Source organism: Castor canadensis, chromosome 6 (assembly GCF_047511655.1).
Source record: "Castor canadensis chromosome 6, mCasCan1.hap1v2, whole genome shotgun sequence".
Classification (NCBI taxonomy): Eukaryota; Metazoa; Chordata; class Mammalia; order Rodentia; family Castoridae; genus Castor; species Castor canadensis.
In genome coordinates, this window is record NC_133391.1 from 137,504,143 (window position 1) to 138,080,858 (window position 576,716).

The 576,716-nt window shown below is 34.5% G+C and overlaps 1 protein-coding gene across 1 annotated transcript; it reads left to right on the forward strand.

The window, feature by feature from the left end:
* The first annotated feature begins 70,046 nt into the window (after positions 1 to 70,046).
* Hcn1 (hyperpolarization activated cyclic nucleotide gated potassium channel 1) lies at positions 70,047 to 442,065 on the forward strand. The gene is made up of 8 exons (XM_074077511.1): positions 70,047 to 70,502; positions 116,715 to 117,138; positions 257,592 to 257,753; positions 322,475 to 322,693; positions 360,908 to 361,054; positions 392,793 to 393,033; positions 433,668 to 433,832; positions 436,948 to 442,065. The coding sequence occupies exons 1-8, from the start codon at positions 70,111 to 70,113 to the stop codon at positions 437,832 to 437,834; spliced, it is 2,637 nt and encodes an 878-aa protein (XP_073933612.1). The 5' UTR covers positions 70,047 to 70,110; the 3' UTR covers positions 437,835 to 442,065.
* Positions 442,066 to 576,716: the final 134,651 nt, after the last annotated feature.

The following is a 576,716-nucleotide window of genomic DNA, read 5'->3' on the forward strand; positions in this document are numbered from 1 at the left end:
CTGTGCCAATTTTTGGTATGATGCAATTTAGCATATGTTTCAAACACTCTCTCTTTTAATTTTTAAGTCTTGTTTCTATTCCATATCCTAATAAAATGACAGCTCCATGTGAACTTTTCTTGTTTCCATTTTTTGAATTAACCTTTTAATTTTAAGATAATTATAAATTCACAAGTGTGGAATAATATGAGATCCCATATATTTTTAGCCACTGTCCAGTAATATAATCTTTAAAAATATAGTTTAATATCACAGCTTGCATTCCCACTTACAGTTACACCCACTTCCTTCCTACCCCCCCTTCTTTTCTTAACTACTGGCAATCAGTAATCTGTTTTCTATTTCCACAATTTTGTCATTTTGGTAATGTATTATTGGAATCATACAGTATCTAAACTGTTGGGCTAAGCCTTTTTCATTTAGCATAATTTTCTGAAGATTGATCAAGGTTGTATGTATCCATAGAGCTACTTTTTGGCTGAGTATTATTTCATAGTATAGCATATATGACAGTTTATTTAACCATTCAACCATTATAGGACACTTCAGTTGTTTCTAGTGTTTTATTGTTACAAATTAAACTGCTATGAACAAACAAGTACATGTTTTATGTGAACATAAGTTTTCAATTTTCTGAGGTAAATACCCAGGAAAGCAATTGCTGGATTATATGCCAGATAAATGCTAAACTTTTAAAGGAAATTGACAAATTGTTCTCCCAAGGTGCTATACCATATCTCATTTCCACTAGCAATGTATGAACGATCCAATTTTTGCACCATTTCCAGAAATTGGCATTATTTCTATTATTAAAGTTGTTTTGATATTTACATAGTGGTATCTCATTGTGATTTAAATTTACATTTTCCTAATGACCAATGGCTTTCCTTATGATTAATGTGATTGGATTTCATTGATGTATCTCCTTCAGTGAAACAAATATATGATTTAAAATACTTGTTGCTAGACTTTTCCTTTTAATAAAATATTTCACAAAGAAAACTATTTTACTTTTGATGAAGTCTAATTATCCATGTCTCTTTTAATGGATCCTTCTTCTGATGTCAAGTATGCTTGGCTCTAGACCACCCAAAATCTTTTTCTATAAGTTTTACAGTTTTATGTTTAAGTTCATGATATGTTTTGGGTTAAATTTTATATAAGTTGTGAGACTTATATTAAGTTTTATTTGTTTGCCTATTGATGATCCAGTACTGTATAGTACAAAGTCTGTCTTTCTTCATTTGCTTTTGCACTTTTGTCAAAGTCAAGTGGGCATATTTGTGTTGGTATATTTCTGGATTTTCTCTCTTGTTCTATTGACCAACATGTCTGTTTACTTCATGGTGATACACAATTTCAGTATGACAGCTGTATTTTGAATCTCAACATTGGGTAGACTCATTCCTTCAATTTTATTCTTCCCTTTCAAAAATGTTTAAATCTGTAGTAGTTCTTTTGTCTTTTGATATAAATTTTAGGATGAAGTTGCTTACATCTATAAAAATAATTATAGGTTATGATATAAATTGAGATAAATCAATATATTAATTTAAGGAAAGTTGATATCTCTATTATATTGAGTTTTCCAATCCATGTACGTGGTATATCTCTATTTATTTAGATTTTTTATTTCTTTCACATCATCAGTATGTAGTTTGCAGCATACAAGTCTTACCATGTTTCATTAGAAGTACACTTAAGCATTTCTTTTTCACTTTTAAGGGGTTTGTAAATAATATATATTTTTGTTTTTGTTATCTATATGCTAGCATTATTAGTAAACAGGCATACAATTGATTTTTTGTATGTTTTTCTTTATCCTGTAACCTTGTTGAATTCAGTTATTATTTCTAACTTTTCCACATATCTCTTGAGATTTTCTACATAGACAATCCAGACAAATATAAATATTTTTTCTTTTTCTTATATTCTGTATTCTCTCTTTCTTCCTCTTTTCTGCCCTATCTTCTTTTTTCTTTCTTTATTGCTTTTGCACTGTCTAGAACTTCCAGAAGCATGTAGCAGACATCCTTTCCTCATTCTCATCTTGGGAGTACAATGTTAGCTGTATGTTTTAAAATAGAACATTTTTACAAAGTGTGGAAAACCTTCTCTATTTTTGTTTTACTGAGACATTTTATTATAAATGGATATTGAATTTGGTCAAATTCTTTTTCATTTTTGGTCTCTTTACTTTGTTAATTGTTTCTTTCTTTTTAAAAAAATTTTCCTTTATTCATATGTACATACAACGATTGGGTCATTACTCCCCCCTTCACCTCGCCCACTCCTTTTCCCCCCACCCCTCACTCTTGCCCCCACTCTCTTGCTTCCAAGCAGATACTGTTTTGCCCTTATCTCTAATTTTGTTGAAGAGAGAGTATAAACATTAATAAGGAGGACCAGGGGTTTTTGCTAGTTGAGGTAAGGATAGTTATATAGGGAGATTCTTAGTTTTCTTCCATTTACATATGTGTTACTTTCTAAGTTGATTCTCTTTGAACTAACCTTTTCTCTAGTTCCTAGTCCCCTTCTCCTATTAGCATTTGTTGCTTTAAAGTTTCTGCATTAATTCTTTTGCATTGAAGACATGTAATGCTATCTTTTTTTTGGGAGGGTGGGTTACCTACTTATCCTCATACCTCCCTTGTGTGCCTATCTTGTAATCAAAGGCCTATCCCCTTGTGTTTGCCTTTGATCTAAAGTCTGCATATGAGGGAGAACATATGATATTTGGTGTCCTGGACCTGGCTAACCTCACTCAGGATGATGATCTCCAGTTCCACCCATTTGCTTGTGAATGATAAGATTTCATTCTTCTTCATGGCTGCGTAAAATTCCATTGTGTATAAATACCACATTTTCTTAATCCATTCGTCAGTAGTGGGATATCTTGGCTGTTTCCATAACTTGGCTATTGTGAATAGTGCTGCAATAAACATGGGTGTGCAGGTGCCTCTGGAGTGGTATTCTTGGATCAAATGGCAGATCTATGGTTAGATTTTTAAGAAGCCTACATATTGTTTTCCAGAGTGGTTGCACTAGTTTGCATTCCCACCATCAGTGTAAGAGCATTCCTTTTTCCCCACATCCTCACCAACACCTGTTGGTGGTGATGTTTTTGATGATAGCTATTCTAACAGGGGTGAGGTGGATTCTTAGTGTGCTTTTGATTTGCATTTCTTTTACACCTAGAGATGGTGAGCATTTTTTCATGTGTTTTATGGCCATTTGAATTTCTTCTTTTGAGAAAGTTCTGTTAAGTTCACTTGCCCATTTCTCTATTTGTTCATTAATTTTTGGAGAGTTTAGTTTTTTGAGTTCCCTGTATATTCTGGTTATCAGTCCTTTGTCTGATGTGTAGCTAACAAATATTTTCTCCCACTCAGTGGGTGGTCTTTTCTGTTTAGAGATCATTTCTTTTGTTGTGCAGAAGCTTTTTAATTTTATGAAGTCCCATTTGTCCATTCTTTCTTTTAGTTGCTGAGCTGCTGGGGATCCATTGAGGAAGTCCTTGCCTATACCTATTATTTCCAAGATATTTCCTACTCTTTTCTATATCAACTTTAGAGTTTGGGGGCTGATGTTAAGGTCCTTGATGCAGGGTGGTAAACATAGATCTAATTTCAGTTTTTTGCAGACTGCTAACCAGTTTTCCCAACAGTTTTTATTGAAGAGGCAGCCTTTTCTCCATCGTATATTTTTAGCGCCTTTGTCAAAAATAAGTTGGGTGTAGTAGTGTGGATTCATATCTTGATCCTCTATTCTGTTTCACTGGTATTCATGTCTGTTTTTGTGCCAGTACAATGCTATTTTTACTGCTATTGCTTTGTAATATAGTTTGAAGTTGGGCATTGTGATACCTCTAGCATTGTTCTTTTTGCTGAATATTGCCTTGGCTATTCGTGGTCCCTTGTGTTTCTGAATGTATTTTAGGATAGCTTTTTCAATCTCTTTGATGAATGTCATTGGGATTTTGGTGGGAATTGTATTAAACATGTGGATTGCTTTTGGTAGTATAGCCATTTTTACTATGTTGATTCTACCTATTCATGCACATCCATACATCGATGTTCATTAAGGAGATTGGCCTGTAGTTCTCCTTTTTGGAGGTGTCTTTGCCTGGTTTTAGGAAGAGTGTAATACTGGCTTCATAAAATGTATTAGGCAGTTTTCCTTCCCTTTCTATTTTGTGGAACACTTTAAGGAGGGATGGTATTAGTTCCTCTTTAAATGTCTGATAGAATTCAACAGAGAATTCATCAGGTCCTGGACTTTTCTTTTTTGGGAGACTTTTGATTGCTGTTTCAATTTCATTTTGTGTTATAGATCTATTCAGGTGATTAATGTCCTCTTGGTTCAGTTTTGGATGATCATAAGTATCTAGAAATCTATCCATTTCTTCAAGATTTTCATATTTATTAGAATATAGGTTCTCAAAGTAGTCTCTGATGATTTCCTGGACTTCCATGCTATTTGTTGTTATCTTCCCTTTTCTATTCCTGATTTTATTGATTTGAGTTTTTTTCTCCTCATTTTAGTCAGGTTTGCCAGGGGTCTGTCAATCTTGTTTATTTTTTCAAAGAAACAACTTTTTGTTTCATGAATTCTTTGTATGGATTTTTTTTTGTTTCTATTTCATTGATTTCAGCTCTTATTTTTGTTATTTCTCTCCTGTTTGTTTTGGGATGCTTGTTCTTGTTTTTCTAGGAGTTTGTGATGTAACATTAGGTCATTGCTTTGAAATCTTTCTGTCTTTTTAATATATGCACTCATGGCTATAAACTTTCCTCTCAGGACTGCCTTTGCTGTGTTCTATAGGTACTGGTAGGTTGTGTTTTCATTTTCATTAATATCCAGGAACCTTTTAATTTCCTCTTTTATTTCATTGATGACCCATTGGTCATTGATCAATGTGTTCTTCAGTTTCCAGCTGCATGTATGTTTTTTGTTATTATTTTTGTTGTTGAGTTCTAGTTTTAATGCATTATGATCAGATAGAATGCATGGTATTATTTCTGTTTTCTTATAGTTGCTGAGACTTGCTTTGTGCCCTAGGATATGATTAATTTTGGAGAAGTTTCCATGGGCTGCTGAGAAAAATGTATACTGTGTAGAAGTTGGATGAAATGTTCTGAAGACATCAACTAGGTCCATTTGCTTTATGGTATGTTTTAGGTCAAGGAATTCTTTATTGATGTTTTTGTTTTGATGACCTATCTCTTGGTGATAGGGGAGTATTAAAGTCTCCCACTACCACTGTTAACATATATTTTTAGGTCCTTCAGAGTATGTTTGAAGGACATATATTGACGTTGGGTATATTGACGTTGGGTGCATATGGGTTGATAATTGTTATTTCCTTTTGATGTACCTCCCTTTTTATTAGTATAGAATGTCCTTCTTTGTCTCATTTTATCAGTGTAGGTTTGAAATCTACTTTGTCTGAGATAAGTATTGCTACTCCTACCTGTTTTCAGGGACCATTGGCTTGGTAAATCTTCTTCCAGCCTTTCACCCTAAGTTTATGCTTACTTTTATTGATGGGATTGGTCTCCTGCAAGCAACAAATTATTGTAACTTCCTTTTTAATCCAGTTTGTCAAATGGTGTCTTTTGATGGGGGAATAAGTCTATTAACATTGAGTGTTAGTATTGATAGGTATGTGGTCGTTCCTGTCATTTAGTTGTCTCAGTTGTTTAAGGGTTTGATTGTGTGTAGCTAAATTGATGTTACCCTCTACTCTCTTGCCTTTTCTTCTCCTGTGGTTTGGTACTGCCTCTCCTTTCATGGTTATGTTGTCTTTCACTTTCTGTGTGTAGACTCCTTTGAAGAATCTTTGGTAGAGGTGGCTTTGTGGTCATATAATGTTTTAGTTTCTGCTTATCATGGAAGACTTTTATTGCTCCATCTATTTTGAATGATAGTTTTGCTGGGTAGAGTATCCTAGGGTTGAAGTTGTTTTCATTCAGTGTCCAGAAAACCTCACTCCATGCTTTTCTTGCTTTCAATGTTTCTGTTGTGAAATCTGCTGTGATTTTGATGGGTTTACATTTGTAAGTTACTTGGTTTTTTTCTCTTACAGACTTCAATATTCTTTCTCTATACTCTGTGCTTGTTTTAATGATAATATGTTGTGGGGTAGTTCTATTTTGGTCAAGTCCTTTTGGTGTCCTGGAGGCTTCCTGTAACTGAATGGGCATAGTTTTCTCTAGATTTGGGAAATTTTCTGTTGTTATTTTATTAAATATATTACAGATTCCTTTTGTTTGCACCACTTCTCCTTCTCCAATGCCCATGATTCTCAGGTTTGGTCTTTTGATGGAGTTGTTGAATTCTTGCATGTTCCTTTCACAGGTCTTGAGTTATCTAACTAGTAGTTCCTCAGTTTTTCCTTTAATTACCCTTTCATCTTTGAGTTCTGAGATTCTGTCTTCTGCTTGTTCTAGTCTGCTGGATTGGCCTTCCATTTTGTTTTGCATTTCTGTTTCATTCTTTTTTCTGTGGTTTTCCCTATCCTGAGTCACTTCCTCTTTAATATTTTCTATTTTTGTCCTGAGTTCATTTATCTCCCTATTTATGGTGTTCTTTGTTTCACTTTGGTTTTTATACAGTGCTTCTATAGTTTCTTTTATTTGTTCTTGGCTTTCTGAAATTCTCTATTTTTGTTGTCTTGGAATTTCTTGAGTGTCTCCTGTACATTTTGGTTGACCCTATCCAGTATCATCTCTATATAGTTCTCATTGATTACTTGCAGGATTTCTTCTTTCAGAGTGTTCTTGTGGACTTCACTGGATTTTTTGTCATAGTTTATCTTTGTTTCATTGGAGTCTGGATCTGGGCTTCTGTTTTTTTCATTTCCCTCTTTTTCCTGTACTAATTTATTATTGGAGGGGAAATTGTTTCCATCCTTTTTCCTTCTTCCCATCATTCCACTTGCTGTTTCTGTCCTTGTACTGTGTGGGATTTAGCATTGTTTAGCTAGTAATAGTAAAAATGATGGTATCTAGAGTGGAACAGTAAGAGGAGAAAGAAAGCAAAGAAGGTAAGGAAAAAAGAAAGGAGAAGGGAAAAAAGATACAGAGCCAAAGAAATAAACAGGGAGAGATAGTGTACTAATCAGCAGTGAGCTAAACAGGCATTAGATAGACAGAGAAAGAGGAAAAAAACAAAAACAAAAAAAACCAGGGTTCAAATGCAATAGAGTTTCAGCCTTAATAGTTCTATTTCTGGTGTTACTTCTTCAGCATCCAGTTGGTGTTTGAGTAGTAGTTCTGTTGTTGTCACATCACAGGAAAAAAAGAAAAGGTATCTAGAACTATAAAAGAATAAAAGTTTCAGGTCTAGAAACCATGCCATTTCCATCTTAGTAGTTGTGGTGTTGTTCCTTCAGCATCCAGTGTTGGTGTTGGTATTTAATTGGTAGCCCTGTGGTTATCTTGCCAGGTGATTGGATCTGGAGACAGCTTGGTGAACCTTTATCTGCTCTGTTTGAGGGTACAGCTCACCTGGCACCTACTATCAGCTGGCTACTGCTGTGGGCTTTATTTATTACAGTTCTCAGGGATGAGTCATCACACTCACATAGTCCAGCTGGCTTTGTTTATTTAAGGTTCTTCTGGAAGTCTGCCCCTTTTCTCCAGTGTATGGCCCTACCAACTTGTTGCTATTGCAGTCTTTGTTTATTTACAGTTCGCTTGGGTAACTGCCCCTCTCCCCAGTTTCCAGCGGAGTGTGCCACTCGTCAGCCTCAGTTGGAAGCCTTCCCCTCTTCAAGCTCTCTGAGGGGGCCTCCACTCCTGCGTCCTTCTGCAGGCTTGTTTATTTAGAGTTCACATGGGGAAGTGCTCCTCCCCCACTCTCTGGCAAAGCATGCCACATCTGGAAGTGCCCCTCCCCCTTACTCTGGAGCTCAGGGTGCCCCACCTCTTTGCTATGTGTCTTTTTTTCAGTTGCTTGTTTATTATTATTATTATTATTATTATTATTTGCAGGGCAGGGTTCACTCTGTCCAGGGGGCTATGCTGATTTTTCTCAGGGGTGGCTGTGGGAGAACCACGTGCTGCTTATTGCTCACCTGTGGGTCTGCCAAGTGGGTTCAGAGCCAGTGCCTGGCAGCAGGGAGCCCTCCTGGTTTCTCTATATTCTGTGATATGGGGGAGCTATGTTTGGGCTGGGGGTGTGGAGGTGTCGAATTTTGCCTCTTCTTGGTGGTTTTTCCTGTCCAGTGTGTCTCCAGCATCTCTAGTCACCATCTTGGAAAAACCCAAATACTTTTTCTGAACTGATATGATTATGCGATTTTTTTTCTTATTTATCTTGCTCATGCAAAGCATACTGTTTATAGACTTTTAAATGCCGAATCAGCCTTGCTTCCTGTTCAGGAATTCCATTTGCTAATGCACTGTATCTTTTCATATATTTATAGAATGCATTTTCTAGCATTTTGTTATGGATTTTTTTGACCATATTCATCAGGGATATTGGCTGTCTTATTTGGATTGGCTGACAATATTTGGATTGTCTTTGTCTGATTTTGGCATTTGGATAAGATTAGCTTTATGAAAAATATTCCCTTCTATTTTCTGGAAGAGATTGTGTATAACTTATTCATTCTTCTTTGAACTTTCAATGGAGTTATCTTGTATACCATTTGTGCCTCAGGATTTTGCTTCTTGCAGTTTTTGTAATCATTAATTTCTCAATGGTTATAGAACTATTGAAAAGAAAAATTTCATGTTTGATGAATTATGGTAGCTTGTTTGTAATTATTAAAGTAGACCATGTAATCTATATTACTACATTTATGTATAAAGTTATTCCTAACATTCACTTAACATTTTTAGGATGTTTATAAGATACAAAGTGATTTTTGGGGGAGCTTGGTCAATATTGCTATTATTTCAAGAAGCTTTTGATAAGAGACCTTGAATAGCCAAAGCAATACTCAGCAAAAAAAGTAATGATGGATGTTATCACAATACCTGACTTCAAACTATATTACAAAGCAGTAGCAATAAAAACAGCATGGTACTGGCACAAAAACAGACATGAAGGCCAGTGGAAAAGAATCAAGGACCCGGATATGAATCCACACTACTACACCCAACTTATTTTTGACAAAGGTTCCAAAGACATACAATGGAGAAAAGACAGCATCTTCAACAAATATTGTTGAGAAAGTGGTTATCTGCCTGCAAAAACTGAAATTAGATCCATGTTTATCACTCTGTATTAGTATCAACTCAAAATGGATCAAGGACCTTAACATCAGCCCCCAAACTCTAAAGTTGATATAGGAAAGAGTAGGAAATATCTTGGAAATAATAGGTATAGGCAAGGACTTCCTCAATGGATCCCCAGCAGCTCAGCAACTAAAAGAAAGAATGGACAAATGGGACTTCATAAAATTAAAAAGCTTCTGCACAACAAAAGAAATGATCTCTAAACAGAAAAGACCACCCACTGAGTGGGAGAAAATATTTGTCAGTTACACATCAGACAAAGGACTGATAACCAGAATATACAGGGAACTCAAAAAACTAAACTCTCCAAAAATTAATGAACAAATAGAGAAATGGGCAAGTGAACTTAACAGAACTTTCTCAAAAGAAGAAATTCAGATGGCCATAAAATACATGAAAAAATGCTCACCATCTCTAGGTGTAAAAGAAATGCAAATCAAAAGCACACTAAGAATCCACCTCACCCCTGTTAGAATAGCTATCATCAAAAACATCACCACCAACAGGTGTTGGTGAGGATGTGGGGAAAAAGGAATGCTCTTACACTGATGGTGGGAATGCAAACTAGTGCAACCACTCTGGAAAACAATATGTAGGCTTCTTAAAAATCTAACCATAGTTCTGCCATTTGATCCAGGAATACCACTCCTGGGGATATACCCAAAGGAATGCAACTCAAGTTACTCCAGAGGCACCTGCACACCCATGTTTATTGCAGCACTATTCACAATAGCCAAGTTATGGAAAGTCAAGATGCCCCACTACTGATGAATAGATTAAGAAAATGTAGTATTTATACACAGTGGAATTTTACTCAGTTGTGAAGAATGAAATCTTTTCATTTGCAAACAAATGGATAGAACTCAAGAACATCATCCTGAGCAAGGTTAGCTAGGCTCAGAAGACTGAAAATTGTATGTTCTCCATCATATGCAGACTTTCGATCTAGGGCAAAGGCAGTAATGTTGTTGGACTTGGGTCACATGCTAAAGGGAGAGCACATACGGGAGGAATGGAGATAGGTAGGAAATCCAAAACTTGAAAGTGTTCAATGTCTCCACCACAGAGGAATTAATACAGTAACCTTAAAGCAACAGAGGTCAATATGAGAAGGTGACCAGGAAGTAGTGAAGAGGTCACGTAGGGATGAATCAGTTAGAGTTGTAATACACTTGTGCATGGAAGCAATGCTAGGAATCTCTCTGTATAGCTATCCTTATCTCAATGAGCAAAACCACTTTGTCCTTCTTATTTGTTACATCTACCTTTCAACAAAATTGGAGAAAAGGGCAGAACAGGTTCTGCCTGGAAGCAAAGGGGGTGAGGGGCACAGGAAGATGGCAGGAGGTGGGTAGGAGAAATGACCAAAACAATGTATGCACATATGAATATGAATAAAATTTTTTTTTGAAAGAAGTTTTTTTTTCTTTGAGTTTCTGCTTTCAATTTCACTGATTTCTGTTCATATGTTTGTTATTTATTTCCTCCTTCATGCTAAGTTTGGCTCTTCTTTTCCTAGGTTCTATAGTTGTAGATTGAGACTTTTCCTCCTTTTAAGTGTTTACTGTTAGTGCTACAAATTTTCCTCCCACTGGCTATATTAGTTGTCTCACAAATTTTGATTTGTAGTATTTTAATAGACTTAGTACAATGTATCTTTAAAATTTCTCTTGCATCTTCCTCTTTGACTCATGGATTATTTAGAACAATGGTTTTTGTTCTGAAGTGTTTGGAGTTTTTGTTATCTGTCTATTGTTGATTCCTGGTTTGATTTCATTATGGCTTGCAAAGATACTGTATATGATTTCAGTTATTTAAATGTGTTGATATTTGTTTTATGGCAAAGGATATGATCTAACTTGATATTTATAGGAAATGAAAAAAAAAGTGAGATACATTGTTTGCTCAACTGTTCCATAAATGTTGATTATATCCTCTTGGCTGATGGGACTCTACTTCTTTGAATGAGGTTTTTAGTTGTTCTCTCAAACGTTGGAAGAAGTGAGTTGAAAATTCCAACTATAATCGAGAGAGTTGTCTGTTTTCACAGTTCTCCTTGGTTGCTTCACTCATGTTGTGCCTTTGTAGTGTGGTGCATACAATTTAGGATTGTTATGTTTTCTTCTTAACTACCTTTTTATCATCATATAATGATTTTCTCTGTCTCTGGTAATTTTGTTTTGATATCTACTTTAACTTAGCTATTCATATATTCCTTTGATTATTAGTTACATAATATTTTTACTATAGTTATGCTTTCACTATGACTCAGTTGTTATATTTGATGTGAATTGCTTGTGGATAGCATATAGTTTATTGAGTTTTTAAAAACTTAATCTGTCAATCTGTTTTTTAACTAACATTCAGATCGTTTATATTTATTGCAATTGTTGATATGTTAGGGTTTAAAATTGCCTTTTTAATTTTGTTTTCCTTTTTTTTATCTGTGTTTCATTATTCTGTTTTCATTTTCCTGCCTCTCTGTGGGTTACTTTAATGTTTTATAGAATTCAGTTTTGATTTTTAATTATATAAATTGTATAGCTTCATTAGTCTATATACATGTTACATTGTATTAGTGTATTATTTTACCAGTTTGAGTAAAGTATAGAAAGTTATTTCCCTTTATAATTTCTCCATGGTACTGGAATTTGAATTCAGGAATTCACACTTGCAAGGAAGGCACTCTACATCTTGAACCACTCCTCTAAGCCCCCCCTTTATAATTTTCAACCCATTTTAATTGTCTTAAATATATCTACATACATTTAGACCCACATCAAATATCGTAATTTTTGCTTCAACCATCATACATAATTCTAAAGAAGGAAAAAGCCTACCATATTTATCTGCATTTTTTTTTTTACTTCATTCTTTTTTCCTTCCTGAAGTTTCAAGGTTCCTTCTCTTATCAGTTAATTTCTGTTAATAGAAATTCTCTAAGACATCTAGAGTATTTCTACTGGAGAGAAATTCTAATAAGTTTCCTTTATCTAAGTATATCTTGATTTAACTTTTATTCTTAAAGAACATTTTTGTCCATCAAAAGATTCTGGATTGACAGTTCTTTTCTTTTAGCAATGAAAAATACCACGTCTTTCTGTCCTCCACTATTTCTGATGTGAAGGTTTCTATCATTTTTTCTGACTTTGTTCAATACATTTTTCATTTTCTTTAGATGTAAAAAATTTAAGTATGATCTGCTATAGATTTTTTTGTATCTTAGCTACATTCATTTCATTCAGTCACATGATTGTGTAGATTTGTCTCCTGCCAAATTTTGAATGTTTTCATCCATTATTTCTTGAAGGTTTTTTTAGCCTTTCCTTCTTCTCTCCTTTTCTGGAATTCTGATGACATGGATGTTATGTCTTTGGATATAGTCTCACAAAACTCTGAGACTCTGTTCTCTTTTCTACAGGCTTTTTCTTTCTGTTGTTAGATTTGAAAATTTTTCAGTGTTCTATGTTTTAGTTCAAAGAGTCTTTCCTTTTTTCCCTCCATTATGTTGCAGCTTTCATCCACTGAGCTTTTTTGTTTATTATATTTTTGTTATAAACTTCTTCTTTTTTTATTCCATTTATTATTTTTCTAAGACATTTTATTTGATGTGGAGTCTTTTATTTTTAAGTTTATTTTATGCTTGCCAGAATTACTTGGCAAAATATTTTTATCATGACTGATTTAAAATATTTGTTAGGTTATTCTAAATTTTCTTTACTTTGATATCTTTTTTAAGATTTAGGTTGAGATTTTCCTGGTTGGTATGATAAATGATTTTCAATTGACATTTTAATTTTTCTGCATTTTGAGAACCAGTTTCTTATTTAAGCCTTTGTATTGGTTATCTCTAATGCTGCTCCAGCTGCAGGTATGTGTGCTTAATTATTGCCAGGTAATGGTAGAAGTCTAGATTCCTTACTCATCCTCCATGATACACAAGGGAGTTGGACTCATCATTATTATATTATTATTTAGCAGTGGCTGGAGTTATAGCTGCTGAAGTGCTCTGCACTGACAACATAATGGAGATATCCTTAGTATTGCTGAGAGATTATACAAGTCATGACTCTTCACTAGGCTTCTCTGACATTATCCCAATGGGAAGAAGAGACACCTTGTTAGGTCTGGATGTCTATGGAATCCAAGTGTGCTATTTAATCTTCACTTACACTGCAGATGAGGCAGTGACTCATTTCTAATTGATAAGAATGAAAATTCCTACTTGACTTTTCTTGACACTATCCCAGAAAGAATAGTTGTTAACTCTTAGGTAGGGCAAAAGGCAAGGCTTACTACTTGATCCATGTTAGTATTTTTCTGTGGAGTCAACCTAGATCAGAGTGGTTATTTCCTTTTCTTGATCATTTGGCCAGAAAGATTATACTTTTGTTATTTTTTTAATGTGTTCATTTACTCTTCTTGGTGCTTTAAAGTTCCCAGGTTCTTGACTTCTCAGTCTCGGAATATGAAAAAGAAAACTTGGGGAAAATTTTCTGTGCCATTCCTTGAGTCCCCATATTTTTAGCCCATCTATATTCTTCTCCCTACCTTTCACAGTCTTCTCAGATGTTATCTGTGTATAATATGAAAGGGTTTTTTTTTTTGGTCATACTTAGGAAGGAATAGCAAAACTATGTCTATGCTATCTGATTGAAAGCAGCTTGTAGGAAGTTTCTTGTCATTACTTAATATTTGAATACACATACAGCTCAAGTTTTATATAAAGAATATAACAACTGATAATTTCTTTAATGATAGGTTAAAATAAATACATAAAACACACTAGAAATAAAGTAAACTCTCACCTACAATGTAGGCCAGTGATACATGATTTGGATTATTGATTTGGTAAATTATGGAATTAAAACAAAAATACTCATAGCCATGATACTGTAAAATTATCTATACAACAGACTCTATGATGAGGTACCGTTTATAAATTTTTGTGCTTATTCATATTATATTTTTCTAGTACTGGTTGCATACCTTCAGCCAAGCTACAAAATTACTCTCCATGTCACTTAGAAAATTTTCTAAGTGACAGCTCTTTTTAAGGTGACTGTATTCTATCCTTAGAAAAGCTATTTACAGGCAGGAAAAGTTTGCCAAGGTTTACAGCAAAAATTCGTTCCAATAATTTTATGTAGGTTCAGTATTTGGTGCCTAGGTCATATTAAGATTTATTTTAAACTGTCAGAATGACTACCAGGGAATTTTGACATTTCAATACATACTTAAGTAAGATGAACATTTCCAGGACAAACTTTAACAATATTGTTTATGTTTAACATAATTATAAAAGAAATTATCTCTTTTCATTTGTCACTCTAAGTAAATGAGCTGCCTCTTTTATTATCGTGACTTCCATAAAACTGCTTTGTAAGTTTTAGAATTCATGGCAGCATATAATAGAAAGACGGAGAATAGTAAAAAATATTCACACTTTCTAATTATGTTCAAAAGTAAGATTCAGCTTTAAACTGAAAATCTGAGTCATTTGTGTAAAAACAACTTCTCTTTCCCTTGATCTGTGATCCAAGAGCAATAAAAAGTGTCATACAGTGTGATAGGAAGAGAATCAGATTTTGAGCCAAGTAGATTCTTTAAAGTCTGTTCACAGGTAGTAGATGATTTATGGCAATGTCCCAAGTGTTCTTTGGCACAAGTACTGCTATTCTCACATAAGACTGAATGTTCTAGTTTAAATACAAAAAGTTCTTTGTTAGCTGTTCTTGTAGACAATATGTGTCATACATCCCTATTAAATATCAATTTAGTCACATTATATATTATCTCTCTCATAAATGATTCCTTCATATAATTCAATACAAACCCTTGATTCCTGATTACACATTGGGCAATTTGGTATTTTGTGACTTTTAGAGAAACTGGAGGGTAAATATGGATATATTACATAATATATATCTCATATATTTCTCACATGTGTTAATTGATGATAGTTTTTCAAATATCCATCAAATAAAGAAGAGAAATTTTGATTTTAAATGATAAGGAATGCCTTTGAGATATATAACTGGAATAAGAGAAAAAATTTAGAATGACCTTGGATATCACTAATCTATAGACTTTTAACTCTAGGATAATTCACTTAAATATATTACAACCTGGTCTTCTAATCCATAAAATACAAATGCTACCCGAGATCAATGTAATTGAAGAAAAGTTCTCTGGGGACTTGCAGTTCAGAGGTCCATAAGTGCTTATAAAGAAAGGGCTTAAGCTTTCTTATTTGAACAAAGTGGCCTAAATTCTCCCTATTTATAAATCAATATTCTACAAAATGTTTACTTTGATATGTAGGGTCTCCAGTTAAAAAGCAAAGGTGGAAAACCATCCATAATGTTCATTCTAGTTTATTCTATTTTTGTGATTATCTGATTTGTGAAAAGGGACAATGTATCAGGTTAATAAGTAAAAATCCTGGCTGACAGAATGACTCAAGCAGTAAGAGTGCTTGTCTAGCAAGTGTGAAGCACTGAGTTCAAACCCCAGTGCCACCAAAAAAAAAAAGTAAATTCCTTTTATCAGAATAAGGTATTTATATTTTCTATTTTGCACATAGAATAGTAAAATACAGGATTTTGTAGGTAACAGGAAAGTTAGAATGATTCATTTTAATAATAAGCAGAAAATGATTAAATAATTAACAAGTGCTATATTCCATCTCTCTCTAGTAGGAGCATTGTGCCCCTATATATAATTTCTTCTTAAAAGAATCAGGACTTTCAGAGAAATGTCTGATTTTAGGAATGAGAAAAAGGATATACCATATCAATATGAAATAGCTTGTCATACTAGAAGGCAAGCAAGCGATCAAAGACTGTTGAAGGCAAGTGAAAAACACTTCAGGGTCAATCTGAGGAAGCACTTACTGGCTGGCCAATAAGGGAAAAATTTTTTTGTGTTTGTGGGACCAGGGTTTGAATTCAGGGCACTGTACTTGTAAAGTAGGCATTCTACTATGTGAGCCACACTTCCAGTCCTTTAAGTGCTCTGATTATTTTTGAGTTGGGGTCTCATGAACTATTTGCCTGTATTGGCTTCAAACAGTGGTCCTCCTGATCTCAGCCTCCCAAGTAGTTAATATTGCAGGTGTGAGTTACCAGCACCTGATATGAAGGAACAATTTAAATAACATGTAATAACCGAAATGGATTGAGACAATCAAATATGCTTAAATATATCAGCTTATAATCACATATATTGCATTTTCTTTATCCATTCATTGGTTTATGGGCTCCGAGACTGATTCCACAGCTTGGTTATTATGAGTAGTGACAGCAATAAATATGGCATACAGGATTTCTATTATATGCTGACTTATGTTTCCTTGGATATATATTCAAGAGTGATTTAGCAGGATCATATTGTAGTTCTAGTTTCAGTTTTTTGATGAACCTCCATACTGATTTCCATAGTGACTGCACTAATTGACTTTCCCACCAATATTGTATAAGGGTTCATATTTTGTCACAACCTTGTCAACATTTGTTATTGTTTCCTTGGTGATAGCCATTCTGATTGGGGAAAGATGGAATTTCAATGTCATCTTCATTTTCATTTCTTTATAGCTAAAGATGTTTAACATTTTTTTACGTATTTGTTTGCCATTTGTACTCATTTTGAGAACTGTTTGTTTATTTTCCCATTTATTAATTGGGTTGTTTGTCCTTGTGGTATTTAATTCTTGAGTTCTTTATATATTCTGAATATTAGTCTTTTGTCCAGTAAAAAGCTGGCAAAGAATTATCTTCCATTTTGTAGGTTGTATCATCATACTGGTAATTGTTTCCTTCGATTTGAAGAAGCTTTTTAATTTGATGCAATCACATTTATCAATTCTTAATCTTATTTTCTGAAAATCGACATCTTATTGAGAAAGTCATTGTGTAAGCCTACTTCTCCAAGCATTTCCCCTATGTTTTCAAGTAGTTTCACTGTTTCAGGACTTATATTAAGATCTTTGATCCTTTTGAACTGATTTTTTTGTATAGAATGAGAGACAAGGATCTTGTTTCAGTTTTCTACATGTGGATATTCAGTTTTCCCTACAACATTTGTTTTGGTTTAGTTTGGTTTTTATTTATGATTTTCATTGCTGTGTTGGGTATGGGTATATTGTGGCATTTACAAAAGTTCTTAAAATATATTTACTATTTCATACTTGAATTCACCCCTTCAACTATTCTCCATCATCCCCCTTCCCCCGCTGTTCCTGGAATAGTTTCAACAGATATCGTCTTTGCATTTCCATATATATGTACACAGTATTTGCACAATATTCACCCTCCTTTACCATTTTCTCACCTCCTCTCCCCTCCTACTGGTACCACCCTCCCACCCCCAAACAGGACTTGTTCTGCCCTCCTGTTCTACAATTTTGTATATTCACCTTCTTACCTTCCTGCTTTTACTCTCCCCCTTTTGTATGTTACCTCCCTTAGCATGACATGTTTTTCATAGTATTGCTGTATTTCCAACAGTATTTGGGGAAAAGGCTGTCTGAGTCCAATGTATGTTTTTTATATCTTTGTCAAAAGATGACTATAGCTGTATGGGTTTATTTCTGGATCTTCCATTCTATTCCATTGGTCTACATGTCAATTTTTGCACTTACTATGCTGATTTTTGTTACTATGGCTCTTGTACAATTTGAACTCATGAATTGCTCCAGCATTGCTTTGGGTCTTTGGGGCCATATAAATGATAAGGTTTACATTTCATCTTATATAAAGAATGACAGAAAGTATGATGAATATTGTGTTGAATTTATAGATTGTTTCAGTAGTTTAGCCATTTCCATTATATGCATTCTGCCAGTCCATGAATATGGGAGATCTTTTCACCTTCTAGTGTGTTCATCATGTTCTTTCTTCAAAGTTCATTGTTTTCATATTAATGGTCTTTTATCTCTTAGGTAGGTTTATTCATAGACTCTTAAATTTTTTATTTATTTTGTCTTTCTTTTATTTTGTCATTTTTACATTGACTTACATGTCAATGTATACATTGTTTGGGCCACCTCCTCACTCCTCCCCCAGCCTGCACCAGGCAGAACCTGTTCCTCTCTCTTGTTCTCCAATTTGGTTGAAGAAAAAGCACAGGAGATAAGAAGAAAGACATAGCATTTTTGCTAGTTTCAAATAAAGAAAGCTATACAGAAAGATTCCTAGCATTGCTTCTATGAACTTGTGTATTGCAACCCACATTGGTTCATCTCTGCCAGATCTCTTCACTACTTCCTGGTCCCCTTCCCATAGTAGCCTCTGCAAGTTTAAGATTACTTAATTTGTTCCTCTACAGTGAGCACAACAACCACATTCAAGTTTCAGGTTTTCTTCTCTTTCCCTATTCATTCCGTGCACATTCCCCCCTACTATGTGACCTACATCCGATAACATTTGTTTTGGGTCTATAATCTGCATATGAGGATTCTATGCGATTCTTGGCCTTCTGAACTTGGCTAACTTTGCTTGGATGATGATCTCAAGTTCCATCCATTTACTTGCACAGGACAAAACTTCATTCTTCTTTGTGGCTGAATAACATTGCATTGTATGTAAATACCACATTTTCTTAATCAATTCATTGATAGTGGGTCATCTTGTTTGTTCCCATAGCTTGGCTAGTATAAATAGTGCTGCATTAAACATGACTGTACAGGTGCCCATGTAATAAATTGAGTCAGATTTCTTCAAGTATATCCCTAGGAATGGGACTGCAGGATCATAAGGCAGATCTATGTTTAGTTTTTTAAGAAGGCTCCATATTGTCTTCCAAAGTTGTTGTACAGCTTATATTCCCACCAGCAGTGTATGAGGATTCCTTTTTCCCTGCGTCTTCACCAATATTTGTTGTTGATGGTGTTCGTTTTTTTAATTATTATTCATTTATTCATATGTGTGTACATTGTTTGGGTCGTTTCTCTCCCCTGTTCCCACTCTCTCCCTCTCCCCCCTCTCTTCCAGGCAGAACCTGTTCTACCCTTATCTCTAACTTTGTTGAAGAGAAGACCTAAGCATAATAAAGAGAAAGCATTTTTGCTAGTTGAGTTAAGGATAGCTACACGAGAGTTTTCTAGCATTGCTTCCATGTACAAATGTGTTACAACCCAAGTTGATTCATCTCTAACTGATCTTTACACTGGTTCCTGATCCCCTTCTCATGTTGACCTCTGTTGCTTTAAGGTTTCTGTATTAATTCCTCTAGAGTGGGGACATAAAGCACTTTCATGTTTTGGATTTACTACCTATCCCTATACCTCCTGTATATGCTCTTCCCTTGTCGTGTGACCCAAATCCAACAACATTGCTGTATGGTGGTGGTGATCTTGATGTTAGCAATTCTAACAGGACTGAGGTGGAATCTCAATGTGGTTTTGGCTTGTGTTTCCTTTGTGGCCAGGGATGGTGAGCATTTTTTCATGTAATTCTTAGCCATTTGGATTTCTTCATTTGAAAAAGTTCTGCTTAGTTCAGTTGTCCACTTCTTTATTGGTTCATTAATATTTGGGGAGTTTAGTTTTTTGAGTTCCCTGTATATTCTGGTTCTCAGTGAAGAGACCATTTCTTTTGTTGTGCAGAAGATTTTTAATTTTATGTACACCCATTTGTCCATCCTTTCTCTTAGTTGCTGGGCTGATGGAGTTCTACTGAGGAAGTCCTTGCCTATACCTATTGTTTCCAGTGTATTCCTTGCTCTTTTATGTACTAACTGCAAAGTTTTGGGTTTGATATTAAGTTCCTTAATTGTGTTGATACTAGTATAAGGTGACAGGCATGGATCTACTTTCAGTTTTCTGCAGGTAGGTAAACACTTTTCCCAGCAACATTTGTTGAAGAAGCTGTATTTTCTCCTTCCTATGGTTTCAGTGACTTTGTCAAAAATAAGGTAGGCATAATTGTGTGGATTCATATTCAGGTCCTCTATTCTGTTCCACTGGTCTTCATGTCTGTTTTTGTGCCAGTGCCATGCTGATTTTATTGCTATGGCTCTGTTTATAGTTTGAAGTCAGGTATTGTGAAACCTCCAGCATTGCTCTTTTTGTTCAGTATTGCTTTGGCTATTCATGGTCTTTTGTGTTTCCAGATGAAATTTAGGTAGACTTTTCAATCTCTGTGATGAATGTCATTGGGATTTTGATGGGAATTGTGTTGAACATGTAGATTACTTTTGGTTGTATAGCCATTTTTACAAGGTTGAGTCTGTCTGCCAATCCATGAACTTGGGAGAACTTTCCACCTTCTGTAGTCTTCCTCATCCTTTTTCTTTAGTGGTTTGTAGTTCTCCTTATAGAGGTCATATACATCCTTGTTAAGTTTATTCCTAAGAATTTGGGGTTTTTTTGAGGCTATTGTAAATGGAATTGTTTTACTATATTCTTTCTCAATTTGTTCATTGTTGGTGTATAGAAAGGCTACTGATTTCTGTAAGTTGATTTTGTATCCTGTTACATTACTGAAGCTATTTATGGTGTCTTGAAGGTTTTGGGTGGCATTTTTTTGGCTCTTTGAGGTATAGGATCATGTCATCTGCAAATAGAGATACTTTGACTATTTCTTTACCTATTTGGATTCCTTTTATTTCTTCTTCTTGACTTATTGCTCTGGATAGGAATTCCAGAATGATGTTGAATAGGAGTGGGGATAGTGGGCACCCTTGTCTCACTCCTGATTTTAGGAGAAATGGTTTCAGTTTTTCTCCATTAACTGTGATGTTGGCTATAGGTTGTCATAAATAGCCTTCATAAAGTTGAGGTACATTTCTCTATTCCTAGTTTTCTTAGAGCCTTTATCATGAAGTGGTGTTGAATCTTATCAAAGGCTTTTTCTGCATCTATGGAAATAATCAAGTGGTTTTTGTCTTTACTTTTATTAATGTGCAGTATTACATTTATAGATTTGCATGTGTTGAACCACCCCTGCATTCCTGAGATCTAGCCAAGTTGATTGTGGTAAATGATGTTTCTGATATGTTTTTGGATTTGGTTTGCCATTATTTTATTCAGGATTTTCACATACAGAGATTGGACTATAGTTCTCTTTTCTGGACATGTCTTTGTCTGTTTTGGGGATGAGTGTAATACTGTCTTCATAGAATTAGTTTCTCTTTCTATTTCATGGAAAAGTTTAAGGAGAGTTGGTATTAGTGCTTTAAAGGTCTGGTAGAATTCAGCAGAAAATCCATAAGGTCCTGGACTTTTCTTTTTTGGGAGACTCTTATTGCTGTTTCAATTTCACTTTGTGTTATAGATCTATTTAGGTGGTAAATATCCTCTTGGTTCAGTTTTGGATGGTCATAAATATCTAGAAATTTGCACATTTCTTTAAGATTTTCAAATTTATTGAAATATAGATTCTCAAAGTTCTCTCTGATGATTCCCTGGATTTCTTTGGTGTTTGTTGTTATCTCCCCCTTTGCATTTCTGATTTTACTGATTTTGGTTTTTCCCTCCTCCTTTTAGTCAGATTTTCCAGGAGTCTGCCAATCTTGTTTTTTTCAAGAAACCAGCTTTTGGTTTCATTGATTTCTTTGTATTTTTTTTTTTTTTGGTCTGGAACCTTTTGATTTCCACTCTTATTTCTTTTATGACCCACCAATGCTTGAGCAATGTGTTATTCACCCTCCAATTATTTGTGCATTTTCTGCTGTTGTTTTTGTAGTTGAGTTCTAGTTATAATACATTGTGATCAGATAGAATACAAGGGGGTTATTTCTGTTTTTTTATGTTTGCTGAGGCTCACTTTGTGCCCTATGATATGATCTATTTTGGAGAAAGTTCCATGGTAGCTGAGAATAATGAATATTGTTTTGTTGTTGGATGAAGTATTCTGTAGACATCAGTTAGGTCCCTTTGATTTATGATGCCATTTAGTTCTAGCATTTCTTTGTTGATTTTTTGTTTGGATTACCTATCTATTGGTGATAAAGAGTCATTAAATTCTCCCACTATCACTATGTTGGAGTCTACATGTGCTTTTAAGTCCTGTAATGTTTGTTGAAATTGGGTGCACTGACAATGAGAGAATATATGTTGATAATTATTATTTCCTTTTGATGTATTGTCCCTTGTATTAGTATGAAGTATCCTTCTTTATCTCATTTGACCAATGTAGGTTTGATGTTTACTTTATTTGATATAAGTATTGCTACTCCTGCCTGTTTTGGGGGACCATTGGCTTGGTAGATCTTCCAGACTTTCATCCCAACCCTGTTTATTTCTGTCAATGAGATGGGTCTCTTGTAACCAACAGATTATTGGATCTTCCTTCTTTTTTTTTATCATCCCCAAAAGAAAACTTTGTTACTTAAAAATTTTTTTGAATTATCATATACTAATAATACAAGGGGATTTCATTGCGATAATTCCATACATGTGTACAGTGTACCTTGAGCAAGTTCACCCCCTCCATTATATTCCCATTTTGCCTCTCTGTCCTTTTTCAAACACCAATTAGTAGGTTTCATCATGCTGTCCTCACATGCATATATGCAGCATGTCTCTATCCTCTTCATCTCTCATATCCATTCCTCTTCCCTCCCACTTCCTGCTAATCTCCCCCAGACAGTCACCCATATACATTCATGTTCCCTATTATTGTCTTCATCATCATTTTAGGTCTAGATTTCATAAATTAGCATGAGATATTTGGTTTTTTGAGCTTGGCTTACCCCATTTAGCATGATGATCTCTAGTTCCACCCATTTTCCAACAAATGCCATAATTTCATTTTTATTTACCAAAAGAAAACTTTCAAGTAGACCAGTTCTCCAAAGAAGATACACAAATGACTGTGAAAACATGCTCAATAGCATAACTTAGTAGGGAAATGCAAATTATAGCCACAGTGAGATGCCATGTCACACCCATTAGCAAGGCTAAAATAGAAGATAGACAGTACAGATGTTGACAAGGATGTAGAAAGACTGGAACCCTCATACATTGCTGGAGGAGTATAAAGTCATGCCTGTGCCTTTGAAAACAATTTGACAGTTCCCTAAAATGTTATATACCATATAACTCAGCAATGCTACTTCAAGAGAATTGAAAACATGCCCCCACAAAAACTTGTACACTAATGTTCATAGCACTATTTGTATTATTATTACTATTTTAGATAAGTAGTAGACTATAATTATTTTATTTTATTTTTTATTATTCATTTATTCACATATGCACACATTGTTTGGGTCATTTCTCCCCTCTGTCCCCCTCCTGACCCCTTTTTAATTCGGTTTTCCAAACAGTGTCTTTTGATGGGGGAGTTGAGTGAATGTCAAGGGTGACATTCACTATTAATATTGATAGGTATGTGGTGATTACTGCCATTTATTTGTTTTTGTTGTTTAAGGATTTGATTGTGTGCAGCTAAACCAATGTTACTCTTAGATTATGTTGTCTTTTCTTCTCCAGTGTTTTGATACTTCCTGTCCTCTTGTGGTTTTGTTTCATCTTCTGTATGCAGAATTCCTTGTAGAATCTCTGCAGTGGTGGCCTGGTGGTCATGTATTGCTTTAGTTTCTGTTTATTGCAGAAGAATTTTTATTGCTCCATCAGTTTTAAATGATAGTTTTTCTGGGTAGAGTATCCCAGGGCTGAAGTTATTTTCATTTAGTGTGTGAAATACCTCACTCCATGCCCTTCTTGCTTTTAAAGTTTCTGTTGAGAAATCTGCTGTTATTTTGATGAATTTACCTTTATATGTTATTAAGGTATGTTATTTACCTTTATATGTTATTTGTTCTTTTCCTTTTACAGGCTTCAATATTTTTTCTTTGTTCTCTGTTCTTGTTTTATTTTTTATTTTTTTTTTCATTTTTCTTTTATTATTCATATGTGCATACAAGGATTGGTTCATTGCTCCCCACTGCCCCCACCCCCTCCCTTACCACCCACTCCGCTCCCTCCACCCCCAATACCCAGCAGAAACTATTTTGCCCTTATTTCTAATCTTGTTGTAGAGAGAGTATAAGCAATAATAGGAAGGAACAAGAGTTTTTGCTGGTTGAGATAAGGATAGCTATACAGGGCATTGACTCACATTGATTTCCTGTGCATGGGTGTTACCTTCTAGGTTAATTCTTTTTGATCTAACCTTTTCTCTAGTACCTGTTCCCCTTTTCCTATTGGCCTCAGTTGCTTTGAGGTATCTGCTTTAGTTTCTCTGCGTTAAGGGCAACAAATGCTAGCTAGTTTTTTAGGTGTCTTACCTATCCTCATCCCTCCCTTGTGTGCTCTCACTTTTATCATGTGCTCATAGTCCAATCCCCTTGTTGTGTTTGCCCTTGATCTAATGTCCACATATGAGAGAGAACATACGATTTTTGGTTTTTTGAGCCAGGCTAACCTCACTCAGAATGATGTTCTCCAATTCCATCCATTTACCAGCGAATGATAACATTTCGTTCTTCTTCATGGCTGCATAAAATTCCATTGTGTATAGATACCACATTTTCTTAATCCATTCATCAGTGGTGAGACATCTTGGTTGTTTCCATAACTTGGCTATTGTGAATAGTGCCGCAATAAACATGGATGTGCAGATGCCTCTGGAGTAACAGTCTTTTGGGTATATCCCCAAGAGCGGTATTGCTGGATCAAATGGTAGATCGATGTCCAGCTTTTTAAGTAGCCTCCAAATTTTTTTCCAGAGTGGTTGTACTAGTCTACATTCCCACCAACAGTGTAAGAGGGTTCCTTTTTCCCGCATCCTCGCCAACACCTGTTGTTGGTGGTGTTGCTGATGATGGCTATTCTAACAGGGGTGAGGTGGAATCTTAGCGTGGTTTTAATTTGCATTTCCTTTATTGCTAGAGATGGTGAGCATTTTTTCATGTGTTTTCTGGCCATTTGAATTTCTTCTTTTGAGAAAGTTCTGTTTAGTTCACATGCCCATTTCTTTATTGGTTCATTAGTTTTGGGAGAATTTAGTTTTTTAAGTTCCCTGTATATTCTGGTTATCAGTCCTTTGTCTGATGTATAGTTGGCAAATATTTTCTCCCACTCTGTGGGTGTTCTCTTCAGTTTAGAGACCATTTCTTTTGATGAACAGAAGCTTTTTAGTTTTATGAGGTCCCATTTATCTATGCTATCTCTTAGTTGCTGTGCTGCCGAGGTTTCATTGAGAAAGTTCTTACCTATACCTACTAACTCCAGAGTATTTCCTACTCTTTCTTGTATCAACTTAAGAGTTTGGGGTCTGATATTAAGGTCCTTGATCCATTTTGAGTTAATCTTGGTATAGGGTGATATACATGGATCTAGTTTCAGTTTTTCGCAGACTGCTAACCAGTTTTCCCATCAGTTTTTGTTGAAGAGGCTGCTATTTCTCCATTGTATATTTTTAGCTCCTTTGTCAAAGATAAGTTGCTTATAGTTGTGTGGCTTCATGTCTGGATCCTCTATTCTGTTCCACTGGTCTTCATGTCTGTTTTTGTGCCAGTACCATGCTGTTTTTATTGTTATTGCTTTGTAATATAGTTTGAAGTCAGGTATTGTGATACCTCCTGCATAGTTCTTTTGACTGAGTATTGCCTTGGCTATTCGTGGCCTCTTGTGTTTCCATGTAAATTTAACAGTAGATTTTTCAATCTCTTTAATGAATGCCATTGGAATTTTGATGGGAATTGCATTAAACATGTAGATTACTTTGGGGAGTATTGACATTTTTACTATGTTGATTCTACCAATCCATGAGCATGGGAGATCTCTCCACTTTCTATAGTCTTCCTCAATCTCTTTCTTCAGAAGTGTATAGTTTTCCTTGTAGAGGTCTTTCACATCTTTTGTTAGGTTTACACCTAGGTATTTGATTTTTTTTGAGGCTATTGTAAATGGAATTGTTTTCATATATTCTTTTTCAGTTTGTTCATTATTAGTGTATAGAAATGCTAATGATTTTTCTATGTTGATTTTATATCCTGCTACCTTGCTATAGCTATTGATGATGTCTAGAAGCTTCTGAGTAGAGTTTTTTGGGTCTTTAAGGTATAGGATCATGTCATCTGCAAATAGGGATATTTTGACAGTTTCTTTACCTATTTGTATTCCTTTTATTCCTTCTTCTTGCCTAATTGCTCTGGCTAGGAATTCCAGTACTATGTTGAATAGGAGTGGAGATAGTGGGCATCCTTGTCTGGTTCCTGATTTTAGAGGGAATGGTTTTAATTTTTCTCCGTTAAGTATAATGCTGGCTGTAGGTTTGTCATATATAGCTTTTATAATGTTGAGGAACTTTCCTTCTATTCCTAGTTTTCTTAGAACTTTTATCATGAAATGATGTTGGATCTTATCAAAGGCTTTTTCTGCATCTATTGAGATGATCAAGTGGTTTTTGTCTTTGCTTCTGTTAATGTGGTTTATTACGTTTATTGATTTTCGTATGTTGAACCACCCTTGCATCCCTGGGATGAAGCCTACCTGGTCGTGGTGAATAATCTTTTTGATGTGTTGCTGAATTCGATTTGCCATTATTTTGTTGAGGATTTTTGCATCAATGTTCATTAAGGAGATTGGCCTATAGTTCTCCTTTTTGGAGGTGTCTTTGCCTGGTTTTGGGATAAGTGTAATAGTGGCTTCATAAAATGTGTTTGGCAGTTTTCCTTCCCTTTCTATTTCATGGAACAGTTTAAGGAGGGTTGGTATCAGTTCTTCTTTAAAGGTCTGATAGAATTCAGCAGAGAATCCATCAGGTCCTGGACTTTTCTTTTTGGGGAGACTCTTGATTGCTGCTTCAATTTCATTTTGTGTTATAGATCTATTCAGGTGATTAATTTCCTCTTGGTTCAGTTTTGGATGATCATATGTATCTAGAAATCTGTCCATTTCTTTAAGATTTTCAAATTTATTTGAATATAGGTTCTCAAAGTAGTCTCTGATGATTTCCTGGACTTCCATGGTGTTTGTTGTTATCTCCCCTTTTGCATTCCTAATTCTACTAATTTGGGTTTTTTCTCTCCTCATTTTAGTCAGGTTTGCCAGGGGTCTGTCGATCTTGTTTATTTTTTCAAAGAACCAACTTTTTGTTTCATTAATTCTTTGTATGGTTTTTTTGGTTTCTATTTCGTTGATTTCAGCTCTTATTTTATTATTTCTCTCCTTCTATTTGTTTTGGGATTTGCTTGTTCTTGTTTTTCTAGGAGTTTGAGATGTATCATTAGGTCCTTGATTTGGGATCTTTCAATCTTTTTAATATATGCACTCATGGCTACAAACTTTCCTCTCAAGACTGCCTTAGCTGTGTCCCATAGGTTCCGGTAGGTTGTGTTTTCATTTTCATTGACTTCCAGGAACTTTTTAATTTCCTCTTTTATTGCATCGATGATCCACTCTTCATTAAGTAATGAGTTATTTAGTTTCCAGCTGTTTGCATGTTTTTTGTCTTTACTTTTGTTGTTGAGTTCTACTTTTACTGCATTGTGGTCAGATAGCATGCATGGTATTATCTCTATTTTCTTATATTTGCTGAGACTTGCTTTGTGCCCTAGGATATGATCTATTTTGGAGAAGGTTCCATGGGCTGCTGAGAAGAATGTATATTGTGTAGAGGTTGGATGAAATGTTCTGTAGACATCTACTAGGTCCACTTGATCTATTGCATATTTTAGATCTTGGATTTCTTTATTGAGTTTTTGTTTGGATGACCTATCTATTGATGATAATGGAGTGTTAAAGTCTCCCACAACCACTGTGTTGGCGTTTATATATGCTTTTAGGTCTTTCAGGGTATGTTTGATGAAATTGGGTGCGTTGACATTGGGTGCATACAGATTGATGATTATTATTTCCTTTTGATCTATTTCCCCTTTTATTAGTATGGAGTGTCCTTCTTTATCTCGTTTGATCAATGTAGGTTTGAAGTCTACTTTGTCAGATATAAGTATTGCTACTCCTGCTTGTTTTGGGGGGCCATTGGCTTGGTAAATCTTCTTCCAGCCTTTCATCCTAAGCATATGCTTATTTCTGTCGGTGAGATGAGTCTCATGTAAGCAACAAATTGTTGGATCTTCTTTTTTAATCCATTTTGTCAAACGGTGTCTTTTGATGGGTGAATTAAGTCCATTAACATAGTGTTAGTACTGATAGGTATGTGGTGATTCCTGCCATTTAGTTGTCTTAGTTATTTGAAGGTTTGATTGTGTGTACCTAACTTGATGTTACTCTCTACTGTCTTGCTTTTTCTTATCCTATGGTTTGGTGCTGCCTGCCTTTTCATGGTTAAGTTGGGTGTCACTTTCTGTGTGCAGGATCCCTTGCAGAATCTTTTGTAATGGTGGCTTTGTGGTCACATATTGTTTTAGTTTCTGCTTATCCTGGAAGACTTTTATTGCTCCATCTATTTTGAATGATAGCTTTGCTGGGTAGAGTATCCTGGGGTTGAAGTTATTTTCATTCAGTGCCCGGAAGATCTCACCCCGTGCTCTTCTTGCTTTTAATATTTCTGTTGAGAAGTCTGCTGTGATTTTGATGGGTTTACCTTTGTATGTTACTTGTTTTTTCTCTCTTACAGCCTTCAATATTCTTTCCTTAGTTTCTGAACTTGTTGTTTTAATGATGATATGTCGTGGAGTAGTTCTATTTTGATCTGGTCTGTTTGGTGTCCTGGAGGCCTCTTGCATTTGTATGGGAATATCTTTCTCTAGTTTTGGGAAATTTTCCGTTATTATTTTGTTGAATATATTACGCATTCCCTTCGCTTGCACCTCTTCTCCTTCTTCGATGCCCATGATTCTCAAGTTTGGTCTTTTGATGGAGTCAGTGAGTTCTTGCATTTTCTTTTCACAGGTCTTGAGTTGTTTAATTAATAGTTGTTTGGTTTTTCCTTTAATTACCATTTCATCTTCAAGTTCTGAGATTCTGTCTTCTGTTTGTTCTATTCTGCTGGATTGGCCTTCCGTTTTGTTTTGCAGTTCTGTTTCGTTCTTTTTTCTGAGGTTTTCCATATCCTGGCTGTTTTCTTCTTTATTGTTGTCTATTTTTGTCCTGAGTTCATTTATGCATTTATTCATTGTGTTCTCTCTTTCACTTTGATGTTTATACAGTGCTTCTATGTTTTCCTTTATTTCTTCTTTTGCTTTTTCAAATTCTCTATTTTTATTGTCTTGGAATTTCTTGAGTGTCTCCTGTACATTTTGGTTGACCCTATCCAGTATCATCTCTGTAAAATTCTCATTGAGTACTTGTAGTATGTCTTCTTTTAAATTATTCTTGTGGGCTTCATTGGGTCCTTTGGCATAGTTTATCTTCATTTTGTTGGAGTCTGGATCTGAGTTTCTGTTCTCTTCATTCCCCTCTGGTTCCCATACTAATTTTTTGCTGTGGGGAAACTGGTTTCCCTGTTTTTTTCTGTCTTCCTGTCATTGTCCTTGGTGTTGTTACTGTCCCTGTACTGTGTGTAATTAAGTATTTTCTAGCTTGTAATAATAACAATGGTAATATTTAGAATGGAAGAGTGAGCTGAGATGGAAAGCAAGAAGTTAAAGAAAAGGGGAAAACAAATATACAGACAAGAGGGAGAAAGCAGAACAAGGTATCAGACAAGAGAGTTTCAAAGGTATAAACAGGGAGTGTTAGTGTACTAATCGACAGTAAGCTGAACAGACATTAGAGAGACAGAGGATTGAAAATCAAAGATAAAAAAAAATTAAAAATAAGTAAATGAAAGTAATATCTATATATAAAAATGAATTAAAATAAAATGTAAAATAGAAAATTAAAAAAAAAAAACAGAAAACTTCCAAGTTTATATGCAATGCAGTTTCAGTCTTAATAATTTGGGTGTCCGTCTCAATCTCCAGTCCTGGAGTTGGGGCCTCAGATGTTGTTCTGTAGTTGTCTCATCAAAGGGTATGCATAAAGTAGAACAAAACTACACACTCACACACACACTCACAAAAAAAAAAAAAAGCCCCACCAAGTGTCCCCAGTTCAAATGCAATACAGTTTCAGTAAGTTTTTTGGCTTGCAGGTGTAATTCGGTTGTTCTCTCATCAAAGGTAGGGAGAAAAAGAAAAAAAAGCGTCTGCAGACAGTTCTGAGAGTGGTATCTGCAACTGTGGCTTGCCTGCCTGCTGCTCTCAGCCTGTAGCTGGCGGCGTTATTTATGCAGATCTCTGGGGTGAGCTAGCACTCACCTGGTCCCACAGGCTTTGTTTGCTCAGAGTTCTCCTGTGCGGGAGCCTCTGCTACAGGCTTTCCCCTTTCCAAGCACTGGGAAAGGTGACACTGCCCCGCGTTGTCAGGCCTGCATGATTATTTCCAGTTTATGTGGGAGCCCCTCTCCTCTGAAGTTTTCCTCCCACTGCCACTTTCAGCAGCTTTCCTGCTCCTGCTTACTGGGCAGTGCTGCTGCTCCTGCCGGCTGCCATGTTTGTTTACAGTTCACATGGGAAGTGGGTCTTCCCTCCTCTCACAAGCGTCCCCGCTCCTGGTTGCTGGGCGCATGCCCCGCTCCCACCAGAGGCTCTCCGGCCCGCCCGGCTTGTTTATTTACAGTCCCGGGAAGGATTCCCTTCCCCAATCTTCAGCGCTCAGGGCACCCCACCCTCTTTCCAGTGTGTCTTAACTGTTCTTGTTGCTTATTACTCAGTTTCTCTTTTTTCCCGGGTGGAGGTCAGTCTGTCCAGGGGGCTATGCTGCTCTGGCCCAGGCTTGTCTGTGGGAGTACCGCGGTACCACGAAGCTCACCTGGTCCGCATCTTCCCAAGCCGTCTGGGCGCCGGCCACTGGTGGCCCCGGGGGCCCTCCTCGTTTCTCCATTTGACGTGAAGTGGAGATTCTCTGCACCGGCTTATGGTGCTGAAACGTGTCTTCTTGGAAGGTCTTTGCTGTGATGTGGTTACAAGCAAAACACAAGGGCTTCTCTCCAGAGGAAGTCTTCAGTTTAAATGCATTGCTCTACTTCTGGTGAGGACAGAGAATTCCACAGACATAAGTTGCCTTCATTGCCCACCTCAGCAGTGGGCGGCAGCCATTTCCCTGGATTTTTCCAGAACAATCTGCAGATGGCAAAGAGCACGTGGCTCCTCTGTTCTTGTTTTAATGATAATATGCCATGGGGAGGTTCTATTTTGCTCATGTTTGTTAGCTGTCCTGTAGACTTCCTGTTTCTAAATGGGCAAAACTTTCTTGAGATTTGTGAAATTTTCTGTCATTATTTTATCAAATATATTACATATCCCTTTGACTTGCACCTCTTCTTCTTCATTGCCTATGATTCTAAGGTTGATCCTTTGATGGGGTCACTGAGTTCTTGTATACTCCTTACACAGCTCTTGAGTTGTTTGACTAAGATTTCTTCTGTTTTTTTTTTTTTCTTTAATTTCTATTTTATCTTCAAGCTCTGAGATTCTGTCTTCCACTTGTTCTAGTCTGCTGGAGTGGCCTTCCACTGTGTTTTTGTTTGACTGAAGGGATTTTATATTTTCAGGATTTCTGTTTGATTCTTTCTTTTTTTTCCCTGAGGTTTTCCATATCTTTGTTCAACTCCTCTTTTATAGTTTGTGTTGTTATCTTTAATTCATATATCTCCCTTTTTACAGTGTCCTTTGTTTTACTTTGATGTTTAGTAAAGTCCTCTCTGAGTTCCTTTGTTTCTGTGTTTTCTTGTGTTCTTTATTTTTGGTGTTTTGAAATTTCTTGAGTGCATCTTGTACATTCTGGTTAACCATGTCTTGTATCTTCTCCATGAATTACTCAGTGATATCTTCCAAAATTTATTCTTTGAGGGTTTTTATGTGGGCATCACTGGGCTCCTTAGTGACAATTATCATTGTTTTGTTGAGGTCAGGAACTGGGTATCCTTTTTCTTCATTTCCCACTGATTTTTTTTTTTTCAGGAGAGTGTTTTCCATCCTTTCTTCTTCCCATCACCTGACTTGGTGTTGTGCAACTATGTTTTTGATAGGCTAGTTGGTTGGTTTGATTGATTGATTTAATTTTTGTGTTGTGAATGACTTGGTTGTTAGCTAGGTTGATGTGTTCTTTCTGTCCCTGCCCTAGAGGTGTAATTTAGCAGTAACAAATTCACAGATTCAATGCCAGACCAGTTGTTTACATATTATACTGAAAACCCCTTGATGATACTATTGGAAATGGTTAGGGGACTTGATAAAGGTGGTACTAAAAAGGGGAAAGAGGTATGGAAGCTGCTGGGTTTTGTGGTTCTTGTTGTGTTTGGATATATTTCCATTGTTGTAGTCAAGGGTGCTTGTGTCAGTGATTGCAGGGGACTGGGGTTGTGCACTGTAGGCTAGTCGGCATGTGGTGAGTGTGTAGGAGGGAGGGCTAGTGTGGTGACAATTTGGGAGAGAAGAGGAGGGGGAGGTGAAGATGGAGGGAAAGGGTAGATGAGAAGGGGCATAAAGAGTAGTTGGGAGGGAGAGCAATGGATTGTAGTACTGGAGAAGGGAGGATTATGAAGAGGGTAAGACTAGGAATAAGAGAATAGTGATGGTGAAGTTAGTATTTCAGGAATAATGAAAATAAAAATTCAAAAAAACACAATAAAAAACACCAGGTTCAGGAACCACAGAAAGTTCAGTCTTTGGTAAAAGTTCTGGTGTTATTCTTTAGGTGTCCAATTCTGGTATTGGTGTACAAGCAGAAGCTCTGATGTGGTTTCACCAGGTGACTGCTTGTGAGTAGTATTTGTTTCCTTCTGTCCAGAAAATTAGTTGGAATTGTGAGGTGAGGTGAGACTGCCAACTTGTGCAAGGTGCTCAGAACTGTTGTTTTTCACCAAGCAGCAACTGCATTGCCCTTCAGCTGCAGCTCTGTTTTGTTATCAAATCCCTCATCAAGGTGGGGCAATTCAGTTTTGAATGCTACCCTCTGTCCCAGAGATTGGCTCCAGGATCCATTACTTGCCCTGTTTTGTTGCCCTACCCCCACTCTCAGCCTTTGTGCTTTTCCCTATCTCTGCTGGATGCTATTGGCTCCTTTGGGAGGTTGGCTTGTCACCCCACTCCTGCTTTCAGCCTTTATTCCTCTTCCAGTCTCTGCTGGATGCCAGTGGCTCTTCTGTGAGGTTGTCTTGTTGCCCCATTCCTCTGCTTAGCCTTTGCTGCTTTACCCACATTTGTTCAGAGTTTGGTGCTGAAAGTGTGGCTCCTTGCTCCATCCCCTTTTTCCAGGACACGTTCACTGTTCGACTGCCACCTCTGCTGTTGGTGTTAGATTACAGTTCTCTGTTAATGTTTTCCAGTTTTGCTGGGGGGAGATTCAGTCTGCCGAGGGGATGTGCTGGATTATTTTCTGGGGGGGGGCAGTGTTAGTTATTAAGAGAGTTGTGTGTGGTGCATGATACTCACCTGTTCATTGTGCAGTTTCACACAGGCAGCTTTGGAACTGGCTGGTGGGGAGAAATGGCTATGCTTTTTTTTGCAGTGTAGCACAGCATAGGGAGATTTTTCATGGGCTAGGGGTCCAGGATGTTGCTGAGTTTGATTCTGATTGATACTCTGTCTTCTGCTTATTGGGAGAAAGAGATAAAAGTAAAAAGGAGTAATGGCCAGGAGATTTTTTTCCAGGGTCAGACACACCTTGCTGGCTGTGCTGTGTGGGACTTTTGCTGATGTTAGGTGCAATTAAAAGCTGACTTAAGGGTCAGTCTTTGAATTTTATCTGCACCTAATATGATGGTGGTTGCTATTTTAACTAGGAGCAATCAGAATTACCCAAATGTAGCTCAATGTCTCAAGGAGGTTTCTGGGGACACAGAGCTTAAGATTTCTGATTCTTAAAGTTTTTTTTTTTTTTTTTAGGAAGTTATATCAATTTTTTTTGTGATTGTTAAGACTTGCTTTTAGTCCTAAAATAAAATCTATTTTGGAGAAAGTTCTGTTGAGAAGAATGTGAATTCAGAGGCTCTTGGGTGGAATATTTTGTTAAGTACATTTGATTGATAGTGTTGCTTAATCCTGAAAATTCTTTGTTGATTTTCTTTTTTTTTTGATCTGGATGACCTATTAGTGAGAGTGAGATATTAAAGTCACTCACTACTAAAATGTTGGTGCATATTTTTTGCTTTCATTTCCAATAGTGTTTGCTTTATGAAGCTGGGTGTGCTGACATTCAATACGTATATGTTTACAACTGAAGAATTGTTTCTTTAATAATCAGAAATGACCTTCTTTGTCTCTTCTGACTAAAGTATTTCTGCTTGCTTTCAGGTTTTTGTTGATTGGAATATCTTTTTCACTCTTTTACTTTAAACCTGTCTTTGTCTCTTCCAGTGAGGTATGTTTCTTGTAGGTAACAGATGGTTGAGTCATGTCTCTTTAATCTATTCCACCATCTGTGTATTTTGAAAGAGAAATGTGACCTTTGACATTCAAAGTTATTATTGAACATTATATAATAATTCTGTCATTTTTTGTGTTCGTTGCAGTGTTTGTTTCTGTCCTAACCATCATTTGTTTATCTACTCATATGATAAGTTTCTTTTAGGTCTTTTCCATGTCCTAAAAGCCTCCTGTATCTGGATGACCATGTCTTTCTGAAGATTTGGGAAATTTTCTGCTATTATTTTATTGACTGTTTTGTATGCCTTTAGCTTTTGTACCTCTTCTTCTATGCCCATGATGTATAGTATGGAGTTTTTAATGGTGTTTCAGAGATCTTTCTTGTTCCAGTCAAACCTTTTTCTTTACATTTATCTGAATGTTCTAATTCATATATTTTTTCAAACCCTGATATTGTATCATCAACTTGATCCAGTATATTATTGAAGCTATCAATTAGTTTTTACTTGTTTTTAGTAAGAATTTCATTTCTAGAATTTCAATTTGAATATTATTCAGAATTTTTGTATCTTTATATTCTCCCTTATTTCATTCAGCTGTTTACTTGTATTTTCTTAGAATTCTCCCAGACCTTGATTTGTGTCCATTTTCAGTTTATTCATCATTCTTATAACCATTCTTTTGAATTCTTTGTGTGGATTTCATCAACTGCACTATTATTATTGTCCATAATTATGAATTTCTTGCAAATCAAAACCATATTAAGATTCCACTTCACTCCTGTTACAACACCACCACCAACAAATGTGACTCGGGTTACAACAGGCACCTGTGCACCCATGTTTATTGCAGCACTATTCACAATAGCCCAACTATGGAAACAGCCAAGATGCCTCACTACTGATGAATGGATTAAGAAAGTGTGCTATTTACATACAACACAATTTTACTCAGCCATAAAGAAAAGGACTAAGGCAGAATGAAGAAAATTAGAGGAGATAAACCAATTGAGGTTATAATACATACACACATGGAAATATCACAAGGAAACTCCCTGTGTAGCTACCTTTATCTCAAACAAGCAAATATGTAATTTTTTTTCTTTTTCATTTTTCTTCTAGAAAATCAGAGAACAGAAGCAGAAAAGTCCTGCTTGTTGGGTGTTGGTATAAGTGGGAAGGGGCAGATGGTGGCAGATGGGGGTAAGAGGATGCACATGGTGCAAATATGTGCACACATGTATGTAAATGCAATAATGACACCCATTGAAACTACTCCAGGAATCAGGCAAAGGTGTGTAATGAAGTATATTTGATACATTGTAAGAACCTTTGTAAATGCCACAATGTACCCCCACTCAGCACAACAATGAAAGAAGACAAATATAACCTAATCATGGATTTCTTGACCTTCAGTGGAGTCTTATTGCCTTTTTTCATATTCTTGTATTTCTGCATTGATATTTGTGCATCTGATTCCAATTGAATAGTTAGAAGTTGTAATTACCTATAATCTTTCAGCTGAAGTATTCTCAGTGTTCAGGCAGGGCAATGTATTAGCAGTCTATGTTGCTCTTTGCCACTGTGGCTGAATTGGGGTATAGTTCATTAGTTAAAAAATTCACCCTAATGTTCAGGACATTGGGCCTAATCCCCAGCACTACTGAGATAGAGGAAAAATTATTGGAGTCTTCTGTAGTTCCTAGTGTATAGCTTGTTTCTATATGTGAATCTGGTTATGTGTCAGTTTTCTGATTCCAGGCTGTTGTCACTTTAGAAACTCCACTTCTTTGTGCATTAGGAGTCACTTCTGGTGACAAGGAGCTTTGCAGTCTGTGGGCCAAGTAGATTTCTACTTGCTCCACATGTCCCCCAGTTTGTGTTCCCCACTGGTAGCAAGCATCCAAACCTAGAGATGTCCTCTGAATACATGGGAGAGTGGGAGGGGCAAACAGAGCACTAAATTCTGCCTTCATAGAGTAAAACTGAGGAACCGATTCACTCTTGTTTGCCAGACTCAATGTTTTCAGACTTTATCTAGCAGTATGCCACCCTGTGAAATGGTGGAGGTTGGGGAAATCATGAGGCAATCAGGACTGGCTGAGAGCTCTCATTCTTGCCTGCAAACAAGCATATATATTCAGAATGCAGCTCATGGAGCCTGGTCTCAGTAATTTCAGATCTTGTCCACTAGCTTTCTACCCTGAGGAATGAGGGAATGCTGGGGAAATTATGTGATTTACTGGATATGGTCTCAGTGGTCTCAGACATAGCTGGCAGGAAACGTACAGTTCCCATGGGCTAAGTACTCTACTGTCCATGAACTGGGTGCTATTTGTGCTGCAAATTTGCAATAGGATTCACTCCTTGCCAGGAAAGACAGGCCTACTGACCACTGCATCCTTTACTACATGAGCTCTTTGGTGCTTAAACATTCTAGGGTATCCATGTCAGATGCTCTTCCTTTCCATGATCACCTCTGATGGTATTCTCTCAACCAGATGCTGTGACAGAGTAGCCCAAAATTCCCTGAGCTGTGATTATTCCTTGTTTTCAAGCCCCCAGATTATCTTGGTATACAACAATAGGCCGGATTTGTCGATTGCACCTTGCTATAACTGTCTGAGATAAGGGAAGTGATAAAATATCTTTTTTTCTCTAAAGCTAGCCTGCCACACAGGAGTACTCAATATCACACCAAATCCTTTAAGGTGATAGAGTGGAGACATCAAACGATTTCATGTTTTGGGTTTCCTACCTAACCCCATACCTCCCGTATGTGCTCTCCCCTTGTCAAGTGATCCAAGTCCGACCACATTGCTGCATTTGACCTAGATCTAAAGTCCACATATGAGGGAGAACATATGAATTTTGGTCTCCTGAGCCTGGCTGACCTTGCTCGGAATGATGTACTCCAGTTCTATGCATTTACCTGCAAATGATAAGATTTCATTGTTCTTCACGGCTGAGTAAAATTCCATTGTGTACAAGCACCACATTTTCTTGATCAATTCATCAATAGTGGGATATCTTGGTTGTTTCTGTAACTTGGCTATTGTGAATAGTGCTGCAATAAACATGGCTGTACAGGTGCCTCTGGAGTAACCTGAGTTGCATTCCTTTGGGTATATCCCCAGGAATGGGATTGCTGGAACAAATGGCAGATCTATAGTTAGATTTTTAAGAAATCTCAAAATTTTTTTCCATAGTGGTTGCACCAGCTTGCATTCCCACCAGAAGTGGATTAGGGTTCCTTTATCCCCACATCCTCACCAACACTTGTTGTTGTTGGTATTTTTGATGATGGCTATTCTAACAGGGGTGAGGGGGAATACTAATGTGGTTTTGATTTGCATTTCCTTTGTGGCTAGAGATGGTGAGCATTTTTTTGTGTGTTTTTGGCCATTTGAATTTTTTCTTTTGAAAAAATTTAGTTCAGTTGCCCATTTCTTAATTAGTTCATTGATTTTAGGAGAGTTTAGCTTCTTAAGTTCCCTGTATATTCTGGTTATCAGTCCCTTGTCTGATGTATAGCTGGCAAATATTTTCTCCCACTCTTTGGGTGGTCTTTTCAGTTTAGAGACCATTTCTTTTGTTGTGCAGAAGCTTTTTAATTTATGAAGTCCCACTTGTTCATCCTTTGTCTTAGTTGCTGGGCTGCTGGGGTTCTATTGAGGAAGTCTTTGCCTATACCTATTTGTTCCAGAGTGTTTCTTGTTCCTTCCTATAGTAACTTCAGAGTTTCAGGTTTGATATTTAGATCCTTGATCCATTTTGAGCTGATACTAGTACAGGGTAATAGACATGGATCTAGTTTCAGTTTCTTGCAGATGGGTAACCACTTTTCCCAACATTTGTTGAAGAGGCTGTCTTTTCTCCATTGTGTATTTCTGGCACCTTTGTCAAAAATGAGGTGGGTATAGTTGTGTGGATTCATATCCGGGTCCTCTATTCTGTTCCACTGGTCTTCATATCTGTTTTTGTGCCAGTACCATGCTGTTTTTATTGCTAGTGCTTTGTAATATAGTTTGAAGTCAGGTATTGTGATACCTCCAGCGTTGTTCTTTTTGCTGAGTATTGCCTTGGCTATTCGTGATCTCTTGTGTTTCCAAATGAACTTTAGGGTAGATTTTTCAATCTCTGTGATGAAAGTCATTGGGATTTTGATGGGAATTTCATTAAACATGTAGATTGCTTTCCATAGTATAGCCATTTTTAACTATGTTGATTCTACCAATCCATGAGCATGGGAGATCTATCCATCTTCTGTAGTCTTCCTTGATCTCTTTCTTCAGGAGTTTGTAATTCTACTTGTAGAAGTCACTCACATCCTTTGTTAAATTTACTCCTCTAGCCTGTTGTGAATGGAATTGTTTCCATATATTCCTTCTCAGTTTGTTTGTTGTTTGTGTATAGAAAAGCTAATGATTTTTGTAAGTTGATTTTGTATCCTGCCATCTTACTGTAGTTGTTTATGGCGTCTAAGAGTTTTTGGGTAGAGTTTTTTGGGTCTTTAAGGTATAGAATTTTATCATCTGTAAATAAGGATATTTTGACAGTTTCTTTGCCTATTTGTGTTCCTTTTATTTCTTTTTCTTGTCTTATTGCTCTGGCTAGGAATTCTAGTACTATGTTGATGTGATTTAGTTCTAGGATTTCTTTATTGATTTCTTTTGATAACCTATCTATTGGTGATAAGGGGGTATTAAGGTCTCCCACTACCACTGTGTTGGAATGTATATATGTTTTTAGGTCCTTCAAAGTATGATTAATGACATTGGGTGCATTGACATTGGGTGCATATAGGTTGATAATTGTTTCCTTTTGGTGTATTTCCCCTTTTATTGGTATGGAGTGTCCTTCTTTATCTCCTTTGATCAAAGAAGGATTGAAGTTTACTTTGTCCTAGATAAGTATTGCTGCCCCTGCCTGTTTTTAGGGACCATTTGCTTGGTGAATCTTCTTCCAGCCTTTCACTGTCAGCCAGTGCTTATTTCTGTCGATGAGGTGGGTGTCCTGTAGGCAGCAGATTATTGGGTCATCCTTTTTAATCCTGTTTTTCAATCTGTGTCTTTGATGGGGGAATTCAGACCATTAACATTCAGTGTTAGTATTGATAAATATGTGGTGATCCCTGTCATGTAGTTGTTATTGTTGATTAAGGATTTGATTGTGTGTAGATGAGTCAATGTTACTTTACTTTTTTGCCTTTTCTTCTCATGTGGTTTGGTATTGCCTGCCCTTTCATGGTTTTGTTTGCTTTCATTTTCTGTGTGTAGAATTCCTTGGAGAATCTTTTGTAGTGGTGGCTTGGTGGTCATATATTGTTTTTGTTTCTGTTTATCATTTTAGACCTTTATTGCTCCATCTATTTTGAATGATAGTTTTGCTGGGTAGAGTATCCTAGGATTGAAGTTAATTTCATTGAGTGCTTGGAAGACCTCACTCCATGCTCTTCTTTGTTTTAAAGTTTCTGTTGAGAAGTCTGCTGTGATTTTGATGGGTTTACCTTTGTATGTTATTTGTTTTTTCTCTCTTCTAGCCTTCAATATTCTTTCTCTAATCTTTGTACTTGTTTTAGTGATAATATGTCATGGGGTAGTTTTATTTTGGTTAGGTCTGTTCGGTGTTCTGGAGGCTTCCTGTACCTGAATGGGCATAGTTTGCTCTAGATTTATGAAGTTATCTGCTATTATTTTGTTAAATATATTACGCATTCCTTTTGCTTGCACCTATTCTTCTTCAATGCCCATGATTCTCAGGTTTGTTCTTTTGATGGAGTCAGTGAGTTCTTGAATTTTCTTTTCACAGGTCTTGAGTTGTTTAATAGTTCATCAGTTTTTCCTTTAATTGCCATTTCATCTCCAAGTTCTGTGATTCTGTTTTCTGTTTGTTTTATTCTGCTGTTATGGCCTGCCATTTTGTTTTCTATTTCTCTTTCATTCTTTTTTCTGAGCTTTTCCATATCATGGGTTACTTTTGTTTAATATTGTCTATTTTTGCCCTTAATTCATTTATCTCTCTGATTATAGTGATCTCTTTTTCAGTTTGGTATTTATTTAGGGTTCCTATGATTTCATCTATTTGTTTCTGTGTTTTCTCATATTCTTTAATTTTGTTGTCTTGGAATTTCTTGAGTGCCTCCTGTATGTTTCTGTTGACCATGTCTAGTAACATCTCTGTGAAATTCTCATTAATTACTTGTAAGATTTCTTCTTTCAGGTTGTTCTCGTGGGCTTTGTTGGGTTCCTTGGTATAGTTTATCTTTGTTTTGTTGGAGTTTGGATCTGGGTATCTGTTTTTTTCATTTCACTCTAAATCCTGTACTACTTTATTTTTGGGGGAGAATGGTTTCCATCCCTTTTTCTTCTTCCTATATTTCCACTAGGTACCGTTTCTATCCCTGGGCTAGGTGTAACTTAGTATTAGTTGGGTTACAATGTTAATACTAATAAAACCAAGAGAGAAGGATAAAAAAGAGAAAGAGATGGAAAAATAAAAGGAAGAGAGAAGAGAGGAAAAAAATGGGAGAGATGGTGGGTGGCCAAACAGTAAACTATGTGGCAAAACCCATAAAGAAGCAAAAAAATAAAAAATAAAAATGCTAAATAAATTTTAAAAAATCACCAGGTCTGGAACAGTAGAATTGCAGTCTTAGTTGTTCTGATGTTACTCCTTTAGCATCCAGCCCTGTCTGTGTGTTTGTCTTAGGCAGGTTTGGAGCCTTCCTGTGGCAGGTGGCCAGTGGGTGGGGTACCCCAGGCCTATGGTTGGAGGACTTTCATTGAGGAGAACTAGTTGGCCTTTGGAGCATGGGCCTGGTGTGCCTGAAGTGCACAGGCTGGCAAAGTGGAGATTATGCATGTCTGTGGATTGCCGGTTTGGCAGGCTTTAGGGGTATGGTCCCAGCGGAGATTGTGCAGGCCTGTGCAGGTGTGAGGGGCATGGTCCCAGTGGAGATCATGCAGACCTGTGTAGGCATGAGGGACATAGCCCAGTAGAGATTGTTCAGGCTTGTGCGAGCCTGAGGGGTAGGGCCTAGCAGAGATCGTGAATGTCAGTGGATCGCCAGCTGGCAAGCCTGAGGGGTGTGGCCAAGTGGAATGGAGATTATGCATGTGTGGATCACTGGCTTGGCAGGTCTTAGGGGCAGGGCCTGGTGGAACAACGATTGTGCAAGCCTGTGCAAACCTGAGGGTGCGGCCCAGCGAAGATCCTGTGTGTGTGGATTGCTGGCTTGGCTGGCCTTAGGGGCTCGGTCTGGTGGAGATCATGTGGGTCTGAAGGATGGGCATTTGGGGGAGCAAGGCCCTGGCAGGGCTGAGGAGCAGGCCCAAGGATTGGAGATAGTGACAATTCCAATTACACTTGTATTGTACACTATTTACATTTTCCCCCATTGTCTCTCCCCTTTAGCCCCCTCCCCACACCACTTAATGCAATTGTAAGAGTTTTTTCAGTTCCATTTCATATATGTATATGAAGTTAATCAACCACATACCATCACCTTAATCTCCTGCTTTCACCCTACCCCTGACACACACTGTGCCTATTTTATAGTCCTGGTTGTCATTACTAATATTTAAGTTGACATTCAAAGGTGTGTCTCAATGTATGTCCACTGTGGGTGTTCAATTCCTTTGAATACTCTCCCTGAACCCTCTACCTCTTATCCCCCATCTTTCAACAGTTTTCAATACATATCTTTATATCCTTTATCTTCACATCTTATGGTATGCAATATTACAGATGCTCTATCATTTCTTTTCCTTTCTCTCTTTCCCCAAGTTCCATAGTAGTTCCACTGTTACAAACATTCTACATCTGAGTTTGTATATGATCATGCTTGTTTTTGTATATTTGTTTCTCTTTGGATCCATCTTCCATATATGAGAGAAAAAAATTCATTTTTTGTGTTTCTGATCCTGGCTAACTTCACTTAACATGATGTCCTCCAATTGCAACCCCATTTACCTTCAAACCCCATGTCATTATTCCTTGTGGCTAAGTAATACTCTATTGTGTATATACACCACAATTTCAATTTCATGATCCATTCATCAGTTGTAGGACACCAGATACTTTTGATAGCACAGCAAAGGAACCCAGAGGGGAATAGTAGTACTGCTAGTCAGAACTAAGTTAACTCACTTTGCAAAGGGCATATTGAACATGAAGATGCTAAAACAGTGTCTTGATAAATAAGAAAGATTTAGACAAGTTAAGAAAGAAGGAAAGCTTTGCACAAGTGAATGGCAAAAGGCAGACACATAGGATTAATGTAGGGTGCTCTGGGTCTGAGTCTAAAAACAACTTTGTGTGGTTTGCATATAAAATATGCAACAAGAACTATTAATTATGAGACTGAAAAATGAAGACAGAATCTGTGTTCATGCATTTGTCCAAGAAGAGTTTGGAGCAGAAGAGTAATGTTGCTAGCCAGATTTGTCTTTAGGTTGGTTTTCTCTGATTGTGTCAAATATGGACTCTAGGAGTCAAAACTGAAATCCTGGAACATGTTCTAAACCTGATGGAGAAAGGTGCTAGGGAGAGATGGAGAGCAGGGGAGGGTTTTGTGAAAGAAACTTTATTAGCTGGAATATAGGAAAAGTCTAGGAATTGCATGCACTTTCATAAGATGCTTTCTCTGACCTCCACATGACATGAAAGAAGAAGATATTTGAAATTCCCTTTTCAGCTGGCAAGAAATCCTCCTCCTTATGTGACAGTAAAAATGTCATTACTGTCTTTATCTCCAGTTACATCAGTCATTAAAAGAAGCCTGGGGACTCCCAGGTCATCCTTCGCCCCTGGATTCTAATCTCCATCTGGTTCTTTGATTGGTAAAGTATTTCCCTTCTTTCTGGCTCTCCATAGACACTTTTCTCAGGATTAATTTTTCCTTAAAACAATTACCACCTTCTGACATACTGTATATATTACATATCTAATTGTCCTGCTCTATCTCCTACCCTTAAAAATTATGATTATTTAAGCTTTCAGATGGCATCAGTTTTTGTCCATTTTTTTAAGCCTACTGCCACATTGCTGAGGACAGGAACTTTCTCCAAAAAATTGTAGAATGTATAAATTTAAAGCAGCAACAGAGTTTGTCTATCAATTGCACTTCAAGGGTAAGGGAGAGAGGATAGTTGAGAGTTTGTTCAAGTTTTTGACTTAGATAACCTGATAATCTAATTTTAAATATTTGTTAAAGTCAGAACTTGGTCCCTTTTATATGCTGTACTAAGTTTCATTTTTTAAAATTTTAGTCAGAGAGCATTCCCATGGGATTTTGCAAATAGCATGCTTTATTTGTTGCAACAAGTAGATTTATCTTTGAGAAAAACTTCATAGAAATTTAAGCATGACTAATTTCAGTATAATAGTGAACAGAAGCAATTTTCTAATCACATTTCCTTCCCATGAATGTAGAAAATCATTGGCTTTATGTTAAATTTTAGGGAGATTTCAGGCTATAAAGACCAATTTGTCTGGGGGTTGTCCTGGCACATTGACATCATGAAATAAGAGAAAAAGGAAGGAGGATAAAAAGAGGGTTTAAGTTGTCAGAAAATATGAAAAGATACATGCATATATCCATTTATAAAGAATGATAACATCAACAATGGATAGTAGACAAATATGAATTTTAAAAATTAAGAAGACAATTGACAAATATTAAGCACTTCCATAGCCTGGTGCATATTTCAAGCTATTATTTTATTATCCATAAGAAACTACTTGATATATTATGTTGGCATTAAAAAAATCACTTCTAACTTCATCATCCTCATATATACACTGTATTTGTATGACCCAAACATTACTTATACAAGCCATCTATTTTTTTTCCTTAGAATCATTGTATATAACTATATAAAAAGCTAAGAACACAAAAAGATTTTTAAAAACACAATCAGGAGAAGTGAAATAAGAAGGGAGAAATGGAGTGAGTCCTCATTTATTGAGCAACTTTTTGTGAAACAAACATTGTTTATATGCCTTAAATATATTTTTAGTGAACTATTAACATAATCCTGGGGAACATATGTTATAGAGCTCCAAATTTACAGATGAATATTATGAATAAGGTTTCTCAGCTATAATCTGAGAAAATAAAAATGTAAAACTTGATGTTTAACTTTAAATGGAATATACATTGCAATGTATTTCTTGTGATGCTTCAAAAGACAGAACAATTTACATGTATAAAGTTGTAAAAGCCTAATTGCACAATATTAAGAACATGGTCATCAGCCAGCACTCCCATGCTTTGTTAGCATTTAGAAAGTTCTAAATTTGAGTTGGAAGCAATACACACACACACACACGCGCACACACACACACACACACACACACTACAAAGGAGCAGTTGTTTATGAGTGCTTTGGGAAGGAGAAGAGAAATCAAGAATGCATTGTGGGAGTGCAGACAAAGAGCAGTGTTCTTAATGTGCAGCAGCAGCAGAGAAAGATTTTAAACTTCAGAAAGAGTGGGGAGAATAAAGCAATAAACAAGATCAGCTTCCATTATAATAAAATATAAAGACTAGCAGTTTCTACCACATTTATTATGCTCAAATGCTATAAAAGTTATTTCATAGTAATGTATGTGCCTCTTATTTAATGGCATCAACAAATTTATTTACTGCTTAAAATTAATGGAAAAAAAGAACAGAAATTCACAAAGTATTTTTCCACTGAATAATAAATCACAAGTATGCCATTTAAGAGAGTGGAATGGAATGGTGTCACTGAGATAGTTAGCAAATATACTGATAATACCCATCGTTGCCTTTGGAAGATTACTAGATTGACCCACAAATATTTATTTATTTTTGTCATGGCATGCATAGCCTTATTTTTCTAAGTTATAAACTAATGACTTGACTAATAAGCTTTCAGAATATAAGCACTCCTAAATATTAGTTTGCCTTTATTATGAGCTGTGTTAAAGTCAATTAACTATATCTAGCTGGGAATAAGTTAACACACTGCTCCAAACCAACTCCTTAAAGAAGAGGCTTTTTAAATTGCTGTCTCAAATAATTCATGGGATACAGAATAAATTAAATAGACAGCAAACCTTGCTTCTAACATAGAATAATTGAAAAGATTAAATGTGTTAAGGCATAAAATTTCAGAGGTAGGGATGCGACAGGCATTGCGTGACAAAATTGATTGTTTTGGCCTTTTACCTTTTAATTATAAGACAAGGGATGAGTGTGTTGGAAAAGGAAAAGGGAAAGAAAAAATAGGAGAATGGAAGAATAAAACTATGGGAGTGTTATTCTATACTTCATTGAAAAATTATTCAGTTTCACCAAAACCAGAATAGAATTTAAATTTTGAATGAACTAATTTGCCACAGGATGATAAAAAGGTACAGATGACCTGGGTCAGTTAAGTGCAATTACTTTTCCGTAGTAACTAAGTCTACAACATTTTAATTATGATCAAGTTTTCCAGGTGAAAATAACCCTGCAAGTTTATTGATTTTGTGGGAAACAGGAAATACTTTAAAATTGAGATGTTGTATGTGAATCCACATGTGCTGATAATATTTAAATGTAAAGTCCCTTGGAAGTGAAAGCAGGATAAAAGTTAGTTCTTAATTATATTTTTCTGTCAGAATTTATACCAATACTATCTTATCTTTTTTCACGATGACATATATGTACAAAATTCCAACCGAAAAATCTGTAAATCACAAAGAAATATGTCCTTGAATTATGAATCAAGAAATCCTCAACAAATGGCTTGGAGGCATGACTCAAGTGGTAGAGTGCCTGCCTAACAAGCACAAAGCCCTGAGTTCAACCCCTTGTACCACCACCACCAAAAAAAGAAGAATTCCCCCCAAATAGAAAAATGAAGTTAATTTTCCTTTTGTGGATTATTGAACTAATTAAATTATGTGTTAATTTTAATAAAACATAATTTTAAAAGTACAAATTTTTTCTATTAGAAAATAACCCAGACATAATTATAAATTTACTGTAGTGTCTTTTGAGTAGATGAGAGTTTCCCTGCCTTGCAAAATACCAATTTAGCATAGAATACTCTAAATAGAAAAGCTGGGAATGGAAGAAATAACTCAATATTTCTGAATTTTCTTTGTTTGGGAAGAGGCTGTCAGATTTCTGGCACATTTGATCATTGTATCTTCTGATGCCTAGTGATTTATTAAACATGTTTGTCAGTCGATACAAAATTACAAGCATTAGTTTTCTTGAAGAACTCATGAATGTTTGTAGCTGTAATGTATATAATGTGTTCGCTATAATTCTATTTTACTTTTTGCACGGGATTTCTATCTGCCAGATAGCAGAAAATTAGATTATTCTTTGTTCTCATCTCTTTTGGGTATTTTCAGTCTCTGGAACTTCTAGTTATGCTAACTATAAAATTTATTAAATACAAAGAGAATGAATAAAGTGTAATGCAATTTTTTAAAATGTCAATTTTTTTTAAAAGAAATATCAGAAACAACAGATACCATGGCAAGGGCAGACTTCTTCAGTGAAAGGAAGTTGTGGAGACAGTTTTGTAAATCCCTAATTATGATTTCAAATGAGCTAGATCCTTTGTGATTGTTATAGGAAGCTGTAAACATCCAAAGCATTTTTAAATGAAAGGAGTTTACGAAATGGGTTATTTCCCTGTAGTATAGAAACAGTGCAATGTGTTGAAGTGGAAGTATTTATTACAAACTAGTTTGATTTCCGAAAAATAGAAACTAGACATTTTAAGTGTACTCAAATGAGTTCTGTGAAATTCCCTATCCTTTTCATATGTATCTCATTATTACTCCTCATATAAATTATGATAAACTTATTGGTGATAGTGGGAGGAGTGTGGACATAAATGGAAGTTTTATTCTACATTCAATATTCCAGCTATAAAGGGCAAATGAGCATTGTGTTGTTTGATACCAACAAACATTTGGTAGTTGTCCCAGAGTGTTGTTAAAATTAAAAAGTAGGTGTTTGAGGCCTTGTGTGAATTCACTGGAATGTAATGCCATGATCCATTAGTAGTGTCCAAGACACGGATGGAAAGAGTTACTATTATTTTGCTAAGAATTTGCCATCCCTGGCCTAGAACACTGCTAGCATTTAATGAATGCTGAAAATTTCATGAGAAAATCAGCATTTGTTATTAATAGCATTCTACTTTATCCAAACATGAGGTTAGGAAAAAGCTACTTTTAAGGGTTTCATGTTACATTACTAATTATTAATTTCCATGGTGTCTAAAGATTGTGATTTTGATCATGCAGTAGAATGTTGAAAGGAAAAATGAAAAGTGTCTCAATAGGGAGGAAATAATCTTTTCTACTATTCTTCTTGAATTTTTCCCCTTTTACTCCCTTTTCCCCCATCCTTCCCATCTCCTTTGATTTCTTCTCTTTTTGAAATAGCATTATTTAAAAATAGTCTTATCTTTACAACAGCTAAATTTGAGTTGATATATGCAGTGTGTCTGTTCCAAGTTTATCAGCAAATACTCAGCAGGATCTACCCCTCACAAGTGCACTTCGGGTAACTGGCAGTCAGTAATGTTTTGGAAGACTGCCTTGTTTTTTCCTGGGATAAACGATGCCACTTGAAAAGACAAATATCACTATAATTCCTGTTGAGTTAGGACACAAGTCTTCATCTAGCACACTGTGATTTCATGAAAGTATAAATCAGACTCACAAGATAATATCTGAGTCAGCTGTTCCTACTTTTGTATTGAATCTAATTAAAAGTATGAAACAAATACTTGTCAAACATTCTGTCTCATTGAAAACTATGTAAATAAATACTGAAATAAAAAAGTTGGAAGATATAGCAACAGGAGGACAATAGCTAATTTTGTCCAGAAGGGAACTTGGTTATCTGGCATCTAGAAAATCTGTTTAACTAAAAGTATCATAAAATATATTAGATATACTAAATACTGGAAGGTTCAAGTTAATAATTTTTTAATAGAAGTTCAGGGTTTTTTTTATTCATTTATTCATATGTGCATACATTGTTTGTATACCCCCTCACCTCCAGGCAGAACCTGTTCTGCCCTTTTCTCCAATTTTGTTGAAGAGAAGACATAAGCAATAATAAGAAAGACAAAGCGTTTTTGCTAGTTGAGAGAAGGATAAGTTAATAATTTGATAAGATATGAAAGTGGATGGTTTCCAACAAACCATAGTTATATCTACTGTCATATATGCTATTTCCTTGATTTTTATTTTTAGTTCAAAATATACATATTTACAATGTTCCTGTTTAATGAAGATTATTTAATAACATAGGTAAATGTGTGATAAATGTTATGGCACAGTGTAAGGAATTGCTTTGGGGGTATGGCTATTTTTAAAATTTGGAATTTGGAAAAAAAACATTAACTAGGCCAATGCTTACATACCACACACCAGAGGATGCACTGATTTACTCAAGCTGTGAGAACACAACTGGGACATCAGCTCAATGGGAATCAGCCCACTTACTTAGGCTTACCACAGGCACCTGCTGTTTTCTAAGATCCATCCTTCTGCTGCACTGGAAGAGCCAGAGAGTGAAACTGGGATTCTTCATTTTTGGAATCAAGAGACCTGTGTCTTTCAAGTCTTAAAGGTGACACAGACTCTTATGACTTGGCAAAGAATATAGCACTCTGAGTTAATATTTTGATTGAGAGAAGGATGTGTGGGGGCCTAAACTTGACTTTCCCCACCAGAATAGTTTAGTGTAAGGACTCTTACTGAGGTGATTCTGGCTGTTTACAAGTTTGGGTTCTAACCTATAGTATAATCAAAACACAAACTTGGACAATTTTTAAAGAGAAAGGGGTTATCAGTAATTAAAATTGCTTATTTTTTTTATATTGACTTACTGGCTGTCAAATTCATTTTCAAAAATATAATTCTTTTATAAGAATTTTAAAAATAAGTATCATAATATTTTTTGCAATAATTATTTGTGGAGACTCATTGTGTCATGGTATCTTCTAACTGTAGTGTCTGGAGAAATCTGCAAGATGACTACAGTTAGAAGATACCATGACACAATGAGTCTCATACAGTACTAGATGAAGCCATGGTAGATCTACCAAATTCTTCCAGATTTATTCTAATGTAAGTACTAAATGTGCACCATGCTTTATTTTGAAAACCACAAAATTCAGGAAAATTCTGGGTCTACAGGCACATGAGATTATTATGAGCCACTGCAATTCAGTAATCAGTGTTGGTTCCTTTTTTTTTTTTTGGAAATTTTTTTATTATTGTTGTGCTGCATGGGGGTACATTGTGACATTTACAAATGTTCTTAACAATGTATCAAATATATCATACTTGAATTCACCCCCACCCCCACCATTCTCCTTTATCCCCCTTTTTCCCATTCCTGAAATAGTTTCAAGAGGTATCACTTTTTCATTTACATACATGTTGGTTCCTTTAAGGACTTGTTTTAAAACTCCATTTTTCACTTTTCTGGGACAGATAATAGATTTAATAGGGCCTTTCAACAAAAAAGAAGATAGAAATATCTTATGCTTATAAACTGTAAAAATAAATAAACTAATTAATTAAAGTTCTCCAAGGTCTATGTTGAGGGTTCTGAAACTTGAGTTTATCAAGGTCATGGTCAGCCTGCCTGTGTTCCCTTTACTGCCATCAGCTTCAAACTAACTAATTGACAATAGGGGTTGTCTGAATCTCTGGGAGATGGATTAGTTTGGGTGTAATCAGAAGAAAAGAAAAGGACTCAGTGAATGACAATGTGAAGATATATCAGGAAAACCATTTGAGAGTTGAGGAGAAAAGCAAATTATTTGGCAAAAATAGGAACTTGAACCCCAAACTGTCTAATAACTTCCATAATTTAGTCCTTCCTAAAGTGTATGCAGCACTGCCTTGATTTAAGGAGATTGAGTTTAATGAACAGGCATAGGTCCAGAATTTGGACATGAAGTCTAAACTCTCTACTTTGTTGGCTTATACCATTTCTGCATTCATCATCCATGGGTTTGTTGCTGCAGCTAAGATCTGTGCACATTGGAATTATACAAAACAAGGGCCCTTCCCCCTTTTTCCTTATCCTTGCATGGTGCTGGGACTCTTCTCCTTGAGGAAGGAGGAAGGAGCTCTCCTCAACTGCTGCTGGTATCTGCGGGAAAACATGCTGGGAAGATTGTGTCTATAGGAAACCCATAAATTAGAACAAATTGCTGCTACCCAGAAGCATTGTCATTGCCATGGTAAAGAAGAACCACTGCTCTGTGATAGTGACAGAAATTGGGAACAAATAAGAGAAACATATTTTTATTTCCTTTTCCATTTTTCCAATTCCCTGTATCACTTCCTACTGGAAAGTCTAACAGTGCAAAAGCCTATCATCTGTTTTGCATGGCCCTGAACCCAAGTATAGAATGGTCAGTTTATTGCTGAGAAAACGGTGGCTTAATAACCTGCATATTGTCAGTAGCAGACACACTATTCCACTGTGCTGGAATTAATTTATTCTGTCCACCTATGTTCTTCAATACCCCTCTATAACAGGAACTCCAGGGAGATTAGGGTAATGAACAAAATGGACTGTCTTTGCCCTCATGAAATTTATATTTTATTGGATAAAGGGTAATAATAGATTTTTAAATAAAAATATTTCAGACAGTAGTAAGTCCTATGAACACAATAACACAATAAAAGAGAAATTCTTCATGCTATTTATAATGACTTTTAGTAACAGTTACCTAGTTCTCTAGAATCTTGCACGTATGGGCAATTGGTCCTATGTGATTATAGGGAAACACTTACTGAGCTGTTTAGATGTGTTTCCTGGTGGTATGAACTTCTTGGTTCCATTACAAGGATATTAACTGAGGTTTGCTGCTTTTAGCTCTATCTTAGAAATAAAATTAATTTCAAATAGCTCATATCTCTCTAATGGTCAATAGTTGTACCCCAACTTTGAGTATGCTTTCTGTGTTACAATATTTGTTTATAAACCACAGAAGCTAAAGTGAAAAGAAATTTCTCGAGATTGAAGATAAAGCTGAGGAGCACATTTGAGGATATAGAAACCAAGTATCTCTAGGACAATTTGAAATAGAAAGAGCTTGCTTATCTCACTCACATGCTGTTACTGGATGGAACACATAAGCAAAATCACACCTATTTTATTCTTATGCTTATGACCTTCTACTCAGTATTCAAAATCCCAGGAAAAGAAGTGCTCATGTCATAGGACTGTCCCTTGATTTTCCTGGAGTGAGGAAGAGGAATTTGACTCATAATCACCTCACTCTAATTTCATATTTTACAAAGGAAGAAAGAGATTAATGCAGTGTATCACCAAGATGGCTCACAATCCAGGAAGTCACTACACAAAATTAGGATGCTCCAAGGTATGAGAAATGGATGCCAAAGTAAAACATCCTAGAGTCAACTTCACGATTAAGCTTCCACCCTTTTTTTTCTAAATAAACCAAGATTGACTCAATATTGCTTTTCAGGTTTTAAATGCACACATGCACACACACACACACACACACACACATTTAGAGGAGAGTTAGTTATTAATATCATATAATTTAAGTGAAAAAATCAAAGGACAGAATTGTTCCAGATTTTCTTGCACTTTTATATTATGCACATTTAACAGAAAGTACATATGTCAATGATGTTAGTGATGACACAAATGTTTGCAGATGTTCCTTCACCTATGGGAACGTTTTCATATTTTCATTTTGAGAGGAAGAATAACTACTTCTTATCTAAAACAAATTTCTATATTCTTTAGCAAATAGTAAGTCAGTCTGAGGTTACATTTAGAATAACTAACATATTCTTATCTCTTTCCCTTCTGCGTACATTTTTCTGGGAGCACCCTAAGGGTATTGCTTTTGTGCTCATAAATGAACCCATTCTCTGTAGCACTGTTGCTCCAAGAATGTAACCCCTTATATGACATGATTCTGCATAACTGACAGAGCCAGGTCTCCAGCTGAACTCTGTTGCCTCTACATCCTCACAGAGGGCACTGCTCTAACACAAGGAAGCCGTCTTGCCATCGTTGCCTGGTGCTGAGCATGTGGCAGGTGTTTATATGAGTATAGTTGGACAACATTTAGCAATAGTCCATTGTGAGCAGATGTCGTTGTTGTCTGAAAACACACGTGTGCATGTGTGCATGTGTGCCTGTGTGTGTGTGTGTGTGTGTGTGCTATTGCTTCTAGGGCCATGATGACAAAACAGTACAAGAGTACAAGAGAAATTGATACAAGTAAGAGACATGGTAAACATGAGAGGTATGAGGCTGCTGCTGGCATACCATGGCATATTATTTAAAACTTATAAGAGTACACTCCAAAATAATGATTAACAATATAGCATAGTAAATACAAACTCTGGTACAATATTTGTTCTATTTATCATCTCTAAAGTATCCTGGAATATACATAATTGTGGTATACTTTCATAAGACTAGCAGTGCAATAGGTTTGATTACACTACTGTCACCATAAACACATGAGTAATAACTTGTGCTATAGTGTTATGAAGGCTGTGACAGCACAAAATGATAGGGACTTTGCAGCTCTATTTTAATCTTATGGGAACACTATCATGTATTTCCGTGCATTGTTTTATTGTTCACCAGAACAGTTATGACTATATATGTGAGTTAATGTAGGCCAATAAGAGTAGCCTTCACTTTTTTAGTGTCATAAGATCTTATAAAGATCTCAACATTCCATGTCCCTCCTGTTTGACATTACTGAAACTGTTTTTTCATTTCTTCTTTGATGTACACACAAGGGTAAGTAGTGAGATGTTGAGTCACAGGCTCTACACTGTACTCAAAACTCTATCCTACTCCAACTGTTTTAAAATTCTGGTTCACCATGCCTGGCCTTGCTTTGGCATGAGTTTTCCTATGAAGCTTTGTTTTCATACAAATGGGTATCTAAAGGCTCATTTATGTACCTTGCAGATACTGTTTACTATCACACCTAGTTTGTGTTATCACATCCAAAGGCAACTTGCCTCTCATAAAATTAGGAATTTTAATGAATTCATGGGATATAGCATCAATTGTTTCAACTGAGTTCTAGCGCCAAGACGCTACTTATATAAAACCACTTCTAGCTCTGATAATTTGTGACTCTGAATTTTTGAGTGGACTGTAGTTGGAATGAACAGTTTTCCTTATTTCCATGCCCAGTTTTTCTAAGTTCTTTAGCAAAGTACTGGTTCGGGATGAATGGCTTGGTTTCTACCCTTAAACGCTCCCAGGCTACTGATGTATAAAAGGCCTTTTATTCATTTATTGCACACTTAAAGATCCAAATATAATCTACTTCTAATTTCATCAACTGCTAATGAGTTCCATAATAAACTACCACTGAGTTTCTTCTGGATAGTTAGATTTTAAAAGCAATTAGGTAAATGGGGTTTTCCTCAACCAAACTATTTGGTATCTATATAATTAACAATATACTAATACCTATTCTCTTTTTTTCTAGAAAAATACAAAAATTGTCAAAACTAAAGTTTAGTACCATTATTCTCTTCTACCAAGTCACTTGACTAATTTTCTATTGTAATATTGGCTCAGTAATTTTCATCAGAATAAAATGATCCTGGTTCTGTAATGAAATATTTACATAGAAAATTTAAATGAAAATGGAATGGAAATCCTATTTTTCACCTGATAAGAGGATTCACTTAAGCCTTTAGTCAATTGTATTAAAAATAAGAATTAGGGCTGGAGGAATGACTCAAGTTTAGAGTGCTTGCCTAGCAAGCATGAGGTCCTGAGTTCAAACTCCAGTATTGCAAAAATAATTAAGATAATATAAGGTTACCAATAAATAATCAGCTATCTTTCTTTGTAAATTTCTTACCTTGGAGGGGCAAGAGTGCCTTTATTAGTTCTTTCAAAAACAATTCATTGAATAAGATTATATGGTGGTCATTGTTCTAAGTGCTAGAAACACAAGGTCTTACATTTAGAGGTCAAGACAAGTGAAGAAGTAAAATATTGAGCCTGCCCCTGGTATAATGTTTAGTAGAGAAAAATACAGCAGGGATGAGAGATATGAATCCATAAAAAGTATTGTTTCTTGTAAAATTATTAAGGAACTCTTTTCATAGATGGTCACAAAAGTGAAGAGAGAGAAAACATTTTCCAGTAGAAGGAATATCATATGCTATGTCTTAGGGTGCAAATGTGCCTGGTGTGCTTGAAATACCAGCAGATCTGAGTGAATGGAGCACAATTTAGAGGACGGAAAGTAGGCAATGAGATCAGAGAGGTAAGATGTTGAGAAGGTTGCTTTGAAGGCTGTAGGTCTTAATGAGACAGTCATCCTCTGAGAAGATTGGGATTAGAACAGTGACTTGGCCTGGCTTCTGTTATAAAATATGCACTGCTGGATATAGAATTTTAGTTATATTATAATAAGATTCAGAATGTAGAGAAAATAGCCATTGCTGAGAGACTGAATAAAAGGTGGAAGTAAAAAAGAGAAATCAAAGATAAAGTCATTTTCAAACCTGAACTGGTTGAATGTATATTAGAGTTACCTTCAGTGCTGAAAAGCCCAGTTTCTGGGAGAAAAACCTTCATGACCCAGCTGGAGTCAAGCACCCACCTTTGTGATGGCAGAATGTGGGCAGCTGTAGTGACTGAATCCCAACCTAAACATGAAGAATTAAAAAAGAGCTGTCACTGTTGAGGAAAAACAAAACAAATAGATGAACAAAACCTTGAACTGTCAGGTTTTGTTAATTTCCAGGGACAAAAAGAATCACAAAAATTAAACTCCTTATCCCAATTTATGCATCTTAATTGATTTAGGGGCAAAAACAATATAATATTTTTTTCATTTGTAGTAGTTTGCAACTTCATTTCCAGAATTTCACTGAAATTTCTCACTAAATAGGTGAAAACAATTTAGCTCTCATACACAAAGTTGATAAATAGCTTCTTTGTTGGTGACAGTACCCACCCTCTCTCTCTGAAACAATTAGTCATGAGGTTGGCCTTGGAAGTGAAAGGTTAAAGGGGAACAGAATTTTAAGATGGAAATTAAAATGTATGCATTCAGTGTTGGCGAACGATTAACTGTTTTTCATCTTGTTTATGTATTAATTTATCTGATAATCAGACATTTAATGATTTTCAATGCCAAAACATGAGTATGTTTGAAAATATATTTTATTTCTTGCTAAAATAGGAAACGCAACACTTTGCTTGGAACACAGGCAATTTTGTGGCCAGGTGGCTCATGATTAGGAGGCAGCCAGATAGATCATGTTTAAAACAATGTATTTTTGTTGTTGTTGTTGTTTATAATCTCTCCATCCTATATAATAAATCGGAGACAATATTTGCCTGACAAACTTATGGTCAATTTTAAGTGAGCTATTTATATAGCATACTGTATTCAGCCCATCACAGAGTAAGTTTGTATCATTATTAGAAATTATAGAACCAATGTACAATATTACTCTCACTCTATGATAAAAGATGCAAGTCAAAATTATAATGCACTGGGATAATTGCTAAAATAGTGATACGTTTAGAGCACAGAAAGGAGTCTAGATCAAGTTTGAGAATCCCTAGAGGAGTTTCATTTGCTCATTCTTTCAACAAATATTTACAGAGTACCTGCTTTATACCATGTTTCCTTTTGCTAGTTTCTGAGTCAAACACAATAAGGAAGTTTCCTACTTCTGTGATGCTTTCTGTTGAATTAGTAAAAAGTAAAAAAAAAAAAAAAATACAAGTTCATTTTCAAAAGAATAAGGACTGTTCATAAAATAATAAGAAAAATGTAATGAGGATGATGAAGCAAAGAACTAAACTGAAGAGCTGTTAAGGTATACTTTTTCTGTATGGATCCATTCTTATCCTTTCTTTCCTTCCTTTGGCCCATTGTACACATATGGATAGACCTTTGAACTCTGGGACTCCAGTTGGGTTTGTCTAAAGGAAGCCCAGTAAGAAGTTGAAAAGAGGGAAGAGAATGAATTTCCACTTTGATATTAAAATCTGTGCCTATGCGTGATAAATTAGATAGAACTTTACCATGATTTTATTTATTTTTGTAGTCCATAATTATGAATATCATGAAAATAATGTAATAGATGCTAAAAATTAATTCATCATGATTTAAAATGTAAACCTGTTTAAAATTCCCACAATTTCATGCACTGGCACACACTTCTTACATATTTTTTTTTAGAAATAATCATTTTTATTTGTCCTTTCACTTAAAACAATGTATGATTAAAATTAAAAAAAGGAATTTTACTTTTTTGAGGTAACATAAAAACATTTATTTCCCTTTATAATAGCAACAACCAGTAAAATAGAATATTGATAACCAATAGAAATATCATTCACAATAGCAATAATCATGACAAAATGTATAAGAAATAATATAAAATTGTATTAAAGACATAAAATTTGAACAAATTTAATTATATACTCTGACTCTGAGTGAGGATCTTTATTTTTTAAATTCATTTATTTACAAATGTATACACTGTTTGGGCCATCTCTCCTCCCTGCCCCCTGCCTCCTCCTTCTCACCCCAACCCCCTTGCTTCTAGGCAACCCTTAAGTAAGACATAGCGTTTTTGCTTGTTTGAGATAAATATAGCTATAAAGAGAGATTCCTAGCATTGCTTCCATGCACATATATATTACAACCCAAAATGGTTCATCTCTACAAGACCTCTTCACTACTTCCTGGTCACCTTCCCATATTGACCTCTGTCACTTTAAGGTTACTATATTAGCTCCTCTACAGAAGGAACATCAAACGCTTTCAAGTTTTGGGTTCCCTACCTTTCCCTATTCCTCCTGTGTGTGTTCTCCTCTTAGCAAGTGACCATGTCCAATAATATTACTGCATTTGTTTTAGGTCTAAAGTCCACATATGAGGGACAACATACGATTTTTGGCCTTCTGAGCATGGCTAACTTTGCTTAAGGTGATGTTCTCCAGTTCAGTCCATTTACTTGCAAATGACAAGATTTCATTCTTCTTCATGGCTGAGTAAAATTGCATTGTGTATATATAACACATTTTAAAAATCTATTCGTCACTAGTGGGACATCTTGGTTGTTTCCATAACCTGGCTTTTGTGAATAGTGTTGCAATAAACATGGGTGTGCAGCTGAGTAACCTGAGTTGCATTCCTTTTATTTCTTCTTCTTGCCTTATTGCTCTAAGAATTCCAAGATGATGTTGAATAGGAGTGGGGATAGTGGACACCCTTGTCTCATTCCTGATTTGAGAGGAAATGGCTTCAGTTTTTCTCAATTAGGTATGATATTAGCTATAGGTTTGTCATATATAGCCTTTATATTGTTGAGGTACATTCCTTCTATTCCTAGTTTTCTTAGAGATTTTATCATGAAGTGGTGTTGAATCTTGTTGAACTCTTTCTGCATCTATTGAGATGATCAAGTGGTTTTTGTCTTTGCTTCTATTAATGTGCTGTATTACATTTACGGATTTATGTATGTTGAACCACCCTCACATCCCTGGGATGAAGCTGAATTGGTTGTGATGAATGATCTTTATGACATGTTTTTAGATTTGGTTTGCCATTATATTATTGAGGATTTTTGCATAGATATTCATTAAGAAGATTGGCCTATAGTTCTCCTTTTTGGATATGTCTTTCTCTAGTTTGTGGATGAGTGTAATACTGGCTTCATAGAATAAGTTAGGCAACATTCCTTCCCTTTCTATTTCATAGAAAACTTTAAGAAGGGTTGGTATTAGTTCTTCTTTAACAGTCTGGTAGAATTCAGCAGAGAATCCATTAGGTCCTGGACTTTTCTTTTTTGGGAGATTTTTTATTGCTGCTTCAGTTTCATTTTGTGTTATAGATTTGTTTAGGTGGTTCACTTTTGGATAGTCATAAATATCTGGAAATTTGTCCATTTCTTTAAGATTTTCAAATTTATTGGAATATAGATTCTCAAAGTTGTCTCTGATGATTCCCTGGATTTCCTTGGTGTTTGTTGTTATCTTCCCTTTTGTGTTTCTGATTTTACTGATTTTGGTTTTTCCCTCCTCATTTTAGTCAGATTTGCCAGGGGTCTGTCAATCTTGTTTATTTTTTCAATGAACCAGCTTTTTGTTTTGTTGATTCTTTTTATGATTTTTTTGGTCTATATTTCATTAATTTCAGCCCTTATTTTTATTATTTCTCTCCTTCTGCTTTTTTTGAGTTTTGCTTGTTCTTTTTTTTCTAGGAGTTTGAGATGTAGCATTAGGTTGTTTATTTGAGATCTTTCTGTACTTTTAATATATGCACTCATGTCTATAAACTTTCCTCTTAGGACTGCCTTTGTTGTGTCCCATAGGTTCCAGTAGGTCATGTTTTCATTTTCATTAACTTCCAGGAACCTTTTAATTTCATCTTTTATTTCATCAAGACCCAGTGATCATTGAGCAATGTGTTGTTCAGCTTCCAGTTGTTTGCATATTTTCTGCTGTTGTTTTTGTTGTTGAGTTTTAGATTTAATGCATTGTGATCAGATAGAATGCATGAAATTATTTCTATTTTCTTATATTTGCTGAGGCTTGCTTTGTGTACTAAGATATGTTCTAGTTTGGTGAAAGTTCCATGGGCTGCTGAGAAGAATGTATATTGTGCAGAAGTTGGATGAAATATTCTGTAGACATCAGCTAGGTCCATTCGATCTATGGTTTAGATCTAGAATTTCTTTGTTGATTTTTTGTTTGGATGACCTATCTATTGGTGATATCAGGGTAGCAAAGTCTCCCTCTACCATTGGGTTAGAGTCTATATGTGTTTTTAAGTACTTTAAAGTATGTTTGATGAAATTGGGTGCATTGTTGTTGGGTGCATATTGGTTGATAATTGTTATTTCCTTTTGTTGTATTTCCCCTTTTATTAGTATGAAGTATCCTTCTTTATCTCATTTGATCAATGTAAATTTGAAGTGTACTTCTTTATCTCATTTGATCAATGTAAATTTGAAGTGTACTTTGTCTGATATAAGTGTTGCTACTTCTTCCTGTTTTGGGGGGCCATTGTCTTGGTGAGTCATCTTCCAGCCTTTCACCCTAAGCCAGTGTTTATTTCTGCCAGTGAGATGGGTATCTTATAAAAAACAGATTTTTGGATCCTCCTTTTTAATCCAGTTTGCCAAACAGTGTCTTTTTATGAGGGAGTTCAATCCATTGACATTCAGTGTTAATATTGATAGGTATGTGGTAATTCTTGTCATTTACTTGTTTTGTTGTTTAAGGATTTGATTGTGTGTAGCTGAATCAATGCTACTTTCTGATTCCTTGTTTTTTCTTCTCCTGTGGTTGAGGATAGGATTGTCTGTCCTCTCATGGTTTTGTTTGCTTTTATTTTCTGTGTCCAGAATTCCTTGGAGGATCTTTTGTAGTGGTGCCTTGGTGGTCATATATTGTTTTAGTTTCTGCATATCATGGAAGATTTTTATTGCTCCATCTATTTTGAATGATAGTTTTGCTGGGTAGAGTATCCAAGGGTTAAAGTTATTTTCACTCACTTCCTGAACACCTCACTTCATGCCCTTCTTGCTTTTAAGGTTTCCATTGAGAAATCTGCTGTGATTTTGATGGGTTTACCTTTATATGTTATTTATTTTTTCTCTCTTTGAGCCTTCAATATTTTTTCTCTATTCTCTGTGCTTATTGTTTTCATGATAATATGTCATGAAGAGATTCTGTTTTGGTCAAGACTGTTTGGTGTCCCTGAAGCTTCCTGTCCCTGAATGGGCATAACTTTCTTGAGATTTGGGAAATTTTCTGTTATTATTTCTTTTGAGTATATTATGAATTCCTTTTGCTTGGACCTCTCCTTCTTCAATGCCCATGATTCTCAGGTTTGGTCTTTTGATGGAATCAGTGAGTTCTTGTATATTTCTTTTGCAGGTCTTAAGTTGTTTGACTAATAGTTCTTTAGTTTTTCAATTTCTGTTTTGTCTTCAAGTTCTGAGATTCTGTCTTCCACTTGTCTTGTCTGTTGGAGTGTCCTTCCACTGTATTTTGTGTTTTTGTTTGTTTCTTTTTTCTGAGGTTTTCCATATCATGGGTCACTTCCTCTTTAATATTTTCTATTTTCCTTTTTAATTCATTTATCTCTCTATAGTATTCTCAGTTTCAATTTGGTGTTCATTTAGGGCTCTATGAGTTCATTTATTTGTTTCTGTGTCTTCTTATATTCTTTATTTTTGTTGTCTTGGAATTTCTTGAGTGTACTTTGTACATTTTGGTTAACCACATCTAGTATCTTCTCCATGAAATTCTCAGTGATTACTTTCAGGATTTCTTCTTTGAGGTTGTTTTTGTGGGCATTGCTCAGATCCTTGGTGTCATTTATCTTTGTTTTGTTAAGGTCAGGAACTAACCTCTGAATCCTGTATTAAATTATTTTTTTGAGGAGAGTGGTTTCCATCCCTTTTTCTTCTTCCTATTTCTCCACTTGGTACTGTGCAACTATGTTCTTGATAGGCTAGTTGGCGGATTTAGTCAACTGTTTACTTTCCATTGATTTACTTTGCTTTGTGTCTGTCTTGGTTCTTAGCTAAGTTGGTGTGCTATTTCTCTCCCTAGTCTTGGTGTAACTTAGCAATAACTAATTCACAGGTTCAATATCTGACCAGTAGTTTATATATTATATAGAAGACCCATGGTGGTAATATCCATAAGCAGTGGGAGTTGGGGTGTTAACATTTGTTAGGCTAGCTATAGAAATTTGGGGAATTGGACAGGGTAGCACTAAAAAGGAAGGTGGGAAGTGGAGTGGGTAAGTGGGGAAAACAGTGTGGGTGCTGGTGATTTTTGTGGTCCTTGTGCATGTTTGGGTGTATTTCTGTTGTTGTAGTGTAGGGTGCTTGTGTCAGGGATTGCAGGGGTCAGGGTTGTGTAAAGTTGGTATAGTAAGTTGGTCAGCAGGTGATGAGTTTGTAGGAGGGAGGGATAGTCTGGTGACAGGGTGAGGGAGAATGGGAGGGGAAGGTGAGGTCAGAGGGAGAGAGTGGGTAAGAAGGGGCAGAAAGGAAAGCAATGGATTTTAACACAAAAGAGGGAGAGAGAGTGAAGGGGGTGAGAGTAAGAATGAGAAGATGATGATGGTAAAGTTGATAGTATAGAAAGAAAAAAGATAGTAGAAATAGAAATAAAAATATAAAACTCACAATAACAAAACAAACAAACAAAAACACCAGGTTCAGTAACAATAGAATTTCAGTCTTAGTTTGAGTTCTGAAGTTACTCCTCAGCATCAGTCCTGGTATTGGTATAGAAGCAGAAGCTTTGATTTGGTCTCACCAGGTAATTGGCTTATGAGTAATGTTTTGTTCCTCTGTCTACCAGTTTAATTGAAATTGTGAGGTGAGGTAGGTTTGCCAGATCATTCAGGGTAGTCAGAGTTATTGACTTCCCCAGTTGATAGCTGTGTTATCCTTCTGCTGCAGCTGTTTGGTCAGCTTCTCCCCCAGTGAGGTGGGGCACTTCAGTTGTGGATGCTGTTCTGTAGCTCAGGAGATGAGCTCTATGATCCACTACCTGTCCTGCTTTGGGGAGTAACTTATCTCCCCCGCTTCCCCATATTCACTGCCTTTCCAGTGTTTGTTGACTGATAGTTTGCACTGAGATTAGCTCTTTGCCCCTCCCCTTTTCTCAGGTGCACTTTCAGTGTTCTATCTGCCCTCTCTGTTGTGCTAGATTACAATTTGCTGTTTGTTATTCAGTTTTGTTGGAGGGGATCAGTCTGCCAAGAGGCTGTGCTGGTTTATGATCCAAGGGGGTAGCTTGGGAAGTTCCACATGGTTTGTGTGCTCACCTGTTTGTTCTGTCAAATGGTGAGCAGGCAGGTTTGGAGCCTGTGGCAGTGGTGGCCACAGCACTGAGAAATGGCTCCAAATTTTCTCAGTATAATGTGGCATGGGGAGGCTTTCCACAGGCTAGGGGTTCAGGGTATCAAAGGTTTGATTCTGGTTGGTGCTTTCTTTCCATTTGATGGAGGAAGAAGAAGAGAAGAAAAGAAAAAGGAAAAAGAAAGAAAAAATATTGCCATGGAGAAGAAGGGTTTCCTCAGGGCTGGACACACCTTGCTGGCTGTGGAGCAGGTTGCAGCTGTGAGGTGCAATTAAAGGCTGATTTGTGGGCCAGTCTTTGTATTTTTTCTTGTACCTAGTGTGATGGCAATTATTACTTTGGCTAGAAGCAGTCAGAGTTACCCAAGTGTGGCTCCAACTTCTCAGGGAGGTTTTAGAGTCACAGAGGTTATGCTGTCTGTTTCCCTACCCTAGTCACCATCTTGGATCTCCACTTTCTTCCTCTTGACTGTTTTTCCTTAAAACACAGTTTATTTTTCTCTCTTTTTATGTGTCTGTTTAAATTCATAGTCTGAATAAAATTATGTTAAGATGCAAGAAATATTCTAATGATACCCATTATCAGATATATTTAATTTAATTTTTCCATATGATTTGCTAATAAAATTCAAAAATGATACAAAATGGTAGGAAGAAAGATAAAATACTTTTCAGCTTCAGGTGACATCATTACATATCTGTAAAATAAAATAAAATAAAAGTAGAATATTTCAGGGTACAGATAGTTTTATTCCTTTTCAGTTCAGTTTAGGAACTCTTAACCCCAAGAAGTGGGCAGTACCTATTTGGGTATCCAGTGAGTTTTTTTTTTCTCTCAATGAATACAATAACTGAATAATATTGATTCTGTTTTATGAAAAAACAATAGAAAAGTGTTTGTACTAGAAGTAAACCTATTTATTTTATGACCCAAACACAAAATACTTTGCAGAAAAAAATCATAGTATTATAGAAAATATTTAATAATTATCTGTAGAAGACCATGGAATTCTACAGAGAAAAATAAAAGAAAGTTTGATTACATTAGTAGTCATGGTAGGGAATAGCTCAAGAAGGCAAACAACATTCATCTAACTTTTTAAAATAATGTTGAAGTTAAAGTTTGATTTTTAATGATCACTAAATATGTTTTTATTTTCATCTCCTCAAATTTATCATTCATTTATACTTGGCTCTTATCATACTTTGGAAGCAAAGTGTATGCATGACACATATTTTAACATAAATATATTTAAAATAAAGCATAACACATATCATATCTGATCAGATAGTAAAGATAGGTAATAACCATTAGAAATGCAATGAACATATGAAATCTGTTCTTTCATATTAATAATTGAGGAAATACAGTTAAAACTACAAGAAACCCATCTTTTGTTCTTCCTCATCTTAAATTGAAACAGGGAGTCTCATATAATCTGGTATGAATATATATATTGGTACATTATTTGAAGGGCAAATTGATACTTGCTATCAAAGTAAATTATACATAAGTTTATTTAATAATTTCCTTTCTTCCCATTTTTTTCTCCAGGCTTATTTTCACATGTACACAGAGGTTTAAAAGAGTGTTAACTGCAGCATTGTTTACAATAGCAAAATTGGTCAAAGGCTACAAATGACCATTAGTAAAGGAGATGTTAAATAAATTATGGCACCTCCATTCTGCACAAATAATACACACATCACAAAAACATTGTATAAATTCAAGTACTGGCATGATATTTACATGAAGATATTGGCTATGTAATATAATAAAAACTCTATATAGGCACACATGTGAATCATATAATAGAGATTCTATAGGCACTCTAGGTAGACTATTGCCAGCTGCTTAAGGAGGAATTGATGGGATGTTTTCAGTAACTTTTTATAATTTTGTAGTATCCAATTTTTGACATAAATTACATATTATTGTCTGTTATGTAATTAGAAACAAATAAGGAAAGAAAGAGGGATGGGGTATAGTTTAATGGTAGAGTGCTTGTCAAACATGCATGAGGCACTGGATTTGATCCCTAGCACCACAAAAAAATTCTGCAAGCATTTAGAAAAATTAAACATGTTTCATAATGCATTTGCATATATATATATATACACACACACACAGATAAACACATATACTTTCTTGATGCTGTTTATTTTTATTTACAAATTGCAAGTTAAATTTTTTATTATTTTAAATTAAAATACTTTGATTTTATGTGGCATTCAACATTATTATGCATTTAACATAACTTCTATGTTAAATCTGTTATTTATGCTATTTTTCTTCATGAGATAATTGTCTTTAATTTATGTGAAAAAAAAATTTACCTTAATAAAGCCTTAGGACCAAAATGGTTGATGTATTATTATGTATAAACATCTGATTTATAAGTAAAAATTATATGTAAAAATATATGTATAACTTTTTATTGTGTGAAGAATCTTTTTCTTAAATAGCTCTTTAATGGTGAAAGATGCCGATTCTTACATTGTGACATTTTTTTTTCTGTTTCCTTTTTCTTTGTATGTTTTATGTTATATATACCTGGAAATATCACAAGGAAATTCCCTGTATAGCTATCTTCATCTTAAACAAGCAAAATGACATGTTTTTCTTTTTATCTTTTCTCTTTTTTTCTTCTAACAGGAGAACAGGAGGGTGGAACAGGTCCTGCAGGGAGGCGGAAGGGGTGGGTGGCACTAGTGGGAGTGGGTAAAGGAGGGTGGAAAAAATGTGTGCACATGTAAGTAAATGCAAAAATGTTATCTGTCGAAACTATTCCAGGAATGGATGAGAGGGGATAAAGAAGAACAGTGGAGGAGGTGAATTCAATTATGATATATTTGATACATTGTAAGAACCTTTGTAAATGATACAATGTACCCCTACCTAGCACAACAATAAAAGAAAAAAAGAACAAAACCAAACACAAAGTATGTTTGAGCACAAGTTTCATGTTTCTATGCTTTCAATTTCATCAACATTTTCCTTTATGGTTTCTTTTGCTATCACAATTTGAAAGTATTTCCCAGTGATTTCTTTTATAAACAGGTGTGTATTTTTATCTACTATGGTTCTAGTATTTATATCACAATACTAAATCATTTTAAATTACCTTTGGAAAAAAACATGACATTACATCCTACATTCTTTTGCAAATTGTCACTTGACCATTCCAGCACCATTTGCTGCATAACATAACCTGAACTCACTGATTGACTTGAAATGACACCTTTGAGCTGCAACCAAATGTTTTCTGTTCACTCTATGTCATTCACTTATCTGTCTTATTCTGTGCTTAGTACTACCCTAAGCAGCTCTAATACCTGGAAAAGCTCTACATTATGTTCATACTTAAGTAGTATCTCATTATTTAAAAAATTATTTGTTTAAAAAATTTTGTATTCATTTATTCATATGTGCATACACTGTTTGGGCCATTTCTCCCCCTGTCCCCTCCCTCTCTCTCCCTTAAAAATTATTAATCCAGATGAAACCTTTTTGTGTTTTGGAGGTACTGTGGTTTGAACTCAGGACTTTGTGCCCACTTGAGACGTGCCCAGCCCTTTTTGCTTGTTTTTTTCAGACAGGGTCTTGTGTTTTTGCCTGGATGGCCTCAGACAATGATCCTCCTTCCCCTGCCTCCAAAGTACCTGAGATACCAGGCATCCATGCATCACCACACCTAGCCTGAATAAACCTAAAAAGCGTTTTGTCATGTTGGCCTCCCTAAGAGAGAAAAATGACACAAATCATACAATTTTCTTAAAATTTAAGATGAAATTTAGAAAGAATCATCATCTTTATAATATTGAGACTTTACATGATGGACAAGAAGGATATCCTAATTTATTTAAATGTGTTTTTATAAATATTGGTGTGTTTCAAACTGTGGATTTCATACACTTATTACTATGTCACTTTCACCTTTAGTTCCAATTGTTAAAAGAATCATTGTTAATGGTTGCTATTGATGCTTACAAAAAACATTAATTTTTTTCATGTGTACTTTATGCCAACTTTCTAAATTCTATTATTTGTTATGATGGTTATCCAGTTGATTCTTTTGGTTTTTCAGGGAGATGATATTATCAACTGAAAATAACATGTATCACAGAAATTCTGGGTGAGTGTCTTGTTCTGACTTTATAGCTCTAGTGTTTCACATTAAGCATGATATTGGCAGTTGCCTTCCTGATAGATAATCAGATATTCCTGTGCTTAAGCTACAGAGAGTCTGTGAAGTTGCTGTTTTATTTTTTATTTTTTTGCTGTTTCTTACCATTGTCTTCTTTCACAGAGACAGATCATCTGCCTTTATTTCTTTACATGTGAAATATGTGTTTTAACATATTACTCTGTGCCACTAGTAAGGCTAAAAGGTTTTATATCTTAAACCTTTAAGTTCCACTGAGAGTTTTTCCAATAAGCTGCCAAATTTCAAATCACCCATCTATCTTTTTTGTCTCATTTCACATGTGCTTGCATCTGCTGCATGGAGATTTTATTTTAGATTCATATTAATCTGCTGCTGTCTGCAGTTTGATCTTAAGCAGAGTATTAAAGGAGACAAGGAATATTTTAAAAGATGTGCAATTTTTGTATATGCTAAATAGAAGTCGTTGCAACTACTGGTGAGAAGTTCTCATGAAACAAATTCGTAATTGATATTCTCTTATGAGTCGCCAGACACCAGATTCTTCTGAAGTACAAAGCACTTTGATACAAACATCTAGTGACACAAAGTCACACATGACAGTAGTCCTATTTCTAAGATGACTTAGTTCAGTGGATTTCAACCTAAGACTGAAGAAGAGACACGTGAGGAGATGGTGCTAATGATTCAGAATCCACCCCTTTTCCTCTCAATCACTCTGTTTCTCTTCCCTCATTGTTTTCATTTTTTATTGCTTTTATTCCACCCCAGTCATCTGCAAGTTCTCTTCTTCTTAAGGTAGCTTTTCATGTGAGTCCACTGTCTAAAAACTCTAAATCAGCACTCTGAGAGTAAAGTGAAGAAGCTGGACTTTTTGTATTGCTGACAACTGTAAGTTAATGCACTGATACAATACACACACTCTCAAACTTAAAAAAAATATACACTTTGAGAATTATAATGAATAAAATATGGCCTGAAAGCTATACTTAGAACATCCAATGACTTGTGATCCTTTTTAGACATTTCTTAATTCTATTTTGAGATCTTGTTTTTCAGTAATTCTGTAATATCTAGTACAGACACTGAAACTCAGAGAAACTTTAACTAAAATAACTTCCTGGTCATGATTACGAATAAGTTGAAGTAGAACAAAAAGAGGACTTGGCTAAAAGAAAGAGAAACTTACTTAAACTTAGCATAACGTTTTAGATTGCATATTTTTACATTATTATAAAATTTATGTTAAAATATACATTTTCACACTCATGACTGAAAATAGAGGGATTGGGGAAGCATACAGGATGGGAGAAAGTGGAGAAATGTCTTTAGTCTACTGCAGAAAAGCAACCCAAGATCTCTGGTCTTTCTTATGCAGAGATATGCTTCAGGCAATCTTTGTTTTTATCCATCTCTGTGGCTTCCTTCTGCCCTTGGCACCTAGTATCCTCATCTGAACTCTTGGATTTCCAAGATTCCTACTTTGATAGATCAGAGCTCTATATTGTTCATATTTTCCCTTCTTATCATTAAATTTTGACCATCTTTACTTATTTCTTGGGGTACTGGATTTTGATCAGTTGAAAACAAGTGGTGTCTGACTTAGGACTTAGCTCCATGCAAAAGGAGATTTAGCATGAGTTATGGTAAAGAGACCAGTAAAGAAAATCTTACAGAACTATAACAGAGTTGGCCTAATCATTTCTTGTTTTTGCTGATCTCTGCTCTTTTCTGCTTCCTTTCTCAGCCTCTTCTAACTCCTCACTAAGACGTCCAATTTTCTTTCTCACTAAGACATCCAATTGTCTTTTGTTAACCTCTCTCATTATTAATTGGCTTCATCAACATTCGGTTTTTTTCAGAAAAACATCTTGATTGGCGTCACTCATTTTTTTTTTTTTTCGTCTTGGGCTACTGGTTGCCAGCTTGAGGAAAATTCCCTCTTTGAAGTGCTTACCTCCTGTCTGAAATACCTACTGTAACTGACAGGAAACCAGAGGATCCAGCACTTGGCAGGCCAAGATTTCCTTTGAAGAGGCTGTGGGCAGGGAGGCAATGCTTGTATCTGGAACAGATGTTTTGGGACATTCATGAGTCCTGGAGCTCTTCTGACTTCTGCGCTGCCCTGCTGAGTGACTGGTGGCTTTGCCAGCACATTTTGGTTCTTTCAGCTCACCTAGTAGATTTGGGAGACACAGAGGGAATAAGCAGAATCTGAGAATGCTTTCCTCAGCAGCAGTAGCATGTTGTGCGTTTCACTTGAGATTATTTCTCTCTGAAATGATTACATTCTGACTAGATTCCAAGGCATTTCCACTTCCTAGCATGGTCCAGGTGAACATTGAGGAGGACACATGCCTTTTAGGATTTTTTAATGATTACATAACTCATCTAAAAAGATAGGTCAGTTCAGGTGAGGTCTCCCTTACACATTTTTCTCGCAGAGTTGGTGGCTGATAGAACCGCTCGCATATGTGTTGATGTGAGTGGCTTTGGGAAGACAGAAATCCCACCCCCTGCTTAAGGAGCTGCAGGAGAATAATAAGGATAAGTGGAAGGAGGTCATTTGACTGCCCCTAGGTATAGAGCCTTAATCAGCAAAGCTTCAAGCAGCTGATTACTCAGGTTACAAAGATCTAGTCGCTCTCATGTCTGCTTTCTTTTCAACAGACTCACGTGCGTGCTTTCTCTCTCTCTCTCTCTCTCTCTCTCTCTCTCTCTCTCTCACACACACACACACACACACACACACCCCTCTTGTGTTCAGGAAATTTATTTTCCATTGTCAAACGTCGCTTTCTTATGTTCTTCTAGTTTTACAAGTGGATTTCCAGCAGAGTTAACCTGATTCTCTTTCCCCATCTGTAACGTCATTCAAACAGGCGTTCAGAAGATGTCTCCATGAGTTTTAGGGTGTCTGTTTCTTTTGAACGAGCACAACTCCCTACCTTCAGCTCATTCATATTCTCTCTCTCTCGTCCACTCCCTCCCACCTTTGGCGCAAACACACACACCCAGAGTAAGCGAGTCTGTCCAACACGTACAGATTCATGTCTCAAGGGCTCCTAGTTCAATGTCACACGCTGGGCAGAGGTGGAGACCGCCCTAGTCAGTGAGCGAGCGAGCGAGCGCGCCGTGCGGGCGGGTGGGGAGAGGCGCTTTCCGGCCAGCAGAGGGCGGCCGAGGGGAGGCGCTGGCGCGCGGGCGCTGCGATGCGCTGAGCTGAGCGAGCTGAGCGAGCCTCGCCCCGCTCGCTCGTTCGCTCGCTCGCTCGCTCGCTGGCTCCGGCAGGCAGCCTCAACAGGAGCTCCAGGCGCCGCGGAGCCGGGAGCGCAGCCACTGAGGGCAGCGGCGGCGGCGGGAGCGAGGCGCGCAGCGAGCAGCGGCGCGGGCGGGAAGCAGCCGCCGCCGCCGCCGCCGCCGCGACGGGCAGCCGGGCTCGCGGGCAGCCGGCTCGGGCCCCGGCCCCCTCGGCGTCGCGCCCCCGCGCGAGTCTGGAACCCGTGCGGTCGCCGGCCGCGTCCTCCGGGCATGGAAGGAGGCGGCAAGCCCAACTCCTCGTCCAACAGTCGGGACGATGGCAACAGCGTCTTCCCCGCCAAGGCGCCCGCGACGGGCGCGGGGCCAGCGGCCGACAAGCGCCTGGGGACCCCGCCGGGGGGCGGTGGGGTGGGCGTCAAGGAGCACGGCAACTCCGTGTGCTTCAAGGTGGACGGCGGCGGCGAGGAGCCCGCGGGGAGCTTCGAGGATGCCGAGCCCCGGCGGCAGTACGGCTTTATGCAGCGCCAGTTCACCTCCATGCTGCAGCCGGGGGTCAACAAATTCTCCCTCCGCATGTTCGGGAGCCAGAAGGCGGTGGAGAAGGAGCAGGAAAGGGTTAAAACTGCAGGCTTCTGGATCATCCACCCTTACAGTGACTTCAGGTGAGGACTCCCGTCGCCGCCCCGGCTCCTCCGCAGGAGCGCCCAACATCCAGCACCCTTCCCGGTCCTGGGAGGGGGCGTCCTGGGGACCCCGAGGGAGGGAGGGTGCAGGCAGAGGAACGGGCTCCCTCTTCTGCAACTAGTTCCCACCGAGGAAGGACGTGAGTGACGAGTTCCTGTTTCTCCCCTAGCCCCGGGGAACTTTGGGGACAGATCTGGGAGGATGAAGGCCATGGTAACCCCAGACTGGGAGGATGCTAAGTTGTGCCTGGGAAACTTTTACTTGGGAGATGGGTGTGTAAGCAAAAGGGCAAACACTCTTCCTGAGGTCGCTCCCCTCCAAAGGGTAGACTCTTCTGGGGTTCAGGTGAAGATGGGTGTATGGCAGGCGACAGTGACTCACAGGTCCTAGCTGTGGCAGCCCTGCTCGCCCTTGGGGACTGTTAATATGTTGTTCTTATGCTGAGAGGCACTCGGAGCCTTCCTTTTCTGCATTTCTTCCCAGTAGTGCTGGCAAGCACAGGAAGGGTGATTTGCGCTTGGATAGTCTCCGACTTAAGGCTCAGTGGCCAGGCTGGGAGACAGCATGACAGGAAGCCTCCAGGTCCTGAAACAGAGAAGAGTCGTTTCCAGAGACCCCTTCCCGAAATAGAACGACACCCTTACTTGACCTTGAGTCCAAGTCTATTAAAAAAAAAAAGTCGCTTTCGTGGTTCCCAGCTCGGAAGGAAGAGCAGAAGAATTGTCAGCAGGAGAACTCTGCTTTGGGGAAAGAAAATTAAAATGTTTCCTGATCTTACTTGTAGCCCCAACACTCATTCGGTTATCAGCACGTTTAGAGATTGTCAGATGAAGGTCGCAAAATAATCCTCTTATTATCGTACGCACACCCACATCATGCAGACGCGTTGTTAGCTGTTGAACAGGGCTGAACTTCCCCTTTAAGTATCCAAAACTAGTAACTCTGGTGATACTTACTTATTTGTTTAACTGAACTCGTTCGAAAACCATGAAAAAATATTCAACTGAAGCATATGTGCATGCTGAAAATACTAATAGGCTCTTTCTAAGCAGCAAACAAACATGCAATAAAAAGCATCACTTTGAGCTGTGTGTTCAGAAACTAAGGAAATTGGCTTAAACTGCACTCCTTAAAGGGAGCTGTCCAGAGTTCTGAATGTTATTAGCAGTGGAAATCCATAGTCCTGCTAAACAAAGACTCTGGGCGAGTGGCTTTTCCTTCCCTAAGATATTTATCTTCTCAGAAGTGAGCAGCCTCTGTGATTCATGCATAGAGCGAGTGAATTTTAGGAAGTGTTTAGTATTAAAATACTTCTTTGCAAAAACACATAGGAAGGTCTAATGACATTTATTGTCCAGATCTTGGAGTTTATAGATTGTTTATACCAAAAGAGCCTGCTAAATAATCAAATATGTTTCCTTCACTAAGAAGACACTTAACAGAAGTGAAGTTATAAATGGCTTTGTTCTGAGACAAACTCCGTTGTTATACTCTTTAGAACGTTAAAGGTTTTGGAATCAAGTGTAAAATGCCATGTCTTCTTCAGTACCCTATGGAAATACGTTGTAACTCATATTACAGTATTTATTTAATTTTTTCACTTTTTTAAAGGAAAAATTTACGTGAAAACACTCTCTAGTCTTAATAACAAAAATGAGGGTGTGATATTTCCAGAAGTATATAATATTCAATCATAATGTAAATAAAGTACTGAACTTCATTTACTTCATTTCACTAAAGTTAAATGATTATGTACTTTTATTTCTTCAGCCACGTGAAAGGATGATGCTTTTTCAAAATGGTAGCAAATATCAAATAATTAAACTTTTTTTCACTTACTTGATAAAAATAAAGGACCTCCTTTCAGGAATCAGAACAGTGTGTCTAAATCTTGTGAATGTATGACATTCATGAAATTTATGGACTTTCTACATTTTCCCAAGGAAGTCTTGTGAGACAAAATAGCTCTTTAAAAAACAAGCATTGGTACTGAACAAAGGAAGAAATTGTAATCAGGTAGTGATTCAATTGTATCATGCATTTCAAAGAAATGAGAGCTCACTTAAAAGTGAGCTAATACTCTAAACAAACTCCAATGTACATATTTAATTTTCTTTTGTATGAATGGGAAAAAAAGAAAGTGGCAGACATAAATTAAACAATCATTATTATTTAGATTTTTCAAACTAGTGGATAGCTGAAAAGATAGTATTTGAAAGTCACAATTACAGTGTACACTGCTTTTGTAAAACAACCAACTAAAGAAGTAATCATATATTTATTTACATTCAGAAAACATTTACATCTTATTATTATGTCATTAATGTTTATGTATAATGTGAATACTGATACAAGATTTTCCCAAACCTATAACATGTCAGCATAACATAGTGTAAAAGAAGCAGGACTGTGACAGACAAAATTCTGGCAGTAATTTTTTTTTTCTGCAGGTAAATCAATATGTTTATAATCAATACCGGAAATGTTTGTGATCATGCTCACTCACATCAGCCCTTTCTAGAAGATACTCAGGATGCTTTATTATAATTTCTGAAATGCCAAACTTAAGCTTATTAATCATTTAGTAATTGCAGAAGTGACATGTAGGAATACTTTTCCATGGAAGGGGGATGGATATTGGAAGTGAAGGTATACAGAGGATTTTTTCCTTGACACCTTCAGTAAGTCTTTGCATGATCTGGCAGTTTACTGTGTGCTTGTCGCTCAACCCTGCACTGCTGAGTGTAGCATGACCCTTTACCCCAGGGCATTCTGTGACATTAACACTGTGGAAATGTTCTAGTTTCCCTTCACAGGATGATTCCTGAGGTTTGTTCCTTTCCACTTTCCTCTAGGGGCAGGGCTGGGTTCCTGCTGAGAGTCCCAGAGAGCTAGCTGGTGCCTCTTTCACCAGCCAGAGCCCAAGAGTGCTATTGCTGTGTCTGGCAGGTAGTTTTCTCTTACCTCTGGTGTAAGTAGGGCAGAGACACTGCATTTTCCTTCTTTCTCAGGAGAGGATGAGGTTAGAAACCTTCAGGGAGTAGGAGCAGTTCAATAATATTGTTACTGTAAAAAATAACTGGGTGGAAGCTAGAGAACTTCATAAAAAAAGTTCTTGTTTTTGTTTATGCTATGATACATAAGAACACAGACATGGAAAATACATTATTTAAAAAAACAAGTTTTGGACCTTACTGAATTTTACATGAATAACACAGACATTAAATTTCAGCATCAAGTATGGATATTTTGAGGTTACTAATAATGATTTTATGTTTAGTAGTTAAAATTTTACTTTTTGTTCTTTTAGTAAAAATTTGACACTGGCCAAGTATTGTGCTTTTACAGCCAGTTGGTAGTTATGATATAATTATTCAAATAGATTGAAAGAATGTTTAGAATGCTTTTGTGGATGATTTTTGTGCATGTATGTTGTGCTGGGGATTCAATCCAGGGCCTTGTGCACATTAGGCAAGTGCTCTACCACTGAACTGTATTCCAGGCCCAATGGATGACTTTTATCATGAACATAATTTACCTTGGAAGAATTTATCACAGAGCATTTGCCACTTAGGATTCTGACATTATTTTGTTGGATCATGCTTACATAAGGACTTTTTAAAAAAGTAATGCTCCTATTCTCTACAGTTGCCATCTGATACCTTGCCTCTCATTAATTAGCAAGGTGGGGGAGATTTTGTGTCTTGACTTTTTATTTCCTTCACTTCTTTTTTATCATTAGTGTGACTGTGTGGAAAGCTTACTATGCTAGAGATGGGAGGCACTTCCTGAAGATACTGCCACTCCTGGCTCTCATTTCTGCCTCAGAATGGATCCAACTGTACTGATGTCAGAGATCACTGATGTGTTCATTAAGGAAGGGAGGCTTCACTCATACTCTACAGTTTGTCATAGAGAGACCATTTGTTTCCAGGAGCTTCTCACAAGAAGCTGGACCTTCTGAGATTTATGGTCAAATTAGCCTATTGTTGTATTATTTTTGTGCTGAATGCACTCTGTATTCTCCCAGAAATGCATCTTTTGTTTTCCGTAATAACAGAGCCAAAATAAGCCATAAGGATTTATTTATTTTTTTCTATGTTAGGTGAGTTTTCTTGTGTCTCAACATTTAGTTAAGTTTCTCTTAGTAGCTCTAACAACTGTTAGACCTAACTAAAGTGAAATTATCTGAAAGATTTAAAGGGACAAATTTATTAATTTACCTTTTCTTACTATACAAAATAAAATTTTAGCAAATGTTTCACTACTAAATTTCATTTGATAAATATTATAGTAATATGACACTATTAGTATATTACAAGGTGGTTGTAATTTTTTCCTGAGTGAATTTCCCTTTAAACCTTCTCTTGAAGACTTGTTATAAATTGAAAACCAGTGGACAGATACACTAAACCAATTATTTTTAGATATGTGGATATGTATCTGTGAACTTGTTTGTTGAGTAATGAAAGAAATTTAAGGGCATTGGATAGACATATTACTCATCTGGGATCAATTAACTACATTGAATTAAATAAAAGCTGCTTAATCAAAAGCCACAAATCAAAACAGCAGAAAAAAATCCATAATTCTTTGCTATTCCACTCAGTGAACCTGTGTCCCAAAATGAGCATGAGACCAATAAAATGTACTTGAGATTTTCAAGTGAGCATCTTGCCATCCTGAGTGTGATTTTTGTGTTTCACAGATAATTTACTTCAATGCTCATGGATAGATACTAGGTTTAGGATGAAGACTTTCAAAAATAGAGTCTTGTAAGGACAGTACAAATTATGGAAGATCATTAGCACTGCATGAAGAATGCTGAACATTTCATTTTCAGGGTCTATGATGAATTTTCATTTTATCATTTTGTGTAAAGAAGTGGCAGAGTATGAATTAGGCTGACACCATGTATTTTAGGAGCAGAGGTAGTAGTAATGAAGACAAAAACTGCATGTGCTAGGAAAAACTCTATTTCACTTAGACTAAGTAATTTTCTTTCTAAAAATAATTTTCTTGAGAAGGCATTTTGATCTACAACTTACCATTAGTCTTCCAGAAAAAAAATCACAGGTGCATCCTGGAATTTTCTGTTTTTGCGAAACAAACTCTTATAGTTCCATAAATCGTGTGTGTGTGTGTGGTGCATGTGTGATAGACACTACTCAAGAGACATAGATATATATTTATGTGTATGTAAACATAAATTTAGAGCTTGAATTTTTTAAGAGCTAAGCATTTATCTGATAACTTCACCCAACTTTGGCTGATAAAACTGATTTCATGACCCTTTCAAGCTTTTTAATTAATTTCCTTATAACATTCTTCTATTTCAGCTAATAATTGGCAATTCAGATAAAGCAAAGAAGCAAAATTATACATGCTCTAAATTTGCAGCTTGGCAATCTTATTTGCATCAACCTGATTTTATTTAGCTAAGACTCTGAAGAACTCAAAAATCTAATTCTACACACAGAGAATTATCAACTATTTATATTTTTTGGACATTTAGCTTTGTTTCCAATAGTTAGTTATTATAAATAGTGCTGTAGCAAACATTTTGTGCATTAGTTTTTATTGTATTCTGGATAAAATTCAGGGAATGGATTTACTAGCTATGATCATTTTAGAGATTCTAAACATACTGATTTTACCTGTTAATTCTAACACCAGATAAGACACTTTTTAAAATGACAAGAATGATGTAGTTTCTCTGAGGATGACATTCATGTTAAGATAATGCACAGGCTGTTTTAGGACAGATGGTCGACATTGTGCTCCATCCCTACCATGAGGTAGACAGGAGTGATCTTAAAATGCAAATCTAATAATATCACTATGCTGCTTAAAATCCTTAAGTGTCTTACCATTTCTGTAGAATGTATTTGACAAAAAAACTTCTGTGAGCCTCAAGATGCTGCATAATTGCAAAATCATAACCTATAAAACCTCTCACATGCTACTCTTTCCCTCTAGCATGGTTATGTAGCTACTTAGGTAAAATTTCATCTCCTAGAACCAGATGAGTTCCCTTGCCATGAAGGTTTTTGATGTGCCATCAAATCCCGTTGTCTGAAAATTCTTCTCTCACTTTCCATCACTCCACATCACTACTTTTACTCCCATGTAGAGTTTAGTTTAATCATTATGATCTAGGTAATCTAGATCATCATTATGAGCTAATGATCACCTTATTTTCTATCCATGTCTCTTGTTTCCTCAGAATTTATAATTATTTTCATGTGTGTCCTACCACTGGAATTTAAGTTCTGCTCCTTTGTCAATCTTACTTGTTTTACCTTCCCAAATGCTGTAAAAATGCACATAAGCTTTTCCTGTCCAGCTTTCATAGATGGGTTTTCAACAATTTGTTTTGAGGTAGTTCATATACCATATAACTCACCCAGTTGAAGTATAAAATTCAATGTTTTTAGTACATTCACAGTTATATAACCATTGCAATTGATTTTAGGATACGTTATGACCCAATACTCATTAATAGTTTCATGTCTCTCTTCTCATTTTTCCTATCAACCCTAACAACCACGAATCTACTTTCTGTCTCTATGGTTTTATTTTTAAACTTATTGTGGGCATTTTAGATTAGTGGAATCATATAACACATAGGTTTTGTTACTGGCTTCTTTAAGTTAGCATAATGCTTTTTAGGATTCATCTATAGTAGAATGTGCATCAGTACCTTATTTCTCTCCCCCGTTTTTTTTTTTTTTTTTTGCTGAACACTATTTTACAATTGAATGTAATGGGTGTTCCATATGTGATTTATCCATCCATCAGTTGATAGACATGAGGGTTGAATCTAAATTTTAGCCTTATGAGTAATGCTGATGTGAATGCCATTGTTCAAGTTTTTGTGAAGAGATGTATTTTCATTTCTCTTAGAAGTGATACTGCTGTATATAAGAATCAGTTTTTAACCAGGCATCAGATTACATGTGCACATGTAATCTTAGAGTTAATAAATACAGATAAAAGCACTGAAAGCTTTTTCTTTCCCTATAGCAATACCTGGCATTCCTTTTGAGCTGTCACCTGCAACTCTGTGCTAAAATATTATATTTTCCTGCTAAATATGCCAGTGAATAGGCAAAATGGCAGAGAACGTAAGTAGCATGAATGTGGTGACATAGATAGGAAGAACTGGGCCAGGAATTCAGTTCTTTTTGAATCTTAATTCTGTCACTTCAGTAAAAAACATGACTGCCAGTATAAATAATTCTCCAACTCTTCAGGGAAACATGAAGGATTAAACCTAATCATTTATTCTTCCTCTTTCTAGACTAGTAGAAGAAAGAAAGAACAGAGAATAAGAGATTGTGTTTTTGCAAAATAGAAAAATGGCAGAGAAATTGTTCCTCTTTCACAGTCTTTCATTTTTTGAACCCCAGAAGAGTCGGGACTAGGATATACCAGTTAAGAAATAGTTCAGGGAAATCCAGGTTAAAAGAGATTAAACAAGGGTTTCCTTACTGAGTGCAGAACTCTCAGTGCTGACATTAGAATGCCTGGAGTCAGGTCAATTCTACCCAGGCAGGAAATTGGAGAAAAATATCTCTAATGGGACACATTTTAGAGTCTTCTGATTAAAAAAGTCCTTATTGGCTAATTGCTGTGTCAAAGACCTCACATATGTAGTGGAGACTATAATTAATTTTTTGGTATTCCATTGTTTAATATGAACTGAAAAAGCAAATTTTGCTAGACTGTTGATAACAGTCTCCATCATGAAGGAAAAAGACTAAATAAAATAGCAAAACAAAAGTGAGAGGTATTGTGATAAGAAAAATGACATTATAAAAATACTCTGTGCCCGATATCCTCAGAAAGATATTTTATCTATACAGGGATAGTACGTGATAAAAGAATGGCCAGAGATTAAGAAAGAGCTTGTAGATTGAATGAGTTAGCAGATAATGTCTTGGAAGCATTGCAGAATTAAGGCAAGTAAAGAAAAGAAACTAGAAAATAGAAGGAACTATAGGAAAATAAAGGATTAATTCATAAGGTTAAAAAGCTACTAGAAAGTGTTTCAGGATAAAACAATGACTGGAAATAGGCATTTGGAATTAGAGACACTGTAAGGAAAAATTTCCAGATACCAGCAACTAAAATGTGTGTTCTGAGAGACGGAGTACTCAGCACCATCGAAGAAAAAGATCCCACCAATGAGTGGCACAGGGAAGATTTGGACACCAATGTGTCAGTAAAAATGTTTTAAAACTTTCCAAAGAGAAAGTTACATATGAAGAAGTGGTAACAGTCCCATAAGTTACATGACTGTGATATCCCTGACTTTCATATAAGTAGTTGTAGAGCTCATAGAATGCAAGAAAATAACAAAGAATCTTTACTAACTTTGTAATGATATAAAGGTGTGTAAAAAAGGAGAAGATAATCACAGTGAGACATAGTGTTGTGTGTGTGGTTTGTGTAAATAATACTTATCTGGTCATGTTTGAAGCAAAGATGATAGCCCAATTATCTTGAGTGGGCAGAAGAAAGGTAATTGTGGGTTGTTTGGTGTAAGATAACTAAATCCTCATCTTTTATAATTGGAGCTAGCAGATAATGTTTAAAGTTGATAAATTGATTTCCCTTAGAAATATGAGTTAAATACTAAAGGAAACTAATAGGGTTGTTGAATTTGGGAAGTGAATATGTAAAATTAAGATAATGGGACAGGGCTTATATGTTCTTATAAACCTTTAATACTATTTTACATGAAAAACAACTATGGCCGTATACTATTTTGAGATGAAATATAGTTCTATTATGAACTAGTTGGCTAAAAATCCTGACTCCACCATCATAGTAACTTGGTCTCAATTTCCTCAATTATAGAGTGAGGAAAGTGATACATGTATCTCATAGGGTTGTTAAGAAGATACATATTTTATAAACTTTCCTGTGTAGTGCTAAAAATTATGCTCTGCACTTAATGGTACTTCAGTGTTAGTTATTATTATGGAAGTAAAAGTAAAATAGAATTAAGGTATCTGAATTATTTAAGAAAAGAAAATATTCCTTAAAGTACATAGTCTGAGAATTTTCAAAATTTATTATGCAAATACCTATGTGCAGGAAGAGCCATGTAAGACATGTTGCCTTTTCTTTTCTACTTTTGTAGAAGACTGGGCATCAGAACCCCTGTTGTGCAATGACATGTTTTATGCATGCGATGTAAAAGAAGTGTACTCATGGAGCAATTTGCATTGAGAAACTTTGAATATATCCTCTTCCTGAAAAATTTTCAAAATTAGTTTGGCTTTCTAAATTGGTATAGAATGCTACAGTATTGAACCTTTGGAAATAGATTTCAGGGAAATTCTAATGACACTGAGTTGCATGTACTCCTTCCTGTTAATCTTCATTTTCATCAGAAATGGCACAGTTAAACCATTTGGGATCTCATTGTAAAACAATTAAATGTTATATATGAGCCAAATAAGATGAGTCATAACCTGCTAAATTCCTTCCTTCTCTTTTTTGTCATTATATTTAATAGTGTATGAAAAATAATTATTGAGAAATAGAATTTAAGAATTTGAAAAATATTGTAAATTTGACAGAATGGGTTTTAAAATCTTTCTTACATCATTTCTAGAACAGATGTCACTTATCACTGCCGCAAAAATATTTTAGTCTTGTTATTTTTTAAAAAGAGAATATTCCATATTAAAAAATATATTTAATTGTTTGAGACATGAGCATAGGTTAAAAAATGAAAGTGATATGACTAGTTTAAATAGGGAGAACAAACATTCCTTACTTTTTCTATGGAAGAGTTATTCATTGTTTAAGAAATATTTTTTAAAAATTCTTGTTCTGAGTCATAAACTTAGTAATTTTGTTGAATAACAATGTGAGTGAATTAAGAAGACTAAAGAATGAGATATTGTCTAAGATTAAAATTTTAATATATAAAATACAGGTATATGCTATAAGCATTTTGCTATGACTGTCTATTGTACAATGTGAATAATTTCAAAATTTTATTGACTATTAATGTTGATTATATTAAATATTCATTGCTACTCATTTGTATTAGTCTGTTAGGATTCCAAATTCATAGACTACTCCAAGAATCAAATTAAAGTTGTGGGACTTCTGCCATGGAAAAGTGCATGTATTCACAATATTTTGTCTCTGACTTTAGGAGGTTTGTGTTTCCTTTCTTTCACATATACTTTTGGGCTCCATGTTAAGACTTCTTTAACTAGCTAGCATTGAGAACCATAAGTAGAGACACTGAAAATCAATGTAGGCAAGATACAAGGACACAGTTTTGCTTGAACAAGCAATTTTAGAATTAGAGCTGCCTCCAGAATGTCTTGCCTTGAGAAGAAGAATTTCCTGTCAACTAAGTAGTCAGTTTTGAGGCTAGATACCTGGTCATCAGTAATTGAATAGAAAGGATTTGTTTTGGAGGTCAGTATTTGCAATAAAGCCCAAAATTATAACCAGAAGTACACTTGACGAGAGAGGAGAGTAGTAAATATCATTTGCCTTTGAAACGATGAATAAACCAACTGATTAATGGCAGAGTTAACTGAAAAGTTCAATAAGATGACTGACTATAAGATAATTATAATAAATATATCAGTAACTTTCCTATATGTCAACAACTATGATTAAGGCTGTGTAACAGAAAATAGTGCCACTGACAACCAAACCCCAAACTGTAAACTAGATACCCAAATTTGAAATTGGGAAAATAGTGTTAACCAACTAAAATAGAGTAAAATAATTTTTAATCATCTTACAGCAAAGTTAAATCCAATGTTATATTTAAATTTGTAAATGGTAAGACTGGTGGAGTGACTCAAGTGGTAGGATGCCTACCTAGCAAGCTGAGGCTCTTGTACAGCAAAAAAAAATGTAAATGATAAAAAATAACTGAAATCATAATTCCTAGAAAAATATTAGCAAATTAATGAATTATTTACTAATATTTCTGCATCACTCCAAAGGCTGTGTAAATTGTTACAACATTTCTAAAGGTCACTTTGACCCCATATATAGAATTATTGAAATTTATAGTTTAGTAGATTATCTTAAAGAAAAAATACAGTATGGAAATGATGATGATCCCTATAGAATTTTTATAGTTGCGCATTTCAACCCTGTTCTAAGTCTCTGCTTTATTAGTTATCTCCCATATCTCAGCCTTGCTTTTTCTTCATTGATCTCATTACAATTTATCATAGTATTTTTGTTTATTTATTTTGCTTATTTTTTATTGACCTTCATTTAAGAATTTAAGCCTCAGTAGGGTAAAGATTTTTTTTAATCATTTTAATTACTATAGTTCGAAGCCTAGAAATACACATGCCACAAAATAGGCTCTTAGCAAATTTGAATAAATGAAGAGAATTTTGGCACTATTATACTCAATCTTGGCTTTTTATACATTTTCCTGCAACAAGAGTATATATTTCTCTATGTCCTGCCCCTATAAAATACTGAATATTTTAATTTATAGTCTAATTAAAAAGTCTAATTTTCTTTTTAATTCCTTCACAGAAACCTGAATTTTGAAAGAAGACTTAAAGTAATTTAAAATAACATGCATGCATACTTTTGTTAATTCCATTTATTATAATGCTTCTTTTATGTAGATTCTTTTTCATTTTGGATTTAAATGTGTTGAAGATATTTTGATGTTTCCATTTGGGCTGCTTTAATAAAATACCATAGAATAGGTGGCTTACAAACAACAGAAATACATATTTTACAGTTCTGGAAACTGGGAAGGCCAAGATCAAAGTGCTGACAGATTTGTGTCTGAAGAATTGCCATTTTCTCGTGGATCCCTATCTTTTCATTGTAACTTTGCAAGGTGGAGGGGGCTAGAGATCTCTTGGGGTTTCTTTTGTAAGAACACTAAGTCCATTTATGAAAGTTCCATCCTAATGACCTAACTGCCTTCCAAAGGCCCCATCTTCCAACACCATCATCTTAGGAGTTAAGATTTTAACATAGGGACTTTGGGTTGCTGTAAACAGTCAATGAGTTACACTTGGGATGAATTCTTCTTTCTGTCCTATGGAAACTATTTAAATGTCATTGCCTTTGGAGTGAATCTTTGCCTAATCACAACAAAGTTAAGCATAAATCCTTTTGCACAATGACATTTAAAGAGAATGACATTACCTTCCAGTAAGTATCATTTTTGTTTTTTCTGCTTTAAGAAATTGTGTGGTTTGATATAACAATGCACATTTAAAGCCCAGAGGCTGAGCTTGTTCAAAGCACACCATATATATGTATGGAATTATCATAATGAGCCCCACTCATATTATTGCTGTATGCTTATTCAAAAATAAAGTGAAAAATAAATCCCAGTTACACAGAGGTGGGATATTAGCACCATGTCCCTCTAGGTTCAATTAATAAAATACCAAATCAATATTATGAAAGATTAAGTTTGAATTTTAACTCCATGGGAACCAAGTTTATTTTCATTGCATTCACCAAACTTAAAGAAAAAAATAAAACAACTAAAAATGCCCTGAGCAAACACCATTAAATTTGCCCTGTACAAAGTTAATAGAAAAGACAACATAGACCTTGAAACAATAAAATTGAATGCTACATAATTTTCAAAAGGAAAGAGCAAATTTTCAAAGGATTTGAGTCTGAAAAAGTAGTGGTGGTAGCATAGATTTTGCACATAAAAATAGACTCAGTAGGTAGCAAAACATAACATAACAACCAACCAAACCTGAACTTATTTTATATCAAAAATGATCCAGTGAACCTAAAGGATAAGTAAGGTGAAATAAACCTTCAACAACTGAAAGACCTGTGTGGTTTGAACTACTGTATAGGAAGAAGAAAGCAGTAGTAGCAAGGACACCTGAAAGACATTGAGACAGGTGGACTTTCCACATGCAAACAGATATTTGCTGAAAAAGTGGCTGAAACTGGGTAGTATTGGCATAAGAGGTCAGCATTCATCTGAAGAGGAGAATTGACTGATCTCTGGTAGGGACAGGAAATGTAAGGACCCATGAACAACTTGCCATACCAAATAATAAAGGGGTTATCAAGGATTTCTAGGGTCATAGCCCAAAAGAATAAATAGCCTTTTTGAAGAAGCCAAGGATAGCCATCAACAAAGGGTAATAATTTCAATGAATTCAAACCAACTGGATGATTAAACTTGGGTTCATATAGCTGTAGAAATGATTATAGTGTGATAGGAACCCTATTCATTAATTTTATACCCAGGTAAGTAAAAGGAAAGAATGAAGCATTTATCCAGCCCTTGGTATGTGTTCTGAATAAATGTGTACTGCAATAAAAGACAAAAAAGGGAATCTTTATAAAATGATTTCAGCTAACATGTAAACATAATAATTTAATGTTATTCTATTAGAAAATTATGATTTTACCACCTCTACTTAATGCATCTAGACATTGAGCATCAATGGCTACTAATAACAAACAAGAGCAAAAGCAGGCATTGCATCTTTTTGATGAAAGACACATGCTATCCCCCAATTTATTGGTGTTTTGAAACAGACGTTCACCTTCTTTGAAGCTACACTCTAGAGTCTGAGAAAATAATGTCAATTCCCTTAAGGATGTTGTGCTACTAAAATAATATGTCAGTGAGGTCTGACATTTGGTCAGTGTTTAATATACATTAAATTCCATTTTCTGTTTCTTTTTCTGATCCTGTTAATGATTAACATATAAGTACAAGTTAAGAAACAATAGTGGTTCATTAAAAAATATGAAATCACAGACACAAATTCATTCAATAAATATTTTCTGAGTGCTGAGTGTCTTTTCAAATATACAGGAAAGATTAAAGCAAAGTCATAGCCCTTCAAGCAATTGTTAGTCTAGTAAAGGAAAAAGTTATGTGAGGATCCACCTTACTCTAGGAAATGGAATGCTGACAGGGAAGTTGTACGTAACAATGTACCATGAGGGAAAACCATGGCATTTTATTTCTGGTATTTAATCACCACTCAGAATTCAAGAGGGTTTACTACTTAGTTTTCAGTAAATAATACTTTGATATAAACTGTTTCTCTTACATATTATCTTATATCTTTTTATTTGCCTACATTAAAGTGTTTCATTATGATAATTCCACAAATATGTACAGCTACTTTGTATTATATTACCCTTAACCCTCACTCCTTTTCCTTTTTAAACAGTATTTGTTGGGTTTCATTATGCTCTGTCTTTATATATAATATATATAAAATATACATTATATATATACACATATCATATATATATATGATGTACTTCAATCCTCTTCATGCCCTAGTACCCTCTCCTTTACACTGCCCCTGTCTATACTTTAGAAAAAAATTTCTGGGGATAAGTTATCTCTGTAGAAACTGAATAGTTAAATCTTTTTTTAGTCTATTATTACAATTTTACAATTCCAGAAAGCATAAAGGATTTTCAGTTTTGTTTTAAAAGTTAATTATATGGAGAATTATTTCAGAATTGTGTACTTAAAAGAGATAGAAATACACTGTAAAATAGCAAAGTAATTTAGTTATTGACTGAACTGGGGAGTGCCTTAGTATATTTTTCCTATATAAAATAAAACTGATGCATATTTCTTCTGTATCAGCAAACCATGCTTGAGAAAGAGAGAAAAGTTCCTAACCTACTTTCCTATCTTAATTTTTTAACTTTATCATGCTTGTTAATTGCCTGAGTGTCCTTTAACCATCTATTTCCATGATTCTTCCCAGAGGCTTGGTTTAATTTTAAAAGTTCAGCGTATTCAGCCCTAATTATGTGAGCACTAGCTGCAGGCAAACAGCAAGTGATAATAATGACCAGAACGTGTTCTTAAATCTGTGACATAGCCACCATGAACATACTGCTATACACACTTAATGACTAGGAAATACAGCTATGTAAGATAACAATTATAAGACAGTGACAGTTGAAAATAGAACTCCTTCTTAGGAATAGATTTCATTAAATATGATTATAAATTATTTGCTTTTTGTACTTTTCATTTTTTCTTTTATCAAATACTTACATTGAGGAACAGCCACACATTTGGATTCCTCTCATAACGAATAACTAGACAGGAGGTGGTTCTATGTTTTTATCTGGGTTAGGAGGAACTTTACAGAAAATATATCTTTCATTTAAAATGCATGCTTCCATATGGGATTAAATGTCTACAATAAGTAAATATTTAAGCACTCTTTGTCACAGTTGCTTTTACATTCACTTGGTGGTTAAAGGATTGCCACTAAAATATTGTTTTAACTGTCACACCTGGAAAAGCCACAGTCAGTGGGATATCATACAAAAGATGGTCAAAATGCAGCATTACTCTATCAGTTCTGAATATGTGCTAGACGCTATTCTAAGTGTCTTTATTCATGCTATCTCACTGAGTCCTTAGAGTAACTTGATGATAAGGTACTTGTTGTGTCTAATTGCGGATGAGAGAACCAAATTCTGGAAAAAGTTCGGTGTTAAGACAGTTTGCAAGGGAAGAAGCTGAGGTTTGGATGCAGGGATCCATCTCAGAGCAGGATCTTAACCATGATACATTGTCCCTCAATGTATCATTGTCATATCCTGATGCAGTGACACAGACTTTTTCTCTGGCTTTATAAAAATATATTCTCTTAGAATTTATATCTTATTAAATTTATTTTAACTGGCATACGAAAGCAAAAATGCATATGTATAAGGCACCATGTGATTTTTTGGTAACTGTGCACAAGGTATAATGTTTAAATCAGGTGTAACATATCCACCTCCTCAAACATTTATCATTTCTTTATGGTTGAAACATTCGAAGTTCTTTCTTCTAACCTTTGAAATACACAATACATTATCACCATTTATAGTCAAGATACTGCACAATGGCACACTAGAACTTCTTATCTCTTTCTTTTAACTTAGTACCCACTGATCAACTCTCTCCACCCTCAGCCTCTGGTGACTACCATTCTACTCTCACCTTCTGTAACATCACAGTTTTTAGATTCCACATGTGAGTGCAATAATGTGGTACTTATCCTTGGTGTCTGGCTTATTTTTCTTAATGTAATGTGCTCCAGTTCTGTGTTGCTGCAAATGACAGGATTTCTCTTTGTTATGACTGAATAATATTCCTCATGCATATGTATCAGATATTCTTTATCCATGAATAAACACCAAGGTTGTTTTCATTTATTAGTTATTGTGAGTAGTGCTGCAATTAGTGAGATTGCTGGGTCATATAGTAGTTCTAGTTTAAATTTTTTGAGGAGCTTCTATGTTGTTTTTCCACCAATAGTGTGCATAGATTGACTTTTATCCATGACTTTGACAATAACTTATCTTTTGTCTTTTTGATATCATTCTTATTGGTGTAAGGTGGTATTTCACTGTGGTTTTCATTTGTATTTGTCTGATACTTAGTAATTTTAAGTATTTTTTGTGCCTTTACTGGCACTTTTGAGAAATATCTATCTAGGTTTATTGTGGTTTTTTTAATCAACTCACTCATATATTGCCATTGAGTTTTTGGAGTTCCTTATATATTCTGATATTAGCCCCTTGTATGATGTATAGTTTGCAGATACTTTGTCTTGTGTAAGTTGTCTGCACTCTGTTTATTATTTCCCTTCCTGTTCAGAGACTTTTTGGTGTGGTCTAGCTATACACAGCCTAGTTATTTAGCTGAGAATCTCAAGTGGGAAATGGTGGTTTATTAGCCAAATATTCACTACAGTTTTCTGAGAGCTTCATTCCTCATTCATCATAGTAGATTAGACCCTATGTGTTAAAGCCTTCTCACCTCAGATGCTCATTTATTCTTCCAAAGATAAATATTTAACAGTAAATAGTTAAGGGTAAATCTTGAAAATAGCAATGTACTTACTTAGTCAGGCATGTAAAAAAATAAAAGTACAAAGACTCCTTTTGATTTTACTTAAATTTAATCCACCAGAAAATGTAAGTACTAATGAAAACAATTCTCCCTAAACACACTTTAATTTCTTTTCATTATATATTTTTGCAAGCTCTTCAGTGGTAGCACTTATGTCCCAAGTGAGCAAAATAGTTAAATGAAAGTAGCAATGAGAGCTGTACTCATAATGAAATCCTTGGGAGGTATTTGGAAATAGAGGATTTAAAACTTGAACCACAAATATTGAAGAGCGACAGCTACTACACAAAATATCAGTGGTTTTCATTAGGTTACAATCTACTAGTATAGAAGCGTTATATAGCTTATAAATTTGAGTTTATTGAAATACAAATGGATTGTAATTGCTTTTGAAATTTAAGGTTATTGTTAGACTTTGTATCTACTGAAGAAAAGGCAGCTAAGAAAGGCAGGAAGCAGTGCTCAGGGTTTTATGTTCAAATGTCTAAGTCATTCCCTTGTAACCAGAGTGGCTGTATCTCTGAGATTGCTCCCTCAGCCTCAGAGAATCATGCATCCAAAACAAATGACTTTAAACACAACCATTACTCATTCGGAGTGTAGAACTATAGGATTAATTTAAAGAAACTGAATTCAAATAGAATTAGAGGGAAAACAATACATATGCTGGAGAATTGGAAAATTCTTGTTGAAATTTCTGTTTGAAATAGTATTTTTGGTCATTCTCTTCTTTGAAATGACCTGCTTTCCGTCTATGAAAGGTAATAAACTTTTCTATCACTTTCACTATAAAAATAGTATTATTTTCAAATTCTTGAAAAAATTAGATAGTGTTCTTACCAATCCTTAAGGTCAGAATTTTCTGAAATAATAGACAATTTAAAAACATATGCTGTTATTTATCTTCTTTAATGGGTAAAGTTAAATTCTGTGTAAGAAATACATTCATACCATACTGTGCCACATAAATATATAACAATTACTTTGTGTCAATTAAAAATAAAATTATTTTTTAAAAAATAGGCCCAAAACTCTTTAAACAAAACAGAACAAACCTTTGGCTCTGAGTTATTTGCTTTTTCCATACTTTGCCTTTTACCATTGCGTATTTTAAAAGACAAATTACCAGCCACTCTGTCTGAACATACCATCAGTTTTTAACCCTCTATCACCTGACTTTGGATTTAAGCACTATCTTGAAAACAAATAAACAGAACAATACAAAATGAAACAAACCAAATAAATACACAATATATCTTACAAATGTCTTTTGACTGTCTTGTTTCTAAATCTACTAAACATTTTCTATATCTTATTTAATTTAGTGGCACTTGGCATTCCTTCTTGACCTCTCTGACTCTTTTCTTCTCTAATTATCTTCCTGGAACTCTGCCAACTACTTTTCAAATTTCCTCTCAGTCCCTGACTCCTTCTGCCTAAACTCAAAAGATGGTAGTCCTCATTGTCTTTTTTTAAAGCCTCGTTCTCCCTCTTGAATATACTCTCCTTGGGAAATGTCATCAAGTAGGAAGCCTAAAACTACCACCACCTACAAGCTAATAATGATTCCGTCCTCTCTTCCAGTTCAGGCTGTATTCCTCAGCACCAGAACATATATCCTTTCATTTACTTTATAACTTTGACCTGATGGCTAAATCAGCTTTCCAGCTTATAGCTCCTTACGGACTGCTTACCAATCTCAATTAACTCAACATCTCATTACTATTTTGGACTCCTAGCTGTTCTCACTTGACATTCAGTCTTTTGTGCATAGATTTGAATATGGACAAACACACACACACACACACACCCCAGAGCAAAGTCACTTTGTTTTACTTATACTACCTCCTAAATATCTCTATACTCTGTCTCCTCTTTATCATCCCTACCAGGGGCTAAGTCCTCTTCCTTTCTTAGTTTAGCTGTAATAACTAATCCATTTGCTCTTAATGCATTTCCACCTCCGTCTGCCAAACTTACATGGTTTTCCTATATATTTTGCTTGTTTCTTCTCAGCATACATACTATGGTCTTCTGTACATCTTTGTTTTGTACATATAATTCCAAGTATGTAATGTATATTTGATACTGAATTAAAATTAAAATATGGATAGTTAAATTTATCTAATTATGTATTCCTAGTGGTTAAATAAAAATCTGGTTTAATGTGGTCTATTTAATTCTGCACTGGGTTGCATAATTACTGGTCATATTAAATCAGAGATAGACAATTTCAAATGAAATTCAGATACAGGACTTTGAAAAATCCTCTGAGGTTCCACAGCTATGCAGTTCAACTCAATACAGACTATCAATCACTTAAGTTTGTGCAGCCATTGGGCTAGACCCAGGATAGAGCAGAAAGGAAGACAGGCATTTTTTTCTGAGCTCATAATCTTGTGTGAAAGACATCAAATAAATAAGTAATGAGAGGTGATGTCTGCTAACAAATGAAAACTGCATGGTGGTATATGGAAGTAGACAGCAAGGAGTGTAATCTAGGGCATTAGGAAAGGCCGCTATGAAAATGTGGACTGTAATTTAGAATTAAAGGGCAATAAGAATTGGTGAGGAAGCCAGTGGTTTTAGGCATGTTGTGAGGATAGAATTAAATAGACAAATGACACTTGTAATGAAGCAACTGCTGATACTATTTTGGATCATTTCCTACCACTGTTAGTTGGATATATAAGAATATAGGTTGATGATGGATAGATGAATAGATAGATAGATAAAGCACCTTTGAACTGTATGTATATATTTCTTCTGTCATGTGTCATCTCAGACTTTGTTCATTTTTACTCTGCCATGATTATATTTAAATATATTCCCATTAAAGTTTCAATTTTCTCACATAAACATATTAACATAAAAAAACAGTAAATGAATATTCCTTTACTTTGCAGTCTCTTGGAAATTATTTATAATTCATATTCATTAATTTGAAATGATACATATTCTCTTCTTGTGTTGGCCATTTTACTCTTTCCCTTTCACTCCCAAATTCCTTCAGAGCATTTATGTCTTCTACCTCCTTTTGGTTTTATTCGCTACTGCTATCATTTATCTGCATGGCTTAAGTGTCTTGTTCTAAGGTATTCTGTCAACATATCTTATTATGATCATGTTAACTTTTTCTGAATTAGTTATAGAGAAATACAAATGAAATATTTTAACGTACAATTATGATCATATGATTTACTGTAACCTCTAATGTATCTTATCTAAACTATAGGGAATGTATATATTTGCTGATATTTGCATGCATTTTTCTAAGACAGGTCATATTTTGTTGCCATTTATCTAATCATGAGATGCAAATTAAAATTCAGGTTGTTTCCTGAGGACTTTATAAGCAATACTCATGAGGGCAACAAATCAGATCATACTGAAGAAGCTAAGTGATGAAGTTCTATATATGAAAATTTGAAATAAAGGGATGCCTGAAGAAACAGATCTGGGAATAAAGTTGTTTATATTAAATCCAACTATATTAAAATACTAACAAATACACATACATGCATACTTTATATGTCATATGAAGCAGGAATACAAGCATATAACTATAGTGGAAAGCTATTTGTCTTGATCCAATTAATGATCAATAAGGTTGAGTCTAAACAAATTTGTGAAGTAAGAACTATCTATGGTCTATTCACCAACTTTTTCCTATAGCATTTTCCCTTTCACTCTTGAGCTTCTCCCCCATGAAAATGGAAAACAATCTGATGTTAATCATTTATAAATGATATTCAGGTTGAAATATATTCACACTGAGTGATTGTAGTATTTTTTGTTCTTCACGTTTTTATATGTAATGGTCAAAAAGAAATTGTTTACATTGGAGAGAAGTGAACTGACTGTTGAGATACAGATGAGTGATAAGAAGTCTGCAGAGATGACCCTTAAATCATATTAAGCTGACTTGGTTCTTCCTGAATCTAAAGCTGATTTACTACTTTGGGATGATCCACATAAAGGTCAAAAGATACAGCTGAGTATGACAAATGGGGCTGAGATTTAAGAACATAAATTTGTAGGGCCATTCTTGGAATGATAGCACTTTTTCTCTAACAGCTCAGCATCCCTTTTTGTACAGACAGAACTCAGATTGTAGCCTCAACCCACATTTGGGCTTGGCTGGTGAGTTTGAATGAAATATCTCTAGTGAACCAGTAGGGTTAGAGAGTGCCCACTTCAATATTCCTCTTTGAGATTTAGCATGTTTGGGAATGGAACAGCAAAGCAGATACCTTAAAAGCAACTGAGCCCAATAGGAAAAGGGGACCAGCAACTAGAGAAAAGGTTAGATCAAAAAGAATTAACCTAGAAGGTAACACACACAGGAAATTAATGTGAGTCAACTCCCTATATAGCTATTCTTATCTCAACCAGCAAAAACAGTTGTTCCTTCCTATTATTGCTTATACTCTCTCTTCAACAAAATTAGAGATAAGGGCAAAATAGTTTCTGCCGAGTATTGAGGGGGTGGGGGGAGAGGGAGGGGGCGGAGTGGGTGGTAAGGGAAGGGGTGGGGGCAGGGGGGAAAATGACCCAAGCCTTGTATGCACATATGAATAATAAAACAATAAAAAAGTTTTAGATGGGTGTATCTGTCAGAATTTTTGTCACTGTGACTAATACTTGAGAAAAACAACTTAAAGGGAGAAATTTATTTTGGTTCATAGTTTCAGAACTTTCAGTTCAATGTTGACTGATCTGTTGCTTTGGGCTTAAGGTGAGGCAGCATATCGTACTGGTAGAACAGTATGATAGAGGCTGTGCACCTCATAATGACCAGGAAGCAGAAGCAGACTGAAAAAAATCCGAGGACAAGCTATATCTCCCAAGGAAACGTCCCCACAGACCCACTTATTCCAATTAGGTTCCCCCTCTGAAAATTTCCATCAGCTCCCAATAATATCACATTATGAATCCATTAGTGGATAAATCCATTGATGAAGGCACATCACTTACTATTTCTGAGCATTGCTTCTGGGACCATGCCTTTAACACATGAAGCTTTTTGGTGGACACTTCATATCCAAACCATAACAGTGGGTAAGAGACATAAAATGACTAGCAAATAGAGTCTTGTAAGAGTGTTTAGCTAGCTTAAGATACTGACAAAAATTGACCTTGTGCCATGTCTGAATCAGGAATCTAGCTAGTGTCATACTTTATGTTAGATGTGTGCCATGTATTATCTGAAAGTATGTCATAGTATGTCTCTTCTAAGATATACTGATGAAATTCAGAGTACTGGTAAGTGTATTTGTTCCATCAGTGTCATCAAATAATTTCAGAAAACTGTATTACCTCTTATTTATATTTTCAAGTAATGATAATTGTGAATTCTTAAGTCATGTGCCACCTACATACAACATACAAGTAGTACTCTTATCTCCATGAATCTCTTATTGAAAATGCACCAATTTTCTCCTTTCTTATTTTAAATGCTGTGAATAGTTTTAACTGTGCTCAGAATACATTTACAAAAATAGTATGTAATATATTGAAAAACTGTGTCAAGTTGTAACAATTTTGACTTACATGTAATAATTAAAATACATTTAATAGTAAATTAACTAAGAGGTAGAGGAGGACAAAAAGGTTGTTAAGTTATATCTAATAAAATGCACTAATACTGTTTTTTACATAAGTTAAAAATAAACATTCTCTACACTTAAAAAACTTCATGATGCAAATTTAACATAAAACTATATCAAATATGGTATAGATAATGTCATCTGTGACCACTGCTTCATGTGTCTGTGTTAGAATGTCTTTTCACTTGATTCTAGCATCTCTTATTACGTATAACTTCAATTTGTGATACTGATATAAGCAAAGAATTATGCTTCTTGCAAAAGCCAGGCATGGCTAGGGATGCTTGAGTGGAGCTTGAAAAGATGACTTAAAAACTTCCAGTGACCAAAGATGGAGCACAGTGACCCATTAAATAAACAAATTAGCATTGAATTTTAACCCAAAGTATAAAATAAGTATCTGTAAGTGCATCCTGATATGAATAAATGATTGAATCAATCAATAAATGAAGGAAAAGAATTCTAAATAATTTATGTAGCTATTCTACCCTCCAGGAGGTGAACTGTAAATCCTTTTCTTTAATTGTAGGCTGTCAATAGAGAGTTCTTCCAAAGAATGAGTTGTGAGCCCTGAACAACTCTACCACAAAACTGCTAAACTGTACTCCCACAACTGTGAAGGTCACAGCTGTGAGAAACTAAGGAGACATAACAACTTGAGTGTAATGTGGCATTCTGGATAGGAACTTGAAACAGGGAAAGGATCTAAGATTTTATATATATATATATATATATATATATATATATATATATATATATATAAAGTAATAAAGTGTGGACATTAATAATGAGGTATCAATACTGGTGCTTTATTTGTAACTAAGGTAAAAATATAAGATTAGGGGAAACTGGATGTGGAGTATATCCAAAATCCATATGATCATTGTAATTTAGGACTATTCTAAAAGTTCAGTTGAAAAAGAGATAGTAAAAAAACAACTTTTTTAGCAACTGGAGACTCAGAGCAGAATATATGAAACAGAAAGGGTAGGTAAAAGCTATAATCCAGAGAAAATCTGGTCTTTTTGCATAACACTTTTTCTAATACTTTCATGATATCGTTTGTGTTTCTGAATAATTTAATCTCACTTTTTTTACTTAGACCATAAACAAGTACTTTTAGGCAAAATAAATCTACTTTTGTCACTTATTTTGTTTAATTCCATGACCAGTTTTTAGTTACTTAGTAGAATTCAATTTTTTATTTCACCTTGAGGTACTAATATATTTATTTATATCTTGTTCATAAATATTAGCAATGCACCTATGAATATTATCAATATAAGTTGCCTTTGAAACATCCTGATTATTCATGCTCACTGAGACCCAAGGAATCTTTGATTCTCATTTCTAGCTTTTGAAGTTCATTATGATGTTAACAATAATGGTATTTTTAAAAACCGTAATTCTGTAGCTTCATGCAATAAAATGAATTCCAAAATTTTCTGCACAAATAGACTTATATCGAGGTAGCCTTTGTTTATGGACAGTGGTTTATGTGGATGGTAGGATGTTCATATTTATTTGGTTTGAGGCACAAATATAGAAACCCACAGTCTATACGGTGTTTTGTGACTGGTCAAGTGCATTCTAATGATCAAACTAATTTACAGAAGCATATATAATGTGAATAACTTATATTCTACACATCCTTTCTCTCTTTATCTCTTCCCTACTCATTTCTTCATGACATTGTTGAAATTTAGAAGATGAAGCACTGCAAAATGTGGGATTTAACTAGAAGATTTGACAACTTTCTTGGAATACATGTCTTTCTTATGTGGGTTATAAATTTTAAACAAACCAAGAAACAACTGTATTATCTCTTAACTTATATTTAGTGATTTCTGCCAACATTTTACCCAAAGCATTATAACTAAAGGTGAATATTTTAAATAATAGTTATGCAACTGGAATTGAGTTTTTCCCCTAAATTCTGCCTTCATCTCTTTTTTTCTATATGACTGGTAGTCATGACATGATATTACACTTATCAACATTTACTCAACTATTAAGTTGTAACTATATATAACTATATATTAGATGCCAAGTAGATTTAAAGAAGAGTTAGATATGAACTTGGTTGTTACAGATCTTACATTCTAGTGAGGATGTGAGGGGCAGAGGATGAAGCAATTACAGAGATGCTTTTTTTGGTAGTACTGGGTTTGGACTCAGAGATTGTGCTTGTTCAGCATGTGCTCTACCACGTGACCATTTCCCAGCCCTTTGTTGTTTCAGTTATTGTTTGGATAGGGTCTTACACATTTTTCCCAGGGATGGTCTCAGACCATTATGTGGGCATCCACATAACTGGGAGTAATAGACATGTTTTATCACACTCAGCTTATTTGTTAAGGTGTGGCCTCACTAACATTTTGTCCTGACTGTCCTCAAACTTCAATTCTCTCCATTTTTGCCTCCCAAGTAGCTGGGGTTACAAGCATGACCCTCCATTCCTAGCCCTAGTTACTTTAACTATATAGTCTAATTCCTATTAAATGTGATTTTTCCAGCAATGAACATTAAGGTCAATAGGGAGGAGTGATTACTCAGAATGGTAAGTTCCAGAGAGGTAATGGAAGGAGGTTGCATTTGAACTGGATCTTCATTGAGAGGTGAATTTGGTGGAGATGGAGAAGAGAGAACAGCTATTTCAAGTAGAGGATCCAACATGGATGATTACAGAACAGTAGGAAGACTAGTGGGGGCTTTCAATTGATAATACACTTAGTTATTGTTTTGCCACATTTTAAATTAAAATGATTGGTATTATATTAAAAGAGTTTGATCATATGATTTAAAATGTAATTTAATGTTGTTATATTTCTTTAGTCATCCCTATATATCATTTACTATTATGAAGTAACAGATTTAGGAATCTTTGTTTGAGTTTGTTTTGATAAATGTGCTGTTTGCTTAGCATTTTTTCAGTAAAAATTGATTTTGGAGGAAATCTTTTTATGGACGTGTAACTTATAATTTATTGCATTATAAGATTATATTAGTGTATGTGCCTATACCCTTTAAAATGTGCTCATACAGTTTCAAATGTGCATCGAGAGGTAATTTCTGGAAAAATGTGAGAGTTTTTGCCGGTACACAAACCTTGAAGTAATAGAGCTTATTTTGGATTTAGATTGAACATTAAAGAAATTTATGTTTGCAAGTAGAGCAGAGGAAATGGTGGGGTTTTTTTTAGATTCAAATGGTGCAGGGGCATGACAATTTAAGAAATTATTTCCATTGAAACACATGGTCCAGAATTGTATGATATTTGCAAATTGAAGATGATTTCCTTAACGGCATCCAGATTGGATACGCCTCCCTGCATCTCTTATGCAAAATATGCTGCCATGGTTATAAACTTATTCAGGAGCAGCATTTTTTTAAATTCAGGGAATGAACAAGGAATTAAAATTCTCACCTGGATTTAGTGGTTTAACTCCAGATATGTGTGTGTGTGTGTGTGTGTGTGTGTGTGTGTATAAATACATTAGATTTAAAGTGTGGCAATTAACTTCTTTCATTATGGAAAAAAAGAAAAAGAAAAGAACCAAGGAAACTCCATTTGGAAATTCAGACTTTTTGACTCTCTGTTCCTAAATTTGTCTTTCCTCCTTTAAAAAATTATTAGCATATCATATTTGTATAGAGTGATACATTTTGATATTTACATAGATTTTTACAATATATCTTAGTTAGATTTATCCCCTCCATTTTCTCCCTCTTCACCCCACTCCACCTTTCTAGAACAATTTCAACAAGTTTCATTCTTTTATTTTCATACACAAATACAAAATTCACCCCCATTCACTCTTTCTTTATGCCCACCCACTGACAGCCACCACCAAAAAAGTCCTATTTTACCCTCTTCATTTTTTTATGTGTATATTGATAGTTCAAGAGGGTTTTGCCTTGGTACTTCAGGGCTGTATATAACGTGTCTTAATCACATTAACCCTTTGCCCCTGTTACTTACTCATTTTGTACCACCATGCTCCCCTAATATTCAATAGTTTACAGTCCAGTACATTTTATTATATTCATATATAGATGAGTTGTTTGAATATTTTTCATTCTCTCACATTTCCCTCTCCTGCCTCCCATAGTCCCCTCAGACAGACTCACTAATACAGTTTTCTGTGTGTGTGTGTATGTATATACACATATACATATATATATGATCATATATATATATCACATATATATATGATCATATATATATTTAACTTATAGGTAGGTCTAGCTACCATATATGAGGGAAAACACATGACATTTGACTTTTTGAGCCTGACTTTGCTTAATATGAAGTTCTCCAATTCCATCCATTCACCTACTAAAAATATAATTTAATTCTTCTCTATGACTGAATAAAACTACATTGAATGTAATCCATTCATGCATTTATTAATCCATTCATGAATTATGGGGCATCTGGGGTGTTTCTAAAGCTTGGTTATTATAAATATAGTATCAAGGAACATATTCCTTTATTTTTTAAAATTTATATATTATGTTATTTTATTTTATCATTTTTACATTCACTCATGTGTGTATACATTGTTTGGGCCACAGCATTTTTGCTAGTTTGAGATAAAGTAGCCATACAGAGAGATTCCTAGTGTTGCTTCCATGCATATGTGTATTACAACCCAAATTGATTCATCTCTATAAGACCTCTTCACTACTTCCTAGTCCCCTTCCCATAGTGGCCTCTGCCAGTTTAAGATTACTTATGTTTGCTCTGCAACAGGGAGCACATCAACCACATTCAAGTTTTAGGCTTCCTTCTCTTTTCCTATTCCTTCCATGCACATTCTCCCCATATTGTGTGACTAATGTATAATATTACTGCATTTGTTTTAGGTCTATAATCCACATATGAGGGAGAACATGCAATATTTGACCTTCTGAGTCTGCCTAACTTCGCTTAAGATGATGTTCTCCAGTTCCATCCATGTACTACTAATGACAAAATTTCATTGTTCTTTGTGGCTGAATAAAGTTCCGTTGTGTATAAATACCACACTTTCTTAATCCATTCATTGGTAGTGGGGCATCTTGGCTGTTTCCATGGCTTGGCTATTGTGAATAGTGCTGCAATAAACATGGGTGTGCAGGTGCCTTTGCAATAACCTGAGTCACTTTCCTTCGAGTATATCCCTAGGTGTGGAATTGCTGGATCATATGGCAGATCTATGTTTAGTTTTTTAAGAAGTCTACATATTGTTTTCCAAAGTGGTTGTACTAGCTTACATTCCCACCACCAGTGTACGAGGGTTTCTTTTTCCCCACATCCTTGCCAACATTGGTTGCTGGTGGTGTTTTTGATGATGGCTATTCTAACAGGAGTAAGGTGGAATCTTAGTGTGGTTTTGATTTGCATTTCCTTTATGGGCAGGGATGGTGAGCATTTTTTCATGTGCTTTTGGCGAGCACATTCCTTTAGATACATGCCCAGGAGTGGTATCGCTGGATCATATGGCAGTTCTCTTTTTAGTTTCTTGAGGGACCTCCATATTGCTTTCCATAGTGGTTGCACTCATTTGCACTCCCCCCAACAGTGTTGAAGTGTTCCTTTTCTCCCACATTCTCACCAGACTTTGTTTGTGTTATTGATGATAGCTATTCTGACTAGGATGAGGTGGAATCTCAATGTAGTTTTGATTTGCATTCCCTTTATGGCCAATGATAGTTGAGCATTTCTTCATGTTTATTGGATAGCATCTATTCAAAGTGGATTAAAGATCTTAATGTAAAATCTTAAACAGAGAAATTAATCCAGGAAAAAGGGAACACGCCAGACCACACAGGAATAGGTAATCATTTTGTGAATAGAACTCCAGTAGCTCAGCAATTAAGAGAAATACACATGTCCTCCTTTTCTTTTGAGGTGTGTGTGTAAGATGTACCACACCTGTGACTCAAAGCAAATTTCTTACTTTGGACTATGTCCCATTCTCCTCCCCTCTTCATCAGCAACTACATTTCTCATATTTTCACATTTTTTGTTAATAGTCTCCATGTTGTCAGCTTTTAAATATGATCAGATTTCTTTTATTCTTGAAGAGTATAAATCAAATATGTACCTCCTTCTACTCCTACCACAGAGGGTATGGGAAACACTATGATCTCATCTAAGTAAATAAAAGAATAAATACATCTCACTTATTCTAAACACATTGTCTAATCTTTGCACTTCCTTTGTTAACAGCCCATTAACATATAGTCTGTAATATAACACCTCTTGCTCACTACGTGTAATTTGTTCTCCATATTATGACACTGCCATTGCTTTTGTAATGATAACCTTTGCATGATCAATCCTGAAATCTATTCACTATCTATAATTTCCCAAATTCTGAGCATCTTTTAGTCTATTTCCTAGTTTTGTCTGTACTTCTCTAACGTTGAACTTCCTGCTCTTCATTGATAATCTCTACTCACCATTTTTTCCTATAGACTCTGCCCACATAATTCCTAAACCAGTGCTCTTTAAACTCACTCTTAAACTGGAACAAAATGTCATCATCTGTATGTTTTCTCAGCCTCTTCAAACTATCATGTCCAAAATTCAAATCAAGTCTTAGCATAGCATTAGATTTTCTGAATTACTCATTCCTATACCTGGCATCACTGTTAGCACCTTTATTTTCTAAATCTTAGAATCATCTTCACTTTCTATCTTTCCTTCCATCAATAAGCTTAGTATTGTTACAAAGAAGAAATTTTTTTCTCTTCCTGCCTTATTTCTATGGTCTTGTATGAGTCACACTTTCCCCTTGCTTGCCACCTCATACTATCATCACCTCCTTCCCACTGAACTCACTTTCTATTAAAATTTCTTATTCACATTAGTCTAGGACAATTTCCCCCAAGAAAGTCATATTTCATTATGTCTCTCAGCTAATCAAACTAGATTTTCCCAACTTTTCTAGTATTCCATATCAGTTCCAAATCCTTTTAACTACCTAATTGCTTAGTGATGGAACTCCATTGTACCTACTCCACTTTATTTTCAACTTCTCTCCAGAATTCACACTTTGCTCTGCCCTTCAGATATTCCATATTTCTTCACATATTGACATATTTTATTCCTCTTTGGCCCTTTTATGTTGTCTGTCAAAATTTGTTCAGATCTAGTCTCACAAAATTCTCTCTCTCCCTTCTACAAAGGTGTGTGTTCCTTATTGTCTTCAATCTCATTTTCAGTAATTTGTCACAAAGATTAATAGCAATTATTGACTGGGTCTAATAAAATTAAGCAACTATTAGGATCACTTATCTGAACATTTATACTTATATGCATATGATTCTTAAACTGGTATCATATCACTGTCTGACCCTCTGATTGAGTGAAGAACTGAGTAACGAATTTAAAGATGAATGCAGTAATTATACATATTTTAAATGAAAACAGAATTCAGTCCTTTCAAAAACAAAAGGACAGAAAGGTAAAACAGGTCTTGTCTGGGGACTGGTACCGTAGAGTGGGGGAGGATATAAGGAAAGGGTATAGGAAGGTGAATATGAAAATGGGAAATAGAGACCTGTTGAAATATTCTAACAATGGGGGGAGGGAGGATAAAGGAGAATGATGAAGGGAGTAAATTTAATTAAGATATATTGTAAGTACTTTTGTAAATATTGCAATGTACCCCCAGTACAACAATAATATAATAAAAGAATTTTAAAAAAATAATTAATCCTTTAGGCAAACATATCTTTTAAGGTAAGCATTGTATGCATTTTCAAATTTAGCTGTTGTAATAGCTATTTACATTCTACTGTACCACATGTGAGAAATTATATTTTTTCATCAACTGTTCTTATCCACAATTTAGAACAATTCATTTAAATCTTTCAACCAGGCTTCTGTAGTTTGAATTCAGGTTTTTCAGTGAAGGCAGTCATCCTAGATAACTTTTTAGGGACAAGCAGAAAATGATAGCATTATTAGTAACTCAAACTATCTCTATTTTCTTTGATTCAATCTCCACCTAATTGGATCATGTGATTTTCCAAAGTTGGCATGATAATGCATTTATTCATGCATTAGAACAACAGATTTTATTTAGAATACCTACTATCTGCTAGGATATAATCCAGATGCTGAGGATATAATCCATGATTTTACTCCTATTCTTTTTCTAATCTATTCTTTCTATCTGAATTTCTCTTTCTACCTTCACATCTTCATCTGTCAAATTCCTGGTTCTTAACTCAGTTAGCTAAACATCACTTCTCCACAGCATCTTTCAATCCTATAAACTATCTGAAATAATTTCCCTCTCTCCTGAATTTCCAGTGTGATATGTTTGCATTCTATTATTTGTCATCTGAGTTGGCCATTTTTCACCTTGTATTTTAGTCCTTTTCATTCATTTACTTAACTTGTCATGATGTCTGGCAAAGTACAGATGATCAAAATTTTTATCTAATTGAAATAAAACCTTGTTATATAGACTTGAAAAACATGGCACCAACAACTATAGATGAATTATTCAAACATAGCATTTCACATTGATTGTTATAAATACATGATGACTTCCTTCTCTTGGCTTAGGTTATTGAAATCCAGACTAATGCTGGAATTATGCAACCATGTATTAATGCCTAAAAATGAACCTTATGCAATATTCAAATTTCTTTTTTGTTTTTTTTGTGCAGGGGTTTGAACTCAGGGCTTCACACTTACTAGGTAGGTGCTCTACCATTTAACCTATGCGTCCAGTCATCAAATTTCATTTTAGAAAATACTTAGTATCAGCATGGCACAAATAAATTGAAGAAAAATATTAATTATTTAAACTACTAAGAGATATAAGAACTAAACTTACATAATTATCTTGGATTGCTCATTCCATTAATTTTGGAGGAATATCTCTTTGCATTCTCTATGTCAAGCCACTGACTGTCTCTGAGATTTCCTGTTAGTGGATTTCGTCCAAAATCATTGCTTTGGCTCTTTTTTCCTTTCTAACTCTTATTTACCCCTGGAGGACTCAGGTCCTCCCATGTTTCTGTTCTTAAATCTATATAAAGACTCCTAAAGCTTCTGCCCTTGTCCTACCATCAATTTGGAGTTCTAGAATAATATACTTCACATGTCTTCTGCCATGTGAGTGTGAAACAGATTAAGCCCATTGCCTCTAAAATAATATTTCTACATCCATCCCCAAAATGTTCACATTACCACTTTCCTGCTTCAGTTGCATAAGACCTGGGAGTTATATTTGTTTTCTTCAACTTCCTCTACTCAAATCTAGACAACCTCATATTGTACCTATTTTTCCTTCACAAGGATTCTTTATTCCATCTCTTCTCTGCCTTCCTCAAGTTTTCATTTTATATTTCTTGAAATTTCTTCTGTTCTCTCATAAAACTCTAAAACTTGAGAATACTGTTGGAACAATTTTAGGTTCATTTTCATTTCCAGAGGGAGGGAATTTTTTCAAAAGTATATGACCTGTTTAATTCTACTTGAAAGAAATTCAGTACTTCTGCCTTTAATCTAATCTTTTTTTCCTACTATGCCATACTACTATTATTAAATAGATTTAACAAAATTTTTCTAATATCAAACATATTATGGTCCATATTAAACATTACAAACTACTGAAAACAAGATACCAATGGAGCACTTTTTTTTGCTTAAATGTAGAACTATTTTTATTAAGTTATTTGAAGGGAAAGGGCAATTAAAGCAAATCAACATCATTCATATTAAATTGAGTTCCTATTACTCAATATCAAGCTTGCTTCTCTGCTACAATCTAGAAAAGTCAGAATTTAGAAACTGAATATCATCAAATTCCAAATTATAGCTCCACCATCTAGGGTGCTTATAGTTTATATGGAATGGAGCTAAAGATAAATTCATAATTTTGCATATTTTGATAATCAATGTTGATTATTTTTATTAAGCCACTCTTATGCATATAAGGTAATTTTTGCTATGATTGTGGCTTTAAAATATTATTTTGTAAAGGTGTAGAGTCAAAATAAATCTGATAAGTGAAAATAAATTGAACAGAGCCTGGATTAGTTACCAAAATATCTCCAGATCTTAAATGTCAGTTACCACCCTAGTGCTCTTGGCCAAATCATATATCATTTTAATTCTTCCAGATTCCTGATCTGTAAGTATGAAACTAGTACAAATATTTTTCTTGTTTCACAGAACTGGCAAGAGAACATAGTGAAAATGATTGCTGTGAAATTCTTTAAGAATACTGTAATTTTGTAGCTATATTAACATAGCTATTGTCTGATAAACTGATAGTAGTTTGATAAAAAGCTGAAACATATCAAAAAATAGAATTGTAAAGTTGATTCACCTTCTTAGTATTATGTTTATTCCCAGCATGCTATCAGGTTATAATTCAGAGCATTTCATATTGATCATAGGTATGATTTTATTTCAGTGTGTGCCTTTGCAATTAAATTTGCTATTGGCACATCTCTTTGCTAACATTTATTCCAGAACCTATGGTAGGCTTGACACTGTGTTCTTACTTAAAGTGTTTGAACTTGTTATTTTTTTGGAATTTCTTGGAAAACGCTGTAGTTTTCAACATGAATTGCTCTGCCAGTTTAAAATACCTTTTTTTCTTTTAAAATTTGATGTATAATTTTTACTCAATGGAAAAGTACCATAAGAGCAATAATATGAAACAATTTGTTTCCCCCAAATGTATGTTTTTGTAGCAAATAATAATAAGAATGACAGCTTCCACCCACTAGAACTAGGATGGGTCTCTCTGGGGAGTCATAGGCCAAAGAATACACCTTGAAATCTGATCTCATGATAAACTTCTAGGTAACCACAGGGACCCCTGATGGTTGAAAAAATATTCCTTTAAGTATTTATACTGTATCCCTGTATGATTTCTGGTGACTTGTAGAAACAGCTAGCCTGGGATTGATTGCTCTTCCTCAATCTCTTACCACACTGGGCAAACTAAACCTTTGATTAACTTTCAGAATGCATGTAATATGTTCAAATTTCTTCATAGTTTTTTTTTTTTTTTTTTTTGGCGGAAGTGGAGTTTGAACTCAGGGCTCACTTCGAGCCACTCCACCAGCCCTATTTTTGTGATGGATTTTTTTCGAGATAGGATCTCGCAAACTATTTGCCCAGGCTGGCTTCAAACCGTGATCCTTCTGATCTCTGCCTCCTTAGTAGCTAAGATTACAGGTTTGAGCCACTGGCGCCCAGCTTCACAGTTTTAAGTTAGCCAATTTTTAGGTATTTAGCTTTTTAAATAAATTTCCCCATATTCTTTCCTCAATACCTTTCCTTTGTCTGCAGTTCTATAATATTGAGGTTCCCAAAGCAATAAAATTTTCAAGGAAAAGATACCAGTAGACTGAGAATACAAAGCAGTGCCTTTGTTTATAAAGTCCCAAGCATTTATTCAATAGGTGTTTAGACTTCTGTAGTTCCCTCTAGTTTCAGACACCATGTTAAGTAGACAGTTCAAACATAGTGAAAAGCAGAAGTGTACATGATCCTGGACTATGGTTCATCCTCTGTAGTTGGAGATACAGACCTTTAAAAATAAATTTCCATGTACATATGAAGAAACAAAATATGTACATGAAAGAAAAGATATGCTAAGGGAACTGTATAACTAGGGTGCCTGAGTGAGTCTGGAGGTCATTCCTGCATTCATCTATGAATGCTCATGTGGGGTGTACCTTATGCATTGTGCTGCTGCAGGCTTGCTCTCATGCAACAGAGGAATGAACTGCCATATACAGAATCACAAAGGTGTGACTGATGAGAGGTTGTGCCTACCCAAATATGTTTGCAATCTGTATGAAGTGTAAATAAGTATCTGTAAGACATGGTTGCTAGTTTTTTATTGATAAATAATTACAAGTCTAAGAAAAACAGTGTACTGGTTAAAGAAGCAGTTTTATTTCTTAATCCCCTTTCCCACGTATTGGCAGTTTGCCACCTCCTTGGCTGATTTTGTGTAGCTCCATTGCTTGCCCATGGATTGGGTTTAGCACATTCTAAGGTTCACATGCCACACAGGTTCAGAGGAGTTTGAGGAGTGACTGTGGCTTAGAGGCCTTGGGAATGTGCAAGTAGAGTTAGCAGCTGTTTGAAGACAGAGGAGATGAAAAACAGAGAAGGGTTAGAGAGTAGGTATTCCAAGCACTTGTGGGGAGCAGTTGTGCAGAAGAAATTAAGAAAAGCATGTGTGAAACCTGTCTAAAGCTGCATGATTAGGTTGAGGCTTAGTGAGAGAAAACATCAGAGAGATTGAGTAGAGATATAAATTGAGACATTTATATCAAATTTAAATTACCAACAGTTTTGGAATGATTCAATTCTCATAAACCTATAGGCTGATATTTCTCTTTTTAATCTCTTCTGTTATTATATGAGATCATATGGGTTTTGCAATAATGACTTTTAAATTGGTAGTATGATATATTTGATGCATTGTAAGAATCTTTGTAAATGCTGCAATGTACCCCCACCCAGCACAATAAATAAACAGATAAATAAATAAATAAATAAAATTAGTAGTGTGAAAGCACAACAAAATTGTTATTTCAAGAACTGCTATTTTTGACACATACATAAGATCAATTCTTGAGTCCTTCCTTTTTTTTTCTAGTTATCTCCCTGGTGTTAAGTAAAATATGAGATTTTATTTCTTCACAAGTTTTCTGGCTTTGTTGTTTGCTTTTTTTCACTGTTGAAGAAACAAGGCACAGAACCTGTCACTTAACTTACCTGAAGGTAGAAGCTATATCTTTTAAATATAAGTTAAAATGTACAAATCACAAAAATGTTATGTAGAATTTAGTAAATTTATAATTAATTTTAAAATATCCTCTGTCACTGGGCTACATAAAAAGGAAAGGGAAAAATCTACCTAATAATGAGATTCAGTTATTTTTGAGCAACAAATTCCTGTTATGGATATATTTTTTGTTGAAGCAAAAAAAAAAAGGTTAATAAGTCCAATGAGTGGTAAAGAAAAGGAAAAAAAGAAAGGAGCAAAACCATATTTTTAGTTATACCTTCACAAAAACATACATATATAAGTTCTTTGTAGGGATTGAAGTGAGTTGGAGTGGGTATTCATTTGACTCATTTGTAGATGACTGAAAATTTCTCATTGTACTGGCAGTTCTACTTAAAATACGCCCTACTGTTTGTGTGAATTGCCAGATAATTAAAGAAACTTGGTTCTCAATTCTTAAATACGCCATAGCAAATGTTACTGTGCCCACACACGCTTGATGTTTGTCACAGACCTGGGAACATATGTTCCTGGTAGATTCATTTTCTTCCTTGACACATCCCCCTTCCTGCTCCTCAGATAATACACAGCTGCTAGTGGGTGAAAACCTCAATGTAGTTCAAGTATGAAATAATAATCTTTAAACATTGCCGTTTGAGGAGGAAAAACCACAAGCTAAATAGAAATGGGATTCCTGTTCATCCATGTAGGGTTCTACAATTGTGGAAATGAATAATCTTTAACTTCAAAAATTTGTTCTTAAAATAAATCAGTATTGATTATTCTTAAAGAAAACAAAATAAATACACCAGCAGACATTTTAAGTTCTAATGCATTTTGTCCCTTTATTTCATGTTATTTGGTGTTGCCAATAGCAATCAAGGGAGGTTCAGAGATCTGGCAGTGTCTGTTGTTGTGTGCACCAAAACAAGTTATTTATTTGCTTATTTATTTGTGGTCCTGGGGATTGGACCCCAGGCTTTGCAATTGCTAGGCAAGTATTCTGCCACTTGAACCATGCCCCTAACCCTTTTTGCTTGTAGTTTGTTTTTAATATAGGGCCCAGCTAACTTTGCTCCAGCTGGCTTCCAATTCAGGATCTTCCTGCCTCTGCCTCTTGAGTAATTCAGATTATAGATTGCACTACCATTCCTGGCTCCAAAATAAGTTTTTGTAGCTATATAGGTAGGGTATCAATTCACTGACTATGAAATTCTATCTAACTCTCCCAAGGTTCCCCCACAGAAGATGGGACTGCACAAAGACTGCTGTCTTTCATGGCCTAGCATTGCCTTTCATATGTCTATCATAGAATTTATAATAATGAGATTATTATTTATCATTTATAAACCATGTTTTCTTAAGGACTGGGTTGGGTCAAATTATCTTTTTTAGGAACAGTGCTAAGCCTAAGAAGCAGCATATATTTGTTGATAAATTTCTGTCTATATCATGAATAAACAGGCAGCCCTACACCCTCTTCAGCATTTGTTGTCCTTGGATTTCTTTAATATAAATACTTACCTTAAACAGATGACTGATTGTTTTTCTCTTTTGGAAGCTCATAACATTTGTTGTATACTATTTATGAGCATGTCTTCAATTCTCTCTTAGTCTTATTTAGTACAAATCCTCACTTTAAAAACTGATTTTGGAGATTCTTGAAGGTGGTATTTGTATGTAATTTATATATTCATTTCTTTCAATGCTTACAACAATGGCATATGGAAGAAAGTTGGCACATTTGTTGGAGTTATCATAATTTCACTATTTGGAGAGAATATTTGGTACTGAATTTGACTCTTTCCATTTTTTAAATTGACCTTTGGAACATCTGGACTGATCTTGGTCAGACAAGAAAAAAGTTTTACTTAGTAAGGTAGCTTTTCAGGCTAAGGCAGAAAGAATTCAGAAATCTTCTTTGAAAAAGGCTAGCCCATAACATTTTATATACTATTTTGCTCCTACATGTGAGTGAGAGAGAAGAGCTATCACTTCGATTTTCTGGGAATGTTGGCAAACTCACAGTGGCATCTATATTTGAGGCCCTTGAGAAAAAAATATGTAAAATATTTATTTCCTATGGTGATTGATAAAGACAGGTGAATGTATGATCACTACTATCCTATTAAGTGTAAATTTAAAAAAAAATGTTACTCAGAAATCCTTTAATCATTTGTTCAGGCTCTGAGTATAATGGCAAAACCCTAAAAAATTAACTGAAAAAAACCCCATCTCCAAACTTAAAAAAACCTTTAACTTAGCTATGCATTAAGAGATGGAAGAATTCAGTCACTGATCTTTTCAAAATTCCGGTGGTTAAACATAAGTATGTCAATAAATATAAAACCTGTGTATTCATCTGGGTTTTCAAATAAAAATGTATTGAAGTCTGTATCATGGGGTCATATTATCAGTAAGATAACCTAATGTCAAGTTCCTTCAAATCCTTCCTTTGAAGCTTTAAAAAAGGTCCTCCAATTTGCTGAATTTTATAGGAGAGTGAATGGTGTGAGATCATGTTTTTCTTCTGGATGACATGACTAGTGAGTGTGTTTTTGCTTTTCTTGAAGGAATAAAGTACCAAGAATTGCAAATAGAAAACCATTTTTCCAAAAAAAAAGTCATTCAATGGTCAACCAAATAAAAACACTTTGAATGTAAGGAATACTTTTAGAGTAGACTTTTTGAAGAACTCTAAATTTAAACACAACCATCTATTTCATACACTGTTTCTACTCACCCTTTATAAGTTAAGGATTTTTCTTTTTATAGAAAATATATATGTCATCATAAATATACACTATTGTGGCAAAGAGAAACTTAATGCTCAGAATTCTGCTCCATTCTGTATCCTTTGATTAAAGCTGAAGACTTACAGAAGTAAATTTATGGGTTACAATTAGGGTTAAACAGATGTTTAGATTCAGCATACTACAAGTTGTGGCCTTCATTTGAAACGAATTTGAATGACACAGTCAAAGTACTCTTGAAAGATATCTTTCTTCCTGTTGTCTACAGCAAAAATTAGAACAGTTTAAAAGTACATATCATAATTCTACCACTCAAGGAGAAATAAAAAGGCTTCTACTTAATTAATTTTGAAACTATTCAAAAGAGAAAATGATCATATTATTTTAGCTAAATCATAAATGCTCACTAATATAGCTGTGATTAATTTGGAACTTGATCATCGGGAAAAAATATATAATATATATGAACTGATATGATATATTCACATGCACACACACACATACATTATTTGCCAGGTAATATAAATACAAAGGAGATTGTCATTTAATTTGGCTAGGATAAGAACTAAAACAGGATTTTCAGACATTTTTATTAAGCTATCTTTAGTTGTCAAATTATTATTGACCTATTATAATAAGGCATTTACTGCTCACTAGTAGGAACTCTCAGATGTTGGAAATTACATTGGGAAATTAAGATAGGAATTTGGGTCAGGGAAGAGACTAACTCCAGCTGATCTGGGAATAGAGTAAAGGGGCTACCATAAAAGAGGTGGAATGTAAGTGAACTCTTTGAAGTAATATTGGAGTATGTTGAGTTTGAGTTTTAGGGAACCCTGAATGATATTCATTAGGATGGGAAAGAGAAGGAGTCTGAATAACAGAATCTTTTTAAAACTTAACTGGGAATTATGTACATAAAATGTGCTTTAAAGTATAGAATTGGTACATACTTCAGAGGATTTAAAATGGCAATATTTCCTTTGTAAGCAATAGGAAAGTCTCTTGTATATAAGTAGGATGTGATTTATTGCAGCAGGTAAAAATGGGAAAATAAGTAAGCAGAATGCAGATATAATAAGAACTTGAAGTAGGAGCATTGCAAGGGAATGAAGTGAAAAACTAACTATGAAAAGAAAGATATAGCTGAGCAAATGATCAAATACCAAACTTGGCAAAGAGAGTATTCAGGGGCAATTCTTATAGGTTTTATGCCTACTGGATGAATGAAAAGAAAAAAAACTGTGATATAATAAACAGAAATAAAAATAACAGGCAGATTTAAACTTCTTAAGATGACTATTCCATTGGGCTATTTGCAGGCCTCTAACTATGAGGGATATAGTTGGAAATGTGTAACTTCAACACTGAGGTTAAAGCCAGTGATAGATTTGAGAACTGCTTGTTTGTAGTAGCTGAGGAAGACAAAGGAGATAATGTTTAGAGAAAAGGAAAACAAAGATTTGAAAAGTTTTAAGTAAGAAAAGGAGTGGACAGTTAAAGTTGCAAAATGCTGTAAACAAATGTACATGAAACAATATAAGGCTGTTAGTATTGATAGAAGATTAACACACAGGTAAAAAGTGTAGTTGCAGAGCAAGACAAAAATGGGTTTACTTTTCCCAGGTTAGTTCAGATCTTAATATTTTCATAGGGTTTGGATTTCTGTTTCATCATTTAATTTATTAAACCACTCATACAATTAACAAAAATAATGCACCACCCATCCATCTCATATTCTCCTTGTGTAAATGGCTTTACTAGAAAACATCTAAATGTCTTTAACCATGCTCTAACTAAGTTTTCTCTCTAAGTTAGGCTAAAGTATTCCTCAAATGGGATCATTTAGCAAAGTCTTACAGTGTTGAGAAAGCTAGTGTATTTCCACTTTAAACTTCCTGTATTTGAGTCAACTGCATTTTCTGATGTCTTTCTTTTTCACCTTTCATTGTACAATAAATGTGTCTTTGTGAGACATCAGAGCATTAGACCAGAAAAACAGACCTAACCAAGGGAACTTTTTTGCAAAGGTTATAAAAGTGTTAATATTCTCTGTGTAAATAGTGGGGTTTATTTGGTGATATTGATGTCTGAGAACATATCAGATTAGAGCTCAGGTATTGTCTGCTGAGACATAAAAGTGTGAACCACCAATGAAGATACTAGAAAGAGGACCCAACATTTAAGACAAAGCACTCCATGTTATTTTTCAGGAAGTTATGTGGTTAATCATCGGGCTATTAATGGAATTTTTGAATATTGAACAGTTTTAAATAAAATTTGGAACATGAGAGGATTATGTACTCTTATAAAAAGAAATATGGCTACCAGTTATTTGCTTATTTATGCATTTGTTTATTTACTTAGATGGCAAAAAGTTGGTACAATTGATATCTAAAGTTAAATTGTAATTGATGTCTTGAAGACATTTTTTGAATAAAATGGGACATACATTTATACTGCATCTACCAACATTTATTAATCTCCTGGAGCAACAGTAATTTTGAAAACAATGACAGCTTACAGAAGCATCACACTATAATTCTGTATATGTATATAGTGCTATTATATTTCATGAGAAGTTATTGAAAGAATTTATCTTTGGGGAATTCTATTTATTTGTTTCTTCTAGGAATGAATCACAAGTGTGAGTTGATGGGACAGGTTTGTTGCATCATTTAACTTCAACAACATAGAGATAAAATTGGAGCCATGATAAATCTGGTACTGTGCCAGGATCATAACCAAAAGTCTTCTCCTCTTTGCTTAATGACAAATATATATTTCATAAGGATAGAGTCGAGGAGAGAATCATTCATTCAATATTTCAGAAGAATATTATAAAGGCAAATGTGCTCAATAGAAAAGTATGGCAATTGTTTAAATCAGTTTAAGGTGTTAGGTCAGAAATGCTTGACTTTAGATTATATCAACTATCCAGACATCAGAAGGAGCTAGATAAACAGGACCTCAAGGAGAGTAGGATTTTTGTTAGAGAGGAAGGGGAGTTGTTTTTATTTAACATAAGCTTTTGAAGAATACAAGTGGGTAGAGAAAGTGAGGCATGGCTGGATTTGGAATTCTTCATTCTTCTTGATATTATGGACTGCTTTTTATAAAGCTATTTCTTTCTTCAAAATGCCAATAAGGGGACAACAGATTCTTTACCTAAAATATATTGCCTCTGAAAATTATTTTATTACCAAGATTAGAGTTCTTAGTGATAATATTATAGTAATTATAATTAGATACAATATTTTAGTTAACTTATTATTTGTTTTTATTATTTTTAAAAAATTTATTTCCAGTGTTAGGTAAAATAATAACCTAGACTATTACTCTGCTCTAATTGTTAAGAATACTGGTTTCCAGTGAATGTTTTTACTTTGTGGGTATTTCAGGGTAGGGAACTTTGTATATAACAACCTCTTTGTCTAGTTCCTTGATTTGATGGAAATTTAAAATAAGGATGGAGAAATATGTGAAGAATCTTAGCAATGTTGATAACAAGTGTTTTTTGAGAACTGAAGCCTTATTTAGAATACCAAAAAGATAACAGTCTAAGATAGAACAAGCAGAGCACCTACTCACTTTCAGGCTTAGCTCTCTGTGCCTTCTCTATAACAGGTTCTGTACCCCACACTAGTCATACATCATTTCATGTAATCTCCTGCAGAGCAGCTCTGAGGGTAGAAGAAAATAAAATTCATGTCAATTAAATAACTTGGCTTGAATCATACAAATACTAGAGCTACAACTTGAACTCTGATCTAATTTCAAATACCAACATGATCTTTTATAAATTCCGTCTCCCAAGGGCAGCATTCTTGGGATTTTATAATGTCCCAATGTGTCAATGAATTTTGTAATGTGCCAAATTAGGAGTCCAATCTAAAACCCTGTTTGCTGATTATCTAACCAAAGAACATATTCCTAATCTGTTTGTTTCTCATTCTGCTTACTTTATTGTATTCTGTTGCTAATGGATTGTTTTATTCTACATGTTTTCTTTAAACTTCCCCATTAAAGTGTGTTTTCCTTCAAAATTAAATCAATACATAGTCCCAATATTTGCTTTCTTAGATGCTGCGTACATTATAGAAGAAAATATATATAAGGAAAGATATAATTTTGAACTTCAAAGAATTCAAATCCAGTAATGCTGGAGAAAATAAAGACAGTAACAAAAGCATAAATAAAATAGGAAGTATACTGACATCAAATGTTGCTTTAGATGTTGTAAAAACTAAGAACTGGATGAAAAGAGTAATGAAATGGAAGAGCATAGAGGATTTTTAGGACAATGAAACAACTCAGATATATATATATATATATATATATATATATATATATATATATATAATGTATTATGTATATCCCTATAAATTTGTCCAAACCATAGAATATACCACACCAAGGGTGAATCCTAATGTAAAATAAGGACTCTGGTTGATAATTACATGTCAGTGTAGGTTCACCATTTGTAATAAATATTCCTCTGTAGTGGTGATGTGGATAATGGGGTTTACTATGGATATGTCACAGCAGGGAGTATATGAGAACTCCCTCTACTCTGCTCAATTTTGATATGAATCTAAAATTTCACTAAAAATACAGTTTATTGGAGCAAAAATAAAGAAGCTCACAGACATTTATGAAATTCTCTTGAGAATGGGCTTTGAAGGGTAAGAAGAAGGCTAACAGGCAGAGGGATAGAATGAAATGACAATATCTAGTGAATGTGTACATAGGTATGAATGGTGACAAAGTATCAGCAGGGACATCCTTGCCTGAAAAGAGTCATCCTTACCTGAAATGTGAAGTGCTTATTCAAAGCACAGGCTGGAAAGACAGGAGAAGGCCATATCATGGTGTACCTTGACAAGCAGATAGAGTTGTTTATACTTAATTGTGAAAGAGTCATTGATGGCTTTTGTCCTGGCAAGTTACATGTTAGGTAGGTAATTTTAGATTGGGATTGGTGTGTCAAATTGATCAAAAAGATTAAAGACTCATAGGGATTCTAAGAAAGAAATAATTCTGCTGGAAACAGGAAGATAATAATGGGTATGGAAAAGAGGTTGTACAGAAAAAGAAACTGGCAATAAAATCTGTTAAGACATAGAAACTGAAAGTTAAGGAAAAGGGAGATAAATGTTCAAAGCAGAGTCAGGAAGAGAAACTCTTGGACAGTTGGATAAGAGATTCTTATGAAGCCAGTTCTTAGGAACATAAATATTGCATAAAAATGGAAGTTATATTACATTTTTAGAATGGGTAGTAACTGTATATTTTCTTTGGCTATCTAAGAAATGAATCCATCATAACTAAAGACAATGTTATATTGTACAAAGCCCATAACTAGATCTATGTTTATGCCTTTAAAATAGAGTCAGTGACACTTAAGAAGGAAATTATAAGGATTAATGGAGCTTCATATCAATACTGAGATATCTATAATGGCTTCAGTACAGATAATAAAGGCTATGGTGTGATAAACATTATTGCTATAATAAAGAATGGATGGTGTGTTATTCTATGCATCTGTTCTGACTGAGAGGGTTGGAATATTAGTTTTCTTTCAAAAAAAGCTATGTCAGTCACAGAAGTAAAAGAGTATCTGTGTGTTTTAATGGACTCTTGACTGCCTAATACAAAAAAAGGCTGGTGGAGTGTCACAAAGTGTAAGACCTGAGTTCAAATCCCCAGCACCAGAGAAAAAGGAGTAAACAGATAATGAATAAGTGAGCTTTGTGTGCCACAATTTATTATATGCGAGGCCTGTGATTTGCATGTCTTTTTATTTACTTTTTCAATACATAAAGCCTTATAAATTGGTGCCATAATAATCTACATGTAAAAACTTTAGGATTATAGAATTTATGTAACTAATCTCCAAATCAAATAGTAGTAGGAATGAGGACACCTGCAGTGGGAATTGTAAGGGGAAAATGAATGAATACAACATATTTTTATTTTATTTTATAAATTATTTTAAAACTTAAAGGGATTATTTGTTTTATTATGTTTATTATCATTATATGGGTTTTAAATTTTTTTCATTTTAGCTAGTATACTAAAACATGCAATTTGTGTATATGAATGGTACCATATAATCTTATAACATATTTTTAGGTGGTAGAACCAAACAAGCCTCAGTGATTGATTGCATATGGGGTTGAGTAGATTTATGACCAGGAATTCTCTGGAATGTCTTCAAGATTTTTGGCTTGAAAAGCATGCATGAAGTTATTCTATTACCTGAAATAGAGAGCATGTGAGGAATGCACGTGGAAAGGGTGTGCAAAGTATATATTGCATGCTGTTTGAGATGAGTGTGAGACATGCAAGGGAACAGATTCACTAGATCACAGATTATGGGGCTATGCAGGCTTGCCACCAAGTGAACTGGAGATACAGCATTAGAGTCCTTACTCAAAATTGAATCATTAAAGACATGGATGAAAATACAATATTGTTCAGGAAGATGTGTAGAATAGGAAGATGAAAGGGCTATGTGTGACACCCAGGGGAACGGCCACTGTCAAAGGGAGGGCAAGAGAGAAGATCTGATAAGAATGTCCAAAAGTGAAAATTCTCAGAGAACACACAATTTTAGAGTGATGTCATTGCTTTGTGAAGTAGCTATTACAATATTACATCTCTTCTACCTCTCTCCTGTGTTTTTAAGTATATTAAATGACACAGTTTTGATTTCCATTAAGAGAGGAAAAAAACAAAGGGAAAAATTTAATTTTAGTTGCCAGTGAATGATGTATGATGGATATATTTGTATATTGGTTTATAAATGTACAGGTAAGTCTTAATAGAAGTAGTGATGAAATCTTCAACATGATACCTATTTACACAATCCTGGGCCAAGAGATAGGGGAGAGGACCTATTATTATTTTGTGTAGTACTGCTTTTTATCTCAGGAGTCATTCGTAATTAAGGATAACAATAACTTAAAAAGGTTTAAGCAAATGTATACTTTATCAAAGTATAGCTCAAATAATCTAAGTAGCAGAATTAAAACAAAACAAAATGTATCTTGGTTAACAGAAATTTCTATCATAGAAGTTTAGATTATTTACACAACAAAAATACCAGAAGGGAAAAACTATAACCAGGATAAAGTAACTCATGTTTCCAGAGACTCTTTCATGATTATACAGTTGTGTTAGTTGATTAGGTCTTTTCTTTTATAAGTACATATATATTGTAATAATTGTAAATAGTTTATAAGTTATGTGGTTGACTGCAGTGTCAATAGACTTTGAGGGAAACCTCATGAAAATAACATGATATAGTCATTTCTGCTAATTTAAATTGTGTAAACTTGGAATAAAGTTCCTGTTTTTCTTCAAATTTTAATTTAAGTTGAGGTAGGAATTTTTCAAAATGAGGTTATTAATCATAAGCATGTTCAAAATTAAAGCAGAAAATTTAAAAATGTTTTGAAAAATAATACCATTTATTTATAGTAGTTGTTCAATGAAATAGTGATAAAACTTCAGATTTTAGGTAGATTCTAGCTTCACATCTGGCACAGTCTGTTCAGTTCTTTCCAGCATCAGACCCAATTGCTTAAAATTCTTTTATTCCAAGCAAAGAAAGAATAAAACATAAATTTTGGAGTACTACAAAACTACAAGCTATGTTAGAATACATGGTTGACCAAATATATACTCGTAGAGATAAATTTGTAGCATCAAATGTTTAGAGTACTCTACTGTTTGTTACTATTTATTCCTATGTATGTTTGGTAAATTGACACAAAAAGTATTTCAAAGTACTTCTAAAGAGTCTTTTGAAATTCAATTTTTAAAGGCAGATCTTCTAGTCTTGTATTTCTTTCTTGTTTCAATCTATATTTTGCATTAACCACACAGCAAATAAACAGGGATATGCCTATTCATGAATTTTATTTGTATTATGCATTATATAATTTTAGAGCTCTTTATAATGCCTTGGTTTAAGAATGTATTGGTTTTCCTTAGAATTAAATGTGCAGCCATTGAAGAAATTACATTAAAATCAATTCTTTGTTCTCTTATCTAACCATAAATTACTAATATTTTTATAAGAGGAGTAGAATGGACTGATTATTTTCTACATCTTAAAATATGATTTTTTTATTTGTTGTAGGTTTTATTGGGATTTAATAATGCTTATAATGATGGTTGGAAATCTGGTCATCATACCAGTTGGAATCACATTCTTTACAGAGCAAACAACAACACCATGGATTATTTTCAATGTGGCATCAGATACTGTTTTCCTATTGGACCTGATTATGAATTTTAGGACTGGGACTGTCAATGAAGACAGTTCTGAAATCATCCTGGACCCTAAAGTGATCAAGATGAATTATTTAAAAAGCTGGTTTGTGGTTGACTTCATCTCATCAATCCCAGTGGATTATATCTTTCTTATTGTAGAAAAAGGAATGGATTCAGAAGTTTACAAGACAGCCAGGGCACTTCGCATTGTGAGGTTTACAAAAATTCTCAGTCTCTTGCGTTTATTACGACTTTCAAGGTTAATTAGATACATACATCAGTGGGAAGAGGTAAGTTGCATCTTTTTTCTTTTTTAAAGTCACTATATCATGAGACTTTCATTACAACTGTTTGAATATGACTGTGCTATGTATAATGAGTTACATGAAATTTGAGTAGGAAAAATATCTTTGAGTATTCTTTTTGGCTCAAAGTTATTTGTATCTCCAAAAGATAAGATAAAATATTGAATTTGAATCAACAGAAAAACTATCAATTATAAAACAATAGTCATATCAATTTAGTGTATTTTAAGGAAGCTCAGGTTAATTAATAAATTTTGTCCTAATCAATGTAATTCCCCTTACCTTGGGGGATTTTTAAAATCTAATATGAATACATCAAATGCTGTCTTTACAAAGATGTGTATAGGGTGTGATTTCTAATCTAGTGTGGTATGGGTTTCTTTTAATATTGAAATTTCAGTGAATTTATATTTGAAGAAAATATATTATTTCTTTGAATATTTCTAAGTGTACATATATATTTGATTTTAGAATGGTAATTTTGTTCATTATTTTGCCTTGCCTATATTTATTTATTATAGTTTCTTCCTATTAGTTCATTTCATGATACTGAAAACAACATACCCAGAAGAGAAATTACTATTCAGAAACCACAAATAGTAGAGGGAATAAATGGAGTGAATCTGGCTGGTTAGGCCTCTCTGTTGGTGAAAAGGGCATCTGCTTTTCTGAGGCAGTGGGTGGGACTAGAAGAGGCATCAGCTGGCTGAGTTAAAGGCACCATCACCAAAGAGTGAGTTTCTGTCTCTCATTCCACAGTCTGTATACTCACTTGACTTTCTTTTCTTTCTCCTTCTACCTTTTTGTATGAATTATAACTTAAATATTTTGCCTGCATAAAAATGAAAGCCAAAAAGACCTCTAGAGTGTCTGTGTCAGCTATAATGAAAGCAGTACACTGACTGTAGATTGTTGCTTTACTATCTATAGAAGCGCTTTATAGTATTTTTAAGATGAATTATGCTTTTAAGCAAGTTGTAAGATGAAAGTTCTGTTTGCTTTCTGTGAGGCAGTAGCAATGTTTTTGTGTATGTTTGTCAATGACATTTTGGTTCACAGAATTTCAGGAAATGATATGCAATAATAAAACACTGCATAATGCACTGGTGAAAAGTCATAAAAATGGATCACTTTAAAATGTGGATATGGAATATATTTAAAATCAAATGAAGCATATTTGGGAAATTGGATTCATTTGTAATTTTTCTTTATATAGCACATACCATCTGAAATGGAATAAATGTTCTGTTCTCCAGACTTGTCTGTATTAATATGAAATTAATATGAAATCAGGATGATTCTTGATAATAATTACTAATATTTACTGCGGATTTATTCTATGTCCAGCAGTATTGATTCTTCTCACTGAATCTTCCTAATAACCTGATGCAGTAGATACAATTATTATCATCATGTTATGGTTGAGGACAATTAAACACAGTAAGAGGGCTTGCCTGCATCCAGAGAGATAATAAGAGGTGGGGCTGGGATTCTAACCACGTTAATTTGACTCCAAAGCCAGTGTTCTTAACCTACAAAACTATAAAGGTTTTCACTGCAACAGTACTTTTTAAATTATAAATATCTTAATTTTCTACCATTTTATAGATGGCAGAAGAAACCATAGGGAATTTTTCTTAACTAAGACTGGCTCATGCAGCATAAAAGAATTTAAATTTAAATTTAAATTTAAAACAAGACCACAAAAAAATATTTTAACAAATAGCCTGTGAGAGAAAAGTCTCTGATACCACTATCCAGTCAATTAAAAATACAGTAGGTGATGTGACTATTTTTAATGTCTGTCAGTTTTAACCCAGTTACCCTAGAGAATGGCAGCAGGATGAACAGATGGCATCCTATCAGATAAAGTGGCAAAGCATGTGGTCAGAGAAGAAGACACTTTTTAACAGCAATATCCTTTGTTCCTGACAGTGGTCACAGGCACCTAGATCAGTGGAACAGGATGGTATGCTATGATACAATTCAGAAGCATCGGCTGTCTGACATCGTTATTGTAAATTGCAATCTAATAGGCACTTACAGACATTTGGTAACCAAACACATTCAGGGTAGAGTTGTGAGTTGGTAGGATCTTTCTCATAAGTAAATGACCTTCGTAATAAATGAATCATAAGTTCATTTAGATGAAGAATGTTTTCTTGATTATATGATATACCCATATAGTATCATATATCATGGATATTTAATGCCAGTTACTAATACTATTAAACAATGAAGAAATAGAATATAATCCAGAATTTAACACAAGTTCATTATTCTGCCTACATGATTCAAACCATAATCACAAAGAAACTTGAATGGTTCCCAAACTGGCACATCTCTACCTGATTTTTATAAATGCCACCAGGATGTGTTTACAAGTAGAAATACAACAAATTAATCAGAAGAAGTAGCTCTCTGAGCTCTTGGAATAAGGCTGCAGAGGAAGATGTGAGTTCACCCACATGTCTTTGAGTTCTGAGTGTTTTAGTACCAAGCTGGCTAATGCTAAATTCAGCAAATTTGGGGAAGTAATGTGTGAAGTCTGGAAGCTGCCACTGTTCTCAATGAATCATTCCCAAGGAAAGCGGCTGCCTTCTATAGGAAACTGCTTCCCTCTTCAACGATACTTTCATTTTTTTCCAGTTTGAATTAGTTCAACTGAAAAACAACAAGACGCTCTGGAGCCAGATAAGTTAGAGAAACAATAAGAATGAAATACAGGAAGTTTAACATTAGCTCTTATGTTATATTGTTACTAAAAATAAATGTAATTGCTAACTCAGGTGGCAGTGGTTGATTTGGGTAACCAATTTATGAAATGCCATGGTGTGAAGATGTCAGAAGGGAAGCTGTTTTCATGAGCCAATTATAAGATCAATGGCTTTAGGATGTAAAAATAGAACTCTATGATGTGAGACTGAAACTTAATATATATTGCCAAGCAAGGTGAAAATTTGAGGCAATTTTAGTAAATCAGGCCAGAAAATTCCTTTTTCAATTATTTCCAGAAAACTGAGGACTTTCTCACTCTTGTACTTCGGTTTTAAAAAACCATTTTCTTCTTAAAAAAAAAAATAAAATAAAAAACCATTTTCTTAATTCAGTGTTGTCATGGTTATTATCTTTGTATTTCAAGTAAGACAGTGATCCAAGCCCGATTGCTATTTTGTAATCCATCGTAAGTGGAATCAATTCTGTATGATACTCCTAAGAGAGACTATGTAGACAAAATCCCTGGAAATGAAATTGAACATTATTAACAATTTGTGACAATCACAAGCCACTGAAGAGACAAAAAGTAGGTTAAGAGCTTAGTATATAGTAATTATTCAGTTGGTAAAAGTGATGAGTTCTAGGAATCTCAAGTGCCACAGCTGCTAACCTCAGACATTTTGTCAAAGGGACATGGCCCTTAAAATTTTCAGAGATTTGAAAAAGATTAATTGAAAAGAGAAGTGCCATTCAGTTCTAGCACCATGGAGGATGTTTGCAATCTTAGCTACTCAGGAGGCTGAGGCAGAAGGATCTTGAGTCCAGGCCAGCCTTGGCTGTATAGCATCACTGTGTCTCAAAATAAAAATAAAATAAGAAATATCAGTTTTCAATGCTTATCTATTTGTAGGAATCAATGTCACAAAGTTTAATTTTTTATGGGTAATGTGAAAAATGTGGTAAAGGGCATGACCGTATAAAAACTTTGGCTTTATAGTATATAAAGATAATATTTTAGTTTTCATTTCTCGTTTCCTATCACCTCAACTTCCCTTGTGTAGATTGTAGACATATCACAATTAATTGAATACATTTTTGAGGCAGGAAAGAGTGCTTGTGGTTTTGATCTTGCTATATGCCTACGGTAATTTCAAATAAATAGAATGTCTTGAACATAGCAATGATTTTCTGGCAATTAATATTAGATTTTATGAAGGTTTAGAGACAGATTTATCTACAAATTGGGCTTAGCAACAGAGCAATTATAAGGAAATTATTCTATGGGGAGTTTAGTTTCTGTCTTTGAATAATTTTAGCATTTTAATTGGGTTAGATTATGAAGTAACTCTAGATATAAACTCCTTATCTATACTTACACAATATACATTCTAATTGCTTTGATCTTTTAGAAAACACATAAAAGTCTAAGAGTTGCCATAAGCAAACAACAGTTTTTTCCTAAGCTTGTCCTAGACTAGAACTTGAAGAGGTTCCCTATTACCCATCACATCAAATCTATGTTTCTTTGCTGTGCCTTCAAGGCTCTCTAGCACACTGCTCCTTGATCTCACATTGTCACTTCAAATTTGCACCAACAAATCTTTCCTGCTTGTTTGTTTTTGAATTTCATCATGCTTCTTGCAATGAATTGTTCTTTCTACTTCTTTAAGTTTCCATGTGCTACCCTCAGATTTGGTAAACCTCCTTTTTTCTGTGACAGAAAAGTCATCTCTACAAATTATTCTTTAAGGGGGTATTCAGCTATAATAGCATGTTTACAATAAGTATTCAACTGGCTTGGCATACATCTGGACATGCTACTTAGTTATATATAAATTCTTTTTATTGAATGTGAACATATATAGGGGAGAGTCACTGTTAACTTTATTCATGAATGCCCTGCATACTAGTACAGATTACCAAAATCATTAGATAATCAGAGCATGCATATCCACTAGATCCATTCTTTTTAGCACATTCTTCTTTGTGCTAAATCCATTAAGTAATAACAAAGGAGTAATCAATGTTCACTCCTAATCATTTATTGAGTAGTATATATTTATGGACTCTGTACATAAGAATACAAAGCAGATGCAAGTTTTGTGGGAAAAGAAGACATGTGAGCAAATGATCATAGATGGTATGGTAAAGAGTGGCATGAAGAAAGATGTGAACAACACAGTATCTTTTACAAGAGGAGGCCTTCAAAGACACTTGAACTGAGTTCTGAAGCTGGAGTCGGAATTACCACAATGAATAAGTAGACCAGGCAGAGGATTGAATTGCAGTGAGATATGAGATATAAACAGCCTAGCAGAGTAATTTTGCATCTCCAAAGTGAGTTTGGAAATACCAACTGGACACAGTAAGGCATTGTTGAGAGATTTTAGGCAGGAGATTTAAATTTAGAGTGATACTGAGTAAGGAGATTAAAGGCTGCTTAGGATAGAGCTAATACTACCAGTGAGTTCAGAGCTTTATCATTCACTTGAAGTTTTGCATAGTTATTTCAAATAAGATAGCTAAAAGAATGTTTATATTTGCCAGTGACTCCTGCCCTTGAATGTGTGTGTCATTGAACATAATGTGAGAATTCTAAGAAGTCTATTTTGTAGTGTTTTACAATTAAATATCAGTCATATTGGAGATTCTTACTTTCCTGGGATATGAAATGGGTTCTATCCTACAACTTAGTATAAATTGGTATTTATTCAAACTGTACTTATATTTTCCACTTAATCTAGGGAGAATCGAGAAGAGTGACTTTTTGTCTAGAAAAATAGCACAATTGTAAAGTTCAAATGAAATGAGATGTATGAGTATTCTTTTAAATTGATACACATCTGTAATATTTGTAAAGATAATATGTTCATGATGATGTCATTTCTCCTAAGACGTGTGAATGTTCTGACATTTTCTGCAGTGCATTTTGCTTCTGCTAAAGACCACTAGGTGTCCTCTATTGGTTATTTTACTTCAGGGTTCTGTATTAAAAATAACAAAAATGTCTTTTAAAAAATTATTAATTAATACTCTTTTAGAATTACTGACTTGCTTGGCTAATTTATTTCTATAGAAAGTAAATGACTATGGGTATTCATATGTGTAAAAGTTATTTCTTTCCTACTTCTTCTGATGTTAAGCAAAGAGCTGTAATTTACTTTTCTAAAGAACCATTTATATTCTGAGGGAATTGTTTTCAGTATTATGCTGTATACTTTTTAATGCATATTTTAACAAACACCCTGAAGACTAAGGTACAATATGATGAGTCCTATTTGGATAGAAAACGTTAAGCCAGGACTCCTAGGAGAAGATTAACAAAATGTGTATGTGGGGTACACGTATCTGTATTTGAATTAAGAGACTTCATTTTATGACTATTCTTTGCCCAGGGCCCTGTGGGAGATTTGTAGCCTCACAGTGCTTTGGCATGGAGACCTAAGGTTCATGCTAGAATATAAGATCAAATTTGAAATACTCTGGGCTTGCATTTTTAAGATTATAGTACTCAGCTTTCTAAGTGCCCTGTGCCTGGCCCTGTGTTCTTATGTTGCATTTGCATATTTTTCTATACCTCTATGGTTAGACATTAATAATGAATAAATTTATATTCAAAGTTTCAAAACCGTGCACTCTGGTGACAAAACGTCTCATGACCAAGTGATATCTACAAAGAAATTTCATGCCTTCAAACATAGTATGTTCATTTTTCCTTCAAGTCTCCTCCTTCCTTCTTGTTTCTTATTTCTTAAGTAAAAAATATGAAGTTGACCTTAACTTTTGATTCATCCTTCACAACTAACAGCAACCAAGTTCCACTGATCCTACTTCTTGAGTGTGGTGTGAAGCCTTTCACTTTTTCTCTTGATCTTAGCATACTCCCAGTCCAAATCAACTCCTGTTGTCTTTCATTTGAGTTTATATAATAGACTCATAAATGTATTATAAAATTTGTCCTTGCTTGTATCCCAGAGACTCAAAAGTGATTTTTTTTGTAGTACTGGAGTTTGGTAATCAAGGCCTCACTTTTGCTAGGCAGGTGCTCTACCTCTTAAGCCATACCTCTAGCCCTTTCTGCTTCAGTTATTTTTTAGGTAAGGTCTTGCATTTTTTGCTCTGGCTAGTCTGGACCCCAATCCTCCTACTTGAGCTTCCCCCATACCTGGAAAGATAGATATAAACCAACACATCAGATTTTTCATTGAGATGGGGGCTCAGTAACTTTTTGCCTGAGCTGATCCTCCCAATCTCAGTTTCCAGAAGAGCTAGAGTTACAGGTGTGACCTCAAAAATGATATTTTTTCAAAGTAAATATAACCATACTACCAAGTGCTGAAAATGCTTCTATAACTTTTCATTGCCATCAGAATAAAACCTAATATTCAAGACCATTTGAAATCTGATTCTGATTAAACTCACTTCAGCCTGGGAAATTTTGCTTATTATTCTTTAATTATTCTGAAACTCTTTAGTTTGTCAGATAAGCTGTTTTAAATCCATCACATGTGTTGTTCATTTTTCCTAGAACTTTATTCCATTCAACAATCCCAATTTATCTATCACATTTAAACATAAACACCACCTCTGCCTCTCAAAGTTGTTTCCATCTGTAATGGATCTGACATAACTGTGTGTGTGCCTTTGCTTTCTTACATTTAGCATTCGTCACTTTTGTAATTTCTTTTGAAGTACATTTTTGTAATTATATTTTTTTAAACTTCAGAAAGGGAGATACCATAGTTTTCTTGTATTTTCCACCACTAGCACAGTGTCTGGGAATTAATGGAGCATTAGAGTATTTCTTAAAGGCATGTTGGGGCACATCTGTAATCCCAGCTACTTGAGAGGATCACAGACAAAAATAGGTCCTGTGGAAGAGGATGTTGGTACCTGTGGATGGAGGATATAAGGAAAGAGTATAGAAGGGTGAATGTGGTGGGAATATTATATGCTTATGTTTGAAAATGGAAAAATGAGACCTATTGAAACTATTCCATATTGGGGGGAGGGGAGACAAAGAATGATGGAGGGGGTGAATTTAACTATGATATAAGAACTTATGTAAATAAGCTTTTGTCACAGTGTACCCCCAGAACAACAATAATATGATAAGTTAAAAAGAAGACATGAATCATTATTTTTAGAGAAACATACTGAAATATTTATCAAAATAACAGCATTTCTGGAATTTATATCAATACAGTATGGGGGACAGTGGAACACATGTGATGGCTATGAGTTGAAGGTGAGAAATGTAAGACATGAAGTTTTATTATATTATATTGTGTTCCCTGAAATATATGCTCAAAAGTTTATTATGATAAAAACATTTTAAGAAAGTCAAAAAAAAAAAAAGAAAGCAAAGCAAGAAGGGCTTGGAGGTATGGCTTAAGTGATAGAGTGCTTGGTTACTTGGCTCACAAGCATGAGGCCCTGAATTCAAATTCCAGTACTGCCACACCTACACCCATACACATACACAACGCTGCTAATGAGTTCAATTATGCCCCCCTCAAAAAATCAAGTTTCCTTCAGTAGAAAAAAGCAACCATGTAAGCAAAAAAAAAAAAAAAATAGGATAAGCAAAGCAATAGATTGCCTTGAGTCCAATATTTGCAGTTTATGGTAGGGGGCTTTAAGAGGAATCCGAGGGAGTGGATGTTGAATATCCCATTCCAAAACTAATTGTGAAAATATATGTCCCTCCACATCACAAACCTGGAAATATTCCAAAGCAACCATGGAAATGGTTAACCAAGTTCCACATTGATAGAACGGGGATGGCTATGATTTCTGCCCCATTTCACAGAATTATTTTGAAGCTCAAAGAAGATGTTACTGTTGACCACATTTTTAAGCTGTAAAGTTTGTAGAAATATAATTTAGTACTATTACATTTTTTTCTTCTAATTTAAGTGTGAAAATCTAAAAAAAAAGCTCCACTGTTGGCCCTTTGGTGTGTCATTTTTGGGCCTTTCAAATATTGGAATAATAATAAATGCTATCATGCTTTACTTCTGCCCAAAATATAGCAGATGGAAAACTTACGGAGCACATGAATCAGGCTATGTGATACAATGTACATTTAGCCTTACAGTTTCCCAATGATTCTGGATAAAAGTTTTAGTCTTTCTTTTTACTGTGCATGCAGACATAATACGTATTATGATGACTGTTAGTTTGGACTCATCTGTGTGTTATCTGAGTGAAAGCTGGGAGTGCCATTGATTCATGGATGTTGGAAGCACAACTTATGGTGTGCTTCTTCTTTAAAGTGTGGTTTGACTGTCAGAGCATTTTATAATAAACATGTATTAGTTTATCCATATCAATTAATTCAGAGCGACAGGGCACTTTGGTTGGTCTTGTGCATGGTGCACCTGTGTATAAATAAGAAGGGTAGGATAAGATATGAATTATATCAGAAAATTGCACTGTAGCACTGAAGAACTTTGTTGCTACAAATAATGAAATGAAATTAAACTTGGAAAGAAATGTTAAACTATGTGTTAAACTATATTTAACATTTCTTTCATCTAATCTTAAAGACAAAATGTAAGCTTTTATTGACAGTTTCTAACAAATTAGTCTTTCTGGTAGGTCAAGAGTGTTTTTCATTAATTTGAAATATTTAAGATTATATCTGCATTTTCAATAAAAATTGATTTAATAATTGGGCAAAGCATAATATTTGAAATATTTCAGAAACTGTCATAGAAAGTCAATTTTGAGAGGCCTTATAGCTGTGTTATGGCAGCTCACTAATAAATACCGTTAGAACCCTTCAGCTGCACAGGTAGTGAGTGAGGAAGGCCATCTTTGCTTCCCTTTCTTGCTGATGCATGCACATTAGAGTTTGCATTGGTGGAGTTGTGTCTTCGTGTGGAAAGGAAATACATTTGGTTGATTATGTAATTTTTTATGGCTATTTTGAATTAAGTCTGCTGTTTAGGCTAGTTTTTTTTTTTAAACAGCTAAAATCATTTTCTTGTTACATCTTAAAATGAAAGACATGGAGTAAGGATTCTGGAGACAGTCTCAAGGATATTGATAATTTCATGAAGTAAGGGAATTCTAACTATTCTGAGATAATCTTATCCACATCAGGAGTGGCACTGTCGGAAAGGGTTTCCCATTGAAATTAGTCTTTTTTGGGGGGCAGTATTAAAGTTTGAACTCAAGGCCTCACTTTTGCTCGGCAGGTGCTCCATCACATTTCCCATTCCTCCATCCCTTTCTGCTGTTTTTTTGCCTAGGCCAGCTTGTATTGCAATTCTTCTGTTTTATGTTTCTCTTATTAGCTGGGATGATAGGTGCTAGCTACCTCAGCCAGCTTTTTTCCATCGAGAGGGGTTTTGTGAACTTTTGCATGGCTGGCCTGGAACCATGATCCTCCTGATCTCAGTCTACCACCTAGTTTTGGATAACAGACATGAACCAACATGCCCAATTATTGGTTGAGATGGGGTCTTGAAAAATTTTTGGCTGGCCTGGCCTCAAACCATGATCCTCCCAATCTCAGCCTCTCGAGTAGCCAGGATTATAGGTATCAGCCACCAGTGCCTGGCTTGGGTGAAGGTATTTACAACTGTTATTTCAGCGTGTTGTTTTTGTGATTGTTGTTGTGCAGATATGTAAGTGAGCATATGGCATCAAGGGAATTCAGAACACTGAGATGAGAATTGGGATTTTTAAATGTGAACAATGGCTTCTCCTTGGATTATTTGGTTATTTTATTAATCAAAGGAAAAATTTATATGAAAGTGCTTTGTAAATTCTAAAATTGAAAATTTTAAAGCACATTAATATAGGATATAATTAGCCTGTCAAATCATTTCACAGAAATTTTACAGATTTAATGAAACAAAAAAATTTTTACCTTCCTCAATATTCTAGATCATATCTGAGAATAAAGAGTGGAATTAGAATTGTGGTACCATGTGTTTTGAAATTTAGAATACAGGGGCTATAAGCACCCAACAGTACATATTAGTAATATTTGGGGAATCAGCTAAATTTGTAGAAGTGACAGTTTTTTAATATGAACAGTTCCAATGTGTGAAAATATTCATATTAATGAAACTGAGGAGAAAGGTAAATGTTCAGTATAACTCCTTCTGATCAACTGGCAATGAAGTCACAAGTTTTTATGTACAGGTTTCAATAGCACTGTGTATTTAAAAATGCCCAATTTTATCTAGTCTGAAATTTAGAGAAATGAAGCTTAGAGAATCTTTAGTCTGGTGGAAACTACTTCTCCATCTTCCCCTGACATAAATTACTATAGAAGCAAACCAATTTGTACTAACAATAATTGCCAATGAATGCTAATAGTATGTATTGATAAAGTTATTGAAGAATTTCTAGATTTGTGGTAGTTTAGGTATTCATGCATTTTTAACTTTAGAATAATATTAGAACATGTAGACTCATAGTAATGTCTGTGCTTGCTCTCATGACTGCAAGTCCAGGTGATGATAACAGATTCCTCAAGTTCTAAGTGACTAGTTTTCTGCTCTCAGAAATTTTTGGGAATTATGATATTAATTCCAAAAAAGTCACCATAGGGAAATGGTTCATTTATGGTTCAGGGCTTTCTCAGCTTCAAGAGTATCCCATAAAACCTCAAATATACTTTGAACCATCATTGGATAATGACAAGCAAGCTATTGTTTAACCTGTATCTGAGAGAAGTTCTTTGTACAGAAAGGATAGATATGTGAACAAGAGTGTCACACCTGAGAGAGAATGTACACTTATGTGACTGGGAGGTTCTACCATATGGGAGGTCTAGACAGAGAAGGCAAGAAAGCACTAGGAATGGATAAAACATTATTTCATAGCTTTGCTGAATTCCTTCTCTCCTTCCAAAATACCAGTATTTGGGTAATATCACAAAAAACATTTCAATGTTTTTAAGTATTAATGGGAATTGCATCAACTAAATCATCCCTTTCTCTTACCACTTAGTTGAATCATTATTTTAGATGTTCCAAAAATCTCCAAGGGCTTGAAATTAGAAAATGACTCTACGGCTTCATATGAAAAAAATTCCAGTAAGCACATGTTCCCACAAAATGCTGCTACTTTTTAAACAATCCTGTGTAATAGCACATTTCTTAACTATATGATTTTATACATATATATGTGTGTCTATAAAAATATATATAAATATGTAATAGTTGTAGAGGGGGGAATATGTTGTGAGATTTATGTGTGTGCTTACAATCTTTCTTAGATTCACCCTCTCCATCATTCTCCCTCATCCCCTCTCTCTCTGCTTAGGACAATTTCAACTGGTTCATTGCTGTATTTTCTACATGAATACAAAATACATCCACTATATTCACTTTCCTTCATCCTCTCCTTTTGCCCTCCTTCCTTCCACTGGTACCCACTCTTGTACAAGACCTGTTTTTACCTTCCTTTCTTTCACTTTTTAAGTGTATATTGATTGTTCTGGGGGGTGGGGTTCATCTTGGTTTTTCAGACACATATATATCATGCTTTAACCACATTAACTCCTTCTGTTACTTATTCTTTCTCTATTGCCCTACTTCTTTATTATTCAGTAGCGTTGGGTTATATGTCATATTATTTTCATACACAGATGCAATGTGTTTCGATATTTTTGCTTTCTATCATTCTCTTTCCTTCTCTTTCCTCACCATAGTCCCCTCAGACAGACCAGTAATACAATCATGTTCTCTACGCTCTCTCTCCCAGCTAAACATTGCATATACAATTATATAGTAGCTATGCTAACTAAAAATAAAAGACTATACAGCTAAATATTTTTACTCATGCAATTTTCATATCTTTGTATTATTGTCAATGTAGTATTTAATGTCATATATGGCTGACTGTGGTGGGTCATGCTTGTAATCCCAGCTACTCCAGAGGAAGAGATTAGGAAGATTGTGGTTCAACAACACCCCAGGCAAAATGTTAGTGAGACCTCGTCTCCATAAAAATTTGGGTGTGGTGATTCATGCCTATAATTCCAGAAAAGCAGGAGATATAGGTAGGAGGACCATGGTCTGACACTGACACTGGGCAAAAAAGCATGAGACCCTATCCAAAAAATAATAACTAAAATCCAAAAAGGGCTAAGGACTCAAATGGTATCGCACCTTCCTAGCAAGCATGATACCCTAAGTTCAAACCCCAATACTGTCAAAGTAAATAAATAAATAAATCTTATGACAATATATTATAACCATATATTAAACTATACTGTCTGAATACAAAGATGAGTATTAAACCACCAATTGTGGAAGGAATTGTGTAACTTAGTAAGTAATTTTGTAATTTATTAGAGGCCATGGCTGGAGGCAAATCTGAAGTGGTGGAGCACCTGCTTAGCCAGTGCAAAGCCTAAGTTCAAACCCCAGTACTGTCCCAAAAAATTTGTACAGGAATTGGAAAAATAAATCAAGAACAAATAGAGCAAATCAATAGAGTTGTAGAATTTTAAAACAGAAAAAGATTCTATTTAAAATAATATCAATACTATTTTGAAAATGGAAGATGATTTCTTCATACTATATTCATTTGTGTTGAAATCATTCAGATTTCTGAAAGATCCCTGCATGTTGAAAGTTTTTTTAATGAAGAATATAATGTATTTTAATGTGTTTGGCAGTCTCATAAACATACAGTTAGATAATTTAATGAAAAAAGAATCTAGTTTCTCTCTCTCTTATGCACATACACACTTCACACACATGTACTCCATCTCTGTCTCTTTTTCTCTCTCTTTTTCCTAGAATATGGATACTCTTGCAAGAGATACCTAGCCAGAAAATGTAATATTATAGTTACTAAATGAAAAGTTAAGAAAACCTAAGGATACCAAGGAAAGGCTAAGCAGGGATCTGAGGTGCAAACAGCAAATAAGTTACACTGTAGTTACAGAAACACCAGTCCTATTAAAAATGCTTCATTTGTCTTCACGTTTTTCACAAGTGCATTGTGTCATTCACTTTCATTGTCTCACCCAGCCTCTTATTCCTGGATGGAGTCGCTTCTAACGTTTGTGGCTGTCACAGTTATTGCAAAAGCTATGCCCAGAAGAAGAATCCATGTGGTATTTGATTCTACCTGCAAAACAAATGTTTCTTCCACCAAAAGCTACTGTAAAATATCTCTTCCATGGTATGACTGCTTATTGATGCTGTTTTTAATGATCTAGATGTTGTTACTCTTTCTGGCAAGAGAATCAGCTGGTAATAAAATTACCAAGGACCTCAGGTTAGATAGCAGCAACCATTCTTCCAAGAAGTGAGACATCAGAAGACCCTAAGATCTAATTACCACTCTTAAGAAATCAATTTCTTTCCCTGTGTTCTGAAAAGGCAAGTTCCTGCTAAGACTGAGTTCCTTTCATCACTTTTACTTTTAGGGAAGTAGATTTTTTCCCTTTCTTCCTCTTCTGCCACATTTTCCTTTTGAAGATTTCCTAACACAATGTCAACAAAATTATCTAGTTATAATAAAAATGATAACTAATAATTTTTATTAGTTATTAATAAATAATAAGTAATAATTTTTATTATAACTGTGAGAAAACAAATACAATCCCCTATCACAACATACACACAAACACACAGACACATACCCAGTGCTGCCTTAGCCTATGGCTAAGGAAATTGTGTTTTAGGAACCTCCCTATCAAATTTTTCATTGTTCCTTGCACTGAAGGGTGGAATACTGAGAGTAAAGAAACGAGTGTCATCGACCTCTTGGTTGGTGAACCATTGGTTTTATCTTTTTATTACTTTATCATTTAATTTCTGCCTTCCAAAACAGTAAAAAATGCAACATTTTATGAAAAAAATGAAAGCAATTAAGATGATTAAATTCAAGATAAAATGCTGCCAAGTTGGCAATATATCTTACCCAACCTACAAAACCAAACATATCAGATTAATTATTTTCCTTTATACCTCATATGAATCTTTAGATGAAAATTTAGTTTGTTCAGTTTTTATTGGACATAGAAAATGAATGCTTCTAGTTAAAAATACAACTTAATTCTAATTTAGTTTTATGATACTCTGTGAATATTTTCTGCTCCACCATGTCTGGCATTGTATTGTTCATCCACTCATTAACTTATTCATCCTTTCTTGCTATTTTTTTTGTTTATTTGTATGTGCATACAATGTTTGGGTCATTTCTCCCCCCTCCCCCCAGCCCCCTCCCCTCTCACTCTCTCCCTCTCCCCCCACCCCCTCGTTTCCAGGCAAAAACTGTTTTGCCCTTATCTCTAATTTTGTTGAAGAGAGAGTATAAACAATAATAAGAAGGACAAAACAGTTTTGCTGGTTGAGATAAGGATAGCTATATGGGGAGATTCCTTGCACTGCTTCCATGTACAAATGTGCTACATTCTAAGTTGGTTCCTCTCAAACTGACCTTTTCTCTAGTTCCTGATCCCCCTCTCCTATTGGACTCTGTTGCTTTAAGTTTCTGCATTAGTTCCTTTGCATTGAGGACATCAAATACTATCATGTTTTTTGGGTTTCTTACCTATCTTCATACCTCCCTTGTGTGCTCTTATCATGTGACCAAAGTTCAATCACATTGCTGTATTTGCCCTTGATCTAAAGTCCATATATGAAGGAGAACATACTGATATTGATCTTCTGAGCCTGGCTAACCTCGCTCAGGATGATGTTCTCCAGTTCCATCCACTTACTTGTTAGTGATAAGATTTCATTCTTCTTCACGGCTCTTTCTTGCTTTTATTGAATAAGTTATGTTGGACTCATATGGTATGTCAGGTATATAGATCACAGCAGTGAACAAAAGTTTCCATTCTTAAATATCTCACAATCTAGTCAGATGAGTAAAAAAGCTGCTTAAAATAAAGTGTGCTATGATGGGGGAAATTATAGAGCTCTCTGGGAGAATGGAGAGGCTAGGGAAGGCTTCTGGCAGGGAGTGATATCTGAACTGAATCTTACATAAGATGAGTAGACATAGGGAACAAAGAAAAGACACTATAGCCAAGGGATTTTTTCCCCCAGTAATAATGGGGTTTGAATTTAGGGCTTCATATTTACTAGGCAGGCACACAGTAGGATCTGACACTTCTGCTTTGGGCCCTCGTCCCTCGTCAAATCACAATTCTCCTACTTCAGGCTTCCCATATATCTGGGACCACAGACAATGATACCATACCTGGCTTACTGGTTGAGATGGAGTTTCACTAACTTTTTTACCAGACTGGCCATGAACCTCTGTCCTGATCTCTGCCTACAAAGTGGCTGGGATTGTAAACATGAACCAACATGCCTGGCCCCACCAAGGAGATGTTTCTGAAGCAAAATTACATACAAAAGTATTTTCAAGAAACTTACATCCACATAGCTTACATATCCAGAGGTAAGGTTGGAAAGGTGAGTTGCTATTTTGAAAGTCAAAGGACTTAATATTGAGGGCAATAAAAAACTTTTTAGACATTTTAGACAGCAAAATGAAATATTTAACAAATATCTAATATTTACTATGGAGCCACATGCTTTTCTACGGTATTAATAATAGCAAATTAGGCCTCAAACAGCTCTGCAAATGTGGTCATATCATTATTATTATAAAAAAAAGTAGAAGCTGTGGCACAGGGAGATGACAGCTTGTCTGAATTGCTCAGCTAATACATGATGGTGCCAGAAAAGAAATCCATTATCTCTCTGTCATGTTTGTTCTCTCTCTCTCTGCTTAAATTTGACTGAAAATACCATGCACATAAGTTAGAAAGGAGGCAGGTAAGAGTTGAGGCGAGATTTCTATTCATTGGCATGTGCCAATGATTTCCAAGCTTCCAAACGTGATAGTTAATGTGAGTTTAATAATTTGAACCAACTTTTTGTTTCAGTGGTTCTTTGTATTGTCTTTTCTTGTCTCTGTTTTGTTGGTGTCTACCCTAATCTTTATTATTTCTTCTTCCTAACTCATTTTAGTTTTTACTTATTCTTGTTTTTCTAGAATCTTGAGGTATATCAGGGTCTTTACTTGAGATCTCTTTTTTTTTTTTTTTTTTATGAGTTACGAGTAGCTCTATTTTCCCCTTAGAATGACCTTTACTGTATTCCAAAATTTTTGGTATTTTACCATTCCCTCCTTAATTTTGGAGTTTCTTTTGAAAACTCAACTGTTATTTGGATGGATTTGCCTTTATACATGACTTGTTGCTTCTCTTTTGCAGCTTTCAATTTTTTTTTTTATATTTAGTATTTTTTTCTTGATCTTGCCTGTTTGGTGTTCTGAAAGCCTCCTGTATCTTGATGATTCTCTCCTTCTTGAGATTTTCTGTGCCTTTGGCTTATATCTCCATCTATTCTCTTTCTTCTATGCCCAAGATTTGTAGGCTTGCTGTTTTGATGGTGTACCAGAGGTCTTGCATGTTCTTTTAGTACTTTCTTAGCATTTTTTCTTTGTTCTTATCTGAGTGATCTGATCCCTTTATTTTATCTTTGATACCTGATACTCTGTTTTCAACTTGTCTATATTAGTAAGGTTTTCCATTGAGGTTTTTATTTGGGTTATTGAGCTTTTCATTTCCTGTGTTTCTATTTGATTTTTTTCAGAATTTCCATATCTTTATTGATTTCCTCCTTTATTTCTTGTATTGTCTTCCTTATTTCATTCCATGGTTTAATTGAATCCTCTTGGATTTCATTCACTTATTTATTTTATTTTCTTTGATTTCAGTAGGTGTTTATACATGTCTTCTTTAATTTTGTTCATCATTCTTCTCATTGTTCTTTTGATTTTATTGTTTGAAATTTCATCCACTTCACTAATGTTCAGGTATTTTGCTGTGGAGTTGTTGACTCTTGGAGGAAACATGTTACTTTGCTTTTCCATATTGCTTGTGTTTCTGCACTGAGATTTATGCATCTAAGGACAAGCCATTGACTGGAAGTTTTAATTATTGTATTGTTTCAGTTGATATATTCTTAATGTTCAGACAGCAGAGCATAGGGGCTTGATTGAGATGCTATTTTTAACCACTGGACTAGGGAGTATGGCTCAGTAACCAAGCCTTTGCCTAGTACTCAGGGCACCAGGCCTGATCCCTAGCACTTCTTGGATTGAGGTAAATAAGCTATCTGCATTCTCTTATGGAAGGGTTAGTTGACTGCTTCTGGGCTGCTTTCACTGTAGGAGCTTCCCTTCATTTTGGACGGTGTGCTGCTGTTTGCTGTAGGGAGATTTACAGGTTGTGGGCCTGACAGGTTCACACTTGCCCTGTGTATCCCCTGAGTGTGCCCTCAGGGGCAGGTAGCTTCCAAGTCTCAGTTGATCCCTGAGTGTGACAAAGAGTTGGAACAGTGAATGGAACATTGAGTTTTGCCCTGGTGGATAAGAATGAGGGACCTAATAACTCTGGTGGTCTCTATGCTTAAGACTTCATCAAGCAATTTACCTCTCTTTGTGGAGGAGGAGAATATGGAAATTTTAGGATTCAGAGGGTCTGGTTGTATGTCCTCATTCCTGTCAGCATACCCACTAAGATGTAGTTTCTTGGGATTGGTCTCTGTGTTTTTGGTCCCTGCCCCACCATTCACTTCTCTGGGGGGTATAAGAGGCTGTGGGTATCACTTGATTCAGAAGGTCTGGGGAGCAGGGCTCTGATTCACCCACTAGTCTTCAATGTAACCCAGAGGGAAGGCTCAGAAGTCTGAATATTTTGCCAGCTATAGACTCAAAGTTTTGTTTTCACCCTAGCCTCTGGAGTCACTCCTGGCCATGGGTTTAGGGCTTCTGACAACAAAATCCTTCCACTGATGGCTGCCCCCTTGCTGCTGCTACATCCTCCCATCTGAAAGCTTCCCAGGCCACCATCCTGCACTGCCAATGGGTGTCTAAGCATCTGTCAGACTGCTGCTGGTGCCCAGGCTACAGACTATTCAGCTGTAGGTGCCTAAGAAATTTCTGCTGACACCTTATGCTGCTGGTGCCCTACTCTGCTGGTATCCAAGCTGATGGTAGAGTTCCTCACAGCTTAAACTTTTTTGTGGCCCTGTCAGATACTCTTCTTGTCAACCAGTTCTCCTGGCTATCTCCCACCAACTCTCTGGCAGGGTGTTCCAGGGCTTCCTGAGCCATGATCATTCTTTGTTTTCAGGCCCCCAGAGTTTCTCAGTCTCAAGCAATAGGCCCCTTTTCAAGATGGTTGCCTTGCTGTAGTCCTTTGAGAAAAGGGAGTGACAGATTGTCTTTTTTCACCAAAGCTAGCCTTCCACACTGGAGCAATCATTATCTCACAAATCACCACACTGGGACTAAAGCTTGTAGGATGAGTGGGCCATCTATTTTACCTTGTAATGTAGTCTTCAACTTCTCCTCTTCTCAAGAAGCCAGGGATAAGCTTAGAATCCTTCATTGCTTTTTCATTGTTGGATCAGTTTCTCTGTCATTCTTTTCTGCCTTCCTGCTACCTCTTTTATTGTTGCTGATGTTCTTCCCCTCTTTAGAATCTAGTTTCTCCTGTACTATCACACTCTTCTCATTCATGGAGTGAAATCCTGATATGCTTTTAATCCACCATCTTGCCTCTTCCCCCAGGAACAAATCAGTATGGTCTTCTTAGTGTTTCTTCTAGTTGGAGTTGCTTAAGCATCTTAGATCTATGAGTCTACAGTTTTCATTAATTTTTTTAAAAATTCTGGCTATTACTTCTGCACGTGCATTTTGTTCTGTTTATTTTTTGATAATTTTTCTTTGGATTTGGTGATGATGTCACATGCTATGTGCACATTAGTGTTCAGCCAACACTTGAGAAAATGTCTCTTGCCTGTCTGAGCTCTCTCTTTGAGCAACTCTGTCAGCTCTGTTATTTCCCCTCATAGATTCCAGCGACCATTACTTCCCCATCTCTAAACTCCTTCTCTCAACTCAGCTTGTTTGCTGAGCTTCACTTGGCTTCCCTTTCAATGCACTGTTTGAACCTTCTCTCCATGTTGTGACTTGGCACAATAAGTTTGACAGAGATCATTGTTCTGTGCTGCCTGTGATCCAGTATCCAAAAATGTTTTTTATACTTTTTTAGGTCTTGTAATTGTCTAAGGTAGGGAGAGAAATCTGGCTCCTGTTACTTCTTCATTCTTAGCAGTAAAATATTTTGCCATGTTTCAAAATGGAGAATAATATTTTGTAGAGAGAATTTTTAAAATTTAGAGTTATTATACCATTTGAAACAAATTCATCATAACTTTTGTAAGATATATGGTATGTTAACAATTTACAATGTGTTTTAAAAGCAGCAAAATTGTGATGTATGCCATAATTTGTTTTATACAATTATCCCTGTATAGAAGAATCAGACAAACAAAATAAATGTGTGCATCATAGGAATCTTTTTCACGGGAAAAATAAAGATTATTAAACTGGCTTTTCATGCTTAACCAGCCATGACTAAGGCTCAAATTACAATCATTTAAAATTTATCAACTGTAGTTTGTTATATCGTAGCTTCTACAATTAAGTTTCCTAGTGATTTGGACTAACTTCACCCAACAGTTACAATATGAGCATATCATATGCCTAACATAAGACCATGCCCCTTTTGTGAACAAAGGATTTCAAAAATAATTGTTAAGCAAACTACAAAGGATCACTTAGGTTCAGTATCTCATCTTGGATATTCTGGAGGAGGTAAATGAGAAGTTCAAGCAAACAGAAGTCCACATTGTTTTCCCAGGAATACAATATATATTCCAAGGGTCTGTATTCTCTTTCATTAATTCTAATATCAATTAATTCTATTATGGTATACTTATAGTACATTTTAGGTACTTCTCACCAAGGCAGCACTCTTACTGTGAGGAAGGTAATACAAGGTAGTATGACAGCACTGTATGAAAATTATTTCATTCTATTTTAAGTTGGTCTTTGTAAAGCAAATTTTACTATTTTCCTGATCCTGTAACTCTTTTCATGACACATATGTCTGTAGATAATTCTTTAGCTCCCTACTCCTGATACCCAGGGAATGTGATTCCAGTTTCAAGCAAATGGATCTGCCATCATGAGACTACTTTATGCTAAAAAGTATTCAGTGAGCACATTGAGTACAATTAAACATCATACTATGAACAGCATCAGTTATAATCAAGAAAATATTCTTACGATCCTAGGTTAAAATATACATCTATTTTTCCCTTTGTAGAAAAATAAGTGATGGATCCTTCTTAAGTGTTAAAAATATAAGCTGTCACCTCTGTCAGCATAAATGGTTTATTGTTTTACAATCAACTTAATTACTATCTTCTAGAATAGCAGATTTTAAGCATTTAATTTTTCTAAACAAACTATTATGAAATTTTCAATCATGCAGAAAATTTGAACAATTTTCACCATGCACACATGTATTCAATACCTAGATTCTGCAATTAAAATTTTGCTAAATTTTCCATATCATATAATTATTCCCTATTTAGTTATGGTTTTTTTCTTCACTGTATTTTAAAGAAACAACAAAACTCTATCTTTTTTCGTTCATATAATTATTCATGACTGGTTCAATGTTTAAGCTTTCACTATTGTATGAACATACACCATAACATATAAAAGTACTTTTTTGAAACAATGCATTTTACAGGATAATGGTAATAAAAATGATTAGGAAACAAAAATAAAACTGCAGACATTAAGCAATGTTGAGAAATTTTAAAACTCATTTTACATCATCATTAAATTCTATTTAATGACTATCATATTTTCCATTCCTACCTCTACTTTCTTTAATCTTCAGTCATTTTGTTATCAAATTAGTAAAACTATTGTTTGGTTGGAAAACATTCATAATTTGATTCCTCTGGTCATTTTTTTTTCCAGGCTTGGTATTCCTTCACTCTCATTCTTATCCTCTTGATTAACCAGATATATCATGCCCTACTTTATGAAAGCAAATAACTTGCAGCTCTTTCAAACAAATATTGTTTAAAAGTTCATATTCATATTACATTCAGTGGGGGGAGGATAATGATTAATTGATTTTCTGCAAATAAACATCTTATCCAGAATTCCATACATCTTAATATTCTTCTGTTCACCAAAGTGTCTACAACAATTCAGAAATTCTTTTCCCACTTTTATGTAGCTTTTGTCTTAGTACATTTCCCTTTGTGATCTTTATTGAAGTAGGTGATCTCTTGAGAGCCATATGAAAGGGATCACAATTCAAAGTATGAAACAATAATATTAACAATTATTCTCAGTATATTTCCCTATGATCTTCTTCATCATTCAAGTTAAGGCTTTTGATGGTTGGGGATGCTTGTGTACCAGGGAAAGTACTCAGTGATTTTAAGAAGACAGTAACATGTCCAGGTTTTTTTTTAAGTTCACCTCTACCTTGACCTTGACATTACAAGGCCAACTTATTTTGCCAAGAGACATAAAGAACCATGTTGGAAAACACAAGTTCTTGGCATTTTGTTATATATTTATATCACATGCTTTAGTTCTTATAGACAGAAGTGACTGAGAAGTTGCTAGTTTGCTCATGTTCTACTTTGATTGTCAGTGCATATATTATTTGCATAGATTCTACATGCTGATGATATTTCAATGAAGCTGCCTAAGTAGACTAAGAATATTTCTGTTGTTTAGAGTGATTGGTTTGTGAGACCAGTGGGATGATTCTTTCCTTAAGAAATACCACATTTGGGATGTCATTTCTGTTGTACACGAGCTCATGGATAATACCTTGCCACACAAATATATTAAATACGTTTATTTTCCTTCATATTTGTTTTACTTAAAGTCAGATATTATCCACAGATAAAAACGCATATCATGAGCTCTTTGTATCCTGACTCTGTACCCCAAATTGAAGGTTTTAGATTTTATTGCATGAACAGAGATTACTTTCTTTTCATAACATTTGTGTGGTGCAAAGTGAACATGTTAGTTTTGTTTGTTTTTGGTTTTTGAATCCACAGCCTCATGCATGCTGAGCATAGCTGTGCCACTGTACTGCCTTCCCAGCATAACTTTTTGTTTTAATCAAATAAGTGACTTTAAAAATCCGGTGTATACTTAAATTACAATTTTGTGTTACAGTAGAAATGTAGAAGATTGTAATCAACAGTTGATGAGACCTTCTCTTGCTTGCCCTGATCAGTCAGAAAACTCATCAAGGCTACACCTGGGCCTGGGCCAAAGAGGGACATTTTGGAGCAATGGCTAAATCTAAAGAAAGTTATCAAAAAGGATAAGAGACATCATTACATATCTCTCTCACATGATGCAAGCTGTTCATGTGCAATTATACCCAGATTAGTCGGGAGAAAACATGACATGTGTGACTTAGTGAAAGGTGACATCCCTGCTTATTCAGATAGGAAGCCTTTTAGTGACTTGGAATGATAAGTGGCTGAGTTTGCGGGTTTTACATTTTAATGTCAGTTACCAAGAAGAAGCCTGTCATCTAGACAGAAAGAACAAGATGAAATCAGAACTACCAGAGTTATAGAATTGCATTCCTGCCTGAAGGCACAGCCATCTTATTTGGCATTAGGTATGAGAAATATAATTGGAATAAAAGTGCATATATACTCACACACAGGATCACAGGAGGTATAGACAGAATATATATTACATATGCAAATTATATATATATTTATAAACCTTGTTTGTAAGATTGTTTTATGTTTCTTTTTATTTCTTCAAATTGGATCTGTGACTCTGAATTCTCTGATTATAATCTTTCAATGCTTTGAATAAAGTGCAAATGTCTTAACATGATCAAGACCCTGAATGACCTGGCCTCTTACTGCTCCACATTCACCTGGTAGCACTCTCTCCTTTTGAAGACCATTCCCTAACCTCACTAGACTTATTTCTGTTCCATTTTCTCTACTTAGATGTTATGTTCTAAGATATGTCATTTTGGGGTTCCTCTACACTGGCTTTCATGAGCATTATCATGAGTCTTTACTTCCTAAAATGGTTTTGTCTATGTATTTACTGTTTTGCTACTCTATGCCTCCACTATGCAGGTAGCTAATTCGTAGTTGATTTGTACTGAGTTCTCAGTGTTCATATAGTACTTGCCACATGGTAAGTACTGAGGAATGATTGTTGAAGGATGTCTCCTGGGAGCAGCCCTTATGATTAATTTCTACATTAGTATTCAAAACTGCTAGTGTAGTCACATAGTCACATGCTCATTTTCAACAAAAAAGCATTATTACATGTTTATTTGCAATTGAGATTATGAGGGTTTCATAATTATCATAAAATTAGTAAGTATCAGCAATGCAGTGTGTCAACATACACAAGATTAGGTTGAAATTTTGTTTATATTTCTTATGAGATCTTTAGTCTTGGTAAGTGTATATTACCCTATTTGTACATTCTCTGATAAAAGGCCAAGAAAGGGACAGAACACAGTGACTGGCACATAGAGAACTTCATTAATTACGTTCTCAATCTCTGCTTACATAATCCCAAATTTTCTTCTTCTTCTTTTTGTAAATAAGTTTTCTGTATGAACAAGGCCAAGGAAGTAATAACCTAGATGTATTAAAGAAGTAAGCAAATAATCCATTAAATATTATTTATCCTGTTTAGGTGTTTGTAATAAAGAAATAAAAATTTCCACAAAAGTCAAAACTGAACTCAATGCACTTTTGCAACTTTATTTTATTTGTATTGTATTGATACATCTTATTAACATATTGTGTTTTTCCATATCCCTTTTAAACTTCTGTAAAACAAAGTTTTGCTTGTTTCTCTTTTTTTCAATTTTCCCAACTTAGAATGTTTAGCTTTCTGTGATTTTTTAGATATTAAAATTTTATATCACTTCATATTTTCTAGTTTCATACCTAATCAGGACAATAGAATCATAAATTACATATGTACTGCACAATAATATGCCTAGGCACTAAATTTGCACAGGAAAGTGGTGGAGGTATCAGGAAGATAAGCAATCAGGCAAGCAGGAGGGAGAAAGTTGTCTTGCTTTATCTTTGCAAATGTTGTTGGAAGAGGTAAACACTCATTAACTGCATGTGGAGATAAACATTCATTTAATATTTGCATGTAACTGTTGCCTCAAATAGCTACACATTATTATGTCAAGTATTTCTGTAATCAAATCAAGTATAATATTTTGGCCAGGAATCAGAGAACATAGGAAGGAATTTCTATATTCTCAACATCTCAAAGAGTCACAGATTCTGGCAAAAAGAGGCCTCCTTTCCCCAAAGCTGACTCACAATTTTGCTACTCAATACTGTCAGCATCTGATGCCATCCAGACTAATCTCACTGAGCTGTTCCTCCCTGCTGGTCTCCATAAACTCATGAAGTTCTGGTCTACCAAATGTTTCTCATCTTCAGATGGCACCATATAGCTAGGGTTCTGATTTCATTGATTTCTCTCTAAACGCCATTCCTCACGCTTTCCCCTCATTTCTGGAGAGCTTGAGGCCTTTATCATCAGATTTCTTCTGTCTTCCAATTCTTCTTTAAATATTCCATTAATTTTTTTCCTTACAAACCAAAACCTAATTCCCACTTGAGGATTCTGCTTCTCCTGTACCCCTTGTGAGTGTTGACTTTTCTATTTTCTTTTGCTCATTCTTGGCTTGCAAGTGATATAGGTGTATTTCTTGATGCTTATTGTCAATTACAGTCTATTTAACTCTATTTCATTGATAACTACTCTTGTACATAATTTCCATATCCCATTGGCTCTATTTTTAAAATACATCTGGACTCTGAACACTTTTTATTTTATTTTATTTCTTTTATTCATATGTGTATACAATGTTTGCATCATTTCTCTCCCCTTCTCCCTGCTCCCTCTCTTTCCCCTGCCCCCTCCCTCTCCCCGCCTACCCCCTCATTTCCAAGCAGAAACTGTTTTGCCCTTATCTCTAATTTTGTTGAAGAGTGAGTATAAACATTAATAAGGAGAACCACAGGTTTTTGCTAGTTGAGATAAGGATAGCTATACAGGGAGATTCCTCACATTGCTTTCCTGTACTACCAGCACTACCCTTACCATTTTTGAAGCCATCAACTCCCATAAATTCCCACTTGTAACACTGCCTAACCAATTTCTTTATTGCTGCTACCTTTGCTGTACTTTGGCTTATTTTTCAGATATCAGCTAGCACATTTCTTTGAGAACTTAAGCCAATCATCACTTCACAGTTTCATGCCATCCAGTGGTATCCCATCTCATGAAGAGGACCATTATTTGGCTCTGTACTTCCCTTGTGACCTCAATCTGTATTGCACAGCTCTGATTTACTCCCTCTAACCACTCTCTCCCTGATGTACCTGGAGCTTGCCAAGAGAGCTCTGACTCATGACTTTTGTATGAGCTCTTTCCTGTACTTGGAAGGTTCTTTTACAAAATATCCTCTCATTTTCACTTCTGCTCAAATGTCAAGTTATCAATGGGATCTTTCTTGACAACCCTATGTAAAGTAGTACTCTTTTTCCCATCATTTCTCATCAACCTTGTTCTCATTTATTTTCACTTCATAGCACTTATCACAACTTCACATGTTTTATTTTTGTTTTTCTCCCTCCCCACACCCTAAATGAAAACTCTAAGAGAGCTGAGACTAGCTTCACTATTGTTCTGTCCTGTTCGTGTAAGACAGTTCTGGGGTTTCATGGATTTATATTCATTCTTTGTTGAATGAGTGATTAAATTACCTCACCATTCTCTTGATGAAGTGAGATGGAATCTCCACTTCAATCATTAGATGTTCTCTTATCTGCAAAGAAGAATTCCTTTGCCCACTGTAGAAATAATAAAGAATGGGGAGAGACTTTGGAATTATAATGTTACAGCATTTGTGATTAAGGTTTCTTGGGAATATCATGTCTAAATCAAGAAAAGTGTATTAGATAATTTATTTCTTAAAGCGCAGAACCTTAGAGATGGAAGTAATCTGAGACAAAACTAAGACATGAAGAAGCCAGATGAACTTGTTCAAAATCATAGAACTAATTAGTGACAAGCAAGATTGCATCTTAGTCTTATTATTCTGTATCCTGTATTCATTCAGCAATGGTTATTCACTAAGTGCACTTTCAGGGTCAAGAAGACAGACACAGTCTTCTAATTATGGATCTTACTTTTCAGCATAGGAGAGATGCACAGTTATTATCTGTCAACTTATATTACAATTAAACACATGCTTGCTTGGACCACATGCTTGGAAAGAGGAGATACTATTGAGAAGTGTCACATTCTGACAAAGAATGAACCAATATGAAGGAACAAGCAAATCTCTGGCTAGCTGTAATCTGAAGCTGGTGGAATATTGAGTGATGAGAGAGGAGTTAGCAAGGGAACAGGAAGGGAGAGATTTTCCTGGCAAAAGGACAATTCACCAATTATTGATGCAGGAAGGAGTCAAATATTATTACTCAATAAGGAAAGGCTTCAGGGTCCTTGAATAATGCAGCCCCTGCTTTGATTCATTATTGTTATATTGATTACCAAGTAAATCAAAGTATAGATGTTGACAATTGTATGTTATATAAAATTTGACAGTAAATAGACCAGAAACAGGCTCAGGAATGAGTTTGCCATTAGCTGAAAAGTATAACGCCAGGCCCTTGTTCCTGTTGATGGTTTTATTTTCATTTCTCATTCTTTCTTTCAAAGAACTCCCTCCCTGACAATCTGTATCTTTGTGGCTCATCCTTTCTCATCCAGCTAGCTTCCTATTTTTATTGCTGAGTCATCCAATCAGGCTTAATTGTCTCTCTTTCCAGCTGACTATGTCCTTTTGGAAGAAAAAATTCTGCTACAGGTGCATTTTTAAAATTAGGAAAATCTGAGTTCCTAAATATGAACATGGCTGATTTTAATGGTGAATTTTGAAATTATAAAAGATGATTGGCACCCTTCACCATGGTTAACAGCAGCTTTTGAAGCATCCATTCCATTTCATCCACAGATTGACCCATAGTACTTACTGAGAAATAAGTTCCTCAAAAATTCCTTTCACCTGGTCTTCATTTATTGCTATTCCTTTCTATTTTTCTTTTAAAAATTTGTAATTAATTCAAAATTGAGCCACCCAATTTGTTTTTCAAAGGAAATGTTGTATGATTAAAGAAAAAAACTTAAATGACTACAGTGTTGTAGAATTAATGATAAATCTTTATTTTTCCAAACCCAGGGCCTTTTGCATGTTAATAAATGCTCTACCACTAAGCTACCATCTCAGTCTATGGTAAACTTTTAATTTCAGCCTCCTTATCTATGAAAAACTATATTTACAAATAAATTTGTTGTTTGAAAGCTGAAAAGAAATATTTAACATACCTAAGAAAAATACTTATAAGTGTCACCAAATATGAATACTAAGAAAAATGTGAAGTTAACATGACTATAAAGATTCTAGGATGTTGTCAAATATATTTGAAAAGATAATTAATTTTTAAAATACTCTACCAGTCTTTTGCAGCTGTTTCTAAATAACAAATTTTGCTTAATAAGAAGGGAAACACTTTCTTTCTGCTCCGGTTATTCAAATGCTTATTGTAGACTAAACTGTTCATTAAATATCTTTTTATATTGTCTCAAATAATATATTTTGTTTCTTATAGACCAAATCAAGCATTAAAATTGTTAAATTCATTGCTTTGTAAATCTGATACTCAGATTTCTGGAAAAGATTGTTAAACATTTAACTCTCCTTATAATAGTCATATAGACTTAGTTCTACAAATAATTTTTCCTCAGTATCTCATAGTCTAAGCTTGATTTTTGATGCTATTGTGTTTGGAGACATGGGGGGCAGTTTAGTTAAGCATGTGTAGATATGTCAGCAGTTCCATGATTGATATCAAATAATCAACATAATAATTCTAATATCCTCCTTTTCATAGATAAGAAAACTTAGGTCCAGGGAAACTAAATTTTGGCCATCTTAGGACACCAGAGGACATGAACTTTGAAAGTAAAAGTTTAGATTAGTTCTGTGTTGTGAATCTGATACAAATATGATACAACTCCACTACAGTGCTCATCTCCTTTTCTTTATAGTTCTTCAGGACTTCTAGCCTTAGTAGTGAGAGTACTACAGAAAAGCAGAATTTAATTCAGTGTGTTAACATGAGGGGAAATAAGGCAAATATGAGGAATAAGACTTCTATTTTCAGCTTTGTTACTAACATATTAAATGAATTCAGAAAAGCATTTAACCTTTTAAACCCTGACTTTCTACTTCTGGAGGGAAAGAAAGTAGAACAACTATGAAACTTATCTAACAAGCGTTTTCTGAAGATAAAACAGTGTGAGTTTCAACTTCTTGGAACAAAGGTTGCTAGAAGCAAGAACTACAAATGAATCATTATCAGGAGTTCAATCATCTTTGGAGGTTAAGGAAGCATTTTCTGGCTAGAAACGAAAAAACAGTCCTCTTAGTTTCTCTCCTCAACTCAGAATCTTTGTTTGGATGAGAAGAAAGTTGTATTGTCTGAAAATGAAGAATTTAGATTATCTGAATAATCAAGAGATTCACTTAGGTGCTATGTATTGTTTATTCCAATTATAGCTAGGATTGATGCATTCCAGCTATCCAGAATGATGCCAGATAAATTACAAGGATACCTTGTATCCTTTGGGGAGCAAATACTACCAGGAGAAGTGTGAGTGAACTAATGAGTGTTTCTCACTCTGCTCAATTATGAGGGCTTCACTGTTAGAATTTTGCTGAAATTTGCTTTGTAGTCTTTTGTGTATATTTATATTTTGGATATTTTCTTTTTTGACCATAAAACTAATTTCATAACAGATGAAACTGTCATTGATGTACTAATTATATATATAATTTTCTCAAAAAGCTTCGTTCCTTATTGCTCCCTATATTTGCCTTCTGATACCAGTGAGAGAGTAGAAAAATATTTTTATTTTGAAATAAGCTCAGATTCATAGAGTTGTAAATTAATATATGGAGTGTCTATATGACACTCAGCTTTCCAAATGTTATCAACTTACATAGAGATGGTATATTTGTCAAAACTGAAAATTAATTTTGCAGATTATACATTGACACTATTAATTAAACTATAGACATTATTTAGGTTCCACTACTTTGTCTACTAATGTATTTTTTTCCTTTTGTGGGATTAAATACAGGCCAACACATCATAGCTAGTTATGGATTCTTTTTTAGGGCTATATACTGTTCCTCAACTTTTTTTTGTTTTTTGGGCAATCTTGACATTTTGAAGAATACTACTAGTTAAGTGTTTTGCAAAATTTATTCTTTTTTTCCGGCTATGATTTTTCCCCTGTATTATTGTGATGGGTGGGGGTATACTGTGGCATTTACACAGGTTCTTACAATGTATCAAATATATCACACATGAATTCACTTTCTCTACTATTCTCCTTCATTCCCCCTCCCAAGATTCCTGGAGTAGTTTTAGTAGGTGTCATTTTTGCATTTACATACACATGTACAAATTTTTTGCACCATATTTACCCTCCTATTCCCTTCTGCCAACTCCCCCCCCAACACTGGTGCCAGTCCTCCCACTCTGAGCAGGACTTGTTCTGCCCTCCTGTTCTCCGATTTTGTAGAATAAAAAAGAGAAAAGTTAAAATGGAAAAAAATGACATTTAACTTGTTTGAGATAAAGATAGCTATTCAGGAAGTTTCCTTATGATATTTTCATGTATGTATGTATTATAACCTCAATTGGTTTATCTCCTCTAATTTTCTTCATTCTATCTTTCTCTTTTTTTATGGTAGTTTCAGTTAGTTTGTGATTTCTATATTCATTCTTGTATAGAGAGTATAACTAGCCCTATTCAAGTTCTTACTTCTTTTGTGTTGGCTTTTCATGGTTTTACTTGTATCATACACGTTGTTTTTGAAAGAATGCTACTGAAGGGATGTGTTCTTACATATCTTACCATTGGTACATGGCATAATGCTGGCAAGGTTAACCTCAATGACTTGGTTAAGGTGGTGTTTGATGGGTTTGACCATTGTAAAGTTACTTTTTTCCTTTTCCCTTGTCTCTTCAAGCAACTCCATTCTCTATTAGAATCAAGTCATTAAGAACAGTCCATATTCAAGGGGAAAGGAATAAATGTCTTCAACCTTGAGGGAGGAGTATTAAAGAATTTGTGACATGAATTAAAATCACCACACTAATTAATACATATTTTTGGAGAAGTACTTTTAGACTATATAAACTCTATATATTAGAGTTCAATCCACTAAATTTATCAATTGTAAAGGGAGCACGTATGCAGCAAATAGTACTGTGGTATTCTAATGCTAATTTTTCTATTTCACTCATTTTTCCCACATTTATCATTTGAAATTCTTATGTAAGGAAAATTTGCTCTTCCTCATTCATTCTTTCTTTATATCGCCATGGACTCATGAGTATTTGTTATGTTTTAATCCAATACTATTGCCAATAATTTTGATACTCAAATTGGTCCAGCTGCAGCCAACCAGTTTAGGTTGGCTATCATGTATGCCTTTTAGACATTCTGTAACTTTTTTTTTTCAACATTTCCTTAATCTTGAACACCATATGATACTTCAAGACTCATCTTGCATTTCCCCTTCGGTAGGCCTTCAATGGCTACCAAATGGTCCTTGAATGTGTAGTTTCTCCATTATTTTAGTTGTATAATGATATTTAAAATTAAGATCTGGGCAGCAGATATTTTCATTTGTACTGGGTTGTCAAGATGTCACTGTTTCTGAGCCTTCTCAGCAGAACAGTTTTAATCCAGGTTAGTGTATATGTAGAAAACATTTTCTTTCCTTCCTCTCTCTCTCTCTGTCTCTCTGTCTCTCTCTATCTCCTTCTCTCTTTCTCCTCTCCTTGCCTTCAACTTCTTCTCCTTCATTGTGTTGGAGATGAACCTAGGGACTTTCACATGCTAGTCAAATGCTCTACCACTGAGCTACATTCACAGCAGGAGACTTAGTTTCTGTTCCTCTTTACCTAATTGTTTTTACATGACTGATTATATACTCTCTATCTTCCTCCCATTTTTTCTATTTCATAAATGCTAGAACTAATTTATAAATGCTGACACAGAATAAGATTTCATCACTACCCAAATCATAATAACTCTCAAAATAATAATTCCATTTATTATTACTATTTCATTTCAGAGTTCCATGTCCAACACTGCTGAATGTTCTCACCTGAAACTCTATATGATGCTTCAAACTTAAAAAGATGAACATTCCTCTAGACTGGTTTCTCTTTTTATCTATCTCAGCAGAAACATCATCCATCCATGTATTTAAAATTAGATTTTCATCATCACCTCTCCATCCAATCAATTACAAATCCTGCTGATTTTATTTCTTAAATCTTAACTCTTTCCTCTCCTCTTCACCCTTCTCTTCCCCTCTTCTTCTTTCTTTTGCTTTCCTTCTAATCTTATTTTCACTCAGAACTTCATGACCTTATTTACATGAATGAATTGCACCTGTTCCAAAACTTGTCTTTATTTATGCTAGCCTTAATTTTTTTCAAATCCATTCTTCTCATCACTGAAGCAAAAATCTTGCCATGCAAGTTCTCCAGTTCCATCTTCTCAAATGTCTCTCCAGTATTTACAGAAATAAATCCAGTTCCTTAAAATACCCTTCAAATTATTCTAAACGTCAGGCATTCCCACATCCACTTCAGGCTTGTGGTTTAGAGGTAGGCCTCTTCGGTTTCTTGCTATCTTTATGCTTCTGAATGTGACATTCTCTTAGTAGGAGGACTGACTCTCTCTCTTTCCTTTAGCACCTGTCCTTATACCTCACCACAACACACACACACACACACACACACACACACACACACACACGTGTACACGCATACACACACACACACACACACAGCTATTGTAGAATTTCATTTAGTAAGCTGATTCAGTAGATTTTCTGTGCAACTGTGGCTATCTGCAGTTATTCCACTATTTTTATTATTTTTACTTATACAATATGCCCCCAAATTTAAGTTCATTATCTGCTTTTTTAACTTTTTCATCTTCCTTAAAGTAGTTTATCCTAATTTCCCATCTATGTTGTGCCTCCTCTACTGTAGTTGGCCCCTGTCTTTCTCCTTTGTTGTATGCTGACTGATTAAGAACTTCTACCAGATAGTCACTCTACAGGATACTCTGTGGTGAGTGGAATTCTGGAACAGGCTGGGATGGGTGAAAGATAACAAAATCTTCTCCAAATGTATTTTTTTGAAATGCATCTCTGTTCCTAGAAACTGGTTATGCTTGCTGCTAAAATAAGGAAGACTAGTGAAACAACTGATCCTGGTTAGTACTTAAGGAATATCTACAATGTGAAAACATTTCTCCTAAATTTGTTATATGCATTTTCTGAATTAACCCTTACAGAAATACTACAAGGGGGACTTTCATCTTAATTCCACAAATAAGGAAATTAAAGGTATGGCAGAAATTGTTAACCTGCTTCCAGAGTTCACAGTAACATTATGTCCAGTCTTCCTAAAAAAACTGAGAACTGAAGTGACAGGGCTGAATTCTTGCTAATGAATGGAATACTAATAAAAAGAATGTGCTTCATTATGAAGCCTGACTCATAAACCTTGCCCACTTTTTTTCCATTCTCCTTTCCTTTCTCTGGTTTGACTCATGATCATGGAAGATAATAGAGTCATGATATAGAAGAAGGAGCCTGAGTCCTGGAATTTCTACACATATCCATGAAGATCAGTCTTTGGACTTTTAGTGGATATGGCTGACTTGTGTCTTGTTAAAAACCTGAGATACTTAGGGTTTAGCATATTTAAACCACCAGCATTATCTTAACTAGTACAGAGGTCAATGAAGGTGATTAGATTGCCCAGGGGCACATATTTCTATAAAATATGTGTAAGCAATTCAAAGCTAGTTAGATTTGACTCCATATTTGTGTCCTCTTAACTTTTATGCCAAACCTTACTAAGTACAAGTGTGTTTTTTCTGATTTACAATTAGAATGATAAAAGATGTTTTACTATTATAAATAACATCAACATTTCCACAGTGTTGTTTCTTTTTTTTTTTTGTTAATTTATTTTCACAGTGTTGCTTCTGTCATACTCATTTTGAAGACAAGGATGAATGTCAAGGCCCTAAATAAGATATGTTTGTAGAATGAGTAAAATAAGTGATATTTCTTGGTTTTTTAATTGGAAGTATGGCTATTGTTTGTCTATGATGATATAGTAATTTTATTTTGTTTTAAAGCTGAAGGAAAAATGGATCTAGTTGATGTGTTTTAAACAAAGTGTGGCTTTTGTTTGTTTTTCTGTTTTTTGATTTTCTGGGGAGCCAAAGAATTTCTGCTCATTAAATTCTCTCTTTTTTCCCAATGGATTTTCAGCATTTCGATCAGTGAAGATTGTGACTTTTTTCAGTGAAAAATATTTGTATTTTATGGCTAACTTATAATATTACAGAATTTAATACTTTGAAAATGTTTTTTAAACACTCTCATTATCTGTAAAGTGAAAATAATACCTTAATAGTAAGGTGACTAGGCAGATTATATGAAGTAAATGAATGAAGTAAATGATTTTAGCACAGTCCTTAGCACATGGAATCAAATCAGTAAACCCTGTCAGTGTTTTTTCTTTCTTTTTTTTTTTGGCAGTACCGTGGTTTGAACTCAGGGTTGATTTCACACTTGTTAGGCAGATACTCTATGATCTATGCCTCCCGCTCTTTTAGCTCTGATTATTTTTGGACTAGGGTCCTGCTTTTATGCTCTGATAGGCCTGTTCTGTGATCCTCCTATTTAGGCTTCCTCGAATAACAGGTACATGCTACCACACTCAACCATTAGTTGAGATTAGGTTTTGCAAACTTTTTTGCCTGGGTTGGTCTTGAACTGTGATCCTCCTTACTTCAGCTTCTGAAGGAGCTAGGATTAAATGTATGAGTCACTGTGCCCATCTAAGTCTTTCTTATTTAATATATAAAACATATACTAGTATTATTTTTGTTTTGGTTTGTATTTGGCAGAAGATATTAAATCTTCAGAGCAGGACACACAGACATATGCAAAAAATAGTGTTTAAATTTCACTTTTCTGTGGTCATATGTCTTTCTTTATCCCCAAAAGATCATTATTCATCACATTAATATTCCTAGAATTATCAGGAAAAATTCCAGAGTGCTTAAAGTTCAAAGATTTTGTCAAACAACTAATATAAATGTGATTTTTTAATGTACCTACATATTTTTCTACTCAATATGTTGTTTTGCTTAGGATTAAGGAGACAAAATGCAATTACAAGAAGTGATAGCTTTTATCTTGGAAACATCATTTGAGATATAGGAAAATTTTCCAGATTTTGAACATTAAATTAAGCTGAAGTGTGGGAAAATTTTCCAGCTTTGGTCAATTGAAACCTAATTTAAAAAGTTGACTTAAGTTACATTTTTCCCTTTGAAACTTAAGGGAAACAATAAGTTTGAAAGAATGTTCCACTCTCCACTTGTGAATATTCAGTTTCCAGTCAAATGAACCTATGGATGACTTCATATTTAGATGGTTATCAAGAGCAAATGCATGCTTCTCATGGTAATATTGTTGTCTTTGTAATCAGGGTCCAGCAATAACCAATAGAACTTGTAATGTACGTGTATAAACTCTCCTGAAATACTATAGATGTGCTAATTGAGAAGACCAGAAGTTGAGGCTGGACTCTGATAACTTCTGGTCATGGGAAATTACACAATTTATTTAAAATCTCCCAACCATATTTCCCTCATCTATGATTACATTTTACTGAGGACTGAGGGGAGATAATTACATGAAAATTCTTTGGGATACTATACAAACTTTCATATGATAAGCTTTGTGTTTGCCTACATTTGGTGCACAAGTTTCACATGTTATAACTGAGTGAACTAAAGAAGGAACTATAAATATTCTGATATAAATGAAAATGTACAAATCCTGTGTGAAGGCAGTTATTGGGGTGAGTATACACTAGATAATATAGAGTATATAACATGGAAATGGAAAAACATAGAAAATTGAAAATCCAAAAACAGCTGAACTGAAATTCCCATGCAGTACCATTTTTATTTCATTTTTGGTGCTACTGGGACTTGAACTCAGGGCCTCATGCTTGCTAGGCAGGCCCTCTACTACTTGAGCCACTTTGCCATCCCTGCAGTACTGTTTTTATGTACTGTACTGAATTTCACTGCTTTGACTTCTTTTCTCTTTTCATCCAACTCTAATATTAAAAGAACTGTGTTTAAGGAAATTAACACAGAAGAAATCAGTGGACAAAGAGGAGATGCCAAAGGAAAGATACTTAGAGTGGATAATGAGCCTCTAAATAATTGAGAGATGACTACGTTTGAAAGATTTACCCATAGCAAGAAAATCATTGGTAACCTTAAACCTCTGGCCATTGTCAATGGGAGGAAGTGATCTGTTTCAAGTTTCCCCTTTCTCTTTTGTATCCCTTGGCAGCTCTTATGAATGAACCTATGGAAAGGCACTGGCACGAAAAAATACAAAGAACCCAGTTTGCATGATGACCTGCATGTGAAAAGTATATTCCTATATTTTTAGGGACATTTGTCACTGATACAATGACATATTTATATTTTCCTGGGAGACTGGAACATGGATGGATATAAAGGTATGTATGACATGAGTAAATAGAGGAGGTAAATTCATCATCTTCTCCAACAGAAATGGAAATGTGGACTTTCTTCTCATCTGCAAAATAGGATATTGAGGGATGGCCATTTGGACAGTGGCAGTTGTGTGACAGAGTAGCTCAAGTATATATAGACAAGAGATGCCCATTTCATCTAAGTGCCATAGCCATAGGGAAAGTACTGTCTCTGGGGTGCCACTCCTGCTTTATTTTTTCCCAACATACTGTACATAATAGGAATAAACCCAAAACCTTGGCTTCAATGTTTATCAGTATACGTGGAAGGTTGAGTGTATAGGAATGACACAGAATATGGTTGTTGTTGAAGTTTGGAGGACACTGACAATGAAAGATGATTTACTGAGGAAAGAGGACTTGAAAATGAAGACACTTCTTAGGTGAATGGAAGAGTCTGAGAAAATTAAATCAAGACTCCTGAAATAATCCAGCAACATTTGACCATTGCAAAATCAATAAGAGAAGGAGTTTGCTACTCCGTGTGTCAAAGATTTTAAACTAGGGAATATGCTTCAAATACTGTATTAACGCTGAAACAACTGTTTGCACACATTTGTGTATATGGGCAAATATTTATGGGAACTATTTCAGGCCTATGATTTTTAAGATTTCTGAAAAGGTCTAATTCCCTCCAAAAACTGAAAATCTCTGCTCTATATTAAGATCTTTCTCCCAGAAAATTACTCTTCACAATAATACATTTGCTTAAAATCAACTGTCCAAGTTATTGCATATTTTATGTTAAAATAGAAAAGTCTTGGCAAAGATAGTTGCCCTGATCCACCAGTTAGCCAAATATTTTAAAGATTCATATTTGAATGTCTCCTTTCTGGCATGCTCCTAAAGTAAAATGGCATATGCATTATAAGATTATTGTTCATGGTTCTTATTACTTAAAATGTCATATTGAGATGAATGACATTAATCAATATATTTTTATTTTTTAAAATAACTAATGTTGGTGAGGATTTGGGAAAACAAGAACCCTTCTTATACACTGTTGGTGGGAATGTAAATTAGTAAAAGCACTATAGAAAATAGTATGGAGGCTCCTTAAAAAACTGAAAATAGAACTGCCATGGGATTCTTCAATACTACTTCTAGGAATATACCTGAAGGAATGTAAGTCAGATTACAATAAAGGAACCTGCACACCCATGTTTATTGCATCACTATTCACAATAGCCAAGCTATAGAAACAGCCAACATGCCCCACTACTGATGAATGGATTAAGAAAATATGGTATTTATATTCAATAGAATTTTATTCAGCCTTAAAGCAGGATGAAATTTTGTTATTTGCAGGTGATTGGATGGAACTGGAACTTCATCCTAAGTGAAGTTAGGCTGGTTCAGAAAGCAAAAGGCTACATGGTTTTTCTCATATGTAAAATATAGACCAAATACAAATACAAGCAATATTATGAAAAACAGGTCATGCTAAGGGGAGGTCACATATGACAGAGGGAGGGTAAAAGAAGGAAGTTAAAAAGGTGCAAATGATTGATGTGATTCCTATACAAGCATGAACACAGAAGTCACCATAAGAAGGGGACTTGGGTAGAAAAGAGAAAAACAGAGATGAACCAATTTGGGTTATAATACATATATGTATAGAGAAATGTAACAAGGAAACTCCCTCATACTTATCTTAAACAAACAAAAATGTCATTTTTTTCTTTTCTTTTTTAAAAAATTGGAGAACAGGAGGACAGAACAGGTCCTGTCTTGGGGGTTGGTACCAGTGGCGTGGGGAGTAGGTTGGGAAAGGGTATAGTACGGTGAATATGGTGCAAATACTGTGTACACTTTATGTGTTATATGTGATATATTTACAAATATATCAATATATTTATACAATATTATGTGGGCTAATGGATTTTTGTGAAATAGAGTCAGATAAAATTGAAATGATCTTTAAAGTGAATTTCGTTTCAGAATCTGTCAATATATATTCCAAAATCTAGTTTTATTTGTGTTGGACTCCATTATTCTTGTACCCAGTTATGCATGACTTTATATTTTTGCAGATAGGTTTATAGGGAGGTAGTTACTTCACTGTCCTTTCTCATATTTTTTACATTCTCATAGTTACTTGCTGTAAAATGTATAATTTATGACAAAAATGAGTTCAAATTAAAGAGGGACTGATTAATGCTAGAGAGGACTTTCATACACAAGAGTTACAGTTCTTTTAAATATAGTCTCTATATTATTGCTGAACCCTTCCAAAACGTAAATCTTATTGCTCATTTCCTTAAACTGTTTTCATGAAGTCTTATCTTCTCCAGGATTCAGTTCTGACATATCACATGCGATACCCCTCTGTCTCCACCATTAGACTGAAGGATCTTGAAAGAAGGGGTACCTCATTTATCTGTGTGTTCCCTGGAACTAGTATATAATGTAGTATGGGGACTCTATCACAGTTGATCAAATATACTAGTAGATCATGCACTAGTCTAGATAGGAATAATATTAGAGATGTTATACCTGGGCTTTAATGATCAAAATTATAGAAACTAAAAGATGATTTTAAAATATGCCCATTGACTTATACAAGTTTTTGGTCTTATTTTACTATTTTGAAACAGCTATCATACTGAAGATATTCTGAGAACTAATACTCCCTAAAACCCAAAACATCAAAAGGGAAAAAAAATGTAACAATAGAGAGTTACCATTCAGTTTGTTCACAATAGAATTGCAACTTTTTACTCATCAGTCTTACTGTTCATAAGCATTTGGAGTATTCCAAGTTTTGTTATTATTGTAAACACTGTTTTACATGACTTCATATGTACATTTCCAAGTTTCCCTCTAGGGAGCACACCTAAGAGTGGAAAGGCAAGTTAGGGGAAAAAGGCATGCTCAGTCATTTCTCAATTTAAGATATACCTTTCTTTATTGTTATATTATTTTCCATGTAAAACTGATTTTCATACAATATATAAATATTTCTTAAAAGCATAGGTCAGTTTTGTGGATTTTTGCTTCAATTGATTTGTCTAAAATTAGATTAATACCAGACTATATTATAGATTATATTATATAATTAATATGATCTTGTATTTTATCATGTAAATATCAAAAGGCAAATTTTCCGTCTTGATTACACTGTTTTGGAACTATCTTATTTTCTTCACAATATAGAGAAATCAATCTCTCTGTGTCTTGTCTCCCATCTCTCTGTCTCTCTTTCACAACACACACACACACACACACACACACACACACACACACACACACACGCTCTACTAGGAACTTTGGTTAAAATTGTAGTGAATCTATGGTACCACCAAAAATACTGTGATGAATCTATACATGCATTGGGGAAAAATTGATGTCCTTATAATATTAAATTTTCTTAGCTATAGGGATGGTTTTCTATTAATTTATGTCTTATTTATTACCATCTTTGAATTATTTTATAATTTCTAGATAAAATTTGTACTTTTAAAAATTTCTATTCCTAAATATCTAATATTTTACTTGTTATTTTGAATGGTACTCTTTTAACTCTCACTCCTAAATGTTTGTTACTACTATGTAGAAATGTGATGGATTTTTGAAAATTTCTTTTAAATCTAACAACATTCTTAACCTCCACTACTGATCCTAATGTGTTTTTAAATACCCTTAGATTCCAGGTATAAATAAGCATATCTATGGCTAAGTAGAACTTTGTTCTTATGATCAGTATAATTTCTTCTAATGTCTATGCAATGAGCTATGATCTCACACACCATGGTGAATAGAGAAAGTGATGATAGGTCAACTTTTTTCCTTATTTTAAAGGTATGTTTTAAAATTTTACCAATCAATATGATTTTTGCTGATTTCATTGATTCTTTCTATTAAGGATAAGAAAATATTCTTTTTTTATTGATTACTTGAGTTTTCACCACTTATCAATTGGATTTTATTGAACACTCCTTCAGTGTCTGACAGTATGCACATGAAATATATGTAAACTATTTAAAGCTACATATATAGATATGAACATACCACTCTATCTAAATTAAAGGTGTACATATATAATACATAATACTAAAATCCCCTTTAATCTATAATGTGTTGAATTAATTACATAGGAAAATTTCTAGTGTTGAGACAAAACTTGTATCTTGTATTCCTGTAGTAAATTTAACTTGATTTTGATATCATATATGTGTTTCTCCTATAATTTTGGATTTTCTGTTATTTTGTTTAATATATTTGCAACTACATAAAATTTCCTCCATCAGAATGACCTTTTCAGATTTTGGAAGCAATATTGTACAAACTTCATATTATAGGCTACCTTGATTCATATCTTGTTCTAGTCTCTGTCTCTTTTTATGGCTGTGTTGAGTGTTGAACTCCAGGCAAGCACATTACTACTGTAGGTACTCTGCTAGCCCTCTTTGCTTTGGTTATTTGTGAGATGGGGTCTTGCTTTATATCTATAGCAGTCTGGATCACCATCTTCCTATTTGTCCTCCCCGAATACCTGAGGGTGACAGGCATGTACCACCATGCCCAGTCATTGGTTGATTGAGCTGTGACCTTGCTAACTTTTTGCTGGGGTTGACCTCAAACCATAATCTTCCCAATGTCCACCTATGAAGTAGCTAGGATTATAGGCTTGAGCCACCTATGACTGGCTTGTTCTAGTCTCTTTAAAAGATTTTTAAAATAATGTAGCTTTTTTGGTAGCTTCCTATTTTCCATCTGACTCTGATAGCTTTTTCTTAAACATTTTTATTAATGATTCAAGTTTTCAAATTGTTATTAAATTTTCTATTTGTATTTGAATCAGTTTTGTATTGTTAAATTGTTTTCCAAAATGAGTTTTTGCTTAAGTATTTTAATTTGAGGACAAAGTATTTTCATATTATTTCATGTGACTTTTCATACCTATTCTTAATGATATTTTTTTTCTCCCTACTTAATTTGGTCTCATTCTTTTGTTGCTCTTCTAGCATTAAAAATCAGATGCTTGAGTTTATTAATTTCTCATGTTTCAAATATAAGGACTAAAGTCTCCATATTTTCCTCTATATACTACTTTAGCATAATCTATAAATTTCATGTGCAGAATTTTGGCTGTTCTACTTTAAATGGAGATTACAATTATGTTCATTTACTTTGGTTACATGCATATTTTGATTCATACTTAGTATCTCATTTTACTATTTCTTTTTAATAGTAATTTTATTACTATTTAATTGTAATTTTATTTTAGTTTTTTTTAACTTTGTTGCCTTTGTGGAATTTATTTTTTCTTTTCTTCCTTATATTTTTCCCTTCTGCTATTCTATATCTGTATCACTTAACTCTTCTTCATTCTGAAACCAGGCTTAGATAGAGATTTGCTTTTGTGTGATGCATTTCATCTTAATTTTCTGCCAAGACTGTGGCTCTTGCATTGTAGGATATTGGGAGATACTTGGTCCAACTTGTCACTTTCATGAGATCCCCAAGCTTCTCCTCAGCCCCCTTTTCACCAATAATACAGACAGTCATGTATGGCCTGTGACATTTCAATCAGCAACACAGTGAACAAAGTATGAATGTTCCCATAAAATTATATCGCCTTGTGATGTCATCACCATCTTAGCTTGCCTACGCACATTCTGTGATGTTTTCACACAGAAAACAAGGAAGAAATTGCCTAAAGGCTTTGTTTTGAGAACATACTGTTATCATTCAGGGATGCGTAACTATTCATTCTAGGTCATTAGAGACAGGATAAATGTCACTGCTCAGGTTTACTATTGTGGAACCATATTTATATATGCACATATATCTTGGACTTTCAAAAATATATATTATGTAATTATATGTCCTAATTTAAAAATTATTCATTATATCAAGAATTGCTTCATGTCACTAGTCCTTGAAAATACAATTTTAATATCTTCAAAATATCTTCTTGTATTAGTGTATCATAATTGTTCAATCATTCTTCTTTAGTAAAACGTGGGTTTTATTAGAAATCTGTTATAGTATGGCATCAGTAAAAACCCTTTGTATATAAATATTTACATTTATCATTGGTGTGTATTTAGGTGTTATTTCTAAGTGAATGTCTTTTAGGCCTGCATATTTGTAATATTAAAGTTTCATAATATGTAGTGCCAGTTTTCCTAAAGTTGAGGTTTGTACCTTTCCCAGTTTTTGGCAAAATCTATTTTAAACTTTGTAAAAAATCCATTTTCTCACCTCTTAAAAATATACTTATCTCAAATTTCTCAAATCCAAAATGAAAAAAAAGTTATTTGGTCATTTTTCTATTGTACTATTTTTCCTCTATTCTGTGTTGCCATTCTTTAAAAATCTCAGGTATTAATATTTTCCCTGTTAACTGCTTAAAATATATTTCTGAATTTCAAAACAATTGAGGAACAGGAAATTAATATTTCCCATCACCTATTCTTACCTAATGCTTTTTAGTTTGCTTCTTGTAATTTTTGTTGTTCACATATAATTCATAAATGTGAATGGTGCTATTTATTTGGATTTATTGATTTCTTTTGTAAAAATCATTTTCAAGCTCCTCTGTAATTTTCATGAGTTAATTTTGTTTTTATTTTTAATTGTTTTTATGTTTCTAGTTTTTTTAAATTTAATGATGAGCAGTGATTCTTCTGAGTAATGTCAAGTATTGCACCTGGTAGGTTAACAGAGCTCAAAGATATAAAGAAACTGAGTCATTCAGTGATGGCACTTTAAGCACTCTACTTCTGGCTTATAAGGTGATTGTACCTATGGGTAGCTATTACCCTGATCACTGTGAAACTACCTCTAACCCCTCCCCTGGATAAGGGTGGCAGGAAGCTGGTGTTAAGGAGAAATCAGGGGCCAAATGACGCACAAATGACTCAAGGTTTTTAGATGGAGTCTCATAGAAGCTTACCACCCTCGGGAAGGAGGTAATATAAGAACACAATGACTTTTTCACTTCTGGGGCATTGAGGATTCCCTGGTTGTCATGTGGTACTTGGGACATTTATATAAAAAGATTATTTGTTATCTGAAATTCAAACTTAGCTGGCCATTCTGCATTTTTTCTGGCAACCGTAATACTGGGTACCACATAACATACTTCATTCCTAAGGAGGTCCAAGGAGAGTTACCTATTTGTAACCATAACCTATAACACACCTGTGAGAGATTCAAATTCCTCTTCTTTTCCAAAGCTAAAGGTTTATGAAGTCCAATTCCTGGTCATTGCCAGCCACGGTTTGGACTATTTACTTCAGGGACACTGATTAAGTCATATATTACAAGGAAGCCTCCTATTGTTCCTAATTTGAAATGGCTAGGCCAGCTTTTCTTGCCAGCCAATCCTTATGGTGCAAATTTTGGAAGGGGACTGTGCTCAGGAGTGGGACGGTTGGGGAACAGCTTTACTATTAAGTAAGGACATCTCTTAAAGCCCTAGTGGAAATGTTCTTTTTTTTTCCCCTCTTTTGTTTTTATCCTTTTATTTTATTGTTTTTTACCTTTACTTACATGTGTATACATATTTGTGCCCCTCCCCCCCACACCCTGCTGCCTGCCACCCTCTCCCTCACTTCCAGCACCCTCTTTGATTTTGTTGAAGAGATAATATGAAAGACATACTGGTTTTGCTGGTTTGGGATAAAGATAGCTATACAGAGAGATTCCTGGCATTGCTTCCATGCACATGTGTGTTGCAACCCATATTGGTTCATTTTTGCCAGACCTCTTCATTATTTCCTGATCCCCTTCCCATAGTGGCCTCTGCCAGATTAAGAATACTTTATTCCCTCCTCAACAGGGAGCACATCAACCACATTCAAGTTTTAGGCTTCCTTTCCTTTCCCTATTTCTCCTGTGCATGTTCTGCTCTTAGTGTGTGACCTATGTTCAATAATATCACTGCATTTGTTTTAGGTCTGTTATCCGCATATGAGGGAGAACATGCAATTTTTGGCCTTCTGAGCCTGGTTAACTTCACTTAAGATGATGTTATCTACTTCCATCCATTTACCTGTAAATGATAAAATTTCATTCTTCTTTGTGGCTGAGTAAAATTCCATTGTGTATAAATACGACATTTTCTTTATCCATTCATCAGTTGTGGGGGCATCTTGGCTATTTCCATAACTTGGCTACTGTGAATAGTGTTGCAATAAACATGGGTGTGCAGGTGCTTTTGTAGTAATTTGAGTAGCATTCCTTTGGGCATATCCCTAGGGATTGCTGGCTCATATGGCAGATCTATGTTTAGTTTTTTAAGGAGCCTCCATAATGTTTTCCAAAATGGCTGTTCTAGCTTGCATTCCCACCAGCAGTGTATGAGGGTTCCTTTATCCCCACATCCTTGCCAGCATTTGTTGGTGGTAGTGTTCTTGATGATAGCTATTTTAACAGGGTTGAGCTGGAATCTTAGTGTAGTTTTGATTTGCATTTCCTTTATGGTCAGGGATGGTGAGCATTTTTTCATGTGGTTTTTGGCCATTTGGATTTCTTCCTTAGAAAAAGTTCTGTTTAGTTTACTCACTTTTTATTGGTTCGATGATTGTGGGAGAGTTTAGCTTTTTGAGTTCCTTGTATATTCTGGTATCAGTCCTTTGTCTGATGTATAGCTAGCAGATATTTTCTTCTACTCTGTGGGTGGTCTCTTCAATTTAGAGACCATTTCTTTTGTTGTGCAGAAGCTCCTCTGTAATTTTCACAAGAGTTAATTTTGTTTTATTTTTATTTACTTTGTAGTAATATTAGAAGACTTATAGACTTATACAGCTATACCTTTGTGGAGGAGAGAAAAGCTTTATATATAATTATACTACGTGAAAAAACAATCTTCATCTTACCCCATTATTCTCTGTTTCTATTCAGATAGAAATGACATTCATTAACATATTTTCTGTTTGCAGTCATCTAAAATATATAAAAATATATACAAAAATTTCTACAGTGTCTCAATTTTGAAAACTTTGAGGGCTGGTGGAATGGCTTGAGTGGTAAGAGCACCTGCCTAGCAAGCCTGAGGCCTTGAGTTCAAGCCCCAGTGCTGCCCCAAAAATTTAGAAATGGAAACATTGAGAGTGAGCTGGGGTTGGTTGTACATGAATGATCCCAGCCCTCACGAGTGCGAGGCAGGAGTGTTGAGAATTCAGTGCCAGCCTGGGCTACATATCTAAATCGTCTCTAAAAAAAAAAAGGAAAAACCCCAAACCCTAAGATTTGGTCATTTTGCTCTCATTCTAAACTAGTTTTAAAACTAGTTTTCTTTAATTAATAATTTATTACTGACATTTTTCTACACTATTCTTAATATTTTGAGACTCACTTAAATATTTTATTGTGCTTCTAAATGATGTAATTAATTATTCTTTAACTCATGAACGGGCATTTAGATTGATTCCAGTTCATTGTCATTACAAACAGTGGCACAGATTATATTTTCATATGTAATTCACTGATAAATTTTGTAATTATTTTTGTCAAGTAAGTTCTAGAATAAGAATTATTGAGTTAAAGACATGTATGTTTCTTAATTTGGAAGAGCTATAATTAAAATGACATAATTAAGGTCATTAAATGTTTGGGTAGAGGTAAAAATAAGTAGAGGCGCCATTTAATTTCAAGCATCTACATACCTCAAACACCTGTCTCAAATATGTATCAACTATGAGGGAAATATTTGCTTTGCTTTCATTGCCTGCTTGATTTAGACTATAGACTTACACAGAAAGATGTTACACTTACTTAATTTCTATGGTTTCTAGTAAGCCCTAAACATTAAAAAGTTGTAATGTTCACTTTTTTGTTTCTTTGAAAGTAGAGCAAAGCAAAATAAGGCTTTGCATATTCGCCAAAGCATGACATTTCTTTGCCTACCCCCTACCATAAAATAGCATTATTTAACAAATTAAAAGTCACTACAAATAAATTACTCTTTTGATGTGGATTCTGGGTAACCTGCCAACTCCAAAGCCATCTTTCTCCTTTGTTCATGTTGTGAATTAGGTATGAAAAACATTTAGTATATGGAAGTTGTGGTTTTAGTATTATTGTTATTGATCTTTCAGTTATTCTGTAAATATCTGAGAAATTTGTCAATTTAAATTTTGTTACCAATTCTTAGCAATAAAGCATGCATTAGATCAAGTGTGTATTATCTTTAAAAGGTTGATATGCTTAGTCTCATATGATATAATTTCACTCCCTCTATTATTAATGAAATGCATTTTGCAGAAGCATTTATTAGCAAATGATAGAACGGCAGTTAATAGAAGTTTTGTCACCATTGTGGCTAGCTCCCTAATTTCTTACAATGCCACTATTTAGTAATAAGAAATTTTTAGTGTGTTAAAAGCACAGACTTTCTTGAATGTCCCTAACTAGAAAGGTGAATAATGGCATTAGTAGCAGAATGGTTGGTGTATAATCATCACCCAGACTGCCTGTCCTCGAATTTTGCCTATGCCAATTGCTACCTGTACTGAAACCTTAGATACTGGTGACATATGTTTTGTCTCTGGGTAACCACATCCATAAAATGAGAGCAGGAGTAGTGTCTACATCCTATGATTATTATGAAGTAAATAAGCTTGTTCTAATCACTTAGAAATGCTGATGGTTGGGTTATTTGCAATATTCTACTCATCACTTTCTTAGTTCTATGTATAAATTATATTTCAAAATCACTTCCATTTGAGTTCTCATTTCATTTAAGAGATTTTGTTGAGCTGATAATTGTCTCAATTCCTTATATTGGTTTTGACTGAACAAGTAGTTATTATTCAAAATTAAATTTTTGACTTGTATTATCTTTTTATGAATAATCGACAGTTATTAATAAATTCATTTGAAAAATCAAAAACCCTTAATTGATACATATTCTTATTTTGTTTTTCACCACAATAGCTTAAGGCATATGTATTTTAAAACATAAAAATTAGCAAATAGTTAAATGATCTGATGCTAAGAATCAAATGATCTAAAAAACACAAAAAAAGCCAAATCCTTAAAAATTGTGATCCAAAATTATATTTTATTTATTTATTTATTTTTATTATATCACAAAGTAAGCTGGAATGTTTTAAAAACATAATTGTCATTCAGATATTGCCTCTTTATATAAAGTTTTGTATCTATGTATCAGAGCTTCCTCAGAAAAAAATATGTTTTTTCAGACTATTAGAGCAAATCTTTTTTGGTTTCCAAGTATGCAATTGCTTTCAAAATTATTGTAGTAGAAAATAAAGTATCCAAGAAGATGTAACTGCCTCCAAAATTTTAGCTTTCAGAATCCACAAAAGAAACCTTTTAAAGTTAAACATTTTTTTCTTTTTTTATTACCATATCATTGTTGTACTGAGGGCACATTGTGACATTTACAAAAGTTCTTACAATGTATTAAAATTACCCTTTCCATCATTCTCCTTTATCTCCTCCTCTCCTCATTCCTGAGTAGCTTCAACAGGTTTCATTTTTCCATTTTCATACATGAGTAAGTACGTAATATTTCCACCATATTCACTCTCTTTCACTCTTTCTTTATAGCTTCTCCTCACCCCCATCCCCCACTGGTACCAACTCCCAGACAGGACCTATTTTATCTTCCTGTTCTCCAGTTTTGAAAAAAAAGACTTTTTTTTTAGCCAGGCGCTGGTGGCTCATGCCTGTAGTTCTAGCTACTCAGGAGGCAGAGATTAGGAGGATTGAGGTTCAAAGCCAGCCCCAGGAAATAGTTCTCAAGACTCTATCTCGCAAAACCCTTCACAAAAATATGGGCTGATAGAGTGGCTCAAGGTTTAGACTCTGAGTTCAAATCCCAGTACCAAAACAAAATAAAACATTTTTGTTTGTTTAAGAAAGGTAAGTGATGCAAAGTTTTAATCCCAACATTCAGGGAGCTGAGGCAGGAGAGCATGAGTTCAAGACCAGACTTGGCTGGTACAGACAAGTTTAGGCTACTTAGCAAAACCTTTTCTCAAAACAAACAAAAATTATACCATAATTTTATAGAGGTCTTCTATTATAGTAGTTTCCCCTTATCCATGGGTGATACCTTCCAAGGCCACCATTGGATACCTATAACCATGAATGGTATCAACTCCTATATATATGTTTTTTTCTATACATACCTACCTGTTACAAAATTTAACTTATGACTTAAACACAGATAAACATTAATAGCAACAGGTAACAATAAAATAGTTCCAGCAACATTCTATAATAAAATTGCCAGCATTACTACTCTGGTGCTTTGGTGCTGCTATCGATTGAGTAAAATAAGCGTTATTTGAACACAAACATTGCGAGGCTGCTGCAGTCCCTCTGATAACTGATGTGATTATGAAGTGAATAATGAGCAGGTAGCATTTGCAGCACAGAGATACTGCACAAAAAGATGATTCACCTTTTAAGTTGGATGGATCAGAGCAGTGCAAGATTTCATCATACTACTCAGAATGTCATGCATTCTTAAACTTCATGCAAACTTAAACATTGTTTATTTCTGAAATTTTCCATTTGGTTGCCGGTAATGTTTTACTACTGGTAATGAAAACTATGGCAAGTGAAACCATGGACAAACAGGAATTAGTGTGTGACAATAATAATCCTAAAGATATACATTCTGAGTGAGGTTAGCCTGGCCCAAAAGACCAAAAATCGTATGTTCTCCCTCATATGTGGACATTAGATCAAGGGCAAACACAACAAGGGGATTGGACTATGAGCACATGATAATAGCGAAAGCACACAAGGGAGGGGTGAGGATAGGTAAGGCACCTAAAAAATTAGCTAGCATTTGTTGCCCTTAACGCAGAGAAACTAAAGCAGATACCTTAAAAGCAACTGAGGCCAAGAGGAAAAGGGGACTAGGTACTAGAGAAAAGGTGAGATCAAAAAGAATTAACCTAGAAGGTAACACCCACGCACAGGAAATCAATGTGAGTCAATGCCCTGTATAGCTATCCTTATCTCAACCAGCAAAACCCCTTGTTCCTTCCTATTATTGCTTATACTCTCTCTACAACAAAATTAGAGATAAGGGCAAAATAGTTTCTACTGGGTATTGAGCGGGGGGAGCGGGAGGGGGCGGAGTGGGTGGTAAGGGAGGGGGTGGGGGCAGGGAGGAGAAATGACCCAAGCCTTGTATGCACATATGAATAATAAAAGAAAAATGAAAAAAAAAAAGAATTAACCTAGAAGGTAACACACATGCACAGGAAATTAATGTGAGTCAACTCCCTGTATAGCTATCCTTATCTTAACTAGCAAAACCCTTGTTCCTTCCTATTATTGCTTATACTCTCTCTTCAACAAAATAAGAGATAAGGGCAAAATAGTTTCTGCCGGGTATTGAGGGGGTGGGGGAGAGGAAGGGGGCGGAGTGGGTGGTAAGGAAGAGGGGACCAGAAGGGAGAAATGTCCCAAGCGTTGTATGCATATATGAATAATAAAACAATAAAAAAAAGATATACTTCCTTTGAATGTACAGAAACTATCCAAAAGTTATTCTCAAAAATGAAGGAAAAACTAACAATAAACACATTTATTGCAGTGATCAAAAGGAAACCTGAAGCTATTTCTTTTGAAACATTTAGCACTTTAGTGTCAAGCAGTAACTCATATGGAAAGTTTGTCAGACAACTAGTCATATTTTAAAATCCATACTGGGGAATGTTTTCGATAACTGGCAAGGTTTCATTTTGCTTTATGCTATTCCTTTGGGTAGGACACTCCACAATTGATTACCACTTTAATGGTTTTGCTGGCAGTACAGATTTTGTGGGTAAGGCTTTTGACTATAAATTGCATACAGGAAGCCATATATCTGATTTTCCCTATAACAAATCCAACCATTTAATGCTATATTTAGAGTCCATTTTAAACATTCTGTAGAGAAAGCATGGAATAAAATATTACATTAAAATATCTCCTTGGAAAATACGCCATCACCCAGTTTCATCCAATATTCATCTGCACACATTAGAAGCTGGATTACATCATCTTTTACCAGCCTCTCTGTTCAAATTGTCTTGCATCTGTTTTTCACTGGAAAGCCTTGTATGCTTAAAAAAAAACCAGTTTATTCAGAAAAAGTGTAATTTGGCACTTGTTCTAGTCATTAATATATCTGTGATCCACATGGTTTCTGGAGTTTATACTTTGAAAGATTTCTGAGAACAGAAAGACAATTGCTTAGAAAAGTTATCTTTGGTAAGACTAAAACAGTATGTAGATTCAGAGTACACCAGCTACTATAACAATATACATTTGGGTTATCCCCTATGAATTTTTGAGCATGATTCTTTGCCTTCCTAGCATTCTAAAAGGATGAGAGGTAGCAGACACTATGCTACTCAACTTGATCTATAAAGAAACAGAAAGACATCATCTAACCATGTCTTAAAAATTACATACTTCACTGTACCTTAACTCTTTTTTTCTTTGTTGAATTGAACAGATTTTTAATTGCATTAACCAGTTCACATTGATATTACATAGGTATGAATTGCCTTTGAACTTTAAAAACTGAAAAGGTTAAATATACACCTTTCATTTATTGTTAATAAGAATAAAAAAATTAAACCTGATCACAAACTTTTTGCAATGTTTCAAAGCTGTGTACAACCTGGGCACCAGTGGTTCACATCTATAATCCTAGCTACTCAAGAAGCAGAGGTCAGCCAGGGGCAAATAGTTCATGAGACCCTATCTCAAAACAAACCATAACAAAAAAAGAGCTGATAGAGCAACTCAAGCAGTAAGAGTGCCTGCCTAGCAAGTGTGAAGCCCTGAGTGCAAACCCCCGTGCTGTCAAAAAGAAAAGAAAAAAAGTAAACTGTATTAACATGCATACAGTGATTTAATAAACACTCAGAGAGAGTGTCCTGTATGTACTGGAATCTGAAGAGAGGATTTCAAAGTTATAAATGTTCTATCTTAACCACAAGAGAAATAAAAGAATACCCTAGCACTTTTTTTTAATCAGAAATCATAAAAGTGTTCAATAAGAAGTCACATTCTCTACTATTTTAGGTAAATAGAAAGTAAGAAATACACGTATGAATTAGTTTATGGGTCTGTCATAGCAAAATGCCACAGATCAGATACCTCAAATGCCAGAAGTTTCTATTTTCACTCTTCTTCAGGCTGACAGTCCAAAATCAAGGTGTTGGCAGCTTTGGTTACTTACAAGGCCTCTCTCTTTAACTTGTAGATGGCCTGCTTGCTATGTCCTCACCAGGTCTTTTCTCTATACACAATCTCTGATGTCTTTTTGTGTGTCCATATGTCCTTTACTCATAAGGACACAACTCATGTTGTATTAAGGCTTATCCTGATGGCTTTAACTTGGTTATTTCTTTAAAGGTCTTATCCTCAAATATACTTACATTTAAGGTGCTGAAAATTAGGAATTCAACATATGAATTTTGGGATGACACATTTCTTAATAGTGCTCACTCTATTCTTTCTCACTTAAATTTGAAAAATATAAATGCACTGTCAAAAGGTTTCTTTAGCTTCTGTAAACAAAAAATAATGCAGCAGTTAGAATATGTACATATTAGAATTAATTATAAATAACTGTAGTTCAACTAGTATTTCTAAAGGATTCTGAGCAATCAAACAAGATATGATAAATCTGTGTGCAAAAAATATGCTTAACTCATAGCAAAATATCTCTAGGTCCTTACACAGATCTGATTTACTTTAAATTTATACATGTTTATAACATAAACGATGATTTGACTTCCTGGAATTGAAGCATGAGAAGGGAATTGAGTTTAACTACCATTCTCCCAACTCCTGATTTTATAGGCAAGAAACATAGGCTTCCAAGGTTAGTGACAGAATCTACAGTAAAATATGCCCGCCTCTCCCCCCAGCTATATGTTCAGAACTTTCAGATAGGCTGCTTGCTGATGTTGGATTGGATTCTATATTCTTTATTGGAAAAGGTGACTGAAATTACCTGTCTGCAGAGGAGCCAAACACTTCATTAATTTTTTTTGTCTTAAAGTATGGACAAAATACCTCCTCATTAGGACAAGTCAAATGACAAAGGAAGACACAACTACAAAGTCCAGATGCGTTCATTCTTACCCAAGGTGGTTTAACAAATATGAATTCTCTTCCACACTCTACAGTGCAGAAACATTTTCCATTTTAGCTTTTCTTGATAGTTGACTAAAAACAAGAAAAAGCACAAGTAAGAAAAAAAAAATTCTATTCCTTCCAATCTTGTACTTATCTCCTGTAGCCTTTATTATTTTAGCCTTATTTACTTAACAGTAGGAGAAAAGTATACTAAGCCTCACATTTTAGATTGTTTTCACTCAGGTTCCCACTGTTTTTCTGCACAGACAATAATTTTGGCTATTTGAAATTTAGCCTTTCTTTAAAACCAAGTTTAAACACTATTTTTTTGGGAAGTGTATCCTAATTTCTATAATTGATAGAGCTCTCTCTCTTCTGGTGTCCCCAATAATATTCACTGGCTGGTATGGTGAACATCCTTTTCCTTCCTGTAATTGTAAATCCTGTCCAGCAGGGATTTATTCATTCTCTATGAGTTTGCTAGTTCTAAGGACAGGAACTGGCACAGAAGTGCATTTATGTCTCCTCCAACTGTTTCCAGTCTAGTAGCTTCAAAATGCTCTTTCCAGGTAAACTGGCTTAGAGATTCTGGAGGATCTCCTAATAGGTAGTGTAGTATACTTTTCAGTTTAGTTTTTCATGGAAAAGAACATTTTAACCATCTCTGCAATTCTTGTAGCAACTAAACTTTCATCACAAATAAGAATTTCAAAAACTCTAATTTGGTTATTAAATATTGACATTTCAGGATTTTAAGAATGTAGTATTTAGCATATTTTGATCCAAGCAGGAGATAAGGAATTTCAGGGAAAAAGAAAGATGAATTTCTTGGGAAACTATAGGGGAAGAGAATAGGGGAATATTTTTGGTACAATTTCTAGCAATTTTTAAATTTTTTACTCAGACTTCATTGGTCTGTTGTTGCTATTTGGATGAGATTTCTGACACATATATGGTGTGTGGGGCGAGAGAGAGAGAGAGAGAGAGACAGAGAATGAGAGAGATCGAAAATGACCATTCTGATTTTGTGTCTAAAACCATAAACATTTGTACAGAAATAAGTTGTGATAAAATGGCATGGCCACATGTCTAAACACATCACAGTAATTACCTTGCTAACTTGATGGTGCTTCCTGAAGTCAGTAGGGGCTGAGTTGTGAGCAGGCCTGCACAAGCAGTAATGCTCTAATTGTCACTTCTTAGAAGCATATTGTTCCTGGGTGCCCTTGATGAGAAAGTAAAGAACCTTCCATGTTAACATCTGCATTGAATTCAGTCTCGCATTTATTCAGTGAAATAGTGAAGAAAAAATATTTTTGAAAGGTGGAAAAAACAAAAAAGAATTCTGTGTAATTTGCCTGTAGAGACTACTTAACAAATGACATAGCCACTTATCCCTTGGCAACCATCATCAGAATCTAAACCATCACAAAACTTTTATCCAGCAGTGGTAAGAAACAACTCATTTACCATGGTTGTCTGACAAAGAACTATCAGATACTAGAGGAACTTCAACCTGTTCTAAAACCTAAACACATGGTGACTGTCTTTTTATTTTTTTAATGTCAGTTTCAAAGGTTTTTGTCTGAAATTTCTAAAAAACTTCCTAAGGTTAACAAATGGACAAGCTAGCATCCAACCAAATAAAATATTACTTTTTATACTTATTCATTTTCTAGCTGTTTCTCATCTCTCTTGAAATTTTCTTCTAATTTTATTTTGGATGATGCAAAAGTTTTGTAGCTATTTTAATTCGGTTTATCCAGTCAGCATCTTTTTTTTTCAACATATAATTCGGATGTAAATTATGGATTCTCTTCTATGAAAAAATTATGCAGAGCCTACACAGAACTTTCCACGTCATTTTACAAGACTCATAGGCAACATCAACCCTGCCTAGGTGTTTTCAAAACAGTCAGTAAGTGGAATGTGTCAGGGAGAAATCACAGACCTGTGGTTTAGAATGGTCACGTTCTAATTTCCTGTTCTGAAGTTCTGAAAAGGCAACAGTGCACATTTCTTCTTGGACACTCGTGTGTTCCTTGTATGGCTATGTACATAAATTATTTAGACTTTGACGCTCCTACTCAGTCAGCTGAATGCTCTTGAATGGGAAATCAGGTTAGATCTATTTATAGACCATAGTCTTTGTGCAAGGCATTGTCTGGATGAACAATTATGAGAAGAAAATTTAGAATAGTATTTTTGTTTGCCTACTATGCGTTAGCCACTGCTGATACACTGCTGTATTCAAATTTTGTACAAACCTCAAGAGACAAATACATATTTTCATCTGTGCAATGCTGAACAGAGAATACTGTCCAACTGTTTTTTATATCTTGTTTCACATAGTCAAATAATAATCATATAACTTCTTTTTGCTATTGTGCTAGGTAAGGGTACATTGTGGCGCTTACAAAAGTTCTTACAATGCATCAAATATATCATACTTGAATTTACCCCATCCACCATTCTCCTTCATATACTTTCGTAAGAAATACAACCAGAACAGTATGATGGGCCAGAGGATTTCAAAGTCATGCTTATTTCATTAAGTTAGACCTCAACGATATCTGGAGAATTATATAATGGCTTATTGAAGCTTATATATGGAATAACCAAAAGTAAAAACATATTTTAACAAAATTATGGGAAACAATTGAAAATTATAGAAGTGATTCTTACCTATGTATCTGCAAAATTATCTGCAGAGTTACCAACTTTCCCAGAATCGAAGTATTCAGGCTTGGAAATGAAGTCCTGAGGGTTGACTTTCTCCTTGTGCATGACTTGTCCTGACAGCTTGGATGTTAGAAAGCTTCAGGCTTTTTAGCTTTTAGAATTTTGTATTTATCTGCAGTTCAGTGTCTATCAGTCTTTCTTTATTAGCTGAAAATAATCTTGTCTCATTCTGCATTATCAGTTTTACCATTTGCATTTCTCTCCCTTGGTAAATTTGTTACACATCCACAACTTCTTTTTTTTTTTCTCCCTTTTATTGTTGTGCTAGTGGGGGTCAGAGATGTCCACACGTATATTTCATTCCCACTTCTCCAATTTCAGATTACTCTTAGAGCCATTCTACAGTGCAGGCTTTCTAGGTAACATTCCACATCATTGCTAATTAATTTCAGTCTGTATACTCAGAAATTGTTACTGATGTCACTTCCATCCTTTCATTATAATCCAAATAAGTGAAAGTGGCACTAGAAAGTATTTGAGGGTGAGGAAGACAATGGACTTGGTTAACATCATTATGAGGTATTTAAGGGTACATCGCTTATACACCATTGGGACAAAGATCTGGAGATTGTACTAGGTCATGGGTTAAAGAAATAATCTATATGAGGAACATGTGTCTGTTTGTATTTATTTATGACAATCTAGAAATTTCTCTAGTGGCTAAAGGTGAGGTTTAATAACATAAAAATCAGATAATGCTACAGCTAAAATTGGCCTTAGCAGTCATTCAGTGTAATGACTTGACTTTTCTGGTGAGAAAACTAGAATCCTGAATCGTGAGGCAGCATCTTTAAGTTTGAGTAAGGACTGCTTCCAGTGATTTTTGCATACGATAGATGAGTTGGGAAAGCCTCACATTTCCATTATCTGTGACTTAGCAAATGGGTCTTTCTTTCTTCTGAAGGAGAGGATTCCAGAGACAGTAATTTACCTGAAATTAAGGCAGCAGGATCAACGTATCATGATATCTTGTTGCAATACTAGCAGTTGAAAAGCAAAGACAAATAATGATGTTATCATTACCAATCCATACAAAGAGAATGCCTTTTTCCTCAGAGCCCTAGGACTTCAGGCACATGGGGCAGCATGATAACACTTTTATCCCACCATGGGAAACTATTTTAGCAAATTGCCACTGAAATACTCTTAAGAGTCTAAGAGGTCTGCAAGTGTTAATATACTTTCCAAAGGATCTGGCCCAGGCCCAGGGAAGAACAACAATACTCTACATTTAGGGGAAAGTAGGAGATAATCACTAAAAGAGCTACCCCTTCTGAGCCATGTAGAAAGCCCAGAACACATTTCTTTTGTTCCTCTGCACCTTCCTGTTGGCAGCAGTGAGGTTAAATGAGGTTTTTAGTCTGTCTGTTAGCACATGCAGGTTGTCCCATTGGAATTGTACCCAGGTGTTACAGAGATTACCAGCTTTTCTGTCTTGCTAAATATGGCTCAGCATTAGGGTTGAGTGAGGTTGCCATGAGAAAACTTGTGGTTTCCTAATATGAATGCAGCACACTGTGTCCTGTGTATGTGTGTGTGTGTGTGTGTGTATGGGGTGTGAGTGTGCCTGTTTTTTTCTGTCTGGCTGTCACTGCTGCTATGTGTCTTTGTGTCTGTCAGAAAGGACTAATAAAGTCACTATTCTGAAAATAGAAAAAGTTAGATATAGAGTACTATATGAAAAACATGTCTCTTTAGCAATCCAAATGATTTGTTTGGTGCAAGGATCTGTTATGTCAAAATTATTATCCTTTTCGAAAATTAAACAACTAGTGATTTTACTGAATATTTTTTAATAAAATCATTAGCATACATCAATGTATGCAAAAATGTATGTAAGTTTGCAAAAACTTACGGAATAGAAATAACCTGGCCCATGGTAGATATATTTTTAAGTGAAGTGACTACAACTTTCCAACATTTCCTTCGTGGAGGTATTTAGGGAAACAATGAAACAAGTTCCTTCCACTTCTAAATCTTCAGTAGTTCAAGTTGATATTACCAATCATAAACCCTTATTCTAAGCACAAGTCCCTATAAATTAGCTTGTTTAAATTAATATAGTAACAGTAAATCTGTTTAATTACATTTCCTTAAACAAGTTTTTATTTTAAAAAAAACAGTTCAAGAAACAAATATATTCCAGATTAGGAGATTCCTAAACAATCCATTATTTTTGAGTTAGAATATATGATGTAATGAAATAAAATTTATTACAGGGCATTGAAATGTAATAATATATGGATTAGTTGAAAATCAGTAGATAATTAGAATCTGTTATTATTTTCTTTAAGATATTCTGAAAAATGAAAGATGTTAATTTAAAAGTCAGTCAAATAATAACCTCCAATTGGTGTTCCATGTCAGTCTCATTTACCAAATATCTTTAGTCATTTGTATGTCAAAATAGAATTCTCTTTGCATCAGTTTATTTTAATTATAAATCCTAAACACTTGGCCAGGTTCAGTGACTCACCCTTGTAATCCCATATACTAGGGAGGCAAAAATTGGGAGGATGAATGTTTGAGGCCAGCCAGGGCAAAAAAGAAGTTAACAAGATTCAATCTCAACAAAGTAAGCTAGGCTTCATGTGATGGCATTTGACTGTAACCTCAGCTATGAAGGAGGTGTAAGTAGGCAGATTATGGTTGAGGCCATCCTGGGCAAAGATACATTAGACCCTATCTGGAAACTAAGTAGAGCCAAAAGGGACTGTGATCTGGCTCAAGTACCTACTTGCAAGCTCAAGGTCCTGAGTTCAAACCTTGGTATTGTCAATAAATAAATAAATAAACAAATGAATTAACCTAGAAGGTAACACCCACGCACAGGAAATCAATGTGAGTCAATGCCCTGTATAGCTATTCTTATCTCAACCAGCAAAAACCCTTGTTCCTTCCTATTATTGCTTATACTCTCTCTACAACAAAATTAGAGATAAGGGCAAAATAGTTTCTGCTGGGTATTGAGGGGGGGAGCGGGAGGGGGTGGAGTGGGTGGTAAGGGAGGGGGTGGGGGCAGGGGGGAGAAATGAACCAAGCCTTGTATGCACATATGAATAATAAAAGAAAAATGAAAAAAAAATAAATAAATAAACAAATGAATAAGAAAATCCTAAGCACTTTAGGATTTTATATTTAAAAACATTTGGCTGGAGGACTGACACTATCTGACTTCAAAACTTACTGTGTTGCAATAATCAAGACAGTGGCTGACTATAGATAGAACAGTCAAATAGATCAATGGATCAGAATAGAGAACACAAAAATAGATCCACATAAATATACTCCACTGATCTTTGACAAACAAACAAAATCAGAAATGTAATGCAATGGAGAAAAGTAATTTTTCAACAACTGTGCATTGACATGCAAAAACATTAATTTAGTCACAGACCCTTCAAATATTCATTCAGCATGGATCTTATTCTTCATTTCTATAACATAAAGTTCTCTCTCCAAATTACTGCTAGCTTTACTTCCACACAATCTTGATTTTCTTTTACTTTAAAACAAAATCAACGTTTTAGCTGTCTGCATGTAAACCAAACTACCCTTTAAGATCCTGGCATATCTGTTACAACCAAACTGTCTTTATCTGGTGTGAGGTAACTGTACCAGACAACACAGTACACCGAGGACATGGGGAACATGCAGGGTAGTGTTTACTGCTTACACTGCATTCTTACTTTTTAACCACTGTCAGTAATAGAGAACAGCACAAGAGTGGGGTTGTAGAGACATACAAAGGTATAATCTAACCTGGTGGGTAGCCAGTGAGGTCTTCGTAGAGGGGTGACTCCTAATGAATCTGTAAAGATGAGTAAGAACTAACTAAGAGATAAAGAGTTTGGAAAAGGATTTCTGGTTATATTATTATTATTGTTATTATCATAATGACTAATGGAGGATAAAGGAGAGTGGAGCCAAGAGTTCTAGCCATCCTATTACTCAGCAGACAATGCTGCACAGCTAAAGAAAATGGTGGTGGTGATAGTTATTACAGTAATAATGGGACATAAATGTGAAGAGGATGGTCTGAGGGGAGGATCAATGGGAAAGGGAAAGATATGTAGGCATGAAGATAATTGAAGTATGCTCTACATAAACAAATATACAGTTATGCATATGTATGTTTATATATACATATATTTATGTATAGTATATTTATGTATAGACATTACCTATTTTAACTTTTCACCCAATTTGGTGTGGCATACCTTTTTCTCTGCAAAATATGAAAATGTTGTATTTTGTTTTTCTTTCTCTATCAAGTGTCTAGTATTTAGTATATAAGCCTTAGATTGAGATGCTAACAATGAAAACTCCATTTAATTCATATTTCACTTCCTTTTTTTCTCCTTTTAGTTTTTTCTTTTTTTGATTTTTACTAATACTAAATCTTCCCTTGCTAGCTTCATTCTTGATATTTTCAGTAGCAGGATGTTTATAGGACCAGAGTGGATGTCCGTTAGAGACAGAAGCAGCATGACCAAAGGGAGGTGAGTGGGCTGCACCTTACATGTGTCTTAAGAGACAGGACATGGAACAAGGTTGAGTTCATGTCAGCTAGGCTAACTTCTGAGGTGATTTACAACCTAGAACTCGATTATGACTTTGAACCCATAGCTTTGTGTAAAAGAAAAATACAGACCTAAGAGGAGTTTATTTGACCATCAATAAGAATATTTTCAAATTGAGCCAAATCTTTAAGATATTTTCAAGTTTTAAAATCCATATCTCAACCTCCTCTATTTATTCAATATTATATGTATGTTTAACTATTACATTAGCTGCTAGAAACATATGTTTATAAATAAACACAAATAATAAAGTTTGGTTTAGAAACATTCCTCTTGATAATCTGGCTACTTTATATAATTTGAGAATGTCATTAAGACTGCAGTCTTGACATATTAAAAAATCAGTTGCAAACACTAATTTGTTCATATAAATGAGTGGAAACAAATAGAGAATAATGGTCATACAATTCAGATATTGCTTTTAATTTGCTATATATTTTTTAAATTTTGTGTGTCTTTCCCCCATCTCAGAATAATGAAAGTATTGTATTTCCTTTTTGCCTTTATTGTAGAGCAAAACTGCTTGGTTCAAAACTCAACCCTATTATGCATGAGTAGTGTGGCTTTGATCAAGTTTGCTAATTTCTCTTTGTCTCTACTTTTTTCATCATTAAAATGAAGATATTCATAGTATAAACCTTGTAGAGTGATATGAGAATTACATAGGGTAGTCTTTGTAAAGCACAAAATAAATGCTTAGTACTGATGAGCTGTCAGGATTCGAGAGTCAGGCAGTCTCCAAAACTGGCTTAGAGACAGGGTGACACTGCAGGATGTTTGCCTCACCACCTCCCACCCTTATCAGACACTTCCTGGAAACACTGGAATGTAGTTGTTAACACACTGGAGAGGAGTTGAATAGGAGCATTTTGTTTTTCCTCCATAGCTACAGGAAAGAAACACTCTGTGCTACATGTTAGGTCAAAAGGCTTCAGATATTTTCCTGTCAAGGCTAAATCTAGTCAATTTATATTCTTTGCTGAGAAAAATCTGCCTAATCAGTAGAATGTGCTTCCAGCATAGTGTTGACATTCCTAAATATTTGTGTGAGAACACTAGAAAAGAATTTGTGCTTTACTACTGAGCTTCTCATTAGACCACGGTTATCCTATTTTGGCTTCTTGGGACACAGTGGTGGATCATCCTAAAGCAAAACCAGGTTAAATATTAGCAATGTTAACACCCAAACCTTGACTTAACTATACTTGGGTTTAAGTTACTTAACTCTGCTGTGACCAATAAATAGTCAAAAATGTTGTTATATGTAAGTCTCCTCACTTTCTGGGTTATAAGCTGGTTATGTTCATGTACTGTGAGTTAGAGGTGTATACAAAAGAGCAGCTGCACACTTTTGGCCAGTCTTATCCTTGGTTAATAATATTTAATATCAGTCTGGACAAGAACAGTGTTTTCTCAGTTTTTAGTTTCTTCCATTAAAAATTAATTTAAAGAATAATGAAGTTTCATTATTTCCTATTTCTAAGAACAGTAAGGAAAGTAGATCTCAGGTTTAAGAAAAGATTTAAAAATAATTCTTGAGAGATAAGTTTTGTAATGTCAGAAAATATATTTTATAATTTTCATATTAGTTTTTAACAGATATTAACATAACTGGAAAGTTATGTTAATTTTGTTTTTTAAATGATTTTCCTCCAGAAAAATTTGTTTTTTAAAACATGGAGAAAAATCTTTTATAAAGTTGAGAATTATTTATTTTGTAAATAATCTATAATAAATCTATGCTACCTCAATAATTTTATATTTCATACATTCTAATGTAAATATATTATAAATTATAAGGTGTTCTGAAAATTCAATATATATTCAATTATAAAACTAGTTTTATGTGTATCTGATCAAATGAAGTATAGCACTGCACAGCCAATTCTACTTCTGGACATATTAAAATTATATCCAACCACCTGGGACCAGCACTGATGTCATCTTCTCCATTAAGCTTTCTGAATCATTCTAGTTAGAATTTTTACTTTCTTCTGACCTCTAACAATTCATGCAAATATCATTCATTATGGTATTATTTCCATTGTCACAACCTTGAAATTTTATTCATTTTATTTATCTTCCGCAACACACTGATTATATTAGGAAGTTAATAATATTTGTTGATTGTCTGTGTAGTGAGAGTAACTGCCAGTAAATAGCTTGTTGACACTCCAACTTGTCAAAGTAAAAGTGTAGATTCAGGGAGAAAATATTCTAACTGAGGTGAATGTCAGTCATTCATTTGGTAGATTTTAAACAGAGAAGTAAAAGCTTTAGCACACTTCTTGGGGATGAGAAGTGAAAGATTAATTTAAGGATGATTTAAGAATCTGGAAAGTTGACTAATTGGGGAGATGAGTTGAATTTATTTGAGTTGTTACAGATGTGAAAGCCATGTATTCTTGTGGTATTTCAACTAGCATAAGTTAATCTATGGCATTTTCAAATGGGATACTACATTTAACGATCAATTGTAAACCAGTTTCATTTCATTGTACATGTGTTGTTGAACATTTACTTATGTTAATTACATTGGTAATTTTTAAAAATTATAAAATAAGGACACACCCTAAATATATTTCTTATAAGACAAATATTTCCTTTGTTCAGAAAATAAACTTAATTGTTTTTAAAGCACTATTTTGAATACAATTTGCCAAGGCCAAATGTTAGCAGTCAGTCATACTCTATATATCTTAAATCAACCATCTTAGCATTTTCAATCTATAAATCCACAAATTTTTTTTTGAAACTAAATATAGCAACCTGGATGGCAGTAGGGCAGCAATTTGCAAGTCTATTTCTGGAAAGTACTATTTCTGTTAGCAGAACACAAATCCATTTTCCTCTTCGATTGATTTTAGTTCTCTAAAAGATGGCAAAAATTAAAAAAGCAAACATAGAAAAAGTATAGTTTACAGTTATTGCTTTTGCACTAGACACTATTAGCTGTGGGATTTTGGTAGTGGGAAAACAGCTTCTCTGTTGAAATAACCACTTTTACTGCCTGGATGTTGAGGTAGAAGAACTTTCTTAATGCCCAGAGTTTTGAACTGTTTGGAGTTGGTAGAACTAAGTAGAAATATGCGTGTGGTTGTGCGCCTTACTAAGTTGGAAAAGGAAGGGTCAGGGGAAAGAGTATGGATTTGGGAGATGATAAATTTAGTTTTAAAGTTGAGATTCTTTCAGGAAATTTAAGTGGAGACCTTTATATGCATAAAGACTGTTTTTATTATGTATATAGACATTTCTTAAAGCTAGTAAGTTACTATCATCAACTTCCCAAGCATTACTTCTTATATAGCAAAATATTTTGTACCCATTACACAGCAAATGTTAATGCTATGCTAATTCAAAGGTATATTTCAATAAGGCCTTTCCTGATTACCTTTGAAAAAACAATCCAGTCTTCCTCCTTATCTCATACTCCATATTTTATTTTCCTGAGGCTTTTAATCTCTTCATCTCCATCTGAATCACTACAAAGTCTCTCTGGGTTCAGAATTGTATTGAATGTCACATCTTAAATAGCTAAATTTGTGTCAGAGACTTAATTGATGCTAATAATTTTGTTGTATAAATTAATAAATGCCAAGCATATTATTATACCCTGAAATTTTATACCAACAACCTTGTATGCAAGTCTAGTTCACCAATAAAATAAAATAAAGTTATTTCTCCAACTGAAAAAAGAAAAGTTAAATTTACGTCACCCTCGATGATGGCTATATACACGAGGCTAAAATGTAACCATTGTATGTCCACAGACACACACAAATGTCTCAGCCATTCTTTCCTTTGTCATTTGCTTTATTACTTATGGATATTTTGCAAATTAGTGAATCCATAGTATTATTCACCCTGCAGAGTCTGCAACATATCCAAGTTCATTTTATAAAGTATTCGAGTGCTTCTGTACTTCCTGACAGGTTGAAATTTTACAGTAAAAATTGAGCTAAATATGAAGATGCCATAGAGAGACTCTTAAAGGACAATGAGATGTATTCCCACAAGTCTTTCTCTCTTTGTATTATTTTTTAAATTAGCTATTCTATCCTCTGAGTAAAGATAAAATTTAAGAACCCTTATTGGTTAGAATGAGAATACCTATTAAAACTTGTGCATTTGATGCTATCCTTTGACATTTATTAATATCAAAGTAATTTCTCTAATGAGGACTAGTGGAGGATAACAATGTATAACATTTCTAACAATGAATGGAGGGGCTAGGAATATAGTTTAGTGGCAGAGTGCTTGCCTAGCATGTGCTCAGTTTAATCTCAAGCACAAAACAAGAAGAAGAAAAAAAGTAAAAATATTCAAAAACCTCAAACCAGAAAAATGTGGAGAGTAGTGTAGAAGCTTGCTTAATCAAAACTTTGTTTTGATTATATCAAACACTGCAGTGTCCAAAGAAGAAGGACACTGCATACTTTGCCATGTATTGTAAAGAAACTGAAAACTGTCATAACTCACAGTAACTTTAAATTCAATGTATCTGTTCTAATTCATGATAATATTCTGCAGTAGAGTAGTTCATTAATTTAATGACTCACAAGCCTCATGAAGCTTTTGTATTCTTTTATGTCATTTTTCAGTCCCATCATCCCTAGCTTTGGTTTCTAGTCTAGATGATCCCAGGTCACATTGTGGAGCAGCAACTCCAGGTAAGACGTCCAGACAGTGCAATGTCGAGAAGAAGAAAGAGAATGAGCTTCATCTCTGGTTCTCTTTCTAAGAGGAAGGCAATAGTACTAAGAAGCAGCCATGAAGCGTCTCAACGCTTTGCACCACTTGCTTTGCACCATTTGCTATTCAGTGGAATGGGATTAACAGATTTTTTCTGTCTAATCTAGATTTACATAAATCAAATGAGTACTTGGGGATACACCAACAAAACCAGCTTCTCTATGCCATGAGGAAGGAATGAGGAAGTGGTTACAATCAGACAACCAATTGTTTCTGCTGTGGGACCCAAAAAAAAAGACACTAGAAACCAGGATAATTGAGTCAATATAGATACAAAGAAATAAAAAATGTAAATAAATGCCAATAGTCATCTTCAGTATACTACTCTATAATATGATGATATCCAATATTAAATTATGAAGTTATTGTGATTACTGGTCATCTTCACCAAAGCTAATATCAAGAGTTTAAAATGTGATTGTGATAGAAAGGCAGTAACTTGCCACAAGGGCAAATGATCATTCAAAAATTTGAAATCTGGTTTTTACATATGGGTTTTCTTTTGTACAGTTGTGCTGGAAACATCAAATAACACTAGAAAAAGGATAATTTTTAAAAATCAAGAAATTTGTCCATTATTTGTCTTTTAGTTTTTGAGTATTTGTTACTGGAAATTTTAAACTCTTAGAAATTAAAATGATAGCAGAGGTCAGTGTTTTGTTTCATTTTGTTCTTAACTAGCCCAGTTCAACCATCCAGTTAAAAACTTAGAGTAGATAAAATAAAAGCTGGTTAAATGATCTGAAAAATAAAGATATTTGGCTTCAGGATTTCTATGTCCCCTATCTAAACCATGAAAACAGTAAAATAGCTTGTCTTGCCTTCTCTTTCAATTATTGCCTCCTTTCCCAATGCTAAGATGGTTTGGTAGTGAGAAGGCTGTTGCTGAAAGGTTTTTAATAATTGATTAGGCTGTCTCTTAAATATGGAGATGATGAAATGACAAATGACTGTCAGTGGATTCTATGCTCTAAGTGATATAGAATCCAGTAAAATGTTAATGAAAGAAAAAAAGCAAAGGCCTGAGAAGAATCTATGTCAGCTTTGAAAGATGCACTAAAAATTCTCTGGGGGTGAGGGAAATAAAGATAGGAAGGGAAAGAAAGAAAAAGAGGACAGGGAGAGAAGAAGAGAGGGAGTAGGAAGAGAGAATATAAAATGGAATTGAATATGAATAAACTATGTTTATGGCAATTAATAAAATATAGCTTTGTTAATTAAAAGCAGTGATATAAACTTGTTTGTGTGCACTGTCATTTTATGACACAAATTTAGATAATTCAAGCACCTAAAAATTTATTACATTGTTTAGTAAGCTTCTGTGAACCAAATCTCTCTAGACAGTTTGATTGATTAGGCTTGGTTTTTCCATGAAGTTACATAAATCAGTTATTCCCCATATGTTAAAATATACTGTATAATATATGTTATATTCTTGTCCTGAATCAAATAATAATATTCATAGTAAAACTATTATTATTGTTGTTGTTAAAGTCCCACTTAATTAGCTTAAAAAATACAGATTAACAAAACTTGCACTGGCTAATTTGTACTTCCGTTTACACATTTATACCACTCCCAGATCTTGGGAGGAGAAGGCAAGAAGATTGTGAGTTCAAGGGCAGCTTGTGCTGTCTCAGAAAGAAATAAATGGGCTATATAGTGAAACCCTGTCTCAAAAACGAATGAATGAATGAATGAGTAAATAGTAAATAAAATAAAATTTAATTTATAATATTGAAACATTAGATGTAGATTTATATTCTGAGTTTAAAAAATGAATATTATGGCAAACCAAATCCAGCAACACTTCAGAAAGATCATTCGCCTCCATGACCAAGGTGGCTTCATCCCAGGAATGCAGGGGTGGTTCAACATACATAAATTTATAAATGTAATACAGCACATTAATAGAAGGAAGGACAAAAACCACTTGATCATCTCAATAGATGCAGAAAAAGTCATTGACAAGATCCAACACCACTTCACGATAAAAGCTCTAAGAAAACTAGGAATAGAAGGAAAGTACCTCAACATTATAAAGGCTATATATGACAAACCTACAGCTAACATCATACTTAATGGTGAAAATGTGAAACCATTTTCCTTCAAATCAGAAACAGGACAAGGATGCCCACTATCCCCACTCCTATTCAACATAGTACTGGAATTCCTAGCCAAAGCAATTAGGCAAGAAGAAGAAATAAAAGGAATACAAATAGGTAAAGAAACTGTCAAAATATCCTTATTTGCAGAAGATATGATCTTATACATTAAAGACCCAAGAAACTCAACCCAAAAACTCTTAGACACCATAAACAGATACAGCAAGATGGCAGGCTACAAAATCAACTTACAAAAATCATTAGCTTTTGTATACACCAATAAAGAACAAAGTGAGAATATGTGGAAACAATTCCATTTAAAATAGCCTCAAAAAAACATCAAATACCTATGAGTAAACTTAACAAAGAATGTGAAAGACCTTTACAAGGAGAACTACAAACTCCTGGAGAAGGAGATTGAGGAAGATTACAGAAGGTGGAGAGATCTCCTATGCTCATGGATTGGTAGAATCAACATAGTAAAAATGTCTATACTACCAAAAGCAATCTACATGTTTAATGCAATTCATATCAAAATCCCAATGACATTCATCACAGTGATTGAAAATCTACCCTAAAATTCATTTGGAAACACAAGAGACCATGAATAGCCAAGGCAATACTCAGCAAAAAGAGCAATGCTGGAGGCATCACAATACCTGACTTCAAACTATATTACAAAGCAATAGCAATAAAAACAGCATGGTACTGGCACAAAACCAGACATGAAGACCGGTGGAACAGAATAGAGGACCCAGATATGAATCCACACAACTATGCCCACCTTATTTTTGACAAAGCATTAAAAATATATGATGGAGAAAAGACAGCCTCTTCAACAAATGTTGTTGGGAAAAGTGGTTATCCAACTGCAAAAAACTGAAACTAGATCCATGTTTATCACCCTGTAGTAGTATCAACTCAAAATGGATCAAGGACCTCAATATCAGACCCAAAACTCTGAAGTCAGTACAGGAAGGAGCAGGAAACACTCTGGAAGTAATAGCATAAGCAAGGACTTCCTCAGTAGAACCCCAGCAGCTCAGCAACTAAGAGAAAGTATAGACAAATGGGACTTCATAAAACTAAAAAGCTTCTGCACAACAAAAGAAATGGTCTCTAAAATGAAGAGACCACCCACAGAGTGGGAGAAAATATTTGCCAGCTATACATCAAACAAGGGACTGATAACCAGAATATACAGGGAACTCAAAAAACTAAACTCTCCCCAAATCAATGAACCAATAAAGAAATGGGCTACTGAACTTAACAGAACTTTGTCAAAAGAATAATTCAAATGGCCAAAAAACACATGAAAAAATGTTCACCATCTCTAGCCATAAAGAAAATGCAAATCAAAACCTCATTAAGATTCCACCTCTCCCCTGTTAGAATAGCCATCATCAAAAACACCACTAACAACAGGTGTTGGCAAGGATGTGGGGGAAAAGGAACCCTTGTACACTGTTGGTGGGAATGCAAGCTAGTGCAGCCACTCTGGAAAAAAAATTTGGAGACTTCTTAAAAATCTAAACAAAGACCTGCCATATGATCCAGCAATCCCACTCCTGGGGATATACCCAAAGGAATGCAATATAGGTTACTCCAGAGGCACCTGCATACCCATGTTTATTGCAGCACTATTCACAATAGCCAAGTTATGGAAACAGCCAAGATGCCCCACCACTGACGAATGGATTAAGAAAATGTGGTATTTATACACAATGGAATTTTACTCAGCTATGGAGAAGAATGAAATCCTATCATTCTCAGGTAAATGGATGTAACTGGAGAACATCATTCTGAGTGAGGTTAGCGAGGCTCAGAAGACCAAAAATCTCCCTTAGATGCAGACTTTAGATCTAGGGAAAATACAGCAATGTGACTGGACTTGGGTCACATGATAAGGGCAGAGCACACCCGGGAGATATGAGGACAGGTAAGAAATCCAAAACATGATAGTATTTGATGTCCCCACTGCAGAGGAATTAATACAGAAACCTTAAAGCAACAGTGGTCAATATGAGAAGGGGACCAGGAACTAGTGAAAAGGTTGGTTAGAGATGAATCAACTTGGGATGTAATACATTTGTACATGGAAACAATGCTAGGAATCTCTCTGTATAGCTTTCCTTATCTCAACTAGCAAAAATGCTTTGTCTTTCTTATTATTGCTTATTCCTTCTCTTCAACAATATTAGAGATAAGGACAGAACAGATTCTGACTGGAAGCTAGCGGGCTTGTGTGGGGAGAGGGAGGGGACGGGGGTTAGGGGGAGAAATGGCCCAAACAATGTATACACATACGAATAAATGAATAAAAAATTAAAAATGAATATTTAAAATTTCAGGAATAGGGAAAGACTATACAAGTTTGATAAGTCTCACATTACTAAAGAATTTTATAATGAGGCATTTTCGTTTTTGTTGTAAAACATTAACTTGTAAAACAACACTCTGAGATTTTGTCAAGTAGATAAGTGAATAAAGTGTTGAAGAATTAACTCACAGAAGTCTTGAGTGTCACATATGAACAGATTTTCAGCCATAAATAGCAGTCATAATACCAACTACAGATTTCCAAACAAATCTTTCTTCCCACATACATTATTAGATGTAAGGGATAAAAAGCAACATGTTTTCCTCATCCATCACAAAGGTCATGGCTGACACCTTTATTTAAAAAAACAGATTTAGAGGAGAAAAGGATAATATTTAGTTTTTGTCTGTATGTTTTATGTGATATTGAAGTTTCTAGATATGAGGATAAACAAGGTCAGGGGCAACTATGTTTTTGTGGACAGTCATGCAGAAGTATGATTGGAAGACAAAGGGATACGATCTAAGAGTGTGAAGCACTGAGTTCAAACCCCAGTCCCACTTAAATAAAAAGTTGAGGTAATACACTGCAGGAGGGGACTCAGTGAGGCTGGTTCACTGGGATTCTTTCCTGTGTTTCTGTGTGACATTTCTTCTCTTGTTTATTGGGTGGGACATCTGTCACTTGAGTGTCTTCAGGGAAGAAGAAGGAAGAAGGTCATAGTGTCACCTTTCTAGGTTTTATTGCCTGCCTCAGGGAAAAAGGGAAAGAAATTCTAATTCCTATGGTTCACTTAAGGACAGAGGGGAAAGGAAAAGTCTGAGAGATTGTCATGCTTCTGTTGTTCTCTCCATTTCCTTCAGCTTAAGATACTTAGCATGCCAAGGTTTTGTGTTCTGAGGCACAGCATACACAAAAGTCTCACATGTTTTCTCCCATCAGTGGAAGCTAGGAGGAAACAAAACAAAAAAACCAAGACCATGGAAGTAAAAGGGGGACTACTAAGGAGGTGGAAGGGGAAGGGAAAAGGGAGAGGAAAGAAGTGGGAATAAGAAAGAGTAACAGAGGAGATGAATATGACCAAAGTACATTATATGCATGATAAAACGTATTACTAGGAACATTTTAGTATATATGTCAATAAGAAAAGAAAGAATAACTAAATAACAGCAAAAAATAAAGTCAATTAATATTTGAAAAAATAAATAACTACTCGGTTGTTATCTTGTTCCCAAGATTTTATAGTACACTGTAAACATATGAAGTTTTATTCAGCCATAAAGAAGAATAAAATTCTGTTGTTTGTGGGAAAATGGATGGAACTGAAGATCATCATGTTAGTTAAGTCAAGCAAAAAAGGAAAATATTGCATGTTTTCACTCATATGGAGAATCTAGAATGTAAAAATACAATAATATGGTATGATTGTAAAGCAGAACTGTTTGGGGTGAACCAGTGGAAGGGGACTTAAGAAAGAGGAAAGAGTAATATAAATGGGGTGAATTTGGTCAAAGCATATTATATGCATTTGTGTAAATGTCACAGTGAAACCCCTTTGTACAATAAACTTGCATGAATAAAACATTAACCTTATATTTTGAATTAAATAATTCTCTGGTTAATATTATGCTTTGAGATTTTAAAACACATCTTTAAAATACAATCAGCATTCTACAACTTTTTTCCTTGTCAATGTAGTGGATAATAGAATATTAAATTGGATTGGTTTTTAAGCTTTGCAGCAAATCAATTGCACTGGAAGATAGGCCTACGTTTTTTCTGACTTTTCAATTGGATCAGAGAGAAAGTAACAGCAAGGAAAGGATTTGAGTCTTTTTCTGAATGCATCTGGCTCATTCCAGTATTGGTTTGTCCTTGATTTGCTTTTGTATGGCTTCTTTTACTTGGCAAGAAATCATACAAGAGAGTGATTGACCATTGTTTGGACATTTTCTCTTACAAGGAGGATCCCAATCCAGAATGCAAAAAGTCTTAGAGAATGCCATTTTGACAGGGTAATGTCGCTCAACATGAGGGCCTGTAGGCAAGGAAGTCTGCTACTTGAGACTGACTAAGTATCCTCTCCTTTTTTCTTGTTTTTCCTTTTTCCTTTTTTCCATTTGGAAAAAAAATACTATTATTTTCTATATTGTGTTTGTTGATTTGTATTTTGTGCTAGCAACTAAAACAAATAAGCCTTTTGGTATTTTGTATTTTATTTTATAAAGCCACAGTTTCCTTTTGAGATGTTGCTGGTAAACAATGCAAGATCTAATAGTTTAATTTAAAATATATAGAAATAAAATCGTGGCTTCATTGTGTAATTTAAGTAGAAAAGTGCTATATTCTTTTTCACATGAGGATACATTGCTTGGGCCACCTCCCCCAGGCCCCCACTTCCAGGCAGAACCTGTTCTGCCCTCTTGTTCTCTGACTTTGTTGAAGAGAAAACATAATAGATAATAAGAGAAACATAGCATTTTTGCTAGTTTGAGATAAAGATAGCTATACAGAGAGATTCCTAGCATTGCTTCCATGCACTTGTGTATTGCACCCCACATTGGTTCATCTCTACCAGACCTCTTCACTACTTCCCAGTCACCTTCCCATAGTGGCCTCTCCCAGTTTAAGTCATATTCTGAATTACCCAGTGATATAAAAAAATGAGTAAGGAAAAGTGAATATATGTATACTAACTTTTAGATTTTATAAAAAGGGGAGAATAATTGCAAGATAATATTATTGTTTCAAATGAAATTATTTTTCCTTAATTAAGTTTATTAGGCATATTTCATCCTTGAAAAGAGAGAAAATACATTATATGGTTTTAAAAAGGAGTTCAATTATTCATATAATCAAGGTGGCATTTTACTGGCTAGTGTTAACAGAATCATCAGATTATGCAGAATGATAAAAAGTCATGATTTTACTATTAGGATGATAAAATGATTGCTAACCTCAGTTGGAGAGTGATAGCTATTTTCTCTTAAATTTTAGAGAACTACACTGAAACATCAGTATTCAGATTTTACTATTTATATACAATTCATTACACAATCATTCAATTTTTTTGTTACCAAAATGATATTTTTCAAAGTAATTTTCTCTCAGGCCTTTAGATCATGTCCAATGGAGTTAGTCCCTGAATCAGCAGAGTGAACCTAGCAAGTGGAATGCTTATTTATTACTTTTGAAACTCTAACAATATCACAGTAATGTTGATTCTTGTGCATGAAAGGTGCAACTTCTCAAGAAAACCGTCTTCCTCACTAAAGCAGTGGTTAGTGATGATGGTAGATCAGGCATCATTATACATGCAAATATATCCCAGAGAGAAAATGATTTGTGTGTGTTAGAGGTTCTTTAGGACACTCAAGGCCACTGACTGGGGAGAACCTGCAGGGAGAAGAGTTGTCAGCCTAATGATGAGGCTCCATTCATTGTTCCCATTGGTTTCTGCAGATAAAAAAAAGAATCGGTAATGAATTTGAAATGATTCCCCTGATAGATCATTAGAGAATATAAAGAGATCTGGAAAAATCAGAAAGAAAATAGCTATACTGTGTGTCATAATTCATGAGTTTATTGGTCAATGCCATTGGATAGGCCCTTAAAATCTGACAGTCTGATTTCAATTGACCTTCTCATTGTCTTTTCTCTGATACCTTGTTCCCATGATGGATTTCAGTTCAATTTAATTTGGCTACAATACACAGAAGATTTTTCTGACAAGATAATTACTCTGGGTTATGTTATAAAGGTATTTTTAGTTTACAGGGCAGAAAAAGAAAGTTCTTAACAAATACGAATGTGTATCTGCACTATACTTACAGATCCCTTTTCGTTTTTCTCCTGCTGTCTTCTCTTTCCTTTCCCTCTGATACAGAGTAGTAACAGATATAATTTAGGCTACCTCCTGTCCCTTGTTTATTTGAGATATTCTTTTTATCATCTCATTTTCCTTACTACTGACAATTATGGAAAGCTTATTTTAATATCAGGTTGTCTGTGAAATATGATCCTTTGCAAAAAGAATAGTTAGTATTTTCTCATATAAAATGGGAAGGAACTAATGCAGAAACTTTAAAGCGACAGAGGCCAATAGGAGAAGGGAACAAGGAACTAGAGAAGGTAACACATGTACAGGAAAGCAATGTGAGTCAACTCCCTGTATAGCTATCCTTATCTCAACTAGCAAAAACCCTTGGTTTTTGCTATTATTGCATATACCCTCTCTTCAACAAAATTAGAGATAAGGGCAAAATAGTTTCTGCCTAGTAGCCAGGGTAAGGGAGGAGATGGAGGGGGTGGAGGAAAGGGAGGGAGCGGGGGGAAGGGAGGAGTAATGACCCAAACATTGTATGCACATATGAATAAAAGAAATTTTTAAAAATGGGACTGGCATAAAGTTACATATACAAGGAACAAAGTTAACTTATTTTTATGAGTCAATCTTTAAAACAGTGAAGAAAACACATTGATTTTTTCCATGTGGACATGACACAGGTAGGAAGATCGGCATTTTGGTGCTGTAGATAAGAACATCCTATAGACTCATCACTATTAATTTCCTTGTTCAAATTACTTAGAGATGTGTTTGTGAGGTACAGGAATGAGATTAGTCACTTAGGTTGTCTTTGAGGAGAAGAATGCAGTGAAAGTAATTCAATGTTTAAGTTTTGGTTATTCAACAAATTATCTTTTGTCAGGTAAAAACTGTATTACATGCATGATTGGATCTGTGGCTATAGATGTCAATGGTGAGGATAAAAGTTCTGCCCAGGTGTTAGATGTCGTGGTAAGTTCACAATTAAATGGTTGCTCTAACCCATGGACATAGTTGGAAGAATACTTAGTACCAAATCAAAATTAAACTGGCTTTATTAGAAATCGGGGGAACAACTCATAGGAAATAGGACTTACTTATAACTGACTTTTAAATCCCATGTCAGCTACTTCAGAGCTATACATTGTGCATTGCTCTTTTTTTTAGGACTCGAGTTTTTCATTTGTGAATGGAGATCTGATTGCAGATTACTGGGAAGATTATAGATAATGTTTGCAAAATACTTCACAAAAGTACCTGATATATATATAATGATTGTTCATTTAAACAGGTAGTATAGGTTCACTAAAACGTAGTTGAGTGAATTTAATATAATTGAAATTTTATTTATGAATTATGAGAAATTCAAGAATTATTTATATTCTTTTAATTTTCTGATTTGACAATAGCTAAGGCTTGTTTCTCTCAATGTAGAAATTATATTGAAAATCTTATATCACTTTCAAGATATTCAACACATAGGTGAAGTGATAGATTCCATTGTATGTTATAAGTTCAGTACATCATTCACTGTAAAATAAAAGCAAATTCTAGGTATGATAAATATTAAGTTGTTTACCCTGGATTGGTTAAGGGATTGTTTAAGAGAAAGCTCTCAAAATATTTACAATTAATTCATACAAGTTTATTCCTGTGAACAAAACCATTCTGCAGTTCTATTTTCTCTTATTCAGTTTTATACTAACTATACTCTTCCTATTTTTCAAATTCTAGTTGCAAGTAGTACATCACATACTCTATATATTCTGTTTAATTCAAATTAATATTGCCTTTTGTTTTTTCCATTAAAAAATGTGTCAGTCTTGGTGTTAGAAAAGCATTGTGTTTACATTAAGTGTGATCTACTCAAAAATGGTTTGGTACATTTACTAAGCTATTTTTATTCTGAGGTGTTCTGTAGAAAGGCAGCATGTATATTCTTCTTTTAGTCCTCACATTCACTTGGCAATTTTCACTTTCTTAATATTCTAAATTAAAGGATTTATGTCAAGGAATTACCTTTGTGGATTTACCCACATAATCATTCATGGTTTCTTACTTGGTTATTTGCATGTGTATGTGTTTAAAATTGAACTACATTTTAAACCAACACACTTAACTTGAACTTTTTCTTTGACAACCATTCTGCTGATGGATATCAAGAGAAAGAGGATAGGGAAACACATTTTAATTATACATGTTATAATCATGTATATATACACAAAGAATAATGGAACTAGAAAATATGTGTGGACTATAATACAATTCTGATGTTAAATTCCCAGGGATAATATCAGACTTTAAGGACATGACCCACAAGAAGACTATAGTCTCATCAGATGCAGTGATACTTTTGGATCCCCAGGTCACTGTCACTTCTGACCAACTGGCTACAAACATGATGGCTTCCCATATCTTCATTCCAGTTTGATAATTCAATAGACTGACTTACAAAGCTCAAGAAAGTGTAAATATCTATGCTTGCAGTTTCATTATGAAAGACACAACCAAGTGAAAAGAAATAGAGGGCAAAGTCTGGAAGAAACTCATACACAGAGCTTCCACTTTCTTCCCATGGTAATGCATTACCTTCCTGGAACATTCATCAACCAGGAAGTTTTGATGTCCAAAGTTTTATTGGGATCTTGTTATGTAGGCATAATTAATAATTAAAATACTGAATACTATTTTTTTTTTTGACATAAGGTCTTGCAAACTATTGGCTTCAAACTTTGATCCTCCTGATCTCTGCCTCCTAGGTAGCTAGGAAGTGAGCCACCAGTGCTGGTCATTTCAGTGTGCCTTTCTAAAAGTAAATAAATAAATGAAAATGTTTATTGAAAGAAATCCTTCTGAGTAGAGGCTGAAAGTGATGATCAAAGCAGAACAATTATCATATACATCACCTTAAACTTTATCAATTCTTTATGGTAAGTACTGGTGGTAAATTCCTCTTTTATAACTGCTTATTCCAAAGCCAAGTTTTTTGATATGGGTGCTTTGTCTTCAGAGCATTTTGAAGCAGCTTCATTGAAACAGCTATAAAGGTGTAAGCACCTTTTTTTTTTATTAGAAAGAAATCTCTTACATTCCATACCTTAATTCTACCACCATCCCTATACCTCCTGGCCATACAGAGTAAAGCTCACAAACAAGGATGGGTGAGATGCTGTATTTAGAAATTATACAGAAGAAAGTTAATCAGTTGTCTGACCACAGGATGACATTTTAAGGTCAGTTTGCCACATACACTGATTATTCATGGCAATTAAATAGCTCCTTGCTCAGTTTTGCTGGTCCCTTTTGATACCTGCTGCATCCTTAAGGATTGTTCTGAATCTCCACAGGGTGGATTGAACTACAGTATGTACAGCTAAACAGGATGGAATAGCTACTTTTTGTTATGTTTAGCAGGTTTTAAGATGTGCTAGATACTATCTCGAAGGGAAGAGGGCAATTAGGTAACCCTGGGTGGAGGTCTTTTTTTCTCAGATCAAGCCTGAATCCAAGTGGATTTTTAGGAGGGATTTCATTAATTCTTTCTTCATGTTCAAAGACTGTGATTAAGACAGTAATAATTTGATTAATAACAGTCTGATGTAATAATAAATGTTACTAGATTCATGAAAAAGAATTCTAGATTTGAAAGGAAATTAGTGACCTTCCAGTTCAACATCCCTCCTGACCTGAAAACATCCTTTACTTCATCTGTGACCTCTAATTACTCATTATGTGTGTTAATAATGCCTAAGAGTCACACTTCCAGGAGGGTGACTGCTTCATCTTTCAATGGGCCTGGTTGTTAGTCATGAAAGATAACTGCTTGTAGAGTCCTTCAAAATTATGTACTTCTTTTGCTCTGAGTTCAGCTGGTCTCAATTGCTATAAGCTATTAGTAAGATCAGAATATGTAAAATCAAAAATGGGCTAGTGGTCTAGGGCTGATATTAAGGCAAGAATAGGTATTCTGTAGCTAAGTTACTGTTGGGGTCCATTAAGAATTTGATGTAAGTGGGAAAAAGCAATCAGTGAAAATGAGTGACAGGATATTTCACTCTTGCCATTCTTAGAGTTAGGTAGGATATAAAGTACTTCTAGATATATTCTTTTGTAGGGAGGGAAGACTGCCACTCAGGAACTTAAATGATTTTGGCGAAAGATGAATGGGCCCTCAGAAGAGACAGCTTGTGATAAAGGCTGTGGATGTGGCATCAAGTCTCATCTGCTCTCCTGTGATGAGTTTAATTTTCCCTGGTTGAAGAGATTCCTGGGAGGGGAATTATGAGGATTACTTTCCTTTAGCAGGATCTGACTTTAGCCAGATGAGGGAAGTTCAGAGAAAGCCTCTCCCTGCATTTGCTGTTCCCAGATGTATTCAGTTTGAAGGAATCCACACACCAAAGTGGATTTTTTGGTGTGTTATTTCTCAAACTCCTTAGCTTTGATTGTGCTTAGTTTTATCATTCTCATCCTATATGATCATCTAATAACACATATCCATGTGTTATTGAGAGCCATTTTTTATCCCGTGTCTTTGTATGTTTATCCTTGTATTGATCTAAAAGTCACCTAGTTTTAATAAAATTTTCAGTTTAATCATGATGATCTTTCTGAGATTTCTTATAAGATAAATGCTGTTTCTGAGTGGATGAAGAAATATACATTTCTAAGCTCAACAAATCCTGCTTACCACCTTTATAAATTATTGTCTTTCATTCGTCCTTAAAAACAAAGAACTGATAAAAATTATTTCAGATGTGACATTTCCAATACAAAATTAAATTCAATGATGATATTTTTGGTATATTTTTTATTCATGTATTTGTTTATTCAAGAAGGAAATTATGTTTATAGATAGCAACAATCTTTAAGTAATGTAAACTAATGTTATGCAGACACAGTACTATTTGTATAGTTCCAGAGTTGCAAGGTGTCACTACATTGCAAAAGAACACTAACTGCTACTTGAAATAAAATGCTGTTAAAATTGTTCACTACCATATTATTCAGGTACAATGGTGCCTACTTTTTGCTATGTTTTTTTCTTTCTTTTTAGCTGTACTGTGTCAACAACAACTGGATTATGAATTCAGTTTTGCAAGTTGGTGGGTACTGCTCATACATTAAGGAGAGAATGCACTGCTGATGTAGTTAATGTAGAAGTCAGATTTAACGAAGCCTTTTCAGTTCTTTGGAGAAATGTGATAGTTTTCACTAAAGATGTTATTTATAGTTCTGCCTTTCTCTTAGCTAAAGCTCACATGCAAAATTTAAGGATAAATTTGCTTCTTTTTGCCACTATCTGATTCATGGACTTCTCTGAAACAATGCAAATAGTATTGAGATATGATTGAAATTCTGGCAAAAGTGCCTGAGAGGGAAAATTATTGAAAATAGTGTATGTTTTTAAATTAATTATAAGACTTAGGTCTATTTTGTTATAAAACTAATTATTTTATGAATCTTAATCTATTAGCCTTTTGGATAATAAATAAAACTCTTTTTTTAAAATAACCAGATATTTTTGTACCTTATAAATAATTGAAGTCATTCATTGAAAAATTTTCTATAGTCAGTTGCAAATAATTGCTTCCTGTTATAAATCCTTTATAGAGTTGCTCAGAGTCATTCTCCACATTAATAAACTGTATAAGTTTAAGCAAGAGTAATTGCTGGAGAAAGGTATTACTGTTGAGTAGAATATAATATGAAAACGAATGTCTTTAGCAACAAAATTTCATAATATGATATTGACTTCTGTCTGAACACAAATGCCTTTATGAGCTGTTGTTTTACTTTCTTTTTTAAAGTAGTTTTATCCATCTTCAATCTTTTTCCCTTTTCTGATTCTCCATCATTGCTTGAGATCAATAATGACAGATTTTATTAAAATTCCCTATTCCCATGGTTGAATGAAATTAGATGAGTTAAAGTTGAGTGTGACATATTTTTCACTCTTTGCTCATTGATTAGTTGTCTATTATTGTTTAATGTTGAGTTCTTCATTGTATAACCCAATGTGGAAATTGGTCAGAAAATTCTAGCAGACGCGTATCACAGAATATCACAGAATATGAAATGATTTTTCAAAGTTCAGATTAGTGAAGTAGAAAGACATAATGGACTATCATAGAATGCTAGCGTGCGTCAAAGTTTTTCTTAAGAATAGGGATAATGACTTGCCATCCTGTGAATTATTAAGATCTGTATGCTTAAAATGATGTAATTTAGTGTTCTGGGCATAGCTTTCAAAAATAATATGATCCCTTTTCTCTACTTTTAGCAAATGCAAAATTCATAGAAATGGAAATTAGCTACAGCTGTGATTTTATGAATGGTTTCCTAGAAACTACATTGAAGGAGACTTTACCCCACAAATGAGTTTTATACTGCTCTTCTAAGCAAGTGCAGATGGGAGATTTGTGAATTGTCTTTGTGGCTACCAAATGTGTTAAATGTATTTTGAAGATGATGGTCCCACTCTTTTCAAATTTAAGGCAACATTTTACTAAATAGACAAATGAGCGTACTCTAATAATGGAATCTTTAACAATCATCTATTAAAATGAATAATTCATTTATTACATTTCAATCATTTTTAAGTCAAAGGTTCATTTACATTTTTGTTTATTCACAGATACTTGGAACTTGTATATCATCTTTAACCCAGATGATCTTAATTTATTCCTTTCGTTAAATTTAGGTTTATAAAATTCGTTGTATAAAGTGTATGCATTCAGTTCTTACTATATTTAGGACATTGGTAAGAGTCTTGATTTAAATAATTTAGAAAATAAGTCTTTTTTACATTTATAAATAGGGAAATAAGAAATGTTTATCAGTAGATTAATGATAGATTCTAGGCAGTTCTAGAACCAATTATTAAATACATAATGCTTGAGTGCCTTAAAAAAAAAAGAGGGTAATAGGTTCCTCTGATATGGAGCTACTTGATCATGTAATGTTCAAATAATTTTATTTTTTCTTTGATAAAACTTCCATTCTGATCAAAGAAAGAAATACAGAAGATGTATTATATTTGAAAAAGAGGTATTTGACAAAGCTTTTATGGTGAGATGGTGAAATATGAAAGATGATAGGTAATACATGTAGTAGTAAATATCAGATTGACATAACAATAGAATCCCTAACTGAAAGGATTAATACTAGCCTAAAATACAACTTCTAATAGGAAGTCTTTTCCCTGGTCTGTCCAACACAACATTTTATGTATTTCTTAGATGAAGGCAATGGTTATCAAATTTGTAGATGAAACAAATCTTTTACATATTAAAATATGTCAACACAAGATTGGAATCTAAAAATTTGTACCACCAAAGAATAATCTGTCAAATCAATAGTGATATACTTCAATAAACATTAATATCTGTTCTGCATTTGGGTTCAAATCATAAATAAATATTAAAATACAATTTGACGATATCTCATAGAAGATCAACAGGTAGTAAATCCTGTACGAAGTTCCAGCCTTTGAGTAGGGAAACTATTAATTTCATTTTAAAAACTGATTTAACAAATACATATTCTCTTTGCTAGACTATTCTATCACTAGTTTATTTTTCTACCTTAACATCAATAGTAACTCACATTCAGCATAATAGAAAGCAGAAATTCACCTTCCCAAGTTGTTCTGTCTCCTCCTTTTGCTGTTCTAGCAGCTCTTGGCCCTTTACTTACTCAGTATGTAAACATAGGAGTCAGCCTCACTTTTTAACTCCTTTCATACAATTAGTGTCCTGTCTAGTATATCAAAGTAGTTGGAGAAACCTATTAAATAATTTCTCAGTAAGCAATATGTGGCCTTCTAAAGATTTTACTATGCATTCTGTGATTAACGTGCATTCTTAAGATTGGGCTAATGTACAGAATGGGAAAGAAAACAATTAAAAGGCTAATGAAATAGCCTAGGTGAGAAAAAGGCTAAGAGAGGTGCGAGAGAGGGAAAATATACCAAAAGTACGTACATCAGAAAATCTGTGTATAGTGTTTGCTCAATATAAGCAATACTTTTATAATAAAGTAATCTAATATTCAAAACTAACTTGTTTCAAGAGAAGTGAGCTGATTTTTATAAGATATTTTAAGTATCATGGAATGACTGAGTTAAGTTCTATTTTTGCCACAGAGGTTATGATTCCATTATAAACTTTCTGGAAAACATATAGGATAAGAGTCTTATGAATTATCAGGGTAGAATACTATTGGAGTTCAGGAGAGAGAAAAAAATCAGAGTGAGAGGGACAGAGAAAGAGAGAGGAGGTAAAATAACATGGAGGAAATATGGAGGGAAATTAATGTAAATTGATAAAGTACAACTATTAAAGAGATTAAGCAAGAGAATTTAGATGGGAAATGGCAAATCACTGGGGCAGTCATTAGGTTTTTTTAAAATTAATTTTATTTATTTATGTATTTTTGCAAAAGATGGCATACAGAGTAGCTCTACATGGTGTACCTGGAAAATCATTATGGAATTTCTGAATACCACACTGTAGATTTTGGATATTAGACTGTGATGAGTAATTGTAGGTAAAGAAGGCAATTAGAAAGCATTTACAGCCTTAAGCATGAAAGTGAATTTTTTGAGCTACAAATTTGAAGTAGAAATGAAAAAAAAATGTTGATTTATGTAAAACAAATTGCAAGCAAAGTATTGAGAAAAGTTGCTTTCGTTATACATCAGCAGGAGGTCAGTTGCAGAGTGATTAACGTGGGAAAGGAAGAAAACAAAGAGAAGAAAAAGAGGAATGGGTATGGATGTAAAGAATTCCTGCGTATTTATTTGTAGACTTTGAGTTTTGAGAAAACACAGGAAATATTGAGAAAGAAGATGTTCCTCAGGAATTATAATGTGGCATTGCAGGTCACAGAGAAGTCACAGAGAGACACAGATTTACAGGTCATTTACATTGAAATGAGAGGCCAGTCCCTGTGAAGACATCATCATTGAAGGAGAGAGTATGTGGTGCATAAAGAAGATTATTGAGACCATTGAGGAATAATGTATTTATTGTATGTGAGCTAAATGTATTTATTGTATGTGAGCTGAGATATTTCAGAAGTATCAGAGAAAATATGTTGCATGTAGAAGTAGGAAGTCCCATGGAGTGGAGTTGAAAAGGGCAGAGTGTCTCATGGGAAGAATGTCAACAATGTCACATGTCACAGAGTTAAGAGTTCAGAAGATGCCATTTGCCTTGTCAAGTAGGAGGCAATTTCTAAATGAGGGAAAAAAGTGTAAGCCTAAAATTCTAGAAACTTAAGCTTTATATAGGAAAAAATCCATTGATTTAACAAGATTCTAGAAATTTCTGTTTTCATTTTTTAAGTTGTATGTTTGAAAATATACTGGGAATTAATTTACTCTGAACTTTGCACTATTTTCTATTTAATAATGTATGATTTTGTTATTTTCTACTTAGTATAAATGTATTATAAAGAGACATTCTGTCTTTCTGTGGTATATAAATAGATCTACCATGTTTTATTCTCACAATGCTAAGTTCCTCTAGATTCTTAGAAGATAAGTATTTGATGTTCTTTGTGTTAGGCCATTTCAAAATCATGAAATAACAGGAGTTGAAATTATAAAAGTCAAAAAATGTATCCATATACATATAAAGGCTGTTTTGTTTTATGCCTGCCTTCCTTACATCCGTTTTCAATTCTCTTCTATCTTCTTCATATAGAATTAAATAAAATTGTCTAAGAATTCCTTAGCCAATGTAATGACATTTTCATAATAAGCAGTATATTTAATTATGTGATAGGAAAAACTGAACCCTGATAAGAGTATAAAGCAGTATGTGATAGAACAATTTTGGCTTTATTGTATTTAGTTTCTTAGATGAGCTTTTCCAAATAATGCCAGTATTTCTTCACCCTCAGTGAGTAAATTCATATTTTTACAGATATTATACTTCCTTGGAGTTTACTTTAACAGGCCTAAGCAATTTTAATTGGTTGTCATCCATCTGAAATGTTTCTAGCTGGATTGGATGTGAGCAAAACCAGAAAATTTTGTTCATTCATCCATTCACTCATTAATTTCTTTATGTAATAATTTTAAACATCCTTAGAGAATGAATCCACAAAATTGTGTTTTCAAGTGTGTATATTCTCATAAGCAGTTAAATCTTGTGAAAGACTTGGAATAACAATTGGGAGATATTATTTTTAAATGATTAATATATCTTTAGGAAAATAGAATTCCATTGGATTTTCCCACTACTTTCCTCTGAGATTTTTTTGTAAAACATTAATTTTTATACTATAAAGTCATTATCATAATTATTCTTAATTTTTTTAGTAGGTCTTTTGGCCTTTGAGATATCAGCTTTTCTGTTTTTGGTTATCCTGGGGTTTTAAACTCAGGGCTTTACCATTTGAGCCATCCCAGAACCCAACACATCATAATTATGTCTTTTCTTTTTTAATTATCATATATTAATTATACAAAGTAAAGGGTTTCATTGTGATATTCCACACATACATATAATGTGCTTTGATCATATTTACCCCCCTCTATTCACTCTTTTTTTATCCTCCATGTATTCAGTAAATATTAGTGTCTTAAACTGAAGGTGATATGGCCAGTAATGATGAAGATAGCATCTAAATAAGATACATGCAATTTCAAAGTCAGAGCTGAGTCCTCACCCCAAGCATACGCCATTTTCAATTAAGAATGAAATCAATCACTGTTGCTTTAGCTCTTTTTATTTCTTTACCAATGTGTAGAAGGATTACATGGTATTTTACTCCTATTAGTAAATTTAGGATAAGTAATAAAAATCTTCACTTATATGCCAGTGTGTTCTCAAATATAGTAGACAATAAAATTAACAATTTAATCAATCTGGTGTCTGGAAAAATACATTTTCTCCAAATATCTATCTGACCTGTCTACCTTACATACTACAGCTAATTGATTTGTACTTGTAAATTAAGGTTCTGTGTTCTGAGAACCATCAACTGATATTTCTGTAAACAATATTACTAATAGCTTGTGTTTTACCCTTGGACTTGCCTGTATGCATCAGTACTGTAGACTAGTGAGCTTTCATTACTAGGTTTGTTGGCTGATAAATGTTTTGATTAATGCTGATCTTCTAACATAGAATTTCTCACTTTGAATTGTGGTTCTTTGAACAAGCTTAGGAGAAGGGAAAAGCATTATATTATCATAAAAACATTTTAATTAGTATGGAATCAAACTCTTAAAGTGATAAAATAATCTTCAAAAATAACTTGTTACTTAATAAATATTAAAAAAATATAAATGTAAGCAAAACTCCACAGTAAGAGCTAGTAGGAGGATACCAAAGAAAACATTGTCTCTTTCAAATTTTCCCTGGGGCCCACACTAAATTCAAAATATATGAACTATGACTAGATAATTCTTCCAAAATGTCTTTGCTTGTGATTTTGAGTCTCAGTGATCAGAAAAGTATAGACCAGGTCATTAAAATTAAAAGCATAGATTTCACAGAAAAATTTAATTGGCAAGATAATTAAAGGTCACAGACATGATTATGGAAGAAAAGACAGTAAGGATTAGTAAAGTCAGCTTTATAAAATTCAAATGTTTAATAGAGACAAATGTGGAAAGAAATTTCTTACTCATAATTCAAACACAATATGTATCATGCTTTTAAACTCTAAAATAAAAGAAAATAACTCTCCTTTTTGTTTTAGGTGGACGCAACTTAAAGTTTCCAATTTCCTTTTTCACTCAGAATACAGAAGAAAAAGCTCACCATGATGCAAAAAATTCTATTGCTTTTTCACAAGCAATAAATTTAAGAACTCCTTTTGTACACATTTCTTTCTTTGAGTGTATACTACCTGAAAGAGAGCAGAATGAGCTGTATCATGTCAATAAAACATAAGCATTATATTTTACTTTACTCTTTTCAGTATGTATGAGTTAATTAGTCACTAATTAGATAGATAATGAATAATGAGGGCACATCAGAGTTCACATAGAGCCAATTTCCATGGCTTCATTAAACAATTAAGAGGTGGGGTTTGGCATAAAGGTCTCTGTGGAGGGCTATTCTAATAGTGAGGCTGTCTGGTACATTTTCTGTTCACCTAAAATGTGTCAACACAATATAGCAAGTGCTGTGTAGATGGGCAGAGGGGTTAGTAATTAATGATGACTGTGGGAAAAATCCAGAAATGAAAAATGTGTTGAAACCAGTTCATTTTGTCAGATCCAAATGGGATGAAGGGCAAAACACCAAATTAAAATTAGCAAAATCAAAGTCTCTACTTGAATTTAAAAACAGATGAAGATAAATGTTTTCTTATAAGCTTCTAAGGAAATCTAATATTTCCTACAGTTGTCTAATCACTTATGTTTCATCCTGAAGATTTAGCTTGCAATTTTACAACATCAATTGCAATTAATCTATCATAAATGTTTCTATTTTTTAAAATTGGGTTTTTCCTTAGAATTTTCTACAAATTTGCTAAATCTCCTCAAATCAAGGTGACAAATAATAGAAGCAACTATTTTTATAGTATTTTGTGGCTTCTCTTATCTTCAAGACAGTCTAGGAGACAGCATTTTTGCTATATTTAATATGTAAAAAGACAATGAAATAGATGAATTATGAGAAGGATACAGGAAAGGAAGCAACACTGACCTGAAAGTCTGAATAATTGGGTCAGGTATAGTTCTGTTGTTTATTGAATCTGTAACCTCAGGTAAGTCTTTCATTTCTCCATTCCATATTCTGTGCAGCAAGGCAAACCAAGTCTCACTTCTATATCGCTGATGAAACTCATGTTTGCAAATACTTTGTAAAGCATGCAGAAGTGAATACACTAAAAAAGTAAATAGTCCTGCTTCAAGTCACACTGTATTACAAAAAGTAAAAAGAATATTCAGCAAGCATAAAGTTACATCTCAAAATGTATCATTTTGTGACTTTGAGGAAGTGACTGTTATGTATTAGGGTACTGCACGTTTTGGAGCACTTTAAGGTAATGCAAGTGGGAAAAAGAATAATTTTATATGTATTTGAGGGATTAAGTAAATATTTTTGTGTAGAGAAGTGGCTGTCTAAATAGTCTTGCATATCTAATTTACTCTATTGTCTCTCAGTTAGTGGTAGACTATTTATTGACTTAAAAATACAAAAGATGAGTTGGGCACCAGTGGCTCATGCCTGTAATCCTAGCTACTCAGGAGGCAGAGATCAGGAGAATTGTGGTTTGAAGACACCCTGGGCAAGTAGTTCACAAGACCCTATCTAAAAAATTCCTAACACAAAACGGGCTGATGAAGAGGCTCAAGTTGTAGGCCCTGAGTTCAAGCCCTGGTATAGCAAAAAAAAAAAAAAAAGAAAAAATACAAGAGATAGTATTTTTTCAGAGTAGCAAAAGCTATTGAAAATCATATGATTTTTAAAGGATTATATTTCAGGCATTTCATAATGCTTTAGAGTTGCAACGCAGATTATTAGAACAAATATGTTTGGGGTAAATTTTGCCAATGGACCTATTAGATTCTTTGATTCTAAGTTAGCAGAGATCCAAAGAGAACTTTTCATGGATGCTTCAAAGGACCTTTTAAAGTAACACATTTTAACTTTGGTTTCTATTTTCCCAAACAATAAATAAATCAAGTGCTTCCTGTGCATTAACTACTATAAATCTTATGCTGCTCTTTGTGGGTTCTATTATTAACATTCCCTTCTGAACAGAAGCATACCTGTTGGCATGAAAAGACTTCCCATATTTTCTAAAGTCACACTGCTGATAATCAAACAAGTTACCCGGACTGTGTGGACTCATGGGGAGCAACTGGTGAAAGTGGACAGGTTTTATGAAAATATGATTTTGGATTTTAGTGCCAAGAAATATTGGGCATAGCTTCTTAACCTAAAATTAAGGAAATGCATGAGCATGTGTGTGCAGATACACACACACACACACACATATGCAACAGCTCTTTAGAAAAAAAGCAATAACCACCATTGTTAAAATTATACCATTACTTGCCCTAAATTCAGGTAGTTCATATAAGTCATCTATGACAACGAAGTTAGAAATCCCTGATAAATATTCTTCTTGCTGACTCTTCCAGTATAATTGGTATTTTTTGGTAATCCTACTTCCAAAATGTTTCCCTAATTTGTTCTGGAGTTGATTTTCTTACTTGTCAATTTCTCTCACCTCTGTGTTTTTGTACATTTTCTTCATATGATTTCTAGTTCTCATCTCACTTTCATGTTAAATATAATTTTCTTCACTAGATTTAAGATCTTTAAAGTCAGAAGCCACAGATACTATTTGTCTAAACAAAACAAAGATTAAAATATTTGTGGTCATGCTCTATAGTGAAGAAAACTGAAGCTTCAATACTTTATTTGCTTTTATGCTGAATCAAAGAAAAAACTGCTTCTTAAGAGAATTTTGATTGTTTTAGCAGCCTTCTTTTTCTCCTTTATTGTTGTGATGGGTGGGGGTACATTGTGGCATTCACACAGGTTCTTACAGTGTATCAAATATATCATACATGGATTCACCTACCACCCTGGTATATGAACATTTTTATTAGTTTACTCCATTTTTATTAAGCATTGCATTTTCAGCCTTTAATATTGAACTCTTAAGATACAGCACTGCTTACTTTATATGCATATATGAATAGAATAATGAAAATGTAAACTTGTAAAAAAAAGATGAAGGAAGAGATAAGAAAGAGTAACAGGTAAATTTGATCAATGCACATTATATGTGTGTATGGAAATATTACAATGAAACATATTTAAACAGTTAATATATACTAATAAAAGTGAATGAAAAATTTTGGTACTGCAAAGTATAGCCACTTAGTTTTAACCTCAAAAAAACTATATTAAGAGAAATTATATTGATGGAATATGGCTTTAAGATTATAAACTCTATCCATCTATTCTTGGAATAAGACCAAAAACCTGCACTTGAATTAGATAATTAGAGTGGTGTACATGTTTTATTTTTGTCACAACATATGGCACTAAGGCACTTAGGATTAAGAGATTATCCTGTAGAACTTGCTGTCCTTCAGACAAGGTGGTCAGAAACTTTCTACTAGGTTCCGTGGGCCAGTGTACAACACTCAGGATTGACTTCTTTATGGAAAGGATGTTTTTATTATGCACCATTCAATTTCTTTACACAGTGCTTAACCCGCACTTTTCTTTGTAAATGGAACTTTGTAAAGAAAAATTGGCTAATTCCCTGAGATTCATTCCAAAGCATAAATTCTCCTTTTTTTTAAAATAAATTGTCCTCATTCAAAGTGGCTGTGAGACAAAGCAGCCAGCATGTCCCAGCTCTTGAGAACATGTCACTGACAAAGACAAATGACTCTTAATGAGTTTAGAGGATGCTTGACAGCTAAGATTGTGAGCTCCAAGGGAAGAGCTGCTGCTCTGAGGACAATTCTATACTGTGTCAGTTTCAGAGTGAGCTTTGGAGAAATCAATGCAATTAATGTGTGTGGTGGTTTATTTTTTATGTAAAGTCTTTCTCTTTTTAGTAAACACTACATATTCTTTAAATGAGAACTGCTTGAAAATATATCCTTACTTATTCACTATAACTCAAAGATACGATCAATCAAAAATAATAGTGAAAGCAAAATCAGCCTACAGAAATCTGCAACTCCAAGTCAGTTATTTTCTATTCTATATACCCTAAATTTATATTTATTCCAGGAAGCTGCTCTGTAATATTATCAGGTTTCTCTATGTAATATGATGTGATTAAAGCCCAGAACTTCTTCTTTTGTATGCATTCTAAGGACAGTTTCTTACATACTGATGTACCTTTCCAAGGTAAGTGATGCTCTCTGGCTCCTAGCCTCATTAATTTACTCCAACATTTTTAAGAACTAAGAAGTATTTTATGGCCAGACATGTTAGCATAGGCCTATAATCCCACCTCTTGGATTGGTAGGATCACAATTTGAGGCCAGTTGGGGCAAAAAGTTAGTGAGACCTCATCTCAACCAATAAGCGATGCAGATACTGGGGAGCATAGGTAGGAAGATCACAGTCTGAGGCCGGCTCAGGATAAAAATTCAAGACCCTATCAAGGCATGTTCATGTAGTACAGTGCCTGCCTAGCAAGCAGAAGACCCTGAGTTCAAACCCCATTATTGACCACAAAATAAATAAATAAAAATAAAAGGAAGTATTTTTATTAAACCAAAACCTCATGCATATTCTCTGATAGCTGATAGGTTCACAGATATACTATACAGGAGCATGACAAGAATTAGAGGAAGCACCTCCCTCTGAGCCAACAAATTTAGCAGAGAAAACATTCCTTTTGGGGAGCAGAGCCTAAGCTGGAGTTCAGCTATTACTCACCACTTGGGGAAGGGACTTTGTGTGTTGTACAAGCTACACAAATTTACATGGTGGCTCAATGATTACAGTAGGGTCATTAGTGAAGTACACCTTGAAGTTCTGTGGGCTTGAAGTCATCTACTAAATGATAGTGGAGCAGAGAAGAGAGAGAACAAGATGCGACTGAATGGTGGCAGCTATGTTTAAGATGCATTGGCTAAAAGTATTTGAGATTTATAAGAAAAATTCAGTTCTACTGAGCATAGATTTCTGGTCTCAGCCACCTATAGTTTACTAACCAATATCTACATTGTGTATTCCAACACAATGTTGGTTTCTACAGGGAAAGTAATAAATCATGCATAAAGGTTGAAATGGTGTATGGGCATTTATTGTAAGACCATTTCTGCCTAAAATTTTGGAGTAATCTTAAAGTGCCCCTAGAAGGGAGAAAGATATAACTAACTTGCATAATATGTCAGAGACTATTAAGCAATGGCTTGAGTAAAAATAAATATTTATGGAGAAAAATGAAGAAAATGGAGATGTGTACCTGGCTTAAAACAGATTGTAGGGCAATCTAAGACAAATAAATAAGAATCAGGATCATATTGAATCAATTGATTTAGAAAAACTGACCAGTTGGAATTTTGGAAGTACCAGAGATAATCTGCTTATATTATACTTTGAATTCATCTATTAAATAGTTCATTTTAATTTATTTTTAGGCATATAATTTCTTTTCAGAGCAAAGAAGGGAAAAGGTGTTGATCCAAATGAAACATGTCTTCCAAACATAAAATTTTAAATGTGAAAAACCACTTAAGGCATGCAGCATTGTTTAATAGACACATTTTAATTATACGCCTGACTTAAAACCCATTGAAACAATGGCAACTTGTTTTTTTTTCAAAATATCAGCATTTTTCTCAGTGACATAGTTGACATGTTGTGAAATTAAACCATGTACTTTAAAATTGAAAGTACTTTTATGCCTTTAAGAGTGCAAATCATAAGACAACTTGAATATGAGAAATGATCTTTACATAAACTGAAAAGGTGAGTAACATTTAGAATCTCTTACATCACAGTATAAAACTGGAGACTATCTTATAACACAAATATGTGAAACATGTTTGGGTTTAGGTTCTAATCTGCACAATGGATGAGAATGTCTTAATATATTCCTAATGTTATACTTTCAGAGGAGAAATATACCAAAGAAGAAATTTAATACACTAAGTCAAGTCTCATTGACTTGGAATAAATAATTGTTTTTAATGTCAAGGTATTTCCTCATTATCTTTTCAGTATTAAATTTGAAAAATGCAGTATGCAAGTATGCAATATGAAAATATAGCAAATATATATTTATTATGCATACTCTATGCATGGATTATTTTAATCCATGTATTTCTCTAGTCTTTTTCTTATAAATTGGAATCTCTAGCGGGTGTCATTTCCTTCACATTTAAGAACTTCTTTTTCAATGACTTGAATACAGGTCATTGATGATGAAATCTTTCAGGCTTATACATCTAAAATTTTATTCACATTCATTTCTGCAGGATAACTTCTATGGATAAAGAAGTCTGATGACTTCTTTTGTTTGCTGTTATTTTTACTTTCCCCCCAACTGCTTACTAACCTTCAAGGCATTATTACATTGTTTCTAATGAAAAGTTCACTGTCTTGCCTCACCACCCCATCCCTTATATAATTTCAAGATTTTCTTCTTCATTTAGAATTTAGTCATTTGGGTACCTTGTGCCTAGATGTAGTTTTATTTGAAGTTTATTATTTTAGTCTGTATTGATCTTTTGAGGTCTGTATATTGATGCCTTTTGGAAAATGTTAAGCCATTATTTCTTCAAAAACGCTTATTTTTGTTTCAATTCTTCTCTCATCTGTTCTGGAATTCCAATTACACAAGGCTAGACACTTTATTGTCTGTGAGGCTGTGCTCATTATTTTCTTCAGTTCTCTTTCTATGTCCTTCAGATTGGACAGGTTCTGTCTTTAACTGAACTAACTTTGGTTTCTGTCTCCTCCAATCTTCTCTTAAGCCTACCCATCAATATTTTTTTCATTTGTTACTGCATCTTCAGCATTAGAATTTTCATTTTATTCTTTTTATAGATTCTGTTTCTCTCTGAGATTCCATTCTTACTCCATTCATTATGTTCCTATTTTCCTTTAAACCTTTGAAAATTATACTAGTTGTTCTAACATTCCTGTCTACAAATAGAACCAATTTAGTCTGACATTGTCATATTTATCAACTACATGTTCTTGAGTATAGGTCACATTTTCCTATTTCTTCACATGTCTATGGATTTTTTATTGGATAGTGAATATTAGTGAAAAGTTGAAGAGAATCTGGATTGTGTTACATATTTCTGCATATACATTTTGTCCTAAGACACAGTCACTGTAGTTGAGCTTAAACACCAAACTCATCATCTCTTATGTTTGGTAATAGATAAAATATTCAATCAGTTTTTCAGCTGCTAGCTGCTGCTTTGGTCCCTCCAATCCCATCCACAATTTCTCAGCTCACATACAAAATTTATGGCTCAGATAAAATTTTAGGCTGATTTTGTTCTAAGATTTTATTTCATCCCTTTTATGTATCCTTTCTTTAAGAATTCCCCTTAAGTTTAAAACTCTTCGTTCTAAATTGTGTGCTCTGACAGCCCAAGCTAGTAAAATTGCAACTTTCTATTCTCAAAGCTGTACAAGGGTTGAAAGGTTTCCTCTTGCATAAAAATCAGAAAATATTAAAATCTTATGAGATACAATTCCTGTCTTTGAACAGTAGCTCTGGTCTTGGTTAATCTCTAGGCACTTAAATCATTAAAAATATTTTGTCCATATTTGATGCTTATTATCTGCTAAAGATTTACCAAATGAAGAAAGTTTCACTTGCTGAGTACTCTACATTATTATTTAATAACCATGTATAAAATCTTGATTTATAGCTGTATATCTATGACTTATAAAATAGTATGTTTGAGTAAATTTATCAAATATTTTAGGTCTTGATTGTCTTGCAATGTGTTGACCTTTTATTTCTGTTTATTGATACTACTGAATCAAGGTGGGATCAGATATTTTATTTATTTTGTTTTCTCTCATATTCCTCCTGTGTTACTTGTGTGCTTGGGTTGCTCCTTCAGTTGCTTTCCTTTTTCCCAGTTGCTCTTTGTGCTTATTGCCCATTTGACCATAGCCTTCTAAAGAATATACCTAGAATTATCTAGGAAACTGAAAATACCAATTTGAAATGATAGTATCAGTTTTCTAAAAGATCCTAACATTGATAGAGATTTGACTGAAGGTTAAGTAGTCAAAGTACTCATTCTCACTCAGCCGTGCCATGAAAAGAGAGTTACTACCATTATGTTCAATGGCCCTGTTATAGTTTGTACCCTTCCTTTATGCAACAATAGTTTGAAAATCAGCCAAGTTATAGCTTGTTGGGGAAGAGGTACAAAATTACTGTATGTGCTACTATCTTTATCATTAGTTTTCTAACTTGGAGTGGGTTTTCAAAATGGAAATGAATATATTAAAACTTAACATGTAACAAAAAATTTGGAAAAAACATAAAGCATAAAAATGAAAATAGAAATATAATAAAGAATGCTGTAATGAATATCTTTGCAAACAGAGCTTTGTTCCAGTATTTTTTGTTCCATTTGATAGAATTTAAATATTGAAGCAAAACATTGTATAATTTTAAAGCTCTATGTAGAATTGGATAATGACGTTTTTCCCACAAAACTCCTCCAGCTTTGACTATTCATAAGATTTGTTTCATAAGATTTTCTAAAAATAAACAGAAAATGCTACCTCTTTTACTATATTTTACTGAGTTTTTAGAATTTGCTGAGTTTTTGTTTCTTTGTATTTTATATAAACCAACAATTTTATGTTATACATTTTTCTATTGAACTTTTCTAATTTTTTTCATTTTGAGTTTTCCAAGATCTATGTGTCCTAATTGTAATAATCTGATAATAACACGTGTGAAGGTTTTTTTGCTTTGTTTTTACCATTGTGCCAGCTACCTGAAAAGAACAACTTAAAGGGAGGGAAGATTTATTTTGGCTCATGGACACACAGGTTTCATTCTGTCATGTGAAAGATGGCGTGGCAGAGCAGAGCAAGTCACAGCATGGACCTAGAAGGGGTAGGAAGGAGGGAGGAATAGAGAAGAAGAGAGAACAGGGGAGAAGAGGAGAAGAAAAGAGAGAAGAGGAGAGGAGATGAGAGAGAAAGCAGTGAGAGGGGACAATGCCTGAGCTAGTAGGCTTTCTCTTTTCCCAATTCAGGGCCCAGTTTATGAAATGGTGCTAATGACCCTCAGGGCAGGTTTTCTCTCTTAGTTAATCCTCTCCAGCAACAACCTCCTAAACACAACCAGAAGTGTGCTGTACTAAAGATACTGAGGAATAAAGAATTGAAGTACACTACATACATTCATATGTGTGTGTGTGTGTTTATATATGTATATATATATTTGTTTATATGCATATATATATGTCTAAAGACAGTATAATGAAATCCATCAAACACTAAATAAAAGAGGGAAGAAAAAGGTGGGAATGGGAATATAATGGAGGGGGGTGAACTTGTTCAAAGTACACTATATGTATATACATATATATATATACACATATATATGCATATATACATATGTATATACATAGATTTATCACAACAGAATTCCCTGGTTTTAATAGTATGTACTAATTCAAAAATAAAATAAAAGATTAAAAATCACAATACCTGATGCATTCTGTTTCTTGAAAATATTTCATTGTGTATTTTCTTTTTAATTCTTCAAAAGGAAATGTACTTCTATAATATGAGATAATAAAATATATTCCAGCTAACAGCCTCTCTTCAATACATGAATAAAATTAAAATCCGAAGAGATCTGTACATGTAACTAACTTATTCTGATGAAATATACAAACATTTGTTGATTGATTTAGTGCTCACCACAAAAATTATAACTACAAAGAAATAAAAGTTAGTCTAAAAGGATAAGGCCTAAAATGCCCCATTTCAAACTTAAAAAAATCTGTAGGCTGTGTTCCATATACAATGGTACAAAATCTTTATTGCAGAAATGAGTCTATAGAAATTAATGATGGCAATGAAGCAGTCTGTTGAGAAAGCTTCCTTAAGTGCTATCCTAATTCTTTACAAATGCAGCAAATTCTTGAATATAAAATCCTGTATCTATCACCAAATCTTCAGAGTAATGACCTCGTGGGCATACTCTGTAGCTCTCTTCCCCAGCTGTTCTGACTTGTCATGTGCTAACTCATGTCCTGCTGTCCCCTTGAACATACCTAGAACACACAGCCCTACCTGCTTTAAACTAGTGATCTCTAATTTTGTTTAATCATCACTTCCTTAGAGATACCTTCTGTCATCCTTTTAGACTTGGTTCTTTCATTGAATTTGGAATATCTAACTATTCCATTTATCACCTTTTATTGTCATTTTTATTTATCATTCCCAGTGGGAAGAGTTCACCAATGGCATAAGACTTGTAGAATATTTAACAGGATTATAAAATGTGAATAATGACTTAATGAGAATTGGACTTCACAATCTCCATTTTCTTTAACAAACTTATAGAGAAGAACACTGTGGTTTATGTTATATCTTTTTTTCCCTTTGGAGAAAGTATTGATTATAATATGTGGATAATGGCCAAAGGAGAAAATAAGACTTATATAATATAAATGTGCAAACAGAATAATAATGAATAGCCACGCTTTTAAATAACTTAGAACCTATTTCTTGAGCAGTTGTGATTTTGAAACAAAAATGGCCCATGAATTTCCACACGATAACACAAATGCATTTGTGAACAAAAAATATAAAAAATTGAATGCTATTCATGTAGATCTTGATTAACCACAAGGATAAAATAATTTATTCATTTTTCTGTAATTCAATTCATGTGAAAGACCCAGGTAACTGGAAATGGAGTATAAATTGGAGTTTGAGTTAAAAACATTTTTTTAAAAAGACATGTCATCTACTTCAGGTTACATTAAGTCAAAACTCTTTCATGTTTGTCCTCTCTAACCATTTCCATGAAGACTGAAACTACACATAAGCAATATCACAATAACATATTACTATACAATAAAACATAGATAGTTTTGCATTAGAGTATTTGTACTCCCCCAAACTCACTTTGTTAATTAATTTCACAATAAATTTGCTAAAGCTTTTTCTTCGTAGGGTAGCTATGTCCAGACATATCTCGATATCTGACTCTGATGTGTATCAATTTTTTTTGAAATACGTATCTATTCTAACAATATCTGTTAACATAATTTTAATGCTATTTCTAGACAAGGAAAAGATTTTTTTTTTTGCTGGACTTGGAGTTGAACTCAGGGCTTCATGCTTACAAAGGTGGCACTCTACTGCTTGAGCTACACCTCCTGCCCATTTTGCTCTTGCTATTTTGGAGATTGGGCCCCACATACTGGCCTCAAGCCAAGATCATCCCAAGTAGCCAGGATTATAGGTGTGAGCCATCAGGACTCACACCTATGAAAATTTATAGAAAATTTATAGAAAGACTTGCAGATTAGCAGTTCTTTAGTGACATTGCTGTGCTTTGTTTCAGAGGTGTTATTTTGGTGAATACCACAGTGGAGACAGGGAGCAGACTGGCCACAGTTCATCTGAGGGAGTGAGTGCCCTCACATAAATAGCTAGGAATTGAACCAGGCAACAGGCAGGGAAGTTGCCCCCAGAGGCCTAGGTTGTCTTGTGGGTTATCCAGTGACAGAATTTCTACTGTTTTTATTAGGCTTGTGTTTTCAGCAGAGCTTACTTGAAAATAGATTTTGATGAAATCTGTCCAAGCAATTGAAAACTTGTTCCACATAGAAGACTTTTGTCTTTTTATAGAATGTTTGTTTAAATATGAATATACAAAGATATGGATCCGTGTGTCTTTTCAATTTTAATGTATAATGTAACTTTTAATCTATATGAGTAGAATTTGTTCTCAGAGTTGCTAAATGGCATCTGACCTGCCCTCTCTGAGAAACCATATTACACTTCTTTTAATTTTAGGTTCTTTCTACTTCAACAAGGCAGGGAAGAACATTTTGAGTTGAGATGCATATTCAGAATAAGTGTTGTTTCACTGAATTTGGTAAGTTAACAAGAAACTGTTTTGAAATAAAAATGACAATCAAAACTCAGATATAGCTGTGCCTACACAGCTATAATCCTAGGTTATTCAGGAGGTAGAGATTGGGAGGATCATGGGTCAAGGCCAGCCTGTTCAAAAGTTAGCAATGTCAACAAACAGGATTGTGGTCTGAAGTTCACTCTGGGCAAAAGCAAAACTAGAAATTAAAATATGATACTTTATAGTCAGTTATTTCATACGCTGGAAGTTTTCATGTCTTAATTTCAGATGCTGTAACAAATTACTGTAGACTAAAAGGGTCATAAATGACAGCAGTTTATTTCTCACATTTCTTGTGGATGGGAATCTGAGACCAGTGTCCCAACACAGTTGAATTCTGGTGAGGGCTCTATTCTGGTGGCGGACTGCCTATTTCTTGCTGTACTCTGAGGAGAGGGTTCTGTTTCTTAAAAGGACACTAATCTCATCTTGGGAACTTTACTTCTTGACCCAATTACTTCTCAAAGCACCATCTAATGCCATCATATTGGAGATAAGGGCTTTGCCATATGACTTTGGTGGGATGCACCAGCATGCAGTCTGTACAGTATAAGAAGACATACACTAATCATCACAGAGAGTTCTGGAGCCAAGAAGGGAAGCAGTGGACTTCAAAGCCCAGCTTATGCAGGTGACTAGTTCTGAAGTATTAGGCAAATCAGTTACATTCCCTTATCTTGCCATTTCTAATTGGAAAATTAAGCAAAAATATTTACCTTTATTTTGGTTTAGCGTATGTAATCATTATGTTTTAATATATTTATGTTTTATTGATTCATTAATATTTATCCTGATATTATTGAAAATAGAATTTAAAGAAATGATTTTTGTATCAGACTTAATAGATTGACAACTATATAAAATAATACTTTTTTTCTTTATCTTCATCTTATCATTTGTAATTACTTGAGGTAGATATTAAACCATCCCTAACTAAGAAGCAAAAGCAAATGTTTTTAATTTTTCTTTGTATATTTGTTGTAGACAAAACTAATTTTCTTTTACTTACTCAGTTTCATATAAAAACTTGTACTGGGTATGTTTTCATTTTTAAGTTAAGAAAATGTTTCTTTAAATATGGTATCTATACACAATGGAATTTTATGCAGCCATGAAGAAGAACGAAATGTTATCATTCGCTGGTAAATGGATGGAATTGGAGAACATCATTCTGAGTGAGGTTAGCCTGGCTCAAAAGACCAAAAATCATATGTTCTCCCTCATATGTGGACATTAGATCAAGGGCAAACACAACAAGGGGATTGGACTATGAGCACATGATAAAAGCGAGAGCACACAAGGGAGGGGTGAGGATAGGTAAGACACCTAAAAAACTAGCTAGCATTTGTTGCCCTTAATGCAGAGAAACTAAAGCAGATACCTTAAAGCAACTGAGGCCAATAGGAAAAGGGGAACAGGAACTAGAGAAAAGGTTAGATCAAAAAGAATTAACCTAGAAGGTAACACCCACGCACAGGAAATCAATGTGAGTCAACGCCCTGTATAGCTATCCTTATCTCAACCAGCAAAAACCCTTGTTCCTTCCTATTATTGCTTATACTCTCTCTACAACAAAATTAGAAATAAGGGCAAAACAGTTTCTGCTGGGTATTGGGGGGGGAGAGGGAGGGGGCGGAGTGGGTGGTTAGGGAGGGGGTGGGGGCAGGGGGGAGAAATGAACCAAGCCTTGTATGCCCATATGAATAATAAAAGAAAAATGAAAAAAAAATAAAGAAAATGTTTCTTTGATCAAGGCTGGAATATTAAGTGACTATATTTTAAATTTTTCCTTTTCAGTTTGCTAATGGAAAGAAACATTTTAAGATTATCTGCCAAGTCCAAGCATCTTCTGAGTAAAACTGCTGGTGATTAAGCAAAACTAATTTTTGCTTCACATTATATTTCCTACTAAATTATTGTCATAGGAGTATATACTGATTAATGCTTTTACTTTGAAATTGATGCTCAGGACCACACAATGACTTCATTGTGCACAGTCTTGAAAACCAATACATGATTTAATTCAAATGAGTAAATATGACACTAATTTTTAACATAGTAGATATTTTGACTAAAGATTTTGACAATAATTTCTATTATCTATTAAAAATTTCACAGACACTCAATTTATTTACAGAGTAAATTTAAATATATAACCTAAAATGAAGTCAAAGGTAATAAAAGGAAAACTAGTTCTAGAAAGATAACTTTTATAATAATGTATGGTGATAAAAATGGAAATACTGTTCAGGAAATAAATTTCTATATTTCAGAAAACTGGAATAAAACCCATCTCTAGCTGTCGGACTATTAGTAAAACACAAAAATGTAGAGTTGAATGAAATTTCAAAGCCTTTACTCTTTTCAAATTTAGGAACAATTTAAACAGAGTAAATCAAGCTAATCCATGATCAGTTAGAGTTTAGAATGTTTTAAAATCATCTGAGTTTTAGTTAAATTGAAAAAGACTACCTTAATAATCTGTAAAATTATCTTGCCAAAGATAATATTTCCCTTCTTTTATAACACAGTTGATTAAAGAGTGCTAAAAATACTGGACTGTTTCTTTGCTGATAATAAGTAAGTGGAATTATAAAAATTATTCACCATCTAAACTACATCAATCCTTACTATTGTGGGTAATTGTGTCACCTGTCCCAAAAAACATATGTTGAAGTTCTAACTCCCAATCTTTTAGAATGTGACCTTATTTCTGGGGTTATTACAGAGGTTATAAAGATAAGTTGAATCATTAGAATGGGTCTTAATATAACACGACTGGTATACTTAAAGAAAGGGTAAGAAGGATTCTTTAGGCAGAGACCCATAAGGAAAGATGATGTGGACAGATAATAACATGTACAAACCTGGGAGTACCAGAGGCTACCAGAACGTTAGAGAGAGGCCTGGATCAATTTTCCCTTACAGACCTCAGAAGGAGCCAACCCTGCTGACACCTTGAATTTGGATTTTTAGTCTCTAAAACTGAGAAAACATAATAACTTTCTGTCATTCAAAGCTACTTAGTTTGTGGTACTTTATTATGGCAGTCCTTGGAAGTTCTTTCCCTATGGCTTCCTGTTATGGTCAGCCAATGGGAGGCACTGGAAGAATGCAGGAGTGAGACTGGGGAGTTTGTTCTCTTGGCTGTCTCTTTGTGAAATCTTGCAGTGTGCTTCACTGAACTCTACATTGCTTTTTCTGATACAGTTAGTTATCTTGTACAGATTCCCAAAGTCACTCTATCCTTGCCTTTTCATGCCCAGGTGTTCAAGGGCTACTACTATCGCTAGCCTCAATGACCAGCATTCTCTCTTGTTCTTTACTATAGCCTTTCAAACATTTCCTTTAGTAAATTCTTATGAAAGCATCTGGTGTGCTTATTACATCATTTTCTTGGCAGGATGTTGACTGATACAAAACCTCTTCTCATAAATAGAATTGATTATCCTCTGTTTTAAGCTTTTACTGGACACTGAACATGTGATAACACTTACTGTATTATATGATAATGATTTGCTTGCATAAATCTTTCCATCTGTAAGAGAAATTCCTTGAATCTACTTATTCTCTACTGTAAAATCATTACCATATATAGGTTCAGGCATAATTTAATTCATCAATGTATATTTATTGAATGAGTTTATAGGATATTATTTATTTTTTAAATGATTGCAAGTCCTGTCCTATCTACATGAAAAAGAGACTTTGTCTAACTAACAAAAAAGCCTGATATAATAATATTAAAATTAATTTGAGAAGGAATCCAAATGATAATGATGTTGCTGTAAGACAACATGAAGGTAGCAATTAGGTTAATACACAAATTATCATTAATATGCTACATACTTGCACAACACAGATGATGAATAGGATTCTATGCATTCTTACAGATAACAGAAAGGCAAAATAAGATCAGTTGCATAAATTACAGTGTCCACAAATTAAATACACGTAATTATTAGGTAGTGCACACATATTTCAAATATTGACACCACACACAAATACTCTCCAATGAGTCCCCATGAGGAAGCAAGCATGTCATCTAGTAAACAGTGTCTCTATTATGCTCCTGCAGATACAAATGAGTTTCATTATGAGCTTTTTGCACCAGACTTTCAAGTGGCCAATGCCATAATGTCCAAACAATGGTCAGTCAATACTGTTTCAGTGGCAATGAGCTAAGCAAATCAATATAGGTCAGGGACCTGACAGAATAGGTGGACAGCCTATAGTTTTGATGATATTTTGATTTATGCCCATAATATTGACATTCATAAAAATCACATGTAAATATTATTTTTTACATGAAGATTTGGATCTGTATTTTGTGGCAATGAATTTAAGGTCTATAAGTACTAGAAAATGCAGATAACTATTGCTAACTGCTGTGGATGAATGTTTTTTTTTTTAATTCAAAAAGCCAGGCTAATTATCAGGTAAAAACTGCTTATAAATATTTATAACCACCTGGTTAAGTTGTTTTTCATGTTTAACAAATTAAACTGGAGCTAAAATTTTGAAAATACAAGTATATTTTTAAATGAATGTATTCAGCAAGCTTGTAAAAGCCAGAAAACATAATTTTCCTTTGTTACCTTCTAGTTTTTCTAAAACAGGTTTTGAATAATGAGATGTTTGAGCACCATATCAAATATTTGAAGTGAAAAATATTATTGAATAACTAATTTTTAAAAGTACATTCGATGAAATCTCATGCCCCACGCACTTGTTTTTATTCTCCTATAGGGAAAAACGTATCAATGGGAAGTTCACACAACACTCATTGCTTGTGCTTTAGAGAAAACTATGTCTTGTCTTCTTTCAAATGATTATAAATTCAGTATTACAAATCCCAGCATGCAAAAAATAGAACTAAGTTTTGGACCTATGTGTTAGCAAATTAGCAGGTCTCTATTGTGTGTGTGTGTGTGTGTGTGTATGTGTTCTAGCTACAGCATATCTTGTACTCATAAAAGTAAAAAAAAAATACATTTTCAGAGTCCATAACTTTTGTAATATCTCACTTGTTCTTTAACTTCTCACAGTGATGGTCTGTAGTCTTCTCATTGTCTTGAGGACTTAGAAGAAAGCTCAGATTCTCATTTCCAGGTAACCTGGTTTGCCTCCTGTTTTTTTCCTCCTGTTTTTCCAGGAATAAGCATGAAATTCCTTGTAATAAAATTGGTTATGATTCCTGCAATTAATCTGGTTGTAATTTATGGTAGCATAATTTGATTTGTCTTCTTGTTTTGCTACTCAATCAAGACATGGTTTTTAACACTACCTGTGAAGATTATTATTTAACATACATAGTTTAAAGGAATACATATTTTCTATCTATCTGTTATCTATCTATCTATCTATCTATCTATCTATCTATCTATCTATCTATCTACCATCTATCTATCTATGCTCTCTGTGTCTTTTATATCAGTACCTATGTCCAACTTTGGGCCAAAAGGCATTTTCTTAGTTTTTCTTAACTTTTCTTAACTTAGGAATTCTATTGTTTTCTAAAAGATTATGACTTTTCTAATTCCTTCAGCAATGTTCTTGCTACAAGTATATTACCATATAACCCCATCCTTTCTGCTGCTTTTTGCTAAAAAATGATCTCTTGGTTGAATTTTTCATTTTCCTAATTTTTTTCTCATTTGGCAGTTTTGACTCTTCCCCTCCTGAAGTGACTGTCCAGAGGTTGGTCTCTTGCTGAACCTTCTCTCATGCTGCAGTAGGGCTACAGCACCTATTATATCCAGCCTTCTTTTCAATCTGTTACTATCTCAGCTTTTTCTATACTTTCAGTAGGACCTTCTCCAAGTCCTGGGGTTCTTACTCAAGTGCCCAGTCATCCTTGGGCCACCAAGAGATTTTCCCAGCATATAGCCTGATCGTTCTACTTCTGTGATCAGGCTGCCATGCCACCAGCCCTAGGCCCAAGGCTGACTTCGTGGGCACTGAGAGGTCACTGATGTGGACATGAGTTTAAAGAGTAGGCTTATCAACTTCTTGGCACAAGTGGATCAATAAGAATGCTTGCAAACTTAGTTGAGATTTTGTTTGCAACAATTTGAAGGTCTGCTTTTATGTAAAGAAAAGTCAATGGTTAAGATGTCAAATGTGTTACATCACAGACTATCATCTCAGTAATCTTAGCCTTTAAAATTAAGGTGATAATCAATTACCCAGAAAGTATCTAATTTAAAGAGGTGTACAATCCTGGTGAATCCTCTAAGATAAACTTGCTCCACACGGTCACTCTGAGTATCATGGTAAATGAACATTCAGTATGAGTTTTTAACTATGAGCCAGTTAAATGGTACACATCATCAACCAACACTGATTGCATTGATCTAAACAAGTTAATCTGACATTCTTAATTCTGGCAATGCTTAGGAATGTATCAGTAGACATTGCATTAGATTACATATAGCAAGTAACTCAGATTATCATAACTGATGATTGTTTAGATTTGTTTTTTTTCTACATAAAGAGAAGAGCAAAGATAGGCAATTAGAAATCAGTATGGTGACAACATGATTTCATAGGGATGTGATAATCTCTTTTTATCTGTGGTTTTTCTTATGCTTACATGATTTTTGGTGGAACTCAAGCCATTATGCTAATATCTAAGAAAGTATTAAAGACTAAGGACCCCTGGTTATCAGGTATAGACCATTTGGCCCAGCTTCCTTGATCTTCAATACTAACATTTTTTTTCTTCTTTTTTCCTTTATTGTTGTACTGGTAGGGGTACACTATGGCATTTACACAGGTTCTTATATTGTATCAAATATATCATACATGATGTTTTCACTTACATTACTTGGATATTTCTATTTATAAGCATAGATTGAAACTGGGCAATGTATTAACCCCAACAAAATTGTGAATCCACTTTTAAAGAAGAGGAAAAAATGGTAATCAAATCTCTGCTACAGAAAAGCAGATCACTTTAGAGATTATAATTATCTGTATGTAGGAAAAATATCCTTATTTTTTACAATATAAATGTGAGCATACATACCTGTGTGGTGGGGTTAAAGTAAGAATTGGAAGAAAATCATAAGCAAAAAATAAAAAGGGGTTAATAAAAATATATTCCCATTTTCTACTATTAGAAAGTTATCAGTTAGAGGCTGTTTCTGAGAGAGAATAAGAGAGAGGAAAAAGAGAATGGACTTACCCCTTTTACAACTAACCCACTGCTAGGATAACAAACCCACTCCCACATTATGACTACCCTTGTGACCTAATCATGTAATGATCTCTTGATACTGTTTCAATTGTAGTTACATTTCAGCATGAGTTTTGGAGGGGGCATTTAGGTTACAGTAACTCTTAAACATTGACCTAATGTAGACACCAACATTTCTAAGCTCCTTTACAGTTAAATATGGCCCTCTGACAGTTACTGAAGATGGGGATAAGACAAACATTTTTAAATAACCTGGTCCTTACTGGTGGACACTACTTTTGTTATATTCTGTCATTCACACTCAGCCTAGTCCTAATGATATTTCAGAGGATTTGAGTTCCAGCCAACTACATCAAGTCAAATATTTATTAAGCATCTCCTATGAGCCAACCACTGTTCCAGGAGCTAGAAAGAAGGTTGGAAATGAACAGATTAAAAAACTTCAAGTATTATTGTCAGCTACTAATGTCAGATACAAGATGTTTATTATAATTTAATTTTATTAATTTGCAATGAGTGATACCCCAATTGGGAGAAGGTTAATTTTACTATCTAATATGCTTAATACTCTTTCATTTTATGAAGGTGGAAGGAAAGATAGGTTAATAATCAGAAATTTACAAGATGATTCTAGAGTCCAAATGTAGTTTTGCTGTGCAGCCTGGAGGTTGTTTAAACCTGATCGGGTTGAGATGTAAACAATAGTGTTCAAACTGGACCTGGTGGCACATCCTCTAATTCCATCAGTTGTGATGCTGCAGTAAGAGGTTTGAGAGTTATAGGCAAAGCCTTGACTACATGGTGAGATCCCATCCCAAAACATCAAAGACTAGAGTACATCTCAAAGGTAGAGCACTTGCCTAACATGTTCCAAGGACTGGAGTGTAGCTCAGAGATAGAGCACTTGCCTAGAATGTATAAGGCTGAGGATTTGATCCCCAGCACTGTGGGAAAAAATGTGTTCTACAATATAATGATTTATATATAAGTATTTATATGTAAGTATTTTTATATACTAAAGTGTATCTTATTATAGTAAAAAACTTCTGAAAATCTTCACAATAGCTTTGCAATAGCAGCATACAAACACAGCTTTTCATTTCAAATTGAAATATATCACATTCTTTTGTTGGACATGAGTTAAAATAATTAGTTTACTTTTTGAGGCCAATTTATATGAAGTCATGTCTTTCAACACTGAAATCATAAGTGGCCAACTGACTTGCTCTTTTGTGAGAGGCACATAAAACAGAGAAGGAACCTGAGCTTTTGTGAGCAGTTTATGCTCACCTGCAGCACACAGGAGTAGGATGTGGTTGTGATTGAAGTCTTCTGGACTGTCAAATTACTCTTTTCTTTTTCTATCTTCTCCAGCCTATGAGCATCTAAAGTTGAATTTATAAGTTTAATAGGCATATGCTGTTTTTACCATACAAGTTTTTGTAATCCAAGTAAACTAAATGCGTTTCACTCCCTGGCACCAGGAAATCTCTTCAGTTATATTCATTTCAAAATCACATTTATTACATGGTAATCTCACTGTTCTTGTTTGGATGGAAATACCTCACAGATACAAATGAACAATATCAATTTATAAGAAAATGTCACAATGGTGACATGTTAAATACTAACACTAAAGTCTGGGGTTATAGCTCAGTGTAAGAGTGCTTCCTTTGTATGCACAAGGCACTGAATCAATCCCTATACCACAAAAATGAGCAAAACCCTAATAATACTCATTGATGAAGCTCAGATATAAGAGCATGCTATTTGTCAATCACCTTCTAATATGTTGACAATAAGGCAAATGTATTTTATACCTGTATGCCTTGGGTAGAGTAAATATTCACACAATATACAGAATATAATAGTGGTGATTTTTTTTTTAAAGCAGGTTAAATACTAGGAGAAACAAACTTTCAGCTAGAAAGAAAAATGAACCATTCCTTCAAGAGCTGTAGCTCCTTTGACTTTCAAAAGGCCTCAGTCTGGAAGCCCTTTGTGCACGGTCTTTGTTGGTTTAGTTATTTGCTTCTCAAATCAAATACTGTGACACAGCCTGCTTGCATTCTCTGATTGTCTCAAGTTTACTCATCATCCCACAAACCAACACTTTTATTGTAAGTTTTCCATTACTGATTGACATTAAATCACAGATATTCTTGAGAGGAAAGGCTGAAATTGAATGAGAATGCTTGAAAATATCAACCTTTTCATGGAGGTTGCTCCATGCTGTTTGTTAATAGAACAGGTCCTTTGTCTTTCTCTAATTATTCTCTGAAAAGACAATGGACAGTATTTGGTTATAGAAGGAGTTAGTACCAAATATTTGAGGAAAATTTGGTGAGATATTTTTTAATTTATGTAAAGGTGAGAATTAGGAACACAGAGGATAGTATGGATATCACAGCACAAGTGGCATGACCTGGCTTTCTATGGCTTTCAAAAGTGGGACACAGTGGCCTTTGCCTGGGATTATTTTAGTCATAGTTGGAGGGTGGAGAAAGAAAGATGACCATTTTAAACTCATTTCCACATGAGCCTTAAGAGTTATTAGAATTTCTACTTGTAAAGCTACCCAGTAAGTAGGTTCTTTTAGTCTGAAATTGGAAGTCACCACTTTCTGTTGACCTTTTATTTTTTAGTGCTTTGGTTCGTGATATTGCCTTTGTGCATACATAATTTTCATACATGGTCCTGATAACATTCATAATCTGTTTAATTCAAAGATAGTTTTAATAAAATTCTAGTAGGCTACATTTTCCTGAAAAATCTGTGAAGGTGTACTATTTACCCTTTTAAAACCAGAAACAAAATATTGATAATGGTGATTTTAAACCTATAATTACAATAAAGTAGCTAGAAAATGTCTGTCTTCACATTTATTAAAATTTTGATGTAGCTGGTTGAGGGATAAGTGTACCAATTTTAGTAATTGAAAATTTCCAAACACGATCTAATACTTTTGCTTATAATTTGTCTTTCTAATCTCCCATGAATGAAAGCTGAAAAGCCTTCCTTTATCACTTTCATCCCTTGATAATCACGTAATCCATGGGTGACCTTTGAGCACATGAAGGTGCTCCTTAATTCTCAATTTGCAGGGTTGAATTGTACTTCTTATGAATGCACATTCTCTTTTTCCTGAAGGTATTTCTCTAATGATGCTATCTTTTGTGAAGTTTTTTTTTCTATCATATTTTCAGTGGAACCTTGTAATCATTTCTAAATCTCAAAAAGAAACATGGAAATGCAGTGTGCTTTCATCCCTTTCCCATCCTGTCCTAGCTGCTACTATGGCAACAGACTGGCAATAGTTGAGGAGGAAACCATACTCAGACTAAGGCCAGATGGAGGGAACTGGTGCCAGTGGCAGCACTGTAGGGAAGCTGTGTGTAGCAGTGATGAATTGGAATTTGGCTGTTCTTCTTTCCAATAGACAGGCACAATGGAAAGGGAAGGAAAGGGGCAGAAACTATAAGGCACCATATAAACTGAACAACTGATCCCTTGAGTGTGGGCCATGATAATTTAAAATCTAAAACATCCTAATGCCTTTAAATGACGCAAAACGTGCTTATGTCTACTATGTTCTATTTAAAACAATGACATAACCTTCATTCTAATTGTCTTTCTGTAAAACATTCCCTCTGCAATTTAGTGAAGTAAATTAAATTTTTATCCTATCTATCTAGTGTCACAACTAATGATCCCTAGAATTCTTCTTATTACCAGTATATATCTTTATTATTGATGGTGACAGTGGGAAATGTCACAATTAGTTTGCAGTTTTATAGTCACTAAATTCATAACATTTTCTGTTACAAATATTTTAAAGATGCTTCTTTGGAGTTAATAAGGGTTTTCTCTTCTTGATGACCTTTTATAATAAAGATTAACATTAAATGAATGAAAAAAGATAACAATTGATATATTAATAAAAACACAGCTCTTTGTGGAGATCTGTGGTTTTGTCAAAACAAAATTTTCTGAAGGAAGGCTGAGAAATCTTCCTAACTCATGAATAAAGATGGAAATGAAATAACAGTGAAGTAAAACATTTTAAATATGCACATATACAGATTATATTTTGCTTATATATATTTAAACGGAAACTTTTATTGATAAAACAAAACTTTCACTTATGTGGCCTGATTTGTTCCTACTATTTTGAAAAGTATATGTATGAGTAGAATTTTGTTACCAATTTTTCTTTGACATTTTGATCATGGTTCTTTACTTTTGATATACATTTTACTTTTGATATACATTTTGTTTTCTAAGTGGTGGATATAAGTCATCGGATAATTGTAGTTGGTATTTCTGATTTAGTTCACAAATATGGGAATGTGGTTATTTATAGATTCACAGAAGTAAACTATGTAAGTTGTCTTAAGAACATATGTACTTGAAATATGACAATACAATAATTAATTTCAAACATGTTTCTAGAGAATTAAGGGAAATTATAATCATACCTTATATTAGTGAAGTACATTTTTAGGAATAAATATGTATCATCTGTAATGAAACTTAGATTGTCTCATTTATGATTACTTTTCTAACAGAAAACTTTCTTTAGAAATGTCAGTTTATATCCTCTACCTTCACAAATGTTATGTTTTAGGATATTGTTGATGCTCTACCATTCGCTTTTCCTGTCCCATAGATTAGTTCCACTATTACAAACATGTTTTACATATGAGTGTGTATATGATTGAGTTTGTTTTGTGTATATGTTTATCTATAAGAATATGCACTGAAAGCTATTGAAAAATGGAGGCTGAGAGAAAAAGGATAGGGGAGAGCAATGGAAGGGGTTGAATGAACCCCTTATAGCGGAGATACATTGAGACACCCCTTTGAATATTGACTTAATATTAATGATGAAGGACAGGACTTCAGAGTAGGTACAGCTTGTCATGTGTGGGGGATACTAGTGGTAGGGAAGAGGGTAATAAAGGAGATGAAGGTAAGGGTATGTGGTGGATGGACTTCATATACATATATGAAATGGAGCAAAGAATCCTCTGGCAATCCTCTGCTCTAAGTGGGGTGGGGAAGGGATTGAGGGAGAGATAGTGGGGGTGATTTAACAAATGAACAATATAATTCTATTTGGAATTGTTACAATGACTCCTCCCTGTACAACAAATATATCCTAATAATTTTTTTTTAAAAAAAAAGAAACATCAATTTTATGTCATAGTTAATTTAACTATACTACCCTTGATAATTCAGCAAGGATAGGCACTTCTTTTTTTGTTTGTTTGTTTTGTTTTTCTTTTATTATTCATATGTACATACAAGGCTTGGGTCATTTCTCCCCCCTGCCCCCACCCCCTCCCTTACCACCCACTCCGCCCCCTCCCTCTCCCCCCCACCCCCTCAATACCCAGCAGAAACTATTTAGCCCTTATCTCTAATTTTGTTGTAGAGACAGTATAAGCAATAATAGGAAGGAACAAGGGTTTTTGCTGGTTGAGATAAGGATAGCTATACAGGGCATTGACTCAAATTGATTTCCTGTGCATGTGTGTTACCTTCTAGATTAATTTTCTTTTTGATCTAACTTTTCTCTAGTTCCTGGTCCCTTTTTCCTATTGGCCTCAGTTGCTTTTAAGGTATCTGCTTTAGTTACTCTGCGTTAAGGGCAACAAATGCTAGCTAATATTTTAGGTGTCTTACCTATCCTCACCCCTCCCTTGTGTGCTCTCGCTTTTATCATGTGCTCAAAGTCCAATTCCCTTGTTGTGTTTGCCCTTGATCTAATGTCCACATATGAGGGAGAACATACGATTTTTGGTCTTTTGGGCCAGGCTAACCTCACTCAGAATGATGTTCTCCAATTGCATCCATTTACCAGCGAATGATAACATTTCATTCTTCTTCATGGCTGCATAAAATTCCATTGTGTATAGATACCACATTTTCTTAATCCATTCGTCAGTGGTGGGGCATCTTGGCTGTTTCCATAACTTGGCTATTGTGAATAGTGCCGCAATAAACATGGGTGTGCAGGTGCCTCTGGAGTAACCTGTGTCACAGTCTTTTGGGTATATCCCCAAGAGTGGTATTGCTGGATCAAATGGTAGATCAATGTCTAGCTTTTTAAGTAGCCTCCAAATTTTTTTCCAGAGTGGTTGTACTAGTTTATATTCCCACCAACAGTGTAAGAGGGTTCCTTTTTCCCCGCATCCTCGCCAACACCTGTTGTTGGTGGTGTTGCTGATGATGGCTATTCTAACAGGGGTGAGGTGGAATCTTAGCGTGGTTTTAATTTGCATTTCCTTTATTGCTAGAGATGGTGAGCATTTTTTCATGTGTTTTCTGGCCATTTGAATTTCTTCTTTTGAGAAAGTTCTGTTTAGTTCACTTGCCCATTTCTTTATTGGTTCATTAGTTTTGGGAGAATTTAGTTTTTTAAGTTCCCTATATATTCTGGGTTATCAGTCCTTTGTCTGATGTACAGCTGGCAAATATTTTCTCCCACTCTGTGGGTGTTCTCTTCAGTTTAGAGACCATTTCTTTTGATGAACAGAAGCTTTTTAGTTTTATGAGGTCCCATTTATCTATGCTCTCTCTTAGTTGCTGTGCTGCTGGGGTTTCTTTGAGAAAGTTCTTACCTGTACCTACTAATTCCAGAGTATTTCCTACTCTTTCCTGTATCAACTTTAGAGTTTGTGGTCTGATATTAAGATCCTTGATCCATTTTGAGTTAATCTTGGTATAGGGTGATATACATAGATCTAGTTTCAGTTTTTTGCAGACTGCTAACCAGTTTTCCCATCAGTTTTTGTTGAAGAGGCTGCTCTTTCTCCATCATATATTTTTAGCTCCTTTGTCAAAGACAAGTTGGTTATAGTTTTGTGGCTTCATATCTGGGTCTTCTATTCTGTTCCACTGGTCTTCATGTCTGTTTTTGTGCCAGTACCATGCTGTTTTTATTGCTACTGCTTTGTAATATAGTTTGAAGTCAGATATTGTGATACCTCCTGCATTGTTCTTTTGACTGAGTATTGCCTTGGCTATTCATGGCTTCCTGTGTTTCCATATAAATTTCACGGTAGATTTTTGATCTCTTTAATGAATGTCATTGGAATTTTGATGGGAATTGCATTAAACATGTAGATTACTTTAGGGAGTATCGACATTTTCACTATGTTGATTCTACCAATCCATGAGCATGGGAGATCTCTCCACTTTCTATAGTCTTCCTCAATCTCTTTCTTCAGACGTGTGTAGTTTTTCTTGTAGAGGTATTTCACATCTTTTGTTAGGTTTACACCTAGGTATTTGATTTTTTTGAGGCTATTGTAAATGGAATTATTTTCATGTATTCTTTTTCAGTTTACTCATTATTAGTGTATAGAAATGCTAATGATTTTTCTATGTTGATTTTATATCCTGCTACCTTGCTATAGCTATTGATGATGTCTAGAAGCTTCTGAGTAGAGTTTTTTGGGTCTTTAAGGTATAGGATCATGTCGTCTGCAAATAGGGATATTTTGACAGTTTCTTTACCTATTTGTATTCCTTTTATTCCTTCTTCTTGCCTAATTGCTCTGACTAGGAATTCCAGTACTATGTTGAATGGTAGTGGAGATAGTGGGCATCCTTGTCTGGTTCCTGATTTTAGAGGGAATGGTTTCAGTTTTTCTCCGTTAAGTATAATGCTGGCTGTAGGTTTGTCATATATAGCTTTTATAATGTTGAGGAACTTTCCTTCTATTCCTAGTTTTCTTAGAGCTTTTATCATGAAATGGTGTTGGATCTTATCAAAGGCTTTTTCTGCATCTATTGAGATGATCAAGTGGTTTTTGTCTTTGCTTCTGTTAATGTGGTTTATTACGTTTATTGATTTTCATATGTTGAACCACCCCTGCATCCCTGGGATGAAGCCTACTTTGTCGTGGTGAATAATCTTTTTGATGTGTTGTTGAATTTGGTTTGCCATTATTTTGTTGAGGATTTTTGCGTCAACTAGGTCCATTTGATCTATTGCATATTTTAGATCTTGGATTTCTTTATTGATTTTTTGTTTGGATGACCTATCTATTGATGATAATGGGGTGTTAAAGTCTTCCACAACCACTGTGTGGCGTTTATATATGCTTTTAGGTCTTTCAGGGTATGTTTGATGAAATTGGGTGCGTTGACATTGGGTGCATACAGGTTGATAATTATTATTTCCTTTTGGTCTATTTCCCCTTTTATTAGTATGGAATGTCCTTCTTTATCTCATTTGATCAATGTAGGTTTGAAGTCTACTTTGTCAGAGATAAGTATTGCTTCTCCTGCCTGTTTTGGGGGGCCATTGGCTTGGTAAATCTTCTTCCAGCCTTTCATCCTTAGCCTATGCTTATTTTGTCAGTGAGATGGGTCTCCTGTAAGCAACAAATTGTTGGATCTTCCATTTTAATCCATTTCATTAAGTGGGGATAGGCACTTCTTTATGTGTCAATATAGAAAACATTTCAAAATGCAAAAAATGGAAAAACAAGATAACAACATATGTAACTGTTCTTGCTTATGTTTATTTTTGAAGGATGTATTTGTGTATGTATGTGTGTGCATATGTGCATGTACATAAAAATCTAGCAGCATGAAATTACAAGAGTAATTTCTTGGAAGTGGCTTTAGACTTACTTTTGTAGAGATATAAACTTTTGAACTGTTTATGCTTCCAGCAGTTTTCATCATTGAAAATATGAAATTCTGTTGTTTGTGGTGGTGCATACCTGTAATCCCAGCTACATGAGAGGCAGAAATCAGGATGATCATGGTTTGAGGCCTGTCTGGGCAAAAAGTTAGCAACATCGAATCTCAAAAAATAAGCCAACACAGTAGTGCATGCCTATAATCTTACTTATGTGGGAAGCATAGGCAGTAGAACTATGGTTTGAGGCTAATCTTGGTCAAAAACCCTGAGACCTTATTTGAAAAATAGCTAAAAACAAAAGAGGGCTGTGTGCATGGCTCCAGGGGTAGAATGCCTGCCTAGCAAGTGTAAGGACCTAAGTTCAAACCTCAGTAATGTCAAAAAAAAAAAAAAGAAAATATGAAATTCTTTATTCATTCAAGATATTTAAAACATTTATTTCATGGAAATGATGCTATAAGCCCAGAGCCAAAGATGTACTTGTAGCAAATGTACTTTAAATCTGTAAGCAATAATTACTAAAGATGTCTTAGGGAGAATGTGCGTGCACTTCTGAAACAGTGAAAAATAAAATTTCAGGATCCTGCATCATGCATCCTTGTGAAAGATAAAATTATCCAGGAGTCTTTGCAATTTGCCATCTTCCAATTTAACTCCTGGGTATTTCATTATTTGGCAACCATATAATTATTAAAAACCTCAAAACAGCATGTACAAGACTTGTTTGTTGGTTTCTGGTATTCTTAAGAAAATAAATGCTTAACTAGCTGTCTTAGGAAAAAAGTGCACAATTGCTCTAGAATATGGATTACATTCAAAGTATTTGACTAAGCCTAACAATTTGAGTTACTGAAAAGATAAAGCACCATTTTAGATTGATTTTCAATAACATGAATTCCAGAAAGCATTTAAGGACCCTTAAATGACAATTCCTAAGTGTTAAAGAGCAAATCCTGTGAGTCATGTTAGAAAATTAACATACAATACTCTTCTTAAGTAAACTAAAATATCTTGTGCCATATGACTGCCTTCTTCATATGTGTTCCAAGACCTTTTTAATCCTGTGGTTCCGAGGCCAAGTCTTTTAATAGGGAAACATAGTCTATTATATTTCAAAATTTGTCATCTCACCAAAAAGTCAAGTAACTATTCTTTCCATGTAAAGAATCCAATGAGAGAAGGCAGGAATTTCTAAAAATCACACTTCTGGTAAAGATGCATGTTTCAGGAAATTGTGACAGAAAAACAGGGTGGAAGGAATGAGTAAATTATTATCCCTTCATGTTCAGAAAACAACAACAACAACAACAACAACACACACACACACACACACACACACACACACACACATATGCAGATCAGTGTTACTTGACTCCAGTTAGTTTCTCATTGCTAAAGGAAATTGGTGATAAGTATAATGTGGTTGAATGTGTATTATTTACCATCTTGTATTTCTAAGTAAATTATGCCCGTTTATGGAAGACCATAAATGAACCATCATCTTGCTTGTGCTGCTCTCTCAGCCATTACTTGAACTCTACCAGTTCAAGTTTGAGACTGCTTATCAACCTAGTGTATGTTACAAGCTATCAATCCACGATATTTTACTCTCTGTGATAGCATTTGTTTATATTTGAAAGTGATTATTAGGCTAGAAAGTGAGGTAAGTAGGAGAAAAATCTTTTACAAAGATCTTGATGAGATGTAGTATACAATTGTCTTGCTCTGCAAAATGAAGGAATAATTTTTATATAATTAATATTTCATATGTAAACTTTTGTGCTATACCAGGCTAGAAGTTATATTAAATAGTATAAAGATCCCAGCTTGGCCACTCCACTGATGTTTGGAAGCCCTTCCTGCTTTAGTTCCTTCTTATACTTCAAAGGCTGGTTCTGAGAATAAAAACCAAATGAAGTATCATTGAAAGTACTATAATCTAGAAAAATTTACTAAAATATAATATGTTATTATCTCAAAAACACAGAACTGCTAGTAACCCCACTGCCTTATCACATCATTTTAGGGAAAAAATTTGCATGAATGGATAAAGAGGAAATTAGTTTCAATTACATTTTCCTTCATTTATAAAAGTCTAAAATATTCTTAAATCTTGTTATAGTTTATTTACCAAACCTACTGAAGAAAGATTTTTCTGTGCATATAAATGTGTGAGATTAGGGAAGGTAAGTAGATTTCCTGTCACCAGTGTGTGTTCTCCCTGAACTAAAGGAACACTTCTAAGAAATTATCTCTATTAAAGAAGGGGCAAATGTAATTATGTTGTAGGTGGACTGTGGGAGAGCAGTAGGTCCAACATTCATTATGGCTACTAATGTAATATGCTGCTTGTATAGGATGATAAAGGTGCTGGACATTCATTGGTTATCTGAAATTTTTAGGAGTAGTTACGTCAATTGAAATGTTTGTTTAGATTTGTTGTAATTGGTAATATATTACTATGTTCTGACAAAATTTCCTAAATGTTAACATGTCAATACATTTATTTGTAGGTCTAATATGTCTATATCAGATCTTGAATTTATGAAATATAGAGAAAGAAACCAAGATTTCACCACTCCTTTACCTCCTTATGAAGTCCCTGCATCGTTTTTGCAAGAAATACAATTTTATTATATAACAAACTTTCCCACATTATTTTTTTCATTTGCTTGTTACAATAATCCATTGATTTTCACAGTTAAAATAAAAGAAACAGAGGGTTGGAACACCATCAGTCAACTGAAATTCTCCATGGTATATAGCATTAAAAAGCATATCCATAAAATACTAGAATAATCAGTGAACAAATGAATGAGTCACAGAAGAGGTCAAAAAAATCCAGGAGGCTAAGCAATTTGCAAAGTTACATAGTGAGTAGCAAAGCTGTGATCAAGTCACAAAAGTTTGGATAGTGTTAAGACCTGGGCACAGAGAACAGGTTAAATGCTCCTGAAAATTTTATTTTTTGAGTGTTCCAACTTCATAATTATGATTTGCTCACAAAGTATCATGTATTCTTTGGAGCATATACACTGCCTTTAGGAAACATTGTGAAAAATTAAGGGAAGAATTTGATGTTGATTTTGAATGAGGTTTGACATGTTAAGATTTACAAAATATCTCTTAGCTTGCATGTATGTTTCTGAAAATAATAGAATACAAAATTTATTTCCAAAATCTGCACATCAAATAATGTTACAGGGTCCAAGTGATAATACATATTAATTTTTAATTTTAGTGTAGAGACCCTGAACATTATTTTTTTTCTTGTGACTTTGCTGAAAGGTGGTTCAGTGAAATGGAAGAAGCAAAAACCAAACTTCAGAAAATTCAGGAGAAAAGGAGTTTATACAGCAAGGATGAATTCATAAAAAGATAGGGAAAACAATGAATAGGTAAGGTGAGAAATATGAAGGAGAACTTTCTATTTAAGATAGAAGAGGCTTCAATATGCACCTGTTTGGAATAGAGAGCCACCTGAGGCAGAATGGGATGAAAGAGGCTAAGCAAAGGGTGACAGGTAGCGAAAGATCAAGTGTATTTACAAAGGAATGAGATCTATTCTAGAGCAAACATAGAGCATTTATACATTCATGAAAGATGATGAAAACAAATTCTCTTTTTACTATGAGTAAAGTAAGAATGGTAAGAAAAGTTGGGCAGACACTTTAATAATGGTGGTTATTTCCACAGGAGGGCTAGGGTACACTGGTACTTGCATCATCATATTTTAATTTTTTCTGGGAAGATATAAGAAAGACCTTTGATAAGAATGCTGAGGAGGAAGGCACAAAGAGGCTGGAAGAGAACGCAAAAGTTATTTAGAAGTAATAAGTAATATCATTAATTATAAGTAAAAAAAAACCATGACCCATAAATTTGGCAGGCATCAGAAGAAACAATTAATTTCGGAAAAGCATGAATTTGTAGTGAATCTATCAGCAAAACTAGTATTATCTGTCTGTTTCTTTCAGTGTAACAATCCAATGCCATCATGATATGATTCCTGACTATTCCTACAGATTTATCACTTTGTCATTGCACTGTTGGAATTCCATGATCCAGTCATAGTGAATTTCTTTCCAGTGTTCCAAATGAGCAGTTTTCTCTCATGCTTCTGTATGTTGCACATGTTGCTCCCTCTGGTTGAAATTTCCTGATTACCATACTTCACCTAGTTGGGCTCAATACTTCAGGATGTTGTTGGAGGTGTTGTCAGTGGGATTGTTAGGTAAAATACAGGATGGCTAGTTAAATTTCAATACTTAGGGTACAGTCATACTAAAAGGTATTAATTATCTATCTGAAATTTAAATGTAATTAATCCATATATGTATTAATTTATATATGTATTTGTCTAAATTTATAGTGTTAATCATGAGTCACAGAAAAAATACTAAGTTTGTTATTTTTCATGCTTTATCATAACACCCATGACTGTATCATATTTCATATTGCCTATCTCTCTGTCTATTGGCTGTCTCTCTCTCTCTCTCTCATTAGAATATGAAACTTTTCAATGCCTGGCTCATCATACATTGACTCATCACAAACATCATGCTAAATTCTATGTGTCCTCATTGAGGGAATTTAAGCATGTTACTTAAGGTTCTAAGGTTGTCTGAAGATAAGCTAGGGTTCAGTTTGACCTCACCTTCAATCACTGACTGTGGAGAGAGGATACTTTACTACTGTGGGGAGGTGCATAGGATTTCTGAGTAATCACCAATCATCTGTAGCACTGTGGTTCTTGTGTACATGTCAAGCTGTTTATCATCAGAAAAACAGCTTTTTCTGAAATTAATCTGAATATTTTTTCTTGTTAAATGCCTGTAGGTTATTTCCCTGTTATTGCTTCCAGAATAAATTCTAAAGGCTAGTGCAGGAGATTCAAGGCTCTTCACCCTAAATTATCTTTCAACCATGATGCCTATATTTTTCCTGCATGCCCTGTCTTTTCAGAACATGAAACTATTACCTCTTCCCCCAAAAGTATTGAAACTTCACATTTTTGCAACTTTGTGCTATACCTCTGCCTTCTTCTCTGCCTTACAAATCTAAAAATAATTCAAATAAAATATCCTGCTTTCTCTGTAGCCCACACCAATGTCCTTCACTATTCTGAACTCAAAATAACATTTTCCTGGTCCATAATTTCTTGAGACTTCACCTGTCCTTTCTCAGAGTCAATTTGGTACATGTCAGGTTTTCCCAATATGCCATGTAATATTTGAGGATGAAGAGATAGTATTATTTGTGGCAGATTTTTAGTAGCTGTTTTACTCTATGAGTTATATAATCAAGGGTTTAGGCTTAGAACCACTCTACAGAATCCATGGTGCCCTTTGAGGTAAGATTTAGAGGCACACGTTTCCTCAATTTGACAGAATTGTGGTAAGAATATAATATCAAATCACAGACCAAATAAAAATGCTGAAACACCAAGCATAGTAATGGATAGAGGAAAGCAGTGGCAAAGTATTATTTATTATTCAGTTATGTGATTTTGTGTATTTTCCCCAATATTCTCTGATTTACCAAGCCTTTTTTTGATAGTGCTACAACTTTTGGGGTTTCTGAGTTGCTTTTGTTTGTCCCATTATGAAGATTTTTTTTACACCAGGATTCAATTATTGCTTTGTGCAAACTGTAGTTGCTCTTGAGGGCATTTCAGTATACTTATGAAAATACAAAAATATATCCTTTAATGCAACCTCAACCACAATGCAATGAAAGTAAAATTGACTTGTCCCCTCATTTTAGTATTACAGCAGAATATTTTCAGCCTCTGCTTTTTTATTGAAATGACTTGTAACATGGAGAAGGAAATTAAATATCTTATATATTTTCTTCACTGCCAAGTGTTATTCATCTCACAAGTACTTACTGAGCTACTATTAAATTGAACTACTATTAAATGTTCACTATTTAAGTTTTGGGGACCCATTAGTGAAAAAAGATACAAGAAAGTGCCGTTTTAATGAAGATTATATTTTAGCAGGTGTGAACACAGAAATGTACATAATAGAAAGTAAATTATGTAATGCTTTGAAATCAAAATTTTATGTAAAAAGACTCAAGAGCAAGGTAAGATGGTTACAATTACAGGAAGAGGTTGTTGGGGAAGTGTTGGAAGAAGACACTTTGCAGTCAGGAACCAGGAGATCAGGAAATGGCAGGTGCTGATGGTAAATTCCTTATGCATTCACCCAAATTTAGATTATGCCCATTTAATATGAGTTGTGTACTCGGTAGTCAAGATGACTATATTCATAGTATAGTACAATTTCTCATAAGTATACAACTCATTTGTGCTGTTTCATTTAAAGTTGCAAAAGCTAAATCTGTGTTTTCAAATCAAGCCCCTTGTGTTTCTTCCCTATCGTTCTGCAAATAGGGTCTGATGGTGAGTTTATTGAATCCAGAATTCCGAGATAGATTTGTCTACATAGTGCATATATCAATCTAGCCTTTTCTAAAAAGTTGGATTTAGTATGGTAATTTGATTTTTATTTACCTCTCTAGACATATTCACTCATCTCCAAGAGGTAATTTAACTTAGTTTTGCTGTATTTTTGTTCACACTTCTTACATGCAACATATTACATTATAACAATAATATTCTTCCTTCATTTTAAAAGTAATGAAAAACTTTAGGTCACAGAAATTGGATAAATAACTCATATTATTATTATTATGTTTTTCTCAGGAGAAACAAAAAATCAGAAAATGTCCTCATCTGTGTACATATGTCTTTGAAAAATCATTCATAACCGTGGATTTTCATGTTTGTTCAAGTACACACTAGGACAAAACTCTGACAGAATATGCCTTTTAATTTTGAAATGACCTAAATATATCAAAAATAATGATTGGGTCACCATACATTGCTCTAACAAAAAGAATATATAGAGCTGATTCTGCACAATTCCCATCCTCATACTGACCTTTTAAATACACATGGTGTTCTCAAAAAAGTGCTACTGAATAAGAAATATTTTTAAGAAATCTTGAGTGAGTCACCATTAAACTTTTATTCTTCCTGCCTAAAGTTACCAAATTCAGAGTACAGTAAAATATATGTGCACACCATTTTGTAATTCTTAAATATCTATCTGATATTCTGTACTAAATTTTCATTTACAGTATATTGATCAGAAACATTTTGCAATAACCCAAATTAGTGTTGAATATATTGTGAATAGGACCTAAATTGGGAAATGTAGTGACCTTTCTGTTTCATCTAGCTTTAGTATTAAGTAGAAGAACATTCAAAGCTCTAATGTATATTTTACAACTACATAATTTAAGAAAGTAAGAAACAATTGCTGTTAAAGAAGATATAGAAATACTTTGAGTTGCATTTAATATTAATCAAAATGTAGAAAATATATCAATGAAAATATAGGCAATGAGATTGGATTTTGGACAGCTAGGATAATTATTAATATCTGCCAACTAAAATGGATGGTTTGGTTCGGTTGGTTACTACTATTGATTTTATATTTGAAGTTTTATAATTTTTCTCCTAATTTAAAAAACTCATGGAGATGTTACTTGTATGTATAGATGTAGATACATTCCTTTACAATAACCTTTTATGTAATAATGTATCTTTACAATATTCCCAAAATATTCCCTTGAGTTAATAATTAATGATTTTGATGACAAACTAATATAGTTCTTAATCTGTTAGTGCTTTTATTTTTAAACATCTTTGCTATTCATTCTATTGTACAGTTTAGAAATTCACTTTAAAATTTCTGTCTACCTATCTGTCTATCTATCTATCTATATTTAATTTTGGGACGAGGTGTTGCTATGTAACCCATTCTGGCCTCAAACTTGTGATCCTCCTGTTAGAGCCATCTTTAAGGTCCCATTGGAGGTTCAGTTTATATAAAATATGAATATTTCCTTATTGAACAAATACTTGGTACTTTTAAACAAAGAGAAATTCCTTCTAATAATTCAAATAGAATGAGAATATCTTTCTAGTTTAATCATCATTTTAATAAGATGAAAATTTCACCTTGCTATTGTTTTCTGTTCCTTCATCATTATTTATATAAATTTCCAAAAGGAATTAACTCTAAGCCCTAAAGAGAGAAAAAAAATCACGAATAAGGAGAGAGGTAGACGGGGAAAGGAGGGGAACATAATTTAAATTCAAGGTATAACAATAATGATAGTTATATCCTTTAGTGAAAAAAACTAAAAGAATGCATGCATGGAATACATTTACGTGACATCGACTCATCACGTATTTGAAATAAACTAATTTTTGAAGTACAAATGAATAAATTCATTTTGAATATTCTCCTAGACCATTTTCCCCATTTACCAAATGTACTCAGGGATAGCATAAGGAAGCTATGCAGAAAATTACCGTATCTGACTGAAATGTATCAGGAAATTAGGGCATACGTATGGACACTGAATTTATCCAGATTTAGTTTTGGCCACAACTCAAAATGCCAGGCCTACAGTTGCCAAATTGCCACCTGTGCCCTACATACCACAGGTGTTCAGGCCTTTGGAGCAGCATTTCTTCCCAAGGGTTTCTGGCCCAGCAGAGCTCCTGCACAGCCAATGTGCACTCATGCACAGATCAAGATGTAATTCTGGACCAAACACTGGCATTCACCTTTACTTCAAATGCTTTCTAATCTTTTTTAAGAGAAAGTAATAACATTGTAAAAGTATAAGCTCTGTATCAGTTAGGATTATATCCAGCTGTTATTGTAAGAGGCCAAAAATAACAATCAGAGTCCAGGCAGCTCCATGGTCATCAGGACCCAGACCCCTACTTTCTGTCTGCTCCACCAATCTTAGTCTGCAGCTTCCATTATGAAGGTTACATGAAAGTCACAGTATAACTCCTGGATCCCTCACCATAATATCCTCAGTTTAAGGATATTAGGGATATTGGGGAAGGGCAAAAGCTGACCCACTGTGAGTCCCCCTTAGAGAGTGTTCTTGAAAGCCTTAATGGAAAACTTGTTTTTATACTTTATTACCTCCTTCTATGTGTAAAGGAGCTTGGAAAGAAAACTAGGATTTTCTACCATCTACCAGTTATCTAAAATATTTCAGCAAATAGATATAGCTAGTAGCTTCTATAGTATATGTCTTAGCTTAGGCATAATTGATACACACCAATAATGTTTAATGGTCAGTTTGCAGAATTTCTTTTGTAAGGATGTGTTATATTTCATTGTGTAAATATACAGTATTTTATGTATCTGTTCATTTGTTGATGGACATTTCTGTTGCTTGTGTATTTCATTTTTTGTGAATGATGTTGAAATGAACATCTGTCTCTTTAACATATTGGGCCCAGTTAGCCATCACACATTTTCTATTTCAAAATTACTAAAAGAACAATTGTGTATGTTCTCAGCAAATAAAGATAAGTTGGTGAGATGATAGATATGTTAATTAGCTTGACTAAGTCTTTCTGCAGTGTGTACCTAGATCAAAAGATCACATTTCACCCTTTAAATGTTACCATCAATCAGACTTTTCATTGCTGTGACAAACAGCTCACATAAACAACTTATGGGAGATAAGGATTTATTTTGGCCCAGTCTCAGCAGTTCTATTCCATCATGATAGGGAAGACATGGCAGAGGAGAGCAACTCATATCCTGGTCACAAGGAAGCAGAGATAGGGAATGCCTGTGATGTGAGCTCCTTTTTCCCCTTTTATTCTGTCTGGGCCCCAGTATATAAGATGATGTCATATGGACACATTAAGGGTAAGATTTCCCATATTAATTAATCCTGTCTGGAAACAATGTCACAGACATGCCCAGAGGAGCATATGTAGGTACTTCACAATCCAATTAAGTAGACCATAAAAATTAACCACTGTAATACGCTGTTATTAGGACTTTAGATCAAGGTCAAACACAACAAGGGAATAGGACTTTGATTACATGATAAGGTGAGGGAACACAAGGGAGGTATGAGGATAGGTTGGTAACCAACCCCCCGCCAAAAGATAGCATTTGATGTCTTCAATGCAAAGGAACAAATGCAGAAACTTTAAAGCAACAGAGGCCAATAGGAGAAGGGGACTAGGAACTAGAGAAAAGGTTAGTTCGAGAAGAATCAATTTAGAAAGTAACACATATGTACATGGAAGAAAAACTAGGAATCTCCCTATATAACTATCCTTACCTCAACTAGCAAAAACCCCTGGTCCTCTTTATTAGTGTTTATACTCTCTCTTCAACAAAATTAGAGATAAGGGCAAAACAGTCCATCCTTTATCTTTTTGAATGTTTGACAAACCTTCAAGTAAGTCTAGTTAGTTCTCAAAGACTCCAGCTCATAAGAGTTTTTAGATATGTAACATTCCACTTTCTTGATTTATTGTTTAACAAACATAGATGCAGAGCTAAAGCTATGCCAAGTAATTAAAATTTAGAAAAATATAGAAGTTGTTTGTTTTTAAATATTACAAGACAATGACAACAACAGAATGGAAGTGTTAGTAGAGAAACCACTGATGACTTCTTGTTTTAGAATCAGCTTCATAGAAGAGGTTGCTAGAACTAGAGGCATGAGCAGATTTTTAATCAATGAGATTCAGTGATGTGGACTCTAAATGAAGAACTCATGCTAAAAGGGTAAACTGTGGGAAGATGTAAATATGTGGGGCAGTGTAAACATTTTTGTGAGAATATTAATAACTAAATTAATCATAAGCCAAGAGTAGTCTAAGACTCTGTTTCGGCACTCTGGGACTGAAGACCTGAGTCCCTTAAATGATAGCCTAGAATGAGTGTTTTAATTCAGGAGAGAATGTTGAGTCATTGGGAGTCTTTTTGTAAAGAACCATTTAACTACAGTTGTATTTCAGAAATATATGTGTCACTGATTTCGTTACTGGTTTCCAGAATATATTGGAATAAAAGGTGGATTGTGAACAGACTAGTTAAAAATATAAGACTAGTTAAAAATATAATAAAGGAGAATTTTTGCTTTTTATTCTACTTTTCTTTTTTGTTTGATGTTTATAAAAAGAATGTGTTTAAATATTACATAGACAATTCCAAAGTTTAGTGGACACTGAAAGAAAAATAAAGAAGAAATATTCACAAGCATCTCAATGATTTTCAATCCAACACAGGTTTAAGAGATGCTATGTGCTATGGATATAATAATGGGATTTTAATAACTTCATGTTAAAATGATGAATGGAGATTGAAGAGGGGATGGGGAATAATACTGACTTGGCAAATCACAGGTAGCTGTGAAAACTCCATTTATTACATGCTAACTTTGAAATTTATTTGCTATATTGTACATTTTCCTTCCTAAATTTTCTCAAGTTTTAAAACTAAAAATGCAGTTATGTTTGTGATTATCTTCTTCTGCCAAAGTCCCTCTCTTCCTGGAATGTAGTATTTTATATACTGCCCTCATCATGTTTGTTTTTCTTGCTCTTTCTACTTCCCTTAAGCTCCTAAATTAGTTTATTGTTATATTTATCTTGTATGGTAAACTAATTTTTTGGAAAGTAGTCATAAATTAGTAAATAGACATATATATATTCTTAAACATTAAATGTGAGAGATAAATTTATTAAAACTGAAAGTGCCAGAATAGATTCTCAAAGGTTCCATGAGTGTGTGAGCTGCACACATGTTCACTTGAGAAAGAAGCTTGATGATTTTAATGTGTGCTCTCTACTGACCACATTTTTTTTTAATTGTTTATACATTTATTCATATGTGTATACATTGTTTGGGCCACCTCTCCCCCCTACCCCACGCCCCTCCCCTTTGCTTCCAGGCAGAATCCGTTCTGCCCTCTTTCCCAATTTTGTTGACGAGAACACATAAACGATAATAAGAAAGACATAGAATTTTTACTAGCTTGAGATAAAGATAGCTATACTGAGAGGTTCCTATCATGCTTCCATGCTGACCACATTTTTAATGCCAGATTTCAAGTTTGTTTCTTTCAACAAATACAAGGGTCGCTTTAGCTGTGTAAGTCGAAAATTTGGGAAAACGTTTTATGTGTAGCAACATTTTTACAATTTATTTGTCCATCTGAGAGTCTTCACTGGTTTTATCTTTGATTAATTTTTATTTCATTCATTTGCAAATTATCACTCTAGAAACACATATATAGGTGACTTGGATATTGAAATAGACTTTATCATACTGTTTCATAGGATAAGATCATTGTTTTTTTTAATCATTAGAATAAATGTTTTCTTGTTAAGCAGAGAACTTTAATAAAGAATATATCGTAGAAGGTCTGGTGGAGTGGCTCAAGCCCTGAGTTCAAACCCCAGTACCGCCAAACAAACAAACAAATAAACAAATGAATAAAATGACAGCAGAATATATCCTAGAGGTTTTGAAAGCCATTATTTGTCTACTGTGATCAATCTACCAGCTTGTGAATTAGAAATAGTAGCATGAGTGTTGGATAGCAGATCAGAGATAAGTGTGAGTGATCGAGGCAGGAATCCATGAGACAAGTTCAGGGAAGAACTGAGAACAGACTAAGACTAAAGAAAGAGCACAATTTCTTTTTTTTATTATTGCTTTATTATTCATATGTGCATACAAGGCTTGGGTCATTTCTCCCCACTGCCCCCACCCCCTCCCTTACCACCCACTCCACCCCCTCCCTCTCCCCCCCACCCCCTCAATACCCAGCAGAAACTATTTTGCCCTTATCTCTAATTTTGTTGAAGAGAGAGTATAAGCAATAATAGGAAGGAACAAGGGTTTTTGTTAGTTGAGATAAGGATAGCTACACAGGGAGTTGACTCACATTAATTTCCTGTGTGTGTGTGTTACCTTCTAGGTTAATTCTTTTTGATCTAACCTTTTCTCTAGCTCCTGGTCCCCTTTTCCTATTGTCCTCAGTTGCTTTTATGGTATCTGCTTTAGTTTCTCTGCATTAAAGACAACAAATGCTAGCTATTTTTTTAGGTGTCTTACCTATCCTCACCCCTCCCTTGTGTGCTCTCCCTTTTATCATGGAAAGAGCACAATTTCAAAAAGGCTTCAGATTTGCTACTAATTATAACAGGGGTAAATGAAAGAGAATACTTGATAACTTAAATAAGCATATGAAATTATTAACTATCCCTGCTACTGTTTTTAAAATACTTACATTTAGGCCACCATATTAGAAGCAACTTACTAATGTTAAAATAACTCCTGAGATGTATTTATGTAGCCTTTCATTCATTGTGTTAGAAAAAATAGATCAAATTATCTATATCTTGCACTTACACTGATTATAGAAAAGGAAGATTGTATAAAATAAGTATGATTGGGAAATCCAAAGGCCAGAGAATCAAAAATAGATTAGCAACTTCTATAGAAAACAGAGAAGATTTTTAATTCTCATACTAAAACAAAAGATGAAGTAAAAATTCTTCATGTTAATTTTACCATCATTCTAATTCATCTGACATCTTTCTTTTAGTTACTTTTAAGCCAAAGAATCTTCCTGGTATGCATTAGATATGGAATGCTGAATTAAAGTGATTAGTAAGCAATAGAAATTGTATGGTTTATAAATTACAGGACTCAGTAAGTAGAGGAAATGTAAAACATTTTCCCTGATCCTAAGCATTACACATAATTTTAAATGTAATAAATAGTAGTTATCACACTTGCAGATAAAGTGAGTCTTTATTATCTGAACTTACTCTGAAACAGCTACTTTCATATCTCAGTATTTATTATGGAAAACTAAGTGATTAATAACAAATCTACTAAGAAATCTTAGCTAAAACTTTAGAATTTTAGTAAAAATTCAAGCATTTCCAGGATTTAATGAATTTTCATGGTTTATATAATATTATTTTTATTTATTAGGAGTAATAGGAATTGAATTTTCTTTGATTTTGTTCACTCATATCAATACACAGTATAAGCAGATGAAGCTGACTATATTTGGGGACCCCACTTTTTCTTTACCAATTTTTGCTGTTCCCCCTCTACCTCTTCCTCGTCTTCTATTAGTGTTATTATTTTACTTGGATTTGTTTAAATGGGATATATATTATTTATTTCACATAGGACCTTCCTTCTTCTTTGGAGTATTCTCAATTAAGAAGGCAACAATAATAACTGGGTAAAACAGTTTTAAGTTATTAACATGGAGTCTGTGAGTAGGTATTTATGACTTAACTGTTCCTAGGTGATAGTAAATTTATAAAATCAGTCTGAATTATAAGCTTTTAATAAATGAAAGCATGTTTAAGAAAGAATTTAAAAGCATGAAGCTCCAGATATATTTACATATGTTTAAATATATGTATGCATACATGCAAACTGGAACTAGCTAAGAAAGGCTCAAAGAGAAGAAGCTAAAACGTTTAAGCATTTCAAAAGTAAGTACCCAAACATATTACAAACATATGTTTTTGAAATAATAATTTCATTCACTAAATCAAAATGAGCATCTCAAAAATACTATGTGAATATGGAATTATTTAATAGTGTTTGGAAAGTAGTTTAACAAGGATAGTTTTAGAACAGGTAATAAAAGCCATTGCTGTCATAATCCTGGTAGTTTAAATGGTGTTTGAAAAGATTCTTTTAAGCATTAAGATGGAAAGTATCATACAAATGCTTACTGTTCACTGAATGTATTGTACATGCTAAAATTTTATTAAATTTATTAATCATCATAATTTTATGAAGTAAGGGAATTTTATCCTCCCTGTGTATGTCAAGGGACTGAGACTTATAGAGGTAAAGTAATTCAGTTCCTATCACTAATGAAGTGTCAGAGTCATGAATCAAAGTATAATTTCTCAGTCTCTAAGATAAAATGAATTAGGCTTATATTATCTTTGAAATATACTAACTCAAGACAGAACATGAAAATTCTAAATAGATTCAAAATATCTCAGATAAATTCATGAGAACTGGATCTTATTGAGTTAATGCGGTCAATGTGTGTATCTTAATATCACAGAGGGAAACCTGCCTTTACACAGTAGATTCTGCTTTTTACTATTTGCATTTCACAAAGAGTAAGTATATAGCATAAGCCATTTTTTAAATTCTTGTTATGAATGACCACATTGTTTACATTTAGTAAAATAAATTTCAATAAATTACAACAAACATTAGGATCCTTAATTTTTTTTTAATTTATTTTTACTATTGTATTGGGTGTACATTGTGACACTTACAAAAGTTCTTGCAATATGTCATAGTTGAATTCACCCCTTCCATCATTCTCCTTTATCCTCTCTCCTTCATTCCCAGAATAGTTTCAACATACATCATTTTTCCATTTACATACATAAGTATAGAATATTTCTTACCTTACTCTCCTAAAGATATGTATTTTCATGGATAGTAAACCACTTTCCTTTTGATAATGTGGCCACTATGGCCAGCAAGAACTTTCCTTGGTGATTTCAACTAACAAAAATGTCTTGATTAGAGCATTTGTTCACATGGTCAGACCAACATTCCCTCAGGAAGAAACAGACTGAACATGAAAATTTGGGAGAGCATTGACCAAGCCAATCTGGGAAAATGGTTTTCCTTAAGGAGGATTTTAGAATGCTTTGCAATTTTACAATTTACAATGAATGTACAAATTTGTCCAGTTTCATAATCATACATTTATATTTTAGAAGACAGACTAGTATAATATAAAAGGTTGGAGCAACTTGCTTTTTTTTTTTCTGTTTTGCAAGTAGGATATCATGAAGCTAAAGATGACTTTTGCTATGCTATGCTCTTGAAGCTGACTGATATTTTGTTGTCTGTTACACATTTCAGTTTACCTTCAGTAATTTTTGAAATAGTGTATAAAATAAGATACATATATAAAATGGCCATAGGACTGTAACTGTATTGCTATATTAGATAAGAAACATACGTCTTTTATTGTTAGATTTTCATTTTCATTATTGGCTATTATATTGATACCATTCAGCTCTAAACTTTTTCCTAAAAACACTCAAGTAGAAATTTATTTATTTTAAAAATATTTGTTGATTCTCTTATTATAAAAATATAAAACAATAGAATGTGTTAAGATATAAAAATTTTAATGAAGAAAAATTTTACTGTCAATCTGATTATGACTATAATACTCACTTTTGTCTTTTCATTAATTTTTTTCATAGAAACATATTTACTTTTAAAAATATCACTGGTCTTAAGGGTTATGTTTTAGGGAACTTTTCTCATTCCACACAGTCCTACTGGCTGCCTCACTCATTCTCATGATTTTGGGTGTGGTTAGGAGGGTGACAGGGCTGCTTCACGGGTTTTTGTCTTCTGTGGTCCACAGAGTCCCACACTAAGAAAGACCTTGCTTGGTTTAAAGCTGTGCTGTCACTGTCTTAGAATTCTTAATAGTGTTTGACCAAGGAGCCTTGCATCTTCAGTCTTCATGGGGCCCTACACATTGGGAAGTAAGTGTTGGAAGTTTCTGACAGTAGTAAAATTCAATCTTTTCACTTCCAAAATGCCTTGGTGCAGGTTCTCCAGCCAAATAGAAGAACTGCTGTTTGTTTACACAAAGGTGTTTTGGCTTTCAAGCCTCAGGTCTGTGAGTGCTCACTGAGGAGTAACTTAATATTTAATTCATCTACCTTGAAATGTTTTTTCTTAAGTACTACAGTGGTGAAATTTAGGGTACTACTAGACTAGTCCATAAATATCCCAGTAACTTCCAAATTCTTACTTCTTGCCACATTCTTCTGATAATCATATCTACTTATCCAAATACCTTCTGGTATTCCAATGGGGTTATCAATGAGCAATTTAATCTCAGAATGCCCGAAACTAAAATGCTGGGGTTTTTTTAAATCCTTTTAATACTGCTCTCTATTTCCTATATTGAATGTTGGATACTTTACCACTTAAATACTAGCAGAACCCTAGAAGCCACTGAGTCTCTTTCTTACTCTTTCTCTTCTACATCCAGTTCATTACCAAGTACTGTCAGATTTTTTTCTAAAATTGCTTTTTATATATTTGCTGCAGGTGAAAATTACCATTTTATCAAGCTTAAGTAATCTCAACAAGTTTCTCTGGGACTTTTCCCATTATTTCTCTAAGCACATTTTAGGTACTTTCTTTTGACATAGTTCTTCTATAAATCAACTTTAAAGTGCAGCTCTGAATGATTATATTGTTTTATTCAATCTTCTCACGCTGAGCATTGTAGTTACTCTCATTATCCTGAACAATATTGGTAAAATGACCATAATCAACCTTCCACCTCTTTTGCAATGTTGTTGAAGCCCAGACTTCTTAATGAAATCATAAAATATACAGGTTTCTCTTTCTGGAAAGAATGTACTAATTAGTTTTCAGAATTCATGGTATAATGCAAAGTGCTATCCTTGACACAGGTGCTAATTTATACCAGGTGGTACAATTTTGAAATTATCTTCAATGTCATATTCTGGTGTGTTTATAATGACTCACTTGACTATGCCTTTGGGTACCATAAATGTGTCTTGAGAATCGTATGGTGCTAGATTAACTAGATTTATTATCTTGCAGATTTATTTAAGTTCTAGCTTTTATAGTACAAATAGTTACTGAACCTTATACAAAGTTAAAAACATAGGCAAAGTGGAAATTATATAACAAAAACAAATTGTAGTCCTTATATTTAATGGAAAGGATAGAGAAATAAACAGGCAATTATGGCTCAGTATGATAAATGTTAAAATAGAGCACAAGGGAGCTGTGGAACACCTGAGAAAGATTCCCAACACAATCTCAAGAGACACAAAGGAGGTTTTCTGCAGGAAATAAAGCTAACTTTGTCAAGAAGTTAGGTGAAATTCTAACTTGATAAAAAAAAAGGTCAAGAAATCCAAAGTCACCATGGTTATTTTAATTACTTCATAGCTTCTTTTTAAATAATAAAATGAGGAGATATTTAAATGTACTTAAAAATAACTGGTGGTACAAATATGAGTCATGAATACTGTGGTTTTTTTGAGCTTGTTTTAGATGCATAGATATGTCATATGAAAATTACATTTCTGTTTGTGAATATTGCAGTTTAGCCTATCTTATCATGTTGTTAAAACTCTGTTCTGAAACATAATGAAAAGGTACTTTGTTCATATCCTTACTTATAATATATATATGTACATATATACTTTCTGTTAAATAAAGAAATACATTTTGTTGGAAAATATAATTAAGGTTTCTGTACATTCTAATTTATAGCTATTGTTTTCTGCTCATTTTCCAACAAATGGAATATGGTGATACATCCTCAACCATTTTTATTATTATACCCTGGTTTCAGTAAAAATGATAAAAGACAAGTTCACATAGAAAATTTAAATAGCTGTAAATTAAGACAGCTATTTATAAAGGTCAAAGAATTATCTTTATCCAGAGGAATGTTGATCACCTGAGAATTAAATAGAATCATGCCTTGAAGGAAATCTTACTGTACTTATTCACAATACCATTACAATTATGTCACCGTAGAAGATAAGTGGATTATTTTCCCTTAATCTTTTGTGGTGACAAGCAGACCATTCTTTCCTATTGAAAAATACATTATCTGTTTCAATTGCAAAATAGATAAGCCTTTTTATAACTCCAACAAATAGACTTTTGATATTTTTATAAATTTCAGTGAGTAATTTGGCAGTTATTAGGCTTTGTACCTTTTAATTTAGACACTTCAAAGAACAAGTAGATTCTTTTTAAAATTAGGTTTCAAATTTTAAAATGTAGATAAGCCAAAATGTGTTAATGTGCCCTTTTCTCTTCTATACTTTAATGTACCAACTTCTGGGTGAAAAACATGCTAATAATTATAAAGGCATTGTGAGAAACTGAACTGGTAGATTTTAGATTAATTTAAACTTGTTTCAACAAAATATAAATGTATAACATAATTTTTCTTTTTTATTTGGCATAATCAGAAAGATTAAATATGAGAAACCTATTTTAAATGTGAGAAAAGAATATGCACATACAGAGCCCAGAAAATGTGAAGGTAAAATGCAGTTTCAGTCAGAGAAATTCGTCACAGTGGATTGGAAAACCCTTCAAGGAAGTAAAGAATACTAGTCTATAATTTCTTTTCCCTTCCATTCTGGGGATCAACCCAGGGCTTTGTACGTGCTAAGCAACTACTCTACTAAGTTACATTCCCTAACCTCCTTGATTTTTATTCTTCTTGTTGTCAAGGCATTAATCTCTGGTTCCCATTATTTACACCTGTAAAAGAATAAGTTGGATGGCCTTTCCTTATGTCTGTGGCACTTAGGAAATTGTATATATAGTTATTCATTCAGCATTCTGTCCAGGGTCATATTGATATGAGAGCTACCTTTAAGTGAGCACTCACCACTGTGGTAAGTACATCTATGTCATTCAAGCCTCATAATTCTATGAATCGGGGATAGGAAAACTGATCCCAAATTTGTTCTTTGTGATTATGAATTGTGTCCTGGATAGTTTACCTGTGCAAGAAGAAAGCCTTAATGACATACTGTGAATAGTGCTCTAAAATTATTTTGTGTAAATAAAAGTAAAAAGTTTTCAAAGTCAATTTAAATATTACATTTCTTAAATATTGACACACACATATTACAATATAATATTGGTTTACAGCAGTTGTTCACAAAGGCCAGTATCCCTGAGGAAACTCTAGAATGTATGTATCTTTTGCTTCGTGTTTTTCTGCTTTTGTCTGTTGTCTGACCTGCACCTGTGCCAGATTTGCTGTGGCATTCTGGATACCCATCTCACTCCACCTGTGCTATCCATCTGCCCAACAGCTCCTGTTTTGCTTGCCTCTAATTTCCATCGCTTTCATCAATGAAGGTATTTGGTGATTGATGGCTTCCTGGTTTATACAAAGTTACCTTTTTGCTGTATCTTCACATGGTAGAGAGATAAAAGAAGCAAGGCCATTGAGCTCTTATTATATAGGAATTAATCTCATCCTGTGGATTCTACCTGCATGACCTAATTACTTCCCACAGACCCCACCTCCTAATACCATTCCATTAGGTCTGGGACTTCAACACATGGATTTAAAAAGGGACAACAACATTCAGTCTATTGTACTCCCTTTTACAGATTGGATAATAAGCCAATAAATTTGGTTGATGAGTAATAAAATTACTAAAATCTTTAGAAAAGCTTTGTAGTATTGTCTATATCTGTAGAAATCTTGAGAATGCTTTAGTCTCTTTTCTTAGGGTAAAAATATTGTCTCAGAACTACTTTCACCTATGATTTTTAAAATGCTTTATATTTTCATTTAAAACTTAGAAATGACCCAATGTATGCACATGTGAATAAATGAATAATAAAAAATAAACAGTCCTAAAATTTTATAGTTCATATTCATTATGAATATGAAGCCCAGAAAACGAACCCTTAAATATAAAACCTATTGCTTTTAGTAAAAATCTCTTCTGGTTACAGAAGTGTAAGTACAGAGGTAGAAAAATTAAAGCTTTTCTCCCTTATTAGTCTTTAAATAAATTTATATTTTCCCTTTAAATAAATTACTAAGTACACTATAAAATATTATCTTCTTCATCTACATAAATGAACCAACTGAAAGAAATAATGTGGAGGCTACAGTCAATGCTGAATTTAGCTCAAAATATGACAGTGATTTGTGAGTTTGAATGCTGGGTGGAAGCCCAGATAATAATGATGGTAACCTTTTGGACTCTTCCATTTAGAACTTGTCAAAAATTCTGAATTCTATTGAGTTTAAATAGTGCCAACTCAATAGGAATAAGTCCAAAGCTCATTTTTTAGAGTGGATTTTGGCAAAGCCTGGGTGTCTGTTACAAGGATAGCCTGATAGTTCAAATTGATATTGGATATGGAATTTCTTAAAGCACAGTGGGGGTTATGTTGTCTGATCCAATATCAGCAGAGACTAATTTTTTTTTGGTTAATTCAAAATAGTCTTCAGGGCTGAAATAATCTGTACTATCATAAAAATACTGACAATCATGTATGATTTTAAAAATTCTGCAAGCATTCAGAATATGTAAACCAATTTCCTCTGTTTAATAACAAATTTGTGATTGTAGAACATGTGACAATGCCTATAAAAATAATTAAAACTGCTTTCATACACTGAAGATGTACAATCAAATTTTAATTAATCACAAATTTATTTTATACACTCATTATATAAGCTACTATTTCAATACTGACAAAGATGGATTTCAATTCATTTATGTAAAAATTGACAAGAAGATAAATATCTTAATAAAATCATTCAGATTAAAAAAAAATACCAGTTGATTTCAATCTGTATGTGCTATTTATTCTATATAAATGAAGTTGAATGAATATTAACAGGTAGTAGACTTCATTCAACCACTTTTCCTTTCATTCAACATATTTTATTCTAATTAAACGTGTCAAATTCCTTGAGATTCTAAGATAGTAAGACATGATTCTTTCCATGAGAGTTTTTATTTTAATGGAGACAGTGGTTATATAACCCAGACTAGTAAGAATAGTGAATCATAAATTTTTCAAGTGAGATGACAGAAGAAAATGAATGTGTAGGCCAAGAGAAAGGAAGTAGATGAGGCTTGATAGATCTAGCTGTAGCTAGATCTAAGAGACTTTATTTGTTAGACTTAGGGACCTTGGCTTTTATTTCACATTTAATAGAGTGCTCTTGAAGATTTTTAACCAGGGTCATGGCATCAACATATGTTTTAGAAAAACATCTGTGTTTTAGAAAAACATCTGTGTTTTAGAAAAACTCCAGTTATAGAGTGAAGGAGGGCAAATCTAGATAGATGAAAAAAATTCAGGATTTTTTTAACTCAGGTAATAGAAGATGGAGACAATATCTGAAGTAAGGAATTTGCAGTTCAAGAATTTTTACAGAGAGATTTATACAAGTTAGTTTCCTGTGGATGGTAAGGGCACAAATAAGCCTAGAATTACTCTCCAGAGATGCTACCTTGAGGAGTCATGTCTATTATGCTTTGTAGAGGATACAATGTGGAATGTGAGAAACATTCACAAAGCTTTAAATATTTTCAGATAGACTTGATTATGGGTTTCAAAATTAAGACAGTTGTCCTTAGCAAAGATCAAGTTTTTGGAGTCACTTTACTGTAAGTAATAATTGAAGCTATAAATACGGAAGGATTTTCTCAAGTAGAGCATGTAGAGTGGAATTTGGGGACTTCCATCTAGAGAGAGCAGAGAATGATCTTAAAAACAATGAGTATGAATCACCCAAAAAATGGTGTAAACATGGAACAAGAAGAAACTTGCATTTCAGAAACAGGGAAAGCAAGGAAAAGGAGAAGCAATTTGTAACCTGGTAAACGTGTAGACAGGTTAATCAAATGTATCTTGCAAATGCTCATTGGATTAAGCAACAGTAGTACACGAAACTTTTACTGTGGATAGTTTCAAATGACAAATGGGAGATAACAGGTTATAAAATGCTTAAAAGTGAAGACAGAAAAGGTGGACCATGTGTAAGGAGCTTCAGTATGTCTGAAGAGTGGATGGAGAGGAATATAGGAATATTATCTGTGCTAAACAGACTTCTTTTTAATGGTGAGACTTTAATACTGGTGAGAAAAAACATAGAGAAGACTCACAGAAAGAAGAGGTGATTATTCTTACCATGTAATTATTACAATATAAACCTAGAATATTACATTTTTTCATTTTTAAAGAAAAATTATAACTTCATGCTAAAATTGTGAGTGGTAAGCAGTGAATAGTCTTCACACAAACATCATAAAATACAGTTCTGAGATCCCTCAGACATGCCTCCCCTGATATAAATATTTCACTGATTGCACATTGAATGTATTAATAGCTATTTGAAAACTGTAGTCAAGGAATGAACAATGAGAATATTTTTCATTTTAATTAATTGCTTCATTGAATTGATTTCATTTTACTAATCCATTGAACTTTCATTCTGTTAGGACTATTTTGAATATTCATTCAGAATTTGATTTTCCCAGTGTGTAAGCCACTTCCTTAAGTAAGCACATTAATTCATGTGTGCTCTTTCTTTTTTCAGTTACATGGCACAAAAAATTATAACACATTGCATTATAGGAATACAGACATACATAAGTTATTTAATAAATAAATGGACATGATTGAAATAGCATTTACATAGTAAGTTATATATATATATACATATTTATCTTATATATCATATATATATATGTATATATGATGATAGAGATAATTGTTTATCTTGCTTGGCAAATGTATATGCCAAGGAGGAGTTGTAAAATCAGGGCACTGCCAATCAAAACATGTATGAAGTCTGAAAGCATCAAACCAGAGAGAGAGCTGCCTGAGATGCCTAATTTGGGCATAGGTCAGAGGAGCTCACAAGTCTCAGTAAGAGAAGAGATGCAGAGGAAGAATTGTTTGAAGAGGCTGAGAGTATATTGGAGTTAACTGACAGTGTAGAAAGCATTTTAAAAGGGGAAGTAAAAGTTGAATCTGGGAACAAATCACTTAATGGTCAAAGATGGACAGTAGGTCTGAGGGTGGAGAGTGGATGACTATCTTTTGAATATTGACAGAGACTAACAGTTGAGATCTTCAGCTGGTTAACTTTGCTAAAAGTTATGGCAGTTTAAAAGTTATGGTGATCTCAGTCAGAAAGAGATTCTAAACAGAGTAGGGGAGTGATACAACTGTTACAGTGACTGTAGTCACAGGTCAGTGATCAAAGAGAGCACTAGGAATAGTATTGGACTCTCAGGTACCAAGCAAAACCTGCACTTTATAGTGTAGCATTATGAGATAACCTGAATGATTTTCAAGGTAAGAGTTGCATTAGGTATACCAAGGCAGGTAAAATGTTGAGATTACCATAGATTAGAACTATAGTACATTGATTCTGGAATATATATATATATATATATATATATATATATATATATATATATTCAATCTAAAAAAAGATGTCGAGTTGTGCAGGTGCAGATTTATAAAGAGAAATAAAAGAACCCAGACTTGTTTTTTTACACATTGTTATATAAGAAAATTCTTAGTCAAGAAAGCCATATCTGGCCCATTTGATTCCCTTTGGTGTTACTTTGCTAAGAATTTTGAAGTCATATTAGAAGCCTTGAATTAATACTGAGATCATACAATCTAGTCCATAAATGAACTCAGTCTATAAAGTTAAAAACTAAGAACAGATGAATGCAATTAAAAGTTGAATTATTTTTTTGATATTTTTGGTTAGGTAAAATATATAAAATAGTTAAGGACAGGTTAAGGTAACTTATTTCATATTATGTATATTAAAGTGAAAAACCCCTGAATCCAGTTCACCTAGAAAGCTTATGGAAGCATTTTGAAATAACGAGGTTAATTTATGGATATCTAACTTAGATCTCATATTTTACCTTTTTAGAACAGCATGTAATATTTATTGCTCCTAAAAATTGCTACAAAATACATATATTTGTGATAAGAAATTCTATAAGAATTAGGGCAGGATTTGTTATTCTAATTCAAAGTAATTTACTCATAGCATTTTTCAGTTTGGGAAAATCAGTTAGCTGATCTCTCTAGAGTTACTTGATTGAATTAGACAGAATTAGACAAGTATGTCATTATAAAACAAATTCAAGGAGGACTTAGCACCAGACATTTACCCTTATTAAAGTCATATGAACAACAGTATCTCATGAACTGTACAAATATATAGCAGAATACTTTATACTGAGATATTTTGTAATCTAGTTTTTGGTGAAAATAAAATTAAAGAGCTATGTAAAAACTTACGTTAACATTCTTTTCAATTGACCTTATCAGCACCACTTGAGAGTGTATTGCCACTGATACTCTGAGCCCAGAAGTCAGGTTTCAAGTCTGATTATTTGGAGGGTAAAAAATAATGAAGTTTTTGTTGTTCATTTTAATTCCCTAGTTTAAAATGCATTAACAAAAGCTGAGCACTCTTAGACCATAAGAGGTTATTTATGCTGTCATTATTAAAACAAATTCAATTTTCTTGTCCACTGTTCACTCATTTAGCAATAATTTTCTCAGTGTCACTATTGGTGCCATGTTTGAATGAAGTTTGTCTGTGGTAACATTAGAGTAATTAATTTGTATGGGAATTTATCACTATGGAAGGTGGTAAAGGAAGATAAGCTAAAAATATTAGCCAATGGCATTAACTACTTGATCAGTAAGATGAGTAAAATTACAGATTTATTTTAAGAGCTGCCATTAAACATTAAGAAGTTGTGGCAAGATGGGGAGAAATGGCCCAAACAATGTATGCACATGTGAATAAATGAATAAGAAATTTTAAAAAAAGAAGTTGTAGCTATGGATAAATTAGATCAGATGTTTCATTCTTTGGTTAATGTGACTACCTACAGATATGTGTACTCTAAAAGGAAGTCTTTGTATTCCAAATCTTCCATGAGCAAGGTTTTAACAAAGCCATTAATCTCAAAATTGCAGTCACATGTAATTATTATGCCTGCCAGGGTGTATTAATTATAAGAGTTCAAGACACATGAGATTGTGTCTAGGTGCTACATGTATTTATGTAATGCATGAAAAATAATACCACATTGTATATTATAACAATCTCTTTAAGATAAATCAAAATAGAGATACATGGTTTTGACTATTTGAAATTATCCAATGTCAAAATAATCACCATGCTTATACCTCCTCCAAAGGTAGATTTTAGGATATCTCTGAAAAATGAGATCACTTTTGAATCCATAATGTTAAAGGCCATGAGGGAGATTGTTTATAAACTTAATTATGTTAGGTATTACTATTTTATACATGCTATTTAGTGTGTAAAAATAGCACTGATGCCAAATACTAACATTGTGGTGGCTGTTAGGAATGGAAGTGGTACAGAAGATCGTCTCCGACGTAAGGATTATCCTGTTACAATAGTTCATGAAATTACATGGGAGCAAATCAAACAAAATGTATTTATAAAATACTATGGAAGGCATTCTATCCTCATTACATTCCTCTATGAAAATATTTCCTATATGGTTATGTTTCTCTGGAGAACATTTCAGAGACAATAGGGTGATCCTAAAGGAGATGATGGATAACTGTTAGCACATGAAATTTAGTACATAATCCTGAGTAATTAAGATCTTACTAAATGAATATAATTCCTTAAAAAAAGTAGACTGCAAAAAATAAAAACAAAGAAAAAACAAGCTTTACTAACAATGGGCACTCATTCTCTATAACATCCTAGCCTCCATTCTGAAGCCTGGTAATTGCATGTTGGTTGCTGCCTGTATGTTTATCATTTATAAGCTCTGGCAGAGAGTGTCAGAGAGATATTGTTTACTTTAAACAACTGGGCTGAAAAGTTATGAGTTTTCTTTTTCTGTTTCTGTTTTGCAATTTTTATTCTATTTTGCAACAAAGCAACCCTTAGAAAACATCTTTAATCATTGTAAGAAATAGTTAAATATAAATTCACAAATTCTAGACCCATGATGATTTTCTTTTCCCCCGTTTATTTAGTAGAAAACATTTTACTGTAATTACTTTTAATTAGAAAATGTTGATAAAAATCTTGCTAAATCCTCCATCTATTAATTCAATGACTAAGAAGTACCAGAGAGAATAATACAAAAAGGATGTTTCTGTGGTTTTACTATACACAAAGCCAAATTAAAATCTAGCAGAGAGAAAATTAAAATTCCTCATGCTGCAAAATACATTGTTATCTGTATAAAATACATTGTTATTATCTGAATATCAAATAGGTGGTATGTTCCATTTAAACTCTTGGATCCTCCATCTTACTTTTAAAGGAACTCAGAACATTCTGAATGTGAGTTCTGCACATTCCTACAAAGATGATTTTTACTCACTATATTTATGTCAAAAGGAAGATTATTTAAAGAAAGAATTAATACTCACAGAAATACATCAAATTTTAAAACATTTAATTAAAAAATTTGATGATTTTTTAAAAAATGAAATCACAGATGTCTTGTCATTTTGTTTTTATGTGCTTCGGCACCCATATTTCTTACAGTATAGAAAATTTCTTACAAAGATGGAGTTTCCAAATCAAAATATAAATTTTATAGGTTCTTTGTATTTCCCAGATAATTTCTCAAGACAGATTGACATTATTAATTCAGAAATATAGCATTTTTATTGAATTGTACAGCATGTGACTTTTAGTACCTCAAGGTATTTATGTATGTGTATTCTTGTGTGTTCATTGTACTTATTAACTGAGCACATACAGGAGGTATGGGGATAGGTAGGGAAAAAAAAAACAACTTCACTCTAGAAGGTAGGTCTGCTACCAAGTGGGTTTTATTATTCTAGACTAAGTGAAATATTAGCAGTGGGAGAATTCTCTAAACTGCTCAAGAGAAAAAGTAGGCTTTGATTCTAATTTTTATAACAACTAGAAAAAGTATAAGTGTAAAATCTGACGTTTCCATTTTTAAACTTTTTGATGCATATTGATTTGTCACACTTTTTGTGCATTCTGAAATTATATCACTTACCACAAAAATTAAAAAAATGAAGAAAAGTATGTTTTAAAAGATATTACACAATTGTTCTTTAAACAACTCCAGGTAACTTTTATGTCAAATTCATGTTCCATATACACAGTTAAAGTAGTACCTTCAGACACATAGCTATAATGGTAACTCCAGCTTTTTTTACATTAATCTAACTTTAAAATTTACAGCTAAACTTCTTTTGCTTATACTTTTCAGTCCTTGATTTTAATTGTTTTTATCCTTCAACAAATCTATTAACAAAAGATGAGAGGCAGAGAAGCAGCTACTTATTCTTAGTCAATTTTGCTACCTTCTTTTAAAGTAGCCTTACTAAAATGTCCACAAAGACAGTAAATGAAAACTGCTGACAAAACTAATATTCTTTAAAGCATATACAATTCATGCTATTTCTATATCTCATACAAAAAACCCACAGTAATTTACAAACTCATAAAGCAGAGTGCCAACCTTATTGAAGTTTCTTCTCATATTTTTATTCAATCAGTATTTATACTACACAGCATCAATCCTACTGATATCGGTAGTATGCTTGACTTTTAAAGTGGTTTTAAAACATTGATTTTATATTTTGGTTGACAGATATTCCACATGACATATGATCTTGCCAGTGCTGTGGTGAGGATTTTTAATCTCATCGGCATGATGCTGCTTCTGTGTCACTGGGATGGTTGTCTTCAGTTCTTGGTTCCACTACTGCAGGATTTCCCACCGGACTGCTGGGTGTCTCTCAATGAAATGGTTGTAAGTAGTTCGTGTCATTTTACGTTCTTCCTTTTCAACATTTTTCAGGAACAAGTTTAAGTATTTATGCTAGAATGGTCTTCTTTCTCCTCCATAAACATTTAGACAACTCTTGGCCTTGTTTCCATGGATGTGAAATCAGATGATATGGCTCCTTTTTACAACTAAATTTCATTTTCATGCTTCTGGGAATGTATATATTTCAGCTTCTATTTTCATGTATTTTACTCTGTGTGTACTGAAACATTTTATTTCAAAGATGCAAACACATAACCATGATACTACTTTCCTTCAAAACTGCCTATAGCTTCGAATAATTCCTTCTTTCTTTCAACTTTTTTTAACACTCAAAATGTCCAAAACACAATTATAGAGATTGTCGAACTTATAAAGGCAGATACTTCAGTAGTACTGTACACGAAATATGTATGAAGTTCACTGATGTTTCAGATAGTACTTTTGCTGGTGAAAACAAGTAAATGTTTATGGGAAATGTACTTCTTAATCTTCATTGAAAAATACATAAATATAAAAAACTTAAAAATGTCAATTTTGCTTCATATCTAAATATATTTGTTTTAAACTTTAATAGCATGTGTTTTTTATTGAGATCTGATGTTTACCAGGTTCTGTTCTTCATTTCAATTCAAATCTGCTCAAATATCACTTCCTCACAGAGACCTCCCCTGAACGCCTGATCAAATACATGTATCACTCAACTGATTTATATCTTAATCATAAAAGCATTTAGGCACACACACACTCATGCATACTTTTACCTGTTATTTATATATTTTCTGTGTCCTTCACAACAGAGTGTAAATTTACAGACTTTGTTTACTTCTGCCCTTTGTCTTCAGTGCTGTCTTAACCTGTTTTGTGCTGTTATATAAATGGACTGGGCTATTTATAAAAAAAGAAAAATGGAAATTTATCTCTCACAGTTTGGGTAGCTGGGAAGTCTACGGTCAAGACACTACTAGGTTCAATCTGGTTTCAAGGTGATACCTTGAGTCTGCATCTTCTGGAGAGGAGGAACGCTGTCAGAGGGTGGAAAGTGAAAGCGTGGGAACCCACTCTTCAAAGCTGTCTTCATAAGGGTTTTCTCCTTTCAGTAGGATAGATCCTCCAGAACCTAAATACCATCCGTTAGGTTTTATCTCCGAATATTGTTGTGATGGAGACCAAGTTCCCAAACATAAATTTTGTGAAACACGTTCAAATCACAGCAAGTGGCTAGAAAAATATCTTACATATTAATTTCTTTTAACCTAACCACTCATCTTCAGAACTTTACTTGGGAAATATTCCTAAGAGAGTTTATATAACTAAAGAACAAAACAAAGAGTTTGATTGGTTTTTCAAATACTTAATGTCTCCTTGATAATAAATCTGTCACTTTGCATATATTTGACAAAGAAAAATAAATGGCAAAGATGATAATAAAGATATTTTTCAGAGGAGGAAAAAGTCAAGACACCTATAATTTAGCTTCTGACCAAGTGGATAGTATAAAAACACTAGCACTGCTCTCAAAAGATGATTCATCATTGGCACCAATCAACATTTAATTTGGCAAATAAGTATTATTTTGAAATTTCCCTAGGTATCTGCCAGAAAAATAGCAATTGTGATCATTGAAAGAGCAAATGAACTGTTTTCGAGTATCTATAAATTTACTTGTGTAATCATAATGAAGGGCAGCAAACCAATTATCTAGTAATATGCACAGTACTTAAACAAGAATTTTAATATCTTGATCAATTCTCTATAAATGCATCTGTATGTATTCATATGTGTGTGCGCGCCATGTGTATGTGTGCGTGTTTAATCTACTGTAGGCAAACCTTCACCTTTTACTCTGTCTGAATAAAAATCTTAGATTTGACAGATAATTAATGTCTAATAAAAATAATTGTATCTCATGACATCTTTTGTCTGTGCTCGTATGTGCAAAACACTGAAATTGTATTAATTCACTATAAAAGGGAGATGAGCAATGTTTTTTGGTTTATTTTTATTTATTTATTTTTTTGGGGGAAGCAAGTTTATTAAGCAAGCTGGCAGTGACTCAGAAGATTCATGTCCAAAGGCTGAGCACCAAGGACAAAGGAGGCTTTCCTCATATAGCATTTAAAGCAGGTTACAGAAATGGGGAGGGGTACAGTTTGTATCCTACACAATCACATCATTTCACTGGCTGTTTTAAACTCTGGGGTGAGGTGACCCTCCTCTGGTCTCCATGTAACATTCCCAATTCTGGTTTTCCTTTGTTTTTCTGTAGCACTCATTAATCTCTCTTCTCCCTCCCTGCTTTCCTGCCACATTCCTAACTTTGATGCTCAGACCCACTTCTGGACAAAGAGCATCATCTTGATAAAGACCACAGTACTGGAAGATTATGCAGGGTAATATCAGGCATACTTTTAACACAAGGAATGTTGTCCCTATTAAAATCTTGAACCACCTAGGGTTGAGAACTAGCCCCTGAATAGGTCATTGAGATTCCATTCCTTTCATGCCTACACAGGGACAAGGGCAAGCTTTTTTTATCTTGTCGATAATCTCCTTAATTACCTTTTTTTGTCAATAATCTGTAAACAGCAGTTACTCAGACCACATAAAACATAAGTTTTAGATTTCCTTCCTTTCCCTATTCCTTTACTTCCCTTAGTGTGTGTCCCATGTCCAATAATATTACTGCAATTGGTCAATAATCTGCATATGAGGGAGAACATGCAAGTTTTGGCTTCTGAACCTGGTTAACTTCACTTAAGATGATTTTCTCCACTTTCCATCCATTTACTGGTGAATGACAAAATTTCATTCTTCTTTGTGGCTGAGTAAAATTCCATTGTGTATAAATACCACATTTTCTTAATCCATTCACAGGTAGTGGACATCTTGGCTGTTTCCATAACTTGGCTATTGTGAATAGTGCCGCAATAAACATGGGTGTGCAGGGGCCTCTGGAGTAACCTGTGTTGCATTCCTTTGGGTATATCCCCAGGAGTGGTATTGCTGGATCATATGCAAGATCTATGTTTAGATTTTTAAGAAGTCTCCAAATTTTTTTCCAGAGTGGTTGCACTAGCTTGCATTCCCACCAGCAGTGTACGAGGGCTCCTTTTTCCCTACATCCTTGCCAACACCTGTTGGTAGTGGTGTTTTGATGATGGCTATTCTAACAGGGCTGAGGTGGAATCTTAGTGTGGTTTTAATTTGCATTTCCTTTATTGCTAGAGATGGTAGGCATTTTTTTATGTGTTTTTTGGCCATTTGAATTTCTTCTTTTTAGAAAGTTCTGTTTAATTCAGTTGCCCATTTCTTTATTGGTTCATTGATTTTGGGAGAGTTTAGTTTTTTGAGTTCCCTGTATATTCTGGTTATCAGTCCTTTGTCTGAGGTATAGCTAGCAAATATTTTCTTCCACTCTGTGGGTGTCTCTTCAGTTTAGAGACCATTTCTTTTGTTGTGCAGAAGCTTTTTAATTTTATGAAGTCCCATTTATCTATGCTATCTCTTAGTTGCTGAGTGCTGGGTTCTATTGAGGAAGTCCTTGTCAATACCTATTACTCCCAGAGTATTCCCTGCTCTTTCCTATACTAACTTCAGAGCTTTGGGTCTGATACTAAGGTCCTTGATCCATTTTGAGTTGATCCAAGTACAGGGTGATAAACATGGGTCTACTTTCTGTTTTTGCACAGATAACCACTCTTCCCAGCAACATTTGTTGAAGAGGCTATCTTTTCTCCTTCGTATATTTTGGTGCCTTTGTCAATAATAAGGTGGGCATAGCTGTGTGGATTCATATCCAGGTGCTATGAGGGTTTCTTTTTCCCCACATTCTCGCCAATATTTGTTGTTGGTGGTGTTCTTGACTATAGCCATTTTAACAGGAGTGGTGGAATCTAGTGTGGTTTTGATTTGCATTTCCTTTATGTCCAGGGATGATGAGCATTTTTTCATGTGTTTTTTAGCCATTTGGATTTCTTCCTTTGAAAACTTGTGTTTAGTTCAGTTGCCCACTTCTTTATTGGTTCATTGATTTGGGGAAAGCTTAGTTTTTTAAGCTCCCTGTGTATTCTGGTTATTAGTCCTTTGTCTGATGTATAGCCAACTAATATTTTCTCCCAGTCTGTGAGTGGTGTCTTCAGTTTAAAGACTATTTCTTTTGTTGTGCAGAAGCATTCTAATTTCATGTAGTCCCATCTGTTCATCTTTTCTCTTAGTTGCTGGGCTGGTGGAGTTCTACTGAGGAAGTTCTTGCTTATACCTATTTCTTCCAAAGTATTGCCTTCTCTTTCCTATACTAACTTCAGAAAAGTTATTAAGGATATTAAAGTCCTTAATCTACTTTGAGTTGATACTAGTATAGAGTGACAGGCAGGGATCTAGTTTCAGTTTTCTGCAGGCAGATAACCACTTTTCTGAGCAACATTTGTGGAAGAGGCTGTCTATTCTCCATCACATTTATGACCCACTGGATCACTGAGCAATGTGTTATTCAGCTTCCAATTGTCTGTGTATTTTACGCTGTTGTTTTTGTTGTTGATTTCTAGTTTCAATGCATTGTGATAAGATAGAATGCATGGTATTATTTCTATTTTCTTATATTTGCTGAGGCTTGCTTTGTGCCCTAAGATATGATCAATTTTGGAGAAAGTTCCAAGGGCTGCTGAGAAGAATGTAGATGTTGGATGAAATATTCTGTAGATATCAATTAGGTCCATTTGATCTATGGTGTGATTTAGTTCTAGAATTTCTTTATTGATTTTTTGTTTGGATGACCTATCTATTGGTGATAAGAGGTGTCTCAAAGTCTCCCACTACCACTGTGTTGGAGTATACATGTGCTTTTAAGTCCATTAGAATATATTTGATGAAACTGGGTGCACTGACATTGGGTGCCTATAGGTTGATAATTGTTTTTTCCTTTTGGTGTATTTCCCCTTTTATTAGTATGAAATGTCCTTCTTTATCTTGTTTGATCAATGTAAGTTTGAAGTCTACTTTGAGATAAATATTGCTACTCCTGCCGTTTTCATGGCCATTGGCTTGGTAAATCTTCTTTCAGCCTTTCACCCTAAGCCAGTGTTTGTTTCTGTCAATTTGATGGGTCTCCTGTGAGTAACAGATTGTTGGATCTTCCTTTTTAATCCCATTTGCCAAATGGTATCTTTTGGTGGGGAAGTTGAGTCTGTTGACATTCAATGTTAATATTGATAGGTATGTGGTAATCCCTGCCATTTAGTTGTTTTGTGTATAAAAGCTTGATTGTGTGCTGCTAAATCAATGCTACTCTCTGATTCCTTGTCTTCTTCTGTGGTTTGATACTACTCGTCCTCCTGTGGTTTTGTTTGCTCTCATCTTTTGTGTGCAGAATTCCTTGGAGAATGTTTTGTAGTGGTGGCTTGGTCATACATTGTTTTAGTTTCTTCTTATTGTTGAAGAATTTTATTTCTACATCCATTCTGAATAATAGTTTTGCTTGGTAGAGTATCCTAGGTTTGAAGTTATTTTCATTCCATTCCTAAAATATCTCTCTTCATGCCCTTGTTGCTTTTAAGGTTTCCATTGAGAAATCTGCTGCGATTTTGATGGGTTTACCTTTATATGTTATCTGTTTTTGCTCTTTTACAGTCTTCAGTATTCTTTCTCTATTCTTGTTGTGCTTGTTTTTTTTTTTTTTTTTCATTTTTCTTTTATTATTCATATGTGCATACAAGGCTTGGTTCATTTCTCCCCCCTGCCCCCACCCCCTCCCTTACCACCCACTCCACCCCCTCCCGCTACCCCCCTCAATACCCAGCAGAAACTATTTTGCCCTTATCTCTAATTTTGTTGTAGAGAGAGTATAAGCAATAATAGGAAGGAACAAGGGGTTTTGCTGGTTGAGATAAGGATAGCTATACAGGGCATTGACTCACATTGATTTCCTGTGTGTGGGTGTTACCTTCTAGGTTAATTCTTTTTGATCTAACCTTTTCTCTAGTTCCTGGTCCCCTTTTCCTATTGGCCTCAGTTGCTTTAAGGTGTCTGCTTTAGTTTCTCTGCATTAAGGGCAACAAATGCTAGCTAGTTTTTTTAGGTGTCTTACCTATCCTCACCCCTCCCTTGTGTGCTCTCGCTTTTATCATGTGCTCATAGTCCAATCCCATTGTTGTGTTTGCCCTTGATCTAATGTCCACATATGAGGGAGAACATACGATTTTTGGTCTTTTGGGCCAGGCTAACCTCACTCAGAATGATGTTCTCCAATTCCATCCATTTACCAGCGAATGATAACATTTCGTTCTTCTTCATGGCTGCATAAAATTCCATTGTGTATAGATACCACATTTTCTTAATCCATTCGTCAGTGGTGGGGCATCTTGGCTGTTTCCATAACTTGGCTATTGTGAATAGTGCCGCAATAAACATGGATGTGCAGGTGCCTCTGGAGTAACAGTCTTTTGGGTATATCCCCAAGAGTGGTATTGCTGGATCAAATGGTAGATCGATGTCTAGCTTTTTAAGTAGCCTCCAAATTTTTTTCCAGAGTGGTTGTACTAGTCTACATTCCCACCAACAGTGTAAGAGGGTTCCTTTTTCCCCGCATCCTCGCCAACATCTGTTGTTGGTGGTGTTGCTGATGATGGCTATTCTAACAGGGGTGAGGTGGAATCTTAGTGTGGTTTTAATTTGCATTTCCTTTATTGCTAGAGATGGTGAGCATTTTTTCATGTGTTTTCTGGCCATTTGAATTTCTTCTTTTGAGAAAGTTCTGTTTAGTTCACATGCCCATTTCTTTATTGGTTCATTAGTTTTGGGAGAATTTAGTTTTTTAAGTTCCCTGTATATTCTGGTTATCAGTCCTTTGTCTGATGTATAATTGGCAAATATTTTCTCCCACTCTGTGGGTGTTCTCTTCAGTTTAGAGACCATTTCTTTTGATGAACAGAAGCTTTTTAGTTTTATGAGGTCCCATTTATCTATGCTATCTCTTAGTTGCTGTGCTGCTGGGGTTTCATTGAGAAAGTTCTTACCTCTACCTACTAACTCCAGAGTATTTCCTACTCTTTCTTGTATCAACTTAACAGCTTGGGGTCTGATATTAAGATCCTTGATCCATTTTGAGTTAATCTTGGTATAGGGTGATATACATGGATCTAGTTTCAGTTTTTTGCAGACTGCTAACCAGTTTTCCCAGCAGTTTTTGTTGAAGAGGCTGCTATTTCTCCATCGTATATTTTTAGCTCCTTTATCAAAGATAAGTTGCTCATAGTTGTGTGGCTTCATATCTGGATCCTCTATTCTGTTCCACTGGTCTTCATGTCTGTTTTTGTGCCAGTACCATGCTGTTTTTATTGTTATTGCTTTGTAATATAGTTTGAAGTCAGGTATTGTGATACCTCCTGCATTGTTCTTTTGACTGAGTATTGCCTTGGCTATTCGTGGCCTCTTGTGTTTCCATATAAATTTCACAGATTTTTCAATCTCTTTAATGAATGTCATTGGAATTTTGATGGGAATTGCATTAAACATGTAGATTACTTTGGGGAGTATCGACATTTTTACTATGTTGATTCTACCAATCCATGAGCATGGGAGATCTCTCCACTTTCTATAGTCTTCCTCAATCTCTTTCTTCAGAAGTGTATAGTTTTCCTTGTAGAGGTCTTTCACCTCTTTTGTTAGGTTTACACCTAGGTATTTGATTTTTTTTGAGGCTATTGTAAATGGAATTGTTTTCATACATTCTTTTTCCGTTTGCTCATTGTTAGTGTATAGAAATGCTAATGATTTTTCTATGTTAATTTTATATCCTGCTACCTTGCTATAGCTATTGATGATATCTAGAAGCTTCTGAGTAGAGTTTTTTGGGTCTTTAAGGTATAGGATCATGTCGTCTGCAAATAGGGATATTTTGACAGTTTCTTTACCTATTTGTATTCCTTTTATTCCTTCTTCTTGCCTAATTGCTCTGGCTAGGAATTCCAGTACTATGTTGAATAGGAGTGGAGATAGTGGGCATCCTTGTCTGGTTCCTGATTTTAGAGGGAATGGTTTTAATTTTTCTCCGTTAAGTATAATGCTGGCTGTAGGTTTGTCATATATAGCTTTTATAATGTTGAGGAACTTTCCTTCTATTCCTAGTTTTCTTAGAGCTTTTATCATGAAATGATGTTGGATCTTATCAAAGGCTTTTTCTGCATCTATTGAGATGATCAAGTGGTTTTTGTCTTTCTTTCTGTTAATGTGGTTTATTACGTTTATTGATTTTCGTATGTTGAACCACCCCTGCATCCCTGGGATGAAGCCTACCTGGTCGTGGTGAATAATCTTTTTGATGTGTTGCTGAATTCGATTTGCCATTATTTTGTTGAGGATTTTTGCATCAATGTTCATTAAGGAGATTGGCCTATAGTTCTCCTTTTTGGAGGTGTCTTTGCCTGGTTTGGGGATAAGTGTAATACTGGCTTCATAAAATGTGTTTGGCAGTTTTCCTTCCCTTTCTATTTCATGGAATAGTTTAAGGAGGGTTGGTATCAGTTCTTCTTTAAAGGTCTGATAGAATTCAGCAGAGAATCCATCAGGTCCTGGACTTTTCTTTTGGGGGAGACTCTTGATTGCTGCTTCAATTTCATTTTGTGTTATAGGTCTATTCAGGTGATTAATTTCCTCTTGGTTCAGTTTTGGATGATCATATGTATCTAGAAATCTGTCCATTTCTTTTAGATTTTCAAATTTATTTGAATATAGGTTCTTAAAGTAGTCTCTGATGATTTCCTGGACTTCCATGGTGTTTGTTGTTATCTCCCCTTTTGCATTCCTGATTCTACTAATTTGGGTTTTTTCTCTCCTCATTTTAGTCAGGTTTGCCAGGGGTCTATCGATCTTGTTTATTTTTTCAAAGAACCAACTTTTTGTTTCATTAATTCTTTGTATGGTTTTTTTGGTTTCTATTTCGTTGATTTCAGCTCTTATTTTTATTATTTCTCTCCTTCTATTTGTTTTGGGATTTGCTTGTTCTTGTTTTTCTAGGAGTTTGAGATGTATCATTAGGTCATTGATTTGGGATCTTTCAATCTTTTTAATATATGCACTCATGGCTATAAACTTTCCTCTCAAGACTGCCTTAGCTGTGTCCCATAGGTTCCGGTAGGTTGTGTTTTCATTTTCATTGACTTCTAGGAACTTTTTAATTTCCTCTTTTATTGCATCGATGATCCATTCTTCATTAAGTAATGAGTTATTTAGTTTCCAGCTGTTTGCATGTTTTTTGTCTTTACTTTTGTTGTTGAGTTCTACTTTTACTGCATTGTGGTCAGATAGTATGCATGGTATTATTTCTATTTTCTTATATTTGCTGAGGCTTGCTTTGTGCCCTAGGATATGATCTATTTTGGAGAAGGTTCCATGGGCTGCTGAAAAGAATGTATATTGTGTAGAGGTTGGATGAAATGTTCTGTAGACATCTACTAGGTCCACTTGATCTATTGCATATTTTAGTTCTTGGATTTCTTTATTGAGTTTTTGTTTGGATGACCTATCTATTGATGATAATGGAGTGTTAAAGTCTCCCACAACCACTGTGTTGGTGTTTATATATGCTTTTACGTCTTTCAGGGTATGTTTGATGAAATTGGGTGCGTTGACATTGGGTGCGTACAGATTGATGATTACTATTTCCTTTTGGTCTATTTCCCCTTTTATTAGTATGGAATGTCCTTCTTTATCTCGTTTGATCAATGTAGGTTTGAAGTCTACTTTGTCAGAGATAAGTATTGCTACTCCTGCTTGTTTTCGGGGGCCATTGGCTTGGTAAATCTTCTTCCAGCCTTTCATCCTAAGCATATGCTTATTTCTGTCGGTGAGATGAGTCTCCTGTAAGCAACAAATTGTTGGATCTTCTTTTTTAATCCATTTTGTCAAACGGTGTCTTTTGATGGGTGAATTAAGTCCATTAACATTAAGTGTTAGTACTGATAGGTATGTGGTGATTCCTGCCATTTAGTTATCTTTGTTGTTTGAAGGTTTGATTGTGTGTACCTAACTTGATGTTACTCTCTACTGTCTTGCTTTTTCTTATCCTGTAGTTTAGTGCTGCCTGCCTTTTCATGGTTAAGTTGGGTGTCACTTTCTGTGTGCAGGATCCCTTGCAGAATCTTTTGTAATGGTGGCTTTGTGGTCACATATTGTTTTAGTTTCTGCTTATCATGGAAGACTTTTACTGCTCCATCTATTTTGAATGATAGCTTTGCTGGGTAGAGTATCCTGGGGTTGAAGTTATTTTCATTCAGTGCCCAGAAGATCTCACCCCACGCTCTTCTTGCTTTTAATGTTTCTGTTGAGAAGTCTGCTGTGATTTTGATGGGTTTACCTTTGTATGTTACTTGTTTTTTCTCTCTTGCAGCCTTCAATATTCTTTCCTTAGTTTCTGAACTTGTTGTTTTAATGATGATATGTCGTGGAGTAGTTCTATTTTGATCTGGTCTGTTTGGTGTCCTGGAGGCCTCTTGCATTTGTATGGGAATATCTTTCTCTAGATTTGGGAAATTTTCCGTTATTATTTTGTTGAATATATTACGCATTCCCTTCGCTTGCACCTCTTCTCCTTCTTCGATGCCCATGATTCTCAAGTTTGGTCTTTTGATGGAGTCAGTGAGTTCTTGCATTTTCTTTTCACAGGTCTTGAGTTGTTTAATTAATAGTTCTTCAGTTTTTCCTTTAATTACCATTTCATCTTCAAGTTCTGAGATTCTGTCTTCTGTTTGTTCTATTCTGCTGGATTGGCCTTCCGTTTTGTTTTGCAGTTCTGTTTCGTTCTTTTTTCTGAGGTTTTCCATATCCTGGCTGTTTTCTTCTTTATTGTTGTCTATTTTTGTCCTGAGTTCATTTATCCATTTATTCATTGTGTTCTCTCTTTCACTTTGGTGTTTATACAGTGCTTCTATGGTTTCCTTTATTTCTTCTTTTGCTTTTTCAAATTCTCTATTTTTATTGTCTTGGAATTTCTTGAGTGTCTCCTGTACATTTTGGTTGACCCTATCCAGTATCATCTCTATAAAATTCTCATTGAGTACTTGTAGTATGTCTTCTTTTAAATTATTCTTGTAGGCTTCATTGGGTCCTTTGGCATAGTTTATCTTCATTTTGTTGGAGTCTGGCTCTGAGTTTCTGTTCTCTTCATTCCCCTCTGGTTCCTGTACTAATTTTTTGCTGTGGGGAAACTGGTTTCCTTGTTTTTTCTGTCTTCCTGTCATTGTCCTTGGTGTTGTTACTGTCCCTGTACTGTGTGTAATTAAGTATTTTCTAGCTTGTAATAATAACAATGGTAATATTGAGAATGGAAGAGTGAGCTGAGATGGAAAGCAAGAAGTTAAAGAAAAGGGGAAAACAAATATACAGACAAGAGGGAGAAAGCAGAACAAGGTATCAGACAAGAGAGTTTCAAAGGTATAAACAGGGAGTGTTAGTGTACTAATCGACAGTAAGCTGAACAGACAATAGAGTGACAGAGAGAGGATTGAAAATCAAAGATAAAAAAATAAAAAATAAGTATATGAAAGTAATATCTATTTATAAAAATGAATTAAAATAAAATGGAAAATAGAAAATTAAAAAAAACCAAAAAACAAAAAACCAAAAAACTTCCAAGTTTATATGCAATGCAATTTCAGTCTTAATAATTTGAATGTCCGTCTCAATCTCCAGTCCCGGAGTTGGTGCCTCAGATGTTGTTCTGTAGTTGTCTCATTAAAGGGGATGCATAAAGTAGAACAAAACTACACTCACACACACACAGAAGAAAAAAAAAAAAAAGAAAAGCCCCATCAAGTGTCCCCAGTTCAAATGCAATACAGTTTCAGTAAGTTTTTCGGCTTGCAGGTGTAATTCGGTTGTTCTCTCATCAAAGGTAGGGAGAAAAAGAAAAAAAAAGCGTCTGGAGGCAGTTCTGAGAGTGGTATCTGCAACTGTGGCTTGCCTGCCTGCTGCTCTCAGCCTGTAGGTTCGGCGTTATTTATGCAGATCTCTGGGGTGAGCTAGCACTCACCTGGTCCCACAGGCTTTGTTTGCTCAGAGTTTTCCTGTGCGGCGGCCTCTGCCACAGGCTTTCCCCTTTCCAAGCACTGGGAAAGGTGCCACTGCCCCGCGTTGTCAGGCCGGCGTGTTTGTTTACAGTTCACATGGGAAGTGGGTCTTCCCTCCTCTCACAAGCGTCCTGCTCCTGGTTGCTGGGCGCGCCCCGCTCCCGCCAGAGCCTCTCCGGCCCGCCCGGCTTGTTTATTTACAGTCCCAGGAAGGCTTCCCTTCCCCCAATCTTCATCGCTCAGGGCGCCCCACCCTCTTTCCAGCGTGTCTTAACTGTTCTTATTGCTTAGTACTCAGTTTCTCTTTTTTTCCCGGGTGGAGGTCAGTCTGTCCAGGGGGCTATGCTGCTCTGGCCCAGGCTTGTCTGTGGGGGAACCGCGGTACCGCGAAGCTCACCTGGTCCGCGTCTTCCCAAGCCGTATGGGCGCCGGCCACTGGCGGCCCCGGGGGCCTCCTCGTTTCTCCGTTTAACGTGAGGTGGAGATTCTCTGTGCTGGCTGGAGGTGTGGAGGAGTCAAAGTTATGCCTTTTCTCAGTGATTATGCCTGCTAAGTGTGTCTCCAGCGTCTCTCCAAGATTTCACTATAGGAGGCTGGCTTTCTGCTTCCTACCTCTAGCCGCCATCTTGGAATTCTGCTTGTTGTTTTAATGATAATATGCCATGAGGAGTTTTTATTTTGGTCAAGTCTGTTTGGTGTCCTGGAGGCTTCCTGTACCTGAATAGACAAAACTGTCAAGATTTGGGAAGTTTTCTGTTATTATTTTATTGACTATATTACAAATCCCTTTTGCTTGGACCTCTTCTCCTTATTCAATACCCATGATTCTCAGGTTTGGTCTTTTGATGGAGTCAGTAAGTTCTTGCATATTTCTTTCAGACCTTTTGAGTTAATTAACATTTCTTTAGTTTTTTCTTTAATTTCTATTTTATCTTCCAGTTGTGAGATTCTGTCTTCCACTTGTTCCAGTCTGATGGATTGGCCTTCTACTGTGTTTTGTGTTTCTGTTTGTTTCTTCTTTCTGAGGTTTTCTATGTCTTGGGTCACTTCCTCTTTAATATTTTTTATTTTCATCTTTAATTCATTTATCTCTCTATTTATAGTGTTCTCTGTTTCACTTTGGTGGTTATTTAGGGCACCTCTGAGTTCATTTATTTGTTTCTGTGTCTTCTCATGCTCTTTATTTTTGGAAATTTCTTGAGTGCATCTTGTACATTTTGGTTTACCACGTCTAGTATCTTCTCCATGAAAATCTCAGTGATTTCTTGCAAGAGTTCTTCTTTGAGAGTGTTTTTGTGGGCATCGCTGGATTTCATAGTGTCATTTATCATTGTTTTGTTGAGGTCAGGAACTGGTATCTGATTTCTTCATTTCCCTCTGAATCCTGTATTAAATTATGTTTTTGAGGAAAGTGGTTTCCATCCTTCTTCTTCCTCCCATCACTCTACTTAGTACTATACAACTATGTTCTTGATAGGCTAGTTGGTGATTTTAGTCACCTGTTTTCTTTCCCTTGATTTAATTTTTTTGTGTTGTGGCTGTCTTGGTTGTTAGCTAGGTTGGTGTGTTATTTCTGACACTGGTTTGGAGGTATAATTTAGCAATAACTATTTCACATGCTCAATACCCGACCAGTTGTTTATATATTATAAAGAAGACCCCTTGGTTGTAATATCTATAAACAGTAGGAATTGGAGGTTTAATGTTCATTAGGCTAGATATAGAAATTTGGGGAACTGATTAGCATGGCACTAAAAGGGGAGGTAGGAAGTGGGGTGAATGAGTGGGGGAAGCTGTATGAGGACTGTTGGGTTTTGTGGCCCTTGTGTGAGTTTGGGTGCATTTCTATTGTAGTGTAGGGTGCTTGTGTCAAGGATTGCAGGGTTTCAGGGTTGTGTCAAGTTGTTACAATAGGTTGGTCAGCAGGTGGTGTGTAGGAGAGAGGGGTATTGTGTTTGTTCTGTCAGTGGATGCATAGGCAGGTTTGGAGCAGGCAGTGGTGGCAGTGGAGATGAGAAATGGGACCAAATTTTCTTAGTGCAGTGTGGCGTGGGGAGGCTTTTCACAGGCTAGTGATTCAGGATGTTGAAAGTTTGATTCTGGTTGATGCTTTATTTCCACTTGATAGAGGAAAGAGAAGAGAAGGAAAGCAAAAAAAAAAAATTGCCCTGGGGGTAGAGGGTTTCCCCATGGTGGATGGACCCACCTTGCTGGCTGTGTTGTGGGTTGCAGCTTTTAGGTGCAATTAAAGGCTGATTTGAAGGTCAGTCTTTGAATTTTTTCCAGCACCTAATGTGATAGCAGTTATTATTTTGGCTATAAGCAGTCAGAATTACCCAAGTGTGGCTCTAATGTCTCAGGAAGGTTTTTGGAGTCACAAAGCTTAGGCTTTCTGCTTCTGTACCCTAGTTGCCATTTTGGATCCTCTCCCTGTTTTTTGGTTTGAATTACAAATATGGAATATTAATTTTTGAGACTATAAGAAAACAAAATTATGAGCCATTTTAAATTACATAAAGTTAGCTAAAATATTTTGCATAACAAAAGGAATGTCATTAACAATAGATAAAGAAGGGGTTAAGCAGTCCATGTTTTCTACCAGTAATCTTGTAAGTGTAGGATAACTTCTTGGTGATAGCTTTAAAGGCTTCAATATAAGCACATTATGAATCTAGGGTCATGTGAATTCTCCATATATGGAGCATGGATTTGATTTTGTAGTTGGAGCATGTTTTAAGATGTTGCATCAAATAATCCTGGATATGGGCATAATAAGCAAACAACACATGTATACTAAATGAAAGCTAAATAGCATCATATTAAATGCTGTAGAAAAATTTCAACATCATCAAGTGGAGAAAAGTTGAATAATAGAATCATTCATTACATAGCACACACTTGTTGAATATTATGTAAAAGTATACCCACTGCAAAAACTAGTGACATATTACTGCTTTATTTACATTGTATGCACTTACTTGGTTTTAGCAAAATATTATCCATGAAAATAAACTGACGTTAAGCTATGTCTGTTGATTTATTATTTTGTTACTCTTCAATTTGTAAAATCAAGTTAAGACTAGAAGGAGAAAAAATGTATTTAATTTTATATTTCTGTTTACTTGAGTAACAATAAAAATATTTTAACCAAATTCAAAGCTCACACATTGCAATTTGTTGTTTTTGTTGTGATTTGAAGGAAACCTACACATTATTTAATCTTGATAAATGCTATTCTAGAGGATCTTACATGAATACCCCAAAGATTTTATGCTAATCTTTCAGACCTTGCTAAATAAATGTATACCAATTTTTCAGAGGCTAATTATAAACAGTATTTGAATATGTGTTAATTCATCATTTAATCATTTATTTTAAGTGTTTTTAGATAGTGTTTATCTTTATAATTCCTGTATCAAATTATGTCTTAAAAATAAGTAATTACTTGGACAATTCATGGGTCATAAATACAGCATATTGTAGATTAATGAAGTCCAAATGGTTGAGATTTTAGTGCTGCATCTGTATAGTAAGACTCCCTTATTCATGGTTTTAATTCAGCATATTCAAAAATAAGTTTTTGCAATTCAAAAGAAGTTTCAAAAACAAAAAAAAATTTTAATTTCTGTGCAGACATGCCACACACAGCTCAGTTTATGCAGAAAAGATCTGTTAGTCTTGCATTATTGTCAGTTATGTTTAAATCATTGTGTGACCTGCTGAGTGTTCCCCTGCCCTTAATTTTGTGAAAATTTGTCTCACCAAAGGCAAATGGTGCCTAAAAGGCAAGGTCAAAATCAATGTTCTTAATTTAAGTGATGAAATGAAAATTTTAGATTTGTTGAAAAGATGCATGTCTTTAGCAGGAGTTTGGGCTGTGTTATGAGAAAAATGAATCAAGCATCCATTGTGCAATACTAAACTCTATGCATCCTGAGTATTCATGGTTTTCCTCACTGGGGGTTTGTGTGGAACCATATACCCATGGATGGCAAGGTTCAATTATACTAATAAGTAACAATAATTTCCAGAAAAAAAATAAAGGCATTGGAACCAAAGTAACTGAGATTTTTAGAGAGAAGAAAAGACATAAAAGGTCTGTAAAGTATTGCTGATAAAATCTGTGTTCAGAGTCTGAGTTCCAATTGGAAAATCTAAGTTACTATCCATTTAATTTTCATTTAAGACAATGAGGCAGGAACACTTGCTAATAACCAAGTATTCACACATTTTCCAACTCCCTTCCAGTTAGAAGTAACTATGTCACTGTCATATTTCACTTATGTGTCTAAGCATTAGAAAGCTAGTGTTCCACCCTCCAGCTACTTTTCTTTTCCTCAAGAAGCATGTCTTAACTTTGTATCCCACAAAACAATAGCCTATCCTGACTCACCTAAACAAGAATTTAGGGGACAATATCAGTAGAATCCAAAGTAGAGACATTCATTCAAGAATTCTTTTTTTTTTTTCCAGCACTGACTGGGGTTTGAACTCAGACCCTCATGCTTGCTAGTCAGGTGATCTACCACTGGAGCCACTCTGCCAGCTGGTTTCTTCAGCTGTAACTTGAGTTTATACTATTTGTTCTTTCATTTATATTTTTTGTTAGGTACCTCTTTGGCCAGACATTTTCTTAGGTAGATAAGACAACATACAGTAGAGAATGAGACAAAGTTCCTCCCTTCATAAAGCTCACATTCTAACAATCTTTTATTACTATCATTTCTTTCTAGTTGTGAAAACTAGAAAGGGCTTAGAAAAGGTATACTCTTCCAGGAAAAAAATTATAATCCAGTGAAACAGAAAATTATGTAGAATAGCCATAAATATAAATCAAATCAAGGCCTCTGAAATATAGACATGATCCATACATTCATGAGCATGGTGAAATATCACCCTCTTTCTGATGGCCAAGCTGTGTACCCTTGTGAAGACAGTCACACAGCTTCTTTCTTCCTTTTTTGGTTTGCTAATCAGAGAGTACAAAATGTTTCCTACTCATCCAGTGGTGTGCTAGTGGTGGTCCAATGGATTGAAATAAAGTCAATGAGTAGTATAAAAGAAAGGATGAGGAGACACAAAATAGGAAGAATTTTATTTCACGTAGTATAAACTGGCTTTGGATCGGGAGCCTTCAACAATGCAGAGATTGAGTTACTGAAGTCATTTTAGCTCAAGGTTTGTAATAATCATAGTAAGTGTGTGCTGCAGAGTAAAAAGAGATGTTTTGATATCTCTTGTGTTAAATATATGATTCCAGGGGAAAAATAAATAAACACTATTAGTATAAAAGTAGATCATGCAACATGAGATTATATTATCTATTGTTATTCTGGAAAATGTATAAAGGCAAATTTTAAACATACTCAGTTTTTTTTTTACAAAGTCCATCCACCTCCTTAGGTAATGGTTGGTTAAAATTACATAACTAATATACTGAGAAATGAAGCTAAAATAATATAATTGAGAAATAAAGAAATACACACATCTTTCATCTATTGAGTTTTAGTAATGTATTTCAGATTGGAATTTCTATAGATTATAAATTGTATTATTATGATGGCACTGACTTTTTTCTAAATAGAATGTCCTGTCATAACAGCGTATTTTAGAATGTCTTAACAATAGGTAAGTAATTTGCTGACAAATCATTGTAGCATTACTGGGAAAAAAAGTACATTCATAGCCCCTATGAGCTATAATAATAAAGTAGGTCAGCAGCCTGCTGAGTGCTGTGATTTCTCCTTTGCCATCCAGTTCCTGTCCAATAGGAAAGTCTGCCTGTCAACTGGTCTCTATTGAATAGAAACATGGCACCTTACAAAAGGGAAGTAGTTTCCACACTCTGTTCTTCCTTCTTCTTAGATGTGGATTCGATTATGGGAATAAACATATGAAAATAAATTCTGTTACTTAATTTTCAAATAAAATTCGCATTTCAGAAAATCTTTAACTTGTACCACAATTCTCTAACAGAGAAGAATAAAAATATGACAGTAACTATATATTGGCTATGACTACTTTGAGTTGCTTTAGCAATCTAAGACCAAAAGGCATAAGTTCTAAGCATATTTTTTCTTATATAGACTAGTTCTTAAATTTAAGAAACAAATGTTTAGAAGTGAGTCATTTATGAAATTATCTCTTCTGACAAGTGATAAACTAAAACTGGAGAAAGAGACTAAACGTCTTACCATGTGATGTTTTCTCCAAAAAAGATAAATTTGCCTTAGTGAATAAGTTCTCATAGTCTAGAGAACATTGTTGAAATTTTCACAAATATAGTATAAAGGCATATGTAACATTATCTCATCTATTCTGTATGAAATAAGTAAAAATATAGTCATTCTCATTTTAAAGAGGAAGGATCTAATAGAGAATTATTACCCTTTTGGTATAAAACCAAAGACAGTCAGTGTAGAATTGATTATAAAATCCCCTTGGGGGATTTGTGTCAATTCTTACAGGAAACAACTATGAATTGTTTGCACTCCTGGAAGGACTTGAGCTACATGTGAAAAACGTGTAAAATCATTGTATTTTGTATATGTGTTTTGATTATAAAACTCTTTTTACATATTGCAAAAAATCTAAAAGAATCTTGGAACGTGGAAGCAATGATAACTTTTCAAATATTCTGGATGTCTTTTGTACTTGGATGGTCCATAAAAATACTGTTTTGAATTCATATATTTAATGAGTACACTGCTTTCATTGGGGGAATCAATGTAATGTCAGATTTATGGTGTCATACTGTATTACTACACTAACAGACATGTGAATGTCAGGCAATTCATATAAACTTCCTGTTTTTCTAAAAAGCCCAAGATTACCTTTCTGATTTAATAAAAGAAAGATTTATATAGACTTGAATTATGTAGGCTAAATAATGCATTTTTGGATAATTTTATGAGAAGTTGTCAAGTTACTTCTCATATGGAGTGCTTTCTACAGTTTTCTCTTTTGCATCCTGCCACACCACTGATATAAATAAACATGTAAGGCAAAATTAGAGACATGAAGAAAGTCATGTGATGAGTGAGGGATGTAGGAAAATATAGCAGGAATGTTTTCACAATCTTAAAGCAACTGTTTTCGTAATCTCACTACTGTCATTTTTGAAAAGTGTTTGTTGCTTTTAGAAATGTAGTATATTCAAGGAATGAGTAATTCCTATAACAAATTGAATTCAGTTCATAATCTTTATGGATTTCACTTATATATATGTTCTTATATATACACATATATTCTTACAATATGTACATTATAGACTGTTTATCAAATAAGATATTAATAGAGAATAGAATTATTAACCACTCTTTTTATGCTTTGAGAATAATCAGTACTTAAATACACTTAGTATTCTGAATTCTGAGTCAAGTGCCTCAGAAACATTGCCCACCCAAGCAAAAGTTAACCTGGATCTGTTCTATAGCCTGCTATAGTAGTCCATAGAGGAGGATACATACACCTGTGGCACTTCTATATAAATCACCTTCTATAAGTTTGGTGATACATGTTGCATGGGAAAAGTTTGGAATTCACCATGATATCTTTTTGATTCTCAAAAATGTATGACAATAAATCACAGTGCATTCTCTATATACCTATAGCATTTTCATGCCACATCCTTAAGTCAATAAAGATTTTCACTAGCCAGGAGCCATGGCTCACACCTGTATTCCTAGCTCCTCAGAAGGCAGAGATCAGGAGGATCATGGTTCAAAACCAGCCCAGGCAAAGAGTTTGTGAGACCCTATCTCAAAAATACCTAACATAAAAAGGGCCTGTGTAGTGGCTCAAATGTAGCCCCTCAGTTCAAGCCCCAGTACCACAAAAAAAAAAAAAACTCTAAATATATTTTAAAGATGTGATAATATCAATATATACTAATATCAATTCTAATGTCTGTAACCACCATCAAAGCAATTGATGTGTATTTGTAAATTACCTGTGTTGTGCTTTACCATTGAGATAAATGTGACAGTCTAAGATCCTGATTTCTGCAACTTCGGGAAAAGCTTCCAGTAGAAAATGTTTAATTTCAGTTGTATTAAAATGAAGATATGATTCAACCTGATCATCTCAATTTAATAGAAACTATGCTTCTCTCCTTTAGGTGATTTTTAAGTTTTTTCTTAATTATTGTTGTATTTGCTGTCTATATAATGTCATGTATCAATTCACTTTAAAGAAAGATTTTATTTAAGTGAAATTGTAATAAGATGTGGAATAATACTACTTCAGATGGTGCATATTTCTGCATTCCTAACTGTCCTAAAATTAGAAATAAAAAAACTGCTTCATTATGTGATGGTGATTACTTTCTGTCTATCACCTTTGTAGTTCTTCCCTCAAATATTAATTCTTAAAAACAGAGAGAAAAAGGAAGTTTAGCATATTTCTGAAGCCAATAAATATTAGTCAAACCAAAACAAAAATTTATTAATATGCAAATCTTATGGAAAACATTTCCTTGAGTGCAACTTTTATTTCACTCATCAATCTTATTATTTCTCTATAATCTTTTGTTTTTATTGTACCAAGAATTCAGAACTTTTTAAAATGTACGTCTTTTGAAAACCCTAAAAAAGACATTCAAGTACATATGGACTTATGTGCAATGAAATAATTACAATGAGAAGCTTTTAAATCATAGATCTAGACAAAGTTTATATGAGTATTTATGAAAATGTCATGCTCTAAAATTTTCTAGTTTATTCATCTTTTTTTTTTTACTTTTGTCAGTAGAGGGGGTTGAACTCGGGGGCTCATGCTTGCTAGCTAGACAAGCATTCTACCACTTGCTTCCTCGCCCAGTCGTTTTGGTTTTAGCTTGTTTTCCAGATCAGGTCTCATGTTTTTGCCAACTCTAGCTTTAGACAACAATCCTCCTATCTCTGCTTCTTGAGTAGCTAGGATTATAGGCACATGCCACCATTTCTGGCCCTACATTCTATTTTTATCATAATTTGGTAGGTAAACTGACTAGTGGCTTAGTTTTGTAAAGAAATTAAATGACCACAAAATTTCAAAGAGATTAAAAAGGAGAATAAACACAGAAGAATGAAAAAATGGATAATAGCAGATGATGATAACACGATTGAAGCAGATTGCCTTTCCTCTTCCAATCTGTTTCTTCCACTGATGCCATTCGCCCTTGTCACTAGGTGTTTTTGAATTTTGCTTTGCTTCTTCTGCAGGGCATAAAACTTATTCCCTTTATTGCAACCATCTATTTTTTGAGATCCTAGTACTGTTGCTTTTGTGGAACTACATTATTAATTTTTTAAAATTTATTTCTTACCCAGGGAGTAAACAATATAACTTTGTAGGTATATTTATACCAAATTTCTTATAACAAACTAATGTAATACATAATGCAGCATAATAACAGTGATTCCTATATCAGTTAAACTTTACCAGGTATCTAATATTTAGTATATATTATAGACACTGTTATTAGTTGGTTATTTATGCACCTGGCAATTTTTTAACATCTACAACTATATGCAGCAAATTGTATTAAGTGATTACTATAGAACTGACTATAGTGCCATAAATACCTTTTTAAAGGACTTTTACATGCAATAACCAGTATTGTGAACATGTTATGAATTAGGAAAGAGACAAAATATCTGTCAAAATTAGGTAGAAAGTTGGTGACATACAAGAGCCAAGACAGCAGTCTTTACTTGCGATCGCCTCCATTCCTATTAATGTATGAATGAAGAAATTGTGTACTGGTATGTTAGTGGCCAGGTGACTTGTAAAGTAGAAATTTTCTTCCTTTCATTGCTTTTCACTTCAAAGTGGGTGTTATCCAGTTGTTAAATTAGCTACTGATATGCAGAAATAATGTACAGCTTGCCAAAAGCTATCTTGAAAAATAGTTTGTAAGATATGATTAAAACCAAGGCCCTTAAATTTTCAATACTGTAATACATATGTAGAACAGAATGATAAAAATTTTAATTATAAAATTTGTTGAGCTAGGATTTATGATTGAAATATTTTTTAATGGAGTTGACCTGACTGGAGAAAACTATGTGTTGGGGTAGACGTGTGTTGGGGAAAGTTGAAATAAAGAGGTAAAAATAAAGCACTAATAAAGAGGTATTATGAAGAGCCTACTAGAAAGCACCAAACTGGTAGAAGGGAGGAGGGTTGGCACACCACAGAACTGGGACAGGGCATTAGCCATGGGAACTGGACACTTAGTCTCCTGAAAGCAGCATACTGATGAGTTTTAGCTTGTCTACTTGACAATAAAAAGCATACCAAAAATGAGGAAGTTCTGCTTCAACCAAAATGACAGAATTTATTGGTTAGAGGGAGGTAATCAGCATCTGAAAGGAAGCAGGAGAGTAGTCTTAAACTAAATCTCAGGAGTAGTTAAGGTGATCATACCCTTGACTGGATTACTTAGATGGTTCTCACACTTATTGGCTGTGACATAACTTATTTGTACCTTAGTTTCTTCATCCATACAGCAAGGATTATTATCATGATTACTTTACAGAGTCATGAGATACAAAGGAGCTTGCACACCCAAGTAAATAGAACATATCTTATTATATTTTCAGCTCAGTACTCAGAAGTTATTTTAAACAGTCATAATTGTGTGTGAGTTAGAGTTAATATTTCTTGTCGATAAATTGGTACATAATCTTCTCATTTAAAAGTAATATTTTGATATAGCTGGGAATAAAATCAGATATACTGTATGCCTAGAAATATGAAAAGAATAAAGGCACAGAACAAAAAGTTTATAAGGTATAAACCTGGCTGAAGAAAACAACAGAATTTGAATGTGAAACTTTTTTGCTTTTATTTTGCTACCACTCATAGAATACTAAATGAAAAGCTTAAATCCATCACAGTCCCTGCAAAGAACACTTAGATTTGAAAGAAACATTAAAGGCACTGTATGATAGTTGGAGGAAGAACTAGGAATTACATAACCCTCCACTCATGATCCACAGAATAGTAATAAATAACAAAATGTAAGTGAAATACTTTCAGTCTTGTTTGATATTGTCTTCTGTCAAGGTGAAACGTTAAATTGAATAGACTAGCATATATTTCGGAAAAATTGAACTCTCAAGTCATTACTTTAGTATTCCAAATGAGCTCAGCCCCAGGCTTATTTGAACTGCACCTTAAAATAGTGATATTTTAGAGAAATGCTGAAAAAATAACATAGGATCTTTCATAAGCCACAATGCACAAAGAAGTATGTGTCCATGGAATATGAAAAATGACATAAAGATTTACAAGAACAAAATGAAGAAAGATGGTGCAAATTACAAATTAGTGTGTTTGATGTTAATTCAAAACAATATTCTGCACTAATTCATAAACAAAATTATTTGTGGGAAATACAAAAAGATAGTGTGTATGGTCAGAGCAAACACTGGTTCAGTGAAAGCAGATTTTCCCCTTTATATATAAGATATTGTGGAAAAACTCATTGAAAGCTTTGCTTTTCCTTTTTGAGATGAAGATTACACAAGAATATGCACTTATACGAGGCTTTCTAAAAGGTACTTTATATGTCGTTATGTTTATACTAAGAGATAGTGTGGAATTGAGTGTGGTAACAACTGATGAGTGACTGTTTCCTGCCTCCACACCCAGTGAATATTGGCAGAATGATATTAACATGGAAGACAATGCTGAAGTAGACATCTGTGGGATTGTCTTCAAATCTGAGTTGACATTCAGCTTGTTAATAATAATGGGGCTGAAGTCACCAAAGATGTAGCTAACTCAAAACAAATTAAGTAGTTATAAAATGGCTAAAGTGGTAACTTGTAGGTTCATATTTAAGAATATCATGCTGTTTAGGAGAATGAACTGAGCCCAATAGAAGGGATTTTATATGGGAAACAGAATGTCCTTATAAAAAGATGTATAAATTGATATATAATCATCTCATTTAAAAATAGCTATTTAAGGTTGCTGGGAATAGAAGAAGATATACTGTATACCTAGAAATATGGTGATAATAAAGGCATAGAGTGAAAAAGACAGGGGCAAAGGAAAAGGGTAAATATAAGACCTGGATATATGGGCTGGTGGAGTGGCTTAAGCAGTAAGAGCACCTGCCTAGCAACCGTGAGACCCTGAGTTCAAACCCTAGTGCTGCCACTGGATATAATCCAGTCAAAGACACGAAGATTTAGAATTTTTAGAAATATAACCTTAATATATGCTTGTTGTTGAAATGCTATACATGTTAACTAAAAAGAAAATTCTAAATAACAATATTATATAAGAAAACCACTTAGTTTTATTTTCAGTGCCAAATATTGAAATCTGTTAATTTCTATTTTCTGATGCATTCTTTTTGGGAATGTAAACCTTCACTGGTTGTCTACTTCTAGTTCTTGAATTATGCTTTCAAAAGTAATTTAGATCCATTCATAAATTTATTTGTATACAAGAGAAATTAAGGACATTGTGACATATTGATGATTAACTTTGTTATTCAAGAACCACGTCTCTCAAAGAACTCTCTTGATTATTCAACAGTGTTTAGATATTAAGAAAGCATTAAAGCACACCTGTATGTTGTAAAAGCCTACCAGTAGTGTGCCAGAGTGAATGGAATCATGCAAACTTGAAAATTTGCTTTATTTTTAGAGTTAATCTTTTTTTTATGCAAACAAGAATAGAGTGTATTGCTTTGCAATGTATTTCACTTTGTAGTATATCTTTCATGGTGTAGCTCAATTTGGTTCACAAACTTATATCACTCATCAAAACCGACCATGATGATTAACTCCTTGATGGAGAAACTTTGAAGTAAGTAGCGCTACCACAAGCCACTAACATCTTGTCTTACAAATGTTTATTCTATTTTCTTACTACTAGTAATAAGAAAAATTAGCATTATAATAAAATATCCTCCAGATTTAATTAATAATTTGCCAGTTTCCACTTAGAGTGCAATTAGAGGAAAATTAAATTATTGTTTAATTTGTGGAAGGAAGTCAAAAGTTGCCTATTTCACAATTAACTTCATGAAAAATGTCACTTCCTGATATGATTCTGTTACATTTGCTTGTTTGGTGACTATTTTCATAACAGTCAAGTTAAGCAATTGAACCTTCATTTTAGTTTCCTAAAAATGTGTGTCTCTCTATTTACAGGTAAAAGAGACAATAAATTAACTCATTCTCTTTCTAAGAATGCTCATTTGTGAAATTACATTCATTTGTAAGACCCAGAACAAACCTTTCAGTGAAAGGGTAGGGAGGAAACCTGTAAGAAATAAACAACCAAACAAGTACCTATAACCCACCTTATGCCATTAATGTGAAACTAAATAAATAGCAGTCTTTTTTCACTTGCCTGTGGTTTAGTGCAGAAACCTTCAAGTGGCAAGAGTGTAGAGAAAGTTCCTGAGAAATATTTCCATAAAAAATATTTCTTGGCTACTTGGGAGACAGAGACAGAAGATCATGGTTTGAGGCCAGCTTGGGCAAAAGTTAGTAAGACTCTATCTGATTAGCAAACAGGGTGTATGGCTCAAGTGGAAGAGCTTTTGCCTAGTAACCAAGAGGCCCTGATTTCAATCCCCAGTATAACCAAAAACTTTTATATAATGTATATACTTCTTGACCACAGAAGTAATACATAACCCTACACTGTGCTTCTGGTAGCATACAACAGTTGAAAATATGATGATTATCCAAAAACTGCTGATTATCAAGCTGTAGTACAACATAGCATACTCCATTTACCATGATAAGAAAGAAAAAAATCTTTACGCCAACTTTTGACTTCACTATTCTCTGTAAAATAAAGGTCCAAAATAATCAAAAAGTTTCATTCTTTAAAATATAACTTAACATATACATTTTTGAACATATAAAAACTTAAAAGCACATAGAAAACCAAGGCAATCAAGTCAAAGTAGTTTTCGAAAAAAAGTTTTTTAAAACATCACTTAAATTCAAATGGTAATTTCCAAATATTGCCTGGCCTAACTGAACTCACACTAAAATGGATAGCAAATTTTTATGCTCGGAGGTCAGCCTAGTAATACAGATATGTGAATCAAACCAACTCTAAGATGAAAAGCGGCTCCTTGACTTCCTAGACTAGAAAAGCATGTGTTGTCCACAGGACACAGCTGCTTCTCAGTGTTAGCTGACAATTGTTATGTGAAATTTTAAGAACAATCATGCTTAGGATTATCAAGGAAAGCTGGGTATTAAGATTTTTATTGGAAATGTAATTTTTGAGATACAGCAGTTAACCCACATATATATATGTATGTATACACACAAACATATGCATGCATATGTGTACTTAGACATATGTATACATACACCAAAAAATGATGTTTTGACCACATATACTACCATGTTCCCAAAAGATTATAATAGAGCTGAAAAATTTGAACTTCCTAGTGACATCATAGCTGTTGCAGGGTCACAGAATAATCCATTATTCCTCTGTGTTTGTGGTGTGTGCTGCCAGCAATACAAAAATATATAATTATGGATAGTATATACCACATGATAATAAATGTCTATGTTACTGATTTATATGTTTCTATAAATACAACTTGTTATTTTAGAATGTATTCCTATGTACAAAAAAATAAAGTCTACTATAAAACAGTATAACATATTATGACGGCAAAAGTCTCATACATCTCATGTTTACAATGTCTTTTGATTGAATCAGAAGACCACATAGAGTGATTGGCCTGTGTTACCAGGTTCATATAAGTACACTGTGATGTTTGCATGGTGAAAAAATCTCGAGTGGATGCACTTTTCAGAATGTGGTCCAGTTAATATGGGATGCGTGACAATATATGTAAATTTTGTGTTATTTATTTCTATATACCTAATATATCATTTTATAAATTATTACTTTTCAAAAACAATATATACCCCCAAAGAAAAACAACAGTAAACCTGATTTAGCAGCAGTGGGCTTTCAGTTTCCAACTTTGGAAATGAATCAAAGGATAGTTCATAAGGTTGAGAACAGGAATATATTATCTGCTTTGCTGTTATGTCTATTGATCTCTTTTCTCAGACTCGGAAATTAGCAGAATTCTTCCTTTCCATTTAAAAAAACTCAATGAATGTAAGAGGTGACTGCATAAAAAGGCCAAAAAATGGTATTTGTTCACATTAACAGCTCAGCTGGACTTAATCATATTCATTGCATTAATTTGGAATTATGGAAAAAATCATGTAAAACTTGTTTGTCAATTTGCTTCAATAAGAATATGATAAACTATCAAACAACTATGAGTAACAGGACCTTCCTAGATAAAACACATGAATAAATTATAAAGACAAATTAACAGTTTTCTGGAGAATGCTATATTGCCTGCCACAAGGGAAAAATGCATTTTTTAAGTGTAATGCATTTGCACTTAAGTTATGAAGTTAAAGTAAAACAATAAATTTCATCAAGCAGAATCTGTTGAGATACAAGGTTTTCTTATGGTATTAACCCTTGTCTCCTTTACTTCTCACATTGCCTGCTGCTGAGAAAAATTTGATGAACAGCCTTTAATTAATAGATCAAAATCTAGAGCTTTACTGCATTCATATCCGTAGCAAACCATTACATGACTCAGGGGACCTGAAATTCAAGCTTCCTACTCTACATATTTCAGAGTAAGATAACCATTATTAATTATTGGACATGTGGCATCATTTTCATGTCAAAAAATATCCAGTTTCTTAAATTTATGGTAAGATCTGTTTTTCAGTTTTAAGCGTATAGCATCTAAAGTGGACTCAAAAATATTTAGTAGAGTACTACGTACCCACCTAGGTGTAACACTCCTTCCCTTACCACAGGATCAACTTCTATCCACTTATTTGCCTGAGATTAAATGCAATAATACTATCACCTTCTAAGTTTTATTCATTTTTAAGAGACTATACTTAATCTCTCTGATCTTGTGGAATTAGATTCATAAAACAAAGTCTTGCCCTTTTACTTGTCTATTTTCTCCCTGGGAAAACAGACCACAAACAAACAGCTATAAAATATAATGTCAGGTGACAAAAATCCTATTCAGTATTCTAAAGTAGGAGAGCAGAATACTGTGACCTGGGTCATGAAGATGTATTTAAGATAGAATAGTTCTTAAACACCGTTTCTGAAAGGTGACATTTATATCTGAAAGCAGAGTAGCCAGGAGGAAGGGACAGCAAGTGAAAGCTGGCTGGTATAACCAAAGTGGAAGGAGAAAGAAGAAAAAAATGCTGTTGGAAAGATATCCAGGAGCCAGCAAATCAAAGTGGGTCCTGTAAACCGTGGGATGATTTGGGACTCTATTCTCTAAAATGGAAAGCTAACTGAGAATGAGGTGGCTGTGCTTTAAGAACCCCTTCCAGGGTCAAACGCAGAAGAAAGAGCACTGTTTTCCTGTTTCACAGAACAAGCTACAGCAACAGGTACTAAGGTGCAAGAGTGTGAGCAAATGTTTAAGTCAGTTCATAACAACTAAGTCATTTGGGCAGAGCAGTGTAATAGTTAGCAGTATGTGATGAAAGATGAAGGAAGCCAAACACAGCAAGACACAGTGGCAGAGTGAGTTGACCTGAATCAGTGAGATCCCAGCAATGGGGGCAGAAGTTCCCTTCACCCTGGAGACAGTAAGGAACATAGTGGCCCACATGAGGAGAGAAGACTTGTTTGAAAATATGGGACATATTTTTTAGCTTTGGGAGGTAGCCACCCCAGAGGCATGAATATCTATAGTTATAAAGGTGAAGAGTGCCAAGTACTTAATTTATACGTAATTTTTAAGCAGACTTTGTATTATTCTAAGAAGTGATAATTTAGGAGAATTTATTTTTATTATGTCAGTCAAGTTAATGAATACTCACGAGCTATTTTTTGCCAGGCACTGTTGCAGGCACTATTAGCCTTCTCTGTGAGTTCTGCATTCCAACTGGAGTTCTTAGTATATAGGGAATAGTCAAGGGTAAGTTCAGTTTTCTCAAGAATCATGATCGAATAGAGGGTAAAGGAGAGTGAATATAGTTGATGTATTTTCTACACATGTATGAATATGGAACATTGAAACCTGTCAAAGTTATTTAAAGAAAGGGAAGGAGGAAGAGGGAGTTATTTTGGTGAGGGATGACCAAAATAAAACCTGGGTACATTATGTGCATATATGGAAATGTTACAAAGAAACCCCCTATACAACTATTGTGTACTAAAAATAACTTGAAAAAAAAAGAATTGTAATCAGTGAAGAAAAACCAAAACTTACATTTTCTTTCTGGCAGTCTTGGACTTTTACTGATACTTAAACTCTGGTTCATGTTTCAGTCTTCATTATTTGAAAGATTCTAACATTTATTTCCAACTGAGGCTGATTCTTAGTTGCTATATAAAATATTATAAAATCTCAATGTATCATTTTTCTTTTTACCTTCCTTTTAGTCTTTTTCCATATCAGCTCTTTCAGGAAGTCCTTCTTAAAGTATTCACTGTACTTGCAGAGATAGCAAACAAAATAATTAGAAATCATTTTAAAATGCTGCTCTAGTTATAAAAATAATATTCTGTTGGCAAGTTAACTATCTTTTTCCAACTCTGTTTTTGACTCATGATATAGGGGACTGGGATAACTAAATGGGAAAACTGTTAAAATAAAAAGATAGATTTAAATGTAACTAATTTTTCTCTAAAGAAGACAGAAGATAACATTGATATACAATGTTTCCCCCTTAACTTATTCATTATACTAAGTTTTTTTTCTTTTGATAAAAGAAAAAACTCACGAGAAGATATTAAATCACTATATATGTTTAATTTTAGTGCTGAATTATCATTTAGCCTATTTATATTTCCCTAATAATACTGTATTTTGTGTGTGTGTGTGTATATGTGTGTGTGTGTGTGTGTGTGTGTGTGTGTGTTACTGGTGTTTAAACTCAGGGTTTCATACTTGCTAGGCAGGTATTCTACCACTTGAACTACTCCACCAGCCCTAATACTGTATTTTTATCTGAAATTTGATTTTACTAAATACACGTATAGTTTCATGTATTGGGAAATATATCCAAGAAAGGATTTTCCTGAAGGATTGTAATTCAGTTTACCTACCAAGAAAAAGCTGCATTTAAACTCATAAGGAAAATATTTCTTAGTGTCCTTCCAGTGGGGTGGGCTATTGGTCATTAAAAACAAAATAATCAGCCTGCTAAATTAAAAAAATACTTTATTAAAAATATAATCATAAGATGAGATTGTACACAGACTACATTGAAAGATATCTTTATGTTCTACAAGACAGCACTAGATAAACAATTAGGAAAAGTGGTTTTTCCTTACTGCACTGTTTAATCATATAAACAAAGCTTATTTCCTGTGCCCTTTCTTTACTCATTTGTAAAATAAGAGAGCTAGACAATTAGTATTTAGCCTTAGATTTTAAACAAAAGGTGCCAAACAATGTCCAATAAATAAATATACAAATAAAAAATAAAAGCCTAGCTGATCTGACTGAAGTCTAGTAGGGCCCTGAAGCCCAGTTTCCATTCCTCCATGTTCTTTAAAAACCCTGTCAATGTTTCTGGGAACATGGTAACACAGCCCACTGGATTCAATGCTTTCTATAGCCATTGTATTTATAATATTGCAAAAATCACTCAAAAACCATTTAATAAAATATATATGCTACTTGCCATAGAAAGTGGAAATTGAATGAAGTGATTTTCCCTTATGCCTCTTATTAATTCATAACCACTTTCCACTTTACAAGCTTCTGGATAAGTTTTCACTATTTCATTATAATTATAATTTGTGGTCTCTGTACTGAAACTCATATCAAAATTCAGTGTGGTTAACCAGCCTCTCACATGAAGTAAGTAAATGTAGCGAGCAGCACAGGCATGGTACATGCATAACCTCTGCTCTGTCTTAAGTGACAGATGTTTAAACTAAGAACATCTGGATCACTTTATGTGGTCAGTTGAGTTTGGATAAGGAATTCGCTATTGGTTGTATGTGTTGGACTTAGTGACAACAAACTGGACGAACCCCAAAACTCTGAGCAATCTAGTGCCAATATGAAATAAAAACTGTGGGAATGAGCAGATCTATGCCATAAGGAGTCTTTCCCAGTAACATTCGCAGAAGCCATAGAGCAGATTGTTCACGGCACTGTCTATACATCCTTAGAGTGGTGCATTTATACGTATGTCTGTTAAATATTTGTAAATATAGAGAAAACTGAAGTTTTAAGTATTTTTTGCAGCATGTGTAGAATAATTCAAGAAATCCAGATAAAATGTTGAAACGATAGTCTTCAGTGTAATTGAATATTCTAGTCAGGAAGAAATTCCATTTTTGTTTCCTGGGTGGAGGTGGGGTTAAGGAGAAGACCTTGAATATGAAATGCATGTTCTTGAACACATCAGTATTTCATTTCTTGAAGATTTTCCTCCTTAGAAATGTGTTTTAAATAGTTCTGTAAGAATTAGCTATTTTGTATTGTTTGGGGGAATTTATCTCTATTATCATTTTTCATATATTTTCAAGAATTGACTCTACAGAATGCTGGAAAAAAAGTCCTTGAGAATGATGAATTCATAGATTTCAGGTTATCAAAATACTTTTAATTTCCTTAGTGAATTTTAAACACATTCTTGAGCTTGGAAAATGTTACAAATAGAAGGTTACTGTCTAAAGTCTAACAGATCTTTGTAATTTGTTTTTATTAAATTTAGGCTTCATGATCAATAAAGTCTAGTTAGCCAAGTGTCTTCTAAAATATAAAATATAATATTATCTTATTGATAGATTTTTCTAGTTTTCCTATAAATTATTTAACAAAAGCAAATTCTATTGTTTCATATTTTTATATTTAATTTTACTTAAAATTAATTATATTTTAAGATGAGTAATTTTGAAAGGAAGGTAGAAAAATAATTAACTTTGATTTTTAGATGAAGTTTGTATCTTATATATTAATTCCATTTGCAAAAGATGTATCAGAAGATGAAAAACTTTTGATAATATGTAAGCTTTTGACATCAAAATCACATCAATAAATTGGGAAACTATTTGAAAATCTGCACTAATAAATTTTCCTTTTTACTCTATAAATTAATGATTTGATTATAAAATTATAATACAAATTATAGCTCAAATTAGCTAGCTATTTTCTTCTTGACAAAAATATAATTAATGATATTCTTTTACTATTCCTTTGGGTATTTTTAATTCACCTTGACTCTGGAACTTCTTGCACAAGTCTTAAAGACAATTTTGAAATGTTGCAAGTGCTATTTCAAAAGAAATAAGGATGATCTATGTTTATAATATTTTTAAGTGAGCTGTGGTTCTTCTTTATAATATGGACTATAATTCTTTTAGAGCACACATGATATAATATGAATATAAAATTTCATTTTGCCTGTTCTGTATTCTCAAAGTTTCAGAAGATGCAATGATGCCCACTTTATTGAGTTCTTGTGTGATTTGTAAACAATGCCTAGTATAACTGGCATGTAGTCAGTGTTCAAAAATATTAGCTTTTAGCTATATAATCTTCTACCTGCCAGAATTTTACAAAATTGTCAATTTTCAAATCACCCGTAGTCTTATTATTTTTCACACTTTGGCCAAATATATTCTTAGCTTACAAATTTGGATAATAATTGTAATTTATGAGATAGAACTAATGAAAGTAATTTAATTTACTGTCAAGAAAAATGAGAAAGCTCTTTCCCATTTTTATATTAAATTAATTTCTTTTTTCTATGTGTTAGAATTCTTCAGTTACTCTTTCTTTAGGGAAGTCTACTGCATATGTTTTACCCAATGTGCAAAGAGTAGTAGTCTTTGTCTTGCTTCAAAATATTGCCACGGAGTGTTTATTGTTGCACTATATAAGTCTTCTGGATTGAAGTAGTTCTGGGCCAGATGTTATATGGGATAGACCACAACTGCACTCCAGTTGTATCAATAATTGAGAACTCATGTAATCTTGCACACTTCTATAAAAATGAAAATATTACTAATTCTTTCAGAATTACTTACTTGTGCTACAAGGCTCAGATATACTTCTTTCATAAGATACAAAAAACTATTCATTCTATCCAAAACTGAAAAAAACTGATGTTAAAACCTGATGCCTACTATTAAATCACCTGTGCTAAATACACTTCATAGGGAGTGAGGAATACACCACCGTGATTTGACAGTGGTAATGACCACATTTGTGTAACTAACACACTATACATGGATTAGATTCCCTGGTTAGGCTTAAGAATAAACCAGCAGTTTTTTGTAATTGTCCAAACTATGTGATATTTTTTCGTTTTAATTCAGCCATTCAACAAACATTAATTGAACACTTGCTATACATACATCTGGCATATGCTAAGTCTTGCACACTCATTGAAGAAAAGGAAGGACATATTTCTTGCTGTAGCTTCTCTAATGGATAGAGAACTGTCTAGTTTTCTAAGGTATATTTCCTGAGCATTTAAACCTTCAGCAAAGCATATAGAAATTGTACTTTCTACCAGGCTAGCAAAAGAAAAGGAGAAAAGGAGAAACAGGGAATGTATATCTATGCTTTAGTGTGCAGAAACAAAATATTGTCTAAAACAAAGTCTCACCCACTTTTTTGAGAGGAATCAGCAAATTGGTATAGCTAAGTCATGTCTTTGGTGATGTCATTGTTTACCTACACTTTTTGTAATTATTTGCCTAACAGAGAATTTAATGGATATTGAAACTTTGTTCTTCTATAGTCATTTAATTTTCCAGGAACCTACAAGAAACACAGTGTCTTGGGAGATTTTGTTTGTGTTTATTTTTACCTATGTCAATAATCTTTGACTCTACAATGGCTCAATTCTTGTTTATACTGCTGCTTACAGACTATTCTCTGGTTCTTTTTGGAACATCCAGCTCCCGTGCCATTAATATGCCATTAACTTTCTAATTGCTGTGTACTGCCACTTCTCCCCGTCTCCCATGGAAATTATTTTCTTACAATCCTTGAAGGACTCAGGTGCAGGATCATTGTCACAGCATCCACAATGAACCTTATTGTTTAATTTATAGATTTACATATTTGAAAGCAAACTCCTCTAGAACTAGAGCTCATCTCCTTCAATGATCCAGCCCCATTCTGCTATTGCTGCTCACACATCTTTATCCCCTCAAACCCTCAACTTCAAACATCCTACTTATGACTACCGTATATAGCTTTCCAGTTTATCTGCTCTGTTTCTGCTATTTCAGAAATGTTAAAGCCCACAGGGAAGATTAATCAATTAATTGCTTGTACCTTCTTTTCTTTAACACTCAAGCAACTTATGTCCTTAAACCTCCCACTCCAACCATCCAAAAAGCACCTCCTCCATAGTCACCAGTCCCTGTCTACGTCCATAGTGAGAGAGCACCCATGTGTGTGAATCATCTTGGAAGTGCACATCTTGCTAGCTCGAGATGAGGAGCACCATAGGAGGCTACACAGACCAGAGATGAGGCATTCTTACTGAAACCTGCCCAGATTTCAGATTTCTGGAGAAAAACTAATGATTGTTGTTATTTTAAATCACTATGTTTTGGACTGGCTTATTATGCAGTAATCCATAACTAGAACAGGTGGCTTTAAGAACAAAAGCTTGAAATAATAACTGACTTTACTTTCTTATAAATTCTGTGATCCTTGGAGTGAAAATTGTCTTCTTTGAGCATCAATTTTTCATTTGTGAATAATGATAATTAAAGTTCATATCTTTTAAGGTTACTCTGAGTGTTAAATGAGAGTATATTTAAATCTCTCAGAATTGTTATTTAGCTTGTAATAATTCCTCAATATTTTTGGCTACCACTGTTACTTTTAGTATTAAGTATTTTCTAACTAGGTATAGTAAGTTATGTTTCCATTTTTTCTTTCAAACCTTTATTCTTTTCCCTATATTCTTCTCATATTATATGTGAAATATTATAGTACATTATATTTTCATATCTATATTTTATTAATCAATTGTCTTTACTATCTGTTTCTAATTTAGCCTTTCATCTCTCATTTTATTTCAAGTTATACAAGGACCTGAGATATTCCCTTGTACTTTATCTGCATAGAAATAAAATGTCATTCCAACTTTTCTATCTTTCAACTATATCACCCCCAGCTCAAATCTCATTTTCGAATGCTGCAGGGAAGTAATAATACAGTTATTTAATAATACATTGGAGATATTAAATCATTACAAATCATACTAAATGTTTTAAAAAAGTGCAATTGCCTTTATTGCTAGTAAATTAAAGAACTAAATGTATATTTAAATTAGCTATTTAGCATTAAGAATAGATCTTACCAATATAATTTGTTTTTACATATTCATGAGAGTAGATGGCAAATTAGGAGACTGGAGGTTCTTTTTAATGAATGATTCTGCATTGGTTCAATTTAGCAGTAAAGTGACTGAAAAGCATCATGATAGAGAGGAAGGAAAAGTAAGGCTCTAAATGACCTTTGATAGTATAATTCAAAATTTAAATAAGAGGAACCCCAGACTCATTACCACTAACTGTTGAATTGAGCTCATAGCAGAAAACACAAATTTAAATTCATCTCTGAAATTTAATTTGTACAATGTTGCTTACTTTTTATATAATGAGAACACACAAAGTAAACTTGTAAAGCTATTTGCAGTGATGTTTTCATTATGTGATGGGCTTTGCAGTCATTATCTCATTTAACATTTTAAAGGTTTCACAAATTTTATCCACAGATAAAAAAAAATACAGGTTCAGAGAGATTAAGTAGCCTACTCAGTGTATAATAGCTAGTGATGAGCCAAACCAAGATTTTACTTCAGACCCATTGCATTGCCAAACGCACCCTCTTTCCACCATACTATGAATTTTACTGGCTAAAGACAAAATGTTCTCTTGCAGATAATGCCCTGCAATTTTGAAAATGTAGAGTAATCAAAGAACCACCTCCATACAATCATAGTGAATTAGGATCTGTTCCCAGAGCCAAGTTGTACAAGGAGCTGAAATACTTCCTTGTACTTTATCTGACATAGGAACAGTTATTTTTCATTACAACTATAAATAATTTCATAATTTCAATCAGGTAGTTCTAGCAAGGTTTACTAAGCAACAATTTTATTAATTAACATTTAAATTTTAAAAAGTGTTTCCCAGTTTATACATCAAACTTCATGATCACCTATATTCCTTACAAACATTTTATACTTTGTTTTTGGTCCAAAAATTTTAGCATTCATTGCTGTCAGTAAGCACACAAACAATAGCAATTCAGTAGAATCATATGTATATATCTTAGAAAATATTATGTTTTAACAATACTAATAATTGAATCGAGGTAATAGTAAATGTTTACCACAAATGATATCATTAAAACACACACCTTAGGCAAGGAAGTAGCTCAGTGGCAGAACCCTTTGCTAGCATGCACAAGGCCCTGAGTTCGCTCCCTATCACCAAAAAAGAAAAGCCAAAAAAACAAACAAGCAAAAAACAAACAAAAAAAAACCCCACAATACACACCTTGTAATGAAATGTAAAGTAGTACCTGATATGAACCTTGGTGAAATGTAATGAAGTACCAGGTGACTTTGCAAAACTAACTTTTAGGAAAAAGTAGGAGTATTCTAGGGAGGCTGGACAGATTTTGAAGAAACACTCAGGTATTTTAGAAAGAGGCTAAGGAATTACCCTAAACAATGAAACTGTGGAAGATTTTGACTTTCAAACTCGAAGTTTAAAACTATTGGTCACATCTGTGAACAACCACTATTTTTGTTGTGTTTTGCTTTTGACATTTAAGGCTAGAAAATTGTAATGTAGTCTGCCCTTGGTATCTTGGCATCTTAGAAACAGGCAGCTGTCCAAAGCCCCTTGGAAGAAAATGCTTTAAGAACAGCATTGACCAGTGTGAATATGCTGAGGAGTCAATTTGTAGATGCCATCAGTGAGCAAAAGAGTTTAACCCTATCTCGGTGAAGCACCACAAGAGCGTTTCAATATGCCTTTCATAAAATTCATAGCAAGATAATCATTATGAGTATTAATAGAACAATTTTAGCCATGCTATATGAAGCACAGCATGACTGCCAACTACATCTTTCATATGATGGGCATATAATCTTCTAAGTTTTTTGTTGTATTATGAATTCAGATCACACTGTCATTTTATCTGCACTATAGTTTAAATTTTTCTTTTTTCCTGCAGTTTAGCAGGCAAATAGAAGAGCTATGTAAGGTTTTTTTGTTTTTGTTTGTTTACTTATACTAGAGTTAAGTATATAAACATATAAAATATTCTTAGATTTTTTTTCCTTCTTTTTTTGCTGATACTGGAGACTGAACTCAGGGTCTTGCACTTGTTAGCACTCTGCCACTTGAACCATGCCCCTAGTCTTTTTGCTTTGTAGCTTATTTTCAGATAACATCCTGCACTTCTTTTACAGGCAGAACTTCCTACCTATACCTCCTGAATAGACAGGATTACAGACATGCCAACCACTCTGATTTCTTATGGTTAAGAGATATGAATGCTACTTGCAAGAAGAGAGAGGAGAGATTTCTATGATGGATCATGCACATTAGCCCTCTAATCCTTTTGTTCATAGTGCTCCTAATAAGTGATCATTAAAAGAGAGAGCAAAAGGCATTCAGAAATATATATATGTATGTATGTATGTATGTATGTATATTGCAATGTAAGAATCACATCCATTATATCCACCTCACTTGATTTAAACAAGTTTTTCCCATTCAAACAGTTAAGTAGAATTCACTGCAAGGAAACAGGAAGCCCTTCTTCAGATGAGAAAAGAGCTTAGAAGAAGCCTGCTCCCCTAGGCTCACAGTGTAAGATCCTACTGTCTATTTTCCCATTCCCACAAAACTGTCATAGCTCTATGCCTCATTCACTTTTCCTCCCATGTCCAGTTCTAGTTTGCCATGTGCATTGTGTGTGTTCCTTCTGCCATTCACAAGCATCTACATGCCTCAAGTCCTCATTATTTCATGCTAGTGTCCAGTTACTTTTCCAGCCTTCCTTTTTTCTTATTTTAATTTCATATTACACCATTCTGACAACAGAATATTTTAATAGATTAATAAAAATCAGTCACATTATATTTCTAATTCAGAGTCCCAATGGTCTCTTTCTGTTCTCTAATTCATTCAAACTCTGTAGCATAAAGTTTATTTAAAGCTCTTTCTCAAACATACTATATCTCACTGCTCCATGACTTAGTGCTTTACACAGTTTCTTTGACCTCACTTACTGGGAATAAGATTATTCTCTCTTCTAAATCTTCATTCTCTCTACCATCATTATAACTTTCCTGAAATAACCTGTGGCATATTTTCAGTTAAAATTAGTAAATTTCTTTGAGATAATTGAAAATGCTATTGGATGTGATTGTAAATATGCTGCCAAGAATTCTCATATACTTATTTCATGTGCTTGAGTCATTTGTGTCTAAGGATTTAATTAATTTTTTTGGGTGGTCCTGGGGTTTGAACTCATGGCCTTGTGCTTACTATCTACATGCTGTACTACTTAAGCAATGTCCACAGTGCATTTTACTTTTAGTTGTTTTCAAATAGGGTCTTGTGGTTTTTCCCAGAGCTGTCATGGACAGCAATCCTCATACACTGTCCTCTTGGGTAGCTTGGATAACAGTCAGTCATCACCAAACTCAACTTTTTTTTTCTGGCAGTACTGGAGTTTGAACTCAGGGCCTCATGCTAAGCAGGAACTCTACCACTTGAGCCACCCCGCCAGCCCTTTTGCTTCTTTTTTATGAGAAAGGGTCTGGCCAACTATTTTTCTCAGGCTGACCTCTAACCACAGTCCTCCCATGTCTGTGTCCCCTATAGCTCAGATTACAGTCATATGCCTCCATTACTGAATAAGTTTTGTATTTATTAAATAAACTGGCAAATGGATTTCTTAATATTAAATGGAATGCCACACAGATGGAGTTAATTAGAATTAGGCACACAAAAATTATGTAAGTACTTTATTGTGTGATACATAGATAAGAAGCATAAGCTGTTAATTGCAGGAATATACCACAGCAGTTCAATTTATATTAATGATATCATACTATTTTTTGCAGTAAGGGTTAAGTTTAAAAGTTTAGAAAAAAATTACAAGTCAGAATTTATCCCTTGCTTTTACTTACTGTGTGTCAGACATTATACATTGATGTTTAATAAACATCAATGCTATCTCCCCTTATTTCATTGTGTTCAATACTAGACACCCAAACTATGGATTGTTAGTAAAAATTATATGAACTGATACCTTGATTGAAAACATCTTTTATCATCAGCAAAAATGCTGATACTTTCCTATAAATAATACATAAACTGTGTGAACAGATATGTGTACACTGTGAAAACTATGAGTATGTTTTCCAGGAGTGGCAGTAGTAATAGACATTATTCATTTATTAAGTTATTTTTATAATCAAAATAAGCTTATTATTAATGAAGAACTAAAATGCTGAGACTGTACCTCTGTATTATGGATAAATTTTCAACATTGCTGGCAATAAACAGTAAACTTTGTATACTAGGAATATGTTAAGGTTTCTAAAAATAATATATCTCCAAATGTAGTTTGAGAAATAATTTAATAATGTTTGCAAGTTTATGTTGTATTCCATACCTTCTTATTGGTGAAAGAAATATTTGCCCAAAAATTTTGCAATATTTTTGCACACTTGTTTATAAAGTTTTTTTTCTTTTTTTACTTTTGATACTGAACCTTACATTACCTTACTCTGAAAATAAATGCTAATTCCTTAATTTTTATAGAAGCCATTTATCACTTTTGTCTTGGTATATTTTCAAAGTGCAGTACTAATTTAATTGCACAATTCTTAGGCACAACTTTAACATTTTTATTCCCTTAAAGTAAAACATCAATTTTAATGGAATGTTTTTTATAAGCACTGATCAACTTGGCAAGACCATGCGAAGTAAGTATATTATAAATACAGTTATTTCTTTCAATGAAGTTTAGCTGGGAAGAAAAAGAAAAATCTAAATATGCAATTTAAAGAAAATCTTAAGAGAGTTGTTGAAGATATTTTGGAGTCAAAGCATTGAAAACGCTTTCCTGGACCTGTCTCATGTGCTAGGCAATATATAAATCCTGCCATTATGGTGGTAAACAAGTGAGATAGAAGCAGAAGATAGCATACAGATATGCTAGCTAATAAACTTCCAAAATGAAAATTTTTATAACAATGCTAAGAAATATTTTCAAGTAAGGGGTAAAAGCTCCATCTGGATGGATAATATTAGAATAAGAGGCAATACATTTGTTACATTTTTGTCTACTATTCTGCTTTAGAAGGGTGTCATCCTTGAACCTAGAAAGAGAAGAGGAGAATTTTATAGGCCTATAGACATGTAATACACAAAAATTTGGAGGGGAGGAACTCTGAAGCAGGGAATCTAAGGAGTCTTGGGTAAGGGTAAAGTGGAGTTTGGCTTTAGTAGGGGGTTTGTGAACAGGGAATGAGATACAGAAAAACTTACAAACAGAAACTGGGGCCTGACAGTATGAGGCTTTGAAGACTGGACTGAAGATAGTGGATTTTACATGTGTCTCTTAAACCACAGACAGTAATTAATACTTTAGCACTCCTTGAGTTAAATGTTTATGTCCATTAACATAATGCAAAAGAGGCTAGACTGGAAATAGAATTATTTCATTAGTAGAAGAGTTATAAAAGTGATGGGACAGTTGATTGACATGAAGTTTTTTTTTTTATCCTAAACTGATGTGTGATAGTAAAAAGAAGAAAATTTGCTGACTCTGAAAGTCTTTTTGGAAAAGCTTGGTTCATTGAGAAAAGTAAGTCTCCAAAATATTTATGAGCTAGCATATTTATTTTAGCATGCTTTACTTATACTAGATACACAGGTATTTCCAACTAATAATATAGGATATCTGTCTGTGTATGGATAACTTATCTGTGGTAATTATTTAATGACCATAAGTCAGAAAATTGATATTCATGATGGACTGAATGTTGGTGTCTACCCAAAATTCATATAACCACCAATGTGATGGTATTCACAGATTTCGTCTTTTGAAGATAATTACATTTAAAAGGGTAATGCAGATGGAGTCTCCACAATGGTATAAGGGAGAAAAGTAATACTTTTTCCTCATGCCTTGTAAGATTCATAGCTGGTACCCCTATAAGATAAAACAAATTACCAACAGAAAAGCATCACAAATTTATTTAACCAAACTTTGCATATGGGAGCCTTAAAAATGAAAACCTCCCCAAAACTACAGGGAATACCATGTACATGTTATGCTTAGATTTGATGTATCATCATACTTTACATGTATCATCATGTAAAGTATGATTGCACAAAAGGAAGTATGATCAAATGGTAATAAAGTAGGGAAACAACAAAATTTACTTGTTCATATTCATCTTCATGTCTCTGTGACTTTATTCCTTTCCTCATTGTATAAGGCAGGACACCTGTCATATGTGACTGTCTTATAACTTTCAACTCAAGACAAGTATGTCAGAGAATTCTTTTATGGCTCACTCTCACATAGATAAGTAGAAAAATATCAAAGAGTAACCTCCTGTTTACATTGTTTCCTCAATTTCCAAGAGGCCCTATTTTGGGATAGCATGTCCTGTACTTAATCAATGAAATTAATGCTTTTATTTTAAAAAGGAAGAGAGAAGAATAGGAATCTCTCTCTCTCTCTCTGCCACCAAGCTGGCACCAAGGAAAGGCTATCTTACAATAAAAGCAGAAAGGAGACTCACCAAGAACCCATCCTGTTTTTGGGCTACTGACTTTCTAGCACTGTTAGCAATAATTGTTCATCATTTGAGCCACCCAATCTATTGTATTTCATTATAGTAGTTAAAATGGATTAAGAGAGATTTCAATATTGAATTCTGTTTTTTACTTCCTTTACTTAAAAAATAGTTTTACACCCATATACACATATCTACAAACACATTTTTCAGAATATACCATTTGGTTTTACTTTGTTGATTTAAAAATTCTTAAAGAAAGGCTAATAAGCTGTACCTTTATCCTGGGGGATTTGCTTCCTTTACTCATTGTTTTGTTGACATATTCATCCATGCTGCTGCATTTTAGTGCTTTTGGCTGATTTTTCAAAGGAGTAGAATGTTTATAGTTTGTATATATATTTTCTAGTTTTTTTTTGTCTTTAAAAACTGTGCTAAAGTGAACATTCTTCACATGTGTAGCTTTTGCAGATGTTTCTCTTGGATATCAACTATGAGCAGAACTGACAAGTTTTAGGATAAATCAACAACATGATTTAAACAAGTTGGCTGCTGCTTTTGGAATTAGAGCTTTCTGTGGTTTGCGGACAGTCTTGGTAAAATTCTGAATAACTGGTTGAGTGTAAGTTGGAAAAACAAGAAGTAAACCTTACGGGGACATTTTAGGGCAGAGTCTTGAAGACCTGAGTGTTTTAAAGAAGACATTGTGTGTGTGTGCATGAGTGTGTGTGTATGTGTGTGTGTGTGTGTGTGTAACTTAGTGATTATGTTCTGCTATGAGTCAGAGAAAAATAAAATACTTCATGTTAAAAAAATATAAAGTAGTGCACTAAATGAGCTCTCTCAGATAATAAGTTAAAGGAAAAGTCATCCAAAGCTGATGTGTCACCCCCATAGTATCATCAACAAGCAGCCTGTGTCTGCCATTGGGTATGAGCACCACTGCCACTTTCAGGAAGTTACTCTCATCACACCATCACATCCACCCCTCAAGCAAAAAAGGACCAAGGAGAAGAAAGGGATACATTTCGGTGTGTGCTTCCAGAAGCCCTACCATTTAACTTTGACTTTACCTCATTGGTCAGTACTTCATAATTTAGCTGCCCCTTCTTCTGAATCATAGATTTTATTAAGCAGGCACATTGCATCCCCAAATCCTTTGAGGATCTATAGAAGAAAGGAGATGGTTGTTTTTAAAACAATGAGCAAACTGCCATAAGATGAAAAAGAATGCATAAAACTGACACTAATTCTCTAATAATCAAAGTCTTTCTATATTTAAGACCATAGAAATGTAACATTTCAGGGACAAAAGGAAACTTTAGGTTTCAGTAGTCCAAATTTCTTTTTCTAGAATGAAAAGATCACTAGAGGAATTAAAGTATGTTCTTGCATTAACAGTGTCATCAGTGACTTATCTACTGAGTTAACATTTCATGACTCTTAGGTGAGTTTTATTTCTTTTTTCCCATGTAGATTCTCCCCTTTCTACCTAAGGACAACACAAGTAGGGTCCCAAAAGAGACATGATACTCTTGAGTCATAAAGTTGAGGGAAGATTTTAAAAAGAAAGCTGTTTACTGAGTTACAAAGGGGATTTTGTAAGTTGCAAGTCTCCCTGGAGATAGTGACAACAGAACTGTTACCAGCACTAAAACCCAAAAAAGGAGTCATGTAGATAGGGCTGCACTAAAGGAGTAACACCTTTGACAGAAAATACAGCCAGCTCACTCTCTTCACAGCGAGAGCCCAGAGTACAAATGATCACACTCTCCTTAATCTTCTGTCAGGGTTCCCCACTGACTGAATTCAGCTGGAGTTCAGAGGACAAATGAGCATGTTGCTGAAACTCATACAGATCAATTACCTGGATGAAGAACAGGTGAAGGATAGATATTATTACATTCAATTCAAAATGGATCAAAGGCCTTAATATAAGACCTGAAAGTTTGAAACTACTATGGGAAAACACTGGATGAAATAAGTAAAGGCAATGACTTCCTGAATAGGATTCTAATAACTCACAAAATAATAGCAAGGATTGATAAATGAGATTGTATTAAATTAAAAGCTTCTCCACATCAAAGGAAACAATTATCAGAGTGAAGAGATAGCCTACAGAATGGGAGATCTTTTATAGCTATCCTTGTGACAGGGGATTGCTATCCAGATTGATTATAAAAAAGCAAAAAAATAATCTAGACAGCAAAAGAACAAAAATCCAATCAATGCATAAGCAAATGAACTTAATGAACGCTTCCCCAAAAAAGTACAAATGGCCAATAAATTAATAAATAAATACGAATGAAAAAAAGTTTAATAACTTTAGTCATCAGGAAAATTCAACATGAAACTATATTGAGATTCTATCTCACCCAAGTCAAAATGGATAGATCATCAATAAAACAAAATCAACAAATGCTGGTAATGATTCCTGGGGAAAAGGAGCCCTTATATGCTGTTGGGAATGTAAATTAGTCTAGTCACTATTGAAACCAGTATGGAGGTTCCTTGAAGAACTAGAAGAGCTACCATATGATCTTGCTGTACCATTCCTGAGTATATAAGTGAAGGAATCAAAGTCAACCTGCAATAGAGGTCCCTGAGTACCCGTTTATTGTTGCAGTACTCACAAAAATCAAGTATGTATATACACATACTATATATATGCATATATGTACTTTATATACATACTATATATATATGCATACATACTATGTGTACACATACTATATATATATACATATATGCATGTATATAGTATATTCTGCCATAATGAAGACCGAATCATGTCATTTGTAGGAAAACGGACGGAACGGGAAATCATCATGTTAAGGAAAATAAGCCAGACTCAGAAAGACAAATATTTCATATTTTATCTCGTATATAGAATCTGTTTTTTTTTTAAACAAAAAGACATGAAAGTAGAAGTGGATTATTTGAGAAGAGGAAGGTGACCAGCAGGAGAGAAAAGAGAAGGTAACAGGGGTGGTAAATATTATCAAAGCACATTATATACATGCATGAAAATGTTACAAAGAAACACATTTTTGTATAATTAATACTAATAATAATATTTTTAAAAATCTACTCATCAACTTACCAAAGTTAAATAAAATAAAACTGATAATGAAATATTAGAATCCCTTCACTCCATGAGACAATGGACAAAGACAGTCTTTTGAATCTACTTCCTAAGAGTATTGCTAAAAATAAATGAAGATGTTTAGCTTAGCATACTAATAAGAGTTATCCATAAATGCTGAAATATTGTATTGTGTAGGAGAAAATGTATTTGTTCTGCTTGGTTTTGTGGCTCAGAATTTATACAAATAAAATATAATTATGTTTAATATAAAGAAGAACACTCTAAAATAGTATAAAATAATTGATTACTTACCCACTAGATCACTCAATTATATAAATAATAGTCGTTTCATGGATGCATTAAGAAAAGAATTCAAGATATTTGTAGAAAATTCTATATTCCATATTGGCTGTTTTTTATTTACTGTTTTTTCCTTATTTATTGTAGACTATTATAATAAGATACCTGGCCTTTCTTTGAGGGTCAGGACAAAAGTGTGACAGGTATGCTACCCAAAGGGGTGCTTTAGAGATTTTTTTTCCAACACAATATGAGAAACTGTCATTGAGATCTACCACAAATTATGGTTTAGAAGGAAGGCAGTCAATATCCAGGGAGATAGTTTCATGCTTGGGGGTGAGAAGAGACAAAAAAATGTGAGAAATAATAAAAAAAGATGAGAACAATCCAGAAAGCTTTGAAGGTAAGAGGACAAAGGGAAGAGGTCAGAAATAGCATAGAAGCAATGAGCAAGAGTTACCTTCCACGTATCAGACACGAAGAGGGAATTCCACCTATCCACAAGACAGAGATTGAGAGGATTGCAGAGCGGGTCCCGCCTGGGCAAAGAGTCAACTGACACTCCCAGCACAATCCGTTGTAAGCCAGATGTGGCGGCAAGCATATGTCATAGGTAGGAGAACTATGGCCTGAGGAAAAATGTGAGGCCCTCCCTGAATAATAACTAAAGCAAAAACATGGCTGGGGATGTGGAGCAAGTGGTAGAGTCCCTGCTTAGCAAGTGCACTCCCTGAGTTCAAACCCTAGTACCTCCAAAAAAAAAAAAGAGAGAGAAAAGAAAAGAAATAGTAAGGAGTCATAGAATAAAAGGAAATATGCTAATTTGTGTATGAAGATGAGAGCCTCTGGTCACCTTTCTCATTTGTACATTGAGAGATGTTCCGAAGGTAAACTGAAAAAATTTGCTGTGTTTATCATGGTTCTGGAATGTTACAACTGTGCACTAATTGTAGCTATGGTTATGAGTTCCTTAAAGGTCTTGTGTATTCATCTATTCATTGATAAAATTTATTGGCTGTCAAAAAAGGACAAAATTATAACAAATCTAGATGGCCAACCTCAATTGACTTTATTCATGGTTCTAGAATTAGATAGCAGTCCAGACCAAAAATGATTCAGAATGTCCTCTCCCAACATATGGGCAGGTTATATTTATAGCCAGAGAAAAGGAAGTGACATACAGAAAAAGAAATGAAGTAAAGGCACCCCAACAGGTTATAGCTTAAATCAATCTATGTGAACATGGGTTGAACAGTTGGCTACTTGTGATTAGCTGAAACTAATTTTGTAAGAGTAGGTTGTAGTCTTTTTGTACATCAAGTTGAGTTATAGTTTACTATGTAAAGAGAAATCTTTTTTTTTCCTTTTTCTTTTATTATTCATATGTGCATACAAGGCTTGATTCATTTCTCCCCCCTGCTCCCACCCCCTCCCTTACCACCCACTCTGCCCCCTCCCTCACCGCCTCAACACCCAGCAGAAACTATTTTGCCCTTATTTCTAATTTTGTTGTAGAGAGAGTATAAGCAATAATAGGAAGGAACAAGGGTTTTTGCTGGTTGAGATAAGGATAACTATACAGGGCATTGACTCACATCTTTAAGCTAAATCTAAGACTTATACAGAGGCATCTCTGGGCCAAAAAACTCAATTTAACAGTATGGAGGGGCAAACAGATTTCTAGCATCACGCCTCATTCCAAGTTTTCCTCAAACACACACTTACTCAAATATCTTAAGGAGCTCTCACTCTGAATTGTTCTGGCAGTTTGACTAAGCATGCTTTGTGTTTCTCGTTAGCAATCTATTGTTTGTTTCCTTCTCTCACATTACCCATGCTTTAAGAGTATTAATTTCTCTCGTAAGGAACTAGTTTCTTTCATGTGAAGTTTCTGTCATTAGCTACCTGCAAGTTCTGGATAAACATCTACTTGGTAGACTATTCCATTGTTTTCATGACACTCTCTCATCCTACTACTCTACCAGAATGTGAAATAAAAGCACTTAGTTTTTAGATTTGTTTAACAAAGCAAGCTAATTTAATATCACACTGTGTCACACTTGAAAATTCCCCAGAGTTCATCCCAAGTTCCTAAAAGTGTCCTGGAAGATACTTGGCTAAAGCACTAAGTTCTTTATCATTGGAGCTTTCTCATACAAAGGGAAATATATGCAAAAGGGATCCAAGGACACCACTATAAATTTCATAGTATTCTGTGATGAAGATAAATCATCCCAATGTGATGCTTTGATAATATTTCTGGGTTGGGTTATGTTAATGGCATATAGAATGGTGTATGAATCTCTAGATTAAAATAAAATGTTCTTACAGAGAAGCATTAGAATTTTCCACAGGCAAATTGGCTTGCAGATTTATATCTTCATCTCAAAGAAGCTATCCCCAGATGGCTGATATCCTTAAGCATAGTGTTAGCTTCCATTTCCACAGTTGTGTTTGCTTTCCTTTCCACATCTGTGTTAATCCTAGGGCCCAGCTGTTGATAGTTATATTGATTTATCAGCATCAGATTCTAACGGAAAACGTACTGTTATTTTCCTCTTGGGTTTGCGAGCCTAAACATATGGCTTTTTTCCTACTAAAATATCATTTAGAAAAGATCAGATTACTTGGTCTTAAAAGTTTCATGAAAAACAATATGAAATAGATCAGAAGTCCATTAATGTTATTGGCATTATTTTTTAGCTCAGATGAGCCCTGTGATAGGTAACTGTTTGCCCTTGAAAAAAGGCAATAGAGAAATCTAAGCATTTATAATGGGAGGCAAACATGTTTAATCTTTATGTGTATATATATTATTCAATAAATAATGTTTAATAAACATGTTTTTCACCTTTGCTTGCATCTCAATAGAGTATGCTATAATCAGTTTTTCCTTTTTCTGAATATGGCAAGATAAGATTGAAATAAATAGGAAAATACATTTGTATCTATTCATAACATAAAGTCATAGTACTTTGGTGATATTTTTCTTAAGTTGTAATTCATACAAAACTACCACTTTAGTATTTTAAGGTGCCTGCTCTCTTAGATCCAAACTTATGCAGTGATATTTTTCACCCCATCCTAATAGGAGAAATTTCGTGCCCACCTCCAACCTTGTCAACCTTACTTTGTAATAATATATACCTCAGTACATTTAGAATTTCTGTATTTTCTATCTTATTATTTATCCAGTTGTCTAAATGAGATTTTGAAACCTATCTGACAGTTGTTCCTCCAGCGTTGGTTTCTTTTCTGGGAAGTATTTGCAGGATTGAAATTTTCCACCATGAAGTCATACTCCTTCAGCATGACCTTGATTTTTTTTTCTCTACATTAATGAGACCCTGGGTAGCTCTTATTTAAGCAAGCTGCTTTTATCTATTTGGCCAAATTAAACTGATCAAAGCTGACTATGGATGGCTTATTGTTTTACTTAGTTTTTGTTGCTGAATACTTTCAAAAGGCCTGAAGAAAAATAGTTTTTGTTGGGTGTCACAATTAAAAATACTACACTGCATTCTTTTGAGCCACCTGCTGGAAGCAATGACCTTGAATTTATTTTGAAAATGAAACTGGATATAACATGATCACTTTCTTTGTAATAGCTATAGCATGACAAAACAGCACTTTTAAGGTCAAATTCTATAGCACTTTATAAACACACACTATAGATCCCATCACTAACTCTGGCCTTGACCAAACTTAGTGTCAATACTGATAAACACAATTGCTTCTCAGAGGATTTTGTTTTTTTTTTTTAGATACCTAAGTAGTACAGAACTATTACATTAACATAGTAGGCAGAAAAGAAAATTATTAGTGGCCATTTATTTAATTGTCTGTATATGTAGAGATAGATGTACAACTATGAGATATGTTGGGTCATCCATCAACAATAGTTAATCCAGTAATTGTTCAATGCTAATGGCTGCACACTGTGCCTGACACCATAGTAAGGAAAAGCCACATCTGAATACTGTCATTATTTCTGAGTTTTGAGCTTTATATGATGTCAAAAGAGTTAATTGCATTCAAGCTTTTATGTATTTAAACATATTCTATGATTTTGTCCATATATAGGAATTATTCTAGGAAGTTCAGGAAATTCTAAAATTAGCCAATGAGATAGTCTAAAATGTAAAGAAAGAAAACTTTTGAAATGTTTGCATTGTCTTTTTCCTTTTCTAATTTGTGTCTGTAGTGAGGAATACAAAGGGAAAGGATAAAATTCAGTTCCACCTATTCACCAATATTTGTAGAGTACTCTTACATGGGGCAACTTCTGCCACTTTTATTCTCTACTCTAAAAAAATTGGAGCATATTGAGAACACTCTTATCTGATTAACTATTTAAAAAAAAATAAAAACACAGCTCTATCTTGATTTTGTTTACAATATGTGTGGAAATAATCTGAGGCTAAATAATAATGCCATGAAACTAAAACCACATTTATGTATGCCACATCCATTCTTTCCTACCAGAGCTGTAAACAGTGGCTAGCCTCATTTTTATATTTGAGTAATAGACCAGATTTTAATTCTGGCAAATGCTAGATTTCATCCTTGACTAAAGAAATCTAAACAATTCAAAAGTAACTTCTTTTAGGTAGCTTGCCAGTTTATATATACCAGGTGTACATTCCATGTGTGTTTCCCAAAGAAAATATGTAAAGGATAATATTGGCATTATTAAAATAGTGTTTCCAAATTTAACTTTCTGCACCTTGAGTCTGAAAAAATATATCATTGTGAAAGGTCATTTGCTTTCCTGATGAAATCAAACCAAATAAGGAGAAAAATATATGAAAGTATGTCTGAAAATTTGACACTGATGCAGATTTCCTAATAAAGCATCCATGAGAAAAAGAATAACTAACAAATTTTGAAGTATGTGTATTATTTCAATTCTTATATCAATATCTTTTTATTTATTCATATGTGCATACATTGGGCCATTTCTTCCCCCTGCCTCCAACCCTCTCGCTTCCTGGCAGAACCTGTTCTGCCCTCTTCTCCAATTTTGTTGAAGAGAAGACATAGCAATAATAAGAAAGATGGAGCAATTTTGCTAGTTTGACATAAGGATAGCTATACAGAAAGATTCCTAGCATTGCTTCCACGCACATGTATATTACAACCCGATATGCTGAGCTGTTTATGACATCTGCTCTACAGCTATCAATTAAGAAAATAGTTGATCAAACTGCTGAGGGCATCTGTTTAATTTCATTAAATTTTAAGCTCACATTTCAATCACAATGGGAATGTCTCGAACGTTAATGAGAGATCCTGGTTGCCTTTGTGGTTCAGGTAAAGGCATCTTGCTTTCCTACTTCCAACATAATTCAAGGTAGCTATAGTAACACTATGGAACAAGAGAACACTTGTATACTGTTAGTAAGATAGTTAAATATTTTTCCTAGACTCCACTGATAACAGTCATTCTTCTGGATGTTTATGATACAAACATGGTTGAGATATGGTCCCTGATCATTAGTAGTTTTGGTCATTTTGGTAAAGGCAAACAGATGGTGCAATGCGGTCACATGACAAATGGAAGAACAATTGCTGGGACCTTAGCAGATGAGAAGTTATACAAGGATGGGAATACTGAAGTAGAGGAATGAAGGTAAATGAGAAAGTTATAAAATGAGCTGTATCTTGAAAGACTAGTTACTAGCACATGTGCCTAAGCAAAGAGGAAGCACAATAGAAAGCACATTGAGGGGAAAAAAAAACAAGCAACAACAAAAATTACCTATAAAAAATGGAGCAGCATGGATTGGTAGAATCAACATAGTAAAAATGTCGATACTCCCCAAAGTAATCTACATGTTTAATGCAATTCCCATCAAAATTCCAATGACATTCATTAAAGAGATTGAAAAATCTACTGTGAAATTTATATGGAAACACAAGAGGCCACGAATAGCCAAGGCAATACTCAGTCAAAAGAACAATGCAGGAGGTATCACAATACCTGACTTCAAACTATATTACAAAGCAGTAACAATAAAAACAGCATGGTACTGGCACAAAAACAGACATGAAGACCAGTGGAACAGAATAGAGGATCCAGATATGAAGCCACACAACTATGAGCAACTTATCTTTGATAAAGGAGCTAAAAATATACGATGGAGAAATAGCAGCCTCTTCAACAAAAACTGTTGAGAAAACTGGTTAGCAGTCTGCAAAAAACTGAAACTAGATCCATGTATATCACCCTATACCAAGATTAACTCAAAATGGATCAAGGATCTTAATATCAGACCCCAAACTCTTAAGTTGATACAAGAAAGAGTAGGAAATACTCTGGAGTTAGTAGGTATAGGTAAGAACTTTCTCAATGAAACCCCAGCAGCACAGCAACTAAGAGATAGCATAGATAAATGGGACCTCATAAAACTAAAAAGCTTCTGTTCATAAAAAGAAATGGTCTCTAAACTGAAGAGAACACCCACAGAGTGGGAGAAAATATTTGCCAATTATACATCAGACAAAGGACTGATAACCAGAATATACAGGGAACTTAAAAAACTAAATTCTCCCAAAACTAATGAACCAATAAAGAAATGGGCACGTGAACTAAACAGAACTTTCTCAAAAGAAGAAATTCAAATGGCCAGAAAACACATGAAAAAATGCTCACCATCTCTAGCAATAAAGGAAATGCAAATTAAAACCACACTAAGATTCCACCTCACCCCTGTTAGAATAGCCATCATCAGCAACACCACCAACAACAGGTGTTGGCGAGGATGCGGGGAAAAAGGAACCCTCTTACACTGTTGGTGGGAATGTAGACTAGTACAACCACTCTGGAAAAAAATTTGGAGGCTACTTAAAAAGCTGGATATCGATCTACCATTTGATCCAGCAATACCACTCTTGGGGATATACCCAAAAGACTGTTACTCCAGAAGCACCTGCACATCCATGTTTATTGCAGCACTATTCACAATAGCCAAGTTATGGAAACAGCCAAGATGCCCCACCACTGACGAATGGATTAAGAAAATGTGGTATCTATACACAATGGAATTTTATGCAGCCATGAAGAAGAACGAAATGTTATCATTTGCTGGTAAATGGATGGAATTGGAGAACATCATTCTGAGTGAGGTTAGCCTGGCCCAAAAGACCAAAAATCGTATGTTCTCCCTCATATGTGGACATTAGATCAAGGGCAAACACAACAAGGGAATTGGACTATGAGCACATGATAAAAGCGAGAGCACACAAGGGAGGGGTGAGGATAGGTAAGACACCTAAAAAACTAGCTAGCATTTGTTGCCCTTAATGCAAAGAAACTAAAGCAGATACCTTAAAGCAACTGAGGCCAATAGGAAAAGGGGACCAGGAACTAGAGAAAAGGTTAGATCAAAAAGAATTAACCTAGAAGGTAACACCCACGCACAGGAAATCAATGTGAGTCAATGCCCTGTATAGCTATCCTTATCTCAACCAGCAAAACCCCTTGTTCCTTCCTATTATTGCTTATACTCTCTCTACAACAAAATTAGAGATAAGGGCAAAATAGTTTCTGCGGGGTATTGAGGGGGGGAGCGGGAGGGGGTGGAGTGGGTGGTAAGGGAGGGGGTGGGGGAAGGGGGGAGAAATGAACCAAGCCTTGTATGCACATATGAATAATAAAAGAAAAATGAAAAAAAAATGGAGCAGTGAATTGGCTAGCTTGGGGAAAGTTAAGAGGTATTTCTGAAGAGAGAGTTAAAGGTTACACCACTTCCACACCTTGTGATTCCCATGGTAGTTTGACTTACTCTTGAGATCACTAGAAATCTTTAAGTATGTGATTAGCATGATTGGCTTGTTGCTGAGTGCTGTAAAAGAATGGACTGGAATGGAGGGGGACCATGAATTATTGCCATTTACCATTTGTAATAATCTTCATAAGAAGAATTTGACAAAAATATGACATTTTTCTTTGGCATGAAGAGCTGTATATTTTTCTGTTCATGAACAAATTAAAATAACAAAAGAGCCTTCTTAGAAATAAAAGAACAGATTCAAAGTCCAAAGATGGTGAATGAACAAGTGGGTCAGTTCAGTGTCAACTTACACAATATGATAGGGTGATCATGTCTACTTATTTGGTAGACATAAATTGTTTTAATAAGAGCATGGGAAGACAATAAATGACCTTAGAATGTTAGGGTCATGTTCAAGAAAACATGCACAAAGGACAAGAATGATTATTAATGATGATAAGTCATTTTCCATATTGTAAATACTTGATAATAGAAGTAATCAGAAACAAAACCTACTACAGCCTCAATCAAGTGATACTATATGACTTCTTGGAGCTACAGAATAGACAGAAAATGGGAACTTGAGGATCACAAAGAGAGGGGAGAAAAGAAAAGCTTCTGTTTAGTTGTTATCTGTGTATGTTTGGTTGTTTTGGATAAATACGCATTTTCAAGCCTGCTAGCCTGATAACTGTCTAATATTTGGGTGATAAAATGGAAGCATATGCTTTTTTTTTTTCCTTTTGCCTAAAAAGCTGTTGATCCATCCAGTAGAGAGAAATTGTGGATTCAAGGAACACAGGTTTTATTGGTGGTAGACCCAGGTTGGATGAGCACAATTTGGATATAGAGTTTGGGACATTTGTCATCAACTGAGGAGAGGTTAATCCACCTAAATGAATAAACTGGACTTGAGGTCAGGAGAGTGGTTTGCCTTATTTTGGTGACTCTTATTCTGTTTACTGAAGTAATTGAGAGTAAACCAGATTTGTTTTTGGTTTGTTGCTTATCTTATAGAAAAAAGAAGCATGAGTGAAGAAAGATTCATGGATAATTAAGTCCTTTACTAGTGTCAGATCTGTGATAGTCAACTCAATATTGAGTAAGGATATATAAGAACACCTTCTGGTTAGTGGTTGGTAGTTAAAAGTGTTTGTGATGTAAGTGATAATTAAATCTGTTCCTAGTATATATATTCTATGGTTTATTAGCTGCACAATTGGGGAGCAAATTGTATAAGCAAGATTGTTGATATATTTTATATCAAAACAAAGGAGAATATTTCATAACTGTTGAAACCCCAGTCAAACCAAAATAAATAAATAAATAAAATGGGAGAATTCAAATTTTTATGGTAGGATAATAGTGGTGAGTTGGCTATGGGTTTTTTTTTCCCTACTTCTTTCCTTTCTACTGGTTTAACTTATTAATACCCAAGATCTAGTACAAACTGAAGTATGTAGTTCTTTTTCTTAAGCTTTAAGGATAACTTATTGGGCTTTGAGATATGTGAATACAGCTTTTATTTTAGGTTTGATCTCTTATATTGTTTGTTTATATTTTGGGTCATTGAGTTTCCTGAGATATTTTGCCATGATTCTATTTTATGAAGATTTAACTGAAGTGGTAGATTATTATCTTTGAAAATGTCATAGTTCATTATCACATTTATCTTTAGAAATGTATTAGTTCATTCTGAAATTAAAATCTCCCTTTATGATAATATTAACAATAGTGACTATTATAAGCAAATTATCCTGCTCCTTATTATTGTGATTATAATACTACATTAAATACTGAGCATTCTCTTTTCTATCTCTGAAAGTTGTCTACCTAAAATTTATCAACAAACAATTCATCTTACTTATATGATTTGCTTTCTAATGGAATAGCTAATAAACTATGGAAGCAAATATATCAGGAGTAAGTCTGAGTATCTTTGAATATGCTTGTATAGTTGGAATCTTCAGTTAATTGTGTGATTGTCACTATATGGCACTACTAATAATGATAGTTATCATTTATACTTTCATAACAACCACTGGTCAAACCGTATTACATTTCAACAGTGTTGATATCAGGTAAATTTATAGAAACAAGTAAGATTGTCAGGCGCTAGTGCCTCACGCCTGTAATCCTAGCTACGCAGGAGGCAGAGATCAGGAGGACCACAGTTTAAAGCCAACTTGGGCAAATAGTTCATGAGACGCTATCTGGAAAAAACCCATCACAAAAAAAGGGCTGGTGGAGTGGCTCGAGGTAAAGGTCCTGAGTTCAAACCCAGAATCACCTGACATCAAACACACACTGTGATACAATTATCTGAAGTAGACCTTAGTGCTGTCAGACCATGTCCAGAGGTTTGCCTGCTGGAAGAGGAGACTCTGTTTTCAAGGGTCTGAGCTGACTCCTCCTCTGGCCTGATAGCAAACATACACTGGATACAATTCCTGGAGTGGGCCTTAGGGCTTCCAGATCCTGCCAATTAAGTGGCCTGCCTGTGGGTGGGAGGAAGTTGTGAAAATTGTGATTCAGCAGGCTAGAGTTGGAGACATTATAATTATCATTTTTATTCTTATAAACGGTTATGAGACTAATGTCTATGATACTTGGAATGGAAAGAGTTTATCCTGTGGTTCAGACAGATCTGTGATTGAACTCCAACTTTGGCACTTACAGATGTGTAACCTTGAACAAGTACCTTAATTTCACTAGGTTTTGAATTTCCTATCTGTATTAAAAATATTAGGTTGGATTTCAAGACTGTTAGGAAGAGCAATGAGATGATGTACTTTTGCAAGTAATTTACTACTTCACAAAGAGTAAATGCTCAGTGTTACATATCTCTTCCAGAATACCTTTTCATGTATGCATACACATATGCATGCCTAAAACACCTTAGGAATAGCACGGACATGTGTTCTTACTAAAAAATATTGGCCACATTGAGTTGGTTTCCATTTGTCTTCCTACTGACATGTCAGTAGGGCAAAGTCACAAATAATGTTTTAATTAAATTAAGATAGAGACCTCCTCAGGGGAATTCTTAAGTGTTTTTGCTTGTAGGGTACATATTTTAAAGAAAACAACCAAAAAAATTACTACTTAAAGACAATGATGATTCTGTTTCAACTACTACTCAGGGTAAAACTTACTCCCCCAAATTGTATTCATGATTTTTATACTTCAGCAAGGATCTCTTATACAGAGAAAGTAAAAATCACAGCATATGCAATTGAGCATAGTCTTTTAGGAATTAGGAACTGTTATGCTACACTTCTTGTGACTTCGGGCAACTTATGCTCTATTTCATTCCTTGTCTTAACAGCTCCTTAATGCAGTTTTCTATCTGATTGACATTTGGGTAATTTGTAGAAATGATACAGTTATTCAGTGATTGTGGAAGTAAATTTAACACACTGATCGAACTTTTGTAGTCTCGCTTGAAGAGCTCATCCTCTTCCTTGCTTTCTAGTTCACCACTTTGTTTTCCTGATTCATTCATGTATTAATCTGAGTCCTGCATTTCGGATTTTGCTAAGATTTTGTTTACTTAACATATCCATACTCATATTTGCTTTATAAATGATGAATTTTAAAAGATGGAAAGTGGTTAGTCATATAATAAAATAAGTAAGAATTATTATATCTAGAAATATTCTTGTATTTCACAAAATATTCTCTTTGTAAACATTCTTTATTTTGACCCCTCTGCCTTATTTTAATTTACCAGGGAAAATAGATTATGTGAGATTTAGACTGATGATTTAGTCCATCAACCTTGATATTTCATCTAAAATTATAAATATAGTAGGCTTACAAAAACAAGACCAGTATATAAACCCAGAAACAAACACCAATGTATATAGAGAAAGCATACAGTAAAGAATATTTGGGGCTGGCAGAGTGGCTCATGTGGTAAGAGTGCCTGCCTAGCAAATATGAGGCCCTGAGTTCAAGCCCCGTGACTGCCAAAAATATATTTTTAATTAAATTTCAACTGATACACAAAAGTATATAAATTATATATGTTAATGGTATGAAATGTTTCAAATTATATATACATTGTAAAATGTTTCAATCAAGTTAAACATACTTATTTCCTCAAATATTTATCATTTTTGTTGAAAACTTTCAAAGTATTTTCTTCTACCTTTTGAAATGTACAGTCTTTATTATCTACAGTCACTCTACTGTACAAAAGCACAGCTGAACGTTCTGCTTTTCTGTAACTATAACCAATTACCCACCGATCATCACCCCCCCATCACCAAACTCTGGTAACCACCACTCTACTCTCAACTCCTGGATCAAGTGTTTTAGATTCTACATATGTGGGTCATGTAATAATTGCCATTCTGTGCCTTATTTCAATTACCTTAATGATCTGCAGTCCCAACTATTATTTTCACAAATGACAGAATCTGATTCTTTTTATTGATGAACATGTATCATTTTCTTTATTCATTCATCAGTTGATGGGCACAGATTATTTCCACTTCTTGACTATTGTGAATAATGCTGCAATTAACATGGAAATGCAGATCTCTCTCTCTCTCACACACACACACAAACCTGCTCTGAGTGTGTGTGTGTGTGTGTGTGTTTGTGTACGTAATTACTTGAGCATGAGGAGAGATACAGAAAGATCCATATCTGATTTACTATCTGATTTACTAGGAAGTGTAGGTAGAGAGAAAGAGAGGAAGATATGGAAAACAAAAGAACAAAAAAGGTGTTCAAGATTTTAAAAAGTAATAAAGCACCTATGATATATGCATTTATTTCCACCTATTTCACAGAGAAAGAGAGAGAGACAGAGAGAGAGAGAGTGTGTGTGTGTGTGTGTTTTGTGTGAATAAGGAAGTGAATGAATAAGGACAAATATTCTCATACAAAGATTGTGGCTGCTACTTTGGGCTATTGATTTAAATTTCCTTTTTCAGCTTCACAACCTGCCTGTCCTCAAAAGCATGAAATAAATAATACAAACAGAATTAAGGTGCAGAACCACATTGTGTTTTTTAATTATTTCCATTATGTCTAAGAACATCAGGATGCCTTTATAAACATACCTTGTCTGTATACATCCTTGAGAACAGGAAGTAAGTCATGCATTGGAATTAATGTCATTAACAAAATGTATTCACTCTTCTTTCATTCAACAACAATAAAAAGGCTGAGTGTCTCCACTGAATCATGTAATTTAACTCTGGACCATGACCAAAGAGACATGACTCCTGCCTTGAAGTATGAGCAGATTCAGGCACATGAGAAGGTTGTCACATAGAATGGTAGATGCCATGACAAGTAAACACTTGAAGCTCTATGGAAGAACTATGGAGATTCAAGCCAGGTAGAAACCAATCAAGCTTAGTCCTATTTGAATTGATCATAGGGCTAAATGCTTTTGTTCATTTTGTAGTACAGTTTGTAATGAATTCATTTTTAATATATTAGTATGAGTTGAATTTCACAAATTTAAATGTACCCTTTTAAGATAAAGTATATTCAAGATTTTTATAGAATACATTGCTTTAGTCATTTAATACCCATTTCAGGTTCATGTGCAATCTAGATAGAATTTAGAGATATGTGGATGGATTCTTGAGAGTTCTTACATATTTTCACATATAAAATATGTAATGATTCATTCCTCAAAATAAAAAGTTGTACATGAGTTCATGATACTCTCTGCATAGTATAACATAAATATACAGAAAATTTTCTTGCTTTAAAATTAAATTTGTGTGGCTTCATATCTGGGTCCTCTATTCTGTTCCACTGGTCTTCATGTCTGTTTTTGTGCCAGTACCATGCTGTTTTTATTGTTATTGCTTTGTAATATAGCTTGAAGTCAGGTATTATGATACCTCCTGCATTGTTCTTTTGACTGAGTATTGCCTTGGCTATTCGTGGCCTCTTGTGTTTCCATATAAATTTAACAGTAGATTTTTCAATCTCTTTTGTGAATGTCATTGGAATTTTGATGGGAATTGCATTAAACATGTAGATTACTTTTGGGAGTATCGACATTTTTACTATGTTGATTCTACCAGTCCATGAGCATGGGAGATCTCTCCACTTTCTATAGTCTTCTCTTTCTTCAGAAGTGTATAGTTTTCCTTGTAGAGGTCTTTCACATCTTTTGTTAGGTTTACACCTAGGTATTTGATTTTTTTTTGAGGCTATTGTAAAAGGAATTGTTTTCATACATTCTTTTTCAGTTTGCTCATTGTTAGTGTATAGAAATGCTAATGATTTTTCTATGTTGATTTTATATCCTGCTACCTTGCTATAGCTATTGATGATGTCTAGAAGCTTCTGAGTAGAGTTTTTTGGGTCTTTAAGGTATAGGATCATGTCGTCTGCAAATAGGGATATTTTGACAGTTTCTTTACCTATTTGTATGCCTTTTATTCCTTCTTCTTGCCTAATTGCTGTGGCCAGGAATTCCAGAACTATGTTGAATAGGACTATGAGCACATGATAAAAGTGAGAGCACACAAGGAAGGGGTGAGGATAGGTAAGACACCTAAAAAATTAGCTAGCATTTGTTGCCCTTAACACAGAGAAACTAAAGCAGATACCTTAAAAGCAACTGAGGCCAATAGGAAAAGGGGACCAGAAACTAGAGAAAAGGTTAGATCAAAAAGAATTAACCTAGAAGGTAACACCCACACACAGGAAATCAATGTGAGTCAACTCCCTGTATAGCTATCCTTATCTCAACCAGCAAAAACCCTTGTTCCTTCCTATTATTGCTTATACTCTCTCTTCAACAAAATTAGAAATAAGGGCAAAATAGTTTCTGCTGGGTATTGAGGGGGTGGGGGGGAGAGGGGGGGGTGGGGGGAGAGGGAGGGGGTGGAGTGGGTGATAAGGGAGGGGGTGGGGGCAGGGGGGAGAAATGACCCAAGCCTTGTATGCACATGTGAATAATAAAAGAAAAAAAAATTAAATTTAGCTTTACACTTGTATGTGAACACTTGTATGTATATATACTTATGTGTTTATGTATCATTCAACATGCTGTTATTTTAACAGCATGACTTTATTTCATATGTAAATAAGACCAAATGTCATTTTAAGAAACTTAACACTTTCAGCTATGTAGGTCTAGTTATTTCCTTATTTGACAGCAGTCTCATATTTTTCAAGTGTATGAGCTTGGTTCTTTAAAACCTTATGTTCTATTTTTCAAGTACAAAATTTGACTTTTGAAGACTCCATTAAAAATGATCAGCAATGAGCTGTCAGAGTTACTCAAGTGGTAGAGCTCCTGCCTAGCAATCTGGAGGCACTGAATTCAACACTCAGTACCTCATTAAAAAAAAAGAAAAAGATCAGCAAGCTTATCTGGGAGTCATTGGAAACCATGGCTTCTGCCTATAATTCCAGTACTTCAGAGAGAAGATCCAGGGGGATTGTGATTTGAGTCTATCTCTGGCAAAAAGTTAGAGAGACCCCATCTCAATCAATAAGTGGGACATGGCAGGTCATAGGTAGGTGGATTTGGTCTGAGGTATGCCTCAGGCAAAACTGCTAGATTCTATCTAAAAAATAACCTTAAAAGTTTTTTTAAAAGGCTGGAGGCATGGCTCAAGTGGCAGAGCACTGCTTAATACAAACCCTAGTGCCAGCCAAAAAACAAAAAAAGAAGAAACAATTTAAAAACTTTCTGCTAGCTTGATGGTTAATTTCACAAAGGCAGGGATGACTTCCTGGGTGTATGAGCTTAAAGTTGCCCAGGACCCCACCTTCAGATGAACTCTGCCCTTGATTTAATGTTCTGGTGCTGCTGCCATCTTCAAGTTCTTAAGAAGTTTGTGTTCCAGCTGATATTTTGTGAGTGGACTCCACTGGGACCATGTGGGTGAACATGAGCAGAGGGCCTGAAGGTTGGCAGCAGTTCACACACAGGTTCAGGCCTGCAGACACAGCAGGCCGCATAGATGCCAATTAGCCTGAAAATAAGGTGCACATACATCTGACTCAGCACTGACACATGACACATTACCTCGAGTGTGTCCCCAACATAGCCAAAGCAAAACTGGACTTAAATTAGCAGTAGAAGCAGGAGAAGCAGAGGCAGTGATAGCAGAAACCACAGATAGGGGTACCTACCCAGGCCGGCAGGATTAGCACTCATGGTGAGTGGTCCACCATTCCCAGAATACCATCCATGTAGTATCTACAAAAATAACAAATCTTCTGCCTAAGTTCCATGACAGTACATGAGCCACTCAGGCAATGACCTATGTCAATAAATTATTATTAAAGAAATATGTATGCATATACAAGAAGTTAGAAATCTTCAGACTTTGTCATGTATAGTTTTGAAATCTGTTGCAACACTACAAAAACAAATTTCCAAAAGCTTAGAAAAGCAAACTAATTCAAAGATCACATCTTCATATGATCCTTTATATAAATCCATTATTAACAAGGATGACAATTTTATACTAAATTTTTCTTATAACTGAAAACACAATAACAGAATACTTAAAAAGGCACTTTGAATTATAAAATCAGGAACTACTTCTGTATTTTGCATAACCTTGATAAGTTATAGGAAATGTCAGAAGAAATATTATAAAACCTATGCATACATTTACACTTAACATAATGGGAGAAAATCTCTGCCAGCTATACATCTGACAAGAGATTAATAACCAGAATATACAGGGAGCTCAAAAAAAAAAACTCTCAAAGTATCAACAAGTCACTGAATAAATGGGCAAATGAACTGATCAGACAATTCTCAAAAGTAGTACAACTGGCCAATAAACATATGAAGAAATGCTCAACATCCTTGGTGATAAAAGAAATGCAAATCAAAACTACATTGAGATTCCACCTTAACCTAATCAGAATGGCTCTCATCAATAACACAAACAAAGGCTGGTGAGAATATGGGGGAAAAGGAACTCTTCTACACTGTTGGTGGGAATGTAAATTAGTGCAACCACTGTGGAAAGCAATATGGCGGTTCATCACAAAACTAACAATAGAACTATCATATGTGAGGAGTGATACCACTCCTCTTCATATATCCGAAGGAATATGCTCCAGGATATGATAGGGTCACTTGCACACCATGTTTACTGCAGCCAAGCTTAATAACAGACCAGATGTCCCATGACTGATGAATGGATTATGAAAATGTGGTATATATACACAATGGAATTTTATAAAGCCATAAAGAAGAATAAAATTATGTTATTTGCAGTTAAGTGGATGAAACTGGAGAATTTCATGGTAAAGCAATGTAAGCTAGACTCATTAAATTTAATACAAAAGCAACATAGTGATGGTTGTTGTGATAGAGTTGTTCTGTATCTTGAAGGTAGTGGTAAATACATGGATCTACACGTGATAAAATTACATAGAATTAAATATCATGCATACAAATGAGTAAACTGAAATTAATGAAATATGAATGAGTTCACTGTACTGTATCAATGTCAATTTCCTGATGTGACATTATACCATAGTTTGCAATATGCTATTAGTGGGGAAAGTGAGTGGGGATCACTATCATTTCTTGCAGTGCTCATGTGGCTCTATAATCATCTCAAAATGAAGAGTATAATTTAAAAAATAAAAAATTCAGACACAAATGCAACTAATTTCTATGGAACTAAATCTTTTTTTAAATTTTTTTGTTTTTTGTTTTTTAATTTTTTTTATTATGCATACGTGCATATAATGCTTGGGTCATTTCTCCCCCCCTGCCCCCACCCCCTCCCTTACCACCCACTCTGCCCCCTTTCTCTCCCCCCACCCCCTCAATACCCAGCAGAAACTATTTTCCTCTTATTTCTAATTTTGTTGTAGAGACAGTACAAGCAATAATAGGAAGGAACAAGTGTTTTTGCTGGTTGAGATAAGGATAGCTATACAGGGCATTGACTCACATTAATTTCCTGTGCATGTGTGTTACCTTCTAAGTTAATTCTTCTTGAACTAAACTTTTCTCTTAATAGAAAAATTATTCCATGAGAATGAATCATTGGCTCCAGATGTACTAAAATTTGTATTTTAATATATCAGAAATTTATCCCAATGTTGTCATAACCTTATATAATACTTCTGATAATGTCACTAATATTTGTTATCAATAGAAAGATCTGTCTTAAAATTAAAAATGTATATAAAAATTTTTGGATCTTGTGTTAGCCAAGAGGTCACTATCAATTATGTCACTGAAAATGAAGTTAATAATTTATAAAGTTTGATGGTATAAGAAATGAATTTTCAGAGAAGTATACCAAAAATTTTTTGATCAATCAAGATGGCAACTATGATATTAGTATGTATAGTATTATATATAATTATGGCTCCCAAATATTAGTTTTTATAATGTTTACTTTATTATTACTTGTATATTCCTATTATCTAGTTTTTGTAAGTAGGAAAATATCTTATTTTCTTATTTTTATTTTTGGTGCTGGGGAGTCAACACAGGGTTTCATCCTGTCCAGCCTTCTACCTGGTGATCCACGCCCCCAGTCCTTTGATCATATGGTTTGTAACAGGGTCTTCCTACCTTTACCCTGGCTGGACTCTAATTTATAATGCTCTTGCTTCTGTCTCCAAGTAGCCGATATTACAGATGTGTACTGCTGGGTTCAACTACAGGCAATAAAGTATTTTCAAGAAAAAAGTCTTTATATTTTATTATCTTTAACAGCAGTTTTTGCTGTGTTTTGAACTAGTGGTCTTACATTTTCATTTTGCACTATCCTCATAAGTTATGTAAGCCTGGTCTAAGGAATTTGACCAAAATTCATTTAAATTTAAATTTACTTAAGTTTTATCAAAGGGAAAATAAAATATATTTAATAATTTTTTTCTATAGAATTAACTTGAAATAAAATTTAGAAATGATACCAGAAATTACAGTAATTAACTAACCTCAGAAGTCAGCTTTTTTTTTCTTTCACAACGTTTGGCAAGATGTTCTTTTGCTTTTGTAATTTAATTATATTATTTTGGAAAAAAGTAAGATTCACCAGTCTTCAGCTCTAACATGTGAATCCCAATATATATTCCTTTAGGAAATATATAAAAAGAGCTTTAGGAAAGTCTTTTTATTCATCAGAACTGTAGCTCCAAAATACATTTGCATTTTATTTACAAAAGACAAAAGGATTAAGGACTCTACAGATATAGCAATTTGGACTTTTAAAATCTGAATATGGTACTTCTGATTCTTATACTTCAGCACATATACTTCACACATTCCTGTTGCTTTTTTTTAGCTTGCTGGTGTATTATTAAAGAATGATCAGATTTCCTTGAAACCTAAAAAATGTGCCCACACTCATTCATGGCAGTGTTATATGATATTTATGCCATTGTCTTAAAAGGAATTTTAGTTTTAAAATTGAGAAAATTAAAAATGGGTAGGAATGCATTCATTAACAGTACACTATCTCTGTTTCATCATGCTAGGCAAGATTTGAGCACCATCAGGTCATTTGTTTAGCAGTTAATGACAAGTACACCCACAAACATTCCATTATAAAAATTGTTCCCCTATACTTCCTACTTTATAATGTTTCTGTATAGAAATCATACTTATTTTTCATTTTACTATCCTAAAAGTGGCTCCGTCTTTTCTTTTTCTCTCTTGTTCCAGAACGATTCCTGGGGAAAGCAGTATTCCTATGCACTCTTCAAGGCTATGAGTCACATGCTGTGCATTGGGTATGGAGCACAAGCCCCTGTGAGCATGTCGGACCTCTGGATTACCATGCTGAGCATGATTGTCGGGGCTACCTGCTACGCCATGTTTGTTGGCCATGCCACAGCTTTAATCCAGTCTTTGGATTCTTCGAGGCGGCAATATCAAGAGAAGGTATTTTGTTTTATCTCTCATATATTCAACCCACTAGTTAGTAAGTTAAACTAACTGTATTCAAGCTAACAAAATTATCTCCTATGAGAAACACAATGTTTAAAGTAAGAAAAAGCAATCAGTTTCTATATTTTGAAGCTTTTTCCTTATGATTCTCATAGTACTATTTTTAGTTTTTATCTCAAGTAATAAATTTAAAAATAGGTCTGTTTACATCCATAGAAAGAACTTATGTTTCTGGATATGTGAAACTTATGTAAGTTGTTATCATGGTTTGTGTTCTATCGTATTTCAGCTGTTGTATTTCAGTGGTTACATTAATATGATATAATTCCTCCTTTGTTTTTTTAAAATTTTTTATTATTATTTTTGTGCTGGGTGGGGGTACAAAGGTTCTTACAAGGTATCATATATTTCATACTTGAATTCACCCTCTCCACTGCTTTCTTTCATCCCCGTCTCCCAATTCCTAGAACAGTTTCAACAGGTATCATTTTTGCATTTACATACATGTGTATACATTATTTCCACCACCACCCCCCTTCCCCACCTCTGGGCAGAACCTGTTCAGCCTTCCTGTTCTCCTTAATTTTGTAGAAGAAAAAACAAAAGATAAGAGAAATATGAGATAAAGATTTCTATACCAGGAGATTCCTTGTGTTGTTTCCATGCATACATGTAGTACAACCCAAATTGGTTCATCTCTACCAGACCTCTTCACTATTCCCTAGTCCCCTTGCCATAGTGGCCTTGGCCAATTTAAGATTACTATATTCGTTCCTATACAGTGAGCACGTCAACCACATTCAAGTTTTTGGTTTCCTTCCCTTGTCCAATAATAAAATGTTAGCTGACTAAATTAGGATGAGCAGCTATTGCAACATAACCCTCTGTGCCTCTTTGTATGCTATAATCATAATTTCTATTACAGTCCATACACTTAGATGAACATATGTTGCCCTTATATCTAGATAACTCATCACAACCTGAGTCTTAAATATGCATATTAACAGCTGCTATTGAGCATTCTTATGCACAATGTGTTAGTTAAAATTATGGCTGCTCTAAACTTTTCTCAAAAGTGAGGTAAAAAATGTAAGTTTCTGCAATGTTTTTTCATTACGTCTAAAATAATGCTTAATTACTTTGAAGGGGCTAATATTCCTGAGACAATATCCCTAAGGTTCTGACAAAAAAGTAATATGTTATACCCAAAATAAGCATATATAATATAGAAGTTCTGTTGCTCCTCACAGAATATGCAGCATTCACATGGCCAAAGAGCATTTCTGAAAGTAATGATTAAATGGTTCCAGAATGCTTGTGGTGAATGATAATAGCTGAGATTCAATTATTTTCAAAACAGCTGAACGTCATTTCAGTTTCTTATTTACAGAACTCTTCAACACTAAACTGACACAATAAGAAAAAGAGAACCAAGGTGTTTTATTTCTCTCGAATATAATTACACTGCCCCACCAACTATTAAAGTGAAGAAGTTGGTATTTTATTACTGAAGTAATGAAAAAGTGAACCATCAAACTTGTTTCAGGGTTCATTTTTAAGTAAAGGTGACAAACTGTAAAGAACAGAGAGCATAGCAAGGGAGAAGAGACAATACAGTGACTGAAAATAATAAACAAAGGAATTTGGACTAATTTTATAGGGATTTAAGATAAGACTACAACATGGTATATGTGATATTTGTCTTACACTGCTGCTTTTCTTTTTCAGTCGCTTTAAATAAAAAAAAATGCTCCTTTCTCATCTTATTTTGTTTGCATTATTGCTACATATTTTCCTAAAAACCAACAAGTCCTCATTTTCCAGAATTGCATTGCTGAACATGTATGTATGTATAGCATAGTAAATAAATTCACTGTTTTTGTGATTGTAGTCTTGCCATATAAGCCAAGTTAACTTAGGAATCCAATTTATTTAACTATGTAATCAAAGACAGTTTTTGTGTGACACTGGGGATTGCACTCAGGACTTTGTGCTTAATGGGCAAGTGCTTTACTACCTGTGCCTCACCCACAATCCAATCATAAACACTTATGGACAAAGATGTTATGATATTTATTGTAATTCAAGACATCAGATTCTTGGTCTTACAAGTGCTTGATACAGGGCAAGGACATTCAGAGTAATTTCAGAAGGAGCACTTGATTAAAACATATACTGGTCACCAGAATATGCATACATATTCTAGAACTAAATTTATTGACAAATTATATATATATATATATATATATATATATATATATATTTGTCTCCATGATGACATGTAACAGGTATGCTGAATGAGCATGATTTCTGTAACAGGTATACTGAAGGAGCTCAATTTCAGATAGAACCATAAACAGTTGTGATTTTGTCTTCAGTTGTCTCTGTTTTTGTAAGGAGATTCATCTTTTCCAGACAAATTTAATTATTCACAAACATAACTTGTGGTATTGGGGGTTAGAAGCCTAAAGTGACAAAGGAGATTTGATCCTTGGGCTCTTTCTTTGCTCCTGTCCTGGGACTACTAGGAATTATTGTTTGTGTTTTCCTCAGGGTAGAAGAGAGGAAACAGAAGGGAAGAGGCAGTTTTAATGTGCCTGGTAGACGTGCTAAACTAGTGTTCCTGAGTGGGTCCACAGATTAAGCTGGTATTTCCCTTGTGAGTTTCTGTATGCTCCAGGTGAGGCCTGCTGAGTCCTCCTGCACATTCCTAGATAAGACCCTAAAAATCATGTAGTTGATCTCCACCCTCTATGCTGAGAGTTCCCTGCTGTACCAGGAGCTACTTTTGGACAGGACGCAAGAACCAAAGTTGGTCTTTCTGCATGACTCAAATCTGGCTCATGGATAAGCACAAATGCATCATTCTCTTCATCTTTCAAACTCCCTTGCCTCATGCAACAAACCAGTAAGGATCCTCTAGCTAGCCTTCCTTGGCAAGAGATACACTCCACTCCAGTGTTAACAGATGGTCTCAGATATGATTCAGACTCCAGACTGTGTCTCCCAAATATATGAATTTACTGCAGAGATTTCCCATGTGGTTTCTTGATGCATTACCTAAGGGTCAGATATTAGAAGTCAGTCTTCCTATACTCCTGTCCCAAGAGGTTGAGAAGTGATTCATGGCAGAGCAACTACTGTCTCTGAAGAAAACTGGTCACTAAATCCATCAGAAAAATTCTCACTCTATACTCTGTTCTCTATGTAGTATTAATGAGATTGAAACCTCCAGGAATCTTGGACAACCACTGACAGTTGTAAGCATAATCATATACAGTTTCTTACCCAACCAGTATTCTATTATCTTTCAGATTAGTGACTCGGTGAACACTAGACAGAGTTGATTCTAACGTAGCATCATTTTAGGCCTTTCTCTCACCTTGTCTCAATGACTGTTCACATAATTTTAATAAGTGTTATACATACAAAAAACTGTGCTCTCATTTCAAAATATTGATAGAAACAATGTTATTAAAATGTTTGTGGTGTAAATTCCTGTGCCCTGAATACTTAATATATTCTCTCTGCACACCATGCCTAGCTTACATGTATTTTAAGTTATGTTCAAAGCAGTAAACCTTGAGTAATAACTATCTAAACAAGCTACCCCCAGTAAATACCCTTACTTTTTTTAAACTGACCTTGATTTGCTACTTTCTTTTCTAGATATACGTGAAGTTCATCTAGCCTTCATGAAATCAAATTGTTTTTAATCACCTTGTGTCATTATACCACAACATCTTAGTCCATATATTTGGACACCTCTGGGAAGCTTACAATAATTTCTTCTGGTCACTTTCTTTCCTGTCAAATAGTTGCAGTAACAGCAGCTTTAGATGTTCAATTTTCTATCTGTAATAAGGCAGAATCTTAGCACAATACACATAAATTTAGAGTGAAAACTTTTTGACTTACCTTGATATACTTGATGTACACAGAAGATTTTTAATGTGGGACTTGAGTACAACCACAAAGAATCACAATAAAATCAAGAATTGTGTGAGTAAATTATCAATAGGTTTACATACTGAATAGCTTCCTGAAACTTGAAAGTATAGTGCATAAATCAAAGGCAGGTATAGGATAGATTTTTTTTTTAAACAGACCTTGCTTTCTAATGGAAGAGTCCAAGATCACAAGCCAATATTATTCCAAAATTATACTCAATTTCAAATGTTGATTATGTTCTTTAAAATTAGAAATTACTGAGTAGGTTATAAAGGATGTGGAATTAAAATGCTAAACTTATCCAAAAGGACAAAAACAATTAAAATTTGTCTTGAAGTTTATGTGATGCCAACTAAGGGCTTCTTGATTTGCAAGGTACAATTAATGAGTGTAGTCTGTCTCCCAAACAAGTGAGTGATATGTAAAGCTCTGTAAGTGCTATTTTATGAAATAATACCAAAAATATAACAGAAGATCTGAATGACATATATTTGTTCTTAGTTATAAATTAATGATTTATAGATCCTATCATTTCCTTGTAATTGTAGTTCTGTAGTCAGAACAAATCACAAGTATTTCTTATTCTATAAAAATATTTTTTTTCCTTTTGCAATGCTTAATCTTCCAAATTTGTATAAGCCAGTGATACCCCCAAGACAAAAGTCTAGGCACCAAAACCTGCTCTTATTTCAAGCTACTCAAATCTCATTTGCTATAGAGCATATTTCAATCACTTAAAGTAATTATGCTTAGATACAAACTTTCTTGGTGATATGCATCAGAGGTGAACAAATGGTGCCAGTTCAGTTTTTAAACTTTGAAATATCTCTCAACCAAATCTTTTTTTCACACAGCTAGTCATTGTCCAGGAAATTGCCTCTGCCACACTCTTCACTCTACCTCCATACATTCTCTTACCACTTTCACTATTATTTACTTAGGTTCTGCTTTTCTTTTTACAAGGCTGTGTGGTCTTCTGTGACAATCCCAGTCTTTATTTTTCTGTATGCCATATGTACTCTTCTGTCCAAAGGAAATATTATCACTGTAATAGGAAGACCTATGTCTCTACTATTATGTATTTCATCCCCACACATGGAAAACTCAGTACTGTAAACCTGAGGTTATGTCCTCCTTTACAGCTTTTCTTCTTTATTTCAAAAAACATAATCAGTTGAGCTGATATGGTGATTCACTGAATTTATAGGACGTTTATTTTCAGAACAGAAGGCTTTGAAGTTATAATGATTGTAACCTTAGAAAACTATATCAACCCTCTGTTTCAATGAAAAATGTTTCATTAAAGTGGAGATAACTCTGAAATCCATGTGCATTCAACAAAACCGTTTCACTTGGTTTCCTTCATAATTCATAAATGCTTCCTTCTTCCTGTTACAAATGAGAATGTCATGAGCGCTACTCCCACATGGTTCCATAATTAGTCCAGAAAATTTCTGTGAAGCTACAGCATATACTTTTCTTCCAGGGAACTGAATTTAATATACTCTGGCATGTTAAATTGGTAGTACTTCCACATGTTCTCAGGCCAGGGGAGTCTTAGGATTAAGAATCTCTGTGAGATGCTCTCATGGGAAAACAGCAGTAATAACCTTGGATTAGCTTCATGAAGTCACTTGAACTGCTACAAATTAGGTTCCTGGTAGTACATGATATCTTACATTCTCATTCAGAAAAGTGACTTGACTTTAACTAAGTGGTATTATAAAGCCTGAAGGAATCAAAGGGAGAGAGTTTGAGCCTCTCAATTTAACTAAAGAACAAAAGAATTTTGCCAATTGTAAATCACTGGTAACAATGATTTTCAACATGTATATTTTGATATGTCCTGCTGGAAGATATGATATCCCTTTTTCTTCTATGATAATTTCTGTACATTAGCTTGTTCCATGCTGAAATTTCCACATGTGCATTGTGGGTATCCATGGTTTCAGAAGTGTACAAAGTGCTAAAGATTGCCCTCACTAGTTCTTTGTTAGTTTACAGAATATGTGGCAGATTCTACATAGCTCTAAAATAAAGATGCGTTTTCTGTTTTCTTAGATCTGTGGAAATGTTTGAATTTTCATTTGATTTTACTCCCCAAATTTCTCTTTCAAGAGTTTGTTTTTAGTGTATTTGTGTTCCTTATACATCATAAGATTAAAGGTACTATGAAGCACTTTCACAGGACAGAGCAAATGTCCAGGGGGCAACTAATCTCTTAAAAGTCATGGTGGACAAAACTCACTTTCATCTTGGATATAATTTGAGCTTGATTAAGATCACTGGGATCCATTGGAATCAGGCCTAGAAGGACCCTGAGGAAATCAGCAAACGGAGATAATCACCATGGGAGAAATGTCCCAGAAAAGAGCTCTAATTTTGAGATGATTCTTGGTAGATAATAAGAAAATGTGCAGAAGTCAAAAAGTGGGGAATATTGCATTGTGTAATTTGAATGAAGCAAAACCAACTTATTTCTAGGGAAATGTGAAAGAATCCTATGTTATGTCTCACCTAAGAATAGTTTTGAATGTTACAGTGATGAGATTATACATTAGGAAGAAGAAATCCTTGCTGTAGTCGCACATAACTTTTATGAAAATGAATCACAGCCAGGAGTAGGATATGATGTACTTCTGCCTAGATTTAAAGTCCATGATCAATTAGATCATGTCATAAACACTCACTGATAGAATCCTTAACATAAATATGTAGGAACTGTGGCATTGTAAGTACATAGAGACAACTCTAATAAATAAAACTACTGGAAGCAATGTTATTTTATAAGTAGTCCAACTAGTCTTTGGATAAAAGATATCATGTGAGTTGAGTGTCAAATAAAATTTTACCTATTAAACATTTATTGAAAGCTTACTATCTGTGAGGTTTGGTACTAGAGGCTGGACATCAACAAATAGACATGCTATCTTCCTTTATCAAGTTTCTTTTTATTTATTTACTTATTTTTAATTTTTTTATTATTCATATGTGCATACAATGCTTGGGGCATTTCTCCCCCCTGCCCCCACCCCCCCCTTACCATCCACCCCACCCCCTTCCTCTCCCCCCCGCCCACTCGATACCCGGCAGAAACTATTTTGCCCTTATCTCTAACTTTGTTGAAGAGAGAGTATAAGCAATATAGGAAGGAACAAGGATTTTTGCTAGATGAGATAAGGATAGCTACACAGGGAGTTGACTCACATTAATTTCCTGTGCATGTATGTTACCTTCTAGGTTAATTCTTCTTGATCTAACTTTTTCTATATTTCCTTGTCCCCTTCTCTTATTGGCCTCAGTTGCTTTTAAGGCATCTGCTTTAGTTTCTCTGTGTTGAGGGCAACAAATGCTAACTAATTTTTTAGGTGTCTTACCTATCCTTATATCTCCCTTGTATGCTCTCACTTTTATCTTGTGATCAAAGTTCAATCACCTTGTTGTGTTTGCCCTTGATCTAATCTTTATCAAGTTTCTTATAGCATACTGTATGGGGAAGACAGGGTCAAAATACACAGTAACAAGATGCATAAAATGTGCGATACTACTAAAGATACTTTAAAGTATTTTTACGAGAAATATAAAGACATTTACATTAAGGAGATTTTAAGACTTTGATTTCATCCACATGGGATGCAGTAGGGTGTGCAGGAGGAGGAAAAACATATTGTTTTTAAGAAGAGAACTAAAACATTAGTAGAAGGAAGATTGAGCATGAACAAAAACATAAATTCCATGACAGGTTGAAGATATTCTGAAAATGGGAGAAGGGGTAGGATAACGATGGTGGGGATGAATTTAGCTAAGATATATTGTAAGCACTTTTGTAAATACTCCAGTGTGCCCCCAGTGCAATGATAGTATAATAAAATAAAAGGGATAGACAGAAGGAATGTATGACCAAAGTAGAAAGAAAAGTGACATAAGACAGAATAGACCCATTTGGATCAGAATAGAAGGGATCCTGAAGATCTGGCTCACCATCTTGTATCTTAGCCTAAATTCAATGAAAATCTAGTAAGCTTTTGAAATGTAAGACTGGCGAGAATAGAATCACTTTTTTAAATTTCAATGACTATCAGTAATCATGAGCGTGTAAAATAAGGGAAAGCAAAAATGGCTTCATGTTCTTTGACATTAAGCAAATGGTCCAATATTATCTTGCAAAGACCTAAGTAAGATTTAAATTTTAACAGGTGGAAATAGTAAACTGGGTAGAAATATTAAATAGGTCATACCAGGTTGAAAAATACTACTTAGGGCAAATGCTAAGATTCCATAAGTAGGAGACCCAAAACTTCAGTGACTGAAAGAACTCTATGACTTCACAAATAAATTTTGTGGGATAAGAGGTCAAGTCAATGGCTAGAACTGCTCTAGATGGCTATTTGTGGACACAGGCACTTCAAAGTTGTTCTCTACTATCTTCTGGGACAGTGCTTTCCAAACATTTTATGCATCACGATCATTTAGAGAGCTTGTGAAAACAGATTTGTGGGCCCCACTTGCAGAATTTCTGGTTCATTTAGTTTGGTGTGTGACGAGAATTTTTATTTTCAACAAGATGTCAGCTGCCACCATGCTTGCACAAAAGCACTACCTTAAGTTTTGGGGTTTTCTTCTTAATCATTTTTTTATTCATTTATTCACATGTGCATACATTGTTTGTTTGAGTCATTTCTCCCTCCTGCCCATGCCTCCACCCTCTCCCCCCTCCCCCTTCCCTTTCCAGGCAGAACCTGTTCTGCGCTTTTCTCCAGTTCTGTTGAAGAGTAGAAATAGACAATAGTAAGAAAGACATAGCATTTTTGCCAGTTGAGATAAGGATAGCTATACAGAGAGATTCCTAGCATTGCTTCCATGTACAAATGTGTTACAACCCAAGGTGATTCATCTCTAACTGATCTTTACACTGGTTCCTGATCCCCTTCTCGTGTTGACCTCTGTCGCTTTAAGGTTTCTGTATTAATTCCTCTGGAGTGGGGACGTCAAATGCTTTCATGTTTTGGGTTTCCTTTCTAATGCCATACTTCCCATATATGTTCTCCCCTTGTCATGTAACCCAAGTCCTACAACATTGTTGTATTTGCCCTAGATCTAAAGACCACATATGAGGGAGAACATACGATTTTTGGTCTTCTGAGTCTGGCTAACCTCGCTTAGAATGATGTTCTCCAGTTCCATCCATTTACTTGCAAATGATAAGATTTCATTAGGATTTCATTTTTACTTGTTTATTTCAAGCTATGCTGTGGAAATCTGTCTTCCCGAGCATGACAAAGGGAAAAGAACACAGAGAGACACAAATGTCACTTTTACTCACATTCATTGAAGAAAACAGTCATATTGCTACCTAAATAGGACAACAAATTTAGTCTAGCTGAGTAGCTGTGTGATCAGCTGACACTTCCATCCATGGAGAAGATGCAGAGAAAAGATTTAGGTAGGAAACTAGTGGCCTCATCCAGAGACTTAAGACCAATGATAGGAAGGGAAGAAACTACTTGAAATTTCTCAGAAAACTCCAGCACTTTAGGGCATGGCTTAGTGGAAAAGTAGTAGTAGATATCAGAACTGAAGTCAATTGTTCTTCTTAAGTAAATGATGGAGAACCATTGAAACTTTAAGTTACATGGCCTAATTCTGCAAAAAGAGAGATGAATGTGGAGATACACAGAACAATTAACTGAAGAAAATGGAGGGAACTTATATTTTCTGTTGTATGTAAAGTTGAAATACATTATCTGAGATGCTTTGTTTACATTGTTTTATCTATGGGGAGTAATGAAGTGTCCATAAATAAAATGTGGGATGTATTTTCTTTATTAAAATAGATACCACAACTATTGAAAAATCCATCAGAGGCATCATGGTGCGTACCTATAATCTTAGCTGAGAGAGAGAAACAGGAGGATCATAGTTCATGGCCAGCCCAGGTAAAAAGTTAGCAAGACCCTACCTCAAAAGCAAAGTTAAAGCAAAAGTATGGGGGTGTGGCTCAAGTGATCGAGAACATGCCTATCAAGCACCACCAGGTCCAGAGTTCACTCCTCATACCATCAAAAAACCCCCTCTCCATTATATATATGTATATATGTATATATATAATGGAGAGGGTTTTTTTTTATATATATAAATTATGTATTACTAACTTTATTTCCCCTGACTTTTCAGTTGTGATTTGGTTATTTATTCTGAATGATGAAAACAGTCTTATCTGTCATTTTCAATGAAAAGTTTGTATGAAATAAAATTATAATCTGTGTCTTATAAATATTATTGTAACTCACATTTTACTGTCAGAATATTTTTCTCTTTGAAGGATTATGAAGTAAAATACCTATAAACTATTGGACACAAACCATTTTCAGTGTTTTAAAAAGATATATCAAAAATTTGCTTTAACATTAAAACATCTCTTCAGATAGTAATGTAAGATAAATGATTATCTTCCACATTTGTTGCTTAAGCTTTGCCAAGTACAATTATCTTGAAATAGTGCATTCATTTAAGAAATTTATTCTGTCCTCACACCTCATTATTATTATAAGTAACTACATTTTTAAAGTTTTTAAACAATTGAGTGAAAAGCCCTATTGAAATACTTTCATTTGCATATTTAATAAAAAATGATCTTTAATTTCAGTATTACACATTTACTAAATGATATTTAGAGGATCCAATATGTCTATCAAATGATGCAAATACATTATTTCAATGTTACCTCCGATAGGAATGTAAAAAACTGAACTTCATTTTAATATTTTATTTTGCTTTATTTTCAAGTAGCAGGCTGATCATTAGACAACTGAATAATTTTTTTAGTTATTTACAGAAACATCTTCCATGTTTGGAGCTCAGATTGCTAGTATTAATGACTTCCTGAATTGAACTCCACCCATGAATTTAGCAAAATATGATATATTGGAAGTAAATGCAGAACTGCTAAAGATAGGCACAGAGAAGAATGAACAGGAAAAGAAGAAGAAGGGAAAAGGAAAGAAAACAGGAGCTGCAAGCAAGAAAAGAAATAAAAAGTGATTAATACAATATTCAGCAACTAAAATCTCAGCATTGCTATGGTGAATGCGGTTGTAGAATGTTGTCAGGTTGCTTTCAATGGATTTAGATCAGGCTCTGACTGAAGGACTCTCTCATCTGTGTTCCTACAAATTTTGGTCAATTTAGAAAATGTTTTTACGACATTGAGAGTTCCTTCTTTTTGATGGAAGCCTTCTTTTTGATTATAGAGCTGAGCTAAAAAGTGAAGAGGTTCTGAATCACAGACTGCCCTCTGGAGAATATGACCATTCCCAATCAGGCTCGTAGGGTTTGCACAGAATGCGATAATGGTGCAATTCTAAAATTTTAAAATTTTAATTGCATTCAACCCTTAATTCTTCCAGATTTTTCACTCAATTTTTTAAAAAAATTAACAACAGGAATTTTGATAACCATTGAAACACACTTTTAAGAAGATGGTAAACATTTGAAAATATGAGGAAATTTTACAATAGATTCAAGGGAAATTTACAATAGATTTGATTATGTTGAAATATGTTAAAATGTTTTAGGGGATGAAAGTTAAAAGCCTTTTTTGCTTGGAAGTTTTCCATATTGGATCATCCTTAGTGGATGACTCATGCTTCCTGGCAATAATATTAGAGCTGCCCTGTCATGCACACCCCAGGAAGTTGTATGTTGGAGAAAGCACAATATTTTTAAGATTATTATTATTATTTTAATTATTCATTTATTCACATGTGCATACATTGTTTGGGTCATTTCTCCCCCCTGCCTCCCTCCCCCACCCTCTCCCCTCTTCCCGCCTCATTTCAAGGCAGGTTCTGTTCTGCCCTTATCACTAATTTTGTTGAAGAAAAGACACAAGCCTAATAAGGAAGACAAAGTGTTTTTGCTTGTTGAGTTGAAGATAGCTTTACCGAAATATTCCTAGCATTGCTTTCGTATACACATGTGTTATGATCCATGTTAATTCATCTCTAAAAATTGAATTTACAAATAAGTTCTCTTCTTTATACAATTAAAGCAACAATCACTTCTATGAGCAACCTGAAAAATCTAGCATATAAAGGGTAGAAGAAGATCAGCATATTTTATAAAAATAATGTACAATAGAATTTAATTTTCAGTCCAGTTTTAGATATTAACTAGAATTAAAATCTATGCAATGCTAAAGAATGAGAACCAGGAAAATAGTCAGTGTTCTGAATATAAGTGTGAATGGAGCTCATCAGAATTAAAACGTATCTACATTTTTAAATAGTTAAATTACTTCCCAGATAGCTAATGCTACATTAATACAAATATTTCCTTAACTTAAATGCTGTGAGATTAAATTTTTTGATGCTTGCAGTTCTGGGAAGAAGAAAAAAAATTCTGTTTTTATATTATTATGATTTTACTTTCAATTCACATTTTAGAGATAAAAAAATACTAAGGTCCAGAGAAATTAAATCATATTGTATACTCATACATCTAACTAGCAAAGTGGTGAAGATATAAATAGCATTCTTACTTTCCAACCCATTGTACTTTGGGGAAATGCCTAGGGAACTGATAAGTTTAGTTTTTCATAGGACTTTGCATATTTTACAACCTCAGAAATGCACCATAGCATCTTAACTGTGAGCTAGAATTATTATCCTAAGATTTTTGTCATTTATGTAGAACCTTTTGATCTTGAAAAAGATCAAACATTTGATAAGTAGAACCTGCGTTTAGTAAAGCATGTGTTAAGTGGGCAGTGTATCTCCATGCAAATAACTTTTCACTTAAAAAGTTGTGTTTTGCCAGTGCTGTTTAGGTCCTTTGGGATGTGTAGATAGGATTTTCACTTTAAAATATTAATTTTCATGTGTTCTGTTGACTTAAAAGAAGGTATCACAGATATATTGTTCCAAGGTTTTTCTTTGATTTCATTCAATGTAACATAGGCATCATTCAGACATTTGTGCGGGTTGATAATACCTGTTACATTCCTCCCTTGGGTTTGCACACATAGCAGTGATTTACTTGAAAGGAAATGTACTTAGTGTTGCAAGCAGCTTTACAGAAACACCTGATCCTTCAGGGAGATCTAAAGGGAACTTTGAGTGCGTGCTGTGACTGTTAAGATTTTAGCGTTAGAATTTCCTCAGAAAACTCAAAGGAGTTCAGTTTTCTGTTTAGGGGGTGGAGAAATTGTAGAATAAATGTGTTTGATAACTTTTCCCAGACACAGAACATTTCACTGTTTTATAATATAAATAATCACTCCATGTGCTTTTGCTAGCAACTTCTCATGTGTTTCTTAGATATGTAAATTCTTCTCTCTCCCCTAAAAAAAGGAAAGGATGTGGAAATACTATCTATAAAAGAAATAGAAGGATCCTTTATTCTTTTGTATTTTACTATTGAGATACTGCTGAAAATGGTTCAATATTTTTTTATATTACCTGAAAATAACCATCATTATAAATAGATAAAAGTGAATAGTTTTCATATTTTGTTATTGAATTTAAATCTAAACAGTATATTTTAAAATTTGGTACTACTCATGTACTAAAATTTAAATTATTTCAGAAGAATTAGTACAACTGTTAATATAACTGTTTAAAACAAGAATTGGTTATAATAAAATCTACTAATGGTAGCATGAAATAGTATCACAATAGCAAAGTATTTGAGAGATAGCTATGTTGCATTTAAAAAATCATTATTATAATTTTTCACTTAAAATTAATTGTTGGAGTGGAAAGTGAAGAATCTTTGGCATCATATTGAACAGAATTTGAATTCCACTTTGGCTTCTTCTTAAATGTATGAACACAGTCATTTAGTGTTTTGAGAATCGTCTTTGTTTTCAGCAATGGAGTTAGTTTCATCAAATAGACTTTACTAAGTCTATTTGTCTATTAAATGATAAGGCAATTCCTATGTAGCTCTTTTTAAATTTTAATTAGGTCACATTTCTGATGACCATCTCTTTGGAACACATAATTCATCTATATATAGAGGATGCAGTAGAAAGGAGAAAATTCATTATTTTTCCAAACTGAGAGGAGTGGCTCCCTAGGAGCTACTTATTGCATAGAAACTTACCTGACATTGCTTTTCTATCTTATTGTGTAAGTTTCTGTTAATTCTGAGAAATTCTCAGAGTTTTCAGGAAAACATTTTCAAAAGCATCAGGTTTTAAAGGGCATAAAGTTTATTAAAATAGCTTATTAACAGACTGTGTTCATTTCTGTACCTGCTAATCCAAAAATTATTATTGAAATTTTTATAGAAAATAATTTTAAGAAATTGAATAAGGAATCTAGCTTTGTTCCCTTGAAAAGAGCTTTGCTATATCATAACAACTCTCCTCTAAAGAAAAACTCTGTGTGATTCAGTGTAGCTCAAGATAGCTGCTAATAATTACTGTGCTCACAGCACTCCTATCATGACTGTACCATTTTCTCTGGAAAAGGAAATAACACTTAATATTTTTCAAGTTTTAAATGGACTAAAAGAATTAACTTTGCTTTGAACAAGCAGCAGGATGTCTTGCTTGAAAGTTCCCAGGAAATTTCCTGTCATGTAAGATATAAGATTTCCTTACAATCCTTTGCTACTGTGTCAATCAGCTTTCCATCACTCTAATAAAATAACACAGAAAATTAACTTATAAAGAGAAAAGGGCTGTTTTGGTTTACAGTTTTAGAAGTTCCAGTTCCTAATCAGCCAGACCCATTGCTTTTAAGCCTGTAGGGAAGCAGCACCTCATTGTGGGAGTAGGATTGTAGAACAAAATCACTTAGCCATGGCTAGGAAGGATGGAGGATGCCAGGGTTTCATCAATCCTTCAAGGGCACCTAACCAAGGACTTAAAATCCTCCCATTAGGCCTCACCTCTTAAAGGTTCCATCACCTCCCAACAGCCCCACTTTGTTGTCCAAGTCTTTAACATTTGGGCTCTTGTGGTAGGTAATCATTATCCACATTATAATGCCATCATTATAATACTACCAAATATAATACTACCAAATGCATAAACTACCAAATGCATAAGCTACAAAAGTGGGGTAGATGTTTAACAAGGGTACAACATGTACAAGGAATTAATAGGTTTCTTACCTGGTGTCAGAGCCATGAAGTCTTACGCTGCTTAGTTTTTCCTGTGTGTGTGTGTGTGTGTGTGTGTGTGTGTGCGTTAAAATATACCTAACATTAAATCTACCATTGTAACTAATCTTTCTTGAAAAACATCCATGTTGTGAACATATTTGATAATCAGATACTTAGCAATTTAGAACAGTAATGTTTTCATAGTCTAACCCCCAATGTAACTTGGATTCTTCTAGAATGTTTGTTTAGCATATATTTGACATTCATATAAATAGAGAGTAGATTCACATTATTCACACTTGTTCTTCAAGTTCTTGCTTTTTCACTCAGCAACTGATCTTGAATATATTTTCATCTTTCCTCATAAATCCATTTTGCTTTTTTGTGGTTTACAAATATCACCACTATCTATTTCAGAACATTTCCATCATCCCAAACAAAATCTCTTCATTGCTTAAAGAGCTCTTCATCCTTCTTATTAGTTTCTATTAACTAATAGAAATACAAGAGTAATAAAACATACTGAATTGTAGGGTCGTTTTGAGGCTAATGAAAAAAGACTGCTTGTTAGGAATTCAGAGACCTGTTTTATTCCTGACATTTACCAACTAGATGTAAAACTTGTGAAAATGAATTTGCCACTCCAGCTTCTTTTTCTCAGCTGTGAAATGAGAGGATTAGAAACAATTATCTCTGTGGTGCCCTCCAGCTCTGAATGTCTCTTTTTGTACTAAATATATGTTAATCTCCCCTGGATGATCCCAGAGACACTTTAAATGTCTTTTGGGTCATCTTTATGCATATAATTCATTAATGTATAGTACTGGCTGGGGACACAGGGTAAGGAGATCATTTCTCTTAAAATTATCTGACTTCTTTTATCCTACGTAAATGACCTTAAGGACTTATGGCAACAATTATTTCTAATTTTAAATACCATCTTTCTATACTACTCTCTTGGGTGATTTTATTTCCATTTGCTTTGGTTTTACAGTTACTATCTAATTTGTTATGGAATTACATGTGTATAGTAATACCCAGTCACCATTTACCCAACTGCTAACAATCTCAAGTAGGTCAATCGCAAAACCTGAAATAATTAAACTAAAACTCCCCTGAGTCTTAGGGAAGTAGAGTGTCAACATATACCTACAAGGAATGATTACATTTTTTGCCTTCTCATGTAAATAACTTCTTTTAAACTGTTTCTATCAAAGGTTATTAACTTTGCTGTAGGTTAGTTTTAGCAAGCACTCTAATAGCTAAGGTTGCAAAGTTTAGTTTGGACTTGATTGTGTGCAAAACAGACCTCAAAGTGTTTGGAAAGTTACTGTAAAAAAAATCTGATCATAAAGAAAAGAACTAAAGAAACACCAGCATCAAGAAATTTAAATATACACACTAGGGTATGTTCTGGGGTATAGATTAACATCACTTGTCTCAATCTGATGATAAATCCAACTTATTTTATTTTAATAAAGCAACTATGAAGAAAAATTAGCAGAGAAGTTGTACCCTATACATGGGGAGTGAATAATTAATTGGAAACACTAAAAAACAGCAACTCAAAATTATGGGACAATCCTAACAGTAATTACTTTAGCATGTATAGTATAGAAAGTACTGCTCATAATGGTTACCATGAATCATCAAGAACAATTTAAAATATGTTCTAATTACTGTACCATGAGGAAAGATTTAATAGAGATTTAGAATTTTAAGTTCTAAACTGCTAACAGTGTCTGTCTGGAGCGTGGAAACCTCCACCTTTGAAATTGCTGTGGCTACAAAGGAGTAGCTTCCTGTATCTCTTTGCTTAAAAATTTAATATGTTTATAAATACTTTAATTTTTTATCTGTCATATTTGAACTTCCTTGACCATATTTCATGTGTTCTTATTTATGCCATTGCAAAAAGTTGTTTCTACTTAAGGTGGTCATAATTTAAGAAACATTTATTTACCACTACTTTATGCCATATTACTTTTTATTCTTAAGTGTAGTCTTTGCAATTTGTTGTACCATTTTATGAGAATGGAGAAGCAGAAGATCAAGGGAGGTTAGTTACTACACCAAGGAATGCAATGCAAAAGAACAGAGCTGAAATCTGAACTCACATCTCTGTCTGCAAATTGCAAGATTTGTCCAACATATGCTGCCTCTCTTCCTAAACGTCTTAAAGGGAGGCATGAATAATGGCATTGTTTTCACTTCATGGAAACACATTTCTTTCTCACATTTTACAAGGCAAGAAAAGTTCTAAAACCATTTTTAAATGAATGCATTTGTTTTTTTTCACTAATCATTATCAAATTTACACAATTTCAACTATCAGATGTAACAGTGGAAAATAAGCTAAAGGCGAAAGAGAAAGAGCATCACTTCAAACTCAAATCTGGTTTGCACTCCGGGACTTGTGCTTGCTAGGCAGTGCTCTACCACTTGAACCATGCCCCCAGTCCAGAAAATACATAATTCTTCTCAAATCTTAAAACCTTTGGCTGATTTCTTATGTCTCTCACCTTTGATTATTGGCTTTTACCATTTTCTACCCTTTCTTCTAATTATTTTCTGGTCCTGGATAGCATTCCAACTCTTCTCAACAAGTCCTGACACCATGCCCTATTTTTCTCATATGTGAAACTCCTGATTGCATGATTTTTATTCTCAACCTGAACTGAATATCGGAATGATCTTGGGATATTTAAAAAATGGCAATGTCAGAAAATAGAAACAGATTTTAAGTGGCTTCATTACCAATGTGCAATAAATAGTTCCCAGAAAAATGAACAATGATCTGAGTGCATGAAGTGTGGTTCAGGGGCCTAAACATGTGGCTTAATAGTAGATAGCTTGCTCAGCATGAGCAAAGCCCTGGTTTTAATCCACAGCACTTAAAAAAAAAAATCCACAAAAATATGTTCCAGGGTCTTACTAACACAGAGAAATTTCTATGTATCCTTGATCATACTATTTCTACAGAGGTCTCTATATTTTCATGATGATATAAATATAATCATGTGTGCCTAGACAGACTCGTGAAGTGTTGGGAAGACCAAGTATTCTCTATAAACTTTAAATCATCATACAAATATTATCTTTAATACTATTATCACCAATTTTTTTATTTTTATAAGCTTTATTACATTAAAAAACCCATACCATAAAATTTGGTATGTAATTGTACATTGTAGACAAAATAATTCATGAGCTAGGCTTCACTTGCAAGGTCTATGCTCATGGAGAAGATACATGGAAACCCACAGGCAGAATATGTTCTGCAATATGCAATCAGCTATATTTTCAGGGTGTTTAGTTTGCATGCCAGTGTTTCATGGCATAGGGGTCTTTGGGTTTGAATTCTACCTCTGTCACTTATTAGATATATGAGCTTGGGAAATTTCTTAGATTACTTTACCATAATTTATGCATCTTAAAGTTTCATCCATCCAAAATTCTCATTCACGTTGTCCATATCTCTACTTATTCAGTATATAACCTGACAGCTGTAGCATTTTCTTCCTTTTCTAATTTTGAGATAGTTTTCTTTTCACTAATTATCTCAATAAATGTAAGATAAACCAAAAAATATAAGACAAATCCTCAAAATATACATATTGGTAGGTAGTCAATTAAAAAGAATAAAAAGAATTCAGATTATTGTATCTCTCATCTTGCTGTTATCAGGATCTTTCTTTTTATTACTTTTAGATTGTATGTACATGAAACAATGTTTACCTTCAATATCTGTGTGTGTATGTGTGTGTGTATGTGTGTGTGTAGGAAAGAGCGTGATGCAGTAATCAAGAGAAAATTTTGTAGTCTTTGCTCTGTCACTTACAAGCTCTGCAGCCTAATGTGAAGGTACAGAAAATACTTGGAAAAGAATGAAAAGACACCTAAATGCAATGTATGGTAAATATTAGGTGACCACAGAGAAAATAATTTATAATTATTAAATACTATGAGCATCAAAAATATCTATGTAGATTCTATTATTTATAAATTTGTTTTATATTTTCATTTATTTGTAACATCCTTAGTTATCGCTTGTTTCTTCAAAATCTTGATTTTAAAGTTCTGAAGACTGTGAGACAAAGTGTATATACATCCTTTATTAATGTGATTTATAAACTGTATTATATAGTATATTATATATGTGCCCAGTATTTTCTGAAACATTGAAAAGCATTTTTAGTGTGGAAAATGAATGTGATGAAATATTATTATTATTTTTTGGTGGTACTGGAATTTGAACTTAGTGCTTTACCACTTGAGCCCTGAAACATTATTTTTAAAGCAGAATAATTGGCAATAACTAAATATTTTTTATGCTAAAAATCTTTATTTTGTAATAGTTTGCAGATCCCATTTGTTATAATTTTCAATTTTTACTATCTTATTTGATAATATTAGAGAAATACATGTTACTAAATAAATTTATGAATATTGTTTCATATGTTTTGTTTATTTGAAAAGCAGTCTTTGTTTTTCACATTGCAGTGTGTTAACATTCTCTGTTAACAGTGAATGATGACATTTTGTTATATTTAAAACAAATATGAATCATACTATTTATTCATACCCCAAGTTAGTTGTGAATCTTCTTGAATTCCAATCAATGAAGGTAAAATTCCAGTCTGACATTAAGTCCTCTAACATGATATATTTTGTTGCTGTCATTGTCATTGTTACAAACTTGAGAACTTGATTTAACAAAATTCAGAACTAAAGTTATGTATCACTAGGGGTTTTCTTATTTCAGGTATCTTAACTCAGCTTGAGCTATAATTAATTTATTTATGCTGTGATCTAAAATTTCCAATTAAGTCAATGATTTTCATTCCTCTTTTCCAAGAACAACTAAAATGCAGAGAAATTTAAACATAAGGTAGGGTGTTTGGGGGCATAAGTTAGCTTTACATTTCTCAACTTGAAAATATATTTTGAAAGTTCACCTTTCACAGTATAATTCACAATTTGCCTTTTTTATTATTACAGGAAGTTTTAAACAAGTGCATGCCATGACCAGACTTACATTTTACAAGGATCACAGTTCACTGAGTTGAGAATAATTATAAGTAGTCATAAGTAAAAACCAAGAAACCAGTTAGGATGCTGAAATAATCCATGCCATGTAAAAGATGATTGCCAAGTTTGTTGCAATAAAATTTGGTCACCAAAATAATAAAAAATATTTTATGAGTAGATCCAGCGATGTCATGAACCAACAACAAATGAGAAAGAGAATATCCACTAGTATATGCAATATCATGGGAAGCATGCTTAGTCAAAAAATATTCAAAATTCAAATATTGTATTATTCCAGTTATGCAAAATTCTAAAATAGGAAAAACAAGAATGACAGAAAATAAATCAATGGTTTCCTGAAACCAGGGATGGGAATATGGCTTAATCACAAAGAAGAAAGAGTGAACTTTTGAAAGCAATATAAATATTCTTAAATGTGGTCATGGTGATAATGACTGATAGGATGTATAGATAAAGCATGTGAACTTCATTATATATAAGTAGATTACATTTCAAAAGAGATGCAAATATGAAAAAAGTACATCCAATAACATTCACTGGTACAAGTGGTGTATGAGAGAAAGAAATATTGCAAAACAAACTCCAGAACTTTTGATGTCCACAACTGGTAGAAAGTCATCATATCCAACACATAGAAAACCGTAGTAAGATGAGATTTGGGTGGAAGATTTCAGCTTTGGATGTGTTAACTGTGAAATTCTTACTACACATTCAAGTGGAGATGTCAGTTAGACTCTTGATTGAAAGGAGAAGTCTAGCTTAATGTTATGCATTTAGCTCTTGTCAGTATATATAGTAAAGCAGTGTGTGTGTATGTGTGTGTATACTTGTGTGTGTGTGTGTTTAAACTTAAAGCCAGAAAATTGGAGTACAACATTATCTAGAAATGAATATTGATATAGAAGAAGAGCACTAGAAAATTGCAAATTTCTTCTATCATTTATCATTTTTATTAAAATGTATATAACACATCCATGCCCCCTCCAACATAGCTATAGCAAAATGATTATTATTTTCCCTATCATTTTGTCATTACTGGGCTGATCACATGGCTAAAAAGATGCTTTTTACTGCTTACTATAGATTGAAAGTGCCTCCTTAGGAACATTCAACGTGGAGAACAAAAATTTTTTAAAAAGATTATGTAATTCAAATACATATGTACATGGAAGTGCCACAAGGAAACTTCCTGTGTAGCTATCTTAAACAAGCAAAATGTCTTTTTTTCTCTTTCACAAAATCGGAGAACAAGAGAGCGGAACAAGTCCTGACTGGGGGTGTTGGTACCAGTGGGAAGGGTAGGAGGTGGAGAAAGGGTATAGGTGGGTGAATATAGTACAAATATTGTGTACACAGGTATTTAAATGGAAAAAAGTTAAAACTATTGAAACTATTAAAACTGTTAAAACTATTCCAGCAATGGGAGGAGGAAAAAAAAAGGAGAATGGTGGAGAGGGTGAATTCAAGTATGATACATTGTAAGAACTTTTGTAAATGCCACAATGTACCCCCACCCAGCACAACAATAAAAAAAAAGATTAGACAAATGTAACTATCTTGAAGCCTTGTTTGATCTTGAGAAATTATTTATAACATGAGAACATATAATACTTACAAACTGAAATGAAACCTAGTCTTCTATTAGAATAAATTAGCAAAAGATAAAATCTTACTCATTGTTAAAATGGTGTAAATCTTTGCATCCTTGTGGTTGAGTGGAACAGGACTGGAAATTACTTTGGTGTACAGTCTCTGCTTACCTGTTTTTGATGTGGATGTCTATTGGCGCATTGACCCATGTATAAGATTCCACTTTACTTTGTTTGATCACTAAAAGCTAATTTTTATTACGTGATTGATAGTATACTTATCTTTACACACTTCATATTGTATCTGAAACAACTGGTCTTACAGCAGATCCTTAATTTTTGAGGAAGCAGGTGCTCTCAACTATTATGATGTTTACTTGCAAAGCTCGTTTTGTTTTGCCTTGATGAATGATGTTAAGCTTAGTAAGTCACTATTAAATTTATGCTTGTTAGTTTGGAAGTTTTCTCTCTTTCCTCTTTTCTTCAGGAAACATGTTTTGAAACCTATGATGTTAGCTTTTTTCCTGAAAAGGCAGGAACCACTACTAGTTTCATACTGTCTGAGTTGAAAAAATTTGGATCCTTTGGCTATATGAGTGATATTTTGAAAATGTCCCTTTTCCCCTGGTAGCATTATTCATGAGGGTTCTGATGCTATACTGATTTTGCCATCAAATTCAAAACAATGTCAATGGGTACTAATAAAATACTGCAATTAAAACTACTATTGTTCAATTTCTATTACATGTAAAGACATGTTCAGAAATCTACATTTCTATACGTTGGTGTGTATAGATAAAGAAATAAAGATATGTGTATTTCTTTGAACTCAATCACCAATACTCACTAATAATGCTAATACTTAATTCTCAAATACTATGCTATTTTTCATTCTTCAGGACTATACTTAGCATGGTTTTCTAATAACATCTTGTTACTCTTTAATAATTATATTATGTAATTTCACCAATTGGGTTAACATGGGAATTTAAATTGTTCCATTGCAAGTCTGACAAATGATCAGTACTTGAATATAAAACAAGAATTTTGACTAATTGTGCTTAATATAGATAGATAGATGATAGACAGGTAGATAGGTAGACAGAGATATAGAAATACATGCTGTTCCATCACTTCATGCAAGCACATCATTACAGACTTTATTGGTACCACAATGATATTCATTTATATCTTATTTTAAATTATGCATATAAAGTAAATCACAATTCTAATTTGTACTGAAGGAATATCTTCATTACAATTCTTCACACTTGAAAAGCTGATTAAACCAAAGGAGGATAAAAACTAGGCATTTTCCAGGCTCCTTCTTCATCAGACAGGTTGTTCTCCATAGTAATTTTCTCATGAGTCATTAATTCATTGTCTTCTTCTCCAGATGATATTTACTCTTAGCAATTGTGCATATCCTCAGATATTCAGTTGCTTTAAATTTGGAAATCCATGAACAATGAAATAGATGCAGTTATACTGAAAACAAACCAAAGACTTGCAAATGTAAATCAAGTTATTACAAATGCTAAGAAATAAAGAGAAGTTTTAGTTATATTTAAGTGTACCTCACTTTAAGTTATTAATCTGCTTAATGAGCTCACATATACATGACTTACATAATTTTTATAACACAGCAAGCTGATAATTTGATTAGAAGTATGGAAGAAGGATATTGAAATTTCAGAAAGATAATATATTTTTCCAGTGTAGATTCAACATAACTAAACTTTCATCTTTTCATTAAAAATTGTATCACATATTTACATAAAACAACACACACACACACACACACACACACAAAGAATAAAATGTGATAATAATGAATAACATTAGAAATTAACTCTCAATGCCTGGGGTACAGTTCAGTGGTAGAGCTTCTGTGCCTGAGGTCCTGATGCTCTGAAATCAATCTTCATCATTGATAGGAAAAAGAAATAAAACTCCCAAATGGCATATGGTTGTTTAAGAAAGAGAAAGAAAAACTTTGCTGCAAACAGAAAAGTGTGTTAAAAATGAAGTCATAGATTAGGCCATTGCTTGCACACAGAAGGCAGAAAAGAAGAAGTTTATTTCAATTCTGAACATATTGTACTTGATGTGTTTTTAGACATGTTTTATGGTTAGATTCTTTTTTTTCCTTATGATGCTGGGGATGGATTCCAGGGTCTTGTGCATGCTAGGCAAGCACTCTAACACTGAACTATGCCTCCAGCTTCTTAGGATAGATTCTTAAAGAGAAGATGGGCTTATGAGTCTGGGAATCAGGAGTTAGTTCTCTGATTTGGGAGTGCAAGGGAAATTGATAGTGATTGAAGTCCTATAATGGGATAGATTGTGCAAGGCAAATTTATAAGATGAGGAGAACAAAAGACTTTGATCATACCTTGCAAGTATCAACATATAAAGGTATGCCAACAAATGAGATTGAAGAGAGTTGCCAAGGAATAAAAAAAAAAAACAGAAGACTGTATCAATGAAGAACAAAGGGATGAGGTGTCTCTAGGACAAAAGGTTAATGGTAATGCTGACTTAGTTTGGATTCTCCTACACTCAGAGCCTAATAAAAGGAATTTTGCATGGATAATTTACTGTGCAGTAATTCCAAGAAGCAGAATTAGGAAACAAGAAAAATAAGTTGGGGAAAAAGAAATTCATTGAAGGGTATTTTAGTAGGCTTATTTACATTTTAATCAAGTAGAAACATAGTTCTACTGAGGTCTATTGGGGCATTTTGTAGAATATACTCCAGAATTGCCATTCTGAACAATGAAGAGTTATGTTATTAATCTGTAGATCAAGTTCCTCATTGTTGAATGTTTCCCTAAGAGGGGTTACCTATAGCTTCCACACTCCAAACATCCATATGATGCAAGATTGAGCTAAGCAAGTTGTCTGAGCTCCTCCAATAGTCTTGATGCAGAAACCCTGAGATGGACTTCCACAATAGATGCAGTTGAGGTGAGATGCAAGTCAGTTTGCAAGGAAAGAGCAATTGCTTGTGGCGTCAATATGTCTGCCACTAATATGAAAATGAGTGTGGATAACTCCTTTAAGGAATTTGTTGAGTGAAGGAAAGAGAAAACTGGGATTAGAGATGAAAGTTTAATAGAAGCAGATTTCTTGGATTAAAACACTAGCTTCAGCACTAATTAGCTGTGCAACATTACACAAGTTATTTCAATTCTCTGTGCTTCAGTTCTGTTATTTGTAAGATGATAAGGGTAGCAATCTCATAAACTTTGTATGAGTACTAAGTGTGTATATGTGAGTGTCTATAAAAAACATTTAATAAATGTGTGTTAAATATCCTTATCATCATATACAGGTACATAAAATCACTCCTGATTTTAACTGGAAATGTTAGTGTATTTATAAATGTTGTACATATGCACATTAGAATACTATTAAAATGTTTCCTATCACTTGAAACAAAATAGATGACACTGGAGGATATTATGTTAAGTGTTAAGGCATTTAGGATCACTCATAATCTGAATCTAAAATTAATAAGCAGAAACTAGGGAGGGATGGGAGGAGAAAAGATGAGGAGCAGTTGGTCAACAGGTTCAAAGTTAAATAGGAGGAGTACGTTCTGATGTTCTTTTACACAGTAAGGTAGTTAGTAATATATTGTATATTTCAAAACAGTGGAACAGAGGATTTTTAATGTTATTACCAATGTTCAAACTCAATGAGAAGATTAGCTTAAAATGGGAGAAAAACTTCTTCCATTATTTGCAAGAGAAAGACAAATATAAAAAAGTAGGTATCTCTAGATGAATTAGTGCATGTTTTGTGTGAAACTTTCATTTTGAAATTTTAAGTGAGAGAATTGTTGGGGATGTGGGGAGGAAATAAGTGTGATGAGACAGCATAGCATGTTTTAAATAGTCATTTTGAAAAAGCAATGAGAGTGATTGGGTTATCCTAGTGGCCATGTTATATCAATTTTTTATTTATTTAAACACCAAAATTTCCTCTATACACACATCCACAAAGAAAACTGCACTCTTAAAGTATTGTTAAAATATACAAGCACATTTGATGTTACAATTCTTATAAGGACTCTTTATATTTCTAGAAATCATCTTATTCCCTTGGCTTTTATTCTATAATTGCAAATACATTTCTAAGAATGTCTATTATGGACAATTTACTTGCTTAGTAATTACACATTTTCTTTCAGCTGCTAAATCCACTAACCTCTCCTTATTACTGTTTTTTCAATGACTTGGATACTTAAATACTAAAGAGTTTTAAACTAACCTCTTGAAATCAATGCTCAACCTTGCCATTTTCAAAGAATAATATAATAATAATAATAATGAATGGTGTAAACAGTTTCGAAGTTTCTTTGAAGCTTGTATTTTTAAATGGATGAAAGTATAATTCACCATATCTAAATTGATAGTTAAACAAGAGGACAGGTACCTGTTTACACCAAAAGTGATCACTGTGAATGGAAGAATGACAAATTTTGTTTTGTAATATTTTCTTAGAGGATTTTATGAACACATTAGTTTATAATTTTGTTAGCCTTACATGTGAAGTACACATTTGCTACAAGCCAACATAGCCAGTTCCTTAATTTGAGAGTTGAAGGCATTAGCCACTTATAGAGAAACCAGAAAAAAATGGACTGGAGGTGTGACTTAAACAGTGGAGCATCTGCTTTGTGAAGTGCAAAGCCCTGAGTTCAAACCCAGATCTCACCAAAAATTAATTAATTAATTAATTAAATGATGCTGTAATGTCATGACTAAATTATGTGTAATCTGTACACTGAAGCTATCTGTAATTCAGTTTTTTATTGACTTCTGCTTTTTGAATGCCATTCAGAAGTGTTTAATTTTTGTATTTTTACAAAGTAACTCCAAAAACAAAGAATAAAATGTTTTAAGAAATAAGCTTATCTTACTTTGAAAGTAAATATATATATATAATTTTTGAAAGACTTTCATGAGAATAACATTTACCTCTGCACCAAATTTGTCCTAACCTCAGGAAGTCAGGTTGCCATGAAGCACTTGTGTATTGACAAGCTCCAGGATTCAACACATACATCTTCAGCATATCTTTTTTCTCTTCTTAACTATTTTCAATTTTAAAATTATTTTGATGTATGCTAGAACATCATAAAAAAGCATAGAAAAGTACAATACAAACAATTTTAACATTCACTAAAACTTTGCTTGTCTATCTAATGTGATATTAATTGTAATTATTTGCTTTATGTTGTATTATATTACATAAAATTATTATGTGAAATGACAGAACAAAACCTACAATATTACTATTAATTATATAATATTAAAGAGAGACCCTTGCCTATTTATAAAAATGAAATGACCATTAATTATATGTTGTATTAGTAAATATACCCTGAAATTTATTGGAATAAATGGTTATTTTCAAATACATTATAAAACGGACAAAGTTGCCTGATGTTTGGATATAATGTCATATGGTGTCGAAGCTTGCAATTACACAAATGCATGAAAATACTTATGTATATATAAGATGTTCATTTAGTAACAATAGTGAATTCATCTTTTGTTACTATTGAAACAAAATTTGATTATACTATTAAAGTATACAGTTTATTTTTATCATAATCTAAGTTACATACATAAAATATGAACTATTTTGTATATTATGATAAATTATTTTTAAAAAACTATTTACAAGAACGATTAATGAATTTTTAACAAATTCATTTTTGAAGTACTGCTTTGTGTTCAATATTTTATTAAAAATAATTATTTAATGAATTTATAAATACCTCTGTGCATTTAGTGTTTTATATTCTAACATTATTTGCAAAAATTTTATTCTTATATATGTCATAAAATGAGTAAAGTTTTAACTAAGCAGGATATTATAATGTATTAATTTTTAAGTGCATAAACAATGAATTTATCTTTCAAATAAAAGTAGGAATTAAGATTCCTTATCTGTGGTTATCTTGAGGCATACTTGCTGTTTTCTTCAAAGACTGATGGACTCTGCAAGAAGACAGAATATTGGCAGCAGTTATCTCACCATTAATTATTGCTTCTGGAATCATTTAGAGTTCCCCCCATAAAAGCTTGTAAGAGTGCTGAAATGACAGTTATTACTATAGGCTGAGTCATAAGAGCTGAGGCTTAGGTAGTGACAGTTTACAAACAGGCTTAGAATCCTCTGTGCTCTTTTGATATATCATAAAGCAGCTTACTATACAGTAATGGCATGCTTCCTGAGACCAGAAGTTAATTTTTCTTATATGCAACATTTTATAGATTTGAAGATGAGATTAGAACCTCTGAATTCCATCGGGTTTGGTAAAAAATTATGAAAAATGTACTTTTTTTCTGTTGTTTTTGTTGTTGTTGTTTTATGTGATTTGCTGTTCTAATATAACGTGAAGCACAACTTCTCATCACTACCTTCCAGTAGTGTTTTGTATTCAATCATGTCTGGAAACCTGAAGATTTTTTTTTTTTGTCACTTGTGCACTTTGATTTCTTTATTTTAGAAGAAAACACATATATAATAAGAAATTTGTCTGAAAAACTTTCTCTCTTTCTTAAATAACCACTATATTTTTCTAATCAATTAATAAACCATTAAGTTTCTTAAGACAATTATCTATAGACTATTCATCTCTTTCATTCCCCAAAATATTTACTTAAAGAATAAATTCAAACTTAAATTGCCATAACTTCAAAATCTTGATAGAGACATAGTTGAAATAAGAAGGCATAGAAGGGGGGAGGATTCCAAGATGGCAGCTATAGGGAGGAAGCAGAAAGCAAGCCTCCTATAGTGAAATCTAGGAGAGACACTGGAGACACACTTTGCAGGCATAATCACTGAGAAGAGGCATAACTTTGACCCCTCCACACCTCCAGCCAGCGCAGACAATCTCCACTTCACAGTAAACGGAGAAACCAGAAGGGCCCCCGAGCTGCCAGTTGCCTGCACCCAGATGGCTTAGGAAGATGCAGACAAGCTTACTGTTGATTAGTACACTAATGCTCCCTACTTATACCTTTGAAACTTTCATGTCTGATTCCTTGTTCTGTTTTCTCCTTCTTGTCTGTGTATTTGTTTTTCCCTTTTCTTTATCTTCTTGCTTTCTATCTCAGTTCAGACTTTCATTCTAAATATTACCATTGTTATTATTACAAGCTAGAAAATACTTAATTGCACACAGTACAGGGACAGTAACAACACCAAAGACAATGATGGGAAGACAGAAAAAACACACAATCAAACCTTCAAACAACTAAGACAACTAAATGACAGGAATCACCACCTATCAGTACTAATGCTTAATGTTAACGGACTTAATTCACCCATCAAAAGGCACCACTTGACGAAATGGATTAAAAAGGAAGATCCAACAATTTGTTGCTTACAGGAGACCCATCTCACTGACAGAAATAAGCATAGGCTTAGGGTGAAAGGCTGGAAGAAGACTTACCAAGCCAATGGCGCCCGAAAACAGGCAGGAGTAGCAATACTTATCTCTGACAAAGTAGACTTCAAACCTACATTGATCAAACGAGATAAAGAAGGACATTCCATACTAATAAAAGGGGAAATAGATCATAAGGAAATAATAATCATCAACCTGTATGCACCCAATGTCAATGCACCCAATTTCATCAAACATACCCTGAAAGACGTAAAAGCATATATAAACGCCAACACAGTGGTTGTGGGAGACTTTAACACCCCATTATCATCAATAGATAGGTCATCCAAACAAAAAATCAATAAAGAAATCCAAGATCTAAAATATACAATAGATCAAATGGACCTAGTAGATGTCTACAGAACATTTCATCCAACTTCTACACACTATACATTCTTCTCAATAGCCCATGGGACCTTCTCCAAAATAGATCATATCCTAGGGCACAAAGCAAGTCTCAGCAAATATAAGAAAATAGAAATTATACCATGCATACTATCTGATCACAATGCAGTAAAAGTAGAACTCAACAACAAAAGTAAAGACAAAAAACATGCAAACAGCTGGAAACTAAATAACTCATTATTTAATGAAGAATGGATCATTGATGAAATAAAAGAGGAAATTAAAAAGTACCTGGAAGTCAATAAAAATGAAAACATAACCTACTGGAACTTATGGGACACAGCTAAGGCAATCCTGAGAGGAAAGTTTATAGCCATGAGTGCATATATTAAAAAGACTGAAAGATCCCAAATCAATGACCTAATGATACATCTCAAAGTCCTAGAAAAACAAGAACAAGCAAATACAAGGAGAGAAATAATAAAAATAAGAGCTGAAATCAATGAAATAGAAACCAAAAAACCATACAAAGAATTAATGAAACAAAAAGTTGGTTCTTTGAAAAAATAAACAAGATCGATACACCCCTGGCAAACCAGACTAAAATGAGGAGAGAAAAAACCCAAATTAGTAGAATCAGGAATGCAAAAGGGGAGATAACAACAAACACCATGGAAGTCCAGGAAATCATCAGAGACTACTTTGAGAACCTATATTCAAATAAATTTGAAAATCTTAAAGAAATGGACAGATTTCTAGATAAATATGACCATCCAAAACTGAACCAAAAGGAAATTAATCACCTGAATAGACCTGTAACACAAAATGAAATTGAAGCAGCCATCAAGAATCTCCCCAAAAAGAAAAGTCCAGGACCTGATGGATTCTCTGCTGAATTCTATCAGACCTTTAAAGAAGAACTGATACCAACCCTCCTTAAACTGTTCCATGAAATAGAAAGGGAAGGAAAACTGCCAAACACATTTTATGAAGCCAGTATTACACTTATCCCAAAACCAGGCAAAACGAAATTAGAAATAAGGGCAAAATAGTTTCTGCTGGGTATTGAGCGGGGGGAGAGGGAGGGGGCGGAGTAGGTGGTAAGGGAGGGGGTGGGGGCAGGGGGGAGAAATGAACCAAGCCTTGTATGCACATATGAATAATAAAAGAAAAATGAAAAAAAAAAGACACCTCCAAAAAGGAGAACTATAGGCCAATCTCCTTAATGAACATTGACGCAAAAATCGTCAACAAAATAATGGCAAACTGAATTCAACAATACATCAAAAAGATTATTCACCACGACCAAGTAGGCTTCATCCCAGGGATGCAGGGGTGGTTCAACATACGAAAATCAATAAACATAATAAACCACATTAACAGAAGCAAAGAACCACTTGATCATCTCAATAGATGCAGAAAAAGGCTTTGACAAGATCCAACACCAATTCATGATAAAAGCTCTAAGAAAACTAGGAATAGAAGGAAAGTACCTCAACATTATAAAAGCTATATATGACAAACCTACAGCCAGCATTATACTTAATGGAGAAAAACTGAAACCATTCCCTCTAAAATCAGGAACCAGACAAGGATGCCCACTATCTCCACTATCTCCACTCCTATTCAACATAGTACTGGAATTCCTAGCCAGAGCAGTTAGGCAAGAAGAAGGAATAAAAGGAATACATACAGGTAAAGAAACTGTCAAAATATCCCTATTTGCAGACGACATGATCCTATACCTTAAAGACCCAAAAAGCTCTACTCAGAAGCTTCTAGACATCATCAATAGGTACAGCAAGGTAGCAGGATATAAAATCAACATAGAAAAATCACTAGCATTTCTGTACACTAACAATGAGCAAACTGAAAAAGAATGTATATAAACAATTCCATTTACAATAGCCTCAAAAAAAATCAAATACCTAGGTATAACCCTATCAAAAGATGTGAAAGACCTCTAAAAGGCAAACTATACACTTCTGAAGAAAGAGATTGAGGAAGACTATAGAAAGTGGAGAGATCTCCTATGCTCATGATTGGTAGAATCAACATAGTAAAAATGTCTATACTCCCAAAAGTAATCCACATGTTTAATGCAATTTCCATCAAAATTCCAATGACATTCATTAAAGAGATCAAAAAATCTACCATGAAATTTATATGGAAACACAGAAAGCCACGAATAGCCAAGGCAATACTCAGTCAAAAGAACAACGCTGGAGGTATTACAAAGCAATAACAATAAAAACAGCATGGTACTGGCACAAAAACAGACATGAAGACCAGTGGAACAGAATAGAGGACCCAGATATGAAGCCAAACAACTATAACCAACTTGTCTTTGACAAAGGAGCTAAAAATATATGATGGAGAAAGAGCAGCCTCTTCAACAAAAACTGCTGGGAAAACTGGTTAGCGGTCTGCAAAAAACTGAAACTAGATCCATGTATATCACCCTATACCAAGATTAACTCAAAATGGATCAAGGATCTTAATATCACACCACAAACTCTAAAGTTGATACAGGAAAGAGTAGGAACTACTCCGGAGTTACTAGGTATAGGTAAGAACTTTCTCCACGAAACCCCCGCAGCACAGCAACTAAGAGATAGCAAAAATAAATGGGACTTCATAAAGCTAAAAAGCTTCTGTTCATCAAAAGAAATGGTCTCTAAACTGAAGAGAACACCCACAGAGTGGGAGAAAATATTTGCCAGCTGTACATCAGACAAAGGACTGATAACCAGAATATACAGGGAACTTAAAAAACTAAATTCTCCCAAAACTAATGAACCAATAAAGAAATGGGCAAGTGCACTAAACAGAACTTTCTCAAAAGAAGAAATTCAAATGGCCAAAAAACATATGAAAAAATGCTCACCATCTCTAGCAATAAAGGAAATGCAAATTAAAGCCACACTAAGATTCCACCTCACCCCTGTTAGAATAGCCATCATTAGCAACACCACCAACAGCAGGTGTTGGCGAGGATGCAGGGAAAAAGGAACCCTCTTACACTGTTGGTGGGAATGTAAACTAGTACAGCCACTCTGGAAAAAAATTTGGAGGCTACTTAAAAAGCTAGACATTGATCTACCATTTGATCCAGCAATACCACTCTTGGGGATATACCCAAAAGACTGTGACACAGGTTACTCCAGAGGCACCTGCATGCCATGTTTATTGCGGCACTATTCACAATAGCCAAGTTATGGAAACAGCCAAGATGCCCCACCACTGATGAATGGATTAAGAAAATGTGGTATCTATACACAGTGGAATTTTATGCAGCCATGAAGAAGAACAAAATGTTATCATTCGCTGGTAAATGGATGGAATTGGAGAACATCATTCTGAGTGAGGTTAGCCTGGCCCAAAAGACCAAAAATCATATGTTCTCCTTCATATGTGGACATTAGATCAAGGGCAAACACAACAATGGGATTGGACTTTGAGCACATGATAAAAGCGAGAGCACACAAGGGAGGGGTGAGGATAGGTAAGACACCTAAAAAATTAGCTAGCATTTGTTGCCCTTAACATAGAGAAACTAAAGCAGATACCTTAAAAGCAACTGAGGCCAATAGGAAAAGGGAACCAGGAACTAGAGAAAAGGTTAGATCAAAAAGAATTAACCTAGAAGGTAACACACATGCACAGGAAATTAATGTGAGTCAATGCCCTGTATAGCTATCCTTATCTCAACCAGCAAAAACCCTTGTTCCTTCCTATTATGGCTTATACTCTCTCTACAACAAAATTAGAAATAAGGGGAAAATAGTTTCTGCTGGGTATTGAGGGGGTGGGGGGCAGAGGGAGGGGGTGGAGTGGGTGGTAAGGGAGGGGGTGGGGGTAGGAGGGAGAAATGACCCAAGCCTTGTATGCACATATGAATAATAAAATAAAATAATAATAATAATAAAGAAGGCATAGAAGGTACAGGCAGTCACCCAAATATTTTATTACTTAACATCAAAACTCACACTATTTGCACATATTTTAATTAACTTCTTTCATCTTCCTAATTTTTATGAACATCTTTAGAATAATAATAAGGTAAATTTTCTTTTCCAATCTGTGATTTCCCTCCCATCTACACATGTATTTTAAGTATGGCTGATATGTAGATTTTGACATTATACGATTTTTTTTAGAAAACAGATAAATTTAGATTTTTCACAGTAGGTCATAAAGTTCAGAACCTCCCATATTAAAAATATGAATAATAAAGAATGCTAAACAATATTAATGAAATGCTAACCAAAACTTGTCAGTCCATGCAGGAGAGTGTCCCTGCCTGATACTCTCCACTGACACCACTCTTTCAACTGAAAGTATGCAGGTACTACATTCTTTGTCTCCTTTTTATACAAAGAATTTTCTGAAAATGTCTAACACTCTAGACTCCCATTTAGAGAACACTTGGGTGCTTAATATGTATAAGATTAAGCATCACCAGATTCAGTGTTCCATAAGATAGGCAAGAATAGTTCTCCAAAATATAATTTCAGGTGCTGTTAACATGACTAAGAGGTAAACTCTGCGTTCTTTCTAAATGTGTAAGCAAGAGGATTTTAAGTGGCAGAGGGAGTCAAAGAATACTTTCCTGGTGTCCTGTGACATTAGAGGAGAGATTTGAAGGCTGAATTAGCCAAGCAAGTATGTAACGGAAGAACGTTCCAGAGGGAGGAAACAGTAATTTACTATAAGTGGGCATAGTGATTGAGAGACAACGTCAGGCAGAGAAAGCAGCAGAAAACCATACAAGTACATAGCCAAGGTTGTCAGCTTGACTCTGAAGGCAGTGTGAAACCAATTAAAAGGCTTTGAGGAAGAAAGTGAGTGCCAATAAGGTGACTGTTTTAAAATGGAATATGGATTAGAGTTGGAAGAAGACAGGTGCAAATAGATACAGTGAATGTAGTTAGAAAGCTAGTCATGAGTTATGGAGAAAAATAAAGTAGCTTTGATTAGAATGGTAATAATGAAGATGCAGAGAAATGAATTATAGAAACTTTTGTTAGGCAGAATTTACATGATTTGTTGATACTTAGAGAACTGAGATGAAGGAATATGTGGAAAACTAAGATGATTCAGTGTTTTGACAAGAATGCCATATTTTGCTTCTGACAACCATATAAATGAAATTAAATGGATTTGTTTTCAGATTTGTTGGAATTCCTTACATTTACCATGCCCCCTATTTTCATCAATTATCATTCTATCTCTTCTTTTGTATTCATAAGGATAGTTATATGTGCTATTTCCATTCTCTTTTCTATCCCCTTTTCCCAGCATGTACACAAATGTGTACAGGGTAAGGTCACTGAAAATTTTACTGAGGTTAAATGTGGTAGAAACATTTGAATCATATCTTCTTAGACATCCCAGATATTTCAGGGAATAAAATCTAACCTTAAAATAATTTTTAAAATTTTATGTTATTTTTAACCTAAAATACTAAAATTAGAAAAGTCAAGCAAATAAATATCTAGAATGAAAATTATTTCCAAGAACCTCAGGAAATATTCTAAAATGTAAGAGAAATATAGAAATTCAAGAAATTCAACATAAAATTCTTTATGTACCAAATTATTGATTAAAATTGAAAGTATCATTGCATTTTCACCCATAAAAATATTCAGAAATACTTTATCTTATATAACATTTCTTAGTTGTTTACTCACACATTTGTTTCAGCAACAAATAAACCAAAAGAGAAGCCTGGGGTCTAGGAATAGTGAACCCAATCAAGTATTTTGGAAAGAGAACCCTACAGGAAAATTTCTAAAAAAGAAAACAAAATCTGTCTATTGGGATATATGGGCTGATGAAAACGTGAGACTAAAGTAAAAGCTAATTGTGCAAGAAATCAAACTGATTTAAATGTTCAAGAAACAAAAGTAAATGTCATTAAAATTTCTACTTGGCAGTATGATCAATATTTACATAGAAATGGTAAGTATTTTATGGGTTTGAAAAGTTCAATTAGTACAAAGTTATAATCTAACTTCACATTGTAAGGTAGAGGTTAAGAGAGGTTAGCAAGTAGAAGTGAAGGAGAGAATTTGTTACTTTCATTCTATAAACTGTCAGAGTTCTCTGAACAATAGAAGGTAAATGTGTTACATAATATTACAATGGATACAGAGGGAAGGCACTACTGATATGTTTATACCATGAAAAAAGGAAGATTGAAGAACTAAAGGTGGCTAAATCCCATTTTAATGCCAAAAGTCAATGAATGATGCCTGTAATTAATTTCTATAAGAAACAGAAACAGAAGCATGTTGCTTAATAATATGAACAAAACACCTGTTAACATGGGGAGAGTAAAACTAGTGGATGTTAGAGTGGACTATCACCATACATTATAAATACTCTTTTTATATTCTGTTTTTTATGTCATATGTATGTATTACTGCTATATATTCTAATTACACAAAATATTAGAATGATAAAATTTCAAAATTTTTGGTCTCTTCAATGAACGTTTATTTTCCATGTTTAGAAAGAATTGTATTTGCATCTTTGCCTTTCAAAAATCTGGAAGTGAGTATTAAATATAGCAAGCAATCTTTTGCATATGCTCTATTACTACAACCAATAGAAACATTTCTATTAATCACTTTTGTTCCTACCAGTCAACATTAGATTATTTCATTTTCCAACTGCCACTAGGTATCTTCTTCAAATTTATTTGTTATTTTTATTTTGTCATATCACATGGAAGTGATAAGTTCATTTATTTTGCAAGTCTTGTTAGGTGTAAGGGAAACAGACAGAAAGAAATCACTCCTGGTATTCATAACTGTTGTGTCCTAAGAGTGATTATTGCCTACTTTCCAAATTCTTGGCAACTCCTTTTCTTAGACCATGCATGTTTTAACCACTTGCTCTTGAAATGTGGGTTCTGCTAATTGTGTTTCTCTTGTTCTGCTTTTACTTCTTGAAAGTTATTAACACTACCCTTAAGTTGATCAATCTCCATGGCCCAATGGCTTTTAAAATGTCAGTGTCACTTTTTCCTTCCTTTCATGTCATTTGACACATTATCCCTTCATGCTTCTTTAGTCACTGATGACCTATTTATCTCTTCTCTGAGTGTTTGACCAACATATAAGCATGAGAGTGTGCCTTGAACCTCTAAAACTTAACTTTCCGAAACCAAATTAATTTTTCTCCTACTCTCAGTCGAATATGCTTCCTTGTGTCCTAAGATAACACACTCATAGAGCAGTGAATTGAAATTTTAGCATGTAGAGGACCTGTGAAGACACAGCCTGCTGGCTTCCAAATGTAGTTTCTAATTCAGTAGATATGGGGTGGAGACTATGAGTATGTGTTTCTAACAAGTTCCCAGGTGATACTGTTGGTTTGGTGATCATTTAAGAACCATGGGCACACAGAAATCATCTCATATTTGTCAGATCAATAATTCTTGCACAATAATTACATATTCATTATGTCAATAAATATGCAATAATGAATCATTAAACATCACTGAACATCAAACTTAATTTGAGTAACAATAAATATCCATAGAATTTTGGAACTTTAACCTGAAGAACAAGGAATAATATTCAATAGAACCTATTATTAAACTATTAATTGAGCCTATTAAACCTATTAATATATTGAGGTACAGAAAGATGAAGTGACTTATGTGAGGAAAAAAAATTATATTCAGGCAATGCTGGTTTTCAATACAAAATAAGATATCTTTGTATGTAACATTTGTATTTAGCTAATTAAAGACAAATTTTCCAATTTCAGAGATGGAGGTAGGACAGATTACATTTTCCCCTCAGGAGTAAGTCTTTGCACACAAGCTCTGATTTATACCAAGTGAGTAAAATACTACTAAGTTTTAATGTGTGCTTTGTGCTCTGAAACTGCATGGTAAAGGAAGGAGAAATGTAAAGCATACTATGTGAGTTAAGGCTACAGATTCTTAGTGTTCCAAGAAGTTGGGCATGCTATGTGTTGTAGAAAGGAAGCTTAAAGGACTTCACACATATAGGTCCTAAAGAAAAATGAATCCTTTATTTGGCCAGAATTGATAGAACTTCCATGTATGCCAGTCAGTGAGAAAGTTTTTCATTGTTTTCAGGACTCACTGGATTCAACAGGGCATACTACTATGAGACTTTTATTTAAAGGCAAAGTATATGACTTAGCTATAGAAAAAGAATTTGCATAATCACTAGTGTTCCGAGACCCTTCCCACATCATGAATTCCCCATGGATCCAATTCTGGGCAAATGGAGCACTTTTAAGTCTCTGATTTGAACTGCCAATGTCTACAATCTTGGTTTTAGACTAATTGTAAATCATTAGTGCAGAAGCTAATTTGGGATTGTCCAGTAGAGTTTAAGAGCCTAAAAGTGCATCATGTATCCCACTACCCTGTTTCTTTTGTTTGTTTTCCCAAAATAGCAACCAGATACACAAACATCTCCAGAAATAAGGACAGGACTTGTCTAGTACAGCTACATATCAGCTTTTTCTTACATAACAGTGTTATAGAGAAAGTCACTGAAACTTCTCTTCCTCTTAAAGAATTTCTTCTTTTTGTTACTGAGTATTCAAATGTTATTTAATGTAGCACAACAAAGTGGCATGCTGATTTCGCATACAGCCTAGCAATGTTTTCTAATCTCTTTCCTTTCTTTACAGTATAAGCAAGTGGAACAATATATGTCCTTCCATAAGTTACCAGCTGACATGCGTCAGAAGATACATGATTACTATGAACACAGATATCAAGGGAAAATATTTGATGAGGAAAATATTCTCAATGAACTTAATGATCCTCTGAGAGAGGTAAGATTTATTGTTCTCGATCACCATGATACATTTTTATCATTTATTTTCTTTTATTCATGGAAAGTCCTCTAGTCCAGTTATGACACTACTCAAAAGAAAAAGAAAAAAATCAGAACTAAATGTTAAGATATAGTTTCTGCTTTTAACCTCTTTAGATTTCTCTCTTAAAAAGACTTTTAGTTATTTTTAAAAAGAGCATCAGAAAATTGGTCTTCTGATTATGATTCTCTGACTATTCTGTTTTATGTTTCCCTGGCTCTGAAAAATTCCTTCTGGTAACCTCATTGTCTATAGCTTCCCAGTCTTCCATTCTTTCAGGATTACCAAACATTTCCTTTCCTCCCTCCCTCCCTTCCTCCCTCCCTCCCTCCCTTCCTTCCTTCCTTCCTTCTTCCTTTTATTTCTACTCTTCCTTCCATCTTCATTTTTTTCCGGTCATATGCTGAACCCTGATCAGGAGAAGCTGAACTGCTTTGAGCATTTCATCTTTTATTACCTGATTAGAATACTTTATCTGGATCTTCTTTCTGTCCCTGTCTAGAACTTCCTTCAGCCCACAAGCATATTCACATCACTCTTAGAACAAGAGAGCATGCTCTTGAGTCTTCATATTTTTTGTACTGCTTTGGTCTCTAATTTCTTTTATTATCACATTTCTCATGAGATTTCTATGTAATCAGTGCATTGTGGTTTTGTCTTCAGTTCTTGACCAATATTGCTAACTTCTAGAGAATTATCAGTATCCTGTTAGTCATCAATCCTTTGTTGTTGAGCTGTTGGTGGTGCTTTCTAATGTTGCTGACAAAGCTTGTGTGCAGAATCCTTTTGTGGTCTTTTTTTTTTTAACATTGAATCATTAACGATCTATTGGCTTTTCATTTTCTCCCTCTGAATTCATTCTGTTTAATTCATTTCATCTCACACTTCAATTTTCTACATTTTAGCTCTAAGGTTTTGCCATAAACTCCATTTTCTTAAAAGCTACATGATGTCCCCTGGCACCACATACATATATAACATGCTATGTAATGAAGCTATTATCTTCCATCATTAAACCACTTGTCTTTTAGAGTCGCTGTGTAAAATTTTAGTCATTCTCTTAGGTCACTTGGAATGTAAAACTTTAGTCCTGTGTTGTATCTTTTCACTCTGTATCTGCACAGAAATTCATCAATTCACATTCTTAATGCATCTCACATCCATGCTTTGCTTCCTTCCTCACTGCAATACCTTGCTTCCTTCCTCACTGCAACTGGAATATTTGTCTTTTCCTCTTAGTTTGTCTTCTAGACTTTTGTCTATTTTCTGTAAATAACATTTAAAGCACCACTGCCGGTCTAATCTTTTATGCACATGAACTGGTCATTTCTCAGAAACTTTTAGTCTTTACATTACAAATGAAATCAAATATAGACCCGTAGGATATGTTCCAGCTCTTCTGTGCTCTGACTTAGCTGAACTTCCAGCTTTCCTTTCTGTTGTTGCCCTACATTTTACAACATGGCCTATAAGCAAGGTCAGCAATTTGCTATTTTGCAAAAAAATGGTTATAATTTCTCACCCTTGCATCATAGACTTTCCAGAAATGTTTCTCATCTGTTGGAACAGATGAGAAATTCAAATACCTAATTCAAATACCTCTTTATTTCTCCCTTTTTGATCAGAGGAAAGACTAGATCTCTTTTTTCTCTGTCACCCAAGTGTACTTGTCCATAACCCTTGAATGCTGCCTATCTTTTCTGCCTACATTAAGATTACTTTCTCACATTTGTTTTTCACACCTTTGTGTTGAATTTTTTCTTAAGAGCAAGGGCCTTTTATTTTATATTTTTCTTGAATTCCCTATACATTTAGAATAAATTAAATAACCCAGATTAAGTGATATCTTTCTTCTTTATAATCACCACTAAATTTTTGTATTCACTAAGTTATTTTTATTTTTAAAGCAATGAAATATCAGCTGAGGGTTTTGAGAACAAAAGAAATTAAACATCTGCTACTGATATTTTTGTAGCTTATCTTTCCTACTCTATTCAATCAAATTAGGATACAAAAATCTGCTTTATTTGCAGAATATGATTCAAATGTTTTTTGTATTTTTGTAAAAGAAAGCAATATTTCATTTGTTTAAAAAATCTCTGAGTAAATAGGCTCTGCTTTATCTTTTTGATGTAATACAGACTTCTTTTTCAAAGGTAGACTGAAGTAGCCACAGCTTGGAGACAAAGGTAGTTCTACAAACAAATCAAATATAGTAAATGTGATAAAGATAAAACTATAATCCAAGAAGCAGGGGGAAGTTAGGAGTCCAGCACAAAATGTCATGAGGAATACAGAAAGCTGACAGAGCAAGTATAAAAATGGTTCTTACATATTGGACCACTAAATGTGAAATGGTCCTATGTGTTTAAAAACAAATTCTGAAAGGAATGTAAAATGAGGATGACAAGAATTTTTTTATATATAATGTGTTTTTTATTTACTATTCTTTCTCTTACCATACCATAATTTACACTGGTCTCAAGAGGGAAAGAATATATTTTTCACTTTTATCTGCATTGACAGACAAACTTCCCATTTCCTCAACTCCTACAACTATTCAATTACTTAATAATGACCAGAATTTTTCCTTATATATTCCAATGTCATAGTTCAGCTTCTCAGAACCTTTTACCACAACTTCTAAAGAACATTCACAACTTTTCTGCCTGACTTTAATCTCAACCAGGTCAAATGCATACCATATTCATTGGTATAGAACCCAAATTTGATGATGTCACTCTTTTCTTAGAACCTGGCAATGAATTCCCAATACTTTCAGGAACAAGTCCTACTTCATTAACATGACATAGGAGGCCCTTCATGGCCTGTTTCCACCTTCATTACTTCACATTATTGCTTATCAATAAGGTGTTGTTGATAATTTCTTTAAAAAATTTTGATTGCCTCTTTGCTTTTCTTTATGTTATTTTCTATATTCCATACTTTTATTCATCTTACCTTTGCCTGCCATTAAGCACTCTTACCAAACCTTTCCTTCTTCATAAAATTGCCTCAGCCACTCTGCCTCTGTCACAGTGTTTATCATCTGTTGGGTTATTGTCTCTTACAAGACTATGAGTTTCTTGCAAATAGACCTGTGTCTTCATTATTCTTATATCATTAAGACTAGCATTAAAGATATAAGATGCTAACAGCAGGAGCTCATGAAATGTGTAATGAGTGAATTGTCTTTAACAGAATTATGAAAGAAAATGAGAATTAATAATTAATAATACTTGAGTTCCTAGGAGTGGAAATATAAACTACTTTCACATTTAACACCTTAAAAAGGTGAAAGCAGTGTTTCTTCATTTACTGTTCTGTTCTTTAGCTTTTACTCCTTGGCAATCAGAATCACACAAAAATCTATTCTTAATGTTATTCTGAGTTGAATATTAGAAGGGAAAAACATGAGCAGAAAAGGAAAGTAAGGAATAATGTGGCAGAGAAATAGCAAGAGTCATTACTGAAATAAAATTTGAGTCTAAAAGTACCAGATGTGTTTTGAAGGAATGTTTAATAAGAGCAAAGACAGCTATTTCTCATCAAACTGGGATAGTACAAACTGCTGTATTTAAATCATGGTGGATCACAAGACTATCTAAAAAGTAAGAAAACACTTCACCCCATCTTTTACAAGTAACATTTCAATTGGGAAGTGAGACATAAAATTGCATGAAGGTGTATTTTTGTTCACCCCTGTGCATTTAGTGTCTAGAAAATGTTTGACACATAAAAGACATTGAACAAGGACCCAAGAAATGTCCAATGAGTGAACCAGGGCACTTATAAGGGGAAAGCTAGATATTTGATATTCTGTGACAAAAAACATAAAAATATTAGATGCTTCTTTTCATGTATGCACAAACACCATGTAGAATTGCTTATTATATGTTCAATTTGAGTAAACCATGAAATCTTATAAAAGACTTCTCACTTAAAATGTTTGATTATCAGGAGACTTATTTTATGTACATTTTGCATAAATTCTGATGTCGCCATATAGTTAAGAGTGGTGATTTTAGCTGATAAAGTCTGGGAACTGAAAAACTTACAGCAGTGAAGGATATATTACACCTTTACACTTTCAAGAACTTGAACAAATAAACTATTGCTTAATAACAAAAAAGAAGAAAAAGTAAAATGCAATAAGAAGGAAAGTAAAATTATTCTTCATATTTATAGTCAATTTAGTGTACATTATTTTGTCATCTTATGGTCAAGCTTTTAAAGTATCCCTAGTAGATCTAAAATAGGAGTAAAAATTTCATTTGGATGATCTTTGAAAGCTTTTACAAAAATTTCATACCATGCCTATAAAATTAATTCGGTAAGTTGGTATTTCAAAAATAATTTTTGTATTTTCATTTCTGAGGTAGAAATTACGTGATTCATCTTTGTCATATGTTAGAGGCGAATTGATGAATCACCTTTAACAAATATGTGGCTTATTCTTATTGTTGAAGCCTCGATGCAAATGTTAAGTCACCCAAGAAGACTTCCCTGAGAAGCTCACGAAGGTAAATCCTTTGTAGTCATTCTCCACCACACCAGCATTTCCGACGTGCTCATCACCCTACCATCAGGTTTCCCTCAGGATTTACTGTTTGTTTTCTGTTCTGGCATATGAACTCAGAATTTAAAAAGGAAGGAAGGACTCTGTTTTTCTTGATGTCCATCCTACCTCCTGCCCACAGGTATTATATAATCAATAAATACTTGTTACATAAATAAACACATTCAGATTACATAAGGATCACCATACTTATTCAATGACCTTAAGGAATCATTGATTATTAGGACTCAGTGAGAGCATTTTGCAATAAATCAGTGGTACCTGTATGAGTAAGAAAAGCAATGTTCAGTGTAATGAGGAGTTTGCTCATAGAATTAGCATCACTGTAATTTTGCCATAGTTATTATGCTTTTCTAGTGCTTCAAGATTTTGCTGGCATTTATTTCTATGTTCTGTGATTGTGTTTGAGGTATATACACTATATTCCAGAAAGTTCTTTTGGTTTTTTTTTTTTGGCAGTACTGGGATTTGAACTCAGAGCTTTGTATTTTCTAATCAAGCACTCTTCTACTTGAACCATGTCCCCAGTTCTTTTTGCTTTAGTATATTTTTCAGATAAGATCTCATGCTTCTATCTGGGGCTGGCTTCAAATCATGATCCTCCTACCTCCATTTCTCACATAACTGAGACTACAGACATTACCACCACACTTGGCTTATTTTTAGAGATAGGTCTTCTTAATTTTTTTTCCTGGGTTGGCCTCAAGCAATGCAAGTGCTACTTCCGTCTCCAACATAGCTGATATTATAGCTGTGAATCACCATGCTTGGCCAGGAAGTTCTGTTTTTACTTTCTTTTCAATTTTCTGATTTTTTTTTTATTGTTTTTACACTTACTTACATGTGTATACAATATTTAGGCCACATCTCCATCTAACACCTGACTCTCTCCACCTCACTTCTGGGCAGAACATCTTGTTGAAGAGAAAACATAATAGACAATAAGAAAGACAGCATTTTTGTTAATTTGAGATAAAGATAGCTATACAGAAGATTCCTAGTGTTGGTTCCATGCACATGTGTATTACAGCCCACATTGGTTCATCTCTACCAGACCTCTTCACTACTTCCTAATCCCCTTCACATAGTGGCCTCTGTCAGTTTAAGATTATTGTATTTCCTCCTATAGAGTAAGCACATCAAACAATTCAAGTTTTACGTTTCCTTTTTTTCCTTATTTCTCCTGTGCATGTTTTCCCCTTAGTGTGTGACCCATGTCCAATAATAATTACTACATTTGTTTTGAGTCTATAATCCATATATGAGGGAGACCATGTGATTTTTGTCCTTCAGAGCCTGACTAACTTCACTTAACATAATGTTCTCCAGTTCCATCCATTACTTGCAAATGACAAAATTGCATTCTTATTTGTGACTAAGTAAAATTCCATTGTGTGTAAATACCACATTTTCTTAATCAATTCATCAGTAGTGGGACATCTTGACTGTTTCCATAGCTTAGCTATTGTAAATAGTGCTGCAATAAACATGGATGTGCAGGTGCCTTTGTAATAACCTGAGTCGCATTCCTTTGGGTATATCCACAGGAGTGGGATTGCTGGATCATATGGCAGATGTATGTTTGGTTTTTTAAGGAGCCTCCAAATTGTTTTCCAAACTGGTTGCAGTAGCTTGCATTCCCACCAGCAGTGTATAAGGGTTCCTTTTCCCCTGCATCCTTGCCAACATTTGTTTTGGGTGGTGTTCTTGATGGTAGCAATTTTAACAAGTGCGAGGTAGAATCTTAGTGTGGTTTTGATTTGCATTTCCTTTATGGCCAGGGATGGTGAGCATTTTTCCATGTGTTTTTTGGCCATTTGGACTTCTTCTTTTGAAAAAGTTCTATTTAGTTCAGTTGTCCACTTCTTTATTGGGTCATTGATTTTGAGGGAGTTTAGTTTTTAGAGTTCCCTATATATTCTGGTTATCAGTCCCTTGTCAGATGTATAGCTAGCAAAGATTTTGTCCCATTCTGTGGATGGTCTCTTCAATTTAGAGACCATTTCTTCTGTTGTGCAGAAGCTTTTAAATTTCATGTAGTCCCATTTGTCCATCCTTTCTCTTAATTGCTGGGCCTCTTGAGCTCTACTGAGAAAGTCCTTGCCTTTTGCTTCCAGTGTATTTCCTGCTCTTTCCTGTACTAACTTCAAGGTTTTGGGTCTGATATTAAGGTCCTTATTTCACTTTGAGTTGGTACTAGTACAGGGTGACAGATATGGATCTAGTTTCAGTTTTCTGCAAGCAGATAATCAGTTTTATTATAGCTGTGAATCACCATGCTTGGTCTGAAAGCTCTGTTTTAACTTTCTTTTCAATTTTCTCCAGGTTTACACATTAATGATACAGTGAAGAGTTAGCTCAGAGAGTGGGGAGGGTGAGAGAGTTCCAATAGAATGTACCATTTAAAAAAGGTATATAAATGTTTTGTGCAATTATGAAAACCCAACAGCACATGTGGAATATACACAAAGTACTTTTTCTCTACTATTGCTGCTTCTATGTTTTTGCCCATACTCTTATATTCAGATGTGGAAATAACCCCCAAGGTTATGTTCTTAGGAGGTAGGACTTTGGGTGGTGATTCTGTCATGAGGGTGGAACACTCCTAGATGGGATTAGTGTCCTCATAAATGAGGCCCCTGAGAGACTCTTTGTCCTTTCTGCCATGTGAGGACATTGTAACATTGTAAAAAGATCACCATTCATGAATAAGAAAGAGGACTCTCACCAGACACCAATCTGTTCGTACTTTAATCTTTGACATCTCCACTTCCAGAGCTAGCTTATTGTTTGTAAGCCATTCAGTCTGTGATACTACTGTTATAGTAGCCCAAGTGGATGACAACATTTGGAGACTATTCTCAATGGCTTTTCAAACAACTACTGTCAGTTTCTGTGTGCAGATTTAGGTAGTGAGATCTTCAGGGTATAGAAGATTCACAGAGGAGATGAGGTTATTTATTCTGCAGGCCACATAACCTGCATACTAAGCTCCACTGTACCCTAGGAAGAGATTGTAAAGTCATCTGAAGTGTTTTCTTCATTTCACTGTGCCCTACAATACTTGGGCCAGAAAGTAAAGTAACAACTACAGTTTTCAGAGGAAAATCCATTAAGATCATACCCAGAAAGCTGGTATTTTAAATCATAGCTGTTCTTTTGTGAGGTATTCATTATGTCTAATTTTTATTCTCTAGTTGGTGTTTGGCTATATCAAGTTAAAATTACAAGTCTGCAGAGTTGGGCTTCAGTGATCTCTGTGTACTTTCATACCCTCTCAGTGCTTGCCCGACCTTTCCTTCCTCTGGAAATCCCTCCTCTTTCTTCTCATCCCATCCACTTGTGGTTTGGTTTTGTTTCCCTTTACTGCTCAGAAATATCCAAGTTTCATTATTCTGGAGAGGTGAAATCTCTCAGTATCATTTCAGTGCACACAATCTTTCACCTATAAAGCAAATACTGAATGAAAACCTGGAAATAAGAGGATGTTTGGAGCCAAGGTCATCAACATGGCCTCACTTAAATCCAGCTCCAACAGTAACCAGATGTACAACTTCAGGCCCTTTTCTTAACCAATGTGTACTTCATTTTCCTCATTTTGAAACATAAATGATGATAATAACTATGTCATGGAAATTTTGTAAAGATTAAGTATGAAAAAATATTAACAATTAGAAAAATGTCTGGCACATAGTAAGAACACAGTAAAATTTAACTCTTAAATGTTACTATGTTTCCATGTAGAATAGGCTATAATCCTAACCCTTACGGCTTTTATAGTTTAGTGAAAGATGGGCATTTAAGTAATCAAGTATAACTATATGAAGGGCTAAGAGGATGATTCAAAATTGTTAGACTTATATACAAGACAGACACCAAGCCCAGCTTTATCATATGTCCTCTTTCTTTCACAATTAATTCAACCTGTTAATAATTCTTCCTTCGTTTTAGCAGCCAGATTTCTGGAGGCAATGCCTTAGCATCAAAACTTGACATTGAAATATTAGGACCATAAGACTGGTGTATTTTTTAGTAATGGCCAGTAGTATATTTAAAAATAAGAACTAACTAGAAAACTTCACTGAGTTGTACCCTCTGCTTATAAGAGTGTGTTGAAATATGTACAAAATAAGAAGGTTTATTTTTAACATGATCAGATTACACTGATTTGATTAGAGCAAAATGGCAAACTTAACAGTCATGAAAGAGGTTAATGCCCTTCTGAGCCTGTCTCCAAAGTTCAGAACTGATCTATTTTTAACAATGGAGTGTGAAGAGCCATGGGCTGAAAATAGATACAGACCATGTGTCCCAGTAGAATACAGAACGTCAGTATATTTCATTTTCACAGAACATGAATTGGGCTGAGAGTATTATCCTTGTCCTTCTGACCTTTAGTTTGTCAAATAGGTTGTTATACAAGAAAGTATAATTTGCATGCATATTTACTTAATGTATTCTGAATCATTTTTAAAGTACATATTCATTGATCTTTTAAATGTCTCCTTTTAAATGAAGTTTAGTGAAAATTAACTAAAACAGGCTAGAATCATAATATTTTAAAGCCATGCCAACATCTCATAAATTAGCAGATACTCCTGTAATAGGCTGACATGACAAAGACTAGGAAAACTGCATAAGTAACTATATTATGGTCATGTTACCTAACAAAGAACTGTCTTTTCTCTTTTGGCCTAAGACTTTTTCCATGTATCCCTAGATTCCAGAAAAGAGACAGACCAAAACATCAATTGATTTCTTAATGTGTACAAGACTTTGATCCAGGTGTGATGGGAAAGTTAAATTATAAAATGTGCTTTTCAGTCTCAAAGAAAGTGATTACTATGTGCTTGGAGAGACAAAATACATAGGAGAAAAAAAAACTATGCTGAAATAAGTAAAAGTAAAAATACAAACAATGTAGGAAGTCACTTATAGTTAAATCTACATTAAAATTGTTCAGAAAAATAAACGTGCTCATCATGGTCTGGAATTGACTGGAAAGCCACCAAAGAGAAAGATTTGCACTGAATCTGGAAGCACATGTGGAATTTAAACAAAGTGGGCACAATATGAAGTTTGGGGTAAAGAGGACGTGGTAAATAAAAGAGATACCTTTGATTACAAATCCAGCTCCTTATTCTGCTTCTCTTTGGTCCAAGGAAGAAAGACAATAAACTGAAGAATAAAGAGATTTTCCTCTACAATCATTAAATTAAAGGGTGTGTGACTACAAATCAAATAAAGTTTGGTTTCATTATTATTGCAGCATTTTTTTTGTTTTGGGAAAACCATATAATTTTTCATAGCTACAATAGTGATGAAAATTATTTTAAGTGATAATAGAAAGAATTAATAATAGAAATCAAACTAAAATAATTAAGATACCTGGAAATCCAACTAATGCTCTACCTTGATTATTACTAACAAGTCAATGCAATCAGTGTAAACATAATTAAGATTGGAAGGATATTGGGGCTTTGTAAGGCTTATATTCTGCATGAAGGCTCTGCAATGAATTAGACATAAATCAGAAAGAAATAAAATAGACTTCTGTAGTTTTAAGTCAAAACTATTAAAGAAGAGTATGTATAATACATTTTTCTAGCTTATACCAAATCAATTCTATGTTGTTAAAAATATTCCCTGAGACTCACGAGCTTCATGTTGTTCAATTATGCAGATGACTAGGATATCTCATTGTTTGAGTTTGAAAACTGCCTCAGCCACACATAGAGTAAGATGATGTACATCATCTAAAAGTGATGTTGGTGGTGGTGGAGATTGTAATGATGAAAATGTTGGTGATGATGATGACTGAGAAGATACTGACGCTTAAATATTCATTTTAAGTGAAACACATACCAGTATTAGAGATCCTCAGTTTTCATATCACTTCAATCATCAAATCACTTAGTGGCACTGTGTACAGATATATTTGACATAGATAAGCATATAAACAATGCAATCTGAGAGCTCAAAAGTAACACTAGAAAGATCTGAGCTCTTAAGTGAAAACTAGTCATGATTTAAAATACACATTTTGAACATTTGAAAGTCAAATGCTAATATGTCTAAAAGGAAAGAATGGATATTACATATTGCCTCTGAAATCTTCAGAGTGCCTTAAGTTTGAGATTTTAAAAATACTTCCCCTGTTATGACAGGGGAATTTATGCACAATTTATATACTTGAAATGTTTAGTAATGATTGTAATGGAGGGAAAATAAATCTATTTTATACAAAAGGGACTAGCCTATTTCTACTCCCCAGCAAACAGGTTTTTTTAGTTATTTTTAAGAGTAAGTGAACACTTAGCACAGTACTCACTGTAAAAAAGTGCTCAATGATATTATTTATACTGATACTGACCTAGAAACTCTTAATATTGATATTAGTATGTTTAAATGTTGCAAGCTCCTTATGTGAATTCTATGATTTAACTGACATAAATGTGAGCTGTAAATTGGTTAATTCCAGTGATCATGAGCAGGAAAATCTAGAACAAGTAAAGAGTAAACCTCAAAAGTGAATGAAGGAAAGTAAAAATATTTGATATATGGCTACAATTGGAATTCTGTAGTCTGAGTCATACTATTCAAGGAAAACCAAAGAATGGTCATATGAAATAAGACATATAAGAAAGCATATGAATACTTTTATGAAAAAGGTGTTATAGTAATTTGTACACATTAGAAACTATCTCAACAAAAAGCAGCACATGCTTTTCAGAAAGATAAATTTTCACAATAAGTAGGTTAATTTGAGGAAAATAGATCTAAGATCATTTTTAAATGAATGAGCACACAGTAGGTGAGGACAAAAAAAATCAGTACCAAAGAGGCTTACTTAATTTTCATAGTATAATCTATAAAACTTAATTTCTAGTTATAAGAATTTCATTCTTAGCTATTTCACTAAACTTAAAAAAACAAAATACCAATATCATGATTTTTTTTTATTTGTTGCAAACTCTTCTGAGTTATTTCAAAATTAATTTCTTTTGACTCTAATGGTGCATATTTATAATTTTCTGCAAATGTCAATATAGATATATAATTTATTATGTATTTAATATGCTATAATCTACAACTTATTTTATAGCTATATAATTTGATTTATCACTTAACATATAAAATATAATTCACAATATATAATATATTCAATAATATTTACATTTATTATATGTATGTTAATATTACTAGAAAAGAATATGCATATACAATATGTCACACTTATGACTTTATTTAGTAGAGTTTCATTTGTCATACATAATAAATTTTTAAAAATCAACAAACTGTTTTCATTTATCTGCAGCCCCCTCACGTTTATGAAATTTAATTTCTTAAAGCAAAGCTATGTAAACTCCCGTGCTTAATGAACGCCTCAAATACCTATGTAAGTTACATTCAATGTGGCATTATGGATTGGGTTCTGGAACACAAGTGGGAAAATAATCAAGTGTAGATAAAGTTTGGAATTAAATAGTAGTATACCAATTTTGATTTCTTAGCTTGATAAATGTCTCCTGGCAATAAATGTGAATCTATGAAAAAATTGGGTAAGGTCTCCATGAGAACAGTTTGTACTAAAGTACAGTATTTTATAAGCTTAACATTATTCTAAGTTAAAAAAAATAAATCTACATATGCAATTGAAAAGATTATCTTGACTTTTCTATCTGGAATCTTCTTGATTGTACCAACTTATTCTGCACAGTTAAGATGACAAGCAATACCAGTCTCTCAAGGTTGTTATGGAGATTAAATAAGATGGCATATGTAAAATAACAAACAGTAAGTCTCTATTACACATGTAAGTTGTCAATTCTGTATCAATTCTTACTGAATGACAGACATCTCTAAAATTCATGGGAGGTGAAAATTTACATAATTTTACCAAAGGTTCTACACTAAAATAAATTGAGTATTGAATTTAAAAATTTTCAAAATAATCCATTCCTCATATGCATTAAGTGTATAGTGTGAGTTGTTGCAAACATAATTTACTTTATAATCATTTTTTAAGCTTCTCAGGCCTCATCCTTCTCTTACCATGATGCCCACTTCTTTTGCGATTGGACTTTTCCTTACTTTCACTAAATCAGGGAGTCTGGACAGGAGGTGAGCGGATACAGCAATTTGCATTATTGTAATGAGGGAGAGCCAGACTACTGTGCCTTTACCTAGATTTATTCCTAATGCTACCCACTCCTACCACCAGTCTTTCTCTGAGTAGCTATTTCTAGGACTTCAGATATTAACCCTATACTAATATTACATTATTTCAATAATGAGGTCACTAAAATAGGCAAATTTACAGAGACAAAAAGTGGAATAGAAGGGCTGGAGACATGGCTCAAGTGATAGAGCACTTGCCTAGCAACCATGAAGTTCTGAGTTCAAACCCCAGTGCTGCCAAAAACCCAAAAGACATTAAAACAAAAAATAGAAAATAAAACAAAAAAAGTGGACTAGGAATTGCCAGGGGCTAAGCAGGGGATTAGGGAGAGTTCTTGTTTGATGATCATAGAGTTTTTATTGGGGGTGATGGAAAGATTTCCATTACAGTAGTAGAGACTGTTTCACAGCATTGCAATTATACTTATGAACTGTATACTTCGGAATGACTAAAATGAATCAGTACAGTTTTTTTTAAAGAGTCCTGTAACATAGCACCCAATACTACATCTCTAATCCTCATCTCTAGAGCCGTTTCCATCTGCCTACGCTCTTGTCATCAGAATGTTTCACCCTCAGTGCATTGAAGCACAATGTGACCTCTCTATTTTGAATTCATTTCTCCCAAAGTGAACACCTCGGAAGGTCTTGAAGTGTGTAGACTGTTCACACCTACTTGGAGTACTCCTCACTAGATCTCATATAACCCCCTCCCCAGTTGCACTTTCAGTGCAGTGGACCTGCTGTTTGAGGGCAGATTTTCAGAAGTGACTTTATTCTTCTTGTTACAGTTTTACAAACCTAACTTATTATAATGATTTTCCAGCAATCCCACAACAAATACAACTAATTGGGTGGCTTAAATAATAGAATTTTATTTTATCACCACTCTGGAGGCTGGGAGGCAAAGATGAAGGCATTGGCAGGGCTGGTTTCTTTTGGGATTCTCTTCTTGCCATCCAGATGTACACCTTTCCACTGTGCTTGTGCATCCTGGCTTTCTTTCATACGTGTCCAGATTTCCTCTTCTTTTGAGGATAATACCCTAAAGGTTTTAATTTAACTTAATCATCTCATCAAAAGTCCTTTTAAAAAACACATTTTGAGGTGCTGGGACCTAAGACATGAATTTTAGAGGGATACAACTCAGCTACAACACTGTCAGAACATATAATGCCTTATAAAAATTTAAGTCAAGTAGATAAAGTGAGAGGCAAGTGAATGTTCATTCGATTTACCTTAGAACACGTGCCTGGTTTTCGTTGCTGTACTGATATGCTTAGGTCCTTCACATGCACACACACTGCCATTATAGACTGCTTCTATTGCTGACTTTTTAACGATGAAAATAAATTTATGCAGATTATATTATAAAATTTTAAATGGAAATTTTTATCAAATTTTATGAATCACCTCACTGATTCTTATAATTCACTGTACTTTCAGTTGTCCTGATTTGAGAATATCGTTGTAGTTCGGCATACTTCTGCTCATCCATTTGCTGTGTTTGACAGTTAAAATCAATCTGGCTTTACCATGTCAATAGGCTTAATGCCCATTCTGCAAGTCATTCTTATACTTACTATAGGCAGCTGGAACTAAAGTGTACTGTAAGGAGCTCCGTAATTGCACTTGAGCCTCAGATACCACAGAGAGGAGCTGACACAAACTATCTAACAAAATCTCTCCTTGTGAACACCAGCAATAATAAAAAAATTTTTTAAATTGTTCTCATTCATATTATTTAGTTTAAATGTGAGTAAATGCCTCAAGACCAAATTAGAGGCATATGAGAAATGTAACTACAGAAAATATTAAAATGTTTAAATATGTCTCAAAATTGAGCTCATTTTGATGTATCATTTAGAAGCAGGCAGATTTTATTTAAGCCACTTAATCATACTTTTCCATTTGCACATGCAGAGATTGTTAAACTAATTAGCTCTGACTCATAAATTGAAGATTGTTAATCCAGCAATTAAAGACATAGCTGGATTTCAAACAAGTAATAGTGAAAAATGCTGAAGTTCACTACGTCTTAAAAGGCCACTGCAGTCTATATTTTTTCATTCTTCTTTTTGGGTTTTTAAATTTTAATATGAATAACACAATATAGAATATCATTTAGCTATTACAGAGAATATCAATGAGGATCATATCATAACATGGGAAGTAGTTTATGTCATAAGACTGGAGAGAAAAGGAAACAAATATTGAATGTACATTATGATTACAACTTTGCTAAGTCAAATAGGAAATTATCTGAGAATACATAAATATACAAAATTGCGTTCATGAATGAGATGAGAATACAGAGATTGTTTTCTTTCATATATTTTAAGGAATATGCCTTGAAAATATAATTTGCTAATACAAAATTTGCTTGAGCAGGGTGCTGGTGGTTCACACTGGTAATCCTAGCTACATGAGAGGCCAAGATCAGGAGGATCATTGTTTGAGGCCAGCCCAGTCAAAAGTTAGTGAGATTCTATCTCAACCAACAGCTGAGCAAGGTGGTACACATCTGTCATCCCAAGCTTGCAGGAGGCAGAGATAGGTAGTATTGTGTTTCCAGGTTAGCCTGGGTAAAAAAGTTTGACAGACTCTCATCTCAAAAGAAAAAAACTGGATGTGGTGGGGCATGCCTGTCATCCTAGTGAGGCTGGAAGTGTAAAATAGGAGAGTCATGGTCCAGGCCAGCCTAGTCAGAACATAACACCCTATCTCCAAATAATGAAGCAAAAAGGTCTGGAGGCATGACTCGAACAGTAGAGCAACTACCTAGCAAGTGCAAAGCTCTAAATTCAAACCCCAGTACTGAAAAAAAAAAACTTGATTAATCTTCACTAATGAGAAATTAAATAATTAATGGGAATTAAGTTAACATTGAGACACTCTGTATAAATTCATGAAATCTTCCTTTTCTATCTCTAACTCCTTTAGCTTTCAAAAAAATAATAAAGATCAATAATTCTTATCCTTAGAGTTAATTGCATAATTTTTGCACTAAAAGTATTTAGGAATTACAAACAAAGCTCTCTTCAAAAAGTAACACAGCTTATCCTTGCTGAAAACATAGCTCATTGTAAATCCTTCTTATTAGAGAAATTAAGATAAATTAAATCAGATACCTAATTTGTTACTCAACATTTGGATAACTATTCAGAGCATTTTTAAAGTAATAGCATCTATTTGTGTGGGCTAATCTTCTTGTACATACAGTCAAATTTCTTGCAATTTCGAAGATAAACCACCAGATCAATGCAAACCAGTTGGGAATGCTAAGGGGAAAAAATTTTTCCTTCAAAATATCTCCTACCCTGGGTGGGTCCTTATTTTCTTTGAATAGAAAGTACATGGAATTTAGAATTCACTTTCCAAATTAATTATATCAGTACAGAAGCTTTATTATGAGTCTTGTAATTTATTAATTGATTTTGGCTGAAACTATTTATTTTCTTTATTGACACTGAATATATACATATATAACTTCCTCCCTCAACTAGATTTACACTTCCAGATACTTGCTTATTTTGGGAAGCATAGTTTCCTCACTTGATGGCATAAGCAGAGACTTTGAGTCATATCCCTTAAAGGTTTGATTCAGATCCTCTGAATCTGGATTGGAATCAGGTAAATGGTACTTTAGAAAAGTTCCACAAATAAGTCCACAGGTATTCTGTCCTCCTCTAAAGAACAACAGGGAGGACAATGTCATCTTTGACAGGTCATTGGAGTTCTTTGTCTCCCCATTATTGGTGCCTGTCTCCCTCAGTGCCACATTTCAAGTTCTCAGTAACTCCATTTGGCCAGTAACTAGCATAATATATCCTTCTAAATACTGGCTTCATTTCCTACGATTTTATGATTTTTGTTAAATGGCAACCTCTTTGAGATGTATAAGGCTCATCTCTAAGACTGTTAATGTATCATTGGGTTGTTATTATAATTAAATGAGAAAAAAAGCATTCAGTAAACATTAATGATCATCGCCATGGTCTTTATGCTCCATTAAGACCCTCTTCTTTGTAATTGTTCCTTTGTCAATCAAGTGCATATTGTCCTGTGTTCCTGTAAGACACCTATACCATCTGCACAAATTTTCATACAAATTCAGCAGGGTTACAATGCATTTTTTATTATTAAATTTTGTGGATGTCCATCCACTGATACTGTATTTTCCTTTCCATCATTTGTGACTATGTCATGGAATAATTAGAGGAAATAAATTCATATTGATCTGGATGCTTGTTCACCAAAATCATTCTGAATCATTTAGTTAAGCCTCTGGATCTCTTACTTGCGCTCATATAGACCTCTTACACCAGTTTTCTGCTTATTAATCTGACATATAAATGAATGCTGATAGCTAAGCATGGTGTTACATGCCTGTAATCCCAGCTACTCAGGGGGTAGAAACAGAAGGATTACAAATTCAAGGACAACAGCCACAAATGTGAGACCTTGTTGCAAAAACAAAACAAAACAAAAAAATGGCTGGGAGTGTATCTCTTCCAAAGCCCTGGGTTCATACTGATAATTTCAGATACACTTAAGTTTATGTTATACATAAAAGAAATATTTTTCTTAGCTTTCAAAAATATTTTGACTAATTATTATTAAAGCGGCTATTCTCCAAGAAGATCTATGAATCTCACATAAGAAAGTCTCCACGACTGGGCTGAATGAACAAGGCTCATTTTTCCTGACATATTCCAGCTCTGTGAACTTGGCAATGTATTTCCTTTCTCTAAACCCTTCTGTTTCCTTCTGTATATGTGGGAAAGTAAAAGCAAATTCAAGTTTGTTCTTAGGTTGTTTGCTTCTAGAAAGAAGTGAGGTGCAATACATGAAACGTGTAGCTCAAAAAGGACACTTAATAAATCATATTACCTTCCCCTTTCCTTCTGCATCCTTCATTTGTTCTCAAATTAAAATACAACATTCCTTTAGGGGCTACACAGAGAAAAGGAGACATAACTACCAGTGAAGAAACAAAAGGCCAGAAAATTTCTTTAAAAGGGAGACACTGACAAGCCATGAGGAAGATTCTTGGTTTGTCCACACCAGCCTCTATGGTACCAGATGTGATTCCCTGCTACAGACAACAACAAAAATAGTTTCCCAATCTTTTCTTACAGTTCCTTACTGCATTTCCAAAGATCTCAAATGCTATTGCCTTAAGAAGACACTCAGATAGCCTAATCATAGGAAGCAGCAAGTTATCAAAGATGGATGGTATTTAAAAACTGTAGCAAACCAGAATATGCATACCATTTATGAAGACACTTGCATACAGATTGTTACAAACCATTGCACTTGGAGAGATAAAAAGTGCCCAACGTGTGCCCATTAGTTTGATACCTTGCTGTCATCAAATGTCCATGAAAGAGTCTCACACTTTTTTTTTTGAGTAAAAGAGGACTAACCCTCTATCACTTTATTTGTTAACATAATCAAAAACATAGTAACACTGCTCACTACAAAGAGAAACCAAAAAGATACATTATTTTTGTTTTCATTTTCTAGGAGGCAAAAATCCAAGTAATTACTTGTGTCAAATGAGAACTTTTAATATTACTATTGTTGTCTGTCTAGACTGAATGGAAGCATATAGGCCAATATAATTTAAGTGCATAAGAATAATAGCTAAAGGACTTTCAGCACTGGCAGCATTTTAAAATCACTTAGGGAGCATTTAAGCTCCCACTTCTATATATTCCAACATCATTGTTCTGTGATAGGGACCTGGCACTGTTCTCATGCTAACCTTGTGTGTGTGCATGCATGCATGTCACACTTTTATTTTATTTATTTATTTTTATTCATTTATTCACATGTGCATACATTGTTTGGGTCATTTCTTTCCCCCACCCCCTGCCCTCACCCTCTGCCCCCAACCCCCTCCTCACTTCCAGGAAGAACCTGTTCTGCCCTTACCACTAACATTGTTGAAGAGAAGACATAAGCATAAGAAAGACAAAGTGTTTTTTCTAGTTAAGTTAAGGATAGCTATACAGAAAGATTCCTAGCATTGCTTTCATGTACAAATGTATTAAAACCCAAGTTGATTCATCTCTAACTGATCTTTACACTGGTTCCTGATCCCCTTCTTGTGTTGACCTCTGTCACTTTAAGATTACTGTTTTAGTTCCTCTGGAGTGGGGACATCAAACACTTCTGTTTTGGGTTTTGTACCTATCCCCATACCTACCATATGTGCTCTCCCTTTGTCATGTGACCCAAGTCCAACAACATTGCTATATTTGCCCTAGATCTAAGTCTGCATATGAGAGAGAACATACAATTTTTGGTCTTCTGAGGCTGGCTAACCTTGCTCAGAATGGTGTTCTCCAGTTCCATCCATTTATTTGTGAATGATAAGACTTCATTATTCTTCATGGCTGAGTAAAATTCCATTGTATATAAATACCACATTTTCTTGATCCATTCATCAGTAGTGGGGCATTTTGATTGTTTCAATAACTTGGCTCTTGTGAATAGTGCTGCAGTAGACATGGGTGTGCAGGTGTCTTTGGAGTAACCTGTGATGCAATCTTTGGGTATATCCCCAGGAGTGGGATTGCTGGATCATATGCAAGATCTTATGTTTAGATTTTTAAGAAGCCTCCAAATTTTTTTCCATAGTGGTTTCACCACTATGTATTTCCACCAGCAGTGGATTAGGGTTCTTTTTTCCCCACATCCTCGCCAAAGCATGTTGTTGGTGTGTTTTTGAAGATGTCTATTCTAACAGGGGTGAGGTGGAATCTTAGTGTGGTTTTGATTGGCATTTCCTTTATGGCAAGAGATGGTGAATAGTTTTTCATGTGTTTTTTTGGCCATTTGAATTTCTTCTTTTGAGAAAGCTCTGTTTACTTAAGTTGCCCATTTCTTTATTGGCTCATTGATTTCAGAAGAGTTTAGTTTCTTACGTTCCCTGTATATCCTGGTTATCAGTCCTTTGTCTGATGTATAGCTGGCAAATATTTTCTCCCACTCTGTGGGTGGTCTCTACAGTTTAGAGACCATTTCTTTTGTTGTGCAGAAGCTTTTTAGTTTTATCACGTCCCATTTGTCCATTCTTTCTCTTAGTTGCTGAGCTGCTGGGGTTCTATTGAGGGAGTCCTTTCCTATACTTATTACTTCCAGAGTGTTTCCTGCTCCTTCCTGTACTAACTTTAGAGTTTTGGGTCTGATATTAAGGTCCTTGATCCATTTTGAGTTGATAATACTACAGGGTGATAAACATGGATCTAGTTTCAGCTTCTTGCAGATAGATAACCACTTTTCCCAGCAACATTTTCTGAAGAGACTATCTATTCTCCATCATATGTTTAAAGAGAGTTGGTATTAGTTCTTCCTTAAAGATTTGATATAATTTAAATTAGAATCCATCAGGTCCTAGACTTTCATTTTTTGGGAGACTTTATTGTGGCTTCAATTTCATTTTGTGTTATAGATCTATTTAGGTGATTAATATCTTCGTTTATTTTGGATGGTCGTAAGTATCTAGAAATCTGTCCATTTCTTCAAGATTTTCAAATTTATTTGAGTATAGATTCTCAAAGTAGTCTCTGAGGATTTCCTGGATTTCCATGGTGTTTGTTGTTATCACCCCTTTTTCATTTCTGATTTTACTGATTTGGGTTTTTTCTCTCCTCATTTTAGTCAGGTTTGCCAGGGGGCTGTCAATCTTACTTATTTTTTCAAACACCAGCTTTTTGTTCATTGATTCTTTGTATGGTTTTTTTGTTGTTGTTGTTTCTATTTCATTGATTTCAGCCCTTATTTTTAATATTTCTCTCTTTCTGCTTGTTTTGGGATTTTCTAGTTCTTGTTTTTCTAGGAGTTTGAAATGTTGCATTAGGTCATTGAATTGAGATCTTTCTGATATTTTAATATATGCACTCATGGCTATAAACCTTCCTCTTAGGATTGCCTTTGCTGTGTTCCATAGGTTCTGGTAGGTTGTGTTTTCATTTTCATTCACTTCCAAGAACCTTTTAATTTCCTCTTTTATTTCATCAATGACCCATTGATCATTGAGCACTGTGTTGTTCAGCTTCCAATTGTTTCCATGTTTTTACTGTTGCTTTTATTGTTGATTTCTAGTTTTAATGCATTGTGATCAGATAGAATGCATGGGATTATTTCTATTTTCTTATATTTGCTGAGGCTTGCTTTGTGCCCTAAGATATAATTAATTTTGGAGATGGTTCCATGAGCTGTTGAGAAGATGCATATTGAGCACCAGTTGGATGAAATACTCTGCAGACATCAGCTGGGTCCATTTGATCTATGGTGTGATTTAGTTCTAGAATTTCTTTATTGATGTTTTGTTTGGATGACCTATCTATTGGTGATAGGAGGTTATTAAAGTCTCCCACTACCACTTTGTTGGGGTCTATTTATGTTTTTAGGTCCTTCAGGATATGTTTGATAAAATTGGGTGCATTGACATTGGGTGCATATAGGTTGATAATTGTTATTTCCTTTTGGTGTATTTCCCCTTTTATTGGTATGGAATGTCCTTCTTTATCTCATTTGATCAATGTAAGTTTGAAGTCTATTTTGTCCGAGATAAGTATTGCTACTCCTGCCTGTTTTCGGTGGCCATTGGTTTGGTAAATCTTCTTCCAGCCTTTCACCCTCAGCCAGTGCTTATTTCTGTCAATGAGGTAGGTCTCCTGTAGGCAGCAGATTGTTGGATCTTCCTTTTTAATCCAGTTTGTCAGATGGTGTCTTTTGATGGAAGAATTTAGTCCGTTAACATTCAGTGTTAGTATTGCTAGTGGTGATTCCTGTCATTTGGTTGTCTTTGTTGTTTAAGGGTTTGATTGTGTGCAGCTAAATCAATGTTACTCTCTGATTCTTTGCCTTTTCTTCTGTAGTTTGGTACTGCCTGTCCTCTTGTGGTTTTGTATGCTTTCAGTTTCTGTGTGCAGGATTCTTTGAAGAATCTTTTGTAGTGATGGCTTGGTGGTCATATATTGTTGTAGCTTCAGCTTGTTATGGAAGACTTTTATTGCTCCATCTATTTTGAATGATAGTTTTGCTGGGTAGAGTATCCTAGATTGAAGTTATTTTCATTCAGTGCCTGGAAGATCTCACCCCATGCTCTTCTTGCTTTTAAGGTTCCCGTTGAGAAATCTGCTGTGATTTTGATGGGTTTACCTTTGTATGTTATTTGTTTTTCCTCTCTTACAGTCTTCAATATTCTTTCTCTATTCTCTCTGCTTGTTGTTTTAATGCTAATATGTCATGGGGTAGTTCTATTTTGGTCAAGTCTGTTTGGGGTGTCCTGGAGGCTTCCTGTACCTGAATGGGCATAATTTTCTCTAGATTTGGAAAATTTTCTCTTATTATATTGTTGTGAATTCCTTTTTCTTGCACTTCTTCTCCTTCTTTAATACCCATGATTCTCAAGTTTGGTCTTCTGATGGAGTCAGTGAGTTACTGCATATTCCTTTCACAGGTTTTGAGTTGTTTGAGTCATAGTTCTTCAGTTTTTCCTTTAATTTCCTTTTCATCTTCAAGTTGTGAGATTCTGTCTTCTGCTTGTTCTAGTCTGCTGGAGTTGCCTTCCTTTTTGTTTTATATTTCTATTTCGTTCTTTTTTCTGAGGTTTTCCATATCATTGGTCACTTCCTCTTTTTGTCAATTTTTTCCCTAATTCATATATCTCTCTATTTATGGTGTTCTCTGTTTCACTTTGGTCTTTATTTAGGGCTCCTATGAGTTCATTCATTTGATTTTTATTTTCTCATTCTCATATTCTTTATTTTTGTTGTCTTGGAATTTCTTGAGTGCCTTCTGCATGTTTTAGTTGACCATGTCTAGTAACATCTTTATGAAATTCCATTTGATTTTTCTAGGATTTCTTCTTTCAGGGTGTTCTTATGGGCTTCATTAAGTTCCTTGATGTAGTTTAGCTTTGTTTTTTTGGAGTCTGAATCTGCGTATCCATTTTCTTCATTTCTCTAAGAATCCTGTACTAATTTATTTTTTTTGGTGGGGGGAGAATGGTTTCCATCTCTTTTTTGTCTTCCCATCATTTCACTTGGCACTGTTTCTGTCCCTGGTGTATATGTAATTTAGTATTAGCTAACTTACAATAGTAAAACTAACAAAACCAAAAAAAGAAAGAGAAGAAAGAAAAAGAAACAGAAAGAAAAAAATGGAGAACCAAAAAGTCAACATGGAGAGATGGTAGACAATCAAACAGTGGGTCTTGTGGGCTAATGGGCCGGCCGGCCATCATGGCAGGTTGGTGGCTGCAGCATGGGGGTAGAGGCCCGCCTGTTCCTTCAGTGTATCGTGGCATGAAAAAACCTTCCATGGCTGGGGGTTCAGAGTTTCAGCTCTCCTTGGTGTTTTTCCTCAGCCAAGTGTGTTTCTGGTGTCTCATCAAATTCCCTGATTCACGGAGTTCACACTATCTGCATCTGTGTCCCAGTCACCATTTCTCAACACTTTTAAATTAAAAAGAATCACTTTACAGTTAAGATCTAACCCTTGAGGGTTTGAGGTGGTTCCAAACATTAACTGTGAAGTGGCTCCCCAGAATTCCCAGGTCAGGGAATCAGGAACAAACTATAGTTCTTTTTGTTTGCAAGTCTATGGCCAGTGGAGTTTACTTAACATTTTTAAAATGGGGCAGCAGTAATACCTAAAGCAGAGGATTATGGTAAGGACAAATAACTAGTATTTGTAAAACCCAAAGAGCAACAGCTGGAGCTCAGTAAGAACTCAATAAACGTTGGCTATCTTTGTACATTCAGTCTCAAAAGGAAACTATTTCCTTCTTATAAGAGACCCTCTTTTGATTGTAACTAGTTAAGGCTACTAAATTGGAAAGAAAAAAAAGAAGACCTTAGCAGCACTCTTGAATACAATGTTCTGGATATGAAGTGTCACCTGATATAGTTTGGGCCATATGCATGTATACATTTCTAAAAATAATTTAGAAGTGTCTGGATCAGAAGGCCTTTGACTGTTTATCTACATTCTTAGAATGAAGGTCTTATGTGTTCATAATAGTCTAAAAATATGGGATGTGTTGGAGTGTAGGAATCTAGCAACGTTAGCAGTAGCTCCATTTCTTTACAATTACTCTATGATTCATTTGTGTAAACGTGGTAAGTATATTTATAGCTACCATGTTTAAAATTTTTTAGAAATATATAGCTTACAATAATAATAATGTTTTAGAATGGAGCAAAAAATTGAGTTTAACACACTAGTACTTAAGTTATCGATTTAGAATTATAGTGTTAAGAGAAACCTTAAAACATTGCTATTTTTTATAATAACCAAATAAGGTATTGCTTAAACTTTCCTGGGATCTCAAAGTATGTATGATTCCAAAGTCAGATTTATGGTTTAAAAAATCATATGCCTAAAATGTTTTAGAAAATGATGCTTCTCAAAGCAATCTGTACCTATCACATTTTATTCTCTAGCTGTTATAAAGTTTAGCAAACTAGAAACAAATTACCAACAAAACAATTACACTATGAAGAGGCAAGCCATAGATGAAGAGAAGATACTTACAATACATACTCCCTCAATGAATAAAATAAAATCCTAAAAGTAAAATAGACTCCCAAATTAGAAAGAAAGAAAGGGAAAACTCTTTGGGCACTACACAAAGTAGGATTTTCATTTGACCAAAAGGCTAAAAAAAAAAAATGCATAACAACATCACACATGGGCAAATGCAAATTAAAACTGCAGGAGAAACATAATTTTAAAAACCCAATAAGATATTTCTACATACTCAGAAATGCCTAATGTTTAAAAGAGTGACAAAAAAATCAAATTTTGCAAAGATATAGACCAACTAAAGCTTCACAAGTTGCTGAAATGACAGAAAAATAATGCAATAATTAAAAAAAAAGTTTGGCAGCATCTTCTAAAGTTAAATATATACTTAGTTTAATAACCAGAAATTCCAGTTATGGCAGATACTCAAAAGAAACCAATGTGTGAAGTGCACCAAGAATGTTCATTACAGCTTTATTTTAATAGCTTAAAACTGGAGACAATCTAAATGTCATGAAAGTAGAAGGGATAAATCAATTATCCATACATGTTCCAAAACTTAATTGCATTCTAAAATTGAAAAAACATAAGAAAATGATCTGCCACCTTGCTGCTTATGTATGAATCAAGCTGACATGGTGAGCCAAAGGAACAAGCCACAAAATAATGACTCTGTTGTGTGAGATGTCATTTGTATGAATGTGAAAAACAAAACTGCTCTACAGAGATGGAAGACAGAATGTCTAGATCCTCTGGGGTTGACTGGAGAGGCAAAAGGAAGCCTTCTGAGCACTATTCTAGATCTGAAGCTGAGGGTACAGTTGCATCTGTTTGAACAAATTCATTTCAGATTTATGTCTACTCAAAAGGTGTGCATTTAACTGTATCTCTTTTATAATATAAAAATAAGACTTCTTACAAACAAATGAGCATAAATGACCCTGTTCTGCTTTGTCAAAATAAGGAGAAGGACTGCTAAAAGCACAGATTTTCACCTGAAATAGACTGACATCATGTCAAAATAAGAGCAAATACAGGTCCTTTCTTGTTTGATTGTTTGCCATATGCCATTTTATTACAGATAATTGTTGATTTAAAGTTTTAGTGCCACTCCTTCAAGTGTTAGTGTCTTTCAGGTACTGAAAACATCATGAGGAGGATATTGGGTAAGAGAAAAGTTACATGAGGGTGTGCGTGTGAAATACTTAGAAGGCTTGAGTAGACTATTCAGTTTGGTTGAACAGCAGGTCCCAGAAAACAATCCAACATTAAGTTTCTATCTCACGCAATGTTTAAGACACATCTTCTCAACTAATACAAATACATTAGCAGCTTGGGTTTTGACTTAGAATCTTCTTGATAACAAACATTACTCCTAACTTGAAATATTAGAGGGAATGGCTTGCATCATTTCCCAAAGTGCCCAGTCTTACATCCTCAGCTTCCCAGTGTTTTGTTTCCAGCTAGGAATTTGAGAACACAGTTGGCAAGCTCAGCAGGAGAAAATACCCTCCTGGTGCCAAGGCGGCCAGGCTACTCTTTCTTGCAATCACCAATCTGTCTGAGCTTTTCTCAAGGGAATAAATGGATCTGTAGGCCTCATACTTTTTATTCCAAGACTCCTTATGCAAAGAATATTACAGACATCACACTTTTGGCATTTATTTAGTCAACACATTTATATCAAATGGTTGCTTTTTATGCAAAATATCCTCTGTGGATTGTGACACTTGTAATAATTGTCATCACTAAAGCAACAAGTCCACTTTTAGGGATTTAATATTATATAACTTCAAACTTGTGCTATCTCTACATGGATACTTTATATCAAATATTTATTGCCATTTATTTTAACAAAACTATCAATCCCCTTCTCAGATGCTCTAATTAATTCCTTAATAGGAGTTAATACAAGATGACTTTCAAGTCTAAGAAAGTGAAACAGGCCATTTTAAACAGTAACATCCGAAATCCATCCTTTTGCTAGTTGGCAACTTAAAACACATTAAAGTGAAATCGTCATTGATTCTGGGTAAATGATGTAAATAGTTTCTTCAAGGGAGAAATTTCTTTATGGCAACTTTATTGTGTTCCTTCAGTTTTGGTGACTGTAATGGACTGAAACATATTTTAAGCTTTGAAATAGTTATGAGTGTTTATATTTATAAATATACATTTGATAGCAGCATTTGCCTCAGGTTGAAACTTAATATGTTTATACAATTATGTGTTCTTACAGTAGGGTTACAATCTCCAGAGTAATAGGAAAAGACACATTTGGGGCCTCATATTCATCATCATACTCACTATGATATGACTATTTTCAAATACTTACTAAACGACCACTTGGGGTGGCCCTACTTTAAAATGAGTCAATGTAAATAAAGTGTGCTCTAATACTATGACAAATTAGCACATTTTTTTTCATAAATGTAAAGAGTAGTGATTACATCTTTAATTAACTTTTTATGTTAGAATAGATTTAAATATGCAGAAAATTACAAAGATAATACATAATGTTTTTGTATAACTCACAGAATTATTTTATTATTTATTTTTATTTTATTTCGCTTTATTTACTTAAAAAAAAATCAGGTCCACATGCTTTGTAAGCAAGTACTCTATCACTTGAGCCACAACCCCACCAGTTTTTGTTTCAGTTAGTTTTTCAGGTAGGGGCCGCCTTGGCCCTTGAAAGCCCTACCTATGTCTCCTGCAAAGTTGAGCTTACAAGCATGAGCCAATAAACCCAGCTTGTTTTTTGAGATGGGGCCTTGCTAACATTTTGCTTACCTGCCCTTGAACCATGATTCTCCTGATTTACAATCATAAGTACCTGGAGTTACAGGCATGAGGCACTGAACCTGTCCTCCCCTAGTTTTAATATCTTTATATTAGTATGATACATGGCCATGACTATTTTTGTGACCAATATTGATGCATTATTATTAATTCTTTAACTTTTAGTCAAATTCCTGTCTCAGGATCATAACCAGAAAACCACATTACATTTAGTCACCATGTATCCTTTGTTTTCTCTTGGCTGTTATGGTTCCTTCAGAATTTCCTTGTTTCTGATGACCTTGAAAGAATGGAGAGCATTGGCCAACTATTGTGTAGAATGGCCTTTAGTTTGGGTTTGCTGCTGTTTTTCTCATGGTTAAACAGAGATTACTAATGTTGGTGATGAACACCACAGAAATAAAACCGCCTTCCCATGACATCCAATGAAGGGTATACACTCTAAGTATTACTTTTCACTGAGAAGTTTAGTATTGACCATCTGACTTCAAGTGATTGGTGCTCATCACACTTCTTCACACTAAAGCTTCTTTTGCACCCTTCCTTCTTTGAAGGACGTTACCATGCTCAATCCACCATTAGTGGACAGGGAGGAATCCTACACCTCCTGAGGCAGGATGTAACTACATGAATTATTTGGAAATTGAACACGAGAGTTATGGGCTTTTCCTTACTTTTTAATTTACTTACGTATTTATTTATATCTGTAGGACTCTTGGTTATTATTTTATACTTTGGATTTTTATCCAATACTACATTATTTATTTTGTTGCTCAGAGGGGCTCAGCACTGACCAAGATCAGCTCTTTCAGTTGGTCCCTGTGTCCCTTTGATATACTCTCATCCTTGGCCTTTTTTATTTATTTGTTTGTCTGTGGACCTTCTATACTTGTGGGTATCCCCAAATGCAGCCATAAAGAAAAATTATGCCATGTGTAGAAACATAGATTAAGTGAAGTCCATGTTAAGTGAAATAAGACAGACTCAGAAAGACAAGTATCATGTTTTCTGGAACATGTGCAGTCTATATTTTTTTAAAAAATTGACGAGAGTAGAAACAGAACTATTGGGAAGAGGAGCCAATGCAAGGAGGGAAGGGGGCAAGAGAGTCATGGCTTGGGAGTGCATATGATCAAAACACAGAGAATAAGAGTATGAAAATGTTATAACAAGCCCATTATTTTATACAAGTAATAAAAACATGTTCCAGGAAAGAATTACATGTTTAAAGGGGCCATCAGTATCTTATTATTAAGGAAAGGAAGAGCCTACATCTTTGCTTCCCTCAGAAAGTGACCTTAACTCAATGTAGATGGACAATAGTGTTAATTCTGGGTACACATTTCAGGAATGCACATTACAGCTTTATTTTATTAGCCTGAAACTGGAAACAACCTAAATGTCATGAAAAGTAGAATGAATAAATCAATTATCCATACATAATCAAAAACATAATTGCAATCTGAAATTGAAAAAAAAGAATGAACTGTCATCTTACTACTCATGGTGTGAATCAAGCTGGTGTTGCAAGCAAAAGAAGCAAGCCACAAAATAATGACTATCCTGTATGCAATTTCATTTGCATGAATTTGAAGAGCAAAATTGCTTTACTGAGATAGACGTCAGAAATGGCTAGAATCTCTGGGGTTGACTGGGAGGAGCAAAAGGAAGTTTCTGAGAAGTATTCAACATTCAATCTAGGGTTTAGACAGTTCAGATTTATGTCCACTCTGGCTACACAATTCAAGAAAAGAACTAATCATAACAACTTTCATAAAACCACTGTGCTTTAAAGAAATATCAGTTAGGAAGGACCTCTAACATTCATATTTGACATTTGGAGAGAGTTTAGTAACTTAGTTATGTTTTGTGTAAGCAAATATGGCATAGGAAATGTGATTGACAGAAAAGAGCTTTTAAAAGTTTTGATTTACATCTAGACTCACATGATTTTCTCTACTAAACTAACTCAAAATGAACATGTTATGAAAAGCTGAAGAAGAGGATGAAGGGTTCTAGAGAGCAAGAAATTACTGTCTCATTACATCTTTTCCTATCATAATTGTTAGAATTTCATGTGAAAGTAAAAACTCCAAAGACAGGGAGGAAATGAATGGATTCCTTGAAACAATCCCACCTGTTAAATTCAAAGCAGTCATATGGAGTTATTCATGTTCAAGCTCCAGTGCTGCCAAAAAAGTAGTCATGTAAAGTTATATATATAAATAAATATATCTGTCTAATTTTTCATAAAAGTATATCCTATTTTCTAAGATAAAAGGTGAAAATAATGAAGTGAAAATTTTATTCAATTCAAATCAAAGGATATAGATACTCTCCACTGCTCACAAGATATTTTTGAAAAAAATCACACTATTTCCAGGGTGGAATCATAATATGCCCTTTTTTTATTGGCTGAAATTGTTTTTAGTTACATTTACTTTAATTGATGCGTAAGAATGTAGAAATTATACATATTTATGAGGTGGCATGTGGTATTTTCATGCATGTATATATTGTATAATGCTCACATCAAGGTGAACACAGATATTGACTCAGACACATCATTTCTTTATGGTTAAAAGACTAAAAATTCCTTCTCTTAGCTTTTTAAATATACAATATGTTATTATTTTCTGTAATCATCCAGCTGTGCAATAGCACAACAGAATTTCTTACTCCTGTCTAACTGTAACTGAATATCTGCTAATTAATCTTCCCCATATCTCCCTCTTTCCAACCTACTCAGCCTTTGCTAGCCACCATGTTACTGTGAACTTCAATGGATCAACTATTTTAGATTCCACATGTGAGTGAGATCATGCAGGACTTGTCTTTCTATGCCTGGCTTGCTTCACTTAACATAACGATCTCTAGTTTTATTCATGTCATTACAAATGACAGGATTTTTATCCCTTCACCCAACTGTGCCATATTTCATTGTGTATATAAACCACTTTTTCTTTATCCATCAGCTAGAATTTTTTACTTATGCCATGATGATGTCAAACAATTGTATGATGCAAGATCAAGGAATCCTTTGTTCAGTCTTGGCATTACAAAGTTCATGTAACACATTTCCCTATGGCAACAGTATCAGAACTCAGGCACTGTTAGTACCTCCATTTCATTCTGCCCTCTTCCTACCTCGTAGCAAAAGTAGGTTCAGGTTTCTTCCTAAGCAAGCTCACAAATTCAGCCCATCCCTTTTATGTTGATGTTCCCTGATGAAAGGTTCTTTGATGAAGAAATTTCGAAGAAATATCATTGTCTGCTCTATGTCACATGTCTGATTTACAAGATTGAAAATTGTTCTTCCATATCCCTATTTTGGTCTAGAGAGACAACAATATGCTTATTCTGGGCCAGAATCTATAGAGTAAACTGAAACATCTCTATCTTTTCATTTAGGGTTTGACCCCAGAAATCAAACAAACAGACAGGCCAGGAAAAGTAATATGGCTTCCAATGGAAGCCCAAGAGGGTTTGGAAGGAGTGATTTTCTGATCTGGTACAGATGCAGGTTGAATTTATAATCTTAGACCATTCTCTTTCTCCTCTCCTCTCCCCTCCCCTCCCTTCTCCTCCCCTCTCCCCTGTCCCATCCCCTCTCCTTCTCCTCCCTTCTCCCTTCCTCTCTCCCTTCCTGTCTTCTTTCCCTCCCCTCACCCCTCCCTTCCCCCCCTTCTCCTCCCCTTTCCCCCCTTCCCCTCCCCTTTCCCATCCTCTCCTCTCCTCTCCACCTTCTTCTCTTCCTTCCTTCCTTCCTATCTTTCTTTTTTTTTCTTTTTCTTTCAGTGGTACTGGAGTTTAAACTCAGGGCTTCATACTTTCTAGGTAGGGACTCTGCTACATTTTGTACATAGGTTTTATTTTGTTTTTTACTTTTGTATGTTTTAGGAAGGTCTCACTTTTTCCCCAGGCTCTCCTGAACCATGATTCTCCTATTTTACACTTCTTAGCATTGTAGGGATGAGAGGCACCGCTACCCATGCCCAGCTTTTTTCTGTTGAGATGGTACCTCCTAAACTTTTTTGCCGAGACTTGTCTGGAACCATGATCCTCCCAATTTCGCTTTCTCAGGTAGCTAAGATTATAGACATGAGCTACCAGGACCGTGATAGATTAGTCCCTTTTTGTGGTAACCTTTCTCTGTTCAACTTTTTTCTCTCTCTAATGTGAATAACATTAACGAATAACATCTAAATGTCACCGACTGGCAGCTAGTAGCAATTAATGTATGTGGTCCCCATTTTTCATGAGTCAAAAAAAAGGGGGGGAGATTTAAATTCCACTTTTAAGTTCTAATTTCATATATAGAATAATAAAGAAATGTGAAGTTATTACATTTTAGACTTAATTGACATTTATTAAATGTTTACTATATGAATCTACTACTCTAGGTACAGGAATACAAAATTTCAACACAAAAATAAAACACAATCTCTGACTTTGCTGAGATATGTAGATTATTAGAATTCATATATTTTTATTATAAATTGAAGCTCCACTATTATGGTGTATATTTTTAAGCATCATATATGGTTAATATGTTCTTTAACATTCATTTACTCTTGCCATCTTTAGGAGATAGTCAACTTCAACTGTCGAAAACTGGTGGCTACAATGCCTCTCTTTGCTAATGCGGATCCAAATTTCGTGACTGCCATGCTGAGCAAGTTGAGATTTGAGGTGTTTCAACCTGGAGATTATATCATTCGAGAAGGAGCTGTGGGGAAAAAAATGTATTTCATTCAACATGGTGTTGCTGGTGTCATTACAAAATCCAGTAAAGAAATGAAGCTAACAGATGGCTCTTACTTTGGAGGTTAGTAAATACAGCTTAGATTTCATCTATTTGTCCTCTTTAAATTTTTGTAGAAGTCAGAATGATGATTTGTTGCTTTTGAATATGAATTTGTATACAAATTCTGATAAAGTATTTATGGTGTTTTCATATTTCAGTGTTATAGTTTCAATGCATGCGCATTTGCTATCATGTTGATTGGGCTGTTGTTGCAACCTCTTTACCAGAAACTAAAAATGATGGCTTAAAATCATATGGAAAGTATATTTTTTCTTCACAAAGAAGTCCCCAGAGGTTGGATAGCTCTCCCCACGATAGTTTTTGGAGACCCAGATTTTATTTTATGGTCTGTTATGTTCTTTGCTTTTCTATATGACAGGAATGATTCTCTTTCTACTATGTTCATATCATAGTGCATCATTCTGAACTTCACTACTCATTTCAATTTGTCTGTCTTCTCCTTAAGGAATTATAGATGTTTGTGTACTCAGCAGGGTTTTGCACAGGAAAAACTCTAGAAATGGTTTCTGTATTTTCCTCTATTTTGATTACTCTTACCACATTAATATTTCTGCTTCTTTATAATTACAATTTGCTTTGTTTTATTATGTACATACTTTCCTTACATTTTTGTTATAGTATTATTGCATCCAAAGCATATTTTTGAGTACTATATTTTGAGTATAGAATCTTACTAAGATTCTATAATGTCTCCTCCAAAAGGCAATTTTTCCATGTCTACTAACCGAGGATTTTAAAGTTTTAAATATTTCTTTAATAATATGTCTGAAAATAGAATAATAACATTGCTTTGTAAAGGGAGAAGAAGAGACAAGAGTAACAGAAGGGGTGAATTCTATCTAACTACATTATATACATATATGGAAATACCACAAAAACTCCACTGTACAATTAATATACTAATAAAAAAGAGAAAAAAAATGTCAAGTTTAAGAAATTTCCTTCACTTATAGTTAAATTATATTTATTTGAAATGGTTTTGAGTTTTATTAAAAGATTTTTGATGATTTATCAAAACAAGCATAAAGTTACCCATTAATCTGTATGGCTGAGGAACACATATTAACTCAAATTAATTAGCTTCCTGAACTTTCTGCTCACCCATTAAGGACAATTTTTTCTAGCTTTCCATTTCTTCCCACTCTTCTTTCTTGTCAGAATGTTTCTCTGATGTCTCATCAGAACCTTAGCCTTTATGTGTATTGTACAAAGAAAAAAGTTTAAAAAAAGCCAAGAGCCTATCAAACTCTACCATAAAAAGAGCAGAGAATTAATGTTTGAGTGGAGAAAAAGAAAAAGGAAGTAATTAAAATCTGATGGGGTAAAAAATAAAAGTATACTTGTATAAGACAGGCTTGGAGATAGGTTGGTGGGGGAACATGTCTCTCAGGCGATTTGGGGAGATGATAAATGTGGTGAAGAAAAACTTGGAAAGAAATTTTCTAAATGCCGTTATGTGTAAAGAATAGACTTGGAAGGTTGACATATGTTTTGTGAACTCAAAGGAACTTTTAATTACTGTGCAGCTATGTTTGGTAGGATGTCTAAGATTTTTATGCAAAGAGTGGAATGCATGTGTGCCTCCCTGGATATATGTGGGCAAAACTGTTAATAAACTCAGTTACCTCAGTGAATGTCATTGTGTTGGACCACAGGAGCATTTCTGGTATAAAACTCATGTTTTTCTTGCTGCATCTTTTTTTTCTACTTTGGAAACTTTTTTTCCTAATTTTTTTATGTGCTGGTAGTACATTGTGGCATTTATAAAAGCTCTTATTATGTATCAAATATATCATACTTGACTTTACTCCCTCCATCATTTTTAATATAATGAAAATAAGTAATTTTGTTGCTTTGGTAGTAAGTTTTGTGATCCTCTAGATCACTTTATATACTAGATTTTGCTTACCACTTAGAAAAAAATAAAACTTAAAAAGGAAAATATATTTTCTTCTCTATATTTTAGAGAAGTTTAAACAATCACCTGTTACCTGTCTTCTTCAGTTACTGTAATACTCATGTTTTCTACTTCTTTAAGAGTAATCATCCAATTTATTTAACCTAATTGTTCATAATATTGAGTAGACAATACAGTTTCTTGGGAAGTTTTAAAAATCTTATGCCTGGGCCAGAGTCATACCTGAGACTTTCTGATGTAATTATTAAGAGGAGTTGAGATCTAAACATTAGGAAAAAACATGATTCCAAATAATCTTTCATTTTGACAGAGATACTAACATATGGGCTCCTTTTTCCTCTTGATAAAATGTCAATTTGTTTTTTTTTTAATTTTAGGACAGTTTTGTATTTTTAAAAATCATGGCAAAGATTATAATGAGAACTTCCATAAAAACATATGGAATATTTAGAAAAATTAATAAATCAATACTGCTACATCATTAAGGTAGTAGATAAAAATATATTTTTAGTCAGATTTTCCCAATCAGTTCTTACCCAGCATCATTTTATGTGTTTAAGATCTTATCCATAATACCACATTGCATTTGGTAATAATATCCTCTTAGGCTGCTCTTGATTGTTTGCATATTTTAGACTTTCTTTTATTTTAATGAATGTGCAGTTTTGAGGAGAACTGACAATATATCCCATAGAATGTTTGACACTTGGGATTTGATTGATGGTTTTTCATTATTAGATTGTGTTAATGTGTCGTGTGAGGAAGATCACAGATGTAAAGAATCATTCTGATTACATCAAGTCTAGGACAAGCAATGCTATCAACATTCCTTTTCACTGTTGGTATTAACCTAGATCACCTGGCTTCAGGTAGGGTTTGTCAGCCTTCTCCTTTAAAGTCACTTTGCCTTCCCCAATCATTCCATATTGTGCTCTTTGGAAGATTCTAACTGCATATAGACCACACTTAGGGAATAGGGAGTATTACTGCACTCCTTTAAGGACAGAGCATTGCATACATTATTCTGAACAGAAACTTTATTTATTCTTATCCATTATTACTTAGTCAAAATTTTATATCAGAATATGAATTATAATCCGATATTACTTTTTAATCACATTGCTCAGATTGTTCCATCTTTGGTCATTAAGACTTCTCTCACTTGACCCTTGTGTCCCTTTGAAATATTTCCATTATTGCAAGTATGTGCTGTTTTTCGTTTTTGTTTTTTAGATTTTTTTCACACTTCCTGCATCAACAGTATGCTTCTGGCTCATGTTGTTTACTTCTTATCCTGTTCTGAATCACCCTTTTCTGAGGGGTCCCTTGATAATCTCACTGCATGATGGTATTTTGAAATCAAGATTTAGATAGTACCTTTGCTCATTCCAACAGGGCTGTCATAGCTAAACCCTCTCAACTAACAAAACAAACTTACATACACAAACATACTACACATTATCCTGTATAGATATAAATATATTTGTATGTATAAACATCTGGATCTATATATAGCTAAATAAGTGTTCATACTAACGTCTCCAACTTTAGTCCATTATCATGTGGAATATTCTAGACTCCTTCTTGCTTATTTGTAACTCATCCCTCAGCAGCAAGACCCAGTCAGTTCTAGTATATGTGTATAGTTATTTCATAATCTGCAGTCCATGGGAAACAACATTATCAGTTAGAGTCCAAGTCTTATGTACAGGTATTTTTGACACTGATTTCCAAAGGGACTCAGATTGGAGTTTTATTATTCCACCCATCTCCATAAGACTGTTTCATAGAGTTGTAATGTATTTGTATTCTTCCATCATAATCTGCATTTCATCCTGAGATTTTCTGACTCCTACATTACTTTTTAAATTTGCATACCATAAATCTTTGTAGAGACAAGATCTCATTGCTTTTAAAAATACTTCTCTAGTGTTTTCAGTATGACATGTTTCTCATCTTTTTAAATAATCACTCATGTGCTATCTTTTCCATCTACCCTCAGGTAAGTAAATGATTTTCTCTTTGTGCCTTTGCACTTAACCTATTATTGAATTATTTACATTATTATTTTGTATGCTAATCTTTCATATTACATTATGTATTTTCTGAGTTTTGACAATTTTTTTTTCAAATTGAAACCTACAATACCAAAGTAGGACATATGATCCTTCAACAATACTTACTAAAAACTTATACAATGAAGGAATAGATTGATAGCTGGGTGGATGGATGAACAGATTTTTCTCATCTCTACACTTAATTTATATATTTTCTTTATTCACTTTGACCCATAAATTTAAAAGTAGTCAACCATCCCAATAAATTTAGTATTATCCTGTGTTAAACTCTGTTTCTCTGTTTTAATCTCAATATAGGCAATCAATACAAATGAAGACAAATTACAAATTAAACTAAATAAAACACAAGGTATTATCTATTTCTTAGAAATTCATAGTTAAGACTTTTTGAATTGCCTTCTAATTTTGAATTAATCTCACAATGTTAGGGATCAAATCGTATAGTTTAGAATAAAATAATACAATCTAGATTGATGCTGTCCAGTAGCTTTCTATAGTGGTGGAAATGGACTATATTCAACACTGTTCAATAAGGTAGCCACTCACTATATTTAGCTATTGAGCATTTGAAATGTGGCTAGTGTGAGAAAAGTATATTTAGTTTTATTTATGATAATTAATTCATTAAATATAACAGCTATTTCAGTTTAGTTCCTATTGCATTGCAAAAATAGTTCTAATTTGTTGTAATAATAGGATGAAGACAATTTGTAGGGAGACTTTACCTAGAATGGTATAAAAGGCTATTATTTCTCCTCTACACTTATGTTTTTAGAAATCTCCTAATTTTTCAGAACTTTGTTATTTCATGTTAAACCCTGAATATCCCTGCCTTCATCTATTTTGTGCTGTTAAAGAGAATACCATAGACTAGGTAGTTTATGGAGAACAGAAATTTTCTATCACAAGTCTGAATGCAGGGAAGTCCAATATCAAGGTGCTGGCCTGTGGGGAGGGTTTTCTTGCTGTGCTTTCCTGCAGCAGAAGGCAGGAATGTAAGATAACATATCCAGGAAAGAGATACAGAGAAGCAAAAGAGGACCAAACTCAATTTTATTTCACTTCCACTCTTAGCAATGATAAAAGACATTAAACCCATCAGGGCAGAGCCCTCATGACTTAATCAACTTTTGTTAGACCTCTCGTCCAGACATTTTTGCAATGGCAGTTATTTCCAACGCATGAACTTGGTGGGGGGTATATTCAAACCATAGCAATTTCTGAGAGTTCATTTATCTCAGAAAGGTGGCTGGCAAACATTATATTCCTTCGTTCTTTCCTTTCTTTCTTCCTTCAACAAACAAATGGTTGAAAATCTTCAATGCCACAGGCAGTATTCTAAATATTTGACCTATTTGACATAAAATAAAATCCTAGTAATCCTGGATATTATATATTATTGGGGAGATATGCAGAAATTTTTTTTATTATTATTTTATTTTATTATTCATATGTGCATACAAGGCTTGGGTCATTTCTCCCCCCTGCCCCCACCCCCTCCCTTACCACCCACTCTGCCCCCTCCCTCTCCCTGCCACCCCCTCAATATCCAGCAGAAACTATTTTCCCCTTATTTCTAATTTTGTTGTAGAGAGAGTATAAGCCATAATAGGAAGGAACAAGGGTTTTTGCTGGTTGAGATAAGGATAGCTATACATGGAGTTGATTCACAATAATTTCCTGTGCATGTGTGTTACCTTCTAGGTTAATTCTTTTTGATCTCACCTTTTCTCTAGTTTCCAGTCCCCTTTTCCTATTGGCCTCAGTTGCTTTTAAGGTATCTGCTTTAGTTTCTCTATGTTAAGGGCAAGAAATGCTAGCTAATTTTTTAGGTGTCTTACCTATCCTCACCCCTCCCTTGTGTGCTCTTGCTTTTATCATGTGCTCAAAGTCCAATCCCCTTGTTGTGTTTGCCCTTGATCTAATGTCCACATATGAGGGAGAACATACGATTTTTGGTCTTTTGGGCCAGGCTAACCTCACTCAGAATGATTTTCTCCAATTCCATCCATTTACCAGCGAATGATAACATTTCTTTCTTCTTCACGGCTGCATAAAATTCCATTGTGTATAGATACCACATTTTCTTAATCCATTCATCCGTGGTGGGGCATCTTGGCTGTTTCCATAACTTGGCTATTGTGAAAAGTGCCACAATAAACATGGGTGTGCAGGTGCCTCTGGATTCTACCAATCCACGAGCATGGGAGATCTCTCCACTTTCTATAGTCTTGGGTATATCCCCAAGAGTGGTATTGCTGGATCAAATGGTAGATCAATGTCTAGATTTTTAAGTAGCCTCCAAATTTTTTTCCAGAGTGGTTGTACTAGTTTACATTCCCACCAACAGTGTAAGAGGGTTCCTTTTTCCCCGCATCTTCGCCAACACCTGTTGTTGGTGGTGTTGCTAATGATGGCTATTCTAACAGGGGTGAAGTGGAATCTTAGTGTAGTTTTATTTTGCATTTCCTTTATTGCTAGAGATGGTGAGCATTTTTTCATGTGTTTTTTTGGCCATTTGAATTTCTTCTTTTGAGAAAGTTCTGTTTAGTTCACTTGCCCATTTCTTTATTGGTTCATTAGTTTTGGGAGAATTTAGTTTTTTAAGTTCCCTATATATTCTGGTTATCAGTCCTTTGTCTGATGTACAGCTGGCAAATATTTTCTCCCACTCTGTGGGTGTTCTCTTCAGTTTAGAGACCATTTCTTTTGATGAACAGAAGCTTTTTAGTTTTATGAGGTCCCATTTATCTATGCTATCTCTTAGTTGTTGTGCTCTGGGGTTTTGTTGAGAAAGTTCTTACCTATACTTACTAACTCCAGAGTATTTCCTACTCTTTCCTGTATCAACTTTAGAGTTTGTGGTCTGATATTAAGATCCTTGATCCATTTTGAGTTAATCTTGGTATAGGGTGATATACATGGATCTAGTTTCAGTTTTTTGCAGACTGCTAACCAGTTTTCCCAGCAGTTTTTGTTGAAGAGGCTGCTCTTTCTCCATCGTATATTTTTAGCTCCTTTGTCAAAGACAGTTGGTTATACTTTTGTGGCTTCAAATATGGGTCCTCTGTTCTGTTCCACTGGTCTTCATGTCTGTTTTTGTGCCAGTACCATGCTGTTTTTATTGTTATTGCTTTGTAATATAGTTTGAAGTCAGGTTTCATGATACCTCCAGCATTGTTCTTTTGACTGAGTATTGCCTTGGCTATTCGTGGCTTTGTGTGTTTCCATATAAATTTCACAGTAGATTTTTTGATCTCTTTAATGAATGTCATTGGAATTTTGATGGAAATTGCATTAAACATGTAGATTACTTTTGAGAGTATCGACATTTTTACTATGTTGATTCTACCAATCCATGAGCATGGGAGATCTCTCCATTTTCTATAGTCTTCCTCAATCTCTTTCTTCAGAAGTTTATAGTTTTCCTTGTAGAGGTCATTCACATCTTTTGATAGGGTTATACCTAGGTATTTGATTTTTTTTGAGGCTATTGTAAATGGAATTGTTTATATACATTCTTTTTCAGTTTGCTCATTGTTAGTGTATAGAAATGCTAATGATTTTTCTATGTTGATTTTATATCCTGCTACCTTGCTATAGCTATTGATGATGTCTAGAAGCTTCTGAGTAGAGTTTTTTGAGTCTTTAGGGTATAGGATCATGTCATCTGCCAATAGGGATATTTTGACAGTTTCTTTACCTATTTGTATTCCTTTTATTCCTTCTTCTTGCCTAACTGCTCTGTCTAGGGATTCCAGTACTATGTTGAATAGGAGTGGAGATAGTGGAGATAGTGGGCATCCTTGTCTGGTTCCTGATTTTAGAGGGAATGGTTTCAATTTTTCTCCGTTAAGTATAATGCTGGCTGTAGGTTTGTCATATATAGCTTTTATAATGTTGAGGTACTTTCCTTCTATTAGTTTTCTTAGAGCTTTTATCATGAAATGGTGTTGGATCTTATCAAAGGCTTTTTCTGCATCTATTGAGATGATGAAGTGGTTTTTGTCTTTGCTTCTGTTAATGTGGTTTATTACGTTTATTGATGTTCGTATGTTGAACCACCCCTGCATCCCTGGGATGAAGCCTCCTTCATGGTGAATAATCTTTTTGATGTGTTGTTGAATTCGGTTTGCCATTATTTTGTTGAAGATTTTTGCGTCAATGTTCATTAAGGAGATTGGCCTATAGTTCTCCTTTTTGGAGGTGTCTTTGCCTGGTTTTGGGATAAGTGTAATACTGGCTTCATAAAATGTGTTTGGCAGTTTTCCTTCCCTTTCTATTTCATGGAACAGATTAAGGAGGGTTAGTATCAGTTCTTCTTTAAAGGTCTGATAGAATTCAGCAGAGAATCCATCAGGTACTGGACTTTTCTTTTTGGGGAGACTCTTGATTGCTGCTTCAATTTCATTTTGTGTTATAGATCTATTCAGGTGATTAATTTCCTCTTGGTTCAGTTTTGGATGGTCATAAGTATCTAGAAATCTGTCCATTTCATTAAAATTTTCAAATTTATTTGAATAAAGTTCTCAAAGTAGTCTGATGATTTCCTGGACTTCCATGGTGTTTGTTGTTATCTCCCCTTTTGCATTCCTGATTCTACTAATTTGGGTTTTTTCTCTCCTAATGTTAGTCTGGTTTGCCAGGGGTCTGTCAATCTTGTTTATTTTTTCAAAGAACCAACTTTTTGTTTCATTAATTCTTTGTATGGTTTTTTAGGTTTCTATTTCATTGATTTCAGCTCTTGTTTTTATTATTTCTCTCCTATTTGTTTTGGGATTTGCTTGTTCTTGTTTTTCTAGGAGTTTGAGATGTATCATTAGGTCATTGATTTGGGATCTTTTAGTCTTTTTAATATATGCACTCATGGCTATAAACTTTCCTCTCAGGACTGCCTTAGCTGTGTCCCATAGGTTCTGGTAGGTTGTGTTTTCATTTTCATTGACTTCCAGGAACTTTTAAATTTCCTCTTTTATTTCATGGATGATCCATTCTTCATTAAGTAATGAGTTATTTAGTTTCCAGCTGTTTGCATGTTTTTTGTTTTTCTTTTGTTGTTGAATTCTACTTTTACTGCATTGTGATCAGATAGTATGCATGGTATAATTTCTATTTTCTTATATTTGCTGAGACTTGCTTTGTGCCCTAGGATATGATCTATTTTGGAGAAGGTTCCATGGGCTGCTGAAAAGAATGTATATTGTGTAGAAGTTGGATGAAATGTTCTGTAGACATCAACCACGTCTATTTGATCTATTGCATATTTTAGATCTTGGATTTCTTTATTGATTTTTTGTTTGGATGACCTATCTATTGATGATAGTGGGGTGTTAAAGTCTCCCACAACCACTGTGTTGGCGTTTATATATGCTTTTACGTCTTTCAGGGTATGTTTGATGAAATTGGGTGCGTTGACATTGGGTGCATACAGGTTGATAATTATTATTTCCTTTTTGTATATTTCCCCTTTTATTAGTATGGAATGTCCTTCTTTGTCTCCTTTGATCAATGTAGGTTTGAAGTCTACTTTGTCAGAGGTAAGTATTGCTACTCCTGCCTGTTTTCGGGGCCATTGGCTTGGTAAATCTTCTTCCAGCCTTTCTCCTTAGCCTATGATTATTTCTGTCGGTGAGATGGGTCTCCTGTAAGCAGCAAATTGTTGGATCTTCCTTTTTAATCCATTTCGTCAAGCGGTGCCTTTTGATGGGTGTGTTAAGTCTGTTAACGTTAAGCATTAGTACTGATAGGTATGTGGTGATTCCTGTCATTTAGTTGTCTTAGTTGTTTGAAGGTTTGATTGTGTGTACCTAAGTTGAGGTTACTCTCTACTGTCTTTCTTTTTCTTTTCCTGTGGTTTGGTGACGCTTGTCTTTTCTTGGTTAAGTTGGGTTTCACTTTCTGTGTGCAGAATCCCTTGAAGAATCCTTTGTAGTGGTGGCTTTGTGGTCACATATTGTTTTAGTTTCTGCTTTTCATGGAAGACTTTTATTGCTCCGTCTATTTTGATTGATAGTTTTGCTGTGTAGAGTATCCTGGGGTTGAAGTTGTTTTCATTCAGTGCTTGGAAGATCTCACCCCACACTCTTCTTGTTTGTAATGTTTCTGTTGAGAAGTCTGCTTTGATTTTGATGGCTTTACCTTTGTATGTTACTTGTTTTTTCTCTCTTACAGCCTTCAATATTCTTTCCTTAGTTTCTGAACTTGTTTTTTAATGATGATATGTCGTGGGGTAGTTCTATTTTGATCTGGTCTGTTTGGTGTCCTGGAGACTTCTTGCATCTGTATGGGAATATCTTTCTCTAGATTTGGGAAATTTTCCATTATTATTTTGTTGAATATATTACGCATTCCCTTTGCTTGCACCTCTTCTCCTTCTTTGATGCCCATGATTCTCAAGTTTGATCTTTTGATGGAGTCAGTGAGTTCTTGCATTTTCTTTTCACAGGTCTTGAGTTGTTTAATTAATAGTTCTTCAGTTTTTCCTTTAATTACCATTTCATCTTCAAGTTCTGAGATTCTGTCTTCTGTTTGTTCTATTCTGCTGGATTGGCCTTCCGTTTTGTTTTGCAGTTCTGTTTTGTTCTTTTTTCTGAGGTTTTCCATATCCTGGCTGGTTTCCTCTTTAATGTCTATTTTTGTCCTGAGTTCATTTATCTGTTTATTCATCCTGTTCTCTCTTTCACTTTGGTGTTTATACAGTGTTTCTATGGTTTCCTTTATTTCTTCTTTTGCTTTTTCAAATTCTCTATTTTTGTTTTCTTGGAATTTCTTGAGTGTCTCCTGTACATTTTGGTTGACCCTATCCAGAATCATCTCTATAAAATTCTCATTGAGTACCTGTAATATGTCTTCTTTTAAATTATTCTTGTGGGCTTCATTGGATCCTTTGGCATAGTTTATCTTCGTTTTGTTGGAGTCTGGATCTGAGTACCTGTTTTCTTCATTCCCCTCTGGTTCCTGTACTAATTTTTTGCTGTGGGGAAACTGGTTTCCCTGTTTTTTCTGTCTTCCCGTCATTGTCTTTAGTGTTGTTACTGTCCCTGTACTGTGTGCAATTAAGTATTTTCTAGCTTGCAATAATAACAATGGTAATATTTAGAATGGAAGGGTGAGCTGAGATGGAAAGCAAGAAGTTAAAGAAATGGGAGAAACAAATACACAGACTTGAAGGAGAAAAGAGAACAAGGTATCAGACAAGAAGGTTTCAAAGGTATAAACAGGGAGCTTTAGTGTACTAATTGACAGTAAGCTGAACAGACATTAGAGAGACAGAGAGAGGATTGAAAATCAAAAATAAAAAAAATAAAGATAAGAATAAAAATAAAAAATAAGTAAATGAAAGAAAAATCTATATATAAAAATGTATTAAAATAAAATGAAAAAATAGAAAATTTTTAAAAAACAAAAAAACCTCCAAGTTCAAATGCAATGAAGTTTCAGTCTTAATAATTTGGGTGTCCATCTCAGTCTCCAGTCCTGGAGATGGTGCCTCAGATGTTGTTCTGTAGTTGTCTCATCAAAGGGGACGCATAAAGTAGAACAAAACTACACACACGCACAAAAAAAAACCCCACCAAGTGTCCCAAGTTCAAATGCAATACAATTTCAGTAAGTTTTTCAGCTTGCAGGTGTAATTTGGTTGTTCTCTCATCACGGGTAGGGAGACAAAGAAAAAAAGAGTCTGGAGACAGTTCTGAGAATGGTATCTGCAGCTGTGGTCTACCTGCCCACTGCTGTCAACTTGGTGTTGCTGGCGGCATTATTTATGCAGATCTCAGGGGTGAGCTTAGCACTCACCTGGCCACACAGGCTTTGCTTGATCAGAGTTCTCCTGTGCGGGAGCCTCTGCTACAAGCTTTCCCCTTTCCAAGCACACTGGGAAAGGTGACACTGCACTCGCATTCTTGGGCCTGCATGTTTATTTACAGTTCATGTGGGAAGTAAGTCTTCCCCCGTCTCCTGTGCAGTTCTCCTCCCACTGTCACTTTCACAAGCTTTCCTGCTCCTGATTACTGAGTGGTGCTGCCTGTTCCTGCCAGCTACTATGTTTGCTTACAGCTCACGTGGGAAGTAGGTCTTCCCTCCTCTCCTGTGGAGTTTTCCTCCCTCCGCCACTCTCACAAGCTTTACCTCTTCTGGTTGCTGGGCGTGCGCCCCAGCTCCCGCCAGAGCCTCACGTGCCTGCCCAGCTTGTTTAATTACAGTCATGGGAAGGATTCCCTTTCCCCAATCTTCTGTGCTCAGTGTGCCCCACCCTCTCTACCACGTGGCTTTATTGTTCTTATTGCTTATTACTCAGTTTCTCTTTTTTCCCTGGGTGGAGGTTGGTCTGTCCAGGGGGTTATGCTGCTCTGGCCCAAGCTTGCCTGTGGGAGTACCGCGGTACCATGAAGCTCACCTGGTCCACGTCTTCCCAAGCCATCTGGGCGCGGGCAACTGGCGGCCTGGGGGCCCTCCTGGTTTCTCTGTTTAACATAAAGTGGAGATTCTCTGTGCTGGCTGGAAGTGTGGAGGGGTCAAAGTTATGCCTCTTCTCAGTGATTATGCCTGCAAAGTGTGTCTCCAGCGTCTTTCCAAGATTTCACTATAGGAGGCTCACTTTCTGCTTCCTCCCTCTAGCTGCCATCTTGGAATCCTCTGCAGTAATTTTTTAAAACAATGAATATATGAAGTAGTTCCACATAGTAATGAATGTCATGACAAGCAATAGTATAACAGGTTAATGAAAGGCTGGGCATAAAACCAAAAGGAGACAATTAGCCATTTAATGATGTGAAAGAGATGTAATATAAGCAGCGTTGATGAGTTTTAGGACCAAAGCAGTGCAAGTATTGGTAGGGCAAAGAGAATGGTTGATAGAGTTATTAAAATATGAGCTCAAAGTGGTGTCCAGAAAAGACAACTGGTGGACATACTGAGAATATGATGTATTCATAAGGTGACTAACATAGCGACAAACTAAGAACTCTTAGTTCATTTACAAAGGTAGTGAATAGTGAAAAATAAGTAGAGTTAATGAACTATAGATCTTTATGAGGTAGAAAAATTGTTGGAGGTAGAACAGTAAAGTGATCTGGAAATGTTAAAAGTGGTAAGTTGAATGAAGGTTTTGAAGTTAGTTAAGCTATTGGAAATAATAAATTCTTGAATGTTACACTAAAGTAGTGTAATGTATGTAATAAACCATATCTGGTTTATTATGTTTATTGATTTTCATATGTTGAACCACCCCTGCAATCCTGGGATGAAGCCTACTTGATCATGGTGAATAATCTTTTTGATGTGTTGTTGATTTCAGTTTGCCATTATTTTGTTGAGGATTTTTGCATCAATGTTCATTAAGGAGATTGGCTTATAGTTCTCCTTTGCCTGGTAATACTGGCTTCATAAAATAAGTTAGGCAGTTTTCCTTCCCTTTGTATTTCATGTAACAGTTTAAGGAGACTTAGTATTAGTTCTTCTTTAAAGGTATGATAGAATTCAGCAGAGAATCCATTAGGTCCTGGTCTTTTCTTTTTTGGGAGACTATTGCTGCTTCAATATCATTTTGTGTTATAGATCTATTCAAGTGATTAATGTCCTCTTGGTTCAATTTTGGATAGTCATAAGTATATAGAAATCTGCCCATTTATTGAAGACTTTCAAATTTATTATAATATAGGTTCTCGAAGTAATCTCTGACGATTTCCTGGATTTCTGTGGTGTTTATTGTTATCACCCCTTTTGCATTTCTGATTTTACTGATTTGGGGTTTTTTTCTCCTCATTTTACTCAGGTTTGCCAGGGGTCTGTCAATCTTGTTTTTTTTTTTTTTTTTTCCAATGACCCAACATCTGTTTCATTGATTCTTTGTTCTTTTTTTTGTTTCTATTTCATTTATTTCAGCCTTTATTTTTATTATATCTCTCTTTCTGTTTGTTTTGTGTTTTGCTTATTCTTGTTTTTCTAGTTTGACATGTAGCATTAGATCATTGATTTGAGATCTTTCTGTCCTTTTAATGTATGCACTCATGGCTATAAACTTTCCTCTGAAGGCTGCCTTTCCCATGTTCCATAGGTTCTGGTAGGTCGTGTTTTCATTTTCATTAACTTCCAAGAACCTTTTAATTTCCTCTTTTATTTCATCAATGATCCACTGATCATTGAGCAATGTGTTGTTCAGCTCCCAACTGTTTGCATGTTTTTTACTGTTGCGTTTGTTGTTACGTTCTAGTTTTAATGCATTGTGATCAGAAAGAATGTATGGGATTGTTTCTGTTTTCTTAAATTTGCTGAGGCTTGCTTTCTGCCCTAAGTCACAATCAATTTTGGAGTAAGTTCCATAGGCTGCTGAGAAGAATGTATATTGTGCAGAAGTTCCATGAAATATTCTGTAAACATTGGCTAGGTCCATTTGATCTATGGTGTGATTTAGATCTAGGATTTCTTTACAGATTTTTTTTTTGGATGACCTATCTATTGGTGATGGGGGGGTATTAAGGTCTCCCACTACCACTATGTTGGAGTTTTTATATGTTTTTAGGTCCTTCAGAGTATGTTTGATGAAATTGGGTAAATTGACGTTGGGTGCATATAAGTTGATAGTTGTTATTTCCTTTTGGTGTATTTCCCCTTTTATTAGTATGGAATGTCCTTTTTTATCTCATTTGATCAATGTAAGTTTGAAGTCTACTTAGTCCAAGGTAAGTATTCCTACCTCTGCCTGTTTTCAGTGGCCATTGGTTTGGTAAATCTTCTTCCAGCCTTTCACCCTCAGCCAGTGCTTGTTTCTGTCTATGAGATGGGTCTCTTGTAAGCAACAAACTGTTGGATCTTCCTTTTCAATCCCATTTGCCAAATGGTGTCTTTTGATGGAAGAATTTAGTCCATTAACATTCAGTGTTAGTATTGCTAGGTACATGGTGATTCCTGTCATTTGGTTGTCTTTGTTGTTTAAGGGTTTGATTGTGTGCAGCTAAATCAGTGTTACTCTCTGATTCCTTGCCTTTTCTTCTCCTGTAGTTTGGTACTGCCTGTCCTCTCATGGTTTTGTATGCTTTCAGTTTCTGTGTGCAGGATTCTTTGAAGAATCTTTTGTAGTGATGGCTTGGTGGTCATATATTGTTGTAGCTTCAGCTTATTATGGAAGACTTTTATTGCTCCATCTATTTTGAATGATAGTTTTGCTAGGTAGAGTATCCTAGGGTTGAAGTTATTTTCATTCAGTGCCCAGAATACCTCACTCCATGCTCTTCTTTCTTTTAAGGTTTCCATTGAGAAATCTGCTGTGATTTTGATGCGTTTACCTTTGTATGTTATTTGTTTTTCCTCTCTTACAGCCTTCAGTATTCTTTCTCTATTCTCTCTGCTTGTTGTTTTAATGCTAATATGTCATGGAGTAGTTCTATTTTGGTCAGGTCTGTTTGGTGTCCTGGAGGCTTCCTGTACCTGAATAGGCATAGTTTTCTGTAGATTTGGGAAATTTTCTCTTATTATTTGTTGTGAGTTCCTTTTTCTTGCACCTCTTCTCTTTCTTTAATACCCGTGACTCTCAGGTTTGGTCTTTTGATGGAGTCAGTGAGTTTGTGCATATTCCTTTCATAGGTTTTGAGTTGTTTGAGTCATAGTTCTTCAGTTTTTCCTTTAATTTCCATTTAATCTTCAAGTTCTGAGATTCTCTTTTCTGCTTGTTTTAGTCTGCTCAAGTGGTCTTCCATTGTGTTTTGTATTTCCATTTCATTTTTTTTTCTGAGATTTTTCATATCATGGGTCACTCATCTTTAATATTGTTAATTTTTTACCTTAGTTCATTTGTCTCTCTATTTCTGGTGATCTATGTTTCATTTTGATATTTGTTTAGGGCTCCTATGAGTTAACTTACTTGTTTTTGTGTCTTCTCATATTCTTTATTTTTCTTGCCCTGGAATTTCTTGAGTGCCTCCTGTACGCTTTGGTTGACCTTGTCTTGTAACATCTCCATGAAATTCTCAGTGATTTCTTATAGGATTTCTTCTTTTAGGGTCTTCTTGTGGACTTTGTTAGGTTCCTTGGGATAGTCTATCTTTGTTTTTTGGGGGTCTGGAAGTGAGTATCCATTTTCTTCATTTCCCTCTGTACTAATTTATTTTGTGCGGAGTATGGTTTCCATCCCTTTTTCATCTACCCATCATTCCACTTGGTGCTGTTTCTGTCCTTGTTCTGTGTGTAATTTAGTATTACCTAACTTACAGTAGTAAATGTAATAAGACCAAAAAAGAAAGAGAAAGAAGAAAAAGAAAGGAAAGGAAGAAAAAACTAATAGGGAACAAAAGAAATCAATAGTCAAAGATGATGTACTAACCAACAGTGAACAAGACAAGGACTTAGAGAGAAAGAGAAAAAAGAAAAAAGAAAAAACAAATTACAGGTTCAGGAACAATGCAGTTTTGGTCTTAGTAGTTCTGATGTTACTCCTTCAGCATCCAGTCCTGGTGTTGGTATTTAAGCAGTAGCTTTGTTGTAGTCTTGCCAGGTGTTTGGGTCAGAAGACAGCTTTGTGAACTGCTATCTGCCCTATTTCAGGCAGCGACTGTCAGCTGGCTACTTTTACAGGCTTTGTTTACTGAAAGTTCACATGGGGACCAGCTCCTTGCTTCTCCCTCCTTCTCTGGTGCACTCAAAATATCCCACCCTCTCTGCTGGGTGTCCTTTTCAGTTCCTTGTTTATTATTCAATTTTTTTGCTTTTTTTTTGTGGGGTGGGGGTCAGACTGTCCAGGGGGCTATGCTGGTTTATCCCAGGGGTGGCTGGTGGCTATGGGAATACCGCATGCTGCTTATTTGCTCACCTGTTGCATCTCCCAAGAAGGTTTGGAGCCAGCGTCTGGCAGCGAGGGAACCCTCCTGGTTTCTCAGTGTAACATGGCATGGAAAAGCTTTGTATGGGCTTGGGTTCAGCATCTCAGTGAGATTTTTGATTTACAGAGCTCATGCTGTCTGCTTCCTCCCCTCTAGTTGCCATCTTGGATCTTCCTGTCTGTATTTTCAAGTGGGAGAAACATTCACTTTAGCAAAAATAGGCCTGTATTGCTGAACTGAAGAGGCACATGTGTCTTCCCCTTATATTTGATATTTAACTTCTAATCCTAGTGTGATGGCACATGGAAGGTGGAGCATTTAAGAGGTAATTAAGTCATGAAAGTGAATCACTCATGACTGTGATTAATACACTTATAGATAAGGATACACTTATAGATAGGGCTAGCTATCTCTTTTTCTATAATATAAGGATACAAAGAAATGGAAAGTCTACAACCTGAAAGAGGACAATCACTGGAACCTGGCCATACTGGCACCCTGATGTCATAGTTGCAGCCTCTTGTGAAAAATACATCTCTGTTGTTCACATGTCACATTATCTATAGTAATTTGCTATAGCAGCCTAAATTAACTAAGACAGAAAAAAATAAAATAGCAAGAGTCTTCTTTGATTCCTTCTTTTTGTCATACCTGTTCATTTGCTCTCCAGCCTTGCCCTTTGCTTTTAGAGTCTCAGTACAACTTTGCTGACTTAGAGCTTCTTGTCCTACTTTGGCAAATCTGTTCATCCTCTGTCACCATTGGGTGTGATTAATGAGCTAACATTGATAAAATACTTTGAGTTCTTTGGATAAAGTTGTGCAAACTATTATTCTGTTGTGATACTTCTTTAAGGGTCATTATCCTACTTCATTGTATTTGTGAAGTCTGGGAGAGAAAGCAAGGGGGAACTGTCTCTATGAGAAAGCAACTTACTTCCACAAAGTGTGCAAGCACAGAAACTTCTGAAAGAGCGGAGGTTCAAACTTTTAATATACTACTGCCCTCCTTTCACCTTTTAAATACAATACCATCAGTGCAGAATGAGGGGAGATGAAATATGAACCATCTCTCCATGGGAGAAATCAGACTTACTTTCTGAGGCATTAAGTATACATTTGGGAAGCAATTAAAATTTTTGACTTTCTCAAAGTAGCAGCTTTATTCTAAAGACTAGTCAACATATACACATTATAAGACGCTGAACTTTTTAGCCTTGTGTGTTATTTAAGTTTAACACTTTCTTAAAGTCTTATTGATAAATGTCCCAACCAACACTGTGTATGAGTGAAGCACTTTTCATAGGAATCCACTGTCGGAACAGGGTCATTTGAAGGCAATGATGTCCTGCGGTTACTTTATGTGCATCATTGCTGGTGGACAGATGGCTGACTTCTCACTGTGTCCTCATTTCAACTCTATCTCTAGCTTGCTCCTTTGCCATGTGGCCTCCCACCTGTGCTAATAGTGGAGAAATTTAGATTACGGGCCCAGCTTTTTCACTTACTCTTAAATTTAGACCTCCCTTCAAGTCTGAAGGTTCAAATAGCTCAAACTGATAACTGTACCCGGGTTTGCTTTTACTTAACTATGCACTACATGCTCTTATAAGCTTATATCTGAGAAGCCGTGCATATTTTATTGCATGATTATTTTCCTCTCATAATATTGCAAATTAAATTGTTAGTTTGCATCTTTAGGATCAAGACTATAAAAGGACTAGAAAGCAGCATGACTTGGCAGTACACTCAGCATCCACAGTTAGGATTGAGTCCCATAGCTGTCGACAGGACCTAAATACATGTCACCACGCAATTTGTTTAATCCAGGAAGTTGAGGTTATCATCTGTAAAATTGGATTATTAAGATAGACACCCTCTACAGTCCCTTTCTGCATGAGAGTTCTGTTGGAATGGGGCCATTTGAAGAAGTGCATTTGTTTTGTCAACGTCTTTGTTTTATTTTAGTAGCTTTCTGAGCATCTAAAATGACTTCTCGCCTATTCTAAGCCCCCAGTATTCTTGAAGAAAGGTTGCATGCTGTTTGTAGTATTTTTATTGAGGTTGTTTTCCCTAGGACAACCATGTAGCATTATAAAAAGAAATGGAGGCAAGTGACACTTGAAGTGATTTGTGTTCTGATGGGTAAAAAAACAGCTGTTTTCTCAAAAAAATGTTTTTAAAGAAATTTTCAGGAGCTAGGCTGTGAAGCTCTTTGAAATGTGGTGAGATACAGGAGAATATTGATTAAGAGTCCTGGAGATGCTGTTGGACATTGGGAATGTCATGGATTTTTTTCTAAAGCCCTATTTTCATATATCTAAACTAGTGTTAATAGTAGTTCATACCTCATTAAGTTTGCTTGGAGGGTTAAACAATTCAACATATCTAAAATGCTGATCCATAGCCTGTGGTATATGTTAGGCACTGCAATAGGCAAAGGGGCTGGTGTTTGTATATAAAAGCAAGAAATACAGCTAAAAAAAAACCCCATTATCAATGCATTATTGATTCAGTGCTAATGTCAAATGAACCAAGACTCACTTCCTTGCTTTGTGTGGACACAGCCATAACGAGGTTATTGGGTTGTAGATAGAGAGTAGTGCTCTTATTAGAGTTGATACTATAGTTGAGCTATAATATGATCAGGTATATAAGGAGAAGAAATTGTTATAGCAAGTGTATTACAGATTTCAAAATGCTTATTTATGCTCCATACAGGTAATAATCTTACATAGACAATATCAGGTATGCCAAATAAGGGACCTGAAAATTGAAAAGAGAAATTATAATGTTGATCCCAATCGCTCTTTCCAAATTCTTCCTAATAAAAATCCAAAGTTGTCAAAACCTGCTATTATACAGTTTCTTAACTATATAGTTCTTTAAAAACTTAAATTTGCCTTTTGGGTTTATCCTCAAATAGTAAAAACTTAGGTAATGAGAGAAAATTGGGGAATGATGGTAAGTATCTGATAGGTATATAAGATAATCAGAAAATGCTGTTTAATGAATCTTTGGTCATTTCTGATTTATGGAGTCCCTCTGAATCATGTTTGTCACAATTATCATGATTTTATGTCAATATAGACTTCTACCTTGCAACTTTGATGGAGTATTTGGGTTATTTTAGGAAACAAAACTCAGTATTCCTGCCACCATTAGGTGGAATATCTTTGAGGCAAGCCCTTTTGTTAATAAAGCTGTAAAGAGACGACAAACTGGTGATAATTAATTTTGGCTGATTTTTCAGTAACAATCTTGGGATTTTGCTCAAAAACCATGGAAATGAATACCAAGCCAAAATATGGATACCCATAAAAACTAAAAACTGAAAAGATTCAATAAAATTGTTTAAATGTAATACCCTTCAAAATGATATCTATTGTTCCCAAAGTGTCTAAATCTATCAGACCTTCGGAAACCCAAGAATAAACCTAATTCCCACTTATTTCCTAGTGAGAAGTCTATAATGATATGAGAAGAGTGAAAATGAGAAAAAGAGATAGCACCAAGAGATGTGAAATTTCATTTCCAGGCCAGAGAATTACATTTAAAAAAAGATATTTTTGATGTGATGTTCATTTCTTCACATTAGCTGTGTTGGCTCACTTGTGCCTGAATCAAATGTTGGAGGTCCCAAGTGTAGCCAAGGGGAGGGAAGGAAGAGCTCCACAGCAAAGAAAGAACTGATTATTCTGTGACAGAGGTGTGGTTCCCACTGTCAGTGGCTCTAAAGGAATACATATGCCCTTTCATGAAAGAGTTCTATATATACATGAAATGGTGCCGCCATAATTACAGGATTCTCAACTTGAACTTACCATAACGGTAGGAAGGGAAGACAAGGTTGTGAACACCTCAATGAGGAGCTAGACATAGAGATCCAAGTTTCAGAAACTTCCACTTATTTTGAACTAATGAGGAGGGAATCCTGGAAGAAAAATCTAAGCATAAAACAGACATGTAATAAGTAATGTAAATAGACATCAAAAGCTTTCCACATGAACTGGAGGTGTAGTACAAGTAATAGTGTCTGCTTTGCAAGCACAAAACTCAAAGTTCAAACTCTAGTACTGACAAAAGATAAAACAGAGTTTTCCATATATGATGACATATTAGTCTAGATATACATTATCACTGAATCACATTAACTTGCTTTCTATAGGACTTACTATATTATTCAAAATTACCTTACTTAGTTGTGGCTTCTCATCTCATTCTCTAGAATGTGGGTTCCGTGAGCATAAGGAACTTACTTTATAAACACAACATTTAGAATAGCTGGCATGCAGGGGACCACAACATAAATTGTTTGGATGGATCAATGAGGTAACTTCTGAGCTGAGTTGTAAAATCTGAGCATTTGTGAGCTAAATAAAACTTGTCACAGAGATGGGAAATGAGAAAGAATGGCCTGTATTAAGTAAGTAAATTATATGAAATTACTTCTGCTTCTTTCCCTCAGAAAAGCATTTCTGATAATCCAAAGAGAGGTAGTAACTTAAATGTGAACATGGAAAATTGATTCTAAAGTAACATTTCCCCTCTGTTATGACATGGAAACTTCTGGTGATCTCTCTTAGAGTTTAACAGATTCATGGTTGACCCAGATTTTTTTTTTTTTCCCAACATTAAATGGACCCATCACTCTTTTTTGTTGTTGTTGTTGTTTTTTCTTTTGGACCCATCACTCTTAAAGGGAATGGGAAGGCAGACAGAACACTCAGAAGAGATAAAGAAATCTCCTGCCTATCTCTCCCAACTAATAATTGTGACATCAAATGTTCTCAGACTTAACAGCTTGATTTGAAGGTCTCTCCTCTTCTGCAAAGAGAAGCTGCCATATGGCCTACATTGTGGTCTTTCCATTTACACAATTTAATATGCTTGGTTCATGATGAAATACCAGCTCCCAGCTGGGAAATTAAAGCAGTGTTCAGCTCCTCTCAGCAAGAAAGCTGCAGTTTGATATATTCTGTAAGCTGGATTCTGCATTAGCCAAGGGAAAGGATTGACATAGTTAGGAAACATAGTTGGACTTGTTAAAACAAGTGTTTCAGTGCACAGATGCTAAGTCTCCTTAGAGCTATGCTTTGGATCACTTTGCCCCCACTTAGCTATCAACTAAATATACTTTTGTTTTAGTTTCTTTTAATTTCCATTTTTAAAGCAATTTCTATGCATGCCATCTTCTGTCTGTAAGACATTTCAAAAACGTTCATTGGAAAAGAAAGGGCTTACTGTATATTAAAATATTCTATTTTCTTTATGTGAGTGTCTCTGTAATCAGAGCAATCCAGTATCTTTCATGGTAGCATGGTAGAGCATGGATCTTCTCACAAAAGTTAAGAATCAAATGCTCGTCCTTTTACCATCTAGTTATTTGGGCTTAAGTAGGTAAATTGAATGCTTTTAGTTTAAGGGTAGCAGTAGAGATAATAGCTTATAGGCAAGCTGTAAGGAATAAATGCTTATATGTATATGTGTACATATAGTCTCTCTATATATACATGTATACATACATATATGTATAATATATTATATACATATACATATTTAGATATGTATATGCCTATTTATATAATAGATATATATGTATATACATATGTGATGTAGGACTCCCAAGGATACCAAAATCCAAGGATGGTAAAATTCATTATATAAGATGACCTACACATTTTATATAATGGTTTATATAAGGTTACACATATAACCTATATACAACATGTCACATACATTAAATCATCTCTAGATTACCTATAATAACAAATACAATGTAAATGCAGAGCAAAGAGTTCTCATAGAATATTATTTGGGGGATGATGATGGGAAAAAATTGGCTTTGCATATTCAGTACAGACTCAATTTCAAAAAGTATTTTCTATCCACAAGTTGATTGAATCCTTGGAAGCAAAATCCAAAGATATTGACATGAAAGTGTTTGGGTTTGTGTTTATTAAATACCAAATTTGGTGAGAATGTGAACACAGAATTATTTATTGTAATACTCCCTATTCATGTGTCTGTGTATCCATTAAGTTAATATCTTCTATAGGATGACTACTCTGTCTTTCAGGGTCTTTCCATTCCCCCCATGGTTTGGGAATAACTCTAAAAGATACCATTTTCTTCTAAATTCTTTAGATAGATATCTAAAGATATGGTCAAAGTCATAACTGGTAACGTTTATTTTCTTTTTATCATTATTCTTGTACTCTGGGAACACTGTGACATTTACCAACGTCCTTACAATACCTCATAGTTGAATTCACCCCTCCTTCATTCTCCTTTATTCTCCTTTCCCCCATTACTGTAATAATTTTAACAGGTCTCACTTTTCCATTTTCAGACATGAGTACCTAATATTTCTACCGCATTCATTCCTTCCCCCTCCTACTGGTGCCAGCCCCCAAGTAGGACCTGTTTTACCTTCTTGTTCTCTGTTTTTGAAAAACAACATTTTTATTTGTTTAAGAGGTGGCACTGGGATTTGAGCTCAGAGCTTCACACTTGCTAGGCTGACATACTACCACTTGAGCCACTCCACTAGTCCTTTTATGGGTTGAATATTTTCAAGATAGGGTCTCATGAACTATTTCCTGGGCTTGTTTTGAATCACAGTCCTCCTGATTGATACCTCCCCAGTAGCTAGAATTATAGGCCTGAGCCACCCAACTGGTGCCCTGCCATAGCTAGTAACATTTAAAGTTAGATGTGACAAAACTTTTATACTTTTCCTTCACTTGCCTACTTTGAAGTTACTCTTCGCACTTATTTATCCAGCAAGCTATACATTCTGGTGAATGTATTTTTCCTCTCTTATTTTACAGCAACCTTAACTTATTTTTATCTTTGTATTGACTATAGTACATTAAATGATCATTGCTTGCTACTATTGGATAAGATATCTTTAACCTATGCAACCATATTACCTAGCCCAAAGTTTTGTAGGCATTCAATTATGTGTGTTGAACTATATTATATATAGTTATATATAATTATATGACATCTATTTATACACATACACAAATAAATTTTCTCATTCATTATTTGTTTTTACTTTCCATATTAATGTATTTGCAGCTGGTCAATTGATGTAAAATCATTTTCAACCAATTTATATATCAGTCATTAAAATTAAATAAAGACTATATTATAACTAATATATTTATCTACTGAACATTAACAGCATATATTTTACTAATATTTATTCATCAAGCCTTATTGAGACCCTACTTTAAAGGCTAGTCACTATATCCTGTAATTAGCAAGTGTGTAAGAATGTAAACATGTAAGAAATCAACGGTGTAAAGTTCATTGTAACCTAAAGGGGGACTCTGCCAAATGAAAATGCTCTCTAAAGGGCATGACTCCTAACTTGAGTCCTGAGGGTAAGTAGGAAGTAGTGGATTGAAAAGACCTTTATGGAATGGGGATTCTAGATCAAAGGGGCAGCAAGTGTAGAGCAGGGGAGCCAGAAAGCGTGGTAGGTTGAAGGAAGTGCATATACAGCACTTCTTTCAGACTTGAGACTGCTTGGAATGTGGAGTGAGAGGCAGTCAGGAGCAGAGGATGAGACTAATATGAATCACAAAGGCCCTTCTATGTCTTTGCAAAGGATTGGATTGGCATTTCTTCCTACAGCTAGTGAGTAAGAACTGAAGGCTTTTAAAATGAAGAATTCATTTTAAATATTTGCTTTTAGGAGCAAACATTCTGACAAAGGGGCTCATGCAAGCTAGTACACAACTAGGAGGATGTTAAAACATCAGAAACAGACATTTGTAAGAATTTAAACTAAGTCCTAAACATAGGATTAGCAAAATATTAATCCATGAAACAAATCAGTGGAATTTAGAGTCTGCTGGTTATGGAGAGTAAGAGAAAGAGGTGTTTCACAAAAGGTAACTTGTTATGGTTTGGATGATTGGGTAAATGTGATACCATTTAACATAATAGTAAATATAGGCAAAATAGATTTGCAACAGTAGAAGGGAGAGGAGATAAGCGAATACAAGGATTTATGCATCATATTTACAAGTTTATTGTTGGATTTATAGGTTTTCTATACACATGATGATCTCACATATATTTATTGAGTTAATGAGTAAGTGCCTCTGGAATGGATAACTTGTAAACCTTAAGGATCAATAGTCAGTTTGCAGTACCAGGGATCTGTGCTAATGTATTAAAGACTCAGATGACTAGCTCTCAATGAATGAGAAAAAATAATTCTTCTTTTGAAAGCTGTTAGTAACATGAAGGCAGAAAGAAAAAGATACATTAAAAAATATAAATACTGGCCCAAACCTTGCTGGTAAATAAGTGTATGGGTGATGTGTCTCCATGAACACAGTCTGTGGTATTTGAGGAGGGTTATGTAAATGAGATTATTTCACTAAATAGGTGGAATACGCATAGAGGACCTTATGGATGGAGTTGCAGGAGAAAAACAAAAACACAATATACAAGAGGAATGACCAAGAGCTCATTGAAAGAATGAATAGTTAGATCCATGAGGGCTGCTGACATGTCTAATCTATCTTTATGTTCCCCATAAAAAACACAGTATGCAGCACACAGCTAGAAATGTGAAGCATTTGAGTTTGGGATGAGAGGGAGTGCTCAGTAGACAAGTGAATGAAACCAGATTATGGAAGGTTTTGAAATCCAGATTAAGTAATTTAAAGCTTGTTTTACAGCATTTAAGTGTGAATTTTTAATTCAGTTTGGGGAAGAGTTCTGTTCATTTTGACTACAAGAACTTGTCCATTATCTTTAGCTAAAAGGCCAACTAAAGAAAGATTACCTGTGTGACACAAATGTTCTTCACACTATCTACTCATTAAATGTAACTTGCACTCATACTTTTTAATGTATTTCCAAGGCATTTTGTAGCATATAACTTATTTAAAAAACCAATAGCAAAAAAAGACTTTTTTTTTTACATCAATAATGACAAGGTAATTTCAAATGCCCCTTCATTGTGCACATAAATGCAAATCAAACAGTACTGACAATGTAAGTCAGGAGTAGTTTTCAACATTTTATTAAGCATTTTTTTTTTTGGCAGTACTTGGGTTTGAATTCAGGGCCTCATGCTTGCTAGGCAGTCAGTCTACCACTAGAACCATTCTGCCAGCCCTGTTTTGTGTTAGGTATTTCCAAGATAGGGTCTCAGGAACTATTTGCCTGGGCTGACTTCGAACCATGATCCTCCTGCTCTTTGCCTCCTGAGTAGCTGGATTACAAGCGTGAGCCACCAGCATCCAGCCTATTATTCTTGAAGAGATATTTAATGAATCCTCATTAAATTTATATAGCTATCATTCTGTAATGGAAACTATATCAGAAATTCTTTTTCAGTGATATTTGATAGTCCTATTTGAAATGCACTGAGCACATTTTACTACATTTTTTCTACAAAACACTTTGTGTTTTGATATCAGCGCAAATTTGATAATTTAACCATATATCCTGGTATTAAGAAACAGATGTAGTTTTTTTTTATTTTCTCTAAGATATGCTACTGCCAGTGAGACAGAAGAGCTTCCCTATTTTCTTAGTCTATAAGCCCTCAAATACTTTTTTGTCTGTACACACTAGCAAAAACCCTCAACTTAATAAAACTTTCTTTGTCATAAGAGTTTTTACTTTATCTACTGCTTACTAACATATAAAATGTATTTCCCTTTCTCTCATTTTGTATCTATGTCTAGTAGCCATGGACTTTTCTACAAAGCTCTTTTTTCAACCTGCTTAATTAAATGGATAAGCCAACCAAAGTTACCTGATACTTAAATTGGGAAGAAAAATAGGGAGTTTTTGAAAAGCATGTCTAATATGTTTAAATAGATTTAGCTCATTAACAGAGTGATTAGCATTCATTTTACAATGTTCCAAGAAGATAATCCAAAAAAGATTACATAATCAAAGCAAATGTCCCAAAGAGTTTAATTATAGTTGCTTTGATATCTAAAGCATAATTTAAGCTTCTGTTGTAGAGATCATCCAAACTTGAACAAAGACACAAAGAAATAATATGTTTCCCATCTTGGATTCTTAAAGAAAGTTTTTGAAGATTTAGGGCAAGTTTTATGAAGACAGGAGAACTCTTCCCCAAATTGAATTAAAAATTCACACTTAAATGCTGTAAAACAAGCTTTAAATTACTTAATCTGGATTTCAAAACCTTCCATAATCTGGTTTCATTCACTTGTCTACTGAGCACTCCCTCTCATCCCAAACTCAACAGCTCTATGGTTATGCTTCAGTGTAGTACGTCTGGTGCAAAAGGTTTGCTGCTGGAAAGCAGCAAATCTAGGTCATGCTGAACATTTCCACCAAAGTTTCAAAATTATTATTTCCAAACTAAAAGCTAAACATTTCACACTGTACAGGACAGAATTATCAGATTGATAAACCCTGGTCTAGAGAATCACATTTAGTTTTATACATTGGGATAATAAATGGTCAAGTAACATTAAAAATTGCTTTTTTTTAATGTTTTATTTTCATCCTAGATCTTTTCAACTCTGCCTTCATTCTAACTTAATCTCTGAAGTTCCAACTGTCATTCATCTTTTTTTATTTTATGTTATATATCTGTGTGCATAGGTTTTATTATTATTATTATTACTATTATTAGTTGTAGTAGTATTGTTGTGCTGGGGGTACATTGTGACATTTACAAAAGTTCTTACAATATACCACAGTTGAATTCATCCCCTCCATCATTCTCCTTCATTTCCTTGCACCCACTCTATTTAAGAATTTCTACTAATATGTTAACGATGATGCAAAAATAATGAAAGTTTATATTTATAAATAAATAGTCTAGCACCAGAGTATGTTAGTTATGTTTTGCTAGTATTCAACAAAAACAAAATCCTTTTTTTATTTTAATGGAAACTTTTTTTCCCGTTTATTCATATGTGCATACAATGTTTGGGTCATTTCTCCCCCATACCCCACCCCCTCGCTTCCAGACAGAAACTGTTCTGCCTTTATCTCTAATTTTGATGAAGAGAGAGTATAAACAACTATATGAAAGACAAAGCATTTTTGCTAGTTGAGATAAGGATAGCTATACAGGGAGTTTCCTAGCATTGATTCCATGCACAAATGTGTTACATTCTAAGTTGATTCTTCTCAAACTGACCTTTTCTCTAGTTCCTGATCTCCTTCTCCTATTGACCTCTGTGCCTTTAAAGTTTCTGCATTAGTTCCTCTGCATTGAGGACATCAAATACTGTCATGTTTTTTGGGTTTCTTACCTATCCTCATACTTCCCTTGTGTGCTCTCACCTTATCATGTAACCAAAGTCCAATTACATTGCTGTATTTGCTCTAGATCTAAAGTCCGCATATGAGGGAGAACATATGATTTTTGGTCTTCTGATCCTGGCTAACCTTGCTCAAAATGATGTTCTCCAGTTCCATCCATTTACTTGCAAATGATAAGATTTCATTCTTCTTCATTGCTGAGTAGAATTCATGTGTATAAATACCACATTTTCTTAATTCATTTGTCAGTAGTGGGCATTTTGGCTGTTTCCATAACTTTGCTCTTGTGAATAGCACTGCAATAAACATGTGCAAGTGCCTCTGGAGTAACCCATGTCACATTCCTTTGGGTATATCCCCAGGAGTGGGATTGCTGGATCATATGCAAGATCTATGTTTAGATTTTTAAGAAGCCTCCAATTTTTTTTCCATAGTGGTTACACTAGTTTGCATTCCCACAAGCAGTGTATGAGGGTTCCTTTTCCCTCTCATCCTTGCCAACACCTGTTGTTGGTGGTGTTGCTAATGATAGCTATTCTAACAGGGGTGAGGTGGAATCTTAGTGTGGTTTTGATTTGCATTTCCTTTATGGCTAGAGAGGGTAAGCATTTTTTCACGTGTTTTTTAGCTATTTGAATTTCTTCTTTTGAGAACATTCTGTTTAGTTCAGTTGCCCATTTGTTTATTGGTTCATTGATTTGGGGAGAGTTTAGTTTTTTGAGTTCTCTATATATTCTGGCTATCAGTCCTTTGTCTGATGTATAGCTGGCAAATATTTTCTCCCACTCTGTGGGTGGTCTCTTCAGTGTAGAGACAATTTCTTTTATTGTGCAGAAGCTTTTTAGTTTTATGAAGTCCCATTTGTCTATACTTTCTCTTAGTTGCTGAGTTTCTATTGAGGAAGTCTTTGTCTATACCTATTACTTCCAAAGTATTTGCTACTCTTTCTGTACCAACTTTAGAGTTTGGTGTCTGATGTTAAAGTCCTTGATCCATTTTGAGTTGATACTAGTCGGATCTAGTTTCAGTTTTTTGCAGACGGCTAACCACTTTTCCCAACAACATTTGTTGAAGAGGCTATGTTTTCTCCATTGTGTATTTTTAACACCTTTGTCAAAAATAAGGTGGGCATAGTTGTGTGGATTCATATCTGGGTCCTCTATTCTGTTTTAAGGGATGCTTTTAAACAGGTTTGTGCCCGTTTTTGAGATACATAAATACACTTTTCTTGTCCTGACTTTATATTATAATAAATTATATATCTTTTATCTTTCAAAACTTACTTTTAATTTTTCTAAGTGTTTTAGATTCTGTAAGTCTTTCCTATTAAACTTTTAAAAATTTTAAAAGTATTTCATAATTCAGTACAAAATCAGAACAAAAACTCAGTGATAACATATTGTTTTAGAATTCCTAACCCCTTATTTCAAAACTAGCCCTTTCTCCAAATTTAACTTATTTCAAATAAGGTGATACAAACAAAATTATTCTGCAAAATATATTTTTCTTATCATTGTCATATGTTTAATGCATATGCATTTTACCTCTATCAACTAGTACATATTGCTAACAAAAGTAGCTAATTACTAATGTGAATTATTTCCTATCAATACATACTTGAGTCTATACACAAAATTTTAAAATTTAGAACTTTGGTATCATTTTTATGATTGTAATTATTATCTTGAGTTTGCTCATTAGTTGTCATATAGAATTTCTTTGAGTGAAATATTGTCATATAGACATTTCTTCAAGTGTGAAAAGATAAATAGATATTCACATTCATTAGGATTAATTGATGAGTGTATTTGCTTTCTTAGTTGAGGGCAGATAATAGATTGCTTCATTTGCATAACAAAATTTGCTATTTTCTTTTACAAAGAGATATTTCAAAGTGGAATCTCATGTGATACTTTGGAATACTCAGAAGTATTTATTGGATTATTTATTGCCAAAACTTCTTCATGCATCTTTATTTTGACTGCTAAGAACCTCCTTCTTGGTTCATTTTAAAAATCAAATGTACATATGTATTCTTTGTCATAAATATGTCATGTTTCCTAAAACAGAATTTTATACACAGATTCCTTCCCCATGGTCCATACAATGATATTCTAGAGTAAGACCAACCTTTTTAGGGAAGACTCCCTATTGCATAAGCAAACTCCTATGATCCTGTGAGGCTACTCTTTCATAGTTGTGTACAATCCCAACCTTTTCCATGAAACTGTACTCATGCTACTGCATCCTAATGTCCTCCTCTCCCCTTCCCATTTTTCCTCCCTGTCCTCTTTTCATCTCCATGCCTTATGAAATACAATTCTTATACTTGTTTCAAAGCTTAACCAAGGCCCTACACGATACACATAATGTGCAGAACTGTGTATACTATGATGAATGATGTGTTACTTAAGGTTGTATAAAGTCACCAGCAGAAAATTTAGCTTAGGATTAATTCTTAAGCTTTAAAAAATACTGGTTAAATTTCTAATCAATTGTCAACTCTTTCAGACAGGATCAGTGTTATTCCCATGTTTGGTATCTCCAGAGTTTCCTTCAAGGTGCTGGTTTCAAAGATTGTAATTTGCTTACTTGGACATTTATTATCCCTTCATTTCCATTCCTTTTTTCTATATTTTCCAATTTCTTCTAAGTAAGGAACCTTGCTTTAGATGTAAATCTGATAGTTAACAAAAATTCGTTTCCACAAATCTCATCACTAGCATCACCTAAAAGCTTATTAAAAATGCAGATTCTGAGGCCCAATTTTAGACCTACTCAATCCTAATCTGCTTTCAAAAAGACATCCAGATAATTCCTATGCATATTAGAAAAAGATGAACCCTGCAATAAATAATCCAATCTGTGCTAAATAAACTAAGAAAATGTGTATTAAAATGTTTATCGTGTGTACATGTGACATACATGTGAGAGAGGGAGAGACAAAGAGGTAAATGATTTGGTACACAAAGAACAAATAACTTCTTTTTCCCACAGTAGACTTGTCTCAAAAATAACTATTGATATTTCTGTAATGCTTTGCAATCTTTTTTTTTCCTTTTTGTGTAAGCATATTAAGTCACACAGGAAAACAGAGCTGTCCAGATATCACTTCAAATTAAACCACATTTGAGATATCTAAGAGCTGAAATCATTTGATGAATTTTTTAAAAGCTAGCAGTTTTTTAAAGACATTTATAATTCAAGGTGTTTGATTAACTTTTAAAGAATTGAGCATTGGTACACTTAAAATCAAAAGGAAAAATTTGGAATGACCTTGTGGATTTTCAAAGCCAGGTATAAGAAAGAAAACTGTGGTTTTAGCTTTTTTAGCTTTGATATTTTTATGTAAATTTTATTTCAGTCACCTAACAGATTTAAAACTTCCATGTATATGACATGGGCTGGCATGAGGTTAGCAGTAATTGCTTCTTATTTAGCCAGGAGATATTATGAGAATTTATTTTACTGAGGTAAAGTCCATTACACATATTTTAACTTCTCAAAAATAAGCAGTATAAATACAGACTAGATATTGTTTTATAAACAACATTGTATAAATCTGATTTTATGTAAACAGGTAGCCAAAAGAGTCACAATGAGACTAACAGACAACAGACAACCTGAGTTCCTAAACATGTTTATGATCAGTTGAAACCAGATAACAGCTTCATGACTTCTAGAAGATGGAACCAGTTTCTCAAAAAGACAAGCTATTTGGATAGTTGTGTTCAAATGTGAAACCTCATTTTAGAGAGAATATTTATGATCTGGTATAAGGCATTCTGCTTTTCATTTATTGACTCATTCATTCCACATTCCCTGACTAAATTCTATTTGTATAAATGTAGGCTAAGTGATAAACATTGCAAATGTGATAGTCATTCTTGCCTCATAGGACTTTAAAGGTTAGTATAGAGAAAGATAATCAAGTAAGTTTGATAACGTATGGCAGGAACTAAGATGCAAGATGTTCAAAATAGAGAAGTGACACAAAGATAAATTCTCCCTGGGACAATTAAAACAGGCTATCTACAACTGTGAGGCCATCATACGCCAGATACAGTCTTAGGAACTGGACTGGTTTCTTATGAACAAATTATTTACAAGAAAGTCAAGCGTGTGGGAGAAGATAATTATATTTCATAAACTTGGAGAGCAACTTGACGTACACAGCTCAACTTTTTTCTTGGTTCTCTCATATAGAGCCAAAGTCACAAATAATAATTATAAGATAAAAAGAAAGAACATAAGGACAAAAGGAAAGAAAAATTGTACTATTTTACAACTGTCAAAAATGTGCTAGGCTTGTGCTGGATACTTCACAGGCACTATTTAATTAATTACATGTCAACTTTACCAATGCAAAACTTGTGTAAGATGTCACAAGCTCAACACTCGGGGCACTGGGTAGTCACTCTAACTTATATGTTTAAAGAGATATGAATTAATTAAACTTATCAGGCAAAATAAGGTTTGCTTTACAAGGCAATAACTTTAAGTGATCTAAAAAACTATAAATAACAATTGACAGGCATAGAGAAGAGGACTAGTAATGGGGCAAGTTGGATCATGATTATGTATATTCAAATGACCGGTTATATCTTAATATAAAAGCAAAGCTCTACACTCTGATTAGTCAAAGATGCATTATGATATATCTACATATATATGACTATTCCTTCATAAATCAAAATGTGAAATTTTAATTTGTGTTTCTGAAAATTATATAAAATGTGAAATAACATCAATTACTAAAAAAATCAGAATTTATTTAATGTTCTATCCTACCTAAATTTCCGTAGATCCCTATCAAATCTATTTAACGTCAAAAATATTTCCAGTAGCCAAGCTTGATATGCAAATTCTTTAATCCAGATGTTACCATCTCCTATGCAGTACAAATACAGTATTTTACTAGTTCACTAGCATAGTGAAAGAAGGAAAACAAAAAGTCATATTTTCTTTTGCACATTATTATGAAACACTGGATTAGCAACCTAAAAAATTTCTCAGAAGTTAGTGTTTTGGCACACAATAGATAATTACTTTTACTTCATGGTATTGACTTCAGAGAAGGAAACAACTGTAGGTTACAATGATCAACTGAGTAAATTTTTTCCTATAAATTCTAGAAACTCAGCCTAAGCACATTACTTTAGAACTTTCTGTCATGGGTTCCAAATTAACTCTGAGTCTTTGCAAAGTCAAGAAGTTTTAGAGGTCAGGAAAATGTTTCTGAGTTGCAGGATGCTTGAAGGTATTTGCCCTACCTTGTAAAAATGACTGCTTATATAGGTGACAGTAATGTCAAGTGGACTTGAATGTTTACAATCAAGGTTAACAAATGTCAGCAAGAACAGCATGGGGCAGATGATACATCTTTTACCCTAAGGATTATTAAAAGTGGATGTACAGCATGCTAGGTCATTTCTAATCTCCCCAGCCATACATTCCTCTTGATGCTGAAATTGGGAACAGAGTTTTTTCATGTGCCTTGGACAGGGTACATTACTGACATTTTTCATCTTACCTGGGTGAAAATAAACTTATTAGCCATTTCAAAAATTTCTGTAAAGAAAGTAGGGAAAATTATGCCAAATGAAATTTGATATGTCAAGCCCTCATTATGTGCACACATCATTATAATATAGATTATAATATACAGACGAATGGACCTATGACTAAGAAAATTTAAACTAAGGTTTTTAAAGAATTGCATTACATTACTAGAAAATTCCTAGTTGAGCAAATAAGAAAAAAAATGAAAAGAGTAGAACAACAAACAGGTTCTAGAAAATATGCAATGATGCTCTTTAAAAATATGTATCATTTAGCTACACTTTGTTTTTAAGGAGTCTTATTTCATATCTTTGTGTTTTATTTTATTTTCTTTATGAAACCAACCTAAGTATCCAAAAGCAAGTTAATTTTATCCTTAGTAAGGACATGTCTATATTGAAGAAAACATTTCTAAATTCTCTAGATATTTTATTCTTTATAGACCTCACAAAAACCTTAGAGATGTCTAGTGTTGCTTAAAGGTTGTAAATAAAACATTTGGCAAGTTCTATTACAATGTGGAGGTACCCAGCAGGAAAACTAATATTTTATTATTTAAATCTTAAGAATAGAATTTCCTGTGGGCCTTGGGATCATATATCATCTTCTGTATTTTCATAGGATTACCTGATCATTTTGTCTGGGCTCAAAATTCAATGTGAGCCCACTACAATGTAGGTTTATAATTATTATCCTTAAAATGTCTTATATCAGCTAGGAGTATACAACTATTACAGAAAATTTAGTATAAAAAATTTTTAAATGGTGATAATTTGCATGAAATCTAAAGGATACTGTGAAATGCAGGTCACTAAGTTGGTTTTGCTCCCTCCATCTTTTATTCAAACCACACACACACACACACACACACACACAAATACAGTAAATATACAAAACCACCTCACCTAACATAGGGCTGTTCTACTCAGTAAGTGAATATCCAAATAAGTTAATAAGTTATTAACTTAATATTAAGAATAACTTAATTCACAGAAAATCACTCTCTGAATTCATATAGAATCTAGAAATTTAATTCATGAAATCTAAGACTCATCATCAGAAGGCTTACTTTTATTTATTTCTAAGTGTTTATCATTTCTTAATTCTGTCATTTGTTGTAGAAACTGAGTATAGAAGTTTCAAAAGAAGACAGGACTATTTTAAGTGTCTTTCATACTGACCAGTGGCTGTTTCTACTTCTCACTACTGTTCTGTTTCTCACTGAGAAATTGCTGAGGAGATACAGAAAGATAATGGCTTATGAGTTTTGAGTTGCTAATGAACAACATCCATTATGTAACTCTTGAAAGGACTTTGTTAGTATGGTTATGTTTAGTCCTTAGTTTCTTCATGGAGAGAAATGTATTAAAGGCAAATGGATGATGTTTATGTAAGTGATTAAACCATTCATTTTGTAGAACATGTTGCTATTTGGTTGAATGATTCAGTTGAGAAAACATTAAACACCTACTATGTAGCATGTAGACACTACAGACCCTGAGACTTTAGAGTTTAGAGATGAGTAAAGTCTAGGTTACAGATTTAAATGTTACTCAAACTCTAGAGTTGTAATTGAGCTTTTCAATTTATAACAAAGCCCAAAGAATGTATTTGTCCAAATCTTCACAGCCAAGAATAATCAGTTTAAGCTATAATACAGGATTTCAAATCCCCAGGCCAATACTCTTTATACTATGCCAAGAAAAAAAAAATCTCTAAAATAACACACACATTTGGATGCACATAGCTCAATCAACAGGAAGCCAATCATCACTGCTAAATAAGATCACCAAAATAGCCCTCTGCTTCATAAGTTAGCCGGGAAGATCAAACTAAATGATCAGTTTCAACAATACAAATTACAAAAATAAAATGATTATTTGTTTAGGTACACCATCTTTTAAAATAAAATGTAGAGTAAGATTTGTTGAGAAAGATCATTAAGCTTTACTGATATGGCAATAGAATATAGTAGAATATAGGAAATATAATATAATACATATATAATAAAATGTAGGAAATATTTTGGTCAAGATCTCATAATACATGTCCATGATTTTCATATAGCCCTGAAATATTTATAAAACCTCCAGTTTGAAGTATTTATTTCCTTACCAATGACCTTCCATAACTGATTGATCAAGCAGCATTACTTATAATTGGGAATTATACCATGTACCACATGCAGGTCTGTTCCATTAGGTACATGTATTATATATCCATTATATTAAGACCTCAGATGATAGAGGCCAGAAAAGCACACACACACACACACACACACACACACACACACACAGAGAGAGAGAGAGAGAGAGAGAGAGAGAGAGAGAGAGAGAGACCAGGGAGATAGTAGACATCCTCCTGGAGGAATCCTAGAGCAGCTCCTTGCTAAGTGACAACAGGTTCACAGAAGGTAGAATGAAAAGTGAGGGGAAAAGAAGGTGTCTTATGCTGAAGGTCTTATTGTGAGCAGTTGACTCTCCATCCCTCACTCCTCATACAGAAAAACCTGCAGCCAAATATTTTCTCTCCTGGGAGGTTCCTTCCCAGAGCTGTTGAACAAGAAGAAGGAGAACTAGGACAATTAAGAAAGAGTCAATGATCTTAGAGTTTGGATAACATTTTTTTAAACTTCAGGATTATTATTTTAATTGTATATATTGACAATTAAATACATGCATATAACCTGCATTCATTAGATTAAGGTAAGGTAGCATTTCCATCTCCTTCTTTCATTTCAAAAGATTTTAATTTTTAACTTACACATAAAACATTAAAACGTATTATCGAACACTATGTGATACTTTGATACCTGTATAAATTATAAAATGTTTAAATCTGGTTAAGCATATCTCCTCAAATGTTTATCATTTACTTATGGTGAACACTTTTCAAATCCTTCCTTAGATTTTTGAAATGTATAAGTACTTTATTGTTATTTGTAGTCATCCTACTGTACAATAGCACACCAGAACTTCTTGGCCCTACCTAAAAGCAACTTATTATCTGGTGATCAACCTTTGCACATGCCATCATTCTCCTCTCATTCTACTCTCAACTTCAGTGAGATCAATGTTTTTAGATTCCATATTATATGAACGAAGTCATGTGGTTTTTTGTCTTTCTGTGCTTGACTTACTTCACTTAACAGAATGATCTACAGTTCCATCCATATTGTCACAAATGGCAAGATTTCATCACTTTTATGGCTGAAAAGCATTCTAGTGTACATATTATCAAATTTCCTTTATATATTCATCAGTTGATGGATAAGTAGGCTATTTCCATTTCTTGGCTATTATGAATAGTGCTACAGGGAACATAGGAGAGCATAATGATTTTGACATAATGATTTCATATCCTTTGGACATATACCCAGTGATAGGATTTCTGGGTCATACATTAGATCTACTTTTATTATTTTAAGAAACCTCCATATTGTTCTCCATAATGCCTGCATTAATTTTCATTCCCACAACAGTGTATGGGTTCTCCTTTTTTAACATCCTCACCAGCATTTTGTATCCTTAATCTTTTTGAAAATAGTTTCTGGTCTTACCTTTAGGTCTTTGATCAATTTTGAGTTTATTTTTCTAAATTATGAGAGATAGTGATCAAGTTTATGATGTCCTGCATGTGAATATTCAGTTTTGCCAGCATCATTTATTGAAGAGGCTGTCTTTTCTCCAACATGTGTTTTTGGCATCATTGCAAAAACTCAGTTGGTTATGAAAACATGGGGTTATTTCTGAGCACTTCATTTTACTCTATTGGGTTGTGAGTCTCCTATGGTGTAATTTCATTCTGTTTTCATTCATATAGCTTTGTTTTATATTTTGAAATCAGGAAGGATGATGCCTCCAGATTTATTCTTTTTGCTCAGGATTACCTTTGTAATTTAGGATTTTCTGTGCTTCTATATGAATTTTAGGATTTCTTGTATAATTCAGCGTGAATTTCTTTGCTATTTGATGGGAAATATTATCCCTGTTTGTAGACAATGTGATTCTATATACAGAAAAACTTAAAGACTCCACTGGAGACTACTAGAAGTGACAAACAAATTAAGTAAAGTGAAGGATATAAAATAAACATATAAAAATTAGTAGGATTTTGTACATCAATAATAGTATTGCTAAGAAAAAAATCACAAAAGCAATTGCATTCACAATAACTATAAAAATAAATAAATAAAATACCTAGGAAGGAATTTAATCCAGAAGTGAAAGACCTCTAAAATAAAAAAAAACCACAAAATTCTAATGAAAGAAACTAAAGATAACACACAAAAAAATGAAAAGACTTACAGTGTTCCTGGATTGAATAAATAATATGACTAAAATCTCCATTCTACCCAAAGCAATTCACAATTTCCATTTATTGTTAGTCACCTTTTTCATCCTTTGCTACACCAACCACAAATCTGTCATGTGTGTCTATAAATTTATCTTTTCTGGATATTTCTTATAAATTGAATTATGCAGTAAGTGGACTCTTATGTCTTCTTTCACTTAACATTGCTGAACTTTCTCTATGTTATAATATATGTACCCAACACTCAAAATCAGAACATTAGATCAAGGGCAAACACAACAAGGGGATTGGACTTTGAGCACATGATAAAAGCGAGAGCACACAAGGAAGGGGTGAGGATAGGTAAGACACCTAAAAAACTAGCTAGCATTTGTTGCCCTTAACGCAAAGAAACTAAAGCAGATACCTTAAAAGCAACTGAGGCCAATAGGAAAAGGGGAACAGGTACTAGAGAAAAGATTAGATCAAAAAGAATTAACCTAAAAGGTAACACCCACGCACAGGAAATCAATGGGAGTCAACTCCCTGTATAGCTATCCTTATCTCAACCAGCAAAAACCCTTGTTCCTTCCTATTATTGCTTATACTCTCTCTACAACAAAATTAGAAATAAGGGCAAAATAGTTTCTGCTGGGTATTGAGGCGGGGGAGAGGGAGGGGGCGGAGTGGGTGGTAAGGGAGGGGGTGGGGGCAGAGGGGAGAAATGAGCCAAGCCTTGTATGCACATATGAATAATAAAAGAAAAAGGAAAAAAAAAAAAAAGAACATCTACTGGGAAACAGAGGGCATCACATATACAACAAAAGAGGAGGTTGTAATTTTTAAAAAGGCAATAAATAGAGAAAAATATATGGCATTTGAAAATTAAAAGTCTATGTACCCAAATACAATATTAATTAATTAATTAATATAAAATTAAATATAATTCTATATTAAAATCGTATAAGGTAAAATGAGGACATTTTCTGCAATAACAATGTAATGAAGAGGTTTATATTCATCTACTTTTTTTTTCCGTATTCTATGCAGATAGTATTCTTTCCTAAATGAGGTTTTTAGACTAAAAATCATGCATGTTCACAAACAAAAAATATTTTGCATGAAAGGAAATTGAAAAAAGAATAAAACTGTGATTAAAATTTTGTTTCTCAGCTTTCTTGCTTAAGTTTTCATGTCCTTCTGTTATCATTTAGGCTTTAAAAGTTTTACTTTTAATGACTGTCACCTCATTCATACAGAAATCATATAGTTGATTATGAATTTTGAATTATTAAACATTGAGAGCATTCTCATAATTTTAGATGTATAAATAATTGCATAAAGTATATCACTGTAAACCTTATTCTAATTAACACTGCCACCTTAGGTTAAATAGTCAAGTGAAATTCCTGAGCTAGAAAGAATACATACTTTTAATGACCTTTGCTACTTAATGTGTTAAACTTTCTTTAGTGACACAGGAATTTCATTTTGGGGTAGTTGTGAAATGCTTCATTTCATTATATTGTTTAAAGTACCAGGCAAATTATATGACATGTCAATTTGTTTAAATATTGGCCATATAGATTCATCCTACCATCCAAACACCAAATATATGTGCACACAAACACAAACATATACACAAATAAAACACTCAAGAATATCATGTATTCAGTTTACAACACATTTAACTACATTAACAACAAAACAAGATAATTGATGGTTTAGATGGCATTTTCTGAAGTCATCTCTACCTTCCCAAATTTCAGAAGCCCTTATTTTGCAATATATCAACAAATTTCTCTCTCTCTCTCTCTCTCTCTCTCTCTCTCTCTCTCTCTCTCTCGGTGGGACTGGGGTTTGAACTCTGGGCTTTGTACTTTGCAAAGCAGGTACTTTACCACTAGAGTCATGACTCCAGTCCTAAGCTAACTTTTTAAACCACCAAAATGTAAAAATGCAAAGCCTATAGCAGTTTGATTTAGTTCATAAAACTTAGAAAATGAAGTAGAAAATTATGTCTTGTAGATTAGTTAGCAAATAAGGAAATACAAAGTAGAAATGTTCATTTACTATATTTTGAGAATGTAAATTTTAACAAGGAATTCTCCTGAGAAGACATTAAAATATAAAACCCCTCTTTACATTTAAAATATTATTTTTCATTCTCATCTCAGTGAGAATATATGAACTACATTAAGACATTCTGTAATATATTCATCTGAGCCTCTGTTCACTTTTGTTTGGTCATAGAACTTTCTGAGACAATATTTGGACTCACATTCATTTCAATCTATATTATACCATCTGCTTTCTACTCCCCATAATTCATAAATCTTCCATCTGATACAATCTCATCATGTTTTGAACTTCATTGTGGATTTAAAATTTTCCTTTTCTTCATCTTTTTTGTTATTTCAGGGTGATTGGAATGGGAGTTGAAGGCTAGCTCAATCTTCCTTCTATTTGAACCTGAAGCCCCAATTGTTCAAAATGGAATATTATTTTTAAAATTGACACTGAAATTTGGCTACTTTTAATTGTCAGAAAGAATTTCTTGATAAAATACACAATGTTGCTAATCACTGGTTTTTCATATCAGGTAAATTTTTAATGTAGTGGGCCATTATAGCTTTCAAAAGAAAATGACCAATCAAGTTATTCTTTCTTGTTTTTGTAGAGATTTGCCTGCTGACCAAGGGGCGCCGCACTGCCAGTGTCCGAGCAGATACATACTGTCGTCTTTATTCCCTTTCTGTGGACAATTTCAATGAGGTCCTGGAGGAATATCCAATGATGAGGAGAGCCTTTGAGACGGTTGCCATAGACCGGCTCGATCGGATAGGTACTCTAGTTTTCTACTTTCTTCAAGCACAATTTAGTGTTCTAATATTAATTTGGATCATAAGTCTCCAATGTTAGATCATAGCTTCCTTGTTAGTTTGTGTAGAAATAGTAGTTAGTTGTAGTCATCTTCTAAGAAGATATGAGGTTTCATCTATCTCTTCAGACTATTCTGGGTTTGTTTATTCATGTCTGTTTTTACTAGCTACTCAATCTGACATCCTGAGTGATACAAAAACCGTTTGAATCGTCAGGTAAAAAGCACTGCTACAAATTCTAGACAGCATTAGAATAGCATTAAAATACAATGGCATGAGTCTGTATTGAAAACCAAATTTTATCACAAAGTTCATTTTTTATTTTTAAAGGACAACTTTACATTTTATCTTTATATTAAAAGTTGAAAATTTGTACATTTAAATTGGTCTCAGTAGAAACTTACTGAAATGTTTGTAATACAGACTCAAGCAGAAAAAGCCTTGAAGAAGTGCACAACCTAGATGATTAATTTAGCAAACATCAATGTATTTAAAAGCCTTTACTGCTACCAAATAAAAATATATAAATTAAACCTCATTAGTTATTCCAGTCTAAATATTTGCATAATTATCATAGTAAAATTACCTCAAATTGGCCTGCTGTGACCTTTCCTAGATATCCTAAACACACCAATATACATAAGGTGTTTTACATTCACTTTCCAAACCTAAGCCCTCTTTGCCCATCCTACCTTTCTCTGCTACCTTCCTAATTTAGTTCTACTTGACTGTTATAAACCAGTATGGAAAGAATTCCTTACAGAACCTTCTCTGACATCTTATCCCATTGTAGGCTGAGTTCCTTCAGTATGTTCTGTAGCTGCTGCAATTCCCCCAACACAGCACTGCCTTAATGTAATAATTGCTCTAGAGATGCTAAGCTTTATGAATGGAGGGATGATGTACATTTGCAGTACCTGGCACACAATGCATATTTGTTGTACAAGGGGAGGATGGGAAGGGAGGAATAAATGGGATATAAGGAGTGGGGCTGAGATCAATAAACAAAAAGGTACCTCAACTGCTTTGTTCTTGTTAAAGGTAAGGACTTAACCTGATGTATTGTTATGTGGAATTTTTCCTACACTTCACATCTTTCTTTCCCTCTATATTGTAGAGCAATGGATTGCATAAGGGTCTGAAATTAGATTAGGAGAAGTAAATGTAATATTTGGACATCATAATTGGAATAAAAATATTATAAATTTATATTGACAGCTTAGAAAATTGACAGGACATATCATCCAGAGACAAAATGCTCATAAAAGAAGTGGGTACTGGTGAAAGCATAACCTTGAAAACAAGTTTCCTTTTTGTGGTACGAGTGTTCATATTAGACATAGAAACTGATTTCTGAGTATTTGAGTTTTTCTTAAACCAGCTACATGTATTTAGAGAAAGCATAAAATTTAAGATAATATAATAGAAAATTTGTCAATCGATATAATTTCACTTTTGCCTAAATTATTGGAATTTTTAAAGAAAGTTTGCATGAAATGGTTTGCAATCAGTAGTATAGACAATATAATTGCTAATGAGTACTAAGCATTTGTATTTTATCTTTATAAAGTTGTAACAGTACATGAAAAGGTATATTAATTTTTCCATGGTTACAGATACTTAGATTGGGAAATGTTGACTATTCAAATGCTCACAAAGAAACATTATTCTCTTCAGTTTTGTGACCATTGCTTGTAACTGTAACCGCTAGTTAGGTAAGGCAATATGCCAAATCGGCATTTGTGTTTTTTACTATTATAAGAGATTTTATTATTGGGAAATTAGTATAGTTTTGAAGGAAAGATAACCATTTTGGCAAAACTTTAAAATGTTTACTTTTCTCAGTAGTCAAGAAATTATATATTTTCATCTTGAAAAATATACTTTGTTACTTTCAATACAGTTTTTTTAATGAATTAGCATGTTGATTCACTTTTCAGTTATCATATTCAATTGGGCATTGTTATATCAAGGATGTCATGGAAATTGTTACTTTTCTCTTCTTTCACCAATTCACTATTGATTCTAATGGTTATTCTGCCAAGGAGTATCCAGTTATTGTAAACCACTCCAAAGATGATGACAGGAAGCAGAACTCATGCTTTGAGCTGAGAGCCTGTCAAGCTCTGTGCCCTTGGCCCTCACAGCGACCATGCAGAAGATCGATGATCATGAAGTGGTTCTCAGTCTGGTTGCACATAAGGATCACCTGGGGAAATTTGCTGGACCTCATGTCTGTTTATTCACATTTAATTCGTACAACCAGACATGCATATTTTTAAAGCTCCACAGATGAGAGAAATATGCAGCTACAATTAAGAATCATTAATTCAAGGCACTGGTCAAAAAACAAGACTCTGATATAGTACTTCTCCAATTTGCACATGGAAATTACCTGAAGGTATTAGTAAAATGCAGCATGGATTCATCAAGGGTCAACCAAGTGACACAGACACAACCAGTCTGTTATCCATCTGTAACAAGGGTGCAGAATCAGAATTGCACTCTCCCCTTCCTAGCCCTGTCACTTTCTAACCATGTTTTCTTGGCATTATTTTTAGGCTTCCCATGTCATGGTCTCCATTCTCGTAAAAGTAGGGTTATGAATACATCTATTTTACAGTCTCAAGAATTAGATGAAAGAATCTACCTAAAGTTTTTGTAGACTGTCTGTTACAGAATACAAGTGTTGGCTCTTATTTCCCCATTGACCTTTCTTGAACACATATTTTGATATTCAAATCTTGATTCCAAGCCCAGCCTGACCCAAAACCCTTTGCCCTCTTTTTTTTAAGATAACCCTCCTGTTAAATACCTCCATTTCGTCTGGAAAGGGAATTTTTGCCATCTGGTAGTCTTTTCAACTTGACTTAAGTAGGAATAAGTATTTTCCCAGGTAGATACAGGAAGTGTACAAGGCAGAACTTCATTCCTATTTGGTGTCTCAAGGTGAGTTCTTGCCTTCTACACATATTCTTAGAAACACTGATATACTTAATGCTTGGGGGAGGCACTCTCAACCTGATGTCATCACTCATGTGTGCTTTTTCTAAGTGTCTGTCTTTCTCTTGCTGACAGGCAAGAAAAACTCCATTCTTCTTCAAAAGTTTCAGAAGGATCTGAACACTGGTGTTTTTAACAACCAGGAGAACGAGATCCTGAAGCAGATTGTGAAACACGACAGGGAGATGGTACAGGCAATCGCTCCAATCAACTATCCTCAAATGACAGCCCTGAATTCCACATCTGCAACCACTACCCCAACCTCTCGCATGAGGACACAATCTCCACCCGTGTACACAGCCACCAACCTGTCACATAGCAACCTGCATTCCCCTAGCCCCAGTACACAGACACCCCAGCCCTCCGCCATCCTCTCACCCTGCTCCTACACCACTGCAGTCTGCAGCCCTTCTGTACAGAGCCCGTTGGCCACTCGAACTTTCCACTATGCCTCTCCTACTGCTTCACAGCTGTCACTCATGCAGCAGCAGCAGCAGCAGCTCTCACAGCCCCAGGCCCAGCAGACTCAGCCACAATCACAGCCCCAACAGCCACAGACACCCAGCAGCTCCACGCCGAAAAACGAAGTGCACAAGAGCACACAGGCACTGCATAACACCACCCTGACCCGGGAAGTAAGGCCCCTGTCAGCCTCGCAGCCCTCGCTGCCCCATGAGGTGTCCACGCTCATCTCCAGACCTCATCCCACTGTGGGCGAGTCCCTGGCCTCCATCCCTCAACCCATGACGGCTGTCCACAGCACGGGCCTTCCCGCAGCAGGCAGGAGCACTGTCCCTCAGCGAGTCACCCTCTTCAGACAGATGTCATCTGGAGCCATTCCCCCCAACCGAGGAGTCCCACCTGCACCTCCACCACCAGCAGCCGCTCTTCAAAGAGAGTCTTCCATAGTCTTAAACACAGACCCAGATGCAGAAAAGCCACGTTTTGCTTCAAATTTATGATCCTTGCTGATTGTCAAAGCAGAAAGACTAATAAACTGAGAATATCCTCAGATCTTATTTCATTCTATCTCCTGATAGATCCATATAGCCTACTATGAAGAGATATTTTAGACAGCTCTGGCCTACATGCAAAATGTAAAAACATATATACATATTCTATTAAATATATATATTATATATAAATATCTAAATTCCCAAGACAAGTTCAAAAGACCTGTTTAGCATTCAGTGTTATATGTCTTCCTTTCTTTCAAATCATTAAAAGATTTAAAATGTTGTTGTAAGCTTATTCATTTCTAACCTACTTTTACTTAATTCCTTTGATATATGTATTTCTCTATTTTATGAAGAGTTCTTGGATTCAGTGGGAATAAAACTGATTTTAAAAAGGCAACTCAAATAAGCTTGGGTATAGCACCAATGAAAGCTTTCTTTCATTAGCTGTGTCTTCACATCTAAATTGTTAATCATTAATTACAGGGGATTAAATAGGAAATCCCACTTTATAGATCTAAATTGTATTTTGGTGCTTTAAATATTGAATTAGGCGAAAGAACATACTACGTTGCTTGGCCACCATTAGAGATTAGCATTGCCACTGTTAAGAATATGTGTAACCTCAAATGTGTTTATTGATCTTTCTGAAAGCTGAGGGGATATTTGTCTTCATGTGTTATTGGACTTTTACCAAGACTCAATCAATGTTAGTTGTAAATAACTTTTTCAACCCAAATAAAAATAGCTATTCTGTGTTGTATGGAGGTAAAAGTCAGTGTTTAAGAATTTAGTTTTATTGCTTCACTTCAAAACTTAGAGTTTTAAATTTTACAAAACCTAATTGTGACAATTATTCAGTTGTAATGCAATGACTTGAAACCTAACAATGTCATTTTAACCTGCAATGTTTTATGCAAAATTGTATGCTAGAATCTACAAATTGCTTGTATCACACCAAAAAAAATCATTACTTTTCTTCCTTCTTGCCATAATCAAGCATCTAAAAATAGTCTCTGCATGCTTTTGGGGGAAAAAAATAGGTTCAAATCAGTCATTGTAAGGAAAGTTTACAGTATTTCTCATTTCTAGAAAAGTATAATAGTTCATTAATTGCCTATCTTAGAGTTCTTATAAGACTGACTTGGATCTATAACTTAAGTCTAGAAGTGAGGTTTTTCACTTTCATTTAATATTATCACTGTTACTACTATTTGAATAATCATTTGTAAACCACAGCTTGATTTGGAGTTGCAAGTGTATTCTATGTTTTCATTGTATTTGGTGATTTATTTGGTGTTAATTTAAATAAATACAATATACCATCATGTCTGTTTGGGAGCACACATTTTGCTCTATGTATACTGTAACTAAGTGGTTAGTAAATCTTGAGGCATGTGGTTTACTAACATAGACCTTAAATAAGAGGTTTGTTATTTTAAAATGTGCCGAAAATAACATGGACATGGTGACAGAAAGCAGAGGTAAAGTTGAATGTCTGTGAACATTTTTTGTTTCTTCATTTGTTTCCTTTATTGTTTCTATGGTCTGTGAGCATCAGCTTCTTCTCAAAGAAGTCCCTTAGTAATCATTTGTGCCTAATGCATCCCACAAATGTGGCGGATGGCTGGAACACAATGGGATGATATATCTGACTTCTGTGAATAATGCAAGTTAAGAGAATGACCTAATTGGAAGTCTTAAGCATCTCTGGCACTGATGATACATTTAAGAAGAGACTTTACAAAGAATACACATTACTTGGGGCAGGTCCTCCTGATAGACTTGAGGACAGAAGCAAAAACTGTGAAGTTGGACCCATGCTGCCTGTTCATGGATATAACACCTATCACACCAAAATGAGTTGTCTTGCTTAACTTCTAACAGATCCCAACTTGTGTGGAAGTAATCAACAATGCCAGCCAATCAATGTAATGCTATCATTAACATGCTGGTGACAAATGACAGCATGTCTGCAAAGAGATGAAAGAGATTGTTCAGGCTACCTAAATTCTATGGGAAAGCTGCAAGACCATTTATATATCAGTATAAAACTCCTTTATTTTATTAAAATATGAGAATTAACTTCAACTTACTAAGATCATGCACTGGTCCTTTAAATTATTAAAGGATTATATTTGATAGGATTAATGGGTTTGGTAGTGAAATATTTTTATATATATATATATATATATATATATATATGAAGTTTTGGTTTTTTATTTTGAGCACTATTGGGAAACAAACAAAATTGAATTGCATGGTCTTTCAGTGCAACCATACAATTTTTATTCACTTTGTAATAGAATGGAAAAAGCCCTAAGGTTTATATGTTAAATTAATAAAATGTACAAGGTAAATTATATAAATATATGAATGAATGTATATGTACTTAGGTTAAGAAAATAATTGACTCACATTCCTCTAATATAAAGGTTCATTGATAGTTGAAAGTGACCTCTTTTCTCTGTACATAGTTAGGCTCATAAGTATGGAGTTTTAATCTGTACAGAAAGAAATGTGTTATTGAAAAGATTGGTCTTTTTGCTGCTGGGAAAATAGTAATATAGTGATTCTTATAACTGTATGATCAGGGATGAGTTAGAGTATTTCTTTTGTCTTTGCTCAAAGCCATACATATATAAATATATATAAAGATTAATAATAAATTCAACAGAAAATAAACTAAAATCATGAATATTTTATTTTTTTAATATACTCTAACCAAATGTTTTGCTTTATTAATGAGTAAAGATTTGCCTCTGTCTTTCTTTTTATAATTTGATTTGCAGAAAAGCTTAAACTTGAAAATCATCATGAAATTAATTATAGACATTCTATAACTGTAGAATAAGAACAATTTAAATAGATCATGGTTTTCTCATTCATTCCTTTGTTTTATCCATTCCATATAGTGAAATTTGAATTCATTTTTTGTTCTGTATTTCCTTAGCATGTGGTGGTTATTTAATTTCAAAATGCAGCCTTTTTGTGTTATTGGATATGATAATGAGAAATAATTGTCCTATAGTTTATGTATGTAGACTAATTTTGTTTTAGCTTTGGGCCTAGAAAAGACTTTTTGATAATGGTAGAAACTCCCCTTAAAAATGAATGTTGAATCAGACCTAAAAGCCTGAGATGGATTTTATCACAATGAGGATAAATAGTGAAGTATTTCAGAAAACAATGAGGATAACAGGTAGGCTTGGGAATTGATTCTCTTCATCTAAGTTTCTGTGACCTCTCCATAAGAAAATGATTCTTAGATGAATGCTGTTCCACTTTAGAAAGATGGTTATTTTGCAGTTTACAAATTTAAATGAGAATAGTGTTTTTAGCAGTCTATATAAAGTCCATAGTCAAGTTATTCCAATTAATTCCTACAGGGCATGAAGGACTTACACAATAAAATGAGATTGAATTTTTAGACCTATTACTTTATTCTGTTTACTTTTTGGCAGCACTGGGGTTTGATCTCAGGGTCTTGCACTTGCTGGGCAGGTACTCCGCCACTTGAGCCATAACCCCAAACATTTTTTGCTTTATTTCTTTTTAGGATAGCATCTTGCTTTTTGTCCAGGGCTGGCCTTGGACTCCTCCTATCTTACCTACAGCCTCCTGCATAGTTGAGATTATGGATAGCTGAGATTACATGCCCAGCTTGTTTGTCAAGATAAAATCTCACTAACTTTTTGCCTGAGCTGACCTCAAATCACAATCTGCCTGATCTCCACCTCCTGCATACCTGGATTACAGCATGTGTCACCACACCCAGCCCCCTGATGTATTACTTTAGAACCTGAACTATTTATGCTTCAAAGTATCTCTGTTATCCTTCAGGATTCTCTTAAATATCCCCATACCGTCATTTTCAGTGTAGGTTTCTATATTTGCTAATTTTACCATTAGGATTTCACTTTCATTATTTATAATTTTAAACTGTTCAGACCATACTTTTCTCCCTTTAGCTGCATCTTAGTAGAACATGTACCACAAAATGCAAGTGTATTTATTTTGTTCATATGCATTACACTTAGCAATGTTTTATTACATGCTGGCCTATGTAAAAAATTATTCATACTATATCATGAGAAAGAAATGTGATTCTTATAGAATATAATAATTACATGCTGAGCTATTTTGAGTCCTGAAAAGAATGGCCAAGTTGCAGCTCGGTTCTATGACTTAATTCAGTGTTCTTTTTCCAAAAATAAACTGGAGATTTTCTTTGAAAGATTTGTTGCTGTGTTTAAGCTTACTTATACATACAGCTGTCACTTGATAACAGTGACTTTTTGAAGCAATTTTAACTCTTTCCTTTTTAACAAATGACATTTTTTTTAAAAAAAAGGTAAATGATTTAGATGATCACAAACACAACTGCTTTTAAGAAGAATAAAGAAAATATAAATGGCCTCACATAAAGCCAGAACTCCCACATTCCTCCCCCTCCCATTTTGGAGTTTTTAACCAGAGGGAATTCTCTCCCCAAGGGGAAATTAATATTTTCATTAATATGTGTCATTTTGTTCTTACACTTATTCTTAGATTTAAGGTATGGAAAGCATGAGCTCCTCTGTGTAGGGGACAAACTTCATGGCATATTCACAAAGGATTTGTACCATGTCTGTTCCCATAAGGATGATTTTACTGTAACTAGAAGAAAATATAGCAATTTTGTAATACTTGATTGCTTTTCATTTGGGCAATTCTCTTAACAAAAGATATTGTCTATTCTTTTATATTGAAACACACTCACTTTGATACTAATTGATTAGAAATAATCTTTCTAGTAGGTCAGCAACAAGGATAGGTAACATGGTTTAGGAATTTGCTTCTTGCAAAAGATCTGAGGTACCAAAACTCAATAACAAGACACTATTTTAAAAATCAATACTAATGCAATAATCAACAATGAACCAAGTATCATGATTCAAATAGAGATAGTATCTGACCTTGCCCATCTTGAATATTGCTTGGCCAAAGGTTTTATAATTTTATACCTTATCTTAATTTTATAATGCCATGATTACCAGTCAAAAGGGTACATGTTGAAATATGTATAATGTTAATTTGACAGGAAATAAAAATAATTCATAACAGAGCAAAACCTGAAGGTTATTTACAACCCCACATTGCCTTGTGAGGATGATGGGCATATCGAAGATCCTAAATTTGCTAAATAGGGGAACTGGAATGAGATATCAAAAATGTACATTCTTTGAGTAAGACAAACAATATAGGGGGGAGACAAGAGTGGGAGAAGTTAAGAGTCAGTACCTATAAGAAACCAAAGGAGTTAGAATCTGTAGGAAGGGACATAATTTTGGTTAAACGAAGCCGGTTCTCCAGATCTTATGGGAGGTATCACACTCCAAGGATTGACAAAAGTGGACATTCATTACACCTATTTTATTTCTAATGTATCACAAATGGCCATGTACTCCCAAAGAGAAACACTTTGCTGTTTTCTGTAATTGTAATTATGTTAATAATAACATTTGAGCAGAGAATGCTTTTTTATTCATTCAGTTGTGCACATCTGAGTAAACTAGTACATATAATAATTCTTCAAAAAAGTAGGGGTTATTTTATGTTTCCATTAGACTTATATAATTGAGCACAAGTAACTTAGAGTTATTCAGACTTTTGTTTTTTTAATTAATGGAGGTTTAGGAAAGAAAACTGCAATTTTACCAGGTTAATCATGGTTTTCTACAGAGAAAGTTCAGATTTGTCAAAGCAAAGAGATTTTCTTAAAGTTCTTTACTTTCCATTTAATTTATTAGGGAAATGCGTCAGAAATGGTAGACATACATTTTAAAGGAAAAACTCAAAGAACTTTGAGAGATTCAAAATGAATTTGTTAAGTGTATTGTTTCTTATATTTGCTCAAGGTCATATTTTTTTAAAACATTTAAAAATAAATGTCGTTTCTTAACTCCTCTAAGGGAGTTAGAAACATCACATACTATAATTCTACTGAAAATGTGCATGTCTATATTAAGCCAAGTGTGCTAATCTGTACAATTAGGTATTAAACTGAAATATTAAATAACATTTAATAGACTTGCATACACTAAAAAGCATAATTCTCTGTACATCTCCATTCCAGAGATCAGATGTATATTAACTATACTGGCTCATAAAAACACATGGAAAGATCCAAGTGTCATCTTCCTCATAGTAAGTGGTTATCCTAAAATACTAAACACATACTCCAAAGACACCATAAATCAAAATATATTTAACCTCTCAAGAACAGCTTTCAGGGCCAGGGGCAAGTTAGCATAAGTATTCTGACAAGTGATTTATCTCTTGTTAATAACAGCAGTCTCATTTTGGGAGTCAGCCAAAACTCATTTGAAGATATACTTAACTGGTAAATGATCTAGTTTAGTACCACTGTTTTTGATCAAAAACGAGATGTGATTATTATTGTGTGTGGCTCCTAATCTGTGAAGCCCTTCCAGATATGTCCCAAAAGCATTTAGACAGATAGCTTTCCTAATCCCAGCTCTCAAGATAAGACTTGTGACATTTACTTACAAAGGTTTAATGGTCTCATAGCTTAATAAATAATCTGAGTTGCTTTTATTCACATAGCAGAACAATGATTGGCTGGGTGTGATGGGCGTGCCTGTCATCCTAGCTACTCAGGAAGCAGAAGTCAAGAGGATCACAGTTGGAAATCAGCCTGGGCAAAAAGCTGGGTGGGATGACATATGCCTGTCATCCCAACTATGTAGGAAGCATAAATAAGAGGATCAAAACCCAGATTTCCCTGGACATAGACATGAGATCCTAATGAAGTATAACTATGGAAAAAAATAAAACCACATCCATCCATGTGGGCTCAATTTGCATAGTTCTTTTAAAAGGAATGATTATTTACTCTACACATGACATTCTATATTTCTATGACTAAATGGTGGTGACTTTTAATTTCTCAGAGAGTAACTTCTAAAATTGATACCTGAATGAAGTAATGAAGTAAGCTAGATTTTTTACTAGCCTTTACCTAAGTCACATGAGCAGAAATCTATTACATTATTTTATTAATAGCTACTCCAAACTATAAATTTTGGCAAGTTGTGAAAGTTTTATTTAGCTTCCTAAAACAATTTTTCAGATAAATTAATTGCAAACATATGTCAAAGATTTAGTTTAACTTTGACAAGGGATTTTTGAGTAAGATGGAAAAGATTCCTTGCAAATAGAATGACTTGGTAAGCAAAAGAAAAAGGAGAGAAGGAAGAGAGGGAAGGGAGGGAGGAAAGTAAAAAGATAAGAAAGAGTCAGAGAGGGGAAGGAAGGAAGAAAGGAAGGAAGGGAGGGAGAGAGGGAAGGAGGAAATAAGGAAAGGAAGGAAGAAAGAAGGAAAAAAGAAAGAGAGGAAGGAAGAAATTAGTTCAACAATTTTTAATTAATTGGTTATAGATTTTTAACCTCATCATAAATTTGAATATATTAGTTCAATGAGGAAGTATTACTAGTAGAGACTTTAATTTCTTGAAAGTGTCAGAAAGTTGCTCTAGCATCTTATTAAAAATGTCAAATATTTTGGAAAAGGGCAACAACAAGAAACAGTTCTGGCCCTAAGCTTGGGGTACACTTTTTTCCCTTAAATTATAATATATTAAGTGATAGTCAACAGTAAACTTTCCTTCACACATTTTAATTGGCATCAATAGTTATGTCTACTCAAGAACTTAGTTTATATCTGCAAAATCTTAAGCATCATAGCACATCTAAAGGATTTCCTCCCTATTGTTTCAATAATGTATTCTTCAAACACATCTCTCCAACAGTAAAAGCGTAACAGTTTCTTAAAGAAAAGCTGTAACATCTTTAAATGTGCTATATATCCCAAATTATGAAGTCTTTGACAGCCTCAATGGTATATATTGAATAAGGACACCAGGACTTCAGAAATGTTGAGAAATGGCTTTATCCCTTTATGTTAGATATAAGGGTAGGAAAAAAAAATAAGGAACTGACCACTAGCCAAAACCAGGAAGGCATCACATTTCAGTTCTTAATCTTTTATGTATAACCACAGTTCAAGATTTCTACCTTCCCACTTTACCAACAATTGTTTTTAAGAGGTACAAAGTTTATAGATTCCTGAATCCCCAAGTGAACAAATTTAAAATGCTGACAATCTAAACTGGAAAAGCAGTTCAAGTAAAATGCATGAAAAGAAGGAAATAGACACTAGTGAAGATCAAATGTATATCTGAAAAAACTCTTTAAATATTAATTTTGATTACAAGAGATATATGGTGCTAGTTGAAAAGACAGAAGGAAATACAACACTGAAGAGGTTAAGAAAATTTACTTTTAGAATATGTGACATAGGACTTGGTTAATTATGTATGGGCTGATTTTTTTTTCATCTGTTGCTGCTATAGTCCTTTCCTTCTGGTATACCTTCATAGATTCCTCAATCTTTATAAAGATAATTTTTGTGGGTCATTCCTACCAATCTATTTTATAATATACTTGATTGTTATGCTGATCCACTCAAATACTCATGTGCATTATTTATAATGGAAATTAAAATGTGTACTTTAAGCATATACATCTCAAAGGAAGTAACAAAATTTTATAAATATTTTAGGGTGCTGGTCTCATTAAGGGGAGGACACACATGGGAGGGATAGGGCAAGGGAAGGAAGCTAAGAACTTGAATGTGGTTGATTTGCTCTCTGTCCAGGAATGAATATAGAAATCTTAAACTGGGTTGGGCCACCATGGGAAGGGGACTAGGGAGGAATGAAGAGGATTATAGGAGATGAACCAAATGGGATTGTAATACATACATGCATGGAAATATCACAGGAAAACTCATTGTGCAGCTATCTTTATCTCAAACTAACAAAACCATCATGATTTTCTTTTTTTCTTCTACAAAATTGGAGAACAGGAGGGCGGAACAAGTCCTGCAGCAGTGGAGGCGGCGGGGTGGGGGTGTAGCACCAGTGGGAAGGGGAAGGTGACAGGGGAAGGAGGTAGGAGGATGAGTATGGTGCTAAGCATGTGCATACATGTATGTAAATGCAAAATGATACCTGTTGAAACTACTCCAAGAATCAGGGGAGGGGGATAAAAAAGAGAGGTAGAGGGAGTGAATTGAAGTATGATATGTTTGATGCAATGTTAGAACCTTTGTAAATGCCACAATGTACCCCCACCCAGAATAACAATAAATGAAAAGAAATTATAAGTAAACTAAAAATGGGGAAGAACTGGTTAATTTATAAAACAATGAAAATCTAAAGGTGATGAGGAAAGCTTCAGTCTTTAGGAACTTAGTTTCAATATATTGGAAATATATGATACACTGAGAAGGAAGAAGATTTTGGACAAACATCAAGAGAAGTTTGTATGCCTTTGTTTCCAGATCCAATCTTACTTCCCTTTTACCCACAAGATGTTAACAATACCATCAATATAAATCCTGAATACTTTTTACTTTAAGAAGAATGTGGCCACTTTGAAAAGAGGAAGATTCTGAGAGAATTGAAAATGGGGAAAAGCCTAAAAATGTGGGCTATTTGCAAATAAAAACAACCAACAGGCAGCATTTCACAACAGGTAGAAACAGACCTACCAGCAGGCAAACCCTGCTCTCTCACAGTGATGGGAGTATCTTCAGATGCACAAATGCACCAAAACATCTGTTCCCTCAGAGCACAGAGAGTGCAATGCTCACAAAGTGTTCCAGAACTCACACATAAGTGCTAATACTATCAAAACTCACATATAACTGCATGCATCTCACAAATGCACAAAAGCATACTTCTTTTACTGCACACTTCTAACAAAAGCATCTTTTCTGTTTTTCATTGTGATTAGCAGCATTCTTTTGGTAAAAAGTTTCAACCAGAAAGTTCCACACCTTAGACAATGTGGGTGCATGTAGAAAAAGTGAGACTTAGATGTTTCCTAATACAATTTTCTGGCACATTTTTAGCACCTATTAATTGTACAATGTGGAGGGTTCATTGTGATATTTGCATACATTCATCTAATATACTTTGATCATACTTACCCCCAGCACTGTTTCTTATCCCTCCTCACTCCACCCCCTTTTAAACTTTCTTGCAACTTTTTTAAAAAAAATGGCTTTCATTATGACCTTTTATGTGTCAGCAAATATCCATTAATTTCTAATTATTTTACTATACATTTTTTATTTATTTTCATATAATGTACAGGACATTTTATGTGTAAATATTTAAGTTTTGTTCTATCAATGAGAACCATTCAAGGAGAAGAATGGAAACATGATAAAATATCAGTCATAAAAAATGTACATCATATTTATAAAATTTGAAGCAGAAAATATAGCTATGAAAATAATATAAAAGTAGTAATATGGGTTTTATTTTGCAAAAATTAGTTAATTAACAAAGTTTGCAGACTGCCCTTAAACTGGTTGAGCCCTTGAGCAGTCATTTGATGGCAACTTCTGAAGGATGTTTGACGGGCCTTTTATCCATTATATTTTCCCCACAGTCCTTATAATTCCTGCTACAGTCACTACATTTGCCTTCATTTATATCAATTTTCTTGTTATACATATTACCCTTCAGGTTCAAAGTAATTCATTCAATCTATCCATAATTTAGACGGTCCATTAATTCACCAAATTCATTCTTTGGGCACCTACAGTGCACCAAGAAACATTACGGATAAGGTGGATATGACTTCACATGAAGTTTATATCCTACAAGGAAGAAATAAATTATAAATAAAATATATAAGAAAAAGATAATAATTCAACTAGGAAAGGAAACTTTGGAGAAAAACAATACAGGGAGGAAGGAAAGGAGTGGCAAGAATAAGAATTAGGGAGGATGTCCTGTTTTTATTAAAGAGCATGATCAAGAGTGTTTCAAGAGAGAAATGGATCATTAAGCAATGGCCAAAGTGAGGCTTATGAAATAGCCTGTGCCTTGCTACTGAAATTGTGGCTTGTGGTATGGTTGCATCAGTATCAGCCCCTGAGCTTGTAATACATACAGGGTCCTAGGTCCCATCTGGTGCCTAAGATAGGAATCTGCTTTCTGACAAGAATTCCAGGTGACTCATACACTGAGAAGCATGAGCCTAGTAAAGCCCTAGGAGAGGCAAATATTAAGAGCATTTTAAAAGAAATTTCAGGTGAGAATCTTTCTGGAGATGACAGTCAACACAATAAAAGGTCCTCGCTAGACAGGGAGAATGGAAAGATATTAAACAAACATGAAGAACTTGAAACTGATACCATTTAACATTTTTACCCTGGACCATCCTGAGTCGTATTCTGGGTCACCTTGCCCACTGCCTGCCCTAGTCTGCCTGCTGCCATGCATTTGTATAATCCCAGTGATTGAAACCAAAGTCTTAAGTCCTTTTGTATGCTGGACAAGTACTCTGCCACTGAACTTCATTCCCGGCCATATCTTTTGAGACAGGATGTAACTATGGATCCCAGGCTGACATTGAACTCACAACCCTCTTTCCTCCACCTCCTCAGTCTGGTGTGTTCCACCATGTCCTCATCTTTGACATTTTTTTAGAAACAGGAAGGAGGAAACTGATAAGTGTTAGGTGTTGTGGTTTCCTCATTTTGAATGTCTTGATGTCACAGTCACTGATGTTTCTTAATCTCACATCAATCCAATGTATCTATCAGCTTCTGTGACATATTAATGCTGACAATAATACCTTCACATTACAAAAATTAATTTGGTCAATGTTTTATAAAGCTTCTTTCATCAGCTGTATTTATACTTGCAGTGGTTAGTAAGTCTGGCTACTTTAAAACTGACTCTTACACCTTTTATATCTCAGCTTCCTTAGTTGAAAAAAGGAGATAGGAATAGCTTCTATTTAATAGGGTGATTATGAGGATTAAATGAGATAAATTTTGCAAAAAGTTTATCACAACTCTTGAACCACATCCAACATTATAGATGCAATGACCAGAGTTTTCTAAGTCATGCTGGGCTCTTTAGACTTGAATTGGTTGGAATTGACCTCTCACACATAGCCTCCTCTTTGAAAGGGACTATGCATGCAATTTCAGCTTCCTGAAAGAATGCTGACTTCCACTTACTGCAACATTTCTTCTTGGTCTACAGACTCCAGGTGTGGACTGATATTTTGAAATGAGTTTTTTGAACAGCAGACACCTCATATTCAGTTTTCTTCATGCCAATAAATCAGATGACTAATGAAGCTGCTTTCTCTTGTGTGTGAGCAAATGGTACTATAGAGGGAGGGTATCATGAACCTGCTTCTTAACATGTACCATGTGACAGTAGAATTTGTCCTGAAGTCTGCTCTGAGCTCCAGTTGGATGCTGTGTCTAAAACACTTAGTGATAAATATCATTATACTAACACTTCTTAAATATTAGAATCTACAATTGAAAATAATGTAGTTATCATACTGTTGGTTAAGTTGATAACAATTAAAACATGTATGTGTGCACATGTACGGTTGGTTACACATGCAAAGTCTTGATTTTTATCAGGCAGTTTTCTGAAAAAAAAATCACAATTCAAATGCTTTCCTTTTTCTTTGAAGTATATTTTCAGTCTTGTTTAAGATGTTGGGACTGGAGAACATTATTCTGAGTGAGGTTAGTCTGGCTCAAAAGACCAAAAATCGTATGTTCTCCCTCATATGCGGACATTAGATCAAGGACAAAAAAAACAAGGGAATTGGACTTTGAGCACATGATAAAGCGAGAGCACACAAGGGAGGTATGAGGATAGGTAAGACACCTAAAAAACTAGATAGCATTTGTTGCCCTCAACGCAGAGAAACTAAAGCAGATACTTTAAAGTGACAGAGGCCAAGAGGAGAAGGGGACCAGGAACTAGAGAAAAGGTTAGTTTGAGAAGAATTAACTTAGAAAGTAGCACACATGCACAGGAAATCAATACGAGTCAACTCCCTGTATAGCTATCCTTATCTCAACTAGCAAAAACCCTTGTTCCTTCCTCTTATTGCTTATACTCTCTCTTCAACAGAATTAGAGATAAGGCCAGAATAGCTTTTGCCAGGTAGTGAGGGGGTAGTAGGGCAGAGGGAGGGAGCTAGGGGTTAAGGGAGGATAGTGCCTATTTGATGTGCTGAGAGGTGGTCATTGTGTAACTGAAGCTCTATAGATATCTAAGTGTAGTCGAACTCCAGCTTGCAGCAACCATAGTGCTCCTATGAGTTTGACCTTCTGTCCTGTCTTTTAAGCTGAGTTTTATTGCTAGACAGTAAAACCTTAAGAAGGTAATGCAAGACCATTTTTTAAGGACTTGTACTTTAAAATCTCCTACTGCGGTCACAAAAACCGCACGCTCTTTTGGGCTAGCAGGCTCTACGATCAATCACATGAACTCAGTTCTGAAAGCTTTGTTCACAGCATGAGCTGGGATTTGAACTTCTCACTATTATTTCATGATTTATATAAAAATAGTAGGAAAGAAAACACCCACTTCATGTCCAAGTACTTTAATGTTACCGTGGGGAGCATTGTCAGAGATCTGTGGAGAGGTGATGAAAGTGTACGTCTAAAGTAATCAAAGAACTCTGGAGTCTGAAAATTGAAACTTCTGGGAGTTTTGCATCAACTTCCTGTATTTAACCAGATGTTTGGTTCAGTGACAGAAGCCTAGAGCTGTTCATTTCATGCAGTGTTTATTGCTAAGTTAGACACTAAACTTACAGAGATTTTGGGGAAAAAATGGATACCTGTTAGAGATAACACAAACTTTTTATTTAATTTTTCTTTTATTTTTTAACAGCTTCATTTAGTTGCCAGGTTAAATGTAGTTGCCAGATGAAAATAAATTTCATACTAATGACATAATTTAAAAAGAGAAAATGCTATTTTAAAGGAGATAATTTACTGTGGATGCCAATCATAACACTTTATGACCTTTGCCTATGTTTCTGTCCTAAAGTGACAACACAAACTTAGGAATTCAGCTTAACTTAAAATTTATAGCATGAAGTTTTGACATTTGGTAATGTATGAAAGAGTGTTTCCAATGCTCTTAACACACCTAATTCTTTAGGGCTTTGGTCAATTATTAATTTTTCAGTCATTTTTAGCACACTGCTTTCTTTAGTGAGGATATCTTGACAGTCATACACATGCAAAATCCACAATTTATATATCGGTCTAGAAATAATAAGTGTGAATTTGCCTTTGAATCCTCCAGCTGCTCTTTTCTATATTATTCTGACCTTTTAAACTCTTTTGTTCTAGTAGGAACTTAAAAAAAAAAAACTGAGTGCCTTTCTGCTCCCACCCCTTATGTGTCAGGGGGTGCTTCTTTCTCCCTTTCTATATCCCCCCTGTTTTTTATTAAATAAACCTTAGCCATAGAAAAAAGTGAGTTAATTAGCTCTTGAATTTTCCCAAGTGTATTTGCATTTATTTTACTCAGTCACAAAGAAGAATGAAATTTTGTCATTCGCAAGTAAATGGATGGAATTGGAGAACATCATCTTAAGCTAAGTTAACCAGGTTCAGAAAGCCAAAAAATCGCATGCTCTCCTTTATAGCAGATTATAAGCCTAAACAAATGCAGTAATATTATTGGACATGGGTCACACACTAAGGGCAGAACATACATGGAAGAAATAAGGAAAGGAATGAAAACCTAAAACTTGAATATGGCTGATGTGCTTTCTGTAGAGGAGTCAATAAAGTAATCTCAAACTAGCAGAGGCCACTATAGGAAGGGGGACCAGGAAGTAGTGAAGAAGTCTGGCAGAGATGAACCAATGTGGGTTGCAATACATAAGTGCATAGAAGCAATGTTAGGAATCTCTCTGTATAGCTATCTGTATCTCAAACTATCAAAAATTATATGTCTTTCTAATTATGTCCTATGTTTTCTCTTCAACAAAATCAGAGAACAAGAGGGTGGAACAGGTTCTGCCCGGAAGCAGTGGGGGAGGGGGGAAGTGGCACGAACAATGCATACACATGTAAGTAAATGTAAAAACAATAAAATGAAAGGGGTAAAAAAGGGAAAAAAAGAAAAAGGAAGACTGACCTGGGAGCAAATTCGAAGATCAGAGTGGAGCTTAAAAAAAAAAAGAGAAAAGAAAAAGAAAACAGTCATAAAAAAGGCAACAAAGGTTATAAAAATAATTGGCTATTAAGTAACTGTTGGATACTGGTTAGTTTCCCTAATTGAAAAGTAAGAATTTCACTAGGTAATCTATAGAATTACTTCTGGAACTAGGATTCTGAAACTTAAAGACTCTTCAAACTTCAAGATAGTTTGTATCCTCAGAATGATTCCACAGGACTTTATGCTGTTCAGGCATAAAAAAAAAAGTAAATCAATAAATATTCATTGAGTATCTGAAACACTTGAAATAAATGATAGCAAAATGTAACTGAGACAGTTCAGGACAAAAGCAAAAGGGACAATACAATAGTTGTATCAATTAAATTAGTCAGGTGATAGAACTGTTGTAGCAATTTTCATATGGACGATGTAGCTAGACACTATATACAAGAATCATGGATTAATAGGCTGTTTGACACAGGAGAATTCTTAGAAGTTATCTTAACTCTTTTATAGAAGTGAAAGCAGATCTGGAGCCTTGATAGCAAGAGACTTAATAAAAATTCAAGACTAAAAGTCACCTGAAGCTACTGATGCATTGTATTTGAAAGTTGTGAAAATCTAGCGTGATTTTCAGGAATTTTAGATGGAAATAATTGAGAAAAATGGAAATAAAGGAAAATTTGGATGTCCCAGAAATTTTTCATGTAGATAAATGTAACCACAAGAATATATATTCATCTAACATAGGATATCTGATTAAAGGGGAAATATTTTATAGAGGGAAACTTTAGATTAAAGGACCTCTTAATTATCACTTGAAAAGCTATCTTTACCAGCTAGGCAACAGGGAGCTCTCAATATCTTTTGAGTAGAAAAACCATGAGAAAATAGTTGAAACATATGAAAAACAGTTATTTGGGAAGAATATGATTAAATATAATGGATTAGGTGGCAGACACTGGAATTGTATGGAAAAGTTAACAAATTTGTGCCAAGTTCCTGGTGTGAGTTCTATTTGTAGCTGAAACTTCTATGACAGTGGTGACTTGTAAAAAATGATGACTTTGAAAACTAAAGGATAGTGCCACTTACATAGCAAGTACTCAATAAATATGAGCTGAATGGATGAATAATGAAATAAATTGAAATAACCTTTTTAAAATCTCTACTACATTATTTATATTAGCAGTTTTGCTATTTCTCTCTCAAAGAATAATTAGGGGAGGATTTCGCTGTATTAGGATATTAAACATAGACCAAAATTCTTTGAGATGGAGTCTATCATTGCATCAATGCTTACCATTAAGCATTTGTGTCAACAAAAGTTAGCTTCCAGAAAATGTTTCTGAGGACTGAAATAATTATAGAACTGAAGTTTAAGTGTTCCAGAAACAACTATGTATAAAATGATGTATATCTCTGAAGTAATACCAACAATGATAATAGTAGAATCATCTTACAGAAGAAACTTTAGCTCTAAATTGTAAGTTTTCTAAGATTTTTTGTTAACAAAATTAACCAGATATCATTAAACAAATGTCAAATATACTCCCCAGTTCGGCAAATTTGACTGCAGATTCCACCTTTCTCACATTAAAGTAAATCTTCTTGTAGCTCCTTGTAGTTACTGTCTAGTCTAGCTCCTCTCTCTTCCAGCTCAAACTTCCTTCCTTTGTTTATTCACCAACTCTTTTTTTTCTTACCCCCTCTAAAATTCTGCTTCTGCCAGTCACTGATTTACAAATGTCCCCTTATATGCTGTTTAGATATGAAGTGTCCCACCAAAAGATTTATGTGTTGAAATCTTGGTTCTCAATGCACTGTTAAGAGATGGGATTGTAGGGATTGGATCATAAGGGTTCTGACCCAATCAATGGATTGATTCATTGATAGTAATTTGCTGTCATTATTGTGAAGTGGCGAAAACTAGGAGGTGGGGTATAGTTGGAGGACGTAAGTCACGGGGACATCTGAACGGTCTATCTTGTCCCTAGACCCTCCTTCTCCCTCCCTCTCGCCCTCTCTTTCTCTCTCTCTTTCTCGGCATTTTGACAGCCATGAGGTAAGCAGCTTTCCTCCCCACGCCATTGCATCATTGTATCCTCCCTTACCGCAGGCTCAGAAAGAATGGAGTAAGGTGTCCATGGACTGAAGCTTTTGAAACCATAGGCAAAATAAATCTTTCTTCCTTTAAAGTTGTTGATGCCAGGTATTTTGTCACAATAAAGAAAGGCTGACTAGCACATTGGCTTAATCTAATTTCCCTTGCAGTTCTAATTTCCATCAAAATCTTCTTTTTTTGAGCCCCATGCCTCATCCCAACATAATTTCCCCCTTAATTTTCATGATTTCATTTTCTAATTCATTGCCTACAGGACAGTTTTCGTTGTTGTCTTTAATTTTATTCAGACTTAATCTGTTCAACACTGAACTGATTTCAACCTCTCAACCCATGAGATAAATCCAACGCTTATTTTTCTTAGTGGCATCACATTTAACAACAACAATACTAGATGATGTGGCCTACAATTGGTCTATCCCTATTTTTAGATCTGAATAAAATTTGATAATCTTCCCAACATACCATGTATTTTTCTTTATTACCCAAGTTAGAGAATAACTCCAAGTTAATTAGTATTTCTTATGAATCCTTCATGAATAAGCTTATATCTGCCTTTTCCTGACTCTGTCCACTAATCACTACTCTGGCTGTAAAACATAATTTTCTACATTCTTCACTCACCATACATAAATATATTAGAGCTGTTTAACATCTAAGCCCTCTACAACAAACTTCTCTACTTTTTCCTCACAAGAATATCCCCATTTGCCAGGTGCTGGTGACTGATGCCTATAATCCTAGCTACTCAGGAGGCAAAGATGGGGAGGATCATGGTTCAAAGCCAGCCCCAGCAAATAGTTCTTGAGACTCTGCCTCAAAAAAAAAAAAAAAAAACTATTACAAGAAAGGGCTAGTGGATTGGCTCAAGGTGTAGGCCTAGAGTTCAATCCCCAGTATTGCAAAAAACAAAACAAAACCAAAGAATATCCCCTTTCTTGTAGTTTCTATGCTAGTTATTAGCAATATTACCTGCCATTTTGGATTTAATAGCTCTCTAGCTGAATAGTAAGAGGTGTTTCTTTAAATAATCAATTCATTATTATAACAAAATATGTTGGAATAATTACTATTTGTTAATAAACATTGTTCCAGGAATGGTGTATATACATAAGTATGAGCAAATTGATGACTAGGTGCTGTGGATGTAGCTCAGTCATATAGTGCTTGCCTAATAAGACCAAGGACTTATAGTCAGTCCCCAACACTGAACTGAATGGGGATACAGACTTTAATAAAATACTCATGCACACACACATGCATGCATATTTGAAATTTTAAAGTCTTAAATCATAAGAATAAAAACTACAGAGTCCTCTAAATATATATACTATATACTGTGCATACAAATGGTATATATTGTATATATAGAGTAGAATTATGATCTAGTCATGGAGTAGCAGCAGGTTTCCTGTGGAAAGTGCTATTTGTTTTGAAATATCTAACATAAACCTATTTCCTCTGTCTATGGCCATACCATTCTGAATGTGCCTCATCTCATCTGATTCTAGGAGCTAAACATAGTCAGGGTAGGTAAATGTTTAGGTGGAAGAAATCTATAGCCTCCTTTGCCCTCTTCTGCAAACACTCCCCACAATCTTATCTTTTCTTTGATTATGATGCTCATAATTTTCTCATACCAGTCTTATTGTATTTTCTTCACTGTCCACATGTTTCTCAATTTTATTATTTTCCAAAGCTCTGATCACCATTAGGAGGAAGTTCCAAGTCTTGGCCCAGAATGCCCTCATTCTCTCTCCCTTGAAAATTTCTATCCTTAACTGTGGAATGCTATTGTTAAATGAGTTCAGTAACCCTGTCTAATATTGTTTTAGCTCCTTATTGCCTATAGAATTTATGATCTGCACTACACAGTACGTGTAGATAAATAAGACTATATCATTTATGAATGAAATTATGAATGTAAATGTTTCTCTACATTAAAACTTTTTAACAGTGTCAAGCAGAATGAACACTCAGAATCTAAGGAAATAATGCCTGAATCTAAAATCATTGAATTATATTTCTTTGATATTTCTGTTCTTTTAGGGCAGTGATAAAATTTATTATTATTATTGTAGTTCTTACAATGTATCAGTTATATAATACTTGAATTCATCACCCTTCACTTCTCTCTTTCATTCCCCTGCCCTAATTCCTAGAACAGTTTCAACAGTTATCATTGTTGCACCTACCTACATATGTATACATTATTTGTACCATATTCATGCTGACCTTAAACCATTCCTTATCTTAGTCTTCACAAATCTAAACTAATTAGCTCATCTACTTATTTTATGTGAAACACATTATTGGCTGAGAGAGTGGATTATGGAGTCAAAGTGTCTTCTTTAGAATAATAGCTCTGCTGCTTCCTATTGAGTAACATTTAGAAAGTTATTTAATGGGCCTAAATTTCCTCTTCTATAAAATAGAAATGTTGATAACTATGATGCAACTCCCTTATCATGTTCCTAGGAGTATTAAATGACCTAACCTCTAATTGTGAATATTTACAACAGTACATAGCACATAGTGGACAGTATTCAAGCATTGACTCTTATAATTTAAAGTGTCTCTAGTCTCCAGACTAGAATTCCCCCTTCTGAATTCCAGATACATGGATTCACATGTCTTTTCCATCTAGATATCCCACAATTGTCTAAACATGTCCAAATCTGATCTTTGTATTTTAACTCCAAAACTATTTCTCTTATTATATTTTATAATTTCAGGGGACACATGGATTCACACTACTGCAGTCCCCAAAATATGAATCTGAAAAACATAACCACATATTCCTTCCTTGGATTCCATATACCCAACAACTCAACTGGTACAATCATTCCATATTATTAATATTTTTTGTATCCCCATTTTCTACTTCAAGATGATCTCTGTGAGTGTAAGTCCTTTTCAAAGTAAAATCGATGTGGTCAGTGTTCTGTATTCTTCTCATTGCACATTTTCTTCATTCTGTGTCAAAAATACCGGATGACTCAAGACAAGTAAAAACTCTCCTTGATGTAAAAGGAAGTAGAATGATAGGAGAAAACTTAAAATTTATATCTTTCTTCTCTCCCTTTCATATAATAAAAACAGCATTTTTGTAAAACACTGGTTTTTCCTGAGTCATATCTTTCATCCCAAGTCTATTCTTTTCTCATTGGTCACAAATTATTCAGAAATGATAGAAAAATCAAAAGAGATGAGGAAGCACGATGTCAAATATTTATTGTAAATGTACAGTGCCATTTTGCTCATCTTTTCATAAGTCTCAGTGGATGAGTCTGGGTAGAATAACAATCCTATAATTCACAATTATGAAGTTTGAAGGACAGCCAGGCATACCTATAATCCTGGCTACTTGGGAGGCTGAGATCATGGTTCAAGGCAAAAAGTTCATGAGACTATTTGCCCATCTCCAAGATAACCACAGCAAAATGGACTGGAGGTGTGGCTCAAGCTTAGGAGCACCTGCTTTGCAAGTGCAAATCAGTGAGTTCAAACCCCACTCCCACCAAAATAAGATATTTTGAAGGGCACGAACCAACTTTTGATATATGTTGAAGCCACTGTTTAAACTTCAAGGCCTGAGTGAATGAAGAATACTGTTTTTGTCTTTTTGAAGCCATCAGTCCTGTTTTGCCTTTTTGTTAGATATACCTAACATTATTTTTTCACTTTAAGAAAGGTAGAAACAATGCAGTGTTTTTAGAATGATAAACTGATGTCTAATTAAAGTGCACATCAAATATGTATAGACACATATACCACATTCAACACTGCCACATCAATAGATTTTATATTAGCCCTTCCTCCCTGTTCTGTCCCTTTACCCTTTGACTATAGAGGAAATGAATACTGGAAGCAAAGGAAGAAGGTTTTTCATTTCTTTTAAAGAAACATGTTCTCAGGAAATAAAAGAAAATTTTCTTATTCATGTTCCTTTGAAGATATTCAGAGCTGTATATGTGTGTAAATTTACTTTGATGGTACAGTGATTTCTTTTTCTTCTGAATAGTGGGAGGATAGAAGAAGGTTCCATAAGAACAATTTTGAAATATTTTGCTCTCATGTCAGTGCATGAGAACACTCAAAAATGCATGAAAAGACTTAGCAATTCATGCCAAAGATTTCTTCATCTACTGCTGCTATTAAAGCACTTTTATATGTTAAAATTGATTTGTAGCTTAGCTGATACATTTTTAATGTCTGAAGGCAAAAGTAACACATTTTTCTTAAAGCCACCCACACTGCCATTGCAGCAATCAAATCTTAACTCTAGGGAGGTGTGTGTGTGTGTGTGTGTGTGTGTGTGTGTGTCTGTGTGTGCATTTGTATTATTTGTATTCTGGCCAGAATAAAAAAAAAATAACTCTATACTTGGCCATGTTTTGAGTGGGGAGGATAAGCAATAGAGGAATGTAACAGAGAAATATAAAATGAAGAAAACAAAAGATCCCGTATAATGTAATATCAGTATGGGAAGGTAAAAGAATATATATCCATGTGAAAAAAATGTTTCAAATCAAATTTCAATAAATACAAATTCATTTCACATTAACAATTGTTGATTTTATAACTATTTCTAAAAACCTAATTTATGGACTGATTTTCTAATATAAGGACATGTTATGGTTTTTGAAAAGATGTTTCATTAAAAAATTTATATGGCTATTTGAATTTTTATAAAAATGGATCTCAATTCTAGCTCATTTGATGTCTTAGTTCAGGCTATCATTGCAAGTTCCCATTGACTAGGAGGCTTATAAATAGTGGAAATTTGTTTCACACAATTTTAGAAGCTGAAGTTTGAGATCAGGGGTCAGCCTGGTCCTTTTGAGAGTTGCAGATTGCTTACTTCTTGTTATGTCCTTTTGTGATGGAAAGAATGAAGCAAGTTCTTAGGACTCTTAGAAGGACACTAATCCCATTCACCAGGGCTCCATTTCATGATTGCATCTAATCTTGACCTCCCAAAGATGCCATCTACTCATACTATTGCATTGCATACAGCTTTAACATACAAAGTTTGGAGAGACACAAGCACTCAGTGTATAATATTTTATCAACAACTCTATATTGAGTGTCTATTGAGCATGAAGCACCATAAATGAACAACTATAACTCTAATTTCATTGACAAATGAGTAAGCTTACCAGATATTGTTCTAGAACAATGGGTCTCAACCTTGTCTGTACATTACAGTTATTAGTGAAGCTGATACCACAATCCCTATCCCATAGATTCTGATTTTGTTCATTTTGGGTGTAGCCTTGGCAATAACATTTTAAAAAATCTTTCCACAAGATTCTAATATGTAGCAAAAATTGAAAACCACTGCTATAGGTCCTGAAAAGTTACGTGCACAGGAGAAATCATAGAAAGCCTTTCAGAGGTAGTTGGTTTTCAACTGACAAATTACCAAACTGGGTTTAAAGGCAGGTGAGGTGTCAGATTTGCAGAAAGGTGTCAAAGATTTTGAATGTCAGAAACACGGGCAATTAGACAAAGGTCAATACTAAATAAAAAATGTCCAAGGCATATTTATTCTACAATGAGCAGAACAGAATAGATGACAGAAACAAATGAATGTGAAATCAAAATAATTATCCCACTCACTCTGTGTGTGCTCATCTTTCCTCTTGCATTTTCCCTTGCCTTACTGGTTTGAGTGATACATTATCCAATCTGCACCATGCTGCTCTGCAGTGGACTGCACAGATGGCCACCATCCTTCCTTTTTATTTGTGTATCCTGCACTGCATGTCTTACCACTAAAACATTAAAGACTATTCTATTTTAATATGAGCTGGACTTATGACCTCCTTTGACTAATAAAATGTAGTAAAAATAAGAAAACTCCAGATCAAACCTTGGGTCTTGGGAGTCTTTACAGATTTCCTCTCTCTTGCTTTTTGAGTCTTGAATCTCTACAATATGTGAAGTCATAAATAGCCCACAAAAAAACATGAGAAAAGTATTAAGTAGAGATTTGACATCCCAGTTCAGGTCATCCTAGACCTGACTGAGTATGGGTTGACATCACCCCATAAATGAGCCCAACCAAGGATAGAAGAATCATCCAGTTCCCTCAATTAGAATTGCTCCCTACTGAATGTATTCTAAATAAATTGCTTCTATTTAGTACACTAAGTTTCACATCAAATACTAATTGATATGGTCTTGCTTTCCCAGCTATAATGGCTGACCTAAGTAATCAGACAAACTGGGTTAATATGATTTCTTTAGCTGAACATTTTCTACTCTTTACCATGGGTTGTCAAAGGAATATATATGTAAACCCAGGCACTCTATTTCATTGAGAAAATCATTTACAAGATAAAGAAGAAAAAAGCTTAAATACAAGGGTGACATCAAATATAGCAAGAGTGAGAAAAGCCCTTTGACAGTTTAATCATCCACGATTCAAAGTTTCTTGAAGACAAGGTTCACTCTGACTCCTTATCAAAATTTTGTTAAAATCAACAAACTCTTCTATTTTGTTTAAACTAGTTCTAGTTATGTTTCTGTTACTTTCTGTTTTTGTTTATTTATTTTTAAGTATTTTTAATTAGTATATGGTAGCTACATAAGTTGTTGTGACATTCCCATATATACTTGCATTTCACCCCATTTGAATCATTCTCTCCATTGTTCTCCTTCTTCTGCCTTCCCCCATTTGAAATTACTTTGACAGCCTTCAATATTCCATATTCACACACATGTAGAAAGCACATCAACCATATTCACCCTTCTTCACCCTCTTACCCTTCTCTTAACATGACCCAGTTTTACATTCTTGTCATTAAGTACTTACTCACTGTTCAGTGGAGTTTTGCTGTGGTATTGTACCTATAAATATATTGTATTGTAATTAGTATAACGCCTTCTATTTAGTTCTATTTTTTCTTATCCTTTCCCCCCTTCTCTGTACTGTTCAACAGTTTTCAGTACATTTCATTGTGTTCTACACATATGTGAAGTATTTCAGTATTATTCTCTCCTATTCATTAATTTTTTTCCTCCTCTCTTAATCTCCTGTAATAGTCCTACTTTTAGAAGCAGGTTCTATGTATGAGAATGCTTGTATCTGGATATATTTATATGATTATGCTTATATTTGTATATGCATATACCTTACACCTATGAAAGAAAACCATGCGATCTTCTGAACCTGGCTTATTTCATGATGTTCTCCAGTTCTATCCATTTACCTGTGAATGGCAAAATTTCATTATTCTTTGTGACTGAATAATATAATCACATTTTCTTAAAACATTCATCAGTTGTAAGGTATCTGGGCTGTTTCCATAAGGTGCTATTGTGAATAATGCTGCAGTATGGCAGTGTCTTCATTGTAACTTGACTTACATTTCTTCAGAAGTATTGTTGGATCATGTGATAGATCTACTTTTAGTTTATTGAGGAGCCTCCATGCTGCTTTCTGTAGTGGGTGCACTAATTTACATTCCCACCAACAGCATATAAGGGTTTCTTTTTTCCTCATCTTGCCAACATGTTTTGTTTGTGTTCTTCATGATAGCTATTTTAATGGGAGTGAGGAAGAATCTTACTGTGGTTTTGATTTCTATTTTCTTTATTGTCAGGGATGCTGAGCATTTTTTCATGTGTTTTTTTGCCATTTGAATTTCTTCTTTTGAGAAATTTCTGTTTAGTTCACTTGCCCATTTCTTTATTGGTTCATTAATTTTGGGAGAATTTAGTTTTTTAAGTTCCCTATATATTCTGGTTATCAGTCCTTTGTCTGATGTGTAGCTGGCAAATATTTTCTCCCATTCCGTGGGCGGTCTCTTCAGTTTAGAGACCATTTCTTTTGTTGAGCAGAAGCTTTTTAGTTTTATGAAGTCCCATCTAATATGAATACTCTTGAAGTAGCTTGGCCATTTTCTCTCTTCTCTGCTTTTCTCATGTTTTCTTCAACTCCCTCTCTCTACCTTGCCTCGTTTCATGAGTTCCTATTTTCATACATTAAGATAGTACAGTTGAGAAAACTTTAACTTTCCTTAAAATATAGAAGTGATTCACTTTGTCAACCTCTGGTAATCATACACTGCTGAATTTATGATTATAAATCGATGTGTGTTTTATTCTGAAGAACTAAAAAGAGCAATATTATGAGTTTACAGAGGAAGCATATTCTGAGAGAAGCTGAATCCAGGTACAAAGTAAAAGGACTGGGGGATCAGAGAGATAGAATGAGTCATCAAAGAGGAAAACTCCAGAACTTGGTTAATTAAGACCACAGAGAGCCAGATGGCAGTGCAGTAATACAGCAACTGGAAAATATACTGATAGATGGGACACTGAAAGAACCTAAAGAGGGCAGTGGCCCATAAGCTATGAGACTTGGAAATTGATGGGATCTTGTATTCATAACTCAGGAGAATGTGAATAAAATTTTTTTTCTCAGTCCTTCATGGGCAAGGTAGAAAATGAAAATAAAAGGAAATGTTTGTAAAGGAGATATGTTTGCTGTTTTTATTCATAGTTTCCATTGACATTTCAGAAAATTATCTTTAATCCTTCAACCATTATTTAGGTAAATTTTGTGGCCTCTATTAACAAATGAACAAACTCAGACTCAGAGAAAGTTAGCAATTCACCTAAAACCTTATGGCTACTGTATGGAATTTCAGCATTGAAGCTCCAAATTCATGTTTATTTCTTTCTGCAAAAAAGAGAACTAAAGGAAAAAAATTAATTCATAGAACCTGAATAAAGAAACAGCAATACAACAAATAGATAAACGATATTAATTTAGATTCCTTTATCATTTAACATAACTTGAGTAGAGCAGACTTACCTTTGGATACCATGGGTTCTGAGAAAATAGCAGTGGACCTGAAAAAGGACTGACAATAAACACTCTATGTGCCTCTTAATACACTTACTCCAGCTTTTATTTGTTTATACTCCAGTAAAGTAGCTTAAGTAAAGTATGTATACCTGGAGAAGAGACTAGGTGAGAGCACAACTGAACTTAAAAAAAAAAAACTTAGAAATACAGTTGAGAGTCCAATTTCCCACCTGTGTGGGTAGCAACAAAAAAGTCTGGTGACAATAGGGAGACTTGGGATATACTTATGAAGGGAATTTTGCCTTACTAGTCTATTACCCCAGGATTAAGGAAGAATTTTTAATTTTTCTGTTTTTTTATAATTAAAGTTTATTTTAGAGCAATGAGATTAAAAGCAAAATTGAGAACAGGATGCAGAGATTTTCCATATGTCCCTTTCCTTCATAAATTCATAGCCTCCCCAATTATCAGCATCAACCCCAGAAGAGTATTGTTGTAACAACTGAACCAATATTTACGCATCATTATCAATTAGAGTCCATAGTTTATATGAGTTCATTCTCGGTATCTTACATTCTATGTGTTTGGATAAATCTATAAAATGAGGACATTATTATAAGATCACACAGAAAAATCACGTGTGGTGTCCTATATATCCCTTTTCCTTGCCATCCCCCCAACCCTTATTTACTCTATTGGTGGATTTGCTTTTGCCAGAATTTCCTATATTTCTAATCTAACAATATGTAGGTTTTTCAGGTTGACTTATTTCACATAGTTATATACATGTAAGTTTTCTCCATGTCTTTTCATGATTTGATAGCTCATTTCTTTTTAACGCTGAGTAATATTTTACTGTCTAGATGTACTATAATTTATGCCATGTCCCCTGAAGGATATACTGGTTGCTTCGAAGTTTTGGTAACTGTGAATAAAGTTATTATAAAGACTCTCATGTCGGTTTTTGTTTAGATTTCGGTTTTTACCTGCATACAGTAAATACCCAAGGAACATAATTGATGACTTATATGGTAATTATGTTTAGTTTTGTGAGAAACCGCCAAATTGTCTTCCAAAGTGGTTTTACCAGTTTGCATTTCCTGCTGCAATATATGAAAGTTTCTGTTGTTCCAAATCTTTGTCAGCATGTGATGCTGTCAGTGTCTTAGACATTTTGTAAGGCCATGTCATTACTGCTTTGATTTATATTTTTGATGACACTTGTGATGATGTGGACTATCTTTCCAAATACTCCTCCGGCATTTGTGTATTTTCCTTGGTATGGTGTCAATTAAGGTCTTTGTCCTATTTTTAAAATTAGTTTTATTTTATTACTGGGTTTTATTTATTCATCATATATTTTAGATAGATTTTTATCAGATGTGTCATTTAAAAATATCTTCTCTAAGCATGTGACATTTTCTTTTGCTCTCTTGACAGTGAATGCAAAAGTTTTTAATTTTAATAAATGCCAGTTTATCAACTCTTTCATACACATTTAAGTCTATATCTAGAAACCCTATTGATGATTAATTAGTTTCAGGTGTTTTCATTCTATTTTTAGGTTTTCTATATAGATGATCATATCATCTGTGAAAAAAGACAACTTTGTTACTTCTTTATCAATCTGTATTTTTTGGCAGTACTGTGGTTTGGACTTAGGGCCTCCTCCTTCCTAGCCAGGCACTCTACCACTTGTGCTATACCTCTGGCCCTTTTTTCAATCTGTATATTTTTACTTTCTTTTCATGTCCTACTGCATTGGGTAGGACACACAGTATGATATTGAAAAGCAGCACTGAGAGGAGACATCATTGTCTTTTTATTGATGTTAGTGGGAAAACTTCTAGTTATTATTAAGTAGGGTGTTAGATATAGGTTTTTCATAAATATTCTTTCAGTCAGGACATCTCCTTCTATTTCTAGCTTACTGAGATCTTTGTTTTAAATCAGGAATGGATGTTAAATTTTGTCAAAATCTTTCTCTGCATTTTTTGATATGATCATATGGCAATTTTTCTTCTTTAGTCAATTGACTTATTATATTACATTAATTGTTTTTGGTACGTTTAACCAGTATCTGTATACTTGGAATAAATCCCATTTTTTGGCTGGGTTGTAAGATTCATATACATTATTGGATTCAATTTACTAACATATTGCTGAGGGGTTTTGCATGTATGATCATGAGATATTTATCTGGTATGTTGCTTGCTTCTAATTCAGTAGGATGGTTTTGGTGTTAGAGTAATGCCAGCTTCACAGAATGACTTAGGAAGTATTTCTCCTGCTTCTACCGTCTGAGAGAGGTTGTAGGAAAAACGTATAATTTATTCCAAATTCTTTGGTAGAATTCACCAGTAAACCTATCTGGGTCTGTGCCTTTTGTCTTGGGAGACTATTAGTTATTGATTCAATGAATTTATTCAGGTTGTCTATTTCTTCTTATTTGAGTTGTGGCCAATTGTGGTTTAGTAAATTTGTTCATTTCATCTAGGTTATCAAATTTGTGGTGATAGAGTTTTTCATAGCATTTTCTCACAGTCTTTTTTATGTACATGATCTCTATAATGATGTCCCTCTCTTTCTGATGTTAGTAGACCTTTTGTCTTTTGAAAATTTATTAGCCTAGCTAAAGGCTTATCAATTTTATCAGTCTTTTCAAAGAACTATCTTTGTGTTCATTGAATTTCTCCATTGATTTCCTATTTTCAATTTCATTGATTTCTGTTCTTATTACTTATTTTACCATTATACTTGTGATTTACTTTGCTCTTATTTTATAGAGCCACAAAGAATAAGGAAACATTTAAGGCCATATCAATAATCACTCCATTTTAACTACCAAGGAGCCCTATACAGAGAAGAAACATTGAAATGAAATTCAAACATGCTGGCCTTCAAAACCTAATCACAGAGCTTCTCACAGGGCATGATAAGGAGTTTAAGAGGAAAGTAATACATGATAAATCTATTTCAGTCTTTAAATTATTGGATTAATATTTCCATAAAATAACAAAGAATTTCTGGCATTTCCAGGTCACTTAGGGTGTCTGAGTCCAGATTTCATTAATCAATCAAGCTAAAAATTAGAAATACTTTAAACTATCTAACCTAAAGCATTGGACCTAGAATATATGGTAACATTTCAATGAATAAAACCCAGTCTAAAATTATATTATTTCTATTTAATTTGATACTTTCACTAGTATCATGATTTTTATTGCAATTATCAACATCTTTCCACCCTTTTACTGTGAATATTTCTCCATTTATGTGAGAACACACATATATGCACATACACATGCACACACAGAGACACACACACATGCCACAATGGAACCTGACAGAGCGTAACTAAAGCTCAGAAATAGTGATGGATTGTGGCATATAGGAACGTGATCACAATGACCTTCTTGTAAGGTATCATCTGAATCAAAGTCTTAAATTAAGTGTAGATTTATGTTAACAAATTATTAAAGGTTTGAGTAGTTAGATTTGTTCTCACTCTTCTTTAATTCCATTCCAATTTTCAAGGGCTCATTATTTCATGATTGCTGCCTTAAATTTAAAAAACCAACCCAGGAAACCTATAAATACAATTGACATAAATTGGCACCCTCAAAAATAAAACTTGCATTTGGATTCTAGTTACCTTATTCCTCTAGATTCAAAAGACATAAAAATTTGAATACATCTACACAAACTCATTCTTACTTATACCTTGATCCAAAATTAATGAAACTCTCATGGTTATTTTCAAGGTAAATTAATTTCCTTCATTAAGCTTTACAAGGAAATTAGAAGCCAGTCTATTCCAGAGACCTTGAATTTGTGTGCCATTGCTTCTATTAGGCATGTTTCTTGCCTGTATTCAATGGGACTCTTGTTCCAGTTGATGATGAGTGATAATGTGAGGAATTTTTTCTGAAAGAGTCATGGGACTCTGAAGACTCTCCTCTTTTACTACACAGTCTGGAAACTATTCCTCTTTTAGCTGTAAATGAATGAGGTAACAAAATTTTGAACTTCACTTTCTTAAGCAGAATTGCCTCCAAAATGTCCATAACCTAATCCCTGCATATGGTGGCTATGTGGCCAAATGGCAAAAAGACTGAAGATATAATTTAAAATGGGAAGATCAATGTAGATGATCCAGGTAGTTTTAGTATACATGAGTTCTTTAAAGCAGATAGCTTTCTCTGGAGTAACAGATTGAGGAGAGCAAGGTGGAGAGATTTGGAGCCCGAGAGAGACTTTACCCACTGTTGAAGAAGGATCACATGGAAAGCAAGAGAAGAGTAGGCAGCCAATCCCCACTGGACATCTGGCAAGGAGATGGAAAGCTTAGTTTTACCAACTCAAGGAACTGAACTAAACAAGAATGAGATTAGGAAAAAGTTCATCCCTCGAGCCTCTAAAAAGAAAGGCAGTACTGCCAACACCTGTATAACTACATCATGAAACTATAAGGGGAGGCCCCATCTAAGCCACAATACCAGGACTCCTGATCTACATAACTGTGATTATAGGTGTTGCCTTGATAGTCTAAATTTGAGGTAATTACTTGCAACAGCCACAGAAAACTATACATTCATAATTTTCCTATATATCTATATATAAAACTACTGCTTAGGATAATTCCTATGCCAATCAAAATTCTTAATATAATTAATAAGTACAGGCTGATTTAAGTAGATACAAATAGGGATTTTAAAATTTAGGATTTACTAATAGTGCAAAGGAGTTTCATGTGAGAATTCTGCATCTACATATGGTGCATTTGGAGCAACTTCACTACCTCTATTATATTTCTATAGCTTCCTTCCTTCTCCTTCTATTTAAAAAACAATATTTGGTGGGTTTCTTTCTGTCTTTTTTGCAGTACTGGGGTTTGAACTTAGGTCTTTGTACTTGCTAAGTAGGTGTTCTCTTCTACTGCTTGACCATGCCTCCAACCCTTTTTGTTCTGGTCAGCCTAAACCTTGGTCCTTCTGTTTAGGCTTCCTGCAGTAGCTAAAATGACAGATACATAAAACTATTCTCAACCCAGAAGGGATCTTGCAAACTTTATTTTGCCTGGACTGGTCTTGACCTACAGTCTTCCTATCTCATCCTCCTGAGTAACTAAGACTATAGGAATAAACCCCTATGTCAGGCTTAAAAACATTTGGCACATTTCTTTATGTTCTTTCCATACATATAAAGGTAATATACTATGATCCTCTTGATCTCCAGTACTCTCACCATTTATCCTTCTTATCCCATTGAACACCTCCCCAACAATGTTCCTTTTGCATTCAAATCCCTTTATTATTGTTATTTTTATCATTTACACCTACATTCTACATATGAGAGAAAATGCAACATTTGACTTTTAGAGCTTGGTTTGTTTTACTCAATGTAATGATCTCCAGTTCCATCAATTTTCCTGTGAACAGCATAATTTCATTCTTCTTAAAGGCTGAGAAATACTCCATTGTGTATGTATACCAATTTTTTTACCCATTCATTGTTTTTTGGGCACCAAGGATGATCCTACTACTTTACTATTGTGAATATGCTATGATTAAACATGGGTGTGCAGGTATAGCTCTTGTGTGTTGATTTCTACTTCTTTGGACATATGTCCAAGAGTGGTTATAGCAGGGTCATAAAGTACGTCCATATTTTGATTGTTTTTGATGCACCTCCTTACTGATTTCCATGGTGGATGTACTAATTTACATTCCTACCAACAGTATATGAGGGTTTGTTTTTCCCTGCATCCTTGCCAGCACTTGTTGTTTGTTTTCATGATGATTGCCATTCTGACTGGGATGAGGTGGAATCTTAGTGTAGTTTGGTTTGCATTTCCTGTATGTCTAAGGACGCTGAACATTTCTTTATATGAGTTTAGTAGTCCTTTGTAATCCTTTGCCAAAAATATACCTGAAAACATCATGATTATTCCCCAGAATAGTATGGCTTGCTCTACTGATTGTGTCAGCTCTAAACACCGGGAGATGCTGGGTGATACAGTCTTAACTATCATGTCTATAACTGCTTGCAATTATTTCTCCACTGTCACCATAGTCAATCTTTTTAATATTGTTATTGCTTCAACATCTGAAATTCAGCATCTGAAATTAATGTACTTGATTGGCTGGATCCAGCCTATGTTCCCCTACCAAACTGCCCTTGGAGCTGGAACAGTATCACTTTTTCAAATAGAAACAAGCTCTGCCAACTACATGTAGCCAGCAATTCTCCACAAGTTAGGTGGAAGAGTTTTCAAAGGATGAGTGGACAGATACTTTGTACACCCTAACAACTAGTGCACTTGTCTAGTTTTTGAAGCTTCCATTTTAGTTGCCTTCTACATATTTCGGAGTCTCTTTTTTCATCTTTCTAAATTGTATCTAAATTATAGATACAATTTTTCATCTTTCTAAATTGTATCTAAATTTTTCATCTTTCTAAATTATATCTTAGATATTGTAGATCATATGCTAAGAATGCTTGGTTAAAATCTCAATTTTATGCTTATCCATCATCATTGCCTAATGATGTTTTATATCATTAGCATACCAGTAGGAAAAATATAATATAGAAGTTCTTGTTCAATAATTTCAAGTGAGGTAACCTTGGCTATGTCTCTCTACTCAGTCTTTTTACATTCATTTCCTCATGTGTAGAAATGGTAATGAACCTACCTCAAATGGGTATTGATTAGTTAATGTGACCTAATAAAGCTATTTAAAGAAACTACTGAAGAGCTAAATATGGATGTAAGATAATTTGTGAGTGAGTGGTGGACCAGGGAGAATGTAAGTATAAAATTAGGTTTTATACCACAGAGTTTGCTCTTTGAAGCACTGTATGTTAACTCACTTCAAATATAAGAAGTCATGGCAAAAACAGGGAAAATATATTTCTGCAACATCATTTAACCTCCCTTTCTTAATCAAAACATTATACGAACACACACACACACACACACTCTCACACACACACACGTGCACGCACGCTAGTTTCTCACCTGTTGGCTGACAGTGCTTCAGGCGAATTGCCATTTGTTTTCTGACATTTCCCAATCTCCCAAGTTCTTGATTTTCTTGGAAAAAGAAAACCAATGATACTTTTTCAAAATTGTTTGTGCATGTCTAACTTTATTTAACTTAAAGGAGACAATAAGTAGCTTAGAGTGTATTTATCTTGCTTAAGCGCATTACTACCCCCACAAAATTAAACAGGATGATGTAAAAATAAGATGGAATGATGCATGTACAGAAGAATGGAAAGGTAAATATATACATATATGTGTGTGTAATATATATATATATGCAAATATAGCCAACTATTCATTAAATAATCTAAGTGGTAGTTATACCATGATTCAACATATAAATCTTTTAAATGAAATAAATAAGTAGCTTCATTTATTTTAAATTAAAAATTTAGGAAAACTAAAATTATAGGATTTTGAAGCTTTGGAGTTCAAATAGCACCAAACCATCATTATTATGTCAGACTAATATACTTAATAGATTTGGGGACAGTAAATGAATAGAAAGAATTTGATAAATAAAATTAAGTCTCCTGCTAGATCACATAGGTAGTTAGTGACAGAACCACAGCTTAATTCAGTTCTCCTGATTTTCAGCCATGTGATCACTCTTTCATAGTCCATGTTTACATCTGGATAACTACTTCTAATGTCCCACAGTAAGAAGGAATACCAGCCATTGATTCAAATGGGTAAGTGCTCAGGATATGGTATGTGATATTTTATTAATGTATAATATGAAATGTTTCTCTGTATGTATCAATCTCTTCTTGTGCTTTCTAGTTTCTCATTAGGATGATATGTTGAATTGGCATGTGTGGTTCTTTATTTCCTATCAAACCTTGTCTCTTGAGTCATTTCAAATTTCTTGCACATCAGTGAAATCCTTCATCATCTCTGATACTGTGTTTTTTAAGTCTTGGTGATGTTCTACAGGGGTACCCCAACTTGAAGCTATTTACACATCTTCTTTAACTGGGTGACTACTACATACCATTTTAGGATCAGTTCAGATACTATCTCTTCTAGAAATGCTTCCATCACTCCTTAGATGGAGTTGTTTCCCATCGTATATATCCCCACAGCAATCCATGTAAACTTTCAACATACTTTCCCAGTGTCTCTATTTCCTTGTTTGTCTTTAAGGAAAAAACTGAAACTTTTACCTTGTATGTATCTCAATTTTCAGTAGATTCTTCATTATTGAGTGATTCAGTACATTCTATAGCTATTCACTAAACAAGCAAACTTAGTGACTAATGGCACTTTATACTGGATCCAGTCAATAGATTTAATATTGCAAGATTAAATTTAATTTTAATCTTGTGATAGTTTTTTCTAGATCATAGGGAAGAAAGGAACAAAGCAGATTAAATTAATGGCAAAGAATATACAGGCAAATAGCGATATTATGGGACTTAGCCTCCCTTTTAGACATCTCAGGGATGAGAAGCCATACAGTATTCCTCAAGATTCTGTCTCTGTTATTTATACTCCTCACACTAAATTTAAATACTGTGTCACTTTATGTCAGCTTTATATTCCCTCAAGTTTTCTCTAAAGCTTTGAGATTTTTTTGTATCCTTTTTTCTAGAGAACTTCTCTAACTTGGTCTTACTAGGTTGAATCACACACACAAAAAAAATCAAAAGGTAAGTGGTTCAGAGTTACCAATCAGTAGTGAGAAGCTTCTGTTTTACAATTCTAGAAGCCACTGAGCTGGCTGTGTGGAGAAAGAAGCAGTGCCAAACCACATTAGTTATGGCTCGAGTAGTAGAGATGTGGTAAAAAGCAAACATAAAAAGCCACTTCTGGCATTTTGATCAGAACCTCAAAACATAAGTGCTTCTTGAGAGTATGGATTATGATATATGATTCATTCCTCTACCTTCATTGCACTAATGGTTTCTATTAGTATTTCTTCTAGTTTACTCTTAGCTACTGATTAATACTTTTCAGCAGTTTGACATTCATTAGCACATAATACAGAGTCCAAAATCCTGCTAGTAACTCTTTAAAAGTACCATATCATCATTTTGAGAGCTTTAATCGGGTAAAACAATACCCAAAGCATCAATAACAATATCAATAATCATAATTAATTCTAAATAGCTAACAAAGTAGTAGCAGCCCTAGAAATTCAGGAAACAAAGATGACTTATTCTTTGGCTCTATTATGGCTAAACATATCCAATACCACAGCAAAAACAAACAAAAAAACTTTGTTTCCATAGATAAATATAAACCAACAGACAAAAATAAGAAATAGACCAATTTGTTTAAATTTATGAAGCCCTTGATCCTTTATTCTCCAAGTGCCAACTCATAAAAACAATTTTGACTTCTGCAATATGATTTTTGAGGGTATATGAAAACATTTACAGTATGTATAAACATGTGAAGAGACTGATTTTTTTTTCCTTTATTTCCATTATAAACAGAGTAGCTGAATCCTGGGAGCCTTATGTTTTATTTCTTCTAAAATTTGCTATGCCTATTTATTTATTTATTTTATTTTGAGAAAAAGTAATTAGTTCTTTTGGAAGTTGGAATTTTAGTTTATTTGTCTCTGGGTTTCCTTTCATGAAATTAAGTGTAAATAAAAAATACCAAAAACTTGGAAGTCAGTACAGGGTTTATAAGGGTTATGAAATATTTAAAGAATTGGTGATAATGAAATTAGCAAATGTGACTAAAAATATGTGCCATCTGTAGAAGTAATAGTATGGTCAAATCATGGAAATTGACCTAATACAAATGTGTCAGGGGTCCAGTTTTAATGGATCATTTGTTTTGTGTGGACAATATGGTAGCAAAGATATTAGTTATAAATAAAGTATAAATCACTTCAGATATCACTCTTCCGATGGTGCTATTTACTAAATTGTAACAATATATACTACCTCTAATGTTCAGCTACATACAACTATGCTGCATGAATAAATGGAGGTATCTTTTTGATGGATATTTCCCATGTTGAAAGCTTCTTTGAAGAAGACCCTCAAACTTCCAAAAGGTCCATTACATAATTTATGATCTCTACATCTTTTTTCCCTTGTTATCTTTCTCAATGAAATAAGAAAAATGCTTATGTCTACTTTTTCTCAGGAACAATGTAAACTTCAGTGGAAATATGAATATTAAAATTTATTTTCATTCATGGTCTTCCAGTGTATATTGATATCCCATATTATTTCTGTTCTATAGCTCACTGTAAGATGAATATCCTATGAGATGCCAAGTAAAAATATAAAGTAAATACATTCATTTTTCACATATAGTTATAAAAATTTAAAAATTCAGTTATCACAGCCGTGCTCAAGAGCAAGTACATTTCAGTAATCACATCTTGAAGTTAACCATCTCCTGGGAGAATGGGTCCCCTGCCATTTATTCCATATAGTGTTAAATTGAACTCAGTTGTGTTTCTTGATGTGGATAAGTATCCATCTGTGTCTCTGATTACTGCCATCATTATGTGTTATTAACCAATGTGAAAATTATCAAGTTACATAATGATAGCAGTCACTTATCACAATTTGCCTTCACGTCTTTACTTGAAAGTATTTTCTACAAATAAAGAGGTTAAAATTGAAATTTTCTTCTTAAGCAAAGCCATAGTTTACAGTGTGTTCTAAAATATTTACATATTATTAACACAATATATTGCAAATATTTTTATTATATTATTTATATTATTTCTCTAAAGCTTTCATCAAGAGTGAATAATAATCATTGACTTACTATGGAATTAAATACAATTGTCTAAGATGATAACGCTCCTGGAAACCAGACTTGGCTAGTCTTGGGAGTAATTAAAAGAGTGATCTTTTAAGAATTTCAATTTCAGGCTTTCTCACTGAGTAAATTATAAATATGCACCCCAGGGAACTCTAGGAAGTAATGAGGCTTTCATTTCCATATGTCAGATGAGTTTGTAGCTAGTGTACTTATTATCAGAAAAGGCCATGAGCTAATTTCTTGGCTCACCCATTTCAGAGAACACCCTGAACAGCATTTTCCAGGAAAGGACATAGGAGAAATACAATGCTGGTGGGAGTATACTTTCAGGGTACTTTTCAAGTTTTCCATAACTGGAAAATGCATAATTTGAGTGCATTTGGGCAAATGGAAAACAGGCATGTGCAGAAGAGAATACATCTTCAAAAGTGACTTGATATTGTCTACCCACACTATGTATAACTCTTAACAGTGTCAGGCCATTTGATATAATAAAGGATGTGGAAATCACATCTTGAGTTAACCTACTTTATGGTATCTTAGCCAAGCTGCTTATTTAAATTAAAATTCAGTGGACTGCTCCAGCTGGGTATCTTCACAAATTGCTGTTTTAGAAAAGGATTCTAAATTTAGAAGATCTTATTTTGAAATATTTTGTAACTGGCCTGTGCATATTATGAACCCAGCTGGTGCAGCTGATACCTAGTAGAGGCAGCTTATATATCTGAATGGTCTTAAAGGCCTAAGCTGCATCATTTTCACTATGACATCCTTCTTTTTGCAAGAATGTGATATGAATCAAACACTTTTGGCAACTTCTAAGATCTAATATTAGTGATGTTTTAGAACTTAACCCATATTTCCATTCTAGCCCTAGATACAAACATTAATTCATATGGATTGGAATTTTTTTTAAGGAGACAAATATTGCTGGCGAGTTGTCTAAATATAAGAAGGAGCCTGGAGATTTTTCATATGAAGCGACAATTCTGATTAATAGGTTTCTTGATGGCACCAGGACAGACAGCTATCAGCATCTCTGAATATGTTTTCCAAGTCATCAAGTTAGTAAGAGTTGATCTACCATTTAAGCTTTGTAAATAGGCTTTTAAGCACATTGTGTGTTCAATGGGAAATCATTATAACACCATTTTATTTGAGTTGAAATTTTATATAGTAAAGTTATGAATCTAAATGTGTACAAAATGCTATTTCAGTTGACTCTGTAGGATGGACATGAGAATCAAAGCTGGGTAACCAACAAAGAGAATGAAGAACTTTATTTTTTTTAACTTGAGGAGAATAAATATAGAACTTTCTTTTTTGATAAACTTCAGAATAAATAAATTTTTAAGAATCAAGTAAAGCTTCCACTCTTGTGTAGAATTATCCAATATTTCCATCATTTGATTTTTTAAAAATGGATCAAATGAGTAATAAAAACTTCCATAGTCTAGAAGACTTCAGATAATGTATACATTTTATTACTTAAATCATAAAACTTTAAACCTGTCAAAATAAGAAGTGCATCATTTGATTTGAAAAATCAAAATAGACTTCAATTTAAGAAATATCTATTAATGAGAATTAAGTACTCAGTTTCCTAGGATGCTGAGAAGCCCCCTTGAGTTCTATTCACCTATAAGAAGCTGTAACTGCTTTCTTCTAGAACTAAAAATCTTGCCTTTTTCTCCATGTATTTCTTTGGAAGAGTCTAGAAGTCAATTCATTCTCCACATACACCTTCCTTAAACTAAGGATGTTTGGTTCAGACCTGTTATATCTGTTGGAAAGCTTTATTTAATTATTAATTAATAAATTAAAATTATATTTATAAAAAAGAACTATTAAATATTGTTCAATTTGAACTTTATTTTAGGGATAGTTTGTACTATGCATCCTCTTAATGATAAAAGGAATGGTTCTCGTTAAGTAAACAATAAACATAGGTAATAATTTTTAAAAGATTTTATCATGTTCCTTAGTATCTCTATTGTAATAAGGCATTACCTTACAGGGTCCAAAGAAGCCAGCAACAAAACCCTTAAAAGGTGAGGCAAAGCAAATTTTACCTCTTATCACCCAGTATTAAACAGCAAATGTTCTAACTTCAGAACTTTTATACAACTGTATCTCAAACAAACTGCAGGTTAATAGAATGACCATTTTGCACAATTCATTACTCATGTTATTCATCATTAGCAAAGTCAAGAACAAAAGTCAACTCTAAATGTTATACTAAACACTTCCCATCTGTCAACTCATCTAATTCAGTCAACTGTCATAAGATAGTACCTCCATCTTTCAGGCAAAGAACCTAAAGCGATTAGATACCAAGAGTGTGATCGATGGGATGAGGACTACAAGTTCCAGTCATGTTTATCTCTTGTTAAAAATATAACATAAGTTTACTAGAGTGAAAAATAGTTGTCTTAAAAAAAAAGGCAGACAATGTGGACCTAACCTTTTGATATTATTCTAATAAATTAAAAAGTGTTTATTAAATAGTTGTTTTATTAAACTTTATAGAAAACTTAAGCATTTTGCAAACCTATACAAAACTATACAAAATAGCCAAAAACAATTTATGAGTGAGATCAAACATACATGTTTATATACATACAAATATATATATACATACAAATATATATATACATTTATATATACATACAAATATATATATATACATTTATATATATACAAATATATATATACATAGAAATATATAAATGAAATAATCAAAATATAATCATAATATATATGCCATATAATAGAGGACTCCATAATAGTCTATTGCTCCAAAGAAATATGGAAAGAAAATCTACCCTAAAGTTCATTTGGAAACACAAGAGAGCGTGAAAAACCAAGGCAATACTGAGCAAATTGAGCAATGCTGGAGATATCACAATACCTGACTTCAAACTATATTACAGAGCTATAGCAATAAAAACAGTATGGTACTGGTACAAAAGCAGATATGAAGACCCAGTACGCCCAACTTATTTTTGACAAAGTCACCAAAAACATACAATGGAGAACTGACAGCCTCTTCAACAAATGTTGCTAGGAAAACCTGTTATCTGCCTGCAGAAAACTGAAACTAGATCCATGCCTATCACCTTATACTAGTATCAACTCAAAGTGAACTAAGGACCTTCATATCAGACCTGAAACTCTGAATTAGTACAGGAAAGAGCAGGATACTCTGAAAGCAATAGGCATAGGCAAAGAATTCCTCAGTAGAGCTCTAGCAGCCCAGCAACTAAGAGAAAGATGGACAAATGGGACTATATGACATTAAACAGCTTCTGCTAAAATGTCATGTAGTCCCATTTGTTGGCTATACATCAGACAAAAGACTGGTAACCAGAATATACAGGGAGCTCAAAAAACTAAACTTCCCCAAAATCAATGAGTCAATAAAAAAGTGGGCAACTGAACTAAACAGAACTTTTTCAAAGGAAGAAATCCAAATGGCCAAAAAATACATGAAAAAATGCTCACCATCCCTGGCCATAAAGAAAATGCAAATCAAAACCACACTAAGATTCCACCTCATTTCTGTTAAAATAGCTATCATCAAAAACACCACCTGCTGTTGGCAAAGATGTGGGGGAAAAGGAGCCTTCACACACTGCTGGCAGGAATGTAAGCTAGTACAACCAGTTTGGAAAACAATATGGAGGCTTCTTAAAAAGCTAAACATAGATCTGCCATGTGATCCACCAATACCACTCCTAGGGATATACCCAAAGGAATATGATTCAAGTTACTCCAAAGGCACCTATACACCCATGTTTATTGCAACACCATTCACAATAGCCAAGTTATGGAAACAGCCAAGATACCCCACTATTGACAAATGGATTAAGAAAATGTGGTATTTATACACAATGGAATTTTACTCAGCCTCAAAGAAGAATGAAATTTTGTCATTCGCAAGTAAATGGATGGAACTGGAAAACATCATCTTAAGTGAAGTTAGCCAGGTTCAGAAGGCCAAAAATCTCATGTTCTCCCTCATATGTGGATTACAGACCTAAAACAAATGCAGTAATATTATTGGACGTGGGTCACACACTAAGGGGAGAACACATACAGGTGGAATAGGGAACAGGAAGGAAACCTAAAACTTATGTTTGATGTGTCCACTCTAGAGAAATGAATAAAGTCATCTTAAACTGGCAGAGGCCACTATGGGAAGGTGACCAGGAAATAGCGAAGAGGTCTGGTAGAGATGAACCAATTTGGGTTGTAATACTGATGTGCATGGAAGCAATGCCAGGAATCTCTCTATATAATTATATTTTTCTCAAGCTAGCAAAAATGCTATGTCTTTCTTATTATCTCTTATGTTTTTCTCTTCAACAAAATTGGAGAAGAGGCAGAAGAGTTTCTGCCTGGAAGTGAGGGGAGTTAGCGGGGGAAGGGGGAGAGGTGGCTCAAACAATGTATGCACATATGAATAAATGTATAAACAATTAACAAAAAAATTATAAGCATTAGAAAAGACTTGACATCATGATATATGGATGGACTCTAATTTGAAATGTTAGGGAAGGTGACACATTTGTCATAGCAGGAAAAGAAGAAAAGGGATCTGAGAACAGTAACAGTATATTAAAAGTTATTTTCTTCTATGTAGAGAAGTGTAAACTTTGAAGAATTATTTGATTGGGTGAAAGGCAATAGTGATGTAAATACTCCTGTTTTAGAATAAGTGTTCGACAATAATTTGAGAAGCTGAGATTGAAGATGAAGCTACTGGAAATTCTTGAAAAGGAAGAATGAGAGCCTCTGATGTCAGTGGAGATGAAAGGAAGCATAAAGATTGGAAAGATTTATGGAAAACAAAGGAAGAGAATCTGGCTATCCCTGATGATGGCCAAAAAACCTACATTTCTTTGACTGTGTTTATTTTCAAATTAGAGCAAACATTCCACTCAAATAGTTGTAAGAAAACACATTTTGATTTCTGCTACAGATGCTTGCAGAGGCTTTGATGTAGATAATACCATGAAGTCACTCAAGTAAGTTATAATCAGAACATGTTTTCTAAAAAATTTCATAAGAATTGAAGGGTAAGCTAGTTGATATAGGAAAGGAACACCTGTTAGGACAACTCAAATCAAGCTTCAATCTGTTCCTAATAAATTAAAAAATGAAAATTATCCTCTGTGTGTCTCAACTTAAGTGATTATATAACAGGGAAACTGGAGACAATGATATTCAATTGTCTTTTAACACTTAACCACAGAATTTTCTAATTGTTTTAAGAACAACACTTAACCACAGAATTCTCTAAATGTTCTAAGAACAACACTCTAGTTGTAAACATGTGTGGGACAGGGTAATTATTCTAACTTGGATAACTAAATAAGCATTAACAAAAATCTGAATCTATTTAAGGTGATGGGATATATAAATAAAAGTTAAGTCAAACTTGAATAATTCACATTCTAAACAGGACAAATCAAATGAATGCATACAAAAGCACTGAAAAATAAGGACTAGCGGCATGGCTCAAGTAGTAGAGCACTTGCCTATCAACCGTAAGGCCCGAGTTCAAAACCCTAGTACTGCCATATATCTCAAAGATTCTTGCACAACTATATATATGAATGAAAGGAGTTATTATCTTTCTAGGTACAACTCTTATGTAAAAGCTGCCCTTGGTAACCAAGACCAAAGTAGCATACAATATTTAATCAATAGCAATTATTAAATTCCTACTTCTATATCAGGTACTGTCCTAGATTCTAACTTATAATTTTAAATAGAATATGGTAGGTTGTTATTCCCAGGTATTTTATTTCTAGTTGAACAAGTAGACTGAACTAGAAAATGCCAGCTAGAGATAAGTTTTGTAATTAAAATATAACAGCATTTTATGATGGTCATGCAGTAATAACTCTACAAAGTGTGGTTAAGAAAGGCCTTGGGATCTGAGTTAAAACTCCTTTAATGAATACAGAGAAGAAAGCAGGAGCCAGGCTATAGAAAGAAGATCAAAATTAGGAGCTGAGACTTCATTCTAAGACAAATGAGAATCCACTGGAGTTTTGGGCAAGTGAACAAATTATTTGTTTTTTTAATTCCAAATGATTTTACTACTGTTTCATTGTGGAGAATATTAAAGAGTAAGATGTTGGAATTAATGTAAACAGTTAAATGGCAGATGTGAAATGATGATGATAATATGTAGGTTTAGAACCTACAATTTAGAACAAAGGGAAGAGAATAGATTTGGGATTGGGATTAGGAGAATTTAAAAATTAGAATTGACTGAGCAGGCTAATCATTTAGATGCTAATGTAGAGCAGAAAATGAGAGGAATGAGGATTCCGTGCCCTTGATACAACTTCTTAATAAATCACTGTTGAATGAATAAATAAATGAATTCTAGACCTAAGTGTTGGGAGCTATAATGATATTTGCCGGATTGAGAGAGAAAAATGACATTTAAAATCACATGCACCAAAACTGACAGCCTTCTCTGGAGATCTGCCCTGTGTTAGCTTAATTCTCTACTCAGCTGAAGTTTTGCACTTGAGTTGGATTATTGTACCTTCAAGAACAAGTGAGCAGTCTCTCATACTTACCTTCTAAAATGTTATGGGAAACCCATTGGCTCAATTTACATTCTTTAACTTTCAGGCTTCTTTGACCATCAGCCTTCATATTAAGATATGTACTTGTGGAGAATGCCTCTTGGCTCTCACTAAATTTCTCATACATACTACTAGTTATTAATATGTGCTAATACTACTATGCTATATATTCTAGCATATACATTGAGTCTGTGTTGTAAAATCTTTCAAATTAGCACAGGGAGATACAAAACAAAGTTACAAATCAGTATCTTTACTAAGTAGAACTTTCCAATAAATTCAATTTTCCTCATGAAGTTTACTTTCACATACACTATAAACTGTTCATTAAGGAGAACATGTGTATGAAGACATCAAAGTGCTCTTCTACCACAAGAAGTGTGGCTGACTTTATGTAAAGGGTATTGATGAATTGCTCCCTTTTAGATGTGAACAAAAGTAGAAGATTTTAGAAAATGAAATTTGACATTTTTAAAAATTTTATTTTTATTATTGTAGTATAGTTTTACTGGTGGTGCTTTGGACATTTGCAAAAGTGCTTACAATACATCTTAGTTAAATTCACCCCTCCATCATTCTCTTTTATCCCACTCTCCTTCTTAGAATAGTTTCAACAGGGCTCATTTAGGCATTTTCATACATGAGTACATATTTCCACACACTCATCTTCCTTCATCCTTCCCTTATATCCTCCCCCTACCACTGGCAGCAAACTCCAGACAAGACCTGTTTTACCTTCCTGTCCTTTGTTGTTGAAAAAAGACACTTTTATTTGTTTAAGATAGCTATATAAGGAGTTTCATTGTGACATTTCCATGTACATATGATTATATGCCAAACTGGTACATCCCCTTAATTTTTCTTCTTTTTATCTTAGTTCCTTCCTTATGGTGATTTCAACAGGTATAAATATTCTATAGTCATTTCAGGAATAGGCTGCTAATTTTACAATCTCATAATTACATGTAATTTGAGAATGAATATCTGAGATATGTGTGATTATAATACGTATTTATACTTATCCTTGATTTTTCTGCTTTATTTAGAAAAAATATGTATCTCTTACTTTCAGATGTAGTTCTAGCATATTGGAGACAAAAATCTTTGAGATTTTGTCTAAACCAGTGCTGTCCAATAGAAATTAGATACTACATATATAATTTTAGATATTCTGGTAGCCATGTCTATCTAAGCAAAAAGGGTAAAGGTAAAATTAATTTTAATAATATGTTTTATTTAAGTCAATACAGCTAAAATGATATCAATTCAACATACAAGCAATAGTAAAATTATTAGTGAGTTGTTTTACAATCCTTTCAGGGGATATAGTAAGTTTTCCAAGTCAGGTATGTATTTCACATTTATAACTATTTAAGTACTCAGGAGTCATATAATAACAGTAACTATTAAATGGCACAACATAGTTGCTATTTCCATGTAAGAGTTGAAGAAGATAAAACTCTTAGGTAGATTAATATATTTACTCAAGGCACCAGAAATGAGAACTTTACAACCTGACTTGTACATTTCACTTTGAGAAGATTGATTTATGCATAATAATTGTTGAAACTTCTGGAAATTTATCATGTAACAAGCCCTGTTTCAAGCTCTTTACTTTTATTACCTCATTTATTCATCATAATAATGAAGGCCTTAGGATGAGAAAACCAAAGTTTGGGAAGGCTTAATCTTGACCAATGTGTCAGCTTTTAAGAGGCTATGGAGAAAAGACTTGAAACCAAGGAGCAAGGAATCCACTCCCATTTATCTTCTTAATGCTGACAGTTTTCTGGCAAAGGGTAAAAAAACAAGTGACTTTATATTTTGCAGTTGAAAGCAAAGTACAGAACAATACTGTCAGTCAACGGTACCTTGTGCTTAATGTTTTCATAAATAATAATTTTTGTTGAACTCGATTGAACTATTGAATTAATGTTGTTCTGTAAGCTGAATGCAACCTTTTCAGCAAATGCACTGCATTTCTGGCAAATACATTGTTATGGACTGACTATCTCCTTCCAGAGAATCTGCAGGATATTTCTCTCTGATTTTTTTTTCAAGATTTCTTTTCACCTATTGCTTTTTAAAACATATTACTGTAGGAAAACAGTAGATTTATTATATTTCTCTTGGTAGTGTAGGTGTGTATTTAGTAATGTATTTAATACAATTCCCCTCTATATTCACTTCCATTAGCTTGTATCTGTTGCTGAATGCTGGTTCACATGGAGCTATTTTTGATATATAAAGAAATAATCAACTGATTACACAACAAAATTAATACTCTCTACTTATTTGTACTGTATTAAAATATTTGACATTTCAGACATTTCTCAACAATTGGTAAATACCTAATCAATTTCTTTAAAAAAGAAAGTGATTTGACTTATTAATAAACTTAAGTTGATATATCTTGAGGCACTTATCCATGTTTTGACTCCCAAGGTCAAAGGGTTACTGTCAATAACAGGGATGAACCTTTTTGTGCATTATATCTACTTAGATCAACTAGGAGTTAATGTGAAGATTCTCTTCTCTCATCTTTTTCTAAGAGACAAGATGCACCCATGTTTAAAATACTCTCATTCAAAGAGCATGGTACTTAGCCTGCCAATTTTCCTTTCTGTATTTAGATGAAAGGTCATGGAGTTTGAACAAGCCATGATTAACCAGAGTTTTTGCTTTTCTTTTTGTGGCTTTAGATATAGAAATGGATCCCTGACCTACTTAGTGCTGACAATTGGACCAGGCACAAAACCACTTTACCTTGTGAGTAATGGTTCTAATGGCAACCTTCCATCCCAGGGCATCACACTTAAAGAACTAAGGACATTTGCTGGCAGGACAACAGAGGTTGCAGACTATACCCATTTCCATGCAGTAACCACCTGACTAATACAAAGAACTTTTATATTATTTTAGAAAGAGTTGAGGATTGTCCTTGGTTTTGACCATGTTATTTCAAATTTGGCCTCAAAATGCCACAATTAACTGAAGCCATTTTTTTCCCTTCTAGTTTTAACAAGAAAATAAAATGATAATTTTCTGCATCAAATTTTCTACTCAAGCTTATCTATTAAAAGTCAAGCAAATATTGATTTTTTAAGAGTTTGTGCAGATATAAGTAGTTTCTCAGACTACTCCATAGCACGCTGGAATGCTTTGTATGTACAGACACAAACTGTGGCACCAGTTTCACAATATGCATTTTGGAGTTGTGCTTCTGAAGAAAACATCTAACTGTCCTGCCAGGCAGGAATGTCATTTCCTTGTTATGGCCTTGCCCATTCTTGTTCCTTCAAGGCTGTATTTTATAAGCTATATTTCAGAACAAAGAAAAGAAACCTCTGCATGCTCATTACAAATGCTGAAAGGCAGATCAAAGCATCATTACTGAATAGTATGGCCATTATTTTCTTTCAGCTTCAACATGGTTCACATTTAACTCCTTCATTTCCTTTTAGTGTAAGACTACTATTCTTTGTCCTGTATAACTTAAATGTTCTTATAAGAAAAATAAAATTTAGTCTAAAACAGGACAATAGAGCCTGTAGAATAGTTTAAATTGTCTTAATAAAAACAGATCCCTACAGCTTAGAAGTTAGAGATTCTGTTTTAAAACTTAACTTCAATACTGACAGGAAGGTCATGTACTTTTCAAATATTTGTGACAGTTTCCAATTGAAGTTATTGGAACTGAACAGATAAAATACAGAAAAGGAGATATTTATTTTGTCTTAATAAAATAATGATAAAATTAAGCCTAGCTTTGATCATATCACATCTTTGGTCACAAACATGCATTTACTTCCCACTTATCCACAAAATAAAATGCCAACTCTTTCAGCTTCTTTAAGGCCCTCACATTGTGACTTGACCTATGCTGCACTTATCCATATGTCCCACTCTGGATATACTAGTCAATTTTATTCTTAAAAATATTCCAAAATAAAGATTCAAGAAGTCTCTATGTAACCTGTGACCAAGTAAAACATGGTTATCTTACTCTAAGTGACTTCTAACCACAGAATTGAAATGTTCTAAATAAAAGGTTAGATCAAAAAGAATTAACCTAGAAGGTAACACCCACGCACAGGAAATCAATGTGAGTCAATGCCCTGTATAGCTATCCTTATCTCAACCAGCAAAAACCCTTGTTCCTTCCTATTATTGCTTATATTCTCTCTACAACAAAATTAGAAATAAGGGCAAAATAGTTTCTGCTGGGTATTGGGGGGGGGAGAGGGAGGGGGCGGAGTGGGTGGTAAGGGAGGGGGTGGGGGCGGGGGGAGAAATGAACCAAGCCTTGTATGCACATATGAATAATAAAAGAAAAATGAAAAAAAAAAGCAGCCAAAAAAAAAAAAGAAAATAATCGTTTGAAAGAAGTCAATAACATGATGGTATCAATAAGATTTTATGGTTTTCCACTTCTTTCATTCTCCTGTCATTCCTTTACTCTTGGATGAATAAAGAACTCACCTCTTAGATCCAAAACTTAGAATAAATGCTTAAAAAGCCTGGAACCATTCCAACTCTACAAATAACAAGTCAGTTACTTATAAGAATGCATACTATACATACAGATGTGATGGTTTTAGTCTACAGTGTGGTTTCTTTTATATCTTGACAGAAATAAAACTGAGAAACTATTAATACCAAATATAATCTGAAGAGGAACTAAATATTCATTTCAATCTATATGCAGGTTGAGTAAGGGAATTTAGTACCAAAATGTAGAGAACTTCAGTCTAAATGAGAGAATGATAGAAATATCTCTTATTTAGAAAGTGGTAGGGCAAGATGAGGTACAAAATGTGGCTTTACGTGTGGTCCAATATTTCCTGGGGTCATAGAAAAATCCAGTCTATTCTAAGTTTGCAGTTTTGAATGAAATTTTGCCTTTTAAAATGTTAGAAAGTGTGCTTGGACTGATCTCGTAAGGCAACCCTGTGAGTTTAATGACATGGTAGAAGTGTAAAGCTAGGAGATTACTGCTCTAATCAGGCAAACTATTTAGATAGCCATCATCAATCTTTTATCAGATGTTATATATAGTTTCACATCTATGCAGACAACTTGGGACAAAAAAAATAAAATCCAATAATCAAACCAATGTTAAATTATGCACATGAAAAATGAGAAGGCCTATAATTAAATACATGTAACTCTTGAATAATAAAAAGCTGATAGGAATTTTTTAATGGTACAATCTCTCATTTTTCCATTAAAGTATATATCACTTGTGGATCTTAGTTTCTGATGCCTCAGCATAAAGAGAAGACCCTCAGTATTACAGCAGTTATTAATGTGGTAGTGTCCAAAAACAGCATTTTTAAAAAATATTTATCCTTGAGTGTTTATTAAAGATCTGCCAAGTTTTCATAAAATATAATGAGCAGTTAATCTAATTGATCTACAAATGGATGCCATTAAGAAAGTCTGGCAAGAGCCTAAAGGGTAGTTTGATAAGACTTGGTGATACATCTTCATCTTGCCAATAATATGGTTATAGTGCTGACATACTAAACAGTACTGGGATCTTACCTGCAGTAGGCTAAAGGAAACTTTGACATTAGCTAGTCTTCATTTCACTGCTTTCTACTCTAAAAATTAAAGTGATCTTAAAATTAATAAGAATAACTGGGTGTGGTAGCTAATGTTTATAATCCCAGCTACTCAGGAAGCAGAAATCAGGAGGATTGTGGTTTAATTCTAGTTTAGACAAAACCTCAGTGAGAACCCATCTCAATCAATAAGCTGGATCCCAGCTACATGGGAAGAGGATCCTGTTCTGGGGATAGCTCCAGGTAAAAATATGAGACCACCCTAAAAAATAACTAAAGCAAAAATAGGATGGGGAATGATTCAAGTGTTAGAGGGCCTATCTAGCAAGCATGAAGATCTGAGTCCAAACCCAGTGCTGTCCAAAAAAAAAAAAAACTTACTCAAAATAATCTAATAATATGTACAATGTAAGTACAACAATGAGAAATATTTCACAACATAAGGAGATGCCAAGCTAACTTGACTTACTTTCCATTGCCACGGTTCTTTCCCCTTTCTACCGTTAAGCTGTTTTAAAGATCTAGAGCCAGCAAGAAATCCATTCTACTCTGTTTCCTTCTGGCTACGTACTTTTATTATCCCCTTACTTCATAAAGGTCAAGTTGTACTTATAAAGACATGAAATGGAAAATAAAAATATTACATAGTTTATTATACTAAGTCCAGTTTATCTTCTGTGTTTTTAACCAATCAGTTATATGCATAAATTTTCTGATTATTCATACCATATCAATACTATTAACAATATATCTTCCTCCCAATGAGCTATAATACAACTGAAGCAATGAGACATTTAACTACGTATTAGGTATTTATACAAGAAAGCACAGATTTAAAGGCTGAATTCTATCTTACTGATTCTCAATTCACATCAAGATTCACAACAAGTGGACAAAAAGTGAAACAAGTTGAGAGTTGGAGAATGACTAAAGACCTGCAGGAATAGATACCTAGAAGAATATCATCCTTTTGATAACTATCATTTTCCTACACTTTGCTTCAAACACTGAAGCTTAAGCCTTTTATGTAAGCCCTAGCTCCATGAGGTTTTATAGAGAAGAAGAGCGCAAGGAAGCAATGATAAGAAATACACAAGAATAGGAAAAATCACTTTGTTTTTCTATTCTCACTTCTCTCTCTAACCAGGATTCTGGGAGGATTAGCTGCTAAAGTAGCTGAGGTGTATCACCCCAAAATATGGCACCTTGGTATACTAGTTATATTAAATTGAAGAAACCTGGGAATTATCAGACTTTTCTCCAAAGATACTTTATCTTCCTAAAGACAATTCAAAAGGAAAAAACATTTGACTTTCATTAAATCCCTATTATTCCACCAACTAAAGAAAATCAAAACTAAGACCACAGAAAAGACTGAAAGTCAAAAACTGTACCCAGGGCCTAGAAAATCTTTGTCTTGGGCCGTTTTGTATCTTTTGGGCCTATTCATCTCCCTTAAAAAACAGGTACTATACTCTAAATTGCCTATACAGCATTTCCCTCTTGCCTCTGAAGAAGGGTGCATATGTTTCTTAATCTCATTAGGTTATGGGTACTCGTCTCTGTGTGATGACCAATGCATGTAACAAATTTGTGTGTTTTTCTCTTGTCCCTACATCACCTGGTCTGGATTACTCAACTTTAAATAAAATGAACGTAATTTCTACATTAACCTTTTAATGTCTAAATAGGAGATGGAGGAGATATATTGATAAAGGCTGGGGAAAAGGAAAAGTACAGAGTTGCTTCTTTAATTTTAGGAATAATTTGGTCATATATTTGAAATTGAGTTTATATGGTTAGGGTTATGAATTTGCATGCCATTTTCAGGCAGAGTCTATTCTGTGTCAAATCATCAGATAATACAAATGTGCAGTTGCTAATTTACTACTTCTTGAAGCAAAGTTTTCATCAGAATAACACAAGGTATCTCATAAATATGCACAAACTTTATGTCTTTATTGATCAGTTAAAAGTTAAAAACAATAATGCTTATACTTATACCTACGGAAGTAGAAAGGTCAGCAGCATAGTTTTCAGTTCTCATTTTAATTCAAAATAATTCATTTATGTTGATAAGGTTTTGATCGTTTCCAGGACAAGAGCTGTTTGAAAACGTCTTATAATTAATCTTATAATCTTCCCAATTAGTCAGGCTTATTTGGGGAGGAAGTAGTAACTATGATTCTTATTAGTGTGTCCAATTTTAAGACAAGAAGGATTTGAGAATAACTAATAAGCTGGGTAAATTAAGTCAATGCTTGAAACTTTTTGGTAAGTTTTACATATTTTTTTTTTCTGAGGCGTACTTAAAGGAGCATTTATTAACTTAATCAAAAATCTCACCTCGCACAGGAAATCAATGGGAGTCAACTCCCTGTATAGCTATCCTTATCTCAACCAGCAAAAACCCTTGTTCCTTCCTATTATTGCTTATACTCTCTCTACAACAAAATTAGAAATAAGGGCAAAATAGTTTCTGCTGGGTATTGAGGTGGGGGAGAGGGAGGGGGCGGATTGGGTGGTAAGGGAGGGGGTGGGGGCAGGGGGGTGAAATGACCCAAGCCTTGTATGCACATATGAATAATAAAAGAAAAAAAGAAAAAAAGAAATTGGAGAGCCAAAAAAAAAAAAAGAAAAAATCTCAAGCATAAAGTCCTTTCTCGAGCATGATGGCTGATGGGGTAAGGTTGAGGAGAGAAAGGATAATCATTCCTGTGTCAGGGTTTCTAAACTTGGCTCAGCATCCATTATCTCAAAGGTGACTGTGTCATAATGACAGATTACAAAGGGGGAGTGCAAATGACTGTGGTGGGGAAGGTTTTCAAAACACAGGGACAAAATGCTCATTAGTTACATTAATCTTGACCTAATGGAAGTCTTGGCTTAGGAAGGTGGCACTTCCATGAATGAGACTAATGTTCTAGATGTAGGATGCTGGCAGAACAAGTAAGTTACTACAAGGTCATAGGCCATAATCTCAATATTTAATTTATGGATGCTGAGAAATGAGTGATGAAAAATAACCATTTCTTAAATAATATTTGATTATGAGAATTTTTTCCATACACTCCTAGTTACTCATGTATAATATTTTAAAAAAATGACAACTCTGGAAAAAAGCCAAATTTGCAAGATTAAAAGTAAAATTGTATGTGCTGACAGTTTTTTATCAGTTAACTATATTTGGACTCAAAAGCTTTTAAAATGCCTAATGGTTGAACAGCAAATATGTCTGAGTTTATAATTTACCAACTACTTTTTTGCTGCTTATAAAGTAAATTAGAGCTGTTTTATGATATTTTCCTTCTGCTTTTTTCTTCCTCCCTCCTTCTTTTACCTCCTTCCCTTCCTTCCTTCTTTCATCCTTTCCTTCCTTCCTTCAACCATTTTTTTGAGAATTTGAATTGATGAGAATCTGGGATATTAATCTCTTACCTTTGTGTCCATTAGCAGGAAGGAATAGGGAATAAACAGATCACTATTACCATGCATCATTTGAATGACTTTTGGTTGTCAAAATTATACTGAATCTGGAGCCAGACATGACAGTGGATGCCTATAATCCTAGCACTCAGGAGGCTGAGGTAGGAAGATTGAGAGTTGGAGGCCTACCTTGCTTACCTCTCAGACTGTCTAGTTCTTGACAATCTAAGGCATGATCTTTGCTGTTTTTCAGAAGTAAATTTTTTTCTTTCTCTCCATTAAGGTTTATTTTAAGTAACACTTAGCAATATATTTACATGTAAGCTAAAATACTGGTGGGAAGGAGGGGGACAAGGGAAGAGAGAATAGTTAGAGAAAATGAAAATTTTAAAGTTAATAAGAATTTGGATGCCTTGGGTTGTTTATGATGTTAAATGAAAATTGCCTCTTTTTCCTGACAGTATATGCTCTTATTTTAAGCTCTATATGTAAAGGTAAGGAAAATTAAATCCAACAAAAGATAAATCCAAGGAAAAGCATGCCAAGAAAAATAATTTCTTCTCCTTTTAGGAGTAAGTTTTTCTACAGCTTTCAGATTCCTTAAACAACCAGTTGCATAGTTTAAAGTTAGGACCAAATTCACTCATCATACCACTATATGATGACTGACACAATTCCAATAAAGGAAGTATAAAACAGAATTTTTTCCAAAGCAGCACTGTCTTTGATATCAAAACACTGACTAAAAAGTTTCAACAAAGTGTTGTAGGCACTTGGAATGCAATGTTTGATAAAATAGAGAAAGATACCTCTTTCCCAAAGCTAATAGTCTGTTGAGAAAAGATGAATGACTTTGAAATTCAATTATCTATTAAAAACAAAGTTTTATGATTTGTCAGGCCATTCTATGTTTTATGAGTGTCAATGCATTTGATCCTCCCCACAGTCCTGAAGGCAGAAGCAGACTGTAATAAGTACAAGATGTACACTCCAAACCTGAAAGAAAAGAAAACCACAAGTCAATATCCATCATGAGCAAAGTTTAAACTGAGCTTTGTTAAAGCTTAGCAAAGGCACTCCAGTAACAGATGAAAATGTAATACGTCATGTCCAAGTGAGGTTTATCCCAGGAATGCAATGTTAGTTCATCTCTCCTTCTCCCTCATCTCCAACTCCATTGCTATTTGTTAATTAATATTCAGTCTATAAATATTGATGTCCCTGAGAAGTTTATTGTTATTTCCAAGGTTGATTAGTTCATCTCCTTTTCTTTCCTTTGCAACCTCTTGTACTTATCTACTCTTAATGGGAATTATCATCTCACTTTATAGTTCTTTCTGCCATTGGATTATGAGTATCTGGAAGCCTGGAGCTCTGTCATATATATCTCTGAATTGTCAAAATTTGTTATACATTTGTTATCAATATACATCTGTTAAAAGACCAAACTAGAGGGGAGTTTACACAGGCTCTGACTCCATAATTGCTTGATTTCCCCATTGCTAAAGTTCCTTTATTAAAACTTCAGTCTATTGAGAAAATGCTTTCTCATTTAACTTGTAAATATTTCTGACTACTTAACACATTTCAGAGTTTGGTAGCTATTTACACCATAGTGTTAATTGGCTTTCAAAGCTTTCCTATTTCTCTAATTTGCTCAGAGCAGGTCTTAATAAGAAGAGTCTGTACAAAATGTGTGGGATTTATTGGAAAGAAGAAAGGAAAGTAGCCAGAAAAGAAGATAGGAAAAAAAAACCCAGAAGGGAAAGTACTGATAAAATTGAATAGTATAGAAATTTGCCTAGAACCAGAATTGGACAAAACAAGTGAAACCCTTAGGCAAACTAGTGATGTGGCACATGGGGCAATTAATAATTTGGAGTCATTATGCAATCTGTTTAAAACATTTGCTCAATATTTATTAAGAGTGAGTAACAAGAATGTCTATTAATTCAAGTTGAGAAGAGATACATTCATTTTTCATCTGCTTCCACTAATGGAAATAGAATTAATGCTCTGTTTAAAAACTTCTGCAACACATTTCTCATGATTTCACTCATAATTTGATGTTTTTAGTAATTGGCATATGTATATGTGTGTGAAAGAGAGAAAGAAGGAAGAGAGAGAGAGAGAGAGAGAGAGAGAGAGAGAGAGAGAGCAAGAGAGAGAAAGGTCTTCTTAATCAAGTAACTTCTTTGGGGCCACAATAAAAGATTTTGACTATGAACAATTTTAAGATCACTCATTACTGGTAAGCATGCAGTACTGTTTACTTTTGGTATTTCCCTGGTTGTAAATCTATGTAAGAGTCACAGAGCATTTGATCAAACTAAATGTCATACTAAATATGTTATGTGGGATCCTGTTAAATAGTAGGGGATCTGTTTTACAGTCTTCAAATCCCAACTAGTTTTTATTTTTTATCTGTGTGGTCCTGAATAATTTACATAACCTATTTAAACCTCAATAAATATTTTATTTTCTACATAAACTTTTTATTGTACAACAATTTTAGATTTACAGAATTATTGTGAAAATAGTTTAGAGTTTTCTTGTGTCCCACACCCAGTTTCCTTTCTTATTAACTTTTAAGTTTAGTGTGGCATATTTTTGATAGTGAACAATGAACTCCCTGTATAGCTATCCTTATGTCAACTAGCAAAAACCCTTGGTCCTTCCTATTATTGCTTATACTCTCTCTTTAACAAAATTAGAGATAAGGGTAAAATAGTTTCTGCCAGGTAGGGAGAGGGTGGAGAGGAGAGGGAAGGGGTTAGGGGGTAAGGGAGGGGGTGGGGGAAGGGGGGAGAAATGACCCAACTATTGTATGCACATATGAATTAAAAAAATGAACTGTTATGCATTGTTATTTAGTAAAATCTATTCTTTATTTGAATTTTCTTCTTTTGGGTTGTATTGGGGTTTATTTGAATTTGAATTTTCTTAGACTTCACTAATACTTGCTTTTTGTCAGAATCCTACCCAAGAGTTCATGTTTGCTTACTATTATGTGTTCTTAGGTCCCTGAGACTATAACAGTTCCACAAACTTGCCTTGCTTTTGACTGGCCTGAAAATTATGAGAAGTTAAAAGTCAGGGACTGCTTTTTGTTTTGTTTTCTGAGACAGAGACTTTCAGGCTGGCTTCAAACTCAAAGTCATTAATCTGTCTCAATATCCCAAGTGCTAAGATTACAGGAATACATCACCATGCTCAACTAAAAGTCAGATATTTTATACAATGTTTCCCAACTTTAATCTGTCTTATGTTTTCTCATGATCAGAATAAGAATATGTCAGTTTGTGAGGAAGATCACAGAAGGAAAATGTCATTCTCAGTACATCCAATCAAGAGTATGTACTGCAGATATGATGATAAATTGAAATTAATTGAAAATCTGAAGAAGACCAAAACTTTCTCTCTATGAAAAAAAAATCCAACTAAGAGGACTGAAAGAAACTTGAAGAAGTATTTGCAAGCAAATAGATGATAAAGTAATCTTATCTAGAACATAGAAAATCCTCAAAATTCAACAGTAAAAATAGATAAATAAATAATCTAATTATAATCTTGCCCAGGGGCAGGGAGGTTCAGTACCAGTGGGAGGGGAGAGATGGCAGAGAAAGGGAGTAGGAGGGTCAATACAGTACAAATACTGTGTGCACATGTATGTAAAAGCAAAACTGATACCTGTTCAAACTATTCCAGGAATGGAGGGAAGAAGAGATAAGAGAGGTGGGTGGGGTGAATTTGAGTATGATATATTTGATGTATTGTGAGAACTTTTGTAAATGCCACAATATACCCTCACCGAGCACAGCAATAAATAAATAAATAAAAGATAGGCAAAAAGTGAGAAAAGACATTTAACTCAAGATGTGCAGATTTTAAACAGCCACATGAAAAGATCTTCATCTTCATTAGTCATCACAGAATACAAATTAATAACATAATGAGGTGGCAGTATGCATTATTAGAATAACAAAAAAATAAATAACAATAATAAATGCTGGTGATGATGCCGAAAAACTATTTCTCAGAAATTGTTGATGTGTATGTACAATAACCCAGCCATACTGGAATTAAATTTGACAGTTAATTACTGAAATGAAAAACATTGACCCTGAGACTTATTATTCACACTTTGGGGCATTTTTCTCAAAAGAAACAAAATTTATGTCTGCACCACAACCTATGCATGATCATTCATAACAATTTATTTGTTACAGTCAAAAACAGGAAATACTCAAAATGCATCACTAGTTACACTGTAGCATATAAATACTGTGGAAACTAAGCAACAAAAAGCAATATACAACTTGTATATTGATACACACAAGTACTTGGATGAATCTCAAAGGCCTTACATTGATTAAAATGTCTCCAAAGATCACATACAGTTGACTGCAATATAACATTTTCTGTATGTCAGAAATAAAGAACAGATTGGTGGCTATCAGAATTTATGGAAGATGGGTGAAGATGACAACAGTGTTGGTGCAGTCTGTGATCAGAAGACTTCCAAGTTCTTTATCCAGTGTGGGAGAACCCATGGCAGGACATGTGGGCATAAATGGAGTTTATTAAAAATTAGGGAAGGGAAATACAAAGGGGGGCATGGTGGAGCCCAGATGGAATCGGAAGGTCAAGAGCATGTACTTCTCTTTTCCAGGTGCTTTTAAAACCTATGCTCACCCATGGGAAGAACCAAGTGATTCCCATCCAATAATCAATGAGTGGGGGAAGGCCATGGGCAGTTCCTGACCATGTGAGGGCAGTCCCTGATCCAGAGGATGGTCAGTCTGAAATGTAATATTAAGTTTCTATGAGTCATGAACTTAGCTTCCTCAAATGCCCACTAATAGACAATTTTCCAAAAAATGCTTTTTGGGGGGTTGCTGAAGGAGGGAAGTCCATCTTCAGTATCTGCTTTGAGCTGATAAGGGATAGCAGACATCACCCGCAAGGGGAAATTGTCTCTCCTATTGCTTTTCCTTAGGACTCATTTGGACACAAGGTATCTGAATTATTGTCCATCATGTCAATGTTTCTCATGGAAATCTGGGTTGCTCATGGAGATCTCATTTGTCTGCAGAGATCAATGGCCGTATTGCCTCATGATTTGGGCCCTAAAAGCTTTTATCCTGGTAGAAGTCCATCTGGTTTAGAAGGCATGACATGAACATTGATAGGAGCTTCAGAAGGGGCCCTGCCAGGTGTAGCAGGAAGGATAAAAAAAATCTCACTTTTCATTTCAAAAAGTGACAGAGTCTTATTTTTTCTTTATAATTGTTTATACCTGTACTTATTTTCAACTCTTAAATGGTTGTTTGTTTGGACTGTCATTATAAAGAGCAGTTAAGAAGTGACTGTTTGGGGTAATATCTATATTAGAAACCAGGTATATCAGGGGCCAGTGTCAGTCCAATTAGAGGTTAAACTTCAATGAGTCAGTTCTGTACAGAATGAAGACTCACAGCATCCCTACACAGAAATTAGATACCTTTGAAAGTTATATTGCCTTTGCTTAAACAAGGCCTTTGCCAAAAACATGAGTTTGCCTTTTGCCAGAAGTTAGAAGGCAGTATCACAGTTGAAACCCCTTGAATTTTGGTTAGGTAAAGTAATAAATTAGTAGTTGTCAGTACTGTCAATACAGTACAATTAAAAATACTACATTTTTCAATGGTTAGGGGAAGGCATTGTCAGTAATTTCAAATAGCACCTGTTTTCATGCTTAATTGCATATATATATTGCATATGTTTTATATATATATGTATATATACATATACATATATATATATATATACATATACATATATATATATATACATATACATATATATATACATATACATATATATATACATATACATATATATATATATATACATATACATATATATATATACATATACATATATATATATACATATACATATATATATATATATATATATATATACATATACATAATGTTTAGGTAGCCAATGTCAGATAAGCCATTGTTTATCTGATAAACAGATGTAAGGCCTAAATGGCAGAACATCTAGCATTTGTCATAAAGAACAGAAATGTAAAAGACCTTATTAGCTAGAATGTACCTTAAATTAAAGAACTACAGCTCTTTACATGTATACACTTTTAACTGTATAAATGATTTATAACATTTAGATACATGAACAAGGCATTAGCAGTATTAGAACCATTTAAGAGAATTTTACTTAAACTTTGTTTCCTCAGGGATTTTCCCAGAAAAAATACCTTAGGGTATTTTTATCTGGCAAGAGACCAATTTAGGCAGGATGTAAAGAATAGTAAGTAATTTCAAGTGAGCTATGTAGAAAGTTGGTTATCTTTTTTGTTGTTGTTGTTAGCAGAATCAAAGCACTCCCAGTATTTAAGGATATAGCCAAGTGAATATGTTGGCTTCCCCTCTGCTGTCTGGTGGGAAGAGAAAGAGGGAACATGAAGGAGGAAGACTGCCCTTTGTGAGAGAGAAGACCATTCTCCAAAGGGCCCGTCTCTTATGCCCCTACACAAGGGTTCCTAAATGGGATGCTGATCCTGAATGCCAACCTAATTATTAGAGTATCAGAACTACTAAACACAGGGCAAAGAGGCTGACACCAAAAACAACATGTAAAATCAAAAGATAACAATATAAAGGAAGAAAATCCATTGAGCATTAAAAAGGAAACATCTTAATAATCTTCATATGAACTATTGTAGCCAGTACAGAATTAGTTACCAAATCCAAATCACACTAAGGTAAGCTTGGCTGATGGAAGTTAGGAGTCAATAATGGGGCATGGGGCAAAAGTTTCTCAGTACAAGAAAATGGAATGGTTTTGGAGCATTAGTACAAGTAGTAATAGAAAATCCTTATGGAGGAACAAGTACATTAAAAAAAAGATAATAATAAATCAACAAGATTAATGTACCAAATGATCAGAAACAGAGATAAGGGAGTAAGAATAAAGTTCAGAAACCCAATGTCTGAGAGTCATGGCTTGGATACTGACAAGAAATCACATCCTAGACAGCTGATATTAACTAACAGAATGGCTTGGGACACTCATCAGGGTTGTTGTTCACCTGCATGCAGCCCCTGAAGGCCAAAAATAATAGGCTCAGTTATTAATAGTTAATGACAAATAATTTAAATTTTAGGATTAATCACCTTTTAGTAGTACCCAATAAAAACTTAAGGTTTCATCATCTCATCTGGAAGGTGATCTTTTGTTTGGTTTTAATTTTGTGTCATCCTGTAGCACCAAAACTCCCTGACAGTTTTTTTTTGATAAAACAGAAACCCATTTTTAAATACACATTAGTACCTTAAATTTTGACCTCAGAAAACTCTCTAGGTAAACTTTAAACTATATCCAACCCAATCATCACACATGTATAAATTTATACGTTTCAAGATCTTAATTTGTATCTTAAATTAGCCTTTATACAAACCCAAATTAAGATAACACTGTTTTTAATAAAATTCCTAGCAACCTTATACCTTGAAAGCCTCAGTAAGGAAATTAAATTAAACCATCTTTTTTATAAAACCAATCTACGAGAACACATGGGTCAATAAACCTAATTATAAAAGAGTTAAATGAAAATTACACTCTACAATAGAATGAAATACATTGAGATTATTGTGTACACATTTTCCTTTAGTCCTGAAGCAGAGGAAAATTAGGCCTGGCTCAGATTAAAACTGTAGATAACTTTTTAAACAAGAGTTTTACACATTAACTGTATAAAAGTAGCTTAAGAATCATCCTAAAGATATCTAAACACACACACAGTTGTTTTAACCTAAGCATGCCAAAAAATGTCAATCTAAGTACACATGTATGTGCTCAAAAAAAGTAGAAATTAAGTGGCTACAAGTGGTAGGAGACAAAGACATATATAGAAACCACACACAATGACACACAAAACAATCACATTAATTTAGAGTACACTTTTAAATCATTTTTTGTTATTATTTTTAGTAGGTTAGCCAGTTAGACTCTTAAGTAGTTTATAACAGATCTTTAACACAAATGTTCTATTCTTTGTTTAATCCTTAACAGACTAATGTGTTAAAAACAACATGTACAAAACCTATATTAATTTAGAGAATTTTAACCACAAGTTAGTTATAATTTTCCTAGCAGATGGCAAGATGGCCTCAACCATGAATTTCCTATCCCTAAGGAGTGACAAAATGGTGCTGGAAATGTGGTGGCTCCATCATGGTGGTATTATTTCCTATGACCACATGGGCTTTACAAAGGATCTCTCAAATACAACCCAAAGACATGTTACATGCAACATACAGATTCAAAATAGCAACCTGTTATAGGAGTAAAAGACACTTCCCTTGAGAGACAGGTGTTACTACCCATATGAATTCCTAATAAAGAGATCAAATAATTGAAGCAACCTAAGGTGGGATTTGAACTCATGGCCTCACATTTGCTAGACAGGCAAGTCTTTGTTAGTGCCCCCAAAAAAAGGAGACTTAGAAACTATCTTTATAATCTGGTAAATAATCCCATCAGTAAAGGGCGTCAGTCACTTACTGGCAGACCTAGTGCATGTGTCCCTGGGGCAGAAGAATGTGACCTTGTGGTGAGTGCTTCAGCCACCTCTGCAGGCCATGGGGACAAGGAGAGTATGGGTGAGAGTTGGAACCAGGTACCCAGGGCAAACAGAGACATGGAAAGTAGATAAGTAAGGGAGTGGGGAAAGGGAGGAAGAGGAAGAGGGCTGAAGACACATGGCAGCTGTAGGAAAGAACAGTCTGGCCTGAGGTGGGAGCCCCAGGGCTGGCACCTTTAGTCCTCCTGGGCACTCGCAGAGGCACAGTGCACACAAGAGGAAGACAGGAAGAAATCATTTTAATGCAACTTTTCAACTACACTAATCCCTAACTAAGATCAGGTAGTTAGAGCCCAGAGGCTATGCAGGATACTTGTTAGACACTACCCTAAAGCTTAATTCACTTTCTCCCCAAGAGTAATCCACATCCTAAACATGGATCAAGGAGGTTTGCACAAGTGAATTGAACAAAACAAAGACCAAAACCTTGGCACTACACAGAGCAAAGTTTGGGAATTTCAAACAGAAATTCTCCATCAATTACAGCAGGAACTAGTAGATTACTCAGCATCCGTCTTAACAAGACAATGACCCAAAATCAGAAAACAAGCCCAGGAGCCAAAAGAACCCAAAGCTATGAGTTTCTTAGTAAATATTTTAAGGTTTTAGTAAAACCTTAAAACCTGATCCCATTGTTCTCACTTTAAAGACAACCTGCTTGCAGTCTGTTGAAAGTGTTTTCCCCTCCCAACAAACTTTGTCACTTTTACTGAATCTTTTCCGGCTGGAGGCAAGAACCATCAAGGCAATTTGTACAGTAGCACCTCTGAAGGCAGTTTAAGGGTGGGTCAGATGTAGTGTGCCCCTCATTTCTCCTCCCAAATCCCACCACTGGCTCATAGCATAGGACAGTTTATGGTGGGAGATGGGTAAAGAGGAACCAGCAGAGTTTCTTGGCTTTCTTTGTTCCACTCAAGGAGAGATTGAGTGTTGTTGAGCCTCTCACTGAAGGTGACATACCTGGTGTGCAATCTTGGCATAGCTGGGAATCCAGATTCAACAGAATCCAGTGACTCCCTTAGTTGTTGAAGAAAAGCCCTTAGTTGTTGAAGGGCTTTAGGGGAAGGATATACAATTGGGTGAAGTCACTCTGGATGTAGGCACCTAGTTAGTTTTTCCAGAACCAACCCAAGGTATTTGACCTTATAGCTACATAACTGAGCTTTCCCCCTGGAGACCTTATAGCCCCAAGTGGCCAGGAAGTTTAATAGGGACTCTGTGGCCCTAGAAATAGTGGGTTTAGTTGGCCTACAAAGGAGAAGATAATCTACTTATTGGAGTAAAGTGACCCACTAGGAGTGCCAGTCCATTAAATCTCAAGCCAGTATCTCAGCAAAAATGTGAGGCCTATCCTGAAACTCCTGGGGCAGGACCATCCAAGTTAGTTGTCTTGTTGGTTTGGTGGAATCCTCAAAAGCAAAGAGCAGTTGGTTGTCAGGGTGGAGAGTTATGCCGAAGAAGGTGTCCTTTAAATCTAGGATTGAGTATAATTGGGCATCAGGGAGAATCTGAGCAAGGAGAGTATAAACATTAGAGACCACTGGGTGTAAAGGCACTACAGCCTCATTGATGAGTTGGAGATCCTGTACCAACTTCCATTTATTGGAACCCTTTTGTACTGCCAGAATAGGGGAATTGTAGGGACTGGAACACTCAACCAGGAGGCCCTCTTGTTTGAGGTTATTTATAATAGGCAGGAGACCCCTACAGGCTTCTGGGTTTTATTTATTCTTTTTTTTTAAATTTTTTTTATTGTTTTATTATTCATATGTGCATACAAGGCCTGGGTCATTTCTCCCCCCTGCCCCCACCCCCTCCCTTACCACCCACTCCGCCCTCTCCCTCTCACCCCCATCCCCTCAATACCCGGCAGAAACTATTTTGCCCTTATCTCTAATTTTGTTGAAGAGAGAGTACAAACAATAATAGGAAGGAACAAGAGTTTTTGCTGGTTGAGATAAGGATAGCTATACAGGGAGTTGACTCACATTAATTTCCTATGTGTGTGTGTTACCTTCTAGGTTAATTCTTTTTGATCTAACCTTTTCTCTAGTTCCTGGTCCCCTTTTCCTATTGGCCTCGGTCTCTTTTAAGGTATCTGCTTTAGTTTCTCTGCGTTAAGGGCAACAAATGCAAACTAATTTTTTAGGTGTCTTACCTATCCTCACCCTCCCTTGTGTGCTCTCGCTTTTATCATGTGCTCAAAGTCCAATCCCCTTGTTGTGTTTGCCCTTGATCTAATGTCCACGTATGAGAGAGAACATATGATTTTTGGTCTTTTGGGCCAGGCTAACCTCACTCAGAATGATGTTCTCTAATTCCATCCATTTACCGGGCCTCTGGTTTTTAAGGGTATTGTTTTGGTGAGGGAACTGGAGGGGATCCTTTAGGTTAACTGAACAGGAGAGGCTGTTTTTGCCCTTCTGATGGTGGAGCCATTTGTCCAGACTGACAGGTCCACTTTTTCCTCAATTAGGGGCATACAGAAATACTCTCCATGGGGAAATAATATTTGGACCTTAAGTTTGGACAGGAGGTCTCTTCACAACAAGGGGATAGGGGGCTCAGGAACTAGCAGAAATGAGTGGCAGAAGTGGAGGTTCCCTCAAGAGCATGCCAAAGGCTAGGTAAAATATTGTTCTAAGAGCTGGCCTGATATGCCCCGAATGCTGACTTTGCTGTTAGACCTGGGACCTCGAGAAAAGAATGACAGAGAAGCTGGCTCTGCTATACAAAAGGAAGACGACCTTGTGCTTCTCAACCATCAGGGCTACTCAGTTCTCCTACGTCTGGATATCAGAGCCTGGACAGGTGCCTCCGGGAACCGTCATTCAAGGTTGCCATCTGGCCTCTTCTCCAAATGGAGACAGGGACAGTGTGACTTCCAGTGATTGCCCTTACAGAGAGGGGAGGGTCCCGGAGGGAACTGGGGCTCTCTACTGGGCTGCCCCCCTCATGGTGGAAAGTCCTGACATTAGGTCCCCATTGGGAGACCTAAGAGCCACCACCAAGCCATGGTGTCTTTTGTCATTTTCTTTCTTTCTAGTAAGGTCCCAATTATAGTAAACATAAGTAGCTATCTGTATCAGATGGTCTAATGTTTTGTTGCCCTCAGCCATCAGCTTTTGAAGTTTTCTTTGAATGTCTGGGGCCAATTGGGTAAGGAATTTGTCTCTTAGGAGGACCTCCCTGACCTGTAACTTGGAATCAACTGTGGTGTATTTTATAATGGCCTCTTTTAGAAGTTGTAAGAAGACCTTAGGGTATTCATCGGGTCCTTGGTGGACAGACGTAACCTGGGAGTAATTAAGAGGTTTGACCCTATCCCTTTTCAAACTTTCAATGGTGAGGTGAATGAAATGGTGTTTAGCCCATTCATTGACCTCACTTTGGGGGTCCTATCCGGGGTCCATCCTGGGAAATGCTTGGGCTCCATTCAAGACTCTGGGGTTCTTGTCTTCCCTTTCTAGAGGTATGGGCTTAACAGAAGACTTTTGTAGATGATAATCATTAACCACCTGAGTGGCCTGATCAAGGACTCTTTGATGCTCTGGGGAAGTGCGGATTTGGTCTAGAAGCAGCATGACATCTTTCCAAGCCAGTTCAAAAGTTTGGATAACAGTAATAAAGGTTTGAATGTACTGGTCTGGGTCATTGGTAAAGCTGCCCAAGTCCAGTTTAATTTCCTTAAGTTTGCTTAATCTAAAGGGGACATGGATTCTTTCTGGGTGCCCACTCCTCACCCCGGGAAACAGTTGGAAGGGCTAGCAGCCAATAGCCACCAAGTAAAGAGGCAAGGGAGATGTGGGGGTTGGATGTCCACCTTCTTCATTTCCCTTGGGTGGAAGGAGGTTGTGGCATTTTTAGGAGCAACTAGGAGTGTCTTCTTTAAATGTATTTTTACAAACTATGGTCAAGGTTTGAGCACCTCCCTATACTATTCCACCCACTGGGGATGTTCTTTAAGGAAAAAGAACAGCTGTACAAAGGGGATTTCTGTCCATTTACTCTCCCTCTTGCAAAACAAGTCTAACTGGAGGATAGTATAGTTAAGCATTCCACCTTTGGACCATTTTTCCTGATCACCAAGAGGATATTGGAGCCAGGTCTGAGTGAAAAAAGAAAATCAAAGCCTTTTTGACAAGGTTGTCAGGATCCATGTCCTTCCAGTGTTTACCAGGCAGGCAAGGGGAGACCCTTCTTGAACTCTAGAAGAGGAAGTTCCCATCTGGAAAAAACATGTGGTCTACAATAGAGGGAGTATTCCTATTTACCGGCATCCCAATAAGGAAATTCCTCCTCAGAAAGAGCATCCTCTTCCTTACATTTTGTCCCTTCTGCCATCTGTAACTAAGACCGAGGGAAAAGCTGAGAAGGCCTTCTGGGTGGCACTAACCCTACTAGCGTGGCCTTGACCACATGTGATTATGTCAGCCCTAAAACCCAAATATTTATAATGTCTCCAGTTAATGAAGGTGTCTAGCTCAAAGAGAGCTCACCAGAGGAAGGGCTTAATGAGAGACATGAGGACACAGAAGACCCAAGTGGTGTGTGCCACAACCACAGTGCAAATACATTTCTTAGGGCAGTCCTTAAGAATAAAGATAGGGCAGCAGGGGTGCAAGGAAGGGCAGTGCTAAGTGAGGTGTCATAAAAATACTGGAAATTGGCATTTGGTCAAAGGGGCATACATTATCCAAGAAAAAGTGGGGGAACAAAAAGGGCAAGGGAGTTCCTGAAGACACAAGCACTTTATGATCTCCCTACTAAATGTAGGCATGATATTCTCCCCATATATCCCTGAATAAAGTCACCCAGTATTGTCAGGGGCAAAAGAACCATTGGGTCATAGTACAGAAATGAGAGAGAGAGAGAAAAGCTTGACAGTTAGAGGGGTTCAGACTTGCCCATGTGACAGTAAGGCAGTCCTGTATAAACCCCAGAACAGGTTCAGCACATTGCACTCTGAGGAGGGATATGCTGGATTCTGCTAGAAGCCGTAGTGGGCTTGAGAAATTCCCCCCCCAATTTCAGGAAAAACATCCCTATTGATGGAGGGAAGAAGGGAAGGGCAGCCAGAGAGTTCTGCTTTTGGTTACTCTGCAGCAGGGGGGCTCTCCCAGTAGAGAGTCAACAGGAGTGCCAGATGATCATGGTCACTTCCCAAGCAAACTGTCCCAGTTAGGCACAGCGAATACTGACTTTATACCTGGAGAGAAGACAGTCCCTTTGTGATCGCCAAGATGTCACGGGGTGCACAGACACGTCAGAGGGCTCTTGCTCTCAAACACTTAAGATTAACGGGCTGGAGCACCAGAGTTACAGGCAGGAAAGAACCTTTATTGATAGAGAAAGACTGAATATAGAGGTACACAGTGGGGTCTGGAAACCAGGTGCCCTGAGCACTGGAGTGGGGGTATATATATACATATATGTGTGTGTGTATATATATATATACACACACACATATATGCAAGGCTTTCTCCTTAACCTAAAGAACAGTTTGTAGTGGAATCCTGTAGTTCTATTCTTGTCCTCATGCATCTTCTTTAATTCTCAAGCTAAAATTTGATGCAATAAACTTGATGCAAAAAAAAATTGGTAAGAAACTTGTTCAATTTATTTTAAGGTAGAACTAGACACTATGATTTCTCTCCAGTATGGCAAGAACATATAAATGATGTTGCTGTTTTCATAACAAGACATTTACAGGTTGACTTGTACTATGACTCAGTGGTTTTGACTTTTCTATTTTCTCTTTAGGACATGCTTGTGACTTTGCAGGCAGGAAATTGTTTCCAGAAATGACAGTATTGAACTTGACACCTTTTGCCTTTAATTTTTTCTCTTAGATAAGTATACTCATGTGTTTAAAAATGCAAAACAAAACAAAAATAACAATAACTAAGAGAATTGCTAAATTTGATACATATATACCAAGAAAAGGAAAATCTTGTTCTTTAGAAAACAAATTTACATTATTGCAGTTTGATAAAATAAAAATTATTTGTACCCCTTAATGGGATCAGTGATCACAATCATACTACTGAAAGTGATATATGGATTCAGTGCAATCCTCATCAAATTTCCTATGACAGTCTCCACAAAAATAGAAAACAAATTCTAAAGTTTGTATGTAAACACAAATGACCATTAAAAGCAATCCTGAAGCCAAAGGGCAACTCTGGAGGTTTCACAATGCCTAATTTCAAACTGCACTTCAGAGCCATAGTAATAAAGACAGTATGGTACTGGCACAAAAACAAACCGGTAGACCAACAGAAGAGAAGATCCACAAGTAACCCCCAACCAGCTATAATCATTTTATGGTTGATAAAAGTGCCAAAACATACATTAGGAAAAAACACAGCCTCATCAATAAATAGTTTTAGGAAAACTAGACATAAACCTAAAGAAGAACTGAAGCTAGACTCAGTTCTCAAACCTGTCATGTTTATCATTGCACTATTCACAATAGTCAAATTATGGATCCACATAGGTACCCATCAACAGATGAATAAAGAAATTGTGGTTTATTTACACAATGGGGTTTTACTCAGTCATAAAAAAGAATGAAATTGTGTTGTTTTAAAGAAAATTGATGGAATTGGACATCATCCTGGCAGCCAGCCAGTCCCACAAAGACAAGTATCACATGTATGCTGTCATGTGCAGAATCTGGGGTAGGGCAAAGGCATGAAAGTAAAGGGTGCTACTAGGATGAGGAAGGACCAAAGCAAAAGAGGAGGTAAAGTGGATAAGAAATGGTCATACAGGGGTGAATATGCTCAAAGTACATTACATGACGCATGGAAATTTCATAATAAAACCCCTTACTTTGTATAATTAACATATGCTAATAAAAAGAATATACTATATAAGGAAAAAGGATGCTCTTCTGATCCCACAGATTAATTTATGCAAAATAATAACATAAATATAATGATCATGATGTATTTGTTTCTTCTGCATTGTTTGAATTAATGTTTTCAAGGAATAGGTGAGTAAAATCACAATTAAGAACATCTTTCATCAATTTCAAAGTTTCAAATTATCCTTAACTATTTCTTATTCAAAATGCTAATCTTCAAGACTATCTTGATGAAATACCTTTGTTATTGGATTACATTACTTATTATTTGTTCAGTTTTCTGAATGTAGCAAAAGCTCCTCAAAGAATTTCAGATATATTTTTGGTAATCAAATGCCTTAAATGAATATATGAAGGACAGAGATTGTAAAACCATTGTAAGTTAATGAATAGGGTCTTCATGGGGCTCTATACATTGTACAATAATAGCCAGAAGGAGACAAAGGACCTTCCAGCAGGTGGATCTATAAAAAATCTGATTAGTAGTCTCAAGGACAGTGAGACCAGTATCTAGTTCACCAGCATAATGGGAAATATAGAGCCTTTGGAATCAGGTGGGGTAAAGATAAGTAGGCAGAAAAAACACATGAAAAATGCTCACCATCTCTAGCAATAAAGGAAATGCAAATCAAAACCACACTAAGATTCTACCTCACCCCTATTAGAATAACCATCATTAGCAACACCACCAACAGCAGGTGTTGGCGAGGATGTGGGGAAAAAGGAACCCTCTTACACTGCTGGTGGGAATGTAAACTAGTACAACCACTCTGGAAAAAAAAGTGGAGGCTACTTAAAAAGCTAAACATTGATCTACCATATGATCCAACAATACCACTCTTGGGGATATACCCAAAAGAATGTGACTCAGGCTACTCCAGAGGCACCTGCACACCCATGCTTATTGCAACACTATTCACAATAGCCAGTTATGGAAACAGCCAAGATACCCTACTACTGATGAATGGATCAAGAAAATGTGGTATTTATACACAATGAAATTTTATGCAGCCATGAAGAAGAATGAAATATTATCATTCTCTGGTAAATGGATGGAATTGGAGAACGTCATTCTGAGTGAGGTTAGTCAGGCTCTGAAGACCAAAAATCATATGTTCTCCCTCATATGTGGACTTTAGATCAAAGGCAAACACAACAAGGGGATTAGACTTTGATCACATGATAAGAGAGAGAGCACACAAGGGAGGTATGAGGATAGGTAAGACACCTAAAAAAACTAGATAGCATTTGTTGCCCTCAATGCAGAGAAACTAAAGCAGTTACTTTAAAGCAACTGAGGCCAATAGGAGAAGGGGACCAGGAACTAGAGAAAAGTTTAGATCAAGAATTAACCTAGAAGGTAACACACATGCACAGGAAATCAATGCTAGTCAACTCCCTGTATTGCTATCCTTATCTCATCTAACAAAAACCCTTGGTCCTTCCTATTATTGCTTATACTCTCTCTTCAACAAAATTAGAGATAAGGGCAAAATAGTTTCTGCCTGGTAGCGACGAAGTAGTGGGGGAGAGGAAGAGGGTAGGGGGAAGGGGGGAGAAATGACCCAAACATTATATGCACATAGAAATAAAAAGAAAAAACAAAAGATAAGTAGGCAGAAATCTATGGAAGGGGGGATGAAGCAGTGATCTCTCCTAACAGCCTCACCTTATTGTCTCCTATGGAGGTTTTATAAATGAGAAACAGGGTGGATATTGTCCAGACAGCAGTGTAAACTTCTGACTAGATGGAAGTATGTGCAATGTCTACACCTGCCTTTTGATGCTAGAAGCAAAAAATCTAAAAATCTTGTGGAGATTAGAAATAATTTACTTGGCAACTGACACTAGGATCTTCCTCTCTGAGCCATCTCTAAATGCCAGGGTCAGAGTTTGGATATTTGGATCGAGCAGGATTGCCTGCAGTTCTATAGGGTTGGAATGACACAGAGAAACACTGTTTTATCGCTGGGGATGTGTGTGTAACCACAACATACTCATGACTGATGACCTTAGGCATACACATGTGACACTAATATCTTTCACATTTTTCCTTCACTTTTATAAACAGAGGAATCCTTCCAAACATTTAGAACCAGAAGTGGTGACCATTATCATATCATTTATATATTGTCAGATTTTCAAGTATTAATATGAAGAGTTAACTTTTAAAAATTAAAATACATAAATATTTATTACCTGAATATTAAAGGACCACTTAAAACATTTTTACAATTTTTATAATAAGAATGACAAACACATCCTAATTCAATGTTTTTCTCATCCAAGAAAAAAGAAATCTTGAAAAACAGTTCATCTGGAATAAACAGATTTTCAGGGTTGATATTAAGCACTTTGCAACCTTTTTAATGATAAAATAAATGAGCTCATAATTTGATAATTTTCCCAGACAGACTACTTAATTTTGGAATCAGGGCAGAGATCAACTGATAATCCTGTGTGTCACTTCAAGAATTATACTATACTGTGGTTCTGTTGTTCCTCTTTTTGTCATTCAGATTTCACTTAAGCTCACATAGTATTTTCCAGTTACTTATTTCTTCTCTGTCTTTCTCACTTCATTTCTTTTATGAATCTGATGTAGGTACTGGTTTTGGCAGCTACAACTAAAAATAGTGCTAAGTAGGTCTGAATCAAAGAAAAGAAAATACATTTGTTTGAAAGTGAATGAAGACAGCAACTGTTCATTTCCCTCTGCTCTTTATTTCTATGTGTTTGACTATTTTTATTTTTATTTATTATTGTCCTGGGTGGGGGTAGATTGTGGCATTTACAAAGTTTCTTACAATGTATCAAATATATTATACTTAAATTCACCCCACAACTGCTCTCCATTATCCTCCTTCCCCTAATTCCTGGAACAGTTTCAGCAGGTATCATATCATATTTACTGCTACATGTATACACATTATTTGCATCATAGTCATCTTTCTACCCCCTTTCCCTAGCAATTCCCCCCTCCCACTGATGCGAGCCACCTATCCTCTCTCCCAGAAAGGACATTTTCTGTTCTCTTGTTCTGTGATTTAGTAGAAAAGAAAATATAAAAGATAAAAGAAAAAAAATGACATTTTGGCTAGTTTGAGATAAGGATAGCTACACAGGGGGTTTCCATGTGATAGTTCCATGCATATATGTATTAGAATCCAAACTGGCACATCTCTTCTAATTCCCTTCTCTCCTCCCTATTCTTCCCATTGTGGCCCCGGTTAATTTAAGATTTCTATTTTCACTCCTGTACAGACAGCACATCAACCACATTCAAGTTTTTAGTTTCCTTTCCTTGCCCTATCTCTCCCCTGCTCAACTTCCCCTTAGTGTGACCAGTGTCCCATAATATTGCTGCATTTGTTTTAGGTCTATATTCTGGGTATGAGAGAGAATATGTGGCTTTTAGCCTTCTGAGACTGGCTAAACTTCACTTAAGATGATGTTCTCCAGTTCCATCCATTTACCTGGGAATGACAGAATTTCATTCTTCTTTGTGGCTGAATAAAATTCCATTTTGTATAAGTACCACATTTTCTTAATCCATTTGTCACTAGTGGGCATCTTGGCTCTCTCCATAACTTGGCTATTATGAATAGTGCTGCAATAAACATGGGTGTGCAGGTGACTTTCTTGTAAGCTGACTCACATTCCTTTGGGTATATGAGTGGTATTGCTGGGTCATATGGCAGATCTATTTTTAGTTTTTAAGGAGTCTCTATAATGTTTTCTGTAGTGGTTGAACTAGCTTACATTCCCACCAGCCGTGTATGAAGGTTCCTTTTTCCCTGCATCCTTGTCAACATTTGTTGTCATTGTGTTCTTGATGGTAGCTATTCTAACAGGAGTGAGGTGGAATCTTAGTGTGGTTTTGATTTGCATTTCCTTTATGGCAGGAGTTTTTTGGCCATTTGAACTTCTTCCTTTGAAAAAGCTCTGTTCAGTTCATTTGCCCATTTCTTCATTGGTTCATTGATTTTTGGGGCGTTTAGGTTTTTGAGATCCCTGTATATTCAGGTAATCAGTCCCTTGTCTGATGTATAGTTGCAAAGATTTTTCTCCCATTCTCTGGGGGACTCTTTTCAATTTAGAGATCACTTCTTTTGTTGTGCAGAAGCTTTTTAATTTCACATAGTCCAATTTGTTGATCCTTTCTCTTAGTTGCTGATCCACTTGAGTTCTAATTGCTTTGGCTCTGTAGTATAATTTGAAGTTGGGTATTGTGATACCTACAGAATTGCTTTTTTTGCTTAGTACTGCCTTGGCTATTATTGTGCTTTTGTGCTTCCAAATGAACTTTAGGGTTGATTTTTCAATCTCTGTGATGAATGTCATTGGAATTTTGATGCGAATTGCATTAAACATGTAGATTGCTTTTAGTAGTATAGTCATTTTTTCTGTGTTGATTCTAATACTCCATTAGTATGGGAGGTCTTTCCATCTTCAGTAGTCTTCTTCAATTTCTTTCTTGTGTTGGACTATTTTTGATACCTCAGATAAGTGTAACCATACAGTATATGTCCTTCTGTGTCTGACTTATTTCACTTACCATAATTTTATCCAGGATCATCTGTGCTTTTGAGTATGGTAGGATATAGTTTTCTTTTAAGGATAAATACTATTCTATCATATGCATATACCATATTTTCTTTATTCATTTGTCTATGGGCATTTGAGTTATTTCCATACCTTGGATTTTGTGAATAATACTACAGTGAACATTGGAGTACAGTATCTCTTTGAGATCCTAACCAGTCCTTTTGGGTGTATTTTTTACACAGAAGTGGGAGTGCTGGATCATATAATAATTCAGTTTTTAATTCCAAGGAAACTTCATGTCATTTGCTATTCATACTAATTCGTATTTTTATACCATTTACCATTCATACTAATTCGTATTTACACCCACAAGGTTTCAATTTCTCCATATCCTTGCAACACATTTCTTTTTTTCTTTTCCTAGTGGACATTCCAAAAGATATCAGGAGATATCTCATGTGGTTTTGATTTGTAATTTTGTGATTACTGATGTTTAATAATTTTTCATATACCTACTGATCATTTTATACTGTCTTTGAAGAAACGTCTATTCAGATTCTTACCCATTCTAAATATAAGTCTTTTCTGGTTATTGAGTTGTGTGAGTTCCTTATATATTTTGAATAAGGATCCCTTATCAGATACATGGTTGCAAACATTTTCTCGGATTCTGTAGGTCATGTTTTCATTCTGTTGGTATTTCCTTTGCTGTGTATCAGTGTTTTAACTTTAATGCAGTTCCATTTCTCTATTTCTGCTTTTCATTCACACTTGTGCTTTTGATGTCAAGCAACAAATCATTGCTAAGACTAATGTAAAACTATTGTTTTCCCTATGTTTTCTTCTAGAAGTATTACTGTTTCAAGTCTCATGTTTAAGTCTTCAATCAATTTTGGATGTGTTGAGCATATATGTAATACTTTGTATCTGTGTAAGATAGAAGCTATGTTAGATGAAAGAATCAGCAATAATATATTATAATAATTTTGGCACCTGATATCAGTAATCTAAGAAACTGAGAGTTAGCATTTATAAAACTGAAAAGGCCTTAACTATGATTGAAAAAGCAATCGCTTAAGCACAGCCTTGGGTGAGGGAGGGAAATAGTTTAGTTTCATATGTATAAATAAAATTAAATGTAAGGCTCAAAATCAACTGGAACCTTAATATAAAGCATTTGGTGAAATGAGTATTAGAAGACCACTGTTCTTTTAGACTACGTTAATACATTTTCTCCTTCTAAGTGAGTTAGGTATTTCAGATAAACTGCTTCTTACTCAAAAGAGAATGGTCAAAATGAAGACAGAAATGAGTGATTAGGCAGGAAGCAGAGATAAGGAAATGAAAATTCTAGGCAATGAGAAAAGATGACAAAGGAGACTTGGAAAAACAGAATTCTTTTCAAATTTTAAGCTAACTGTAGACCTTAGAGTTTGTTCTTGAACTATGGTAAATCAATGAAAAAAAATTTGAATCACTAGATAGAAGAATTTACTATTTCTGATATAAAGTTATAAAATAACAAAATCAATATTTACTGTAGAAATTTGGAAAACTCCAGATAATTTGAAAGGAAGAAAAATTGCACACAATTCCAAGGCTCTAAAACTGTTGTCCCCGGGAAATAGCTGAATAAAAGTAATATAGTATTTCTCAGAGTTTCTCCAAATTAAATATTTCTAATATCAATTTTTCTTTATATTTGATAATGAATGAAAAATATTCAAGCAATCAGAAAATTAATTAAAAATTACAAATTTCTTTATTTTCACAATGAATGTAACCACCCTTATCAGCTTCCTTTTGTGCTAGGGTCTGCTTGGTTGGGGTGAGAATTATTTTATTACTCTATATCATGAAATACACAATTTCTATCTCACAAAAAGTTAAAACTACAATTTTGTGTTCTCCAAAGAGCATTCAATAATACTGTACAATCTTCTATATATCTTGTATAAAATGCTTGATAATTTAGAACACTGAATTTCTGTTACTAAGAGCCTGTTCTTTCTTAGCTTAAAATAAAGATTCTGATTATGTAAATGGAGGCATCTCCAAACTGATCATTAACTAAAATATGCCAGTAAAACTCATTGCATCAAGCCACATTTTTTTATCTACTCTTCAGCCATACCATGTTAATTGGGTCTGATTTCTCCCACTAACTCATTTCAAACAAATCATTTCATAGATACTGAGCTGCAACTTTAGTTGCCTTCTCAGTGCTTAACTGGCTCTTTTTACATTGGAATTCTCCAGGAGGAGGTTTCCTGTTCTCTGTCATTTTCACTCATTATCTTGTCCCATTGCTATCTTGACACGTCCCTGCCTCACAGTTTTCATTCAGGAGACTGAGATAATAGAGTTTAGGCTGTGTTTACAAGAGAAAAGAAGTTCTAAAGAATAACTGTCCTCTGTATAGAAAAGATTGTGCAGGCTTACTCTGCCCCCATTTGGCTCTGCAGGTTGACCAAGGTCAGGTTCCTCTGCCTGGCGTTTTTATGTCTTGTTTCAGTAGAGTTTACATTCACCTCTTGGGTGGAAGAATTAACCCCTGTGTCATATGTTGTTGCATTGCAGCTGAATTCATCACTCAAATGATGAATTTGCTCAGACAAGAGCACAGCTAAACCATGCATAACCTTGCTAATCACCTTTTCTTCATCTCTTTTCTGCTATTATAATAGAATAATACAGACAGGGTAATTTATAAAGAAAAGAAATTTAGTTCTTTTAGATCTGGAGGCTGGGAAATCCAGTATCAATGTGTGGGCATCTAGTGAGGGCTTTTTGCAGCTTCATAGCATGGTGGAGGGCACCATATCCCAAGAAAGGATGTGTCTGAGAAACAATGGTCTCAGAGTAAAAAATCATGCATGTGAGAAAGGTCACTGTTATAACAAAGCTTCTTCCATGATAACTAATCCACTCCCCTGGTATAATCATTAATTCACTGATGAAAATGGAGCGCTCAAATGCTAAGCATTCCATAAAGATCCTACCTACTGATTTCATCATAGTAACAATTAAATTGCAATATGAGTTTTCAAGAGGACATTCAAACCATAACATGTCCTTGGAAATAATTCCTAGAGGTGGAAAAGGACCTCCTATCAAGATTCCATTCTATGTCACCTTAGATACTTCACTTTTTCTGGCCATGCATTCTAAAATAGCATCTCATTAATCATCTTATCCACTTATCCTGCTTCAATTTTCTTTTAGTACCTTCACTATCAAATTTATTACACAATATTTTGTTATTTTGTCATTACATGGTTATTGGCTATGAGCTCAGAGACGTTGCTTTTGTTTATTAGTGCAACTTCGTTGCCTAAATCAGTGCTGAGGATGTCATAGCCATTCAGTAATATTTGTTGAATAGATGACTTTGCTGGATAGATAGTAGAGCTGAAGAACAGGATGCTTTGCTTTGAATCATGCACACTTACTCTGTAGCCCCCAAAGGAACACATGCCTATTCATATACACACAGAAGCGCAGAATTGTCTGCCATCTCCTACGATAAAAGATTCATTCTCTCTCTCTCATTCTCTCTTTCTTTATGTATATATAATAGTTATATATCACATAGTTATATGTCTAGTTTATTTATAGACTAAATAAATCCATTAATGAAAGATTGAGTGAACTGTCAGATTTTTTAAAAAATTTAAAAATTTAAAAATTTTTAATATTAGACCTCTTAAGAATAACTAAAAAGAAAAGAAGAAATAGGCAAATGGAGCAATCTTTTACAGATTACTGTGGAGGTTTTATGAGAAAGACATTGAGTTTTCCCTATAATTTTGTGTTTTTCAGACAGGGTCTCATGCTGCAGCCCAGGATAGCCTTGAACTCATAATCCTCCTGCCTCACACTCCAGAGTTCTGAGACTACAGATATGCACCACCACACCCAAACCTTCTTTTAAATTTTTTTTTGAAACATAGTCTTTCTTGTCATCTCAGGCTAACCTTGAACCAGCTATATAACCCAGTGTGACTTTGAACTCTTTATTCACTTGGCTGAGCCTCCCAAATACTGGGATTACAGATGTGAATTACTGTGCCCAGCTTGAAATTATCAGCTATGTGTCAGGGAAGAAAGTTTTTGTTTTCTTGCAATACTGGGAATCAAACCCAGGACCTTGAGCATGGTAGGCAGGCACTGCTCCATAAGCTACACACCTAGTCCCCTTTTAATTTTTAATAATGACATTTTGAGAAAAACTTAGATGGCAAAAACATATAAACCCAATGTGTTTCACACTGTATGATAAATAAACTAAAATTTAAACAGAGTGAGAAAAAGATATATCTATTTGGCTCCTATTTCACTGGACCCTCAGTTTTAACCTTTTAATCAGAAGACATGAAAAATTTCATATGAAAAAGTCACTTTTAAAGGGACTAGTAAGACCTGCCAGAGAGTCTTCCATCTTTAGGTACAATTCAAAATTATCTTTCTATCCTCTTGAAATATATGGAAATAAGGTGAGCAGACACCTTAGCAGACTCTAGCAGATACAGGGCTTTGGAGTCCATTAATAAATGTCAACTGCTGTACCCTTTAAAGATGGACAAAGTTGGTGCCCAGCACACTCTCAGGCTAACTGTGTATAATCTGGACCACGGGGAGGACCAGTGACAGAAGGCTGACTTCCAGGATACCAAGGATCTGGTGACATCCCATTACTTTCCAGTTCCAGGGAGCAGCTTCCTGACTTATTCCCCCCACAGTAATAACATACAAATGCTCTTTGCAGGCTGGCAGGGAGCCCAGTGCAAGCCCAGTGTTATGCTTCTTTTTTGCAAAAATGCCATTAAAAGCGCAGAGCATGTCCAGGTTGAGTTGTGAGATGCTCCTCAGCATTTTGGCTCACTTAGAGTGCCTATAGTATAGTGTCAGTACAGGGTTTCTCTATAGCCATTTCTCAGTTCCTTAACTTCACCCAGTATCATCCAAAAAAGAATTTTTACCCCATACTTGACAATTAATAAAATGTAAGAAAAACTACATTGTAGAATATTACTTTTTAAAATGTAATCTGTATATAGCACAGTGCTGCCTCTATCTGTGCCCTTTTTATTTATTTATTTTTTATCTCTTAAGACAGAGCCTTAGTGTGTGGTGCACAGACAGGACTAAAACTAGAGGTCTTCCCATTTCAGCTTCCAAGTTCTGGGAATAACCTGTAAAGTTGTGTTCTGTCATGCCCAGTCATAAAAGACATTCTAATTTCTGAATGGTCCCAATAACATTTTTCCTTTCTTTCCAAATAAAATAAAGTTTTGACTTATTTTGTTTCTCAAATTTTTATCTTTAATTTTAATCCTTTTACTGGCCCTTCTTACTCACATAGCAAATCCATCAAACCATCTCTTTATGTCCAGCTATAAAAGAATCCCTTCTGAGCCTCTATTGATTTGTCTTTAGTTTGATGGATTATAAGGCTCCAACTGGTTTTGCCTTTCTTTCTCAGAGATTAGTACCAAAAGAACAACCATAATGACATTAATCCAGCATTTACTGAGAATTTATATATATGGTAGGTCCACTTTTAGACACTTGTCATCCATTAGGTCATTTAGTCTTCACAATAATTCCAGGAAGGATCATTACTTTTATATGTAAAGGAATGTAATTACAGAGAAGATAAATCACAACCTGATACATATTGAAACCAAGATTTAAAACTATGCAGATATCACCATATACTCTTAACTAGAGTGTGGATAGTAGGTCCTCAAATATCAGCTGAATGAACAGTTATTTATCTTTTGAGTTTAGAACTGCCAGAGGTTCTTAGAGTGGCCACCATAATAATATGTCCTCCAGTGTAATTCCACAGTTTGTTTTCTAAGTATTCCATGGCAAGCCTGTCCTAAGAACCTCCATGAAACTTCACCAAATTTTGCACCCTTTTGTGTAATGACTACATCTCAATATTATTTGACCACCATTACATCCACCAAGGAAAGTCCTATTTGGGATGACTTTGAGGTGTGTCTTGGTGTACCTTTAGATCCTGCTAATTAATTAAATTATATTATATGCATACTGTCTTGTTCTATGGAGAGGTGCATGCATCTTTCATTAACCTTCCCTCTTCTTGAAATATGCTATTTTTCATAAAATCTCTACCTTATTTTCAGGCAGAACTACCTTGCCTAAATTCTAAATCTAATCTTCAAAGACACCCAACAAAGGGCTAAAGGGGTGGCTTGAATGGTAGAGCATAAAACCATAAATTGAAATCCCAATACCATCAAAAAAGAAAAGAAGAAATCCACTTAACCAGAAGAGTTTGTTACATGGGAAAAGGCAGATTTTCATGAACTAAAAGAGACAGACAGTTTATTAATAGTATTCTTAGAATCAAATGAAAAACAGCTAACTCATAAGAAGAGCTGACAGAGCTTCTAAAATACAGCATATTCCACTGTGTTGCTAGTTGGCTACAAATACTGAAGCACCACCCTGAAAATTTGCTATGAATTACAAACATCAACTTGTAACTTTAAAAAAACAGACTTATTGAAATGAGATTATTAAGTTAGGAGGCTTATTTTGATTATTTTAGATAAATGATTGCATGATCTAATGGTACCAAGGCCACAGAAGCACATTTAAGGTGACCAAGAGAGAGTGTACAAATGAGCTATCCTTTATGTCAGGACATTAACACTGCTAGTATACATCATTTCTTGAGCATTTTCTAGAACAAAGTATTAAGTGCCAAATTTATAGTATCACATCTAATAATTATTTTCTGAGATAGATACTAATATGAGCATTCTTATTTTGCTTATGAGGAGAATGAAACATGGAAAAATTAAGTATTTTATCTAATGCCACATAACTGGTAAATGGAATTAAATGAAAGTCAGATTTGAGCCCTGGCAGAAGTCAGGAGAATATTCCCAGGCATATGTTTGAAAGATACTTGATCAAATGGGTAAAATATAAGATTGGATAGTGGGGAATTCATTGTCTTGACAGTATATTCTCAGGATAAAAATATTTAAAATTCAGGAAGATTGTAGGGAATATGGTAAACTCACATGGATATTCCTAAAGATGTCTAGAGAAATTGAAACCCAATGTTGAGAAATGTAGAATGCTTGGAAGTTACTCTGAAAGATGACAGAGAAATAACTAAAGAGACTAAGAGAAATGAGCATACTGAAGTGACTATGTTACATATAGTTCAGAAAATTCTCCAGAGGATTATGATCTATGAAAGGGCTTAAAAGACGAACTGTTCATCAAATTTATCAAGAATGACATGGTGAACCCTTAGGGATATACCGGAAGATTGTGAATCAGCCTACAACAAAAGCACCTATATACCCATGTTTATTGCAGCACTATTCACAATAGCTAAGCTATGGAAACAGTTAGGATGCACCACTAGTGATGAATGGATTAAGAAAATGTTGTATACATATATACAAAATGGAATTTTACTCAGCCACAAAGAAGAATGAAATTTTGTCATTTGTAGGCAAATGGATGGAACTGGAGAACATAATCTTAAGTGAACTAGCCAGCCTCAAAAGGTCAAAAGCTGCATGTTCTCTCTGTTTTGTGTGATATAACCCCAATACAAATGCAGCAATATTATGGGATGCTGATCACACTAAAGAGAGGTCACACACAGAATTAGTAGGGAAACTAAGAACTTGAATCAGGTTGATATGCTTTCTATACAAGAATAAATATAAACATCTCAAGTTGACTGAAACTACCACAAAAGAGGGACTAAGGGAAAAATTAAGAAAATTAGAGGAGATAAATCAACTGATGTTATAATACATATGTACATAGAAATACCACAAGGAAACTTCCTGTATAGCTACCTTTCTCAAATAAGTTAAAATGTCATGCTTTTCACTTTATCTGTTCTCTTTTTAGTTCTACAAAATTGGAGAACAGGAGGGCAGAAAAAGTCCTGCCCAAGGGGAGGACTGGTACCATTGGGAGATGGGACATATTGGAGAAAGGGGGTAGGAGGGTGAATATGGTGTAAAAACATGTGTACACATGTGGGTAAATGCAAAAAATTATATCTACAGAAATTACTCCAGGAATTGGGGGAGAAGGGGATGAAGAAGAGTGGTACAGGAGGTGAATTCATGTATGATACATTTGATACATTGTAAGAACCTACGTAAATGCCACAGTGTACCCCCCCCACCCAGCACAACAATAAAGGGGGAAAAAAAGAATGACCTGGTCAGTGGCTCACTATCATCACTAAGTTTAGCGGAGCTCTCCTCTGTAAGTTAGAACTGATGATAGAAGAAGTATTTATAGACCAAAGCTGTTAATATACATGGAAGTATGAACCTTTAAAGTATTAGAAGCCAAAAAGGGAAGACTAACTGCAAGATGGTTACTTTCACAGTCAATAAGATTGAAGGACATTAGCGTGTTTTACTTGACGTATTAACATGGCTAATAAAACATTGCACCTTTTAGGAAAATAGTAGACAAGAATATTTTAAGGGTTATTTAATAATAATAACCAAAAAGATTTAAGATGGAAGAATGAGGAGGCTGAGGATAGTGAACCTGATAAAAGTAAGAATCTCTTGCCTAGAGCACAAACCTAAGCTCAATTCAAATACAGAACCCACTGATAGAAGAGTTTGTTCTTTCCATAGGAGGAAGCATAATGACAAAACACTAGGGCAAATATTTACTGTGATGAGCTTTCCATGTCCTTCCCTAAAGGAACCTGTGCCTATGTACTTGGGTGAAGCTACTCTGGAGAGAAAAAACAAGTCAGGCATTACAAGGACTATTGGTCACAGTGTTTGAGTTGACATTAATCCATGGAAAACCAAAACATTGTCATGGCTACTCTGTAAGCATGAGCTTATGGGAGGCCTGGTGATGAAAGAAGCTCTGGGTAAAGCCCGTCTCAAAAGAGCCCTGCTACCTTGGCAGACATACCCAGTGGTTGTGCTCCTAATACTCCGGTGTATAATTGGAGTTAATATATATGGCAGTAAGTGTGACCTCATATTATGTCCATGGCTTATGAAAGAAAATCTATCATAGTGAGGAATTTGAATCCTCTGAAGCTGCATTGTAGCCAATATAGCAAAGTTAAAACAATATCTCATTCCAAGAAAAATAATAGATATTATTGTAACCATTAAAAACCTAAAAGACCCAGGAGTAATAGGCCCTATCATATCTCAATTTACTTTGCCAACCTGCTCCTGTAGATTGACTTATAGACCAAATACTGTCCTAGGTCTAACTAAATAGAGGCTCTGGTCAATGTTTTGTACCAAATGTAATATGATTTTTTGTGAATTAATAGGCCTCTGATATTAATGGATCAAGACACAGTACTTAATGGGATATTACATGACCACGAGTCAAGAACTTCCCATTCAATTGGTTTATGTTGGTCCCACCAAGCCATAATTTTGGATAGGCTCAGAAATAGTCCAAAGTGAAATAGAAATGGCATAGTCAAAATTTATTCCAAGAGGTCAGAAAAATTCGGAAGATTAGAAATGTCCTCTGTTTGACTCTGTGAATAAGAAAAGTCAGGGTGAAAAAAAAAAAGGAGATACGATGAGAGAAGAAAGGAAAGAAGGAAGGAAGAAAGAAGGGGAGGAAGGAAGAAAGAAAGTGGGAGAGGAAGGAGGGAAGGGAGGAAGAGCATCAGATATCAAAAAAGAGGTGACAGTAAGGCAACAGAGAAAAGTAGAAAACAGTTTGCATCTCCAACCCTGGCTCCCTGGGAGGGAGGGGAAGCCAATGAAACATAATAAACAAGATAACCCTGGCAACAGACTGGCAATTCTAACCACAAGATAAGCCCACACTTCCTACAAGTCTTAATCACAGTCCAGGGATTTGGTGTGACAGTCACTGCTTCTACGTGACAGTCTTGCTTTTGAGAAGAAAAACATTTTGCTGCTCCCCTTACTTTAGAGAGTTATACCAATGCACCATTTTGATAGAAGGCTTATTGTATGAGAATGCACTACTCTAGGGACTTGGAAATGAGAAGTAATCATGTCTCAGAAAGTCCTGGAACACCCTGCCACAATGTTTGACTGGGATACAGCTACAAAAGGAGGTTATGAGAGGTAGAGGGTCAGACATGGATCAGACCGAGAAAGTTAAACAGCAGAGAGTGAAGGGTGAGGTAGTCAGTGGGACTTACCCTCCCTGGCAATTTGAGGATCTTTGTGGAAACAGAACATTGAGCCTCCACCAGGCATGTGTGTTTGCTGTCAAGTGGGATTGAGAGCTCTGAGCCCTGGTCTAGTGAATATGTGATTTCCCCGACTTCCTCTGCTCCCCACCTTACAAACACAGGAGAAGAAACTGCAGGGCAGGGTTTGAGAGCACTGAGACCAGCCTCCAGGAGCTGTATCACAGTTGCATGTGTTTCCTGCCAGCAGAACTGAAAAATGTGAACCGGGATCCTTGGAACCAAATGATTTCAACAACCTCCTCCCTTTTAACAGGGTGGTGAAAAGCTGGGAAGGATCTGAAAACACTGAGTTTAGCAGCCTGAATGCCTGGATCCCTTAATTCTCCCCTGCAAGTTCAGAACTCAGTGTTCTCTTTGATATCTCCAATCTGATGCATTTGGGTGACAGACCTAGGATTGGATGTTTGCTGGCCCTAGGGCTACAAACCAGGGGTCTTGTGAAGCAGATGGGAACTTGCCCAGCACATAGACTGAAATGTTTGCATGTTGGGCTGCTGAGCTATATTCCCAGTCCAGTGTTGAGAAACTGCAGCTAAACCCTACCCTATATGGTCCTTTCTGAACAAAACTAGCCTATTACTAGCACCAAAACATACATGTTGACCAATGAGATACAATAGAAGACCCAGACATAGACCCACACAACTATAGCCATGTGATTTTTGACAAGGATGCCAGAAACATGTTGGAGAAGAGTGACAGTCTTTTTAACAAATGGTATAATGAAAACTGGTTAGCCACATGTAGAAAACTGAAACTAAATACCTCTTTCCTTATATAATAATAGATTCTCAATGGATCAAAGGTCTTAAGGTAGGACTGAAAACTTTGAAACTGCTACAAGAAACTATAGGGAAAACACTTGAAGAAACAGGCATAAGCAATGACTTTCTGAATAGCACTCCAATTGATCAGAAAATAAGAGCAAGAATTGACAAATGGGATTGCATCAAATTATAAAAATTCTGCACATCAAAGGAGACCATTATTTGAATGAAGTGACAAAGTATAGAATGGGAAAAAAATTCTTGCCAGCTATTCATTGGATAAAGGATTAACATTCAGTATATATCAAGAGTTCACAAAGTTAAACACTAAAAGAACAAATTAGCCAATTAACAAATGGGAAAATGAATAAGTCATACAGTTCTCTAGTGAAGAAGTAAAATTGGCCAGTAAATAACTAGATAAAAGTTCAACATCCTTAAGCATAAAGACAATGCACATCAGAATGATGTTGAGATTCTATCTCTCCCTAGTCAGAATGTCTCTCATCAAGAAAATAAGAAAGAACAAACGCTGAAAAAGGTATAGGAAGAAAAGGAACAATTATACACCATTGGTTGGAATGCAAACTAGTGCAGTCACTCTAGAAATCAGTATGGAGGTTCTCAAAAACTAAAAATAGAACTAACATATGGTCGTGCTATATCAGGCATGAACATATATTCATGGAATGTAAGTCAAAATCCAATAGAGATACACGCACACCTATGTTTACAGCAGCACAATAGCCTAGCTAATAAGCCTAGGTGGCCATCACTGCCTTTTGGAGAAACCAAAATGGCTAACACCTTGATTTCAGAGCTATAGTCTCCAGAACTATGAGGCAATACATTTTTATTATATGCCACTCAATTTGTGGCACTTTGTTGTGGCAACTCTATGAAGATAAAACAGCATGCACTGCTGAGAATCAAAGCAGAACCTTCCTCTCTTCTGTACTCTTTCCAGGATTGGCACAAATGGTTCATAAACAGAGCAGTCTTGAGAATAAAGACAGATACCTCTGAATATTCAGTCTTCCAGAACAAATACTAATGCTTATCCTCAGACGTGGCAACATTCTTTCTGATTATAAATTGTCCACTGCTGCAAAACTAACTAAAATTAAGCTCTTCCATCCTTGAATTCTAAGTGGTTTATTCCCATAAGAATGGAAACCTATCCAGGTATGAATTTGCCTTCCTGCCTAGCTTTGCCATTGGGAATCTCTTACTTGCAGACCTAGAACCCATGGAATTCATGTTCCCAATATAAAATAGGAAAATCATAAAGGGAACCTATTTCACACGGATGGAAGTATAGATATGGTTCCATCAATATGGCATCCATTTTATGCATATCTTCACCACACAGAAGTAATCATCTTCATAGGGTGTTGTGGTGCTGCTAAAGCAAATGGATGAAATTTCATCCTTTAAAGTATCAGAGACTTCTATATAATGCTGTGTCTACTATAAGAAAAATATACATATTCAGATACTGAAGGTTATAAGAAACAATAGCCCCACTTGCCATTATTACCATTGACCAACTGGGAGACTTTATTTCTTTCCTATTTTCAAAACTCTGAGTTGGAGGTCCTGGTTTCCAAAGAGTCAAACTCATGTTAGGTTGATAAGAGTATCAACAAAATAAATCTGTTTCCAGGGTACCTTGGACTCCATGTGTCTGGTAAATAGCAGGTAAGGTGAGGACTCATCAAACAAGCAGAGGCAATTGTCCTTGATTAGTAAGAAGAGGTAGTATTTCTTTTACACATAGAAGAAACTAAGAGATCCATTTGGGTGCCTGTAGGTACTCCCTTGCCTGGTATTAATTATGACTGACCTCATGAAGCAAATGTGGTCTGAAAAAGGCATGAGTATTAAGTACTTTCTCCCCTAAGGAATGAAGATTTGGGTCATACTACCAATACCTCCCAATTAATAGTCTAGTGTGATGGGAATTGAAACTGGAGATTCAGGTCAGAGAAGTTGAGGGTTAATGGTGATTTTTGGATTAACTGCAATGGTGAGACTGGTGAGACTGTGGTTAATCCCAGTAACCTCCTTCCTCTAAATTTCCCCTCTGAAAGGAAAGTCCATGGGATCTGTTGACATGCTGTTCTCTAATCCTGTCAGAAAACCTGTGTAGTACACAAAAAATTCCTTTCATATCGCCAACTACAGGAAGTATAATTGAAGGCCACAGATGCTTTAATAGAAATTAATTAGTGCATTTGCATTGAATCCACACTTCCCACTGGCTGCTTTTAGTCAATGACTTGTAAGAAGAGATTGTAGAATGGGTCCATTCCTGGGAGATAGGACCCTTGACCAGTAACCTTGGCTCATGTGCAACCTATTGGCTTTATCAAAATGTTCTTATAGCTACATGTCATTTTAGGTGTTTTCTGACTCAACTTTCCTGTGTTAGGAGCTAGACCTAAATCATGGTCCTATAACACAGTGTTTTCCTTAAGAAATTTCTTGCATGTGAAATTATGGCTTGGTGTCTTCTTGAAAGACTTGAATGCAAGAAGAGAGGTTTAACTTTCAATTTTTTTTTCTTGGTTTGGATTTGTCCTCAATCAGCACTTGAGAAAACCTCTTATTTCAATTTACTTGGAAGATGGCTTCAAAATAAGGATATATTTATAGAGATTACTGTCATGAGCGAAGAGATTCAATTCTGCCAGGACCTTCCAAGAAGGTGATAAAACACTTTCCCAAATTTTCCTCTTGCATGAAAGGACCTGAAATATTTACACATGAGCTGCTGCTCCCCAGTGTTTGATAGCTGTCTCACCATAGTTCTAAGCTTTGCTAAGTTGGCCCTAGAACATCAGAGAATGCATTAAGTCAGAAGTGTAGTAATATGCATAGAACCCTTATTAAGAAAATTGTCTATTTTTTCCTACATTGGATTGCCACTGCCTTGTACATTGAATTTTTCAATAATTAATTACTTTATTGGTTGATTTTTAGAGATCATATACGTTAGTAGTCTATGCATAGACAATATCACAATCAGATATGATTATTTAAGAAACAAATTTTCTAGGACCCTGTATTTTGAGTATTTGTGATTCAAAAGGCTTTGTTTAGCCCAATATTATGCATTAAAAAAGTTTCTCTTGTTTACTTAAATGCAAAACTCATACTGGGAACTATTGCTCTGATTCCATCAACTAAAGTTCTCCTTGGTTTGCTTCTAGTAGAAGATAGTTTGTGATATTTTCTCCTAAGTATGCAAACTGTAGCTTTTTAAGCTTTGTACGTAAAGTTTTAACTCAATTTGAGAATTTTCATTTGTCATTAATTGAGAATGGGTCTATGTACAGAAATAAAAACTACAGTAATATGTCATTTCAGATATATATGTAATAGTTTTCCACCATAATTAGTACTGAAAGAGAAAATAAATTCATTGATTTGTTTCACATTTTTCAGTTATAAATTCTCAGGACAAGGTCACCTGAAATACCAGATATTTTCAAAAACAGAACAAAACAGAAAGTTCAGTGATCATGAGCTCTTGATGTCTTAACTGGGACTAATCTCAAGAGAATATAAGGCACAGAAATGACGAGAGAGGTCGGATTTTCATCATGCTTAGCTTTACTACTGATGAGTTTTAATTCTTTCTGTCACCTAAAATCATTGATTGAAGGATAGAAAATGGTGTCTACACTTTCAGGAATTGAAGTGTTAAAGACTAAGGGAAACGTGTGAGAAAAGAAATTAAGAACTCAAATATAACAGCCTGAATCCTGTGGGTCCTAGACTCCCTTCGGCACACTTTTAGCCTGATCTACTTGGTGAAGCAGCTGCTTTTGACATCAAGTGAAGCTGGCATTCTTCCTCAAGGGCTCCATCCAAATAATCCACGTGCAAATTAATATGTAAAGTTAAGACTTCTGTCATATCTCTCAGGGTACACCATCTTAGAACAAGGTGACAGTAATAATGCAGCAGGGAAAAGAATAAGACCCATAAACACTGAGCCTGACCTAAGTATATTTTTACATTAAAACAATATAAACTCAGAAAATTCAAAATATTCTAAAAAGGAACAAGCAGAAGATAAAAGCATTTATATTTCCACCAAAGACGAGTAAAATATTTGTGTTATTTCTTTGTATTTTTAAAGCTTTATATTCTGTATTGTTTTGAGTAGAGTTAAATTAAAAACTGGACACGTATGAAAGATAGATGATCAGAGATGGATTAGAGAGCTAAATAATGCCGTTGTCCTATATATATGAAAATTTTGTATACTTAAGACTAATATAAGAATCCTTTATTCATGGAAAATTCCTTATAAAGATAATTTTATTGACTTGTAGTATTGTCATGTGGACACATTTCTTGATTATTGCCATCTAATTTAACTTCTTATTTATTCCTAGTATCAGTCAAAACTGTAGGACCATCTATGTACAAAAGTTTCTTGTACAATATATATTTTATATATGGTGTTCAAAGCATGAATGTCTTTATATATCTTTCTACAGTATTTTTAAACCCTTGAGGATAAGCCAAAATAAAGAGAGAAAATTCACATAATGATATATGTCGGCTCCACATGTTTCTAATTTTAGCATATGACATTTTGGACTTATTTTGAAATAATAGGCTAAGGAGAGTGGGTGTAAAAGACATTTCCCACTGTACAGGGTGATGACAGTAGGTCATTTTTCTCTTCCTTTCCTCATACTCTGCATTAGACTTTTTGGATTATTGTATTCTAAATCTAGGAAGCTAGCAGTGCACAGTACAGCACAAATGGGAAGATATCATACATGCATTCACCAAGTAAATATTGATTAAGTACTACTATGAGATAAAAAATAGTCTAAGTAAAAGATGGAGGGGTAAAAGAGACAGAGAAACCCCATTGAGAAATAAGAAAAGTAACTGCATGACGGAAAGGTTAAGATAGACAGAGAGAGTAACTAATTTGCTGCTTTGGTTTTGGAGGTCAAGGAAGGTCTTTCCTTAGTAGACAAACTGAAGCTGGGTGAAGGGCAAGTAGGAATCAGTTCTAATGATTTGGGAGAAAGAATATTTTAGGCAGGACACACAATGAGTTTAAGTTTTCTCAGTAAGGGCAAAAGTTTCATAGGAAACAAAAGAAGAGCAGTGTAAGGAAAAGTATGCTTTTCCTCAATTACAAACATAGGCAAAATAAAACAAAACAGTATTTGAAGTGTCTGTTATTTTGTTGACATTAGATTCCTTGCATGCTTTCATTTCAAATTATAGTTTTTATATTTAAATGATACTCACACTCAATATTACTTCAAAATTGTAATGGCTTTTATGTTTGTTACTGAGTATTATTATTTAATATATTACTGTAACACATTTCTTTTAAAAATATTTGATAAGTTTATAAAAGTAATTGGTTTCTTTTTTTAACTTTCTATTTTTTATGACATTATTCTGAGAAAGAGTCCATGGCTTCATCAGAATATTGAAAGGACACATGTCAACAAAAAGATTTTGGATCCATAGCTAAAGAACTAGGGAAGACCCATGGATTTAGCCAACATGCCAATGTGTCAATTAAAGCAAATAAAACAGTAGCAATTGTTGTTAGGTATTTGTTTCATTCACAAAAATGTAGAGAACTGCCTAGCAAAGGATATTCCCTTAGATAGTCCTGTTGGTAACTGCTGAGGTCATTGGATTTGTCATCAAAGAATGTAGAACTCATATCATAACTGACTTCCAACTCAAAAGGAAGTTGAATTTCACCAAACACCTGTCATAAATATTTAAATGAATAGTACAATTGAATTTTTCCTCTGGAAAATATTGAACAGTATGGACTGACAGGAAACTCTAGTAGACATGCTCTCTAGGGCCACAAAATTAGCTGTTAAGAGAAGTTTCTCAGCCTTCTCAAAGCCATTTGCAGTGGCTCAGAAGACTTTGAGGGTCCTCATCCTTCAGTAGATGAAATCCCCACTGGATCACTGTGAAGTGGCATGTAATTTGGCCTTTTAAACCCTGTCAGCACAGTAGAAAACAAGATGAAAATTGAATCACTGAATACCAAACTCTGTATCTCAGTTATTTTCCTTGAATAAAGGAAAACAAGTATTTTCCTTTTACTAATAGTTGAAAAAATATTCTTTTGAATTGGTTAGAGGAATCTTTATTAATTAAGTGATCCCTGGAGTGATCATTTTAAATGTCTAAAGTTAATTTAGTATAACATACTTAGTACTCACCCAAGAAGATAGGACACATTTATTGGATAACTGAAGAGCTTCAAGTGTGTATATTTTAATCAGAAAGCTATGACATTTGCATTTAAATTTTACCCTCAGAGCTAGGAATGAAGAAATGATTATGAACACTCATCACTAGAGATGTAGAAAAATCATTATTTATTTAGTAATTCTGAAAAACACTTTGTGACACTCTGTGGAGATTTCCTGTATATACTATTGCCATGAAAGTAAGTGAGACTTTTGTTATACACAGTTTATTGGTTGGTTAGCTAATCAATGCTGTTTTCAGTACATAATGAACATTCAATAATTTGGAGATGCTAACAATTTTCCAGTACTTTTCTTTTTTAATTTTATAGAGGCACAGTTGATCACAACTTTATTTTTTACTTATTCATTTGTTTATTTATTAAAAACAAATTTGAGAATAGTTACAAGACTATAGAAAAATTACAGAGATGACACTTAAAGCTGGCACCTAGCTTTCCTCATTATTGACATCTTATATTACTATGGTATATTCGCCACAACTAATGAAATGATAGCAATGTAAGATTATTAACTAAAGCATTAGTCAGATTTTCTTAGTTTTTACCTAGTATCCTTTCTTGTCTAGGATCCTATCTAGCATACCACATTACGACATTGCATTATCTATTTTTAATTTTTTGAGGAATCTCTATACCAATTTCATAAGGTATGCATGGATTTGCGTTCCCACCTACAGTGTATAAGAGATCCCTTTTCCTCACAGCCTTGTCAACATTTTTTATTGTTTATGTTCTTGATGATAGCCATTCTGACTGGGTTGAGATGGAATCTCAATGGTGTTTTGATTTGCATTTTCTTTATGGTGAATAATGTTAAACATTTCTTCAAGTGTATTTTGGCAATATGTACTTCCTGTTCTGAAAGTATTCAATTTTTACCTTTTATTAAGTGGATTATTTCTTTTTTGGGTGTATAATTTTTTGATCTCTTTAAATATTCTATATATAAATCCCTTGTCAGATAAATAGCTGCCAAAGATTTTCTCCCCTTCTGTAGGATGTTTGATAGTGATTTCCTTTGATGTGCAGAAGTGTTTCAATCTGATGTAATCCCCAGTAAGGTCTTGATTCATTCAAAATTGATTTTTGTACATGGTAAGAGAGAGCAGTCTGGTTTCAATCTTCCACATGCACATATCTCTTTTTCCCAGCATCATTTGTTGAAGAGGCTATGTTTTCCCTAATACATGCTTTTGACACTGCTGTGGAAAATCAGATGCCTAGTGCTATATGGGATTATTTCTGGGTCCTCTACTTCTATTCTATTATCCTAAATGTTTGGTTTTGTGCCAGTACCATGCTGTTTTTGTTAGCATGCCTCTGCTGTATAATTTGAAGTCAAGTATTATGATACCTCCAGTATTGTTCTTTTTTGCTCAGAATTGCTTTGGCCATTCTGCGTCTTTTGTGCTTCCATATGAATTTTAGTATTTTCTTTTCCATTTCTGTGCAGAATATTATTGGGATTTTGATGAGAATTGAATCTGTAGATTGCTTTTGGTAATAGAGTCATTTTCACAATATTAGTTCTGCTGCTCCATGAACATAGAGGGTCTTCTAATGTTTTCTGCACTTTTTTCTTCAATGTTTATAGTTTTCATTGTGGAGGTCTTTCACCTCCTTAGTCAGGTTTATTGCTAGGTATTTTTGATATTCTTATGAATTAGATTGTTTCACTGATATTGATTATTAATGGTATATAGAAAAGCTACTTGTTTTTTACATGTTGATTTTATATCTTGTTACTTTGCTGAAAGTGTTTAAAGGATCTAAGAGTTTTCTGGTGGAGTATTTAAAATCTATTAAATACAGGATCATATCATCTGCAGGTAGGAATAATTCGACTTTTTCTGTTCCTATTAGTATCCTTTTTACTTTTATTGCCTTATTGCTCTGGTTAAGAATTCAAACACTATATTGAATAGAAGTGAAGAGAGTAAACACTCTTGTTTTATTTGTTTTAAAAAGAAACATTTTCAGATAGGTCTGTCATATGTAGCTTTTATTATGTTGAGTTGTGTCCTTCTATCCTATTTTATCTTGAAGGGATATTGAATAAAAATTTAGTGGCACTTGGGATTAAACTCAAGGCCTGGCACTTGCTAAGCAAGCACAAGACCACTTGAGTCACACCTCCAGCCCTATTTCCTGTTAGGTTATTTTTCAGGTAGTATCTTGTGCTTTTTGCCTGAGCCAGCCTTGGACTGTGATCCTCCTACCTAGGCCTCCCATGTAGCTGGAATTACAAGTAAGATCCTCTGTGCCAGACCTTTTGATTGAGATGCAGTTTGCTGACTTTTTGCTCATACTGACTTCAAACTGTAGTCTTGAGAAATCAAACTCCTGATTTCTACCTAAGTAGCTGGTATTAGAGGTATGAGCCACTGAACCCAGCTGAGATGTTGGGATGCTGAATATTGTAACAAATATTTTCTTAATCCATAGGGAAGATCATATAAATTCTGTTGCTGATTCTGCTTATGTGTGTATCATGTTCATTGAATTGTATGTGTTGAACTATCCTTATACCTCTAGAACGGAACAAAGTTGGTCATGGTGTATGATCTTTTTAATATGTTATAAAATTTGCCTTGAGAGTATTTTACTAAGAATTTTGTGTATACGTTCTTCAAGGACATAAAATTCTTTTATGTTGTTTCCTTATCTGTTTTTACTATTAGTGCAACATAGGCTTCACAGAGTGAGCTTGGTTGTATTCCTTCCCTTTCCATTTTACAGAATGTATTCATTCCTTAACTCTAAAATTTTAATTTTCTTCCTAATCTCTGTGTATAATTCCTTTAAGGATTTTATGAAATGCTGCCTTGCTGTCATGAATTTAATTTGTGTTTATCTTGAAAAGTCCTTATTTCTCTGATTTTAAAGGATAGCTGTTGGATATATTAATCTTTTTTGGGGAGGGTTGAACTCAGGGCCTTATGCTCACTAGGAAGTTGCTCTTACTGGATATAGTAATTTTTCTTGGCAGCTACATGCTTTCTGAGCTTGGAAGTTATCATTCTACATATACCTGGGTTTTAGGGTTTCTGCTGAGTGGTCTGATGTGATTCTGATGGATTGGCCTTTGTAAGTAAGTTAGTGCTTTTCCTTTACAGCTTTCAATATTGATTTTTGTTCTGTAGTCTTAGCATTTGTCTACAAGATGACATGGGGAATTTCTTTACTGGTCATGAATGTGTCCTGCATTTGGATGTCCATATTTTCCCCCAGATTTGTGAAATTTTCTGCTATAATTTCCTTGAATATGTTTTCTATAACTTTCCTTTGTATTGGAGATCCTTCTTCTATCACATGGATTCTTAGGTTTGGTTTCTTGATCATATCCTAGACCCCCTGAGAGTTGTTGTCATGCTTTTTTGTTTGTTTGTTTATTTGCAGTTCTGGGGTTGAACTAAGGGCCCCATGCTTATTAGACAGGTGCTTTACCAGTTGAGCCATGATTCCAGCCCTTTTTGCTTCAGTAATTTTTCTGATAGGGTATCTCTATAGATAGAGTTGGGAATAATTGCTATTTTAATAGTAGTGAATTTTCCCACTCATGAAACTGGACTGCCTGTCCTCTTACCAACATCATGGAATTATTTCATCAGTGTTTTGAGGTTTTCTATGTACAAATCCTGTTCTGCTATACTAGAAGGTGTTTCGTTTTAAAGGTTTATTCTATCATCATGGAATTTATAATTTCATTTTCTAATTTTTCATTAGTGTTTTATAGGAAAGTATTTTATAGGAAAGCATTTGTGTATTGACACTTGCATGTGTCACCTTACCTCTTAAGAGATCTTAGAAATTTTGTGGCTATTTTGGGATCATCTATGAATTAAAAGTTTATTTCTTGCTTTCCAATCTGTATGCTTTTAACTTCTTTTTCTTGTATTATTGCACTTGTTAGAACTTCCATTAATATGTTGAATAGAAGTAGTTAGAAAGAATAAATATGTCTTATTCCTGCTTTGGGATAAATTATTCAGTTTTCACTATTAAGAATGACATTAGGGTATGATTTCTTTGCCATATTACATTTTAGAGACTCTTGTTTTTCGCCTTAAGTATGTAATTAATTTTTTTTAGAGTTCAAATATTGGCCATCAAATCATATTTGAAAATTTGTAAGTCAGCTTTCTGTTACTATAACAAAGCACCCAAGAAAATGAACTTATAAAAGAAGAAATGTTTATTTTAGCTCACAGTTTCAGAGGTTTCAATCCGCAATCTCTTCCCCCTGTTGCTTTGGGATTGTGGTGGGGTTGTATGGTGCTGAGGAAGCAAACTGTGAGATAAGAAGGGGCCAGGGACTTGATTTCTGCTCAGGGGCATTTACTCAATGATCTAACTTCTTTCCGGTACACAACTCTTAGATGTTCTGACACCTCCCCATAGTACCAAAGGTTTACCACACATGGCCTTTTAGGGACATTCAAGATCCAAACTGTAGCAGAATGTATATTTCATTTCCTTACTGACTCTTCAAACTCCTATATGCTTGTGCTAACACTCTTTGAGTCCAATTGGCTTCCGATTTTTATTTAGTCTCAAAGTTAATGCCACCATTTTAAGATATAATTCTGGCACCCTCCTACTTCCAGGTAGCAAAATCTATTTTAGTTATGTATAGCTACATTTTAGAAAATATCTAAGACTTAATTGGCTAAAAATAATTGTATTATATATATTCAATAGTTTTGATGGTCCAAGAATTTGAGAACTAAGCTCGATGGATCTGGCTGTGAGTATCTCACATGGTTGCAGCCAGACTCTCTAGATGTGGAACTGGCAGGAGGTGGAGGGTGAGCTGGGTTGGCATCTCTGGACTTTTTAATTCATAAACCTCTCCATGTAATATCACCACATGGATAAGTATGGGCCTCTTCACATCATAGCAATTTCAGCAGGAGAGAGCTTCTTACATCATAGTTCAGGTGGTCAAGGCAGGAATTAGGTCATAAAAGGTCCACCTTTTATGTCTTAGATTTAAAATTTGCATAGCATCATAGCTATAATATTATTATTGGTTATTTAAGCATTGGTGAATTCACATTAAAAGGAAAATAAACAGCCTTTGTATCTCAATGGCAACAATGTATATACATTTTTGAACAACTATAGTATTATCCTATTTGATATGACAGTTCTGACTGGTTATTTGTGTTATTCTTCTCTTTTCAGATGTGATAACAAGGAATGAAAGATAATGTGGATAACATAAGTTCACACAGTAGAAAGTAGTAGAAGTGAAATCTAAGTCTAGATTCCTTTCGTTCCAATTTCAGAATTTAATCAATACATAATAATTCTTCACAAAATCTTGTTGGGAGAAGAAACACCATGAGGGCTACAATGGGAAAGTTTTAGAAATAAAGGAAACTCTGAAGTCCACCATGAAGAACAATAAAAATATCTAGAATATTTAGGTGCCTACTTGTTTTTGATCTTTAAATAACTATATGGTATATCTCATCAATGAGTTCCTACACTTTCAAGTGGTGTGAAAGAAAATGATATAATATCATGGAGATATATTTGTTTTTTGTTACAATAGAATTTTTATTGTGGATTTAGCATAATTTTCTTTTCTTTTTTGTATTTCAGTAGAAATTTTTTTTATTGTGTTGGGTGGGTTACATTGTGACATTTACAAAAATTCTCATGATACATCAAATATATCATACTTGAATTCACCCCTCTACCATTCTTCTTTACCCTTCCCTCCCCTCATGCCTGGAATAGTTTCAACAGGTATCATTTTTCCATTTACATATATGTGTTCCACAGTATTTTCACTATATTCACCTTCCTTCACCATTTTATCCTCTTTCCTCCCCCGTCCCACTGACACCAGTGTCCCCAGGCACACTCCTGTTCTCTGATTTTGTAAAAGAAAAAAAAAATGACATTTTTTTCTTGTTTAAGATGGCTACACAGGGAGTTTTCTGTGGCATTTCCACGGATATATGTATCATAGCCCTAATTGATTATCTCCTCTATTTTTCTTCTTTCTACCTTAGTCCTTTTCTTATGGTGGTTTTGACCAGTTTAAAAATTCTATATTCATTCTTGTTTAGAGAGTACATCAAGCATATTCACCTTCTTTTACCCTTACCCTCTCATATGTGACCTCTCCTGTTTTTTATAATATTGCTGTATTTGTATGAGGTTTATATTCCATATATGAGATAACTGGAGATATATTTGTGATAAATGCTTAAGCCAAAAAACTATTGAACAATATTTTTAGGCTATATACTCCAAAATTGTATTATAGAAAAAATAACTAAAGTATATACTCAAAAGGGTTAATAATGATTATTGAGTATAATGATATCATGGGTTCTGTTAATATTTGATTAATTTATTTAATCACTTAGCTATAGTATGGGTAGAAAATATGAGTAAATCATGTAATGCATTCTTCAGAATTTAGTGTAGATAACATTAAATAATAACAAACAGAGAGGGTTTATCACAATTAAGAAGTAATTCTACAATCAGAAATACCTATGCTTGGTATAGTCATTCTAGATTGTACCCATAATTTTCCTATATTTTTCCATAGTTTTTGGTGGCAGTAGGGAATGAACCCAGGGCCTTGCTATCTCTATCACTTGAGCCATGTCCTTATCTTTTTCTGATTTTAGTTTTTGAGATAGGGTCTTGCTACCTTTGCTCAGTTTGGTTTTGAACTTGTGGCACTACTGCTTTTGAATCCCAAATAGTTAGGATTATAGGTGTGCACCATCATAACCAGGTTGGCCCATATTATTTAATGGTATTTTAATCATTTGCATTTGATCTTTTCCTCAATAAATCACAAAACCCTCAGGTTTAAATAATAGAACTTTTAATCAAATGATAAGCAATTTGGTTCATACATTGAGTAAAAGAATATTAGCTAGTAACATCTAAACTCAATGTCAATCTACCTCCTAAACTAAGTTTGAGTTTTTTTGAAATTAATGACTAACCCTGCTAGTGTCTATTTGATTCTATTAACAAAACATTCTATATGACTTAAATTTACCTTGAAGTTCTAGCTTAAACAATAGGACTGATGTCTTAGGGTCTGTGAACTAATGTCTGGTGGGCAGATTCACTTGCCTCAGAAATTGGAGTCAAGTGGATTCCTGAGGATATGGAGTCGCATTAAGGGACTCACAAAATTTAGAAGCCATGAAATCTAATGGGGGATAAGAGTTATACTAAAATAGGAGGATAAAGTCTTCTTTCAGTCTGGACTGAACTCTCCTGTGTATGGTGTAAAATCAACTAAGATCTCTTTAAACAAACAAGGGCTTAAAAATTTGACAGCTTCTTTCTAGGTAACATCTTTTTACTATACTGTTCTTTCTTTCTTTCTTTCTTTGAAATACTGTACCAACCTCAGTCACAGATCCTCCTTCCTCCGCCTCCTGAGTGCTGGGAGTACAGGGATACCACTACACTGTTTTTGAAGCAACTTTCTATGAGGTTTACCATGGTCTTAGATTGACCCAGTCTTCTTCTCCACCTTTTACTGTTACCCACTTTTCTGGATTGCCTTTTTGCTTGATTGCTTTCCAGATAATATTTCGCATCTGATTTTTTGGTTAGCCTTATATTGATTGCTGCCTACATATCAAACAAGTTCTGAAAAGTCAGCACTGTCTCTCTCTCTCTTTTTATGCACATATTGTCAAAATTTTTTTTAATTTTTATTTTTTATTAGCATATAGTAGTTGTGCATGGGGATGCATTGTGATATTTATATATGTGTTTACAATGTATCTTAGACTCACCCCCTCTATTGCTCTTTCTCCTCCCCCTTCCCTACATCTTGGGATATTTTAACAGGTTTTATTCTTCTATTTTTATATATGAACACAAAATACCTCCATCATATTCACCTTCATTCATGCTTTTCTTATGCTTCCCCCCTCACACTGGTACCCACCTTGGTGGGAACCTTGACTGTTGGCAGGAGTTACAAGTCTATTTAGCCTATAAAAAATTGAAAACTCAATTATTTGAAACAAAATGGGCCTGGGATGAGAGAAGAGAAAGGTATTTTAGAAGGGAAAATAATCAGAAAATAATTTATTTTTTGGTTTTCCCTGGAAACTATCATATAAGGAGAAGACCTGAAAGTCTACTGAACATATTCAGAAAGCAGAAGCAGACAAATGCCAGAAGGTATGACTCTGGGTAAAAAAAAGACAAAATATTTGACAGAACTCATTCATTTTTGACAAATATTTCTTGAATACCCACTTTGGGTCAGCTAATTATTTGGTCACCGAATGCCCTGACTTATGTAGTTTATGTTCAAAATAATAAAAGTGGACAATATCAAAGCAAATACACAAATAAAATATATTTTAAGTAATATTTTCTCAGTAGAAAAATTTTTGAAAAGCATAACAAGATAGAAGGAAAAAAATCTTAAAGTGTTGATGTTGGATGACTTAAAAACTAAATGAAGAAAAGAGATAACCAAATGATACTTGACAGAATATTTCCAGAAGAGGAAATAAAATTTGTAGGACTTGTGGACTTGTAAAGACATAAGATCTGCCATAGGAAAAATTTTTTAAATGATTTTGTTCATCATCCTCTCTCCCACTGCTCCCCTTCCTTGCATGAGATTTATTTCACATAAATAGCATTTGATAACAACTTACATTTTCTAAAAACATAAGCAAACGTATCTCCACAATACTCTGATAATGAAAGATTCTTAGATCTATACCTGGCACAGGCTTGAAAACAGAAGACTAGACAGTTACCCACTTTGCACAAGAAGGATATTGTGAAAAATGAGCAGGTCTAGGTATTCTTACCTTCGATAAGTTCCTTTGAATACCCTATGTTCCTTCTTTCCTAAGAGGCTTTGTACATGCACCTCAGCTTGGAAAGTTTCCTTTTCTCCACTTAGTTAACCCTTTCTTAACCTTCAGATTTCAGCTCAAATGCCACATCCTCAGCAGCTATTGTTACTATTTGTAATAAGTTATTGCTGTAATTTATAAGACCCCTAAAGATAGGACCAATGTCTATTCACTTTACTGATGTTTATTCTCAGTCCCTGGCACAGTGCCAGGGACAAGTTCCGTGGAAGCCAGCTTAAATGAAGCAGTAAGAGATGAGCAATTTTCTGAGGAAATCCTTCCCTTATGTACAGCATGTCCTAGCTGAACTTAATGGAATTTAATTTAAAAAGCACAAGCATTCATTTGAAATAAACCAATTTGAAAATGGAATACAGAATACTATTCACAGCATTTAGTGCTTCCTGGAATGAGTAAATTAAAGTTATATTTTTTTCAGAAAAGAGACAAAAACAACCTTAAATTTAAATGTCTGTACATCAGAATGAGGACCTATTACAAAAAAATCACATAGTAATTCATATTGTCAAGTAATCTTTGGAATGTGTTGCACATATTTTAGAATCACATCCCTGAGAGCACCACTGAATACAGAGGGAGAGTGAATAAAAATCCTATGTTACATTTGGCACTCTTGTATGTTTTTACACATTCAGAAAAAGTCCATCTTTTTGTAAAACATATGGCATAAAATGAAGACTAAATATATTATCTCTCATGATAGTAGTTAGAGAATAACATGCTTAAAATTCTGAAACTCTTTTAAAATCTCTTTATTCTGCTTTTCTTTTCTTTTTTTAAGTTTTAGCAAATATTTATTTTAGTATAACAGGATAAACTATGGAGAAGGGCAGGGGGAGAGAAATATTTCCTGTTCCCCAAGCAGGAAATGGGAGCAGAGCCTCTGATGCAGTTTTTCTTAAGACTCTGAGAAAGACTTCAAATTCATCCTGCATTCAGCATTGAAAGGTTTCATTATTTAGAAATTACCAAAAGACAGTGCATTGTTTGGACCATAAAAAGACATTTCTTCTACAAAATGAGCGCATACACACACACACACACACACACACCTCAAGTTGTCAAAATAAAACTTTGGGAAGCTGAAGTTTTCTAATGTGCCTGCATTTGAGTTGAACAAGTCAATGTAGAGCAATATTTCTTTGTTTTAGTTCATTTTATGTCAAAAGTCAAAAAGAACCATTTTCTTCAGAGAGGCACAATGCCATGAAAGAGCATTTATGACTCAAACAACCTCTCAATAGAATTTTATGATATATTCCTTTCCTAATAATAACTTATGGTATATTGTTGATCAATACAATCTCAAACCACAAAAGTATAAGTGACTTTATTTGGGTTCTTGAAAATTGCATTTTGGAGAATACAGGCAAAATAGCTCTAATTCAATATTCCAAGAAAGTCAAGAGAAGTGGGAGGAGTTTATATGGACCCATGAATGTTCAGGAGGAACAGGGCTATGTGACTGTAAAAGAAAAGAATATGCAAATAAATGGAAATACATATAAAGCAAGAGTCCCATAACCCATACTTACACTGAGCCTCTAACACATTGTAATTGTCCAGTTGTTCTGGTCATTCCTGATGCTAAGGTCAAAGTGTGGAGATGATCAATGTCACATTCCAGGTAGCAGCTGGTATCATGCCCAAGCCCTGTTTCCTAATGGCATTTGGCTCCATTTTGAAAGATTCTTCAGCATTGCTTTCATTGTAATTTACTTTGTATTTTCACAAGGAAATTATTTCACAATTAAATGTTTATAATATTAGTTTTGCTTTTAGTAATGGGAATAATATGGAAAGAATTAATGCCAGGTATGAGAATTCAAGGTCAAGCAGGAGCAGGACCTAAGAGAGTTCCTGGGCAGATAGAACTCTGCTGACTCAGCTGACAGAATGTCTCATAACACAAAGGGCACTTTCGACATGATGGAAAAATACATGGAATAGATTTTATATTGTTTTTGAACCTTTCAATTACTTATATGTGAAAATATGGCTCATAATAAAGAATTGTCATTTTACAGGGTTTTAGCATTAGGAGAGTAAAGAAAAAAACATCTGAGAATCAGAAGTATGTTAAAATTCAAAGTCAGGTTAATACAAAGATATGTTCTTAACATTCAGAAACTAAAAATATGTGTAGGGAAGGAGACCCAGTCACTGGCCTAACTCTATTTTGTGTCTCTCTGAATCTGTTCTACATTATTAACTTTCTTTTCTTCCTTCCAAGTAACTCTCACTTGCAGTTACCTGGGATTCCAGGAATGACAGGGTTAATCCCTAAATATCTTTATGACAAGGGACAGAAACTACCACTAAGTAATGATGAGACTCAGAACATACCACTCCATGATGACATAGTCCCCTAAGTGGGAGCAATTGCCTCGTGAGAAATGGATTGCCCCCTCAGGTGATGATAGCAGTAGCAACTTCTCCAGAGCCACTTTACAGAACAGTCTTGACATAACAATCAACCAGACCACAGCTTGGCCAAAATCACCTGCTAAGAAAAGTCCCAGCTATGCATAACCCCATCCCATTCCTCAATTCCCCTTTCCTCTAAAATCTCAAGGTTTCTGTCAGCCCCTCAAAAACAGATCTGACCATGTGTCGGTGGCTCACACGTGTAGTCCTAGCTACTTAAGAGGCTGAGATTGGGAGGATCCTGGTTTGAGGATAGCCTGGGCAAATAGTTCATGAGACTGCATCTCCAAAATAACCAGAGCAAAATTTGGTGTGGTCACGTTTTTTCTGTCCTTCACCACTGTTTGTCTTTTTGATTGACATACTGATAAGGGTGGCAGAGTCCAGTCTTTTGGGGCTTGCAGAGCTGGGGGGGGGGGTTGCCCTAAAAACTCTGGCAACATTAAGTATAGATGAACATTCTTATGCCTTTAAAAGCCAAGTAATTCTTCCACACAATTTTCTAAAATTTCTTTCCAATAATCATTAAAGTTGTCAATATGGAATAAAAGTATCCTGAGCTCAGAGATGGTGCCAGGATATGGAAACAGACTTTATACAGTTTTCCTGACTTTTAAATCATGAACTACTTGCTCTTGGTCATTTATTGTTCTTTGCTAAAATACTATTTAAGACAGACTTCCAAGCCACTACTTAAAGAGAGTGATTTTTCTTCTGTGCTATGAATACTTATAAATTTTTTACTTGTTGATCTGTCTTTTGTTATAAGAGTATCCCAAGTACAAATTTATGACAATTAAGGGAAACTATCCCTTTATCTCTCCTTCACATATTTTTCCACTCAATAAGTCCTCGTAAAATTTTGTTTTTAATGGTGAAGGAAATTTTTTGTCTCTTCCCATGGGATCCTAGAGTTCATGTACATTCAATAAATATTGATTCTTTTTCTTTACTGTAGTACCGGGGTATGCTAATTAGACATAAAATATTTAAGTGACTCTGCTTACATTGCCAAAGTGCTAATAAGGGAAATAAATCAAATGCAACAAAAGCATAATTGATAATAACTATAGGCATATATGTCTAAGTGGCCAAAGCAATGTGAGTTTAAAAAAAGAGAATGGAAATCTGATATTTTCTCTGGATTTAGCAGTATATACTGGATTTAGTCAGTATATAAGAAAAAAAATAACAGTTTAGTAAAATTGTTAATCATACCAAGTGGAATATTGCGTTATCATATTTATAAACCTCAGGTTAGTGGAATGTCTCATTGCCTAGAAAAATCATCTTTAAATAGCAGATGTGACCTAGCTTGGAAACCATGGTAGAGTCCCTAATATTGTACTGTATGGTTTAGGCTAACTCATGAGAAACCCAATTGGTAATAATTTAACCCATGGTCACTTCCCTGAATAATATCTTGTTAAGGTGAGTAGAATGGGTATAATGGTGACCTTAAAATGATATTTTTCCATCTTAACCTTAGAAAACTATGACTAGGTTACTTGAGAAAGATTCTTGGCATATATAATTCAGTTAAACATCTGGAAATGAGATCACCCTAGGTTGTCCAGATAAGCCTTAAATCCAATCCCAAGAGTTCCTAAAAGAGACAAAGTAGGAGCAGATGTAGACACAGAGGAAACAAAATATGAATATGGCAGCAAAAATTGGACTTACCTAGACACAAGCCAAGGAGGAATGCTGGGGCCACTAGACGGTAGAAGAAAGGAAAGATTAATTCCTAAAAACTTCAGAGGGCGATAGTCCTGCAGTGTAGCCTCCAGAAGTAGGAGAGAATAAATTTTTGTTGTTTCAAACCACCAAGATTTTGTTAAGTGTTTATAGCAGCCATAGGGAACTAGTAATTAAGATTCTAGGAAATCTTGGCCTATTTGCTATTCATTTTATGTGCCAAGCTCTTGCCTCTCTTAAGACTTGTTATTCCCTCTGTCTTTATACTCTTTCCCAGTTTTCTGGGGGATGCCCTTCTCACCCCATTTAGGTCTTTCTCCTCAAAAATGAGAAAAGCCTACCCTGATCACATAATCTAAAATTGTCTCACACTTAACCTGCTCATTTTCCTTCTCAGCTGTGACACTTTTCACTAGAATATAAACTTCATAAGAATGGTGATCCTATCTGTCTTGTCCATTGCTGTATAAATCCTTGAATTTTTCTCACACCTAACAGGTCTTCAATAAATACAGGTTGAAATAAAAGCCAACTCTTTGTGGGTTTTTGTTTGTTTGCTTTTGTTGTTTTGGTTTTTGAAGAGATGGCAAAGAGATCGGAAATAAAACAACAAATCAGTGGAAATATACAAGTGGCAATAACTCAAAGCACCAGCAAGATTATGTAAATGGTGACCTCCAGTTACCTGCAATAAGATCATTAACTATTGTAGGAGACTAGAATGTGGTTCTCCAAAATATGGAGGATTGTTTACCTAAACACAAGTAAGAAGCACATGAAGGAAAGCTCTCTATCTTCCTTCTATTTGTCCCAAAGTACAGCATAGAAATGCAAAGACAAAAGTATCCTGTCCTGCTCTCTACCAAGGAGAACTAAGTTAGCTACTAACAACAGCTATTGATCTTTAACAGCCTGGCTGTGATACCAGAGGAATCTATAGTAACAAGCTCTAATAACTAACCTTTATCTGCTAGCTTTTTGTCTTTCCCTCAAGTTACTCCCTACTGCAACTCAAGTTCTTTTTCTTTTGTCTTGTTACATTTTTAAAATTTAGTTATCCTTCACAAAGATACAATTGAAAGATAGAATTGCAAGCCACCTCATTGAGAACTAGTCAGCTGCTAAGCAGACAGGTAACTTTAGAGGCAAATTTCTATATTAATGGGTGCTCACAGTGTCTGCTCCTTCTTGTCAGTTAAAAGTTTTTGGAGGAAGGTGAGCATGCCCACAGGCCTTCCCATGTGCCATGTTTATGACACAAGCTGAGCATGCCCCAAAGTGTTCTTATCTGCCATTTTAACCTTCCAAACATGGGCTCCATGACCTTGAGCTAAGCATGAGACAGAATGCATCTGCCATGTTTCCTTCCTGAGCTAAAACTAACCTTAAACTGAGCATGCTTTAGGTATGGGTACATTTCTGAGCATGCTGCATGCTCAGAAATGTGCCCATCCCTAAAACATTTTGCTATCTGAATATATATAGGCTTCCCAAATAAAAGTTCCAGGCTTCTTTTCCTCAAGAAGGACATTGTTTTGGAAATAACTCCCATGTTTTCCTTACCTATTGCAGTTAATAAATCTTTCTCCACTCTTATTTCTTAACCCTGCTTGTTTAGGCTTTGCACTCACCAAGATGGAACCCATTACCTTCAGTTACAGGATGACTCATTCTCTGAGTGTCTCCCATGTAAAAATGAAATATCCATGTTAATCAACTTATTTGTTTTTCTTTTGCTAATCTGCATTTTGAAACTGAGATCTAATACAATTAAGAATGTGTAGAGGTTATTTTTCTCCCCATACTATAAAAAAAATCCAAAATTTATCAGTGATGCTAGAATATTAGAAAATTGGGTTTATAAAGTTAAGTATAAACACGCCATCGGTGAATTTACTCACTTTAATACTGAGATGCATCATATAGCTAATGCCTCATCTTTATCTCTGATATTTACATAGCCATGGCTCTTAATTCAAAGGCATTACAATTTCTTTATCCCTGATTATCATGCAAGTAGTTAATTATCTGTAAACACATTTTAAATGCAATACGAGAACATGCTATTTAAAGAATTCCTGTTGGTATAAGTGAATTCTTCTTAAAATAATGAAATGGTCAATGCTCAGTCTTTCCGAATCAATTGTTTAAATAACACATTTGGCATTTTGATGACAAATGTGCTTGGTACTTTTAATTGACTTTTGTTTTTCATAAATTGGAGAAGATCTGAAGGAGGTAACATCTTAATTTGTTACTAAGGGATGGGAATGGCAGGACCAGAGTAAAGAAATTTTCTTTTTCCTACAAAGCTTTCAAGAGGTCTTTTAGTTTTTCATAAGAATGAATCATTCATCATGTTATGAACATTTCATTCTTTAGAAATCACCTTTGCTTCTAAACATTTTGTGATATCACAAAATGTGCACATATTCTGTCACTTTTCAAGGGTGAGAATTTATTGTTTTATAATTTTGACTAATTGCAAATTTAATAACTTTGTAATTATCTGGTGTATTTTAAAATAAAGAATGTGCTATTTCAAAGATCATGCTTAAAACTGATCAAGTAAAAATTTTATCTTACCTCTGTCTTGAAATTATGTATGAGCAACTTTTTCCAATGTATGGATTTTTTTGGTTTATTTAAGGAGTCAACTGGTTCACTTACACTATGACCTTTGCTCCTCTTTTCATCTAGAATTAGAATATCAAAATTATCTCTAAAAAATAATTTTTAAAATAGTGAGTATCACAGTATTGGCCCATTGTATCAAGTAAGTTTTCATTTCTATAAATAAAAGTTGCTATAATTTGGATATAGTGTGTTCCTCAAAAGTTCATGTGCTGGAGACTTAGTCTCAAATGTGGTATTGTTGAGATGATAGAGCCTTAAGGAAGAAGTAACTAGATGATGGAGGCTCCATCCTCAAGAAAGGGTTAATGGCATCTTATAAGAATGGTCATGTCTGGTATAAGTAAATTAGTTCCTACAACAGAAGGTTGATATTAAAAGCAAGACTGACCCTTCCTGGTCTTGGTCTTTGCTATGCCATCTGCTCATTCCTTCCTTTTTGCACAGGGCCACTTTCCTTTCTGGTTTTTTGCTATGATTTGATGCAGGCAGTGGGGTTCACCAAATGCTGGCATCATGCTATTTAGACCCTCCTACCAACAGCAGCATGAACCAAATAAATCTTCTCACTTTATGTTATACAGGTATTTTGTTATAGTAGCACAAAACAGACCAAGACAAAAGCATAAGAAAAAGAGTTGATTAGTATTTTGTTTAGTATCCAGAATGGAAGACAAAAACCTTTGGGTAATTTTAGAGATATATGTGGAATGAGGAAATCATTATATAAAATTCTATTAAAGGAAAAATTTCATCAAAGTTTGTTAATCTGGGCAGACCTTATACAAGATTTTGCCATAAAGGGGGAGGATAGAACTCAATGTTAACAACTCCACTGAAACAAAGAATTGGAAGGTGTTTAAAGATTGAGATGAGACACCAGAGGAAAAGTAAGCACTGGAGGATGCTAGGGAGGGGAGTGGCCTACGGAAAGACATTCCTTAGGTTGTAAAACTTGCAAGGGCCTTTAAAAGAATTTATATATCATAGGAGAAAAGAAATAACTTGCAATTTTGTTTTCTAAAAAATTTGCTCTAAGAAAGGGAGGGAAGGGAGCTTTACTGTCAGGTCTGGATTCTGTAAGGGTTAGCATGAGAGGAATGTTAGAAGCTTAGAGTTATGAAGAAAACAATCTGAAGTTTAGTCAAACTGAGGAAAATATTAAGTCCATCTTGGCCAATGGTAAAAAAAATATTGCATTAAGTAGATTGTAGAAATTTTTTTCTTAAAGACCTGTTTTCAATGTCTTAAATAACTAAATCGAAGTTTTATAAAGCTGCAAGGCAGAGGTATGTACTATTTCCTATTGATTAGCTCTAGGCTTTTCTTGATTCTATAAAGTTAGCTAATTAATAGAAAACTGATTAAGACAACAAATTTTATATTTTTGTACCATGTAGGTAATTAACCAATTCTGTAGCCAGCATAACATTATATTTAATACTTAGGAAAGATGTAAGTGGAATCCCTAATATATTTTAGTCTCTTCTGAGGAATTTAGAAAAGGCAACTTAATTCCCTTCTTCCTTCCTACCTCCCTCCCTCCTTCCTCCTTCTCTTCCTCCTTTCACCTTCTCCTCTTTTTCTTTCTTCTTCTCTCTTCTCTCTCTCTCTCTCTTCTCTCATCTCTCTTTTTCTCTTAGGTACTGTGGATCCAAACCACAGCCTGATGCATGCTAGCAAGTGCTCTACCACTAAGCTACATACTCAGCCCAAGAGACAAGGTTTATTAGTTGAGAAGAAATTGATTTTATATTTTAAAGATAATGTTTTTTGTACTTTTGTAGTTGTTACTGGTTGACTGTAATCTATTTGGTTTCAGTGTACCTGTGTCTATTGTTCACTGAAAAGAGTAGTAGAATTTTCAGGTCTCTCTTGAAAATGTGTATCAGAGCAGATTGTGGTAAAGAAAATGAATCTGAGTAGTTATTGCCAAGGTTTGAGTGGATCATTGGACTTAAGCACTGCCAGACTTCTAATTGTGGCATCTGACTGACTTTTTCACCCTTGTGAAGATAGATCTACAGACCATCTGCATGTTTGCCATGTTTTCCCTAGTCTGTATGTTGACGATTTATTACCTTAAAGTAATCTATACAGAATAGTCCACTATTGTAGATTGCAACATATTTATCAGGAAAGTGGGCTCATTTGAACTTTTAAACATTTCTCTGGAATTTGTCAAAGCAACATTGAAATGATAAACAAATGTGTTTTTTTTAAGCGTGAAAAATTATAAGTAATTAAGCTAGTCAGAGAAAAAAACACAAAATCATATGGTAGGGATACAGAACAGTTCTTGGTGAGTCCTCATAAAATTTTTCTCAGATAAAGAACAGTGAAAAATACAAATAAACTTTTTTATCCTCAACCTTAAAACAGCATTATATTTAAGAATTTCTTTTCTTTTTTTGTGGAATGGTGAATGTGAGTCTTTCAAAATTTCTTCAGCACTTATCTTTGTTATCCTTCTGGCTCCCTAAGTCATGACATGTGTTTACTGACTGTGTGAGACTTCTTTTTAATTTTGGAAATTACAGTTTGATAACTGGCTATGGAGAAAACCAACATATTTCTTAGTTATATTCCTGATTTCTTTTCTATTTCTCTTTCTTCCTTTTTCTAATAATGATGATTTATTAAATGGTAGCTTCTCAAACTCCTTTGCCTCTAGAAATCTATCCAACTTTCATATACCAGTTGAACCAAAGAAATGAGGTGTGTGTGTTGGGGGGGTGTACACATAACATCTGTATTGATGTGTAAGCAAAGCACAGTGATGGAATAGGAAACATCATCTAATTGAAGGTAGTCAGGCTCAGGAGGCCAAAAGCTGCAGGTTTTCTTTCATATGTGGAATACAGACCAAATACAAACACAGCAATATTATGAAACACTGGTCACACTATGGGGAAGTCAGGCATGAAATAGGTAGGGTAAAAGAAGAAAACTTAGAACTTGAATTTGGGTGCTATGTTCTCTATACAAGACTGAACATAGAAATTTTAACTGGCTGAAACCACCGTAAGAGAGGGACTAAAGTAGAATGTCGATAATTAGAGGAGATAAACCATTTGGGGGTCTAACACATACATACTTGGAACTACCACAAGGGTACTTTTATATAGCTGCCTTTATCTCAAACAAGGAAAAATGTCATGTTTTCCTCTTTATCTTTTCTCTTCTACAAAACCAGAGAATGGGGGGCAAAATAGATCCTTCCCAGGGGGGTGGGTTGGCCACAGTGGGAGGTGGGGAGGTGGAAGGGAAAGGAGTAGGAGGGTGAATAGGGTATAGAAAATGGGTATACATGCATGTAAATGCAAAAATCATACCTGTTGAAATGTTCCATGAATTGGGGAAGGTGGGATAAAAGAGAGCAGGGACAAAGAGGAGCAGTGGAGGGGGTGAATTCAAGTATGACATATTTGATATAATTAAAAGAACCTTTGCAAATGCCACAATGTACCTCCACCCAGCACAACAGTAAAGAAAAAAAAAATACAAAAAGGGAAACAGAATCCTTATTCTTGGGAGGATCCAAGATGGCTCCTAGGGTACAGAAGCAGACAGAGTGAGCTCCATGAATAAAAAACCATGCTGACATGTTGGAACCACACCTGGCAGAAATAAAGCACCAAGAAGAATCAAAACTTGGACACCCTGAACCCCTAGCCCATAGAAAGTTTCTTCACACCACATTACAATGAGAAAAAAGGAGAGCTCCCACTGCCAGATGCCAGCTCCAAACCTGCTTGGGAGACATTCGACAAACCAAACAGGTGAGGGCCAAGCATCATAAGGAATTCCCCCAGTCAGCCCTGGGATAAACCCAGCACAGCCCCTTGGGCACAATTAAACAAAGAACTAAAAACTAGCACACAGTGAAGGGGGCAGGAACTCTGAAAGTGCACCAGAGAAGGGGGGAGGAGCAAGGAGCTGATCTCCATGTAAACTTCAGTGAACAAATGCTGGAAAGGCAGGAGGGCCAAAAGAGGGTGGGTAATAAGCCACTGCCTGAAATAGGGCAGGTAGTGGTCCAGAAAGTTCATGTCCTGAGCCAGTGAACAACACCCAAAGTCAAACAGCTCTGCAAAGTTGAAAAACAAACAGCAAACCATCACAACATGCTAACAGTAGGGAGCCAACTGATGGATCACTGACCTTGCCACAGAGAAAAGGGGCGAGCCCAAAAAACAAGCTCCCAGTAAACCAACACAGAGAAAACCCAACTCCAAAGCAGAATGGCTGGTGGGCTACAGAGCTCATCTCCAAAACCTGAAGAGAACATAAAATCTTAAACTGCCACACCTCACCAAGGGAGGAGCTGACCAATCAGCTGACACTGAAAGACAGAAGAAAAAAAAGAAAACACTACCCAACCACCTGGCAAGACTATGACAGAGCTTTGGCATAAAAACAAACACTAGGACTGGATGCTGGAGGAGTAACACCAGAACTTAAACAAAGAGTGAAATTCTATTGCTCCTGAACCTGGAGTTTTTGTTTGTTTGTTTTGTTTCTTGTTTGTTTGTTCATATCTCCCCACTGATTTCTTCATTTTTTTGTTAGTTTTATTATTGTGAATTAGTTAACACTAAGTTACACCCAGACCAAGGACAAAAATAACACACACACATGTAACTACAAACCGAATACAGCCACAAAACAAAATTAAACCAAGGGAAAGAAAACAGGTGACTGAAACCACCAACTAGTCTATCATGAACACAGTTGCACAGTGCCAAGTGGAGCAATGGGAAGAAGAAAAAGGAATGGAAACCATTTTCCCATCCCAAATAATTTAATACAGGATTCAGAGGGAAATGGAGAAAATGGATACCCAGTTCTGGACTCCAACAAAAAAAAGATAAATGACACTAAGGAACCAAATTATGCCCACAAGAACATCTTAAAAGAAGAAATCCTGTAAGTAATCACTGAGAATTTCATGGAAATGTTACTAGACATGGTTAACCAAAATGTACAAGAGGCACTCAAGAAATTTCAAGACACCAAGAAACAGAATATGAGAAGGCACAGAAACAAATAAGCGAATTCATAGAAGCTCTAAATAAACACCAAAGTGAAACAGAGAACACTATAAATAGAGAGATAAATGAATTAAAGACAAAAATAGACAATATTAAAGAGGAAGTGACCCATGGTGTGCAAAACCTCAGAAAAAAGAATGAAACAGAATCACAAAACACGATGGAAAGTCACTCGAACAGACTAGAACAAGCAGAAGACAGAATCTCAGAACTTGAAGATAAAATGCAAATTAAAGGAGTAACTGAAGAGCTATTAGTCAAACAACTCAAGACTTGTGAAAGGAATATGCAAGAACTCACCCACTCCATGAAAAGACCAAATCTGAGAATCATGGGCATTGAGGAAGGAGAAGAGGTATAAGCAAAAGGGATCTGTAATATATTCAATGAAATAATAACAGAAAATTTCCCAAATTTAGAGAAAGCTATGCCCATTCAGGTACAGGAACCCTCCAGGACACCAAACAGACTTGACCTAAATAGAACTACCCCATGATATATTATAATTAAAATAACAAACCACAGAGAATGGAGAAAATATATTGAAGGCTGTAAGAGAGAAAAAGCAAATAATATACAAAAGTAAACCCATCAAAATCACAGAAAATTTCTTAACCAAAACCTTAAAAGCAAGAAGGGCATGGAGTGAAGTATTCCAGGCACTGAATAAAAATAACTTCAACCCTAGGATACTCTACCCAGCAAAATTATCATTCAAAATGGATGGAGCAATAAAAGTCTTCCACAACAAGCAGAAACTAAAACAATAAATGACCACCAAGCCACCATTATAAAGATTCTTCAAGGAAGTCTGCACATGGAAAATGAAAGCAAACAAAACCATGAGAGGACAGGCAGTACCAAACCACAGGAGAAGAAAAGACAAGGAATCAGAGAGAACATTGATTCAGCTGCACACAATCAAACCCTTAAACAACAAAAACAACTAAATGACAGGAATCACCACATACCTACCAATATTAACACTGAATGTCAATGAATTCAACTCACCCATCAAAAGACAACATTACTGAAACAGCCAAGATGCCCCACTACTAATGAATGCATTAAGAAAATGTGGTATTTATACACAATGGAATTTTACTCAACCATGAAGAAAAATGAAATCTTATCATTCACAAGTAAATGAATGGAACTGGAGAACATTATCTTTAACACGGTTAGCCAGGCTAACAAGACCAAAAATTGTATGTTCTCCCTGATACGAAGATTTTAGATCTAGGGAAAATGCAGTTATGTTGTTGGACTTGGGTCACACACTAAGGGGAGAGCACATATGGGAGGAATAGAGATAGACAGGAAACCCAAAACTTGAAAGTGTTTGATGTTCCCCACTGCAGAGAAGCCAATACAGTAACCTTAAAATGATAGTGGTAAATATGGGAAGGTGACTAGGAAGTAGTGAAGAGGTCAGGTAGAGATGAATCAATTTGGGTTGTAATACACTTGTGCATGGAAGCAATACTAGGAATCTCTCTGTATAGCTATCCTTATCTCAACTAGCAAAAACGCTATGTCTTTCTTATTATTACTTATGTCTTCTCTTCAAAAAAATTGGAGAAAAGGGCAAAACAGGTTCTGCCTGGAAGTGAGTGGGGTGGGAGGGAGAGGGAGGGGGTAGGGGGTAGGGAGGAGAAATGACCCAAACAATGTATGCACTTATAAATAAATGAATAAAGAAAAAAAAGAATCCTCATTCTTCTATTACTTTAAGGACTTAGAATTTATACTTACAGGAGAGAGTATTTTCAGTATGTATTTATGCATTTCTAATCTAGGGAAAATGGAAACATTAGTATGACCTCACTGTTATGGAGTGAATTATGTCCTTTCAACCCAGCAAAATAATACGTTGAAGCCCTAACCCTCAATGTGACTGGAGATAGAGACTTTCAAGAGGTAATTAAAGCTATGTTAAGTCATAAGGGTGGGGCTCTAATCCATTAGTCATTCATAGAAGAATAGGAATGAATGTCATGGATGTGTGAGCACAGTAAAAACACATGTGAGAACAATGTAAGAATGTGGTGTGTCATATGTAAGCCACAAGGAGAGGTCTCAGGAGAAATCAAATCTGTTAACAACTGAGTCTTAAGACTTTCACACTCCAGAATTGTGTAAAAACAAATTTGGATTGTTTAAGTTACTTAGACTGTACTATTTTGTTATGGTAGGCCTAAAAACTATTATAATCACTTTTATTTTTTGTTTCTTAAAGTCAACTTACTTTGAATTTTTTAAAGAATGTCTTGTATACATACTTGATATTTGCTGTTGCTTTGAACATGCAAATTGTTTCAGAGCAAATGTGATCTCCAAATAAAGTGCTATGAAAGTATAACGTCAGTAGTTACATTATGCATGCTTAACTAGTTTATTTAAATATGGTTTTCTCTAATTGTCAAAGTAGAATCTATAAAGAAAACTAGTTAATAGGTATAAAAACCAAAAATAAGTTAAATAATAAACTATATTAGCTTGTCTTATAATTTCAGTTCTCAAGATATTGTTTTCAAGCAAGGTAACCTGCACAACATTTGCAGCTAATTTATTCTCCATTGAAAAATATTGTCCTTGGAGCTAAGGGGTTAGCTCAGTGGTAGAGTGCTTGCCTGGCATGTGTGAGACCCTGAGTTTGATTCCCCAGCACAATGAGAAAAGGAAAAGGAAAGTATCATCTTTAACGATACTAAGGTATCATCTCTTTTTCTGTAGCTGTATGTAGTGGGCACTGTGGTACCCACAGGAAGATTGCTTCTTTAATTCCAAATCACTCATTTTTCTGTCAATAGTGTTACCCTTTAATAGATCAGAAATAACTCCCTCTATAGGAATTATTATGGCCTGACAAAAGCCACTTTGCCTAAAATTATGGGCCCTCTTGGAGTGTGATCAACATCCAATGATGGATAAATGTAGTTAAAAAACTCTTTTTTCTCAATTTAAAACCACACTAAGAGCTATCTCAGTCTTAAAGCTCAGTGTGGAGATGGTTGCCTTGGTTTAACTTCACGGAAGTTCACTTCATCCTTCTCAATCCTTCACCCCTCACTCCATCAGAGGTTTTATTTCCAGGAGCACATTCTAGTAAGTGTCCTACATAAGAGTCTCTGTCTCAGAGCTGGGTTACCAGAAAAATATCAAATAAAAAAGAATTTTAAAATTCCCCAAACTAAGAGAGTTGGTATGATCCCAAGCAGCAGAATCTGAAGTTAGATTTTGGAACTGGATCACTCTCCAGTCAGTTAACCATGAGGACTGTATTTGGAATACGTGATATGCCCTCGCATATTTTAGTAGTGATATTGTTAAAAATCTCACTGGTATTGAATTGGAATGGGATCTGACTGGATAGCAGACAATGGATAGAGTTGGTGGAAGTACTCAGTTTAAGGACTATAGTATTACCTGGCTATTTGTGGGGATTATTATGTCATAGGAGAAAGACTAGTTAAGGTGGAGGATAATTAATTAAGAGGAATAATGAAAGCAAGGTGATCTCTTTGGCAATTTATTAAGAAATACTGTGATCCTCTGTACCTGGAAAAAAGAAAAAGCTGAGGGTATGACTCAACAGCTAATTACTAGAGTATCTGGGTTCTAGAGAGGGCTTAATTTTCACCTAGCAAGATCCTTAAGCAAAGACTGTGACCCCGGTTGGGAAGATGTAGAGCCCTGAGACTTGGCATGGAGATATATAAGCTTTGTGCCCAGAAATTTTTAGCTTCTAGATTCTCCCAGTCACTCTCAGCCTGCAGAAGTGACCTGTTCCTGCTTAATGGAGGCTATAGGCTCCACCTTGCTTGAGGATGGTCAGAGACCTCTTCATCCTAATACAGTAGTGGTCTGCCTGCCATTAGTACCTTCTCTTGCTTCTACTCCTAGCCAGATGCAATGACTAAGGAAAAATTACAACATAAACTGAAAATTAATGGGTTACGTAGAAAAGAAAAGAAAAGGAATTGCATACTAACAAACTTCTAGATGTAGCCAATATATACTATCAGGGTCAATGTGAGAATATGGCTCCTGGATCAAGAGTGTTGAAATATAAGTTGATAGAGGAGGCATTATTGAAAAGGGACAATTCTCATTATTGAAGATGTAATACTATGACAAGGAATTTGAGAGGTTTTGCTAACAAATGTTACGATGGTTCTTGGAAGGAGGATAAAGTAATGTCACACACTGAGCAATGTAAAGATGCCAGAGCTGTTACAGAAGACAGTGGAGAAAGTGATCAAAGACTCAGAGTGAAACTGATAGAACAAAAACTCTATAGGAATCTTCAAAGTTTATCTGCTGACTGTGTTCCATAGGGAGGCCCAGAGACTTGCTCATTTACCAGAGTAATAAGGAATGTGCTGGAATGTGGAAAACAAGCATCATTGATAATTTCAATAGTACATGCTTCTTTATGCTAGGACTGACAGCAGGAGATGCTTTAATAGAAGTAGTATCCTTAATAGTAGTGGGGAATGGTCTCCTGAAGTACTAGAGGCTAGTTACAATGGTTAACTTTCAGAAAACATTTGGGTTCAAGTGTTATAATCACCAAGAAAGTCAAAGACGCAATCAAGGGAACATATTTGTGAAGAAAAGTTGAACACAGTTCACTAATAGGGACATGACGGATGGCCAATCAACAAAGATACTGTTCCAACAATCAAGAAAACCAAAGATAGATGAGTAGGAGGTGAAAGACAGCCATGTTAAAGTCAGAATCTTTTTTAGCTGGTTTCCATGTTGAAGGCATTGGTAAAAACACCATATTATGCCCTTGGTATATACTATAAAGTAATGATTAAGTCCAAGTGGAAATCAATGAAATTGTTCCCCATACCGATGTCACTGATCCAATAAAAAGGTTTCTAAAAATACCCTGTTTCAGAATAACAAAGATTCATGTCAATTTTGAAGATCAATAATAAGCAGGAATTACAGTAGTCAGCATCATTTAGTTGACCATTCAACAAACACAAAAGTAAAAAAAAATAGTATATAGTAAATTATCATAAATTCTGCTGAATAATAGTCTCAATTTTTCTTTATTTCTTATGAATTTATGCATCAATAAAGCAATATGCTCATTTTAATTAATCATAATTTGATTAGATTATCTAGTTTTAAAATTAATTTTTCAATACAACTTCACTTTATGTTTAATTTGTTTAGAAAGGCAGTGATTATATGCTTGTTCAATAATATGTTATGCTTTTCTGCAGTACCTTACATTTTCAGCTTTATTTATTTTATTTGCAACATTTATTTCCTGAGAATCTTCCCTATGCTTCCCACTTGAAATATCATTTTATCCTTTATTTTCCATTTTCTTTTTGTTTTTGTTTAATAGCTATAGATGAATGCTGTTCAGTGAATTTACAAAGTGAAGACTTTTCTTCTTATCTCTTGAAACAATGACTGAAAATATGAGAAGATATAATACCAGTGGCTATTCAGAGGCCACTGTCAAAATAAAAACATTAACCATAAATTTTGACACTGATTATATTGTTATGACAATTTAAAAAATGATGAATATCCATGTCCACATCAATGCTAGATATTTTCCAAATGATAAGCTTAATTTTATCCATTATTGGTATACATGATTGGGACATGTACAAAACAATCACTAAGAGTAAATAATACCTTCTGTTTAAGATTCTTTGTGCTTGAATGTACTAAGTACTTTTAAGTTAGATGGTTTTGTTTACTTTTTCTCTAATGAAAAATAGCAGTAATTTTCTTTCTTAAACTTAGTATAGCTATTTGAGTTTTGCTTTATTTTGTTTATAATTCCTTTTTTGTCTTAGCTATTCATAATTACAAAAAGAAGTATAAAAAAAGACTATCTGTATTTTCCAATTACATTTTTTAACTCTGAAAATGGTGGACGCACAAAGAATAGATAGTTCAGTGACCATCAAATCATGTAAGGAATGATCAACCTTCATATATGATTTGTCATAATTACTGTGAATTTAAACCCTTTTTAAAATTAAATAATTAAGGAAGATGAGATAATGTTATAAGGATGCTAGAGATATGAGTATCTGTTAAAGAAAAGAACAATTCTTATAAAATAAACCTCAGGAACCCAATTAAACTTCTAGAATTGCAAATGCAACTTTGAATAAAATTGAAGGTTTTCTTCTGATTACTAATGAAAAATCTTCTGAGTGATTTTGCCAAAAGGTTATTTGCTAATTAGAACCATGTGGAATTATGTCTATGTGATTCAGAATGTAAGTGAACTGCTATTACATTAGAATGCATGCAAGCCCAGCAATTTATGGGAACCACCAAGCAGCCGATATTAGATAACTGTAGATACATAAAGTTTTATATGCAATAGATTATATTGTAGTGAATGTATGTCTTTCATAAGAGTAAATGTAAAAATATTTCCAAAGTAAGATTATTCTCTCTTCTTTAATGCAAATGTAATGGCCTCATTCAAAATATAAATTTAAGAATTTCATTTGAAAGTAAACTTTATGGGGAAGAATGTTATTTTAGCCTATGATAAATAGTAAAGTTGTAAATGTAGAAAGATTTTTGACTTTGCAGTGCCCATTTATTTTAACATCCAATTTTTTAAAAAAACTTAATTTGATACTTTCTTAAAGCTAACACACACATATACTAGCAAAGGGACCAGAGTTTCCATTGGTGCTTAGGTATAGGCTTATGTTGGGGAATATTATAATCCTTGATGACTACTGAATGAATTAAAGTTGAATCATTTACTTGGTTCTCATATAAATAAAGTCATCTTTGGAGATTGTCTCTCAGTGAGTAAATTTTGTAAGGATAAATAATGTTATGGACTGAATTGTTCCCCTCTCAAAATTTAGAAGTTGAAATTTAGCCCTCAGTATGAATGTATTTGGAAACAGGACCTTTAAGGATGCAATTAGGGTAAATGAGGTCAGAAAGACAGGACTGTCATCAAGTAGAACTGGTGTCCTTATAAGAAGAGGTACAAGCATACATGTACACAGGAAAGGCCATGTGAGGACACAGAAAGTGACTATGTATAAGCCAAGATAAGAGACCTCAAGAGTAAACAGCCATGTTGGCACCTTGATCGTGTACTACTACTTTCAAGAACTATTAACAAAATACTTCATATTCTTTAAATCACTTAGTCTGTGGTATTCTGTTATGGAAGCCCAAGAACACAAATACAGATTTGAATTAAAAGTCCATATTTATATGTTAATTTCTCAGTTTAAGTGTGATAAAAGAGATTTTTCTTGGTGTCTGAAGATTTTAAGTGTTAGGAAATTTAAGGATTGTGTTACTGTGAATTCTTATTCATGTAAGGGCTTCTATGTTATTGGAAATTCTCAAGGATGTACCCAAATTGCCCACCCTCATTATTCCTTTAACTCCATCAAGCTGCCCTCAGGCTTCCTAGTTTTTCTGTGGTATTCATTATGGTGGATGAAAGATTTTGATAAAATAATCAATTTATTCAAATTATGGAAATATTTGCTAATTTCTCTATTTAAAATTATTTTAATAAAAGTCCTCAAAAATGCAGTTCAATCTTGATCTTAAGACTTTTCCTTGAGAATGAGAGTGAACCAATTGGTAGTGAATAAGAACTTCATGGTCTTCATCGGTTTTTGACAATATTCTTTAAAGAGGCAATGATTTAAGTCCCTTATGCTGATGAATTTGATAAATCTCATGACAGTTGACAACACTTCTTCCAGATATTTGGCTGTGTTTTAATGCGAGTGCATGGCAATATAGAACACAGTGGAACTAGATGTGTTACCAAGCACTAGAAGTACTTCATCTGTACAAAAAGTTTACAAAATTTCACCAAAGAAGGGGCTTCACATTGCAAATAAATTCTTCACCATTGCAAGGATACTCGTGCACTTGAAGCTTTTTAAAAGGGCTCCTAAAATAGGGAATCTTCTTGGACAGCACAGTATGAAGTTCATAATAGGTAAACTCCAATATCAAATTGAACTGAAAGACCATTTAGGTTCATATTTAAGGAAACAGAAGATGAGTTGCATAACTTCCTATTTTTTCAGACTGTTTTAAGGTATTATACAAATATATCTGCAGCATTGCTGTAATGATTTTTTCCTCTGACCTAAGCTATACACAACTGACCATTTTCAGTGCTTGTGACTTTACCACTTTTTTTACATTCTCTCAAGGTAATTTCCAAGAAATTAATATTCTAGTGATCTGAAATCCTTTCATTCTTTTCCTATGTAAAATATATATTAAACTGTCAAAAAAGTGGGCACCAAAAAGTGGATTGGAATTTTTTTCAGAAGACTTCCTTAGAGTTCTAATCTTGAGTCACAGTGTGGGGGTGGTCAAATAAAGAAAATATATCAGTACTTTAGTCTTTGCTGTTTATTCAAAGAGATCTGTGATGACTTTTATCAGGATTAAAGCATGGCAGGTAAACATATTTGTGCCTTTAGAGCTGTGCTCAGAAAAATGATCCCAACACCACATTATGTTTTCATTTTTATCCTTCTTTAATTTAGAAATCAGACCAGATTTCCTCTTAATCTGGAAGGTTTACCCAAAAATGCTATTATTACAATTAATCTCACTTAATACATTTGCTATTTTTCAGGAGCAAAGACCCTCTTTGACAATAAAATAAGTTAGACAAATTCAGATCACATGGTATGATTTTCCAAAAATTATTTTGTCTTCTTCAAGTAAATGGTGACATTACCAACTTCACACTGAGATGTGAAGAGACTTTATTAATTGTATGGTTTATAAAAGATATTCTCAATCTCTTTGTCTCTATAACACAGATTAAAAAATAATGTGCCACCTATATTCTTCAGATGATATAGGCCATAGCATTATAAATTCAAATAGTTTTGCTGTGATATCTGTAATAGACCCTTTCAACAAATAACCTTGAGGGAGAGTAGAGTAGGTAAATTTGATGACCTTCCTATTCCCAACTGCCAAAGGAAATTATAAGCAACTCAAATAGATTTAACATTCTATGAGTTATTTTTCTATGTGCTATTTTTAATTGTTATGTCCCTGAAGTGTTAAATGCAAAGAGCTCAGTGAGTTCTCATTACACAAAGTACACATATATCAAATCATCATGTTGTATATTTCAAATATATTTACTCTGTGACAGCTAAATAGTTTAAAGTAAAAGATGTTGTTTTTGACTGAATGAAGAAAAGATAGAAAGTTCACCAGATTATACAAAAATTCTGCATGCAGTTTTGCTTTGTGTTTATATACATAGAAAGCTGCCCCTTTTACTTGCCAGTCAGTTGTCCTGGGTTGGTAATATTCGTGCATCATTCCCAGATACAAGGAATAGTAAGGCAAGAGACCACAGAATATATTTAATTACACGTTTTTGACTTTTGCTATTTTCTTCCTTGTTTTACTGCAATGAACTTTATACTAATTATTGCTTTCACATATTTAAATGGAAAATATATTATCATGAGGTACTCCTTTTGCTAAAGATTTAGGTTTCTAGTTTCAGTGGAATTTGAAGTGTACAGAATAACTAGCAATTAAGGATTCAAATTCTTCCAAAATTATGTTTTTGTCTTGGGGTCAATGGTCCTGCTGGGGAAGGACCCATGAAAATTTTATGAAAAATTGAGTACATTTTTATATGCCTTTTTCTAAAGAAATAATCTAAAATATTCCAAAGACTCTTAAAGAGAATTAGACCTCCAAATATTTAAAATAATTTCTCCATTATATATTAGTTAATTCTAGATTATTTAATTTATTTTCCAATCACACGGAGGAGGAAATAATTTGGGAATTCAGTTAGTTCTTTCGTGGGAAAATTTAAATATAAATCAAAACAGTGATTTTAAAGATTCCTTTCGAATACCTATTAAAGTTGAGATGTAATGACACTTTCTTTCACTATACTTTATTTCCACATCTTGTGAATGATCTGTAGTCACTGGTGTCTGTAGAGCACCAAAATGAAACAATTTCCACTAGAGAAAGATTGCAACTTAGTGTTATCTTTATGAAATCTTAAGAAAATCTTTTAACATTCTTATTTTTTAGAGGACAAGCAAATAAGAAGCTTGTTTGAACTGTATTGTACCTGTTTCACTAGTACATTATAGATAATTATTTGTACACTCCTCCAAAAATGTTGGAGAAAATTACCACTGCATTTACTGAGGTATAACTAGTCACGAATGTTAAATGACAATATTTGCACTGCAGTCCTCGAAACATTATCTTTCCATATCTACTCAGCCTGTGGTTAATTCTTACTCTTAGTTACAAGTACTTAACATGTCAGCATCAAATTGTGCAGAAATAAAAGCTTAACCTTTGAGAAAAAAATTAATTTAATCTAGGAAACATTTTTGAAATGCCACTCACTATGCTGCATTTTTCTACAGGTCAAGTACAAATAAAGCACATGTATATGTGGGCTTGGTTACTGGTTAAAGCTAGAAGAGGGTTAGAGGAAGAGGGAGAGCATCTGTGTAGCAAGCATGAGGCCCTGCATTCAAACCCCAGTACCACAAAAGACAAAAAAAAAAAAATTTCTTCCATCAAAAGAAAAAATAATTAGCAGGAGTAAGTGCATTTTAAGTGAAAGAAGTCATTCCCACAAAGACAAGTATCATGTTTTCTCTCATTTGTGGAAACTAGGGCAAATAAAACCCCAAAAAAGGCAAGACACAGAAGTCATGAAAGTAAAAGGAAATTTCCTGGGGAGATGCAAAGGGGAGGGAAGGGAAGGGAAGGGAAGGGGAGGGGAGGGAAGGGTAAGGGAGGGGAGGGAAGGGGGAGGGGAGGGAAGGGGAGGGAAGGGGAGGGGAGATAAAATACACTGTTTTGCCTGTCATTCCAGCATTTGAGGCCTAGACAGGAGGATGATAAGCTTGAGGCCAGCCTGGGCTACATAGGAAGAGCCTGTCTCAAAAACAAACAAAAAAGAACTTGAAAAGTTCTGCTTAATATTAAATAAACAAAGCAACAAACTTGAAACAGAAACAAATGTACTCTGTTTCACAAACATAGATGGCCTGAGCTATATAACAAAGGGTATGTGGAATATTACTTTAGAGTATCACTTTGACCCCAATTTAAATCTGGGACAAAAGAGTGCTTTTGATGTTCACCTGAATATTTCAGGAGTTATTGGAAGTTCTGGGATGGCTGAAGGTGGTAGAACTGCTGCACTTGAATTTACAAGGCCAACGTTCTTATTAAATGATGGGGAAAATAGTTTTGATCCTGAAGCAAATCTGAGAAGGATTAATAAGACACCTACATATTTGCTGTGAACAAAAGCAATTCAGAAAAACAAGGTTAAGGGGAAAAAATATACTTTTCACTCTGGTGAGTGGGGAGCAGCAGGCAATCTGAATTGGGTGGGGATGGGAAGTGTTAGCCTGGCTTCAGTGTCTGAAGGAATCTCCTCTGCTAACTATCTCTACAATTACTTGATATTAATCTTTAATAGTATAAGCACTATTTAACTTTTATGACAATTTTATCATAACCCAGCACTGATGAAGTTTCGAATATGGAGAAGTTCAGAGAAAAAAGGCATTGGGCACCATAAAATCAATGTTTTATTGGTGCCAGAAGTTGAAGAACGAGAGGAAGGAATTATTATTTGCTCTGCATCAGAGAGCTCAGGATATTTGATTATATTCATCTATATTTCTATATTCAGCTATAAAGAGCCAAGCTTTTTATTTTGAACATGCTCAGTTTGATTTTGGCTCCCATTGTCTTTATGTTGTCAGGATGTCTACAGTACATACTCAGGAGAAAGAGAATTTCTGGATGTGGTAACTGCTCATGAAAAGGTGCAGAACCCACAGAATCTTGATCTAGAGTAGATATTGTCTATGAGAAGTGTCACAAGAGGAATGTGACAAAACTGGTTGAATCAGGAATGTAAATTACCATACATATAGAACTAAATTCAAAATTTTAGACTTTCCATAAAGATTATTTATATTTTATACATGGAGTTGATGGGATTTCTGTTTTTATGGTATTGTTTCAATGGCATCTTCAGGCACAGATTAGTCTGGGGAAAAGACATAGAAAGCCAGGTGGGAGGCTAAGGAAATAAAATAGGTTAGAGGCTCAGAGTTTACATGTAAGACTCATACTGCTATGAAAAGAAAGAATGGCTTTAAATGGTGTTGTGTAGGTTACACTAAAGGTCTTGGTTTCTAATATTTTACTTACTAGAGGTAGTGGAATTGATAGTAAGCCAAAATTTATGGCTTGGGTAATTGGAAAGATAGTGATGCCATTACTGAAATTGCAAATCCTGGAAAAGTAAGAGCAGATTTGAGGAGAACAATGATGGATTAGCTCACTTTAGATACCTTGACTTGTGCTCATGAAAAGTCCAGAAAGGGATATCCAAGGGCAATAAATAATATCACTGGCTTGCCATAATAGAAGTTTGGGTATTTTGTGATATAAATCTCAAAATAGACATTCCTGATCAGTGGAATACTTTTCTGCATGCAGTGATGGAAGAGATGGAGCTCATTCCAAGTAACACCTAACCATGACTGCCAAGGATACTGGATTCATTGTCCTAATCACTGCTTCAAGAGAAATCATGAACTTTGTCTAGAGGTAGAGCAGCAGTGGATACTACTTCTAAGCCACATGTTATTTGCTGGAATTAACTTATATAAAGCATGTTATGTTTTAGTTCTTGTATAAGGTACAGTGTAGCCCTGAATCAATTTGACAAACCAGAGTCAGAGACTGGTATGGAGGTCTTGGGTATTACAAGGAATAATAGTCAACCGTTTAGTACTTTATGGATTTATATTATGAATTTCCTCCTTTTTTATTATACTGTTTTGATATGATTGACATACCAGTTAACAGTAACTGGTGTGTTAGTGTTAGTGTTTAACACTAACTGGAATGAAATACTGTGAACACCTGGTCACTTTCAACGGGAACTCAGTTATCACCCTGTTTGATTCAACTTGAAACCCAGAACTGTAATTCAGATGGTAATTTAGCTTTGTGGGCAAAGAAAGGAAAAGAGAATGGAGCACTCTCTTTTTAGTGTATAATGGAATTTTTTTCATGTTACCTAAATAGTGTGGTTCTCTGCACATCGAAATTTCAGGTCTGATATAATGGTTTTCCATAGGGAAAAAGAGCCATTTCTGTGCAGTCATTTGTACTCAGTTACCATTATTCTCATGTTTGTGGAGGTGTTAGGTTATTCCTGTCTCCCACTTGTTTATTTTACAAAATGGGACTAAAGGCTACCAGTTCTTCAGAAGGTGAAAAGCATTTAGAATTCACTTGCATTTGGCATGTTACTCTGAATTCAATATGGTGGTTATATTGGAAACTCCATATTTAATAATGAACACAGGACTCATGTATGCCAGGAACCATCCACAGTAATTTATGTATATTTTTTTAACAATTTCCATATCCCTAGGAAGCTTTATTTACTATTATTTCCCCTCATTTTATTAAGTTGGACAATGTTGCTACTTTCCAATCATTTTTGATCTATAGATATAGAAATTTCAAGTGATTTAGCCTAATGCAGATCAAAAGAATTTAAGTCATTTGTCCAAAATCACAATATCACAATCTTGTAAAAGGAGGAATATAGACTTGAGCTCATAATTTATTTTCCTCTTTACATGATACACTCACCCACTTTTTATATACATGAAACATATGCATATGCATGTTTACGTATATACATGTGTTTATAGAGACTTGAATATTCACATACACTTAGAGTATATGTGTATGTGTACTAAATGAAGAAGAAGGCAGATTTTGTCTTAAGTTTTTCTGTAAAGGCCAAGATAGATGGTAGATAGATAGATAGATGGACAATTTTCTACTTTCTGAGTTTTAACATTTAACTACAAATAATGTTCATTGTTTTTTTATACATATAGTCATTACTGGTATCCTCCACCTAAGTATTTTAATTTCGTTTTTTCTCTTAGTCCACACATAAATGGGTGGCTAAATTTGTGACCTAAAATTTAAAGAACACCAATTCTATTACTCATCTCAACCTTCATCATCACTGCATAGCATCTTCTCTAAGTACAAGGAGCACAATGTATTCATAGCTATTTGACAGTTTTTTCTTCTGTAACTGGGCCTCAGAGAGCCCATTCTTTGTCTTCAAAGACTAGTCCACAATTATTAGTGAGAATCACACACATTCCCATGTTGTACCCTTCATGCCTGTGGTGACATTTATTTAGGGCAAAATAATTACTCCTCGCAAAAACAATAGACACTATGGTCTCTAGACATTTTCATTTAATGGATTAAACATATTCATCTTTCAACATTTTGTGTTATTTTTATTCATACTTATCAGCCATATGCAATATGGCAATGAGAATTGCTTGACAGAAGGTAGATTTTATTATGTCTAGCAGTGCAAGTGGTATGTTTTTGCTTTTGCTTTCCCAAAAGTTATATAGGTGAGTAAGTGGTATTTATATTTTTATATTATTTAATTTAAATCATCAAAACATAGAATTATGCTGATAATGATATATATATATATCATATATATCATATGATTGATAATGGTTGATAAACAGATTTATTTTTGTTGTGTGTGTATCTTCTGTTATCTACAGAGAAAATTATGCATTATTTATGTATTATTTATACAATTCTTGGTTTATGCACCTTTTAGAAACACTTGGTCTACTCAGCCCTATCTTCTTGTCTTACTTCCTGATTTTGGTGACTTCTTAATGAATCCCACAATTCCTGCCCAGACACCTTTATCATCTTTTCTCTCCTTATTTCCTAATGCCATTGACTATTTTATCCTTCTTGGAAATGACCACTAAACTTAAAGTGACCTTTGTGGCTACACTGAGAGGCACAGAAACTTCATCTTCCAAATCCAAACCAATTTGACCCACAAGTTTTTGTTTCCCCACTATCTACTTGGAGGCACTGTATAGAATAATGCATCCAGAGATTGTAGGAGAGTTGGGGCCACAGGAGTGAACTTCATACCTCTCAGTGCAGCATCCTCAATGATATAGATACTGCTTTCCTGCTTAGTGATTATTTTTGTACCTCATTGCATAATGTGGGTACAGTTATCCTCTCCCATACGGTGTCTGGATCTAAAATCCTTAGTTAAAGAATCATTTCTGGGATTACAGATATTCCAATGGTAAAAGCCTAATGATATATTTCTCCAATTTTATATCAGTCTTTGTCTCTTAAAATTAAGCTCCAGTCACCTACATTGACAAGCTCAAGCAAAAGGAATGCTATATATCCTACAAAACCAGGAATACTGACATATGCCCTTCTCTGCTTTATCCTTCTGTCCCTGCAGGTGTGTTATCTGTAACTCATTTCCTATCTGTACTGGATTGCATTCCATGATTCCTGTAGAGTATGTTTCTGCATACTCTATGCACATCTATCTGTTCAGATGTCCACAGTTAGGCATGTAGTCTCAGGTCCTGCCTCTGATCTCTTGCCCTGGGAAACAGAAATCTGCAGTCTTCCTTTGAGGCCAGAGGACTTGTAGCTCAGCATGAACTCATTATGAGAGGTTTTTACTTTGTCCTTTGATGTGACAGAACTGTGGCAGTAGTGATTCATCCAGAGACTGGATATGAGAATTCTGGCAAGTTCCAGTCTCAGATTTACCTGTATTGATTAAGTTCTGGATATACAGAAAGTACAGACAGTGTAATTATCAGCTCTGCAGAAGAACATATCCCTAAAATCATCAAGCCTCTGAGCAGGCAGGAGTCTAACAAATTGAGGTCAAACTTAAGAGAACCATTAATACTCAGCCTTTCATTCACCTATTTCTTCTCAGATCTATTCTCCACCCTTATTTACTCTACTCTAAATCACAAAATACCTTTTACCAGTTTCCTAGTCTTCTAGCTTTCAGTTATGTTTAGCTATGGAAGGAGGTGGAAGAAGATTAGAGGGCAAGATGAAGGAATAAGCTGAAGTATTTCTCTCCCTGCCTTTTTTGGATGGATTCACTGGAAGCTCCTGAGCTTCCTCTGTGGCTACAGCTGCTGCCTTGCAGAACTGCAGTGCTTTTATCTCTCACCAGGTAGGTCAACTACTGGGCTCTAGTAATCTGCCTTTCTCCTTTGTCTCTCTAGCCCTAGGGTGACAGCAGCTCCTTAAAAGTTGATAACATTAATGGTGACTTCACTAGTTTTTGTTTCGTTCTTGAGCTTTTACATCACATGTGCTACATGAATATCACATCTAAAGCAAGCAAATTACTGTTTGAGAACTATTTTTTACTAATGCAAAATTTCTGAACTGAATCTGACCAGTAAAAATGGCATTTACCTATGGTTTAACCAAATGTCCAGTGTTTTCTAATATTCGCTTTGTATCCTAACTATATGCACCACAAAGTTCACTTAGGGAAGTTAAGACAGCTGACACCTCTACTATGAGTGGAACATAGGCACAAGTTAAGGAAGGAAACATTATTTAAATATTTATCTTAAAGATCAACACGAGTTTTCCAGATAAGGAGAAAATGGATTTGGGGAAGCACAAACTCTGGGGGCAGACAGAGTGAGAAGACGTATCATATTTGGGCAAAGATGACCTGTTCACAGTGACTCTAATTTATGATCTCAATAAACCTGGTGCCAAAGTGACTCACAGAGAACAAGTGTGTTAATTTTGGGGGGCTGTTTTAACAAAATACAAACATGAAATCTTAAAAATCAGGAATTTATTATCTCACAGTTATGCAAGCTAGAAATATAAGATCAAGATGTTAATAGCAGTAGTTCCTTCTGAAAGTTGTGAGAAAGAATTGTGTTATGCTTTACTCCAAACTTTTATGGAGAGGTTTGTGGCCAATCGTAGGTGTTCTTTTGCTTGTAGACACATCATACCATCTCTGCCTTCATGTTTTCATATTGTTCTCCATATGTGTATCTGAGTCCAAACTTCCCCTTTTAAAATAAGAACTCCCATAGTGTTGGATTCTTGCTCACCCTAAGGACTTAATTTTAACTTGGTTACAGTTGGTAAAGACACTATCTCTAAATAAAGTCACATTCTGATGTATTGGGATTGGGACTTCAGCATAAGGATTTGGGGAGACTGCAACTCAACATAACAATCAGTTAGAAAACTGCTCAAGTCATTATAGATATATTGGGGGAAAAAAACAAGCAGTGTTTGAATTATATGGTAACAGACATGATAAACTGAATATGAAAATAGGGTAAGAAAAAGGAAATGTTGAGATTTACATCAAATATTCTTTTCGAGGGAATGTGAAAGATGATAAGGCCTTAAACAAGAGAATGAAACTCTCATTGAACTTTTATTTTGAGAGATACGAATTGATAACATATAATATGTTTGGATTTTCATATGTTGAATTTGAAGTACATACAAAACACTTAAACTGATAATATCTATTAAGCCCTGGAAATTTGGGGTCTAGAGCTCTGGAGTTAGAATTTTCAACTTAAGTTTCATCCTTTGACTAGTTACATTAACTTATCTGTGAAATGTGGGGTGTTAAAAACACTTCAAGGTGTTGTTGGAAGATTGGAAAGATAAACTATGTAAAACATTTAGCTGAGTGTTATGTACAACACTTTGTTGAGTGCCTGACATTACAAAAGGGTAGTTGTAGTTAACCACAATAGTATTGCTATCCTAATAAATATCAATATTAAGAATACATGTGTATGTCAGTAACTGGAGAATGACACAGAAAAGGGATCTAACTTTCTAAACAATAGAAGGGGCAATGACACAGAATAGAAGGAAAATAAAGATTTAAAAGAAGTCATAGAAATAACATATTTCTTTCTACCTTTTGTAAAAGGGACTGGAGGTAAGAAAAGTTTTTTTATCATTGCCTAAAATATTTACCTGATCCCTATTTCCAAAATTACACTTAGATTATTATTAACCAAGTACATAGTATAATAATTCTTTAAGAATGGCTAATTCTACTGAAAACACTAACGTGCCCTATAAATATACAAGTAAAAATACTCCACTTCTTTCTCTTCTAATGAGATCACCTGTTCTGTATTTAAATTTTTCTACCCAGATACACTCATCATCATGGAGAGATGATTACAGTATATAAGACTGAAAGGAACCTTGATATAAACTCTTATATATCTGTATTAAGATAAAGTATTCACTCTTCATTAACTACTCGCTAATTTCATTCATAATTACCTCAGGAAAAGAGACAAAAAGTTTAAACTGTTAAAAATATACTTGTATTTAGGATATATGTTTTGTCAAACTTTCTAAGCCTCCCTCTATCTTGGAATATGCAGAGAGAGGGGACCTTGGAAAAATAGAAAGATAAAATGCTCAGGACTGCAATTCACTGCACACATTTATACAAACTGGAAATATACATGTGTCAAATTAAGCATTTGTACATTAAAGAACAACACAACTTAAATGAGTTACATAGAATTTAACAATATACTTCCCTTCCTCAATATTCCATAAAATGATTTTTGAGTTTTGTAATTTATTAGAATCTTAGATTTACTAAAGATTTAAATGTTCATTTTGCTCAATGAGTGCCTGCACTAAGACATCTAGTTGGACATTTTTCAGGGACAGAATAGGGAGAGTTAAGAGGAAGTAATTATTCCTTGGACAAAACTGTATCTAATGGACAAATAAATTACACAGTAAGGCTAATAGGAGTAGTTTGGAGTAAGCTATCACACAGTGATAAAAGTTTAGAGCTACAATTTTTCCTTTAAGACCGTCCTATCTTATGCCTACATTTTATTTATGATGAAACTAATCTCAGAGACTTAAGTGACATTTTTATGAAGTTATAATGACCTAATGGCAGACTGGGGACCAGAAACGATATCTTCTGATTTACAGACTAGGATTCATTCTACTGTAATTGCTGACTACATTAGTTATTTGCTTATTATTGTGACAAAATGCCTGGCATAAACAAATAAGTGAGGAAGGATTTATTTTGACTCACAGTTTCTAGTCCTTTGTTCTGTTGATTCTGGGCCCATGGTGAGACAGAGCTGCACAGCAACAAGAACCTGTGAGGATGAGGCCGTTCATCTCTTGGTGGACAGGAAGCAGAGGAGATGAGGGCACAAGAGAGAATGCCTAAAGACACACATGCAATGATCTACTTTCTCCAGTCAGACCCACCTTCCAAGTCTCCACAATCTTCCAAAATACTGGTAACTTTTGCTTTAACAGCCTATGATTATTCAACACATACGGCTTGGAGATTCAAGCCATAACACTGACCAACTGCAGAAAGGTAAAGCATTAAGAATAACATCCAAAAGTGAATATATCGTCTTTAGTGCTCAAAATCCAATGATGGGGGAATGCATTTCAATATTCCTATTTATTCATTCATAACATATACTAGGCACAGTATTAATGAAAACTCCAGAAGACTTTTAAATACAAAATGGCCCTGCTTCCTGAGAAGGAGCTAGAGTGAAGGAGAGAAGAGAAATGTGCAGGGTGTGCCTGTGTCCTACTAAAAACCCCCAAATGACATTGTTTTCCCATTTTTGTACAACTATCATAATCCCTGAAGAAAGAAAGTGAGAAAAGGAGGGAGAAAGTAGATGAAGCCAGGGTGGAGGGAGAAGTAATCTCAATCTCACTAAATTAGATATAGCTTTCCTCCTGTTTTGCAAACTAATTAAAATTATAGCAAAATTCCCAATCAAAGCAAGTTATGTAAGCTTGAAAAATGCTTCAGTATTCCTTAGCAACCTGAAACGAAAATCAGAACCAAACCAAACAGACACAGAATAAGCAGAAATAGCAAAATAGATGGCACAAATAGCCCTTTTAAAAATACACTATCATACAACTTGGTACACTCAGTATAGGTTATTTTAAAAGTGAAAACATGATCCATACCCATTTCTACTCCATTATATTTTCAAACATTAGTAAATACCATTTAAAAAGTAAAAATCTGAAACAACTCATTTATATTTTATTTTCACATTTACTATTTTCAGTCTTTTAAGCTTTCCTCTCTTAATCCTAATTTTATTCACAATCCCCTAGTGATTGCCTACCTTATTTCTTATTGTACTGCAACTACTAAGGTTGAGAGAGAATGACTGGTAGTTGGTCAGATGTAAGCCACATAGAATTCCACTTTTACCAACAGGATGGACAAGCAAATTCTACGCACTTTCACTGTCCTTCATGTGCACACTTCCATTTGATCTTCTCAACCACAATATACAGACAGGAACAGAGAGGCAGATTAAATTCACATGACTTCCCAAATGACTACAAAGTAACAGAGAAGGTCTTCGAACAGTCTGTCAACTAAAAACCTAGGCATTTCTTCATTATATCTCAATGCCTCTCCCAGGAGTGATTTACAAAAAATCACATGCAGAATTTTGTATTACTTTTGAAATACCATTTTGGGCTGTTTTTACTTCTGAGGAATAAGAAAATTTTTACTAAACTACTAACTTCTTAGTATGGGTTCTATGATAATGATTTATTGATTGTTATGACAATCATTTTTCATCACTTTTCTGAGAACTTTACTGTAATGAATACATCACTTTATAAACATCTCATCAGAGTAATTTCATAAATATACCCTAGAAAAATTTGCATTCCACTTTCATGTTCAGAATAATGAAGTTGTTCCCCCTATTTGTTGTGAAATATTGTTTATTACCTCAAGTTGTACTCTCATAATATATCTGTATTTTCTAAATCTGTGGGAGTGTGGAGCATTTTCCATATGGATAGAGTGACTTTTATAATGTTAGTGTTTCCATAAACACTCTTAAACAGTGGTTTTTGCTTTAAAAAGTAGTTCTACTTTGTGTAGAAATCACAAACAAATTCTAATAATTTTTACAAGCCTACATGATGTGGAAGATACACTAAAGTTCTGTAGAAGAGACTCTTCATATTTGCTGAAATTATTTGGATAACAGTTTACTTTTCCATGTATTATCTGGCATTGCTGAACCAGAGCTGTATGTTTAGTGTCAAGGCCGTGTAGTTGAGCACCTTTGTATTGCTGTGTCTAATTTTGATAGCAAATATGTATATTGGTATGAAAATGGGCTCAGACCTCCTTTGGATTAGAACCTATGTTATGTCATCAGATAAACTGCCAAGATCAGTTCAGTTGCCAAGTGAGGATCAGATCAGCATTAAATGAATAGAAGAATAAATGCTTAATTTTGATCTTAAAAATACCTCCAAAGGCAGAGAAAGAGGCAGGCTGTAGTTGATCCCACTAACTTTCCTCTTGTCCTAGTTTTTCTCCAGGAAGAAAACTTCAGTGGAATTTTCACAGATGGAATTCCTCTCAGGATACCTATAAATAAAGATGGTGTAAGCAGCAGGTAGAAGGAGGTACACTGAATAGTGTCTTGATCAGTAAAGGAATTGCCACCTAGCTGTGGGAATATAATCAACAAACATCTTCAGCAATCATTTCCTTTTATTAAACCACCTTGATAAAAGTCAAGCCCCTTCCTGAAGCAGCTCATTTCTGGTGATTGATTAATACAGGTCCTGTATTAGGTGTGTAATAATTTACTTGATCAGTGTCTAATCACATCACTTATAAGCCAAACTAATATGAAGCTACTGTCATTTTCTATGCTTTATGCAGTTGGTGGTCAGAGAAATACCTGGTCTAATGTCTGCATATTACTTTCTGATCTTTGCTTCTGTTTTAGTCATTGCATCAACTTTTAATCCTTCCCCAACCATCTCCTTCTCACAGTTTATATCTGACTTAAATATATTTTTCTCATACAAACATTGTATCTGATCCTTTCAAGTAAAACAAATTTTTGTTCGATTTCCCTCCCTCAAGCGTATTCTTTTTGTTACTTTTTACTCCAGTCATTAGATCTTGCCTCATAGTAGATACTATAATATTTGTATTTATGGCCCTGTAATTTTAAACTCTTGTAAAGAGTAAATAGATACTCAGTCTTTTGAATCTTGCTATCTTGCAATGTTCTTTAATTTTGGAGGCGAAATAAATCAATACAAAGTTAAGAACACATTGTTTATAAATTCTTAGAAATAGTAAAAATTTATAAAACAATAAATCTATTTGAGCATATATTTTAGCATCTATTTCACCATTTCTTTGTGTCCTTGGTTTCAATCTAAATGACACATAAACAAATGCAGAAACCTTGGCCTTAAGAAGAACAAGGCAGTTAAGAGCTTAGACTCCTTTGGATGAGAACTTGTGTTATGCAACAAGATATACTACCAAATTCAATAGTTCCTAAAGATAGTAAGAAAAAACTAAGCAAACTGACCACTAATTGGAAAAAAGGAAGACATTTTGTAAGAACAGTAAGCTGATTGGTCATCTTTGTATTTCTGTGTCTCATTTGGATGGCACCCCCTCTCCCAAATTAAAACAAATGCAGCAAGTGCTGGACCTACAAATGCTGGAGGTCTAATTATTTTCCAGTGATTTATGTGATAGTGTGATTAGGTGTAGAAAATTAAAAATTAAACAGAAAATTTTCCAGTTTCTTTTTAGGAAAATTCTGTTCTATCTACTATTAGATAATGTGTAAGGTAGGATTCAGAATTTTTCTCCAGTTAAATTCATATCTTGTACAGGCTTAGTGAAAATAATTCAGAAGCACAATTTTTAAAAATATAGTGGCTATTTAAAATAAGGAAACTACGTAGAAATATTTTTCTGTGAGGAAAGAATTCAATATAGCACTAATAAAAATTATTTTAAATTGTCAATTATTTCTGTTTCTGAAAAATTTAGTGATAACCTATGCTAGAGTTATTTCACCTCCTTTATTCCTAAAAGAGTGCCTTTACCCAAACCTAAGTGACCTTCAACTTTTAATGTTGTGTTATTTGGATGACAGCACCAATTTCCAAATAAATAATGCTTGGAGGACAGCCAAAACACCCAAGGCACTTTTGGAATTTGTTGACTTTTGTGGGTCATTTTTGTGGAAGAAATATTTCAGAAATTGTATTACATATATTTCCAGAATATGATATTATTCCTGTAATAGATAATAGTTGAGACAACATGTTAAATTTCAAACTTTTAATATTTTTTTCTTGTTCAAAGCAAAATTAATTCTTTCTAAAAAAAGTTCCACTTCAAATTGTATATGTATAGCTTATAAGTGTTGGCCTAATACAGCCCAAATCTCACCTTTCTATAATTCTTTTCCTCAAAGGGCTTATGTCAGCCCTATAAACACATCATATCACTCAAAACACATCATTTGACTAATTCTTATGGAGTTATTGGTTGTCCAGAACAAAGATAAAGACAGTACATAGATCCTCACTTATGCTCCCTACCTAGCTTGCCAAAAACATTCCTCCACTGCCAACAAAATGCTTGCTAATACAATCCTTTTCTTTTGTAACTATTATAATCATATTTAGTGTAAACCTTAAAAGTAAAGTTGCCTGAATTTTCTGGAAAAGTTCAGACTCTATATTTATGCCTACAAATGCAGAGCAGATATTTATGGGTGAATTTGGTCTTTTTATGGGTATTGAACAATTTAGTGATAGGTTGAGTATTCATAAGTAAAATTCTGTTATTGTAGCTTCCAAAAGCCAAAAGGAATTAAATGGGGAAGCTACATAGGGTTTGAAGTATTAACACTAAATGCTATAATAAAGATAACAAGATGTTCTTTCAGTGGAGGAAAACTGGGAGGAAGATCTTGACCTTTTCAGAAAGAATCGGTCTTGTTTTCTGCCGTGACCTCTAAATTATCCATTGCTTCATCTGTGTACCTAAGGGTGTTGTGAAGGCACAATCTGAGTATTGGCACCAACAAGCTATCTTATTTCATACTTGCAGTATACTCAAAGAAGTTGCATTTCACATGGCAGCATTCTCAAAAGATTCTCCTCATCCTCTGCTGCTTTAACATTATGTCAGGTAGCAATACAATAGCCTCTGTCTCTATCCGTAAGGAGAGATTTCATGAATTAGTGAACATCCCTGAAGAAGTAGATGGCAGGTGTTCCTTACCAACAAACTACATAGATGTGGTGCTGAGGACAGGCCTGAACGCATGAACAAAAGTGTGTCTGCTGAGTTATGTCCAAGTAAGAGCTACACCACAAGCTTGTCACTATATTGAGAACATTGCCTGAACATTGAGAACATATCAACTGCAAGCCTATAGGTGGTTAAAACTTTAAATCAATTGTTTGGACACAGATGCACAAATCTCAACAAAGAAACACAAGAAACATGAAAAAAGTAAGGAAACAAAATACCTCCAAAAACAATCCCTATGGATAGTGAAGAGGAAGAAAGCCCAGACAAAGAACTCAAAAGCAGGATTACAAGAATGATCAACAAAATTAGAGGGTATGTATAACACCTGAATGAATTCAAAGAGAATACAAATAAAGCTGAATGAAATAAGAAAGATAATGAAAGGGAATTCCAAGATTGTGGCTAGAGGGAGGAAGCAGAAAGCGTGCTTCCTAAAGTGAAATCTTTGAGAGACGCTGGAGACACATCTTGCAGGAAAAATTACCGAGAAGAGGCAAAACTTTGACCACTCCCCACCTCCAGCCAGTGCAGAGAACCTCTACTTCACACTAAATGGAGAAAAAGGAGGGCCCCGGGGCTGCCAGATACCAGCACCCAGATGGCTTGGGAAGACGTGGACAAAGTAAGCTTCATGGTACCGCGGTACTCCCACAGACAAGCCTGGGCCAGAGCAGCATAGCCCCCTGGGCAGACTGAACCCTACCCAGGGAAAAAAGAGAAACTGAGTAATAAGCAATAAGAACAATAAAGACACGTTGCAAAGAGGGTGGGGCACACTGAGCACCGATGAGGAGGGAGGGGAATCCTTCCCAGAACCATAAATAAACAAGCCAGGTCTGGTCAGAGAGGCTCCAGTGGGAGCAGGGGCACACTGAGCAACCAGGAGCAGGAAAGCTTGTGAGAGTGGCGGAGGGAGGAAAACTCCACAGGAGATGGGGGAAGACCCACTTCCAAAATAAGCTGTAAACAAACATGCAGGCTGGCAGGAGCAGCAGCACACACCCAGCAATCAGGAGCAGGAAAGCTTGTAAAAGTAGTGGTGGGAGGAAAACTCCACAGGATGGGGGGAAGACCCACTTCCCACGTGAGCTGTAAACAAACATGCAGGCCTGAGAAAGCGGGTGCGTGTCACCTCCCCCAGTGTGCATGGAAAGGGGAAAGCTTGTAGCAGAGGCTCCTGCACAGGAGAACTCTGAGCAAACAAAGCCTGCAGGGCCAGGTGAGTGCTAAGCTCACCCCAGAGATCTGCATAAATAACCCTCCAGCAACAGCAGGCTGACAGCAGTGGGCAGGCAAGCTACAGCCACAGATACCATTCACAGACCTGTCTCCAGACTCTTTTATTTCTCTCTCCCCACCTTTGATGAGAAAAAACCAAACTACACCTGCATGCTGAAAAACTTACTGAAACTGTATTGCATTTGAACTTGGGACACTTTGTGGGTTTTTTTTTTTTTGGTGCAGTTTTGTTCTACTTTATGCGTCCCCTTTGATGAGACAACTACAGAACAACAACTGAGGCACCATCTCCAGGATTGGAGAATGAGACAGACACCAAAATTATTAAGACTGAAATTTCATTGCATTTGAACTTGGAGTTTTTTTTTCTAGTGTTCATTTTGTTTTATTGTATTTTATTTATATCTATATATTTTTTCTTTCATTTACTTATTTTTTATTTTTATTCTTATCTTTATTCTTTTTATTTTTATTTCAATCCTCTCTCGGTCTCTCTAATGCCTCTTTAGCTTACGGTTGATTAGTACACTGTCTCTCCCTGTTTATAGCTTTGAAACTTTTTTTGTTTGTTTCTTTGTTTTGTTTTTTTTTCTACTTGATTATTTGTTCTTCCCTTTTCAACTTCTTTGCTCTCCATCCGCTCTCATCCTTCCATTCTAAATTTCACTAGTGCTATTATTATAAAACAGAAAATACTTAATTGCACACAGTACAGGGACAATAACAACATCAAGGGCAATGATGGGAAGACAGAAAAAACAGGGAAACCAGTTTCCCCACAGCAAAAATATTAGTACAGGAACCATTGGGAAATGAAGAAAACGAAACTCAGATCCAGACTACAACAAAATGAAGATAAACTATGCCAAAGAACCCAATGAAACCCACAAGAAAAACCTAAAAGAAGAAATGCTGCAGGTAATCAAGGAGAATTTTATAGAGATGACACTGGATATGGTGAACCAAATATGGTGAACCAAAAGGTACAGGGAGACACTCAAGAAATTCCAAGACAACAAAAATAGAGAATTTGAAAAAGCACAAGAAGAAATAAAGGAAACCATAGAAGCACTATTTAAACACCAATGTGAAACAGAGAACATGATTAATAAAGAAATAAATGAATTCAGAACAAAAATAGACAACATTAAAGAGGATACCACCCAGGATATGGAAAACCTCAGAAAAAAGATCGAAACAGAAACTTTAAGGCGACAGAGGCCAATAGGAAAAGGGGATCAAGAACTAGAGAAAAGGTCAGTTCAAGAAAAATTAATTTAGAAAGTAATACTTATGTACAGGAAAGCAATGAGAGGAATCTCACACTATAGCTATCCTTATCTCAAACAGCAAAAACCCTTGTTCCTTCCTATTATGGCTTATACTCTCTCTACAACAAAATTAGAGATAAGGGCAGAATAGTTTCTGCTGGGTATTGACAGGGTAGTGGGGAGAGGGAAGGGGAGGAGTGGGTGGTAAGGGAGGGGGTGGGGGCAGGGGGGAGAAATGACCCAAGCCTTGTATGCACATATGAATAATAAATAAATAAATAAAAAGAACTGCAAAACAAAATGGAAGGCCAATCCAGCAGAATAGAACAAACAGAAGACAGAATCTCAGAACATGAAGATGAAATGGTAATTAAAGGAAAAACTGAAGACCTATTAATTAAACAACTCAAGACCTGTGAAAAGAAAATGCAAGAACTCACGGACTCCATCAAATGACCAAACCTGAGAATCATGGGCATTGAAGAAGGAGAAGAGGTGCAAGCAAAGGGAATGCGTAATGTATTCAACAAAATAATAACAGAAAATTTCCCAAATCTAGAGAAAGATATTCCCATACAGATGCAAGAAGACTCCAGGACACCAAACAGACCAGAATAAAATAGAACTACCCGGGACATATCATCATTAAAACACCAAGTTCAAAAACGAGGGAAAGAACATTGAAGGCTGTAAGAGAGAAAAAACAAGTAACATACAAAGGTAAACCCATCAAAATCACAGCAGACTTCTCAACAGAAACATTAAAATCAAGAAGAACGTGGGGTGAGATCTTCCGGGCACTGAATGAAAATAATTTCAACCCCAGGATACTCTACCCAGCAAAAATATCATTCAAAATAGAGGGAGCAATAAAAGTCTTCCATGATAAGCAGAAATTAAAACAATATGTGACCACAAAGCCACCACTACAAAAGATTCTTAAGGTATTCTGCACAAAAAAGGGAAACCCAACTAAACCATGAAAAGACAGGCAGCACCAAACCAAAGGAAAAGAAAAAGCAGGACAGTAGAGAGTAACCTCAACTTAGGTACACACAATCAAACCTTCAAACAACTAAGACAACTAAATGACAGGAATCACCACATACCTATCAGTACTAACACTTAATGTTAACAGACTTAATTCACCCATCAAAAGGCACCGCTTGATGAAATGGATTAAAAAGGAAGATCCAAAAATTTGTTGCTTACAGGAGACCCATCTCACTGACAGAAATAAGCATAGCCTTAGGATGAAAGGTTGGAAGATTTACCAAGCCAATTCTCCACAAAAACAGGCAGGAGTTGCAATACTTATCTCTGACAAAGTAGACTTCAAGCCTACATTGATCAAATGAGATAAAGAAGGACATTCCACACTAATAAAAAAGGAAATAGACCAAAAGGAAATAATAATTATCAACCTGTATGCACCCAATGTCAACGCACCCAATTTCGTCAAACATACCCTGAAAGACCTAAAAGCATATATTAACACCAACACAGTGGTTGTGGGAGACTTTAACATCCCATTATCATCAATGGATAGGTCATCCAAACAAAAAATTCAATAAAGAAATCCAAGATCTCAAATACACAATAGATCAAATGGACCTACTTGATGTCTACAGAACATTTCATCCAACTTCTACACAATATACATTCTTCTCAGCAGCCCATGGAACCTTCTCCAAAATAGATCATATCCTAGGGCACAAAGCAAG

Coding starts and splice junctions, on each gene's coding strand:
- Hcn1 (XM_074077511.1), top strand. CDS start 70,111: ATGGAAGGAGGCGGCAAGCCCAACTCCTCGTCCAACAGTCGGGACGAT. Junction 70,503..116,714: donor CACCCTTACAGTGACTTCAG/GTGAGGACTCCC, acceptor TATTTGTTGTAG/GTTTTATTGGGATTTAATAA. Junction 322,694..360,907: donor GGCGGCAATATCAAGAGAAG/GTATTTTGTTTT, acceptor CTTTCTTTACAG/TATAAGCAAGTGGAACAATA.